The following is a 576716-nucleotide window of genomic DNA, read 5'->3' on the forward strand; positions in this document are numbered from 1 at the left end:
TACTTTTAAATAAGTTATTTAATAATGCTAAATTGTTTTTATCATCACAATTTTTTTTTAAACATTTGATTTGGTAGTCGACACTCGACAGTAAAACCATTTCTATGAAGCTGTATTATTTTTGGCAAACGACAGTCACGCCATCTTTTAACAATGTACTGTATTACTAAAACAATACGTACGCATGTAATACCAAATGCCCCCTATATTTTGAAGAAATAGTTTTAACACTTTCCAACTGAAAATTACCTGGTTCCTTCGTAATATTTTTGATTATTTCTCATAGATGGCGCTTTGATTTGATTTTGAAAATTACGTAGCGCATTCATTTGAAAATTGTTAGAAGTGAGGATAGTGCAAAAAAATTTAACAAAATGAAATTATCTTTAAATTTTAGTTGATAATTAATAATAATAAATTAATAAATATTTTTAGAAATTTTTAGTACAGACTCATTTAGACTAAATTATAGATTTTTTGAATATTTAAATTTTCATATTTTAATATAAAAATATATATTTAAGCACATGTAAATTTCCGCAAATTCTGGCTTTTTTGTGCTTAATAGCCTCTATTGTACAGTAACAAGACTTTAAATTCCATTTTATAAACTTCAATATTATAAAAAATTATTTAAAGTCTGGTTTATAAATTTCAGCGACATTGGGTGGTGAAGGAAGACGGTACTCTCTCCCTGAGAAATTGGAAGCAATACTTGGCTGCTTGAGAGTTGGCGGCACGAACTCCCTGTACAGGACTCGAACCTAGGCTTGCGGTCGTCGGACGGCCAGCCCCGTCCTTATTCCCCTATCGCCGGTTGTATTCTAGTCTTATGTATAAGAAATAAAAATAATTAATAACAATAGAAAGATGTATTGATTTTCCAATTCTTATAAATAATCGTATCATCTCTTCCGCTAGGTTCTATAGAAAAATTCCGGTTTTTCCGGTCCGGTTCTGGTTATCTGGTTTTAATCCGGAAAAGCGCATGTCGGGCACTTCCACCGAGGGTTCCGTACGTGACTACATGTTATGATTGAAATAGGTACCTACTGAAAAGATTTTTTTTGAAAAGTCTTAATCGATACGGTTTTAGTATGAATTAAAAAAAACATAAAGCAATTAACTAGCACAATTGAATGACAATATATAATTTTTACTAGTTTCTTTTATAAGACTTATATATTTTGAATATTTTATTATAAGTAAATCTCTGTTTCTCTTTGTTCTAATAACTAGACTTGTACTTAGGTACTTATCAAACTATATTTTTTTCCTAAGCGTGGAATTTAAAGTGTGAATACAATAAAAGAAAATAAGCTTATGATTACAATAAATTAACTTTCAGCTTTTCACTTTTTTCGATGAGTCTCCTATTTTTTAGAACATATCTTATATTGAAGCTCTAAAACAAATCATAGGTTCATATTTCAAAGGAAGTGCAGCTTTATGGTGCAAAGAGTACGGGGGTGGTCCAAAAGGGGGTATGACGTCACAATCCTAGGCTGCGTGTACAGAGCAACGCGTCTATCCGGGTCACCTATTTTAGGATGCACTTACTGTGGGGTATCTAAAAATAACCTCGATATTCGATTTTAATTAAAGGATATTAAAGTTATGATAATTTGTTAATCATTATTAAGTAATATGTAGATGTTGTCGCTCAGTAGAATTAGTAAGCATCGGTTTCCGTGGGTTCGTTCCTCCTCGGTTGGGGAAATATATAGATTTACCATTATTTCCTATCTTTTCATCCTCCAAGATACATACATACCTATAATGTAAAACTAACCCAGCTTTGGTACATTTTCTCCAAATCTTTACGCTGTATCGGACACAGCAGGGTAGGCAGAGGGAACCTAGTCTTTAGACACTCCGTTCCCCACTTACTACTTCACACCTTTCTTTCTTGATTTGGCAAGGTTTGCTATGTCATACAAAATTTCACCTCATAGTCATCGAGTCCAATAACTTCAAATAATGATAAAACAAAATTCAACTGTGCCACAACAGCGACAGTAATAAATAATGAATGTTATATTTTTATATATGGTTTATGACCATATACCAGCTGTTATTCGGTGGAAAATGTGGAACGGAGTGTCCTAACACTAGGTTCTCTACATACCTTATCGCGATAATGTATGAAACTAAAAAAATATACTAACCATAACTCAGATTGAATGACAAGATATGTACTCGTTTAAAAAACAATATAAGAAAAGACATATAATATTTTTTAAATAAATGTTAATCAATATTCTAAGCATTTATTTTTTTAAATATTTCTTGAATATAAAAATATGAAATTTCCTTTATACCATATTATAAGCTTATTTCTAAGCTCATCTTATAAATTTGTTAAAAATAGCAAATTCTATAATCGCCTTAATAATTAGTTCCAACTAATTCCCGTTCGAGCCCTCCCCCGCGCCCCGCACCCCGGCATCGAACCTGTTTCAGAATGAAACTGACCTAATTCCACGGCTGCAGGCCCCCTCCGCACTTGCTGACGTCATACTTTAACCTAGAAACGATAAGTGCATATCCTATTTTCCCCAATCACTCGATTATATTAACAATACCAATGCCAACACAGGCGTTTTTTCCGTAGCAAATTATAGGCGGTTACAGCGTTTCGTATCTGGATCACCAGGTTATGGAGTCAAAAAGTGGGTCAGGCGGGGTTGCATTCATGAATCGTAACACGCAGGGCGACGCGCGTTCATTCTTGCTCGCTCTTATTAATCGAACTCGGTACCTGCGGCGGCCGCATGAATCAATTCATATACGGCTTATGACTGACAAAAATGTGTCAGGGCAATGTCAGTGCTTACTTCGTATTACATAGGGCATTGTTATTAGTACTTTATTTAGGAATACTTGGATTGTTGCTATTATTAACTTTGTATGACTTTTTTTCGATTATTTACTTGGCAAAATATTAGTTTAAAATATTTTCAAATTATTTGTTATAATAAAATTACTATAATTATAAATATCCATTCAATTCATTGACATTACTTTTTATTACCAACACCTTACTTGCGTCAAATTTATAAATACCTTGTTATCAGGCCATTAGAAATTATATTTCAAGGTTCTAAAAACCCGAAAAAGAATAACATGATCGGCCGTGAGATATAAATAGAGAAGTTTAAAGAGAGTAAGAATGAAATATATAGCCCAATATGCCTAATGTGGTGTCGAAGGGCGCGTCCTTGACTATGACGCACGTCCATGCCTTGAAGTGAATGAAATCTAGTTAAATGCTTTATAAACTGATAATATTGGTGGTTGAAAATAAAAAATATACATATATTTCATCTTATATTTAATATTTTTCTATGTGGGGTAGACTGAAGGAACCTTATAAGTCACTCAGATAAGTCCATTTAGAGTCAATGGTATAAAGTTTGTATTGATAGGGCAACACTGTGTTTCGACTTTACAAAGAAAGAAAATGTATATCTCACAGCAACAACACAATACCTCGCGAATTTGGTGGAAAGTGGCGAACGATATCGTTTTAATGGAAAAGGAGTGTCTTAACATTAGGTTCCCAGATTCCATCTGCTTACCCTTGCTAAAAAAGGCTAAAAAAAATAAAAATATCTTCTAATATTTTTTGAGAATTCAAATTCCTAATATTTGATGTTAAATGATAAAATAAAGAATTTTACTGCAATTTTGTTTGCGTAACCTGCAGAATGGAGTAGACAGTAAATATATTTCAATATAAAATAATACCATTCATTATGGACCGATCGGAACGTTCTTTTCAATCATTCTAGAAGATCACGCAATAGAAACGTTAATATCAGTACATATTTTATATATTTTTATACATAGTACATATTTTTTCTATGAAACTTTAAACCAGATGAATGTTCGTTGTAGCTATGAGGTCGCGTCCTTGTGGTGACGTGGGCCACTGCCTTGGCCAAATGGAAACGCCCGGAACTCATTCACGCCCCATCAAATGAATGTAGATGTTTTTTTAATGTGTATTGTTCATTATAAATAGAAAGATATTGTATTTGATAATATATATGCTATATTGTAAATAAAAAACTATACCAAGCTTCTCAGTAACAAAGAATGTATGATTACCATCTAACTGATACTGATAAAACATTCTTAAGAATTACAATACAATTATTTATTTTCACTTTAAGGAATTCATTTAAATTCTTTTCTTCTCACTTTGCTTGCTAAGCAGGAGCTTAGCAAGGTAGAGTGCAGACGCCATATCCTTTCCGTAGTGATAGTAAGATGTAAAAAAATGAAAATTACGTGTGACTGTCAATTTTAACCATGACGAATTTGAACCTGTGACTTTTGAGCATATACAAGCTCGTAATTCAAGGTATTCTGTCCCATACAATTTTAATGAGAATTTTCAATACGTACAAGTAGAAATAATTGAAATTACATAGTAGGACTTAGTCTATAGACTTTTAGAGATAAAATGTATATAACCCATCATAGCGCCATCGTAGCATCTGATTGTAGACGCGATGATTCTGGGTTCAATTCTCTCTCGGCGGAATGAATAATTTCCATTTCCCCGCTTTACGGACAAGACAGAACGCGGCATTGAGTATCGCTTCTCAATATACAATATCTGGAAAATTAGAAGGAAGTATCTTAGGTGCTGGTCCTCTTTGCTTACCCTTACCTTACTATGTATCATACAGTATGCAGCTAAAAAAATATTTAAAAAAATGCATTTAACAGATTTCGTTAATATCAACTTTTATTCTTTTGTGGACTTTAATTATATGATAATGATTATAACATGATAATTGAATTCGTAAGCTTAATGTCCACCATATAACGTTGTAAGGCCGCGTCCTTGGCTCTGGCGGCACCGCCTCGCTTGAATGGAAAGCCCGGAACTAATTCACGCCCTATCGAATGAATGTACCGTATTTATTAGGATAAAAGGTTTTTCTGTTTAGTTTATTAACTAACTATTAATAGTATAATAATTATGTAAAATAGTTTATGGTAAATATTATGAAATAAGATAATTTCATTGTTAACTTGATATACAAATATTAATCTTAAAGTTAAGCTTTTTTATTTCTTTTACCATTTTAATGATCTTGATAAAGGAAAGAAAGGGTTCTCTACTTCTTCAGCTCTACGCTGTATCTCGCGCATAGCCGGGTAGGCAGAGGGAAGCTGTTAAGACATTCCGTTCCCCAATTTCTGCTGAATTTCGAAGGCTTTGTGTAGAGTAGCGAAACTCTTGGCCAAGTTTTGTCTCGGTAGAAGAGAGAGGAAATGAAAATTGTAAATATTTATTTTACATGAGTGAGAATCGTACCTACAACCTATAGCACTTACAGTCACACGCTTGTGCCACTGCCACGGATGGTATCAAATTATATTGCCATAAGAATGAAGAAACATTACTAAAGTTGTAACAAAATACCAAGGCCACACAACAATTAAACCATTTAAATATAAACTTACTTTAAAATTTTATAATAATTTAGCAATTGCTTAAATACTAAAATGTATTCAGATAATTATTATTAGAGATTGAGTAGGAATAAATTAGGAAAGAATATCGGTAAAGCTCTCTGTATCGAATTCTATTAATTCTATTCTATTATTCTATTAATTCTATTCTATTAATTCTATTATAAGGTTAAATAATATTATGGTTCAGGTAAAAACCATATTATATCATATCGTAAGCACATAGTGTCAAGACACTTCGTCCCCACTTACCACCAATTTTCGAGGCATTGCGTGTTAAGGGGCGGAATTGAACGCCGCGCTTTTACCATAGTACCAGCGCGACGACATGAAAATATTAATAAATAATAATGACCCCCTCGAGTGGGAATCGAACCCTCAACCGTCGCGTTACAGTTACACGCTACGACGGCCTCATGTAGATTTTAATTTCTAATATTAATAATCAAGTCTATATCATTTAATAAGCCTAAAAACTTAAAAATAATATATTTGAATCCATTACCAGCATCTACGCAAACCGTAGCTCTACGGCTAAATGTCAAACGGGTAGTCGATACACTTGTTGCTGACCGGGTCACCGGGGCGCGGGAGGTCGAGGCGGGACGGGGGGAGGTCGACGACCGATGCAGGCTATTTCAGGAGGCTGCATAGGTAAAGTTCGAAGGTCACGCGGGATAATTTTAGATTATTCTATGGATTTTTCTCGTATATTACTTGATTTATTATAAGAATATTAAGATATATGTTAATATGTGTTTATTTATAAATTAAGTTAGATTTTAGAAATTTGATTTATGTATAATTTTTTTATAATAATTATTTATTGCGTTTAATTTAATATTGTAATTACGTTTTAAATCTATATTTCTTATAATAAGTAATTAAGTATTTAAATATTAGACTACTTGTAATTAAAACAAATGTTTTATTATTTGCTTTGTTATATCAATATTTATTATAGAAAAAAGGTATTGTTTTATATAAGAAAAATAATTTAAATGTTAAAGTATTGCTATTTACAATTACCATACATTACAAAATACAATCTTTTACTAACATTCAAAATAATGAAACAAATAAATACCTAATTAAAATATCTGTCACAGCACATAATGATTTCAACTCAACCCCATCATCTTAACTCCAAGCATATTAATACCATATCTAAGACTACCCCATAAATACTCTAAAAGTTATCGGCGTGACGTCAGGGGGCACGGCGCGGGCGCGGCCGCCCATTCATGCACGCACACAGGCGCGCGCGTGACGTCACTCGCCTCCACCAATCACAGCCCGGATCCATTCAAGCCTTACTCCTGAACTGAATTTCGTCGGATGGAGAGACCAGTCGACAACCAGCCGCCGGCACAGAGGCTGTCGTCAGCCTCACTTATCGAAAGTTTAAATTTTTTTAAACTACAGCCTTTTTAAGTTGAAGGCAAAATTGGCATGCGTTTCGTGTTGTCTGGGACGATGGAGTTATGTACAGTAAGTTTTAGAATTAAGAAAGAATTTAAAATTATAAAAAAAAAAGTTATATTTAAAAATTTTAAAAACAGTACAGTAGTTATCCTTTGCTACATCACGTGGCTGCTACGCTACGGCACGCCTACGCGTCTGTCTCGTAGCTCCGTAGACTCGCCCACGCAAAGTCTGCCTCAACTTAGCGTTCAAAGCTCACGTAACTTTGTATGATTTGTTACTTAATCTGGTGCTTTTTATTGAAATAGATTCCACATATATTTTTTCATGATCAAAATTTATAAATGTATAGTAAAATTGAACAATTAAAATATATTTCAAGGACTATAATTTTATAAAATAAATAAAATGTGTATAATATGTTATTTTAACAAGTATTTAAGCCAAAAATATTGCTAAAAATTATTTAAATAACGTAAAATAGATACTAAAACAGTACAAATATTATAGTTATATAGTTAAGTCAACATTTCATTTGTTAATCAACACATTATTTAAAAAAGACAAATTCATTGTTAAGCTCTAAAACTAGTGCAGGGCAATCGACGACCTTGCGACTATTAACTCTTCAGGCGCACCCCCAGCTTGATAAGGGTAGGCTTACATACAGTCAAATTTTCATCACGTAGGCTCTGAGAACATTCTGGATATATATAGAAAATAGTATTTTATAACTTCATTTATCGCATCTGGTTAAATTATCTTTTTCCGTTTGTCTTATAAAAAAATATATTCATATCCAAAAAAAATTCTTTATCGACCAAAATTCATTTTATATGTACCTATTGTACTGCACTTTTTTACTGATATCTTTTAGGCTAAAGTATTGTATATAAATTAGCTATCAGTGGTATAGTTAAACTTCATGACGTCATGTAAACCTAACTTGTTAAAAGTTTCAATAGCACCTGAATAGATTTGCCTGGATTCATAGAAATATTTAGTTGTGCTATATATATTGAAATCTATATATATTACCATATGTATCATTGCATTGGAAGTAATATCATAATGTTTCGCTGCGTTATACAGTAAACTGACTAGAGTCAAGTAAAAGTTATATTTTTTATGCCTCGATACTTTGAAATTACAGTCTATGTTGAACTCCTCACAGATCCTTGACATGATTACACTATAAATTTCACTGTAAATCGATAACTTTTTGAAATTATGACTTCAATGAAATTTTTAGTTGCTGTTACTATACGTATAAATCAATATCTTTTGTTACCACAAAAATAACTTTCAAAGATTTTTTTGTCAACATTTATTCCCTTAGTTTGTTACGATGCAATTTCTAAAAAAACATTACATCGAGCTTAAAATAGAAAATTACGTACAAAAATTTAAAAAATATAAAAAAGCTTAAAATATATAAACTTTTAAGCCTATTTTTGCATTTTTGTTAATTCCGGAAGACTACAAAGAAACATTACCCATAAAACTCTATGGATCCCACATCCATTCGTATGACGGGGGTGTGACCGGGGACAGGGGGCCGGGGGGAGAGGGAGGGTGGTTTGACGTCAGAGCTCTCCTGTGACGTCATGGGCCCAGGCCACACCCGCCTTTGACGTCATCGGGATAGGTACCCAGGTCGCATCGAAAACATATAGTGTGTCCTAATTTTTGTGTTATAAGTTAATCAAACTTTTCCCATTTGTAGGTCAAACATTTTAGTTTTATAAGTTTTTGCAATCGTAAGCAAGAATCATATGGTAACAAAACAACGTAACTTATCTAAAGAGAGAGAAATATTAAGATATATCCAAATATTCATATATTGTTAGTTTATATTGATAAAGATATATATTTTTATTATTTTAGGCCCGCGTCCGTGCCATAGATAAAAAAAACAAAGTACTGAATGCACCAAACAATTTACTTGTATCAATAAAATTCAATGAACGAACTTCGCGACGTCACAGGTTTTGCAGGAGTCATGCCATCCCTCTCCAACTTATGCATCTCCATAGGTGCGAGGGGGACAGCCCACTGACCCAGTTTCTCGACCTCGCTCGGGAGGGTCCCGTCTATTTTTAATCTGAAGGTCGATTTATTTATAGATCTGGGCGTGCGGGGCTCTCTCTTATTGTAATTAATTGTTGCTTTCTAATTACTAATTATAATTTAATTTTATACGTATATTATTATTATTATTTAAATATATTAACATATATGTATGCTAAGTATTACGTAAATTATTTCGATAATGTGAAAAAATTAGAAAACAATGGGCGATTTGAAAAGTAAACAAATGGTTTTTTGTTCGGTACGAACATACTATTACTAATGTTCATTTGAAATTAAAAAAAATTAAAGAATGTTTAATTAAATTTAAATTATATTTTTTATTAAAAAAGACCCCAAATATTGGATTTTTAAAATACTATTTGATCTGTTTCATAGATTCTAATCCTTCCAGCTTAGTGGTATTTAAAACTGCTTTAAACTTTCTTTTCCTTAAATGAAAATAGAGGCTAGTTTCCCATATGTTAATTCTGTAGTAGTCGTACCATACTTCTAATGTTACCAGGGACACAATTTAAATTTCTACGATTTATCTTCAGCATTTATTAGGGCTTTTTGCCCTCGTGGTCAAAGATTCGTATACTTGATTTTTTCATATGTTACCATATACCTCTATTCCCTGGTACAATGGGTTGAAATCGAAACAATGCTGTATAGAGCAGGGTAGGCAAAGCTAGTTTTAAGATATCCCCTCTATTTCGGACTCAACGCTTGTGGCAGAACTTAATGCCGTGCTTCGTCTACTTATCAAAGCCTTGAATTGAACATCATTTACTTCACAGAGTGTATATTCAAACCCATAACCATCGCGATTACTTGCTGTCTCGTTGTGCCATGGTAACCTCTATCAAAATGGTAGAGTGGTTATTTGCTGTTTTATTCTATTTTCACCTGCTTAGAGACAATGCCTTCGAATAATATATAAAACGTACATATCTTATACAATGAAATATTTGCTATATCACCAATATCCTAAAATTTCACTCTGGGAAATGAAATATTAAATATTTTCATTAGATTGCTCTGGCAATAAGACAATACAAGGCGTTGAGTTCCGCCACTCAACACGTTATGTCTCTAAAATTCGACAAAAGTGGAGAACGGAGTGTCTTAACACTATGTTCTTACTACCTACCCTGCTATATACAGGATAAAGCGTGAAGCTAAAAAATATCCTAAAAAACAATTAAGCATATTATCCCTAACCACGGTTCCATAGATATCATTACGGTTGGGCAGACGGTGTCGGGTGGCCGGACACAACTTCCGCGGGGCTTCGGGCTCGGGTGTCTAATCTATTACCTGTACCCCTACACCCTACCCCCTGCCCCCTGTTAGGGGATGTATATTTTTTATTTTTTCTTTAATAAAGATAGTGCTATGGGGTATATAAAACAATATTTTTATATACAGACTTTGGGGTAGGTAGAAAAAATTGGGGCCAAATCATTTAGTTGTTAGCTGGCGGAACCCAATGATGCATCTTATGTACCCTAGACGTCGAAATATATTATATATAAATGAATAGTTGACATATAATAGGAAGGTACTTTAAAATAATCAGAATAAACTTCAAAACAATCATAGGGAGCCTAGTGTTAAGACTGTTCTATTCTCCATTTTGCAGCGGAACCTGGAGGCATTGCGTATTGGTGGGAGTGGTGGGTGGGAGAACCTAATGCCACGCGAGTGTCGAGGGAAACGACTAAATAATAATAAATATTTCATTTACACGAGTGAGAACCGAACCCACAACTCGTCACGTTTACATTCTCACGCTTGTGCCCCTGCACCACGATTGGCCTCACTATTGTTATTTTTAATAATATTATTATTTTTTTATTCACATTTCGCAATTTTGTTAAACATATTATTGTATGAAAAAGCAATAATTCTTTAAACAATTATTACGTAGCTTCTTACATTTTAACAAAATTAAATAAATGTTTTTTAAAATTCTCAAATACCTTACTAAATCTAAGACACTAAAATACAATAGAAAATATAAAACCAACAATCCAAAAAAATCTATTTAAAATATATATATATTTAGTTTTAGCTTTATTCCCAAAAGTAGAATAACACTTTAAATATTTTAAAAATAAAAATTTTCAAAATTGACAATTTTTTTTTTAAATCATTATAATTATATATCCTGCACACAGCAGGGTAGGCAGAGGCCACATTTCCACTTTTTTTTTTTAAATATAAGCATAAAATATTAGTATTTTTATACTAATATTGTATATAATATTGACAAAATTTTATTTTATTATCTGTTACTCATTCATTTAAATAATTTTAATTTTAATTATACACATTAATATTCTTCTCTACAGCTTACACAAAAAAAAACACAATCACAAATAAGAAAAAAGATAATTTTCTAAAAGTTAAATACATGTCTATGTATGTATCACTTACTTTACGACCATTCCGGCGAAATGACGAGCAAAGTGACAGTTTCATAAAACATTGCGTTATATTAAATTAAATTTTAAGTTAATTTGTATAAGACTTATCTGTTGAAAGAAAATATGAAATCGATATTGTTCTATTTTTACAATAACCCTATAAGCCCTACAGAACAACGATGCCTTAATCTTGTTACGCAATTACTTGTACAGATTTAACTCGTAAGTTAGTTATCGATATAATTATATGGCTATTTTAAAACTCCGTTACAGAATGCACCTTGGATTTTTAATCTTAAAAAGTCGCTCTTGTAACAAAATCGTAAAAAGAATTAACAAAATTGAGTTACTCAGTAAAAATTTATGAGAACTTAAATTTTTCGTAGATTTTTTCGTAGCAGATTTTTACGTAGGCTTAAAGTGCACAATTACTAGGTCTGTGGTTAAATAATTAAAAAGTAAATATTTTACGTTTAATTTATACATAATAGTATAATAAAATAAAAATATTTCTCTTATTTTTTTGCTTACCTGAATTTCACGTATAGTTAGTGAAGATACATACATTCTTTCCACATTCCATAGTATAGAACTATTTACCGTGTGAGATGCTAAATCGCACTTAGATGAAACAGGCCAGAGAAATAAATATACTAAATGAATAGTCTCTAACATTTCCTCTAGTAGGATTCGATTCTAATTAAAAGAAAAAAAAAAAAAAAAAAAAATAGCTAATAATTACTAATAAAACCCTGGTTGTTTGGTATACATAAACTTATTTGTAAAATTTTCTAAGGAAAGAACGCTAAGTAAATCAATGTTACAGACGTTTTAATCGTCAAATTTAAATAGGTTTTAGTCAATTGTGACAATTACATAATAATAATAATGGAATTATAATTAACCTTGTCACAAAGGCTATTACCAGCTGGATTTGATCGTAACGGCACGGATAGCAGGTTTAAATCTTGGTACGTAATCCTGTAAGGGGAGGCGCCGACCTCCTTACTAAGGCTTCTGACTTTACATTCCATACTGTTCTATTGTTTTATAAATATTTATCTATTACACTTTTTTTTTTAATTTGTTTTTTTTTGTATTTTTTTTTTTGCTATAAATATCTAAAAAAACGTGTTTTTTTTTCATCGGATCACTGCAGCACTACAAACACATACATATATGTATAGTTAAAAAAATGCAGTCGAATTGATAACTTCCTTTTCTTACAGAAGTCGGTTAAAAAGGATGGAACGCGTCTAAGCGCAGGTTTATTTCAGATAGTGTGTTAAAGATAATGTCTTAAATTTATGATATTACATACACAATTTGGAAAATATCATAATATTTATGGTATATAGAATGTTAACTTATGCAGGTAATATGGTATTAATACACCGAATATTAAAACTCTACTACTGAACTTACTGAAACGGCAATAAGGTTAGGCAGACACGTCACTTTTTGGGTGGTTTGACTATAAAAATATGAAAAAATACCTAAACAAATACATATCACCAACAAATATATTAAAAAAAAGAAAAATAACTAGTTATATAATGAAAAATCGCCTTAATCCTCTCCGCTGTCCGCGCATGCCTTAAAACAAATTAAGGGTGATGGACACATGTCCGTTTAGTTAGTTATAAGGTAGCTGAGGTGCGCTGCCTCGGCTAGTCACTCCTACCCCGGCACGGGCCCGGGACGGACGTCCTCTTTAATACTAAATATTATAAATTATATATACTTATTTATTTATACAAACTGTTGAAGATATCGTAGACAAGTGAAATATTTTTAGATTTTTTATTTTTACTTTTGTTTTTTTTTGTGTTGTTTTTCTTTTTTACAAGTAAGTATTTTCTTTTTATTTGTTATTGTAGAGAGTTATGTTTTTTTTATATTTACATCTATGTATGTGTTACGTGTAAAATTTTTTTCGGCATTCTTCAGGTTTATTGTTATTTTGTTCAAATGTATCAACATATTATTTTAAAACTTTTTTTAATTAAAAACTTTCAAGTACTATTCGAAAAAAACGCAAAATTCTTAATAATATAAAAGCCAATCAAATTATAAATTAAAAAACAACAATTAATTTCAAACAAAATTCAATTGATAATAAAAAATCCAAAAAGTAATATAAATACAAAATTATCACTAGAAATGTAACTAAAAATATATTATAACAATATATAAACAGATTATTAATTAGCAATACAGTATGAGTATAGTGTTCGCATTACCCTGCATCGGCTTAAGCCGGTAGTATGGTTTCCTCTTAGCAGGGCTTCTTGCCACCCGACACCGCGCTTTTTTACCCCGCGCTGTCCATCCGTTACTTATATATTTATAAATATTAATATTACCTACTACCACTATCGATTTCAACAACGGATACGAATTATTAACAAGACATTGGGTAACAAATGTTTTGGTTAAAATTATTGATCTACTTTATTTTGGTATTAGAATATAATTCGAGTAATAAGTCATCAATTTCAATATAAGATATATCGTCTTGCAATATACATTTTCCATCATATTATTTATAATTAACATTAATTAATTCCATTACAAGTAAGTAAATAGTTTAGTTTTGTCTAAGTAACGCCAAAGCCCTGGAAGAAGGCAAATGAAGTCCAAAGCAGCTGCTGGCCACTGCACAAGATTAGTATATACTCTTGTGCGTGTGACAGCGGCTATTGCGGACCTTTCATAAACAACGTGTCGAAGAATCACCGATATAAGAACAAGTCTTGTTTGAATTTCAATGTTTTTCTTGTTTTTGTTTGATTTTCAGTGTTAATGTGGATTTTGGTCATAATATTTTGGTTGTTTGTTTTTAAATAGAACAACAAACTACAACGAAGATACAATACACGAATATAATATGTGGTAATTGTGTTGAATTAGTACAAAAATATTGCTGAAGTTGTCTTAAATATATTTTTTTTAATTTAGTGATAAAAATTAGAAAGACAGCTTTCGAGGCAAATATACATATTTGTTAATGTCACAAATAAGTATAGACTTATTTTTTATTTATATATTATGGAAATATATTTTTAAGATAATATTTATGTCTCAATTTGTAGATGTGATTTTATAATAAAAAGGAATAACATAAAACTATAGAATCAGTGTACAAGGGCAGTATCGCGGATGGGAATTTTATATTTATTTATAAAAAAGTCTATTTTTACCATATACGTAAAATATGTATATAATTTTTATATCTGTTTTTCTATCGCTAAATTTTATTCGATGGGTATCACTTCTCAATTAACTAATAGGATAATGGGGCGAAATTTCTAAAACTCTATAACTGATTTAATATTTTCTAGATAAGTTCAACTTGCTTACAACTTAGACGCGTGTATCTAAATTACCTAATTTATAAATAAGTATATGCCTAGGATATAGGATATATAACTAGCTTATCTTATAAATTCCTTAAGCGCCATAGCTTTTTTGTTAAAATTTTAATCAATCTTAATCAATTTCATACACTTGAACCTAACAACCATACTTGTAAGCCTATGATTATGGTCGTTGTTTTAAATCTAAGAGTGTAATTGTTGGTCATAATGCCCTTGTACGCTAGGAAGGCCTTCGATTTTGTATTTATAACATTTAAAATTAAAAAATAACGCTTACACTCTAAACGTAAGAAATAAATTTAATTGTAATATTTTAAAACAAGAGCGATACGGAAACAAATAAAAAAATGCTTAACTGAAAGGTTTTGATTGTATAATAATGTATATTGCGTGTACTTTATTTAATAATTAATTGTAAAAGTCATCAAATTATTCACTAAAGAAGTGACTATTAAATATTTTCATAATAACATGGTGTTAATATTTATAACATTATCTAAAAATATGGTTAAATTGTTAATAGATAGTGTTTGCTTATAATATTAATAGATAACTATTAATTTTTAAAGTTATTAAATAATTTGTATAACTAACTATAAAACGCTTGTCTCACATTGCTTTGAACGTGTACCTAATACGAAGTTTCTTTTTCAGTTAGGTTCCGTACAAAAAGGAGTCAGCAAGACCGAGACGAAGCCCAAAACAACTATTGGTCACTGCACAGGACTAGTAACCGTATTATACTCTTGTGCGTGTTCCAATAGTTATTGTGGGTGCTTCATAATCATCGAAGAGCGAATATCTCACGTCCAGAACATATTCAACATATTCAAGACATTCGTGATATCTTATTTATTGGCTTTTGTTTATTTAATCAAAATTATATTAGAAGATATTTAAGATATTCAAGATATCTTACTTATTGGCATTTGCTTATTTTAATCAAAATTTTATTTCCCTTTGTACGTAAGTATAAGAAGTAGTGTTGTAAGTGTGTGAAATTGTCGCCGATGTCACTTTAGTCGTATCCTATCATTTTCATTGTGTATTTTTTTTATGTAATGTGTGCTATTCATATCGTTGTCATTGTGTGAGTTTAATGTATTTTTGTTTAGATATTCTAAGTACATAATTATTAGGCATTTTTTCTACTTCAAAAATATTTGCCACATGTCGGTTTTTCTGGAAACTAACAGAAATTGAAAACGAATCTTCAAGTAAACGCTACTATTTTACAAACAGAGATTTTGTTCTGTTGTACATTCACTAGATGGCGTAACCTCATTTATAACGGTAGAGACACTATCAATGCTCTATAACTGTGACGGCGGGAACCCGAGTGGCGCTACGGTAAAGAGAACTGACCAAAACCTAAACATGTTACAAGTTAAAAAATGCATTTTATTATTTTGATTTTATGAAATAATGTTAATATTGGTGAACTATCAAGAAGTAACAAAAATATACCGTTGTGATATTAGTGCTACCACTTTGCTACGACTTTCGTAGCACGTATGATAAAACAGTAAATATTTGGTTCTTGTCACTGCTAACGTGAGCTAAAAAGTTTATTCAAACTCTTTATTTTTATTGAAACAATCACGTCATCTAAATTACTAAGACATGATTTTACAAAAATCTTTCATTTATAATTTCACGACTTTTTCTCATAGAGCAAAGGAAACCTCCAAGACTCACGGCTAGGTTAAGCGTGCCAAGTAATGATATTCAACAAAATAAGAGTTTATTATTAAGAAGTTTATTTTATTAATTAATATTTTAGAAAACGTAAAGTTCGTCGTTCATTCGTCACTACAAAGTTCGCTCCCCAATCGAGGAAATGAAATATTTATTTAAATTTATATTACCATTTTTTGGTCTGGTGTCCAGACAAAGCGCGGAGTTCACGTGGAGACAATGTCTTCAAAATTCGGCAGAAAATGGGGAACGGAGTGTCTTAACACTAGGTTCCCTCTGCCCACCCTGCTGGGCGCGGGATACAGCGTGAAGCCGATTTATGTATATATTATTTGGGTAACTATATACTTAACATAGTTAAGTACCTATATATTCTACAAGTTACAAAACACACATCTTACACTTCAATCTTATAACTGTACAGAAAAATAGTGTAAATAATATGATTATTTTTACATCCAGTTTAAATTTCGTTAAGATTTTTTTAATGGATACTAAGAAAATAAACTTTTACGTTAAGAGATGTATATCATAGCTCCCCTACTATAAGAGTAAGAGGCAAAAACATTGGTATGTCTTTATTTTGAATGAAAAAACAAAATAATAAAAGTAAAACGGTTCAATAGAAGCCACTCAAATTTACACCATGCTAATCCTGCTGAACCCTCTAGAGGTACTTATTCGAATTAAACTATAAAACATGTGTTTTGAAAATATTTTTTAAAATTTGTTTTAATACTGCAAAATGAATAATGAAAAATAATTTAGAGAAGATATAATCACAGAAAGCTCTACATGTTACTTTTGATATCATGTTATCAATTCCGTTCATCCAACCTCTGGTACATCCTTAGTATAAACCTATCAAACATTCTGGTAACAGAGATAAAAATTTCATGATAGTTTTTTTTCAAAAAAATAATTGTACGACTTTAAAAATAAGATTATCATATTTTGATCTTCAATTTATTAAATTTTTATTTCACCAAATTATGTAGCCTTTCGTTTTGCTTATCTAAAAAAAATTACCAAAATCTCCTCCCACATTTTCTAACCAGAATGATAGCAAACCATACATGTGTAGAAACATTTTTACAAATGTCAGCTAATCAAACATTAACATTTTTTTCGTATGATGTAATGGACCTCAACATTTATGGAATAAAACAACAGTAGAACATTATAAATTCATATATTTTCAAAGACCTCGGTCAAAATATCAATTCGAATATTTACCAAAATAATTTATACATAATTATGTATTTTGAGATTTAAACGGCTATCAAATTAAACAACAAATATAATAGCAAAATTACTAAAGTAATTTTTGGTTTTATAATAATTAACTTAAAACCAGTTGTACTTTCTCTATGGCAAGGTAAATTTTTAATTGTTAACTAAACAGACATTACAACGTGCAGATAATAAAATATTTTAGATAATATAGATAAGATATATGAAATGTTGAATATATAGATATATTCTGGCATCTATTGCTAGTTATTAAAAAACACTGATTTAATATATAAAATAGAAATAACATATTCTTTAAGCACATGAAATAATATTGTTTTTTAGAAATCCAGTTGAATGAAAAAAAATTTTGTATTATAATAAAAATTGTATTAAAATCGTTATAACAAAAAACGATAACAGATAAGATAAAAAAAACAGTTCTCAAGTTATTCAAATCGTTTCACAAATTAAAGTTTATGTATACACAGATGTAGCAATTATTTAAGATGATTACATTTATATTATCAAAATCTACGGAACTTATATTTTGATCGTAATATAACAAAAAAAGTACATATCTAACATACACATGTCAAAAAACCATTTAAAAAATTTTCGTGAATAGAATTATTTTAATTAATGGAATGACTAAATTGAGGCGGAACTTTAATCATATAATATCAAATGAAATGCAAAAATATTATAAAATTACATACTAAACAATATTTGAAAGAAAATAAAAAAGACGAAGAAATATAATTATATTTCTTAAGATCAATTGATCTTAAATAATGAATTACATTAATTTGTATAAAGTTGTAAAAAAAATATACACCAATTTAAATACAATAATAACCAAAATACCACCGTCAAATAAATAGTAAGTATAATTATAATATACTAAATACAAAAAAACTGTGTACAATTTTAATACAGAAAGATAAGACAGACATATTTACGCTTATTACATACATATATGGCTACTGTTCATTTAGTAACATTTGAGAGTAGACATATTTTGATTAATTACATATTATTATTGCTTACTTATTGAAAATCTATAAACTGTGGATATAAAATATTATTCTCAGGCACAGTAAAGACTCGATTAATCGATTATACTTTTAAGTTTTTTTGTTCATTTATTTCTGTATTTATATTAGGTACATAGTTTATATTATATATCATTGCATATATACATGGATCTTAAGTTTGTACTATTGTATGTTATCTGTTTTATTGTACAACCATTACTGACATATGTAGATAAGCCGAATAAAAAATAAATCGTAAGACAACAGCAATAAGTGGAAATTAAAGTAATTTAATGTATATAATTGAGGCAGCTTCGATACTCGTTCGCTACGCTCGCTGCCATATAATGATATAAAACTCTTTGAACTATGTATTTTTATCGTATTATAGCATTTTTTTATATTGACGCTGTATTCCGCATATAAGATAGGTTGATGTAGACAATATATTTCAAGTTTGAATAACCGAGTCTTTACTTTACACCATTAATCATGTATTACTTATGCTACGTTCATATTGTTCATATTATAGAAAAAAAGAACAATATATCTCTTTCATCGTCAAGAGAGAAAGCAAGACAAAAACTGCTTAATCTAAATGTAATATGTATATTTTGTTCTCACATATATAATCGGTGTTTGCATATATTTAAGGTTTTTAGCTTCACGGTATGTCCTGCATGTGACATAATAGGTAGAGGGAACCTATTTTTAAGAGACTTCGGTTTCCACTTTCCGCAAAAATTTAGATATATTGTGTGTTGGGTGAGGGAGCTCAACGGCAAAATTTTTCTTCTTATCTCTGATAAGTAAAAGAAACCAAGGAAAAGAAAATAATTCTTTCCTATAAGTGGGAATCGAACCCACAAACTGAGTTGAGTTTCAGTCAGACGCTGTGCCACTGCGCCACGGCGGCCTCGTATAATATTAAATATACTCGTATATAGATACATACTATAAACATAGCAGTATTATAGAATAGTGATCACTGAATATACCCATTATTCGTATTTTTTATTTTTTTTGTATGAATTGTATATTTGTATAAATTCATACAAAGGTCTAGGTTGTATTAAAAAAGTTTTTACAAAATTCTATTGATTATATTTAACGCCATGGAATCAAATAGTCAAGGAAAGTTTCCATGTTTTTGTAATATTTGCGTTTCCTCAATCTGGAAAAAAATATCCAACAATTAACAAAAAAATTACATAGATCTTCTTCCTCTTCGATCTTTTTTTCGGTCTACCTTCATTTTTCTGCCTACCTTACAAGTTTTTTGAATGAACTGTTAAACTGTTTAGACACAACCAAGACATAGAATTAAATTTATTCTTCTTTAGATTTCATTTTATTTTCGCCATATAACATCAAACACATTGTAGCGTGTAAGCATGCTTTGGCCGGAAGGAACTTGTCGTCGAAGGATAACGCGTAGCGGTACATCCAAACTGCTGGGTCGTATTCCGCCTGGAAATTAGTTTTTAGTATTATAATGTATGGAGATTACTAAGGATATATTTTATTAGAAATATGTTTTTTTTAATACAAGCAGTGATTGTTTATTCCTACGAATGGTAAATGAACCACAACCATCGTTTTTAATGTCAGACGGCCGCAAATCTTTATTTTAAAAATAATTTTTCCTTTTAAAGAAATTACAGATATTAAGTCAAGGTTTTATTTTATTTTTTTTGGGAATTTTACTTTGAACATAATGAAATTACATTAAATTACTGTAATATTTTTTTAAAGTTCACAATCAACTATTATATAAATTGATCTTAACTTATTTTTGAAATAGCATCATCACAAAAACAATTGGTTTAATATTGCATATATACCTACATATAAGTGTAAATAGAAGTGCATAAAAGTGTGCAAAGCTGATAACAAAATCAAATACTTTTACAATTATTATGAATGTATATATAATAAATAATAAAATATTTTATCCTTTACATTAAAGCATATTTTTTTGCAAAATTAATCCCTTTTGCCTATAAGAAATCGGTTTTAAGGTTTCCATTGCACATTTAAGTTACTGTATCATTGTTAATATTTGTGGAATAAAGTTAATATTTATTTAAAAATTTCCTATAACGCATAAATACTTACAAGATATGTATGAGAGACACCCACTATCAAAGCCTCGATTTTACTCTTGGGTGAGAAATAAAATGACAGATACGCCACATCCTTCGCGTCATTTTGTTTCGATTGCCTGAAGGAAAAATATTTAATAATTATTAATTAAAGTTAAATATCAATATCAATGTTTAGTTTTTAACCGACTTCCGTAAGGAGGCTATTAATTTGATTGTATTATTTTTTTATGTTTGTTACCTTAGAACTTTTGACTAAGCAAACCAATTTTAATGAGTCTTTTTTTACTTGAAAGCTGGTGCTTCCCGTGTGGTCCCATTTTAATTTGGTCCATTTCTGATAATGGTACCCATAAGAATAATTCAATATCACGCAAACGTAGTAGTTTGATGAGAGTTTGGTTAGGATCTGATTATAGGATCCGGTGGAAGTTGGTTTTTCTTTGTTAAAAATTGTAATTATTATGAATATCTAAAATATTTTTTTATTTACGTATAGATTTAAGTTTCTTTTACTTTCCACTGTATTAAGCTTGGAGACTTGTATGTCTTTCTTGGTTATATAACAGGCAATAATATGCCTAAGAGAAAGTTTCAATCACTAGTGGATTCTGTAAGATGCTTATTTATTCTTTATAACAACATGCAAAAATTAAACAATAGTTTTACACATTGACCAAGTTATCAACCCATCAACACACACGTGCACATACTCACACGCGCACGTACTCGCATGCACACATGCACGCACACGCGCACGTACACACTCACATGTGCAGAAGAGCGGCGAGAGCGCGCAGGGCGTGAGGGCGCGCGTGTGCGGGCGCGAGGCGGTGCGCGGCGGCGAGGCAACGCAGCGCGCACGCACCGCGCCCACCTGCGCCGCACCACCAGCCCGCGGCCAGCGTGCCCGCCCACGAGCCAGGACGCTGCAGGCGAGATACGACAGTTATGTATTTATACACTATAACATACTTAAAAATTGAGTGCAATGTGAAAAAATCTGGACAAGCGTATTCCGTACAAATATTGGAGGCCTCGAGTTTTTCTAAAATTCAAGCATCTACCTCATTTGAACTAGCGGCTAATACCAAATTTTACCCCCCTTTTAAAATTCTTTATTTTTAGGATTTACCTTGTAGATGCTAGCTGCCAAATTTCGTAATTATAGGTCAACCGGAAGTACCCTATTGATATTGATTTCCTTTGTAGTATCGAAATACGCGTTTTTTTTGCTATATAAGAGGCCATATGTTTTTAAGTGAAAGTAGAAATACGATTTGAGGAAATGAAGAGACCGTAGATCTGAGTATATGATTGAATTTCAACTCGATATCTCCAAGCATTCCCGAGATAGAGGTTTTTGACAGACATGCAGACAGACGGACAACAAAGTGATCTTACAAGGATTATTTTTCCTTAAAAGGTACGAGACCCTAAAAACAGCGTACAAACCAAAACTCACACTATCCACATATTTAGCAATCTTAGCGCCCAGAGTAGCATAATCGAAGTAATCAAACATTTCCGCGAACTGATGCATCAAACTCAGAACCGGTTCCCAACCCTCGGAACTGATTCGCGATATCTTCTCAGCGGCGAAATCCTCCATAGGGTCAGTTGTTAGGCGACATTCTGGAACTTTCTTGTTGGATGGCGTCATGGATGATATTTCTGATGGGAGCCTGTGGAATAAAAAAATATATAGTTAATTTCTTTTATGTAGTGTAAGAGTTTATTCTTGGTGGTTGTATGTTCAATGCCTACGTACAATAAGTACGGCCGATGTGTCGTGACCACCTTGAAGCTAAGCGCTCTAAACTTTTGCGCATTGTACACTCGGAAGGAATATAGTTAAAAGTAAGAATCCTTAAATCAAACCGGCGCAGCCATCTTCAGCTACCTTTGAGGCGGCCACCGCTCATCGATTGTACTTTATTTGTTTTAATTGTAAATAAAATACTTAAACAAAGAAGCACGATAAATAATATAGTAAACAAAACTAAAATTGCGTATTAACAATACATTTTCAGAAGAAACAGACGAATAATTCTTATATTAAATTTTACATATATGGACATATATAAACTTACTCAACATTAGACTCAGTGAGCAATTGTCTAAAACTGACAATATGTAGCCAATAACCGAGTTGCAAGTGGTGATAGTTGCAATCCTCCTCCTTTATAGCAAGGTCCTCAGGCTTCATACCTGTGTGGCATATCTAATTTTATTGTTATGATGGATAGATGAAAATAAGAGGCATAAATAAATTGGTATGTTGAGGCCGTCATGGCGTAGTAGAACAGCGTCTGCCTGGGCTTGTAAAAAACGACGGTTTCGGTTTGATACCATTAGGAGAAATTTATTATTTAAAATAGTTATGGTAATATTAAAATGTGCTTTGAGATTTTACCAGAATGTCTGTACAAGCTGACAGCAATGTCTATGATAGTAAAGTAAATAGAATTGAACAATATGTGTTATTGCTTTCAGATCATACTTATTCCGTATATAACATTACATTTATGTATATATTGAAATATTAACAGACTTAATGTATGAACAAAATACAAAAATTTTAAGCCATTTATTTCTTTCATAACAAAATCACTTAGCCCTAACTTTTATATGCTAAAAATAAACAAACATTCATGTATTTACATATTTATATAAAACTTTTCTGTTAGGAGGAGTCCAGGAGGCATTTATAGTCACACTTTGTGCCCCTACGCCACGACTAGCCTCTAAAGAAGAGAGAAAAAAAAATCAATCACTTACTCTTACAGCCCAACGTCCCACATCCCATTAAAGCAGTTTCTATAGTCCGCACCATGCTATCATAGTGGGCGTGGTGGGCGAGCCGGTCCGCTTTGTCGATGGGTGTGTTGTCTATGAAACGGTCGAAGAATGTGGAATCTGCCTGATCAGGGGTCTGGATACCTTGTTTTTCTTGGAGAAGACGGACTAGTGTGCTTGTGTCCGCTGGAAAGTTGAATTTGCTTTTAAGCAGCTTCACCCACATTGCATGATAGGCGTAGGGAAGTTAAGACGCTGTTTTCCCTGTCTTGTAAATTTGGAAGTGGAAGCGTAAAACTCAACTATGCACTTCAACTGCCAGAGGGGTTTAAATATTAATACTTATTTCTCCGAATGAGAATTGAACTCACAACTTTCGCGTATATAGCCCTATTCTCTTTACCTTTTATATATGTAAAGAGGTGCTCCTGAGTCTGATCTGATAAAGTAGGTCTTAGATGAAAATATTACAGAAGTGTTTATATATTTATTTTTTAATTTTATATATAAGTCTGTCAAAGAATTGTAAAAAAATAAATTAGTATTAGTATTAGTTAGATTATTATCTTTTCATTCATATTATACAGATTTTCGTTATACACTAAAGTATAACCAGTAATAATGTGTTAAAAAATATATATTTACTTCGTTCTTGACTACTAAAACATTGTATGTTAGTCATTTGGCAATTTTCTCCATCCTTTTCACACACCATATTGACTAGAGGCTTTACGTGCGTACAAATGTCGCCTTCTCCAAAATCTAAAAACAATTATAAAAAAAATCAGTTTCACGCGTGTATGCGTATCCTGCACACAGCGGGGTAGGCAATGGGAACCTAGTGTTAAGACACCATCCGTTCCCCACTTTCCGTCGAATTTTGGAGGCATTGCGGAACTCAACGCCGCGCTTTGCCTTGACCCCAGAGACGAATATAATTTATTTGAAGTTATTATTTCTTTATTTAAGCAATTTATTTATGTAAATATATTTATTTTCAACATTTAGAGTAGTAAATTAAAATGTTATTTCTAATTGTACTAAAATATTATTTCTAATGGTAAGCTTATCATAATATTGAGTACTTCTAACTGTATGTTACTAAAAAATGTTACTTCTAACTATATTGTTAAGACACTTCAATTTCCAGACCCGCCGTCTAATTTTTTTGCTGGAGCAGGGAAATGGAAATAATAATTGCTCCGAGTGGGATTTGTGCCAACAATCATGGCGCGTAAATTCAAATTTTACGATTTAATTTACATATTTTTATTGTTTAGTTGTTTGCAGCAAATATGTACAAAGATTGAGCTTAACAGTAAGGACCCCTCTCCACCAGCCAACCTTTTCATGTGGAAAAATAAATGTGTAGGTGTTATATTTTACACCAATTTATATTTAAAATTATATAATAAATTTACGTTACTAAATTTTTTTATTTTAAAAGATTATTCCTTTCCTTACCCATTTCTCTCAGAGCATTTACTTGCTTCAATATGCACGCCCAGCCGTAAAGAAGATTTCGAGCGAGTCCATTCATAAAGTTTTCTTCAACTCTCACAACTTGTTTCAAATGATATATATGTGTATTTCGATGTTTCTTCAACATGTTCAATTCTGCGAGGAGAAAATTTGTTGCTGGCTAAAAGAAAATAGTTTATATATATTTTAGTTAATTATTACATCAAAATTATATCAATACTGTACATAATAGTATATATAATAAATGTATAGAAGTGAAGAAAATCAATTGTATAACCATATAAATCATATACTCAAATAGCATCTATACCATATTTTGATATAATCAAAATTTCCATATGATTTCTTTATTATTGTCAATTTTACATTTATACAACTACAACATTAACGAAATACCTCATACAAACTCAGTCTAAACGATTCCTCCGCAGCCGCCATGGCTTCATCAAAATAGCCCATTTCCAAATAAACAGAACCCAAAGAGATCAGCACTAGATCTCTATATTTCTGAGGAACCCATCGACCGGCGGTGAGAAGACAGTGTAGGGCATTCATATTATTACTACGAACCCTCCAGTAGAGAGAAGAGAGTATGAATACGATCCATTTTGGTGCTAATTTCTGTAATAAAATGGATTACTTATTTCATTTTTTTTTTTATAGATATTATAAAATAAAGCAAATGGACATTTTGCGATATACTCAGAATTATACAGTAGAACACAAGACAAACCTATATATTACTATACTATTTCTCCTGTGGAGAGAGGACAGTGTGAATATCCCCACTAATTTAATGTAATATTAATTGTACTTTCTTTTACATAGATCTGTGTATCTATTTTAACCTATTTTGTAAATCTGTAATTATGTTATTCTTTTCTAAGAATTTGAATGTATTAATTAAAAGTCTGTTAGCAATGTAATGTCTTTACGAAATAACCAATTTCAATAATAACTATAAACTTGATCACGTTTACTGGGTTTGTTAGTTTGAACCACCTACCTAGTGGAACCGTCTTAGCCTAGTGTACGCCTATAATAGTAGTGTATCCTATTAAGCTTTAATTCTCAGGAGACACAAAATCGTACCTAACATATGTATAATTATTATAGATTTTTTTATAAAAATAAAGGTTTTTACAATTTTATAGATCGATTTGTACTCTATTATATAATATAAAATAAAGGTCAATTTTGTATTTTCTTTCTTATGTTATTCTTTCTACCCTTTCTAATGTTATAAAAATGTACGAGTACTTTATAACAAAAAACGGATTAAGCAGGTGTACTCGTTGGGTTTTGTCACTTTGATAGGTAAGAAAACAACAACAAAATGCGTAGACCTACTTATAACAAATAAGAAGGTAATCAACTATGCTACGTAAAAACCAAAAGAATAGCATTACATAACATGACTATAACAATAGTTTTCTTTTAGTTTCATGCTGTATCCCACATATAGCAGACTAGATAGAAGGAAAAATAGTGTTAAAAAAATTATAAGAGTATGTTAATATTATAAAAATATTACCCTCTTCATAGCTACATATATTCTCTGTCCTATTTCAGCGTCTTGCATATGCTTCGCTGCTTCAACATTCCCATCACTCACATATTCGAGTAATTTTAAACGTAAATAACCTGTGTCTACTACTTCTGGTGATAAATGTTGCCTAAAAAAGGTAAGAAAAATATATTTTTTGCATTGAATACTAAAGAGTAAGTTATGATTGTGGTTATTCTATATTTTCAGTTTCACACTGTCCCACTACTAGCGGGGAGGCAGAGGGTACATAGTCTCAAACCACGCGCCAGTGCCACGCTTTAAATCATCACATCATCATTTCCTCGAATGGGAATTAAACGCCGCAACCCGTCGCGTTTACAGGTGTCCAGGTTTGTCTACATTGCTATATGGATACACAATATGGAATTTAAAAGAAATATAGCAAACTAACTTAGATTTCTTAGTGAATCCCGCTGCTTCTTTATCCTGAGGGCATGTGGGGGGATGCCAAGGCAGCTCATACTCTTCTGTTAGAGGTGTCTCTAACTTTTGTGTGAGAAGAAATTTCATTCTGTAATAATAGGTTTCTTTTAAGCATCAGCAGAGTGGGCTGGTTAGTTTTTTCTTGGTACCAGGAAGTGAAAATAATTACAACTATATTTAATATAAGTGGAATCTTTCCTAATAACTGGAAGATGGCATGCATCAAAGTTATTATATTCATTAATAAAATTCATTCCTCCGAGACAAAGTCTAACCCACAACTGTCGCGTTTGGAGTCAGACAAATGTCAGAACCTATTAATCATTTTCATTTTGTCCCTCTAATAACGAGACAAGGCGTTTAGTTGCGTTCCACTAATTAACACGCCATTGCGTGTTCATGTTCGTGACGTGTCTCAAAAAATTTTTTACATTTAAGAGGAAAGCGGAGAACGGAGAATTCTAGGTTCTTTCTTCCTACCTTCAAACATAATTATTCTCATTTCACTAAAACTTAATAAAACATGATACATTACTGTATCAAAGAATTTTACAAATTATTTCCATTTACGCTGTATCCCGCACACAGAAGGATAGGCAGAGGGAACCTAGTGTTAATACACTCTATTCCCCACTTTCTGCCGAATTCTGGAGACTGCATGTTGAGGGGTAGAACTCAACGCCCCACTTTGCCTCGACACCGGAGCGAAAAAATGGAAATATAAAGGTAAATAAATATTTCACTTCTTTGAGTGGGGATCGAATCCACATCCCTCGCGTTACAGCCACACCCTTATGCCGCTGCGCCACGACGGCATCAATACAATTAAATTTACAATTGTTTATAGCAAATATTATAGGTATTCTTTCTTCTTACCTAATACCCTTATTTTCAAAAGGCATAAAAACAGGGAAAATTGCCTCCACATTTTGTGGAAAGTTTGGTGCTGTTTCCTTGCAAATTTTGTTTGTAGGCCATTCAATTTCCGTGTCAAAATCGGCTTTATTTCTATTTACAGTCATTGTTAGTGGATACCTAACGAAAAATATGTATATTAAAATTATATTTATGAATAAATCAAATCAAATCAGCACAGAGGGAACCTAGTGATAAGACACTCCGATCCCCATGTTCCGCCGGATTTTGGAAACATTGCGTGTTGAGTGGCGGAACTTAACGCCGCCTTTTGCCTTGACACCAGAGCGAAGAAAGGGAAATATAAATTGTAAGTAAATATTTCATCTCCTCAAGTAGGGATCGAACCCACAACCAGTCGGTTTACAGTCACACTTTGAGCCCCTGCGCCACGACTGGCCTCAAATATATTTTATTTAAATGTGTACATATTTTTATAACAACACACTTACATAACTATCCCAGTCTCATATTCTGTCAACTCCTCTTCAGCTGCTGGCTGCTTCTTGTCATTTGGGAATTTAGGACCTGGTTTGATATCATTTGGATCTCTTTTTATTTTAATACCTATTAAAAAAATATTGAAATAAATTATTACATAACAACAAATTTGTTAACATTTTGAAATTATAATTTATTACACTAAAAAACAGACGGTATCTAGATCCTGCTCCTGTTACCTTATTTTTTTTATACCTATAATTCTTTTCTTCTCAAAAGGTATTGGAGACAAGTTATTAAATATATAAGTATGTTTGAAAATTTACACACCGACATCTGATGTAATGTGTATAAATTATGTAAGTATTAAATAATCAATAAAAAGTACCATATAACAAATTCAAAGTAAATTAACATTTTTTAAAATAAATAATAATAAGGCGTTCACGGAACAGCGGCACGTCTGCCTCTATACGCGACGGTTGTGGGTTCGATTCTCATTTATTTATATGCGTCATACAACTCGCAGCGATGATTTTGCCACTCACTCAAGCAAGGTCACGTAAGTTGAGCGGTGCGGGGGGAACGGAGTGTCTTAACACTAGGTTTCCTCTGTCTACCCTTCTTTATAAGGGATACATACAACCTGAAGCTAAAAAAATTATACCAAACTAAAACTAACCTGGAAACGAATCTTGAAATGGTTTATTCTGATCTCTTAAATCAAATAAAATAAAATCTTCTTCGGGTTTTTCGCCCTTTATAGAAACATAAGGAATGTTAGCTTTCTTATTAACATGTTGTATTAAACGCTCTAACCCGTATATAGTATCTACAACATCTACGCCTTTTCTGCCTAATTTCTCGTCATTGTATATTGGGAAACCGTCAATAAAATATTTTATTAAGGAATTCTTTTCCATTTGTACTTTTAATTCTTTTATATCTAAGCCGGTTATCACGGCCATTCTCTCGTTATTCTTTTCTTCATTTCTATATTCTGAAATTTTTAGTAATTGTGTAATGTGTATAGACCAACTCGGTTCGACTCAACTCGATTCAGGGGGCCAGTAAATATACATGCACATATGGTCTATATGCAGGTATCTTCTCTGTCAAAGTATAATATTAAGCTACGTGATCCTACATTTCATAATAAAACTAACAAGTCTAAACCAACTATCACAAGATTGAATTTATGATATTATTTATGTGTCACCAAAATGTCGATTGTTCAGTTTTATACTGCGACAAGAGGTCTGCCACGTAATATATTGATACTTAGATAGACACGTAGATACTTTTAATTAAATCTACCCGTAAATTTAGTATTAATGTACGATAGTATTTGTATGCGAGTATATTGTGTGTGATGACAAACTTTCCCCTGCTAATAATGACAGGGTTGTATATTGAAGAAATAGTTATGGCCACTCCCTTCTGGTCCGTGAAAGTTGTAAGTTTAAATACCATGTGGGTATTTTTAAGTATAATATTTAAAATAATTCCCGATTTGTGCTTGATTTGATTCCGATTTTGAATTGGCTTCTGTCACCCGAAAAGCAATATTTCTGAATGAACCTTAATAAAATGGCATGATAAGCGAATTTGGCAATGAAAAATATTTTTTGTTATATATTATTCATAAATTAATTTTAATATATTACCATATTCCTCTGCACTTTTAATGGTTCTCAAAAACTCTGCTTGCATTCGCGGCCATGAAGCTTCCTTATTACCATATTCATTTAATTCTTCACAAAGCTTGTTTAAAGTTCTAGAAATAATTAAATATAATTTTGATTAATATGACCATTACAATGATTAAATATAATTATTGTCTATTTATTATATTTCTATATCTTATTTATAACTAGTTAAGTAATTAGTCTGAAAAACAAGTATTGCATTTAATTTGTAAACCTTTTCATCATATCAATATAATTTATGAATATTACGAACTAATTTAGTGTTTTACTAGAAAAATGCATAAAAATATAACACATACACACATAAAGGACGATGTAATCACGATTTCAGATAAGCAGTTACATTCAATAATGATTGTTAGGTTTCTTTAATGATTTTCTATTTCAAAGTTGTTTTAAACACTATTCTTGCCACTGTTAAAAAATAAAAAATATATGCAAACATAGTAACTCAATGCACTTACTCTCTTATAGCCTGAATCCTAAGAGCTAATTTTGCATGACACTTGACTCCATATCTATACTTTTGAGCCAATTCCATTCTAGGATTCAATTTTAATGTTCTGTCATAAAATTTTAAGGACATATTGTATTCTCCAATCACAGAATATGCATTTGCTATAGAAAAATGGCTGACATAATTAGTTCTATCATGCTCAATTGCTGCATTTAGAATAATTATAGCATCATCTGTTTTGCCACTTCTGTGTAAAACTACTCCGAGGCTACCCAGGGCGACATCTTTGTACTCTCTGAAAGTGTAATAGAATATTATATTTAGTAGTTATATTTAGTGTTTATATTGTTTTATAGCTTCTTTCTCTATTCTGCATATAGCAGAGTAGTCAAAGTGAACCTAAAGATTATATTTTTATGTATTGTTTTACAAGACTTTAACTGTCTGTGTTTTATTTGATCCTGTAGTGTTCTTAATTAGGTTGTTGATTGGAAGAAAAGTTAGATCAGTCTCTTAGTAAAATTGATCAATAGCCTGGGTTAACTTGAACTAGAAGTATCCTCATTAATGATAGATAAATATTTGGTAATTGAAAGACTAGAAGAGTTCTTCGAAAAGCCATTTATTGTATTTGATGTTACTACTGCTCTCCTAGGATGTTTGGGTTGGTTGATAATAGTCATTGACAATGTTAATTGTGGTTAAAGGAGAGTCTTAATATTAAGTTCCCCCCTTAATGTGGAGACACTGCTTTCCCCACACTCTGCCCAAATTTAAAATTAATAGACAATAACAACTATGATTAGAACATAGTGTGTTGAGAGTCACAACTCACAGTGCTACATTCTGTCTTGACAACTGTGACCAGCAAAAAAAAAACAATCCATTCTCCTGAAGGGAAACTAAATTTACAATCATATTCAGATTATATCAGACCATTTACAATTCAAAATGAAATTCAAATTCAAAATATTCTTTATTCAAATAAACTTTATAAGCACTTTTGAATCGTCGAATGTACATGTCAACAAAAAGCTACCACCGGTTCGGAAGGCAGTTCTGCTGAGAAGAGCCGGCAATAAACTCAACAGTTGCTCTTTTTAAAGTCAATGGTATATTTTACTATTACATTAGCTGGCAGCTGTCCTGCCTGACATTCAATAGACATTAATTCCATACATGCTTATCCTCTAAATATTCTTGAACAGTGTAATAAGCTTTACTTGTTAGAATTTTTTTTACAGATATTTTAAATTTTGGAAGTGGCAAATTAAGAATATATATAATGCCACAATAGCCTTTATTATTCTTCCTCTTAGTATTACAAATTGTTATGTTACCTTGGTGCATAATGCAAGGCTCGCCTGGAACATTCTATAGCTTTGGGTGCATTGCCTCTAACCCTCCAATATAATGAGGCCATGTTATAATGTAGCCAAGAAGAACTATTATGTCTCAATATACTAGCAAGCCAATGACCATATTGATCTGCCGTCATTATGGGAGATATCATCTCAGGTAAAACATACTCTGGATTAGCAGACAGATTCTCCCTTTGCAACATGCTCTGTAATGTTTATAGTTAATATTATTTGCTATGATAACTATTATACACAAAAAGAATTCAAAAAATAAAGTAAGTTCATGACAATTAGAAATAAAAAATGAACATTTATTGTAAAGTAAGTTTTTTCTTAAGTATTAGGGAATTATTGCAAAATTTTAATAAGGAATATGTGTTACATGGTCTTACCTCTAAATGTTCAAAAGCAAACATGCTAAATTTTAATGAAGAAAACTTTTTACAGTCAGGAATTTCATTATTTGGTCCATAATAAAGACTTGGGAGTTGAAATTCATCTGAATGGATTTTCTTAGATCCATCTTCAAGTAAGCCAGCATACCAATCAATTGAGTTTATGTTACCGGATTTTGAACAATCTTCATCATGAGCTATTTGACGCCCAACGTCGGTATATTTACCAACATCAGCCCAAAGCTTATCAATTGTTGTTTGTCGCTTAGTGAGATCTTTAAAAAGGTCAAAAACTCCATCCCAACGCTTTTCTTGATTTAGAAATGCCAAAAGATCATAAGGGCGAGCCATATCAAACGGCGAGTCAAGCTGAAATATATAAACATTTCTCTATCACTTCCGTGTTATTTTTTTTGTTTCAAATTTGATAAAATGTTAATATTTTAGAGTAAATAAGTTAAAACGGAAATTACTATCATACCCTTGGTTGAATTAAACCACTTTCGGTAACCATCCAATGACTAGAAGCACGAATTTCTACAAAACACGCAATGCACGAACTAAATAACCACAAAAGTCTTGATAGAGACATGGTAAAATTTATTTAAGTTCAACTTAATTTAAGATTCATTAATATTTATTTAGAAACAGAATAATTTTTAGTTTTTGCTTCAATGCAAACACCAACAAACCAAGCCCTATGTTAACACATGACAAACTGGCAATTGGCGGATGCCGAATTGCCGACTGCCGATATAAGTGTCATATCATAAATGTCAATAATATCGACTTTTAAAAGTTGCCATGTAAATTAAAATTACATAAAGGAATTAGACATTTTATCCTACTGAGCTTAAGAGTTATATTAAATAACATCCGCTAAATAATTTGACAGAATTATTGTTAATAAATGTTTGATTTTTTTGTTTATTAAATAAAATTAAATATTTATTTTTCCCCTTCTCTGATAAGTGACCGAAGCGGACATTTTATCTCATTTACCTTATTATATGAATGCATTTTAAGCTTACATTGACTCTTCATATAAGTACCTTCCAAATTACGTTAGCATTATAAGCTTTCAGTTTCTCAATGAAATAGAAATATTGATTATTAAGAAATTATAACATGGAAAAAAATTGTAAAAAGAGTTAAACTTAAAAATTTCAACTTCGAATGCTTACTTTATATTACAAAAGATATACTGAATTCAATTATTTAAACAACTTAATAGACAAACATCGTCATATTTACTTGAAAAGAAAAGCTTTAAGCTTGAAATGCGCAAGTCCAAATAACTTCATTCAATCCACGCCTCGGGTGTAATCTCTCATTATCTTTGTATTTTATATAAAATAACGCATATTTTAAGCACAAACAATGAACTGCATAAATTTGATTAGTGTTCATTTCTATTTCTATTCATTTAAATAAATTTGTGAACATAAGTAATTGGTAATCATATTTTCGTATTGGTGACAATGAAACTCGATGAAATAATTATTATTGGGTAAAATTTCTTGGTTAATTATGAAATTATTGGTAAAAGAAGAGTGAGAAGGAAAATGGGAAATGATGCACAAGAGGAGACATCTAAGAATTCGAGTGATCAAGTCGTTGAAAACACCGACGAACTGAGCATAGTAAATAGGACTGTTCAAATATTACAATATAAGGTACCTGTGCTTTCGTTATTTATGTTTTAGACGATGTAATAACTAACATACAATTTTCTCTTCTTATTTAGGGACTTCTATGGTCATGTTCTCTAAGAAAAATATGTTTAACTGCTCTCTGGCTTCCACTAGGTGCTTTAATATTTTGTTACGTATCGGCATCTATATTCCAAGCAGATGATATACATGAAACACATTGTAGGGTAAGTGTATATTTTATAGTAATCATGTTTTGTTATGAAAAAAAACAACACTAATTTATGATATTGTTAGGTTTACAATGTAGTACCATCAATAAGTGCAATTACGGGTATCAGCCCGCAAAGATATATATGGAGAATATGCATCGCTTACCACCTAGGACCAAGACTGCTGATAGGTTCATTATATTACAATTTTCATAAAGAACGCACTTTGTACATCAGAGATGAAAAGGTATAAATGATTATTTTTGTTGGTATTTTACTTTTTATTATTTTCAGTTAAACATTTTTTCAAAATTATATTTTATTTTCAGATGCGAGATTTAGCTACAAAACTGGGAGAAGCATGTTACTGGTTAAATTTAATTGAGCTTCTCGCGCTTACGGGCGTTACTTATGTTTCAAACAGAGAAAATTATTGTAAGAAACTTCTTTATTTACATATATCAAAATATTAAATTTACAATACGGTGTGAATTATTTAAGAATGTGATAATTTATACATTTTGTTTTTTCAGTCATACATGAAAAAATTTTCATAATTTTTATGATAGCATCGCTTTTACATATGCTATGTCGAGCTAAAGTAGGCTGTATAGCAAATGACAATGTAGAACCAGTGCGAACAAACAAGTTAGTATGGGTCCTATTTTATGTCGCCATTGCCGCTACTGTGGGCCTCATCATTTTTTTCCTTAGACATCGATTGTTTTGTCGACCACTCGGTAAGTTCATATACATAAGTATAGGTACTTTATATAAGTACATCATTTTGTTTGTTTTCGATTGGAATGACGTTGTTACTTTACTTAAAATTGATGTAGTATCTTTAACTTAACAATAATTATTTTTTATATTTTTAAATGTATTTTTTTATAATAATTTATATTTAAAAATGTAAAATTTATTCTCTTATATAAAAAAGTATATATCATTATTTCAGCATTTACATGGTTTTCTGTTTGTGAATACATCCTTGCAACTGCAAATATGGCTTTCCATGCGGTTGTCGTGCGAGATCTCCCATTGCACGAGTTGCAGGTCGTCTGCCCGAGTCATCAAAAGACCAACTAAACGTAATTGCTAATTAATTGTAAAAATCATAGCGCATATTTTTTATGAAAACACAAAACAATTTATTCGTATCGCTCGTATAACAAAATATAAAATACTTAAATGCTAACTGTACCAATATAGCTATAATAACTTTGCGTAAACATTAAAGATTAATATCGAGAACTTTGGAAACATATCCTTAACCAAATAAAATCTAAATTTATGGGACCATCACATAAATATAGTATTTAGGTAGGCATGTCACAAAAGGAAAAAAGGTCTTCCTATTCACGCCACCATTAAGTATTTAAATTAGTAAGTTACTATTTTTAAAGTCACTTTATAACTTACTTTATTAGTAAATGTTTTGTACTACGAATGATACGAATATTTTTTAAGGCCGAGTTTTAATAATAATTCACTTAAATTGCTTTGTGTAAGTCACTATTGTCACTTGTATCTATAGAGTACCTACTTCATTTTTCATACATACATTAATTCATAGTTATTGAAGTGCACAAAATTATAATTATAATATTTATTCATTTTTGACTGTTAGTAAACGTAGTACCTACATAGAATTAATTTCATTATCAAATTTACCATCTATAATTAATTAATTGAGAATATGCAAAAATCTTCTAATTTAATAAGTGTTTTTTTTTTTCGTAAATCTACGAAGAATTGTTTTTATGTAACGTTGTTAGGCTTGATGACGTCACTTGTTATGTCACAATGCGGGTAAAAATATTGACTTGCAAAAACCTTTTAAGGTTTGGCTGCACCGTCCCCGACACCCCCAGAAATATTGTGGTAATTGAAAAAAAAATACACTTAACATTTTCAGTATTTTCTATAATATAACAGATCTATCCAACGCTCATAATTATTTACTTATAAAAGTTAATTTCTCATACATCAATGAACACAATATTATACTCTGCTCGCTTATTATAAAAATATTACCAGGTACTTACATAAATGGTAATATTTTCCTTCTCTAATATAAGTAATTTTAATAATACGACAAGATATTAATTATTTACGAGTGCTTTCATTTACTTATTATGTTGTATAAATATGTCATTAATCGTAAGTTTTTCGTTGTAGATTAACATGTATCTACAAACTAAGTTATAAAAAAATATTATTTTGTTTTTTTAACGTAAATGTGACATTGTAACTTTAAGCGTTAATAGATCAAAGTATGGTAATATTTTCGCCTACATTCTTCTAAAATGCACTATCGTCCTGGAAGTATAAAAAGAGGGAGCCGGGTGCACTCCAGAGTACTCACTCTGATAATAATCCCATATTTTTTTGTAAAAATATGGAGAAGATCTGTTTAAACTTGAAAAACTGGACCCACGCTGCAAAAATCTTTAGGTTGACATTACTTATTTAAGTGTTACGCTGCACGGTAAAGTAAACCATGTATTTTTTTTAAATAACTAAAAACGTAACTCGGTTTAAATAGAATAATTATCACTTCCAAATGAATACTGGAGGGCAGGCTATGGAAAATATGCCCAGATGAGCTGATGAGCCCACGATCATCAATATTTCAAAATAAGTATAAATAAGTCTATCATGATTTAAAAAGAATATATAATATATAACCTACCCAATAGAAAATAATTTCTTTAGTAAAATTATCAAAACTAAAAAATCAAGAAAAATATTCACAAATTAGTAAACAACACGCACATAACAATTACCTGTTCATGTGTAATTAAGAAATGTTATAGAACAAATATACTTAATATATTGTTTATAATGTTGTATTATGTAAAAATATTGAGAGTGATGTCAATATTTTTCTAACTTGTGTTCCGGAAGGAATTTCTAGACTATATACCTACCTTCATTAAATTACTAAACTAATGTAGGAAGTTATATCATAAGCTATTTGCCTTTTCTTTTAACCAAATCGCTAATCATAAATATTGTTTCGCTTCTTCGTTTTTGGTAGTCCATTAGTGTTTTTATTAGTAACTCTATACTATATTTATAATTGAAAATATCTTTTGACTGTTAAACAATAATATCAAAAGGGATTATTAAATTAATATACCAAAGATTATGTCATCTAAATAAGAAAGATACATGCACATTTTCACGTAAAACTATTGACCACCTAAATGTTATATGAAAAAAGGGCAAGGTTAAAAAACATAACATATCTTTAAACTACCCAGTCGAAAACAAAAGTGTTTTTTAAAATATAAATCAGTACAACGTAAAAATATTACATTTTTAAAGATTTTTTGTGCTAGATTTTAGGATAAGACAATCTTATTAAAATTGATATAGAAAAATTTATAACATTAAGATAAAATCAAATTTGTAACTAATTAAAGAGTAGGCATAAATGATATTGTTACAACTATTATCAATAATTTTACAAAATTGCAAATTGTAAAATTATGATGCTGTTAAAGCAATTACTTATTATTAAAAATATTGTGAATTATTGTTCTTGAACTATTTTATTGTTATGTATAATTGTTTTTTCGTAATATAAGAATTTACTTGTTGAAATTTATAATATACTTACATAGGGTATTTTCTATATATTATTGAATTATTTATTTATATTTAATTTCATTAATTAATTTTCTTATTTAGCTATTTACAATGTGTTATGTCTACTGTGACTTGTTAAAACATACTTATCTAATGAACGTTTCAATAATTTTTAATAATTTTATCTTATATTATTGCATACAAAAATATATTTCGAGTAATTACTGTAAAGTCGCTGTTCTAAGTTATAAAGACAAAGTCGTAGTTGTATTGTAAATTTGAATTTTATAGCAAAGAGGTTTGATTAAGAATTCCTAAGATTGTTGCTTATTATTGGACAAGGAATCGGATGAAGAAGATTGTATTGCATAAGGTTCATGCATCTTGAGTCGGTCCGTGTCGCTACCGTGTGGTCTTGCTTTATGTATTATTTTTTTTTTAAATGTAATACATTTCATTTCATTTTATTGAACTATAATATGCATTGATCTTAAACACCTACATATATTATGACAGTTTGTTGATGAAATAAATTATTACTGTACACTATTATACTCTTTTATTTTATATGACCCATATATCCCTTACTAAGATTTTTTTTATTATTACAACTAAATTTACATGTAGTAAACAAATCAGTAGTTATAATGTTATTTATAATTGATTTGTATCAACTACAAAGGTTGATACTAGTCTGAATCTGAAGTCTTAGTTCACTCACTATATTTATATTAGTATCAGTCCTTTCTAGAATCTAGCTACTTCCTATAATGTAATTAATTAATAAAAACGTTAAAATTATGTTTATATTATGATCCCAGTCTTGTTACGATTTTTTTTTATATTCATTGGACTCTATTGTTATGATTTGTAGTTATTAATTATTAAACATAATAATATTAATAAAAAGTAAGTATATTGACTAAAAGTGGTTCGTTATGAATATTATTAGTTAAGTGAGACCTCTAGTGACAGTTCTACACTTCACAGCGAACCCACTGGATGGCGCTAGCAGTGTTGACAGATCTAAATAGTGAGACGCTCGCTCGCTGCCGTAACAAAGATGGCGGCCGACGGCAGCTACGCAGGTACGGGCGCGCGTGTGTGTGTGCGTGTGTACGTGCACAGCATTTCACGTTTGACCACTCTAGGCGCGCACACAGACGCGCGGCGGGGAGCGGGCGGGGCGCGCGCGGGTCGCGGGGGGCGACATCCATGAAGTTGTGTCAGCATATGCGCAAACGAGGTGCGCATTCGTCGCGTGCGTTGTCGGGATTCTTTGTGCCATTCTTCGCATACCAATAAGAGTATATTCTTTAAATTCACTCTTAAATTGACATTTTATCAAAATTCGCCCCTTCACTACACCTTCGAAGCTCGAAATAGGTAAGTAAAAAAATTATTACAGTGATTTTCATACAATTTAGTCGAGATTTTGACGATTTTTATACGGGAATGTCAACAATGCGATCGCGATCCTGCAATATTTTACATAGTTGTCGCGTTTGCTTCGCTTTGACTTCCGGTCGTTCGGGTGTCGGCATTTCGCGATGTAAACATTATCTAGTCATAGGTTTCGGAAGTTTATGAAAGCTGGTAGGGCATGAAGTGTGCTCAAGGTGTTTTTGTGTTGTTGGATTTGTCCGAGTGTGCTTGCTGAGATGGCGCAATTTTCGAAAGACGCGGTATGGTATCGTTCGCCCGCGATACACTTCAGTCGCGTCGGTGGCTGTATGCGATTTGACGTATGCCGCGCGCGGGGATGACACTTGTCAGCTTAATTTATGAAATGTCAAACGTTTTACATGTAATGCGCGAGTGAACGGTAAACAAATTAAAGTGAAAATTGATATTGATGCAGTGATTTTTTAAACGGTGATATGGACTGTTATTACTCGAAGTTTTATCCGAGGCGTAAGTATTTGTCGCTCTTTACCAATGATAAACAAACAAATTCCTTAAATATTTTTGTAGATTCCTAAGTCATGCCGCGTATTTTTGGTGAACTTTCGCGATTTGCTTATGTACGACAATAAATGAATTTGTTTTGAATTTTTCTCAAACACACGGTTATTCTTGAAAGCCAATAGTTATAAAAATGTATTTTATTATTTTTTTTATTTTGCGATAAAAGTAATTTTTTTTTACTGGATGTGCATTAAAATATGCAAATATTTTTGTGAAATTATTATAGTTTCATTCTATTTATATTTATTTATTTAATTATAGTTTTCTCAAGACTAGTTGGTGTACAAACAATATTTTTATAAATTCGAATAATGTCATTAATTTTTAATTATCGCAAAACAATTTCTTCTTTCTTTCAATTCTAGATATATTGCTTAAATTTGGTTTGTTTTTTAATTTACTCGTGAAGTTAGAAAATTATTAAATTTTAAATTCATTCAATATATATAGGAAAAATAACGATATTCACATAGGAAATATAAAATATATTCACATAGTTAAAATAAATATTATTAATTCTTTTGTTATCGTTATAAATAATATTAGAAAGTGAAAAAAATCCACATTTATCTAAAGCTGAAGAGTAAATGCCGCGCCTTTTTTCAAATTACTTTAAAGTTATGAAATAAATAGTAAAAAAGTTAACACAAAAATATAATTAGAATTGGCCGTTTCTATAAAGTTAATAGATATAGAAAATTTGTTCATTATCCATACTCGTAATGTCACCGACGAAGTACGACACTCAGGCCATCACTTCGTGACTTTGTGCCTTCGCACCAGTCGTTTTCATCTGCCAAGTTGGTGCCAAGAGTTATTTTGGTGAACTCTCTTGATGTTTTTATTGCGTCGCGACGGAGCGACAAGCAATAAGACGTGTAAACTGCTGACACCCGGGGCCCTCACGCGGCGTCGCACCTAATAGCCGATCTAGCAAGATTTATCACGTTCGAGTCTCAGATATATTGGATTTTGTTTTAATTTATTCTATAATTATATATATTGTTTTTTTTATTAAGGCTAGTCATGGCGCAGGGGCACAGTGTAACAGTAACGCGACTGGTTGTGGGTTCGATCCACACTCGAGCGGACGAATTATTATTTATTGATATTTTCATTTCGTCGCTCTCCGTTCCGCCACTCAACACGCAATGCCTAGGGAAATTTGGCGGAAAGTGGGGAACGAAGGTTCCCTCTGCCTACCCTGCTGTGTGCGGGATACACCGTGAAGCTGGCTTCTTTATTTATATATACTTTTTTCATTATATTACAAAAAGTATTTTTTATCGAAGATCTATTTGCGTTTCGTACCGACACGCTATAAAGTTAATTAAGATTGCAGTATAATATAATATCCGTTTATACAACAAACACATTGAAATATAGATAGATATCTAGATAAATTAAATTTTCATTTCAATTTCGTTTACGTTTTATATTTAGAATTAATGTTTAAAATAAATATACATTTAGAATATAAAACTTTTGGAGACCGCTGTCCACGTTTTTATAATAAGCAACTAAATACAGAATAGTTTATATCGTGATAGTCAAGCGTTCGTGTGTTACGCTACCTGCTCTTATTGACCTGCAACTCCCTAATCCCCGAACAAACTTTTCGACCACGAATCAAAGCCATTACATGTCACCCATTACGGAGTGCCTATTAATAGCTTATGGATAAGCATTGTGTTTGTTTTTTACTAAAGTAACGTATATTAAACAATATTTTATATATTCCAAGTAAATTAAATATTTATATTGTTTTTTTTAACATGATAGTTAGATAATTTTACATTTCTAATAAGGACAAATTGCTTTTTAAAAATACTTTTAATCGATATTAATGGGCCAATATAAAAGAAAATATTTATTCATTAAACTACGTATTAGTTTTTGCGGCACTAGCTGGAGATATGATTGCGACGACTATCCAGTAGCCTCGCTCTATTCTCGTATTCCTATTTGTGTATAACCATCTCGTGGTACCCTCGTCACTTATAGAGAAAACTCAACCTTACTAATATATTTAGAAGAGCTTACATTTTCTTGAATATAACATTTATGAAATAACCTTTTAGAACGCCGTCCGTTTTGAGCGAAAGGACCCACTCCTTGCCTCTTATTTATCTTAATTTTACTCCAGAGAAATGACAAATGAGCTTTATGATTGTACAAAATGTACCTAATATATAAATATTTATTTACAAATTTGTAATAACAAATATAATATCATGAATAAAGTTTTAGCTTAATGTACTAAATAAAAATAATAATACAATGGCGTTGTATCCAAAGAAGATTATATATCTATCCGTGCGTAAAATTGCAGTGATGAGTAAATAATCTATTGATAAGTGATATTTTTTGTGCTCATCTTTAATATTTTAGCAATTTTTCTGTATTCAAAAATTTAAAAATAAGACATAGTTCCATGATGGCGTACGATTGTGGATTCGACTTATTGAGTTCCCCCAGCCAATATGTAACGTCTCGTAATTTCGACGGAAAGTGCAAAAAAGGAGTGTATTAACACTCTGTTCCCTATGCTTACCCATCTACAGCGTAAAGCTTAATAAAAAAGAAAAATATACATAGACTCTAAATCTCAAATAAACAACAGCGACTGTGCCGGTACTAACAATCAATTTATTTCGGTGCAGAAACAGTCATACAAAAGCAAAATTAAAGGAGTTTCGCAATAATTTCCCGTTCGAGCTCGCGTATTGCAGGTAGCAGGTAGGTAGCGGGTAGGTAGCGGGTAGGTAGCGGGTAGGTAGGAGTATTCGATATGAAGCTTACTTTGAGTTCACTTGTTAAACTATCGTTGTAGTTGGAATTGTTCCCGCGCCGCTACCAGCTCTGTACGGCACGGTCTTGGCGATTTAATTAAACTTGTTATTTGTGCGTTTTATTTCACAATTGGGTCCGGCTCGCTTTGATTGTCCGACGGCTTGCGAGAAGCCAACCTTTTGTCTTGAACGATGCTCACTTCCAACTAACTTCCTTTGTATATTGTCTACGACGTCGTTTACTCCTTTAATCTTGTCTATTATTGGATATTCTCTTTAATTATATTATGGTTAAAAAGTACTTATAATGTCTATTGTAATTTTTTAAGGAGATTACCTCTAATTCTCATTAATCAGATAAACTTTTGAATGGACAAAGCTTTCAAAAACAAATGTAATTATGGAAATTTAAATAGAAAGGAAATTTAAATGCATTGCAATATTTATTATTTCCCGCCATTATTGTAAAACATAAGTATGTTTAGCGGCTCAGCTTAGTAAAGCTTAGCTAAGTCCTTAAATTTATGTGTTTTCAATATACTCTATTATATATTACAAATATTTTGAAAATATATCTCTAATTTTACTTATAGATTAAATTAAAATTAAATCAGCTTCACGCTGTATCCCGCACACAGCAGGGTAGAAAAAGGGAACCTAGTGTTAAGACCCTCGTTTCCCCACTTCTACTTATAGATTAATTATACTTAGTAATAAATAAAAAAATAAAATATCTACTTAAAAGTTTAAAATATCATCTTATTTAAACGCACAATACTATAAGTATAATAAAACGTACATAGATAATACTTTAAAAAAATATATCTGTTGTCTTTGATCAATTTTCTAAGTAACATAAATATAATTAAACAAATAAGCTTTGGATTTAGGCACCATTCTTAGTCCCTAAAGATTAATGTTCGAACACTCTCAGTTACTACGAAGCCGCGCGGCTGTCGCACTATAAATTAAACGTAGCTCATAATAGGAGTTGCATATTAAAACGTAACATCATCCTGCTCTAACCACAGAGCTAATCCTTGGAAAGACAAGGATATAAACAGTGGCGTCACCGTCGGACCGCTTTTTTTTTGTTATTCCACGAGACTAACGGTTTACCGTAACTCGGATACTTTGACTATTTCTATTCTTTGAATAATTATGTAAGTTAAATCTTTTATCTACAAACAGTAATAACATAACAATGCCGACATTTTTTTAAAGTAATATTAGCATTTAAAAGTATATGTTTGTTATTTAGGTTAAGTATAATATGTAGCTAGCAGTATGCGAGTGAAGCGATCTGACCAGATTGCTCGGCTGGCCCTGGCGTACCTATCTGCAATCGTTAAATGGTTACTTTAAGTCTCGATATGCGAACTATTTCCCCATGGAATGTCACCGTCAATGCACCGTACTTATATGTGGTCGGGCGGACTGAATTTTTTCTTATCGCTGTTGCTGCATTTTCTGCAAGTTTTCAATGGGAGCGACACGAACGAGCGGCGATCTCCACTACACTTGTCCACTCGTTTTGTGTTGCAATGAAGTATTACTAACTGCGTGCTGCCTTGTCCTGATAATATTTAACTACTATTTATATTATGGTTTATGGAAAGTTATATTTTTTATCTCAATATTACATTAAAATTTCATGAAGTCATTTGTGCTCCATATCCATCATGGTTCGGCATGATACTTGTTCTTAAAAATAGTTTAGTAATATATAGAAACTTAGCCAAGTCTATAAACTTCCTTTTTTATTAACACACCGACTTCTAACAAGAGAAGTGCTGCAGGCTGATAGGCTAACCGGCTAACCGTTTAAGTTAATAATATTACCCTATTAGAATGTAATGATTGTTTCAAATGCTATAGAACAAATATAGTGAATTATTGTTTAGTAAAGAAAATAATTATCACACACGATTACCCTCTTTTTTCATTATCCTTTAATTCTCTCCGCTTGTGGAGATAGCCGGCAGTAATAGCCGACCGACCGCCGTCATCCATCACGGCCAGTGCAATCGTTACGCTGTCAGTTCTATTCTGAGATCATATTTTTGCTAATGATTCGCTGGTGTAGTCAGATCTTGGAACCGCTATGGAACTGATTGATCTATCAGAGGCAGTTTTAGGATTTATAAAGAAAGTAATTAAAATAATATAATATTTTTCTATAATATATAAAAAATAACAATGTCTGAAGAAACTGAAACATCGTTTTACTATGTATATTTATAATTTTGTTGATTTTTGTAATAATCGTTGAGCTTCTCTGTAACAGTCCTCCGAAAAGTCGGCTAACATTAAATTGACTGATATTAGTTTTAACATGTTCATCGGCGCTCCAAGTAATAGCTACATTGTTATTCAGTTCACTTATCAATCTCTACATAATATAGGTGTTAGTTAATATGGACAAGTACAAAGGCACAATATACCATTGAAGTTAAGGAACTATTCCTACAATCATTAGCTTACCCGAGTAACTTTATAGTATACAACTAGCCTATAATATTTAGAAGATTATCCCTTAACTCCTAATGATTGAGGATTTCCATAGAGTTCCATTATGAGATCTTGATCTTGATGCCCTTTCAAATAAAAAATGTTTTTTTTTAAATCGCTTCGGAGAAATCGACGGACAAACACAAACAAATATAGTTAACGAATATAGAACCTACAAAAAAGAAATGGGTTAAACATGCAAAAAAATCCTGATCTAATTTCCAAATTATACAAGCACTTCTAGATTCCTCGGAAACGCGCACCAATGCAGCGCTGTTTATGAGCTTTGGTACAAATAAAATGTCGGATAGCGTTCCACGTGAGAGAGTTTATAATTTATTTGCTCGCAGTTTTCTGGCGACGATTTTCCCACAGGGGCGGTGTCTCAAACGAGCCGCGCCCTCCCTTTTTGTGGTTTTTTGTGGCGACACAACATACCCCGGTGGAAAACATTCAGTGATAACTGGCAACAATCGCTGCCGCCCGGATGCCCCTGCCATTCCAAGCATTCTTTCCGTCGGACCAACTCAGGCTTTTTCATCTAGCACCGCATCACAGGAGGATCTCATTCGTGACTCGACTAATGAACATTGATTAATTAATTCTGTTTCGAGTTTCAAGTTAAAATGATTGTAATCGCTTATTGCATATTTAGATGAATTTAAACTTGTTGAAATTTTGTAGTTTAAAAAATATATATTTCATTAACAATTGTTTTCTAAAGACAACGCAAAATTTTATACGATAGGTAAATATTTATAATTATGTTTATTTCCAAAGTGCACCAGAGTCAAACATAAACCTATACCAGTAGACCGACAACATTTCTATCAGTGTGTGTATTGTTATTATTAAATATTATTTATAAAATATATTTTGATTATTCTCTTGAAGTTCGTTGTAAAATTAACTTATCTGTAATGCTAGTTTTGCATAATACTGAAACTATAATTTATTAGCAACATAAAATGTAAAATGATTGCTGTAACGCCACAATTTAAGCGACAAATTTCATAGAAACGGAACATTTTCATGCTTTGCACGAGTACAACTAGTATTTTTATTAATGTCCCATTGTTTCTTAATAGCCGCTCTAGATTTGATATAGCGATAACTCCAAAGCACAGCGTTGAGTAAGGCGGTAACGTGGCCGTAGTTTTCGGCCGAAAACCGAAAAGCTGCTCCGGTAGATGCTATGTTAGATTTCCTGTATCTCCCACTTTGATCGCTATTTACTTACCAATTTCCAGAGAGAACGAATGTCGATTTCTTAAATTGTAAAGTAGGTTTAATGTCATTAAGTAAATAATTAATGAACGACTGAAATATTAATTAAAATTTCTCGTAACATACCTTAGAAAAAATAACGATTATCGGCAATCGGTATGACATTTTCTAAGTTTATGTTGTTTTGAGTTATGCTTTATGTAGGTCCTAGTAATTTAGGTTTTATAGGCAACAAATGTTTTTATGCCTCAAAAGTTACATAGTTCTTACAACGTGCGCGATAAATCGAATTAATAGGATTGTCTTTGATCTTAGTTCTTAGCTTGGATAATTCAATATACAACATTTAATTCAATATACAACATAAAAATTTAAAAATTACGACACATTTCTAGAAAATTACTATTATCATTTGTACATGTAACTTTTATTTTGCTTCATCGCAAAAATAAATATATTAAAATACAGAAATTTATATTTATAGTAAAAAAATAATAATTATAACTAATAATATTGATATTTGGCAAGTAAAATAATTAAACTAAGAGGCGCAATAATTCCAATTTTTTATTATAAAATATATTTTTAGTTTCTACACAGTCCAACAAAAAAAAAGAAATTCATTACATCACCAACGCTAATTTGCACATTCAATTATACCGCTTAAATAAAAATATTGAATGTGATTCAAAATGAAAAGTACTCTATTTAAAAACATATGAAAGTAATACCTTTGAAAATAGAGATGTCTTCTGTCAAAAACTCTTACTATCTATCTATCTATCTTACTTAAGTGTATGTACGTTTTCGACTATTCATAACGCTATGACGCGTGACGTACAAATCTGGTGAGATATATTACCGTTCCAGTTTGCCGACGATAAATCGCATGTTTAACTTCGCGGTGGATTGTTTATATAATTAACAATATAGCATTATACGCGATTTCCAAACTAAGCGGCGCGACGGCCGTTTGTCACGAAGTAAATTGCTATTTATTAGAATGATCTCCACATCGCTATAGATGCAACTTATTTGTAAACTGAAGTAATTGTTATGTTTTTATGTATTTAACAATAACAGTAAGGCCAGTCGATTCCCTCTCGAGGATAGTATTTAGCGTGGCGTTCAGTTCCGCAACTCAACACGCAATACCTCCAAAATTTGACGAAAAGTAGGAAATGGAGTGTCTTAACAATAATAGTTTAATGTTTGGTTTAAGGATATTAACTACCGACCGCACTTATCGGTAAATTCCTTTGCCGGAGTCTCTCACATGCATTGTTCAATAAACAGTCTGCTCATAAATAAGCCATAGCTATTTACCCAATCGGGCACCGATGGGCATTTGGTCAGATTCCAAAGCAGGCAGCCATGGAAGCCACGTGTGCTCGCCTCCGCATGCCGAATATGCAACCCTTGCTTGAATTTTGGCCCCTGCACCGAATATTCCACTATATCGGACAATGTGAGCGAATAATTCAATGCCGATATGACATGTCGCTTCGCTTTCCGATTGATATTGCGTTGTTGACATTGTTGATAACAATTTTTAAATTTCGTTTACTTTACTTCTTCTTTTCTTTATTTTGTTGTTTTTACTTTTTTATTTCTTTTATGAACTTTTGGACTCTTAACGCGGAACTTACTAGCTACATTAAAGTCACTATATGGTAAAATGGCATAGTCTTAACATATTATGTTTATAACAAGAATGATCTAAAAAAAGTATACTGACGACGCTAAAGCTAATATATATAAATTTCTTTTTTTTATTATTTTGATTTGCGTACTTCACTTATTTTATGTTTTGTTCGTTATAGGTAAGTGACAAATGGAAAGTTTACTTCGGTGATCCTTACACTCATGATGCATCCAGCAGGATATTACGCGAATATCGGTAAGCAAACCAGTAGGCTTTTATTATGCCTATAATATAACTTTATCAAAAAAAATTAGAGATTAGGATAATACAAGGATGATTTCCTTGGATTATCAGAGATACTCGTGTCTATGTTTGGCAATGAATATAGAAACGCTATCACCTTTTTATCTTAACATTTGTACATCATTAGTTTTTTTATTACAATGTTTTGTTTTCTATTTTCTCGTCAATTACTCTAGAACCAAAATGTCATGGGAATTTATTTAAGACTAATTTGTTGCATTAATTTGATATTTAATGATATAGATACCTGAAAGTGTGTCCAGCCTTTCATAACTCCTGAACTATTTAATCTATATACCTACATGAAATTTAACAGATTTATTAAGATCTGGCGTTTCTTGATACATTGACGTATAAAAACCTGCATTTCATCAAAAGCCGAACCTGAATCTGGATGATCTAGAAAGTTGATATTTGTAATGTATAAAGTGCGTATACTATACGCATAGTACCCATAAAATATGAAGGTGATTTTTATAATAACAGTGTATGAATGATTGCTAGTAATAATTTTATAGCAATACTACTTAAAAAAATATAACTTTTAAATAAGAGCTAAGTTCAATATTTAACATTGTCGTTCTCGACTTCGTTGACAAAACAATTTGAGATCTATATGGGTGCCAAGTTCTGTGTTCACTCGAGATGTTAGTGTAACCAAAACTAACCTATCAACCTAATAATATCAAGAATCCATATAATAAAGCGTATACGAAAAATATTCGCAATAAAAAAAGATTAATTATTCAATTTAACACATTTATGTTTTTATCACATCATTTATTCACATTTATGTTTTTAGTTAGATTTGAGTTTTTCTTTCTTTAACAGTATTATAGGAATTTACTTTTATCCTAGATTTGTACGCTGTATACATTCGAAATCAGCTGATAAAACCGCCAGTCGATACGGTTATTTAGATAAGTAACGAAATTATATACTTATTTATTTACAAGACGCATTTTACCTCAACCTTGATATTTTAAAAAGAAATCACTTTTATCTATATGTCATTCTCTACGTATATACTCTACATGTATTTATACAAATATATAAAAAAAATAAGACTGAAGAAGAATGTATTCAGGTGAATTGGGAATGAATCCCATCGAAAGAATAAATGACATAAGATTATTAAAAAAGATTTATGAAGCAAGAGTAAATGGTGAGACGCAGAGGGAGATGTCGATTAACAGTCGAAAACATATAATTAATTCTTGTATCGAATACTAGTGGACCCGGACGCGGCTACGCCTGCTTCAACTATAAGAATATTTATTAAATATATTCATGAAATTATTTTCAATTCTCAATAGAATTAGTAAGTAAATATAAGCTTAAATAATCAAAAAAAATAATAAGTAGATACACATTATTAGAAAAAAATATCTGAGTTATTGAAATGAACTAACAAAAGGATTAAAAGTAACTAAAAGATAGGTATTCTTAATATTAGAAAAAGTACCTAAAGTTTTCCGTACGTGCGTACATAGATATCGACTCTACGAAATAACTAAACATTTCTCTCTATTAAGTAGATTATCCTACTTATCGGGCAATATCGATTTATTTTATCGGGCAATATCAAATAAAATAAGAAGAGAATCAAAGTGTATTTTAAATTAATTATAAACAACAAATAAAGTTAGAAAATGTATGAAAATTTATAAAACCGTCAACGTCATCTGCCCGTTCGCGTCGGTCATACTGTGCCGCCCGCTAGGTGGCTAGGTCAAAATATATTAGTATATATGTGCCATTATAATGTTATATAGCCTATAGCACTTCTGAAGAATGCAGCTTTCATACAAAACAAAAACAATGAAAATCGGGCCAGTAGATCCAGAGATCTTAGCGTTCAAACAAACAAACAAACAAACTCTTCCGCTTTATTATATTAAGTATAGATACGCATTTAATCTGGTTAAATTGTTTCATTTAAAATGTATGATAACCGCGAAAATCAAGGATATAAATGGTTAAAATTAAAGTTAGTGCACGTAAAAAAAGTTAAAATTCAAAAGAAGTTAAGTTGAATTCATTTGCATACCTACATACTGTAAATATAGGATTTTATTTTAATTTTTGTTTGCGAATTAAAAATTTCCAAAAACTATATGTAGATAATAATTAGTACCGCAACGACTTACTCATCCATTCCGGCTATTATCAGTCTTAATTATAATTCCTGTCCAATGCTTATCGCAACTTATCTTTTCCGCGAAATTCACGATAATGTCTTATCGTGACGTCATGGCTTTTGTAACACAAATTTTGCAATGCAACTTTATTTCTGTAAATTGCTTTAAATCTTATTTATTATACAGTTTAAAAGGCTCGTCTCGTTAATTATAATTTAAATATTTATAATCTAAATACTAATGTTAAACTAGTACTATAGTTAAAAAATAATAATCAATTAAAAGATGCGATACATTGTTATAAGTGATAATTGTATTTATTATGTAAGATGTTGTGGCCTGCGGTTGCATACGTATGACAGTTGAATAGATCAGAAACGTTATTTTATATGCTTTTTAATTCGATACACATAGACTATGGTATATTCATTTTTTTTATAAATAAACTTTTAATTAACTATTAATACTGATCAATCAACTTAAAATATTTATTACTACCGAATATTTCAGATAATTGACTTTCTTTGGACCTCATTTAGAGATAGAGTATAAAAGATTTGAAAAGATCACTTCTATGATTTGAATTTGAAAAAAATTTTACTCTTCAATGGTGAAGGTAGATAGAATATTAACTGACATGCAAACGACTCGCTATATTTACTTTAGCTACTTCCGTAGTGCTACTATGGCATTTTATTTTGGGGTAATATAGTCAGTATTAGATGCATGTAGAGATTTATGAATGATAACATGCCTTGGGACTTGGGAATGAAATGCTTCATGTATGTATGTCTCAAAGGCACCATTGTCACTTTTCAGTAACTGATTGATTTTAAAAAAGTCACACTGAATTTCTTGCGAAGGTTCTCAGATCTAAAGCATTCACTTTAGTTAACTGGTAATAAATCATTTAATTACTTTCATTAGTCTTCCCATAATCTCTTCTATCTATCCTAAACTAATTATGCCTATTTTTTAAAAAAATATATATATTACGAACGTTTACGAAAATATTAAATATTATTTACACGTTTAAAATATAATTGTAATATAACGTTTTTTACTTTCTTAAAAATTATAAATTATGTATGCTTAATATTATCGTTTCCATCCTGTGTATTCTTTATTTTGTGATAGGTATATTATGGTCTTACATTTGATAAGATAATAGTACCAATCAAGTTCAAGATTAAATACAGATAAAAAAATCATATGTACTTTAAACAACAATATTTAGGTGTAGTGTGATTAAATTTACGAAAAAAATATGAAATTGAATGTAAATGATTACTTTAGTATTTACTGGAAAGACCGTTTGTTGCCTCAGTGTTTAGCATTGTCTTCATCTCAATACAAACGGAGAATGTTTATTTTGTACAACGCCTTTGTCAACTTTAGTTTAGACATGGGACGAATGTTTTAATACTAGTTAAGGTAAAAGCTAATATTGCTTTTCTTTCGACCAAAAAATAAAAATATTGGCAGATAATAATTATTTATCAACAGTAATAATTCATAATTATAAATTTCAAAATTTTGATTTGGAAAATAAGTGTACGAACCTTGGTTAAGTCATAAAAAGTAATGTTGAAATTAATTATTTCGAAATAACCGAAAATACCAGTTTTTTTTTTTGGAAATTTACCATGACTTTCACTTATTTTGAAACCTCAGCTCAATATTATCTGAGTATCTTAATTATGATAACGTTAAACTTCATTTAATTAAAATAAGAAATAAGCGTTCAATTCAATTATTAAAAAGAAAATATTGCTTTATGGTTATCGTTTAAATAATAGTTAGATATTTATTTATTTGTTGGCAGTATAAACAACTACTTATAATATGTTATAGATTAGCAAGAAAAATATTTAGATATTTTCTTTTATTAAGATTCAATTGATTTTAACTTGTTGTATTATAGACACTCATAGATTAAACTTGAAGATAAGGCAGCCATCGGTCTATATAAAAGTGGCAACCTGTTTAATGTTTTATAAATGAAGTGTTATTCCGTATATAATCCTTGTATGTTTATAAGGTTAAGAAAACCTGCGGTTATCTGTAACTCCGATATGATGAATATATAATAATAAAATATAACATAATTATATTACTTAAAGATTACTTAACATATCAATTTTAAATCTTTGGGTGATGACAAATTTTCCCTGCCTACACCATAAAAGATATATTTGGTATATATGGTATATAATAGTAATAATATTATAGGATCATGATAGCTAGGCAAGTCAGACAAAAACAATTATAGATGTGTTATGATGTGTTATCATTTACAATCAACTCTTGTACTTGTTACCTATTATTTTTATTATATCTTTCTCAGAAACGGCACACGTAATGGAAAAAACAATTATGCAAATTTATACGAAATGTATGACCATGTTGTTAAATAACAATTACTTAGCTAAATATGCTTATGTAATCTAGTTTACTCCACTAAAATCATTCATTATAATTGCAAGAGTAATGATGCTAGGTACCTATATTTTAAAATATATCGACTTACATATGTAAGTAAGTGTACTTATATATTCAATTCAATGTTACTTCTCTGTTATTTTAATAGGAAATTAATTTTATCTTTAGTTGACAAGGGCAAAAATTATTAACAACAAAAAATTGTCAAAATAAATATATTTTTATATAAGTGAAAAAAAATAAGGATATTGCTATTGCATAAAGTTCTAAAGCATAAACAAATTATGTTTGTGTATATGTGGTTTGAAAAACACACGCGCATGTCGTTCTTCTTATAAAGTATAACAAAAACGTTAATAAAGTGAATACAAGAGTCATAGTTAAGGTAGTTTCTTTCGTTTGCAAAAGTTTCAGATAAATTTGGCGCCATTACTTGACTTTAAATGGTTGCTGAATTGTTGATAGAAAAGCAATTGATTGCCCAATTATATACTAACGATTGAAGATTCCTTACCCCGTTACTCTAGACGTTTAATTAGAACCAGTTTTATTGTTTCTATTTGTACAAGTATTAACTTGTAACTTTTTCATTCTATCAAAAATATCTAAAATATAATACATGTAATAAGAGCCAAGTTGAATGTTAAACAATATGTCGTTATCGACTTTACCGACAATTATCTAATATATGGGCACATTTATGTTTTTGATGCTATATCACTACTTTTTGTAAAGAAATTATTCTTTTTGATCGTTAAAATATTGTTATTAATTCTAAACTCGCGTTATTTTCCCACATTTATGAAAACTTATTTTTTTTTTGCAATCATTAATAATTTTCTTTTTTTATATTTTTTCTGTGTAAAAAAGTCCACCTTGGTCATCCGGGACGATGTTAGGCTATTTAAGTTAGGGAGGTGGTCACGAAAATGCTTTTAGACGTTAATATATCATTAACCGTTTGAATCAAATGATTAAACAGCGTAAAAGCTGTAAAGAGTTCAAAAGTAGTTCGAAATTATGAGTGTAAAACACATATGGCGCGTTTCTGACTTAGCTAGACTCGCTTGTGCGTGTAAAAAATATGTACATCTATTATAACATTATTTGTAATAAAAAATGATTAAAATTGTTATAATAACTTTACTATATCTTACTGAACTTAATCTGAAATGATAGTTTTTTAATCAATATATTTTTATTTTTGCACCATTTATATAAATATATTGCTATTATTTATATCTACTTGGTATAAAGTGCATTAAAGATAAAATATAATTTAACATAGATATACGATATATTTAAAGTTTTTTTTTAAATTCATTATCTTCCACTTATCATTGTTATTTCAATACCATCGCATGAGTAATTGGTTTCTGGGCTGATTTTACTACCCTATTGGCCAAACACTATAATTATGTAAAACCTTTTCAATATGTTTAACTCTGTATTTTTCCCAAAGGTACTTAAACTTTTCTAATGAGATTTTAGAGTTAGAGTATACAGGTGTGAAGATAAAATTGAATTTTTAAATCTGATTTGTACTAATTGACTTTCTAAAATTTAAAAAGGGCAACATTTATAACGTATTTTAAAATACAATTGTGATTTGCATCAAATTTTAGATCTGATTTATCAGCTTATTATATAAAAATTTCTGTAAGTATTTGTAATATAATCTATAAAAATAATATTACTAAAACACCAATAATCAAATAAATATATAATTGATCAAAAAATGTCGGCCACTTGTTTTAGGCACCTACTCATGAGTACGCTAGAAATGCCGGCTTTATCGCGAAATACCCATAAAAATATGATTTATAAGCATCGCCTCACCAATGTGCCTCACGTAATAAAATTGACGGCTCGCTACCATAAGCACTTCTATCGTGCGAATTCCATCTACAACGGCACTACGCATACCTAGATCGTGCTTTAAACCTATTTCGCCTAACGCGGACAAACAACAATTACCTTATTCGACATTCAATAAATAATATTATAATATAGTTTCATTACTTTCCTCGAACTCTTTTGAACAAATACAATAAGTGGAGAACATTTTACGGTACACGAAAGGTTTAGTAAAAAGCGCGCCCATTGTTCATCTCGCGCTAACCTTTGCTTTTACGGACGTTAATAATAAAGAGTCGGGAAGTACAACGGATGCAGTGAGTGGTGAGTGGTGAGTGCATGCGAGCCTCTATCGCCATCGTGACATAACGCGCTCGCCCCGCCCCCGCCGCCCGCCGCCCCGGCCCCCGCCCCCGCCCACGCGCTCTCGCTCTGCCGCCCCGGCGCGAGCGAGACGGAACGCGCGCCGCCGAAGCCTCCGCGCCCGCGATTCTAAGAAAACCCAACTGTTATTATCTGACGCGGATTGTTCTCGACCTCTCGCTCCTCTCTCATGAATGAACGCGGCGCCTGCAGGTGCGCACCCTCGGGCGCTATATTTTGACGATCACTTCTAAATTTGTGGCAATTTTCGACACGCTACGCCAATTTACGGTGGCCGATGCTCTTATGCTAATTTAAATCGGACAGGAAGTCGATTTGAAGGAGTTTGAGCCAATTAAATTTGCATGAACATTCCACGAAACTCTCCCGTGTCGATCTGTTCGCGTTCCCGTCAGAGTGATCGGACATCAATCACAATTCCGTTGGCACTCGCCGTTGCGATAATTTGAGCGTGCATATAAAAAGATTCATTGCGCTTTGCCAATGATTGAATAATCAATTACTATTTATTTACGAACTATAATTCTGGGTATTATTATGTCTAATTTATTATATTTCCATGTAAATTTTACATATTTCATTTGAGCATACATAAAACATTGTAGTTGCGACCACGGAAATGTTAGTTATGTGTTTAAAGACATTTAAATCAGTAGGCACTGTAAAACGGTATAATTTAATCTGTTCATAATTACATAGTTTGATTTCAATATTTCCTTATGATTTTAATATGTATTTACATAAATTTAGCTCACCTTGTATATTACGAGAAAAGCAACTCTTTTCAGCTATCTTTTGTTGTGAAAAATATTTGTTTACAATCAAAAGTATATTTTAATTAAAAAGGCCAATAAAAATATGTATCAATTTTTTTTTTGGAAATATGACAGCGAATTCGTATTGCAGGAAGCTTAGCGTCTTGGCACGGAACCCGACGGCGATATTTACGAGTAGGTATACATTAAATTTCTGTATCACTTTAAACGTGATATTTAACATTATGTATTCATATGACTCATACAATAATTTTAGTGTAAATTTATCAGACTGCAAAATGTTCTTATATTGAAAGCAGATTTGTAAATTGAATCGTTATATATACTACAAGAGCCCATTTGTTTGTCTTCTGTCGACATATCGAAAACAAGTTAAATCTTTATTAAATTGAAGAAATATAAATATTTGTTTTGTCAATAAAATATTCATATATCAAATATAAAAAAAACAAAACCCCAAAAACAAGAGTAAAAATAAATAATATTCCTAATAATATAACCTCGAAGCGTCCACATGCCAAGACAACATAATCTATTATTGTTAAACAGTGCTATCATCTGATAAGAAATTAATAACAATTTAAAAGGCGATCGATAAGGAGAGAAAGCAATATGATCTAAAATGACTACGGCCCTTCCCTCTAAGACTTAAGGCTTACTTGCAGCTTAAACAGAAGTGGAATACTGGTATAACCGGTTGCCCCGCGCTGTCGTAAGTCGTAACAGTAGCCTTAACGATAGTTGGTTCACAATAAAATTATGCCTTGTTCTGTCTTTATTTCTATTCCACCGCGGCTGACGTGATTAACTGGATTTACTATAGTTTACTATAGTTCTATTTATTAAGTTAAATCAATTTCTATAACAAAAGATAATTATTGAAACACAATTTGAAGCGATTATAACCCATTTGGGATTGTTCCTAAGTTAGTTGAACTGTTCTTTTTGTGATGGTTATGGGTTCAATTTTATTTATTTGTTATTCTTAAATTATACCCTTAACACACAGTGTTTTTGAATTGGAAGAAGGGGCAACACTTGATTCTCTGTTAACTAATGTATACAGTTAATAAATGAAGCTTAAAATAAATATAGTTTAGAAACAATAAATGTAGTCTTTAACAATTTAATTCACATAAATCTGTTACTGTTACACCTGGATAGTCAAGTAGTATATTTACCAGCTGCAGCACCTTCGTCTGGAACTTTTACATTACAATTTGTTAAACGATTGAGGTATCAATAAAGCGATGCGCGCATAATAATAACATTAAATAATGACCACAAGAGTCGAGACGGCGGGCGAAATCAGTCGGCCATGACGAATAATCAATACAACACGGACGGTATTCAGATTTACATCCGCTGTTGGTAACTGGGTGTGACGGATTTTTTTTTGTTAATTATTAATTTTTAATATCTAAAACAATATTAGGTCGAGCAATCTGATTTAGTTGTAATTTTTCTATTTTTTGTAGCGTAATTATTTAAATTAAACTATTTATTTTATAAGTAATTCAGCTATAATATTTAATACTAATATTATAAGTGTGATAGAAAGTTTGTTTGTAACGCTTTCACGTCAAAACAACTGAACTGATAATCATGAAACTTTGTACACATATTATTACAGGTTTTAGAAAGGACATAAAATGTTTTATATTAAAAAAAATATTAAAATATTATCCTTTGGCTACAATATAAAACTAAGCTTAAGCGAGCAAAGCCGCGTTTGACTCTCTAGTTAGTATATAAATACGTAGGTCCTACATATATAAATATATTTTTTTTAATTAATTTTAATGCGTCTAGTAGCGTTCTTTAAAATACACAAGCAAAATTTAAAATAGCATTTTATATCAGAATAGTTCTTCGATATCGAGTCGGCTAGTATTTTCTCTACCAGCGGGCAGTAACAAAAACACATAATGATTCACCGCGACGCGATCATTTCCACCGACTCGGAAAATTCCTGTAATCTTTGTAGACTTTCTTTAGCAATTGCAACTCGCCTCACTAATCTGTGCACGCGACACACGCTTCAGTTTGTTCCTACTTACATTTAATTAATATTTTTTTCAGTTTCACGCTATACCCCGCATACAGAAGGGTAGGCAGAGGGAACCTAGTGTTAAGATACTCCGTTCCCCATTTTTTGCCTAGTGACATTGCATGTTGAGTGTGGAACCTCAACGCTGCTTTTTGCCTCGACACCAATGCGAAGAAATGGAAATATTTAATATTTCCATTTCCTCGAGTGGGGATCGAACCCACAACCTGTCACGTTTATAGTCACACGCTTGTGCCCTATTTTAATAATGTTCGATAAATTATCGCCCAACAGGCGACGAATTGACGTTTTACATAATATACGTCATATTTACAAGTAACATTCTGGCAAGTGCATCGTTTGTTAGCACACAAACGTGACAAAACATTCCTAAGTCACTGTTTTATCAGCTACAAGATAAGAGAACTAAAGTAGTGGGTGACATCACTGCTCACCAGACTCTAGATAAAGAAGGTGCTCAGTAGGTAACCCTTACCGGAGATAACGTGTTCAGAATTTACCTTATAAATATAGTGCTAAGGTTCGAAGGCTTAGTGAAAGTGTTCGAGCGGGATGTGACTAATTATCGTAAAAGCTATTAGATATTACAATCATTGAAAGATACACCCCAGTGAGCTTTACGGACCAATGAGCATAATGAGTGGTCGTTGAATAAAGTGCTTAATCAATCAGTTTCACGCTGTATCCCGCATACAGCAGGGTAGGAAGGGGAACCTAGTGTTAAGACACTCTGTTCCCCTCTTTTCGGTCAATTTTTCAAGACATCGCGTGTTGAGTGGCGGAACTCAAAGCCGAGCTTTTGCGTTAGTGCCAGAACTAAGAAATGAAAATATAAATAAATTATTATACTTCATTCCCTCGAGAGGGAATTGAACCCAAAACCGTCGCGTTACAGTCACACCCGTGTGCCTCTGCGTCACGACGGCCTCACAGGTCTTAATAGAAACAAAATAAAAAGCGAAATCTAAATCTCGTCCGTTTTCGATCAGTAGAACAGCTCCACTCATGCAAAGTCGCCTAAGACAGGAGCATATCGGATTGAAACTCGAAATCTTAAACCGGTTTTGTTTTATCTTTCGTCCTGCTCTAGCACGCGGGCGTGCGTATGTCGCGTCTCTCTCCGTGACTCACCTTTTTTACGTAGAGCGCGAACGACCGGCCGCTCTACGCACTTCATGGTCACTCGTTCAACTTCGTCACGCTTTGACTGCGTTGGGTAGACGCTATGTGACATTATATTAATGTTCAAATTAATAACTAAATATTGTCTTATGGCAACTTTTGACAAATAAAACTTGTTTTTCGCTTTATTATAACAATTTCATAATAGAATAATATACTTGTAATTATATTATGAGTGATTCTTTAGTGTATTAGGCGCTAGAAGCTTAGCAGAGATAAATTTCTTGTATAGATGATACTAAATATAAAAGATTTTTATTGTTATTTAATTATGTATCACTAAATACATGTAAAATATATTCCTTCTGATACGAAATCATTTCGAAACAATCAATTTAACTTATTGAGTTGTAAAATATAAATTTTATTTGTGTTTTTCAAAAGCTCAGTTTCAGGTGAAAGGACGCTTTAGCCGCCGTCGCGTTGCGAATTTACAGCTTTTTAAGCGTTTATGTGCCATTTGGCGTGTTCTCGTATAAACAAGAGTATTTTGCGTTCCGACAAAAACCAACGATATATTAAAACGTGTACGTACGTACGTACTTGTCGCTATAATTGGGAGTTTCAACGTATTTACAGTTGTTACGGACAAAAACTGTAAAATTTCTGTAAAATCTTTATTTATTGAAGTTGGTAATAATTTATAAGCTTGATTGGTTCTGTTGTCATAATGAATGGCCCCGAAGCGCTACAGTACTCGGAGGTGTAGAAAGAGAAAGGGAACTTATTCAAAAGTAGGTAATGTTTTTGCTGTTCTCGTTGTGCGGAGCGGCGCGGGCGCATGATTCATCGGCGCGTGGGCCAAGCTTATTATGTTCTATTCGCGCTGTTACTTTGCTCGCATCTAGAAACGTTTATGTCATCTTTATATGTTTTGTACGTTGTTATTAATAACGCGATTGGGTTTTTAAATGTTTTATTTATATACTTTGGTAATGTATTATTAATCAATTACCTTTTGTCGACCATAGATAAAATATGGAAAGTCATACAAAATTTTATAAAAAATGCATTTTATAAAATAAAAATGAAAAAATGACATTTATTTCTCCTATTATTTATTATGGCTGTTCATTAAGGTTTTATTGTTACAATCAATGTGTTGTTTACTTTCTTCGTTAATACTAAGAAGTTAAATTTCTTATTATCTAAACATATCCTGTTAACTCTACCTGTCGTGTGTGCAGAGGTGCGTTCACAGTTGTCCGCCCGACCCCGGTATAGTTTCATCTCCTTTTCAACTTTCCTTTTATTATCTGTTGCTAGTAATTTAACGGCTCATTTTGTAAGTTTTCTATTCATTTCTAAAACTAGTTTTATGTTGACTGTCGCCACTATTGTTAACTAACAAAAGGTTAAATTGTTGACGACTACTACTTAAAATATTACTATTGTATCTTTGAAAATATAAAACGAATAAACATTTACATACACAGAAACACAATGGGGATTATGGAGATCTTCAGTTTTCTTTAATGTTGTGGAATATACCATATATATGACAAGTCAATAATTATTTGTGAAAATTCAATTTATTACTTAGTCCATGTTATTTTATAAGTAGAAAGTAAATAAATCAAAAACAATGTAAAATACGTTTACAGAATATCTGATTTACAAACAAATGGCTTTTTTATTAATATTGTATAATTTAATTAAGTTTCCACTTTTAAAATAAAGAAACATTAAAATACAAAGCAACGACTAAGAATAAGATACAGTAAGTTTTTTTGAAAAAGCTCCGGCTTGCTCTATGTTTGGTGACGGAACTCTACGACACGTTAAATTTAAAAAGCATTTATATGAATAAAATTAAACAAGTAAGTAATTATTATACATATGTAAAGTTTTCATTACGTTATCTATTTTTCATTTTATTTCTTTCACCTTTACTTAAATAACCTGAGACCCATCAAAACATTTAATATTAAATGGACAATATACAGCAGGATTCGGTATCAATATACTATAACAACCAGCTCAATAAAGGCTATTAGTATTTGATATTTAACTTTGACCTTTCAAGATCCTAGCAACGACGACGCCTATCCCGATGTCGCAAACGTTCGAAATGTGCTCGAGCTTTCTCACCGTGGCATTGTAGCGTGCCCGTTCTCTTAAGACGAGACCTTTATAATATGATGTTCTAAGCATCGCCCTATTTTGAGAACCTGTACTTAGTTTTGTTATTTATAGTCTCTAAATTATAATACCTTTTACAATTATTTGTAATTGTAATGAGTAATAAATATTAGAAGCCGTAGAGTTTGTCAGTGGCACGAGTTCGATCTCCGTTCGGGGGAATAAATTTTTACTGGTTAATATTTTCATTTTTTCGGGCAAGGTCAAGACAAAAACGCACGAATGAAAGGATAATTATGTAGATATATTTGTTAAGCACTTAATACTACTACTTATTTATTCTTATAAAAACTTCGGGGACTATTACAATTACCTACTATATATACATTTTGTGCTTTTTGCAGGCTATTGGATTCAATTTTAATTAAAAGAATATTTTTTTTACTTTAAATGACTTTATTAAATTTTATAATAATATAATTTTATATTGCAAAATGCAATTAAAAATAATGAAACGTAAAGACTGTGTTTAATAAATACTGTAGATTTACAATATTGATAATAATAACGCCAGACCAGTTTCAGCGTAGGAGCACAAACGTGTGACTGTAGACGCGATAAATTTTGAGTTCGATTCCCACTCGGGAAAATGAAATATTTAATATTTTCATTTCTTCGAGTCAAAACGCGGCGTTGAGTTGCGCCAATCAACACGCACTGTCTCAAGAACTCGGTGGAAAGTGAGAAGTGGCCAAGTTTTACGTATAAAAGTCTCTATTGTTTGGTTATAGTAAAAATACTAGTAATATTTTTATTATATTAAATTCCTAACGTTTTTAAAGATTTTAAAACATTTAAAAAATAAATAGCGAATATGAATCCGTTAAATGACTACAAGTTTTTTTAGTAAATAAAAACATGACTTCCTGCTAGCAATATAACCATATTAACTACATTTATTTAGTATTTCCATAATTATTATTTAATAATGATTTTAAATATTGTTTTTTTATAAAAGAACAACACATTTAATTTTGTATTCGAAGTAAACTGAGTCATACCTACATACAACGATTGTTGTTAATAAAAACAAATAACAAATACATTCAACATTAATTAGGTATATTCTAAATTATATAACTAAATTATTTTTCTTTTATAAATATATTGTGTTCGATAAAGTCTTGACAAAGGATATTTTTGATAGAATTACAAACTTTAAATTGTTTGACAACCACCTAGCTAGACTCACTTCCGTAATCAACCCGAACTCTACATAAGTTTGTACTGAAGTTTCCGTTGTATTATAAAAACTTGATGAGATGAAGGGAATTTACTTTAAATTGTAATATATATTATGTCATCTTTATAACACTTATATTAAATTATTTATATATTTTTTTTAATTTTATAATATTAAATTATTTTTTAAATATTATTTATGAATTATTATTAATTATATCTGGAAAAATGCTTTTTAGGTTTGCATAACTCAAAAAAAAACTAGAACCTTACAGGATATTTCCCCCTTCTCTTTTCTTAACATTTTTTTAAAACTTCTGTGATGAAAAATTTGTCGAAAGATACTCAGAACCTTAATGCTTCGTTTATGCCGCAAATTATATGAAATCAATCGCGTAAACAAAACTCATAGAGACTCAGTTCCATACCGTTGACCTAGAATTATTAAATTTGGCAACAAGTAATATTTACATAACATGTAAGATTTTGGCAATTAACAGAAAAGTTAAAGAAATTTATATTTCTTCTTTCTTTATACAATATATCTTTTACACACACTATTGTTAACATTATGTGTATTATATCAGAACGTAATCCAGATTGGAGTATTGTAAGAACATGGTGTATTAACTATTACGAATTTTTATGACTAACAATATTAGTTGATCATTAAATTAACAGTACTAGTTATTTATTTGGTTAGAAATGTAAAATTCACGAGTTGAATACTTTGACGTATCCCTCTCAAACGTCTTTAGAGGATATAAAATCTAAATAAACTGCAAACGACCGTCTCCGTACCCTACTCGTATGTACACATGTCTTTGATTGCACTCAATTAATGTCCCGTTACGACTAGGTACATATACTAACACGTGTGTATTTTTATTCTCATTAAAATTCATATAAAAATTTTATATTTTGCTATTAGCTATATAATCTATGCGTAGGTAACTAGCAGTATTACTTCGGCTTGTCTTAATTTCTCTTTTTAAAGAGGCTCAATTTTATTAATAATGGTTACGTTCTCTATATCCTGTTAGAGAATCCAACTTTCCAATTTTCCTCTTATCTGGTGGTACTGTATTTTACGTATATTGATACTGTTTTGTAATTATATGTGAGTATGTATGTGTAGTTTTATAATAGAAAGTATATCATTAAAGTTTAAGGTAGATTGTCTTACGCCCGATGTTAATAATTAATCATACCATAACATAAATAACCATAGATTGAAATAGACAGAGATGGAGGACGGCATGCAGGTTAGTGATTGGATAGACATGTCAAAAAATCCAAGATTAACGTTAACTGGAGATCGGAGATACATTATTAACATTGGGCGTTAGTCGAACTTCCGTCTCCATACAACAATCAAACATTTTTTTTTGTTTTTATTGATTCGGCATTGTCCGTTGTCGTTGTGATTGTTATAAATTTTAATTACTAACTGTTAATAAGATAAATTAACATCACAGCAAGTGTCTTGCCTATTTATTATTTGTTACGGTAATTTTTAATATTAAAGCCTTATTACTCAGTTTTTACTGTCGACTTGCAATTTTTGCGGGTTGCTTAAGAAATATTATTATATTTAACTATGTTGTTTAAACAAATTCCAACGAAATAACTAAGTTTGTAGGTTTTGTATGTAAATTAATAATAATAATTTTCAATAATTAAATTTGATTGTAATTAATGCTTCTCTATACCACCAACATTAAATTACTCCAGCTGCAACAAATTATTACTACCTACTTGTTAAAAACAAACAACGCTACTGATTCACTTTTAAAATTCGGTCAATATTTCTCTTTAGATTACATATTTTAATAATAATCGATGCTACACTCCCTTTGTATTAAATTTTAAAATATAATTTTATTGTAAATTCCGTTATCAAAACATCGAATTGAATCATAAAAGGCTGTAATACATTATTATAAGCATTAGCGTATTTTAATACTCTTTTAAAGTCGGCGACAAACGGTATCACAAGAACCTGTTGTCGATGGTGTATCGCGGCAAATCAGTTTCGTATAGGGAAGGCGGCACGGAGGAGTGAAGGGGAGAGGGAGGCTCACATGCATTATTCAAGGCTCATTTCTATTCAACGGCGACAGGCCGCCCGATAAAAACTTCTCGTTTGACAACTTGGACGCCTGCACCCTTTGTACTTGCGTCATGTACCTCTAAGCTTAACACGCTTAACACGCTTTAGTGTCTTACACGCTAACGAGTGTCAAAAGTTTGAATAATAAATGCTATGCTGCCATATTGATTTTATACAGACACCACATAAACATAAGTGTTTAGCGTGACAGACTGATGATTAGGCCTATTGCGATAATTTGGTTTTCCTTTGACATTAAATAAGGGATTATCTTAATTTGGAGTACGAGTGAAGAGCGAGTGTTAGCAATAAGTTTCGTGATGAAACGTTCACAGAAATATCTTGTATCACGTCCAAGTTACAGCATCCGGTATTAACACTTCATAAACTGGAGCAAAACGCGCGTGCAAGCATTAATTACTTTTGGCATACACTAAGCGCTATCAGAACACTTGATGAAATAATTTGTGACTTCATGAAATGGATATAAAACTTTTATTTGTTGACAAATTTCTTTGAGAGATTTCTTTTTATGTATAAATAATATAAGTATAACAATCTTGAAAAATTATTCAATTGTGACGATGCTATAAAATAATGAAATGGTTTTTATTTGCTATTATTAAGTTACATTACGTATATTGTGTAGGTAAGATTTTTAGTATTTTTTATTTAATGCGGATGCTATTGTTTATGCATTTTAATTGCACATTATTATTGTTAAGATTGGATCCATTCAGGATGTTTATTTTATTTTTATATATAGGTAATAGTTTTACTTTTTTAAGTTGTATGTGGCCGTCGCGGCGGAGGGGCACAAGGGTGTGACTCTAACGCGACGATTGTGTGTTCAGTTCCCACTCGAGGGAATTAATTATTACTTATTAATATTTTAATTTTTTCGCTCTGGCAACAAGGCAAAAGCTCGACGAGTTCCGCCACTCATTACAACACGTAATGCCTCGATAAATTCGGGGACGGAGTGTCTTGACACTAAGTTCTCTCTGCCTACCCTGCCGTTCGGAATACAGCGTAAAGCTGATTTATTTTTTATTTAAGTTTTATATATTGTCAACACGAAAAGCAATTCTTTCGTAGGTTAAAGATCAAGTAGGCACTTTTAACGATCCTTTAGTCCAACAAAAAACCAATAGTCGCGTGATCGATTTGGCCTACTTCTCTTGACGATGCTCCCCAATGACTTCATTTACTGTTGCATGTTGTCTACTTTTATAGATGAATCGAAAGTTCTTGTAATTACACCGTACATTGTAGTCTTGCGTCCCGACAAACTTTTTACGTCCATATATTGAATTTTATTGCATATTCATTATGCAAAGCTTGATAGATTTGGTGTTTACCTTTTATAATATATGCATATAAATATATGAAATAATATTAATATCGACTCATGAAATTATTATTTAAATACATAGATCTGAAGTTACCAAGTTTTTTATAATTTTTTATGTTGTATTTTTTTCCCCAATATGTAGTATATGAGTAAGATAAGAGGTGAGGTGCCCGTAGGCCACCGCGGTTCAGTCGAGAACCCTCAATTATTATTAGCCGAATGACAAGTGGTCGGGCGACATCGTGCGGAAGTGTGGCAGTTGGCGGTTGGCACACTGCCCGTGACCGAACTACTGTTACGCGCGATCGCACGGAAAACCGAGATACTTGATTTCTTTTCCATATTGTATGTCGTTTTTGTTTTAAAATTACGTTTTTAATAAAAAAATATATATTGTAGTGGCAACATTTGTATAATTTTTTTTCTTAATTACTTTATTTATTTTGACATTTGCTTGTCAAAATTTTAAAAAATAAATATTATTTTATGTCAGTAGGTGTTATTTTAGCTGTCAGCTATGATCAATGTATATTGAGCGATTATTTACAATTATTCAGCGAAAGCGTATAAAGATTCGTAGCTCTTCTTAATACGGCATGGATATTATGTTTTTGTGTTTCTATAAATAATTAAATATACGAGATGAGAGGCGACACCTGCTATTGTTGAATTTAAAGGCGTTTTCAATTTTTTTTTTATTAATAAAACCGGTATATTTTTTTCCTTGTCGTGGCCACCGTTATTATTATTTGCCGTAATAATTATTTCTTAGTACCAAGTAAACGTAATTAGCTGCTTACACCAATTGTAGCTATTTTATTTTTAGTTGTTTTCGTAGAATATGTACCTACGTATTTGTCGTGACGCAGGGCGCAAAACTTTGACTTTTACAATTACGCGACAGGTTGTAGACTTGCTGGTTCGATTCCCACTCGAGAAAATGAAATATTACAATTTTCATTTCTTCGCTCTGGTGTCGAGGCAAAGCGCGACCTTAAGTTTCGCCGCTCAACACCCAATGTCTCCAAAATTCAGTAGTAAATGGGGAACACAGTGTTTTAACACTAGGTTCCCTCTGCTTACCCAAAAAAAAGCACCTTTTTTGTATATATTTTTTTCGAACAATTAAGCAATTCGTTATTTTGAACACTAGGTGCCAGGCTAGATAGCACTGACATCTTGAAAACGTTACCTGTGTACATAATATATACGTCAATGTTGCCACAAAGTGACGCCATCTCTACATTACGCGTGACTTGCTTTTGTGTGAGCGTGTTTAAATAAAAGGTGTTGTCAATTTGAAATTTATTACCTACTTGTATATTAACGAAAAGTGATCGCTATTTCTTTATTATCGTCATCTTAATAGTTTAGTAGAAACCGTCGTGGCGGAGGGGTATAAAGTTGTAACTGTCACGCGTTGGCTGTGGGTTCGAATGAATTCTTATTTATTAATGTTTTCATTTCTTTGCTGTTGCACCAAGGCAAAGGCGGAGAGCGGAGTGTCTTAACACTAGATTCTCTCTGCCTACCCTGGAGTGAGGCGTGATAACGCGTGAAACTGATTTATTTTATTTACCTTAGTAGATATACTTCTTGCAGTAAACTGACTGGCTTAGTCGAAAACCTAGAAGTTGTTAAAAATTAATTCTTCAATTAAATCACAAACAACTTCTGAAAGTAAATGAAATAGTAAAATCTAATATAGCTGAGACTTCACCGAGTTTTATTTTTTTATTATCTAATGTTTACTATTTGATGTATAACTCACTTCTAACCTATTCTAAACAAGAATGGCAAGTAGGTAAATGCCACATAAGGCCTCGTCGTTAGGTAGTTGTGGCTGAGATAATTATTTGATATCCTGTAATTAGACGATATTAACATATTAACATAATTATTTTATCGATATATTACATAATAATTTAAATTAAAGTTATTAGTGTAGGATTCATTAAAATACATTAAATAATTATATATTTTTTTTATAACAATAACTCTGAACGCGACCACACACGTTTTTATTTATTGTTTTCACTGACGTAAACAATACAAGATTAAACAAAGAGACTCTTGAGTCTTGACCGGTCGTACGACGTTTACGTTATTTACTATGGAGAGTTTGAGTACATACAACTGTTTACGTTACATCGAATAGAATGGAAATATTGGTATTCACATCGATGTTCTACCACCATTTTCCTTCTCAGAAATCAAAGTATATATATATATATATATATATATATATATATATATATGTCTTACTAATAATAAAATAATAAGGCCAAAAGATTTTAGTGAAAAGTCACCCCCTTTCTCTTTTCTAAACTTTTCTTCTGTTTTACTTACTGCTCGAGGCCAATCATGGTGCATTTGACAAAGCACAAGTGTGTTACTGTAAACGCGACAGGTTGTAGGTTCGATTCCTACTCGAGAAAGTGAAATATTAAATTTCTTCATTTTGGTGACTAGGCAAAGCGCAGCGTTGAGTTCCGCCACTCAACACGTAATGCCTACAGAGCTCGGGGGAAAGTGGGGAGTGTCCTATCACTAGGTTCCTTCTGCCTACACTGCTACATGCCGGAGACAGCGTGAAGCTAAAAAAAATACAGAACGTTATTTGTAAAGTGTTTAGAATAGATAATATTAAAATCTCTAAATCATCCGGAAGCTAAATTACCAACTAGTGATGTGAAATTGTGTTCATAGTGGATAATTTCAAAAATACCATAAACAAACCAGCGATAATGGATTATCTAGTTATGCAAACATGACAATTCCTCGCGACAGCCACAATGGCCCGCATAGTAACGCAGATTTTGCAACCGCGATCGCGACAACCGCTCATTTTCTAATTACCTATACTTTGCCTGCCTGTTGCATTTCTGTTGCGTAAGTACACTTAAATTACTATAAAGCTATTTAATATCGAATACTTTATGTTGTTTTTTTTTATTGTTATTTACATTGTATGGACTTATTAAGTGTGCATTTATTAAATAAGTTATGACGGCTTGACCTTGCTTTTCCTTGTGTTTATTATTGTTTGCTTATTACATTCTATTATAAGAGATTTATTTATATAGAGAGAAGTATTCGTTTCAGATGGTTCAGATATCAAAATTTAAATGGAAACAAATTCGAAAATTTCTTATACTAGTGATATATATGTATATTTTTTATATACGTGTTCAATAGTAAACATTAAAACTAAATAAGGATAAACAATAAAATCTATAGTAATTAAAAAGTTATCAACATAAAAAGAGCATTACCTCAATAGGTTGGATGCGTCAGGCTAGGCGCGGTCGTATATGGAGAATCAAGACTGCATACGTACATACATGTGGCAGAGATCCTTGTTTTTTACCGTTTATATGAGGAATTCTGCTAATCGTCGGTGGCAACATTTTGTGCGCGCTTACGCCGTCGCTGCGGTAAATGAGAGCAATTTAAACAAGCAGCCTCCTTGGCTAAGCTCATTGTGAACTACCGCCGCTCCATTGGGTTCTGGTCTAGGATTGCTCTTTAATTAGTTGTGTTCGTGTAATGATTTATCTTTTTGGTTAACTGCCGTTGGTGCTTGTTTGCTTTTGTTAATGTGTTCCTTTGGTTTTGAATTTTAGTATTTGCAGGTATTCGTTCTATCGTCATAGGAAACACGAATGTTGTTATATAAATAAACGATTAAATATAATATTCGATTATATTATGAAGAATCATTTAAGTAGAGACTTCCTCAATATCCAACATATCAATTAAGCAATTTTGTGAAGTATAAGAATAATAATTTTAATAGACGAATATTTTTTGCTATTATTAAAAAAAATATCATGTGATTTTTGGCCATTTTAGGTGACTTTTTTTTTACAGAGAAAATTCGTCAAATAATAATTATTATCCATTAGTTTTGTAACATACTAAACATTGTCATACCTATCTCTACTATTAGTATAATATTCTATCATAAACTTAGAAAAAGAACCAAAAACTATATCTAAATAACATGGCCTATATCGCAACAGTCTCATTCGTAAGGGCGAAATAAACTGAGCAAACAGTTAAGATGACACTATATATCCTTATTGCTCTATTTCCACTTGTATTACGCAGCCGGTACATTGTGCAGGTGTTGCAGAGTGCGAGTCGCGCCTCCCACGCAGTGGAAATATTACTAGTGAATCGTCTATTACTTTAAAATTCATTTTACTATTGTGTACTTAGTCTAAGGTTCAAATTTGTTAGATATTGACGAATGTTATTATTGGTAAATGTAAAAAAAATATTCAGCTCTACACATTGATAGATGCACTCATAAAGTTTTAGTAAATGCATTTAATATCAATTAAATTCACTTATTGTTAGTAGTGATGTAGCACTGTAACTAAAAAAGCAGTGTCTATGAAGAGAAACGTAAACAAAATAAAGCTAACTTTTTCGCATGAGAACCCCAGGAAGGCAGAGGGAACCTTGAATGTTAATGTGAAGACACTCCATTCCCATTGAAATTCCGTTCCACATTTTCTTCCGAAATCTGGATCGCGCTTTGCCTCGACACCAGAGCGAAGAAATTAATATATTAAAAAATTGAAATGTCCTCGAGCGGGAAACGAGCCCACCTCAGACAAACCTATCGCGTTTACAGTTACCCCTACCACCACAACTGGCCTCACAGTATAATTCTATACGACAGTGTTTATGTTTGTTTAGATTACTTGTTTCTACTTGGAGCTAGAAATGTCCAACACGTTAGCTATATTGTGAGCGCGTCACCGCCGCGCCGCACGTCGCTACAATCTATGCAAATCGGAGACTCAAACTTATTGCTCTCGCCTCCACTCCTTTCCAAATGCATACTAAATAGCGTCGCGCCTTCCCTTTGTTTCCACTTTTTTACTTAACTGCGGTATTTCAATGGAAGTATTTTCTATGCGGTGCTTTAAATGTTTGTTTATTTATCTACTGTATTTTGTTTTCGTCTCACCAATCCTTTTTAGCGCTAAATGCGGAAGGCTTAATTAATATAATACAATAGAGAAGCATATTTATACGACAATGTAAAACTTTCAAACGAGCTTTAACAAAAATAACAGTAAAGTGTCAATTATAATTATACATAAGTCACATTTAATGAGATTCCTGCGCAAGAGTTCGCTTTCATACATAGTATTCCCATGGCGTTCTCGGAACAAGACATAGAATGTAAGTAGAGACGGCTCCCCGTGCTTCCGCATAGGTTCTCGCATTGCGATCCAATTACCGACGAGAAATAATATTACACTTATGTACGTACGTACAACCTTATAATTACTGTGAGAATCTTAATCGCGGCTTATTCTTCGTCATTGTCGGCAACACGCCAAAACATGATGCTAATGCTTTGTTATAAACTTAATTGCATACTATGAGTGGGGCCTACGTTTGCAATTAACACTGTTTATGACATATTATTGTTCATAATATGTTTCAGTCGTGGTGCGGGGGCACAAGCGTGTGTAAACGTGATAGATTGTGGGTTCGGTTCCCACTAGAGGAAATGGAATATTTAAAATTTTCATTTCTTCGCACTGGCACACACTTTCGCCTGGGCACCAGACCAGGCAAAGCGAAGCTTTGAGTTCCGCCATTCAAGACGCAATACTTCTAAAATTTTGCGGAGATCGCTAATGAGAAGCGAAGTGTCTAAATATTAGCCTTCTTCTAGGTAGGTACTTCTCGCGGGAAACAGCGTGAACCTGAAAATAAAAACATACTATGAAAATCGCTTTACGACTTTACGATAAGATATACGCAAATTGAATAAACCTTTCAGTGCAAGTAACATGTGCACTGACGAAAATAAAAGAATTCATTTGTTTGTTATGTATTTTCTGTTATGCCTCAGCCATCATATTTACTAATTAGTCATGAAAATGATATCGCAGAATTAATTACCTATTAAACCGAACGTAATAAGAATTTTATTTGCAAGAAACCCGTTGAAAAAGTCATGCAAAAAACACTTAAATCAAATTAACATTTATTTTAAGACCGTTGCTCTTAAAATTATCTATGTTAATTAGAAATCAAATATTTATCAACATTCTTATCTATACTTAGAATAATATGGTAATTTGAATACCTAGTGTGTAAGTTTTAACACCGGGTCGAATATTTTATATTAAAAGAATAGGGAATACAACTTTTTATACGGTGTGATGAAGAAATAATAAAAAAACTTAATAAACTCTATTAAAAAAAATAAGTTGTAAAAAGTCTTTTTCTTAACTACTACGTTGTTTCCAAAAACATATTTTGTTTTTTTTTGCTGCAGTTCTTAAAACTCTCTAACAAACGAGCAACAACAGAAATCTTTAGAGAAAGAAAAAAAACAAAACTTGTCTATTCGTAGCACTAACGTTATAAATAGTGAACGATGGTCGTTGAACCCCGCGAATTGACAATTGTCTCCGCAGCTGGCCCTCGACCGTTGGCGCTAATTGCGATAGCTCCACTCCATAACCCTTTATGACCTGTTTCCGTGGGTGTTTTTTAATAGTAAGCTATATGGGCATTAAGACTTGGTGTTTATTGTTTTAAATTGATAATTTCATCGTTTTAATAATGTAAAATTACTTTAAAATATTGTTTTTATCTTGACTTTTGTGTCTCGTAAACGCGACAGGTTGTGAGATTTACACTAGAAGAAATTAAATATTAAATATTTACATTTGTTTGTTCTGGTGTCGAGACAAAGCGCGGACTTGGGCTCCGCCTATCAACACGCAATGCTTCCAGATTTCGGCGGGATGGTGGGAGCGGAGTGTCTTATCACTATGCTCCTTCTACCTACATGCGCATTACAGCATGAAGCTGAAAAAAAACCTTTACTAACTGTTAAAATAAGAGTAAGAGTATCTACAGTACGAACGTAACTTTTGTTTAGGTCAAAGAACATACCTACTAGTCTCTGCTCAAAGGCGTCCTAAGTATAGGTACATACCTATACCTATATGTATGTAATAGGCGCGTACGGTAGCTGTATTCAACTACAACAGCTCTATATGGCTTAACCGATTTCAAAGCACTTAAGACGTTCGCAACAAACTTGTTGCTCTCAGAGCGTAGCTGGCAGTCATAAACTAAGTTAAACCCCTCTGTCGGCAACGCCGGCTTCGGTGCAGTGAAATTAATTCGATTATCAGCGCACCTTGGTTCCCACTAAAGCACACAGATTCCCTATATTACGTAAACGGGCCTGTATATTGAAACATTGTCTCGTTAAAATTAGTTTACAATGTTTCAAACTTACTAATAATTTCTATTTGTACAGGTGATTCTGTTTTAGTATGAAATATTATCATTTTATGAATTTTAGAATTGTTATAAATATTTAAATCTTGCCATAAAGTAGTATTAAATATGGAAAACTATTTTGAACTTACTTCGCATATAGTATTTTTACTTAGGGCATACTCGACACAATGTATTTAATATTATATTACTTTTCAAGCATCATTGTGTTGATCCATTACTTATTCAACCAAGTATATGCCTAAGTACAGCGATTTAAGTTAAGCACCAACATTCACCAATAGGATATAAATAATTTATGCTCTTCGAAGTCCGAGCCGTACTGTTGCTCTGTATTCAGACGGCGCTGGCAGTGGACTCTCCGCTCACGCACCGAGCTGGAAGTTGGTCATGAATTCATTGTTTTTGACGTAGCCGTGTGATATTGAACCAGTAGAAAAGAGTTCAGGTCACGTAACCAAGTCCGGACGGCCCGGGAATAATAAACTTCAAATATTCAATGGGACGAGTTTTTGGAATTCTTCCATATATATTTATGCAATGAATATTAAGGAATTATTATTTGTTACATTAACATTATAGTACCAACTTGAAAATTGAAAACTAGTACCTAATATTTAAAAAGTCCTATGTTTTACAAGGTAAATGGACTTAACGTGGAAATATAGTTTTAATAGCTAAAGTTCTGTTCTTATCATAAAGGAAACAATTTTAATTTTCAATTGTATTATGCATAATGTGATAATGTAGAAAAGAGAGAAAATCTAGTATTATATATTCATGATAATTACCCTGTGCATATATTATTCTTGCATAGTTTAATTGCAGTTTGTAGATGCACTCGTAGATGCATCAGACCTACATAGCCAATGTAGTGTATCTGCTCACCTATCGAATCGGTTACGTCAGCTCTTTATATAGTATGTTAATAGTTCTATCAGCTTCACGCTGTATCACGTATACAGCAGGGTAGGAAGAGAGAACCTAATTAAGTTAAGATTGTCCTTTCCGCACATTCCGTCGAATTTTGGAGACATTGCTTGTTGAGTGGCGGAATTCAACGCCGAAAAATTTTTAATATCTTTTTTATTTAATAGTTCTAGAGGGAACCCTTGTTTACATATTTCAGATTTTTAACCTTCATTTTGATATTGTTAATAGTTTCATCCCATGGATCTGTGATCTACTAATATTTTTTTATAGAATTGTTGGTTTTCCTAATTTTGTATTGCCCTAGCGCTATCTTAGTTTTATGTAAATTTATGTAATCTGGTAGTGTAATAGAGGCAGCCATTATGGGTTGTGGGGCTCGCACCTATCGTCGGCTTTTATCTTCATTTAACGTCTCGCACTGACGCCTACTGCTTGCACCACAATCTGTATGCACGGTTTTGCGAAAATTTTTACATCTACCTAACGCTTTTACGTAGAATTATATTTTATACGATGTGAGCAGCACTATAAAAAAACTATGATTTAAGATAACAATACTAGGATTTGGCTAAGATTATATTGTTTTTTATATATAGTTACGTAGATTGTTTTTTTGGCTTCACGCTATATACCGCGTAGGTAATATCGAGGTACCTATGCAGAGGGAACCTAGTGTTAAGGCACTCCGTTTCCCACCTTCCGCCCATTCTCAATGTATTGTGTGTTGAGTGGCGACACAACGCCACGCTTTCGCAGCTATAATAAAAAAACATCTGTTTGCACTGTAAAATACTGTCAGTACAGTAAACCCGCCGAAAGTGGATATGTCCATTACAATTCCAGCGCAACGATTACCGATCCAATTATCACATCCATCAGTTATCGCATATAATACTCTACTATATTATAGATTTATATTCCGTGGAGCGGCCGCGGGCGTCGGCATACGACATTATTTACATATAAGCCGTTGTTCCTGCGCTCATTCATGGCCGGGCCCGCTCGTCGCTGATTTATCGCCTTAATTTCATAAGTATCTTTTGTTGCCATGCCTGCCATCTATATTAGATATTGCTTCCAGTTTAATATCGTCTTTACTGGTTGGTGGCGAAATTTAATTTATTGTGAACATTCCACGTGAGGGGACGTCGTGGTGCAGGGGTACGGGCGTGCAGATGTAAACGCGATGGTTGTGAGTACGATATCCGCTCGGGAACAAGCGTGGCGTTGAGTTACGTCACGCAATACCTTGAGTATTTGGCAGAAAATGGGAAACAGAAGTGTCTTAATGGAAATTGAGTCCTAACACTAGGTTACCAGGTTCACTCTGTGTTCCTCGTAATAAGCCGACATCCTCACTTAATTTAACATAACATTTAGTAATGTGAGATGCCAAATACAATAAAAGAAACTTCTTTATAAAAAAACCACTGGTAGTTACCATAGAGTTTAACTTATAAATAGATTTTCTTTGCAAACTATCTTGCGTTGTTTACATGTTTATTCGTTGTTTGAAATTATTAATGCATCGGTTTTGCAAGTCTTTATGTACCTACTGTGTATGATATCGATCACATTGCATGCTCTACGAATTAAACGCGTCATTATGTTACTCTATGGCTTACACTAGTTTTAATGTAAACAATGATTTGAAATAATATAAAATCTAGCCTAGTCGGTTAACAATCTAGTTAATATTTCTGTGTCTCATAATATACGAAGTTTTTCTTTCATTTAATCATATTACCACCCAGTCAACTGTAGAATCAATTTCTTTCTAAATGTATGAATGAAATATATCTTATATTAACATTATAAAAAATACATATTAATTGTATCCAAAAAATATATATAAATATGTCTCAAAAATGATATTAAATAAAAAGTAATAAAACACACTGATCACATTGAAAGATAAATACACAAGTGTAGTATTGTTTTTGTTACGTTTCATTTTGTAAGGCGAGCTGCGATATTCACCGAGAACACTGCAATCTGAGTCCTCTTTCGCAGCTGGCAAATCGACCGATGAATCATTAAATTCTATGTTTAGCCATCAATGTGTAGATATGATCTTCCGCTGACTGTATTTAAAGTGGTAACTTGCGTGGCCGCCTCAGACAGATACGACTTTACCGTTGGCATCGCGTCCACTTGGCAGTGGTCTATGTGTGACTCAGTGGTGCGCTCCCATGATTATCTTTGTCGACGCGGTTACTTCGAATTGGAAACAAAAAAAGTTTCAAACTAAAACGAAGCCGAAAGTGACTATCATGTTTCTCAAATGGCTCATTAACTGCTCGCAACTTTCGCTTATAACAAATAAACAAATCAAATCGGCTTCACGCTGTAGCCCGCTTTCAGCAGGGTAGGCTGAGGGAACCTAGTGTTAAGACACTCCGTTCCCCACTTTCCGCTGAATTTGAAAATATTTCGAGGCATTGCGTGTTGAGTGGCGGAAGTCAAAGCTAGGCTTTGCCTTGGTGTCAGTGCGAAGAAATGAAAATATTAATAAATAATAATTCCATTCCTTCAATTAAGGATTGAACCCATAACCGTCGCATTACATCATCATCTTCACTTATAAAGATTTGGAAATATTTTTGGATAATTGCTAATATTTATTATTAACCTCGATTGTTCTCGTGACAACTGTGTGCAAACCTAGCGGTTTGCTTGGAGCTGTGACTTGCTGATGTACTTGAGTGCCTGCAACGATGCGAAGGCACGTTGACGTTACTGCATTCTACCATAGAGACGAGTACGTGCGCGCTGCACGCACCACGTGGCGCTCCCCGGCACCGCACGAGCGCACGTCCCGTCCCCTTAATAAACATTTACACTACCAGATAAACATCTCTGTGAATCACCAATAAACACACTCCTCTGTCAATATCGATTTTCACCGCTGCTCATACTGTTCTCGAAACGAGTATTATGAAACGGACTGACGGGTTAGAACTTTTGAATAATTAATATAGTTGGGGTCGTGAATTGAATCACGATTCATTGATTTGTGTTTTATCATCTCTTGTAATATGGTGTATAGGGCGAGGAGTTTCGTTTTTGTTATCTAGTGGTGATGTTTTATTTGTTAAATCATCAGGATTCCACCTACACAATTCTGTACCATATTTATATAGCTGTTTATGGAGACGAAACTTCATAATTACGCAATTTCCGTGCACAAACCAAAAATCGGTATGTCGCTCATTAAAAAGTGGAGTTATTGAGAACGCTAACCGGCCGGGGCCCTTTGTTACATGAAAATGTACGCAAACCGCACGAGCGGGTGATTCGAGCGGTGGACGGTCAACCGAAAATTAATTAACATACTTTGGCGCGCAACCCTCGCCGTCGCGCACAGGTGGCCGCCCACTACCCTCTCGCAACCCCCCACTCCCCCGCCCGACACGGAAATTATTTCTCTATTTTCCTCTCTCTTTATTTTATTGCTCGTTTCACCAATTTGCAGATGGACGATGCTCGCCGGTTGATCGCGCTGTCTTTTGTGTGGTTTTTATTATAATTTTCATCATTCGATTGCCGTATGTGTGGTTCAAGTTAATAATTGAAGGTTTTATATTTTGTTTTCAATATTATGATTGGAATATAATGTTTAATTAAGATAAATACAATTATACTTAATTATATTCATTGACAGAGAAATATCTATTTTATTAAAATGTCTTCTTTTAAATTATATTATTCTTCCATGAACGTATTGCCACTTATTGAGTGTATATCATACAGTATATCTGCTGACTTTACTCACTCATGGATATCAAATAAGAATAATAGACTGTATAGAAATATGGGACAAAAGTGAATTTAAGACATTTCAAATTATCATTTTAATAAATTTATATTTGTCTATTAGTTATTTGTAGCTCCGTCCTCCACCTCGCGCCGTTCCGGACATGAAATGCAAAAAAAAGAATGAAAGAAAGATCAATGCCGTGTAGATGCAATCTCTTTGTAGGATATGCGGAGTCAGCTTAGCTGATCGGATCCGCAATGAAGAGATATACAGAATGACAGGGACAGGCGAGGATGTCACGGTAAAAATGAAGAACGCGCTCAGCTGGCTTGGGGACGTCGAACGAATGAGTGATGAAAGAATGGCAAAAAAGATCTATGATGGAAAAGTGAGCGGTAAGAGAGGTATGGGGAGACCTCAGTTGACCTTCGACAACACAGTATCAAAAATACTGGAGGAAGCTCCTGTAAAAAGCATGTGGATCTCACGGAGGGCATGTATAAGGAGGTTGATGACAGTTAACGAGGCGAAAGAGGTAGGTAGAGACCGTAACGTTTGGCGCTCCGTTCTCTCTGACTACCCCGCCAGGGATAAAGCGTGAAGCTATGTATGTCTATTAGTTATCGTTTTATTTTTATAAATGATAACTAAACAGTTGTAAATATAAAAACAAGAACAAGATAACTTTAATATGATAATGATTTTCTATGGAAATTTAACTCTTTATGACAGGCGCTCTCATACTAAGATAAAACACGTATAAAATGTTTGTAAGTACTATTCTCAAGCTAAAGCACCTTTCGACAATACACAGAAAGCCCAGTACATTTACTACGAAAACGGGGTAGCTGTGAAAAAGCTTTCTCCTACTACCCGGTAGGTAGGTGGGTAGGTACACGCGATACGGTGTAAACGCCACTAAATTACTGGAATTATTCCGACGCCGGTATTAAATGCATTCCTGCTTCAGGGATCGCGTGCTACTTCTAGCCTTGTTTCAGTTAAGGACAACAGGTAATTTTTTTTTTTTTTTTTCAATTAATTTTTGTAAAAAACTTAACCATATTATACTTAATGACTTTTTATTATAGTGACATGAAATAAGTACAATATGTAATGATATTTTTTTTTATATTCTGAATATTTATGAAGAGAGCAGTCGTCGTCGTCGGTGTCGAGGCAAAGCGCGGCGTTGAGTTTCGCTTGGAAGTCGATAGCGGAATGTCTTAATACTAGGCGGAATGTTAGGCTCCCTCTGTAGTGTGAAGCTGAAAAAAATCATCGTTATAAAGATCTATACTGTCAGGTCCACTGTGTCCTTTCATGAGTTTTTAATTAATCACAAAATGAAACTTGAATTACCTGAAACGAGAATATTTTACGTTATAATGTAAAATGAATAAATCAGCTTAAAATATTTTTAATTTACTACAACATATATATTGGTGTAAGTTATTAATATAATCCAGTGTTCTGCGCGATGCGTGGGCTTGACTATATTAAAAAAATTAAATTAAATTTTGATCAGCCTCACGCTGTATCCCGCACGTGGCAGGGTAGGCAGAGGGAACTTAGTATTGAGGCACTCACACATACTCTCCGCCAAATTCTAGAGGCATTGAGTGTTGAGTAGCGGACCTTGACACCAGAGCGATAAATATAAATTTTAAATAAATATTTTATTTCCTCGCCTGGGAATCGAACCTACAACCAGTCGCGTTTACAGTCACCGTTTGTGCCCTTGCGCCACGAGTGGTCTCTATATTATTCATAGTAATTGCGGTCCAACCATGTACGTACACGGTAACTGCAAACATTAACTCACAAATGTTACTGACATAATGTATTATTTTCTTACACTACGTCTTTACCCTGTATGAGTAATGAATAAAGTTTTGTCAATATTGGTTTATGGATATTCCTCTTTAACATTATCAAATTTATTTATTACTTTGCCTCAATGAATAAATCAGCTTCGCGATGAATCACGCACACAGCAGTGTAGGTAGAGGGAACCTAGTGTTAAGACACTCCGTTCCCTACTTTCCGCCGAAGTTAATTGAGTGGCGACAGCAGACACCTGAGCGAAGAAATATCTCCTCAAGTGGAAATCGAACCCACAACAAGTCGCATTTACAGTAACACTATATACCCTGCGCCACGACTAGCCTCAATGAATAAACCTTTTAACGGTATAAATCAGCATATGATTCCAATACCATAACAAAATTCTACCAGAGTACATATTTCACTTGGAATCCCAAAGGTTACTTAACACTTTCATAGCCACTGATAGACATTGAAATATTTCAAATTCTACAAAACGTACGTCGATCTCCGGCCCCCATCGTAAGGGCATACCGGGCCCTTATTGCGGACACTCGTCATATCACAAAGGGGCCCGGGCCCCGACGATGCTTTATTATTTTAATTATTGCACGTCCACAGCCCTTTGTCAGCCCCCGGCCGCCACCGTCACTGGTTTAATGTCGCCTCGAATTAATATGAATTGTGCTAATTGAAGATGCTAGTTTAATATGTGTGGGGATTAATTGCGTGTTTATTGGTGATATTAATTTTGGTGTGCTAATATTAGTGCAAAATATTGCTAAATATAATTATACTTATTTATGTTATAGAGTATATGATAAGTTTTAGGTGAATGATATTGTTTTGAATGAGTTATAATATTATAGTGGAGAACGGAGTATCTTAAACCAGGTTTCCTCTGCCTACCCTGCTCTGTGCGGGATACGGCGTGAACCTAATTAAAACATACATACATATAATATAAGACAACATTATAATATATTACAAAGATGTTATATATAAATAATATCATGCATATTATGTACGCGTAGCTAACGATGTTTTTCAACGGGTACAATGTCATATCATCAAAAGACAAAATAAAGTTGAATATTATGTATGAACAAAAAGAAAATACCTTAAAATTCCAGAGTTAAGCTACGACAGATTAAGAAATATTTCTTTAGAAAAGTAAGGAGGTAAAGTATATTTATTGAGTAGCGACGGCACGGGGACGCGCTGGAAGGCGGGCGGCGCATACTTTTACTCTCCTCGAGCCGATCTTCATAACAAAATTCTCCGTTTTTGATATTATATTTATATTGTTAACGTTCGTACCTGCATATTTCTAACGGTAAATATGAAAATTTCGAGAATGCCTACGACCCCCGCTCTCGCGTCTCGAACAAAGCTTAGCTATTATGAAATGCGAATCTGAGTCTTTGGGTTTTTCTTATTCACATGTTTGTTAAGATATTGTTTTTAAGATAAAGTTGTTAGATCTTTTTTGTATTTTCTTCTACAAAATATTATTATAATAACAATGTTTACTAAACTTTTACTTTTTGAACTGACATTCATTTACGTCATGCTTATAATTAGGCTAACAAGATATGACGTTAAAAATTATGTCAAGGGTATACTATAAATAGTTTTAATTATATAAGTTCACCTCAATAATAAGAAATGTGAAAGAAGTAACTTCACGGCCTATGCCTTACGTAGTAGATGTTATTATAGCAACCAGCGATCCGTTGTAAGCATTGCAAATACTATAAACACTTATTTATGTACTGGTTTAATGTAAATAAAAATTTAAACAAAATAAAGTTATTTTTAAACGCAGTTAAAAAATTAAAACTTAAAGCAGCATGTTGAAAATACTGTCTTCTAAGTTTATTAAAAAAACTTTTTCTCGCATAAGAATTTAAGCACAGGAAACCTACTGTTATAACACTTCAATCACCACTTTCCGCATATTTATCAAAATATTGCATGATGAATGCCGCAATATAATCGAAATTCAAATGAGGATTCGACTCACAACCGTCGCGTTTACAGACGCTGTCCCACTGCGCCAAGGCGTAATTGACATGCGATTAAATTCAATAAAAATATATTAAATCTACACATGGACCAAAAGCTATCATACGATAAGCAAAAATAAACAATATCTAAAAATTACATAAGCTAATATTAATGAAACCAAAACTATTCATATTCTAAAACGCTTTATTAATAGCACCAAGACGTACAACCGTTGCTATACACGAAACACAGCTGTAAATCTTGTTTTTGCTTACATTAGTGTATTAGTGCAAAGCCACAATACGATTGGAAGTTTACAAGGCGCGCGTCTGAATTTGTAAGCAAACACCGTGTGACGTCAGAGTACAGTACTAGTACCTACCAGATCATTCATATGTGATGTTACTGTATTACTCTTATTTTATTAATCTTTTTCATATCTTTTGCTGTGTGGGTCATGAGAATAATATGGTGTTTTTTCGTCTTTCTAATGGTTGATGTAATATTTGCTTGTATTTAAAATGTTTTAGTTGGTTTTCGTATTCGTATATTAGTTGGTTATGTAATTTGTAAACAGTTTTTTTAATAATATTTTGGGTTAAATGTAATATAAAATTACATCTTAAATATATATAGAAGTAAAACGAATGTCTTATAAAGTAATATAAAATAAACAACTCTTAATAAAATACTTTTCCTGTCGCGTTATTTTCATGTAGGTACAGTTTACACGCCGTAGGTTCTCAGAAACAGAATTATTCATTTAAGACACACTTGTGCTCATAATACGTAAAACATAATGTAGTGGATTGTGGACACTGAAATTAGTTATTCTTCATTGCGTGTGTCATATAATCATCATGTCTATTTCTTGCCAAACTATGTTTATAACTTTATTGAGATTATATTATTGATTAAAAATCTTGTGACAGGTTGCAGGTTCGATTCCCACTCGAGGAAAGTATTTAATATTGTCATATCTTCGCTCTGGTGTCAAGGCAAAGCACGGCGTAGAGTTCTGCCACTCAGCGCTCTCTGCTCAAGGATCTACATATCAAATTTTAGCATTTTACACTCAAATGTTTTTTCAAAGATGTCTGTCACACATACAGTAACGAAAACAATATAAAATAGAAAATAGATTATAGTAATTACACTTACTAAGTACTTACTCTACTTCCATTTTAAAAATTCACATAATAAAATAATGACATAATATAGTAATAATATAATAGTATATAGTATAATTAATAGTTATATCTGTTTGTTGCAGCGAGCGGCGCGCTCGCAGCCGGCACCATTGCGTCTCCGTGGAGCGCGGCGGCCGGCGCGCCCGACACCAACGGCTCGGGCGGCGCCGACGCCAAGCACTTAGATGTGGGTGAAGCTAGTGACGATGAAAAGGTATTGTTTTTATTTTTTTTTAATACATAATTAATGAAATATTATTTATTAATATAATTATTTTTGTTATTGTTTTTTTATACAAAAAAAATCACAAAAGCTCGAAGCTAACCCATAAATAAAAAGAATAAAGATGTTTTTTTGAAAAATATAAAATTAAAATAACAAAGCTACGCATTAAAAACAAGCTATTATTGTATGGTAAATTATTGTTTATTGTCGGCATTGAACAATAACCATGTGATATAAAATTTATGAAATATAAAATGGTATACGGTGATAAAGTATTTTTTACTTTAAAGCTTCACATGCAATATAAACTTTCAAAACTTTGGCACGACTCTCGTACCGACATTAAGCTTTCACCTCATGTAGAGAAAACTTTTTTCAACAATCTTGTTAAGTACATATGAACACAAAGTCGATGCTGCACTGTGTGTAACGTACAAATATTAGCTTTTAAAAGGCCCGTCGTGGTGCAGTAGCACAAAGTGTGATTGTAAACCAGGCTGATTCTGGGTTCGATGCCCACTCGGGGATCTGAAATATTTATTTAAATGTATATTCTTCGCTTTGATATCGAGGCAAAGCCTCCAGAATTTGGCGAAAATCGGAATGGAGTGTCTTAACTCTAGGACCCCTCTGCGTAAACTGTAGGGTATAGCATGAAGCTGTTTTCATTTATTAGCTCTTAAGAAAATACAAGAGGCGGTTCCAGTGAGCAAGTGAATCACAATGTTTTCGTCTAACGTCCGCCCGATTCGCGACGGAGCCGAACGCGTTATTTTTGTTTTCTTCTCTCCGAGACTAGAACTGGCTCTATTAATTTAAATGACGCATCTTTTCTGTTTCTTGTTCTAATTGAATTTTGATATTTTTCTTTACGATTCAGTTCAGATAATATTATTTTGGTAATTGATTTAACCATATGTGTAAAGTGATTTTATCAAAAAAAGCTCAGCATTTTTGATCTAGTTGCAACAACTTTTAGTGTCCACACATATGTTAAAATATACTATTATGTTGTTCGTTTCGCAATAGTACATTTCAGCGGGTAAGGCAATAAATCCACACGTAAAACTATATTTTTGGATGACGCGTACTGTGTATAAAAATATCCGTCTGATTGGTGAATCAGCTTTGGTTATTGAAATTATAGATTATCTATCGCTTTGGTTATTGAAATTATAGATTGAATACTTCGCAGAACGCAGTCGGAATTAAGTTTTGAACGGAAATTTGTATTATTTTTATTTATTACATTAGTTTTGCTTGTTTTGTGGTATACGTTAAGAGGGAATTACGAGAAAGTAACCTACAATATATCAACTTATTTATTATTATAAAAAGAAAAGATATTATCGTTGAGAAATTAAGGCTTCATTACAAATTAAATAACGTCGATATTTTTGTTTTGCTCGAATTTAACGACATTATCCAATTTCATTTTTTTACGGTAGTAGTGCCTATTTATATTTAAGTTAATTGCCATTAATATATGTATAGCCGCAAATACAAGTATATTTTTACTCAACATGTCCATATAAGGTAACCTGGGTACTTACCGGTTCATATAAGAGTACGTGCGATACTCGTTTTAATGAAAATTGGAGCAATTCATGTTTTAAATGTATGACTTTTTAAACTATCACTTAAACACCAATAAACATATTGATTATTACCTGTATATTTTACGACTAATAATATAGAACCAAATGTACTACAGCCCTTTATGGGTGTTTTACGAAGTTATAATTAAATATGTAAAAGAATATTACCTACTTTAGTATACCATCGATGTAAATACTTTATAATTATTATTTAGCTTTCTTTTAAATTGACTAAGATAATACAAAATGCAGGAATAACTTTGCCATATACCTATTTTTAACAAGTACAGTTGAAATTACAGAAATTTTATTTTTAATAATTATTATTAGCTGTTGAATGTGTAGACAAGAAGAACAAATGTATATTGACTTAATACTTATAAAAACAAAAAGCTGACTAACAAGAAGCGATTTGGCTGGCCTCACAATTAAAACTTGTAATTCATTTAGCCCGTACAGCTGCCAATTGATATTTAATTTGCATAACAATACTAATTTTGATTATTGAGTTAAAATACTGAGATCAAATTTGAAGGCCCGCAGCGGTGAACCCTATCTATGTACATTTCAACCCTTAATGTTACTTCAGAAATTCCAAAGCTAGTACATATTTAACATACCCTTTATTTGAAATAAAGATAATATTAGGTAATAAATCAATTATATTAATAAGTAAATGATTTATTATTATAATTGAACTCTAGTAAATGAACTTCAAGTCAATTGGCGTTTAATTCGTATTAAATCGTAATTTTTGTAGCTCTGAACCTAGTGTTAGGACACCCCCAATTTAGTGGCGGAGCTCAACGCATGACTTTTGCCTCGTCACAGAGCCAGGAAATGAAAATATTTTAAATATTTCATTTCCCCGAATAGGAATCCAAGCCTCAACCACGCGTTTACAATCACACACCTGTCCCACAACGCCATGACGGCCTCTAATATTAATAATAATTTTTCACTGGTTCTAAAAAAATTAAGCTTTTTTTTATTTTGTCAGGACATGTCAGCAGCGGACGCGGAGGGCGTGTGGTCGCCGGACATCGAGCAGAGCTTCCAGGAGGCGCTCGCGATATACCCTCCTTGCGGCCGACGCAAGATCATCCTCTCGGACGAGGGCAAGATGTACGGTGAGTCCGGACGTGATAGAGGATATTGTATTTTCTTCCTTTTATTGTTTTATTGCTATGAAAGTTATTTGTTATCTATGATAATAAATATAATTTTAATGTTACCTATATTTGAATGTTATAACAAATCTAGCAAATGACTCTATGAATGGCGTTGTGTGAAGTGCAAAGAACCATCTTTCCTGCCTGCATATAGTAAATTAGAAGAGACCAGTCATGTCGAAATGTGACTGTAAATGCCATAGCTTTTAGGTTCAATTCCCACTCGAGTAAACGAAATAAATTTTATATTTTCATTCCTTCACTCGGGTGTGGAGTGAAGTTCCGCTACTCAACACGCAATTCCTGCGGAAAAGAGTATCTTATTACTAGACTCCCTCTGCCTATCCTGTTACATGCGGAATACAGCGTAAAGCTAATAACAAAAATATATAGAGTAGATTAGCAAGAAACATCGGTATAAGCAACAATAAAACTGTAGCAATGATAAACCAGCACTTGCAAACTTTCCACATCGATTTGTGTACGTTTAGCATAATTGAATTATGAAGCGTTCTCAAGGCCGTTCCTAAAATGAACAATGGTGTGGCACGAGACAAAAGGCAAGCCACCGTAGGTATTGATGTGAGCCGACAAAGCGGTTTGCGCAATAGGATTCCACGGAGAGACGTGTACCGACGATTATTATCTCTCGATCGGTGTCTCCTATTCGTGGAACTGAATTCGCGGGTTTCCATTTTTTTTAGCTTCGTCTGCAATCTTGAGAAATCGAACTTGTTAACAACACGTGTTCCCGTAGAACTAGAGATAACAGTTTTATAATTATAGTAGTTGTAAAATACAATAAACAAAAAGGTAATTAAATTTATGTATGAATGTTAATTATTATTTGAATATCTACTAAGGTATAAAGTGGTGACGACCAGTCTAGTACGGTGGCTAGTTGCAGTCTGTAGTAATAATTAAAATTAAACTCGCATTTTATTGTTCATATTCGAACTATAAAACAATGTTTGAATAATTAACGAGTAATAAAATTAGTATTATGAAAATGATGCATATTAAAATATGGATATTAGCTTATTACGTATAAACGAATTACTTAAATATACAATTAAGTATCGTTTTGAATAACATTTCACCCTAAACTTCATAAATCATACCAATTATCAAGGTAATAAAGTTGACACTTCAGAACTTATTGACCTAATTTGAGTTGGAAAAGACTGATGATTGCAATGTAAGCTCAGTTTCCGTAAACTGTCGGGGGGAGGTAGAATTTTTTCACGCTACAATGTTAACTAAGGAAGCTCGTTAACGCTACGTGATAATCACCGAAGGGACCTTTCCCCTTCACTAAATTAACAGAAGTAAATCTCTCGTGTTTCGACTTAATACTTTCTGTCTCCTTGAAATGAATGTAGGTATAGAGGCTATAATTGTTTTGATCGCTTATGATTTCAGCTTTAGGATGATTGCCAAGTAGCAGTGTGTTTTATTATTATTTGTATTGGTGATTTCTTTTTTTCAAAGAAACACTCTTTATTTTTTATATTGAATGTTTTAATTTAAAATGTAATGATACATCGATAGCTGTTTACGATTAGTTCGTTGTTAGACAACAGAATGGTAATAACATTGTAAATATGAATGTAAGTTTATTTGTTACGTTTTCACGCCAAAACTGCTCAACTGATTATCATGAAACTTTATTGTTTTTTAGAGAAGTTAGAAAGGATATAGGTTACTTTGTTTAAATCCTTTGGCTATAATATAAAAATAAATTTAAGCGAGCGAATCCACTTTTGGATCCTTAGTACAATATATTTTATATAGATTGGTTTTAGAATGTCTAAGACGCAATAACTATTTGCTTAAGACAATAATTTTAACTTAACGCAACTTTAATGAATATGAATGTATTAACTTCACAGACGATAGAACATAATTTATCTCAGTGTCATATTTAACAATTTAATAAAAATCTTGTACTTGAAGCCTCAGATTTAATCATTTATTGGGTAGTAAAATGAATCAATATTTGTTTATATTCGAATATTTTATGTCCATTGAAAACTATTCTCCATAAACATCGCAGAAACCAGCAAGATTAATAAGCAACAGTAATCGCATAGAATTTCTCATTTAATTCCCCACAACCGAAAACACAGCAATAACTTTCTGGAGAGTCGCCATTGTCACGTACGTTACTGGCACAATTGACGCGGAACAATTAAAGGCAGCCACTGCCATTACCCGCCGGACGCACAGCTAACATTATAGCACCCGGGTTTAATTAAAGGACTGCCCGGGTCGTACCGGGTAGTGCCGGGTAGTAGTGGGTAGACCCGGGTAGGTCCGGGTCGGGCCGGGTGGATGGAATTGCTAAACAAATGTACCGCAAGCGCTGTGTCCACCTTAAGTGATTTAATAGACGGAAAGAAATGTGCCGGTTTAATCTTATCGCCACAGCGGAAATAATCCTTTAGACGCCTCCACGTGATGGCACTGGATTCAGCTGATTTATATTTAAGGTTGTTTTACAGTTAGTTAATTTTATTTTAACTTTCTTCAACTCTTGTAACTCTTACTCTCTTCGGTTTTACTTTGTGACTAATTGCTGCAAGTTAAGAATGTTCTTGAAATGTTAGAACTACGTTTATGTTGCAACATTCACATATGACATGTTTAATGCTTTGTATGAAGTTAGGTAAATTTATTATGGAGATAATGATTTTAAATTTGCAATTTAACATGAAATACCTAAATTATACAAGAAAAGCAACAACTATAGACTAATACTACTAATTAAAGATGTGTCTGATCTGTCACAAGTATCGTCAATTAATAATAGTTTATATGCATTAATAATGTTTAATAGTTTGTCCATCAAGTTTATTACTCCGGGGCAGTTGTAAAAGAACACGGCACATAATTGCTCGCCGTCCACACAATATATGGTCGCATTACTCGCGGACGTGCCGGCCCGGCTTAATCTAGCCAGCAGTGCGTCACTCTCCGGTCCCTCCTGTCCCTCCTGTCCTGTCTGTCACACCCTCGCCCTCTAATCTTGGAGGAGCCTCGATCCCGCGCTGTCCCGTGTTAGTTTGTAATTTTATTGCTAACTTAAATTAAGATTGTGCTTTGAAATTCTAACATTTTGGAAGCGCTGCTTTTCTCTATAATTTAAATATTCTTGGAACATTTCAGATGCATTGTTTTTCTGTATAAGTTATATATTAGATATTGATAGGAATTATTTTACAGAAAATATGTAATTGTCCATTTAAATAAGGATTTCTCTAATGAGCGTATAGTTTATAGCGGTATAGGTATCGGTAGTATGTTATGATGCCGTTCAAGTTGAGCATTGCATTAAGAGGACTTCAGCTCGTCACCGGCAACTGGCAAGCGAGGAGTAATTTGCTTCGAACGGTGCGGTGAGTTGTTCGAAACAGTTTGCCTACAAAGCGCCAGCACCGCTCGCTGCAGGCACGTTCGTGAGTTAAGACATTCAAAACCGCTCAATATCCTGGGAGTATGAAAGTTTCGTCGGCTTCACGTGGCCGGGGTGGCGGCGAGGGGTCCACGGGGGGTCTAAACTATGCGAAGAATGCGCAATTAGTGAGCGAGCGAGCGTGTAAGGGGCCCGGCCGCTAGGCGGCGAACGCAGTAAGAAAATATAAAGAAGGCCCGCCCCTTCTCCCGCGCCTTAGCGCCCCGCCCGAAGGCATAACTCCCGATTGTCTCGAGAAATCCTTAGATCGTCGAAACTCAACCCTTCAACTACCATTTGCCTTGCATATCTTCTGTTTGGGTCAGCGGAAAATTCTGACGCTTCTATCACCTCGTAATGTTTCTTTTATTGGAAAAGACCCTTTCTGTAAATTTTATTTATTTGCTAGCTTCAACTATTCTCATTGTTGCGACTAGGATAAAACGTTTTCTTAAAACATAAAGAAGATAAGTGATTTTATTATTATCACAAAATTCCAAATATTCATCTTATCACAATACGTTCACTTAAAGTCAATATGCGGCGATGAGTGCCGCCACTCAACATGCAATGCCTGGAAAATAGGGAAACGGAAGTGTCTTAACACTCGATCCCTCTGCCTACCCTGCTATTTGCAGGATACAGCGAGAAGCTAAACTTTGACATTTTCAAAATCATTTTAGTAAAACTGGAGATTGATTTATATGTTTCGCGTGCTATAAATTACTACATTTTATCTTGTTAAATATACATTAGCTGATAATTTTAATTAGTGCCGTTTTATATAATTTTGCAAAAAATTGTAACGGACAACATGTTAATGTCAAGTCTTAAATGAGCGTTGCCAATGCAACGTCAAATTTCGTTCTCTTTCCAAAACCAGTATTTATTGAAAATATACCATCTTGTTTACAGTTATATTCCAGTAAATAATTAATGCACCGAAATTTAATCTTTAATACACTAATTAAAAACGTTATATATAAATATAGTCATTAAAATATAAAAGGACATATAACTTGTAATTTCCCAATTTTACAACTCAAAAAATAGTTTAATGTTATGTAAGACTATAATTATTATTTATTATATAATTTTAAAAAATACAACAACAAAAAAAATATTACCTACTGGTTAAAGAATTATCTTCGCTAAAAGCTTACCTATAGGAAAAACAATTGAAAGGCCATAGCTTTACGTTAATGTGTTTCTGATGGCTCTCCGATATCTTACCGCGGTACAAATTATTATCAAAAATAAATATATATTCAAGATTCTTATTATTCTTACTTTGAACTTAAATAAAATATTAACATAAGGTTATGTTAGTTATTTTAAATGCAAATATAATGAAATCTTAATATTTTGCCCACAAAATTTCATTCATTTCTTGATATTAATGAAGATAGAAAATTAACATGTAATTACTAATGAACGCTCAAAGAAATCAATATTCATATATGGCGGCTCTACGCACAATTTCATCCTCGCAGAGTGCGCGAGAGCGTGGCGCGACGCTGGCAGCGGACCAAATTAGCCAGCTAAGTAATAAATAATCTTCTCTTGTTTTTCTATTCGCCGCCCAATAGGAACCTATACCTACACTTGTAACTCCTCTGCACCGCACTATTTATAGAGAGATGCACACGACGTTTCGGGTGAAAGCACTCTCGATGCGGGATTCGCGGGCACCGTAACGACGTGTTTATTTTTCACGCCCATTCCACTTAATCGTCATCTCTCGTAACCTCCACTAATTTTAACCTAATGCCCGTCGTGGAAATTTTATGAAACGGTGCCATAATTTCAGAGGGATTCCAAGAATGTTTTCACTTAGCAGACTTCAAAAGTTTGTTGCCGAGCTTACTACAACTGCCTTTCACTTTAATTTTGGATAAAGTTAGGAACGACTCGAGTTATATTTATATCTCGTATATTAAGAAAATTTATTGTTGTTTTGAGCCATTGTATCGCTTTGTTTCGTGTTAAACAAACTTAATAAGTAATCCACCGGTGGCCATTTTATTTGAAATCTAAAAAACTTTTTTATAAATCAAAAGGTGCTTTATCATCCATAAAATTTAACTGACGAACTACACGAAAATGAATAGATATACGCACTCACGCCTCAACGAGCAGGCAAGGGGTTAATTAAATTCGCACCAGCCGTCTCTCGTTGCCATCGCATTCCCCGAATTCAATGAGATTTCAATTTACTTTGGTCTGGCCCAGTCTTGTTCTACACTCGCCTCAAATTAACACACCATTGTTCAATTTAAACTCGTATCGATAGGAAAAAATTCAAAAATTATATTCTTCATATTAATAATTTAATAAAATAGAAAATTGAAAGCAATAAGGCCGGGGGTAGGTTTCAGAATAACAATTCTGTTAGTAAAATATATTTCATTACCGCTGTCGATCCACCCCGCATTCCTGGTCGGCTGCAGTTTCAATAATTGAAAATAGCTATTCAAAATATTTTGAAAATTGTTTCATAACGAGATCGGCATCGACTGCGCCGGTATTGCATTGTGCAGCGGGTTTTGATTTGACTATTTGGAATATTTCGCGGGCTATGACAATTGCCGCTTTTATTTGTTAATCACATTTTTTTTTAAATAACTTTATCTACAGATAACTCTCTCAGGAATTTTATACAGACTAGTACAATGAATAAAAGAATATTGAAATGGTCAGTTTTCGCTAAAATTACCATTTTTAACCTAGTAGATATTGAAGAATTGATGTTGAAGTATGATTCTAGTTGATATATGACGTCTATTAGCAACTTCTACGATGACTTATTGCTATAAAATATACACTTGTATAACCCGAAATCCACAGGCATAATTTCCTTTTCGCATATATACATATAAACTTATCAACTATGTAAAAATCTGATTATTAGCTTTATTTTTTAAGATTTTGTATAGAGAAATATATTCATATCCTGTGTAATAAATGTCCAAAGCATAGTCTAATTGGCAGGGCACCCAACGCACAAAAGCCAAAGAGGGGATGTAAATTCGTATTCACCTGCGTCCGGCATATTTTAGAATCTTAATTGTATAGCCCCTTTCTGATCGTCTTTATTAATTTCTTTATTTATCGATTCCAGGACGAAATGAACTTATAGCAAGATATATAAAACTGAGGACGGGGAAGACGCGCACAAGGAAACAGGTCTCTTCACATATACAGGTGCTAGCTAGGCGGAAACTGCGTGAAATTCAGGCCAAACTCAAAGTGGTAGGTGCAATTCTATTCGCCTTTCTCTCTTGTAAAGCAAAGGGATACTATTTTAATTAAAACGAGAGGTGGTTTTAAGTTATATTTGAAATTAATAATTAAATTAAATAATTCTGTGAGTGCATACGCTACATTGTATCGCGTAACTTTCCATGTTTTACGAGTAGATATTAATAAATGACCGTAAATGGCGACAAGTTAAAATATTATATTAAATCCGTTATGGAAATTACGTAAAGAAGTTGATTTCAATAGAAAAAAAAATTTTTTTTTCTAATGATTTGATTATAAAATTACATTTATTTAGTTTTTTATGTTCATAACTCCTTAGATAAACATTTCATAATTTAGTATTACATATTCTATCTTTTCTATTGACTTGACCGCATCCATGTGTAGTACGTCCACCTTAGCGATTACATCTCCAAGTCCAACTATTATAATTTCGCACAAGCCAATACTAAATGTGGTAATAACAAAGCGATCTAAGAGATGATAAACAATCTAGGACGGGGGTGTTATGAAAGAGAAGGCGATGCAGTCTATGAGCACGCTGTCTAGCGCGCAAATAGTGGCGGGATTGCCGCACCCGGCGTACCACCACACGGTACATTTTGTACGCATGCCGTTGTGTTTGTTCACACAAAAAACGCCTTTATTGTGTAGCTTCGAGGCATGGCATGCACAAATAACTATTGGTTTCCAATTTAACAAGATGAACGATGTGGCTTTGCTCGTTTTACTGAACGGGTTTTTTTATAGATCTGTCTTAAGATAATATAATATGTCGAAGTTTAAGCGATTTACAAAGCCAATTTTTTAATAATCTAAGTAATCAATAATAGTAAAGTGTGAAAGAAACAGAAAACTGACGAAATTAACTGATGTATTTCGTATTTAGACAATAATCATCTCTTAACCAAAAACTCATTAATTTAACCGAACATTGCATTCTTACTGGGTTATTCTATTAAATAGAATATTCTGTGATTTTAAACTGCTGTTCTAAAAGAGAGCTTTATAGTGTCGTGTGTAGAAAATACGCTAAGTCTAACAAGATGAGCTACTTTACAATATTTTTTTAGCTTCACGCTGTATCCCGCGTATACCGTGATACAGCGTGAAGCGCGGGTACAAACTTATTTGTTGATTTATACTAATTTCTATGTTTTTATTTCAGCAATTTTGGCAACCAGGATTACAAGCAGGGACATCACAAGAGTAAGTTTCATTTTCATTTAAGTATATGACGTACTAGTAATTTTTAATTCCACAATAACTAGTATAGTAAAAAAATAGCACCATACTGTATTGGAAAGTATTCTGCTTCTAAATAATAACTAACAAACATTACCTATTCAGACTAAAAGCAATGCAAACAGAAACAAAATTAATAAACTTACAAAGTGTTATTACATGATGATAATTATTCATTAATTAAAAGATAGATTTTTGTAGCGAAATAATTTATTCACCGCTAAGTTCATTTGCATATAAATAGATGCACAGGTAGAATTAATTAATATACCTATTAATAGAATAGTAGTATTACACTTTTTTATGAATACCTGGAGAAGGCGGAGAAGTGTTTCTCCGCTTTCAGGTTTGAATGAAAATAATTTAAATATAATCGTTTCGTCTAGCCAGGACATATAACAATAGTGTAATTGTGTTTACTTGCCATTTTATTTTCTTGAAAATTCGTACACGTTTTTGGGTCCAATGACAATACTATATTCTCATAGCATTAAACCTAATGTCCTAAAGTTAATAAGACAATTAATTATTTTAAGGATGTTTTTTAACTGCTTAGTGATGATTATTCTAATAAAAAACATTACTTATTTTAATATTTCTTTTAATATTCCAGTGTTAAACCTTTCCCGACCGCCGGCTACAAGGGCGTCCCCGTCGCCGGCGTGGTCCCCGGCGCTACGGACGTGGCGCCCCCGCCCCCGTGGGAAGGCAGGGCCATAGCGACTCATAAACTCAGGCTTGTAGAGTTCTCAGCGTTTGTTGAACATCCTAGAGATTCTGATACGGTAAGTCATTGATTTTTTTGGAATTCTTGGGTTTGGCTATAGGCTGTATGTTTGTTAACATGTTGATACGATAGAAAAGCTATTGTAGCTTTTATTACAATACCTAAAATATGAGTAAAAATATATTACATATTATAGAAGCTGTGCTAAATGTTATTTTTATATTTTATTTGCTTCTAGTAAGTTTTTCCAAAACTTGGGTGTTTTTGATACAAATATTTTTAAATAACAAACAAGCAAAAAAATTCTTTAATTCATTAAATATTTAGTTATATACACATTAGAATATATAAACTAACACATTCAATTTTATAATCTAATACTCATACAAAATTTTATCAAGGATGAGCATGTTTTTAAAAGATACCTGAAAGTATCTTTCATTCATATCTTTATATAATCTTATGATATTGACAATTGATTAGCATTTGTGTGATAATTCTTATGTGACACATTGTTTTCTTTTCGATTATATTGATTTCTTGTAATCGTGAATATGGATTTTTGTTAAACTGTGTATTCACCATTACTAGTTAAATTTGTTACCAAGTTAACAATAAATACATCCCTTTTTTTCTAAAATACTAATAAATATTTTAAATGACTTCAGTAATTATTATGTATGTCTTCTCTAAGTATAAGAAAAGGTAATCTATTGAACTGTTAAAAAATAAAAATTTGACTATTCTACATCAAACTTCGAATATAATGTGAAAGTATTATGGCAGTAAAAAAATATGTTGGACGTTTATATACAAATAATGTATTTTATATAAAACATAAGTCTAACTATTAGTATTGAGAACGTTATATAATATAGCCTCTAACTTTCCTCGATAAATGGATTATCCAGTATGAAAGAATTTATCGACACGAATCAGTCGTTCCTGAGATTAAAGCGTTCACTCAAAGATTCTTCAGTTTTATTATATTAGTATAGATGATTTTTATAAATAAATGTGTTGTTTGTTTTAGTATCCTCCCAGTACGGCGCCGGCACAACATTTATTCGTGCATATAGGTGGCACCGTCACGTACGCGGATCCTGTTTTAGAGGTAATATCTAGTTTGATTCTTAATATATTAATTACTTATAATAATTCTTAAAATATTAATTAATTAAAACCTAGCAATGCACTTATTTTAACAAGATGGTGGGAAATAATAAAAAAATATTATGAATGTTATAAATCTTCCCTAGTTGGAATCGAATTTACAACTGTTGCTTGTATTGTTAGAAGCTTATCAACTAACTGTTTACATTATTTTATTTTGTAACAAAAGTAATTCACCATTACCTATTAATATCCTGTATATTACTTTCTATTAATTAATATTACCTATTTAATTTCCAGTCAGTAGACGTACAGCAAATAAACGACAAATTCCCAGAAAAGAAAGGCGGTTTAAAGGAACTATATGAAAAGGGTCCCCGAAACGCGTTTTTCTTAGTGAAATTTTGGGCGGACCTCAATACAAACAATTTGGATGACCCTGGAGCCTTCTACGGTGTTACTAGTGTGTAAGTATATAAATAATTTATTTAGTACATTTCAGGACATCGTGACGTAGGGGCACAGGTTGTGACTCTAAATGCGGCGGTTGTCGGTTTGATACTCACTCGGGCAATGAATTATTTAATATTTTTACCTTAAGTAAAGGCACTGCCTTTTTGTGAAAAATAAATGTATTTTATAATTAGGGCCCATCTATATGTTCTACACCGTTCTTGTCACAGTTAGTTCATTCAATACAAAACCGCCGTCATTCAAAAAATTCTAAAAAACTATATACTAATAAGCTTATGGATAATATGGTTAAATTTTATAATCTAATATTATATATTTTCCCACCAGATACGAGAGCAACGAAAATATGACAATAACATGCAGTACAAAAGTGTGCTCATTCGGAAAACAAGTTGTGGAAAAGGTAGAAACAGAATATGCACGCTTCGAAGGCGGGCGGTTCGTGTACCGCATACAGCGCTCCCCCATGTGCGAGTACATGGTCAACTTTATACACAAGCTGAAACACTTGCCGGAGAAATATATGATGAATAGCGTGTTGGAGAACTTCACTATATTGCAGGTTAGTGCGGGCTCACGTGAACCTTAATGGATACTTCAACTTTGAAACTTGATGATCCAATTTGATTTTGGATTTTTTAAAATTATTTATGATATAAATGTAGTATCTAGTGATTAAACCTGTTGTGGATTCGATTCCCACTCGAACAAATGAAATATTCAATATTTTCATTTCATCGCTCCGCTAACGAGGCAAAGTGCAGCGGTGAGTTGCGCCACTCAACACGCAATAATATGAGGTAGAGAACGGAAATATCTTAATGGGGACGGAATGTTAAATGCTAAATTCCCAGGTTATGTCTGCCTACTGCTATGTGTGAAATACAGTACGAAGCCAATAAAATGACATAAAAAGCTTAGATTATTATTTTCAACACCGCAGAGTTAAATAAATGTGCTGCATTGTTAACCTCCCTTTTAAACTTTACGAAACCAATTTGAAACAGGATTAACATAGTCATTGCATTAGTGTAAATTAAAACTATGCAGACATAATAAGAAAAAGCAAGCATTTCTTATTAACCTAATTACTTACATTTTTTAATACACTGCAATTTATTAGAGTCGAGGTCATTGTTAAAAAAAACTATGTTGGCATCTAATTAATTAACCACTAAAAGTTATGAAATAAATGATTCTTTTGTAATTGACTAGAAAAACCTAAATACTTAAAACATCGTAACATATTTAATTTATAGGAAACAATGTATAAGTTACTAATTAAAGCAATTATAACGCCTAATAACTTGTTGAACTAGCTCGTTAAAAATGAAATATTACTGTGTTGCGCATCAATAAGTAATGCTAATAATGTATGAATATATTGACTCTGAATGTACTATATCCATGTCGTACAAATAAAGTTATATTTATGCTTTGTAAATAAGTTGTTACTAGCGTATAAGAGTTTTGCCATAGCTTGATGAGAATGTATGGCTTAGTGGTCAGAGCGCTTGGACGGTTTTCAAGAGGCGCGGGTTCAAATTTTTGTATTCTAAACAAAGTATCACATGTGCTAGTTCTGTTCTCCTGATATTTTTTTTCAATTGACGTATTTGGTATATAATATGGTAGTTTTTTTATATTCACGCTGTATGCCGCATATGGCAGGGTAGGCAGTGGAAACATAATGTTAGATACTTTGTTCTCCCCTTTCCGCCCAAATTTGAGCCATTGTGACGATACTGCACTCTGTCTTATCATGGTAAAGAAATAAAAATAATTCACTTCCACCAGTGGGGCTTGAACCCACACCTATCACATTTACAGTCAGACTCTGTCCACGACGGCTTTTTTAAAAATTAATCCTACAAATAATTTTTATATTAACAATTTATATGATTTCCAGGTGGTATCAAATAGAGATACACAAGAGACGTTACTATGCGCGGCGTTCGTGTTCGAGGTGTCCAACAGCGAGCACGGCGCTCAACACCACATCTACAGACTTGTGAAAGACTGAACTAAACAGTGTTGCCAGTAACGGTATTTACTTGTTATACTTGTGTTGGGGTGGGGTTGCCATGTATATGACATGAGAACAAGATTTTTTTTTTTTGTAGGAAATTTGGTTGTTCTGTGCATTGCGATTAGATATTTATATTGTGAAATCGGTTAAGTTTTTGAAGTATGGCAACCTTGTATAATAATACTACTATCTCTCCCATACATAAAAGCTATACGGCTGCCGTCCGTCCGATTTGCAGTTTTTTTTTAATACATGAAATAAAAAGGAACATTTCTTTGTTAAAGTATATTAAATTTAGAAATAAAACTGCAATTCGGGTGTGAATTAGTAATCCGTTACGTGGACCGGCTTGTAAACAAGAATAGTAGATGTTTACTATTTACAAATGTGATCTGAAAATAGCGCTACAAGTATTTTTGTAAATGAAAATTTATGTATGTATAGCTCAATTTTGTATCTATCATAGAGTCTATCTGAACTACCGAATCGATCGATTCTAAGGTTTTTTTTAAATCTAAACTGACTCTTATATTATCTATGTTATTTTATTTCTCACTTGTAAATTTTTTCGTCCGACTCAATATCATATTAATGTGTAAAAATATCAATTTAATTTAAGAGAAAATATAAAATTGAATACACACAGTGCCTCTATAATTATGTTACATTAACATAAATGAGCATGTTTGGTCCTTTCGTCGGAACAAATGGACATACTTCTTTTTGTTGTATAGACTATATAAGTATTGAAGCAAAATCTATTTTAGAATAAATTTTAAAATAAATTAATGTTAATGGCAGTTTAGCCATTTTGAAAATATTAAGTAATCGCTTCTAAAATGTACTTTTTTTGTCAATATGCTTACTATGAAAGGACCAAACCTTAGTGTAGGATATGAATAATAGTTTATTTAAGTATAGAGTTATTAAGAAATTAGTGAAGTGTTACAGTACACTACGAATGGTACTCTTTTTTATTTATAAACCATTTATTGAGAACGTTGATTGAACGTTGTTTAACTTTATTTTGCCACTTTCATATAACTTTTTCTATCTATTCTTTATTTATAAAGAGCTGTAATATATCCAATTTATATAAAAATAATTTGTATATGTGTTTTTTATCCTACACCTAACGGCTGGACCCGTTTGAATAAACTTGTGTGTATTTTAATATCAATGGGCTTTTAGATGGTTTGAAAACACAATTAAGTGTTCAAGGTGGCACTGCAGTTGGTTTGTACTACGGAAATCTAATATGCAAGTATAAAAAACCAACCAAACGTTAGAATATAGCACTTTCACATTTTTAGTCTTGAAATTTGGGTACCGACACGGCGTCTTCACACTGGATTCGCTCTACCAACTTGCTATATACAACATACGAACGTAAGGCTATTAGGCTCAATAAAGTCAACTTTATCCCAAACAATCAGCGTTCTCATTTGGATTTATAGTGATTTTACTCATTTTTGATTGCGTTGTGGAATATTTTAAATTTACTTTGAAAGTATTTTAATTTTGCCACTCAATCTTTGCCACATTTAAAGTATTGTACATAAAAATAAACAACCGTGTGTTATTGTTCAATGTAAAGTTAAATTGTATTATATTAAGGAAAGAATGTACAGCTTTAGATTGCATTCGGTTCTCTTGATATTTAATAAGATCTTTGATTTTTAAATAAACTAAAAATATATGCGATAAATCAAGTTAAAATTTCAATTGATACTTTTGTTTTTGAGTTAAATTTGGACGATCTCTAAAATTTAAGCAATTAAGAGTTTGACAGATAATATTTTTTTTTATTTAATAATCATTTTTAAATAATATTTTTACACTATATTTACAAAAAAGCATTCTTTATTTACTTTTTACTAACTTGGCAGCTTACCTGAAAGTATTTACAAGTTTTTTTTCAACATGCTCGTTTATTTACTCGTAGTATTATGAACGTGCTTTTTTTATAGTTTTTCGGTTTTTGTAATCAATTTAATTATAATTTGCAATTGAAAGCAATGTTACTACGTATTTTGTGCACAAGATTGTTGGATATCCACTAATGAAGTATTATTTTTATAAATTTTAGATAGACTCAATTATGTAAATATTGTCTGTCCTAAGTACTTTTAAAGTAAATTGATTACAAACCGAAATTGGCGACTTCGCACGTATATTATGATATTTTTATAGTATTATATCTTGTTTTATATTTTTTTTCCATATGTCTGTTTTATTATGATTTTGTCATGTACAATTGTGGTGTACTTATTAAAATAGTTTCAAATGTAATATTTTCTTTTTAAAACGAATGAAACCCGTATATATAAGGGTTGATTAATTCTTATAATGCCTGATGCATATATGCTAACATATTTGTATATATAACGTTCGTGTCGAAGTCGCCTCCCACTAACATGGCCGCTTTAAAAGTACAAAAGGCGTTCCCGTCTCGCAACGGCCGGTTTTACATTAGTTTACGTGGCAATGATTTGATCTCTCTTTTAGTCAAATATTTTTAGGGTCCTCCCGTCTACGCCCGCGCTCCTAGGTTGAACATCGGTCAAACCTCCGTAGATGATGGCATATTAATAAATTATTACTATAATTCATTAATCAATCATCAATATATATATTTTCGATAAATTATCATAATTTCAATACACGAACGATTTATCGTACGACAAATGCGTCGTCTATGGAGGATCTTATGTGCATTACATAGCGTTTAATTTGAAGACATGCGGTAGGAAAATATTATCATAGTTAATTATAAGAGATTTTTTGTATTTATTTCATAGATTTATATTATTATTAGATAAATTGTAAAGTGATTAGCTGTAAGCGTTTTATTTTTTAAATATGGCGATGGTCGTTCAAAATCGTAGGTGAAGTTGTCAGACACTTAGTACTTAAGATCGACTTAATTTTTGTTGCTTTTATAGCTTTTTCTTTGTCTTTAGAGTCAATCTCGGTGTGAATGTTAAGAGAAATGGGTGATTAGAAAAATATATTAATATATATACACAAATTTGTAAACTGTATCAATTAAAACTTTTCGTCAACACGGTTTTAGTATGTTCTTTTATAGAAATTATATTTATTATGAGATAAGATATTAACAATATTTTCACCCATTTCTCGTCATACGGTTGCGAGACAAGCGCGAGATCTGTCTTGTTGTGATTCTATTGTAATAAATGTACTCAAATGAGATTACTCGACCCTACAAGCTAACTTGGCTCTGTCGCGATCACTAGATAACGTTAGTTCGTGTAAATAAATTATATGTTAGTGCATTTCTTTCAGTTGTAGCTCTAAGTGATTTATGCTTCTAAAAGTCTTTCATATCGACAATCTGCCATATCAATATGAAAATAATTATGGTCGGCCGCCCCGAAAGTGATCGTTTGCAGTTTTATTTACAATTCTCAATAATCTCAGTTTGTTTGATTTTTTTTTAATATTAGCAAACGACCGCCAAAAGGACGTCCGACTCGTGTACAGTATTTTAAAGATAAATTACGTTAAAGATTTGTATGAAAATTTAATTATATTGTCTTCTTAAATCATGTGTTTATTATTTTTATTAACCCTTTTGTTGTTGCTAAATTTGGGGCGCGTGCTACGAGATAAGAAACATTGATTAATATACACTTTTTATATAATCTACTTTGATTGTTTAATCGGTTGTTTTGCATCTTTAATAAATATTGTGATAGTTTATCTATATATACCTTTTCCAAATCTCAATTAAAAAGATTAATAAATATAAGTTTTAGTACGCGACATAGCTTATGTGAATTATTAAGAATTGATATTTGTATTAAACAGAATTACGTTCATCAAAATTGTTGTGTCTATGATTGACATTTAGCAAAATAAATTAGAAAAAGCTCTGATTTTCTTAAACACTAAATTTTTTAGCTTTAGAAAATGGAAAGCAGAGTTGTATGTCACGGAGGTTCTGTTTCACGCAAATCATGATGAAGTGATACGTTTAGAAGTTAGTAAACAAAATTCTGACAGAATATTTCGTAAAATATACTCTTGATAATTTATTATTGAGTTCAAACTTGTGAATATTTCCAATATGAGAAAGTAGAGACCATTGTTAACTCTATTGTAACTTTTTTGAAGGATATTCGCGCTCTGGTTCGGTGTTTGTAATCGCTATGTTGAGGGTCCGATTACCACTCGATGGGATATTTATCTTCCTCCCCATATAGGAGTAGGTCAATGTAGATCAGGTGGAAAGCGAAAACGGGATGTTTTGGTTCTAGATTCTGTAGGCTTTCTAGGTTTTTGTAATTATTTTGTTAGTTAAATATATAAATGATATAAAATAAGACTAAGAAAGCATTCAGTGTTAAAGTAGTAGGAACTATTAAGATTAAATAGAATGTTATAATATCGAATGTTAATTAGCCCCCTCCTGTATAAAGATAATTAATCAAAGATAATATGTATATATGATAAGAAAATCAATTGTAACACGACTTTTATTTTGAATCAAAGACCAAGTTTTCTGTAATTAATTCTCTTGCCAACGGTAAGTAATGACATTGATTCTGTTTTTTTTTGCAATATAATAATTTGACACACCAAAGTTAAATCGTATTATCTTCAATAATATGTTAATTATGTTATTTTTTTTCCAATCGAAGCAAGGTAAGTGGTTCAAATTTTTTAAATATTTTTTATGTAGATTTAAAAAGTTATTTATTCAGTGAGCCAAATGTATATGAATAGGTTAAATACCTACATTTTTTATGTTTTTAGTTTATATTTACTATATACAACAATTTTAGAAATTCTGTTTTCTGGTGATCCATTTAAACAAACTTAATATTATGGCACAATGGTAATAAAGATTGGACCTACACTTATAATTTCTTTCATACTAATAACATTAATTAGTAATAAACAGTAGTAGTAGTAGTAAACAGTAATTAGTCATAAAGAAAAAGACATAGCTACGCAACCGCTACTTTCTATATGTACAATATACATACAAATGTTTGCAAGCGTTTTATTTAATCGATATTCTTTTAATTTTAGATGGCAAATATTTTATATTATATTGCTACAATATCAGCGCTTCTTATAATTGTCAAATGTGGTAAGTATATAATAAAAAATATTTTTAAAATTGTACTTATAATTTATTTTCTACAGTTGTTCTCCAATTAGACTAAAAATTAAGGAATAAAGTATTTTGTTTTCAGATCAACCATGTAATGCACGAAATCTTGGTGTAGAAGGAAGATCGATAGTGTGCGTTTGCAATGCTGAGTACTGCGACACTATTACTAGAATAGAGCCAGCAAGAGGAACTTATGTGGCATATACAAGTAGCCGCGTAAGTATTTCCTTTTTTTAACGTCACGCTGTTCCGTGATCACTTGCAAGGCAAAGTAGGCAACTGACAGAGAGGGAACCTAGTGCTAGGATCTACTTCGTTCCCCGTTTTCTACCCAAATCTCGAAGCATTGTGTGTTAAGTGGCGGAATTCAATGCTCAATTGCTTTGCCTCTACACTACAACGAAGAAGATGAAAATATTATTATATTAAATAATGTTTCATTTGCTAAATTGGGAATCGAACTTTAAACCCGGGTTTACAGTCACACTGACCGGCGCCACGACTAAATGGTTTTATATATTGTTTTTAATGTTTAATATTATTTTCAATTGATTGCAGGCTGGTAAGCGTTTTGCAAAAACAACTGGTAATCTCAGCTGGGGCTTAGGATATACGAATAATAATGAAAGGGGATTCTCCTCAAATTCATCCCAAGGTGAGAATATGAAAGGCTATAATTTTACAATATTTTGTAGTTTTAAACATACCAACATCTCAGTTGCAAGAGGCAAAGCGCGGCGTTGAATTTCATCTCTCAACGCTCATGACCCAAGAATTCGGTGGTTATGAAAAAAACGTAGATATTAATATAGTTACATATAAAAGCTCTACAAAAAAAAAAAATATTAGTTTGTCGGCTTTTGAATAATACAGTAATACTTTAAATTTATATTATGACATAGTGTAACGAAAAAATAGAGCTTACTTGAGAAGAGCACTTGAGCTCGATCTTCAGCTCTTCGCACCCAGCCATTACCAGCTGCTTTACGAATGTCGTTACCCTTCTTAGATCCGAAGAACGTCCAACATTACGCTTGTCGAGGCTTGCTTTAAACCTGTAGTATTTTTAAAATAAAAACTATGAATAAATAAAATAATGACCAAATATGTTATATTTGGCTTTTAATATTAGATATAAATATCAATCTAATTGACTAATTACCTATTATGTACGCTATTTCAGCACGATTTTGGAGCGAGGCTTCGTACATTGTTAATGCTAACTCTAGATATCAGACTATAGAAGGGTTCGGTGGATCAGTGACGGACGCAGCTTCTATTAACTGGCGTAAATTATCCGATCGAACCCAAAGGCATATGATCAAGTAAGATTTTACTTCTCACTTCTCTTCCATTTTATACTTCAATAGTCAGACAGAGAGAAACTAGCGTGAAGACAAGAAATTAAAAATGACAAGAACCAACCTTCTAAGTATATAGTCGACGCCTCACTGCGCCACGATGCCCTTGATTACCTATTTAACTGGTTTTTAAAGCTTCTGAACCTGGAACCTGGGAATCTAGTGTTAAAACACTGTTCCCGTTAAGACACTTCTGTTCCTCATTTCTACTTTCCGCCGAATTCGAAAGGCATTGCGTGTTGACTGGCGGAATTTAACGCTGTGCTTTGGAAATATTAAATATTTCATTTCCTTGAGTGACAGTCGCATTTATAGTTGCACGCAAAGCCACTGCGCCGCGACTGGTCTTTTATTTAATATTAAGAAAAAAACTTAAATACCGTAGTACGGTTGAAATATATATTGTTATAAATATGTAATTTTAGATCCTAATAAATATTTACGTGTAGGTATATAATAATGCTGTTAAATTTTCTTTTCCCAATCTAATCGATTGATTGAAATTATCGTTTAATAACAATTATTTTTATATCTGTAAAGAATGCTCGCATACCTACCATTATCATAATATTTCTTTATCGTAAAGGTATGTATGTGCATGTACCTACTTACTGTAGGTCAAGATTATGACAATATTTTTTTTAATTTATTATGTTCATGTATTTTGTTTAAAAATAAATATTTAGGTGCCGTGATTTTTTAAAAATAATAAATTGTTATAGAAATAGTGAAAAAGCTTGGATTTATGTATAAAATTTTTATTAAATAAATACATTTCAATTATTAAACAAAAAAATTATTCACAAATTACATTTTCTATTCTAAATAATTGTTTGTATTCTGTGTAGCATTTTGTCATATTATAAATTCCCCGAACCCTTTCGTTTCAGTTCGTACTTCAGTAAAGAGGGAATAGAATACAATCTGATCCGTGTCCCGATAGGCGGCGCTGATTTCTCCACGCACCCGTACACCTATAACGAATATCCTCAAAACGATAAAGCTTTATCTAATTTCTCTTTGACAGATGAAGATAATTTTTATAAGGTAACATACCTTTTTGTTTGGTGTTATTTATAATAAGGGAACAGCCTAATAACAACCTAATTCTAATCCTAACAATCTAATTCCCAAAAATAGTATCATATATTAGGTAAAAAAACACCTCTATTTCTTGCATCCTGGTGTAAGTTAAACCTACATACGATTTGAACCAACAATCTTCATGTGCTACATTATAACTGCTTAAGAAGAGTTAATTATTAAAAGGAACCACCCAATTAATAATATAATAAATAATACATACAGAAATAAATTAACTTTTAAATGCTATGGTAATTTTTACCATTTTCAGTTGCCAATGATAAAACAAAGTCAGGAAGCAGCCACGGATTATATAAAAATAACGGCCAGCACATGGTCGCCTCCGGTGTGGATGAAAACTAATGGAGCTATTACAGGGTTTGCGCAATTAAAACCAGAGTTCTATCAAACGTACGCGGATTATCATATTCGGTAAGAAAGTTTGGAACACAATTCATACCTGTTATTACATCCTATCCATAAATGGATGTCGGATCACATGTGCCTTCTAAGTATTTAATTGCATAATGTATACTTACTTATAATATGAATAGGAGTAACCAACAAAAAATAAATTGTAATTTTCACAATCTAGTTTTATGGAAGAATATAAAAAAGCAGAAGTGAATATTTGGGCGCTCACTACAACTAATGAACCTATTAACGGAATTGTGCCATTTGTGGACTTTAATTCTTTAGGGTGGTTCCCATCCGACTTGGTAAGAAATAAAATATTATAATTAAGTATATCTAAATAATTTTTGCTGTAAAACTATTAAAAACATAACCTTTTCACATCAGATTTAAGTTAAATAGTAATAGTAGTTAAATATGTCTCTATAATTCAAAATATTTCTTTTTTTTGGCATTGCCAGATATGCTCCTAATATACTTAATATATATTTATAATTTAGATATAATGTTGTTCTTTCATTAGTGTGGCAGATAAAGGCATTAAATTCCGCTGTAAAGTACATTTATGAGGACAATCGTGGCGCAGAGGTACAAGCGTGAAAATGTAAACGCAACAGGTTGTGGGATTTCCACTCGAGAGCATAAAACATTTAATATTTCCAGTTTCTCCTTTTAGTAACGAGGTTAAGCGCGATTGTAAATTGCGCCACTCAATACGCAATGCCTTTAAAATTCGGCGGGAACATAATATATTTATGTGCTCTAAGTAGAGAGAAAACACTCATAATTCTGAAAAAAATATTACTTTTACCGTTCTATTTAGCTAAACGTTCAAAATAAGTATATCAGTAAGATAGCTTTAATATTAATAACATTTTAGGTAATTGTAAGTAATATTTATAATTTATTTTATAAGTTTATATGTATTTTTACATTATATTTGCAGGGTCGTTGGGTTGCTAATAACCTTGGTCCAACAATAAGAAACTCTCGCTTTAACAAAACTCTCATATTAGCTGTAGATGACCAAAGATACCTTATAGATCTTTATTTATGGGGAGTAAGTATTACAAAATAAATTAGAAATACAAAGCAAAGTTTAATCTGAAGTTCTTAAATATATAATAACTGCAATTGAATATTAAAATTTACATTTTGAACATTTTTTTAAAATTTTCAAATAACATTTAAGAAGATAAGAAACATAACGAATCAAAAAATGTTATTTCAAATAAAACATGGATTTAGATTCGGTTTCACTGGACAATTTTAATGTCCTTCGTAGAACAGTGGCACAGCCTATAACTATAAAAATTCCGGTTGTGGGTTTGGTTCCCAATCAGGGGAATTAATTATAATGATTTCCTCCTTTGGTATGAAGACAAAATGCGCCGTTGAGTTCCCCCACCCAACATGCAAAATGTTTTGACAATGGTAGTGGGTGGAGAAAGGAGTTTTTTAACACTAGGTTCCCTCTGCCTACCTGGACATAGAAGCTAGCTAACATGACTAAAAAAAATTTTAATATTTGTTTCTTAAAGATGGCGGCGGGAGATCCTAAATCAATAGATTATATGGACGGTATTGCGATACATTATTATGGTAACTTTATCCCTGCAAGTATTCTATCTAATATTCAAGGCAGATATCCCGATAAAATTTTACTTTCTACTGAAGCTTGTGAAGGTATACTTAATTCTATATAACATTGCTCCTTTTCTTGAGTTTCATATTTTTATATTGTATGTTATTGTTTTATAAATATTTTATATTGTATGTCGTCGAGAATTCAGCGGAAAAATTGGGAACGAAACTCTTTTAATGGGAACAGAATGTCCTATCAGTAGGTTCCCAGATTCCCTCTGCTTATCCCGCCATGTACGGGATACAGCATTAGTATATATTTCTTAAATCAAAGAAGAACAAGATATCATATTTTTCTTTTATTAAAATTTAAATTCTTATATCGGCGTGACGTTGTACCTACTTATGCCATACATAGCAGCGTAGGCAGTGGGAACTCGACACCAGAGCGAGGAAATGAAAATATAAAGCTTGACATACATTCGTTGGTTTAAAAGTTCTAACAACTATCTATTTGAATAAAGAATATGTTGATTTTTTTAATTATAATTCAGGGCCGATGCCATGGGACATTATGCGTGTTAAGATTGGATCTTGGGAACGCGCCGGCAGATATGCAAGGCACATTATTGATGTAATTTTTCTTCATTTTTATTTTAGTTGTGATGTTTACTAAGTGACGAATGACTAACTGCGTGTTATTGTAATTACAATTATTTGTATGTGTTTTAAATTTAGTATTACAGTAGTCAGTCTATACTGATTAAAAAACACAAACATTTCGTATAAAAATACTGTAACGTTAATCGAACACACTTCAAATTTTTATACGATTTTTTATTATTGTAAAGTTTATTTATAAAACTATAATCGCACCGGTTGTAGGTTTGAGTCCTACTCAGAGAGAGGTATTATTTTCATATCCTCGCTATGGCAAGAAGACAAGGCTCAACGTTGAGCTCCGAAAGCTGATTCCTTCTGCCTACCTTACCATATGTGAGATATAGTGTGAAGTACACATGTAAATTCATAAAAAGAAATATCCAAAAATAAATTCACATATTTTTTCAAGGATTTAAACAATCACGTGGTAGGCTGGTTAGACTGGAACCTTTGCCTCGACGAAACAGGCGGACCTAATTGGGCGCACAATTACGTCGACGCACCTATCCTCGTTTACGGCGATAAAGATGAATTCATAAAACAGCCAATGTTCTACGCCATGGGACACTTCTCCAAATTCGTCCCTAGAGGTTCCCGAAGGATTGAAGTTACCAGATTAAGTTTAGGTCACGTTAATAATGTTGCTTTTGTTACTCCTCAAGGCAATATTGTTATGGTTTTACATAATTCGTAAGTATTTTGATGATTTTAATTTATTTCAATATCTTGGTGTGGACTACACAATTTATTTATTTTATTAATATTGTATTATTTATTGTTCACAACTTAAAACAAATACATATAAATGCCAGACTGAACACTAAAACATATTCTCTGCTAAATGCTTTTAAGTGGGTAAAAAAATGTGTAAGTTTGCAAAATTTTATTTATTGGCAGAGTGGCACAGTGTTTGACTGTAAACCACAGAGTTGTGAGTTTATTCCCGACTGGGGAATGAATTGTTTTTATTTGCCTACTCTGATAACAAGATAAAACTTGGCATTGATTAGCAGCACTTAACGTCTCGAAAATTGGGCGATATTTGGGAAGAGGAGTGTCTTATCACTAGGCGCTCTATCTGCCTAGCCTGCTATATAGTGGATACAGTGTAAACGTAATAAAATCTTTTTTTTCAGCAACACTTTTGAAATGTCTGTTCGTATATCAACACCATTGCAGAGATATGTACAATTAGTACTGGATCCAGAATCAATTACAACAATTGAAATTAACCCAAGCCTATTATAATAAATTATTTTTTTTAATATTAAGAAAAATATATTAATTATTTATTATATAAAGCAATGAAAACAATTTAATGGCCTATTCATTTAATCTATGCCCCATTTTTACACTGTATAAATTTCGTATAAACAGAGAATTAATGATGGTTGAGATGGCTGATGGTCTAGATTAGAGGAATTATAAATAAATTGAATAAAAAAAAATAAGTAAAAACAAAAAACTGAGCAACAATATTTATTATTTACAATTTGCAAACTAAATTATTAACAAGTATAGAAAACCAATTATGTTTAACAATTTATTGCTATATTCAACTTTTAAGCTAATATTCAGTCAGGGAAGTTATTTTATTGAGGGGCCATATTCGACACACAACTCTACCTCTAATTAAGCCTAGCGGCACCGGACCATATATTCGAGAATCCTTAGAATTATTTGTGTTATCTCCTTCTAACCATACATGACCTCTTGGAACTACTTGACTACCTCTAGGAAAATGACCTCTCACTTTATCACCAGGCAATCCAGTTATTCTTTTGCAAATATTCTGCTTGGGATCAGTAGGACATGTAGCTATTATGATATCACCTTTTTTTAACCTCTGCAGTCGTGGTGTTATATGTTCAGTAAATAATATGTTATTGGTTTCTAATGTCGGCTCCATTGAAGGTCCTGAACACTGAAATATTAAAAATTATATAAAAATATTAATTATACATATTTAATAGCTTTACAACTTAAAAAATCCATATTATTTCATTATTATATACTAGATACTTAAAAATAACTTTGCTTAAATTTATTTTTATATTGTAGCCAAAGGAAAAAATAATTAAAACATTTTTTTTATAAAAAATCCTCTAAGAAAATGTGCATAAAACATCATAATAATCAGTTGAGTAGTTTTGATATAAAAGTCTAACAAACAAACTTACATTCATGTTTATATTAGAATAAAATCAAATCAGTTTCATACTGTATCTTGCACACAGCAGGATAGGCAGAGGGAACCTAATGTTAAGACACTCCGTTTCCAACTTTCTGGCCAATCCTGGATACATGCCATGTCCAGTGGCAGACCTCAACGCCGCGCTTTGCCTACACCAGAGCGAAGAAATGGAAATATACAATTACTGACTGACCTATATATATTATTAGTATGATATTAAAAAAGTAAATATGTAAGTAACATACCATAACTAAATCTCCTCCGTATTCAAGAGCACAGTGTGTTATACAAGCAGCACGTAAGACATAACCCATAAGAGATGCTGTTTTTCCAATAATATTCATTTTTATATGTATAAATACTATTTTAAATGAACTATTTAGTACAAAACCATATCATACTATGGTATTTATAAACTTTCATAATGTCAGTTTTATTTTAAGCAGTATTATTTTATACAAATCAAAACTACTTTAAAAAATTTTGAAGTTTGAACCTGGAAATATTTTTTTCTGACATTGACATGTAGCGAATGGTTTCACTTTCAATTTCTATGGTTTGTCTATAACACTAATAAATAAAAATATTGTATGTTACAGAATTAGATAAAATAATACTGTAAAATATTATCAATTTTTTTCTATAATGATGTCATAATCATAAATGATTAAATGACTTTACTCGCAACGTGTTGTTCGTATTTTAAATAATTTATTTTATTTAATTTTCTATGATTACTCTAATTATTTGACTCAAAAAGGAAATCAGACGCTTTTTCAATAAAAATATCAAATTCTTTATTGCATAGGCACATTATTAAAATATTAAAGTTGAACTATTTCATATTGCAATATTGCATATTGCATGTAAATAAATAATCTGTAAAGGAAAATTTCTTTTTAATAATATTGTAGTAATGTTATCCGATTTTCAATGAATGGGATTTCATTTTACTTGTGCATTATCAACTATCTGAGTTTGACAGTTATGTGCAGAGGATCAGTCGACCGACGTACCCATTCAGCTTTAGTTAAAAGCTAAATTTTCAAATTATCATATCACACAAAAGCGAGCTCACATCCTCATCTACTAGTTACATAATATTTATTTATTATTTAAACTAAAAGAGTTGTTAAAAATTTCAAGTGTTTCGGTTATCCAAAGTTAACGTGAAATATTTTCACTCTGATTGTTTTACGGAGAATTTTATATAAAAGAAATTTATTTCACCAACGCACTTATATTTTAAATACTGACTTTCTATATATCGAAAATGTTTGATGCTTGTGCTTAAATACTACGTTAAATCGATATTATCCTGAAGCATATACTATTGTCAAATGAGTATGCATAATTCGTGAATGTATTGACTCATAGTCCTAATGGGCTCGACGTGCTGATATAAACCGTCTAATTTCAATAACTTTTTATTGGTAAGTGAACAGTATCCTATAATTCTGAATTATAATGAAATATCATACATGAACACCTATTTTATCTAATAGGAATTACCACAAATTTTCCCAATAATTGCATATTTTTTCTGTAATAATATATTTAATAGATAGTTACTTATTAGTAGTATAACATTACAAATACAAATGTCATAACATATTGTTATAAATTTTGTGTAAAATTTTGAATTGTATGAAAATTCTTTGTGTAATGTTCTAGCAAATTATGCAGTGTTTATTCTAAACATTATTCACTTAACTATAAACATTGGTGACTGAGATGTTTTGTTTTGGCCAATTGACATACATCTATGAATATTGAATGTTGTTACATAGGCAGTTCATAGTTTGTTTGTCTTTAGTGTCAGAAACAAATTTAAATCCTATTTAATATTTTGTTAAAAATAGAGAAATATTTATGATATATTGAGGCCGCCATGGTGCAAGAGCACATCTGATTCCAAATATGATGGTTGTGGGTTTGATTCCTATTTGGAGAAATAAGTTATTATCATTTCTTCAATTTATTTAGAACAAAAATAATGGTATGAGTTCCTCTACTTAACATGCAACATCTTAGAAAATAGGGGGAAAAGTCAGATACTCTGCTCTATTATATGAGAGAAACTGTATCAAGCTGAACAAAAATTGTAGTGCTTAAATAATATATTTTTATTTTAGCCACAATGGGGAAGTTCTCCGGGAAGAAATGCCGTTTGCTATCCATGTTATGGCTTACAGGCACATTTTTCATAGTAGAGCTAGTAGTGGGCTATGTGACCAACTCAATGGCATTAGTAGCAGATTCATTTCACATGTTAAGTGATGTGGCCGCACTTGTTATAGCTTTCTTATCAGTAAAGGTATGTGGTACTATATATATGGTTAAATATGATGTACCCAGTGTGGTGCAGCGTGTGACTGTAAATAATCAGATTGATGGTTGTGGTTTCTGTCCCCACTTGACGAAATATTTATATTTAAATAATGTTAATTTCCCTGCTCTAGCAGATAAAATGCGGCTTTGAGTTTCAACACTTTAGCTGCTATTTTTTAATTAATTAAAATAAACAAAAAACTGTAAATGTATTATAAACTTTTATATTAGAATTTTTACATAGCACTATAAGAATTGCTTATTGGCTTCGGTGCTTGAATGGTATTGGTTAATAGATGTGTGTTTCACACCTGTAACATAAAAGTTTATATGTTTTCTAAATTTGTCTTCTTTCCTTAGAATGAAATAACACTAAAAATGTTAAAGTATTTTGTATTACTAATTACTATCTAATGAGATTTATTATTAGGATTATGATTATCATTGATATAAATTATAGTTTATTTCATTGCAATTTTCGCATTAGTAACAAATAGTGTTAATAATTGCATAATATCTTTGTTGTGATGCACTTGAGTCATATCACACTACTCCATTATATAGTACATGTGCATACAATCTAAAATGTTTACACTATTAAAGTAGATTTTGTATTTAACCAAAGATTAAGTTAACACAACTTAAATTTAGAAATGCTATATTTTTTTTAACTTAATAAAGAAATTAATATTTTGGTTGATGACTTTTTTGTGATAAAAGAATTGGTCACTAATGTGAGACAGAGATTTCTTCTAGAGATCTAGATCAAAAAAATGAAAAAAAATCGACTTCTGTAGAGACCATTGTAGAGCAGTAGAAGAGAGTATAATTGTAAACGTCATGGTTATGTATTCGTTCCTCACTCATCTATCTTTTTATATATTTTGATTTACACTCTCTGAAAGACGAAGCGCGGCGTTCAGTTCCGCCACTCACGTACGCAAAACGGAAAATAGGGAATGGAGTGTCTTCATTAAATTCCCTCCACCAAAACCGCACCAAAATATGTGGAAAAACCGCATGGCAAAACGTAAACAAAAAATGTTATGACGTCACCTTTCTGTTTAATAATAGGATATACTTTCAAATTATGCTTCTCTTGAATGATGACTCAAATGACTATGTAGTGTGTAGGGGAATTTTTTCATTGTATCTGTATGCTTACTATATGTTTAAAAATGTGTAAATTTATATTTATTAAAATGTATGTTCATTTTTATTTCTGTACTACGGCACTTCGTCATTTTCTAAGGTCTATATAAAGAAAGTGATACAACTTTTTTCCATCTTTGTGCGCAATGTGTTGCTAAAGTGAGACTTAAACCCCAAATGATTGTTATTAAACAATGTTTTACTATGGCGTGTTATAATTATATACATAAAAAAGAATGAGATAACGTCTGACTGAGAACATCGTAGGCTCGATTTACTCTCGGGGAAATAACTTATTTTCTTGTCTCCGCTATGGTAAAACAAAGCGCGGCGTTGAGTTCCGTCATACAACATACAATATCTCAAATCCAAGCAAAAAGTTGAAAACAGAGTGTCTTTACACTAGCTTCTCTCTTTCTCGCCTTTACAAGCAGCAGCAGATACCTAAGCTTTTTTTGGGATACAACGAGAAAAAATATATTAAAAAAATCAAAATAGACTTGCATTCCAATTTAACAAAATATAATTACGTTGTTTCATCCAATCATAATAATGAATTGCGACTGCCAAACAGTTTTATTTTGTTTGGGGCTCCGCGTAGGCGTAACGTTGACACGAATACGTACAATATTCGGGTTAAGCTCGTTTCGTATACTTTTTAAAAAAAACAGCCACATTTTACAGTGGGAAATGGGTAAATGTAAATAAGACGCGAAAAATATTATGAAGCTTATTATATAATTAATATATTATATAATTAAGAAATGTTTTTTGGAAAATTTATTAATGCATCTCGTGTAGATACATTTATATTACATACCTTTAAATTGATTTGTAGTAAAAAATGAAATGGCAGTCTTGTGATAAAAATGGAAAAAAAAATGCTTTACAGGTAGTTAAAATAAGACTTAGTTCATGGAAAATGTAGGTTTTTTGTAGAGAGTCAGTCATTATCTTAAAACAAGTAGTAAGTATATATAGATTATTTATTTGTTATTGTTCAAACTCAAAACTAAAGCTTAAATTTACCCTGACATTAAAGTTATAGTCAATATTTTTTAAAACATTTTTATTTGTCACACAGTAAAGTCAGAGAGTATCTATTGACACTAATCCGATCTTCACTTTGCAACGGCGATGGGATATTGTGTGCGGAGTGGTTGAGTATAGTAGAAATAGAATATAATTCCTCTAAAAGAGTGCTCTACCTCCCACATGCCAACTATATATATATCAAAATGGAATTCAAAATTAAATCACTCGTACTAATCTATGATTTAAAAAAAAAAGCCTAAAAAACTAAAAATTATGATTTAAATAAGGAATGTAAATAAGTTGTTACAAGCATATAAGAGAGAAAAAAAGATCGACGTAGTTTCGTTTATGAGACTCTGCTTCTATTTCGTTTTCTCAAAATTTTCATACATTTTCTACAAAAGAGTTTTTGATAAAAAATGATGAAAAATGTTGAAAATAATAATGAATATTGTTTTTAGATGTCACCAAAGAAATGGTCGAAGAACACATTCGGTTGGGCGCGAGCTGAGGTGCTAGGAGCTCTAGTGAACGCCGTGTTCCTGGTAGCGTTATGCTTCAGTATAACAGTAGAGGCAGTGCAAAGGTTTATCCAAATTGAGACTATACACAAGCCCGAGCTCCTCGTCGCCGTCGGTACGCTCGGCTTGATATTAAACATCGTTGGATTGTTTTTGTTCCATGGTGAGTGTTTTGATACTTAGTGAAATGAAACGTATTTTAATAATAATAATAACGGATATTCTTTAAGTGAAATATTTAATTAAAATTATGTTATCATTTTTTCACTCTGGTGTCGAGGCATAGCGCGGCGTTGAGTCCCGCCAATCAACACGCAATGCCTCCAGAGTTCGGCGGCGTAGCCTGATGTGTGCGGGATATAGCCCGAAGCTGATTTACTTATTTATTTTCTCTAAGTGACCTTTACCTATTGGGCCCGTGTCGCCGAGCCTTCTAAAATACTGGGTTCTTTTGAACTTGAGATCCTTGAGGAAGGAAAATTTTAATCGTATCCAAAGTAGTAATTAATAAATGTGTTTTCTGTAATTTCTTAATCTTTTGAAATTTTAGATGTTATGATAGTGCTTATCAATGTTTAACACATTTTATTTGTTAAATCAATTGTTTACTGTAATTTTGTAACGTAATTAATTTTGACATAAGTACATTCGCTTATAAAAAGTGTTATATTTATGTAGGTTCATATTTATATTTTATTGTTACTATCTTTAGTTATAATGAAATCGTAGCATATCGGTGTCTGTGCATAGAAGATAAAAAATATGAACCTATTAAATAAGCCACCAAAAAGCATCTTTTTTATTCTTCCAACAATTTATATTATATATAAAATTTGATTCATTTCTAATTTATTAACACATATCGCCGACTGTACCCATTAAAACGTTATCGCAATTACACAATACGAAATTAGTTCAACGGGTTATTAATGTTTTATTTACTCGCCAAATTGATTTCGTGTATTATCGAACTTTGTGCAAAGCTAACAATGATATTGTTTATCTTTCATTGTTGTTTGTCCTTTATGGAACTACCTTGGTATTTCTATTTGAAACGTGTCCATTTTAATTTATTTTATGATATTTGCTATAACAATAACATTATTATTTATTAATATTTTCATTCGCTCTGGCATCAAAGCAATAACTCGGTGTTGAGTTCCGCCATTCAACACCTCAATACCTCGAAAATATCGGCGAAAAGAGCGGAGTGTCTTAACACTAGATTCCCTCTACCTACCTTGCTATATGCGGGAAACAGAGTGAAGCTGATTTATTTGATTTATTTTAACATCATTAGAGATCGGTTAAATATAAAAGTCAAATTCTAAATTAATGGCTATACATGATAACCATTTCCATATTTAATTTATATTTTAGTAAAAGTTTAGTTGACAGTAAGTTTAAAAATGATTTTTAGGTAAATTCTAAATAATTAATAATTAATTCCTGAAAATTAAAAGAAGTAGTAAATTTGATTATGACGTCCCAAGATGTTATCGGCCTCCCTAGCAACTTTACTGGAGACTTATGAAAATACATAGAGTATTTAAAAAATCACTTTTAGTCCCCCCTACCGATGAATAGTTCAAATAAAAAAATGATTTTAATTATTTTTCATTCAAAAACGACATTGAAATAATTTTCTGTTATTGCCGACTTACATTAAAACTATCTATATATAGAATATCTATATGAGAATAACTATATATATAGAATATCTATATATACATAGAATATCTATATAAGAATATCTATATGAGAATATATAGATAGTTTTAATGTAAGTCGGCAATAACAGAAAATTATTTCTATATAAACTATCGATATTATCTATTTTAATTCTAAAGTGATTTCAGTACTAAAAATCCAGTAAAATTACTATAAGAACAAAAATATCAGTTCAGTGGCCGCAGGGGTCAACCTCGTACATCTTCTCCGAAATTAAAACGAGTTACAATTTTATAATTTGCATGGCAACATTGAAAAATGATATTTGCGTAACCCGAGATTTATAATGTGGCCCTTTAATTTAAAACCTTTCTTCGTCATTCGATTAATTTTTATTATTTATTACATTGTCGAGTGAGTATAATATTTTTTTTTATTTTTATACCTATATTATATTTCAATCATGATTCATAATACGTAAAGCTTGTTTAATGTTTTTTGCATTAAAACAATTGTATATTTTCGAATTTCATAAAAATCTATACAACAAGCCTTCAATAGATTATTAAAATTTTGTTTGTAAAACAATGCAAACTGCATTGTGGTGAATACTCCTTTTGTATAGCTGACGTTTGTTGCAATTACCAGTATCTAGGCCAATTAATTAAAAATCTACAATCAAACTAACAAGGTAACTTTATGGGATACGTAGTCACTGCTTATTTTCATTTTTCTTCAGAATTTTCATTTATCTTTTGGAAATTGAGTACAAATATCTATATAACAATTACCTTAGACGTATTTAGCATCCAGGTACATTTAGGTTCTACATAAACATGCAAAAGGTAATAATAATATAATCTTTTGGGCCCTCGCTGACTTTTTTAAGATTTTCTATCTGAGTTTCTGAAGACTGACAATACTGACTTTTTATGTTAACTGACTTCCTGTCGCATAAATAGTTTGAAAATGACTCACGTGTTTGGATCCGACGGCATTGACGGCAATGCATTATTTCCATACCACGAACCTTATGACCTTGCTCGAAAGTCGTTTTTCGTTTCGGCTTTGATCTTATTTGTTATTATTTATACTTACTACATATTATTATTATATCATAATATAAAGGATTTTCGATTTACGCGCTACCTCGGGAACTACTGGTTCGAATTATTTTTTTTTGTATTTTTTATCGACTGTTACCAACTATACCTGCGGTCAGGGTTACCTCCCATATTATCATGTCATATCTGTATGACTGACATGTCACAACTTAGTTATTATATCATTTTTCCATGCGGACGAAGCCGCAGATAAAAAACAAATTATTTTATTTCATATATAAATATATCATTGAGGTTTTTTTCATATAACAGAACATGGAAGCAGCCACGGTCACACACACGGTGGTGTACCACCACCAGCCAATGTTAGACATTTGACTGAACTGGTGAACAGCAATGCAGACATGGCGCTAGGCCACGCGGCCACTGACACAGAGGAAACTGATGAAATGGTACCACCCAAGAAAGACAACAGGCCCAACCAAGTGCCAAGGCACACTGATCCCGGACATATGAATATGAAGGGGGTGTTTTTACATGTTTTGTCGGATGCGCTGGGTGAGTTTTTTTGTCGTTGTCTTTTCTTTTGATTTTCGTGTTATCTTATAATTAAATAGTTTGTATTATGTTATATTTTTCTAAATATGTATTTTATGAAATTGTATGGGTTATGTTGACATTACACCACAGAAGTAGTCTATTGTAGATTCAAATACCGGTTTGGAGAATGGGATTTTATGGTGTATTCATTGCGACACTCAATGAGTGAAACATCGCTAGATTATCGGGCAATATTACTCTCAAACTCTACAGAATCTTCTGGTAATACAAATGATTTTGACGTGATCAGAAATAAAGACGAATACTGAAGAAGAATTCTTCTTGTTATTAATTAGAGTAACTAAATCTACTACTATTAATTAAAATAGCAAGATATAAATCCGTACTCTTTAAACTCTTTTTTTACCCAATGGACAGATATTATTTTTCTTCGTTATACAACTTTAATAAGTAATTTATCTAAATTGTAAATAAGAATACATTAGTGGTGGACGTTACACTAAATTTATCAAACAAATCTCACGTGCCGAAGTCCGAAGACAAATTAGTTTCGATTCGCTTCCCAACCAATTAAATTTTAAATCGAAATTAAGAAGTAATCACGCAATGTCGATACAATTGGATAATTACTTTGAGACTGACAAAAAATATTTAGCTTAAATAGTAAAAAAAATGTTTGCTTTCCAGAAATTTGATCGGCACTCACAAACAGGAAAAATCGTAGAACGTGTATAATATGAAACATCGTCAATTTAATTTGAAAATAAATATAAATAAGCATCGGTACCACTATTATGTTTCCTCTTTTTACTATACATTTAAAAAACCAATCTCATCATCAAGGTTAAGATTAATCAATCTTATAGTACGGTCGACGAGTCGTGGCCGCCCTGAAGTTTTACGCATTCTTGACTCGGGAAGAAAATAATCAAGTATTTCAGGGCGGCCACAACTCACCCACTGTACTATAGTAACACGAATAATTGAATTTCTTTTTAAAATCCCATAACGCGTATGACAAATGGGCAGTGATCGATTGTTTATTTTATTTGTTAGGTACTTCCAACTTCCTTTCGCCGAATCCTTAATATGATTAAGAATTTTAAACTTCGTATGAAGTTAAATATTTAACTATTAACATTAAAAGCCAAATCATCCTCTTAAGGTACTTAACACATATAGATAAAAAATATTTATTTAAAGTTAGATAAAGTTAAATAAATCCTTATCTAATTCACTACTTAATTAAATTTGAACCTGTATCTTTTTTGATAACATACATATTCTAATACAGTTGAAATTTAAATGCAGTCAGTTTTTGTCCTAGTAAATTAAACAGAAAGATGTTAAGTAAATGTAGAAGGACACAATCAAAACCATGACCCCATGTAGCAATAAAGGCATAGGAATCCTAGTGTTAAGACACTCCGCTTCCCACTTTCCGCTGAATTCTGCAGTCATTGCGTGTTGAGTGGCAGAGTTCAACGCCGCGCTTTGCCTCGACACCAGAGCCAAGAAATGAAAATATTGAATATTTAATTTCTTCAAGTGGGAGTTGAACCCACAACCGGTCACGCTTTCATATAGATTATCATATTAATCCTTATAATGAATCATTATCTATATATATAAAAGGACTTGTCCTCACTGACTGTGGTAAGACGCACGCACAGCCGTAACCGCTTTGCGTAGAAACGTGAAATTTGGACAGATGTTTACTTTCGTAATTTGGACATCCGCTAAGAAGGGATTTTGAAAAATGTTAAACCTAAAGGGGTGAAATAGGGGTTAAAAGTTTGTATGAAAAAAAAAAAAAAATCGGCACCGATTTTTATAAAATTTGAAATCTACATTTTTAAAAGTATTTAATTGAATACGTGTTTCATCGTTTTCTAGAATTCTTCCCCTAAGGGTGCAAATAAGAAGTTGAAAGTTTGTATGGAAAAATCTTTAAAACTCTACCGATTATTGTAAAATTTGAAATTTATACTCTTAAAAATATTTCATTGAACACATGTTTCGTGGTGTATTAGAATTCACCCCTAAATAAGCACGCGATAATTTACTAGTTGTTTATAAGTTTTCACTCCGTCATGTCAGTGGAAGCCCAACCTTGTTTACGTATTTAGGAGTGTTCTATAAAAAAATATATAGCAAGCAAACATTGGACGCGTTTCGATATCCGACGAGACAGACGCCATTGACATTATTTTGTTGTAAATAACAAACGTGCGAACTAATAGTAACCTTGTGCCCATTTTCTTTAAATCTTATCATTCGTTTTACTCGTTTACTTCACTTTTGATTATAACCAAAAACCGAACGAAGCCTATCTTTTTTTCGTTAATCGCCTCCTGTATAATTTATTTCAGTAACGCATCACGAAAATATTTTTTTCTGCATTATCAGTTTGTATTGATAACGTCAAGGTTAGGAGATACTGTGGAGTTAAAAACGACTTGCGAAATTCTCGAATAAACCGGCAATTTATTTAAATAATTGTATTTGTTAAATAGTTAATATGTTAATAATAATTTAAAATAAGTAATGTAATTCAAGGCAATTACTTGAAACTATTACTTGAAAGTAATTTGAAATATTTAGCCTTTACTCGTAATTGGTATAGGTATGCTTAGAAGCTGTGCACCTTGCATTAACTTGTTTCGAACAATGGATCTTGGATCGCAATTCAATAGATAAATAATTCAACTTCTATTGAGACTAAGATAATAAATTATTTTTAAATGTTGTATTTTTCGATCGTCACAGAGCAGTGAATAGCGCTTTATTGTGGTTCGTACCATCGCATCGTGGTTGTGGGCTTGATCCCCAAATGGTAGAATGGTATATTACTTTTTATAAAAGTCTACTCTGATAAGACAAAGCGCGGTGTTGAGTTCCGTCTCTCAACGCGCGTGTCGCGTCTTAACCCTAGGTTCCCTCTGCCTACCCTGTTTTATGCGGGAAAAACCGTAACCGTAATCTTCAATATCATTCCATATACTTATAACTGCACTAGAAATTCTAGATCACTTAGTGGGAAAGTGTGATATTAAAAATTCTTTTTATATTTGTCAAAGTCAAAGAAACACTTTTAATATTCAAACTTGTGGGACGTCTTTTGCGTTCCGTCATGAACAACTTGGATTTTTTTATTTATACGGAAAGAAATGGAAATTCTAGTCTTGGTGTGTATAGTAAATTATCTTTTGCCAGAATTAATTAAAATTTCGGAGTCGCTTTTAAGCTTTTAATCTACTATTCTAATGAAGTATGGGAATTTTTTGGAACTTTAAAATATTGTGCAATATGTTATAGATACCTTAAGGTGACACAGGAAGTATAATGATGTAATATTACATCATATTTTTATGTCAAGGCAGGACCGTTACACTATCAAGTAATCTTTTTCTCACTAAGTTCTAGCCAGTTCTAATTATTTTAGTTGTATAAACAAATTATTCCGACAGGAAGTACTCAGTTCAGTTTACGTAATTTATTCTTGTAAATAAAGATAGCTAATATTGAATAGCAATAAGACACTACATTCTTCATTTTTCATATATTTAGTGTCACACTTACTCCCTACAGGCTGTCAGAATCAATCACTGCCCTTTCAAAATAGCATCAGTATATTTGCAATATAAATATTTATTAATTCTAATTCAACTCGGCTTTCATTGTAGTGGATGTCTAAACTTGCGTCCCTTAAATAGAATTTGACCCTATAACCCTAGATCGATAACATACATTGTACTCACGCTATATTCACATCTAAACTTAATTCTAGGTTCCCTCATAGTCGTCAGTTCAGCGATAGTGGTGTGGCAAACCAACTGGGAGTACCGGTACTACATCGACCCGGCCCTCAGTATAGTGCTCGTCATGCTGATACTGGCCTCCGTCTGGCCTCTGTTGAGGGAGTCCGCCCTGATACTGCTGCAGACCGTGCCTACTCATATACAGGTGAGATTTGGTTTATTTTGAGGTTGAGGCCAATCGTGGCGCTGTGGCTCCAAGCGTGTGGCTGTAACAGGTGGTGGGTTCGATTCCCACTCGAGGAAATTAAATATTAAATATTTTCATTTCTTCGCTCTGGCGTCGAGGCAAAGCGCGGCGTAGAATTCCGCACCCAATGCCTCCAAAATTCAGTGGAAAATGGGGAAAACAGCGTCTTATTACGTCGTATTATGTTGCATTTACCTTTACAATTGAAAAGCGACGAAGTAATTCTTTATCTGTGTAACCTTAAAAAATAAAATACAATAAAATATTGTCCATTGTCAATTTCTATGAATAGAAATAGGAAATGTATAGTGACCGTAAAGGTTGCATTGTGTGCGGTTTGGTACAGCACGTGTTTTCCTTTCGGTTTTTGGCTCAATGATTAAATTTTTTCACTTGTCCTGCCTTTAAATTATATACTGGCAAATTTAATATGCATGCTTTGGGAAAATTTGTAAAATTTTAAGCACAATTTACCTAAATCGGTGCTTCGATTGTACCTTACCTAATATAACGTAACATAGGTACATTTGGTTGAATAAAAATTTCTGGTACTCAAGAAAAATGTATTTTAGGTACTTATCTACCTACAAAAACATCAATGAGTCGAGGTCGCCCTGAAGTATCCTAAATACAAATCTGCGCAGACAACTCCAGTTGACTTCAAGGCGGCCACGACTACTTATTAAATTCACATGGTCCATTGCTGTTTTTTAAATGTTTGAAATAATTTTTGATCTATGATAGGTTATGGTTACGATAAGTTTTAAACTTTTAAAATTTAACAATGCATTGTTTAATCTATGGGTATGTATACAATACACACAGAGAAGCACTACAGTATACGGCAGCTAATATAAACATCGTCGTCGACATTCAGCGTCCCAAACAGATGTTTGCGAGGATATAGCGTATTTGCTATTTGATAATAATGTTGTTTGGCTTTATAATATTGTATATATATATATATATATATATATATATATATACACGTATAAGTGTTATATTGGTTGTAGGTATTTGTATTGTAGTACGGAACGTGGGTGCTCTAAGGGCACATGACATACATTTGTGTCATAATAAAGCATAATTTATCTAAGATATCTATCGTGAATTGGATTCCCAAAATTTATATTAGAGTTTTAGAAAAGTATTATTTAATACAGTATTTTAGTTTTCATAAGTAGCAAATACGCAAGCAACTACTATAAAAGATGCTACTTATATGTTAAATTAAAAATACGTTATCATATGCGAAATTGTAACCACATAATTATTATCATTTTTCATTTCAATTTGTTACATTCAAAACAAATGCTAGTAATGTCTATTTAAATAAATGCATATATAATGTTTCGTTAATTCATTTTACATTTAGGTTCTTTTAACTGCCGGAAGGTTTATAACAATCATGCCCGTAGAACCTCTACAAATCATACAGTAAGGTAGACAGGTCGCCCTGAAGTTAAATGGCTGCGCTGATTCGATTTTAGTTTTTCTTATTTTTTATTTATTGTTTGCCCACACGAACAATGCGCAATAGTCTGAAAGCTTTATTTCGGGACTAAGTCCCTTTACAAAAGTCCAAAATTTTACTTATTTAGAAAACGTCCTCTTGGAAACCGTCCAGCCGCTCTGACCACTAAGCCATTCGTTCTCATTAAGCTACGTCGAAATTATTATACTTGCTTTATGTTGTTAGCATCTCTGTAGAGAGATGCTAACAACATACAAATTTTTGTAAATTTTCTAAGTATTTTTCTTTCCTAAGTGTTAAATTACACTTAAAAAATGTTAAAATGTTCAAAAATTTTGTTTATCCTAAAAGGTGGACGTCATTCAAAGACGTCTTTTGGAGAAGGTGGACGGAGTCCTCGCGGTCCACGAGTTCCACGTGTGGCAGCTAGCGGGTGACAGGATTATAGCCAGTGCTCATATAAGGTATGATCACACGTAAATATACAATTAAACAACATAATAATACAATAAATAAATTAAAAATACTCGGTCCGTTAACGCGAAGATTGAATGTGGGAACGAAAATTGGTTGACTTAATTTAAAATTGATGAAATGAATTACTTTCAATTGCAACATAAAAGGCTTTCAGGGAAGTCCATTATGTAATATTTAAAGAGTTTTCGATCGCTCTGAACTTTGGTTAAGTATTTTTAAAAAATTAATAGTAGTTTGAATTCTGTGTAAAAATATTCATGAAAGGTCTAAGAATATCTTTACATTTTTTTTGTGTATTTTTCAATATAGACAAATCTTAGTGACAAATCTAATCAGGGAAAATGCCCTTATCTATGTATATCTGTAACAGAATCGTAACGGATAGATGTCTGTACATGGAGGATGTATAAGAAAATGTGTTATTGTTGGCATTTAATAATATAATAGAACCGAAAACAATTATTTTTAAAAAGTTTGTCTGTGGGTTTTTTTTCAGTAAACTCCGAAACGGCTAAGCCGATTTAATTACAGTTTTCGCTATTGTATTTTGCCTTGCTTCTCTTAAACTTTAAAGTTAAAATAAAACTATTTTAATCAGTTAAAAATTAAAAAGTTACCATTTTAAAGAAGGTTTTTCGTCAATTTTCATAAGAAATATCTAAGAAAAGAAAAATAAGAGAAAAAAGAAAGAGAAATATAGCTATATATATTAATCAAGGATTTCAATCCCGTACATCCGAACTGTGTGTGACTTTCATTAAATGGTCACTATCGCGATGACATTCTACACACAAATCAATTCCTCTTAACAACATCATGAATCATGCGGGTGTTTCTTTTGATGAGGTCATACGCTATCTCACATTGGCTTTAAAAGTTATATATAATATAAACTAAAAACACATCTTATATTTACTTACTTATTAAATGTCCTCCAAAAAAATAATATATTTGTCTATATTAAATTTAATGCATTAAAACACTACGTGCCTAACAAATGGAAATGTCATCTCAAACAATACAAATAGATAATATTGGTGTCATTTTTAAAAAATACAAACGTATTCAAATAGGAATCATTTGATAGTGAAAGCTTTTTATTACTTGATAACAATGTTCTAGATTCGTTAGTACATTTAATATCAACTTTAGTACAGACACAAAGTATGGAAAAAATAGTTTTTATATGTTATAATTATAATTAATCAGATTAGGCAATGTTGTATTGCACTAAAATGACCGATAACGTTTTATTATTGTAATTATCTCCTGATATGGAGAAGAGTAAAGACTTTAAAATCGTTTCGTATACTAAATAAACATTTTTTTCGTCTAGGTCTTAGGTATTTTTGAATTATAATGCTATTAATTAGTGCCTAGCATTTTAGTACAGAATGCTTCAGACACTGGAAAGATGAAAGTATCTTTAAAAATATGTTTTTACGATGTGTCTTTTTTTAGCTTCACGCTATATCCCACATAGCAGGGTAGGTAGAGGGTACCAGAACGCTTAGTGATAAGACACTCCGTTACATTCCGCCAAGTTCTGGAGGCATTGCATGTTGAGTGGCGGATTTGAATGCCGCACTTTGCCTCTACACTAGATACAAGAAATTAAAACATTAAATATTTCCATTTCCTCGAGTGGAGATCGTACCCGCAACCTGTCGTGTTAACTGTCACACGTGTCCATGTGCGCCACCCCTGGGCTCTGGCGTAGGATGGGTCACGTTTATCATAGAAAATCTATAATTTCCTATAACAATAATTTGTTCTAATTTCACATGCAAGGCAGTACAGTGTTGCAGACTAATATAAATACGATACACATTTATGTGTTTTTCAAAACATTTCGGCTCTCGTTCTTGTTGGCATCATTCCAACCAAACGGCCTTTGTCCCTGAATAAGTGTCAGTGAACCGATGTTTTTAAACTACTTTTTTTTATAAATTATAAATGTAGTGTACATTTATGTTTTTTGTAATGTCTAAAAAAATTAAAAAGACCTTATTATTTATTTTGTACCTGTTGATGAATCACCATTATGTGCCCTACAGTAAATACTAAATTACATATATATAATTTGGCATATATCCTGCGTTTCCTTTGTCAATCTTATGACTTTGTGTTAATTCAATTTATTTGGGTTGTTAGTAGCGGCAGACTCGAATATCCTTTAGAAGTTTTATATTTATAATAGAATTGATAGAAAAAAATAGTTGTTTTTGTCCTACGCCTACATATCTGTATATTTATTGTAATCGTATATTTATAAAATATTATTCATTATACAATAAGTAAATGACGTAAGTTGCGTAGAATTGCTTTATTTTTAAAATAGACGTGACCAGTGCCTACTTTCTATTTCGCTATATTTAGTTAATTGGAACAAAACAAGTGATATTTGATTCTATATATAGAGTGTTATTTGTTAAATACGTTTGTTATTTTATAAATAAAATAAACTTGTCAAGTTCGAGTCGGACTCGCCCACCAAGGGTTGCATACCAATTTCAGGATTATAGATCAACGGATGTACCTATACTTTACAATCTTGAAACTGACGTGGACTTATAAAAGTTGGCATACTTAAGTTTATAGGCGGATGAGTGCATCCAAAGGAGTGCCTTTTATATAAAAAAAATTTAAAAATTATTATTAGTTTAATCGTTTTTATCTCTAATTAATATAAATATAAATTACCATTTATCGGATTTTTTACTTTGACTTTGATTTGGTTTCCTCTGCCTAACCAGCTATAAAAAAAAGCTAAAAAACGCGTGTAGCTGACAAACATACATAAAAAGCGGTGTCTTTTTATTTAATAGAAATTAAAGTTTAAGCAATAAAATACTTTTATAGTTTAAACTTTAATTTTATAACATTTATATACCATTTATTGCTCTCGATTCACTGTTGCGTTACTTTTTTCAATTATCCGTACATTTTTACAATATTTTTCGAGAAAATTCAATCATTAACTTTATAACATTTATTTAATTTAATAACATTTATTGCTCTCGATTCACTGATCCGTTACTATGTGTCAATTATGCGTTTAGTTTTTTATTATGCGTAGATACATTTTTACAACATTTTACAAAATATTATCTATTAACTAATCCTTTAACCCGAATGTAATGATAACGCCATTTTTAATATAATTTTTTCTCAAGCAAGAAGTAACGTAATTGATATTTTAGTTTATTAATATAATTTTGTTGTCACTTGAAGACTTTCAAATTGATGGTTTCAGCTTCACGCCGTGTATACCGCATGTAGCAGGGTAGGCAGGAGGCTAGTGTTAAAACTCTCCGCTTCTCACTTTCCTCCACAACCTGTCCGTTTGTAAAGTAACACTAATTTTAATGGAAATGGCGGTCGGCAACTAGTATATACTACTACTATCTATATATATAAAAGGACTTGTCCTCACTGACTGAGGTAAGACGCACGCACAGCCGTAACCGCTGTGCGGAGAAACGTGAAATTTGGACAGATGTTTACTTTCGTAATATGGACATCCACTAAGAAGGGATTTTATTTATAGGGGTTGTAAGTTTGTATGGAAAAAAATTTAAATCGGCACCAATTTTTATAAAATTTGAAATTCAGACTCTTAAAAGTATTTAATTGAACACATGTTTCATGGTTTTCTAGAATTCACCCCCTAAGGGTGCAAATAAGGGGTTGAAAGTTTGTATGAAAAAATCTTCAAATCGCCACCGATTTTTATAAAATTTGAAATTTCGACTCTTAAAAATATTTCATTGAACACATGTTTCATGGTTTATTAGAATTCACCGCTAAATAAGCTAGCGAAGCTGCGCGCGTCCGCTAGTACTATATATATTTATTATGTGAATATCGCCGTCGGTGACCGCATGAGAGAGCAAGGTGTTATTTCTTATCGCGTTGTAGACGTTTCTATCGCGATGATCTTTCATGACATTGGCACTGAATGCCAATACGTTTTAGTAGACACGAGAGAGGGAATGCAATTTGCATTAGCATGTTCCGGATGTGAGTCATGTAATGTTAGTTTTTTTAGTAAGTTTTTTCAGAGTTTAGTCGTTATTGTTATTTTAAGTTATGAAATTTAAAATAACATTTATTTTTACGTGACGTTATTACGAAAAATTGTGGTTGTAACTTGCCACGAACAGGCGTTGTTGCGTTGTGTGTTGTTTTGATAGAGATAAGGTGTTATATATACATACATACTTATAAGAGAAGGCAGGTGAAAGTTATTAGCTAACCTAGCAGAAAACGAGAGATAAAGAACACCTGAAAAGAAAATAGCAGTTTAACTATTAGAACTGGCCACTTACTTATTAAAATGTAAAAACTTTATTTTCAATATTAAAATAAAATTAATAAAAATATAAACCATATCTCAATTTGTTATATAATCAGAGATCCTTCTATAGTATCTTTACATCTGTTTTTGCCGTTAACGATTTATTGATAATTTCAACAAGTCGTTTATCTCTAAAGTATCTATTGTACGCAACAACGCCGTTTCTACTCAATACCACATATATATAGGTTTTGATAAATTATGAGATATAATATTATATGAAATATGCTTTTGTTTAGCCAATATTTCAATGTCAGAGTAATTTAAAAATAAAGTTATTTAAAAATAATGATCATCTATTATAGTAATTTATTAATGTTTATTTTTAGATTAATAAAGAAACTATGTAAGTTAATTTAAGAATAATTTATTTCTTTTTTTGTTTCTTTATGAACCTTTGTCTTTTATAGATTTGTAAAAATATCTTAGTGATAATAAAATCAATACCTATGTTGCTGATTACTATAAAAATGTTTATGCCCTTTACTTCCCTACAAAGCTATGGTCGTCTAAACAATTATTTTTGTTTTATGAAATTTTATTATTTTTCTAATGAGCGGCGTTTATTTGGCCACTCACTGCCTGCCAAATTAGGCGTGTGGGACGGAGTGCCTTAACACTAGATTTCCTAAAGAAACAAAAATGTAACGCGAAAAACTATTATTTATGTAATTATCAAATTTTATTATATATAACTATCAAATTTTAAATATTAAAATTTGAAAGCATACATAAATTATATAACACTGAAAACGAAAACGGTTTTGTTACAGATGTAGAAATTTATCGGAATATATGAAGATAGCTGAAAAAGTAAAGGAATTCTTCCACAATGAAGGTATCCACTCTACGACGATACAACCCGAGTTTGTTGAATTACCGTTGGACGGCACTGAGGTATTTATATTTTACTAGGCCCATTTGCCCAACTTGCCTTCATATTTAAGCCATATCTTTAGATAAATTGTAGCCTATGCGTTATTCTGATGTATAAGCTATATTACTGTAAAGTTTCGTCTAAATCTGTTTAGTAGTTTTTGTGTAAGATTGAAACAAACATACATGCATCCTCACAAACTCACATTTATAATATTAGTAGGATTATTAGTTTAATTCTCACACAAATTAAGTTTACTTTTACAAATTTTAATTATTACGAGCCTTTGGTCTCAAGTCTCATTAGGCTAAATCATGTTGTATTCCAGTCCTAGACAGTATATGCAGTAGGGTAGGCGGAGAGAACCTAGTGGACAAACACAATAAGACACACCGCCATCCGCGTTCCACTCATTCCACATATGAGTATTGAGTGGCTGAACTCAGTGCCGCGCTTTGTCATCTCTTGTCTGTCATTTGCTTGAAATAGAGAAATACAGAAATGAAATAGAGAAATAAAAACAATTGAGTGGAAATTGAACCCAAAACCAACGCGTTTACAGTCTAACACTATGTCAGTGCGACGTATTTAAGTGTCCACACGATATAATTTATATTGAAAATGTTTTTATTTCTTCACTCTTAATAAGTACAAATTGCGTTTTGTCGCCAACATTTAGCAAATACATTTAATATCTAGAAAAAAAAACTACTGGACGATCTCAACAGATATTCTCTCTAAGTACTAAACTAATCCTTAAAAGAAAAACATATTATATATTATTATTAGAATGAACAATATAAATAATAAAAAAATCCACAATTTACACAAATTTATAATATATTTATAACAATAAACAGATAATAAGCGGTGGTGCGGCCGAAGCGCCGTGCGCGCTGCACTGCCCGCCCAACGACCTCTGCCACAACGCGACGTGCTGCGGACCCAACCAGCAAGTACGTACACGTGTATACCAGTTTGCGTAGTTTTATACGTGTTTATGTGTATTTATATATGTATTTATAGGGTAGGTAGGGTAGATTGTTGCTCATTTAATAACTTTTTATTGCCATGAAAAATAAACAAATATATGTATGTGACTTGCTAAATGGGGCCATATTTAGAAAAGTACAGCTAAAATAACTATTTGGCTTCAAAATCGAACATATTTTTTAAATTTGAACCAACTGCAACTTCTGAAGTAAGTATCTTATAAAGTAAAAATTTTATAAACTCTACTTGTACGTAGTTATTATAAAATACCACATTTTTTCAATACTGGCAATCTGCTAATTCTCATTTTACTATAAATTATCCACAGAACTATCCATATTAATAAAAGTAAACGACCTTAAATAATCTAAAATTAACAAATGGCAATATTTTTCCCAAATTTGCAATTATACTCTGATTTACCCAATTTTTTGTGTGTTTATTTATGGATATTTATATGTGTTTATGGAATAGGCTGTTATGTTTTTAACTTTCTATTTGTTATTTGATATTGAAGAAGGAGGTAACTAGTGATTTCTTAATCTTGAATTGTGATTTTTAAAATATGGCACTGTTTGGTCAATGGTATAAAAAATTATTATTATTATATCCATATTACTTTAATCCAAAATATTCATTTTTTTTTGTCATATGAACGTTATTTTTTGCTTGTATCTGTTTGTACATAATTTTCAATGTAATATAATACCAAAATTTTTATTATAATTAGTATATTTGACATAGTCACTGAATTTATTTTTGTATAATATACAAAGATAAAAGAAGTTGTAGAATATTTGCACTTTAATAGTAGTTAAATATATATTTTCATTGCATACTTTTATAGTCGTTCCATTGTAGCTTTCAAAATTGTGAACACTCTTTAAAAACATATGTATATTTTCATGATACAAATATTTGTATTATTTTACATACATTCTTTAAGTTAATTCATTCTTTTTCATCATTCATTTTTAAGTTAATATATGACTATGTTTCGTTGATATGCCTCATTTTAATTATAATAATATATGTATATTTTTGTGTTTAATTGGTTTGAAAAAAAAAGAATAGTTTTTATTTTTTTTCAATAGTTTTTTTTTAAAACTAGTTATCTCTTATTTATGTAAAAATATATATTATCTACTATTTATTTCTGTATACAAATTTGTATATTAGTGAGATATTTAAAAAAATATTTATAAGATTTATCTTAAAATAAATATACAGGGTTCAAAATATGTCTATAAGTATTAACTATGATTATAAAACAATTATATTTTTGAAAACAGTATAAAAATTATTGAATGATTTAAGAAGGTGGGACCGTTGTACCCCGTACAATGTATAAATTAAAATGGACCACAAATATATATAGTAGTTCAAATAAATATAATTTCGCAGGGTATATTTTTTTAAATTGCAGTTTTACAGTTTAAAAACGATAAGGGTTCGATTATATTTTTCAAGGAATTCCAACTTGACGTGACCAGCAAATGTCTAACGCCGATAGTACAACCGTCTTTTTGAAGAATTTTGAATAAACATAGTAAAGGGCCATCCATAAATTACGTCACACAAGTATTATAATTTTTGATTTCACTTCAACTGTGACAAGAGTTTGTCACACTTTTGAGACGTTAGTGTGCCGTCATATTATTTGGAATATACACATAAAAATTATTAAATTAAAACAATTGTTCGGAAAACAGTTTTGTTTGCACAATTTTCTTATTATAATGTATTACATATTGATGTAACGAAGATTAGGGCCCCTCGTCACACATTGTCACCCATCGACGACGTAATTTATGGATAGCCCGTTATGTTTAAACATTATTTTCCGTTTTTGTACAAAATAAATGTGATATTTACTTAAATATTTTTAAACTGGAACTTTTAGTGATGTCATTTGTACAAATCATGGTTAGTTTAATACCTCAGTATGCCAAAGTATATTTGTTTTGTGGTTATGTATAAAATATATGGAAAATAAAGAAAATATATTATGTTTTTGATTTCTTTTACTATTTTACACTTCATAAAATACATTACACAACAAATAAAATCACTTAGTATTACAAAAGCATAGCTATTTATATTTACATGTATTGAAAATAAAAGATAACATATCGATATGTCAATAGGATTTTATAAATAATTAATTGAAATTGCAAAATATATCAGAAATTAAATATAATGTCAAAGAATTTACGATTGCATTTGAATAGCACTAGTCAGTCTGATAACATATCGATTTTAGATATAACTGTTAAGTAAAATAACAACATACCATATAATTCGTGTTTTATTTCAATTTTTTAACTGTAAGTTATATATATTTATTTTATTTCACAGTACTTTTTTTGAATTATATTTCCCTAAAAAGCACATTTTTTACATTAATTTAATACAGAACGTTAATGTTTTTTTTATTTAATCTATATTTTTTCTACAAGTTTTATTATCTGCATTTTTTCTTCTCTTCTCGTCTTCTATAAAATAACTTAATATATCATTATAATACTTAAATATATCAATATTAAATATAAATGTTTATTTATTTATATATTATCTTTTTAATTGTTTAGAGAATTGATTGGAAAATATATTACCTGTCATTTATTTATGACATGAAAATTGAAGCATAATAGAATTTTAGATAAGCTTGGTTATTTATTCATGTATTAAGGCTTGCCCTTTTTGATGACTGCATATACTCGTCGATGGTTGTTATGATATATTTTTTATGATCAATTTTCTTATATAGCCTTGACTTTTATAAAACTGTTCAACAAACACAATTATATTTGTATGGACGTTTTATTTTTCAAAAAAAATAATTTTTATCAATTATTCTTTAATTTTGTTGATTGTAATTATGTTTCTGTTTTAACAATTATATTTTTTTATTACGGAATATAATTCGTTTTAGAGGTGATTATTAACTAATCTTTTTATGAAACTTTTTATTGATAGTTATTAGCTAGTGGTATATAACGAAGTAGTTCTCATTAATTGTCATTTACAAATAATCCTAAAATGTATAAATTTAGGAATTCTTCACCACTTTTTAACCAATTATTTATATTTAACTTATAGCCATCATTTGTAGTTACATAAAATTTAAAAAAAAAGTATAATTTTATTATTTCATTTAAATTCATTAGTTTCATAATTTTACAATGTAGTTATCATTAATTTCAGAAACAAAGTACTCCATCGCCAACTGTCACACCGTATATGTGCAGGCAAAGGAACATGGGCTCTCGGACGGAGTCAATGAATTCTAATATCGCTGCGAATGCACAAGGAACTAATAATACAACGAGAAATCTAGATGCGTTGGAATGCGGGTGAGATGTTTTTTCTTACTTTGATTATGAAAAATAAACCAACTGAACACAGCAGTGTAGGCAGAAGGAGCCTAGTGTTAAGGCACTCCCCACTGTTTGCCTAATTCTGAAGTGGTTCAACTCAACATGCATAGTTCTTTTTATTTCCTGGAGTGAAAATCGAACGCGCAACCTATCGCGTTAACCATCACACGCCTGTGCCTGTGCATCACGACTGGCCTCAAGCTTGTTTTAACGTTAATTATTTTATATTGTTTTCCTTTCTATTTCTAGGTCTCTCTTGCCCTCTCCAATGATAGACGGTCGCCTGGCGGTCTGACAGGCGGCCGCGTAGGGCACGCACCACACACTACACACTAGCTGTGAAATGGAAGCTAACACATACATATAGGTAATAAATTAATTAACAAATAAATGAATTATATCATAAATGATAATAAATAAAATTTTGATTATTTATCTATGATCTATTTTTTTATTTCTTTTCTTGTTACTATTTCTTTTTATTTTATAGTTTTGAGATGTAGTGTCTAAATGTCTTTGTCTAAAAGGCCTCTTTATATAACTGTTGACTGTTTTTTTTATTTTTATTATTTAAATGTATTGAATACTTGATATTTAGCCTCTTTTTATATATGAGGGTAATGTTATTTTTTATTTTTTTTCTACATACATTTTTTAAAGATTATTAAAAAAAGTAAAATATAAAAAAGAAATATAATAAAGCTTTGAAGAAACGATGTGTTCTTAGATATAGGAATTTCACAACTAATGTGTATTGTGTGTGTTCGGCCGCCTATTGAGGTCGCCTTTATACGATTTATACAAATATATATTTACTGTACTGTACATTATTAATTATGAAAACATTATGAATATTATGCAGTATCGCATGTTTAATTTTCAATTTAAATTTAAATTAAATTATTAAACAAAAAACGCCTCTGAATTTTAATATAATGTGATGAAAGTATAAAACTCTTTTTATACTTTGTAAAAGAAAATACAGCCGTCGTCGTATTTTTTAAAATTTTTACTTCAAACGTTAGTCAATCTTACAAAATATAATTTAAGAGCTATTAATATTAATTATATTTTATTATTACACAATCGATACATATGTGCGGTTTTGATTCACAATTATAATAATTATTTTCTAATAAAAAAACATGAAAAACAACTACTTGACGGCCATGATTGGTATTCAATTGGTCCTATGAGTTAATAATATATAGTATTAATAATAAAATCTAAGATTTACAAGAGAAGTGTGTCAGGGTTAATAGCCTATGAGCTATATATAATATTATATAATTATAAACTAGTTAGACATTTCGCTAATGCCCGTTAATAGTTATTATAATTAGTGTAAATTATAATGCCACACTCATATTTGATTGATTTTTTTAATTTTTTTTATTTTAAAAGTAAAAACTACTAAGAAAAATAGAAAATTACTAGCGTATAGAAACAATTTATGTAAAAATCGTTTATCAATTTTTTTAGGTTGGTTTTTGCGAAACATTTTAATTGTGTTAAATTTCTATACAAAAATAACCAGAAGTACAATTTAATATATGTGTATGTTTCATATATGCAATTAATATAATAATATTTCTAATTATTTCATACAATGATGATACTTCAGTATACAAATAATAACTTTTTAAACTTATTGCCATATCTGTCTATTCGTACAAGGGGGGCGGTATTATAGGAAAAATAATAAAAGTCACGTTTGGGTATAAAACTGTCCATCACAAAATCGAAACGAGATTATAGAAACGTTTCGGTCGAACTAATTTTCCTCATATTTTGACATTTTTACGATATTCAAGGTCAAATGTTATTGACCTTAGATTTCGAGTTACTTCAATAGATGATATCTTATCTGTGGTACTTCACTATTTAAAACAATTGATAGTAGGTGGTACTATTGAAGAAGTGCTGCAGAATTAATTAAATTTGATGGATAAACATGGATTTTATTTTATATGTGTCAAATTCATGAAAATCTAAGAAAAAAGAACAGTGAAGAATAAATACCAGATTTCATTTTTAGATGATTTTTCCACAATCACAGACACAAAATTATATTACATATTAGAAAATATATACCATCTGTTACACATTTTACATGTCAGAGCTAGATAGATATATCAATAAGTTTTATTATGACATAATTTCTATCAATTCATTTCGATAGTAAAATAACCATATTATAATTAAACTATACGACATACCATTTTTGTAACACATTATAATATTATATGTTAATATAAGAATATTCGTAGTTTAATTCTTGGCTCAACAATAGTGTTTTCAACCAAAGAAAACAATAATCGATCAATATCGATTTTTATAAACAACAAATAAAATATCGATTTTATTAAATGTTCTTGTTGAATTAATAATAACTATAACACCTTTATATTAGTTTTAATAATCACACCAAATATAGTGTGCATTTTCATAACACGAAGTCACGTTATTTAGATTTACTTAAAACATTGTGATGACGATAGTTTAAGTAGATGAAAAAGTTAAAGTAGTAAGAATTTAGACAAGCGGGTTATTTTGCAATAAGCATTTAACTAAGGATATATATCACAAAATATTTTATCCTTTAATTTGCAATGAAGTTGTTTTTTAAATATTAAAGGAAAATATAGGATAGCCTATATATTATTAATATCATATTTCAAAACCAAAATGTTATATAAAAATGATTTGAAACTATGTAGATATATAAGTTTGTTCAATGAAATATTTAGCATTATGAATTCAATATAAAATAGGTAATTCTTACTTGCTATAGAAGAATTATCAGACTGGCTAGAGTCACTTAAAAACATGAAAATATTGATCGTTTAAAAAACTAAATCATATGTGTTGAAGCAGTTTTGTGGATAATTTTAAATTATAATTTCTATAGATAGATTTTTTTAATTGACGTGTACGTACATGTTATAATTTATGTACCGAGGAGGCTTTTTCATTTTGTCTAATAACATTAATTAAATTACTAAGTAATGACATGTTGTTGTTATATAAACTTAAAACTTTCGTCCAAATTAAACGCTATTATTGTGCTTTAAATGGTCAGGAATTTATCTTCTTTTTTCGTCTTCAGTTGTTTTTTTAATGGTCTGATTTTACGATGAGAGGCTTAAAATAATCTGTCACAGTATAAACGTACTTTACTAAAGTTTTTTTGACATATGCACTTGACATTAGATAGAGAAATTGTATTATAGATAAGATAAAAATATTAGGCCTACTTTAAAATCATTTTGTTTCTTTATTTTTCCAAAACGTAGCTCAAATAAAATAGTTTCCACATCATGTTCAGTCTATTGGAAATTAATGTGAGGCTTATTTTTATTTACAATTATAATTTTAATGAATGAATTTAAAATTTAAATATTCATAATCAAATTATATCGGAAATTGTTTAAGTGGCTTACTAAGGTTTAAAATAATTATTGTAACGCTAGCAAAATTGTTTACAGCATTTTGTTTAAATGTATAATCTATTTAAAGTATTCTATTAGAAGAAGATGAAATTCTAGAGTTTATTTAGAAAGTTCTAAATTTATCAATATGTTCGTTTTTTTGGATAAACATATTATTTTACAGTTTCACCTCAGCAAGTAATAAACAATATTTATGAAAGTATTTTTTTTTAACATTTCATCTATGTTGTCAAGTAAAGTTTATATATAATATTTAAATTTTCATTTGGCTAAACTAAAATCTTGCCGAAACTTCCATCCAATTATATTACCCAATGAAAATTTAATACAGCATTTTCTTAGAATATAAGTAACTAATTAGAGTTATATTATATAATAAACTTATTAATGTATAATTAAGTTTGTTATCAATAGAATGTCGTGCCGCGTGACGTCAGTCACTGCTCAATGTGCAAAGTGTACCTTTGTTTGTATTTATGTACAAAATGTAAATTATTGTACGACAGGCAGAGCCTCTAGTATTTAATTATTGTTTTATCTGTTTAATGATGTTTTAAAATTGTAAACAACAAAACATAATAAAAAAAATCCTATTTAAAAATCGATTAGACACTGCGTTAATCGGTTTCAATATCGATTTTATATGATTTTAAATGTCGACAAACAGATGATATTTGATTTTAAACTAAGTTTATATGAGCAAATGTTGATCTTGGTTTAATGTTAGTACAATTGTGAAAATTGTATTTTCACAGTTAATAAAAATATATAATAAAATGAAACAATTTTTTATTGTCTACCTTTTATATTATCTGCTCTGGTAAATATTGTAACATCTAAAGCACACACTGTAAATAACTTCTATATTTTTTAATCTAAATTCAAACATCTCAGAAAATAGATATTAATTCTACATTACAAGCATATTCTATTATATTCAAGAGGTATTTCACATAGCAATAGATAGTAAAAAATATTCTATATCATATAACACTTAAATAACAAAATTTGATTCTCATTTGTTTCTTCTTAATGATAAAGAAAAGCCGATGGTGTTCTAACAGGAATCAAACGTGTGTCCCCCACAGCGTTATGAACAATGTAATATTCCCTTCCATTTACAATTCTCTTCTCGGAATCATTGAATTTATATTTTGTTTTTCCAAATAAGGAGTCGTATGGTGGCGGGCGACTGTCGTCGTAGTGGGTGCGAGTCACTTTATTCCTTTGCTTTTTATTATTCTTATTTGGTTTGGTTGATATTCCGTTAAGGAGTTTTTTGTTCAAGTAACGTTTGTAAGTGATCTAAAACAAGTATAAAATGTAAAGGTAGTTTTTTAATAAATTATAGTAAATCTGACGTTTGAAAATATTTTATAGATCAGAAACTAATGTGTTTAGTAACCAAATATGAGTTTCATAACAATTTTTATTTTTTGCTAGCGATCACTTACGTTATTAACATATAATATTAGTCATAAAATTTATGTTGGTGTGGTATAGTCAAAAAGGTAAATCAATATTTATATAGAGGCCCGTGATATCTAGTGATCAATCACTATTTTCAACTCTACAAAGTACCTTTAAAGGTACTGTTTTCTCTTTTCTAACTTACCTCCCCAATAAAAATTGCTATAGCCGCGGCTAACCCCGTCACCATTATCAAATAAGTCATCATAAGATCGCTGTTTCTAAGCTGCCGATCCTTAGATTGAAGATCGAGAGGACATATCTTAGTGCTTGGTAAATCCATTCTTTCCAGGAATTTGACAATACCAGATTGTATTAAATGGGAAAGCCTGAAATGAATATAAAAAATCAGAAGTATTTTTCAAACAATTTTTCATTCTAGTTGAAAGTTCACGCGCCATATTGAATTAATGCGTCAATTAATTATAGTGTCAATACTGTGGTGAAGGCAGCGATTGTAAAGCTATTTATATTTAAGTGAAAAAATAGAAACAACTCACGTTTACTACTGATTAAAGTTTAGTTTAGTAGATAAAAATATCAATATAGACAATATCTATCATTTTTTCGCTTCCCGTGTATATAGCAGGGTAGGCAGAGGAAACCTAGTGTTAAAACACTCCGTTCCCCACTCAACATGCAAATAAGAAAATTCGGCGGAAAGTGGGAAACGTAATGCCTTGACATCAGGTTTCCTCCAGGAATATACACGCGTCAATAATATAAAATATAGATTTAAAATTAATCGTTTCACAGATAAGTAACTAGATATTCACAACTTACACGGTATCAAACAATATCTTCAAAGTACTGTTTCTAGGATACGCGAAGGCTCTTCGTTTCCTCATGAAGGCGTTTGGGGCCACTACGTAAGTGCATCTTTCAGTTTCAGCCACGCCTTCCTTGGTCTTCCTTAAATAGTCATTATACATAAGATTGTCGATTGCGTCTTGTTCTTTGACCAGAACTGCTCCTCCCGTCACTGATGGTAAGAAATCCTCGTTGAATTTTATTGTACGGAACCTAGCGCGGCCGTTTGATACCATCCGGCTGAGGTAGTAGAGATCTTCTTCTGGCTGTTTTAAAATATTTGGATTTAAATTTTTTTGTGTAATTATAAGAATTTCAGTAAGCATATTTACCCAGTGGCGTAGCTAGGGGGGTGCGAGCGGGGCGGTCGCACCGGGCATCAAAAAGAAAAGGGCATCAAAGTCGACGATCAGTGTGTTGTTTTTTCTTTGTTTTTTAGACTTTATACCATTTCAAAGGGCATCAAGTCGTCTAAGCCGCACTGGGCATCAAAAGGAAAGGGAAACTTTGTTTTTTTTTTAGAACTCATCAAGAGCAGCTACGCCACTGTATTTACCTATTTAACATACAAAACCAAAGCGCGGGTAAACCCAACAGGGTTCCGCCAATCTACAATGACCCTATAATTCGGTGGAAAGTGGAGAAAGGACTATCTTAAAATTACATTTCCAAAAAAAAAAAAATTACAGGAAATAATGCATTTACCTACAAGATGTCTATATGAAATACATATAGTAGCTACGTCACTACTACTTTTATTAATTCTTAATAAGATTAAGTAAAATTTTCTACTAAATTAAAATGAACTTTCATACAAGTAACAGTACCTCAGTATCTCACTGTCCAAGTTTTATTAAGTTATAAAATAGTTAAGGTGGACATAATGACAATTTTAATAAAGTAAACATTATTGTTAATTTAAAAAATGAAGAAATCAACATACACTCTTAATAGTATTCTGTACGGCGCCTCCCTCAGTGGCGACCCAGCGGTAGTTTTTCTTGTACAAGTCTATAGGATTTTCAATGTCCAGTGTAAATTTGGATAAAGTCAGAAAAGCCGTCAGGTTGGCCGTGTAGAACGCGGAGAGCAGGATCACAAACAACCACCACGTTGCGAACAATACACGAGTAGTATCTAAAATAAAAATAAATAAAATCAGCTTCACGCTGTATCCCGCAAATAGCAGCGGGAATCCACATACGATACTCCGTTCCCCACATTCCGTCGATTTTTTTGAGACATCCTTAACGAAAACAAACCTTGGTAAAGGCAAAGATATGAAAATATTAATTAATAATAGATAATTCATGCCTCCGAGTGGGTATCGAACCCACAACTATATAATTTTTATACAAATATATAATATTGATTAAGCAAAGATTTCACAATCTAAATGTATTACAAAATAGATACATATTATTAAAGTTAACAATTAGAGGATAAAAACAAAAATCCGATAAAATCGTTCATATGTTTTTACATTACCCTGATTGGTAGGGCGGTCCTCTGTGATAAATGACTGGCCACCATTAGCGATACCATCGCGCTGTTCGTACTATTATGCACGAACTAAATTTTGTACTTTAATTTTACATGGAATATTATTTAACTTTTTTAATTGCATATTTTATTTAATTTACACGACATTATAGCTTTTAAAAGGGCAACCCCCTTTTATCTTCTTGTGGAAGGGAATAGAGAGTGCTTACTGGAGAATTTAAAAAATCAGATACTGAGAATTTCAACAATGGGGCCTGTAGAGTGATTTTAATTCATAAAATATTAAAGTCTTATTTTTTTTGGTTGAATGTTAATTTTATATATCTACCTGCCTGCTTCACCTACAGGTATATTGGTTCAGTTGCAGAAAGCTACACTATAAATATAGTACCTAATTAAAAATATATTGAAGAAAACAAAATTAAATTTTTATACTTGTAAGTATTAAAAAGTCGTGGTTCAAGAAAATTAAATACACATATTAATTATATTTCATATTTTAATTTCTTCGCGCTTTAATTTTTTAAACAAGGAAAAACGCGTCGTTGCTTTCCGTCACTCAACACGCAATGTCTCCAGAAACCAGCGGGAAATGGAAGACGAAGTATTTTAATAAAATCAAATCAAAATCAGACAAATCTTCCTCATCATCATACAGAATAAACTCAGAGAACTATTAATAAGTTGCTCCGTTTTCTACAACGTTAGGTACGTAACGTTCTCTTTTCCTAAATATAAATAAATAATAACTCACTAGCTTCAGGTGACAGAGTGGTTCCTTGCTTAATGAAGGCCCCATACACGAACCAAACGCTCGGAGATAGAGATATGTGGTACTCATTGTCTTTCACGCATTTCGCCCTCAGCCAGGTTAGCAAAGTTATGCACGGGCCGTAGCATATAACTGCTGCCAGTATTAAATACCTGTATTTTAAAGATGATTTTGAAGATGAGTTTGGCTAGTCCTGGCAGGGGCATAAGCGTGCGAATGTAAATGCAATAGGTTATGGGTTCGGTTCCCACTCGGGAAAATGAAATATTTAATATTTCCATTTCTTCGCGCTGGTAATGAGGCAAAGAGCGCGGCGTTGAGTTCCTCTACTCAACACGCATTGTCTTTCTTCTTCTGCGGCAAGTGAGTAACGAAAGTGACTTAATGGGAAGGGTTCTCTTAACACTAGGTTACCTAGGCACCCCCTGCCTATTTTGCGATATGCGGAATACAAAAGATAGCTCTCTTATTACAAACAAGCTAGAATAATAATAAAATTCTATTTAAACTTAATTATTTGATTTTACATGTTAGCGGCAGACAAGATCCTTATTTATCTCTCTGTCTTTTTAGTAATAATGTATTAAACTGCCACATACGAATATTTTTTTTTTCTTATTTATTCAACTATTTAGATTATACTACTTTAGTTTTAGTAAATTGTTACCAAACATAAGTAGCAAATGGTGCTAAAAGACCAGAACCCGCGGCTGACTCCTTCGGGCGCTTCAACATCATCATCCAAACACCTTCGTCGAGATCGTTCGAGAATGTTACCAATTTATTATATTTAACAAGCATCGGTAGGAATGCGGCCGCCATATCTGCTTTCTTGAGAAATAATATTTAATCAATGACAACATTTTGATACATTTTTTATTAATCATTAGGTATAGGAATGGGGTATGAGACCAGTCGTGGTGCAAAGGCACAAGCGTATGACTGTAACCGTCATGAATTGTGGACTCGATTCCCACTCGATACTTTTTTTATATCCTTGCTCTGGTACCGAGGCAAAACGCGGCATTGTTCTCCGCCCCTCAACGCGCTTTGCCTCCAGAATTAGGCGTAAAATCTAGAACAGAGTGTCTTAACACTAAGTTAGGCCATTAGTTAGCAGGGCAAGCAGGGGCCTGTTCTGCTTTCTGCAGCATACAGCGTCAAGTATATAGCGTCAAAAAAATAGGTAGATAGGTACAGGAATCAATAAATTTGTTATAAAAAAAATTCATGCTACCTACGATGTAACTTATTTGTATCTACTCCTTACTTTTTCTATTATATTTCGTAATAAATTATCATTAAGTAAATATATCTTTACATTTAAATGAGCTCTACCAAAAGAAAATAAAATATTCTAAAAATCTACATCTAGGCGCTAAAAACTTACACTGCTATTGACAAGATTGATCACAGACTCATCAGGCTTCTTCCCCGTCCCCATTTCAACATTCTTCTCCGGCAATACAATTTCGAAGGTAAAATTGAATTTTTGTCGCAAAATATCAATGATAATGAACGCAACCCCATTTCCGACGATAGTGCCATTTTCCAGCTTTTCCGTCCAACTCAATGGGTAATTCTATGTAATATAAAAATATTACAATTATTATAACTTGAATCGTAAATTTCGTTTTGTAGTTAATATTTTAATTGCGATTACGATATGAAACTTTTCTAGCACTTATGAAATAGGTATATTATGAATGTAGCTTAGGAAAGGCAAAGCTAGTATTTTTTTCTTATACCTATTTAGTCATAAAAACAGATTTAATATTATATATTTAATAGGTACAATTCTGATAAAGGGTAAAAAAAATACTTAGTTAAATTAGAACTACTTAATTTAATTATAGGTTTTATTGCAATATGAATAAAAAAAATATGAAGAAGAAGATCACAAGTCACATGCAATTAACTTACATTTAACGTTGCTATTTTTAGATGTTTGCCATTAACTTCGTCCTTTAAATCCTGTATTTCCTCCTGCCTTGCCGTGAGTTGGGTATCTAAATAAAAATATTTTTGATACAAACGATACCTACTTTAAAAATTAAAAGCCCAATGAAATCGTTAACAGAGTGACTTTTCACTAGGTCTATAGGAAATAGGTGACAATAAAAAATATAAAGAAACGAGCTTATTTTAAATATAACTAAGTAAATAGCAAAAAACTAAAGGACAACACGAAAAACTAATAGTTCTAATTTAAATACATATTACCCAAAAGCGGATTATCAAATACATTATCACAAAAGGTAGCATTGCATATCGTAGCCAGTATTAACTCTACACCAGCCATGGCATGGTGGTGGTGGTGGTGGTACCACCACGGCGTACGCTGTATAAGCAAATACGTCAGTGACAATGTTGAATCACCGTGTAAACGTGGATGCGCCTCGGTCGTATAGCTAATGCATACAAGAATTGTATTGATAAGTTTGTTTTTTATTTTATTTTCTTTTGTGAGCCTTTTTTTATTATTTTGGATCTGTTATTGTTATATATATTCTGTATCCCGCGTATAGCATGGTAGAAAGAGGAGTCTCCTAGTACTAGGAGACTCCGTTTCCTACTTTTCGCAGATTTTTTGAGTAATTGCGTGTTAAGTGGCACAACTCAACGTCGAGCTTCTGCTTTGGTACCAAAGCGAAGAAATGAAAATATTAATAAATAATAATTCATTCCTTCGAGTGGGAAACGAACCGACATATGCCGCCTTACAGTCACATGCTTGTGCGTGCCACCACGTTCTCTACTTTTTAACTGATTTTGAGATACTCCATATAGAGTCATAGAACCAAGCTCGATTTGACGAAAGCGTGAAAAACTAAAATAATTTAAAAATAAAGTGATTTAAATCACATTATTTTTAAATAACTAAACGCAAAGGAAGATCCTCATAGTCGCATCCACATGTCTGTCATCAATAATGTTCGATTATTAGGGGTAAGGCCGTATAGTGTATGTTATGTAAATTGTTTTCGCTGCCGTGTAAGTAATGCCTGCGCCATAAAATAAATATTTTTATGTGGACGAGCCTAGTTGACTCAACTAATAAGGATAATTAGCTAGTTATGTAACATTGCTTAAGATTTTATTAAGCAACAAGAAAGTACAGTGTTTTATTATTAAAATAGTTTTTTTTGCCTGATAGCATCTTATAAATCGATGAGAGCTGCACGAATTCATATGACTTTGTCACGTTCCACCTGAGCTAAGCGTGCAAGCGAGACCGCGATACGTGCGATAGAGGCACGATCGGCCTAAATATTTGGCTTGCGAGCCATGATGCAAATATCCATTCATTTTTATTAATTAATTAAATAACACATTGTTACTTGTAATTGGTCTGACATGAACATTTATTTGCAATCGTTAGTTCAAAAATATTTGAAATGTCAATTTATCGAAAAAATGGCAAATTTCAATTAATTTTTAAAGAACAAATTACCTAATGATAATTCAGGTATAAAATTCAATTTAATTCATTAAAATAATTTATTATCAATGTATTTATCATGTTATTACGTTAAATTGTCGTCCGTAAACTGATTTTACACACAAACTGTTTATTTTTTATTGTATGAAAAATTTACGAAGGTATTTAAAGTAATACGTAATTAACATCTATTTTATTTAAAAACGAAACAACTAAAAAATAAAAGAAAGAAAGAAAGAACGAATGAATTAAAAAACTATTGTATATAGGTACTTATCCTATCCTTTCATAACCTAGTTAAAAGTTAAAAGAATATTATATTTAAACGACAGTTTTTAACAAGAGCTATTTATCATTAAATAAAGACGTTTTACGTAAAAATTTGCATAGAATAGAACTGCAATTAATACTTCAATAATTCAATAAATGATAAGTATAATTAGTACTTTATAACAAATTCTCTTTTACCATGCAATGAGCTTCGTTCATAATTAGCCACAAGTATTTAAGGGAAGTAAATAAGTAAAATAAATTAAATCGATTTTTTAGCTTCACTCTACATACCGCATATAACAGGGTAGGCGGAGGGAACTTAGTGTTAAAACACTCCATTAGCTACTTACCGTCGAATTCTGGAAGCATTGTATGCTGAATGACGAAGCTCATCATCGCGCTTCGCCAGAACGAAGAAAGAAGAAATAAAAACATTAATAATTCATTTTCCTCGAATGAGAATCGAACTTGCGTATTATGTAGATACATGTTTGCTTTATCAAGCAATCGCAGAATATCCTTCTGAATGAAGGCTAGGGTGTGCTTCGAATTTCACTTTTAATGATAAAGTAAAATACTGAGAGCTCTTCTCATAAGTGAGTAGGTAATCCTGTAAAAAATAAATGTGCTGCTTTCTGATCATTAAATTTTAATTAATAATTATTTTAATTTATGAATATAATTAATTTATTTCAACGTGACTGATAATTTTCGACTAAGATTAATTTATATTTAGGTCTAGTTTCTTATTCACTAATATTTATTTCGTTATTTATATACGTAACTATTATGTGAATAACAAAATAAGTAAGCTGAGCCAAATACAGAATAATAGCGAGTAGGTATTCGTAGCAAACGTCTTCTAGTTTGTGCATAACGTCTAATTAGTTTAGTCTAATGTTTGTACTTTCATTAAAACCTATATACTCAAAAATAGAATTATTATCTGAAATTGTTTTAATCTAATAATTTTTAACAGTTACCTAACAGAAAAGAATAAAATTTAAGAACTTACAGAATTATAATATAATTTTAAATTATAGCAAATTAATTGCTTCCTTTAACTATATTTTTTCATAATTGTCAGTCAGCGTGAAATGAATTGTAACTCATAGCATACAAAAAACACATTGTCATAAACAATATACAAAATACAAACGTCAATTTTAATTTTTATAACCTATTCTAAAAGAATATTCAAACATTAGCAATTAGCATCAAATATTTATTGAAGTAAATAAGTATTAACAAAATGAGGGAAGTGGTTTTATCAAATTGTGAAAAAACGTTTATACAGAGAATTATTTCAGAAGGACACGTAAGGAATTACAATTAAGTTTAAATGTGCAAGTAATAATTTGGCGCTTAAACATTAATATTTTTAAATTCCAGCGCTTGGATGGCAGAATTTACAACGAGAACCGGAACCTTGATATATCATTTGGATCTGAATATGGTAGTTGCATAGTTACTTTGGGGGAAACGAAGTAGGTATTTCATTTAAAAATGCAGGTATAATAAAAATTTGCAAGAAATTATGAACATATTAATATTGCAGAATATTATCACAAGTATCTTGTGAAGTTGTACAGCCGAAACAAATACGACCTAATGAAGGTATTTTATATGTAAATGTAGAAATCACTCCAATGGCAGCACCACAATTTGAGTTGAATAGGCAAACAGATCTCACAGTATACCTAAATAGGCTTTTAGAAAAATGTTACAAAGATTCCAAATGTATTGATCTTGAGTCCTTATGTATTGTTGTTGAAGAAAAGGTAAATATTAATTTGTTGAAAATAATTTCTTTGTTGTAATATTATATATGTGGTTGGTTGCTTGGGGCTGTTGTGGTGCTATGGGTCAGTATCTAACTATAAAACGACATAGTTTCCATTTCCTCATAGAAGAATGCATTATTTTCATTTTCTAGCTCTGGTGAGTAGACAGTCATGGTATGAGTTCTGTCATCCAACATGCAATGATTTAAAAATTGAATAGGAACTAAGGAACAGAGTGTCGAGATATTAGAATTTTCTCCGATGATTCAATATTTGCACAAAATAAAAAAAAATATGATTAAATTTCATTGTTAATACATATTTTATTAATATTACTTTCAGGTTTGGTCATTAAGAGTTGATGTTAAAGTACTAAATCATGATGGAAATTTAATAGAATGTGCTAGTATTGCAACATTAGCCTCATTGGCACATTTCAAACATCCAGATGTCACTCGCAGTGGGGAAAATGTAATAATACATACATTAGCTGAAAAAGATCCTATACCCACAGTGTTATATCATTATCCAGTATGTTTGACATTTGCTATATTTAGTAATAAGTAAGTTTTTTTTATTTTTATTCTAATATTTTATCTTATTCTCACACTCAAGAAAGAGTATTTTGAACTAAACATACAAAAGCTAATATGCAGCATGGATCTTTCCAAATATTTAAGTCATATCATTTATAGACATCAAAATTTTATTTGCTTCTTGTAACTAATTTGTCATTATTTTTAAAAATTAATTCCTTATGTTAATTATAATATACACTGTTATCTGGTCAGTTTAAAAAAAACTTAAACATCAATAAGATGCTTGCCATTTTTGCTCCCTATTTATAACTAATCTATATTTTTAACATTTTAAAACTGTTACTCAGCAATTAGGAAAGATAAATAGTTATTTAGATAATATGAAAAAATAAAATTGAAACCAATGCCTCTTGTGAACTTTCCAAGAGCTCTGACCACTGAGAAGATATGCTCTCATCTACTTAATTATTATACACTAGTGTATAAGAACTACAACTTATTTATGTTGTTAGCATCTTTTTAGATTTTTTGTGTTTTTTCAAATTTTCGTTACCCAAAGCTATTTAAAATCTTTTTTTTGCTTCACACTATATCCTGCATTGGCAGAGGGATCCCTACTTTCTGCCGAATTGTTGAGGCATTGGCGGGCAGGCTTGTTAGCACAGCAAGGAAATGAAAATATTAAATATTTCATTGTCCCCTGTAAATGTTTCAAATTAAATGTATCGTCTGAGTGGGAATCAAACTCACAACTGTCACTTTTACAGTCAACACTAAAGCAGAATAAATTATTAACTATTACAATTTATTAATTCCAGCATCATAATATCAGATCCAAGTTTCATAGAAGAATCTGTATGCATGAGTACGACGGATGAAGGAAATACTAGCGGTGGCTTGCTTGTTATAGGAATGAACCAATATAAAGAACTTTGTCTATTAAATTTGACTGGAGCGGCCATTTATAACTCAAATATAGTACATAAAGCTATAGTAAATGCTGCAGAAAGATGTGCACAAGTTGTAGAGTTAGTTAAGAAGAAAATAATATGTGATGATACGTTGAGGTGAGTTATATAGAAAATTATTAAAAAAAAATCCTACATAGCAGTGTTCCCTTCTTTTTCATTTCTTCATACATTGCATATTGAGTGGTGGAACTCAGTGCTGCAATTTTTTCGCCAGAGTAGGAAAATGAAAATAAGGAAGGAAGTGAAATGTTTATTTAGGTTTATACTTCCATTTCTTTGGTCTGGTGTCGAGGCAAAGCGCGCCATTGACTTCTGCCACTCAACATGCAATGCCTCCAGAATTCGGCAGAAAGTGGGGAATACTAGGTTCTGGGTTATTTACATATAATATAATTGTTACTGACCCAAGGACTGAAAAAATCGGTTAATGGATGGTGCTGATGTAGCAAGAACCCAAAAATTTTGTTTTAAAATTTTTATCATTTTGTCCGTGCCAATCGCGTTTAAGCCGCGTTTGTACACGCTAATCTCAGAAACGGCCTAAGCGATTTAAATCCAGTTTTCACTATTGTGTTTTGGCAAACTTCCCTTAACATTTAGTGTTTGTTTCATTTCAATAGATTGATTAGTGAGAAGAGAAGTTGTATCAATATAAAGTAATTTGTTCAACAACATTGCTACAAAATTAAGTGTTATACATAGATACAATATTTTTTTAATAATTTTATATACATATTTAAGGCTGTAAATATTATAAATTATGATTTTATGTGTCGACCTTGAAAAAGGTGAACTCACCACTTATATTTATTAAACAAAACGAAAATTGGCATGCTATGTTAAAAGTTATTTGTGTAATTAACCCAACCCTTAATTTCTTGTAGGTATTAATAGGTATAATAAATATTAAAAGGTACATTAGTTAAATAAAAACAGTCCTATATTTTAAAAGGCTAATGCTACATTTACTGTGCATGTTTACGTTTTTTATATATATAAAAAGCGTTAACGTGCACAAAAATACTATTTTTTACAGTATTACATTACCAATCATTTATATTCTTGACTTTTAATATAATATACATGTAATATCTTCTATATATATAAAAGGACTTGTCCTCACTGACTGAGGTAAGACGCACGCACAGCCGTAACCGCTGATGGTAGAAACGTGAAATTTGAACAAAAGTTTACTTTCCTTAATTCCTAAATTAATTTTAAATTCCATCTTTGCATGGTCCAAATAAATAAAATTAGGTTCCAATAATATTTATCGTCTTATACCAACAAAAATATATTATTTTCTCATTTAAAGTGTCTGGTAAAGTAGGTCGCACGTCTATTTCGACTTCATTACCACTAAATCAGTGTCGCGCCTAATAAAAATAAGTATATTGACCGCGTTAACGCGTTAAGCTATACGTGTCTTTTTTTTTAATTGTCTTTCTCGTCACAGCCACAAAGACGTTTGTGGATTAGGTTTAAAAGATAAATAATAAAGAAACTCGTTTCACAGTTATTTTTTATTTTATAATATGTATAAGTTTCATTTAGCGGCCAGTCAGTGTAAATAAATTGTGTTCGCCAATTTCTGTAGATTCAAGACAACTTTTGAGTAAAGTCGCGGAGCTAAACGCCGAATTTTTGCTAATCAGAATACGAAAATATTTGAATATAAACATTTCACCGTGCGGGAATATAACCCACCATCGCATTTACAGCTTTCACAGTCATATTAATATACTAAATATAGTAAACTGTGTAATTAGGTAATAGTAAGATATGTATATATCAGTAAAAAAACCTGTAGATCATTAAGTATTAACAAAAATATTATTTATGAAATACATTATCAGTGGCTGAACGTTCAAAAAATCCTGCACCTCTGGCCTTTAATAGTATTTTACTGCATACTACTCTCTTATTAAGATCTTATTATATATTTTAGTTGTATATTATGCTTTTTTCTAGGCAAAAAAGGGCAAAAATCAATTTCAGTGAAATTATAACAAGTGATCACGTACAATCACTCAGCATGAAGGATTTGAGTATATGCCTTAAGAATTACAACGTGAATGAGGTGTCGTCACAAGAGGACAGCGACATGAAGGATAGCGACGTAGAACTAGAAATTAGTAAATATGATGGTAAGTATAAATTTATTGTTATACGAGACTTGTGTAAGGTTAAAGCAATTTTTATTTGTTTTTATTATAAACTAGCGACCCTCTTGCGGCTTCGCCCGCTTTTACTACTGGATTATTCATATAATGTATGTTTGCAAAGCACTTAAGAAAATGTGAAAATGAATTAAACCCTAATGCGACCCGCATTTTCGTAGTTTCAATAAGGATTTTCCAATAGTTTTACACAGCAAAGATTTTATAGTAGGTACCGTAATTTTAAATCTGTGCTACTAATCTTTTCAAGTACTTATTAAAATATATTTAAATGACTATTTTTAAATAGTTAAATGGCTATTTTTAAACGGAAGAAATTATAAACAAAAGCCTACCTACTAATAACTACTACAAAAAATATGAAACCAAATATATTGCGCTGAAATAATACATTCAACTCCAATTATCCAATACATGCAAACGCATCTAAATCTTCGTTGCTATAGAGACAGGCGGGTTTTTTTTTCGAGCTTGTGGTTAATGCTGAAGAGGGTATTCTGTCCCTGACGAAAAGCAAGCACTACGTGGCTGCCTGTGAGGAAAATTAAATAGAATGCATCGCCCGGGAATCGAACCCGGGCCGACCGCGTGGCAGGCGAGCACTCTACCACTGAACCATCGATGCGTGTAAGGCAGGCGGACGCGGCGGACGCGCTTGTATAAGCAAAACGTCGCGGGACGCATAGCGAGTGGCGAGCCGTTTCGCAGCAAGGATTTTTTGATATTGTAACAACTTCTAAAGTACTTATTAAAATGAAAAACAGTAAAAGACAGTTTTGATCTACATTAAATGGCCAACGTAACTAATATACTTATTTATATGATAAGAATAAGGGATAAGTGAAACTTGAGTAACATACAGCTGATGTGTCAACGGCGGGATGTGTCAACAATTAAATGCGTTTTTTTCCAAAACTTCGCAATTTCGAAATAGTGTAAACAGCAAATTTTATCTTCATTTAACGTAGAAAATTAATAAAGTATTTTAAAGGATAAGGATTAATACCATTATGGAAAAATATGACTCACAATAAAAAATATATTGAAATTATTTTTAGACAGAAAAATTATCACTACACGTTATTCTTAAAAGATACGAATATGCCGTCGCGGACTTTTTTGTAGATCTTATTAAGAGGAACAATACTCCAGTACATTTTTTTCATGTAGTACTTACCATTAAAGCAGCGCATGCGCGAAAGTGTCTCAAGTGTATTTATGTTAATTTACATAAGAATGTATAAATAACAAACTATATATAAACCTTCTATGACAAATACTCGACCTAATGGTGAAAACCGCATTAAAATCCGTTGGGTGGTTTAGAAGAAGAAGAGTTAGAAACAACAGACAGACACGAAAAGCGACTTTGTTTTATAAGATATAGGATATTGTTGAGTCTGTCAGTGTTACCAGGACTAAGGCTTTATCATGATATACATATATGAAACTATATAACTGTTACGAAATCAAATAAGTAATAAGAATAAAAATATTTGTAAGATTGCGTTTAGTAGTTTTTGGCCGTATTTACTTGAACTGAATTATATTGATATCTGGCGGCCCCCGCGCGGTTTCGCCCGCTTTGACTATACGAATAAGCATATTCGTATTAAATGTATTTCTTCTTGCAGTTCTTTTTTCATAAATGACTTGTTCATTCAACAAATACTATACTGTAAATCTTTCATCCTTTTGGTTTTGCCACAAATAACGTGTTGTGTATAATTTTATAAAGAAATATAAATTTTAAATAAATATTTCATATCCTCGATTGGGGATTGAACCCACTACCAGTTGATTTTACAATCCCACTTTGTGACTTTCCGTTGTCACAGCTAGTCACTTTTGTGACCCTCCTCCATATTATACTTTTTACTATACATAGAAAACAGTACGAAAGTTATTTTTGTTTACACAAATTTTGTGTTTTTAATACTTAAATGACGTGAGAAACATCCTTAATTAACACGTAAACTTGCCTGTTGGTAATTGAGAACTGCCTAACTATATATCAATGTATTTGTAAATGTAGTGAACACCAATATATTCTTATTTATGTGTAATGTTGACTTCTTAATATGGAAATTAATTGATTTTATATTTTTCAATGTGGGCTTTAAATTTAGGATCCCTCCCCCCACTTTTTGTCATACAATATCAGGCACGTCGACTCCCCTCCATTCTCCTTGTCTGATGTAATTTATGGATGGCCCTTATGAACTAATTATGAATTATTTCTGAACTATCCATCCTGCTAGGAATAAAGCTATAAAAATGTCGTATGAAATGAAGAAAAAACAGATGAATGGTATTCTAAAATTAATTCACTATAATTAAATATGCCAGGAACATCTAACCTAATAATGTGTAATTATGTTTTGATAAAAATAAGTTTTCTTTTTTATTTTACTTAATGATATTTATCAGTTCATCTATGTTTAATTTATAGTTACTAACTTTAATTTATGGTTACTATACAATTATTATGATCCTAAAATATTTAAATAAAAAATATATTTTATTTGCAGTTGTACCATCACTACCACAAACGGCCGAATTAAAAGTAAAGAAAGCAACCTCATCATGGATAGAAATATCATCAGAGTCAGAGGAAGAATGAAACTATGCAAGGTTGTCAAATAAAATGTAATAAAAGTTACATTTCACATTTTAAATCTAATAAAATCTCTCTTAACAGTACTTAGAGTTTTAGCATTGCATTTCCCTTGTTAATTAACAATCAAAACTAAATAATGGACTATATACAAATATATATTTCTATAGATGTATGTATATTTCACACATGATATACCAGATTTCATAGAAAAATAATAAATACCTATTTATTATCAAATAAAAGTCAGAATGGGGGTCACTACATAGTGTATGGAAAACAAGGTAAATTGAAAAGTTATTTTAATGCTTTAGGGGACATCTCATTAAATTGAGTGATGTTACATGGAATTTACACCATAAAATATAAAGTCATTGTCATGTATACAGGGTAAGAGAAGTCACAGATAAATATTTTTTTAGCTAAAGTGATTGCCGTTAAAGACAGTATATAAATAATAAATTTCATTAGATTTTCTTCTCAAATTTACATTTATTATTTGTGTGAAATATATACAATTGTCTATAGCTAATAGTCTGAAATACCTAAGGATTTCTTTTTCACTCTACTTTAAAACATAGTCCAATATTTAGTGAAAACATTTCATAAGGAAAATATATACATAGAATATTTTAAAATTTCATGGAAATAAATACATCATTTTTGCAGAAATACAATGAATAATAAGAATGCTATAATTGGTAATAGAGATGTTAGTTTTTTAGGGCACAAAACCTTAAAGAAGTTAATAAATTTCATATATCAACATCATTAATACCAAAAAATTAATATTTATTTACAATATTTGTAATTATTGAAGACAATCTATAAATGTTACACAGTAATGCCTTATTCAAATTGAATAATTATTAAAATTTATTTAAAAAAGGCAATTTAAATAACATGTTTGTCATCTCCTATAATAATAAAACATTTATATCTCATTATAATAAGTAAATTACAATATAATACATACATACAGTTTCGAATTATGTAAACACAAAGAAAAAATGACTAGTAGTCAATTATTATTAAATATGTAAATATACAACTTCAGATGACAAGAGGTGCGGGTTTGAGTTCTATTTCATTTCTATATATTTTTAAGTGATTTTCTTTCATTAGTGTATAATTGACACTTAAAATTTTTGATTTTATAATATAATATCAAAATATCAATAAATTAGAATAATTCATAAAATTTTGATTGTAAATTTACAAAGAGAAATCTATAAGGCATACACTAAAGCTAATGTTACAACTATATTTCATAAATTAAAATCACATATCACTACACTGAGTCCGAGTTCATACCATTTTTCTGGTCTAACTTGTTGCCATTTGTTTTAACTGTATATATAAAATATGTAACAATCTCCTTTTCATTGACTGGCAAAGATTTGAAATGTTTTTGTATAGCCTGAAATTAATGAAAGTGTTAATTATTTTAAAATAACCTTAAGAGTGCTGATAATTGCATTTTATTCACTTTTGAAGAAAAATGGTAATGTTTAAACTAGAATTTAAATTATCTTTACTTTCAAATTCAAAACAAATTTGATACAAATTAAAAATTATATAATAGTGGATATTTAAAAAGTGAGAGCACATAAATTATATGAATTGCTTTTACTTACTTCAGCCAATTGAGTCTTATTCAACCCTGGTTTTGTTGGCACCTTGTAGTGTTTTTTATACCTCCTAAGAGTATTAACTTGCAGTTGAACCCAGTCCACCTCCGGTGTGTCCATTTCTGCTTCATGACTGTCATCCTCAGAGTCCTTTGGCCTCCTTTGCTTTGTTCTCGCACATTGTATCATTGTCTTATGATAATCACAGATATATGTGTGCCTAGCCTGAAATTGTAAATAATTACTATTATTAAGTCGCTTTGTTTACGCGTACGTAATTTTTGTTTGCGTTAATTCGATGTTAATATAAATGGAAACGCGTGCAACAACCAATGCCATACCGACCTGAGGATCTATATTAAGTTTGAGCCTCCTTTGAGCCACTGTTTTCTGTATGCGCTTGCTGTACGATGCGTTGCCAGCAGGTCGCCTACATCGGTCGCTGTCATCCACAAGGCAACATATTTGATCTGAATTACCTCTAGAATCTTCTTCTCCCGTGCTAAACCCGTTGTTCATTGGATACTCGCGTTGAATCATATATAACAGGTAAACTTTATATTTCACACAAGGTCTCGCACTGGGCGATGCAAAATAGTTCGACGTATTCACAAAGCCTCCGGATTGAGGTTATGATAAGTAAAAACACAGATCATTTCGGCGTAGCAGTCAATTAATAACATATCAAAACCACCCGGAGATCTCGATGTCACACCGCAGTGCCCACAATAAGACAAAGTTTTTTTAATCACTGCACATTTACACAAATAATGCAATGTTCATGGCTTCGTCGGGCGAGCTCGCGATGTGTTACGGGTGTTACACTGAATGTGTCGACGTTACGAGGTTTAATTCATAAAGAAGTGTATTTTACGGTGTCCCTCAACAGACCCGCAGGCTTAATTCAAGCAAGTGAGCACAAATTACAAATGTAGTACCGATCGCCATCCGAGTATACGTCCCGCTCCCGTCACCTCACTCAACGCAATACCGAACGCGCCAATGGCCGGGCCGCGCGCTCGGCGCACACACGCAAATATGACACATACGCCTCTGTGAACACAGTTCATATTGACAGCGCGCGCGTGTGGGTGCATAGTGCGCTATTGTATCGCGCCGTAGCTATACTTACGTATAAACAAAAAATAAAGCCGTACGCGACGCTGCGATTGGTCGGCGCGCGGCGGGCTTTTCAATTTCGACCAATCGCAGCTCGTTATAAGTGACATCGGCTGTCTTGTATTTATTAGTGCGACCGAACACGAAGTCCCCTACGTAATAAGCGCTGAAATCGTGTGCTCGTTTATAATAAATATATACTCGGTGAGTTTTATTATTTCATATAATAGTAAGTGTATTATTATTTAGATTCGATGTAGTGTTTACACGATGTTTGTTTTGGTAATCTAGTGTCATTGTTGAATTGTTATTTTTACTTGAACATTCTAAATTTATAAGCAAATGGCTGCCGAGAGCGAAGTAGTGACACTATACATAACACAATGTACTGTAGTATTAGGTGAGTAGATATAGCGGTAGCGGTACACATAATATCGGGACACACACAACTAAATCAAACGAATATGTTACTTCATTAAGATTCTAGGTTATGTTATTAAAAATTCATTATACGTTCAATAATAATGAATATATTTTTTAAATATAGTTTTTTAAATTTTTTACTTAACACAAATTCAAATTTTCGTATCTGAATAAAAAATCTTATTGTATTATTAGAGCTTTATTTTGACACTTAAGTGAAATCGAAACAAATAATAAAATAAACTATTAAGAATTTTAATAGATACGTATAATTATTTTTTCATTGACAATTAGCGTTCTATCAGTTGAAATCAACATCGCTTACACATCGATATCGTATTATACATGCGCAAGCGCAATTAGAGTGACCACTGTCAGTACTATTATTATTTTGTTACATAATATAGTTTAATTTAAATATAAAAATGTTAATTTATTTTAAATTTTATTCAGTACTACATTAATTAGTATTATGAATATAAAAATATAAACTACGCTTTTTATCGCACCGTTCTTGATATACTTTAAAATATTAAACTTCTGTATGCCGAACATAGCATAGAGTAGGCATAGGTAATCTGGGAACCTAATGTAAGGTTACACTTGTTTCCATTAACACACTTCTGTTCCACAGTTTCCGTCGAATTCTGAAGGAATTGCGTATTGATTCACATTTAATTGACTCAACGAAGTTAACGACGCTTTGCCTAATTACCAGAGCGAGGAAATGAATGAATGATATTATGTTTCTTCGAGTGGTAATCGAACCCACATCCTGTCATGTTTACAGTCACACGTTTGTGCCTCTGCGTCCTAACCTCAATTACTAATTGATAAAAATAATTTCCACGATTGTTTTTACAATGTACCTATGTTAAAAATATTACAATTAGGTATTTGAAGAAATTTCTTCAATAGCATAGTAGGACGAAGGATTCTTGTGCTAAGGCACTCATTCCTTTTATGTCCGAATTCGATATATTGTGTTGTGTAGTGGATTTTAACGCAGCCCTATGTCGTAACAGGGCAAGAAAATTAAAATTATTTGAACCATCATGTTCAAAAAGACACAAATTTGCGCTTTAATTACTAAAAAAAAACCCCTTTACCCGTGTCACCAGTCTTCAAAAACACTACCCTTATAGCCGCGCCAAATATTAGCACATTGGGCCTTAGCGTTTGGAGTTGTTGCCAGTGTCATGATCGTCTGGAAAGTAAAGCCAAGTTGGCCAAAATAGCCAAAATACTTCACGACAAAACGCCGATTGACCATGTATAGGGCTCAGGTTCGGTCTCATATCTGTTCTCATCTCTGGGCATACCACGTACCTACAGCCGATCGGATTGTTGGGGACCCAATGATCCGTGAGGGGCTTGACACATTGGCTTTGCGTAGAGAAATTTATCATGGGGAGTGTTCTGGGGAACTACTTGACTTACCTGCCGCCGAATTCTCTAACCGCGCAGTAGGTTACAAACTTAAACATCTAGTACTAACACAGTTTGACATTTTTTCTGCATAGCAAGGTTGGGGACCCTAATGTACTAATACATTAGGTTCCCCAATCGTAATACTCTGTTCCCCATGCTCGACATTATGTGTTAAATAGGAAAGGAACTCAACAACGCGCCTTGTCTACTGACCGACAAAATTAAAGTAATTTAAATACAATTATTTACCTAACCAAATTAAGTTCGAGCCAACAAGCTTCGCATTTATAGTGGACGCCATGACGGTCTTAGGAAAAAATATCTTCCATTGATTTTTTTTAATGAATGGTTATTATATTAATTTTAACGTTTTTACTTTACCTGTAGATGCAAATAATAATATAAATCTATAGAGTATAATAAATCAGAAGGCGGATGGACGTCCTTTTGGAACGGACATTGAAAGAGTTAATGAATTTAAATGCGGATATATTTTGTTAGTCTTATCTATTTATGTGAAAAATAAATGCAGAATATTTTTTAGGTTCGTATGTTTAGTTACGTTGAATTATAAACCACTAAGTATTTTTACATTTTGTCTAACTAAATTGAAGAATTACTCTTTTATATAAATATATTAATATAATAATAGTTTTATTATATTAATATATATATTATAGTATTCGTAGAATTATTGTCCATTAAATTAAAGTATAGTCTGAAGTACAACATACAATTAAAATAATAAACGATAGAGACGCTGGTCCGTTACGTACTCTAGTGTCTACCTCCAACACAACTTGTTAAATATGAAGAGCTTTATTATATTCGACTTATTGCTAACCAGTGAAGAATAAAAAAATACCTACAAAGGGATCAAATCTCTTTTAAAGAAGACAAAGAGGTACCACTTTAAAAGCTTTTATTGTATATCTATCTATCATTTATTATAATTTTTTGTTCTTATCAAGTCGATGCTAATTATCCTTTTTTTATACATTTTCTTCTCAAAGATTAAGAAGGTAACTCATTGCCGTCAGGTTCATTCCGTTCAGGTTCATTGTTAATTTAAAATAGGCAGGCAGGCGCTAGGCAGTCAGAAGAATTTACAAAAGCCATTGAAAATAAATGATACTTATTTTATAAAACTTATTAGAGGAAAAGTAATAAAAGTGGGACAAAATAATGTAAAAGAATAAACTCTCCCCTTTGTGCCCTTAAATTAAATCTCCAGATAACAAGTATAAAGGAAGCTGTATAATAAAACCCAAAGCTAACGTGTTTACGCCTGGTTGTTGAACTCTTAAATGTCTTAGGAAGTAACTAACACACAAATAGTACCCTTCTGACCCGTTCTTATGTTTTTTGTTATCAAATGAAATATTATATTTAATATAATTCTTTTTTCTTTGCTTTCAATGCAATAACTATTTAATAATAATGCATCTCACATCATATCTTGTTTAGCATACCTACTTCTTTAACGTCTTGAATTAATCTAAAATCGTCTAGTATCTTATTACGTTACGATAGTTTACGAAAATTAAATATTTTAGTATTTCTTATAATTACTAGTTATAATATTACCTAATTAGAAATATTACTAAAAGCTAATAAAACAAGGTCAAGTTCCGAGAGTTCATAAACTTGTATTTTTTATGATTAGGTTATGAATGTACCTACATTTTTATACTTAACGGAATTACATAAGCATGTTTGTTTTAGTAAACAATATCAGAATAACATTTATTAACTAAGCCATAATTTAAAAAAATCTAATTGTTATACTGTTATCAAATTCACGAATAGAATATGGTTTCAATAGAAAGATTCACATTTTTAACATTAGTTAGCAGTTCCTAACCAAAAAAATATGGTTATTGAAATAAAATTTCAAAAAATATCAATATTACAATATTAAAAGTAAAATAAGTTCGGGTAAGTCAGAGAGAGTATGAGGCTGCGCTAATCGTCTTATTGACCGGTTACTGGACGGGCTGGCTGGCGTCGTGCGCGCTCGGCGCCCGTCGGCCCCCGTCGGCCTCGTTGGGGCGCCGGCCGCTGCGCGTTGAGGGCGCCACCGTGCACTTGTTTAGCGTCCTACTATGCGACGTTGCCAAATGTATTGACTTTAATACCAACGAAGACAAAACGTACGCGCGTGGTGAAACTTTCGAGCCGGCAGCTTTTTGTTAAATGAACTTGAGTGTTTCCGATATTTACTTGTCGCGTTTCATTACAAAATGTCAGCACCCTTATAATCATATAGCTTCTTTGTGATCAAAGAGACGGCGGTGTTTAAACATCAAGTGTATCGTTGAAAACATTGAAAGTAAAGATCGAAAGTGATAATAGAGTATAAAAGCTAGTATTGAACTATATATTTTTGATAAAGGATATGGTTTTAAAAACAATACAAAACAAAGAATAATCGGAGGCAGCTGAGGCGGAATAAAGAAACTGGTTAGCCGAAAGCGGCGATTGTGATATGGGGGAACGGGGCGCAACGGGGGGCGCGTGGGGTGCGCGCGACGATGCCTCGTGGTGGCCGGGCGGCTCCGGCGAGATACAGCACCAGCAGCAGATAAATGAGGAGATAGCTAGGAGCACGGCGACTGCATCACATCAATTATATTCATATAAAATGACAGGAGGGTTTTCTAACAATGGTGCCGAAACTACGGCATCCCCTGGCTTTGATTATCGTTTGATGACTGGTGCTAGCACAAGGGAGGAATCGCCACAACAGCCATGGTGGTATGCCTCGGGATCAGTTGAGCAACAACAACAAACCTCGTCGCCATCGGTACAGTATTTTTAAGAAATAAAATTGATTTATGTACTAACTAAGGAATACTTAAAATGTTTGAGTTCTGGAAGACACTTTATATTACTTATAACCGTTTCCCGAACATAGCATTACTTAAAACTGATTAATTAACTATGATTACAATAATTACTAAGTTAGTATTTATTATTATTATCACATATCAGAATTCAGAAGTATAGACATCGCGTAAGTTTGTAAGGGCGAGACGAAGGGGTTCAAGACGTGAGCCTTTGTTTTATTTAACTCTTTTTCTTTGTCTATGATAATTTTAATATGAGCTTAATATTACAATAATACATTACTTATACATTTTCTTCTGAAAAACCGTCCTAAAAATTATGTTTGACTACAAAATTAAACAAATCAACATAAAAAGAGGAACAGTTTGATTTAATACAATTAATAAAATATTAGGGATAGATGGACACGATTGAAAGATCGTAATCGAAAGATATTATTGCGGAAATATACATTTACTTACGTATCAAATAGAAGTGCTAAAATTAATAGTTTCGTATTTATAAATATTATTGCAGGCTTGTATTGAAACTCATACTGTAAATTGTCGATTGAATTTTCATTTGAAAAAATTTGGCTACATCACTACAATGGTTTTGTTATGTGTCAATAAAATAAATTATATAATTATTTTAGCTGTAGCTTTATTGTAGATAAATTAAAGGTTAATTAAAATAATTATCATTATGAATGTTATTTATACTATTTAAATGGATTTATTAAATAGATTTGTCCTTTGAAAATCAGAAATATGTCAATGAGGTAATATTAATCAATTAAAGGCGCAGCACCACATCAATTGACCATATACTTAACGATTGTAAGCTCGATTCCCACTCAGGGAAATTAATTATTTACATCTCCTCACTCTGATATCTAGACAAAGCGCAGTGAGTTCCGTCACTCTACACAAAATATTCAGAAAAAATGAGTGGATGTTTAGGAACTGAGTGTCTTAACACTAACTTACCTCTGACTGTCCTTCTGTATGTGAGATACAGCAAGAAGCTAAAAAAATCGGTCAATAAACAATAATTCTTATTTAATTTACATTTTATCAATACATAAGATAACAAAATAGAGGTTTCAATAACTTTAACCAATATTGTGGTTTATGGATACAAATGTAGAATATTACAACTGATAAAAATGTAAAAAAATATTGATTGTATAAATTACACTTACCAAAACTAAACAACAATAATGTAATGAAAGTGCATTTAAATAATATGAAGTGAAGTATTTGTTAGTATTTCTTTCTTATATATATATAATCATGTTGTTAATTTTTATATACTATCAGCTTAGTAGTTCAGCTATTACTAATAACATTATGTACTTATAGCGTTAGGAATTTCAATTATAAAATAATTATATTTTCTGTATTTTCATGTTATTTAAAATTAAATTTGAAAATAAGATATTACGAGAGCTTATAGACATAATAATTTGTTTCAGGCTCAAAACCAATCTAGCCCTGACTCTGATCAGAGCAACCAACAAGCTAACGGAATACAACAAAACCATCAATCTTTACAACAACAAGCGCAAGGCCATCAAATCCAACATCAGATACAACAACAACAACAAAGCTTACATCAAGCGTTACAACAATCTCATAGCTTACAACAATCTTTACAACAACAGAATCAGCAAACATTGCAACAAATGCTTCAGCAACATCAGCAGCAGCAGCAACAACAACAACAACAGTCTCAAGAACAGCAGTCACAGCAGTCCCAGCAAACTATACAGTTGCAAGTCAGCCAAGCGCAGGCCCAAGCTCTAGTGCAAGCACAAGCAGTCTTGCAACATCAAGTGGCCCAAACATTGCAACAACAACAAAGTTTGCAAGATCAGCTACAAGCGGCTCAGCAACAACAAATACAGGCTGCTCTACAGCGACAATCTGCTACTTTGCAGGTATTTACTTTTTCTTCCTTTATTTTACAGCTTCATGGCTTATCCTTCAAATCAGTGTTAGGCAGAGATTAGAAATCAGGGCAAGACAATTAATTTTCAATTTCCCTGAATTCACGACATTAAAAAAAATTAAAACTGTACCCAACATCATTAAATTTACATGGTTCTTTATTTAAATCTATTGTTAACATTAGATACTGTCTTGGACATAATAGTTATTTAATATATCATGTTTGGGATTTAGTATTGCATTCCTTAATTAATCATCTTTAGAGGTTATTAAGTATTAATACTGTGTAATCTGGCTCATTTTGAAAAGCAATTTATTAATAGAATGTTTTTTTATTGTTATATTATTATTTCTACCCCGATTTAATTTACTGACAATTTTATTATATTGTGAATTTACAGGTTCATTAATAATATTATGTGATATGATTTATACTTATATAATGCAGTAAATAATCTATGCAGTTTTTAAATAATTCAAAAAATAGATTGTACATACATGTCATGTAATCCCTTTTGCAACTAATAGTTTAAATTTTTATTTTTACTAACATTTTTAATTATCACACAATTTCTGTTTTAAGTAGGTTTTTAAACTTACGTTTAATTACAACATTAGTTGGTTTTGAGGCTGTGTTGGCTCAACGGCACAAGCTTGTTCTTGTGAGCGTGTGACTACGTGGTTGTGGGTGCGATTCCCACTTCGGGGATTTATAATGGATAATAATTCGCTCTGGTAAAAAGGCAAAGCGTGTCGTTGAGTTCCGATACTCCACAAAACCCAAGACCACCAGAATTCCTCGGAAAGTGTCCCCCACTTTATCGGAGTGTCCCCACGGAGTGTCTTAACACTAAGTTCCCTCTATAAGCGGGACAAAGAGTGAAGCTAAAAAGATATAGTCTCTTTTATTACGCCGATAGACAGGTTCTTTTTTAAGAGCAAAACACGTAAATAAACTATGATTTTATTTACACATACCAACGTGACAAACATGACCTATAAAAACGATATATACATTGCGCTTGCAACTCTAAATATACGGACGTCGGACGTAACCACTCTTTATTAGATTATTGGAGCTTGCGTTTTTAATTAAATGTCTGACAAACTTTTACTTTAGTTTTTTTTTCATTATTTTCCTCATATTTCACTTGATATATTACTTCGTTTCGTGGTTATATTATAGTTTTTTTTTTATCAAAGTAATGATAGCAGTTTCTCGAGTGGGAAACGAACCTACAACTATCTCAAGCATAGAATTGAAATAATCAGATGATCTTAGATCGCGTTTAGTTTTGTTTGTCTAGAACTTTAGAAGATCCTTATTGTTAATTGATCTATCAATATCCATTCGTGAGTTTGTTTTCTAATTGAACGAAATCACATTGCTTATTAGCAAATGGATCTGACTTGTTGATGGTTAGTAGTACCCTATTCAATGATCGCAGATACAAATCTCGAGGAATATGTAGCAACTAAATCCGGCTTTTACTTTCACCGTTCAATACAGTGTCGACACAAGTGTACAGAAACGTAATATATAATAAAATAAATGGATTGAGTAAGTTTTATTAAAATCGAAATAAGCGATCCGACCGGCAATCTGTCGCGTTTAGGGGCACAAGCGTCTAAACGCGACAGATTGCCGGTTCGATTCCCACTTGAGGAAATGAAATATATTTTCATTTTCTCGCTCTGGTAACAGCAAAGCGCGGTGTTAAATTCCCCCACTTAACCTGTATCAAGAAACCATGCATCAAGAATTCAGCAAAAAGTAGAGAACGAAGTCTTACTGGGGACGAAGTAACTTAACACTACATGCCCTTGCAGTGTATAGAGTGAAGCTAAAAAAAAGTTGATACTCGTTAATATTGATGACTAATATTTTTCAAAAATTTTATCTCTCTTAACTCAACATTTGCTTCATAGCGCCATTTTCGACACAATAATTGATATCATAATGTCGATCTAAAACTAATATTCTTCCGGTCTGATTAATAACTGGTTCATTAGGTAGAAAAAAGTTGTTTTGGTAATTTTTAAATTAAATTGCATGTAGAAATCTTATTACTATACTTAGTACTCGTTACATTTGAACAAACATTAAAAAAGTCTCAAAAACTATGTATGTACATTATGTATATTATGCTTGCATAATTTCTATACTTTTTACGCAATTTTTTTAAACATTATTCACGCAATTACAAACTATAAAAAAGACATTTTGGCAATAATCGGCTTAAGCACAAAGAAAGTTCAAACACTCCACTCTTTACTTCCAAACATTGAGGAAGTCTTTATTTTTTCGCATTTAAAGCACTATCTCGCGTTTTCGATCAGAAAGTGGTAAACGGAGTGAAGATGGATATTATTTGATTAGTTAATAACGGCGTTTACTTTTATTTATTTGTAATAAGATTATTTCATGATTTATAAATATTAGTCGTTTTGAATTTCATAAAAAAATGACTGGCTAATCCTTCCATAGATAGCATTATTGTCATTTACTTCTTTTCGAAAACAGACAGTATGCGGGTGCGGGTTAAAATCCCACTACGCTAAAATTTTATATTTTTTTTATAGCTTCACGCTGTATTCCGCATATAGCAGGCTAGGCAGAGGTATCCCGGGAACCTAATGTTAAGACAATCCATTTTACCTTCCTCTGAATTCTGGACGCATTTCGTGTTGAATGGTGGAATTCAACGCCGCTCTTTGCCTGGTAACAACTACAAAAAAGTATTTTTCTCATTTTATCGTAATTTTTCATAGGAATTACAGCAGCAAGCCCAACAGCAGGCACTGTTAGCTCAAGCCGTAAACAAATCTAGGATGCCCCGCGCTCGCCCCTACAACAAGCCGCGCGGCCGAATGACGGCGTACGCCTTCTTCGTGCAGACCTGCAGGGAAGAACATAAGAAGAAACATCCGGAGGAGAATGTCATTTTTGCGGCGTTCTCTAAAAAGTGTGCGGAGAGATGGAATGTGAGTTGGTGCTGTTTTTTATTTATATGGATTTTGTTGGATTTTTTTAGAGATATGAAATTTTAAGTGATGAAATTAATGAATTTGCATATTGAAACAGTAAAAATAATATAAAATTCATATAATGTGTTATTAGTACATGATTTTCTATGTTATTGTAAAATAATGTTGTCTTTTGCCATTTATTTTCTAACGCCCGATGTCAATAATCAATCCTAATCCATAAATTGCAACCATAGATTGAAATATTAATCCATTTTTTGAGTTTAGCTTGCCAATAACCAATCGAAGTACTTCATTTTCATTGGCATGCAGGTTGGAGATTGGATAGATATGTCGAACAATCCAAGATTGACGTTAACTGGAGATAGGAGATACATTATTAACATCGGGCGTAAGTGGATAGTTATAAACCGCTCTCAATTCTGAAACCGATCTTGAGATACCATTTTTATTCGTAATTTATATATGCGTGAATGAAAACAGCATCTCAAGATCGATCTCAGATTTGAGAGCGAACAATACAGGTCTAAGAAACATTAAAGAAACAAACAAAATTTTCCTTCACAGACGATGTCAGAAAAGGAAAAACAACGTTTCCACGAAATGGCGGAACAAGACAAGAAGCGATACGAACTGGAAATGCAGAATTACGTCCCGCCCAAGGACGTCAAAGTGCGCGGTAGAAAACGACAACAGTTGAAGGATCCCAACGCGCCTAAGCGATCGCTGTGAGTTTTGGGTGATTCCGTTTTTTGTATTATTTTATTTATAATTTTTAGAGATCTTTTTTAATTGTATTTGAGTGTAATAGTCGAGGTCGTTGCGGCACAGCGTGTGATTAATAAACTCTGGCAGCAAAAAAAACGCGGCGCTGAGTTCCGCCACTCCACAGAACGTAACGTTTCGTTTCGGAAATTAGGCGAAAAATGGAGAACAGAGTGTCTTAACACTCTCTGCCTATCTTGCTACATGCGGGAAACAGCGTGAAGCTTAAAATATATATAATGTTAAACTTTAACATGCGATTTTGCCCCTTTGGTAAAAGGGGAATAATTATGTATTATACATACCACAAGTGTCCGAGCTAACTATCGCAGTTAGTTTCGTGGGTTACATAGAAACGATTAATGTTGTGCCGATCAACTAATAAACTCTTCAGCTTTAATATTATTACAAATTATGATGATACAATATAGCTTTGAGTTCGGACACTCAACACTCCGAAGTCTCAAATTTACAACTTTTATACAATAAACAAACAAAATTTAAACAATATCTTTCAAAAACTAAAATAAATCTGTGCAAAAACAGAGTCTGTTGAAGTCGCCGTCGCCGTCGTTAATATAGTTTTTTAACGTCAGTCCTCTGCAGTTTACTATTATATAATATTATATTGTCGTCAGTGATGGTGGCATTGGTGGTGGTGGGTAAATATCATTAAATATAAAATAACATATAATATATAATGCATATTGTGAACAGGTCGGCGTTCTTCTGGTTCTGCAACGACGAGCGGTCTAAAGTGAAGGCCTGCAACCCCGAGTACACGATGGGCGACATCGCCAAGGAGCTGGGACGGCGCTGGGCTGCCGCCGACCCCTCGCTCAAGGCTAAGTATGACGCGCTGAGCGAGCAGGACAAGGCGCGCTACGACCGGGTTAGTGTTGCTATCCGCCTTGTTGATAAATTCAAATTCAAATTCAAAATATTCTTTATTCAAATAGGCAAGGATAGAGTGTTTTAGCACTAGGAGGCTAGCTAAGAGTACTGTGAGGGACAGTGTGTCTTGATACTAGGGTCCCATAGCAGGGTGGAACCCAATTTTCGAGACATTGTGTGTTGACTAGCGGAATTCAACTTCACGCTTTGTGTGCCAGAGCCAAGAAATTAAATAAATAGTGAAATTCAACACCACTCTTTGTCTTCTTACCAGCCGAAAAAAATAATTATTTAATTAATTTCCTCAAACAGGAATCGAACCCATTACACCTTTATCTAAGAACCTTTATGCGTTTTCCGTATTACTAATTTTAAGTTTTATTTTTCAGGAAATGACAGCATATAAGAAAGGACCTTTAGCACTAGTCCAATCTCAAATACAGCAAGAAGCAGAAGAGGAAGTAGTTGAATATGATGGCGAAGACGAATATAAGTAAATTGTGATGTTGTATTGAAATGTGGTAGATATGTTGGAATATAACCAAAACGTTACATGGAAATTATATTTTGAACGTGTTTTTTGTGATCGAGGGGATGTTCAAGTATTACTTAACGTGATTTTGTGGGATCTCCTCCTCAACTCGTTTTGGTTGTGCTATGTAACCGTCGAGATCGTACTTAACATTTTCTTTTTAATCTAAAGAAAAAAGTACGGAATCTAAAAGAAGCTATCCCTCAAGATGATAATTGTTCTCAAATATAATAATGATGTACATTTTTCCATAAGGTTCAAAATTTTCAAAAATTGCTTTAAACAATACTTGAAAGGCCCCTAGAAGGTTTTATAATTATCATAATTTTTTAAATGTTAATTAATAATAAGAGTAATATGGCGACTTTTAAATATTCTACCACATATAAATATTGCGTTGCATAGTGACTTGTCACTAAGTTAATCCTATATTTTGAATACGGGTCCACCTGCGCTATTTTTAGAATTGAAAGTTGAATTACTAATATTAATATTGAAATGTTAGAGCCATTTGGTTTTTATGCGTATTAACTAAACTGCAATAATATTTGTAAATGTTTTAAGTATATGTATGTATTATACATACATACATACGAACATTGGAAATTTTGACCGTTTAATCCGTAATGTTAATTCAAATTTCAACTTCAACTGTTTATTTATGTTACTTTTCAAGTAACTATTAAGTTATAATTTAGAATAAAATCATTTGAAATAAATTTTGTAAAAAAATAACTATTTAGTTATTTTTCTAACTCCGAAGAGTTATTGTAATGAAAAAGTTCAATTTAAACTTTAAAAAAGAAGTGTTTTGATGTTTGTTTGTATTGTTGTTATTAGCGAGCTATTAACATTAGTTAAATGACGATATCATTAGTTACAAATACGTTTGGTGCCATTTTTTGTCCTATATAACTAAATATTTTATGGTCCGTATTTGTGCATCCAAACATTATACTGTCTGCATGTTTATTCATATCTGTGTTTAATGTATTCAGAAGTACATACGGACAAACTTACTTACATTGTATTAATAACCCAAAGTGTAAAAGCAGGTGTTTCCCAAGTATTAGTAATATTTAAGCCACCTCGTAGTTTCCATTCGTTAGAGGTATATTTTTATATGATAATTTAAACAGATCTGATAATAATGTATAGGAAAACCACTTTTTGTAATTAAAGTTTTAGTTAGTATTTTTTTAGCTTCACAGTGTATCCTGTAGAATATAGCAGGGTAGGCACAGGGAATGTAGTACTAAGACACTCCGTTCCCCACGCACCACTCAATTTTAGAGGCAATCCGTGTTGTGTGGCGGCACTAAACGTCACAGGCAAACGAGCGTTCGGGTCACCTGATGGTTAGTGCCGCCGCCCACGGCCCCACGCAACACCAGAAGAGTTACAGGTGCGTTGCCGGCCTTTAAGGTGGAGATAGTCAGTCTCCTTACCAGATTAAGGAAATAATCGGTTCATCTTAGTGGGAATCGAACCCATAACTGTAGTAAATCTACAGTCAGAGCTGCGCCACGATAACCCATTTCGTTAGTAATATTATATTGATGTTAGTATCGAGTCTGTAATTTTTTTTAGCGGGAATTGAACTGTAAGATGTTTACATTTTTCGTATTGTTTTCATTTTTAGTTCAAATGTATGTATGTATTAATGTATTTTTTTCTTTCATTTATCATAGAACAAATATTTTTGAACTAAATTACCTTTTGTCAATTTACCAATAAACTATTTGATAATCTATATTACAAAAAAATACTGTATCATACTTAGAATCTCGACTTAAGAAGTCATTGAGGTTGATTCGAAGTTAGAGAAAAAATTTTAAATTAGAAAAAATATTTCTTTATTATACCTACAAGAATTACAGTTGAAAAAAAAAGATATTTGACTGATCTTCAACTTGAATGATGTTCGTAAATCATTTGGTTTTTTTTAAATAAAATGTGTAGTGTTACCATATTAAACACAAACACGCAAGTGGTGTTGCCTTATATTTTCGATATTTATGGCAATAGCTAGATTTAGTCAGATTTGAATTAAGTCATTTGAACTAATATAAGTAATTATAAGCGGTAAGAACGAGTGAATGATATTTTTTTTATCTGTAAATAGTTAGTGTAAATTATATTTCTTTTTATATATTTTTTTAAATTTAAATCGTTAGATGATTATTTGTATGTGAAATTATTATATCATTTAGGTGGAAAATAGAAATGTTTATTTAATGTTTTTTCACGTTTTTTGATTTTGCTATGTAATTGTAAATAGACTGCGAGATCGTGATAGTACTTAACAGTAAGTGAGGGATTTAAGTATTTTCTGTAAATACTTAAGTACATACATACATACATACCTCTGAACACGCCTTACCATATAGAAAAATGGGTGTGTGGGGAAATGAACGGTTTTTTTTAAACTTTCGCTTGTTTATGGAATACATAGTAAAACAGAACATTTTTTTTATATATATTGATATTTCAATATCTTTTTGATTTTTAAGATGATTTATTTTTTTGTGTCTGTAGGTCGTTTTAATCATAAATAGATAAAAAATAAAAAAGAGCAATATTAAAAATGTATGATAAGGAATGAATCCGAGGTATGGTTGTGAATTAATCGAACTCACATTTATCTAATATTCTTTATGATTAAAAAAATGTTCAAAACTTTTTGATTTTATGATAATAAGAAATATATTTTGAATGTAAAAAAAAACTATTCGAAATTTTCATTAATTCGTGTTGTTAGCAGCTCAAAATTGTTTTCATTCTTTGTAAAAATTAATATTTTTTTTATATGTAATTAGTAGTAGATTGGTTGGCCTTTAAATGGGGATTCCTTTAAATGTTCTTAGACAATATGTAACTAAATTTACTTTTTATTATTAAGATATCGATTTTTGTGTATTTCCATACTGTTTGAGTTATTTGACAGTTTGTTTTAATTCAATGTTATGTTGTTATATTTAGAGGTGAATGATTATGAATGGATTTTATACATAATTGGAACGAATGGAGGATTTATCTATTTGTTCTTTGATTGTGAAGTCTTTCATCATGATTCACTTCTAGTTATATATATATTATAGTTATATGTAAGATATCTTATATGAAAGCGGAGCGTCGATGGATATGCGTAAGGTTGGTGTGTATTGAGGAGGTGTATTGTTTTGAAATTGTGATCTGTACAAAACAATATAGTAAATCTTTTACACTTACAATTGTTCTTTTATTTTTTGGTTCAATTTCCCAATTTTTCAATTTTTTTTGATTAGGTGTCTGCCCGGACATGACAAAGGAAAGATAGATGTCCATATCTATACAATAATAAATAAAAAAAAAAAGATAAGTATGGTAATTATACAAAGTACATTTTAAAATAGAAAAAAATATATGAGGATAACTAAGTAACTAAATAACTTAACTAGTATTTCCTGGATATTACGCCTGGCTCTCTGGCTATCACCAGCGGTTGCAGCGTCAGCGTCAATGTCAGGAGGTCACGACGGTCTAATTGATTTGTTAATATAAACATGTTAGAAATATATTAACTTTACCAGAAAGCTAGGATTTTTAAATTAGGCGAGGGAAAAAACGCACAAATAATTTGAAACATCATTTATTTTATAAAAATAAATGTTTTGACGACAAATAGTTTATAATATTCGGGGTCCTTACGAATTCTTACTCTCACGGGATTTCCCATCAGAAATGTTTCAAGACATTGTAAAAAATTCAGTTTTTACAAAAGTTACTTCTTTTATCTTAAAACATTAACAACGTTACATTTTCACATCTACATAATTATTTCTAATAACGGTCGATCACTTTATTTTTACATACAACATTGGCGTTATTTAAAATAAACGTCTAAATAGGAAAGTTTGTTAGAAGCTTCGAAATTGCACGATCGTGAGCACTTAATGAGAACTCGGATTTTTTTCAATAATTAATATATTAGGCCACTTAATAGTACAAATAAAAAAATATATATAAATGCAATAAATTAAAATATCTGTGGTTACGATATATAATATAAGTATCTTGTAAAAATCCGAGTCTCATTTAGTCTGAGGTATTTAAAAAATAGAAATTAAGTATAAAAATATATGGAGAATCATTTGAAAGTATTAAATAGTATTATTTATATGGTGTCATAGTAGTCCCGCGAGCTCGAAGCGGCCGCAGTGCGCGCGCACTCCCGCGACAGGCACTTCACTGTATTGATCGGAGTGTACCGACTTACAAATTATATAAAACACCACAATTTAAATTTTAAAAAATATGGATAATATAACATAGGAAATGTTAAATTAATATTTTTCGAGTTAACTTAGTAATAATAAGGAAAGTACAACTTTATAATGTTCTTAAATAATACGTATCTATGGGATTTGTTGCAGGTTTTCCTAATCTCTATTCCCAACGCCTAAAAAGCTTGGGGTGTTTACTTTATTTTAGAATACGTAACATTTAGAATGATTATCATTCTTTAAAAAATGTTTAAAAACGAAGATATAATTAAGTACGTCGAAAATAACAAAACTATTACAAGACGATCACTTAAAGTTATTCAGTATGTACAGTTCGGTCAATAAAATACTCTTTCGTTCCATTGATTCGGTTAAATCGAAGTAATTTTAAAAATAATTGTTTTATACTATTATTAGTATAAGAATATAAAAATAAAATAAAAAAAAAATCATTGTTCAGACTAGCATGTATGTCCGATAACCGAAATGATAAAACGAAAAAGTATCACAACCAAAAAATTATTAAAACAACCGAAGTGTTGCAACCGAACCGAGCGGTTACGTTTGATTCTATACACTATTTGACGTTTACACAAAGATTATCCGTATACCAGGCTAATGATGAAAGCTCGTTCCAACATTTCTACACATTTACAAATATACATAAATACGAATATATTGAATGCGACAAACTATAATAATATCACGGAATGCAGCAAATAAGCCCTACGAGATCGAGAACACTAAAAATCTAAGTTTTTATGGGAAAAGGATGAAAAGCGTGGAAATAAATGAAGACGGCGAATACCCTGATTGTTCGCAAATCATATGGAATAATAATAGATTGGTTTTTACAAGTATTTACAGTTTGACTTTTTTCTACGGGATTTTATGGTATTGCACAAGAAATAAACATATGGTGTTAGAATTTTGAGAAATTTTGTCATTAGTTCAGATAGAATAGATGTTAGTGTCATTGTACACTTTGCCTTATTTTTGTAAATTTTCATTGTTATTGTTCACAATTCCAATCATCTTATTGTGTTTTAAATATATTTAAGACAAGATAATTCATCATCATTTATATTTTTTTCAAAATTGTACTTACAGAAAATAAATAACTTCGACAAGAGTCTATTCGCTGATTGAATTATATTTTGTCTAAAACGTTCTATACAACTAATCGGATTTTTTTGAACATCCTTTGATTTCATAAATCTTTCGTCAGTAATCAATAACGTCAGTCAGATGTAAGGAATGATTTTGTTATATACCTACAAAGTTATCGCACCCTTAAAATAAAAGTGACCAAACTTAAAGATTGCAAATAGTGTCAAATTTGAGAAAATGTTTTATTAGCAGCTTTCAGGTCTAAAAATTATGAAATTTTGACTAAGTCACTTTCATTTTAACACTACAATACAAATCAACCAAAACAAAAAAAAGTATAGTTTACAAATATACGTTATACGGGATGAATTTAATTACATACATAATACATATATTCGTATATAAATCAATCAATCAATCAATTTGCAATTAAATTTAGAATCACCGCTATGATTGATCAATTTCATGTGGATCAGGGGGCTGTTGAGGGATGTAATTCCACCTCGCTCGTACTACAGGGGGGGCTTGATTAGTAGGGCTTTCAGGGTTTTGTGGGTTTTCGGGGTTTTTGGAGTTCTCGGGGTTTTGGGGGTTCCGTCTTGCTCGGACTACGGCGAGATGTCTTTGTATGTAGTGTTCGTGGGGGGCGAGTAATGCAGCTCTTTGTAAGCATTGTTCTGCGATGGCGAGTTTTCCTCTCTCAACGGCAACTACGCATAGGTTGTGTAGCGCTTGGACGTTGTCGGGTTCAAGTTCTAAGATGCGACGGTAGCACTGGAATTGATATATAAGAGTTATGTTGGTTAAAACGTTTTTAATGTTCAAAAATAAAAGTAAATATTTTTTTGTTATCACATAGAAATTGTCAACATCACGTTTAAGTTATATGAATGAGAATTTTCGAACATTTATAGTTTCATCATTTTCGATAATTTTTATAAATAACATTAATTTACATAAAATAAATGTAATCTAGCTGGAGAGACAAATACATTAAGAAAAATACAAAATAGATAAACAGTCAAACACAACAAATGTAGTGTGTTTTATTATTTATAAATAATCAAATCAAAATTTAAGATAACCAACTATACTCACACTCTCAGCTGCATCCAGATCTTTAACCGAATTGATATAAATATCCCCCAAAAGCACCAACGCTTTGACATGATCTGGATGATGTCTAACAAGTTGTTTCAAAAACGGCGCAGCTTCTAATGGCCTTCTTCGATCTGCTAATAATAGAGCTAGATTAAACAAGGCAGATCTGAAATCAGGTTTTAGGTGAACTGCTGCCCTGAACCATCTCTCCGCACACTCCGCGTCGCCCTCGTCCATGCACACCATGCCGAGGTTGAAGTGTACTCTCTCGTTTGTAGCTGGAAAAAAAATAGATTTCTGTTTAATAATGTTTAGATTGCTTGATGGAAATCGTCGTTTTGTATTTCAAAAAATATATTTTTAAGTTTTATCCATGTTATATAATAAATGTACATAATCGAAATTTAATATATATACAAAAAAAAATATTTAAAGGTTTGGTCTATTGGGTGCAACGCTTAATTCAACTAGATCAAGCAAATAAGTATTTTAATTTATAAAAAAAAGGGTTTTCTCCATTTTCTTCCATTTTCTATTCTCTTTATACTAAAAAAAAACTACATGCAATAATGCCCATACCATCTTTATCTAGTAATTTCAACAATCTCTGTCTCGCCAAATGTCTCAAGTCCGCCGCTCCCAGCTCTTGCAATAGTATCGCGGAGTTTAACAGCGCCTGTTCGTGTTCGGGTTCAAGTTCTAGTGCTTTGTCGAGGTAGGCGAGAGCTTGAGATGCTTTACCTTGTTCTAAAAGAACTACTCCGAGCTACAGAGAAAAGGAGAAAATTAAAAAGTGATAATATTTTCTGTCATATTATTATAAAGATGACGAGTTTGTTTGGTTTGAAGAGGAAATTTCTTAATATGTTGGTTAGATCATTTTCTTTTTGTCTTGTAGTGTAGTGGAACAGCATCTGACTGTAATCGTGATAGTTGTGATTTCGACACCCACTCGGGAGAATGAATTAATATAAAGATATGGTTCGGCGTTGAGTTCCGCCACTTCACACAAAAATGTAGAAAAGAGAGATACATGACACTAGATACTCTTTGCCCGTATGGGATAAATCTGAAAAAATATAAAGTTATTTACATTTATGATTTTAAGCAAAAATATTTGATTGCTCCATCAAATTCTAATTAAAAAGATATAAAATTGATTGTCTATTATTACGTAGCAGGTCAAAAAGTTTAAGCGATCGTTTGTCATTTTAACTGCATGATTTATTAATATAGTAATTTTTAGTAATTAATCAGTAAGTTTTTTATTGCAAGTATTTTTTTGTGAAAAAAAGCGTTAAAATACTCACATTATAATAAATATCAGGGTTCCCGCTATCGTAGAGCAAGGCCCGCTCATACACCTCCTGCGCCTCCTTCGTTCTGTTCAACTTAATCAAAATGTCCCCTCTATTGATATACGCCTGTGTATAATCGGCCCTCATGCTGATAGCTTGTCTGTACAGCATATCTGCTTCTTCCAATCGCGTCGCATTTTTAGATATCAAATTAGCCAAGTTCAGGAAAACATTTAAATGATTCGGAGCAATTCGTGCTTGGTACGATTCTCCTGGTTTAGCTTTTGGTAGTAAGGATTTAGCTTTGACATAGGCTTCTTCGGCGTCCTGATATCTTCCTAGGTGGTTGAAGGTTCTTCCTACGTTGATGTGGGCGCCCACGTCGTCCGGTTGCACGTTGACTGCGGTTTTGAAGAATTCTAATGCGTCTGCGTACTTTCCATCAGCTTCTAGCGCGTGGCCAACGTTGTTGTAAAGCTTTGCGTTGTGACGGTTCACCTGGAATTTTGGGTGAAATTAAGTTTATTATTTCTTTGTTTACAAGTCAGTTTAATATAACTATTGTGATAAAACTTCGCAAATAAATTAAACCGACTTTATTGGTTTATTTATGTATCTGTCTGGTACCAATGTTCCCTCTAATTCTACGTATCTCAAAGAATGCTTAACTACTTTTACCTTTAACTGTCCTTTAATTCATTTGAGATATTTGCGGTCGAGCATATATTAGCACACGTACTTGGTATCCTATATAGAATATCATACCCAAATGTTATCAGATTCTAAAAATTCACCATACGTAAAATGACTACATATTAAACAGACAATACTTTCTTGGAGTCGGATAAATAGAAAATAATATCAAAATGTAAGATTTAATATCAAACAGTTTAACAAATAAAAGTACTTTCGATTCCGGAACTATTTCCGGTTATTGTTATTGGTAATTTCCACTATTGAAAATAAAGTTTTTTGAGTAATAAGGGTTCCTAAATATAAGTTCAAATACAATTTATTTATTTTTTTATATTTAAATCTTGTTAGTTTCGCGAAAGTCATGATGTAACCAATGTTAACTGAAAAACATGACGTAACTACACACAAAATCTATCTTCTATCAGGATATCAATCCTAACAAGATATTATTGGAAGCTATCCAGATTATTACAAAGAGCAAATGTTGTAACAAACTTAAAATATTAGGTAATCACCTTTAATCCGGATGCAAAAATGGAATACTCGGTTTTCCAATCCCAATTTCTCACATAAGTTTTGGCACTGAATGCCAAGAGAAGGAAAATTAAGGCTCCAGCTGCCAACTTGGCCCGTTTCTTGGCAAACAAGCGCCACCCGTGTGCCACTAAAAGGCACCAACCCATAGATGGCATGTAGAGAACCCGTTCTGCCACCACAAAGCCAACGGGGAAAAATAGATTAGATGCAGGCAGGAACGGTAAAACGAGTAATGCCAAACCCTGGAAACAAAAATCTATTATGAAACATATTTTTTTGTTATTAACAAGTACTGTTTGTATGCCCTTCTATTGTTTGATCTAAAAATTTAATGTTGCTTATTAATCTTTAATACATTTTTCTTGGTATTCTCTCGTTTCTATAATCGAAATAACATTAAAGCGTGTTATTAAGAGCGAGTATAACTGACAAAAAAGAAAACGTGATATTATATTACGAAATATGATTGATATGTTATGCTTTCAGTGCTCTAGACATGTAATAAATTGAGAAGAAAATGTATTGTACGGTTGCCAAAATGCTAAACTCAAAGTAGATAAGAATTCTGAATTTCCTAGTTTAAATTGTAAGACTTCCAGAGACGTTTATAAGCATTCAAATGCTGTTAAATGTGCAGCTAATTGGGTGTAACTTTAAATAATTTAAAGTAATAATTGCTGAAGTAGTTACATAAAAAGTTTTTAAAGGCCATCGCAGCAAAGTTGCTACGTATTTAATTCAACGTGGTGATTGCAGGTTTTAAGTTGATTAAAGCGAATATTTACTTGTATATTTAAAAACATTTCGTTTGGTTGACGTGTTAATCTAAGTCCAGAGTTAGAAAAACCTTTAACTATTTGGAAAATGACGAAGTAGTTATTATCCTTCTGATAACACTATTGAATTGCCTTTACTACTGTTTCAACGTTCGTTTCAACAAACACTACTATTATATATGAGATGGACGAAAGTAATAAAGAAAATTATCATACCATCGATAAAGCTGAAGACCGCGTTCTCAGAGCATGTATAGCGGCGGCTATCAGAGTGGTTACCAGGGCCAGAGTTGCCAAGTTCCGTGGATCCCGCCAGGACCGCAGTAAGGCGACAGTCCCCATGGTCCAATCGCAGCACAGCGCTTCCGGTAGTGTTAGCAACCAGGCGTTGAGAGCCGGCAGATACGCGAATGTCAAGTGTCTGAAAGATCAAGTTATAGTAGAAAAGGATTTTATATGGGATTTATGTTTTCTGTATAATAATATTTAACTGAATCTAAGGAATATGTATGAGAAGTCTTATAAAAGATTCCATTTCCCAAATTGGAATATAAAAAAGTTAGTTATTGACTAGCAAATATGAGATTTATATATTTTACCAAACTATTCGCAGTTACTGGGAATATACAATAATGTTTTAATTAATTTGATTTATATTTTACGTTCATCATTACTTCTTATTACAAAAAAATCTTTCTTTATCTCTTTTGTCTCACCTGAGATTGACATAGGTATGTTTTATTTATATTTATAGGAAATATTTCTATAAAAGAAGCAAATTTTAAAAACGTGGAATCTTTTCAACTACATAGGCGGGAATAATTATAGCTTATATTTAACTTACCTAGCCGGCGGCAAAGCAGCACCCGCAGGGTTATCAAACCTGGTGAACACAGGCAGCTGAGCACCCATGACGTGGAGCCTGGCAGCCAGCAGCGCCAAGGTCGCGCAGCACACGGTGGCGACCCGACGAGCAGCCTCCCCGCAGGCACACCCCCACCCGCCCTTACCCCAGTACTCGAGCCACGATCTACTTGTGCAGTTACGACGCTGAGGAAAAATTGGAATTTAGTTAGATTTTCATTTGATTTGGCAATTTTGAACAATAAAAAGAATTTGTTATATTTTTTTAGCTTCATGTTGTATCTTGCATGTAGCAGGGTAGTCAAGAGGATTCTAGTGTTAGAACACTTGTTCCACACTTTCTGATGAATTTTTAAGACATTCAATGTTGAGTGGCGGAGATGAACTCCGCACTTTATCTTATTACTAGAGAAAGGAAATGAAAATAATAAATGATTCATTTTCTCGAATGGGAATTGAACCCATACCTTGAGCATTTACAGTCATGATGACCTTATGTTATGGAAATTAGGATGAATGAAGGCCGTCGTGGCGTAGTGGCATATTTGCTAGATAGTTATAATTTCGTTAACAGAATTATCTTATCTGTATTCTACTTAAAATTACAAAATACAAATCTAACAATACAAATAAAAATACAAATAAAAAATTACAATTCCAATTGTAAGTAGCCAACTGTTTTAGAATACTATTTTCTAAATCAGTATCAAAATCTTGACAGTTTGAAAGAACCCTTTTAAACCCATTTACGTCTACTTGGTAGTCGCTTTGTCTATTTCAATGTTAAATAGAGGATATTACACAATAACTGTTTTACTACTCGACAAGCAATGCCTCCAGAATTCGCCCGAAAATGGTAAATGGGGAACGGAGAGTCTTAACTACCGTCCCTTTGTCTATCCTGCTGTGTGCGGGGTGCGGGATACAGCGTTGAAGATGATGATTTTTTATTGTTACACAAATTAAGCCTAACGATGTAATACATGCTAATATATTACATCGTTAATAATAATAAATAATAAAACAAATCAAGAAAAACACATAAAAATTTAATATTTTTAAAAAATTAAGATCTATTTTATAAAAATCAATATCACATAAATTGTATTAAACGACAATAACTTTTAGATATCTTATAGAAATTAAATCACTCATCAGCAATATCCAACAAAATAGACCAACATACTATAGTCAACTTCATTCCAGTCAGTTTACCCAGAACAAGGAAGCTGGTAATCGCCTTATATGTTTAGAATTTTGATGTGGAACGTCCGTAGCAAATATATTCGTATTGGATCCCGACATCTGTGTACTCTCAGACTCAATACACAAAACTAGAATACTCGATGGGAGCCCATTTGTTCCGGCTTTGGAAGTTTAGTTTGAAACTTCGATCCGTTTAGAATCCGTATCTCGATATCTCGAATCACGGAGGAAGCGCCAGTTCGCTAACTTGCCGTATACGGGTCACTGTCTTAAAGATTGGTTGGTGATGTTTAATTGTATTTGCATGGAATTTATATATTTCTATTTATAATTAAAACATTGCTTGTAATTGATTGCCTCGAGTGGGGATCGAACTCACAATAATCGTGCTTTTGTAGTCAGTCGCTGTCTCAGTGCTCCACAATGGCGATGACAATATTATATAAGATAAATAAGTATATCTGTACATTTATCATTTATATAAGAATATCTTTACCTTCTGAGCAACGAAGAGCTCGTACACAACACAAACAGCGGTGACCGTGATCCCCTGTTCCTTGCACAGCATGGCAATGCCGACGCACGCGGTGCACGCGGCTACGTAGCGCCAGTCTGAAAAGTAAAAAATGTGTTAAATATATAGACATGGAAAAATAATGGAAATACTGAAATTGCATAGATACCAATTTTAACAACTTTTCGGCTAGATTATTTTTTCCAAATCTTTTTACTATTTTTTTTAGCTTCACGTTGTGTCCTGAATATAGAATGGTAGGCAGAGGGAATACAGCGTTAAGACACACCGTTTCCCACTTTCCGCTGTATTTTCACGGCGTTGCGTGTTGAGCGGCGCGACATAACGCCGTGCTTTTATCTTGGTACCAGGGCGACGAAATGAAATATAAATAAATAATAATTAATTCCTCTGGATGGGTATCAAACCCACAGTCAAAGGCTTTTGTCCCTCCGCTACGACACGACAGCATCATTTAATTTGTCTTTAATTATATTTTCATAACAGCGTTGTGATTGGTAAACGCACAAAATAATTTACGTTACTCATTTCACAGTTGGTATATATTCGTAGCTGTCACATTTAGTTGCTTGTCAAAAATAAACGAAATAAAACAGTACAAAAGAGAGAACGTTGGCAAACAATAATAAATTTCTTGTCGTTTCCTCATCCTTCATATATTTACCCTCGAAACGACAAGGAACGGTAAAATACGAAAGTATTTGTATTACTTTAACATTTGACTGTATTATTTTCAACTTGTGTCTTGAGAGATTCAGTTCAAAGTTCTCAAAGATTGGCCTTATCAGGTACTTAACCGCAGGGCAACGGCGGTCTGGGTGAGGCATGGCCCTTCAACACAGTAAGGAGCTTCAGGGTCTACTTTATGTGAGCAAGTCAAATAGGGTTGGGAATGTCAAGCTATACGGGCTTAGCGATTAAGGTTAGTACCGGTGATAATTGAATTACATTTACTCGGTTATGGAGAAAATACACGTGTTAAAATAAACAGTATAATGAGTTTTAATCTATTTTTAAATATAATAAAAAGAATATTATGTATATAGATTGTACTGATTGAAAAAATAAGGCTAATATTATTAATAATTAAAACTCTATGTATTTAAATTATTTTAAATAATAACTGAAATCCCAAAATTATTCATTCTATAAAAAACAGACAGAAATATTGTTACAGGAGCACGATGACACTATAAAACTAAGGAAAAGAGCTAAAGAAGTTAAACGTGTAAATGGCTATCGTCGAACACTTTCCTATTGTCGGTAATTTTTGAGAACGTGAAACGCGATTAAATTGAAGCCAATCTCGGTCACAATTTTTAACCCCATCAAGTTAGCTGGGGTCCAAAAGGAAAATGTAGGTAGAGTGGGAGCTGCTAAAACATTTGCGCGTTCGTAAGAGCTTAACGAAATTACATTCCATACAGGTATACGTAGGGATGTTCGAGCGTCCTTGGCTTAAAGTATCCTATACGTATTTCTAACATTTAAAGTGTTATTCCACACTTTAGAGAGAAAAAAACTTAATCAGAAAACGTATAAAAATATGAACATAGCGGGATGTGAACCCGCACCTCTTTGGAAACCGTCCAAGAGGGTGAGGACCAAGAGGTTGTATGGTGTCTAAAGAGGCGCGGGTTTAATTCCAGCTACGTTCCATTTTATATGTTTTCTTAATAAATATTTTACCTATACGTGTTCATACTGTAGAATTCGTCCCCAAAATGAAATTAGTTGCAATGTACTGGATTTGGATACAGTTTCCGGAAAGTAGCGTTCATAATATTTGAACTCTGTCGGCGTATCCGACAACGTATGTTTGTGACGACAAAGTTTGGCCAACCTTTTGGGGGTTACTTAACATGTTAGCTTTGTTATAATTACTCGAGAGTGATATCGTTGCAGCTTTCGGTATTATTATGTATATAAATTTTCCTGTACTACCAAACATTTTCGGTGTAAGTTTTTATAATATTGAAATAAATTATGAGTTTGTCATATGTATTATTTTGTAATTAAGCAATTAAAAAAATATATCTATAAATCAATGTTTATTTTTACTTCTTGTAAAAGATATTCAGTTCAAAAGTGAAACTTATAAACTTATAAATTGAAAAAATAAACCATCGCTTACAATAAGTCAAAGTCGTCGCAACTATATTTAATTAAAAAGAAATCTTAAACACAAATAAAAAAATTCAAATAACCCTAAAACATTCAAAACTCAAATAGTAAATTACCACTTACCCACCTACCTACAATAAATATGAAAGTTTCACCAAAACGTGTCTATCAAACCGTACCTGTACACCGTCTCCGGCTGGCGGCGCGCGCGTAACAGAGCAGCGCGGCCAGGAAAAACAGCGACGACAGCATCTCAGCCCTGCCCACGACGCCTGTCACCTGTACGAACGAGTTAAATCATTTTAGTTTTAATAGACGCCATTAGAGAGCTTTTACTTTGTTTCACGTGCTTCGCTAAATTTGTGAAGCTTTGTTTTATTTATTTTGTATAAGTTAGTTTAGTATAATACATTTTATGTTGAGGTATTTTAGACTATAATTAGCTTTGCTTCACGCATAGCAGTGGGCAGAGAGATCCTTTTGGTATTATATATGTATTTTCCTGCATTTCCATACATTTTCAGTATAAATGCTTATAAATTGAAATAAGTTTGTTATTTGATTTATCAACTTCACGCTGATAGGGCTATAGCAGGGCAGGAAGAAATAATATGTAAGCTGTTAAGATACTTCGTTCCCATTAAGACACTTCCGTTTATCACTTTCCTTCGAAACCTGGACGCATTGGGTGTTGAGTGGCGAAACTCAACTCTGCGCTTTGCTTTGAAAATTAGCCTTGCATTCTGCGCAATTATATTAAAATATATAATCAGGTTAATATAAATGTGAATAGCATTTCATTTTTAAAAACTTCTTTCATATGCAAATAACCAATTTCATTTTTAAGGAATTAATGTAAAACAAAATACGTAGCTTGGGATTTTTTAAATTTTTCTTTTGAAAAGTTAATGAAATGCCAGCGAAAGCTTACTAACCTTAACCTCTCAGAATCCGGCTCAATTGGGCCTCGAGTTACTTTGTAATATTCCTTAGTAACAGTTATAAAGGGGCCATTAAAAATTCGCCTTGTAAAAGGAACGGTGCAAAAAAATAAAAGTGTAATAATGAAAGTGAGGCCCGTAAAGTACAAGGAAATAGATGTTAGCTCCGTTGGGTTGAGACCAACGAACGGGATTATTCCGTTAAGAAAATACTCCCTTCTAGTCCTTTTCAATTAATTGACAGTCCATTTACACGAAGATGTTAAAAAAAATCCTTTGTTTTTTAATGTATTATTTTTTTTCATTCTGGTGTCTTATATATTCTAGTCGCGGCGTTGAGAGCCGAGTGTCTTAACACTTCTGATACACGCGGGATACAGCGTGAAGTTGATTACGATGCAAAATATTAAAAAAAAACACAGTATTCACTACCAATCAAGTACAAAACCTGACGCTACGAGTTTATAAACGGCAAACATAGTTAGAGCCCGAGGCGGCGGGCGTCTCCGCCTCTCCGCCATGTCCTCTTACGACTTTATTACAAACTGTTTTGCTCGGAAAATAAACAAGTTAGGGAACTATTGCTGGAATTACGCCTGTATTTTTACTTAGTTGAACGTTGAAGTTGACAGCGTGCGCTTTATTTGGCCCCTTTGTAGCGGGGCAATTTGAGAAAACTTTTTAAGATGTCTTCAAATTAGAAATGTTATTTAACACAAACAAAATCTTTTCTACGAACATATAAAAACAAATCCTATAGAAAAGGTAGCGTTTAACAGCGAAATTTATTTAAATTTAAGATTTAACGTGAGTTTGCACTACGAATAAGTTGCAAATAGCCTTTAAATTTTCAGATAAACTCAGAGTTCGGCGTTAGAATTCTAAATGCAGTGGTCCCTGCCACCCCCGACGCGGTGAATGTAGATAGAAATTTTTGAATTTAAACAGAAAGAGACGACTCAATGTACAATGGAAATAAATTGAAGCGATAAACAAACTGCGGCGATAAAAGAAGTGTAATAGTATGAAATTGCTCCTATTTGCCGTGTCGCTGTGACAGACTGAGTTAAAACTTTTTAAATTAATGGTAAACCTATAAAATGGCGATGTTGGACTGCGTGGAGCGTGCAAATAAAGTATAATAAATTGTGTTTGACAGGTGAAATTAAGTTTAAGGATAGTATTGTCTTTTTTTCAGTTTCACGCTTTATCACGCCATAGCAGGATAGGTAGAGACAAGTTAGAAACGTGAGACGTGTTTTTTTATTCCTTCAGAATTCGATACATAGCGCGCCGAGTGGTAGAAGCAGCAAAGCAGTGGGTCGAAGCCACAACCATTGCGTTTACAGCATTAAATCTTGTAATATAATATTTTTACTATTAATTATATTTTATTATAAAATTTAACTCTGTACTTATAAAATTATTAATTAATTACGAAATGCAACAACACATACCTACGAATATGTTACTATAATAACATAAATTATAGTAGAACCTAAGACTCAAACAACTAAATTTAAACTATTTTCTACCACTAAACTCCTTCAAGTAATTTAAAAGAATAAATTAAAAGCAGTTTTTGACATAGTATACAAACATTATTCGAATTGAAAAGTTTCTGATTAAAGATTGAGCTCATCTGAAATAGAACTAAAAGGAAACGCTACTTTATTTGTACCTATACTTTGTATACATTGAAAATAAATACACAAGAAAGACTGCCTTCATTCTATTTTAGCCAACAAAAGGTCTTTTTGAACGCAAAAAAAGGTATTACGTTAATTCAAATTGAAGATGCGGCACAGTAGTATCAGATACGATAATAAAGAATCAACTTGAAAAGAAATAGCTCTCAGTGAGTATTCGAGGCTCGGTCGTTCCTCTAATTACACAAGTGATTGTGCGAGAGGGTATAAGGGTAGGTCAAAGATCAGTAATCGTGTGAAGGGACCTCAATGATAAAGGAACCAATTAGTTATAAATGTGAGTATAGTACTTCGAGTTTAGATGGACAAGGCAGGCGTCGGTTTCTAATTCCTATGTTAGATAACTAGAGGATTAGAAGAGACAGCTATCAAATTTGGTGAAAGACTAGATTAGGGTTAGAGATTGTGTTTATTCTAGTGTAGTTATTAGTTTATTATTATAATATATAATAAAAACAATATAAATACCTAAAACATGTGTATATAGCTTCATATAAATAATTTTATTTCATTGTATTGTATAAAAAAAATAATGTAAGATATAAATAAATTGTATATTTAAATTTCAAAACTTAATAATGAGAAATCATTTATTAATCAATAAATTGATTTATAATTAAAAGAAATAAAAGCTTTTAAGATACCTATGTAAATCTGTTTTGTTGACAGTTCATATTTTTTAAATTAAAAAATGCCTTTAAAAAGTCAAATACAAATTTGCAATTTAAAAACACTTTTATTTCCACATTTTAATATACATACAAAAATCCAATTATTTAAATATTATTTTACTAATAAAAATAGTAATAAATTTTTATAATCGCTTTACACGCTATCCATTATTTAGGCTTTAAATTTACACGCATCAACATGCATGAGAGAATAACATAGATACCGTTGAAGCGTTTAAAATACCGATAACAGTTCATTCGTCACAATGAAATTTTATATCCGTTTTATTGAATATTAATGTAATATATTGATGAATTGAAAATAAATTCTTTATTAAAATGTTAGTATTGTATTTATTTTACACAAGAGTGTGGCGTAAACGTGGTGGTTGTGGGTTCGATCCCCATTCGGGGAAATTAATTGCTATTTATTAATATTTTCATTTCTTCACTTTGGTAACAAGGCAAAGTGCTGCGTTGAGTTTTGTTCCACTCAAATGCCTCAAAAATTTGGCGAAGAATTGGAAACGGAGTGTCTTAACATTACGTTACCTCTGCCTACTGTATACGGTGTATAACATGAAGCTGAAGAAAAAAAAATATTTCTTAATTATTATTATGAATTCCATGGGATGTTTATAGCCATATCTTTGCCAATGTACATACATACATAAATAAGTTTTTTTATTAAACTATATTAACTTATTATTTATGTAGATTACTTACCGCTTCGCTGTGTATAGGATGCACCGCGAACAAGATGGCGGCCACGAAACTTGCAAATTCCGGAAGAAACATTGCGCAAACCCTGCAACATTTAAGTAGGTCAGTCAACTAATCGCGATGCCAGGACCAGTTTTACTTGTTATTTTGGAAACTTCTACAAGAAAACTTACTTAGTTAATAATATTCAATAACTTAGATCAACTAGTTGGTATTTGCTATTTGTATTACAATATAAATAAAATATAGCGATTCAGCAATGATTGCGCTTTTGGATTTAACATTGTTAAATATCCTTTTGTTTGCAAAAAAATGCCAATTTTGATGGTTTTCAATTTGATACGTAAGTTTTTTTTTAAAGTTTGAATACGAATAAATTGGTTATTATTAAAATTTTGTTCGATGACAAACAATTGATAAAAATTGACAGTTAATTGTATATTATTTCTGCAGATCTCGTTGTGTTTTAACGCTTCGCGTCTCGTTGTATTAATCCGCATGTAACAGGGCAAGCAGAGTGAGCCTAGTGTTAAGACACTCCGCAGCCCACTTTGCCCCGGATATATTTATATGATTTTTAAATAGTAAGATTTAAACCGATATTTTTTTTTTAAATAAAATAACCTAACACCACGTTATAAAAAAAAACTTATTACTTATCTTAAACAACCGGAAACTTAAATGAAATTTGAGCTAACATTATATCGAAACCACTCGTACCGTTACAGTTTCTTCGTCTAATTGTAAGAGCGGTTAAACTCATTCAGAATAAAGTACGATATAAAGTACAGCACATTCAAGTTACATCTAATACCAGCTCGAGCAGTCATTAGATAGCGAGAATGCGGTTACACTGACCGATCCAGCTTCCCAAAGAAGATTATTATCTCTCCTCTCTCCATATCTACCTACGTACAAATTTCAGGTAGAAAATGTTAATTGAGGATGAATTTTGTAATTAAAAACGGAAATGGACTCGTCTAGAAAATTTAATTCCACTCAGCATGAAAGGTTACAAACGAGCGCACGACAGGTATTTTAAGCTTCTATTCTAATATACTAAAAGCTCTTTAATTATTTCAAGAGTCTACATGATGATAGTTGAAATGATAATAGTCGTAGTAATATTACATTTCACTCAGATATACGTATGTAGGTATATCTCACTAAGTTAAACAGAATAAAATATTACTTTTTTACCTTCACGCTACACTATATCCCGCACACACCAGGGAAGGCAGAGGGAACCTCTCAGGGCAGGGGAAAAGGAGTGTTAGGACACTCCACTCATCACTCATTTCAAAAGTGGCAGAATTCAACGCTACGTTTAGCCTAGACACCAGAGCGAAGAAATGAAGATATTTAATATTACATTTCCTCGAGTGGAAATCGAACCCACAATTTGTCCCAATTACAGTCACACCGTTGTGCCGCTGCGCCACGTCTGGCCTCAACAAAATAGAATACAATTTTGTTTACAGAATACAGAATTCAGTTGAAAACATAAAAATATAGGTCAATATAAAATACAAGTGCATTGAAGCTGTAGTACAGTCATTAGTTCGTGAGTTTGCGGTTGCTGACCGATACAGTGTTCCTCTTGCTAGTTGCTGGCAACCTAAGAGTTGATTACTGATATAACCTACAACTGTGAAATAGCAGCGCCGGATGTAATATGCAGGTTTTATATTTGTTTTGTTTTTAATTAACTTTCTTCTATTAGTTGTTAGTTGTTAGCTATGTTTATTTTAGTAAGCTATGTTTTCTATATTGTTTTATTTTTAGGTAAACCATTTCTTGTTAAGTAATAACTATATGAAGATTTCAAATTTCAATATATATAAACTTTTATTTACGTAATATTTGAAAAGGCATCAATCAAAGGCATTCTGTATCTGAGACAAGCACTCGTAGCAATTGTGCTACGAAGTCAACACCTGCTTTGAATTAAAATTTATTTTTAATTTACAGTAATGAGAACAAAAATTACAAAAATTTTTAATTACAAATATAAACATCAGAACAGAAAGTTTGCATTCAATTAACAGCAGCAATAACTACAATAACATAAACAGTACTGTTTGAACCAAAATGATAAAATGGCAATAACACAATTCCGTCCATTTCGTAGCACTTAGTACGTTAAATAATAATATTCTTCATTATCACGAAGTCGGGTTCGTTGCACAGAGTGCATTTTTATTGACACTCACGTTTAATAAAAGAAATACATTTCCCAAGAACATTTAAAAGGGAAGTAACATTAATTTCTTGTGGTTATTTCAACCCTTATTACGTTGAAAGAAGGCGAGCTATTAAGAAAGTGCATGTGCACATACGTTCATAGTTTCGTTTAGCAGAAAATCCCTAGAGGGAAGTACCCCACTTTAGTTTGGCGTCTTAAAAGAAAATGCGAGCATGTCATACCGCATTCGGGAGGGTACCTACATACGTCCCCCCTCCTCCCTATTTTCAAGGAACATGGGTACGTTGTGTAAGCTTAAGATTTGTAACATTAGTCGTAGTTTGTATGAATATAGCTGCATGTTGAATGCGAAACGCGGGTTGTTAAATAATTTAGTATTTTATTAAACTTAATTTGTGAAGGTAAATTATTATATTTCGATATCTACATATGTATCATCATTATCAAATACATTATACGAAAGTCTTATAATTATCAAATTTTAGCAATTAATTATTAAATAAGTTGGTATTTAATATAGAAATACATAACCTCACGAAACTCTTAAAAATGTCAAGGATCAATTAATTATTACAATTACATGCCTGTACAGTATCCAAATAAGGTACCATCGTAATATCTTAAGATACCGATAGAAATGTATTATACTAAACATATGTATATAATAAATTTAATATGTATAAAACAAGTTTTTGGTTTCACTGTACAAACGAAAAGTTTTTCTAATAATTATCTCATAATTCAACGAACAAATTCAGAAATAAAGCTCGGGAACCCAATGAAAACTATCCTCTAACAAATATTTTGTTGAAAACCCTCAACAATGTATTCCTACATACATAATATGTACATAGATGTAAATTAATTAAACTTTTCCACACGATTTCCTTTTACGATACAAGAATTTGCTCGTAAACTGTACTAGCTGGGAGGTCCACGGAACTTCTGTGGTCGTGGTCCCCACGCACTGCGCCGCCCTCGTTCCAAATAAATAGTTGTAATGTGATTGTTTAGGAGTCCAGTCTGACCTACTTCACTTTTGTATTAGCGAGTTGATATTCAGTAAGCCTGTGAACGTTTGTTGTATTTATATTTGCGTTTGTTAACACTGTTTTTCTAAACAATTTCATATTTGTTATTATAAGTTTTTTATATATTGTTTTCCGGGTTTTTGGTGGATTGTATTTTGATCAACCTATATAGAAATTTGTAGCGATTTGCTTGAAGAACAATTGAATAACCAAAATATGAAAATTGATTAAAATAAAAATTATTCAGATTAGAGGTACGGAAAGAGACCTCGGTTGACCTTGGAACACATAGTATCGATGATACTAGAGGAAAATCCCGTAAAAAGCATGAAATCCCGTGGGATTTAAGTTACATGTTATGTCTGTTAATGATCGACGAAATACTTTTAATTGGTCATACTTTTATTTTTTGAATATATTTTTCTGTTGCGTATGATTAGAACTGTTTTTAAAACAAAGCCTCATAAATCAAATTAAATTGCACATAAAAAAATATGACTTTACCATCGTTTGAAATGTAAAGAAAATGTAGGGATAATGTGATTTTGGTTTAATGTACAAAAAAATGCTCGATTTAATCTTGCATTTTACAAGAAATGGATATTAATGGCGTGTGACGCCGTGTTAAATAGTGTGTAAGACTTGAGGTAATCTGTGTGACAAAACATTAGGAACCGCAAATAGCTCTTTGAAACAAAATACGATGTTCATATTAAATTTAAATAAAAGTTAAATTACGCGAAGAAAGATATTAGATTTATTTATTATGTGGTTCATAAATGTTTGTCAGAAATCAATAATATTCATCTATGCCAATGGAAAACACAATCTATAAGATATTTATAAACTGCATAAGCGTTGATAGTGCTATTGCTGTAAAGTATATTTATAGAGTTAACTAAGTTTCAAGTTAGGTACTGTTGCCTCAGAGTTGGAAGCTTAGGGGGAGTTAGGGGAAGTGACATTAATTGGTCAAGTTTGCGAGGTGGCGACACCGCGCGCTGTCCGGCCGCAGCCTCCTGAAACACCGACTAATTGAGATCTGTGCGCACCTCCCGCACGAGGCACGGACGGACGGACAACTTCTCTCAGAATTAAGGCACTCGTTAGCGACTTTTTGCGAAAATGGCGGAATCTCTTGAGAACTTTCTGACTAACATTTACAGATAGATAGTTTGCGCCGTACGTAATGAACAACCCGACGCTCCCCAGAGCTGTTCTCGGATTGTTATCGTTATATCGAAATTGTATAATACTACTTTAACTCGCTCGCGTTACACGTCTAATAGAATACTCGAGGCGACGGAACAACTTTTCTTAAAACTTCTACTAGCTTTTTCAATTTACGAAGATGAATTTCTTACGAGATTTCAACGGAAGTTTTCAGTGGACCGGCGCAGCGAGTTTACAAGTTTTTTGTTAAGTCGCTCCGGCAACAGGGGCCATTATGTTTTGTGATGTATCAATATCAGATGCTAATATTTTAGCAATCGCTAAGAAAACATACAAGGAGCAGAAACTTTCAAAAACTAGAAAAACTTTTAAATACAAGAACTTATGGTGGATATACGTGGATATAGGTAGGTATATATAAAAATTACTATTTCCAAATAAAATATTCTTGCAGCAATAAACAGAGAAATCTCGAAAGCTAGCAATAAACAGGAAAGAGAGAAATCTGGAAAGCTACATTATACAATATTCCTTACAAAATTAAACTAGTAACGCAGGAAGATTTCGTTTCAAGCGAACGGTGGACCATGATTTGTTTCGCATTTAGTGCTCTATTCTATTTGCCGAGCTTTTTGAGCTCACAAATTGAGAAGAGAAAAAGAGAGAGAGGACTGCAGTATTGTGATTAATGGACGACGTAACTAGAGTGCATGATATCTCATTTAACGTCTCTTTATACGCTTTTATTCAAATAGAATGTCCGTAGGAGAAAATAAAGTGCTTCAAGCGTTTACTTCGCGAAAGGAACTTTTGTAGTACCGTTCTATGCGCTTTACCCTGTTAGAGTGAACCTACCTACTATGCTGGTCTTTGACGCGGTACGCTATATTGCAAAAGTATATTATTGGCCCTGGGCGGGGTTGTTTGATAGAGAAGTATTATGTCTCTTCTATTATTTTATATTTTATTATTTACTTGTATCACTTCAGAGAATTTTATAGTTTTATATTATAAAGCAGCATTGCTTATTGTTCATCTTTTACAACACGAAGAAGAACGCTTAGTAATAAAATGTCATATATTAAAGACGATCATCGTTATAACTTAAAATTATCGACACCAGAGCGATGCAATGAAAATAATAAATATTTCATTTCCTCGAATGGTAATCGAACCCACAACCAATCGCGTTAACAGTCTCACACACTTCTGCCATTGCGTCACGACTGGCCTCTAAGTACATAAAAACAATAGAACTAAAAATACAAATAATATTGCCAATAGACAAATGAATCATTTCTAAACCACAACCCTCATATTTGACATACTTTAAAAAGCTTCGCAGAGCTTTTTACTAGAGACAATATGTCATGCTCGAGCAGATATGTACCCGATACGAGCGTCCCGAGGCAATCAATCAAATACCACATGTGCATAACCGATACGCCTAACTAATCTTGGTGAAGCGACAGCCGTCTTTGGATGTTGGTTTTACGTCATACGCCTCATATCTGGTGTTAGATTTGACTATTAATGTTGAGCTTTTAAGCTTAGTTTAGTACGAAAATGTGTTATATGAAAATAATTTGTAGTTATTTTTTGTTTTGAAATCTAGAACTGGTTTAAAATATGTAACTAACGATATTTGGTTTTCAAAAATTGCTTTTAATGTACAAGTTTTTGAAAGGTGAAGTTTTCTTTCAACTTTTTCCCGCGTAGCAATTTAACTAAAGTGAAACTGTTGTCTATTTATGAATATTTAAGAATATAGTTATAAATATATATGTCTATAAAGACAAAATAAAGGTATTCATAAATATATAGGTATGTATAATATAATTATACATCCTTATCATCCTTATCATTTCTTCGCCCTGGTGTCGAGGCAAATCGCGGTGTTGAGCTGCCACTCAACACGAAAAAAAAAGAGTGTCTTAACCCTAGGTTCCATCTGCCTACCCTGTTGTGCGCGAATACGGCGTGAAGCTGATTTAATCTTATTATTATATCAAAATCCTTTTTTATATTTCTTGTTTTTTGACCTTAGCGTTAAGTTTGCATATAATAATACAGTAAGATCAACCCAGAAATACCTATCGACAAAGTTATCCCATAATTCGATGTTGAGATATTCACACGTAGTTTAATCAATGATCAGTATTGTGCAGTTCAAGGCATGAATTAATTGGCTGCTTCATATGTCACCGGCGGCATGCCGCATACCAGCGCTGTGATATTCCTGCAGGATGTCGCGTACGTACGTATCTAAATTTAGTTTACTATTAGTTTAGTGATATCTGTAGTTATTTAAAATAAGATACATTTTTTAATATTTACACTTTAAACAACGGTCAACATTTTATTTGATTCATCAAAAACGATAATTTTTCGGTCAATTGAATGTTTAATTATTTTAATTAAAGCGCGGCGTTAAGTTCCGCAACTCAACACGTAATGCTTCCAGAATGCGGTGTACAGAGGTACGGAAGTATCTAAATGGAAACGGAATGTCTCATCACTGGGTTCCCAGGTTCCCTCTGCTTACCCTGCTTTATGGGGGCTATAACGCAAATGAAAAAAAAAACAAAATATACAATACATCCGACATTTTTAATCAAACGCTAAAAACAACCCTGTCTTCAAACAACAAACAATATTCACCAAATAAATAGCTTAATTATTTTGTAACAGCGATACTTTGCTATTATGAGTAAATTAATTGCAAAATATAATTAATTACTCACATGCAAAGATAAGACAGAGGGTCCACGTAATTAGGGTCGGAGTTATGACATCGGCAGCGTTTGAGGTAATGAAAAACTAATTTAACTTTGGGGTGAAAAGTTACTCTCCCTTTCTGGACCTTGGGTGGAGGCCGAACCACAAAAAACAATTTAAGGAAGAAAAAGAATGCGTTATACAGTTTCAAACAAAAAATTCCTCAATGGCACAAAGTAAAAGATTGTTTTATTTGAACTGTAGTTACGACGTAGTACGCCGGCGCCGGCTCTTGCTTCATTACGTTATGAATGATCCGGAATCCTCGTCTTTGGTAACAAATTTCCTTATTCGCCCCACCCGACGCCCTGCACCCAGGCAGAGTTGCGCTTCATATTTCAAATAGACTTCGAGTTACTTTCTATAGAAAGCTGTCGGGAAAGTGAAAAACAAATGATCTAGCATTAGGCCTGTATTGTGTTCTAAATTGGAGTTGCTTAATAACCAGGCGTTTCGTATGCAGACGGCGGCGGCAGTCATGAATTTAAAAGTAATTCCATTATAAGTTTGAGGTTGGTTGGAAAATTTTCGAGATGCAAATAATGTGGGGGGGAGGGTGGTTTGGCTAAAAGTTCCACTTGATACACTAATGTGATTGGAGTGTGCGCCGCTAAAGACATTATAACTTTTAAGTGGCGTAAACAACTCGTCATATCTCGTAGATGCGTCTCATATTACGTTCTTGCAGTACAATTGTAATTTTATTGTAGTGTTTTTAGATGCAAGATTTAATTACAGTTGAAAATTTTACGTGCACTTTATCTACTGAATTAATTCTTGTATATATTATCTTCTTTTTCCGTTTCGCGCTGTATCCCGCATGCACGTAGGCAGAGGGAACCTAATATTAAGTTTATTCCCTACATTCCAACGAATTTTCGTAGTTTTGCGTGTTGAGTGGCAGAATATACCGCCACGCTTTGTTTCCAGGGCGAATAAAAGAAATATTAATAAATAACAATTCATTCATCCGAGTGAGAACCGAACCCACACCCACTGTCGCGTTTACATTCACACCCTTCTGCCAATGCGCCACGACGGCCTCCAATTAAAAAATATAACGTAAAATTTTATACGTACTGCCGACATAATATAATTATGTAAAAATAACCAACGCGAAGCGTCGAGTTTCTTAAAATCGTAATTATAAACAATTACTTTGAAACAAGTGTGCTTTATATAGATTGTTGTTAAAATTAATTTCAGCAAAACAAGGCGTAGGTTAAGGGTGTCGTTTTATGGGTAACTCGATATTTGTTTCTCATTAGGGAGCCCCTTTGACGAGATCTGGCACCTCTGGTAAATTGTAGAGTGTACTCCAATACGAGATGTACAGGATCTGTTAACGTTAAACCTCTTAGGGATAATCTTGAATTATTTATTTTGCTTAATTGAAAAATAATACTTGATAAAGTCGGTGAGTTTGTTTGTTTGTTGAGAAGTTTACTTTAGTGTTTTTTTCTTAATATTTCAAGTATTAGACAGTTTGTAAATATTTGGATGTTCGTTTGGTTTAATGACGTTTTTCTTTATGACACCTTCCTAAATGTGTAGGTCAGAAAGTATTTGCAAAAGGAATTACAAGAAACAAATGAATGCACCTAGAAGATATAATGAAAAATAATATGTATTAAAATAATATTTTGAGGCTAGTCATGGCGCGCGCAAAAGCGTGCGACTGTAAACGCGACAAGTTGTGAGTTCGATTCCCATTCCCGGAAATTAAATATTTAATATTTCCATTTCACCTTCCAGCTTGAAGCTGAAAACCAAAAGAAAAAAACATAAAATAAAATAAATACAATTACAGCATTATGATAATAAATATAAAACCGATAACGACGCTGCCTCAAGATAACGATTCATGAAAATCCTAAATGGGATTAAGCTAGCAAATTGGATATTGGGAGTAAGCCGCGCTAAGTCGCCGGACACAAGCGGTATTGTAATTAGCAGTAACTAAGGATCGGGCCGTCTGATTAAACTGGGTTTATTGGACCTCCTTGCTGGTGGCGGGATCTTTGGTGCATTAGATGGGTATCTACTTTTGTTCAACTGTGGTCAAGTTTCAAATGATCATTTAAGTTTTGGACGTTTGTGTGTTAATGTTTTTTTGGTAATTGTTAGTTCTTTTGAAGAAGTTTAATTATATTTTCTTTCTTTTATCCAAACGTTTAAATCCCCAATCTGAATCCCGCGCTTACAAGGAAACATAAATATTAAATATTTCATTTCCCCAGGTGGGAATCGAACCTATGCCGCGTTTCTGCGCCACGACTGACCTCAATCCCAGTAGATTATCAGATAAATTCTCAATTTCAATATTAAATATAACACAAACGACAATAAGCATATGAAATTATTTTGACAGATATAATAATTACATATTGAATATGAATCACATGTAAAACCTCAATAATTTGTTTAAAATTGTAATTATTACGCATATAGTACTATACGTACATACTATTTTTACAAGTATTTATTTTAGTTAGTGTATTAATGTATGTGACATTTTGCAAACTCCATTTGACCCACTTCCTAGCGTCTGATTGACTTGACACTTGGATTACGATTTCAGTTATAATGACAATGATATTAAATATAAGCCATATTCCTGTTAATCCAAAATGGCCGCTACAATAAAATGGCGGATTACAATTTTTTTCACAAATACAAAAAAAAGTTTGATTTGAAAAAAAAACTTCAAGAGACGACAGATGGAACTGGAAGGTAGGCAAACGGACTTTCTTTCTTTTCAACTTCATTCTGTGGCGCATATATAAAAACAGAGAATTAAAAATAAATCAATTTCTTGCGTCATTAATACAACTGACCTTTTAAATAAAATATTATTTTTAATAAACTCATATAATAAAGTACAATAATATACATATATGCCACAAACAATAATATACATGTCTATGTATAATACTCGTATATACATATAACAAAAATGTTTCAAATGTAATTATATAGTTCGAATGGGCGAAGCCACGAGCGGGTCACTAGTACTAATATATTCTTCTAGAAAACGTATAGATGATACAATTCATAGTAAGAAGAATAAACATTAAACAATATTTTCATGCTTGACTGCTGATGCTGCGGATGTGGATGCTAATTACAATAGCTCTCAATGAGAGATACTGTAATTAGCGAGCGTGTACGCTATAAGTTCACTTCCAGGTTATAAGGTTCGATTCCATTTACAATTATCCGATACAATATCGATGTTGATTTTGAAAAATACACATCGAGAAGCAGATCCTATAGAAATAAAATCTACCTAAACTACAGCCAATTAAGCTTACCATTTTACTTTCGCGGTAAGATAATACAAAAAGTATATCTTTATTCCATTTAAAAGTTTAAAGATGGTCTTCATTTGCACTTTTAATTTGCAAAAGTTTAATAATTATCCAGTACGATTTGCTAAACTTATATTACCGGTGCGAAAGGTGTGCTACGATAACTGAGAATATAACCAGCTTAACTACCACAGTGCTCCAAGTTTAAGTGGATAGTCGAACTGAAGGTGTATCATATAAGTTATTTAGATGATCTTCCACTGCCCGGACTAACTAACATTTACCCCTTTGTAGGGTAATATATTATGCATGCCTTGGGAATTGTGATATTTGCTTCATATTCACGAGTTTCTTGATTGCTAATATTTAGATAATATCATATTATTAGGGGAGATATAAATATGATACTCGCAATTCTATTAATTAACAGTAGTGGAAAATTATAAAAGGAAGTAAAACACTAAAAGTTCACTCATATTCAATAATAGAAATATAATGTGAACAAGGTAAGCAGGAACAACATGGTAAAGTAGGCGATTACGTGGAAATTGTACTGAATAATTAAACAGGCGACTCAGCCCGGGCCCCAATGACTGGATTATTGAGTTCTAACAATTAAAAGTTCCTCGACTCAATTAACAATTAAGGGTTAACGACGCAGCTGTGATTGGACTTTAATATTAATTAATCTTAACCCACGTAAATATGAGTTTTTTTATAAATGAGTAGAACTCGAATAAAGAAAATATAAACATACGAGTATTACATTTGTATATATCTATTTTAGTATCCATTACATATTAACTTCCGCTTGCAATGTGGCTGCGTGGACATAAATTGAATTGTGTCAGAGAGGATTAAAAAAAAAGTGTTTTAAAACAACGTTCAATGGGATTAAGAGTTTGTTACGTGTTAATCCAATTGTAAGGCATTTATATTACGTTTGTTTAGCTTTCGATGCTATTAATGTACAAAGGTCAAGCGAGCTTACAAAAATAAACAAAAGAAAAGCAGAGAGTGGCTTACCACAGACCACTCTATTCGATATGCCCATTTGCAGTTTTGGCTCACTGGGTGGCGGAACCGAATGCTTTTGCGGTTTTTTTTGTGCAAAAACTGCCGCAGCAGTTTCCTCAAATAGGAATTGAACCCATAAAACTTCAAAATATTTTAATCGTGTCATGGTGAAGACTAAGTAATTTCCATTTTAGTTACAATACTCAGACCTATACCATTAATTTAAATTCTATGTTTGATGTTATGATACGCCTATCCAGTTTCAAAGAGATATTGACATCTTATCTCATTTTACGCCACAGTGGAGGGTCTAATTAATCATTAGAGGTTAAAGGAATAGTTATTAAATACCTCGTTTATACTAACTGTTGAATGCTAGAATTAATAATTAACCTTAGCTTATAAATAAATAGACAGACTTCTTCTATTGTGCTGAAAAGCATAGGTCTGAGTCGTTGAAAAGTTGAAAAGTTGAAAATGCTATAATTAATTTATTTTTACAATCCGTAGACGTCCTTGGTGGAGGATGAATTATACGAATTCCTTTTTTTTAGCTCCACGCTGTATCCCACACACATCAGGGTAGGTAGAGGGAACCTAGTGTTAAGACACTCTGTTTCCCATTTTTCTGTCACATTTACAGTCATGATTTGCCTTAATAGTACTATAGTAATTCTTATTGAAAAATTAATATTTTAATCATTATGATGTTCGAAACAAAAGTTCATTGATATTGATATGTAAGAGAAATCGATACGTCTACTTCCATAACAATTGTATTAGGAGGACCCTTCAGAACTACCGCTGGAGCAGAAAATATACCTCTTTAAGACGCGAGTGCAGTAAAGAAAGATTTTATGTTGTTCCTTTCAAGTAACATTTCATAGAAACATACTTAATACTTTGATATACAATAAATAATATTTTCTTGGCTACATATGTGTATTAAATATAATTATTGCGTAACCTCTCTAAATTTATAAAAAGTGTTAAATAAATAATTTAATTCGTAAAACATAGCTTAACTAAATATACTTAGGTGTACTGAATAAGCCTTACAGTTTTACAGGTTCCTCCTCCCTGCTTTACTGTGTGCGGGATACAGCATGAAATTGAAAAGTGATAAGAAATAAGAATAAAATCATACCTGTAATATAACAATGAGACTAGAGCATGTAGCAGCAGGTTCACGAGGTGGTAGCCGGCCGGCTGTAGGCCGTGCATCGCGTAGTTCCATCTGAACGTGAGCACTGTCAGCGGGCGATACGATTTGTGTGATTGTTCCTGTAACAAGACATACATACACTTTAATATATAGAATGAGGTTGGAATTAATGAAAACATATCAATTTACAAACGAACTAACTTTTATTTCTAAGAAAAAGATATAGACAAATCCATTTTAGATAAGATTCAAGCTTATGATAATAAGAAAAATGAAAACACAAAAGTATAAAATCTGAAAGTCTAAATATAATCAAAGTAGTACGAAATGAATTTAAAAATATTTAAAAAGCACGCGAACCACCCACGTTTATCTTAAGTGCTACGAACGCTCTACGAATAATCGTAGCAATTTCGCGTAGCAAAATAAATGTCTTACTTTGCGGAAACTACTCGTGTAAGGATAAGGTTATAAAAACATTTTACTGAACCGTTTGATGCTATGCAAACTCTTAAATAAATCAGCTTTATGGGGTAACTTAAACGTATAAAAATGTGTCCGCAGTAAACGGCGTAAATGTAGGCGAACATAATAATGTTTACCAAAAAAAAAACCGCCTTCAAATAGCAAACTAAAAAGATAAAATTCAGTTATTCGTCCATTCGTCGCGCACTTAATGCAAATTGAAAACTTTTATGATTTTTTCATGGATGCCATTGTTAGAATTGGACGAAAATAAAACTGGACTACATTGTAAGCACCTGCAAAGAATCATCAAAATCGGTTCATCCAGTCAAAAGCTCAGAGCCTCCTTCCACAAAAGTCGGTTAAAAATTAGTCAAGGGTTATGACGGTGCTTCTTTAAATGAAATTCCATGTCAGGTGGCAGCCGTAGCCGTCACCATTACTCACGCCCACAATACGCTAGTGCTAATAAATATTAGTCACACAACCTCATATCGTATTTTAGGCTGAATACTTAAGCAAATATTGTTGTAATAACGACTCACCACGTCTGTGTAAATTGCTGGTAATATTTCTTCATTTTGTATGGTAAGTGATTTATGATTTGATTTTATTAAATATTTATTAAAAAATGGTGGGAAACATTGTAGTTTGCTGTTAGTATTTCTATAAGGCATTAAATGACGATCTCGGTCGTAGTATTAAGGTAAACATAATTTTAGTTTGATGGCAAAAATTAATTAGTATATTTATCTGTATTTATATTTAGGTAATTGTTTGTCTGTATGTATTTTAAGTACTCTAAGTCAACGTTAGTTAGGGAACACTTAATATGTTACTCCGTTTCTCAACTTCCTATCCCAATAACGCACCAGACCAGACGAATTTCACCAGTCCATTAAAATGAAAATATTTTAAATATCCTTCTGCCTTAGACTATATATATACCTTTGTATAAACAACACCTACACAGTGGATGGAGCTCTCAACAGCAGTACGAGGAATTTGTAGTTGTTAGCATTTTATGTCTCAAGATAACGTACTTAGCACATATCAAACTTAATAACATTGTTTTAGCTTATGAATAGCATTATATATTGCGAGCACTTTTTAGTTTTAATATTTTTGTTTTCTTAGCTTCACGCTGTACAGGGTAGCCACAGTGAACCTAGTATTAAAACACTTCGTTTCCTATTTTTTACTGAAATTTGGAGACTTTGTGTGTTAAGTGTCAGAACTCAACATCGCGCTTTTGTTTCGACACCAGTTCAATATTTCATTTCCTCAAGCGAGAATCAAACCCAAAACCTGATGTATTTACCACCACTCATGCCCTCAATCATTATATTTCCTTAAAAAATATTAAAACTCTACACCAAACAATTTTTTTCTTTACATTCTATTTTAAGCTTTCAATGTTAACAAGGCGTTTCTGACGGCCAATGGAAACACAATGATTAGAAGAGAGCAAACATTTAACAAGTACACAGCAATTATTGAACGCGATCGAATACGAATACAAGACCTGCAAAGGCGTGTAGACTCGTAGAGACTCCAGACGTAGAGCTAGGCACCGCCTTATATTTGCTTCTACGAACGAGGGCTTGTTTAGTAGGAACAAACTGTTTATAGCGCCCGGATTCACGGTTGTTGGCACAAGTGAATTAAATGGAATGCGAGTTCCTATATGGTTATTGAAGTTAATTATTGTTATTGTGCACTAGAAATGGAATGGTTTTCTAGGATATTAGGAACGTTTCGGAAGTTTTTTTATAAAAAATAGTTGAATGCTTTAGCTTAAAGCTTGTATAAAAAGCTTAGACTATACATAAATCAAAATAAAATATTCTACGATCTTATTTGTTCAAATAGAAAAGAGGAATTAAAGTTCAGGTAGAATGGTTACGTAGCAATCGCAATGTTCGCAGGTAAGACTACTTTATAAACTTCACTAAGTTGCATAATATGTGAAGTATAGTTTGTGTGTCTTAGAAGTTAAGTAGGTACGAAGTACGAATATTATATTAGACTAGACGCTACGTAGAGAGCTCTTCATTAATGCGGAGATGGAATTTTCAAATTATATTTATCATTTTCTACATACAAATGTTTATTCTATAATTAGAAAATGTAAATAAATTTAACGAATTCACGAGATATAACGGTATCAAACAAAAATTATCCTACAAGCAAGAATTACTATTTCCGAATAAGTTGACTTTATACTAAACAAACCCTGGATGGATCCTTTAGCTAAATAAAGCTTGTCTGAACAAAAAAATAAATAAACACAGAAATATTATTGAAATTCCAAAACTATATTAAATTTAGCATATTATATAATAATATTTAATAAGTATTCAAGCCAAAGCGCCGGAAGCACTGCATGGAAATTTAAAGAGCAAAAGGCACTTTCCGAAATACGGCCAGCCTTTGCCTCATAAGTGGCCCGGGCTAAATGTAGCGATAATTCTTTACAGCGGACCACTGGACGCCAAATATGTATGATAATGTATTTTATACTCCTACTTTTTAGTATCTCATTTGAATGTGTCTAAAGTATGTTAAAAGTGTTGAGAGACAATGTCGTCTTTTTGTGTGTTCGTCTAAAAATTTTAGCGATGAATTTTTCGAATGGTATGTAGATGTATGTATATACATACATCTACATACGTATATATATATACGTATGTAGATGTATGTATGAATATAATTACTTTATTTATGGTATTTTTTATATACAAGCCAGTTATGGCCCAGGTAAACGCGACAGGTTGTGGGTTCGATTCTCACTTGAGGAAATGAAATGTCTACCCTAAATTGTGCGGAACACAGCGTAAAGCTGTACACAGATTGTGATCTGATCACTCCACTCCACTCCATTATGGTGGAGGGGCCGCTTTAAATTGTAAATATGTTAGTTATGGCGATTTCGATTACGTATTACCTAAGCGGGAATAAGCGCGAAGCTGATTTCTATATACATATGTGAATCATGAAATACAAAAGCAGAGACTTAAATAGAAATATTATTTAAATATTGTATATTAATATTTTATAAAGCTTTGACACAACTGTCAGGCTTAATTTATAATTCCCATTATAAACAATAACATCACACTATACTACCTATTTTCGGCATAAAACAAAAATACTAAACTGGATTTAACTTCGTGCATACATTAACTAATTGTATATATATATGACACATAAAAACCACCTCAGAAGTGAAACAACTAATCATCCATTGTGTGGAAAGACAAAATAGAAACACCTTATTAACAACACATGAGCCAGGAAAATGTTGAAACAGTTTTTCATGTAACTACGAGTATTCTATTGTGTATTCCGGGTTTATTTCATTTGGCACGATAATGTACTATGGCTGGAGATACAAAGAAAAACTCTATTGTTCGTTCCACTCGTATATAACTACTATATAAAACTAGGACAATATATATTATATACGTAATAAAGAAGTCAACAACATAAAATTACCGACAAGTCTAGACCGAGAAATAGATTTAGATTCGCCATCTAAAATATTTTATTCCTGAATTTCCTTAACAAGCTTGTTATTTTTTCTTCTATAAAGCCATACTGAATAATTAGGTTCGTTGTTAAAGAGAAATGTTGTTATAGAGTAAACATTTAATTTATTATAAATATACTTAGTTTACATTATTCGTAGAAGTTTAATATAAAATCTACAGTTAATGAGTTCGAATTATATATACCTACCAATTAAAGGATCACGAACATAGAAATAGCATAGTCGCGTTTTGCATCGTTACTAGAGGAAGGTAATGAAAATATTAAATATTTAATTTTCTCTAGTGGGAATCGAACCCACAACGTTTACAGTCACACACTTATGCTCCTGCACCGCAACTGGGCTTCTACTCTTCGCCTCTTCTACTCTTAATAATTTATAATTATATTGTGTACATTTATATATCACATATGCATTTATATTAAATAACATAAAACACTTCAATTTATATATAATTAGTAAATAGAAATAATAGAGTAGTTGAGAACGTTTTATTATCCTCCTTGTACCGTCTCTGCTATATTGTAGAAAGGAGCCTCCGTGGAAGCACACTTGACAATTAGTCTCAGTATCCAGTTTCTTAGATTAAGCTTTCAAACCACTTATGTTGTTCCAGCTTTATAATATATTGTGTTAAATATAGTTACTTTAAGTTATATTTAGTATAGAATTATTATATTTAAATAAAAAAATAAAAAAAGTCTCTAATTCAGGGTTGTACTGAAATATGTAATCGCGATATAAATGTTAAATAAACTATATACTTATTACATATATTGTACATACCTATATTTATACATAAACAAAATATTTTCTTTTGTTTCAATATCTAAGAATTTCAATAAATTTAAGAAGCTAAAGCTGCAATTTTGCGAAATAATGCACATTTTTTTAGCTTCATGCTGAACGCAGAGGTAACCAGGGAACCTAGTGTTAAGACACTCTATTCCCACTGAGACACTTCCGTTCTCCGCTATCCACCGAATCCTCGCGGGAATGCGTGTTGAAAGACTGAACTCAACGGCGCGCCTCGTCGCCAGACCGACAAAAACAAAAATACCAAATATTTCATTCCCCCAACTGAAAATTGAACAGACAACCATCACATCAACAGTCACACACATATTTTCATTCAAACACAAAACAAATAATATAACCGAATCGCCATCGCCTTACACAACCAGTGTGTCAGACGCCATACTCGTATAAAACATCTGCCAAGCCGGGGAAAGCCGGAAGTACATTATAGTGTAGCGCTGTGTCATGGCCTGATAGTTGCTGGTTCGCATTAAAACTATATTTGCTTTGTTCAAATTCCTATTGTATAATTCTTGTTTGGCCGCCGCTTTCATTTTCTGACGATGTTAATCGTTTGTAACTTACTTGTTTTGTGTGATTTGTTTTTTGTTTTTGGGAACGTTTTGGTTGTCTCTATAATAGTTTTCATCATCGTCATCATTACATCGACAGCCATACATAGATAGGCCTTTCCCAATTCTCGCCACCACACTCGATCTTTTTGTACCCATTCTATTTTATAGTGTGTTAAAATTTTTATTCTTGTGTAAAAAAATCCTACAGAAATTCGATAGTAGGGTTTGGATATCGTCCAAGCGCACTAGCCAATACAGTATAAAATTCTACTGAATAATTGATATTATTCAATTAGCCCATGGGGTTTTGTAATAAAATAATTGTGAGTATATATGTAGTAAATTAATTATTTTTTTATATTTATTTACAACTTCATTTCTCTCACACACAAGGCCTCCAGAATTCTTCAGAAAATGGGAAACTACGTTCCCTCTGCTTACCCTGCTGTAAGATAGAACGGTAAGCTACGTGAAAAATGAAAATAATAAAGTAAGAAAAATGTATACAATCATAAAGTATAACAATTTTTATCTTGCTGGAGCCAGAGTGCCGCCAGGGAGCATCGCAGACACATTTTATTGCCCTTTCTGGTGTACGCCATGTATCGCTTTTCAAATTTACTAAATTGACATTGCTTGACATTCAATGCGTCATACCTTTTTGTTGATACGTTATCGAATAACGATATTTTGTGTTCGTTATATTACTTTAATTTTATAAATTATTCTTTACTTTTTGTATATTTAATATACGTATACAGGTATATAATACTCTAATACTGTATACGTACTTGTATTTCACAGAAATACATTTTCAGGGTTCTGTAACTCAAAACGGAAAAAACGGAACTCTTTTAGCATTTATGCATCGCTTTTGCTACAATTTGTATGAAATTCGCCACGTAATCAAAACCTAGGGAACCTACAATTATGACCTTTGACATGAAGCGAGAACTTACAATACAAATCAAGTGTTTTTTAATAATAAAGGAATATTTTGCAATGATTAACACCGTAACATCTAAGTAGAGTCCAAAATACTTTCAAATATAACACTCTCCCGAATTGATGATTTGAAATCACTACCATCGCATACAAATATACAAGCCGCCAACTCTACCACGATAGCGTCAACATATTGCAATTTATTTAAATCTAGCTGCGGAGGATAGGGAGCGGAGACACCAGGATTAATAGCAGGACTAGAAGAGATTAGGAAGCCGACTAACGAGTTTATTACTCCTTTGTCAACATCTCTACGAAAATTACGTTAAACTTTTATATCTTACTAGCGACCCTCTAGCGGCTTCGCCCGCTTTTACTACTGGATTATTCATATAATGTATGTTTGCAAAGCACTTAAGATAATGTGAAAATTAATTAAACCCTAATGCAACCCGCATTTTCGTAGTTTCAATAAGGATTTTCCAATTGTTTTACACAGCAAGGATTTTTTAGTAGGTACCGTAATTTTAAATCTGTGCTACTAATCTTTTCAAGTACTTATTAAAATATATTTAAATGACTATTTTTAGATAGTTAAATGACTATTTTTAAATGGAAGAAATTATAAACAAAAACCTACCTACTAATAACTACTACAAAAAATATGAAACCAAATATATCACGCTGAAATAATACATTCAACTCCAATTATCCAATACGTGCAAACGTATCTAAATCTTCGTTGCTATAGAGGCAGGCGGGTTTTTTTTTCGAGCTTGTGGTGAATGCTGAAGAGGATATTCTGTCCCTGATGAAAAGCAAGCACTACGTGACTGTCTGTGAGGAAAATTAAATAGAATGCATCGGCCGGGAATCGAACCCGGGCCGCCCGCGTGGCAGGCGAGCATTCTACCACTGAACCACCGATGCGTGTAAGGCAGGCGGGCGCGGCGGACGCATGGCGAGTGGCAAGCCGTTTCGCAGCAAGGATGTTTTAATATTGTAACAACTTCTAAAGTACTTATTAAAATGAAAAACAGTAAAAGACAGTTTTGATCTATATTAAATGGCCAGCGTAACCAATATACTTATTTATATGCTGAGAGTAAGGGATAAGTGAAACATGACTCGATACATTAACAATTAAATGTTAACAATTAAATGCGTTTTTCTCTAAAACTATTCGCAATTTCGAAATAGTGTAAAAAGCAAATTTTATCTTCGCTTAACGTAGAAAATTAATAAAGTATTTTAAAGGATAAGGATTAATACCATTATGGAAAAATATCCCTCACAATAAAAAATATATTGAAATTATAATTTTTAGACAGAAATATGATCACTACACATTATTGTTAAAAGATACGAATATGCCGTCGCGGACTTTTTTGTAGATCTTATTAAGAGAAACAATACTCCAGTACATTATTTTCATGTAGTACTTACCATTAAAGCAGCGCATGCGCGAAAGTATCTCAACAGGTAGGACTTTATACACATTTATCGTATTTATCTTAATTTACATAAAAATGTACAAATTATAAACTATATATAAACCTTCCCTGAGAAATACTCGACCTAATGGTGAAAACCGCATCAAAATCCGTTGGGTGGTTTAGAAGAAGAAGAGTTAGAAAGTTCAGACAGACACAAAAAGCGACTTTGTTTTATAAGATATAGAATAGAATGTATAAAATAGCCAATATTAAATGCTTAAAAGTTAATGAACTTGCAAATATGACAAAGAATTATTTATTATTTTTTCAGCTTTACGCTGTATCCCGAATGTACCAGGTATTCGGGAGCATAAAACAGGACGAAAATATTAAATATTTCATTTCCTCAAATGGGAATCGAACTCACCTGTCGTTACAGTCACAGTCTTGGGCCCCTGTTCTAAAATGTACTTAGCTATAAATATATAATACCGTTCGCCATTTTAATATCCTAATTATAAAGATACATGGCTCTACAAACAGAATACAGAACGTATCCGAAAGGGTCCATAACCTAAATTTCTGGGCAGATTAATGTCAACGCTGTCGTCCGAACATGAGCGCGGAATGGGTTAGGACGCCATCTTGATTTATTGTTAGTTTGGCGGGAAAACTTGTGCGACAATAGTGTTGTGAATGTTTAAAGAAACATTCGAGATTATCGGTTTCGGAAAGTTGAGTGCAGAATGTTTTATTTAACAAAAGCTGAAAAAAAAACAGGTGGCGAGATGAAAATAAAACACTTCTCCCTCCAAATCAACTTAATACGTCCTGAAATTTTATATATGTAGCTTTATTACGACATTTTATTATATTTGTAACGTATATGATTGTCAGAGCTGAAGTAACCCGAGCGCGTAATGGGCCAGACTCCATCTTGATTTATTATCGGTTCAATGGAGAATTTGTTTGACGTTGCCGTAAAAGGTAAGTTTTGCTTTGAGAGAAAGACTTTCATTATAATTTAAAGTACTCACTCTCTGTGAGTTTGATCATTATTTACGGTTATTCTAATTTTAGACAATATGTTGATGGTGAATTGGGAGAATGAAAAATTGTATTTTTCATTTATTTTAACGTGAAACAGGAGTACAGGCGGCGATTGTAAACGCGACAATGTGGATGCGATTCTCACTCGAAGAAAGAAATTAATATTTTCCTTTTCATTTATATTATTTTTAACACGCAATGGCTCCAGAATTCGACGGTGTTTTAACGCTAGGATCACAGGTTGCCTCTACCTACCTATACGCGGGATACAGCGTGTAAAAAAAATGGTTTTATATAATGCAGCTTCTGTATCCCGCATAAAACGCGAGTTAGGCACACTCCACATCTACAAAGATTTATATAATATACAGAATATTACATAACACATACACAGTAAGTGAATTAACCAACAATTTACTCTCCGTACATAGAAGAGAAATTGAACCACAAATATTTAAAGCATTCTGTAGGTATTTCACCTCATTTCGGGCGACTGGTCCCTTTAAAAATGCACATGAACAGATTCGTATACTTACAGTAGTGAACCAAATTTATCGGCTTTAGTGAAGCAAAGCAATTTCAAGAAACCGGCATGTGAACGGGAATGTTCTCGGAAACCGCAAAGCCTAGATTTTGGACAAAGAACCTATAAATTTGGCAAAAAGATGAGATCTACAGCTTTTGAATTCGATTGAAAATTTATATTTCATTAAAATGAATATCATATGGTATGGAAATGTCATTGTCATGTACTAAGGGATTTCAATTTGAAAGGCATTGTTATAATTTGTATAACGAAGCATAAAGAAAATTATAATTCTAAGGATTTTTTTAAAAAATTTTGGATTGCTTCATTAATAAATAAATGTAGATAATTTTATAGATTTTTCTTTTATTGTTATATTATAAATAGCTGTATGACTTCCCAGAAGAGAAGGTTAATTAATAAATCGGCAAGTGGGGGTTAATAACAAAGTTTTCTCATGTTAATGGTTTCTGCACAAAATAATAAAGTCCTTAAAATTTTAGTTTGCCGAGTTAATATTTAAATTTTCGGGATATTTTAATATCTAATATTTTGTTTAAAGGTCGAGGGTTATTTCGTCCTTCTTGAGACCTTTTACTCTTTAAAAGTTTATTTAATATAAACAGGTTCAGATGTTTCTTACTCGACTGGAAGTGTTAGTTTTCTATAAGTTATAACTATAGTATTTTATATTCAATTATTACTTAATAGTAGTTTGGAAAACAATATTAGGCATTTATAAATACACGTATAATATTATTTTATTATCTAAAAACCAAAACAATCAAGGCGGGGGATTGAAGTTTCTAAATTACAAAACTGACCCCTGTCCTACATTCGCGGGTTCCGCACACACGCGTATGTACTACAGCGTAAAGTCGTTTATTTTTTATTTTACCGGAGAAGAAAACGTCCAAATCAACCGTCCAAAAGAGCCAAGGCGGAAAATCGCTTAGAACCAAAGGTTGCCTTTGAGTAATCCGGGGTTGGATTCGTTGCGTTATTACATGAGAGAAAAAAAAACAATTTAGGTCTTATTATACTTTACAGATGAATAACGGAGAAATTATTTTGTATATTTTATAAATATAATATAAATAAAGTAAATTGTGGGAGTTTTAAGATAATTTGTGTATCTATAAATAGATTTATATAAAAAAAAATATAATAAAACTACTGATTTATATAAGGTAAAACTCCAGTGTGGCTTAAAAATACTAAGATTATAATAGATGCTTCTGCCTTTCTAAATATTGGATATAAGAGAAAAATTGAAAAAAAAAAAAACAATGTTTCAGCAAATTTATAACATACGAATAATTGAAGAATAATGCTTTTATTAAACTGTTTGTGTTGCAATAATTCAGAGCCCTCGTAAACAATGTATGTAATACTAACAAAATGGTATCGAGTACTGCGGTCGTTGCGCTAACTACAAAAGCGGGTGAAATAAAATATTTTATCCTTCCAACTGTTCGGAAACGATGGGATTTCATATGCTTTGTTCTGTATAAATGCTGCTACAATCAATTGCACGTATTGCCGTTATGGACCTGGTGATTTAATGTCAGAAAAGACCACTATTTTTTAATATAATTTTAATTTTTATGTCCATTGAAGGATAAAATTTTACTTTTATTGTGTTTTTTTTTTATTTGAATGATGTGGCGTTACATTTTTGATAAAACTTTTAGTTTTACTCATTAAATGCTGTACCTTCTTGATGATTATTCTTTATAATATTTTTTTTATATAGAGTTTTTTCATGTCGAAGGAGTGGATTATGAAATTTTTTCAACCAAGTTAATCTTTTTTCTAGGATCAAAGTGGTTGAGACTCCTGTTTGGCACATTCGCGTAAAAGACCCAAAAAGAGATAAGATAGAAGTTTCTCTTACTTGCTGTGAACTAAGACTTTCGTCCTAGCTATATATGAGATTTATATAACATTCTAACCCTGGACGTCATAAATTCACGTTGTACAACGTAGCTATCGGACAATGGAAGCGCTGCTTTATGACAACAGGAGAAACGACTACCTAATTTTAATTATTTTTAGGTTTTAAACTATCTTTTTCAGTGTACTGTATCCCATGGCAGGGTAGGGAGAAGAAACTTGGGTACCTAGTGTAAACACTCCGATCCCATTAAGACTAGTAATGAATTTCGTGTTTAGTGGCGAAACTCAACGCCGCACTTTGCCTGTTTTGGAATACAAATACAAACGTTTTTATTATATTATATTTAAGAAATACAAACGTTTACAAAAAGGAATACAAAACCAAGAAATACAAACGTTTTTATTATATTTATTTCCTCCGAGGGGGAATCGAACCCACCACCGTCACGCTTCCAGTCGCACGCTTGTACCTCTATGCCACGACGACTTTTATTACTAAATATTATTTTACTGTACTTTTAGTACCAAAAATAGGTAAATAGCTATGGATTTTATTTCACAATTCAAATAATAATAGGTTAATTGCAGCATTAACGCATAATGGCCGTTATTGGGAGATATTTTAATCAAGTCCCAACGATAATTATTTTTGACCGACAGCTAATCACTGAAACACAGCCAGTAGTTTATTACAGTTTAATAGTGTTAATGTTTATCCAGTTATATATATGAATATTTATCTAAATGTTTATAATAATTATGAATAATAAATTAATTATTAATAATTAATAATAAATTAATTCTAACAATGAACTAAAAAGTGGAAAATAATTATACAAAGATTTTACAATTTTGAAGTCGGTGCCAAGTAAAACAAACAGGATTATTAATTAGATATTGTAGTAAAGTTGTTATAGCATTAGCTCAATTACATATAAGTAGGAATGAGGTCATAAAAGTCATAAACTCTTACCATATTATCACTTCGGGGTGAGAATGAACGAAATCACTGAAGGATTGTTTCAAGCACGTTTGCATTGTAAGAACTGCTTGGGGTCGGATAGGTTCGTGCAAGGGAATACCAAATCAGTATTATCAAAAGCAGAACCGTTGTATAAACGTGACGACAAGGGACAAGAACTTTTTTCATTTAAACAAAAACAACAAATATAAGTTCCATTGTGAATAACTTCAGTCATATTCTAATGAACCTGTATTAAACTTTCCAGCCTAAAATTGTTTAGCTTTAACTTTGTCTTGTAAAATATTAGTTTGTTTTTGTGTTTGTGTTTTTATTTGTTTTGTACGTTATATTAGAGAATTTTAGCAATTTCTATATAAAGTTGTTTGTACATTAATTATAATGAACTTTGGTTGAAGCTGGTATTTGTATGAATTCTTCTTAAGTAAATTCTAAAATTTATATTTTATTTATATTTTATAACTAAATCTTTTATACATAGATACTATTTATATTCATCATTGAACATATTAAAGCACTCTAGTATTCAAAAGCGAATATCAAAATATACATATATTTACATTGTACCTACCATATACATATTTTAAATATTTATAAGTTTTATTTGCACATCTGGGGTTATAAATGCAATATATTAAAATACTATATAAATAAATATATTAATTGCATCGTAGTCAGATATAAATTGTATGTAGTTCGTATTGTATGTAGTTCGACTAGGGCGATGTAAACGATATTGCAGCATATAAAGATAGGGGAGAGCGGGGCCAAAAGTTCCGATTTTTGATTAACCTGAAATATTGTTACGAATACCTACTCTTACAGATATGGCTATGTTCACTTCTTGTCCGACTGTCAAATATAAAAATAAATTAAATTAAATTAACTTCACGTCCTGCCCCGCAGCACCCGCACAGCATGTTAGGCAGAGGGAACCTAGTGTTATGTCAGTCCGTACACCAATTTCATATATCCGTAAATATAAATAAATAATAATTCATACCCGAGAAGGGATCGAACCCACAAATAAATTATAAATTGTAATATAACTTTTTACTTTTGGTAATTAGTTATTTACATTAACCAAGTACATTAATGTTAAATAAGTTTTTGAACAAATTACCGATTGATTCGAGTTCGCATTAGGACACTAGCTCCGAGGCATCTTCTTCTTGGAACAAGAATAATTCTCATTTCTGCAGGACTTTGATGGATGATCTAAATGGATTCAATTTGCGTTTTTGCTCTCTTACATTTTACATCACCCGGTGAAAAATGAATGAATCTTATAATTTTATATGAATGACGACCGTCTAATGATAGTGTCGTTTGTTACTTTCAACCAGAAGCAGAAGAAGTAGCGTTGAAATTTTGAAATTTCATCAGTTCTCAATTATTCATTGTAATATAATAATTAAATATATAATAAGTTAAACATGATTGAAGTCTCAAATTAATAATAGCAGTAAATTTTAAACTGAATTAAAACATCGAACTACCTGAACCGGATAAAAAATAACTTTCGGGTTAAAGAGTTAAACAAGGGCTATTAATTTCCGCTTATGCAGGCGTCCAGAACGTTTTTGGACATCGACAGTTTTGATTGATCGACCTGGGGCTATTTAACGATTGCGTTGTACTGGTGTTCAAAACACAATCAATAACGGTGCAGCGGCAGCGCGTTGTGACGCAACGCATTAATATGAAGGCTTAAAATTTAATAGCCTGGATGTATATGCATGGAAAGGTAGAGAGTGGGTACGCAACGTGGCTATAGGTTTAGTACAGAAATTTATTCTATATTAATATTCATATGTACCTATAACGCGATTTGACCTCACACTCCCTTGAATAATACTAAAATCTACTAGGTTGAAATCATCTAACATGATGAAGTAAATAGATTTTTTTACAATCTGTTTTTTATTTACTTGTTGAACCTTATTTATTAAGTCTAACGTCGTTCCTAAGTGTGGAATAAAATTGAAATTTAAAGATGTTAAAAATTATAGTTTTTTTATTATAGTAGAATATTATAAAAATCCATATTTATGTAGATATTTTTTGCAAAAAGAATGCATTAATCTAACTGAGCGTTAAAAAAAACCACTCAGTTCCAATTTGAAAGGCAATGTCAAGCAATATTGAATTGAATTGAATTGAAGACATATTTTCATTGTAGATATATGAATCAGACAATTATTTTTAATTATCTGTATTTATTTTAGCTTTGTCTTCTAATTCTCGTCTTTTGTAATAAAATCCAATAGCAAAAATGATTTTAACAATATTTTAGATGGGCGGAACGTTTTTAATTTTGGCCATAAATCCGAAATGAGTTTTTAAACTCGGACTGCGCGAGCCAGCTTCACATATAAAATTGTAGCCCACTTGTATGTTCCAGTGAATTCCAGAGCCAAAACAATTTTATGAATTTTTCAAGCTCGACTTACTTTTATGTGAAAATGAATATTAATGATGATATTTTTCAATTATATTTACAGAAAGTATAACTTACTTCGTTATGATTTACGAAAGAAATGTATGAAATTCTTCAGCAAAATTAATTTATATAGGATGGATTTTAATTCTTCTTTTAAAATAATCTATCTATCTTTACATATGTATGTAATAAACAACAAAGTATAAAGTAAAATTTAAAAATAAATATTATATAGTAAAAGTGAGTATTAACATAGCTCTTTCAATAAAGAAAAACCTTAACCAAAACCCAAACCTTTTTTTCGAAAGTTTTCAGTGGCGCAACTCATCGTCGTATCGCTTTTGCCTCGACACCGGAACGAAGAAATGAAAATTTTAAATACTTTATTTCCTCGAGTGGGAATTGAACCCACATCCTGTCGCATTTACCGACATTACCTCTGGGAGGATAAAGCGTGACGTTGGATTCCAACAGACATTATATCGAAACATTATATCCAAATAAATAGAAAATAGAGAACACCCGAGACATGCTCGAGGTTAAAAATTCATATATAACTACTATCAACTTTTAGTCACTAGTAAAAACCACTAAAACTCGTATATTTTCAAGATAACTTATTTGGCGAGCAATAAATATAGCTTTAGAGCTAACGCTGACGACAATAAACGGGCTACCTGGTTCCCTCACAATTAATTATGTATACTAAATAACCTACTTTGTATTAGGATTACGGAGTAATAACGTCCCTTTAATGTTTTCCTGTAACGAGAGGATTTTCTATGAAAATGGAAAATTTTAATTACGTTCGTTTAATTACTACACATCATTATAGACTTAATGAATCTAAATATACAAATATAAATAATATTTATCATTTGCATACTTTAAAATTATTGTAATTAAAAATTTAAATATTTAAAATTTGTCATTTACATGAACACACATACTACATTTAAACCAAAAATATATTTTGCATAATAGGTAGTCCAATGGTTGGGATAGAATTCAAATTCCACATTAATTGTTAAATGAGTATCTTAAAATAATTTGAGTGCTATCTTAACAAAAATCATAGAAAAGGTTGTATTGCTAAAACTCAAAACCGATTAAATGTATGAGGCCAGCAGAGTGTCTCAAGTTCTTTACACTACACTCCCTCCGCCTACCCCGCTGCATGCGGGATACAGCGTGAAGCTAAAAAATACTAATATTTTAGTAGGCATAAAATATAATAAGTGTAGAGAGGAAAATCTTTTTTACAAGCAAAACTTATTTCCGAGGTAAGTCGATAGATTAGCTTCGCGAATGAGATATCGGGGCGGGATAGCGTTTGAAACGTAATCAATATTCTGATGATGAACTCTAAGGAAGCCGTTGTTAATATGAAATATTAAAATATTGTAAAGTATTTTAATACATAGTATGTATTAATAAGTACAAAGTATTTGTATTTAGTATTAGCGACATATATATTAGGAATATGATTAAATTGATTTGGTAAGGTTTTTTGTTATAATTTGACTTCGCAACAATAAAAGCATTCAAACATTAATAAATGAAGATAAAACAGTTTTCACTTACAGCTACAAGTGACGTTCATATTGCCATTTAATTTGTGACCAGTTAACGTTTCCACATGGGTCCACGGAACGGACAGCTTAAGCACTGCATTTGGACCAATTGAAATACGGCTTCGTAATGATATAAGGCAGAAAGTAGGAGTGGAACTACAAAGTATGATTGGGTTTTAAGTGAATAATATAAGTAGGGAAACGTATTGTAAATTCATTATTCCGGACAGTCCTGGAAACCTGTGACTGTACAGGTTGTGGATTCGATTCTCACTCGACGAAATGAAATATATATATATTTTTCGCTCTAGTTTCGGGGAAAAGCACACCGTTGAGTTCTTCCATTGGAAAAGTGGAAAGTGAGAAGTGGAGTGTCTTAACACTGAGCTCCCTCTAAAATGTAGCAGGATAGGCACCCTAGTACATTTTTTTATTAATGATAACAATTTCGTATCTATTACTTTATATCGAGAGTCATAAATTAGCATATAAATGAAATGCTTAGCGATTTTCCTTTTTACGATATTAAGATTCCGATAGCGATCTGATTTCGGTAGAAAATAGCCGGAAACCATAGTCCAAGTGAGGTTTGGTCAAAGGAAACCATGCCTTATTCTCGAAGCACTAATCCCATAGTAAGTTTCAATTGGGAACGGAAAAACAGTAAAACTATTGGTCTTTAAGTGGCTGTTAACATGCAACGCTGTAGTTTACGATTTCTATGTTTTTGTCCAGTCTTATTTATTAAGCAAATAAGACCATATTATTGTGCTTGTAAACTGTCGCAGTAATTCGGTATTGGGATTGATATAGCACATTATAAATTACCTATACATAGTTAAAATATTAAATTTACTTCAAATTCATATTAAATAGTGTGAATTTTCATAGAAATCAATGTTAAAGTTCCTATAACATGTATAAGAGATTTTATCTCCAGTCCTTTCTTGTATCATGCGAGGTAGAGAATTATCATTTCGTGCCCCTGTGTGTTGAGTGGCGGAACCTAACGCTGCATTTGTCCATAGAACATACATTTGAAATGAAAATGAAACTCATAACCATCTTTTACAATTACCCTTTCTTACCGATTTCTTGAACCACAATGATCGCTTGAAGTTCAAAAGTTCAATAAAAATTGTAGAAGGGTAGTAAAACGATTAACATCAGAGATAGAATCCCGAAGGGGATGACTCCTTCCTTTTAAACACAATATTGCTAGACCACGCACTGGTGTTATAAAATTACTACTTCACTCGGAAATAACAGAATTATCTTTGAATGGGGAGGGCAGTACAAGCTTTCTTATGATACTTAGTGTATTTTATTATTGAGCCATTGGAAGGCGATGAAACAATAAGTTTTTATGTTTTTTTGTTATACTTAAAAGGCTTAAATATTACGTATATTTTTTATGACCCTTATCAGAATATAGAAAAAAACCTATTGACTTCACTATAATTTACTCTCAAATGATGAAAGATAGGTACTTGTTCTAACACGACGTTTATGATGTGTTTCCCTAGCTTCACGCTGTATCCCGCATACAGCAGTGTAGGCAGACAAAACTTAGTGTCAAGACACTCTGTTCCATACTTTCCGTTGAATATTTCGTGACATTGCGTGTTGAGTTGCAAAAATCAACTTAATCATCGATTACAGGCAGCCTTGCCCCACTGCGCCACGACGGCTTAGCCGGATAAAACAAAGCACACCACCAATCATTACCAAATTTGGTAAAATAAAAAAAAAGCAAATATAAAACGAAATAGTTATATATCACGTTATCAACAAACGGCAGTTTATTAGAGATAACGTGCTCAAGACATATTCGAACTAGCGGGTAAATAACGAGTAATTCGCACGGGACAGCGCCGCGCCGGCGGAGATCTTATCTAGTTATTGGCTGAAAATTATTGTCGTATTGCTCTCGGTGTACCTACTTATCTTAGTTTGAACAAGTTGCTTATAATTCTTGCTTTGCTATGCTTTTACTTGTAATTCAATTGTTGAGAAAATGCTAAGAATGCTAAGAATTGTGTTGTAGTTTCTAGTTTCGTTTAGTCTACACTATTAAGGTTATTTCATTATATTTCACGTTTATCGATATTTTTTTCTAGCCTCACGGTGTATCATGCACATAGCAGGGTACGCAAAGGGAACCTAGTGTCAGTACATTTTTCGCGACACGTTCTCTACGTTCCACTGAATTTTTGAGGCACCGCGTGTTGAGTGGCCTTGTTACCACATCGAAGAAGTGAAAATGTTAATAAATAATAATTCATTTTCTCGAGTGGGAATCGAACCTACAACCGTCACGTTTACAGTCACACGCTAGTGCCATTGCGCCACATCGGCCCATAAGCAATAACAGTGAAAATTTAACTTAAGACACAAAAAGAAATCCCGAAATTCAATACAAAATATCCCATAAGAAAAAACTCTTACTATTCAACTATTCTCTTAACAAACACGTTTCAATTGTTTCACTGAACATTATTTAGTATTTCTTAAGAAGTGAGCTTTCAGGCCGCTAGCTCTATAGAAGCCATTACAGTAAGTGTTGACCGCGCTTTTGTTGTCGCGGGTTGAATTATTAATTAGCCGGCGAAGCCGAATGGGAGCGGCCCTAAAATATGAGATCGCAAAGTGACCCGAATGTATTTGCATTGCTAATGGCGTTGACGATATTATTTACTAATCTATATTAAAATGTATATTTGGAAAACGTTGAGTGCTTTGTTGGTGTCTGTTGTCGGGAAGTATAAATAAGATATAACGTAGAATATTTGAGGCCAGGCGTGGCGCAGTGGCCCTATAATAGCGACAGGTTGTAGGTCCGATTCCAACTGAGGAATAAGAAAATATTTAATCACCTATGGTAACGAGGAAAAGCGCGGTGTTCAGTTTCGCCACTTCAACACGCGATCCCTCCAGAATTGGGCGGAAAGTGGAGAACAGAAATGTAGAAATGCTATGTAAAAGTAAATAGAATACGAATATAACTTTACTATAATTTTACTATACATATTCAAATAAGTATTTTCTTAAGTAACAACTAACCAAACAAAAAAGAATTACGCAACTAGCAGTTCTAACTAGGCCAGTCAAAAAAAAAACAGCACGCAAGAAACTTATACTAAAAGTCTTAACAGTTAAAAGGATCAGTTTAAGGTGATGCCGGCGAAACGAGAGGAACGGCCGGCGTTTACGACGGCTCCAGCTCAAGGTAATGAGGCGAGCGCTTCCAATTATGGAGGACTTATCCTCAATACATACATACTCAGTGTATATAGGTGGTTGTTTAATTTCGTTTTCGTGTTAATATACTTGACATCCTGTGTCTAGGTGGCGTGAGGCTGGTTGTGTTAAGGATAATTGGGGGTTCTAATTTCACTTTCGTACTCACCAAAGTATAGCTACCTCCAACGAAACGTCCTTGGATGGTTTCCAAGAGGCGCGGGTTCAAATTCCGCTATGTTAAAATTATTATACGTTTTCGAAATAAGTATTTTTCCTTTATAGTGTAGAATAGGACTTTAAAAATGTTAAAAATAAGTAAAGCTATGTAAACATTTATTTACATTCATACACTAATACCTACTAAACCTTTCAGATTTCAAACATTAGGCCTAATCAGTGCTGGCTAGGCAGAGCTGTAAAGTGCTAGATGCTTGGTGCTAATAAACGTCTTAAAAGCTCAAAGGATCAACTTAGGGTGACGCCAGCGGAATGAAATGAGGAACGGCCGGCATCGTTTACGACGGATTTGGCTTAAGGTAACGAGAGCAATGGCTATTATGAGAGATTTGTCTTAATAAGTCAGCAGAAACGCTAGTGTTCGCTGTACGCAATACTTGGAAAAAGTACGGAAGAATTTTAGATTACTTTTCTTAAATATACAGATCTAAATGAGATATAGATTTTTGTTATCGATGTGGTTTAAAAGAGGTCAAGGAATCTATGTCCAAAAATGAATGTAGCTCTCCTAGTTCTTACACAGTACCTATACAAACACAGTATAACAATATTTAAAAAAATGGTTAGGCAATTTTTATTAAGTAAAGTTAACAAAAGATATGACAGATGCTATTCCGTAAGAAGAACCCTATAATTTGGCTCGCGTACAATTTTCAAGAAATAAAAGCATGTGTTGCGCAATTTTGCAGAATGACTTCAATCTCAAAATTCATGTTTAAAGTGAGGAAATTTGTATTCACTTATGAGTCAGAATTTACTTTAATTATAAGCAAATAATAATTTTATCAAGTTAAAGATTTGTTTGGTTGGACGCATTAATTTCATGAACTTATACACTAGTTAATTGAAAAAACTTTTGACGTAACTCTAATATCTTCTTTCGAAGGTACCTCGGACACTTAGTCATCACTAAAGTGTCACGTGTCATACAAAATATTTTGTTATTTCCATTTAATTATAAAGGCGACGCCGTAGGTAAGAGCTAGTCAAATATAGCTGTAGAGAGCAGACTGCAGAAAGAATCTTGTGTTGGGATACTCCTTTCTCCTCTTTCCTCCAAATTTTTCGAGGTATTGCGAGTTGAGTGGCAGAACTCAAAACCACTGGGCTTCTTGCCTTGATGCCAGAGCGAATTAAATATTAATAAATGGGGATCGAACCCACAATTGTCGCATCAAAAGTTAAAGCTATATAAGATAACAGCAGTAATTATAACATTGATTAAATATTCTCGGTGATAGTAAATCAATATATCTAGTTCAATACGTAATCAGTTCACATAGTGAGGAGTAATATTGGAACGAATTTATGTGCAAAGTTAAATAGAGGATCTTAGATTGGAAGGGACCTTCGACTTTTGTTAGACACGTCATATGAGAGCTTTAAATTATTCAAATGGAACCTAAAACTGGTAAAGTTGTAGAACAATTCGAATATCTTAAGTATTTTTGCCATTTATCTACCTATCTATATATATAAAAGGACTTGTCCTCACTGACTGAGGTAAGACGCACGCACTTTACTTTTATATTCTGGACATCCACTAAGAAGGCATTTTGAAAAATTTTAACCCTAAAGGGGTGATATAGGGGTTCAAAGTTTGTATGGGAAAAAAATTAAATCGGCACCGATTTTTATAATATTTGAAATTTAGATTTTTAAAAGTATTTAATTGAATACGTGTTTTATCGTTTTCTAGAATTCACCCCCTAAGGGTGCAAATAAGGGGTTGAAAGTTTGTATGGGAAAAAATTTAAATCGCCACCGATTTTTATAAAATTTGAAATTTAGACTCTTAAAAATATTTCATTGAACATATGTTTCATGGCTTATGAGAATTCACCCTTAAATACGCATGCGAAGCTGCGCGCGTCCGTTAGTTTTATAATAATTATACAATGGGAGTTGTTTAGTATTTTTTATAGCTTTCTGTTGTTTCCCGCACATAGCAGGATAGGCAGCGGGAACCTGGGAAACTGGTCTTAAGACATTCCATTCTCATTAAAAGATATAAGTTTCTCTCATTAAAAATAATAAATTATATGTTTAAATAATTTAGGTAAATATCCAAAATTAATCCAGTATCATGTCTTTAACACTATTCTTTAAATATACTTAGATAGTCGCGTTATTTACGGTAAGTATGAATCCATTATTTTTATCAGTGTTTCCTTATATATGTATTACTTGAGATCCATCTACGACTATTCTTATCGTAATGGAAAAAATATGTTTTACAAAAATAGAACATTCTTTTCTTTATCGAGTTATATTTGGAAATACATTTTTTTCAGCTTCACGCTGTAGTCCTCATAGACATTCTGCTCCCCTCTTTCCGCCGAATTCTGGAGCCATTACATGTTCAGTGGCGGAACTCAATGTCGCGCTTTGTCTCGACACCAAAGCAAAAAAAATAAAATATTAAAGAATTCTTTTCTTGAGTGGAAATCGAACCCACAACCTGTTGCGTTTTCAGTCACACTAATCGACCTCTTAAAAATACAATGTATACCAAATTGTAATATTAAATTAGTAAAATGTTTGTATCTACCCTCAATTTAGACGAATACCGAAGAGAAATTAGCCACCAGCCGCGTAGAAAAGCAGCGACACGAAAACAAACTTATTCGTAATAACCAAGTCTCGGTTCCCAATTAAAACGAGGCAAGAGACTTTAGTTGTGAACTTGTAAACTTGAATATATTACAATTGCTAAACGAGTAATCTAAACGGGTTTCACCGCCTGCGGGAAAGAAGCCTGGTGTGGGCTTTCCCTGAATTGGCGCCTTAGGCGCACCGCTCTAAAGTTTGTACCTAACTTACTTCTAATCGTGGTTGTTATTCATAATACAAAGGTTAAATCTAAAACTAGCGACCCAAACGAGGCTTCGCCCGCTTAAAACAAAATCTTGTATAAACTACATTACTCTAAAGTTTTATCTTAATCCGTTCAGCAGTTATTGCGCGTTTAGTAGGATATGAATATTACGGTCGGTAGGCCTTAATTTGTTTTTACTAGATACTAGGGTCAATTAACCACTCTCTTGTAAGCTCTCTACGTGCGTTTAGAATACAGATGAGGACATCTTCGCGTTTATTGATTTTGCTCGACGTAAACGTATTTAGAGTTAATATGGTAAGGCTTATAGTATTGAATTAGAATATCTTACATATAATGAAGATATATAATCTCCATTTTTATGTAAGAAAATTGAGTTAATCATGATTTTTTGATCTTAATAAAACTATTAATGTATGTTAATATCAACACAGTTCATATATTAATATCAAAAATGTCCATTACTATCAAAATAGAGAAGCCGTGGCCCAGGGTTATAGGTTGTGGGTTCGAATCCCACTCGACGAAATGAATTATTTAATAGATTATTTTTTTCGCTCTGATGTCGATGGAAAACGCGTCGTTAAGTTCCGCAATGTCAACGAGAGGGAGGGGGGAAGTCAGAGTGTCCTGACACTAGGCTCCCTCTGCCTATCCTGATACATGCATATGAAAATAAAAATAATAGTAATTAAATTCACGATCTGCGCTTTCTAATTACAGACACTGGCACAATATATAGGACAGTTGTTTCTACAACTTTAAATCTAACAAACACATATATATATGTTACATAATACTTAATGAAAAATGTTTATAAAATATGAAATATAAAATATATTTCTACTAGTGTTCCTACCCTGAGGTGTCACATGGCTTTAGACTAAGAGCAGCAAATTAGGTTAGGGTTGACAGTGAAAAGCGGTCTTTTTAATTACGTAGAAGTGGCTTTATTTTCAGCAAACACTGCTTTTTTTAATTAAAAAGCTGACAAGTAAAAAAATTCCTTTTTATTGAAAAGTGCCAAGATTTATGTATGTCAAATATAATATTTTATTGTGATAGTATTGTGAAAGCACTAATTGTTTTTTTTGTTCTTTAAATAAAATAGGATACGTTTAATATAAACTTATATATTAGGCTTCATATTAATATAGTGATCAATGGCATACAATACAACAGAAATTGAACCCTATGTAGTGTTTAATAAAGATACCTGTTAAAAATATTATTAGATTCCACGATTCTATTTATTATCAAACATGCACATTGCATATTATGAGTTACATGGCGAAGCTAAACGCCGCACTTCCTAGTCAGCTAGTTTTTAGATTCATATACACCAATATGAATTCGTTGAATTTCGCAAAAATCAGCTTCACACTGTATCCCGGACACAGCAGGGAGGCAGAGGGAACTTAGTGTTAAGACACTCTGTTCCCCAGTTTTCGCCGGATTCTAGAGGCATTGAATGTTAAGTGGCGTAACTTAATGCCGCGCTTTGCGTTGAGTGAAATGGAAATGTAAATACATATTTGATTTCCTCTAGTAGGGATTGAACCTATAACCAGTCACGTGTACAGTCATATTTTGCGCCACTGCGCTACGACTGGCCTCTACTAAAAATGTAAACAAAATGTTTTAAAAGTAACACAGAGTAATAGGTCAGATTTGTTTTGAGGAAATTATTTAATAATGCGGGGTCCACAGCCGTCGCGTCGACCCAGTACGCAAATTCACAAGGGAAGGAATGTCCCTTCACGGCTTAATTCAGAAAAACCATGAGATCTTTATGTACTTGTACTGTTTGCGTATCCGACCGTCGCGTAGGCGGGTTTCAACCCTATAAGTGTTTCTACTGTCCATAATATAAAACGTTATTTGAGGTACCGACCCACTTTTATTATGGAACGGAAGAGACGTATTAGCGGTAATGTTTCGTTATACGAGTATGCTATAGTGGTATCTATAGTAGCTACTTAGTTTTGGTTGCCATATATTTCCATATTTTTGAGAAAGCAACTTATCTATATATATAAAATCGAAAGGTCACTTACTCATCACGAAATCTCAGAAACTACATGTGCTAGGAATCTGAAATTTTGTATAGGAGTTATTCATAGGACGTAGGTGCTCGCTAAGACGGGAATTTGCAATTCTCGACTCTTAAGGGGTTGTTTTTGGGGCTTAAAGTTTGTATGAAACTTCGTTACTACAAATGCTAGGAGGCTCAAATTTTGCATGGATATCACTTATAGGACGTAGGTACTCATGGAGAGAGAAATTAATAATAACGTAGTACACGCAGGCGAAGCCGCGGGCGGGCCGCTAGTTTCTTATATTTTAACAAAAAAATTCACATGTGAATGTGTAAAAAAGAAGGATTTTATAAATTCAAATCATAATACGTAAAGATTTCATTACCATTTAATTTACAACAAAAGCAACTAACATAAAGTAAGAAACGTCTCCAAATTGACAAGGGATTGAAAGAACGTAAATGTGTAAATATATTCGTCGTCTCGGGGCAAGAAAAATCCATTCGGCAAGTCAGTAAACTCCAAAATTCGCTGACAAAACCCTCCCAAACGCCTCCGACATGGGCTGATTACAAAGTTTCAACAGAATGATGCCGAAAAAGATTTTTTTAATGAATATTAATTCCTTGCCAGTAAAACAAAGTTTACTCCCCGAGATCGGTAATTGCTTCGTTTTTCGTTTAAGCTGAATTCCAAATCCTCCCAGAGGTTCAAAGTTTTTTGCTACTATAGCAGTTGGACTGAAAATCGTTATTTATTACTCAGTTGATGCCTACAATTTAATTAGCCTCATTCTCATGGTTTTAATAAAGTTATTCGTTTTTTATTTAAAGATGATTTATACCGTTTGATGAAGTTTTGTTTCTTTTTAAGTTGATTTATATTTTTGTGTTGATTGTATAATTTTATAGAAATCGAACGGAGCGAATATATGGATGACTAACAAAAACAATATATATATTTTCATAATATAAATAATAAATTAAAATAAAATTCGACCATTATAGAAATATTATTACGTCTGGTGGTAAACCGGATCTCGCGTTTTATCGAATGAATGATGTGGAAAGATATTGTTTTATATAAATATTTCATGGGATGGCATCCCAGACCACAACACAGGGTTCAGTCAGGCAGTTCTCATCCTCCTCTCATCACTTCGTACCACGTACATCACCACGTACATTTTTTTTCTAATGCAATTTTTCTTATTATATTCTTTTTCAAATATATTATGATATATATAATAATAAATTGAGAAAGAATATTATATTCTTTCTCAATTTTTATCCCGATTCTTATCAGAACTTCGAGACCGCATTCTTATCAGAACACAAAAATCCAAACAACCGCGATTAAAATTAGACACGGTCACATTACGCCCCGGTGGCTCCACCCTTCTTCAAATTTGAACTAACTACCCCTAAGCTAACGTATACAAATCCAAGCATATATGCGGCGGCTATGAGAATTAAATTATCGACTACACCTTAATGAATATGTATTGTTTTAAGAATTATGTATAGTCACGTACGTTTCGTCGTTCGTCTTTCGTCGTTTCATAAGATTTATGAGTGTAAAGGAGCAGCGCTACGACCTCCAGAGATCTCGTTACTAATTGCAACCTGTCTAACTAAGAAGTACTACGTAATTGTACATTCGCGCATGAAAGAGAAATGGGTCAGTGTCTCAGGTATTATAAAATATAAATACGAGAGTTTAGAGGCCCACGCCTGTTTGTTGGAGAATGTAGTTCGTTTTGTAATGTTGTAAATTATTCTATATTAAGAAATTATTTATTTGAATTTATAGGAAAGATTTAAATCATTAAATTTGACTTTCATAAGCAATGAAAAAGGCTATAAAATAAAATACTGACTTTGAGCTAAATCTTAAAACATTATGTGTAGTCACGTAAATATGTGCTGAGACTCTTGACGTTTCATCAGATTTATTGCTTAAGGACCATAAGCCACATATGTTTACTTTATTTACGATCTAAGTATAATCTTCTAAGATATAATCTTTCAATATATTACAAAGCCATGACAGTTTGATAGTTAAATATAATGAATGGTAATTATTAATGAAAAAACTTCTTATAAGCGAAACCGTGATAAAAAGCTTGTACAAGAATAATGCAAAAAATGACAATGGAACTAAAAATAGGTCACAATGTAACTGGCAATGTTATTGTTATAGTGACTAAGAATAATTTGGATTGGGAGGAGCGTGAAGAATGATGTTCCTGAATATTTTCACGAACTGCCCTATAAAAGAGAGTAATTAACAAATTAAATAGAACATTAGATATTACTTTTTTCTATAGTTCTACGTTGTATCCTGAAAATAGCAGGGCAGATGGAACCCAGTGTTAAGAGACACTTCCTTCCACTTTCCGTTGAATTTTAGAGTCATTCCGTGTTGAGTGGCGAAACTCAACGCCGCTTGAAAGATATTACTGTCAAGCTTATACACGTATATGATTTTATTAAGATTTACACAGCCTTTCATATATTTATTATTTTTACGTAGCTACATCAATATTTAGACATTATCTAGGAAGTAGTCATGCTACCCTAGCTCTACGTATTCTCAATAAAAGAAGCTAATTAAAAGGAAACCTCTCAAAACGCCAGATTCAAAGCCTGATTAAATCAACCAAGCATTACTGTTGGCGTAGATAAGATTTCTATTGTGTTCCAGATAAAAGCGGCTCATAGTGCTCGCTGTGTACAATAGGGTACGGTTTTCGATGCACAATGCCATTCCACATTTCATCTCTGAAAACAACGGGCCCCCACACTTTTATTATGCGTTAAATTGGATCAAGTGCGAACGGTATTTATAATGAAGTAAGACTCGACCTTTTTTATTAATATAGTTCGTAATACCTCTCCGTCCGAACGCTTATTTCTGCGGACGCGGACCTTTGTTTCTCTTTTTTAATTAAAGCTTTCATAAAAATGTTAAAATATTTACTTTTAACTTGAACAATTCGTAAATAAATAATTAGTAAAAATTAAGGGCCTTCTTTGGAATTGTTAATTAGTTAATAATTCTTAAGTCTGTTAATTACTAGGAAGTGTACTTCTACTTTCGGAGGTTCTTATTTCTAGAGGCAATGTTTATGTATAAATAAGTTTCAAAGACGCTAAATACATTTTAGGTTTGATATATGTAAAATAATTTATGATAATTTTTAATAAAAAATAACCACATTCCTTCTTATCTACTTAAATATCTATCTATACCTACCTATATTTTCGCAGCAAGCACTTCGAGAAAGAGCTTGTAAAAAAATTCGTACATACTCCGTAATTTTCCGAGCAACATTTTCCCGTTTCAAATGACGTTAGAACGTTAAGAATGCATAAGCGTTTCCATTTATCTCATTTGAGATAAGAAGATTCTCAGACCAAAGAAAAATGTACAACGTCACAGTTAATTATACATTTATTTGTTTCAAAAGAACGAAATGTATTATAAAGCTTACAAAGCTTACTTTTGTAAGTCAAATGTAATTTGTAGCGCAGTGGTATTGTGTCAGGCTTACATATTGTGTAATAGGGCGTGGGTTAGGTTTCAATGAGTTTTTGATATTGCCGCAAAAGTAATTAATTACGCAATTACATCAGCATTCATCAAATATGTGTATTATTAAAAAATATTTTAATCACTCAACACTCAATGCCTCCAGAATACGGCGGAAAGTGGGGACCGGAAGTCCTAATGAAACTGGAACACTAGATGCCCAGGTTCCCTCTGCCTACTTTGCTATGTGCAGGATACAACGTAAAGCTTAAAAAATATTTTAATCTAATTTATTTATAAGTAAAATACATATTTACGCTAGTGAAAGTAAATAGTTGTATTATATGTACATTTACTCACTCAATGACAAATCTCATTAAAACACTTTGCAAACATTTTGAGCCGTACCTCATTTGACTGACGAGGGCCCACTGCGTAAACAAGGCAGAGTAATTGTAAAATAAAATGGAGAACCGTCTATGTATTTACCATAAAGTGATGTATGAATGCATGTATGTATATATGTATGTATGGGAGAAGAACATAAATCTATTAAGCTGAACTCCACCAGAATATAAAATGTTCTTGGTGAATTTCTAATGGGATACGCTACGATTAAATTTAACTTATTTCACCAGACATTATATGCATTACCATATATTTTTATGTGTAGGGATATTGCGCTGTCAAATATTAAGTAATCTCATTCCTTTTACTCGTCTTCTTCTTCTGTGCCTCTTTCCTTTATTTGTATATCTAAGTTTGCTTGTGCTAATTCTTTGCCGACGGTTATCCACCACGTGGTCTGAGGTCTTTCTCTACTCTTTTCGTGCCCAATGCAGTTCTTTCGTCCCTTCTCAGCACACATCTTACTTCTTTCTTTTTCTCTACCATTATTATTGTTAAACGCCCTTGGTGATCAATACAGACGCTTTTCGTATTTTATAAATTTCTGCCCGAATAATGTACTCATATTGAATTTAAATATCGTTTTAAAACTTCTTAAGTTCGATTAAAATGTAAATAAGATACTCAAGATTCAAAATCAATATATCGCTAGACGCCTACAACTTTGTGTCTTAATATTCACTTATAGTACGTTACATGTCGATTTCGATGATTTATATGTAAAGATATTTATTCTCTATGAGTTATATATAATTAATTTAACATTTTAGCTACGGCTAATGTAATATATTGTAGATTATTGTTTATTTCAAACATAAAAAACAAAATTACAAGCACAAAATGTATTTTTCACAATATTTCACCAACTAATTGAAAATGATAGAAGACTGCAACAAAGTCACGCTGAGAGAAGAGAGTTAGCAAGAATACCTGTAAGATAAGTAGAGATTCATGTTTTATTCATCCCGCCGTCGGTGTTGCCGGCGCGCTTTATATTCATAAAATACGGTTGTTTTTGATTTGTACGCGGTCTAATTCATAGTTATGTTCTCGCGGAGGTGCAATTTTGTTTATTGTGTTAGTTACATAACTACGCCCGGTTAAGTGAGTGTATGGGGAATGGAAAATGAAGTTTCTCAAGCATTTTATAGCGGAAATAAAGTATTTAGAAAACAATAACATAAATATCTAGAAAATTGTAAAAATAGTTTAAAATGATCTACTCTATCACATGTAAAATCTTACAGGCACAGACTTTGTTAGAAAGATGTTTTTGCAAAAATGATATGACGTAAGAGCGTAGTATAGGCTTGATTTTTCTGGGTTCAATTCGGAAGAATTTCTATAATAATATTTCGCTAATATCGCTAGATCAGTTTTTGTGTGAATAAATATTTTCTTTGTCTAAACTATAAAATATGTTGTAAAAATTAAATATAATTATATTAAATTAAGCTGTATACATATCTGTTATTTGTTTCTTTTATATTATGGTTTTTACAATTTCTTTTAATGATTTATATGTTTTTTTTATAACAGTATACGATTAAAATAACCTACTTACTAAATACATATATAAAAAAATAAAATCAGTTTACGTAAAACATTATAACGTATAGAAATCTAAAATGGGCCACGGGCCTGGAAGGAGCTGAGTGTACCGTTAAGATATAATTTAGCTGGGATTACAAAGGATTTGTGTATTATCCTAACAGAAATAGGATGCAAATTAACATAATTATTAAATTCAAATTGCTTCTTGAAGGGATTATGCTAAAAGCTTTCTAAAACTCTTTAATTTGTATACTGGAAATGTTTTGACGTAGTAACGTATTCGTACGAAAAAATAATAATAAAAATACTGTTTTATGAAAAATACAAATTTATTAATAACTAGCCGCGGCCCGCATCTTTGTATGGGACTTTAAATTTTTCTTCGTTGTGTTTTAATAACGGAAATCTTTTATATAGATACACATATATATCATTATTACTTACAATATCGACATCGCTCTCAAATTAACATTTATATACAAAACAAAATGAGACGGATTTAACAATTTAGCAATTCAAATAAGTTAGTTTTTTCTATAAGCATAGTTCTTATTGATTGAAGAATCTGATGATACGCGCGCCTGCGGAATATGTATGAAGTTAGCCGAGTCGGTTTGATTTCGTGAATTCCAATGGAAAATAGGCATTTCTTAGTCTTGATTTTTTAGTGTTGATTTTATATTTCTTTGGAACAGATTTAATTAGCACTGTGTAGAGAAATAGAGTATCTAATATATGTAGAAAAATATAATAACACTAGCGGACGCGCGCAGCTTCGCTTGCGTAATTAGGGGTGAATTCTAATAAACCACGAAACATGTGTTCAATGAAATATTTTTAAGAGTCTAAATTTCAAATTTTATAAAAATCGGGACGATTTAAAGATTTTTCCATACAAATTTTCAACCCCTTATTTGCACCCTTAGGGGGTGAATTCTAGAAAACCATGAAACACATGTTCAATTAAATACTTTTAAGAGTCTGAATTTCAAATTTTATAAAAATTGGTGCCGATTTAAAAAAAAATCTATACAAACTTTCAACCCCTTATTTGCACCCTTAGGGGGAGAATTCTAGAAAACGATGAAACACGTGTTCAATTAAATACTTTTAAAAATCTAAATTTCAAATTTTATAAAAATCGCTGCAGATTTAATTTTTTTTCCATACAAACTTTGAACCCCTATTTCACCCCTTTAGGGTAAAAATTTTTCAAAATCCCTTCTTAGTGGATGTCCAGATTACGAAAGTAAACATCTGTCCAAATTCCTTTTCTACTATTAGCGGTTACGGCTGTGCGCGCGTCTTACCTCAGTCAGTGAGGACAAGTCCTTTTATATATATAGATATTATGTCTCACAAAGTGTTGTGGGTTGTGACAGACAGGTCGTGGGATTGATTCCTATTCGAGAAAATGGAATACTTATTATTCCCATTTTCTTTGCTCTGGTCTCGAGGTAAAGCGCGGTGTTGAGTTCCCCCATTTAAAACGCAATGACTCCAGAATCTCGGCGGATGACGGTGTACGAAGTGTGTTCATATTAGCTATGTGCGGATAGCGTGCAGTTAAATAAATATATATATATATCCATACAAAATAAACTATTTTTTTAAATTAATTTAGAAGAAACACAAATAAAAGGTATACATACAACCAATTCCGTTCACGCCTGTTCAAATTTGACGGCAACAAAACAGAAAAATACAAATTCCGTTGGAAGCATCATTTTGTTGTACAACATTCAAATGTTTTTACTAGGGTGTAGCAACGAAACGCAATTATAGTTCACCGCACAAACTAATTACGTTTGAGACCGACGCTTTGCAACCTTCGCGTTGAAATGCACGCGTGAAAATCTTTATTTTCGCAAGCCGGCACAGGTCGAAATACGGACGGGTCAAAAATACGATTTCGACGCTTCCCATGGTCGCTTTGAAAAAGAGAAAAAAGTATATGGACATAGCGCGGCCGGCTCATAAAAGTTGTAGCGAACATCCACCGCGGTTGGGCGTCGAAAATGTCGAAAAACTCTTCGTCGCCTGGACTGAGATACAGGAGTGAAGTGAAAGGATTATTGAATAAGTTTAAAAGGTAGTGTTTCGAAACAACATATAGTATAGTATTTTGAGAAATTCTGAATAACATTGATGATGTTTATAAGTACTTTCCTTTAAATAAATTCAAACGGACAATTCGCACGTTTAATTAATTTAATTTCGAAAACCTGCCGTTGCCAAGTGCATAATAAAAGAAAACTGTTGTGGTAATAATATATATATATTTTTTTATTTAAGTATTTTGTCGTTAATTAATTGCTTAAAATAATATACTTTCTTAAATAATTCAGTCTTGCTAATCGAGTCTAGTATCGCAAGAACGTTATTGCATACCCTTACATAATTGTAAAAATCACTATAAATTAATAAACGACGTTATAGAGGCTCCCAATAACTAACTGTAGACACATTCCAACCATACCACAATATACGTCACCTACATATAATATTACATGTAGAACAATTTTGGGGAATGTTCTTTTCATTATGTATGCAAATTTATTTAATGGAAGGTGTCCCGACCTTAAACACATCACCCAACCTTTTCTATTTAAGCAAACACTACGAATCCACGATAGGATTGAAGGTTTTGATTGAATAGTTCTATACAAAATACCTTTAGCCTGAGATTGTTCGAAAAAATCCTTCCAAAATGTGTAACTCAAATTTCTAATTAAATAAACACAATTAGAAAATATAGGTTCAATAGCTATAGGCTATATCTGTAATTTCCTGTTTGGCCAGTGTATCAGAAATTCCATCATTTAAAATATTAACACGTGAAGGGATCCATTGTAAAAATACCAATTTATAAGATTGTCACCAAAATATTATGCTTTAAGTTAGTTGTACATATATCGTATAGTAAATATAATTTTCACATATTTTTGTATTCTGCGGGAAAAGAAAAGGAAAACGTAAATTGTGACACAAAATTTATACATCCATCTCTCCCTTCTCCTATGAAATAAGTCCGATACATATGTCAAAATTGCGTAACAGCAGTTCAATTATTTATTTATATGCAAATGAAATGAGAACGTGAAAAGTAAATAAACCTTCGTAACTTATTACATTTACTTTGAATATGGCAAATTACAAGGGTGTTGAAAATCAAAACACGCTTACGCTTAATTGAGGCGGAATGAAATTTGTTTGATCTGATTTCTGTATTCAATGTTGAGTTATGATAAGAAACCATATTTTGATTAATTTGAATAAGAGGGTAGATATTGCATATAGCAGGGTAGACGGAAAGAATTTAGTGTTAAATCACTCTCGTTTACGCCAGAAATTACTTTGGTCATTTGTGAAGTCTAGATAGAAAATTTAACATTTTCATTTTACCAAAGCAAGGAAATACACAAAACTAAACTTTTGATATTTGTCAAGATACAAAAACAAATATGTTTGATCTTAATAGTAACTTTATGTATATTTACATTTTATATTTCTTTTTTGGGAATAATATTTTAACTTTAAAAAACACACAGTACATTTCATGTGTAAATTGAGAAGCTACAGTCAATATTTTGATTCCTTAAATTAAATTTCTTGCTCGTTCAATTTTATATAGCTTTTCACTTTATTGGTGCATTATTTTCTTATTGTAGCCAATGTTTTTTTAGCGTATGTATTTTTCTGTTCTATAGCCAAAACGGCCGGATGTTTTTTTAACATATGAGATGTTATTGAATACATCTGATTTTTGGTAGTGACATAAGCTACATAAGTTTTCAAAATGGGGACCACGAACGAAAAAAGAAAGGGATTGGTTATTTTACAACCATTTCAATAACAAAACTTAAAAAGTCTGTAAAAACATAAAAACACATTTTAGGATTTAAACATGTGTAATTACAGCACAAACTCTAAAAGGGAAAATGAACAGATAATTTCAACTAAATAAACTTTTAATTAAGTGTAATAATTTTAAGCAAGTTTTTTAAAGGTTTCTAGTACTAATGCATTCACTTCTGGTGCTGTAATGTGAACAGTGACAGTTTTGGTACATTGCGTGGACGTAATTCCGCGATTTACCCAGCCTGAACAAATACCTATGTTCATATATAGACAGAACAAACGTCACCGTCGAGAATTCAATATGAGGGTTCAAAATTGACAGTTGCAGGTTAACTAAAACGTCTGAAACAACCTTTTGGTATTCCAAAATGCCTATAGAACTCGGCGGAATATATGAAACGGAGAGTTAAGTTAGTTACTTAACATTAGGTTCACAGGTTCCCTCTGCCTACCCAGCTATGTGGGATATTATTCACTTTGCTATTCAAAACTTTTGATATAGAAGTCGGATGCAAATTAGGATTGCTTCTCACGTATCACCCGCATGTTTTGCGGCAAACAGAGAAAACTTTGCTACAGGCTAAGCTCAAATGGTGCAGTGATATATGGACATTTTAATTATGCAATAATATAATGATAATGATAACATAAATATAACATATATATTTTTTCTATTATAATAAATAAAAGAATATTTCCTCGAGTAAAATTTGAATTTACAACTTGGAACGATAGGACCGTCAATTGCGTGATGGTCTGAAGAAAGTAAAAAATATACAATAAAAATTCACCTACAAAAACAAAAAAAATCTAACCAAAAACTAAATTTCAAACTAAAATTGCAGGTTATTACAGTACGAGTATCAAAGAAAGGCAAAATAAGCAATTAGACGTGCCGGCGTTCGTTAGAATTAATGTGACATTCGCTCTTCGGGGCGATCGCGTCAAGAGCGTACAGAGATTAATACTAGCCGGGCCATTAACCAGTAATTATGTTTGTGGTGGGGTTTATGGGGAACTCCTTGGGGTTTTATTTAGCGTGAATAGGCAAGGGGCCATGTGAGGCAGTCGTGGTATAGTGGTATGTAACGCGACGGTTCGATTCCTGCTATGGGGAATTAATTAAATATTTTCGTTTTCGTTACGTTATTTCGACTCGCTATTGTAACAAGACTTCTGCTAATATCTTAAAAATTTGGCGAAAATAGGATAAGGGAGTCTGAACACTAGGTTCCCTCTGCCTCCCCTACTGAATCGCGGGATACAAAGTAAAGCTTAATAAAAAACCATAATATATTTATAGTTTGAAACCGCCTAACTCCTAACACATATATACGTATATTAATATTTAATGTACAAGCGACGAATACAGAACTATTTCGTTTAGTTTATGTTCTATGTATAAGTTGTGGGTAACATGGATTTGAGTAGGTTTATTGGCGTCTTACGTGGGCAATTTGTTCAAATATTAGTATATATTAATCAATGAATGTACATATGAATAAATAACTATATAGGCCGATATGAGTAACTATTAATTAATAAGAAATTGCTTTTTATAGACTATCGTAGGGAAGTAGAAGCTAAATTAGAATGTTCAAAATATATCTTGATATATATATTTTTCACTGTTATAAATATATGGTAAAGCCGAATTCTAACCTGGAAAGAATCATATGTGTGTATGTATGTATATTGAAGTTACATGTAATAAAACTAACTCGTCGCTGTCTCTACATGGAAGATATATGAGAAAATCTGTTATAATATTTAATTTAAATTAAAAAAAAAATTTAGATTTAGATCAAAGAAAAGTCTTTTTGCCTATGCGTATGTTGGAAAGGTTTCCTTAAATTAATTATTTATATATATTGGCTACAACATAAGTATTTTAATGTTATTAGATCACGAAAATAACTGAAGTGAGAAAAAAATGTAGTCACAAGCGGTCGAAGCCGCGAGCGGGTCGCTATTACAATATAACTAGCTACATACAATTTCGTTTATCATAAAATTTAAAAGTACGATGAAACTCTCACACCAAGAGATTACATGGTATTATTTAATTTGTTCTTTTTTTTAATTAACCATTATCTTATGGTGCAGGAGCCTTGCCTGCCATACTCGTATAAAATAGTCTCAAAGGATTATTGGGGCCTTTGTTCCGGCAAGACGGAATGGTCATTATGGCGCGCCGTCACCTTTTGTTCAGTGAAATCACTGAGATTTCAAAATAGATTTTATTTTATTTCTATTTGAATTATAGAAGCTTTTGTTAATTGCTTAAGAGTTTTTCAAAGGGAATATTAATTTGCTTTCGCGAAGTTTCCAAGTTAAGCCTAAGTGTAAGTTGGAATGGGCCTTATGAATTTTTCTGTATGTTTGTTATCGAGCAAAAATAAATGTTTTCAAGAATTATTTTGTAAATTAAGAAATGTAGAATTAACTAAGCTTAATAGAAAATATTATTTTTCAAATATATAAAACTAGAAGTTTACCAATAAAGTACATCCATTTTAAAATATTGTACACTTACTCGCAATGGCTTCGGTATTGCAGGAAAGAGTTGACGTACTCCCCAGCGAATACCTCAGTTTAAATGCTATTCTTGGTTTCCTTACGGATTTTCAGCTTGACTTCGTTGAAAAATGAGATCTAAGCATATGCAAATGGCAAGGAATAAAGATCATAATCCCGTGTAAGGTGAAACCATGGAGGTAGCCATTTAGAGTTATTTTCAACGAAACCAAAGGAACGAGCACGTCGCAACATTAATAATGGAGCTATAAACTCCATTACCTACTCAGTAATTAAGTTAAATGGATAAAATTTACCTAAGCGTTCGGGCAAATAATTAATTTTTGCGCGGAAATATTTCGTTCGAACTGCCTCTGGTGCTGGTGGGAGCGACGTTCAGATTCTTACCGTAAATTGACGTTAGATTGCTTTTAATTTTGATATTGTGTACAGGCGACGCGTGTGCTGTGTTTACCTGAAAATAGAAAATTGTAATATTAAATTCTGAAGAGAAATTTTCCCGCAAAATTACTAAAACCTAGTATTTTTTTATAAATGTATTTAAAGAGAAGTAAAATTGAAGCTACCTACCAATATCTATCATACCAGATACCACAAAATCACAATTATATAAACATTTTTAGCGCACTCTTATGGGATATTATTAAAAATATTTTTTAAAGAATGTATTATTATATTTTTTTGCATTTCTCAAATTTTTCACAATACGAGTTTAACAGTACTTATTCTGCCTATATATATTTTTATTATTAATATAAAATCTTATCTAGTAGTTAAATGATACTAATCTATGGCCAATTACACAGTTAATTCACTATCCAATACTTCACTCTTTATATTCAGTTATGAGTATGTTATATAATTGACTACATCCAACCAAGAAATGACATTTCGGTCCACATCACAAAACCCAATACTCCAAAATTGAGACACGAGGTCGAATTTGTTGGGGTATAAGCAATAACTTAGTGTTGGAAGGTCGGCATTACAAGGTATCGGTGGGTGCGTGTGGGTTCAAGCTTAAGATTTATACCCACTGGCGTGCCCAAAAATAATTGGATCGCGACCGAAAAATAAATTGCCAGACCGGCACCCAACTAGGAACAGCCCCAAGCCCCAACAATTTGTTATAGAGAACTACAAAATTACAACGTTGTAAGTTGCGTTGAGGTTTATTTAAACCGCGCCATCTTTATGCTCGGATGCTTATTTATGTGGGTACATTCATATGTACTATAGTACTATAGATATGGGTTGAAGTTGTGTGCCAATAACTCTTTGTTGGTTACGAGTGCGGTATAGCTGTATGGAATAGTAAAAGCAACTTATAAATTTGATTTGCTTTCCTTGGTCAAATGAAATTATAAGAGTTTTCTAAACAAAACTCAATGAAATGTTATGGGTTCGATTCCCACTTGGAAGAATGAGATATTCAATATTTTCATGTCCTCGGCAAGGTATAAATTTCATAACAAATCACAGTAAAGCGAGGCGTTGAACTCCATTACGCAACTCGCAAGGCCCTAAGAATTCGGCAGAAAGTGGAGAACGGAGTGTCTTAACACTAGGTTCCCATGTTCCCTCTGCCTACCCTGCTATTTGTAGGATACAACATGAAGCTAAAACAATGTGGTCAGCGAGCTTGGACGATTTCCCAGAAGGTTGTTATCTAAAAAAATGTTCTATTTTTAGCCTCGTCTGGAGTAACAATTATCAGTAATATTTGTAAAATTTATGTACAAAAGAAATTACAGTAACAAAGCTAATGTAATGTTCTACTTCGTAACCACCTATAGGTAAGTATAGATATACGCCAAACATATACACACGTACAAGCACACATTATGTTAATAACCAGAACGATGTTTTACTGCCAACATTAGCTATAAACTTTATACTTCACAATATAAACGTTAAACTGAATAACGAGTCAATGAAAGTATATTACTTTCATTTCCAAATAGAACCAAATGTACTTTAGACTATATGTACGTACATACATACATACATTAAAGCTATATGTAAACCCTGTCTCGCTCTCGTGGGGTGAGCTTGATAGCATTATTACTGTAACAGATGTTGTAATGGTCCACCATAACTACGTACGCCTTGTAGCGTAGCACTAAACCACAAGTGTATAAATGCTTTGGTTTATAAAGAAAATAAATTGCTTTTTTGTCATTATTGAGTTACTATGAATATTTTTATATTAATACACAATAAAAAAATATTTTTAGGTAGGATCTCGCATGGGAACCGAACCCATAACCTGTCCAGGCCACAGTCACCTGTGCCTCTGCGCCACGGCTGGCCAGTCTATATTTTATTCAATTATTCATACGTAATATTTTCTTAATAATACCATGAACTCGAATATCAAGTGCTTAGTGAATGTGTCGATCGATACTTACAAACAACAAAGGAAGCTTCAAATATTAATTGAAACCGCTCAACTGTAATTAAATTAAAACAGAAAACTTGCAAATTAATATTGTTCATTATAAATATAAAGTATTGAGTAACAGCGCCGCTTTTAATGTTTCATACATTATTTGAGAAGTTTGAGAACGGCGGTGTAATTGCAATTTTTGAAGCAAATTGTTCATTTTTAATTAAGTTTTCAACTACAGGTGACTTTTTAAATTCTTGAAAAATTTAAATTGCTTCAAAAGCTTTGCTTTATCAAATATTTGTTCGAAATTTTACGTTCAAATATAAAGTCTGAAGAGATCGAGGTGTGAAAAAGACAATGACGACCATATATAGAGTTTCACAAAAAAAATGATTTCCTTAAATTCATCCCCTAAAGAGATAGAACAGGATTTTCATCTTTAGGCCCTCGTGGCGCAGCAGCACAAGGGTGTGACTGTAACGCGACGGTTGTGGATTCGATCCCCACTCGAGGAAATGAAATATTTATTTACATTTTCCTTTCATCGCTCTGGTGTCGAGGCAAAGGGCGTCTTTAAGTTTCACCAGTCAACACGCAATGACACGGAAGTATTAATGGGGAATGGAGTTTCCCAACACTAGCTTCCCAGTTTCTCTCTACTTACCCAGTTATGAGCGGGATACAAGTTATTATGATAATATTTTGGAAACCATCTACATAAAATAACGAAGATAAAATGATATATGTAAATGATAAGTTATTTATTTTAATACATATTGCAAAATAAATAGCTACATTCAATTATAATGTAAATCGTATGTAAATATATTGTCACAACACTATGTAATAGTTCAACCTGTTTAGACAGCACTGCATAATATTGTTGGAATGAAATTGTGTTTATGCATCTCGCACGGGATGAAATATTATGCTAAAGCCGCTTTAGCCGCCTCGAATGTTTGCTAAGGAATTTAAAATGGTATTTTGAGAATTTACCATTACCCTATTGGAGGAGATATTTCGTTAGAATATGACAACAAAATTTTCTGCAAAATATTTTGGTTTACAAGAAATATGTATATAAATAGAGAATAAAACCTGTGAATAAAAATAACCGAAAAAAAATCTACAACTACGACAATATTTGCATACAGTTCAGAGAATTCAAATTAACTCACGCTTCAAGCCACTACTTTGAGCTCACGTCGCGTCCGCATCGTTTCACACATTCTTCCATAATGCAAGGTTATTATTTTGCTTGTCCTAATTATAGAATTTTAAAAGACCTCGCAAATTCACAAAATATAAAACATGATGTTTTTTTACAAAAAAAAAAAAACAATACAATTCATACCTTTTGTAGCTTCTCTAATAATGAGTATGTGAAAGTTGTTTTTTGCTTCGTAACAACACGAGATACGATTTTTCAAGTGTCAAAGCCTGTTTTAATTGCAGTAGTACTAGTAGCTAATTAGCTGGTTGGCTTTTGTCGCGGATTTTGTTGTTGTTGTTGTCTCGATTTTCGCTCCATTTTGAATATTTTTACACAACCTGTTTTTTTTGTTAATTAACAGAAAGTTACATTATGGATTAGGTATATATAGGTAAAACAATGCTTTAAAACATGACTGTTACTTCTTCTTTTTTTCCACGCTGTATCCCTCATATATAACAGTAAGAAGTAATAGGGTAGGCCGAGGGAACCCAGCGTTAAGTCATTTCGTTCCTAGCTTTCCGTCGAATTTTCGACAGATTACATATTGAGTGGCGGACGACAACGCCGCATTTCGCCTTGGTACAAGAGCGAAATGAACATATTAATAATGGAAGAATTTATTATTATCATAATTAATAATTCATTCCTCCAAGTGGGAATTAAACACCTAACACCTTACCTGCGATACGACATCTTCAACTATTACTTTGTATTTGTAATCATTGTTAAGTAATACACTGTTGCCTATGTCTTAAACATACTATGTAAAATGAAAACTTTCATAAAAGTGAGTGTATACATATATCTCATTCGCAAGATTTTCATCACAATATTCTCTTTGGAGAACTTAAGTAGTATTGGTTCAGTTTTATTTCTCATATATTTAATTAGTTACTTTAAATTATCCATAAATCAAGGCCAAATAAGTATTTGGTAATAAGTTTTTTCACCTACCAGGCTACCAGTCTATTAAATATTCAAATGTAACGAATATTTGTCAATATATTATTTTCAATACCAGTACATTGTGTAACAACATGAATTTCTTTATGAAAATAAAAACAATGAATTATAATACCGTCCAAATACAGCAAACTAAATAAATATGTAACTCTATGTTATAATAAAAAGTAAAAAGCTATTTTTATTTACATATAAATAAATGTGTTAATAAATACACATGTATTTTTAAAATATTTTATATGATAAAACATTTTGTATTCATATTTAATATACAAAAACATTTTGATGTTTAAAGTGCTAAAAGTTTAAAATCACACTGCCTATGTGAAATTTTGACCACAATCGTCATTCATTTTAATTATATTGCATTTTCAATTTCGATGAGTGGACGGAAGCTGAGATTGTCAGTTTGAAGCACGTACATTTGGATAATGTTCACGGTAAAAATAATATTTAATTATTATCATTATATATTTATACTATTTATTGCATTTTGTAATGTACATTAATATAGAAATTTGTAAGTTTGTTGGCGGGTTGGGTTGAAGGGATTTCATCCACTCAACTTCTAAAATTCGGCGGAAAATAGTGAGTGGAGTATCTTAACACTAGTCTCCCTTTGCCTAGCCTCCTACATACGTGATATAGAATGATCGCTCACTATTTCCTGCCGAAAAAAAAATCATATTTAAACTAACGTCCTAAACATTAGAAATTAACGAGTCAAAGCCAACTCAAAACTTTGTATATTAATTAGAAAATTTACTTTATATATCGAATATCGACAAAAACAAAAAAAGAATCAACATAATCCACTATAACTATGCACATAATACATGCACATAGTATTTTTGGTTTATAAAAGTTTTGAAAGCTCTTTTTAAAAGGCGTTATACGCAAATGGTGCGACGGCAAGTAGCAAACCCGTTCTGTATTTATAGCGCGTTGTTTGCCGATGCAGGTTGTTTCTTTGGAGGCATTGAACTGAAATGGAATCTTCGTAGTTTTGCTTAGACCGTGCATTTTCAACTTTAAAATTCATATTCAAATACAGAGGCGAGCTCTCACTTTTGTTTTTTGTTTTAAATTTTGACTCCACCAAAGCGTAGTAGTGTGCTTTTAATTTTCTTTAAGGTGCACTGTTTTTCTATTTTGAGATTGTTTTAGTAAATGTGAACAACAGCTACAGTATACTACAGTTTATTTACTCAATATGTTCGGAAACACATGAAATTTTATTAACATATTTAAAGTCATATAAAACTTGAGAGCCCGATTGTAAATGTGATCGTTGTGGTGGCGATTCCCATCAGACTAATTTTATTTTCATTTCTTTATTCTGGTAGACCAAACGTTATGTTTCATCACTTTGCACACAAAACTTCGAGTACTAGGTTCCCGTGCCCATTTTACTATACGCGTTAAGACATAAAATATCTATCCATATTTTCAAACTAGCGCATCCACAATACAGGTTTAAGACTAAGCCGATTTAGTAACAATTGATAGTTTGTTAGCTATTGCATACGAGTATATAACAAACATACAAAATTGAACAAACACACCAACAACCTACAACCAGTACAACAGAAGCATTAGCAACGGCCGTCTACAGCCAATCACACAATCCAATTAAGTTAAAAGCAAACACAAAGCGCTGCTCGTACAAATATGAATTTATGTAACTTCCATCAGGTTCGATACACATTCGTATAATTCACCTGGTGCAGTCGCATCGTATCGAACTGCTTCTGGCAAGAACACAGAAATAGAAGCCAACCCTCTGTGCTTGTTTTTACTTTATTACGTCAAGCAATGTGAATAACGTGGCTGGGACTTCATCGACGCTCTCCGTTTTAATTGGGTTGAAAATAGTTATTCTATTTTAGAACTATTATGTGATTAGTGTGGCGTGCCATTGTAGAGGCCTATGTCCAGCAGTGGACGAGGACAGGCTGATGATGATGATGATGTGATTAGGTTCTGGCAATAGGTATTTCACGTAAATAACAGAAGCAGAGTACCAGGAGCTGGGCACGCCGTTCATTATTTTTGGCAAAAGTGTTGGGCATTAACCTACACCTCACCTTTTGATCGATTACAAAACAAAAACTTAAAAATTTACTTATATATAAATCTTAAAAACCGACTTTAACCGGATCCCATAATCAGAACCACATGGACTACACGGAAAGCACTAGATTGCAGTCAAAAGTTCTGTGGTAACAAGCATAAACAAATACAGCGAATTTATAAACTCCTCCTTTTGCAGAAGGACCATAATTATTTAAAGTCTATGGAAAAAAGAATATTTTATTAATTTCCATTAGCGAAACTTTTCCACAAAGTATTTATATTTGTCCAATATATCAGCCCCCGAATAGCAAAGATTATAGAATATTTTATGTAAATAGGCACTTAATGTTTTTTCGCCTTTTTTATGAGCGACTCCAAAGTTTTTTTACATTTTACATTAATTTTAGACTAAAAGTATAAATGTTTCTTCGGTAAATATGTTTCTTTTATAAAACAATATATTTAATGCTTACATTTTTAATATAAATACAAAAAATACATTTAAAAACATGAACGTTTTAATTTTTTCTTAACATATATTTTACTAGTGGGCCCGGACGCGGCTACGCCCGCGAAAATATAAGCCTAAATAATTAAAATAAGTTAAAAAATAATAATAAGTGGAGATTTATTATTAGAAAAAATATCTGAGTAACCGAAATGAACAAACAAAAGAAGTAAAAGTAACTAAAGGAAATTCTTAATATTAGAAAAGTACCTAAAGTTTGCCGTGCGCGCGTACTAAACATTTTTCTATATTAAATAATTATTAATTTTTGCGAACAATATTAAATAAAATCCCAAATTATTAAAATTACGATATTTTAAGTGTATAACATCGGTATAGATTATTAAAAGTAAAATTAATTATAAGCAGCAAATAATTACAGTCATCTGCCCGTTCGCGTCGGTCATACTTACCACTCGTAGGTCATTTGGAATCAGTGACATCTCCTTAATTATTTATTAGAATGTTACACAGTAACATTCTAATAAATAATTAAGGAGTAATAGGATTTAATATAATAGGAGTAGTAGGATTTAATGTAACAGTAAACTATGATTTCCATCTAGATGAAATGCTAAAAGTGACTCTTATATTTATTTTCATAAGGATGAATATCAAATTATAGAAATCATCTAATTTTTGTTAATGTTCGTTCGTTCGTTTTGTTTGTTAAAATCTATATCGGCGCGCGCCATGTATGCATTAAGGAAACTCATTTTTGGTGACGTTTTCTTAAAACAACAAACTTTGCAAGCCGTTGTTTAGCAACGCGTAGCGACGATTGTTATTAACATGGCGGAATAAAGTGCATGTCAAATTAAATATTTTAATATATTGGTATATATCGAAAATATTACAAATATGAGAAAAAAAAAGTATCCTATGTTCATCCCGAGACCCTCAAGTATCTCTCTATGAGTATTTTATCACAATTAAATTAGCGGTTTGGCCCTGATTGCGTAAAAGACAGACAGACAGACAGACAGACAGAGTTACTTTCGAATATATAATATAGGTATGGATTGTAATAGCAATTAATTTTTCTTGCCTTCTTCAAAAGGGGTCAAACCTACACCCATAGTCATTACATTCAGACATTATGGTACTGAGCCACAATGTTCAACATTATTTTTGTAATATCAAATTAGCATTTCCAGTGATTTCCAAGTTCACCGTCGCGGTGAATAATGTAACAAGCGAAATACTTTTTATTTACGTTTCCTCAACAAAAGCAACATCCGGTAATTCCGTTTCCAAAGTTGTGTTAAGATGCGCCTAAGGGCCATTTCTCTTATTTCTTTGAAATAGTACAGAATGAAAAAGTAATAGTAGAATACTTTTGAATTTCTCCTTAAGTATTTATTGAAGAATAGTCGCTACCACTTCTTTCTAGTACAATAAAGTCTCGAGACCACTAAGGAACTTGACCTAAAAACTAGAATAGAAGCCTTACTTCTGAGTTATTTTAATATTTAATTTTTAAATTAAGTATACCCGATGGTAACTTTTGCTACAAGCGTACAAGTTAGTTTTAACAAAGATGTAATACAATTTTACCCTAAAGAATATATACATTAAATAATATTGCTATAAATAATTCAGAATAGAATATAAAATAGACTATTATTATCGTTCATTTCGTTCCCTCCTTCCATCCTTTGCGATACGATACTTGAACATATCTAATTACACTCAATCCCCTATGAAGGAGCTTTTGATTTAAAATAATATATTCATTTTACGAAAAACTAAAGCCGAACACAATCGAATATGTAATATCGAGGCCTTTATTATGTGTTAAAAGGCAATTTCATCGCGAGATACTGTAAACACTGGGCCCCATGAAAGGCCGGGTCTGATTTTCTATGGTCAAACAAAATAAGCCGGTTTCCTTAGGCGTAGGGTAGGGTAGGGTAGGGTTCGTTAAAATTAAGTCAGACAGATATGTGACGTAGTGACAAGGGTCGACTTAGGGCCATTGTGCTTATGCTGCCAGTTTATACAGTGTTATATAGAATTCTATTTGGGGAGTGATATTGAGAGGGATGGTAATTTATTAGAGAATGTTCGTGCGGTCCTGCGGTCCATATTCCGACATGACCGTTTAACTCATAGTGTTTGTGGTATTTTGATAATTTAATATTATATGCTCTTTTAAGAAACATTCAATAAATACATCAAAACTCTATATTCTAATAAATATATTTTTCTGTGAATTTCTGTGTATTTTCACAAATATTAATCCTATCGAATTAATAAAATTTTCAAACGAAGCTACTACTACTAGTAACTTTCTCTACTTATATTATGAATCAAAAACATCTTAAAAAAGCATTAATTTACGTTTATAAAAGAATCTACGCTTAATCAAATATTATACAAAAAATAAAATAAATTTTGCTTATAGAAAATAATTTAGCTATAACTGTATGCGTAGAGAAAAGATTCTTTTCTTTGAATCCCTCGCTTCCAAAGCAACGCCGCCAGCGATCGCAGTGTTCGACATTTTCTTAATTAAAAATACGAATTTTGTCTAATAATGAATACATGTGTTCTTTTTACATTAAAAAAGCTGAAATTTTATTATAAATACAAGAGTATAAACCTATTTTATAGTTTTACTTCTTCGGAAAACACAACACTATTTTAGTGATAAATTAGATAATAAGCATTTAAAAAATATATTTTAGAAGTAGTTTAATATTACCTAACCTACAACACTGAGCTAAGTTTCCCTCTAAGCAGCCCCATCCCCCCAACCCCCAAGATGGTCGCCAAGCCAAACCATTTCTCCAACATAAATAAAATTCGACAGCTGCCTTCACGTTCCACTTACTACCAGCGGCCATTAGCACGATCATCAAAGAAAATCTTTTGTTTTCGGTATTGGCAAAGCAATAATACGAAATATTATGGGGGCAACCTATGTGACGCCAACCGTAGAGTAACGTTGTAAGAAGAGCTTTCTCAGTTCCCGTTTTGGCGAAAATCCAAAATTTTCCTAATGAGGTCAGAGGCAAAGCTGCTTCAATGAGTTACAAGTTTGGCTGTGGAGTGCAGATACGTTCCCGCCGTGTTACATTTTGCTGTTGCAAAGTTATTATGCTCCTCGACTACACTGCTCGTTGTACTATTAATTGTTCTTGCAATATATCTTCTAAATAATACTCAAGCTGTCGGTTCTCAGTGAAACTAAGTTCTACGAATGTATTAGCACTCCTAGTGAAGTATACATATAATACGCTGTTATATATTATGTATCGGTCGACATAAGCTTTTAAAAGAGTAAAATAATTGGTATAGAACAAAAAAAAACAACTTTGTCGTTTCATTCCATATAAAAAATAAAAAAATCTGCTTCCCGCTGTAATCGACAGCAGGGTAGGTAAAGGGAACCTAGTGTTAAGATACTTCCTTCCCCTTTTTTCATTCCCTCCAGTGAGGATAGAACCCACAACCGTCGCGATACAATCACACCCTTGTGCCCCTGCGCCACGACTGCTTCTATGTAAAATATAAATCGTTATTATTCCATGCACAAATTACCCAAAGTGGGTAGTATTGATTATTAAAAAGAGTGAGCTTTTAGAGACCATTAAAGTTATGACGTTACCTTCAAAGCTTTACAATGTTGGCTATGCGATTAATTCTGTGAGCACAATGTATAACGCGCTATCGCTCCGTCTAAATTAACTGGTGCCAGGTTTTGAGCCCACTCTGTTGTGATGTTAGAATGCTTTTACTGCATGAAAATAAGGCAGTGGCTGACGCATTTCTTTTTCAGCTTCATGCTGTATCCTGCACACGGCAGGGTAGGGAGAGGCAATTTAGTGTTGAGACACTCAGTTCCCCATTTTTCGCCGATTTCTGGAAGCATTGCAGTTTGAGTGGCGGAACTCAACGCCGAAATATTAAATATATTAATTTGCTCGAGTGGTAATAGAACCCATAACACGCATACGTTACCAACGCATTTAACCAAGAATACAAAAAGCGAGAATGCCGTTAAAGTAGGATTACTGACGATAAAGTACGCTACATTATATGCGCGAATGGGCCAAAGTCACACAATTTACATGAGAAATGGTTTATATGCTTACCGCACATTACGTATGTTCCCATTATATAGGGAACAGAAGTATATAGTTATTACTGCGAGGACTATTCGACCTCCTTATAATGTAACACAAAAGGACGATATAGCGTTATAACAATAGTGAAAGATACTATTATAATATTTAATTCGAATAGCTGTAATTGAGAATATAAATTACAAATTGTAAATGTATTTTTAAAACGTCGGTTTTTAAAGCAGAAATATTGTATTACGACGAAACATAATTTCATTACATCAAATAAAAAAGGGACGAAAAAGGCATTTGATTCGTTTAGGAACGAAAAAAAAAAACAAATGAGGCAAAGTCGAAAACTGTCAACTACAATCTGCCTCTCTTGGCCGTCAAAACGCCAACCGCAGTTTTCCCCAGCCGCCGCCGGCCAAAAAGAATTTTGCAAGTTTTCATTTTCCAAGGGATAAAGATTCGAGATGCGGTGATGGATGAATATGTCAGCCTTTAATAATAATACTTGGAATTACTTGTGCAAGGAATTTTCCAAGGAAAATTATATTAGGTGGTATTAGATAAATATTTTCTGGTTTCCTCTATAATTTTATTAAAAGTCACATGCATGTTGAGAAGTAGATAGGGCCAGGACAGTAAATATATCAGACAGACAAGGGTATTCATCTTAAGGATGGAGAGCCCAACCTTTAAACGATTTACGAGGGCAACGGACTGCCCTTGCTAGTAAACACCACCGGAAAGAACTCAACTATAAATAACATGCTTTTTATGTGCTGTGCTAGTGCACAGCTAGGGGATAGTTCCCCAAAAAGTGAATAAACTCTAAATGGTTAGCCAACATATGCGGCCAGGAAATGCAAATTGTTGTTAAACCAAGTATCACTTTCAAAATGTAAATTGAGCGGTCAAACTTCGTCAAGACTCTTGCATTAAACATAGCTTTAAGTTTGAAATTTTTATACTTAAGAACTTGGTTAGATATTGTGTAAACATTATTTTCTTACCAATAAGATGTACATAAAATGGCATAGTTTGTTAAAGTGGCCCGTCTAATAATAGGGAAGGAAGACCTTAACAGAAGATGCTTAATTTTCTGTTAAGGTCTTCCTTAGTAGAAGGTATAGTTTTTAAAACTGGACCTAAGTGTTTTTCTAAACAGATGATGACTATCTATGTGAATAAAAAACAATAATTTAAATGATATCTTCATGTCCTTAATAACTTAAGATAATTTTCAGTCAATAGAAACAATATTGTACAGCGCTTGTCGAAATTAACTAGAGCATCTCTGTAGTTCCGAAAGATCGATGGCGCGATATGATATGAAGTGACAAGTTTAGGTTGCTTCTATTTATGTTACAGTTCTATTTTGGTATAAAATTTATTTATTAGGTATGTGAGGTATAAATAGAAGAGAAACATAAAGATAAAAACAAGACATAAAGAAAAAAGTTTGACTGTAGCAGTTGCACAGCGTTTGACTATCAACTTAAGAGTGGTAGGTTCAATTCCCATGTGATAAAATTAATTATTTTAATTTTCCTGTTCTGGAAAAATGAAAATGTTGAGACACTCAACACAAAATGTCTCGAATTCGGACGGAAAGCAGTTAATAAGCTCTCTCTGGCTGTTCTCCTATATCACCTAATTAACATTACATAAAAAGAGAAAACCTGTAAATTAGGCTGATATTTAATATTAAATTTAAAAATAATCCACTCGTACGTTGACCGAAGTTAAACTATGCAATTTCGACAGGTGGATGGAAAATTTTAGCTAACACATAAAAGCGACGAGCATTACTCCCGACGTGCTAAGTAATGTAGATAAAACATTAATATGTATGAGGCTTGCTTGTTTGCGGTTTAGATTTTCAAACCATCTCGATGAATAAAGAACATACAGTCAGCTATTCTAGTTAAGCATTGCGTGACTTTAGCATAGATGCCTCTGATAAGGACTTCTTGTTATCAGACAGCTTTAGTCCAGGAAGTAAAAGCTCGGCCAGTAGTAATCGCTGATGAATATTTAAGTAAAAAGTACTCGTATAGTACTAGTATAATACGATAATGAGTTTGGGTATTTCGTTGCCATTACGCGCATGTAACGTGGACCGCAGCCTGTCAGCTTTCCCATTACGGGAACTAAGCTTAATGGGCCTCTAAAATGTGTTAATGAAACTAAAATTTAGTATGCTCAGTATTTGTTGTAGTCATTGTATATTTTAAAAATAGAGAGTTATTCGTAGCAAAAATACTTATTTACGTACGTATACGCGTGTATTTATAATTAAACCATAAATACTGAGATCAATTGTGGCGTGAAAACATGGTTGTAATTTCTTTGCTCTGGTAAAGCGAGGCGTTGAGTTTTGCCGTTAGTCTCCAGTACTCAGCGGAAAGTAGGGAACGGAGTGTCCTAACACTAGGTTCCCCCTTACTACGTGCGGGATACAGCGTAAAACTAATAAAAAAGAAACATCAATACTCCAAGAGCTAGTGCCATAGAAAACATCGCATTAGAATAATCTGTTACTATTAGATAAATTTGTTTGAACACTTCAATAAAACGTGGTGACAATGGCAAGAAAATTCATTAAAATTCAAAACAAACTTAGAAGTGTAAATTGACACTAATTCAACTTACTCTTTGTCTCGATATTATTTTAAGCCGATTTGTAAAGCGACTTGGTTTCAAGCCAAGTAAGGAGTTATTGAATTAGCATCTTAAACAGCGCACCGCGCGGAGATGGTGGACAACGAGAAAACAAAATACAAATTTTATATCATAGTTTACCATTGTAGGGTCGATCTCTAAATATGCATTTTTTATTTAAAAATATTATATACCGTCATTTTTTTTATAATATATAATTTTAAAGTTTTACCTAACATATAAATAATAAGTCAATTGGAGATGGGCCATTGAGAAAAGTTACATACACAAATTACAATATTTTACGTTCACATCATCATCATCATCATCATAATCTTCCTGTCCTCGTCTACTTCTACATACTACATACTTTCACAATAGTAAATTGGAGACCCTTTTTGCTTGGAAAATGTTACTATCAATGCTATAGGCTGTTTTCTTTTCATGTTTTGAAAATTATTGTCGTAGAAAGGATAGACTTATTAACATATTGTTGGTTAAATATAAAAACTGACACTATTTAAAAAACACGAATTAATAGATTAAAATTTTTTTATCTTCATATTTTTTTTAACTAGAAACATTATATTAGGAGATAACGATTTTCTTTCAAAATTAACTTGCTTTGTATATAAAATGCAAGCATATCGCTAAAACACTATGTAATTAAGTTAGTCCCAAAGATTCAAACGTTTATTGCATTGCTATCGTATCAAATTTCAATTTAGTGGAACCATTTACCATATTATAAAAATAATATTATGTAAATTGGGCCAGTGGCATTTCGCATTTATGTATATTTAAGTAAATATCCACAATATTAGACAATTAACTACAGGTTTTATTTTTGCGACTTCTGAGGAGTGTTATTCGTGTCTTTCAATTGTTATTGAACGATATAAATAAAACTTCTTTTACTAAATTATACTTTAAATTAAACTTCTATACTATTGTTATTAATCGACTTCAAAATGGGGAGGTTCTCAATGATATACATTTTTCTATTTTTATGTATGCACACCGAGATTTCTAAACCGATATATTTGTTGTGTTATCGTCTGATGTCAAATAATTTTCTTGAAGCAAGACAAAGCAGTATACATGTAAATATTTTTCATTCGTGCATAATGAAAGTAGAATGCGTGTTAACGACTGCCTCATATCTTTCTTGGATATTCGAGGAATTTTCCTTTTGCCCGTACTCCTTGCAGATATGGTCAATAGCCACGCAACCGTTAGATACCACGTAAACGTAATAATGGTTGTGCTAATGATTCACTTAGATATGTTTTTTTTATTGTTATGAATACTTCGTTGGTTTGGTTGTTGATAAATGTCTTATTTTGTATGGAGGGAGAGAGAGAGAAAGAAAAAAGGAAAACAGGAATTTAAAATATTTTTTAAAATGTAACATCGTTCAGTTCTTGTTCCAATAGAGTTATTTATTCAATTCATTACATATTTGTCTAAGATAAAAAATAGTCAAGCGATAATGGAAACCGTCATAATATTCCGTTCATTTATTATTCAACAACCTTACACTATCGGTTTTTGGTTTCCTACAAACTAAGCCCTCACCGTGAGTGTTCGCTATGGGAATACATCACCAAATGAAACCTAACGTCCATTTTGACGGTAAATTGAATCCGAATTGACTAGAATCTCGTTAAAGCGCCCTACACCCTGTAAATAGCGACTTGTAAATAGGGACTTGTAGGGACGTGGAAAACATTTAAGGGCCCATCCACCCTTTTCCTTTCTGCAAATTAAATAAGAATGTGCTTAAGCAAGCGACATTAGTTTGGACCTAAACGGGATTAAGTTTGTATTTGCTGTTGGACGTTAGCCTAACAAAAGATTACCACTTGTTTATATATAAACTAGTAATCTATGTATGAGATCAATTCTATAAATTTATTATAAAATATTAAACATAACAAAATTTACATGTTTTTCAAACAATTCATAAAACTCTGTAGTCACGGTTAAACTCTAAAGTAAGTAAATAGCGCCATAACATTAAACATTTGCACATACTTAAGTACATAATATAAATCAAAGCTAGTAGAAAGATCGATTACGTAGTACGTATAAGGTAACTCTTGAAATGTCGACAGAGGGTGGGGTTTGCCTGAAGGCCATATATTAGTACTCGTATATCTATAATGAATGTTGTGATTCTATTAGCATTATCGTTTTATTTCATCCCCTATACGCTAATAGTATGTTCTTTTATATATAACTTTGTTTTAATATTTCTTTCTTCTTCTTTTTCCTCTGGATTCTTCCACTCGAGGAAATAAAATATATAATATTTTCATTTCTTCGCTCGTAATGACGGACGCAATGCCTCCACAAGTCGCCGGTAAGTGTGGAACGGAAAAGTCTTAATGGACACTAGGTTCCCTCAGCGTATCCTGCCATGCGTGATACAGCGTGGAACTAAAACATATATATGTAGTATATGAGTCTAAACTAAATTGTCGTGCTTTTAGGACATCTAGTTAGTGAGTGCTAAAATTAGGTAAAATAAGTTTAAATGTCTTGGGTATCTATTTCGAATTGGTGTTTGAAACTCTAATGCCTAAACTTCTACAAATGTGCTGTGTTTTTAATGTCTTTGTAGAAGGTATCATTGGCGATAGCATTTAGAGCCTAAGACGTTTAATTTAAATAGATTTAAGCATTAAAATTGTGTTATATACATTAGTATATCTTAATTTTGTTAACTGGATTGGGTAAACATACCTATACATACAAAGTAGGTCCTCGTAGTAATAAACATATAGAAAATGTATTTAACATTCATACATAATAACTTACTTAAACAAATAGTATTGTATACAATGAATAAATAAGCACCATACAAATAATTTGGCTACGGGTAATATTGACGGAAAAAACATAAAAATATTTGTTCCTACGAAAACATCGATATAACAAACACATTTCAGGCTATTGTTATTTTTAGATAGTTTTGATATGCCTCGATGTCCACACATTTGTATAGAGGTAATGACCGGTACAATCGGTTGGCTGTTCGCAAACAAGACAGGCGCCAGTACAAACATCCACAAGCTCAATTAGTCCTTGCTTATCAACGTACATCTTGATTTCGGTCTTTATAGAGCTGTAGGTATACATAATGAATACGTAGAAGTATTTTTATGGTTTTATTTATTTTTATTTTTCTGTTTATTTGTAGTTCTGATATCAGAAGTTGAAAAAACAGAAGTGTTTTAATATATGATGTATTTTGCGCTTATAGCAGAATAGGTAATGATAATTTGCTGTCAAAACAATCAGTTTTCTAGTCACAGTCTTATCTAGGGAATATTATATAAACATAATGGAAATTATATGTACATGAAAAATTAATGAAAATTCGGTAAACTAGTTTTTTTTATAATCCGAGGACTTTCAAACGTTCTCATCTATATATATAAAATCGAAAGGTCACTCACTCATCACGAAATCTCAGAAGCTACAAGTGCTAGGAATCTGAAATTTTGCATAGAAGTTACTTTTAGGACGTAGGTGCTCGCTAAGACGGGAATTTGTAATATTCGATTTCTAAGGGGTTGTTTTTGGGGTTGAAAGTTTGTATGAAACTTCGTTACTAATGACATTTGTCTTTGTCATTCTTACTAAATGCTAGGAGTCTCAAATTTTGCATAGACGTCACTAGGACGTAGTCATGGAGACAGAAATTAATAATAACATAGTTCACGCGGGTGTAACCGCGAGCGGGCCGCTAGTAAATTATATTGAAATAATTAAGTTTTGTAAGACTGTCTAGATATTCTTTAAAGCTTTAGATATTACTATAAATTATATTTTACAATATTAAATGAACAAATCAGTTTTAGACCGAAGGGTATTTCGACAGTATTTATGCTGCACCTGGTAATTTAAATGGGAGGCTGTTGCTGAAAAATTTCCACATAAAGCACTTTTCTTTTGACTTTGCAGTTCCAGACAAAATTTTGTTTATTTCATGTTAGTCCGTAGTACAAAATTCAGAAGTATATTTTATAATAAGTAATACAAGGCACAGGGAGTTGAAAATAAAAATGTTGACTCGAGTAATATAGAAAATCCTTTAATCTCGTAGCTTCTTTGTAAACAGTATTTTGTTGGAAAACAATGTTGAAATAAGATGCCAAAATAGCGTTTTCATGTCTTGTGAAAGCTATTTTTTCATTCTATTTATGTTATATTTTTTATTATAGTAACATTTTAAAATGGAAGTTATATTTATAATGTTATTACACTAAACTGAATATTAATTAATTTGTTTAGCTATATATAGTGGACCTACATAAACATACGTTGATATGGTCAATAAGCCTCTGCAGTAGGAAAGAAAAATAGTGACCAATGAATATTGCTATGTCATATAAAATGGATGGAGTCCGCTACTCAACACGCATGCCTCAAAAATTAAGCGGAAAATCGGGAGCAGAGTGTTTTATCACTTAACTAATAATAAAATTTCAATGAAGTTCCCTAATTTATACTGCACGATAAATAACCAATCGTGAAAAGCGCTCACACGAATGGAACTCCTTTTCGTTTGTTGTAATAATATTACTTGGCGAAAGTTTCGCTCAATTTGCAAAGTCGTACCTTCTTGGTTTTTATGCTGTAAAGTTAAATGAAGGCGAAGTAGTTTAAAACGAGGACCTTCTATAACCGGGTTTTAATAGAATTAAGTTTAAAATCTATTTAGTATTAGGTAGGTATATGTTAAATATACAATGAGCTATGAAGAAAATAGAAGATTTTCTGGAAAACATTATTCTGGTAGTGAAAAAATGTAATAGAATACGAATCTGGTTGAGCACGGTTGTGTCTAATAAATACTTTCCATTGACATATAAAAGTTTAACATATGAAACATCTCAAAATTCTAATCACTTTATGCCGCTTTGCCACTGCCATCATGCCACCATGCCACTTTATACTTTTATCTTATTATAGCAGGTATTCCTGCACAATAAAGCATAAAATATGATAATATTATTAATTGAGGCAATTTCATATAATAATATGATAAATCTACATAATAACATAAACAATATAAAATAGTTTGACATTAAGTACAATGTGAGTACATAACTAATACAATTAAATACAAGAATCTTCTACGTATGTGGTACATTAACGAAAACAGAATACATTCAAATCTAAGCGAACCTTCGAATAATAGAGGCACAACTAGTAGGTATATTCAATTATAGTTATACGATCCAATCCAATCAACTTGATACACTACACTAAATAGGCCGAACAAACAATTCGAGACTCTTGTAACTATGAAAACAAACAATTACCTTAAATGGTAAACATTCTTCTAACTAATGTTGCGTTCTTAAGAGTAATGAATGAAAGGGCACGGAGCAACACTAAACCTAATGAAGGTACTCGCACTCGAAGGACTTGCGTAATGGTGACGATGATGATCATATAAAATTTAATCGTATAGTTCCAGACCTACCACCAACAATATGAAAGAAGTAAAGGACGTATTTCACATTACAGTAGGGTCCCACAGTAACCCTATCTGGCCCGTCTGAATATACCCCCATTTATTTCCACGCGAGCGTAAAGGAATGATATCAAATTTGAAGAACACGCTTCTGTAGGGAAATATAAAAGTTTACATAAACATCATTCTGTCTTTTTAGTGCTCGGTCTATTTGCTGTTACAAGGGTCCCGCACAATGCGTGGGGATACACTCGTATATCAAACAAAATTGACCGAAACATAAAATTTTCCTTTATGTTTATATTTTGTCACGTACAGTTTTTATCTTTCGAGCATTTTCGGGTTGGTAATGAGGGGTTTTTTTGGGCGTATAAGGAATATATAAACCACTATTTTACTAGAAATAAATACACAGGTGTCATTTTTTCATGATTAAATTATGATGTTTTTAATGAAGAAAGGATGGATTTCTATAAAAATATTAATTTATTATAATATTTCGTTTAAATTAAAAAAAATTAAGTTTTTTGAATATTAGCTAAGTTAGTTATTCGTATAAAAAAACAATGACAAGAAAGTAAAAGATACTATTACCTAACAAATACCTCATATCAACAGTTAACATTAGCAAGCATGTTAAACATGTTATTCAATAGGAACGATATAAGTTTGATTTGAATAGACCGCGGCTATTATTCATGTAGACAGGAAATAGGGCAGGTAGTGTGGGCGGGACGGCATGTGTAGTCGGCGTGGGCAGAACTGCCGAGGAAGTTGTTAAGTTTCAGCGAAAATTTCACAATAAATTCTGCGTTCCGTTGATAGAAAAAGTTTTTCGGGCAAAAACTATATAGAATTGCCCTTTGCCAAATACACTCAACTTATGCCTATACGAGTATAGCAGATAGCTAGATAGCGCAGTTTGGATGTGTGCCACAGCACCTCTGTGCACGATATGTATACGATTTTTTCTGTTTAATTGCTTATAATGCGACAAAACCTTCGCCATTAAAGATTTTTTGAATAAAATTATCATTTTAATTGTACCTACATTAAAAAAATCTTTTCACTAGAAGCCAGTGATAATGATCATAATAATAAATTTAATATAAAAAAATTGATTTGCATGAAAAAAAAAGGAACGAACTACTATTTGAATATTTGAATTGAATAATTTTAAATCGAAAACAATGAATCTACTAACGAGACCAGACGTTGCGTGGGGGCACAAGTGGGGGCCCATTCGAGGAAAACGAAATATTTAAAATTTTAATTTTATTGTAAAACGCGGCATCGAGTACCGCCACTCAACACGCCTTCAGAATTCGGAGGAAAGTGGGGAACGAAAGTATCTCTATGGGAACGGAGTGTCTTAACACTAGGTTCCCAGGTTACCCTGCTATGAGCGTAAAGTAAAAAAAAAAAGAGGAATCTACTCTAAAACAACACAACATTGTATAAAACACAATAAAATGCAGCATAATTAAGAAGATGGATAGTAATTAAATGTATTTCTAAATTGGCAAGTGTATCCAGAGCGTCTGATTCTGCAATTTTGTATTATACTGCTGAGAGTTTACAACTGTTCTCGAAACAATCCCACAGAGACGTACGATGTACTGTATTCATTGCTTCTACTATTGGATATAAATAACAAAATATGTTCGTAGTGGAGTCATAAAATTTTAAATGGATAAACTTTCTAAATTCGCTGGGCACTGGATGAACAAAAATGTTTTTCAATGTAAAAATAAATACTTTTATTATTTATATGTATGTTGTATAAGTAAAAAAAACACTTTTGGTCGTTTATGTTCATATTTTGACGCAAAAATATGAACATAAACGGCGTAACAATGAAATGAATTATATAGAGAAATCATCTTTAAGAATTTGCAGCACTTGAGTTAGGTAAAACCAAAGCAATTCACTAGTCAATTGAAATCGATAGCTGGAAAACACTAACTAAAAGCATTCGATGAAACAGAAATATATTCACAAATTTATACGAATTAACAAAATTACATATTATTCGGAAATGGGTTTAACTTTTCTGTTTCCTTATTTGTATAAATCACGAGGCTATGAGAATACGTCATATGTTCCATTATTATGTTTTGCTTCATGTATTTTTATGAAAAGGAAAAACTTTTGACGTTTTCAATTTATATTGCTTCAGAATTTTGTTAATGTTTAAATTATTAATAACAAAAAGTAATATAAGATTTTATAAGATTTATATTTATTTTTATAAGATTCATATTCAACAATACTTAAAGCAGAGAACGAGGATAATACGTGGTGTACACGTAAATTCATTCTCCTTGCTCATCCTGAAAGATAAAAAAATATTCGTTTTGTATAACATTACAATGCATATAGATATCTACATATTTTATTAATTATAACGAAATCTTATTAAGCAATGAAATAGAATGAACCCAAAACATAAACAATAACAACTTTACAACAAAAAAGAGTAAAGAAAATTCAACACATTTTAGCTATCACCGAGTGAAAAGACATTTTGGCACGTTCGCGCCCGGCGTCCCCCAGCATCCCCCAGCATCTTATCAAACCGCCATTGTCAACAAAAGGCAAAACAAATTTCACTTGTCGTTAGCTTTAAAAACAAATTTAATGGCAAACTGATAAGCAATTGAATGTTCGACCCATTTCGTCAACAAACAAGCAAAGTTTTTAACAAAAGACGCTCGGAAATTTGAAATTTGTAAAGTAAAAGGAGGGACATCAATCAAGAGAAACAAAGGGCAGTTCTATCGGGGGGACGTGACCAACATATATACCGACTTAAACTTCTGTCATTAGTTTCCTTTTAGTTTACGCTTCGATTGTTTCGAATAGTATAAATAAGGGTGATCTCATGTGATATATGATATAACTAGCGGACGCGCGCAGCTTCGCTTGCCTATTTAAGGGTGAATTCTAATAATCCATGAAACATGTGTTCAATGAAATATTTTTAAGAGTCTAAATTTCAAATTTTATAAAAATCGGTGACGATTTAAAGATTTTTCCATACAAACTTTCAACCCCTTATTTGTACCCTTAGGGGGTGAAGTCTAGTAAACCATGAAACATGTGTTCAATGAAATATTTTTAAGAGTCTAAGTTTCAAATTTTATAAAAATCGGTGGCGTTTTAAAGATTTTTCCATACAAACTTTCAACCCCTTATTTGCACCCTTAGGGGGAGAATTCTAGAAAATGATGAAACACGTGTTCAATTAAATACTTTTAAAAATCTAAATATCAAATTTTATAAAAATCGGTGCCGATTTAATTTTTTTTCCATACAAACTTTAAACCCCTATTTCACCCCCTTAGGGTTAAAATTTTTCAAAATCCCTTCTTAGTGGATGTCCAGATTACGAAAGTAAACATCTGTCCAAATTTCACATTTCTACGCACAGCGGTTACGGCTGTGCGTGCGTCTTACCTCAGTCAGTGAGGACAAGTCCTTTTATATATATAGATTAGTGAGCTATGTCATATTGAGTATACAGGCGAAACAACAAATCAAAAGGTAATTATTATATTAGTTGTTTTTTTGTAAGAGCTTAAATGTGTATTAACAATAAGTGAAAAATACAAGATCGTATTTTTTCTTACGTAAAATATATATAAATATATATATATATATATATATATATATATATATATATATATATATATATATATATATATATATATATATATATATATTAAAGTAATAATTGCTATATAATCCCTTATTTCTTTTTTTTAGCATCATGTTGTATCCCGCACAAACCAGGGTAGGCTGAGGGAACCTGGCAAGAACTACCGTTCCCACTTTCCACCGATTTCTGGAGGCTGTGCTTGTGGAGCAGCTCTCCTCGTTTTATTATTTAATAAAATTTATTAATTACCAACACTTACACTTAATATTGCTCACATATAAAATAAATAGTCACAACAAATAGAACACCCATCACATAGCTTGCATAGATATATGTAACATGGATTCCCTAAGTATATCGGGTTACAAAAAAAGAGAAAATGGATAACGGTCTAAGTAACCAATTCATCACTATCCGCGTATAAACAATGTCACTTCATATTATTTCAGCGAAAATATTTGAAGCCGAGTATAGGATCAGATAGCATGTCAATGTTGACTGAGCAACAACAGCCTCCATCAATCATCTGAGACAAAAAGGAGAGCGCTAGTGTCGATAGGGCACGCTCTCAACACTTTATTATTCTGCCAGCGTCGCCTTTAACAAAGTAGGCATAGACAATTGAAAATTCTGTAGAATACATTTTGCTTCATTATGTGACAAGTGCGATTTACACCAAGTTTTTCTTGATGAAGATTATATAGACATACGAGTATTAGTTAGATTACATATATGACATGTTCTGAACACATCTAAATTCAAAGAAAATAGATGAAACACAATATCTAAAGAGAAATATCATCATCCACAGAAATAGCCATCTCGAAGAAATATTATATGGCGAGAACTTTTTTGGCTCATGTACATATACCTACAATCAACTGATTACTTTCTGCTATTCATATTTTTCGGTACAGAGAACAGACGAAGTAGGAGGATGTGTAAGATAAATATCCGTTGTACGGCGGAGATTGGTACGGCAATCAGGAAAAGAGCTGATATTTTTGAAATTGGCAGAACGATTTTCATCAAACAAAAGCTACATACGTACCTGAGTACAACCTATTGAAACGGATTCCTCTGCGAAAGCTATCATGTCGTATATACCTACGGCCATACGTGCAAAATTTAATAATGTCATTTTGTCAGTGCAATGCTAATTTAACCTATACATGTAAAAAAATTATAATGATATACTACTAGATATTAGTTTCACATATATATTTCTTGATCTTTCAGTTGTTTCGTAGATATTCTAGATGGGGGTGGGTTTATTTGATCATATTGAGGTAGGGGATGACCCGGAATTTCATCTCCCTGAAAGGTTCGAACTATGCGCCATTTATTTTAGTTTGGTCGATTTCCCTTGACTGCTGAGAAACTGACTTTCGGTACCAATAGAATTGCTAGGAATTTGACTTGGAATTAATATAGATGCTGTCAAAATAAAATATGTTTTGAATTTGTTTGTTTATTTTATTACCTTTTTACATTTTAAACTGCTAAAGTAAAGCATACGTTATTTTATAGAATAACAGGTACTATACTAATAGAATATGCAGATCCAATTATAATTAGCCTATAGCTTACATAAATGAGAAGAGCATGTTTTATAATTTAATAGAATAAATGAATTTAATGAATACTCACCAAAGTACGAAATTTGCTTTCGTGAATAATATCCAAAAACTTATGAAATTAGAATATACCCATTATTATTTATTCATGAATGAGAAATATGAACTTATAAAAAAATAGTATTTACACAGTATCTAAGCAAAAGTTTCCTTCATCATTTTTATTCTGGATGTGTAAACGCCAGAACGAAAACAATTTTCCCGATTATCCGGGAAAATTTACACAGGACTGTGATAACACAAAGAGTTACCGCGGATACGAGTGCCTACTTCAAAACGAACCTAACTTTTATTCAAAGCCATGCTTCATATAGAAAAAAAAGCAAACAAAGTCATATTGAGTTATAAACTTTTATATCGTTGGGAAAATTTTATTTGTTCTGTGTTTTGCTCCGCGATATAGAAACACTGGTTACTGGTACTAAAGGGGAATAATAATCAAACGGGTTCGGTTGCTTAAAGCTTAACAACGTTGTATTCTGTTAATTGTGCTGTTAGTCCAAAGTCTGTGGAAATGAGAATAAGTGCCTTATTCTAACATTGCCTTTGTAATCCGCTACGTCGTGTTTAGCTTTGTTCGAGGAATCCAACGCAAGGATCAGTAGTAAGCTACGTAAAAGCTATTTGTAATTATATTTAAATGAGCAACAAATATTTTAGTTTCGTGCAATTGCTATTATTAATGTGTAAATATTGGTAAAATAGTTTAATATTGACTGAGGTTTTGTAACCCAAGGGTTGTGGATTCGATCCCCACTATTAATATTTACATTACTTCGCTCTGATACCGTGGCAAAAGCTCGGCGTTGAATTCCACCACTCAACACGTAATACCTCGAAAATTCGTTTATTATTATTTTTTTGCTTTGTGTATTGCTTACATGTTTTCATTATATTAAAACATTTTGCAGTAAGAGTAAGTCTGTATTAACTAGTCTCAGTCTACATATAAGGCTTTTTCATCTAATTTATATAAAAAGACGAAATATAATATAAAAGACGCGCTGTAAATTCTTTATGAGATTGCGAAAAAAATAACAAGATATTATTTTTACAGATTTACACAGAGAAAAGAAAGAGAGTTCAAAGGTGATCCACGAATATTTAATGGCACCTATAACTAGCACAATAAGTACCTTGTCATTTTAATAATAAAGATGACTCGACGTATAGCAAATGGGCCTTTAAGCATTAATAATATCGAGTTAAGGCAATATGGAATTTCATCTTGAGAGGATCGGGCTTTCATGATTTATTTTCATTCTTATCATCGCGGACGATCTACTGAGAATCTCGTAGATTGTTTAATATAAAGCCATTCATACTTTTATCGTGTACATTTTGTACGTACACTATTGGAATTTTTTAGAGGAAATATTGTAGGTATTTCAATGTTTTGGAGAGACTGAAAATAGTAATATTTATTTACTTTATAGTGTAAGCATTTGTTTTTCTTTTTAAATGTATCTAAGGATTCTAATATCCATAGTAAAGTATATTTTCATTTACCTATAGTAATAACTATAGGTATGGACTTGAATAGTGTATAAATCAGAATATCTAATAATATATCTGCGAAATGTACTTTCATAAATATGTAAAAAATTGCAAAAATAAAGAAATACTGCGTACTCGTTGTTGTTTTACGTGTATTAAAATGTAACTCACAGTAAATGGAATAATCACAAACTCCACAGCATATAATAGCATGTATGTACCTGTAATAAAAAATAACATTATGAAATTTATTGCATGATGCTAACAATAAAAATTTAATAATAAAAAAACAAATATCAAAATCATACGAAGTGAGGAACGGAGTGTACTATCACTATGTTCCCTCTGCCTACCCTCGTGTGTGCGGGATACAGCGTGAAGCTCATTTATTTATTTATTTTTATCATAAGTCATAAGTATAGTAAAATCAGTGAGTAAACAATCAATCATCTTTTATTTTCTCAGCTTTAATGGTTACAATATTTTTCAATTATTTGTTGTTTCAAAAAAATACAGCTACACCCGTCGAACAGAGCATATCCTTTGTTTTACTGTCGGTTAAAAACATGTCTAAATTAGTTTTAATAATTAAAATATTGTGTTATACATATGTCGTGGGAACGCCACGCCCTATAGAACAGGTGATCTATAAATAAAAATAAATTATTATTATCATGCTATTTCTGATCAGTTAAAAGTGAAAGGCTTAAAAATTATATAGCAATTGTAGACATAAAGTAGGCTAAGTGTACAATTAGCTAAATATTTAATAACCGCGAGCGAGAATCGAATCCATAACCGTTGCAGTTACAGTGGCGCGATTATCTTACAATTATTTATTTTAATATTTTTTTAGACAATACAGTTTTAAACAAAGGAATAAAGCAAATAGAAATATAATTTACAGGAAGTTTAATTTTCATAGTAGATATTCTAGTTATAATAAAATAAATACGTCGTTTAATACATACGTTTTTTTTTTAAATTTTGTGATGAAACGTTCACTTAATTGAGGTTAAAGAATGTTTTTAAAAGGTTAAAACAATTAGAAGAAAATATTGTATTTTGGAGTTCTTCCAAAGGTTAATTGGTATCTGAGTAAATATTAAATAGCACCGTTTATGGGCACGTGTAAGTAAAATTTTGTAAATAGATTTTATTTTTTTAGATGGTCAATTAAACTTACTTATATTTCATTGTCTTGTAGCATCGACTATGATGACTATTAATATTTTAAAAGTAACATTTGTTAGTTAATTATTTATTGACTGCTTATTATGCTTTGAACAATAGTAAAACCCTAAAAATATATTTTTTATTTCTTTAAATCCACATTCTGGAAGCATAGCATCTTCGCGAGTCAGAATCGAATCCACAACTTGTCACGTCTCCTTAAGAATTCGGTGGAAAGTGGGGAGCGGAGTGTCTTACCACTAAACTTCTGCCTACATTTGCTACAAAGTTGAAGTTTAAAATCCACAAAGCTTTAATTTAAATATTAAAAGTAATTCAAAACGCTTCAGTAATAGACTGAAGCTAGACATAACGATACGATAGGTCACTGAACATCTCATTAAAATGGAACTGCTCTGTTTACTCAAGATTGCCATTAAATTTTTCCATGGCAAAGTAAATTAATGACTTTGTCCTTAAGATGTGGATTTGGAACTTTGGATGTTTTAACGTAGGTTTTATAAAATTAAAAATAAATATCTCTATATTTGCAAATTTTTTCTTAGCTTTACAAAAACTAACATTCAAAACTACTTGTTACGTCTTTGGGTGTACAGTTCTGAGTTCTTACATATTTGATTGTAGAAGCCAACGTGGGCGACTCACTTTGTTTATAAACCGCTAACTTGATGCTTGTGCAAATACACAAATATAATATTGTAATTTACACTGTGAAATTGGCAACTAAGTAATTTTGGTAGTGGTCAAAAAGGACACCAACGACGTACGAGTTACATTCCATAACAGATATGAGCAAATAAAGTATAAATATAAAAATTGAATTGAAAATTATACGAATAGAAGAGAAAAAGTATAAGCTTATGAACGAGGTTTGGTAATTTAAATGGTAATATAAATTAAGCTTAACTTTATTCAGAACGAATAATATCTGTAATGCATCCGAAAAATTATACAGTTCTAATATTTGTGATCTAAAGAGGACACATTCACCATCAGTAAACTCATATAGTTTTTGTGTAGCCGTTGACAGCGAACGCTCTTTGTTCCCTCAGAATAAATTTACATCTTAACAAATGCCCGCCAGTCCGTACAGGCTTTTTGTTCAACGCAAATTCTAATACGATTTTGATGGGATGAGAATATAAAACAATCATTTTATATTCTAATATAATAATCGAATTATATTAATATTATTAGATATTAATAACTTAAGGTTGGGGGTTGGGAAAACAGAATATATAATTAGAGTTAAGACAAATTCAATTAATATTTCCACGTAATCGTATAACAAACCTAAACTGTATAACACCCCAACAAACTGTAGTTGATGCGAATTCAATATTCCACCAATTCTTTTATAACTCGATTCCTATCGATCTGATCTGGATGCATCGGCCGCCAGCGATTGGGGGCACGTCCCATTTTATTGAACAAAATATACATATCAATGTGAGAGTAGAAGCGCGAGAGTTCGAACAAACACTGTTAGTTTCATATTAGATTCGTAGCAATATACGGCGGTTTCAATTTACGTTTCATATCATATTTGACGTCAAACAAGGAGACATCAACATTGAAGTGAATTAGCCTCCCCAAACAGTTCCATTCGCTGCTGTGTGCGTAAGGTACAGGGCGATGTCAAGGCAAAGGCAACATTTACATATCAAACAAGGGCGGAGAATCTATAAGATCACTATTCTCATTTACCAAATAATATATTAATACTACCTAGCTTAATGAAGAAGCCGTCTTGGCGCAGTGGCACAATCGTGTGAATCGAATCCAGAACAGTCGCGTTTATAGTCAAACCATTTTCATTTCTTCACTCTTTCCTAGCTCTTCGATTTTCATTTGTTCTAGTAACAGAGCAAAGCGCGGCGTTGAGTTTCGCCACTCAACACACAATGGAAAGGTTGGGAACGGAGTCTCTTAACACTAAAGTAAACCTCCGCCTATCCTGCTATAAGCGGGATACAGGATAAAGCTGATAGATAGATACCTAGCTTAATTAACAAAACTACAAATAACAAGTACTGTGAAACAACTCGTATAGGAACATACTCGTACATACGTACGCACACTTTTGTCATAATGCAACACAAATTCGAACTCGCGTGATTGTTACGTCGCTGAGTGTTCCCGTAGCGACTCGATGCTAATTAGCTATGTACCCACTTCCAACAAACTTCTTTTGAGTTCTCTATATATTGTAATTTGGGATTGTATACGTGTTATTTCATGTAATTTCACTGTTTATGTTTTACATTTAAAATGATGTATCTGTTATTCTGTTTTACTAACAGAATAAAAGATACAACATTTATACAAGATACATCAAATTCAAATTCAAATAGGCAATTATTATAAGCACTTTTGAATCGTCGAATGAACATATGAACAAAAAGCTACCACCGGTTCGGAAAGCAGTTCTGCTGAGAAGAACCGGCAAGAAACTCAACAGTTGCTCTTTTCAAAATCAATGGTTCAATCTATTACATTAGCTGTTCATCACATCGTTTTTAATCTTATACATAACTTATCATAAATATTTTTACATATACTACATATTTGTTAATTATAATAACATCTTTATCTAGTCTCATAGAGAATGATGGACTTTTTACATCTTTAAACATATGTCTTTTATCTACTACGTTAAATTCTTAGAAATAGTCCATTGAAGTTCGACCAGTGTAAACGGTCGTAGAAATCCATTCGATTAGTGTCGAGTGCCTATCCACACTCCTTTTCGTTTTTGAGAAAAAAGGCACGGACATTAGAAAATGACTTTTTATTTTCAGTGATATATTAGAAAAGATTTTTCGCTAAGACATATGTATTATGTAACATTACAGTGAACATACTTTCTTTAATATATATTTCTTATATTTATTTTTATGAAGAAATAATATTTTAGGAAAAATAAACCTGAAAATATAATTATTAAGTAAATAATTTATGAGGCCTTCTTACATAAAATTCGTAATAACCGTAACAAAGTTTGAACGGGACGGAACGCGATAGCTAGCAATTGCCCAAAGCGTTTGGGCGTATTATACGAGGGGCGTGGGTTCAGCTTAATTTTTTTGCTAATTTAATTTATTCGGAAATATTAAATAACGAAGCGCGTTCTGATGACCGAAGTTATCCTACACAGTAAGTAGGTACTTGATATATTATTTTAAAGTGTACAGACTACAGTAAAGATTTAGGATCCCACTTATTACTAAATCAGCTTCACGCGGTATCCCGCACATAGCAGGGTGGGCAGAGGAAACCTAGTGCTAAGAAACTCCGTTCCACACTTTCCGCTGAATTCTAGAGGCGTTTTGGCTGGCGGATCTTAATGCCGGGCTTTGCTTCGACACCAGAGCGAAGAAATGAAAAAATAAAACTAAATAAATATTTCATTTCCCCGAGAAGGGATCGAACACACAACCGGAGGTGTGTACAGTCAGGCACTTGTACACCTGCGCCACTGGCCTCACTACTCACCAAGTAATTTTGATTTGAAAATATAATATTAATTAAATGACAAAAAAAAAACAAATTCATTTTAGACAACTCGGAGAAGTGCAAAGGAGAACCTCTCATAAATATTCATGTGAATTTGAAACCCCAAAAGTCACTGTTAAGTCTATTTCCGATAAAACACTGGAGCACCTTCGCCGATCTTTAACGGTGATTCCATTTTCCAGGCAGCATCGTCGATGGCAAAAATGTTTTTAAATTAGTAACTTAAATTGGAAGCCTGATTTGACTGTAGGCTTGACGATAAGCCTGGACGTGCTCAATTTTGTAAATGTAGTCAATAAGTATAGAAGTAATATAAATATTAATATTTAACATGATACGCATATATTTAACAAGTTTTATAACGTCCTTAGAGATTCTTCTTTAACAAAGTACGCTTTTTAGTTGTATTTATCCTGGAAATATTATAAGTTATGTTTATAATACGTACTTTCGAAGAAATAACGTATACGTATTTTCGAAGTTCCCTACACCATACATAATATATTATAATACGTAATGGAAAAAAACAAAAAAAAAGAGTAACTGAGAAAAAAGCCTTTCTTTGAATATATCTAAGATACCGTAGTTTAGCTTACAGATTAATCTGAAAATATTTCGGTATTTTTGGCTATTTGACATAATAAAGTTTTACTGTGAATGACTATGTTGCTAACAACTTATTTTTTAAGGGACTGTAGTGTGGGTAGTAGGGGGTGTATGTAGAGTCAGGAAACCTTATTTTTAATTTGCTCTAAAAAGTCTCAAGAACGTTTCGAACTCACAATGATTGCAAACAGACTTGCAAACAGCTCAACATCGGCGTTGTAACAAACAATCTTCATAAATAACCAGCATCATTATATTAAACTAGCGGACGCGCGCAGCTTCGCTTGCGTATTTAAGGGGAATTCTAATAACCCATGAAACATGTGTTCAATGAAATATTTTTAAGAGTCTAAATTTCAAATTTTATAAAAAGCGGTGGCGATTTAAGAATTTTCCCATACAAACTTTCAACCCTTTATTTGCCCTTAGGGGGTGAATTCTAGAAAACCATGAAACATGTGTTTAATTATATACGTCTGAAGAGTCTGAATTTCAAATTTTATAAAACTTGGTGACGATATTAAAAAAACCTATACAAACTTTCAACCCCCTATTTGCACCCTTAGGGGAAGAATTCTAGAAAACGATGAAACACGTGTTCAATTAAATACTTTTAAAAATCTAAATTTCAAATTTTATAAAAATCGGTGCTGATTTAATTTTTTTTCCATACAAACTTTGAACCCTTATTTCACCCCTTTAGGGTTAAAATTTTTCGAAATCCCTTCTTAGTGGATGTCGAGATTACGAAAGTAAACTTTTGTCCAAATTTCACGTTTCTACCATTAGCGGTTACGGCTGTGCGTGCGTCTTACCTCAGTCAGTGAGGACAAGTCCTTTTATATATATAGATAGACCACCTGTGGTCACTTCGCAGCTTTGGAGTGTTATTACACAATAACATTGTCTTACGAGTGCCTTCCGTAGTCGCCGTACGTAGGAAGAGGTCAATTTGCACCTACGATCCGTATCACACTAGGGAATTATGAAATTATGCAAAGTTTGGTCCCACACATTCTGTTATTCGATTAGTCATTGGACTTCTCCGTTATGGTATATCTAAACATGTGGGAATAGAAATAGCAATAGAATAACATGGAATTAATGATTAACATAAACTTTACAGAAAGAAAATTCAGTTTTAAGGTTTTCATACCTCAAAAGATAACCAGTTTTATAATTAACATTTATACGTAAATATTTTTATCTCAAAATATTTAATTTAAATCATGTAAAATCGCATTTCAATCTGAGCGAGGCCAGGGCGTAGAAACCAGAAAATGTAAGCACTGTAGGTTAAAGTTGAGGCGGGCTACATTCTAGAAAAAACATATCTATATCTTAAAATAATCAGAAGGATTCATCACCCACAAGTAAGAAACGTATGAGTAAACGTGTATTTTCCCTTTTTTTAAATAATATAAAAAAATATAATTAATTTTCAAATAACACGTACACGTTCGTTACAAACAGTCGTACTGCTTTTTAAATGTGATTTTATCAACTTTATTATAATAGTTCAGGTTTGAACTAGAACACTAATGAGGCTCCATGATAGTTCCGAATGAGAATCTATAGACATATAGGTCAACAAGTTCTAGGCTATGGTAATTGGAACGTAGGTCAAATGCTAGGCTTTCAATGCGATGCCAGATGCACACATATCTCGAAATATTATTAAAAATAAATACTTAGTACTTTTAGTTTAATATCAATGTTATTTACAAGCAATTTTTATTTATCTTTATTATTTATTAGCTATCGTTGTTAGGGTTAGGGTTATTATATTTATTTAACCAATTTTTTAATAGATTTTAATTTACACACCAAAGAAAGAGTTTTATAGTAGAAAGTAGGAAATTTTATTTATTACTTCTTAAGGTAAGAATATCGTTAAAAATGTTCAAATATAATTTGAGAAACCATTACACAATTACATATATTAATCCATATTATAATATCATAGCGCAGCCTTAAAGTTTCGTACACAAATTTTATAGTCATAACTTCAATTTATTGGTAATACCTTCTTATACTTCACAAAGAGGAAAATGAGGTTAATAAGTACAATAACTCAATTTAATTTAATCATCAAGTATTATAGAATGGAGAAGATGTCATCTTCATTAAGGGAAGTTTTAGAGCGTAACTAATGCCGCCGGGCTGGTAGTAGCCGCGCCGTTGTTCGCCAGACTTAAGACGACACTTCATTAAGAATCGACATAGTTAGATATACGTTTATGTTAACTTGAAATTGTATTTTATTGCAATTGCTTCTTATATTTCATTGAAGAATAATTAATAAATATGTTTGTTTGTAATATATCCATATGTTACAGATACAATTTACAGCCTCACGCTTGTACCAGGACGACTTCAGTAGTAAAGATTTTTTTAAGCAGCATTAAATACTTATTCGATTATGTAAGAATAAAATCCATTAATTAACTTATTTAATAATACTTAGGAGAGACGGGATCATCGTTTTAACTAAAATTAAAAATAATCCAACTACAAAAGGTGTCTAATTTGATCTCTACTCCGAGAATGCTCAATAAGACACGCCCATAAGCGATATTTTCGTCCGACCGACAACACTTATTACCGTTCCATGAATATCAATTAAAGTTTACGACTTAAATTGGCGCTTCAACGATATTTAATGTTATTTGCATGTTGCGAAGGTATTAACTTGCCCGGCTATTACCCGCCCATAATTGAGTTCAATTTTCAATATTAGGGTTCCGTAACTCAAATGGAAAATCCGAAATCCTTATAGTATTACTTTGTTGTCCGTTTAAACAGTTTGCCAAGGCCACTTATCTCGAGATCGCGTGGAGGTATTATGCAAAAATTATTTTTTAAGATATTCATTCATGTTTACGGTCCCTCCAAACACTGATAAAAATCAAGCTTCTATGTCAACGAAATCAAAAGTTATGAGCTTGAGAACATATCTAAAGGTTTGAGATTTTAATGTATCGTTTTTGCTGCATTTTGTATAAAATTCAGCGCGTAATAAAATAAAAATAAAAATTACCTGTTACTAATTAATAATTGCAGTTTATTTCATACAAAATGAGTGCATATGTGAGTGAGTGCCTACCTGAATTACGATAAGTACTCGTTTTTATAAACTACAGGTAAGGTAAGTATCTATTCACCAATAATCCTGGTAATCGGTACTGAACCCTTGGTGGGCGAGTCCTACTCGCACTGGACCAATTTTTTAACAATATTCTTTTAAGTAAATTGACACTTATAGTATTTCTATTACAGCGATTATTCTAAAAATGAAGTTAGAATATGTTTAAATTAACTAGACGTTGAATTGAGTGTTTGGTTTCTCGTTAAAGGTCAATACACATAAAAGCGAATATTCAGAATAGACAATACAGAGGTGAACTACGAGTATATATAGTATTATACTAATACAGTAAAAACGTCTTTCTACTTTTTAATCTTTTTAAATCACATTACAAATAAAATATTGTCACATACCTATAATATAATTAATACGTTAGTTAAAATAACCCAAATATGAACCAATACTATTTTAGACAGATTACCACAGTCTACTCTCGATGATCGATATGAGGCTATTAGGTAGTGAGTCGCGGCAAAATCCTGTACATGCAGTTAATAAACAGCCGACCTCATCCAAGTTTGATCACATTCTCGATATTTAGTGCTATACTGTAGCCTTTTGATGCTACCTCAACTGGTTTTATTTAATATCAACTAATATTTACTAGTTTAGAATTTTTATTGTGGATATTATTTAGAAATATTTATTATTTTTCTGAAGACGTGTAAATATTATAATTTAAAACGATAACCACAGAAAAGAAATATATTTAGTATACCTATTCTAATTCACAAAACGCACCTACCCACATTCGATAAAGGCATTTTCAATGTTTTTCATATCTACTAACGCTAAGGTAGTAACCTAATTTACTTCTCCTATCGAAAATGTTTATATACCTATGTACATATATGTAACTTTAGATTGAATTTCACCAACCCTTGGCCAAACTCTATCTCCAAATTAAAGACGAACCACAGGAGCGCCGCTTTGTAAAACTCCTTATCCACCCCTAACCCAATGATAAGCTTCATTTGGTTCCTGCGGCCGAGCATATATCAGCGCAAGAATTATTGAACGTTAATCTAATCGAACCGCACGCAACGTTCCATTCGCGTTTGACGTAAATTACAATTTGCCCGCCCTCGTGCTAATTGATGTTTCCAACAAAATTAACTTCATTACAATGTCATTGTATTTCTCTATTCGTTAATAGGATATTATGTAATTATAGTAGAAAATGTACGTAAACTACCTACAGTGGGTGAACAGGTATGTGGGTGCGTAATTTGATGCAGTAGTAGTACCTACATACGCTGCTGGCGGTAATTTCTCCCGCCGGATAAATTAATTTGGATTTAAGATATAAGATTTATTTGTGTTATATGAAATACTAAAACATATTATTAAATTAGGTGGTGTATATCTAATTTACATCATTATTGTAAGCAAAATTAAATCAGATTAGGATTATATTCATTAACGTGATTTATTAGTGTTTTAAATTTCGCGTAACTCCTATATTTTGTTTCAGTGTATGGGAACATATATTATTTATACTGGGCTTTCTACTTTCCTCCAACCCACCTATCAAGAATAGAAAATTTAATATGCTTATAACAGCATAAAAAACCTCTTAGTATTTTTTTATTCACAATACATGCAATCCTTAATATTACAACACTAACATATTAAAAAAAAAGCTTCCATATAAGATACAAATTAAATTTGCAGATTACAAACGACAAAGAAACAACATTGCAAAAATAAATTTCCATTCCATTCACATAGCAATAATCCATACAAAAATAAACTACCTTTAAATGTACACTTCGTAATTGGAAAATAAGTTGGAAGTGGAACGGCCATTTCCGTTTCATTATTTCCCTTTTACATTGATAGGTTTCAATCGTACGTAAGTATAAAAAGGGACAAAGTAACGCTCTATCAGATTACAGTCGAGTTTGATTAATGTGTGTAGCGCGTAGGATTTTACGGCACCGTCTAACCATGGGGTGCCGAAAATAAACCGGCAAAGGGACGCGAAACAGAAGAGAGATGAGTGTGTTTTCGAATATGGTGTAAAATTTCTTTTCATAGAATATACCTACGCTTGCAATTTTCGCGAAAAAGGTAAAAACTTTGACGTGAAAATAGATGACAATGATAAATCTTCTGTTGAAACTGATGAAAAAAATAAAAATCATTATTGTTGTAATATTTTATAAAATATATAACAAAAAAACAATGAGTTCCATGACTAATTCAATGTTAATACAAGTAAACCGACTAATTTATTTAGTAAATGAGTAGATTATTCGAAACGTGCGGTCGCGTTCTTGAACCGCTGAAATCTCTGCGCTATCAATAAGGCTTTCTGAGCAGTCGCAGTAATAGAGTTTACCGCCAAACACTCTATCTTTGGGATTACGCCGCCGGAGACTCTTGCAGGCTTAAGATTTACAATCCGATCTTTAGTGTAATCGCTTAGCGATACCGATCTTAAACTATTCAGGATTAGGTGCGCTTAGCGTTTTGATGAAAGTTATATAATACAAAATGGCGTTCAATGACGAAAAATAGTTTTTAATAAAGCTATTTATTAAATGTGTAGAAGAAAATGTCAGAAAATTGTTACATGTTGCTGTTCTTTTTTGACCTACTTCTTGCTGGCTTTTTGGATGAGGTGGTAAAACAATTTTTTCATTGCTTCAATCTGATACTCTTAACGAACTCTTAACGAGAAGACATATTTAAGCAAATATTAAAATTCTTTATATAATGTTCTTTGTGATGATTAATAATAATTAATGTAGGTATATTTTATATTAAAAAAATCTAAAAGAAAAAATATCATAGCCATTCCTAGTGTTACTATTCGCTATTTAGATACACGGGCTGCGTAAAAGCAAAACATAAGTAGATATAAAAAATAAAACTCAAAGGGAGGATACGCGAGCGAAGGACCATATGCGTAAATGGAAACTTAGGGAAACTGGGAATGTAGTCGTCAAGTCATTTAGCGAGCTCTCAATCTCTCTTATTTACGGCGCACGGTATAATAAACAGTCGGGTGCTTTTCTAAGTAAAATAAATTGTTATTAGATTTTCTGTATTATTTGTTTTGACCAATAATGATTTTGAACTTCCCAACCAACGAATGGTCTTTTACAATTTCAGCTATTGTACCAATTATTAGCAAAAAAATTACAAGTAGTTTTACTTAATCTTGAAAATGTAACCTCGAACAAATATGTAATCGAGAAAAGCTATATAACGTAACCGAGTATTTCTCTAGTGGATATAGCAAGCGGCACTGCGACGCTGATATTTTACCAGCTAGTTTATCTAAGGATTAAAGTAAAGTCAGAAACGCGGCCGCTATCAATAAGACAGATGCTACCTATGAACGCTGTTTTAAGTGATATACGTCTTTCAATGGTGCATATGCCTAACCTAACTAATATTTTACAATTTCATGTAAGTTTTAGTTTCCAATTAGCTATTCTGCATTTAAAAATATTATTTATATATATCCATTGCTTAAATCTTATGATAAAAATTAGTAGACATCGATCGGTCTTCATCCTTTTTCAATTCTACACCATCAACAACGGATGATTGTTATATAATAAGAAGACATATTTTGATAATAATATAAACAAGTGCTATAAACTGTTATTATAAATCAATTAACCAATTATAATATATTTTAATAATAATGAACTATAAACGGTTACGCCAGACAATTCCATTGCTGCAATCCAGAATATGCTGATATTTTTGTGTCAGCTTTTATTTCTGCTTTCACGAAATGGTTTGCGAGCGAGTACCGCTAAAGTGGAATATGATCACACCTCTAAAAATTGACGGGTTTATTTTGGTTTTTTGGTTTCAAAACAAAATGTTTTGTCCAAAATTTCACTTTGCCTTGTTTGTTCAGTGTACGCGTGGTCTTTATAGCGTCAACAAAATGGTGTATCATATTTTATTTTCAGAGGATTTTATTTAAAAATATAATAATATTATGCTGACACAATATTATAAAGAGCCGCGCACACTTTATAATATAAATAGAATGTATATATGTTTTTTCGTCTCTCATGTTTTTCTCTTGGGATGAATAGATAAGTACAAAAAAACACATTAGAATAAAGTAATATTTAGAAACATATCTATTAATAAGATATTTTATTTTCGCAATTATTTTACATTTTAAATGAAACTATTTATTTTATTTTTAGGTTATGCTGACTATTTGCAGATCATAATACTAATTAATACTGCAAATATGTTCAATTTCATCTACAACATAAGATATTTTTATCACCATTTACCTGATACAATAGAAGTAGCTTTCAATTTGGAGATGGAAACTCTTGCCAGATTGGGAGCCCCACTTTGAATTTCACAATAGTTCATCGTAGAATTCTTAAAGTGCATTTGCAAATGCGATTTTCAGTTAGAGGCGAGACCGCAACGCCGGTCTGAGACCACAACAAACACATTTGGTCCATTCCATTCGAGGACGACTCCTTATAAAGTTTGTTGACAATGACTGATGCGACGAACGTTTCTTGGCCTAGTAAATGTGAATGTGCAAATTCTTGCAAACCACTCAAGAGGATAAAACTCTCGCCACTCATTGAAAGCTAAGTTTTTTAAATATTGTATTCTAGGTACAGTAGGTACTGTATTCATATTAATATGTATTACTTTGAGGCCAATAGTGGCGCAGGGGCACAAACGTGCGACAGGTTGGGGTTTCGATTTCCACTCGAGGAAATGAAATATTTAATATTTTTATCTCCTCGCTCTGGTAACAAGACAAACCGCGGCGTTGAGTTCTGCCACACAACACACAATGCCTCCAGAATTCCGCGGAAAATGGGGAACGGAAGTCTCTTAATGGGAACAGAGTCTTAACTCAACAGACAGAGCCTAGTGACTCAACAGAGCCACTAGGCTCCCAGGTCTACCCTAAAAAATTATTACTTTCCCAGAAAATTATCTGTAATTAAATATATATAATAAGCGATACTTATTATTTTCTATTTTAATTGCAGCTAAAGTATAAAATTAGTTTCTCTAATAATATAACTTATAAGTAGTAATCAGCTTACGCTATTATTTATAGCATAGCTTACAAGCCAAAAATATGGCCCATTTCTTATCTTATAAATAGAACCATAAACTACCAAAACTCTATTATTTACTTGTACTATTTTGTAATATATATTTTTACTATTTATTTACTAAGTCCTAATAATTATTAATAATCTTGAAATTCCTGCTTTCAAGTGAACTAAGTTACATAATTTCCTTTAATGAAGTATTTGATGTTACAGAATACGAGAACTTAATATATCAGCAATGTAATTTGAACGTATTAATTTCAATCAATCGGCATTGCTTCCTATCTTAATGAAGCTAACTATTACAGTTAATGATGACACCAGCTTAGAATGATCATTTCTAGTAATATTCAATAATAGGATTAAGATGGGAGGCCAAGAGGGGTTGATTAACATTGGTTAATATCTACAAAAATATTATTTTATTAAATACTTTTTAGTAGCGTTGCTTTTAGGATATTTCATTAAAAGTTTTTTTTCCTTCTAATTTTTATAATGTCGTGGCGACGGTTAGAATCGAATTCCAAACCGTGAACAATGGAATTTATAACATTTTCATTTCCGTTGAGATCCGCTATTCAAAACCCAATATTTCAAGTAGGTAATAATTCTTGAACTCTTGAAGTATTCACTATGAACTAAGATTTTCTCATCCTACCCTGCTATGTCCAGGGATTACCCTACACGCAGTGAAGCTTAATAAATATAAATTTATGTACAATTTATTTATAAATTATATTAAATATATTTATTATGTTTTAAATATTTTAATACAATAAAATATTTTAATTAATTTATTATTTATTTCTAAAATTATTTTTTTATTTCACATCGTTCCAAGCACAAATACTGAACATAAGAAAACAAAGGATAATCTTATTAATTAGCAAACAACTTAGTCCAGACTCCTGACTTAAGTGTTAATCTGTACACAATTTTATTACAAACTACAAACTTGATTTGACGGCTTAAATAAGTTAAATAAGATTTAGTACAAATTGTATTTCATTTTGTTGGAATTAAAATGTATTTTCATAAAATATTTTAGTTATAGCTTACTTAATTCATAAACATATAAATTAGATATTCATTTAAATGAAATAAACATACTAGATTCCATGTTATTAATATAAATTGTTTTCGCAATTTATTCCAAGTAAATTTATAACAACTGACGTACATATAGGAACGATTAATACTTTTTTAGAAACATATAAAAGATTAAACGTATAGCTTAGTGGTCGGTTCGCTTTGACCATGAGACGCGGGTACAAACTACGTTAAAATTCTAAAAACGTAGCTAACGTACGATTTAAAGGTACATTTAAGAACATATGAACTAGATTTTTTAAATATTTTTATTTTTCCTAGATGTTATTCAACTTTTTATTCGTTGGAAATGTAAAAACATTTCACGTTCAATCAGAGCGGTGCAATGTTAGCTTTCCTACCCACCTTGTTATTGTTTTAACCACAGCGCAGGTTTTATTGTTACCGTAGACTTTATTTACCCCGGGACGATTTATAGCGAACTGAGTAAATAGGATTCTACCATTGGTTACCAAAGCTGGACTACGTGAAATACAAGGATGGGGGAAAACAAGAGAGTTTTTCAGTAAATTAAGCTATTAAATGGAAACGGATGGTATTTATTATACGTATATTAGTTGTATGATGGAATTTTGTTGATATTGTTCAATTTGATTAAACTTTATAAGTTAGTGTTGATTTCCTCCACGAGAGTGTCTCAAGTGTTTTAACACTAAGTTCTCCCTGCTATATGTGGATTAAATTTCAAATGTATCACATATCCACTTATAAGTCCACAATGCACTTGTTTATGTATTGTTCTATTTTCGTCTTGACATATCGACAACTCAACGTTCAGAATTGTTTTCTAACAAAAAAACAAACTGAAAGTCTAAAGCAGTGACAAGTGCTGAAAAGTAATTTTTAAATTGTTAATTGGATTGTGATTTATTTATAAACAAAACTTCGAGAGCCTAAAAGAGGATTACACAAAGAGCTCGGGACTCTCAGTAATTAATAATTATGCTATCTTGGGTTTGGGTCATTCTGTACAGTTGAAAAATAAAAAATAGTTCTCTATTTTGCTTATTCGTGTACTTTTTGTGTTGCTTGTTTATTCTTTTGTCAAGAAAATAATTACATATTTTCAGTTAATAATAATGTAATTCAAGCGGGTTCCGAAAAACAGTGAACTATATTTACTATAATTTGACATATTAATTATGGTTAGAAGATATGACGTAACGAAAAACGACATAGATATATGCTACTCTATTCATGGTTTTAAAATGTATACATATATATACACATTAACTCTAGTAACAAAAGTAACCACAGCGTTGTGTTGCGCCAATTAAACGCAAAGGACAGAAAGTAGAGAATGGAGAGTCTTAATACTAGGTTCTCTCTGCCTACCCTGTTATACAGGAAAAACCGTAAAGTTACAGAGACAATTGGATAGAATGATAGAGATAAAGCACGGAACAGGTTTCTAAAGTACAAATCCTTATGGCAAAGTTTCCAAAGTATAAAGTGTGGGAGCACCTTTATTGAAACGCATTACATTATATTATTGACGCATCTAAGAACTATTGGTATTACCTGTAAATGTGAAGTTATGACTCTAAAATAGGGCAAAGTGGAGAACGACCTGATGACATTCTTAGGTTCACTTCTCATCTTCCCTGCATAAGTGTAAGAGAGTAAGAATGTTTTTTGCGACTTTATTATCGCAATGTAAAAGTGCGATTTTAAAATCGCTTTGTTCTTTAATTCATACTTGTTTGTAAGCTTGTAGTTGCAACTTACTTTTGTATCATTCGCGTCGCGTGTCAATCGCAGCGACAAATCACAATTTTTTGATCGCCGCTTTTTTTTAACGTACTGCTATATATTTATCAATACATTGTATTTCTACGATAAAATTATTCGATACAACATTTTAGTGCGAGATGTACCTAAAAACTAAGAAATGTAATAAACTAAGTTGACGAAATAGTTGAAATACCTAACACGTATCAATATCCATTACGAAGTTCACATATGCCAAAATTCAAATAATCTAAATAAATGTGGGCGCTATATCAGTTTAATGTAAATACAAGTTTTGTTCCAGCCTACCCTCGACCCGCGTCATGGTCAATATTTAGTTGTCTAGACGAGTTTTAGTCTATACCTATTTTACTGAACTCAGCAGCTTATCTCAAATATACAAGGCCTATTTAATTAGAGCTTTAGAATAAGTTCTGTGAAAAATTTAATTATATATAATATATTTTTGATTTTATATAACTAAAATTCATCGTAATTCATGGCTGTTTGTTAGGTAAAATGGGTCTATTTTACGTGAAAAACAACACGAAATCCCAACTTTATATTTTTTATTGCTTCATTAAATATTTAAATATTTTTTAGATAGGTTTTTAAGGAAAAAAAATAATTTAAAAAAATATTACTTTGCATATACACGGGTCCTAATTAGGCTAGATTTATTAACGTATTTCAAAATATAATATATGATACTATTTGTAAAAGAGCTAGAGTTTTTTGGATATATTCGGCAAAATGTGTAAATAAAAAAAATTTAATCCGCTTCACGCTGTATACGCATACGGCCGGGTAGGCAGATGGAACCTAGTGTTACGACACTCCGTTCTCCACTTAATGTGTAAATAGAATAAAAATAATGTTTTAGTAGTAATTCAAATTGCTGCACAAACTGCAAGTTTTACAACTCAACTTACACACATACTCTTTGGAGATACTCGTATATCGTAAAATCGGTCGCCATAAACTAGATAGAAACAAGGCGAATTTTGCAGTTGTTGGCACTCAATGGAAGGCAGCATGGTTGCGGCGCCGTGCCAAGCAGCCCGCCGTCTGCCCGCTTTCTTGTAAGAGTGACAAATACTATGCACATAAATTTACGAGTGTTGCCATAAAAGAGCAATATACAGAACCTTTATGGGGGAACAAAAAGTTACATATCGCTGACGCTGATATGTGGAGGGTATGAGGTTTTTAATATATCATTGTTTAGAATCATTCTAAATGTCATGTAAATTTTATGGGACTTTTATTAAAGAAAAGTGAAAATTATGTTACTTCTTTTTGTTTCACTCATGTTCCAGCTGTATTGAGAAGGACGGAGAGAATTTCGATAATTTTTTAAGACATTTGAAGTGCCGAAATTAAGCTAATCAGGGTGGAGAAATCACAATATATGTATATGTAAATATTCAATTCGAGTGGGATACATAGCTCTTTGAGGTTTATAAAAATCATTCAAATTATTTTTTAAAATCTCCCATATGAATAAATCTAAAGTATTATACTTAAAAGAAAATATGAAATGTACAATATTTTATGTTTGCTATTATTTGTTATCTTTCTTATTCCTTCAGAGGGATTTGGTTATTTCTTTGGTTGATTTAAAGGGATCTGCAGGCCGAGAAACACCCATCGCGGGTGTGTAGGATTCACGGAGCCTTGTCCGCAGCTTTCGAAGGAGATTTATGTTTTGTTTATTATGTTGAAAAAATAAAGAATGTTTTTCGACGCAAAGACAAGACTTATATAGAATGTACAAGGTAGTGGGTAATGTAAGAATACGAAATCAAAATGTTTTCTGAAAAATTAATAATATTGTCGTATTGGATTCTTAGCAAATAATAAAATTTATATATACCTACGTCTACTATTTTTCATTTGTCTGTTAATGTAAAATATAAAAAAGCTCTTTTAGATTCACGATGTGGGGATACAGTATAATATCAGGGTAGACAGATGGATGCTAATACACCGTTCCCATTCCCGGCACTTCCGCCGAATTCTGCGTTGTAGGCATTGCGTGTTGAGTGGCGAGACTAATCGCCGCACTTTGCCTCTTTACTATAGCGAAGAAAATGAAAATATTAGAATTTTAATTTCTTTGAATGGAAAACGAACCCACAATCTGTCGCATTAAAAAGTTATTAGCTATAAAATTCTATTTATAAAAACAACATCAAGAATACTATATAAAATATAATAAACGTGACATACAATAATAGCAACATATTAACCTAGCCATTAAATATAAAAATAGACTTTTATATGGCGCTGGGCGTTTAAATAATGTAAGGTTTGATTACAAGCTATGTTTAATCATTAAGTTTAGTTCTTTCGTGTCTATAATTACGACAATTAAGTGCTTCCAGCTCGCGTGGTCAGCGAAAGGCTGAAAGTATTATAGGTAACAGGAATTATGTGGTTTATTCGTAGCTAAATAATATACTTAGAGCACGACACAAGTGCAATGTCTGAATAAAAAATATATGAAATTTCAAAGTTGAAGCGGATAAACTACTGTAGCAAGTATATTAATGTTGCCATACACTATTATGTATTAATATTAAAAGTAGTAGAATATTTGTAAACAATAGCTTTTTTAATTATACACAGAAATTTGTATTTTAAAAAATACAAAGAATAACAACAGCTCCTGGTCAAGAAAAATTTTTATTAAAAAATATTATTTAACCTATATATTATGAAGTAGGAAATTTTAGAAAATGCTTTTTCAATTAGGTATTATTAAAACACAGACAAATTAAATATAACAAAACCGAAATTAAAAATTCTAAAAGTTAATGCATCTATAGCAAAAAATTGGCACAATTAATATTAAAAACTAAAAAAGAAATTGTATATCATAATAATTAGAGAATGTACATAGAAGGCTAGGCCAAATTACGTACTATTCAAACAAAGGCAGTATTCATATAAAACAGGTAATTAACTAGCTAAAACTGTTTATGCTTCATGATAATTTTACTAAAATAACAGGATATCAACATCAATGGGAATATGAAACCTTACTGACGCACGAACGAGGTAAAAGCTTTATCGTACCTATATATAAATATTATTTATTGTAGTAGTAGTAGCAGGTTAGGCGTAAGGAGCCTAGTATTAAAACACTCCGCTCCCCAATTTCCTGCTGTGTTCTGGAAGCATTTTGTGTTGAGTGGTGGAACTTATCCGCCACATTTTTGCCTCGACGTCAAGACTTAGAGACCTACCTAGTGAAGTATTGAAAATATTAATTAAATTTTTACCCGAGTGAGAATCGAGCCCACAACCTTTGTCTTTACAGTTAAATGCTTGGGGTCCTGCGCCACGACTGGCGTCAATTGGTCTTGACATTTACTTAGGACAATGATTTACATTATCCCATCTTCAAAGAAAACATGGACATTGAAAAATAAATTTAATTTTCAGTCTTTTAGTATTGCGACTGCTATTTCTTGTCATACATATGAAAAATATTAATATAAAATACTTTACATAAAGTAGGAAGATATGGGATGCGGGGATAAATGTTTACTCAGTTTAAACGTGTATAGAAAATGTGTTCAAATTTATAGCCACCGTATGATGTATGAATTCAGATTAGGTTTACTGAAGCATGTTCCATTTTTGTGAAAACAATACTTAATATATACTATTAATATATGTTGACTATTGTTATGTGTTCATTATCTGGAAGTAAACGCGACTATATTGTGTTCGATTCCCAGTTGCGACATTCAACACGAAATGTTTCAAAAACCGAACGTAAAAATAGCAAAAAAAATAACATAAAGAAAAACAAAGTTCAATAAATAAATATAACAGAAAAAACTACTATCATATTCATTGTTTTCTTATTAGGGCAAGAAATTAAAATTGTTATGATAAAGAAAATCACTATTTCTAGCAGCATATTAAAAGCAATATTAAATAGTAAAATGCACAAACTCTATGTGCACTCTCTCACGCACCACTGAACGTGTAGCGGAACGGGCATGTCAGCGCTATTTATTTGACAGTCCCGCCATATTGCGATGGGACTCCTAACATGTTTGACAAATTATGTATCTGCATCGACAACTTATAGAATTTCAGAGAATAACAAACATACATATATAATATGTGTTATATTAATACAATAGAAATTGTTTCTTACATAATCAACTAGATTTTTTTTGAGTTAGAGACATTACGTGTTTAGTGACGACATTGACTCGTCGCGATTTGCCTCGCTACAGATGGAAAATGAAAAGAAGTAAGTTCCCCTGAGTGAAAATCAAACCTACAACCCGGTAGCGGTGTTTTACACTTCTACGTTTTCCCACTGCCTCGTGTAGTCACTTTATAGTATACAAATTTATTGTATTTTCCTTATCTTTAGGCATATATTTGTTGAGAAATCCTTTGATTTATTTTTATCCTCACAACCCTCGTATAGACACATGTATAAACCTAGAGCTGAACTTTGTTTACGCGAATCTGGTAAAACATACGTACTATATAGATAGGAAGGTATTCCTCAAATATTAGGTCAGTATATTTTACAGTTCGACTACTATTAGTCGAATTAGGGGAAGTCGTGCCCCATTCGGGGCAATACAATATTTTCATTTCGCCGCCACTATATTGAAACAAAACACTTTTCAATACACGAGAACGGAGTGTCTAGGCACTACTTCTCTTTGCTCATTTTGTATATTTTATATTTGTAGAGCCTTTAATAAAATTATTTCACAGTATTTATTATTAAGATGTCGTGGCGTAGAAATACAAGCGTGTGACTGTAAACGCAACGTCGTCGTAGAGTCAAAGCGCGGCGTTGAGTTCCGCCATTCAACCCGCAATGCCTTCAGAATTCGGCGGAAAGTGGGAAGCAGAGTGTCCTAACACTAGGCACGTACCTAATTGATTTCTAAAATCCCAAGTAGGTATACAAACTACTTTAAAAAATATTATTATTAATATTGTCCATATGTAATACGAGTGTCGATGGTTGACATTTTAATGGTTAAAATTCAGGATTAAGGTTTTTAGGTCAAAATTAGAGGTGATTCAGAATGTTCAAGTTGCCTATAGACGGATGCCGCTTCCAGTTCAAGTACAGCTTCGAGAGTACGTACGAACCTACTCGTTTAAATAAGTTTTTGATGAAAATGTAAATTCAAATAATATGAAAAAAAAATATATTACCAACTTTTATTTTAATAAGGTATTATAAATATTGAATATATGGTTCATTCATATTTTTATATTTAATAAGCCTCAATTAAATAAATAGATTTTTATCGCCATAGCAGCTTAGAAGATACGTATTTGTATTTGATTATTGAGGGTTCACATTCTAGTGGATAAAATGAAGAAAGAGAGAAAGAATGTGGAAAGAACGAATATTATATTTAACTAAACAATAGAGATAAAAAAAGCTCAAATTCAATACATCTTTGTGCAGAAACTAATTTTTGTTCTATAGAAACAAACATTTAGGTATTCCATCTCTATTTATAATTTCAAACTGAAACATACTTAAATTGCAGACTAAATAAAGTATCACAACTCGAACATTAGGTGAACGAACGAAGTTAGACGGCGCGAGTAACAGCACAGTTTAAAATAATGAATGAACTTTCGTCATCGCAGATACGCGCTATCTGCATATAAAACAAACTTTTTCCACAGCCAGAACAAACACATTAAGGGATCCAGCGTTCATGTCCGCGGGCGGGGCTCGGAGGCGCGATAAACCTGTAGTGACGTTGATTTATGTCTACTTTTGTTTGTCCCGGGGATTCCTCCGGTCCCCGTGATAAGGCCGTAAATGCACGTTGCAAATTACCGGACGCGGTGGCTGTTCACGGTGGGACTTTTAACTAGTTGCTTGTCTTGATTTTTTTTTGTTAATTATAATGTTTGAAAAATATTTTATTGTATAATTTGCGTTTGAAGTTTTTGACGTAATAAAGGCAGAGGTGGCATGTGTCTGACTCTAATATAGGTACAAACTTCTCTGAAATTTGTTTATGTTCAACATAATTTTGTTTTTGTCCAATTCCTTAGTCTATCATTAGGTTTTTTTATGTAAAAAGGCAAGCAAACGAACGTACGGGTCATCTGATGGTAAGTGATCACCGCCGCCCAGGACCAGTAACTTCAGAGGAGCTACAGGCGCTTGAAGGTGTGGAAGGAATTTCGTACGAAACCGCACAATAGTGGAGTATGGTTAATTTTTAGTTAGTAAAATATCTGAGGTGGACACTAGACTATTGTGACAACCGGGTGGTCCGTGCACATCCCGCACGGACCACCCGGCCCTATATTCCTACGCTCATGAAGAATCAGTCAAAAACATTCTGCTTACCAACTTATTCAAGAAACATTGTAATTTAAAGTAATAATTCGATACGACATGCTTATAAAAACCCGAGTTATATTCGAAAACGGTTTTAATTACCGATTTGGGTCAAATACGTTTTAATTAATAAAGTGCTTTGTGTTCAAAGTTGTAGTAGGTAGTGCAACGTTGTGCAGTTCTCAATTATTCTGGAAATATGGAATTATTAGGTTGTTAACTGTAACACAGCTGCCATAATTTCGTGAATCAGGTTTATTAAATTATGAGGGAAATTAAATTTTCAGAGTAATGTCGCGATTATAATGAGTGTGTTGTTGCTTGTTTGGTGGGTTTGCCGTCTTCGTATATATGTATATGATAAGCACGTATTTATGAATGTACGAGTATGTATAACAATGGTAAATCTTAAATGAAGAAAATATTGTTTAGAGAACAAAAACTGTTCCCGATTTTTCTTAACAGTAAATATAATTTTCTATTAAACATTTAACTTCCATTTTTTAAAGAACTAAACTAAATAATCATAATTAAAAAAAAAAACTGTATCCTGCACCTAGCAGGGTAGGCAGAGGGAACCTGCGAACCTAGTGTTAAGACACTTCTGTTCCTTCACACATCTGCGCTATATCTGGCCTCATTTGAGGCAGCCACATAACTTCCATTTGAGGTTATAAATATCTTCTTAGAATGAAAATAATAGCCTATTATTATAATATTAAATAGAATTTTCAAGGCTATTATAAGGTTAAGTACTGACGTCAATTAAGTTGTTGAACTTTTAAATATCTATTTTTGTCTAGGTATTCCTATTTCAAGTAAATAATTGTACAATGGTGTATTTTTAATTATATACTTTTAAAAATATCACGCACATTTGCAAAATTACTTATTTTAATTTATTTTGTGTTTTAAATTTCAGCTAATCAGTTTTAAATGGATCTTTAATCGGATTAATCGCGTATATTTATTATTTTACATTTTTAAAACCCTACGTAGACTGATGACTGTCCGTGACCACGGATTACTGCAAAATGTTCAAAACGCGTATGTAAAACGCGTTTCCAAAAAATGTATGTCTAAAATGTACGCAATTAATTTGGTTAAAGAGTGAAAATCAAAGCTCTTATTCCATTAATTCAGCTAATTCGAATATTACGCTATAATTAAAAGTACATTATATTGAAATATACAATGTTAATATGAATAATTTTGAATAATAATAATAACTATTATGCTTCCAAATATAACTGTTACAAAATTATTATATTATAGAACATTAAAAAAATAAGCTTTTTTAATATTCTTCACAAAAAGTGTATAAGTCAAATAGAGTTTTATTTGATAAACAGGGTATTGCCGATATTTTACTAAAACGCCGACAAATCCTTCTTAGAAGGACTATAAAGGGTCTGTAAAGTTCTCGGCACTTGATATTTATCTGTTATTTGTATTACGCTTTGTAATGCCTATTTTTATATCGACCAAAAGACTTATAAACTTTATCTTTCGATAATAAAAATATCGAATAGAATGGTTATTGTATTGAACGTGTGTAGATAAGGAATGTACTAAGCCGACTATAGGGTAGTATAGTATACACGACGGCTGCGGTGTAAGCGTAATGGAGACGAATAATACTCTAGAGGACATTTAATACGATTTACCTTAGACATTGTAGTGTTTCAACAAATAAAATATAATTGTTTGTAATATTATAAATGTTTTAAAAAAGATCAACTCAAGTTTTCGACGAATTCTCGAGGTGGTGGAGTGGTGGAACCCAACGCCGCGATTTGACTATTACCATAGTTAGGAAATAAAAATATTGAATATTTAATTTTGTCGAGTGGGAAACGAACCCATAACCTGTTGCGTTTTCAGTCACACGCTTGTGCCTCTAATAATATAATTGAATTACACAAATATTACATACATAAAAACAATTACCATATTACTGTAAGTATAGTTTTCATTTATGACATGAAAAACGGTGTCACGTAATTGGACGTTTCATGTGTCACGGTAAGTGTCACGTCACTTGTCGGGCGACACGCGAAATTAGTGACGCCATATCTCTTCACGTTCGCGGACTAAGGGTTTTATTTGCATTTAGCAAGATGTCACAGATTAATTATGCTGATATATCTTTTAAAGTCTCTTTAGCATTTTGAAATATGCATATTTATATTATACCTACTTATAGGGTATATTTAAGTCGGTTTTTCCCGCGGAGAAGACACAGATAACTTAAAGAAAGAATAATGCTCTATACTGTTATTTCGTGGCGTAACTCAACCCCACACTGGCTTACCAGATGGATCAAAGTTTTTTTAATATATTTAAATTGGATTTGGAATATTATTACCAATTACCACGTCGGCCACACAAATCACATTTTAATACAGAAGAATGGTCTCATATTATAAACATTAAAAACCGCATTTTAAATGTTTCAGGCCAAATATTTACAGGGCTGATATTATTGCCGTGTCGCGTGAAGCGGGCAATTTGTTGTTGACAATTACATCAATGGCGCGTCACTTCAAGAGTAACATGGTTGTAATAATTTTTTTTTGTTAAATGGAATTTATTATATATAATGATTTTTTCAGAGCCCAGATGTATTTCATGTATAGCAGGATAGGCAGAGGCATTGCATGGCGGAATTTAACGCAAAACGTTGCCTTTTGAGATTAAATATTTAATATTTTCATTTAATTTCTTCCAGTTTCTAGTCTAGAGGCCAGTGTGGTGCAGAGGCAAAAGAGTGTGACTATAAACGCGACTGGTTGTTTGTTCAATTCTCACTCGAGGAATTAAAATATTTTAAATTTTCATATCTTTACTCTGGTGTAGAGTTAAGCCGCCACGTTGAGCTCCGCCACTAAAGAAGCAATTTCAGATTTTGGTGGAAAGTGGGGAAAGGAGAAGGAGGAGCAGCATCATAACACTAAGCTGCCTCTGCGTATCCTGCTACACGCGGGAAACAGGTGAAGTTTAAAAAGTAGCCATCAAATTTTAAATAATCGCATACAGTTTATTGAAACCTAAACACACATCCTCTGTACGTATCGAACAAAGGAAATATACTTTTCTTTTACAGGCTCTAAAGCTAGTATTATTTCATTATGTTAATAAACGTATTTAACTGGTCCGCGGCGGCACGTAAAAGCGGCCACGCGACCTCATAAATAACTCTTGTACAAATGAATTTCTTGAAAAGGTCGTCGAAATATAGCCTCACGTGTGCGTCCAGTCACGCAACCACCGAAACTTGCATACTTTATTCATTCATCGTGAATGACACCCCCAAACCAATCATGGTGATAAAATTTCGTCCTTTTATTTAAGAATTTTTCAGTGATACTGTTTTTTTGGCTTTAAGCTGTATCATGTTAGACCAAAAAATCATTTCCCGAATAGAAATCGAACCCATAACCCTCGTGCTTAAAACCCCACTCTGTGGCACTGAATATTACATTAAAAAAAGCCTCAAAAGCGAGTTCGTATGTAATATAAGTATAGAACTCCCGAGATTGACGTAGAAGCGACAATCAGGGGGGGAAGTTTACATCCCTCTTACGACCATCGATGTGGATTGAGATGTTGCTCAAAAACATAATCGATATTTTTAACAATGCTTTGCTATTAGGGTGAGCCAGCTTACGGAGGGGAGTACGATATTATTTTGTTCATTCAGTTGCCAAGGAAAAGGAAGCTTTCGCGAGACTGAGAATCAAACTACGTAGAATAGAGATAGATTCTCTTTTATACGGATATATAGGAATATAATGTAATGGTTTATATGAATTTAATCTATTGATTTAATATGTATTTGTCTTTCTAAGTATTTTGCGGCTATTTGTATTACGTAATTGTTTAACAAAAATAACAATTGTGTTAGTAAAATAAGATTATTTTTATATATTGTTAAGTTAATATTATGAATAAATTTATTTATAGCTTCACACCAAACACGAAACCATATTTAGAGTATTTACATTATATATCACTAAAATTTGGTAATACTGTAAAATATTAAAAAACATTAATACTTAACACGTAATTTTTTTTCTTATTCTTTCTTCATTCTCTAGAATATTTTTAATAATTATCTTAGTAAAAGTCACAACTCCTAGCTTTTGTAGCGAAATAGGTAAGGTACGCCTAAGAAAATTACACCGCTTCGCCTCATTGTAGATTCATTATTAAAGTACCTATCTGTTGAAAGTCTTGAAACATTGCGTAGGCTAAATTGCGCAATTTACATACACCTACATTTTACTAAAAGCTTTCCAAATTTTAACGAGATGGCGAAGTAGACTTGGAAGATGAGCGGGGAGTAATTAATAATTAACAAATCCTGGGTATACTCTTTAAATGATAATGTACTTACGTGCAAATCTCTTTGGGATATTTTTGGAAGTAAATAATGTGGTTTGTATTGTAGTCTTATTTGAAGTATATACTTGTTTCTAATTCCGAATTTGTATCAAAATTCTAGATCTGCTGTTACATTTATTAAAAGAACGTAACAACCAGCTTAATTACAAAGCTTATTAAAAACCTGAAATTGCAAAGTTTTTAATATTAAAAATAAGGTAGGGTAGGGTCGAAAGTTAAAAAAAAAATAGTGGACAGAAGTTTCAACTTGAAGTGCAACAAAAAGCTTGTTCCGTTGACAGTGATGGATGCGACCGGCGAACTGCTGCTAACACGAGCTCGGATTTTTGGCTAAACAGAGAATAGCTCAGAAATTGAAAACCAAATTTTATCTACGGTGATTTGCAAATAGCATTTTATGTTGTCGCCCCTTTTAGTACCAGCTGATAGATACTGATGGAGGCGGGTCTTTTGCATGTGACAAGGGTGAGGCGTAAATATCTCACAACCTTCCAATTTGTATGATTAATTGGGCTTTCATACAAGAAACACGAGGAAAGTATACCACTATATTTATTGATATACATATATCTGTATAACCTTTTGGCATCCTATTTATTTGAGTGGGTTTTTTTTTCGATATGAATTTAAGTTTTACCATTTCCATATGTAAAGCTTTATTAAACATTTGTTTTAATAACATCAACAATAATTTTAGGCAATATAAATGCTTATATCTCCTTAAAGTTAAACTGAAAATTAAACAAATCTTTGTTTTATAAAAATTTTTTTCAAAAAAAAAAACTGCATCCAGTTAAGTTGTTTGCAGATCGGACAAAATTTTAATCGCCTTTGACAAAGCCGACATGTAAAACGTTAATCTTCTATCAAAACACTTACCACCCCATTCCCTTCATTGTGAATGGTAACTGGTGTGTGGATTAAGAGAAATCAATTTTGTGTGTATGATATTTGTTACAAAACGTTGCAAAATTGTAATACTATTACAATAAATTGCCAAAGTCAATAAAAATTTTCAATGATGCATGAGTGAAATATGATTCCATATTTATAGTTATACAAATAAAATGCGGAATTGCAAAATAAATTAAAGATATATGTAACACAATAAGTAATAGAAAAAAATATAAATAAATTTTAAATAATCTTACAAAGATTATTGGCAATAGTGGACTTATCTTCAATAGAGATTTCTTTCTGCTATCCTATAGGTATGAGGGAAAGTAAAGATTTTGAAGGTCCAAAAGAGCAAGAGGAGTTTTTTCAGCTTCACGCTGTATCCTGCATGTAGAAGGTTAGGCAGATGGAGCTTAGTGTTAATATACTCCGCTCCCCAATTTCTCCGAATTTCGAAAAATCGAAACTCAACACCGCGCTTTTTACACAGAGGCAATTAATTCACAAATTGACATAAATATAAACAAATATAAAATATATTTCGATTAAAACATTTGGCCATACCTACGCAACTAATAAATATAGATTATCGCCACATATTTCACGCACGCAGCTAAACCTCAGCGGGGCATACATCATCCGCGTTTGACATAAGCCAATTATACGTTTTGACAAAAAGGCTATAATTTCCGAATTAGACGAGGTTATTAAAAGGGGTGTTACAATCTCGCCCCAAAGTTTCGTATCTCCCTTCGAATTGGGCAAATATTATAATTTATGATTGTTTGGATTGAAATGTAAACTCTTTCGTCGGAAAATTCGTCTTCGGTTTTAGTCTCGTCTCGACCCTCTTTCCCGAAATTGATGAGAGTTTACCAATTATCTGTGAGGGCGCTTTATACTTTATTGTTTTTCTTTTGGATATAATTGTTTTAGATTCACGCTTTGTATCCCGCGCATAGCATGGTAGGCCGAAGGAAAGGAACTCGCTTTGCCTTCAGAGCACGTAATTAAATGTATCAAATATTTCATTACCCGATTGGGAATCGAACCCCCAACCGTCGAGTTTACAGTTGCACGCTAGTGCTCCTACGACAACGATGATTCTATAATATCCTATAACGATTCGTTCTAAAAATACATCATTACTGCATTCTTTATAAATAGATCTTGGACTACAATACATGACTGACTATATTTACAACAAATCGTCCTTTTTGGTCTTCCCACTACATACTTTCCTAAATAAAATTATTCCTGATTTTCCCGTATGAAAATTTTTGAATATTCGGATATGACGACGTAAGTTCCAACAACCGTGTGGAAGTTTTAACGTCCCGGGATGTTTAGGTATAACTTAATTGAGTGGAGAACTTGGGCTGTATCCAAGAAGTACAACGAACGATACGAATGTTCAATATATAAAACTCTTCTTTAACTGAACGAGAAACAAATAGTCGAAACTATGCGGATAGAAAAATGAAATTTGGCATTTTCCTTGCAATTGTTAGGGGAGCTCCAAAAATGATTTCATGTTTTATATTTTACCCAAACGAAATTGCATGTTACGATTGGTAATATTTTTAAAGTTAAAGTTGTCAATATACTTCTTTAAAGTTATTTTTAAGTCATAATATTTACTCAATCAATAAAACATGCATGTAGCAGGGTAGACATCCCCACTTATTTCAAAACAAATCTGGAGAGGGATTGAGTGTTGTGTGGCGAAACTCAACTCCACGCTTTGCCTCGAGAACAGAGAGAAGAAATTAAAATATCAAATATATCATTTTCTCGAGTAAGAATAGAACTCACAACTTGCCGCAAAACACAACAATAAGAGCAACAATCAAATCCCTTAAAATACCATAGATTATGCCTAAAAATCCATATACCTAATATAATATATCTGTACCATTATAAGGCTAAGTCTAAAACCCTAATTGCCTCTCTCATTTAGATTACCATAAATTAAGGTACCATAGCACACACTGCAGTCGGATGAAACATTCAACGATGATTACATCCATAAATTTCTAGTTACCTGCGGCACGTGTAAATTGGTTGATATATGATCCTGCATAGGTGTGTCGCGGTACTTTGTCTCGGTGTGGAACAGAGGTTATGACGTTGTGACGTCATATGTCACATTGGTTGATTTTTTTTTTGGTATTTTAATTTTTTTAAGCGATGCATGGCTTACAATTCAATTTATTTATGGATTTTATGGATATAATGAAATTTTATAATTTTAGTAAGTTTTTATGTAAAAATATTTTTAAAACTCAGTGAACTTTCGTATTAATATGCTACTTAGTTTGGTTTATTTATTTTATAAATTAAAAAACATATTTTTAAAACGTGAGAAAAATAATCAAAAATCAATTACAATACGACCTGACACGAAACAGCTGATCCAAGTTTGGTTATTCTGTCAACCAGCTGTGTCTCCAGGATCATGTGTCAACAATCATGATATGCAAATGTAATATATATATATATAAGAAGGATATGATATTAACAAAATATATCGCATTGGTGAAAAGATCCAAGTCTTTGTAATTAAGGAGTTTCCCTTCAAGCAGAGCAAATCTCTCGACGAAAGTTTGTTTTAAAGACACATTTAAACTTAAAGCTTTAATCTAAGATCCTCACCTTATGTATAGGAGTTCCCCAGAAGTCGTTGAGGAAGATATTTGAGATGGGGGTTTGCGGCCTCAAGTCCCTGTTCTCCTTTATGGCACTTATATCGTCGAACACGAAGCCGCAGTAAAGGCAGTTGTGGTATACTAGAATACAGGCGAGAACTAAAACTGCGCCGAGACCCCTTCGAGGAGCTTCAGGCATTTCTTCTGCCACTTGAGTAGTTCCACCTGTCATTCGTCTCTTACTACGACCTGTTCGAGTCCTCACTGCCGACACTACTCCTCCGAACCTACACACACCACTTACGCGGTCCATCGTGAATTAAACTAGCATTCCGTTAATAAATCCTCTCACAAAACACTAACGAAGACCATTCTTTATAAACAAATCTCATTTAAAACGAGCCGAGTCACCTGGAATGTCAGCGACGTTACCACGATCACGAATGAAACTAAACTATAATATACTACACAGAATCTGGGTAAATACGCGCGACGTGTGAATTGGGCACTAAAACTATACACAGCATTGTGTTAATACGTAATTAATACGACAACGCGAATCTAATGTCACATTTTTTTAGCGAAAACGTTTAATTTGACATTTATAAAGAACGCAGACAGCGAACGCAGACACACCCGCTCGGTTAGCGGGCTCGCCGACAACTGCCGAAATGCGACGAGCGAATGCCGCGTCGAGTCACGTGACCAGTCGTTTTACTGCGGGTCGTTCCGAGACCACGCATGCGCGCCGCTGCTCACTGGCGGCAAAATAAATAATAATATTAATTATAATTTGATTTTTATTAAATTTTAAATAAATATTATGAAATATATATATATATATATATATATAAAAAAAAATTTTTGCACATTATTTTATAAAATTTATTTTATTGTTATTTAATTATAATAAAAAAAATATATATTGTTCTATGTTACATAATATTTGTTATCTGTATACTTTAAGATTTATTACAAATAGGTAGAAAATCCTATTTAATTGCAATTACTGATAATTTTGGGTGAATATCACAACTTGATTAAGCTCTCCCTCGCGGCGCATGCCCGGGGGTGGCAGGGGGTGGATTGTTGACGACATTTTGCTCGGGTTAGAGAGTTTAGACGAGTCAAGAGTCGAACATGGATCGAGTTCATCGCTTTCTATAAACTCATATTTTCGCAGTTTATCCTAAACTTTGTCAATTTTCGAATGTCTGTCAAATATGATCCGAGTATAAGTGCCGACGTATGTTATTTGGGCAACTACGTAGTCATCGATGTATATACAAATATAATTATTTTAAAATAATCTATTTATAGGTTTGATTTATTTTAGGTATTTAATTTCGTAAATAAGTTTTGTTATTCCTCTAATGTGATCGTGCATTACCTTGTATAGAATCTTAATTTGAAACACGAAGCATCTATAAATTTTTGTTGCTCCAAAATTTAAGGTTAGTTCCCTATTTTATCAAATCTTAGAAAGCCAAGATATAAAGGAAGGCTTACAAATTATTCGGTCGGTAAATATTAGTAAGACCTAAAGGTTCCAAAATACTACAAAGCAAAATTGCTAGAAATGAACTGTAAATAATATTTACGTAGAAATTTGCTTTATTAATATTTCAGTATTATTTACCTAATTAAAATAATTCTTAAGACCTTATTACTCATTTTATTTTATGTTTTTTTTGTATAAGATCTTTTTTATGGTAGCCAGAGAGCTTTCCCCGCTTTATACTGAATTCTTGGGGCATTGCGTGTTGAGTTGCAGAACCCAACAGCGTGATGTATATAAGAAATTTATATTAAAAAATCAGAATGAATAATTGACATCATCTTGGTAAAGTTAAGAGACTGGCTGTACACCACTGGCGGTTATGGGTTATTTTCTTTGATCCATTCCAGTATAAGAAACGCGCTTATGGGTTACACTATTCATTCATTATTAATTCACGCTGTATCCAGCATGAAGTAAGGTTGGCAATTTTAGATACTAACACACCGCATCTTGTCCTACTACTAGAGTGAGAAAAATGAAAGTAATGAAGATAAATAAGATTTAAGACATTGAGATCTACCAATTAAAATGCAATTCCTCAAATGGTGAAAAGTGGGGAATGGAAGTATCTTAAAACTAAATTTCCGGATTCCCCTTTGTTTGTCCTGCTTTATGCGGGATACAGCGTAAAGCTGCAAAAAGACGATGTGCATCTTTTTTTTAAGTGCCACGTGCGTAATATGTTAAGTCCACCTCCTTTTCTTACAGAAGTCGGTTAAAAACAATTTCTATAGTTGTTGTTATATAATTACGGAAAGGTATAGGCAATAAATGTTACTGCCCCTTTACTGCGTATATAATAGACCCGTATTTATCCAGCAATTTGAACAATATAGTCACTGAATGACTACCGGACGAACAATGGCCACTTCCCGTGCTTACTTTTTCAATTGCTTTCATTTTTTTCCTATAACCGCAATTCGCTCGTGACTTTCAGAACCTTTGTGACAGTCAAAGGTTAATGTTAAAACGATCAAATCAACTGTGAACCGTATTAATTGTTTCCTTTTTATGGAGAATAGAGAATGGGAATAAGATCTGATGCAATTAGAAGAATCTCTTTTTAGTCGACCATTTTATTTTGATTACTTTTGTACTGTAAATATACAGTCCATTCAATTGTAACAGAACGATAGAAACAAACATTATTTGAACTTTTGTTTACGCTGCCTACAGTAAAAAAAGGGAAGAATGAACGAAAACATTTACTAGTTTTCGAAAAACGCGAACCACAAAAGATATTGAAAAATAAACCAGAATATAGACAGATTGCGAGCGCTTGCTGGAATTCGGAAAAAAATAAACCAATTCGTGTCCCTGTTGGCTGTTGATTCATCCAGTTTTTTGGGCTTAGCAAAGGACATAGCATGCAAGTATCCTAGGGGAACGATAACCCTGAAAAACTGGGGCCTCTCGTGATTGATGAGGAACCCGGCTTAAGCGTCGAATAAACAGACCCTCACGTTCTTTACAATGGCCTCAGGTGTTTGTTTTTTTTTTAATTTGCTGAACAATTTTGAGATCGATGTTACAAGGTTTTTTATATTATCTTTTTTGCATGGTTTATAATTGGCAATATGTTTTTCTAAATTGGGGAGCTCATTTAGCCGTCATGGTACATGGACGCGATGGTTGTGCTTTCAAATCTCTAAAAACAATAGAGTACGTTTCTAGTAAAGGTGTTTTCTCAAACATAACATACAATTTAAATAGATAATGGTGTGTCATATCACAATTCTAAAAAAACGACTTTATGCTTTACTTGCCATATTTAAAAATAATCCACCTTAATAGAGATAATATCAATCAGCCTCAACTGATTTAATATTACATCACAGCCCCTGGAAGATTATATGCTGAGTCTATAAAGCCTAATGATTTACTTCCTTTTATCTCATGATTAAAAGAGGAATTGGAGCGTAAAAAGTTCATTATATGCAATTATCGTATTTTTAGCTTAACTGGCATTTATTTTTTATGGTTAATTCAAATACTTATTCTTTATTGAAAAAATATAAATTTAAAAGGGTTTTAATATTTTCTGTTTAAAAATTAAGGTACCTAATGCCGAAAACCTCACACTTTTGCCAACATTGGAGCACAAGTCTTTGCTCTTAGCTCGACATCATATAGGTGATGTCGAATAAAATGACAACCCAAGAAACTTATAACTTTACCCCAACTTTTGTGAAAGCAAATATGGGGGAAAATATTTTACTTATCTAACTACTGGCAGGGTCATATTCTCTTCTTAGAGAGACTTCCAGGAACGTTGAGGAGTAAGTAATTTGATTAAAACCATTACAGAAATTGTAACCGCTTTGATCCAAGCCGGAGGTGATAAATCAAAACTTCGCCATTAAAACAACGTGAGACCGCGACACTTTGATCAACTATCCCAACTTCACTTCTTCACTCAACTTCATTGTTTGAAACTTTTATTACTCCACCAACTCTTCCACGTGATAAACATGTGTTTAATGAGAATGATAATTATGGCAGGTATCTTTATATAATAATTTAATAAAATATATTTTATTTTAAAAATATTAATTGTTTGTATAATATAGATAACGAGAGGTTCCTTGTTAAAGACTAAATAGCACGGATTAATATCAACGACTTGTAACGTTCTCATGAAACAAGTGTCTAAAATTGCTTCAAGTTTGATGTATTTGCACTCGCTCCTCTAGAGATAAATTTGTTCGAAAACTTGGTGAATGTGAAAAGTTTGAAGCTCACTTCAATCCATTACGCGAGTGAAATATTTCTTTGTTTTCTGACTTTACTGTGGCCTTACAAATCACAAGTTTATCATTAGTCGGGCGTCTGAGCATCGTTACGCAGATTCCTCAAAGTTTCTCCGTTTCGAACAATACATTCCTTTAATAAAGTAATTATTTAAATCGGCCGATAGAGATTCTGCTGGTATCAATTTATGTAATGACTTTTCAGGAATGAAATTGATGCGCGTTATCTGGATAAATAGAAATCGATCAATCTCGTTTATTTATAGGAAATATGTTTGTAATGCGATATCGAGCGGTTTATTTAATACAAGTCTATCAATCACGCCACGTCCTGGATGCTGGTGACAGATCGTCGCGCAACATGTGACGGGAATCGGCTTTGACCTTTTACATTTCCATTTCAACAAATCCATGCTATATGCTGATAATGAACATGACAGCTTATAAATTTTCGATTTGTTTTAAAAAAAGTCACTGCTTAAAATTAAACTAGTTTTTCGAAGATAGTAAAGCATGTATTTTACTATATTTCACATATGTCCAACATTGGAAGTAGTAATTAATATTCGCTTATTTGTGAAAGATCCAAATTCTCTAACTAAAAGTGAATAGTACTAATTTGAATTTTATGAACGAAAAAAAATTATTTCGTTTCGAAAAATTACAGAGACAAATTCCTTCATCCAGCAACAAAGCAAATAAATAGGCAGAAGGTACATCAACACAAAGAGTAATTAATGAAAACCACCATAATTTTTCCACGTATCATTAAAAATATATTATATTAACAATAATAATAATAATAATTAATGGCTTCGTGAAGCGTGCTCTACTGACGTTAATTTACAAGAAACGCGTCCACCGAATTGTGCTGGACCGTACAATACCATTAATTGACAGTACAGAGGGTTATGTATGTGTATGACATTTATTAATAGACATGTTTGGCCTGTCAATCGCAGAATACGCCCCATTTATTATTCCCTAGGAACCATGAAGACTATCCTATATAAATATGTATGTAGTTGTATGATATGCACTCGACTGTGGTTTAATTAATTAAGTTCTGGAAAGAAGCCAGTTTCACAGGGCACTGGCGTGTGACTGTAAAAGCTGTAAAGGTTGTGAGTTCTATTCTCACTATAGAAAATGAAATTCAGAAGTCGGTGCAAAGTAGAGAATGGAGCGTCTTAACACTAGGGATTCTTTTGATCACGATGGGATTTCTTTTTTGATCTAGAATGTATTTTATAATTTCAACACGAAGACTAAATTAATTATTTATTACTTTTTTAAAAAATTGTGATAAGAACTGTAATAATGTACAGTAAAATATGTGTGTTTTTAATTTAAATAAATTAACATTCTATTTACCTACTTTTGTTACGAAACACTAACATGAATAGCTTGCACGCTCAGCTTATAAAGTGAAATATGACTCAGAAAAGTATTAGAATGCATCTAAGGGTCCAAACGTTACGATAGATCTAAAGTGCAAACGTATTCAGTGGAACCTGGAGGACCGAAACGAGAAAGTTTTGATTTAGTGCTTATAGCTGTCCCAGCCGGGAGCCTCTTTAAACTTTTAGCCATGTAATAGAATAAAACTGTTCGAACAATACTGGAGATCCAGTATTCATAGCTGGCTTTGGAAACATTATGGAAGTATAGGAACTTACGACTATCTGATACTGCGTCGTTGATATTAAAACTGATGATATGTGATGGAATGAAATTTGTAGGATACCTTTGCGAAAATTTGGTTATATTTTTAAAGTTTTATATTAGTTTGACTTAATAATGTAATGGTAGGGTCAAGTATAGTTAAGAAATAAATTAATGTTTTTGTTAATTGGTGTCTGTTAAATATTAAAATGCAATAAATGCTTTTACGTACTAAAAAGTTACTTAAATACCCTATTCTATACGTATTACGTATAGGGATGTTTTTATGTTAATAATATCTTGCTGTTTAGAACACTAGAGGTCACATTGCGCAAATAATAAATAATAGTTAGCTGTATACACTACTTGACTGCGTCGTGAAAGCGCCCCAAAAGACATAAATTGTCACATACTAGTAACACTATTTATTAATAACCAATTTTACTTCGCTAAATTAAATGCAAACTGTCTTCTATACAAAAAGTCAAATTCGAATTTCAAGTCGAGTTAATCAGGTTTGTTTGACATCGGTAACATTTAAGTTAGGAGCGGGTTATATCGTGCAGAATAAACAGATTAGCCGTAGAAGGCTTTCCGGCGGTACAAGAACAAATGGGATCAGCTTGAAAAATGTGTAACAATAACGAAATGGGGGAACTTGAAAGCGACATCGGGCCATTAAGCAAAAGCGAAACGGAAAGCTTCGCCTTAGAGCTAATGAATCAAAAGTTTCAACGGCAAATGGATTTTTCTTTCGATTGCTACGAATAGATATCAACTTTCCAAATCTATTTTTTTTGCTTGCTTCAATAGTTTTGTCCGGCGTTTTCAATTATGTGATTGTATTTTGCTGATAAAAAGGTTATACAAGTACCTACTACGTATAAAAAGTGCAAAATTACTTATAGGCGTGATCCATTGATGATAAGATACAATGAGTTATTTATATTTTTCTTTCTACTCTGTAAGGCAAGGTGAGGAATTACATTCGTCACTAAAGACGCAATGTCATGAATTTAAAAGGAAAATCAATAACGGAGTATCTTTACACTACTTTCTATTTAAATACCCTGTTAAGCAGGGATAAAATGTGGAACTGTATAACATATTTATGTGATCATGGTATCTTTTATATGTATGCATGCTCTTGTTATTTATATCTTTTTTACCTTACAACCTCCTTTGTGTGTTCTTCATACAAAGTGGCATTGGCGAAGTGATTTTGTGCTCTAAACACCATAATTAAAGAACTGAACTAATAATAATGGTTTATTTTTTGTATATTTCATAATTAAGTTAGATATAGTATGCTCGCAGCTGCTTAAACTTTGCTACGTTTGTAATTGTTTCATATTTAGAACCAATAAAACTATAGGTACATATATTTATCTTTAAAATAAATCTAGTATTTAATATTAAATTGTTTTATCCAACACAGGTAATTTCTTACATTTATCCAAGGTAAGCTAATACGTATACCTTTATATAAACACGAATTGGTAGTTTCATTCGATTCGTCTGTAAACTTTTAGATCCTGGCACAGGGCGCAAGTTTTAACGAGGTGCCATTGACTCGTTCGTCGCTTGAACAACTTGTTAATCCTTATATTTAAACAACTTTTACAAATATCTTGAGATGTTTCCCGGAAACACAGATTAGAGGGCTTATAAGATTTTTTTTATTTTTATACGATTTTCAAACCATTGTATAAGAAGAAATGGCTAACTTGTTGAACTAATATTATGTTTAAATAATAATAATATATCTTCATATACTTATTACGATATAATTATAGTTGAGGCCAGTCGTGGCGCACAAACATGTGGTGTTAAGGCAAACCGCGACGTTAAGTTCCGCCACTCAGCAGAGTGTTACACTAGGTTTTCTCTACCTACCCTTTTGTGTGCGGGATATAGCGTGAAGCATATACTTATATATATTTTTTATTTTATTAGAAAATAATGTTACTTTTACATCTTTAAAGTTGATATAAATCCCCATGTGGGAATTGAACCCACTACCGCCGTGTTGACGTGATTTGGTCGGTTTTTCCTTAATTAAAATTGGCTACCATGCCATGGCGGGCCCTAAATCATTCAGAGAAGGATAAAATTGACGTTATTATAATTCTAGTCACGTCATATTCTTGTTTCTCATTCTCTTTTATCTTTCTGTCATTTATTGAATCACTGTGACAAATGCGCACCTGTGACATACATATGTTGTAGGGCGAGATGGTATTTCTTAAAAAAATATTTATAATATTCGAAATATTGTTACAATAAAGCCTTCGTAAATGTACCGTATGGTTTTTTTTCATAGGATTTAAATACGTATAATATGTTCTTCATATTATCCATCGCTTCGCTCTTCAATTTCCATCTACTTATAGACTGGGATCCGACCGTTGAATCCTGCATATACGAGTTTTCTTAATTAAACCTATATTAATGAATAATACATGATTAGTAGAACAGATTACACCTGGGTTGCCTGGAAGAATCTTGCCGCAATCACCTTTAATTACATTTTTTCGTAACTCGTTTTTGGAGAAAATTGCACCTATACGTTTTTTATATGAATCGCACATCATTTGAAAGATAATCGCATAAGGAATTGGAAAATTAAGGGTTGCCAGCTCTCAGTGTGCCGCAAGTCTAGGGTTGCCTGGTTTAAACATGTCACTAAATGTTAATAATTTGCACTCATGTGTTTTTTTAATGAATTATATATCAAATTAAAGCTTATTTTTTTCTGAACACTATAAAACAGGGTTGCCTGGAAAATTCCTGCCGCAAACAGGGGTTGCCAGCGTTTGAAATATTTTATTCCGGTTCCGTTTGACTATGAGAATAGACGATGAAATGCGCGGTCTGCCCTATGTTTTAAAGTAAAATATTATATAATAGAAGGTCAATCTTAAAATCAATGTTTATTCTAATTATTCACCTGTTAAATGATGATTTTAATCATATTAAGTACGCACGCAGAAAACTATTTATAGATCATAGGGCAGAAGAAATCATCTTTATTTTTCAAGTAAAATAATGAATCTATAATATTGAGTCTTTGCAAAATCTATTTTCTAAATACTAATATTTATTTATTAATTTAAATAACCCTTTTAAAACAACTAAATTATCTTATTAAGTAAATGTTTACAAATATCGATCTACTATAAGATATTAATTACAACATGTTTCCTTAATATAATAAGAGGTGACAATTATTGCGGATATTTTTTATTAATTAAGATAATATGGAAAATTACATTTCAATAAACAATCTCTCTCTCTCTTCGCCCTCTGCTTGTTTGATTTGACAACGCCGTCCGTATCCGTAGAAAGAACTATGGCGCCCATCTTTTTGGTACGAATATTTACGTTTTTGCAAAGTAAATGAAAACTATTCAACTAATAAAAACTATTAAAAAATATAGATAAAAAAATGTCGCTAGCAAGAACTTGTCCGTCTATGCTGATAGTTTTTAAGGCATTTAGGTCTGAAAGATTGTTCTTAAAATTATAATAAAGCGTAATTACTCACTCATGTCCTTAACTTAGTGTAATCAAAACTGAGGCAATTCCCACGGCCACAATTGTCACATTTTATTAAACTATATAGTATTAAACATTAAAGTATACTTACGTTTTGCATTAGAAAATAATTAAAAAATACTTCTTTATATTTTTGTTTTTAAACAATGAACTTTTTGTAACACTGTAAATGATAACCGTGCATTGTGTCACTATTTAAAAAAATGTCACTGTATTTAAAATTCATTTTTTGGCGAAACAATAACATAATTTTACACTTTTGGAGAGATTCCTTGTTAAATTCTATCACATTTTCACATCTTCATTTTTGTCAAGTAAAAACGTCTTTACTCCAAAACGAAAGGTAAGTAACTAAGTAATATGCTCAAAAACAACTCATTTGGCCATCTGTACTTTTATTGCATTTAGAAACAATACATCTTCGAAAATAATTTTATTGCATTTGGTTTGCTTTGTATCGCGCCGCTAAATGTTTATCTATAGTAAAAAATAGCCAACTAATTGATATTTGCCGACTCTTGGTCATAAACCGTAAATAGCGTTTATTAGTCGGCATTACTGTCGGATTTTCTTCGAATTTATTTTGCTAACTTAGTTTTGTTTATTATAATTCTATTATATATATTTCTTTCCTATGCAAATTATTAAAAATTGCGTGAGAAAAAATCAAATCAAATCAAACAAGTAGAGGACGAAGATAGAGAGAGAGAGAGAGTTCATTGAAATGTATTTTTCAATATAATTAATTAAAAAAATATCCGCAATAATGGTCACCCTTCATTATATTAAGGGAACATGATGTATATGTATGTATATTAATAATTTATAGAAGATCGATATTTGTAAACATTTATTTAATAAGATAATTTAGTTGTTTTAAAAGGGTTATTTAAATTAATAAATAAATATTAGTATTTAGAAAATAGATTTTCCAAAGACTCAATATTATAGATTCATTATTTTACTTGAAAAATAAGGATGATTTCTTCTGCCCTATGATCTATAAATAGTTTTCTGCGTGTACTTAATATGATTAAAATCATCATTTAACAGGTGAATAATTAGAATAAACATTGATTTTAAGATTGACCTTCTATTATATAATATTTTACTTTAAAACATAGGGCAGACCGCGCATTTCATCGTCTATTCTCATAGTCAAACGGAACCGGAATAAAATATTTCAAACGCTGGCAACCCCTGTTTGCGGCAGGAATTTTCCAGGCAACCCTGTTTGTTTTATAGTGTTCCGAAAAAAATAAGCTTTAATTTGATATATAATTCATTAAAAAAACACATGAGTGCAAATTATTAACATTTAGTGACATGTTTAAACCAGGCAACCCTAGACTTGCGGCAGACTGAGAGCTGGCAACCCTTAATTTTCCAATTCCTTATGCGATATCTTTCAAATGATGTGCGATTCATATAAAAAACGTATAGGTGCAATTTTCTCCAAAAACGAGTTACGAAAAAATGTAATTAAAGGTGATTGCGGCAGGATTCTTCCAGGCAACCCAGGTGTAATCTGTTCTACTAATCATGTATTATTCATTAATATAGGTTTAATTAAGAAAACTCGTATATGCAGGATTCAACGGCCGGATCCCAGGGTATTAGATAATAAGCTTACAGAGCTAACTCTGTGATCGTTATAATTTAAACCCACTCTTCATCATGTCACAGACTGTAAAACACCAATTTTATAAATGTGAGTATCCCCCTCGAGTGTGATTTGAACCAATAACCATTTATTAAGTTAATGCTGTGCGGTACTTCAGCTGTAAACAACTCTACAATCTCTATTTAATTGTTAATAGAGAATAATATCTGTTGCGAAAAAATCCAATTTTGGCACAGGCAAAGGCCGATTTTTTTATTATTTTACAACCCGGGTTTAAGGGGGTTAAAACGAGTTGTGGGTTCAATTCATACTCGAGCAAATGTAATATTCGATATTTTTAATTTCTCTCCTGGTGTCGAGGCAAAGCACGGCGTTGAATTCCGACACCTACCTACCTTGCTTCTTGCGAATAAAAAAATATGTAAAAAAGTATCATACAATTTTCATTAAAATATACTCCATGTATATATTACTCATACATACATTTTTTCCACTCTTCCTTATTTAGTAAAAAAACCAATTTTATATTAAACATTACGAATATGAGCTTGACAACCAAAAGCCTTGTGCTCAGATGCGTGACACGAAAGGGTAATGCTTTTGACAAGTTGCGGTTTGATTTTTATACCACCCAAAGCGGGTGCTGCAACAATTTTAATGATGTACGATACAAAAACCTTGAACATAAAGGAGATATACATAAAACTGGGAGTTTTTATGAGTTGTAAAACCCATTCACGCCATACAACATACATTTAAATAAAAAAACACTATTTTTCATCTTTTTGTACAATATTTTAAGTCTAGTTCTGGTAAGTAATTATAGAATGGCCTACTTAATTTCATCTCTGGCTTATCCTAATTTTGTATTGCATAACTTTTTTTTGAAAAAGTATGAAAATGAAGCCGCTATCATTCATAGAAAAATTACGTTTTCAAATATTTTGTTGTTTTCCCTTTGCTCTAAATAGCAATAATTTAAGCCGTTTGTCACAAAAAAATTTACAATTTTTGTTTACTTGTAGTTTTATGAAAGCAAATATTACTATAAAACTATAATTTTTACTTTAAGCTTTAAGCTTTAAGCTTACTTTATTTTTAGGTTAGTATCATGATGTCATCCTACAAAAGTAACAATTAGGACTTAGGTCACATGTTCATTGTCATCGCACACGAAACACACACAGATATTTCTCTTTTGCTCTTATGTTATTCTCCATTTAAATATACTGTATATCTATTATGACTTAATATATATTGGCAGTTTTATGTAGCGGTATCAACATCACATGCCAGCGTTACATAATGAACTGATCTCATATCCGATTCCATAAGCAGCTTAACGGTGAAAATCCTATCAAACTCCGACTTATTTGAGGCTTTTATTCACGCCGCCATGGTATGGAGAAGAGCGATGAAAGTTTATAACATCCCATAATCCGAACGACAAAATGTTAAAAAATATCTATGTAAATATATCATATTTCTAAAGGGATTTTCGTTAGCACGTTCTTACTTGCTAAATCGAACGACCTTTTGTCATATATTGTATTGTAAATTGCCATCAAATCTGAGTGGCAGAACTCAATCATAACATGTGGTTCAAATTTAAAGTTGCAATATATTTCCGTAATATATTATTATATTTATGTCTGTCACTCTAATAAAATTCAATGTCCCTGAGCGTGACAGCCTCATGAGAATTCATATTTCTCAACCATAAACGTTGCAAATATTAGACTTCCACTATTTCTCGATAGATTAAGTTTCAGGCATTGAATACCGGTATGGGGGGTAAACCAATATGTCACGTGGGTCCTTATTTACTGTGAGTATATCACAGGCTTTGTATGTTTGACTAGTCGCTCATACACTGACAAATATTTACTTTTGAAATATTCTAGATTTCATCAAAGATACTTACTATGTTTGGATAAAATCTTATGAGTAAACTTAGAAAAGCCTACGCTAATATAAAAAAGTGAAGATAAAATTAAAACCAATGCGCTAACTTCGAAATACTTGAAACCACATACATCTGGTTACGTGCCCAGCAAATTAAATCTCTGGTATTGAAGTATATCATAACGTAGCGTGTTAGGCGCCCGTCGAACGTTTTAATAACATTGTAATGGCCGGCGGACTGTTCAACCGTTGTATTTAATTAAGCCGCGACCCTTTATTCAACCCTCTTTACGTACCAACCCCAGCCCCGGAGAGTTTTATTATGTGTTATTATTTCTAGACTCAAATTAAAAGCTTATGGAATGAATAAATTTATCAGCGAGCTTAATTAAGCTTTCGGCGCATATTGCTTTAAAAGCTAATAGGCGTTGTTAAACTATGTGAATTAAAGTTTACTGCTGCATAATACGAAATTAAATGTGGCTATTGTTTTATTTTATTCGTTTTTATAAATAAATTATGAAATGATCAGGCATTTCATAATTTATTTATAAAATTGCTGACGTTTGTGATAATTAATAATAAAAAACACTCATAGGTATATCATCATTTACTTGTGTTTTTTTTATATTTGCCATTTCTTCGGTCTGGTGTCGAGGTAAAGCGCGGCGTTGAGTTCTGCCACTCAACACGCAATGTCTCCAGAAAGGAAGTGAGGAACGGAACGTTTTAACACTAGGTGAAGCTGATTGTTTTTTTTTAATCATTTAAAGCTCTCTTTCCACCCCAAAATTAGCTTCAAAAGACATATTTTATACGAACAGCCATATATACTGGCACTACTGAATCAACATTTTCATTTGGAAATAGGCAGAAAACCTTAAACAAACACTCTCGAAGCCACAACCGTCGCCGGTGTGAAAATATTTATATTGCAGGAAAACAATTTGGGCCGTGTAACGAAGGGCGTTGATTGGGCAATCTCTTGGGAATCACTTACGGAACCCCTTAATTGAAGATCAATTACCACAAATCGAAACTAAGGGTGTGTTGGCTCCAAGTTTGTCTAATGCAGTTTGTTTTGATTCCAACCCAAACATCAAGTTACACACTCAACTGGCAAGTAATGAATCTAATAAATGACGAGAGTATTTACTTGTATCTCTGATATTTTCATATTTTTACTTGTAAAAGATTTTATTATTATTAAGATTAGTTATGCATTACAGCGTTAAATTCCGCCTCTCGACACGTTATGACTTGAGAATTCAGCGGTAATTCTCCCTATATAAAACTCCCAGTGGAAGTGTCTTAATAGGACCGGAGTGTTTTAACGCCCAGGTTCCCTCTGCCTATCCTGCTATGTGCGGGATACAGCGAGAAGTTTTAAAAAAAATATTATGCATATTTTAAGATTTAAAAAGAAAATCATTATTATTTTTGGCTATAACATGTAAAAGAGCTTACGATGGCTTTATTATGTTAATTATAAGTCGAGATGAGCGAGATATTCTCCTAATGGTATATACTACGCCTGTCACCTTGTACTACATGTTTAAAATTTACCTTTAAAATTATTTTAAATAAATTTAATAAATAAATTTCATTAGGTACTTAGCATATATTCCCACATATTTAACCATCTTCCTTATATTAATCAAACGTCCAATGAACTGTAATTATATTTATAACTTACAAAAAATAAATATATTATCTATTAAATTCAATTAATTTATTTTTTAACAAATAAAATAATAAGTATGTATATTTAAATAAAGTTTTATATCTCTAATTATAATATACGTTAGGAATGTTGTTCCTGCCGATAAGAACAAGACAAGTGGCATTTGAACAAAAAATATATTACTCGAGGCGTACGTACTTGCCACCCTATTAAGATTCAACCATTAATCAAGTACGTGTTAAAATTGAGAGAGTTACTTCGAAGTTAATGTAAATCCTGCATCAACCGAGCATTGAACCTGTTCGGTTATTTATTGTTTACATTACACCCCAGAAATGCAATACAACTTCATTAAGTCGAAAGGAAAAGGTTATAAATTTCAATCAGCTCGGCACTTTCAATATAGCGTTAGGTTCTGGATCAGTGAGTTTATTTGTAACAGTACATTTATATTAGATTGCTGAGGATATATTATATAGACTAGCATTTTAATGTAGTAGTATACTTGCCAAATGTTCTACTGTTTAGTATTGTATACTTACTGGTATATTATAGTCCTTAACTTACTTCCTTTATTATATGAGAACCTAGGTCATAGATTCCATTTTTTATTTTTTTTAACCGTATAAATAGAATGTCATTACCTACTTTCTTTTTATACTAAAATAACTTTTATTAACAGTAATAATTAAAATTTAATTATCATTTTTGACAAACGAAAATCTTTAAATGTAAAATGACATCAAGACTATTACGAAAGTAAAATAAATAAATAAAATAAATAAAACGTCCTACTCCAGCCTTTTTGTGTGTGTGTGTATATTTATGGAATACGTAATAGGAATTACAATATTTATATATACCTACTGCTATTTCACAATGTTTTGTTATTTTCTTTTTTATGGATTTTTAAGTGCCCGTAAGAGGGAGTTTGATGTAAGGCAGGTATTACCGTAGCGTTCATAACTGCTACTATTATTATGACCACTTCGTTTTGAAATGATCATATAATTATTCATGTACATATATTGAGGTCGTCGTGGCAGAGGGGCACAGGCACGCGAAGGCTGTGGGTTCGATTTCCACTCGTGGGATTTAGTTATTATTAATAAATATTTTTATTACTTCGCTCTGGTAATAAGACAAAAACACAGTGTTGAGTTACGCCATTTAACACAAAATGTCTCAAAAATTTGGCGGAGTGTGAGAAACGGCGTGTCCTAAGACTAGATAAGCAGAAAAAAATACACATATTTATTTTTTAATAAATTTGCATAATGCAAAATAAGATATGAAAGCCGGTTTTTTAAAAAATATAATTTGAATATGTATAACAATATTCAAAATTATCTAAGGAATTTGATAATATCTTTATATTTGCTTAATTATGTGTTTTTTCTCAGTATTGATGATATGTATATTTTTTTATAATATAGTCTACAAGATCATGTTTAAGTAATAAATGGTAAGTGACTTTTTTACTTATATATACATATAAGTACTATATTAATATTTAAAATTAAGATAATTTATGAATAATTATTGGAAGGCAAAGCATCTTATCTATATATATAAAAGGACTTGTCCTCACTGACTGAGGTAAGACGCACGCACAGCCTTAACCACTGGTGGTAGAAACGTGAAATTTGGACAGATGTTTACTTTCGTAATCTGGACATCCACTAAGAAGAGATTTTGTAAAATTTTTACCCTAAAGGGGTGAAATAGGGGTTCAAAGTATGTATGGAAAAAAAATTAAATCGACACCGATTTTTATAAAATTTGAAATTTAGATTTTTAAAAGTATTTAATTGAACACGTGTTTCATCGTTTTCTGGAAATCTCCCCCTAAGGGTGCAAATAAGTGTGTGTAGAATTTTTTTTAAATCGGCACAAATTTTTATAAAATTTGAAATTTAGACTCTTAAAAATATTTCATTGAACACATGTTTCGTGGTTTATTAGAATTCACCCCTAAATAAGCAAGCGAAGCTGCGCGCGTCCGCTAGTCAGTAATAAAAATGTTTTAAGTGTTAAGCACTCTGACCAGCCATACGTTCTGAGAACGTTAAAAATAAAGTTTTTTTTTAAGGTTTATTACTGTTAATAATTATTTATGTTTTATGGTTACCTAATAAACGACGTACATGATTAATGTAATTTATCCCGACTTTCCGATTCCAGGCAATAGTACGGTATACTCGAAAATACTCCATTTGATCCACTCTCGACTGCGCCCCAATTAGATTGGCTTCATCAATATTACATACGATTATTACATCCTTGTATTCAGCAATATAAGTTCATGCAAGTATTTCTATTATATAAATTCGAATAGTTACATACAAGTATATATCTCATACATCGTTGTTTTACAAAATTCTTTTAAATTCATGTTTTTCATGTAATTGACTGTACTTGGTTATATATGAATTGAAATCTCAGTTTTCTACTTTTTAATAGTAATGATATCTATATTTTTAACCGACTTCAAAAAGAAAGAGGTTATCAATTCGACAGTATTTTTTTATAGCATCTGGAGCGAAACAATATAAAAGGAAATGATGAAATGCGCGAACAGAGTTAGTCATTAGGTACACAACAGAAATTGTCTCTTGCAATATTATATCTTTGTGAGATTACATTAATCATAATGTGCAATAGTAAAATTTAGCTTGCAAGATTTGACCTTAACAAACATACTTCCTACCATACATTGCAAGTTAAATAAAAGCTTGTAAAAAAATAACGACATTAATATGTTTTTTTTTTACTTTTAAAAGAGATAAAAAATAAATTATTAAAATAGTTAATCGAAATAACAAAATATTTATTTATTTTTTGTATATTTAAAGACATTTTTTTGTACTATTTTGTCTAATAATACTTATATCTATATAGTAAACAGGTAATACTTTAATCTAAATTGATAGGTCCCTCCTTAACCGATAACGATCTGACCTCCGCAATCCGTAAGGGCGACCCGCTAACAAATCACATTAGACTGATTATCTATAAAACTAAACTAGGATAACACTTTAATCAATCTTAAGATTTAAATATATAAATGTATGTATATAGAAATATATAAGTATGTATTTATAATCTGGTGAATTTTGGTTTGTGTGAAGTTAATTAAATACGGAATTAATATGTAGTACTATAAGAAAAATTCTAGTACAATAGTCCATGGTCTCGGATTAAATGAGATGGCATTCGTCTATCGGTTGATTAACTTAACTAATTAATTTAAAGATACCTCAAATCTATACTAATATAATAAAGCGGAAGAGTTTGTTTGTTTGTTTGTTTGTTTGAACGCTAAGATCTCTGGATCTACTGGATCGATTTACTTTGTTTTTGTTTTGTATGAAAGCTGCATTCTTCAGAAGTGCTATAGGCTATATAATATTACATTACACATATATACTAATAAATTAAAATACTTTCTAATTTGATATGCCATTTATTCTGCCATATTAATAACAACCGTCGTCGCTACGCGACCGCGTTCGTTACCGCGTCATTTTGATATTCATCCTTATGAAAATATAAATATAATAGTCACTTTTAGCATTTCATCTAGATTGAAATTATATTTCTATAGAAATTATATTCTTATATTTCAAGCAGGCGTAGCCGCGTCCGGGTCCGCTAGTATATTTATACAATTGACAAATACTCATCGACATAATTATCCAACTTAATATACTGCAAATGCGCTTCCACCAAAATTAACCTAAAACAAGCTGTAGATGAGACAGCAGTAATTACTAAAACGTTGAATTAACGAAAGTTCTTAAACAATGCAAACTACGAACACGAATTTCAATTACATGCTATGGTTAAGGTACAATTTAATAAGCACCGCAGCACACCGAGCTGAATGTCTGTACATACAATAAACTTGTAATTACCAACTTAGGAACGTAGGAACTAAACTGGAGTTTAAGAACTAAGAGAGAGAGAGAACTGCACAATAAATCCTGTTCCTAGTGATCTTCGCTTGCAGATACGAGTACAGGCGTATGACGTCACTAATTCTATCTAACTACTCTTATCACCTCTTGTAAGTATACATTTTATAGAATTAAAGCTAGTTTATAACTAAGGGAAGTCGGTTTAAGGAAAATTACTTTTCTGTCCAGTGTCATAACAGTAAAGTTGCTCGTAAGTGGTATTTGATGGTCTGTTCTTAACTAAATAAAGTGAAGTTAAATGGTTAATAGTGAAAGATTTAATGTTATTTTTAAGATTTTGTTAAAATAATATCTAAAGAAAAAATATTATTAGATTAGTGGGTTTCGCTCCCTTTTTTTTTGCTCCCTACAATAAAAGAAAAATATTAAAAACTTTTGAAGCATATTGAAATATTTTTAGGGACGTTTAAGTTTGCTTAGCGTTTAAGAATGCAAAAAATGCCTTACCATTTTTTTGTATATAGGACTATTACAAAAAGTAAAAAATAGTATTATTTATAATCTATGTCTTCTTACATCCATAGAGTAAAACTTTACATTACTATGTATAACATATATGTACAATTATAATTTATGTATATAATTCTGAGTGCAGTTTACCAGGTTTCCAGGTTTACCAATTGAATATACATAATTACACAAACCAATACAGCCCTGCAATTAGTGGACATTTAATATGTACTCGTAGCTTGCATCTGTAAGCGATTCTAAAATTACTACAGTTAATTGACTAAAAATTATATTAATGTTGCTGAAACTAAATTACTATTTATAGTAAATAGTGAATGTGTAAATATAGTAATTAGTTTCTGTATTTTGTGTGTCGAATTGTTTGTTACTTTAAAATAAATGTTATCACTTTTGTTTGAGGCCATTCGTGGCCATATTTATTATGTCATTTTCCAAGTGGGAATCGAACCCACAATCGTCGCATTTACACTTGTGCCCCTGCGCCACGGCTGTTTCAAGTTATGTAATAATTATAATTAGGATTCAATTGTTTTTTTTGGTATGAACAATAATTATATGTTTCACTCCAATTAGAAGGAATATTTTCTTTTGTTTCACTTAGGTTAATTTAAGATTTGTAGTGTAGGATTTTAAAATGAAAAAAATACTGTATTTCGAAATAGGAAATGAAAAGAAAAGTAAAGATAAATATATAATCATTCATTTACCAAATTATTTACATACATAGAAAATATAAATAAAACAAAATTAACACTTACATATAACCCCAAACTAATACCGTACTGCTTAAAGTAATTACGTGAAGCTAAGGAAATTGTTCAATATCTTGGCTGGCTCTCGTCTCCGCACACAGCGCTCCACACCGCAAGTGACGTAAATTCCCTCGATAGACACAGAGTTGTGCGTACACGTGAGTTAATATATTATTCCTGTCATAATAATATGTGGTATGTGATAGTTTTTGTCTTTGGTTTTGGTTGGTTTATTAAACTGGTTTCTCCATACAATTTTGGCGAAATGATCACACTATTCCACTGGAACGCTAAAAACGCCATAAACAAAAACCAGAACAGATGTATTGAACTATAAAATATACAAGGATTTTTCTTTTCGAAGCAGTAGTTCCGAAGATTAGATGTTCAACCCAACAATCTCCTCAGTTTTTTAATTATAAATAGCATAGATTTACATATTATTAATAATATAAAATTTTATATTTTAAAATAATGTATTTTTAAGATGTCCGTGTATACCATATACACAATTTTTACGTTAATCCTCTACATATTTGATTATTTGAAAGCACTATCTATAATAATGATCATATTTTTAAAATAAAGTTATTTTCTAACGTAAAAGCTTTGTAGCTAAGCTTATTAACTTAAGTTAGTTATTTTTATGGCATCGTAGTAAAAACTAAAAAAAAATGCTATCCATAGTTATTAAAGTATCGTCGTCAAGTTAATTGACATGTGCACACACCCTTAACAATAATTACAAGATATGCAAAGTGAACCTACATGCGGGAAATTACTGCCGATATTGGTTTATAATAGCGTTGTTTTAATAAATACAAATATGAATTATTTTCTGTGAACAGTGCAATTATTGAGATAACTTTAATAAGGAATGTTTTTCATTACTAAATACAGAGGTTATCGATGGTTGTAGGTTCGATTCTCATTTCCTTGCTCTGGCATGACGAAGTGCCGGGTAGCGGAAAGTGAAGAACGGTATTTCATTTTTGATTTCACACTTGATTTTGTATCATCATCCTGTTATATATGGTGATACAGAGGGAAGCTAAAAAACAATAATAAGCGTATAAAAAGGCTATCTAAAATTAAATTTTAAATTCTTCGTATAGTTCTTTATTTGGCTATAACAATTGAACTCGTTGAACAATAGGATAAAAGAAATATAAGAATGGAATCTTCTGATAATTCTTTGAAAGTAAACGGTTATCGCCAATTATATAAGATGCGTTATAAGAATAATAAAGTCAAGTTTTTTATTACAATTTATTGTTTGATGATACAATTAATTAATGAAAATATTTGTATCTACAGACGTTTAATAACATAAATATGACGTCAGTTTTGACAATGACTATGTTTTTATTTGCTTAAGTTTGTGAAAATATTTTTTTATTTAGTTAATGGCAAAAAAGATTTATGATGAAAAAGTGCGCGTTAAGAAAGATAGGGGGAGACCTCGGTTGACTTTTGTCAGTGGACGAGGTGGAAGAGACCGTAGAGTTTGAACCTCCGTTTTCTCTTACTACCCTCGCTAGATAGAGCGTGCTAAGTTAAGTTATTTAGTTAGATTGGTTCAAGATTTTATTTATTAGTAGGTAGGTAGGTAGTATCATATGATAATTTAAGCTAAAATGGAACAATTTGATGAAGAACTATTGAAACAAACATGTATTATCACTTGTTTGATTACATCTTTACTTCCACATATCTTATATTTGAAACAACGATATTGTTATATTCAAAGTCAAAATATCTTTATTCCATAAAAATGCTTAACATTCACTTGGACATGTCATAAAAGATAAAAAAAAAATGGAAAACAAAATAACCAAAAAAAATGTGCAATTTTGACTTGAAAAAAGCCCGTTCAAATGGTTGAGCTCATGAGAAGATACAGGCAAAGAAACTCATGGCCACTCTTTTTAAATGCCAACATTTGTTATAAATCACAATTAACAATTTTAACTTAGAAATAGAGCAACTCATTTCCAAACATCTTTATCGCGAACATAATCTTTAACAGAGTAATAAGCTTTTTGGCAGAGCCTGTGCTTTACCACTTTTTTAAATTTGTTCAGTGATAAATTAACCATGTCGTTTGGAAGTTTGTTATAAAAGTGTATACTTTGACCTACGAATGAGTGAGACACTTTATGGAGCCTAGAGAAGGGCACAGCAAGCTTATTTTTATTTCTTAAATTATATTGATGGAGGTCACTGTTTTTATTAAATTTATTAATAAAATTAATAAAATTAATTATAGTTATAATAAAGTAAATTGTTTTAAACTGTAAAGTCCAAATCTAAAAATCAATTTTTCTTACTAGACTGACCATAAATTATATAATACAAAAATATCTGCAACAAAACAAACACAAATAGAATTCTATTGATTATTTATGTGTTCCATTTCTTATGAGGAACTTAGGCATCCCGCAAACGCATCGCGCGCATAAAATAAACATGTCCGTAAAAAGGGAGACGTCGCTTGCATTCCAAAGGATGAGCCAGATAAGGACATTGAATATGTGAATAATAAGTAACGCCGGGGACTTTGGCTATAGTCCTTTGCGTGTTGAAAAAAAATTTAGATTTCATTTCATTCATTGGAATCGGAATTTATATGTGTATTTATGCATCTTGCAATTTTTTGGTATATCGTACATTATAATCACAATTCTTTAAATAGGTATATATATTAGGTTAGGGTTAATTAACATTTGAGTAAGCATAATATAATTATTAATGACTTTAAAAATGATCATAAAATAGCATAATTTAATTATTAAAAAAGTTTTATTTGAAAGTAAGTGAAACATATTTAAATTAATTAATAAATGTATTAAGTAGACATTAATCTTAGTAAGCCTCAAATAAACATTTACAAAGTAATAATATATTACATAACTGTAAACAGTTCCGAATTTCTGTGAAAATAATTCTCACATATATTGTTTGTTTCTAATGGTTTGTGGTAGCTTCAGCCAAACTGAAAGCTTAATTTATTATATAACGCCTGCCATCGCCCATACTTAGTTATGTTTTGAGGGAAGTTTTGCTCGAGCGTAAGCGTAAGTGGTCGGTTCAATTTTTCTACCATTTATCTTGAACATTGTAAATTATAGTAATTTTCGTAGTTATTATTTATTTAAACCTATTAAGTTATTGTTTTATTAAAATATTGACAAGTAATAAAGTACTCACAAGTTTATAATTGGTAGTGTTGCCCGATATTCGGGAATATGTCAATTTCGGATATTGGAAGTAAAAAACTGATAATTGCGTTGTTTTACTTACTATATTCGAAATTAACATACTTATTTGTGATCTGTTCATAAGTACGTAAGTGGTTCATAAGAGGGAATCGAACCTGCAAACGTCGCCACGAGTGCCTCTATTATTTTATACGTACGTTTTTATTGATCGATATATCAGTCTTTTGAAGATAAATAATTTCACACTTATATAATTCGAAGGGCACATAGGCATTTGTAACGAAGTTGACCACCGAACAATTAGAGGAAGCGGGTTAGGATCGGGGCTCAACGGATTTGTTCACGCTAAGTCCTTGTTTGTTGCCTGTAAACATTCTCTCCGGATATTAGCTTTAGACCGGATGCGCCCCAAGCTTTCTCTTTTTCCTCTTCTTTCTATTGTTTAATTTATTCCTGAACACTGTTTTATCACAGTGACCTATATTAGAAATATCTAACGCTTGTAGCGGCTCTAAAAATAGACTACGACCTTTTATTTTTATCGAACCTTGTGTAGGTTTTATTAGATTCTCTCGTTTCACTTTTGCACATATACAATTTTACCCTGCAATATGAAAAAAAAAATCAGAACTCTTTTATTATAGTTTGGTTAACTATAATAAAACGTTTAAAAAGTCTGTAAATTGAATATTATAAAATAATGCAGGGAGATATAACTCAGGGGAATGCATGTTTATTTATGAATATTTGCATTTCTTCGCTTTGGGTACCAGGCGTTGAGTTCCATTAGGTAACACGTATGTTTCGAAAAATTCAGTAGAAACTGGGGAACGGAGTGTCTTAAAACAACGCTCTCTCTGCTTATACTGCTGCGTGCGTGATACTGCGTGAAGCTTATTTTGATTTATTTATAAACGCCGGTCGTCGCGTCACATATTTTTATACAATAGAAAGAAAAGAACATTTTTGCCTATTGAAAATAGAAAGAAATCTTTTTTTTTTTTTTTTTTATGGAAAAAGGACAAGGCAAACGAGCGTTCGGGTCACCTGATGATGATCACCGCCGCCCACGACCCCGTGCAGCACCAGAGGAGCTACAGGTGCGTTGCCGGCCTTTGAGGTGGAGATAGACGCGCTTTTTGAAGGTACCCATATCGTACCGACCTGGAAACACTGCCGCAATAACTTTCAAAGTATTACTTTCAAACATTTGCCTTTGAGTGGAGCAAAGCTCTTACAAAAGTTATATTGCTTCATAATAAGAGAAATAGGCTGTGTCATAACAAATAAATGTCACAGTTTCCGACAATAAAAACCTATCAAACGTCGAAGGATCGAAACTTATTACTGAAGCAAATGAACCGATAATAAACTTACATGTTTGTATAGAGACAGTCTAGAGAGACCTCTCAAAATGTATGAAGATTGAGGATCCCTTTGAATTTTCAAGCAGAGGCGGCGGTTTCAAAGGTCAGGTTAGACCGGCAGCTTTCACTGTAGAAATTCATACAAGATAGGGCGCCATCCGCCGCGACGTTAGTTGTTATGTCGAGGAAATAGACCCCCAGTAGTGAACGGAAAAGTCGAAGTGAAGATCCCCTGTCTCACTGCTAGCGCTGCTTTCATTATGGTGGATGTGTAAACAAGAATAATCGCGATACACACGATCGTGCTGTTCAAATAACTTTGCTGTACTTATTATATTAGTTTCACGCTGTATCCCGTACACAGCGGGATAGGCAGAGGGAACCGAGTGTTAAAACACTCCGTTACCCAATTTCTAAATACCAGAGGGATTGCGTGTCGAGTGGAGAAAGTCAATGCCGCACTTTACCTCGACACCATAGCTTAAAAATGAGAATATAAATTTAAATTGATATTTAATTTCCTTGAGTGGAGAATGAACTCACAACCATTTGCATTTGCATCGGAAACACTTATACCCCTGCGTTTCGACGTGTTTCTATTATTTTAAATGGTTAATGTTTGTCTCGATTTATTTAATAACGTATGTGTGGTAATAACTAATGTAATGCAATTATTGTTTTGATTGTATATAAAAATAGGAATTAATTAGTAGATTATACTATAGTGAAATAATGTTTATATGTTCTTCAGTTTGTATATTTACGAGTAGTTCTTTGTTCAAATCTGCAGGTACTCTATTTCTTTTCCTATTTCAAGTGTTTTTCTCCTCTTGTGGCTTGGAATATCGGAGAGAAGATAAGTGGGCAGTTGAAGTTTTTTTTTATTGTCATGACATTTTTTGTACCAAAATAAATGGAAAAAGCTTACAACAGCAGCCTTCGAACAATTTTTCCTTTTAAACAAAATAAATAATTGTAGAACATTTCTAGACACGAACTAAGCTTTACAAAAACAATAAATATACCTTACCCACCTAACACTTAAACGAAGTAAAAGGATATTAAATTAAGAAATATCATATAATACATTTCACAGAGTATTACATTGTTAGGTACTCCCAGCGTGGTTTTACTAAAATTGAACTAACTATTCGTCCGTGTGGAGCCGAGTACGTATTAGTCAAAGCTTTGTGTCGCTGATTTATTTACTCTGCGTTCGCCTTTAAAAGCTGTGGTTGTGCATTTCTATTTTCACAGTGTCATCATTTCCTTACGAATAAAGAAGTTAATTTGTGTGTTGAGGGAAATACGTTTTAACGATTGAATTAATAATTCTACTATTGTAGTATTTATTTGTGGCTTTGGTTAGGATTTTAGGTTTTCTTTCTTTGTTCTTATTATTTATGGTTTCTTTTGTGATTCATTTATTTTTAATTTATAATAATTAATGAGGGGTTAATAAATTTATGTACTGTTATATATAGAATTTGTCAATTGTAGCTAAAATTATTGTTTATTTTAACTAAAACTGTTTTGTTTTATTATTTATTTAATATTTCTGCATTTCATGATATCTGCTTTGGATGTAGAGTTCTGAGGCTCAGTCTTGTGCCAAATGCAGAGACCGAAGTTTACCCGTCACAAACTATGTAGGTATATAGTGTTTGTATGATATTTTTAATATAGTAAAATCTAAATTCTGACGAACTATTAGATATAAGAGACAGACATTTTATATTTCCCTTTTCATTATTTTTACCTTAAAGCATTATTTTTCTCGTTAATGATAACAGTAGCAACATATAAAAGATAAATTAAAAAAATTGAATTTATTATAAGTTTTATATTATTATTAATGTAGTTATTAAATGTAATTAGCAAAATGAAAACGGTGGTAAACATTCAAATACAAGAAGCCGATTTTCTTGTTTGTATATAAAAATAAATGTAAAATGAAGATACTTTTATAATCTAATATGGATTATACTAAAACTATTAATTTTTATACGCAATTGACTCCTCTTCTTCCTTCTTGACTGCTTGAATCAAGACTAAAGACATCACAGCGTTGATTACCTAAAGACAAAAAAATAATAATTAAGTTTTATTAATTTAATTCTTAATTTCTTTATTAAAACTTCATTGGCCGTTTTTTTTATAAATTTTATCTGATTAAATTAAAAAATGGTGCTATTTTTTTCACGATTAACACCAACAAAATAATAAGGTAAGTGATTTAACACTCATTTTTATTTTGTTTACCCCTTAAAACTGTTCACGGCGGTTTACCGCTTTGTCTCCCGTGAAGTACTCTCAAAGGTACAGAAATGGAATCTGCATCTCCTGCACTGCATTTCATCCCAACATCCAGACACTATACCCATTTGCATAATAATACTTACGCAAATCATGCAAGCAGCCAGAACAATGCCTGCCAGCCACCCCGTTTTGCCTTCCAAATACCAGGTGAGCTCGTCAACACAGCCGTGGAAATATGCGTTGCCAGTAACTGAATCACGGCATTCAGATGGTAAAGGCTTGTTGAGATTTAGATAATCCATTGCGCCGTCGGCCCCGCAACAGCCGATCTGGTGAAAAATATTAATGTGAGAAATTTGATTAAAAAATAGTTTCAGGTTTTTTCGTCTTCGCAGAGACATTGCGTGTTGAATGGTGGATGTTAATGCTTTATGTTTGTGCGAGTCAGGAAATTGAAGTGGCTTTTAATATAGTTATTCTCTGAGCGGGAATCGAACCTACAACTATCACGTTTATAGTCAGCTGGTGTCTCATTTTTTATATATATATTTGTGTATTTACTTCAATTTCATTTGTAAATAATTTTTACTATTGAAATATCCAGAATGAAAAAAAATGTGACACAAATATTATTTACCATAACATACACTAATACTTAAAAATAAAAAGCTGCGTTTTTAAATATTTTAATTATATTAACCCGCATTGAACCCGCAACCATTATGTTTACAATCAAACGCCGCCTCATTGTACCAAGGAGGCTCAAAAACGTCATTTACTTTATTAAAAAAATAGTGCCTAATTACTTCCAAATCTCCAACAAACAGGTGAAAATCAAAACGAATTGGATGTTGCCATCACCAGATTTTTGCTCCAATATTCAATTGCACATCGAACCGTACGAGCCGCCAGGGTCATTTGATTAGTACCGACGTTTCTACCTCGCTTCAACTTGCACTACCCATTTACCGAATGAGTTTTGGGCGACGTTTGATTTTCACTCGATACTTCAGAAAACATTGGCCAGATAAAGAACTTTATGGGTCAGTTTTATCTAATCCGGTATTTTTGCCCAGGTGGTTGAAGGTAGAGTAGATAATGATTTTGGGAACAAAGATATTGAAGATTTTGTTGGAACAGTCCATATCTTTTTTATATTAATCTAATTTAAAATAAGAGGGAACCTAGAGCTAAGATATTCCGTTCCCCACTTTCCCCCAAGTTTTAACCATTGTAAAAAAACAGGGTACCTAATTATCTATGCAAAAGTCTCATCTAATACAAAAAGATTTAAATTACATGACGAAAGTTTTTACATACCCCTTCTTGCACCATCCGAAGAATGGTCCTACTTCCTTCGTGCTGAGGGTTATTTATGAGTCTCACGATGACATCTTTAATGAGAGGCTGGATGCTTGAGTCGTAAGTCGAGAAATCCAAAACAACACACGCACCGACTAGGCCGAATACGAATAGTGCTATTTGTGTTGCTATATACTGGAAAATACAAAATTGTGGTGTTTCATTGACCATATAATAGTATTGAATATTAAGTATTTTGTCATTTTCACGCTGTATCTCGCATATGAGCGGGATAGGCAAATGGAACCTAGTCATAAGAGACTCCGCTCTCGACTTTTTCAAGAATTTGCGTGTTGAACGGCGAATCTCAACGCCGAGCTTGTTCGTTTGCTTGTTAGTCGTTACCAGATTGAAGGGATGAAAATATAAATAAATAATAATTTATTTCCCCGAATGGGAATCGAACCCTCCCCGTTGCATTTACAGTCGCTTGAGTCACTGGTCTCTATGGATTTTAAGTTGTTTATGAAAAATTTATGTACTTTATTGCTTTATAAGAATCTTGAGCTCTATTCTTTTTTCTTTATCAAATATGACCCCCATTTTCAACGATACTTAATTAAAGACTTAAATAAAAATTCGAGAGACTTCTCATTTTCTTTGAAATCAGACGTTTAGACGTTCTAAGTTTGACTTTTTTATTATATTCTTGGAACAAAATGCGCTATAAGACATCATTAGTTACTAATTAGCAGTACTTAATAACAAAATTGTTGATACCAACCATATTTTTACCTATTGAGGCCAGTCATGGCGCAGTTGAACAAACGTGTGACTGTAAACGCGACAGGTTCTGGGTACGACTTCCATTAGAGGTAATGAAATATTTAACATTTTCACTTCTTAGCTCTGGTGTCGAGGTAAAGCGCGGCGTTGAGCTTCAGAGCTTAGCGAAAAATTAGGAGCGGAGTGTCTTAACACTAACGGATCCCTCTGCCTACCCTGCTACATGTAAGATACAACGTAGAGCTAAAAAAAATCATAAAACGTCAAGCCTTTTCAATATAATATAAATACCATGAATAGCAGCTGGACATTTTCCATGAGAGCGGACCCGCATCCTAGAAAAGCGACCACCATAATGCCGAGTGAACCGATGAGAATTATATAAATGCCGATGAAATATTTTTGCAGCTCCAATATCCTCATCCACTCGTTGAAGCCCGGTTCTATGCATATCCACAGACATAGCGCGAATATTGAAACACCAAACAACTGTAAAGGAAATAGAGAAGTTTAAATAATAAATTTTTTTACTATTCCATTGATGCTCGTAGCGCATCGCAATGTCTGATTGTAAACATGACTTGATAGTTTTGGGTTCGATTCCCAGTTGAGGGAATGAATTATTTTCACTTTCTCGCTTCGTCAACAAGGTTTTATTTTTTTTATTCATTACTTCTTAGTTAATTTACGAAGTCATTTTCGTATGGGAAATAAACAATCGTATGGAAATTGACAGGTTACAATAGTTATATATTCGTGTATATATACTTTTTTCACTTAAAATTACTTTACATTTCTTTTGACAGACATAGTGAAAAACAAAACTAAACAGATAAAGTTCAAATAATATCTAGTAACAAATTATTATATTCCACAAACATGACAAAACTTCATTTAAATCAAACATAGTACATCCTGTGGACAGTTATGGCCCCGTTATTCATTTTTTGAACGAAATTTATTCATACAAATGTCGAAACCTTCAATTCGCGTATCTTATAACCGATATTTTGACAATATAAATATAATAGTAAAACTATATAATTTTCGTTTTTTTATGAAAAAAACATGCCAAACGAGAACAATTCATCTGCATACTCTGAACATATAAACTAAAAACATATACATATGTTATGTACCATAACTATGAAGCGGAAGAGGCATCCACTTGTTTTTGACGTTCTAGTTTAACACGAGATGAAGAGATGAAGTGATTTATATGTTTACAGAAGTGTCTTAATAGGAACGTAATGTCTTAACAATAGGTTCCCAGGTTCCCTCTCCCTGTGTAGGATACAGCATGAAACTAAAAAATAATAAAACTGTATTCCAGAAAAACTTAATACAGATGTCTTCATCCATCCATGATATATGAGATCCATGTCTTGATATCAATTTCCTCCTAAATGGAAAACCTTAGAAAATTTGAATTTAAAAGCTTATTTTGACAATACACAAGCCGTTATTTTCAAGCAAGGTTGCTATAGTAGCTCATGCAGCATCAATACAAAGCTTTTACCCTAACTGAGTTTCCATATTGTACAATCAAACCATTGTACGACTGTCAGCCTGTCACTATAAATGAATGAATCGAAACAGACAGTCGAATGGTAAGTATTGCCTTACTCATCGAGGGGGGGAATGAGATATTCGGTTATCACGTGATTTCATCTAATAGCCTTGTTTTTGCTTCAGTAAATTATATAGATAAAAGTTAGGCCTCTTGCCTCTCATATTTTGTTTACATCGTCGTGTTCCCTGATTACTTGTAGGATTTATTGCTACGTTATAGTAACGAGCCAATTTGTGTAATAACAATATTGTTGGAACGTTATATATTTATTTTATATTAATTAGAAGTATAAGATAAAAATATATCAGAAATTAAGTAGGTGTTAATTATGAATGTTCTTCAGAAGAACTGTCGTCAGAGCAGTGCGGCGGGAAATAGGATTTTCAATTAAAATTGAACATTATATATTTTACTTGAAATATATATATATATGTCGGAATTTGTAGTACTGAGGTGGTTCCGGAACGCCAGCGCCATCTGTTGGCGCTTGACAGAGTTAGTGTTATGCATTGGTATGGAAGGGGCGAGTCGAAGCGTGGCCGACGGACATCGACTCACTTTGTGTTTGGCGGTCGGCCGGTGCAGACGACACTGAAACTGTCCCGCGTTCCGTGCTGTGTATCTACCTACTGAGATAGCGATAGCTGCTTTCTTGTGAATTGGTTACGGTGTTGTAATTAATTCGTTATATCACAAATTATGTTTACTCGTGCCAACATTATCCACTGAAGCCCACAGTAGATCGGATACTCAAAAACTATGTGCGAGGGAAATCCACCCTACTCCGACATCAGAAGTGCGATCGGTGTTGGCACAAAACAAGAACAATGAAGATAACCACTGGCGTGCTATGTTCGAAGCCCTGTATAAACCGAGGCTAACTCAGGGAGGTATATGTGGTTACCCAGTTATGATCCTGACAAAGAAGACACGGACGCGAGATAGTGGTGCGCAACGGCTGACTTGTGCTTTTGACAAACTCCCCGAGAGACAGTCAACTCGAGCTTGCTGTAAGTAAGGCACTGAAAGGCGAAGCATCTACGTGTCTGTCTCAAAATAGCATACGAGAGTATGACAGGCTACCCTCACAAATCGCGGGAAGGACGTGAGCAAAGAAGAGGTTGATGTGGCTACTCTACTCGCTCACATATCACAGTTTGTACCGTGGCTTTACCTTATGGCATTTACAACACTGAAGTGTTTGAGCGGTGGAAAAATGGCTGGCCATAAGTGAGCGGAATGCAGAAGCAAGCCTATCGATGCGACGTGACGAACACCTGTAGCTTCAACGTCGAATCAAGCGGTGTAGCAGCCGGTAACGAGGCCTTTAGTGTGCTTCTGCGTGGCAAACCGGGTCATATCGCCATCTGGTGTACGAGCGAAGGCGGCGGCGGGCCAAGCGATGGCAGCGGAGACGGCGCAGCGCGCGGTGAGCGGTGTGTGGACGAAGCGGCGTGTGGACGTATGCAGTGTCCAACCTCCAAAGGGTAGGGTACAGGACAGAGGTGAACTGATTTGTTTCGTTTACAATTCTGGTGCTGAATTCTCGTTAGTTGAAAGTTTTTCTGTTAAATTTAGTGGTCGATGGTTTAGTTGTTACTATGACCGGTATTGGTCAAACACGAGTATACAATACCGGACAAATTCTGTGTTGTATAGTGATTAACGATTGCCCTCTTGGGATATTGTTGTCACGAGATTTTAAATCAGGGTTTTACAGTAAACATAACTGACTGACATTTTGTTTGACGGAAATCTTTATGTAAATTCAGTAAATAGCGATAGTGTGAGTGAGTTGACTTTGACTGACATCTCAGCTGACCATTACTGGTAGTGACCAATTGAAACTTTTAGAAACCTTAGGTCGATATTCAGAATTTTTCATAGTTGGTTTTCCAACGACTCTAGTATTGGTTCGAATGTTCGAGTTGGTTCGAATCGCACAGTACAGCGGCGTCCATATAGAATGTCGGCGGATGAACGTGACATTATACGCGACAGAGTTAAAGAACGGTTACACGTGAATATCATTAGGCCGAGCTGTTCTCCTTTCGAAAATCCAGCTTTATTAGTAAAGAAGTATGACGTTCAGATCGTATTCATATTGACTATAGTGACTTTAACAATAATACCATCCCGGACAGTTATCCGCTTCCATTGATTACTGATCAAACTTCACATTTTCAGCGCAAGCGGTTTTCATTTGATCACAGTAAACGAAAATTCTATAGACAGTACTGCTTTCATAACAGCTGAAGGGCAGTTTGAATTCCTGATTTCTGTGCCTTTTGGTCTGAAGAATTCAATTTCGGTTTTTCAGAGGAGAATTGTGATCGTGTTGGGTGATTTGGTTCGCGATTGCGTGGTGGTGTATTTTGAGGACATTTTAATTGTCTCAACCGATTTAGCGGTCCAGCATGGGAGTGCAGTGAGTTAATGCAGTGTTGGAAGCTGTAACAAGGGCTGGTTTCTCTTTCAACCTAGTGAAGTCTTCCTTCTTTAGGACGAGAATGGTGTACTTGGGGTTTGAAGTGGAGGCTAGTCGGGTCTCTATCGCCTCCGGAGACTGTGATTAAGTTGCAGTTCGTCGGATTAGCTTCCTATTTCCGTCAGTTTTGAACCTGTTGTTCGTCTCGAGGCTGAGGGGACTATTGAACAGCATTTTGACTTTTGCTGGTTTCCGGTCATGGTGTGCTGGAGGATTTGTGGATGACTGCGTTGCTTGTAGGGTCGCGAAGTTCAAGCTGGGCTGCATCTGATCCCTAAGGTAATGATGCCGTGCTATACGGTTCGTTTAGACGTGGCGGGTAGACTCAGCAGTGAAACGATAAGAAAAGTACATTTTCATTCTGACAGGCGCGTTCGCGAAGTGTGTTCTTTTGTTTCATGCGGCAGGCATTGACTCTTGGAGTGTTCACGAGGTGACTTGTGGCTTTGTTTGGGGCTCCAACTCGCATCATTGCTGACCAGGTAAGATGTTTCACTGGTGGTGGTTTCACTAGTAGACATTGGTTGGCATCTCTTGGCGGCGGGTTTACCTCGTGCTAAAAGGCAGGTAAGGCGCGTCAGGAGTGTGTTAAAGTCCATATTAACGGCGTTTGAGACTAGCGGTAATAGGTTGTAGCAAGAATCTGTAGGAGAGTACAACTCGTGATAAATTGTACGATAAACCGGGAGCTTTGAGCTTTTAATACGTGAAGTTGCGATACCGTTATCATTGATGTGTATCGGTGGTGTATATCATTGATGTGTATCATTGATGTGTGTCATTGATGTGTATCATTGATGTGTCATTGATTTGTCGTTGATGTGCGTCAATGGTGTGTATCTTTGATTTGTGTCTTTGATGTGTCTCATTGGTATGTATCATTGATTTATATCATTGATGTGTAGTAGTGAGGTATAGACTGTCGTTGACATTGACGAAATTCGTTAAGTAGCATCAGACATTATTACGAAGTGTGCGGAATATGGCAGGTCCCGTTTTGTTATGACAAAAACGAAAGTAATTAAGTTTTCTGTTGGCGTATTGTTAATATTGTAAAGTTAATAAGTGTAAAAATTCGATTAAAAATTTAAAGGTTCATTTAAGGTTGTCAAAGTTTTGGTTCTGTAAATTGTAAACGTCTTGTAACGTTCAAATTTGCTTACGATAGGTTGAGGAAAATGCCAGTAAGTCATGTACCCGACGAAATCAATGTGTAATTTATGATGTTGTTGATGATAATGATGGTGTTCAAGCTTTAGTTGAAGAGACTCGAGTAAATGGTTCTATCGGCCGTAATGTGTTCGACCGTACCAGTAGTTATTTCGTAGTCGTAGCCCGGTAGAAATCGGTATCTCTTGGGGCAACTCAAGTAGTCCGTGGGTGCGCGGTGTGCGTTTAACTCTGGCGGAGGTCGTGGTCTGTAGAGACCGTAGCGTGTAGTCGCAGAGGTGACGTACACGGGCGATCCACTCGATGCATATGCGTATTGAGATGTGAGAGAGCAATGTGATTGCTGTTCGGCTAGAGAGCCGTGGCGTTAGAGGTCTTTACTCGGAGGTTTCTGTTAATTTGGTTGTAACTTGTTGCTGAAGTAAAGTAAAGTAAAGCAAAGTGAAGATTTGGTTATGATGATGTCGATGGTACATGGTTGTGGTATTTGTGTGTAGTGATTAGTTACAATTATGATCCACATTAGTGTCAAATTGTAGTGTCGAGTTGATCTGGTGTCGAGTTGTCCAGGTATAAGGTTCAGGTATAAGGTTCAGGTATAAGGTTCAGGTATAAGGTTCAGGTATAAGGTTCAGGTATAAGGTTCAGGTATAAGGTTCAGGTATAAGGTTCAGGTATAAGGTTCAGGTATAAGGTTCAGGTATAAGGTTCAGGTATAAGGTTCAGGTATAAGGTTCAGGTATAAGGTTCAGGTATAAGGTTCAGGTATAAGGTTCAGGTATAAGGTTCAGGTATAAGGTTCAGGTATAAGGTTCAGGTATAAGGTTCAGGTATAAGGTTCAGGTATAAGGTTCAGGTATAAGGTTCAGGTATAAGGTTCAGGTATAAGGTTCAGGTATAAGGTTCAGGTATAAGGTTCAGGTATAAGGTTCAGGTATAAGGTTCAGGTATAAGGTTCAGGTATAAGGTTCAGGTCTAAGGTTCAGGTATAAGGTTCAGGTATAAGGTTCTGGTATAAGGTTCTGGTATAAGGTTCTGGTATAAGGTTCTGGTATAAGGTTCTGGTATAAGGTTCTGGTATAAGGTTCTGGTATAAGGTTCTGGTATAAGGTTCTGGTATAAGGTTCTGGTATAAGGTTCTGGTATAAGGTTCTGGTATAAGGTTCTGGTATAAGGTTCTGGTATACAATTACTAGTGTAATTACTAGTGTACGTGTATTACAATTCTAGTGTACGGTTCTGGAAGTTGGTTGGTAAGGTTCTGGTGTAGGTTGGCCGAGCGGTACGAGGTGCTGTTGTAGCTTTTTCTTCTAGGCTAACCAACACACGAGGACGTGTGCTAGCAGGATGGCCGTGTCGGAATTTGTAGTACTGAGGTGGTTCCGGAACGCCAGCGCCATCTGTTGGCGCTTGACAGAGTTAGTGTTATGCATTGGTATGGAAGGGGCGAGTCGAAGCGTGGCCGACGGACATCGACTCACTTTGTGTTTGGCGGTCGGCCGGTGCAGACGACACTGAAACTGTCCCGCGTTCCGTGCTGTGTATCTACCTACTGAGATAGCGATAGCTGCTTTCTTGTGAATTGGTTACGGTGTTGTAATTAATTCGTTATATCACAAATTATGTTTACTCGTGCCAACATTATCCACTGAAGCCCACAGTAGATCGGATACTCAAAAACTATGTGCGAGGGAAATCCACCCTACTCCGACATATATATATAAAAAATCTTGTACTGTATCTGTCACACTGGCGGGACTAGTGTTAGAAATCAACAAGAACAAATCTTTTAATCTCAAATCCCAATAGGGAATACACAATTAGATTTTGGAATTTTTCTTCTCTCTACATATTATAACTGCCTTGTCTGATCACAAACGAAATATGAAATTATCTTTTTAATTAAGATAGAAAAGCGAATAAGCAAGAATAAAATATTTATATTTTTGAAGATACAAAACGTATCGTTCTATATAATAAATTTGTAAAGTTACCTAGAACACTTCAGTATGCTAGAAAAAGCTCGTATAAAACAAAGTATCTGCTCTTTTGACAAATTATACCACATCAACTATCAGCTAACTTTCTTGCTTTTTTCAAACTTTTACAATGTTAAACAATGTTAGCTGTTTTCTTCTTCGTAATAGAATTTTTATTGCGAGCATCATTCGCCAATACTAAAAATTAAAGTTACTGTGCTATTTTCAGAATAGACTAGATAGATTGCTTTTGTTCAAAGTTGTAAAGTTCTGGAATCAACTTAAAACCTAACCTACATTTACTAGATTATTGTGTTATTTTGGCCATAATAGTACGAGCCTAGTATTGATTAAGCAAATAAATGGAGAGAATTCAAACAATATTTATACTCCATTTCAGTATGAAAACCAACAAGAGACTATTATGCTAGTAAATATTAATTGATATTTTGTTAGGATTTATTTTTTTATTTATTTTTACCCTCACGTTCGACGTTACGGTATCAGAGACGAAGGAAAAATATTAAATATTTAATTCTTCCAATTTGGATGCGAACTAAAAACCGTCGCGTTTAGAGGCTTCCGCTTTTAACCATAACAACCTCAATTATATTACAAATCAATTTATTTACATTGACATATTAAATAACTTTGTAAACGTAACAATATAGTAAGTATGAACAGTTTGTAATATTTTAGCTAGCACGTAAACACGAACAATAAACACTTCTGCGAGGCGGCGGCGGCGGCGCGTTGTACCGCTGTAATACATTACTAAATACAATTACGCATCTACCATACATACACAGTGGATGTGAGATATTGCATCAAATAGAAACGTGCAAATATTTATTACATTAGTCGAATTAACTGCTTGGACTAGGGCTCGTATGTATAAATCCACAAATCTGAGATCTATCTTGAGATGCCGTTTTTCAGCATCTTAAGATCGATCTCAGACATGAGCGGTTTATAAGTACGAGCCTAAAACATCTCACAATGTCTAAGCCGAAACAACAAAACAGTCGTAATAAAGCAAAAACTAAGAATCAGGTCGCTATACAAGCAGCGGGTAGTCTTTCAGAACGCTACATTATCTCACAAGCAAAAAAGAGCCATATCTACGCATCATTATACTTTGTCTGCAAAAACCTTTGTCGAGACAACCGCACTGCTCGCAATCCATTAGGGCCTCGCCAAATGACGCGGAAAGTTGACTTCTACGTTTGTTCGGTCTGCACTTGGAAAAATCATATAATTCTGGGGCCAACCGCTGTTAATGCTCGAATACATGCTTGTTTTGATAAATGGGCCAATCTGGGAACGAAGCTGGTGAACAAATAAATTTAGAACTAAGGAAAATTATTACCGTCACGTTAAGAAAAGTTGTTTTAAAGGCCCGTGTTGATATACGTGTTTGTATTCTTAAACTGCTACCATTTGATGAAACGACTTTGTTTTTTTATACTTAATGTGAGGCGCGAAGAAGGAAATTTGAAGTTTTCCTCGTTGTAGAAGCCTTATTTGTGAATTCTAGTAGTGTGTGCTCGTATATTTCTTTATAAATAAATTAAGGCTTACGACGGGGTTTACAACTGCAAATAATACTCAGTGTGTCAAAAAACGAGAGGAAAAAAGATGAGATGAGAATTTATAACGTCGTGCGTAGAGCGTGGCAGTCGGCTTCTTGAATTACCTCGTAAGACATACGGAGGACGTAAAATGGCGAATATTTATGATGATGCTGTCGAAATAAAGATGGATGCTTTTTTTAATACGTATATGTACCTATCATTTAAGATTAATTTAATTTCAACTATTTTCCCAAAATGTTTAAATAAGCTTGTTAAAAACACAGACACATTTATATGGTTTTACTTTATAATATATTTTCTTTTTATAATTATTCCAATTTTCCAAGCTATATAGAATATATTATGCGCATTGTAGAAGCGAAAGAGAGACTTTTTGCGATCTTAAAAATTTATAGCATCATAAAAACCCACACCGCATTCGTCTGGCACACAAGCGGTGCTACGGTTCTTAGTACTTATATGACATTACAATGTAAATACATGAATATTTCGGACGTTAAATTTTATATTAAGCCATAGATTTTTCTATACAGGGAGCTTCAGTGTTAGTATGATATCTCTTCTATAAGAATAGTGGTAACTTCTAAAGAAAGTTTTTACTTTCGCGTTGAGTGTATTGTCAAGAAGCACTATGCGGATGTGTCTACGGATGTGTCTCGATGTCACTTCCAGTGTAAAGCCGTCACTCGGAGCACAGGAACATCGGTGTATCTCCTTGGAGACACCTGTGAAGCTGGAATAATAAAGAGTTTTACAACATTTCAAAATGGGACTTTTTCTCGCAATTCAACCGCATCGTGCACTTAAGGGATTTGAATATCTTATAACGTCGGATTTATCTATTGTACGCAACTTTCTCAACGGTTTTGTTTCAAATTAAGTTTTTGAACGAGCACTTAGCGTCCATATTTGTTGTTTAAATTTGGTTAATCGTACGCCAAAGTGGTTTTTTTTGTAAAATTTATTTTAAATTTGTAATTTGATCATATTTCTTGATAAGAGGTGAGGTATAACGGCTTTGGGATTGTTGAAGAATATGTTTATAACATAAAAATCAATATTATCAAAAGCTGAAGAACCGTGTTTCCTTTTTTTTTCAGAAATTTCCCATCAATCAATGGGAATGACAATTCGCAGAAATGGTGTTAACAATTCGACGTAAAAGGTTAGCTAAAATTGAATTAATATAACCTGAATATTTTCTGAAGCACGTAATCATCTAATTGAAAGCAACGAAGCAAGAACCTAAAGTTTTTCTGAGTTCAACGAGAGAGTTTCCTTTTTGACAATAAATATTAATTGCGTTTTGCATGGAAAAAAGATAGATAGCACTCTGTATTGAGTTAATTCAATTACTGTCGTCTAAATTTAAATATTACAGAAATTTTGATTGATTATTTTTCTATTTCATTGTGCTTCTTTGTTATATCTATCTTCATAGCGAACTGTAAAAGCGATGTACCCGAACCAATTATCCATATGTAACATTTATATTCTATGTATGAGTTTTCGTAGCTAAAAACAAAAATATCTAAATCAATGATGTTAATTTTAATGTTGTTTTTAAGGACCAATTAGATTATTCTAGTAAAACTATCTCATCACATAAAGATTACTTTATAAAAAGTAATTTTAATTGGCAACATTATTCATTTGTTGTTGTTGTTGTTGCTCTTTATTCATTTGTTTCACACAATTTTATTTCTCGAATGGGGATTGAAGTCCCAAAGATTGTTTTTACAGTCATATGCTGTTCTTCTGCGCCACTATGACCCCTAATGTCTATAATGCTAGTAATCCTGGTTCTATACTAGGATATAGCATAGCAATATTGGTTTACGGCAGCCATAAGTTATGATCTCATAGGATGAGCCTCAGTTGAGTAATTGCTAAATGTGTGTTTAAATTAGTCGCAAATTGCAGTCAGTAAGGCGTTAGACAAAAGTTCTTTATAAAGTTGAGTTTTTAAGCTACCTGTTGAGTTCTATATGAGACTATCAAAAAACTAGGAAATGTCCTAAATTGGCAAACATGAAATAAGAAAACATAAAATGTATACCCCAGCCGATGCAAGTGACTGTAACGGAGCCATATGCAGAACTGCCGTTTTAAATTTGAGAATGAATTCATCTTGGCACGGCACCAAAAGTCAATTATTGTGAGTGACCTCGCGGGGTAACTCAAGCAATTATTTCTCATTTGTGCTGGAACACCTTAACGAGTGTTCAGGTTTGAACGACACTTGACGTTCAGCGTTTTTGGCGTCAGCTCGCTCGACACTCCAATTTATGGTGCTATTACGATTACCATTCGCTTCCGGATTTGTATTCGCGTGAAATGGCAGCAGTTGGAACTTGGAACTGCATACAAAGGTTATGATATGAAATCAAGCTCGTCCAAGTACTCGTGGATAAATGATTTATATATCGGAGTAGGATTTTATCGTGATTAATATTTCTTCATTATATGGGCTGTTATGTTTTATTTATTTTGCTTATATTAAAATTGTTTTTTTTTTTTATTTTAATATAGGCAAATAAATAAACATAGCATAGGATCAATTTTATCATATAACTATTTATGTATATAATTGTTTTCTTCATGCCGATAAGACAATAATTGTACTTGTTTTAATATAAAATATTGGTGAATCTCATACTTATTTGCATTTGTCACAAAACAAATATTATTACAATATTATTCTTCTCTTATAACTATAACAATAGTTGATGTTTAATTTTCCTAATTAACCGTGCTTAATAACCGCTGTATCGGGCAACTTGTGTAAGACGATTTACTGCTGACGCCGCGTGCCGCTAATGTTTACTTTAGATAACGGTTAAGGTGCTTTCATAGTGGGGTTTAACTTTTTTTTGGTTGAAAATAGTTTGTTTTACTTGTAAATGTAATTTTAGTTTTAATTATATGTAAAAATATGTTTAAAAATATAAGTAAATGTATTTGTATAATATTATAGATTTGTATGTAAAAATATATAAATAATTTGCCTTAAATATTAAAAATATATAGGTCATTCTTATTTCATACGTTATATAGTATTAATTAAAATACACACATATATAATTAAAATTAGTGAAACTATTTAAGCTTCATTAATGTTAGACCAGTGTGTAAACATTTTACTAATTTTAGTGATTACATTTCTTCAAGTTATTTTTACTCTGAAAAGGAAAAGTGGTTTTGGTTTTTTTGACAGTGTACGATAGTGTTTTATTAAACACTTGGTATATTAAAGAAATATATTTTTATTACACGGGTAAATCTCTTTTTTACGTTTTAAGAAATCACCTAATATGATAAAATTACCTTAATTTAAAACCTAAATAACTCACAAATTTAATTAATAATACATGTTAAACAATGAGCAAAGTTGTTCAAAATGGACACAGCCTTAGACTACCCCTGTCTAGAAAATTACCGACCCAAGCCCATAATTCGTCTGTCCATCTGAAATTATGTGGAGCATCTGCCTTTTTTACTTTCTTAAGCTTAATTTTGTTAGACCAGTACTAGTAAAATTAGTAAGTTCCTGGAAAATTTTTAGTTGGAAATTCTTTTTAAAAATAGTAATGAATTGACGCTGTCATGGCTCAAATGAGCAAAGTTGATGAAGTGTTTGTAGTGGTTTTGCGTTCAATTCCGATTTGGAGGAACCATTATGAAAAAAAAAATATTGTGCAATTAATACTAACAGATTTATTCATCCACTGCATAACGTTTGTAAAACATAGAGAATGGAATGAAAGGAAATTATTATAATGTAAAATGGACGTATTTGTTTGAAATGAAAATGTGCTTATATAAATAGATTATTCATTCTCTCATGAACTATTGGTAATATTTCATCGCGTTATTTTTCCTGTATAGCAGGATAGACATAAGGAAACTGGTGTTGTGACACTCCATTCTCCACATATCGCTTTATTTTTGAAGATATAGACTCTAATGTAAACTTTTGTGAGAAAATGTTTAGTTTCAAGAAAAGAATCACTTATAAAAACTTCTAAATTATCACATCCCTACATCAACAAATATATCGTCAAAAGCTATTTTTACTAAGCATTGTTAAAAACAACAACGTGAAACAATTTATTCGTCATTATATGATTCACTATATACGTATATACAATATATACTTGGAAAGCAGGACGAGTGGCTTATCAACGTGATAAGCGTGCCATTAGATCGGCCCTTTATTTTAGTTTTAGGTTATATTATACACACGTTATTAGTGTATATTTAGTTCAGCTTATATTACTTCAAGTTATATTATTTATTCTATAGCATTAATATAAGCCAATATTTTTTTAACTTCACACTGTATCCCGCACATAGTAAGGTAGGCAGAGGGAACCTGGGAAGTGTGTAGTTTCTTACTATGAGATTGTATTTTTATCATAGTCACGATTGTAAATAGAAATGAAAATTAACAATGATTCACTATTAATGAATCAGATTCTTTAGCAAGTTTCAGAAAGTATTTGTTACGTTTTCAAATATATTTTTTTTTAAATATTATAGTGAAAATAATTCAATTAGAAAATTGTTTATATTTAAAATTAAAAATTTTTTTGATATGATATAAGTAATTTATGATTTTCTTATAATAAACATAAATCAGTAAAAGAAAAATATATTTGCTAAAAATATATTAAACATAGTCTAACGAAAAACATAGTCCACAAAATCCATTTCCAAACGGAAATAGTATATTATCATAATTCATAGACCAATATAGAATGACTGTACTACAGTGAGTCACGACCTTACACCACTGCGTATCCTCCGAGCAAACAATTTCCAATTTTGAAGTTGCACTTCTTGAAGTTCGTCGAGCATCTGACCGTAAATACGTAGATCTAATTCAAAGTGAACATACTAAGATAACTAAAAGTGTACGGAACCACTAGTTTCAATCTCAATACTCACCCATAATACAACATTGAAGCAAAACAAAGTATATTTTATACAGTAAATCTGGGATTCCAGTTTGCCGACAGCCGGGCCCTGGCCGTCTCCTCTACCAACTCCTGGCATGGCACTTTAATATTTCACTTTACAAACTATTTTGTCTCGCAAAACTTATTTGGGGCTGTCCGTTCTCTAACGATTGTATCGGTACTATGGCTATCTAAAAGATAAAGCGTAACGCATAGCTAGGTTATCTATATTTACTGAGATAAAGAATGATAGCATGCATTGCCACACCTGTATTTTGTTTTATATTGGCTGTGTTCCCTTTTTTATTAGAAGGACGGTATAACTTTTGGTATTGTGTAAATAAGAAACGTAAGAAGATCGGCATTTTATTCAGTTTCTTGTTACTTCATATTAAAACAAAGGAAATGTGAACTTTTTGAGTATATATTCATAATCGAATTAGTCTGAAAGTGGGGAATGAAAGTGTCTTAACGGGAACGATTTGTCCCAGGATCACTCTGCCTACCCTGCTATGTGTGGGAGGCAGTGGCTCAGCACCTGACTTTAAACATGAATCTGGATGCCATTCCCACTCAGTGCGGATGAATTATTTTCATTTCCTCGCTCTGGTAACAAGACAAAGCGCGGTGTTGAGGTCCACCTGAGTGTTGGACACCCAATGTCTTGAAAATTGGGCGGTTCGAATTCCCTCGGTCTATTCTAGTATTTGTGGGATATAGTTTGAGAGTAATAAAGATTATCAAATTATAATTAAATTAATTTGAGAAGTTAAGTAATATTTAATCCTATAACTTTTCCAATAAAATACGAATATAATATTTAGACAAAAAACCTACACTTACAATAGTCATGTCATACAGTAACGACGTGCACGGCATTACTTAACATTTGAACGAGTGCAAATTTTACGATCCCGTGGAGTGGGGCGCTACTCAACGATTCATCTTGAGACACGCTACCTGCACTATGTATTAAGTATGAAAGTTCAATAAACTGAAATCCGACTGAAGCATTTCATCAGGTATTTAAAATATTAGAATGGGTTTGTTATGAATTTGAATGTTTAAAATTTTTTGATTATTAAAAAAATCTTATGACTTTTGAGTTATTTTTTTAAAAATATAAAAAGTAATGAATTGTTTTTTAAATGACACAATGACATTAATGAATGTATTAGTATGTAGAACAATATTAATGAGTCATATAATTTTCTTTATATTTGAAGGCTTCATATTTTATCTTGTTTCTAGTAGTGTGGGCAGAGATACCCTAGTGCCAAACCACTGCGTCCTCAGTAACCCACGCCTATTCGAGACATTACAAAGTTGAGCATGGAATTCAACACCTCTATCAATTCTCAATTCTTAACTATTTTCTATTCGCCTATTATCAAAAAACTTTTACTTACTTGACAACGTGTAGCTAAAAACAGGAAAATATATTACATAAACTGAAAATCGAACCTACAACCATCAGAACCGCTGTATATTTCCCAACTATGTCCTAATAATGTTCAGTATACCATAAATATTTAAGTTTACCTAATTTAAAACTATATAAGCACATAAATGAAGTTCCTCCTGTTTTCAATGTAGGATGTAAAGTTGCGGTGAACGTTGCAGTGAGTTTGCATCTTAGTTATTTGGTTGGCTGTTTACGAACACTACAAAGGAAGTACGAATTTAAGCATTACAGCTCATACGAATGCCAGACCGGCTGCAATATTGAGATGTTGTATGAGAAATTACTTAGGAACTACTTAATAAACTATTTCATTTAAACTTTTTAAGCCGGTTTATTATGTTTGTTTACATAGTATATGTGTACGTCAGTGTTTTTGTTCAAATCTGGTGTAATTAATATTTTTCTTATATAGAAGGTTTCCAGTCTTAAATGATTGTCAATATATTTGTATACATTCAGCATTCCTTATTATATTTTTTAGATTCACTCTGTATCCCACATGTAACAGAGTAGGTGAGCCTAGTGGTAAGACACTCCACTCCCTCCTTTCCACTGAATTCTGGGGGCATTTAACGTTATATGACAGAACTCAACACCACGATTTGCATGAACACAAAATTAAATATTTCTTTTTCTCTTGTGGGAATCGAACCCACGACCTAACACGTTTATATTCACACGCTTATGCCCCACAATTGACCTCAATGGTATGCTATGTAGAAAATAAAATAATTTCTATAACAAAATGTATATAAGCTTCGACTCAACTCTGCAGATTCTAAAAGCGGTATTCCAGAAACTTTAACACCGAATGGCTTGGTGCGCCGAACGGCGAGGACCCTGGAGACCCGGCCGATTGCACATATCTGATGCTATGTTCTCTATGACACTGGATTTAACCACGACTTATAGCACTTTATGGGATTAAAGTTAGGGAGACATTTCTGTTATTGTTGAAAAAAAATGTATAGATGAAGCAACTAATCTTAATTGGAAATAAATATGATTATTGACAATTTTAAAATTTAATCATGAGAGTTTAAAATTCAGTAGAAAATGGAGAACGGAGCAAAGGATTTTAACACTAGGTTCCCTCTGTCTACTCTGTTGTGTGTAGGATATAGCATAAAACTAAAAAAAATAACAGGAGAATTATTTAATCATTTTTCCCGTAAAAGGTGATATGAGAAAAATAACAAAATCATATATTCGGCAAAATACCTTAACCCTTTTGCTAAAACCAATATCAGAAAATTCATTTGGATTCCATTTCGTAGTGACGTACGACGGTAATTTTTTTTTCATATAATTTAGTAAGGGCGAACGCTTATACCTACATACATCAAGTGTATCGATATGGGCTTCGACCGAAACGTGTTCGAAATCCGATAAACGGATTCAAACTATACTGAAACGGGTGCTGCCCGTAAGCTGTAAACATAAATAAGAAAGATATACGACGTTTTAGAAAATAGCCACGCACGAAACGCCATCTGTAAACCTCACGTTCGAAATGGCATAAATTTTACAATACCAAAACATTTCAGTTAAATATTTAGTTAAAGAACAGTGGTTAAGCTGAAAACGAGAATTACTTTTAAAACGGACACCCGAGATTTATTACACGGGAAATGGAAAAAACCTTAGCTAACCTAGAGGCAAATATAAATTACATTAGTCAGGGAGCCTGTAAACAAATTGCTGTTTTTAAATGTTTCAAACACAAAGCATTGGTTTTTTTGTTAATTTTGCTTTTGCTCATTGAATTGTTATTTATGTAAGTAAATTTTATATAAAAAATAAGTTTTCGAATAACGTTGAGAGTTTAATTACAACAAAGTTATACAAAGCGGCCCGCTCGCTGCTTCGCCTGCTATTACACAATTATTTATTTACTAATAATCTAAATTACTTTTGTATTTTAATATCATTATCAATTTAAAGGTAATATTTTAGCCAATTCAGTAAACATTTATATACGAGTGCGACGTTGAACTCTGCTACTCTCCTTGCAATGTTTCAGACATTAGGCGGAAAAATGAGGAACGGAGTAAAATAAAAAATTGTAAAATCTTAAATTCTATCTCTACTTGCCCTACAAGTAAAGAAAAACGAAGATAAAAAAAATAAAACAATATCTCTATAACTATATTGGTTAAATATTTATTCTAGTTTAAATAACTTAACCGGAAAAAACGTTAGAAAACAATATACTGTCAGTTAAGATTAATATAAGAGTGCAGTAATAACTGGCGGTTGCCGTTTCACTTTGAATAGTGAACCACGATGCACTCTCACTTGAAATTAATCAGCAAGAATCCGTCGCGGTGACTGTTTACAAAGCGTCCTGGTTCCCCTTGCTTCATCATTCTGCTGGTGAATGGATGTAGGGTTGACACTGAGGAGACAATATACACTGCCTTATATCGTTAGGGTGTAGTTCTAATAAGAGTGTAGGTTCGATTCGCTTTCGGGGGAAGGCATATATATTTTTAAAAAGAACTAGGAAAAAACACATTTAACACTAGGTTCTTTCTACGTAATTGATAATCTTTTAAACTATTTATATCCGCTTTAGTTTTTAGTTAGCTATCCACTTACCTGTGAATAAATGTTTATTGTTTATTCATAGTGTGGTCGCCAAACTAAAATTGGAAGTTCATATTGTATTGGCTGACCGCTTTAAATAGTCTATAAATAACACTATTAAGTTAAAGAGCTACTGCTAGCTTATACAAGCTATAAATAAAATAATATGCGCATTGCTGAAAGTATTTAATAATAACAATTTTTAGTAAGCATTTTTTTTGTTTGCCTGTATTGCACAGGGGCACTAAGGCAGAATTCCTCAAATTTCTACGGCAACAGAAGAAAACAGAATTTCGTCGCATGCTTGTATCCATGCGTAATATTTAGACAAAATACATATAAAATAACATAGCTAAACACTAAAATAAACAAATAGCAAGAAAGGTAGCAGCCCTAGCACTACCAACAAGGCCGGTAGACGTGAGTAAATAATTTTCCTGATTACCGTGCTACGTCTTGCTGTAAAGAGAGAAGTCGAGACCTCGACAAAAATATTAAAACCTTTCTTGTTCACTTTTTTATTTCCATCAAAAGCAACTTGACGTTGCTCGGGCAAATTGATTTCCTGTAGAGTTAACAACTACTACGAAACGATGTCGGAGATTGTCGATAGCGAAATCGTTAAATAGTGAATGGATAAGCTACTATTGTAGATTTCGATAGTAGTGCAAGTAAAATACTAGAATTTGTAAATACTGTTTTGCAAATTAAGAGGCGAGGTGTAAATAAACTTAACTAAACGTCGCGCGTCGTTAGAATTTCAAGTGCAATCGATTGTCTTACTCAATGACGATTTCAAATAGCGATTTGGATAAGTTTAAATTAAATACTATGCGATAATTCTTTAGTTGAAAATTGTAATAGATTTTTTTGTTAACTTTAATAAAAAAATATACAACTTTTTTACGCAATAAACAATTTTTGCTAAATAAACGTAACAAATTTACTCAAGTTTTTAAATTAAAATCTAAATAAATCAGCTTCACGTTGTACCCTTCGCACAGCAACGTAGGCAGAGGAGACCTAAGGTTAAAATATTCCGTTCCCCATTTTCCGCCGAATTCAGGAGGCATCGTGTGTTTAGTGGCGAAACTTAACGCCGCGCTTTACCTCGACAACAGAGCCAAGAAATGAAAATTCTGGTCCCGTTTACAGTCTCACACTTGTGCCCCTGAGCCATGACTGGCCTGAATTAAATTAAATGAAATAATATGTAGGTAAAGTTTCTATAAACTTTAGCGACTTACCGAAGTAGAAAAAAAACACGGCACCAAAGACCTCATCATCATCATCATAAAAACCAAAGGTTCCATACTAATTTCATAAATTATTTGGGAAAGTCGAAGAGTATTAGACAGACGGACAACAAAGTTCCTATAAGGATCCCGTTTTTCATGAGTTACGGAACCTTAAAATAAATTTCAAACATTTTTAGTCACTAAAAAAATATTAATAAAAAAAATCAACTGTACACAAAACTAAGTGAACGATAAACTCAGTAGGTAGGTACTAAATAAAAAGTGTTTCCCGAAATACTTCACACAGCATTCGAGTGCGCCTCTTCGATTATTTGGCAAACACTTTAGCCAGCACCCAGCAGCGCTCAGTAAATACACCATAGACAGGATATTACAAAGATTCAATTAACAGATAAAATTACCATTAATATCATTTTAGCCGACTGGACTGTATTATGACATAGACTGTATTTACCTTTGTTCCGAAAAGCCCATTGGCATAGAAGTATGGGTTCGAATTTCGTTCTTAAAATTGTTGTAGGATTTTATATCATTATCATCCATCTAGTATATCTAATTGCTACAACACGTGGTCGTGGTCGTGGTAATTTTTGTCCGTATTTTTTCTAAATTATTACCTATATTTGTTTATTTTAATTTTGCTACTTATTCTATCGCTTTTCGTGTCTGTCTGTTGTTTCTAACTCTTCTTCTTCTAAACCACCCAACGGATTTTGATGCGGTTTTCACCATTAGGTCGAGTATTTTTCATAGAAGGTTTATATATAGTTTATTATTTGTACATTCTTATTTAAATTAACATAAATACGATAAATATGTATACAGTTCTACCCGTTGAGACACTTTCGCGCATGCGCTGCTTTAATGGTAAGTACTACTTGAAAATAATGTACTGGAGTATTGTTCCTCTTAATAAGATCTACAAAAAAGTCCGCGACGGCGTATTCGTATCTTTTAAGAATAACTATAGCGCGTCCACCGCGCCCGCCTGCCTTACACGCATCGGTGGTTCAGTGGTAGAATGCTCGCCTGCGACGCGGGCGGCCCGGTTTCGATTCCCGGCCGATGCTTTCTATTTAATTTTCACCAGGGACAGAATACCCTCTTCAGCATTAACCACAAGCTCGAAAAAAAAAACCCTCCTGCCTTTATAGCAACGAAGATTTAGATGCGTTGGCACGTATTGGATAATTGGAGTTGAATGTATTATTTCAGCGCGATATATTTGGTTTCATATTTTTTGTAGTAGTTATTAGTAGGTAGGTTTTTGTTTATAATTTCTTCCGTTTAAAAATGGTCATTTAACTATCTAAAAATAGTCATTTAAATATATTTTAATAAGTACTTGAAAAGATTAGTAGCACAGATTTAAAATTACGGTACCTACTAAAAAATCCTTGCTGTGTAAAACAATTGAAAAATCCTTATTGAAACTACGAAAATGCGGGTTGCATTAGGGTTTAATTAATTTTCACATTATCTTAAGTGCTTTGCAAACATATATTATATGAATAATCCAGTAGTAAAAGCGGGCGAAGCCGCAAGAGGGTCGCTAGTTACATATAATACATACTCCCACATGAAAAAAACTGCAAGTTAAGTAAAAAAACCTTTCAAAAGCTCTATATATTACTTCTCTCTTCTATCTTATTTACTAAGAATATAAGCACAGGTGGACGGCACAATTAAATTGTGCAGGTAGAAACGTCCGAGTAAATGTAATAAACGAGTCGCCTCCAACCAAATATTTAGAGAATTGCCCGTGGCCACGACGCCGGCGATTAATCCATACTGATTTCGATACAGTACAAGTTAGTCGTAGTTGGCTATTTTAATTTTATTATACTAATTTTAGATTATAATTAAGCTTGAGTGGGTTTAAACCAATATTTGTTATCGTTGCTCTAGTTAAATATTTGGCTCATGTTCTGTTAGGGTTCCGTACCACAAAACGAAAAACGAAACTCTGAGTGAAAATGTGAGAGTTTGGTAAAAACAAGATGTTAGATTTTCTTTTCGATCTATTATTTCTATTTAGTATTATATATTTATCGAAACCCTTTGTTTTCAACACTTTGCAATAATCCGTGGTCACGGTTAACCAAAAAGCTAATAAAAAGTAATACACTGTTCATATTTTTCCATCCGCACCATCCTATAACCTGAGACGGCAATTTACGCGTGGCTGACCGCGGGACAGTAAACGTATTCGCCGCCCGCCCCTCGCCCTCGGCGCCGCCCTGATTCTATTAACGCAGCAATTTCAATCTCCTACGAATGTCTTACGGGTTATTTCTTGCTATCTTCATATGTATGTGTTCATCTTATATAAATATACCTTTTAATTTATTTAGGTCAGAGTTAATTAGAAAATAAACTTTTGATAAAACATATTTATTTGTTAGAAAACTTTGTATATCTATAATTTATTGTTTTATTAACTTTCAGTATAAAAACAAATATTTGTTTTAAAAATATTTTCAAATTTCAGCTCCGTCACCTAAATCCTAATAAAGATACAATAAGAAATAAACATATAAAAGAAAAGTTTAAGTTAAGAATAATTTACATTGTGTTTTTATAAATACATTCATATCAGAAACTCCTCAATTCAGAAATCATCCCAAGAAAAATAACAAACAAAATAAAAGAAAAACTTCAGCAACACTCGTAAATAAAACCTTTACAATTGATTATAGCCCGAATAACTCTAACCGTAATTTAAACGATAAAATTGGAGATGATATTACAATAACATTTCGTCCCACGAATCAGATCTTGGCTTTCCCAAAGGAAATTTACCATTCATTCCCGAATCCGACGTCAAACAATTCCCGGCATCTCTGTCGACTTGTCTTTATAGGGCTATCGAGGTGTTTATATCATTTGATTATGTTTAGCAAAAACATAATCAAATGATATAAATTGTTAAAAGGGTAACAAGTAAATAACTTGTTACCCTTTTGGGTGGGTAGGTCGTTTGGGAAGGGTCAGTAGTCAGTACAATGTAAGAATTTACCAAGTAGCCAATTAAGTTATGTTATTAAAAATATATTATTTGTAATAGCACAGAAAGGTTAGGGTATAAAAATAATCTCGACTTTTCTCGCTTTCGAAAAATTTAAAGAACTTTTCTTGGCTTCCTTATATTTCCCCAGGAACCTATATTTGAGATCTCTACGCTCAATAGTTTTGGACTGTGCGTTGTCTGTCAGTCTTTCAGTTAATAACAGAAGTCAATCATTCAATTGTATATAATAAGATTCAACAAAAAAGTCACAATTGCTTAGTAAAAATTACAAACATAGATTTAAATTGTGATTTATTATTTAATTAAATTTATGTTTATGATTTTTAGTAACAGAAAAAGTGTCTCTTTCGTCTTTTATATATCTCAAGTTCGTATTATCTTTGATAGTTTTCAGTCATAAATATCTAAATTAAATTCCTTCATTTGACTAAGCTTAATACGATAGGTAATTGTCACGTTGCTCTAATGCATCTGTTTGCCGATGCGACGTAACGCAAACACAGCCGTTGAGACTTATGCATCGGTGCATATCGATTTGGGTGCTATTTGCTTAGATACTTATTAAAGCTTGTTACGTTCTATACGTCAATTGTTAAGTTTAAATATAGTTAATTGTTTTAATTTCATATTTTTAGGGTTCCGTATCTAAAAAGATTAAACCTGAATCCTTATAGAGTCACTTTGTTGGCCGTCCGTCCGTCTGTCAAGACCATTTATCTCGAGATCGCGTGGAAGTGGAAGTTTCATTATTCCAATAAAGTCATCGAGAATATTTAATCTTATATCTTCTATTCTTTCTTGCTTAGCCATCGTATTGACTTATCAAACTCCACTTATGCAGTTAATGCATTTTCACGATATTTTTCTTTGTTGCACATTGGTTAAACCGTTCCTATTTATTTATGCTAGGAACTTCTTGAGTATGCTTAATCGCTCGCTCTTACTGCTAATCCGTACTTGTATTGTATATATTTGTGATTTTATAATTTTTTTCTCAACTATCCGCCGCTCGAAGTATTACGTCTTGAGTGGCGGAACTCAACGCCGCACCTTTCCTTGTTACCAGAACAAAGAAATAAAATTAAATATTTTATTTCCCCGCTTGTACCACTTAAAGTATTGACTTATGAAATTTACCGATAATACACACATAACAAAGATATATTTTTATGTTATAATTATATTAATAGTAATGCTTCAATATTTTATATAAATAAAATTTTAAAATAATAGTAAGTCATGCATATAATATAATATTGTATTTTATGTATTTCCTGAAAACATTAATTATTTACCACTTCAACGGCTAACCACACTGCTCATCCAATCATATAATATAGGTTAGTGGTAATTGGACAATCACTTTTTACTATTTAAAAAAATTGGGTGTGGCTGTGTCATAGATACGGCAGTGAATTGTACGTGTACGTTTATGTAACGGGTTATATTTGTTAAATAACCATATAAATAACTAATCTTTTATTAATCGACAGATTTTGACGATAGCTGACGTTTAAAAATTAAACTAACATAGAAGCTTTCCCGAGTCAAATGTTATACGAATTGCATATTAGGATATAAGGATCCTTCCATTTTGGAGGATAAACTGAAAAAACATAATATTTGAAAATAAAACAAGACTAGTACTATAAAGAAAAATCTTAAATTTAATTAGAGCTAACTTTATTTTTAGTAATTACATATTTATAATGTTTAAATATATTACAAAAACAGAAATTTTCCAGTGAATTTTCGTACCTACATACAAATTCTCAGAACACCATATTCACAGTAATTACAGCAAGCTGAATGAACTCTACTCGATTATTCAATTTTGGACGTTTCTGATGGATGCATGTTTCGAAAGCCGCGCTTTACCCTTTAGCAGTGAACAAATATTTATGGAACCATGGCAAATATTTGCAATGTAAGAAAATTAAACCTACAATGCTCTGTATTTATATATGAAGGCCGTCATGGCGCAGCGGCACCGCGTTTGACTATAAACACGATGTTGTGAGGTCGATTACCAATTAGGGGAATTTTAAAATTAAATTTATGTTCGTTTCTCCGCTCTGGTACACCAGTACGGCGTTATGCCACTCACCACGATATATATAAAGTGAAATACGGAGTATCTTAACATAAGGTACGTATTGGATGGTAGAAATTAATTTTGTACTTTGTCTTACCAGAACGGATGTAAATACGATTAGAGGTCGAACCCACTATATTCGCGTTTATAGCTCGTAGCTAGCCCATTTCACTAAGAGGGCCTCATACCACCATAAATATTTTACGTAAAATTGAAAGGTCAGTGGAACAACGGAATAACGCCTTACTTTGTAATTTATCAATATTTTCTAAAGGTCGAGTATAACGTAGGTTCTTGAAAAGAAGACCAATAACGATATAAATATACTAAACTAATAGTATTCCCAATTGTATTACAATGAAGGATAAAAGGCGCTAACTAAACCTTAATAACTTTTATGTTTGCTTTAACTGCAAACATCAGCTTCACAGTTTTTACCATGTGTTGTAGGGTATTTCTGTGTTTTTGTTTTCGGAAATATACTAAACCTATTCTTCTTCCTCCTGGCATTAATCCCGGCTATTGCTAGGGTCTGCCCTCCTACTCAACCTACTGCAAGGTCTTTTGCGAGTTTTTACTCAACCTATCACAAACTTATATTTGTAGTTCATTTAAAACAAAATAAGTGTATACGCCCGTAAACTTAAATTTGTCATACTTCCCGTTAACCTACCATTTCATCTAGAGTGTGTAGTATCTACATTAAAATCAGTAAACAATATCCGTCCATATGTCTACAAAAACAATAATACTAATCGAACGTATAAATTTAAATACAGTCTCGTAAAACTCCATCCCTCTTTATTACTCCAGTTCTGAAAACCGCCCGTCTAATTCCAACCCAATTTTTATGTGCGCTGAAGCAAGCTTCTTATAATGGCATCTATTCAATCGGTGTATCAGTGTTGCCCTTTATTTATTAAGAAAATATTTTATTTTGACATTTCGAAATATTGGGGAAAAATATACAGGGTGGAAGTGTCAGCGCCACTTTAAATGAAACTACAGTTTCAACTACTCTATAAAAGCCTAATATAATTCGGAAAAAAATAATTCTCAAAAATGAAAAAGTTATTTTTCAAACAAAATAAATAATAAAATTATCGTTTTAAAATAAAACACCATTTGTAAAGTATAACATAGGCACGCACACACTTACCTGCCAAAGTGGCAACGTCGCATACGTATGTGTGCGTGACACGAAATACAGGTATGGATAAAAATCGTGAAATGAAAAAAAAATCCTACGTCTAAACCGTTGAGGTACCTTGATTATTTTTTTAAATTCTGGGTTTGAAATATTTTACCCTATATGCAGTTTCAGTAAAAGAAGCGCTGCCTCTTCCACCCTGTATTTTGTTTTAATGTTGACTCTGTTATAAATTATATATAAAATAATGTATCGTGTAGGTGGGAATCGAATACACAACCGTCGTGTTTATGTCTAACTTAATGCTGCTGCGACATGGTGGTCTCGAAATTGTGAATTATATTTTTTTTGTATATTATAGTGTACATAGTAAAGGCAGTGTAGTTCTAATAATTATAAAAAAAAAAATATATGAGACAGTGCCTAAGCCTCCAGAATGCAATGGTAAATGGGGAACGGAGTGTCATAACACTAGATCACTTCTGCCTACCCTGCTGTATACGACATACAACGTGACACAAAAAACAATATTTATATTGACTAAAAATATATATATTTATATTAACTAAAAAAATATATACAAAATCCTAATTCAAGTAGCTCTCGTGAGCGACTTAACTTAATATATGCATCTAGCTATGAATAAATATTCTAATCACGCCGTTCTAACGAACCGAGCTCTCATACATTTTTGTTGATATTGTGCTACAGTGGATAAGGTGCTAATCCTTAAAATAATATAGAGACATTTTGAATGGACGACTTGCTTTAGAGATGATATACCTATGAAAATATTTGCGGTAAAAATTGAAAATCTGCTTTATTAAAGTTTTATTTAATTTAGAATTTTATTTAAGAAAATATTTTTTTCATTTAATTTTTCAATATTGTTAAACAAATTTCATATAATCATAGCACACTATTATAGTTTGTGGCGTTAAGTTCTGCTTTTCACTACGCAATGATTCGAAAACTGGGCAGTATATCTTAACATTTACTTTTAAGAAAACGTATAAAATTTTTAACGTAGCGGAATTTTGACCCCCACATCTTGGAAACCGTAAACCAACATAAACGTAAGCCAAAGTTGAACATATAGCTTAGTGGATAGAACGCTTGGACGGTTTCCAAAAGGCGCGGGTACAGATCCCGTGTAGGGAACTATTATTTTATATTTATAGTTTATTTAAAATGTGCCTGTAACTTATATATTTCAATATTGTAATTTATTTATTTATCTTTTATATACATACATAAAATAATATATAACAAGTTAATACAATAATAATACATATATAAAAAAGCAAATAAAAAAAAACGAAAAAAAAAATACAACAATAATAGTAATATAAACTTCAAGTATACTAAAATAAAATCCCAAAAAAACAAATGCGAATAATGTAAAACAACGAGTAAAACATAAAATATCTTCTATTCCAGTTGATCTTATTCCGTACTGTCCTATAATGTTTCTAATAACTACCCTACATTTCATTTGTCAAGAAATAAATATTTTAAACTACCTACATGAAAGCGCTCGCTGCCGTCGACCGAACCAGTACAGTGTCCTAACATTTACGCCTACCCTCTTGTCGACGGTATATTTTATTATAACAGTCGGTGCTTGTCGCTCGATGCGCTTTATATACGTTCCATTGTTTTCTCAGTTATTTGTTAATATTATTGTAATTATCGTGTTCTTTTTTATATATATGTTTGTGGTTGATTTTTGTATAAACTGTGAGGTGGTTTACTATTTGTGTTCAAACTTTATGTACTTTAAAATGGTGTTGGATATACTCAATGTTAACCGTAAGTAAACTTTTTATTCAACTCACCTTCGAATTTTTATAGTTTTTCTAAAATATATTTTTCTTTCCTAAGTGTGGAATAACACTTTAAAAATGTTAAAAACAACACAAAAGCTATAGGAAATTATCGTCACTAACTCCACTATAGTATCGTTGTTCCGCGGTAACCAACCCGTATGCTTGGCACATCAATAAAAAACATCATAAAATATTTACCCCATACGTGTCGTCCATTGATGGCACGTTATAAACTTTATGAAGTTGTTAACTTTTATATCGACGATATTCAAGTTCGAACACTCGCAGTAATGCCTGCAATAAAGTGTTTTAAGAACTTCTGATTCTCTTACTACTACTAGAAGCTAAGACCTGGACTTTACTGGTATCTAAGTACACTTAACTGTGTGGCCAGCTAAATAGATAGTTGTGTGTTTAACTCTAGATGGTCTTAAACTTAAATCGTTATCTGGATACGAATGGAATATTAATTGTTTTGTTTTGTTTTAATACTTGTGTTCTTTTTAGGAATTTTGTTGATTATAGTTGTAACTAGCAGACCCGCGAACTTCGTATCGCCTAACAGTCGATTTTTTTTTATTCTGCTATTAGCGACACCGGGTCAGCTAGTAAGATAAAAAAAATAAAAACTTATATCATTTTTAATTCTTATAATATTCATTAAAAATTATAATAAAAATAACAATTTCCGATATCTTATTATGATGCCTACTTATTATATTTTATTTTATTTTTTTTTATTCTAAATTCAGTTTCATTTTCATTGTAGTACTTTATGGTACACGTTATTTTTTGCTTGGTTATATGGCGCGTAAACAAACAGAGCAGATGGTTTTCCAACACGGGAACAGGCAACATACAATAGACCATGCGAGAAATATGTATTTTCTATATTAATACCACAAACACTTAATAACTGCCCCTGGGATTTGTTTATAGTCATTGCGAAAGCAAGCCGTACTGGAAACTGTAGTCTTTTAAGCTCGAATGGTATGTCAGTCGAAATCATTGGGATGCCCCGCATCATCAAAAAGTCTTCTCCTTTATACTTTCCTTTTAATATGATTGCTTCTATTACGTTATTCATTATTTTTTTATCGCTAATCGTGTGACGTTAGAAAGTTTCAGTTGGTTAATATTTTGCAACATTATAACTACACATTCAAGCTTTAATTGAAGGTTGTGAGGCGGCAATCCTGGCAAATCAAGTGAATTTAAAAATTCCGGTGGATAGTTCACGACATCATGTTCATTAGTTGCCGTATCAACTGACTTATGTGTCCTTATTTTGCCAGGAATGCCATCTTGAAAATTTATATTTAATTCATTTACATCAGTGTGTTTGGCAGCCAGTAAAGCTCTTTCGCTCAACCAATTATGGAATAAATAATCAGCAACATTTGGAAGCACTATATGAATGAGTTCATCTTTTGATTACGTTAACTGACAAGAACTATCAGGAAAGGTGATGCAGCCAGTCAGCGCATCTACAGGAAGTTTGCCATTACCAATATCAATGAGTTGTTTAGAGAATATGTCTCCAGATTGATCATTTTGCAACATGACATGCATATTCTTGCTTAAATGTAATACCTTGACATGTTTCCACAATTTCGAGGACTTTAAACATGAATTCAGTTCATCAGCTTGCCTTGAACGTGGAACCACTGGCAATCCTCCTCCTTATAATAAAATCATTGCGCCACCAAATTGATTGGCAAACTGAGTTTTTACAATAACCTTACAATATTGGCAAGCAGAGTTCTTAGGTCCAATAGCAACACAGGTGTAGGCACTGCTGGCATCAATTGATATATAACAAAAAGCAGCTCGATTCAAATTTGCAACATTATCAGTCAACTATCGTGGTCACGTTCATTGCAATTTTCACGTTCTGGGTACGATTAGATTCTTCTGGCTAAATTTGTCCACTTTATTAATTTTATAAAATTTGTGACTTTTAGATTTAGTAATATAGACGCACAATGAGACGTTTACATTTCAATTGACATCTTACCATAGAAATATTGACAAATATTGACATTAATAGACTGAGATCCCAGGGCCCCCAGACCTACATCATTTTAACAAAGCTGAAATTTTGAGGATTGATAGTCTAATATGTACTTAAGACTCTATAACTTAAAAAACCTTCAGAGATAGTGCCAACTTAAAGCACACTTTCAGTTGCGTTAAAGAAGAAAGTCTCTTTTTTTTCTCATTTATTTATGTACCACACAATAAAGAAAGTACAGAAAACTTATGATAACAGAAAAAATGTGTACAATGGATAACTTATCTCTAATAGAGATCTCTACCAGAAACCCTTGAATGTAGCGGATGTTAAAAGAAATGATTCGGGTGCGGTATTTTAATATAATGTTAATAATAATAATAAACCTACATACAAATATACATAATATTAATCAATATTACTATACCTACATAAATATATACAATGACATAAAAGAGTTGAAACAGAAAAAGAAAATTAATAAAAAAAAGACAAAGCGACTACTAAAGATTCTAATTGAGATTAAGAAATGCTGTTTTAATTTGATTTTAATAGTAATTAGAGATGGATTGCCCGACAGTATAGAGTTAGTTAGTGAGTTCCATAAGCGCACTGCTTGAACTGTGAAGGATTTTTCATAGAAAGAGGTATTAAATATAGGGCACTCAAGCTTTCTTAGAGTTACACATGAGCGTACAGGTCTTTCACTTGGAAGTGTCAATTGAAAACGCTCCCTTAAGTAACGAAGAGAGTTTTTATATATGTTTTAAAGTAGAAAATGTATATTTCACATTCTTTCACGTGGACCTTTACTTCTGCGAGACGTCATAAAGGTTCTTTAAAATTGGGGCAAATTACATTAAAGTAAATCTAAAATTTATAATATATTATTTACGGACTATTTCAAGACCCCTCTAGCCCCAGACCCTAAGCAACCAGATCAATCCGATGGCTTTATCATTTTCCCAAAAAGAGATATACCGTTATTTTTCTCTACCTCTGAAAGGATCCCATTTTCAAGTTAGTGAGTAAGCATACTGTCTTAACTACATGTAAGACTAATAGTCCTCAAAATTTCACCTTTGCTAAAATGACGTCGGTCTGGCAGCTCTGGGTTCTTGGGCTATAATATTTATACGATACTAACGTCACTCAATTGTTTTGCCTTCCAGGAATCCAGCTACTAACATTTAAACTTTATAGTAGTGTATATTAAAGTCCAAATTGACTTTTAAGTAGATATTAATACGAATCTTTTGTATGGGAATATAGAAAAGTCATGTTTTTGGACCTTTTCTGGTAAATTTTATTTTTTTTCTGTCCGTTAGAACCATCCTCGTACTTCAAGGAATATTATAAAAAAAGAATTACCGAAATCGGTTCAGCTGCTCTCGAAATTTGCGCTTAGCAACACATTCAGCGATTAATTTTTAATAAAAAAGAAGATATTTCGTATATTGTTTTGATATTATATAATTACTTTTGCCTCCTTCCAGAGTGAGGTAATGAAAATATTAAATATTTCATTTCTTCAAGTAGGAATCGAACTCAGAACCTGTCGTGTATACAGTCCGGTGCTTGTGCCACTGCGCCACAACGGGCCTCAAAATTATAAGAATTTAATTTTTTTTATCTGTGATAAACATATATGTTACCGATTTATGGATTTCCTTTTTAAATTTTATTTAATTTGTATATATTTATTAAAAATATTTACTTAAATTTATATCATTTGGTGTTGAACCATTTTAAATAATAATTATGGTATTACGTAAACGTCAAAACAAATGTTTATTACGTAGAATAATTTATTTTAAGACGACTGACGAATTATATGTAATAAAGTTTAGCTGGGTGACTGGGGTTCCACATTGGATCCAATTTTTTTTTATGTCAACAGAAAATGCTCATCACGTTGAATAACTTTTCCTAATTCGTTGTATTGATATCTCTTATAGATTAGGCGGGCTGCTAGGGTCTCACATCAGGTATTCAGACTATCAAAATAAATTATAGCCTATATGTTGCCGAAGACTAATAGCTATGCAACAAAAGAGGTTTCATTTAAATCTGTCCAGTAGTTTTTGAGTTAAAGAGTCACAACAGACAGACAGACAAGAATTCCAAAAATCATATTTTTACCTTCTATTAGTTGTATTGAGTCCCCCTGAAGTGTTTTTTTTAGTTTATATTCAATGTACAGATTTTACCCCCTTTACAGTTTTATTATATATATAGAATATAGATATAGATATAGATATAGATATAGACTAGCAGACCCGCGAACTTCGTATCGCCTAACAGTCGATTTTTTTTTATTCTGCTATTAGCGACACCGGGTCAGCTAGTAAGATAAAAAAAATAAAAACTTATATCATTTTTAATTCTTATAATATTCATTAAAAATTATAATAAAAATAACAATTTCCGATATCTTATTATGATGCCTACTTATTATATTTTATTTGATTTTTTTTTATTCTAAATTCAGTTTCATTTTCATTGTAGTACTTTATGGTACACGTTATTTTTTGCTTGGTTATCTGGCGCGTAAACAAACAGAGCAAATGGTTTTCCAACACGGGAACAGGCAACATACAATAGACCATGCGAGAAATATGTATTTTCTATATTAATACCACAAACACTTAATAACTGCCCCTGGGATTTGTTTATAGTCATTGCGAAAGCAAGCCGTACTGGAAACTGTAGTCTTTTAAGCTCGAATGGTATGTCAGTCGAAATCATTGGGATGCCCCGCATCATCAAAAAGTCTTCTCCTTTATACTTTCCTTTTAATATGATTGCTTCTATTACGTTATTCATTATTTTTTTATCGCTAATCGTGTGACGTTACAAAGTTTCAGTTGGTTAATATTTTGCAACATTATAACTACACATTCAAGCTTTAATTGAAGGTTGTGAGGCGGCAATCCTGGCAAATCAAGTGAATTTAAAAATTCCGGTGGATAGTTCACGACATCATGTTCATTAGTTGCCGTATCAACTGACTTATGTGTCCTTATTTTGCCAGGAATGCCATCTTGAAAATTTATATTTAATTCATTTACATCAGTGTGTTTGGCAGCCAGTAAAGCTCTTTCGCTCAACCAATTATGGAATAAATAATCAGCAACATTTGGAAGCACTATATGAATGAGTTCATCTTTTGATTACGTTAACTGACAAGAACTATCAGGAAAGGTGATGCAGCCAGTCAGCGCATCTACAGGAAGTTTGCCATTACCAATATCAATGAGTTGTTTAGAGAATATGTCTCCAGATTGATCATTTTGCAACATGACATGCATATTCTTGCTTAAATGTAATACCTTGACATGTTTCCACAATTTCGAGGACTTTAAACATGAATTCAGTTCATCAGCTTGCCTTGAACGTGGAACCACTGGCAATCCTCCTCCTTATAATAAAATCATTGCGCCACCAAATTGATTGGCAAACTGAGTTTTTACAATAACCTTACAATATTGGCAAGCAGAGTTCTTAGGTCCAATAGCAACACAGGTGTAGGCACTGCTGGCATCAATTGATATATAACAAAAAGCAGCTCGATTCAAATTTGCAACATTATCAGTCAACTATCGTGGTCACGTTCATTGCAATTTTCACGTTCTGGGTACGATTAGATTCTTCTGGCTAAATTTGTCCACTTTATTAATTTTATAAAATTTGTGACTTTTAGATTTAGTAATATAGACGCACAATGAGACGTTTACATTTCAATTGACATCTTACCATAGAAATATTGACAAATATTGACATTAATAGACTGAGATCCCAGGGCCCCCAGACCTACATCATTTTAACAAAGCTGAAATTTTGAGGATTGATAGTCTAATATGTACTTAAGACTCTATAACTTAAAAAACCTTCAGAGATAGTGCCAACTTAAAGCACACTTTCAGTTGCGTTAAAGAAGAAAGTCTCTTTTTTTTCTCATTTATTTATGTACCACACAATAAAGAAAGTACAGAAAACTTATGATAACAGAAAAAATGTGTACAATGGATAACTTATCTCTAATAGAGATCTCTACCAGAAACCCTTGAATGTAGCGGATGTTAAAAGAAATGATTCGGGTGCGGTATTTTAATATAATGTTAATAATAATAATAAACCTACATACAAATATACATAATATTAATCAATATTACTATACCTACATAAATATATACAATGACATAAAAGAGTTGAAACAGAAAAAGAAAATTAATAAAAAAAAGACAAAGCGACTACTAAAGATTCTAATTGAGATTAAGAAATGCTGTTTTAATTTGATTTTAATAGTAATTAGAGATGGATTGCCCGACAGTATAGAGTTAGTTAGTGAGTTCCATAAGCGCACTGCTTGAACTGTGAAGGATTTTTCATAGAAAGAGGTATTAAATATAGGGCACTCAAGCTTTCTTAGAGTTACACATGAGCGTACAGGTCTTTCACTTGGAAGTGTCAATTGAAAACGCTCCCTTAAGTAACGAAGAGAGTTTTTATATATGTTTTAAAGTAGAAAATGTATATTTCACATTCTTTCACGTGGACCTTTACTTCTGCGAGACGTCATAAAGGTTCTTTAAAATTGGGGCAAATTACATTAAAGTAAATCTAAAATTTATAATATATTATTTACGGACTATTTCAAGACCCCTCTAGCCCCAGACCCTAAGCAACCAGATCAATCCGATGGCTTTATCATTTTCCCAAAAAGAGATATACCGTTATTTTTCTCTACCTCTGAAAGGATCCCATTTTCAAGTTAGTGAGTAAGCATACTGTCTTAACTACATGTAAGACATGTAATAGTCCTCAAAATTTCACCTTTGCTAAAATGACGTCGGTCTGGCAGCTCTGGGTTCTTGGGCTATAATATTTATACGATACTAACGTCACTCAATTGTTTTGCCTTCCAGGAATCCAGCTACTAACATTTAAACTTTATAGTAGTGTATATTAAAGTCCAAATTGACTTTTAAGTAGATATTAATACGAATCTTTTGTATGGGAATATAGAAAAGTCATGTTTTTGGACCTTTTCTGGTAAATTTTATTTTTTTTCTGTCCGTTAGAACCATCCTCGTACTTCAAGGAATATTATAAAAAAAGAATTACCGAAATCGGTTCAGCTGCTCTCGAAATTTGCGCTTAGCAACACATTCAGCGATTAATTTTTAATAAAAAAGAAGATATTTCGTATATTGTTTTGATATTATATAATTACTTTTGCCTCCTTCCAGAGTGAGGTAATGAAAATATTAAATATTTCATTTCTTCAAGTAGGAATCGAACTCAGAACCTGTCGTGTATACAGTCCGGTGCTTGTGCCACTGCGCCACAACGGGCCTCAAAATTATAAGAATTTAATTTTTTTTATCTGTGATAAACATATATGTTACCGATTTATGGATTTCCTTTTTAAATTTTATTTAATTTGTATATATTTATTAAAAATATTTACTTAAATTTATATCATTTGGTGTTGAACCATTTTAAATAATAATTATGGTATTACGTAAACGTCAAAACAAATGTTTATTACGTAGAATAATTTATTTTAAGACGACTGACGAATTATCTATACTAATATAATAAAGCGGAAGAGTTTGTTTGTTTGTTTGTTTGTTTGTATGTTTGTTTGTTTGTTTGTTTGTTTGAACGCTAAGATCTCTGGATCTACTGGTCTGATTTACATTGTTTTTGTTTTGTATAAAAGCTGCATTCTTCAGAAGTGCTATAGGCTATATAACATTACATTAGACATATAAACTAATAAATTAAAGTACTTTCTAATTTGACATGCAATTTATTCTGCCATGTTAATAACAACCGTCGCGTCGCTACGCAACCGGTACCGCGACATTTTGATATTCATCCTTATGAAGTTTGATAAATAATTAAGGAGATGTCACTGATTCGAAATGACCTAGCCTACGGGCGGCACAGTATGACCGACGCGAAAATATTCTTATAGTTCAAGCAGGCGTAGCCGCGTCCGGGTCCACTAGTATGTAATAAAGTTTAGCTGGGTGACTGGGGTTCCACATTGGATCCAATTTTTTTTTATGTCAACAGAAAATGCTCATCACGTTGAATAACTTTTCCTAATTCGTTGTATTGATATCTCTTATAGATTAGGCGGGCTGCTAGGGTCTCACATCAGGTATTCGGACTATCAAAATAAATTATAGCCTATATGTTGCCGAAGACTAATAGCTATGCAACAAAAGAGGTTTCATTTAAATCTGTCCAGTAGTTTTTGAGTTAAAGAGTCACAACAGACAGACAGACAAGAATTCCAAAAATCATATTTTTACCTTCTATTAGTTGTATTGAGTCCCCCTGAAGTGTTTTTTTTAGTTTATATTCAATGTACAGATTTTACCCCCTTTACAGTTTTATTATATATATAGAATATAGATATAGATATAGATATAGATATAGACTAGCAGACCCGCGAACTTCGTATCGCCTAACAGTCGATTTTTTTTTATTCTGCTATTAGCGACACCGGGTCAGCTAGTAAGATAAAAAAAATAAAAACTTATATCATTTTTAATTCTTATAATATTCATTAAAAATTATAATAAAAATAACAATTTCCGATATCTTATTATGATGCCTACTTATTATATTTTATTTTATTTTTTTTTATTCTAAATTCAGTTTCATTTTCATTGTAGTACTTTATGGTACACGTTATTTTTTGCTTGGTTATCTGGCGCGTAAACAAACAGAGCAGATGGTTTTCCAACACGGGAACAGGCAACATACAATAGACCATGCGAGAAATATGTATTTTCTATATTAATACCACAAACACTTAATAACTGCCCCTGGGATTTGTTTATAGTCATTGCGAAAGCAAGCCGTACTGGAAACTGTAGTCTTTTAAGCTCGAATGGTATGTCAGTCGAAATCATTGGGATGCCCCGCATCATCAAAAAGTCTTCTCCTTTATACTTTCCTTTTAATATGATTGCTTCTATTACGTTATTCATTATTTTTTTATCGCTAATCGTGTGACGTTACAAAGTTTCAGTTGGTTAATATTTTGCAACATTATAACTACACATTCAAGCTTTAATTGAAGGTTGTGAGGCGGCAATCCTGGCAAATCAAGTGAATTTAAAAATTCCGGTGGATAGTTCACGACATCATGTTCATTAGTTACCGTATCAACTGACTTATGTGTCCTTATTTTGCCAGGAATGCCATCTTGAAAATTTATATTTAATTCATTTACATCAGTGTGTTTGGCAGCCAGTAAAGCTCTTTCGCTCAACCAATTATGGAATAAATAATCAGCAACATTTGGAAGCACTATATGAATGAGTTCATCTTTTGATTACGTTAACTGACAAGAACTATCAGGAAAGGTGATGCAGCCAGTCAGCGCATCTACAGGAAGTTTGCCATTACCAATATCAATGAGTTGTTTAGAGAATATGTCTCCAGATTGATCATTTTGCAACATGACATGCATATTCTTGCTTAAATGTAATACCTTGACATGTTTCCACAATTTCGAGGACTTTAAACATGAATTCAGTTCATCAGCTTGCCTTGAACGTGGAACCACTGGCAATCCTCCTCCTTATAATAAAATCATTGCGCCACCAAATTGATTGGCAAACTGAGTTTTTACAATAACCTTACAATATTGGCAAGCAGAGTTCTTAGGTCCAATAGCAACACAGGTGTAGGCACTGCTGGCATCAATTGATATATAACAAAAAGCAGCTCGATTCAAATTTGCAACATTATCAGTCAACTATCGTGGTCACGTTCATTGCAATTTTCACGTTCTGGGTACGATTAGATTCTTCTGGCTAAATTTGTCCACTTTATTAATTTTATAAAATTTGTGACTTTTAGATTTAGTAATATAGACGCACAATGAGACGTTTACATTTCAATTGACATCTTACCATAGAAATATTGACAAATATTGACATTAATAGACTGAGATCCCAGGGCCCCCAGACCTACATCATTTTAACAAAGCTGAAATTTTGAGGATTGATAGTCTAATATGTACTTAAGACTCTATAACTTAAAAAACCTTCAGAGATAGTGCCAACTTAAAGCACACTTTCAGTTGCGTTAAAGAAGAAAGTCTCTTTTTTTTCTCATTTATTTATGTACCACACAATAAAGAAAGTACAGAAAACTTATGATAACAGAAAAAATGTGTACAATGGATAACTTATCTCTAATAGAGATCTCTACCAGAAACCCTTGAATGTAGCGGATGTTAAAAGAAATGATTCGGGTGCGGTATTTTAATATAATGTTAATAATAATAATAAACCTACATACAAATATACATAATATTAATCAATATTACTATACCTACATAAATATATACAATGACATAAAAGAGTTGAAACAGAAAAAGAAAATTAATAAAAAAAAGACAAAGCGACTACTAAAGATTCTAATTGAGATTAAGAAATGCTGTTTTAATTTGATTTTAATAGTAATTAGAGATGGATTGCCCGACAGTATAGAGTTAGCTAGTGAGTTCCATAAGCGCACTGCTTGAACTGTGAAGGATTTTTCATAGAAAGAGGTATTAAATATAGGGCACTCAAGCTTTCTTAGAGTTACACATGAGCGTACAGGTCTTTCACTTGGAAGTGTCAATTGAAAACGCTCCCTTAAGTAACGAAGAGAGTTTTTATATATGTTTTAAAGTAGAAAATGTATATTTCACATTCTTTCACGTGGACCTTTACTTCTGCGAGACGTCATAAAGGTTCTTTAAAATTGGGGCAAATTACATTAAAGTAAATCTAAAATTTATAATATATTATTTACGGACTATTTCAAGACCCCTCTAGCCCCAGACCCTAAGCAACCAGATCAATCCGATGGCTTTATCATTTTCCCAAAAAGAGATATACCGTTATTTTTCTCTACCTCTGAAAGGATCCCATTTTCAAGTTAGTGAGTAAGCATACTGTCTTAACTACATGTAAGACTAATAGTCCTCAAAATTTCACCTTTGCTAAAATGACGTCGGTCTGGCAGCTCTGGGTTCTTGGGCTATAATATTTATACGATACTAACGTCACTCAATTGTTTTGCCTTCCAGGAATCCAGCTACTAACATTTAAACTTTATAGTAGTGTATATTAAAGTCCAAATTGACTTTTAAGTAGATATTAATACGAATCTTTTGTATGGGAATATAGAAAAGTCATGTTTTTGGACCTTTTCTGGTAAATTTTATTTTTTTTCTGTCCGTTAGAACCATCCTCGTACTTCAAGGAATATTATAAAAAAAGAATTACCGAAATCGGTTCAGCTGCTCTCGAAACATCGAACACATTCAGCGATTAATCTATATATCTATATATATAATAAAACTGTAAAGGGGGTAAAATCTGTACATTGAATATAAACTAAAAAAAACACTTCAGGGGGACTCAATACAACTAATAGAAGGTAAAAATATGATTTTTGGAATTCTTGTCTGTCTGTCTGTTGTGACTCTTTAACTCAAAAACTACTGGACAGATTTAAATGAAACCTCTTTTGTTGCATAGCTATTAGTCTTCGGCAACATATAGGCTATAATTTATTTTGATAGTCCGAATACCTGATGTGAGACCCTAGCAGCCCGCCTAATCTATAAGAGATATCAATACAACGAATTAGGAAAAGTTATTCAACGTGATGAGCATTTTCTGTTGACATAAAAAAAAATTGGATCCAATGTGGAACCCCAGTCACCCAGCTAAACTTTATTACATACTAGTGGACCCGGACGCGGCTACGCCTGCTTGAACTATAAGAATATTTTCGCGTCGGTCATACTGTGCCGCCCGTAGGCTAGGTCATTTCGAATCAGTGACATCTCCTTAATTATTTATCAAACTTCATAAGGATGAATATCAAAATGTCGCGGTACCGGTTGCGTAGCGACGCGACGGTTGTTATTAACATGGCAGAATAAATTGCATGTCAAATTAGAAAGTACTTTAATTTATTAGTTTATATGTGTAATGTAATGTTATATAGCCTATAGCACTTCTGAAGAATGCAGCTTTTATACAAAACAAAAACAATGTAAATCAGACCAGTAGATCCAGAGATCTTAGCGTTCAAACAAACAAACAAACAAACAAACAAACAAACAAACAAACTCTTCCGCTTTATTATATTAGTATAGATAATTCGTCAGTCGTCTTAAAATAAATTATTCTACGTAATAAACATTTGTTTTGACGTTTACGTAATACCATAATTATTATTTAAAATGGTTCAACACCAAATGATATAAATTTAAGTAAATATTTTTAATAAATATATACAAATTAAATAAAATTTAAAAAGGAAATCCATAAATCGGTAACATATATGTTTATCACAGATAAAAAAAATTAAATTCTTATAATTTTGAGGCCCGTTGTGGCGCAGTGGCACAAGCACCGGACTGTATACACGACAGGTTCTGAGTTCGATTCCTACTTGAAGAAATGAAATATTTAATATTTTCATTACCTCACTCTGGAAGGAGGCAAAAGTAATTATATAATATCAAAACAATATACGAAATATCTTCTTTTTTATTAAAAATTAATCGCTGAATGTGTTGCTAAGCGCAAATTTCGAGAGCAGCTGAACCGATTTCGGTAATTCTTTTTTTATAATATTCCTTGAAGTACGAGGATGGTTCTAACGGACAGAAAAAAAATAAAATTTACCAGAAAAGGTCCAAAAACATGACTTTTCTATATTCCCATACAAAAGATTCGTATTAATATCTACTTAAAAGTCAATTTGGACTTTAATATACACTACTATAAAGTTTAAATGTTAGTAGCTGGATTCCTGGAAGGCAAAACAATTGAGTGACGTTAGTATCGTATAAATATTATAGCCCAAGAACCCAGAGCTGCCAGACCGACGTCATTTTAGCAAAGGTGAAATTTTGAGGACTATTAGTCTTACATGTAGTTAAGACAGTATGCTTACTCACTAACTTGAAAATGGGATCCTTTCAGAGGTAGAGAAAAATAACGGTATATCTCTTTTTGGGAAAATGATAAAGCCATCGGATTGATCTGGTTGCTTAGGGTCTGGGGCTAGAGGGGTCTTGAAATAGTCCGTAAATAATATATTATAAATTTTAGATTTACTTTAATGTAATTTGCCCCAATTTTAAAGAACCTTTATGACGTCTCGCAGAAGTAAAGGTCCACGTGAAAGAATGTGAAATATACATTTTCTACTTTAAAACATATATAAAAACTCTCTTCGTTACTTAAGGGAGCGTTTTCAATTGACACTTCCAAGTGAAAGACCTGTACGCTCATGTGTAACTCTAAGAAAGCTTGAGTGCCCTATATTTAATACCTCTTTCTATGAAAAATCCTTCACAGTTCAAGCAGTGCGCTTATGGAACTCACTAGCTAACTCTATACTGTCGGGCAATCCATCTCTAATTACTATTAAAATCAAATTAAAACAGCATTTCTTAATCTCAATTAGAATCTTTAGTAGTCGCTTTGTCTTTTTTTTATTAATTTTCTTTTTCTGTTTCAACTCTTTTATGTCATTGTATATATTTATGTAGGTATAGTAATATTGATTAATATTATGTATATTTGTATGTAGGTTTATTATTATTATTAACATTATATTAAAATACCGCACCCGAATCATTTCTTTTAACATCCGCTACATTCAAGGGTTTCTGGTAGAGATCTCTATTAGAGATAAGTTATCCATTGTACACATTTTTTCTGTTATCATAAGTTTTCTGTACTTTCTTTATTGTGTGGTACATAAATAAATGAGAAAAAAAAGAGACTTTCTTCTTTAACGCAACTGAAAGTGTGCTTTAAGTTGGCACTATCTCTGAAGGTTTTTTAAGTTATAGAGTCTTAAGTACATATTAGACTATCAATCCTCAAAATTTCAGCTTTGTTAAAATGATGTAGGTCTGGGGGCCCTGGGATCTCAGTCTATTAATGTCAATATTTGTCAATATTTCTATGGTAAGATGTCAATTGAAATGTAAACGTCTCATTGTGCGTCTATATTACTAAATCTAAAAGTCACAAATTTTATAAAATTAATAAAGTGGACAAATTTAGCCAGAAGAATCTAATCGTACCCAGAACGTGAAAATTGCAATGAACGTGACCACGATAGTTGACTGATAATGTTGCAAATTTGAATCGAGCTGCTTTTTGTTATATATCAATTGATGCCAGCAGTGCCTACACCTGTGTTGCTATTGGACCTAAGAACTCTGCTTGCCAATATTGTAAGGTTATTGTAAAAACTCAGTTTGCCAATCAATTTGGTGGCGCAATGATTTTATTATAAGGAGGAGGATTGCCAGTGGTTCCACGTTCAAGGCAAGCTGATGAACTGAATTCATGTTTAAAGTCCTCGAAATTGTGGAAACATGTCAAGGTATTACATTTAAGCAAGAATATGCATGTCATGTTGCAAAATGATCAATCTGGAGACATATTCTCTAAACAACTCATTGATATTGGTAATGGCAAACTTCCTGTAGATGCGCTGACTGGCTGCATCACCTTTCCTGATAGTTCTTGTCAGTTAACGTAATCAAAAGATGAACTCATTCATATAGTGCTTCCAAATGTTGCTGATTATTTATTCCATAATTGGTTGAGCGAAAGAGCTTTACTGGCTGCCAAACACACTGATGTAAATGAATTAAATATAAATTTTCAAGATGGCATTCCTGGCAAAATAAGGACACATAAGTCAGTTGATACGGTAACTAATGAACATGATGTCGTGAACTATCCACCGGAATTTTTAAATTCACTTGATTTGCCAGGATTGCCGCCTCACAACCTTCAATTAAAGCTTGAATGTGTAGTTATAATGTTGCAAAATATTAACCAACTGAAACTTTGTAACGTCACACGATTAGCGATAAAAAAATAATGAATAACGTAATAGAAGCAATCATATTAAAAGGAAAGTATAAAGGAGAAGACTTTTTGATGATGCGGGGCATCCCAATGATTTCGACTGACATACCATTCGAGCTTAAAAGACTACAGTTTCCAGTACGGCTTGCTTTCGCAATGACTATAAACAAATCCCAGGGGCAGTTATTAAGTGTTTGTGGTATTAATATAGAAAATACATATTTCTCGCATGGTCTATTGTATGTTGCCTGTTCCCGTGTTGGAAAACCATCTGCTCTGTTTGTTTACGCGCCAGATAACCAAGCAAAAAATAACGTGTACCATAAAGTACTACAATGAAAATGAAACTGAATTTAGAATAAAAAAAAATAAAATAAAATATAATAAGTAGGCATCATAATAAGATATCGGAAATTGTTATTTTTATTATAATTTTTAATGAATATTATAAGAATTAAAAATGATATAAGTTTTTATTTTTTTTATCTTACTAGCTGACCCGGTGTCGCTAATAGCAGAATAAAAAAAAATCGACTGTTAGGCGATACGAAGTTCGCGGGTCTGCTAGTCTATATCTATATCTATATCTATATCTATATTCTATATATATAATAAAACTGTAAAGGGGGTAAAATCTGTACATTGAATATAAACTAAAAAAAACACTTCAGGGGGACTCAATACAACTAATAGAAGGTAAAAATATGATTTTTGGAATTCTTGTCTGTCTGTCTGTTGTGACTCTTTAACTCAAAAACTACTGGACAGATTTAAATGAAACCTCTTTTGTTGCATAGCTATTAGTCTTCGGCAACATATAGGCTATAATTTATTTTGATAGTCCGAATACCTGATGTGAGACCCTAGCAGCCCGCCTAATCTATAAGAGATATCAATACAACGAATTAGGAAAAGTTATTCAACGTGATGAGCATTTTCTGTTGACATAAAAAAAAATTGGATCCAATGTGGAACCCCAGTCACCCAGCTAAACTTTATTACATACTAGTGGACCCGGACGCGGCTACGCCTGCTTGAACTATAAGAATATTTTCGCGTCGGTCATACTGTGCCGCCCGTAGGCTAGGTCATTTCGAATCAGTGACATCTCCTTAATTATTTATCAAACTTCATAAGGATGAATATCAAAATGTCGCGGTACCGGTTGCGTAGCGACGCGACGGTTGTTATTAACATGGCAGAATAAATTGCATGTCAAATTAGAAAGTACTTTAATTTATTAGTTTATATGTGTAATGTAATGTTATATAGCCTATAGCACTTCTGAAGAATGCAGCTTTTATACAAAACAAAAACAATGTAAATCAGACCAGTAGATCCAGAGATCTTAGCGTTCAAACAAACAAACAAACAAACAAACAAACAAACAAACAAACAAACAAACTCTTCCGCTTTATTATATTAGTATAGATAATTCGTCAGTCATCTTAAAATAAATTATTCTACGTAATAAACATTTGTTTTGACGTTTACGTAATACCATAATTATTATTTAAAATGGTTCAACACCAAATGATATAAATTTAAGTAAATATTTTTAATAAATATATACAAATTAAATAAAATTTAAAAAGGAAATCCATAAATCGGTAACATATATGTTTATCACAGATAAAAAAAATTAAATTCTTATAATTTTGAGGCCCGTTGTGGCGCAGTGGCACAAGCACCGGACTGTATACACGACAGGTTCTGAGTTCGATTCCTACTTGAAGAAATGAAATATTTAATATTTTCATTACCTCACTCTGGAAGGAGGCAAAAGTAATTATATAATATCAAAACAATATACGAAATATCTTCTTTTTTATTAAAAATTAATCGCTGAATGTGTTGCTAAGCGCAAATTTCGAGAGCAGCTGAACCGATTTCGGTAATTCTTTTTTTATAATATTCCTTGAAGTACGAGGATGGTTCTAACGGACAGAAAAAAAATAAAATTTACCAGAAAAGGTCCAAAAACATGACTTTTCTATATTCCCATACAAAAGATTCGTATTAATATCTACTTAAAAGTCAATTTGGACTTTAATATACACTACTATAAAGTTTAAATGTTAGTAGCTGGATTCCTGGAAGGCAAAACAATTGAGTGACGTTAGTATCGTATAAATATTATAGCCCAAGAACCCAGAGCTGCCAGACCGACGTCATTTTAGCAAAGGTGAAATTTTGAGGACTATTAGTCTTACATGTAGTTAAGACAGTATGCTTACTCACTAACTTGAAAATGGGATCCTTTCAGAGGTAGAGAAAAATAACGGTATATCTCTTTTTGGGAAAATGATAAAGCCATCGGATTGATCTGGTTGCTTAGGGTCTGGGGCTAGAGGGGTCTTGAAATAGTCCGTAAATAATATATTATAAATTTTAGATTTACTTTAATGTAATTTGCCCCAATTTTAAAGAACCTTTATGACGTCTCGCAGAAGTAAAGGTCCACGTGAAAGAATGTGAAATATACATTTTCTACTTTAAAACATATATAAAAACTCTCTTCGTTACTTAAGGGAGCGTTTTCAATTGACACTTCCAAGTGAAAGACCTGTACGCTCATGTGTAACTCTAAGAAAGCTTGAGTGCCCTATATTTAATACCTCTTTCTATGAAAAATCCTTCACAGTTCAAGCAGTGCGCTTATGGAACTCACTAGCTAACTCTATACTGTCGGGCAATCCATCTCTAATTACTATTAAAATCAAATTAAAACAGCATTTCTTAATCTCAATTAGAATCTTTAGTAGTCGCTTTGTCTTTTTTTTATTAATTTTCTTTTTCTGTTTCAACTCTTTTATGTCATTGTATATATTTATGTAGGTATAGTAATATTGATTAATATTATGTATATTTGTATGTAGGTTTATTATTATTATTAACATTATATTAAAATACCGCACCCGAATCATTTCTTTTAACATCCGCTACATTCAAGGGTTTCTGGTAGAGATCTCTATTAGAGATAAGTTATCCATTGTACACATTTTTTCTGTTATCATAAGTTTTCTGTACTTTCTTTATTGTGTGGTACATAAATAAATGAGAAAAAAAAGAGACTTTCTTCTTTAACGCAACTGAAAGTGTGCTTTAAGTTGGCACTATCTCTGAAGGTTTTTTAAGTTATAGAGTCTTAAGTACATATTAGACTATCAATCCTCAAAATTTCAGCTTTGTTAAAATGATGTAGGTCTGGGGGCCCTGGGATCTCAGTCTATTAATGTCAATATTTGTCAATATTTCTATGGTAAGATGTCAATTGAAATGTAAACGTCTCATTGTGCGTCTATATTACTAAATCTAAAAGTCACAAATTTTATAAAATTAATAAAGTGGACAAATTTAGCCAGAAGAATCTAATCGTACCCAGAACGTGAAAATTGCAATGAACGTGACCACGATAGTTGACTGATAATGTTGCAAATTTGAATCGAGCTGCTTTTTGTTATATATCAATTGATGCCAGCAGTGCCTACACCTGTGTTGCTATTGGACCTAAGAACTCTGCTTGCCAATATTGTAAGGTTATTGTAAAAACTCAGTTTGCCAATCAATTTGGTGGCGCAATGATTTTATTATAAGGAGGAGGATTGCCAGTGGTTCCACGTTCAAGGCAAGCTGATGAACTGAATTCATGTTTAAAGTCCTCGAAATTGTGGAAACATGTCAAGGTATTACATTTAAGCAAGAATATGCATGTCATGTTGCAAAATGATCAATCTGGAGACATATTCTCTAAACAACTCATTGATATTGGTAATGGCAAACTTCCTGTAGATGCGCTGACTGGCTGCATCACCTTTCCTGATAGTTCTTGTCAGTTAACGTAATCAAAAGATGAACTCATTCATATAGTGCTTCCAAATGTTGCTGATTATTTATTCCATAATTGGTTGAGCGAAAGAGCTTTACTGGCTGCCAAACACACTGATGTAAATGAATTAAGTATAAATTTTCAAGATGGCATTCCTGGCAAAATAAGGACACATAAGTCAGTTGATACGGCAACTAATGAACATGATGTCGTGAACTATCCACCGGAATTTTTAAATTCACTTGATTTGCCAGGATTGCCGCCTCACAACCCTCAATTAAAGCTTGAATGTGTTGTTATAATGTTGCGAAATATTAACCAACTGAAACTTTGTAACGGCACACGGTTAGCGATAAAAAAATAATGAATAACGTAATAGAAGCAATCATATTGAAAGGAAAGTAAAAAGACGTTTTGATACCCCGCATCCCAATGATTTCGACTGACATACCATTAGAGTTTAAAAGACTACAGTTTTCAGTACGGCTTGATTTCACAATGACTATAAACAAATCCCAGGGGCAGTTATTAAGTGTTTGTGGTATTAATATAGAAAACTCATGTTTCTCGCATGGTTTGTTGTATGTTGCCTGTTCCCGTGTTGGAAAACAATCTGCTCTGTTTGTTTACGCGCCAGATAACCAAGCAAAAAATAACGTGTACCATAAAGTACTACAATGAAAATGAAACTGAATTTAGAATAAAAAAAAATAAAATAAAATATAATAAGTAGGCATCATAATAAGATATCGGAAATTGTTATTTTTATTATAATTTTTAATGAATATTATAAGAATTAAAAATGATATAAGTTTTTATTTTTTTTATCTTACTAGCTGACCCGGTGTCGCTAATAGCAGAATAAAAAAAAATCGACTGTTAGGCGATACGAAGTTCGCGGGTCTGCTAGTCTATATCTATATCTATATCTATATCTATATCTATATCTATATTCTATATATATAATAAAACTGTAAAGGGGGTAAAATCTGTACATTGAATATAAACTAAAAAAAACACTTCAGGGGGACTCAATACAACTAATAGAAGGTAAAAATATGATTTTTGGAATTCTTGTCTGTCTATCTGTTGTGACTCTTTAACTCAAAAACTACTGGACAGATTTAAATGAAACCTCTTTTGTTGCATAGCTATTAGTCTTCGGCAACATATAGGCTATAATTTATTTTGATAGTCCGAATACCTGATGTGAGACCCTAGCAGCCCGCCTAATCTATAAGAGATATCAATACAACGAATTAGGAAAAGTTATTCAACGTGATGAGCATTTTCTGTTGACATAAAAAAAAATTGGATCCAATGTGGAACCCCAGTCACCCAGCTAAACTTTATTACATACTAGTGGACCCGGACGCGGCTACGCCTGCTTGAACTATAAGAATATTTTCGCGTCGGTCATACTGTGCCGCCCGTAGGCTAGGTCATTTCGAACAGTGACATCTCCTTAATTATTTATCAAACTTCATAAGGATGAATATCAAAATGTCGCGGTACCGGTTGCGTAGCGACGCGACGGTTGTTATTAACATGGCAGAATAAATTGCATGTCAAATTAGAAAGTACTTTAATTTATTCGTTTATATGTGTAATGTAATGTTATATAGCCTATAGCACTTCTGAAGAATGCAGCTTTTATACAAAACAAAAACAATGTAAATCAGACCAGTAGATCCAGAGATCTTAGCGTTCAAACAAACAAACAAACAAACAAACAAACAAACAAACAAACAAACAAACTCTTCCGCTTTATTATATTAGTATAGATAATTCGTCAGTCGTCTTAAAATAAATTATTCTACGTAATAAACATTTGTTTTGACGTTTACGTAATACCATAATTATTATTTAAAATGGTTCAACACCAAATGATATAAATTTAAGTAAATATTTTTAATAAATATATACAAATTAAATAAAATTTAAAAAGGAAATCCATAAATCGGTAACATATATGTTTATCACAGATAAAAAAAATTAAATTCTTATAATTTTGAGGCCCGTTGTGGCGCAGTGGCACAAGCACCGGACTGTATACACGACAGGTTCTGAGTTCGATTCCTACTTGAAGAAATGAAATATTTAATATTTTCATTACCTCACTCTGGAAGGAGGCAAAAGTAATTATATAATATCAAAACAATATACGAAATATCTTCTTTTTTATTAAAAACTAGCAGACCCGCGAACTTCGTATCGCCTAACAGTCGATTTTTTTTTATTCTGCTATTAGCGACACCGGGTCAGCTAGTAAGATAAAAAAAATAAAAACTTATATCATTTTTAATTCTTATAATATTCATTAAAAATTATAATAAAAATAACAATTTCCGATATCTTATTATGATGCCTACTTATTATATTTTATTTTATTTTTTTTTATTCTAAATTCAGTTTCATTTTCATTGTAGTACTTTATGGTACACGTTATTTTTTGCTTGGTTATCTGGCGCGTAAACAAACAGAGCAGATGGTTTTCCAACACGGGAACAGGCAACATACAATAGACCATGCGAGAAATATGTATTTTCTATATTAATACCACAAACACTTAATAACTGCCCCTGGGATTTGTTTATAGTCATTGCGAAAGCAAGCCGTACTGGAAACTGTAGTCTTTTAAGCTCGAATAGTATGTCAGTCGAAATCATTGGGATGCCCCGCATCATCAAAAAGTCTTCTCCTTTATACTTTCCTTTTAATATGATTGCTTCTATTACGTTATTCATTATTTTTTTATCGCTAATCGTGTGACGTTACAAAGTTTCAGTTGGTTAATATTTTGCAACATTATAACTACACATTCAAGCTTTAATTGAAGGTTGTGAGGCGGCAATCCTGGCAAATCAAGTGAATTTAAAAATTCCGGTGGATAGTTCACGACATCATGTTCATTAGTTGCCGTATCAACTGACTTATGTGTCCTTATTTTGCCAGGAATGCCATCTTGAAAATTTATATTTAATTCATTTACATCAGTGTGTTTGGCAGCCAGTAAAGCTCTTTCGCTCAACCAATTATGGAATAAATAATCAGCAACATTTGGAAGCACTATATGAATGAGTTCATCTTTTGATTACGTTAACTGACAAGAACTATCAGGAAAGGTGATGCAGCCAGTCAGCGCATCTACAGGAAGTTTGCCATTACCAATATCAATGAGTTGTTTAGAGAATATGTCTCCAGATTGATCATTTTGCAACATGACATGCATATTCTTGCTTAAATGTAATACCTTGACATGTTTCCACAATTTCGAGGACTTTAAACATGAATTCAGTTCATCAGCTTGCCTTGAACGTGGAACCACTGGCAATCCTCCTCCTTATAATAAAATCATTGCGCCACCAAATTGATTGGCAAACTGAGTTTTTACAATAACCTTACAATATTGGCAAGCAGAGTTCTTAGGTCCAATAGCAACACAGGTGTAGGCACTGCTGGCATCAATTGATATATAACAAAAAGCAGCTCGATTCAAATTTGCAACATTATCAGTCAACTATCGTGGTCACGTTCATTGCAATTTTCACGTTCTGGGTACGATTAGATTCTTCTGGCTAAATTTGTCCACTTTATTAATTTTATAAAATTTGTGACTTTTAGATTTAGTAATATAGACGCACAATGAGACGTTTACATTTCAATTGACATCTTACCATAGAAATATTGACAAATATTGACATTAATAGACTGAGATCCCAGGGCCCCCAGACCTACATCATTTTAACAAAGCTGAAATTTTGAGGATTGATAGTCTAATATGTACTTAAGACTCTATAACTTAAAAAACCTTCAGAGATAGTGCCAACTTAAAGCACACTTTCAGTTGCGTTAAAGAAGAAAGTCTCTTTTTTTTCTCATTTATTTATGTACCACACAATAAAGAAAGTACAGAAAACTTATGATAACAGAAAAAATGTGTACAATGGATAACTTATCTCTAATAGAGATCTCTACCAGAAACCCTTGAATGTAGCGGATGTTAAAAGAAATGATTCGGGTGCGGTATTTTAATATAATGTTAATAATAATAATAAACCTACATACAAATATACATAATATTAATCAATATTACTATACCTACATAAATATATACAATGACATAAAAGAGTTGAAACAGAAAAAGAAAATTAATAAAAAAAAGACAAAGCGACTACTAAAGATTCTAATTGAGATTAAGAAATGCTGTTTTAATTTGATTTTAATAGTAATTAGAGATGGATTGCCCGACAGTATAGAGTTAGTTAGTGAGTTCCATAAGCGCACTGCTTGAACTGTGAAGGATTTTTCATAGAAAGAGGTATTAAATATAGGGCACTCAAGCTTTCTTAGAGTTACACATGAGCGTACAGGTCTTTCACTTGGAAGTGTCAATTGAAAACGCTCCCTTAAGTAACGAAGAGAGTTTTTATATATGTTTTAAAGTAGAAAATGTATATTTCACATTCTTTCACGTGGACCTTTACTTCTGCGAGACGTCATAAAGGTTCTTTAAAATTGGGGCAAATTACATTAAAGTAAATCTAAAATTTATAATATATTATTTACGGACTATTTCAAGACCCCTCTAGCCCCAGACCCTAAGCAACCAGATCAATCCGATGGCTTTATCATTTTCCCAAAAAGAGATATACCGTTATTTTTCTCTACCTCTGAAAGGATCCCATTTTCAAGTTAGTGAGTAAGCATACTGTCTTAACTACATGTAAGACTAATAGTCCTCAAAATTTCACCTTTGCTAAAATGACGTCGGTCTGGCAGCTCTGGGTTCTTGGGCTATAATATTTATACGATACTAACGTCACTCAATTGTTTTGCCTTCCAGGAATCCAGCTACTAACATTTAAACTTTATAGTAGTGTATATTAAAGTCCAAATTGACTTTTAAGTAGATATTAATACGAATCTTTTGTATGGGAATATAGAAAAGTCATGTTTTTGGACCTTTTCTGGTAAATTTTATTTTTTTTCTGTCCGTTAGAACCATCCTCGTACTTCAAGGAATATTATAAAAAAAGAATTACCGAAATCGGTTCAGCTGCTCTCGAAATTTGCGCTTAGCAACACATTCAGCGATTAATTTTTAATAAAAAAGAAGATATTTCGTATATTGTTTTGATATTATATAATTACTTTTGCCTCCTTCCAGAGTGAGGTAATGAAAATATTAAATATTTCATTTCTTCAAGTAGGAATCGAACTCAGAACCTGTCGTGTATACAGTCCGGTGCTTGTGCCACTGCGCCACAACGGGCCTCAAAATTATAAGAATTTAATTTTTTTTATCTGTGATAAACATATATGTTACCGATTTATGGATTTCCTTTTTAAATTTTATTTAATTTGTATATATTTATTAAAAATATTTACTTAAATTTATATCATTTGGTGTTGAACCATTTTAAATAATAATTATGGTATTACGTAAACGTCAAAACAAATGTTTATTACGTAGAATAATTTATTTTAAGACGACTGACGAATTATCTATACTAATATAATAAAGCGGAAGAGTTTGTTTGTTTGTTTGTTTGTTTGTTTGTTTGTTTGTTTGTTTGAACGCTAAGATCTCTGGATCTACTGGTCTGATTTACATTGTTTTTGTTTTGTATAAAAGCTGCATTCTTCAGAAGTGCTATAGGCTATATAACATTACATTACACATATAAACTAATAAATTAAAGTACTTTCTAATTTGACATGCAATTTATTCTGCCATGTTAATAACAACCGTCGCGTCGCTACGCAACCGGTACCGCGACATTTTGATATTCATCCTTATGAAGTTTGATAAATAATTAAGGAGATGTCACTGATTCGAAATGACCTAGCCTACGGGCGGCACAGTATGACCGACGCGAAAATATTCTTATAGTTCAAGCAGGCGTAGCCGCGTCCGGGTCCACTAGTATGTAATAAAGTTTAGCTGGGTGACTGGGGTTCCACATTGGATCCAATTTTTTTTTATGTCAACAGAAAATGCTCATCACGTTGAATAACTTTTCCTAATTCGTTGTATTGATATCTCTTATAGATTAGGCGGGCTGCTAGGGTCTCACATCAGGTATTCGGACTATCAAAATAAATTATAGCCTATATGTTGCCGAAGACTAATAGCTATGCAACAAAAGAGGTTTCATTTAAATCTGTCCAGTAGTTTTTGAGTTAAAGAGTCACAACAGACAGACAGACAAGAATTCCAAAAATCATATTTTTACCTTCTATTAGTTGTATTGAGTCCCCCTGAAGTGTTTTTTTTAGTTTATATTCAATGTACAGATTTTACCCCCTTTACAGTTTTATTATATATATAGAATATAGATATAGATATAGATATAGATATAGACTAGCAGACCCGCGAACTTCGTATCGCCTAACAGTCGATTTTTTTTTATTCTGCTATTAGCGACACCGGGTCAGCTAGTAAGATAAAAAAAATAAAAACTTATATCATTTTTAATTCTTATAATATTCATTAAAAATTATAATAAAAATAACAATTTCCGATATCTTATTATGATGCCTACTTATTATATTTTATTTTATTTTTTTTTATTCTAAATTCAGTTTCATTTTCATTGTAGTACTTTATGGTACACGTTATTTTTTGCTTGGTTATCTGGCGCGTAAACAAACAGAGCAGATGGTTTTCCAACACGGGAACAGGCAACATACAATAGACCATGCGAGAAATATGTATTTTCTATATTAATACCACAAACACTTAATAACTGCCCCTGGGATTTGTTTATAGTCATTGCGAAAGCAAGCCGTACTGGAAACTGTAGTCTTTTAAGCTCGAATGGTATGTCAGTCGAAATCATTGGGATGCCCCGCATCATCAAAAAGTCTTCTCCTTTATACTTTCCTTTTAATATGATTGCTTCTATTACGTTATTCATTATTTTTTTATCGCTAATCGTGTGACGTTACAAAGTTTCAGTTGGTTAATATTTTGCAACATTATAACTACACATTCAAGCTTTAATTGAAGGTTGTGAGGCGGCAATCCTGGCAAATCAAGTGAATTTAAAAATTCCGGTGGATAGTTCACGACATCATGTTCATTAGTTACCGTATCAACTGACTTATGTGTCCTTATTTTGCCAGGAATGCCATCTTGAAAATTTATATTTAATTCATTTACATCAGTGTGTTTGGCAGCCAGTAAAGCTCTTTCGCTCAACCAATTATGGAATAAATAATCAGCAACATTTGGAAGCACTATATGAATGAGTTCATCTTTTGATTACGTTAACTGACAAGAACTATCAGGAAAGGTGATGCAGCCAGTCAGCGCATCTACAGGAAGTTTGCCATTACCAATATCAATGAGTTGTTTAGAGAATATGTCTCCAGATTGATCATTTTGCAACATGACATGCATATTCTTGCTTAAATGTAATACCTTGACATGTTTCCACAATTTCGAGGACTTTAAACATGAATTCAGTTCATCAGCTTGCCTTGAACGTGGAACCACTGGCAATCCTCCTCCTTATAATAAAATCATTGCGCCACCAAATTGATTGGCAAACTGAGTTTTTACAATAACCTTACAATATTGGCAAGCAGAGTTCTTAGGTCCAATAGCAACACAGGTGTAGGCACTGCTGGCATCAATTGATATATAACAAAAAGCAGCTCGATTCAAATTTGCAACATTATCAGTCAACTATCGTGGTCACGTTCATTGCAATTTTCACGTTCTGGGTACGATTAGATTCTTCTGGCTAAATTTGTCCACTTTATTAATTTTATAAAATTTGTGACTTTTAGATTTAGTAATCATTATCACGTATAAGTGCGGGTCCCACTCAACTCAAATAGACTACTTATTGACCAGACGGTGTCATATGGGCAGGGTAACTAACTGTGGGGTGCTTGGTCGGATAACCTCCTCGTGTGTTCGCTCGCTGTTGGCCCTTTCTCGAATGCTTGTCATTCGGGGGGGACGAACAGTGTTGCGGGCCGGTGCACCCTGGGCGGCTAGTAATTGGTGCCCACAGGATTCGTCCTTGGGTAATGATTGCTAGCTGGCTAATAATCCGACGTGGTTCTCCGCGTGTCCTCTGTCATGCAGAGGACACAGTGTGAGGAACCGGAGGGCGCGCGTGGTGTGCACTCACCCTACCGCCACGCAGGTGCAGTGATGTGCCTGCGCCGAATATATCGGAACTCCACTCTTGGTTGCGGTCATGTCTCGTAATCAGGAGTGGAACCGAGGGCCTTGCCTTTACCGGCCGGGCTGCGAGGAAGAAAACCTCTATAAAAAATTACCCCAACCCAAGCGGCGAAGCAGCGCGAGGGGTTCATGGCTGATGGGGAGATCAGTCGCTACTGCTGGTCCCGCCAGGGTACCGGCCGACACCCTGGCGTAATAGGCTTATCCGAGTACAGGGGGCACTGCTCGGATGGACCGTTTTTCCCCCACACTCGTGGGATCAATATGGAAGTTTCAAAAAATAAAAACCAAATTGAGGATGTGGTGGGGCCCGAGGAGGGCGGTGAGGTGACGTGGCCCGAGATGGGCGGAGTAGTTGTGGTGCCTGATGAGGGCGTAGGAAGTACATTGCCCGAGAAGGGCGGAGTTGAAAGTGTCGCGCCTGCTATAGGCGAGAGAAGGGCTTCTGTGCCGATAAGTGAAGCAGGGAGTTTTAAAGACTCTAAAGTGGTTTTGAAACGACTGGACCTGGCGGAAATCGCCAACTACATCAGCGGTAGGTCCAGGTCGAGGTCGGGTTCAACATCTTCACGAGGCCGTTTCTGGGCGGCCTCTGAATCCGAGGTAGATAGTTGTGTGTCCATGGAGCCACAAGTGGAGGAGATGCGAAGAGATCGCAAATATCGAAAGAGGCCAAGGAGTAAGAAGGCCAACTCCGGCTCTTCAGATAACGACGAGGGGAAAGAGAAGTCGAAGGCCAAAATATCCACGGCCAGGCGGGAGGAGCTTCGGCTGCAAGCAGAGGAGGAGGTGGTCGAAATCGCTCAGACGGTACAATCTAGAGCAAGCTCCAGGCTCTCGGATTTTTCCGACTCGGTGAGACCTAGTGCGAGTGGCCAATTGGTGCAAGATCTGCAGCACCAGGTCAAAGACAGCTTGGCCATTATTAACAAAGTTGCCTGCAGATCCGGCAACCTTAAGGGCACCTTTACAAAAGCCCTTAAGCAGGCCGCCGGCGCCATTAGCATGGCTGTGGAAGTCTTGGCCAATAAGACGGCAAACGAGGAGGTGACGCAGTTGCGGGCGGCCAACAGCCGTCTGACTAACGAGTTGTCAGAGCTGCGCAAGGAGATGTCCTTGATGAGAGAGGAACTAGAACGTTCGAGGACCTTGCGACAGAACCCTGAAGGGAAGAAGGAGGAGGATGTGGCACGTTCTGTAATGGTGCAAGTAGGAACGTTGCTCAACACGCGGTTAGCGGCGCTGGAGGACAGGCTTCTACCGGCAAGGCCGGTTCGTCCTCCTTTGGCCGCGGACAGAAGGCGACAGGCGGCCGTCTCAGCGGTGGTGGCTGAGCCTGCTGTGACGACCCTAGTCGCGCCTGCCAATCCGGGCCCGAGGCAGAAGCAGGGCCCAAAGAAAGGCAAAACGGCGGGAAAGAAGGCGGCGTTGGTGGAGCCTCGGCCGCTGCCTCCTACTCCTGCCGATTTGAATGAGGACTGGAGTGTAGTGGTGCGCAAGGGCAAGAAGAAGGCCGCTGTAGCGCCGAGTGAAAAGCAGACGAAGGCAAAGAAGTCTGCCAAGCAGCCCAAGTTGCGCCCCCCGCGATCGGCGGCAGTGACGCTGACTCTGCAGCCGGCAGCCGTCAACAAAGAAATGACGTACAAAGATGTGCTGTCGCAGGTCAAGCAGGCGGTAAAGCTGGAGGATTTGGGGATAGCGGATCTGCGACTTAGAGTCGCCTCTACTGGTGCCAGGGTTCTGGAGCTACCTGGTGCCAATAGTAGTGAAAAGGCGGATGCCCTCGCTCAGCGGCTGCGCGGGGTGCTCGACTCCAGCGAAGTGTTGGTCGCAAGACCAGTGAAGTGCGCAGAGTTACGGGTCAGTGGCCTGGATGACTCTGCCACTTCGGAGGAGGTGGTGCAGGCCATAAGCCGAGTTGGTGGCTGTGATGCTGGTCTGGTCAAAGTAGGAGAGATCCGACAGGACCAAAATGGCCTCGGCACAGCATGGGTTCGCTGCCCTGTTATGGCAGCGAAGAAAGTCAGCGGATCGCGGCTCCTAGTGGGCTTCGTCTCGGCGCGTGTGCAGCTACTGCAACAGCGAGCCCTGCGCTGCTATCGCTGCCACGAAATTGGTCACGTGGCGGCGAAGTGCAGCAGTGCACATGATAGGAGCCAGCAGTGTTTCAGGTGCGGACAAGCTGGGCACAAACAAAATCAGTGCTCGGCGGCACCTCACTGCCCGGTTTGCGTGGCGGCAGAACAGCCCGCAGACCACACAGTGGGTAGCGCCATATGTGCGAAAGCCAGCTCCTCGAGGAAGAGGAGGAGTGGCAGGAAGGGAGGAAATGGGCCACCAGCGGGCAAGCCAGACGCCCTAGTTGGGCGAGAGGAGGCGCAGCACATGGAAGACCAATAATGGCTCTCCGTGTGCTGCAGGCGAATATAAACCACTGTGCCAGGGCCCAGGACTTATTGGTCCAAAGCCTAGCGCAGTGGTCTATCCAGATGGCGGTTGTTTCGGAGCCCTACAGCGTTCCTGACAGAGACAACTGGGTAGCCGACAACACCGGGGTGGTGACTATTATCACCCAGGTCGCAGCGGGCTCTCCGCCCTTCTCACGAGTAGAGAGGGGTGCGGGATGCGTCGCAGCACTTGTCGGCGACCTAGTTGTCGTTGGGGTCTACTTTTCCCCCAATCGAATTCTTGCGGAGTTCGAAGAGTTCCTTATACGATTGGGGGAAATGGTAGAGCGATTTCGTCCGGCGGAAGTGGTGGTCGCGGGCGATTTCAACGCGAAGTCCAGCGTGTGGGGCTCCGCAACGACGGATGTGCGTGGTGTGACGCTGTCGGAGTGGGTTGTTGCCACCGGTTTGTCTGTGCTCAACCGAGGGACCAAGAACACGTGTGTGCGAAGGCTGGGCGGATCCGTCGTGGACGTTTCGTTCGCGAGCCCGGCCCTAGCGTGTCGTGTTCGGGGCTGGCGAGTGCTGGATGATGTGGAGACTCTCTCGGATCACCTCTACATCTTGTACGAGATCTCCACACATCCCGCGGTGCAACCAGCCCCCAGTCAAAACTCGCGAGAGTACGGACCGCGGTGGCAACTGGGTCGTCTCGACAGGGAGTTGTTGGAGGAGGCCGCGATAGTGGAATCCTGGCTGCCCCAGAGCTTGGCGTCTGCAGAAGACGCCGCATCCTGGGCGCAGGGGGCGCTGACGCGTATCTGTGACGCGTCAATGCCCCGTTCCGGGCGCCGCCCTCAACGGCGGCAAGTGTACTGGTGGTCGTGGGAGATCGCGCAACTGCGTAACACCTGCGTTGCGGCGAGACGTCAGTACAGCCACTATCGCAGACGGGTACAGAAGGTGCAGGAGGAGGAAGACCGACTGTACCGCGTCTATGTCGAGGCGAGAACGCAGCTGCAGGAGGAGATCGGTCGTGTGAAAGGCGAGTCGCACGACCGGTTGATGGCGGGGATAGACCAAGACCCGTACGGCACACCTTACCGAATGGTGCTCGGTAGGTTACGGGCTTGGGCACCACCACTGACGCAGACACTCCGACCGGACATACTCCGAGGGGTTCTGTCGTCGCTATTCCCGCAGCGGGCCAGTTTTGCACCACCCAGTATGGCCCGCCCTGCAGCGCGTGAGGAGGTAGAGGAGGACGACGAGGACAGCGTCACACCACCGGTGGAGGAGGAGGAGCTCGAAGAAGCTGTACGCCGATCTCGGCTCAAGAGCACCGCCCCGGGCTTGGATGGCATTCCCGGCCGGGCGCTAACTCTGGCCCTCAACACCTTAGGGCCCAGAGTGCGAGGACTATTCACTGCCTGTCTGGCTCAAGCCATAATTCCACAGCGGTGGAAGACAGGCAGGCTAGTCCTCATCAAGAAGGAGGGTCGCCCGGCGGATTCAGCCTCTGCCTACAGGCCCATCGTGCTCTTGAGCGAGATCGCCAAGCTCTTCGAGCGTGTTGTAGCCAGGAGGCTACAACACCATTTGGAGGGGACAGGTCCGGACCTCTCGGACCACCAGTATGGCTTCCGTAGGGGGCGATCGACGGTGGATGCCATACTGGAGGTAAAGTCCTATGCGCAGGATGCGGTGGCCCAAGGCGATGGAGTCTTGGCGGTGTCTTTAGACATCGCCAACGCCTTCAACTCCCTGCCATGGCCCTGCATAAAGGAGGCACTGTTATACCATCGTGTGCCTCCATACCTGCGCCGCGTCATCGGGGCTTACCTGTCCGGGAGGTCTGTGACCTTTCCGGCTCCTGGAGGAGGTTGGAGGGAGTTTGTTGTGTCGGCCGGTGTTCCACAAGGATCGGTGCTGGGTCCGATTCTCTGGAACATCGGGTACGACTGGGTGCTGCGGGGCGGCACCCTGAGGGGGATAAAGGTCCTTTGTTACGCTGATGACACGCTGGTCTTGGCGCAGCAGAGGACCTATCGGGAGGCGGCGGTCCTCGCGACGGCTGGAGTGGCGGAGGTCGTCGGCCGCATAAAGCGGCTGGGTTTGGAGGTCTCCCTCAACAAGTCCGAGGCAATCTACTTCCATGCTCCTCGAAAGGGCCCACCGGCAGATGCCCACATCGTCGTCGGTGGCGTCAAGATTGACGTCGCCCGGAGCATGAAGTACCTCGGACTTGTTTTGGATGGTCGGTGGAGTTTTCGGGGCCACTTTACATCCTTGGCCCCGAAACTATTGAAGACAGCGGCGGCACTGGCGCGCCTTTTGCCCAATGTTGGTGGGCCGAGCGCCTCTAGCCGTCGGCTGTACACCGGAGTGGTCCGATCGATGGCGCTCTACGGTGCTCCCGTATGGGCGGACGCCCTGGACCGGCACAACATCACCCTGCTGCGACGTGCGCAGAGGGTGATGGCCATCCGGGCGATACGGGGGTACCGGACCATCTCCGGTGAGGTGGCGTGCGTGCTGGCTGACATCGACTGCGACGACGCCGACGCCAGAGACAGAGCATCCAGCTCTGTCTCTGGCGTCGGTCTATTGCCGGCGTCGGGGCCTAGTGTCCGGGGAACCGGCAAGCCAGGCACGCACGGAGGAGGAGCGGGAAACCGCGGTTGAGTTGTGGGAATCCCGGCTGGCGACACCATCTGCCGGCCGGTTGACGATCGAGGCGGTTCGTCCAGTATTCCGCCAGTGGTTAGCGCGGCGTCACGGCGTCCTAACCTTCCGCACCACACAGGTGCTCACGGGGCATGGCTGCTTCGGGGGTTACCTGTGTCGGATCGCTGGGAGGGAGCCCGACGCTCGCTGCCACCACTGCGACGACTGCCTCGATGAGACGGCCCAGCACACGTTGGAGGTGTGCTCAGCCTGGGCGTCTCAACGTCGCGCTTTGCGCGACGTCATAGGGGACGACCTTTCCCTGCCGGCCGTGGTCAAGGCCATGGCCGGTAGCGAGACGTCGTGGGACGCGGTCTCATCCTTCTGCGAGGCAGTGGTGCTCGAGAAGGAGTCGGCGGAACGGGCGAGGGAGGCTTTTGCCGAAGTCGCCATCCGCCGTAAGAGACCGGGTCGCCGGAGGGCGGCACACGACCGCCGCCTTCCGCCCTAATGTGCCAGAGGGCGGTCAGCTTGGGGAAGCTGGCCGCCTACAAACCTGGCCCGAGTAGGCGCGCGCAGGTTGCTCCCGCGCGCTACTCAGAGCAGGCCGTCGAGGGTGCCCACACACCCTTGACTCCGCGACGTGCCTAGCAGGCTCCCGCCGCCGCGATTCGTGGACGATTCTAGTCCCCGCGTCTCGTGGCCAGTGGCGGTCGAGGAGGAGCACCGTGAGGTTTAGTGGGTATGCGGACGGCCTACATCTGCCAAGTCCCACATAACCCGCTCGAGTCCCCACTCGGGCCGGTATCCGTAAAAGGATTTCCTCACGAAAAAAAAAAAAAAAAAAAAAAAAAAGGGTAACTAACTGTAAGGTCATTCCAGGCGAAAGCCTAACGGCCCAACATCGTCTTCTTGTCATGGACTTTAACGTCACTCCGAAGAAGAAAGTAGCCGAGAAACGTAGGCCTCGGATCAAGTGGTGGTTGCTGAATGGACCGATGCAGACCGACTTCCTGGCAGAGGTGAAAAGTCAAAATCTTTCGACTAACACCGAGACTGCTCAGGATGCTTGGGATCGGGCTCAGTCGGCAATCATTGCGACAGGCAGGCGAGTTCTTGGCGTTTCTAGGGGAGGACGTGTCATCGACAAGGAGACATGGTGGTGGAATGACGAGGTCCAGGAGGTGACTCGTGAAAAGAAGGCTGCCTTTAAGAAGTGGCAGGAATCCAACTCTCCTGAAGACAGACTGGAGTACACAGTAGCTAAACGTGCCAGTAAAAGAGCTGTAGCCAGAGCCCGCAGTGAGAGTTTGTCACCATTGTATGATAAACTTGAAACTGTGGAGGGGCAGAAGCTCATTTACAAACTGGCACGTTCCCGGGATAAAGTGACGCAAGATATCGCAAAATGTCTTTGCGTCAGAGATTCCCAGGGCACGCTGCTCTGTAATCATGACTCTGTGAAGGAGAGGTGGAGAAGCTACTTCCAGGAGTTGCTGAATACTCAGCACCCATGCAGTCTTCATCACGACCCACCGCCTAACCTCGGACTTATTGCCCCAATAACCCTTGACGAAACACGTAATTGCCTTCGACGCATGAAGAACGGAAAAGCGGTGGGACCTGACGACATTCCGATCGAAGCGTGGAAATCGTTGGGCTCTCTTGGTGTGCTCATGCTTACTGACCTTTTTAACCATATCTTGAACACTGGTAAGATGCCGCATCAGTGGCGGCTTAGCTTTATTACCCCTATTTACAAGGGAAGGGGCAGTGTTCAAGATTGTGGTAGTTATAGGGGCATTAAGCTTATGAGTCATACCATGAAGCTCTTCGAGCGCATGATCGACCTCAGGCTCCGCCGAGAGTGTACTGTCTCTGTGTCTCAGTATGGATTTCAGCCAGGATCGGGCACCTTGGACGCCATTTTCGCCCTCAGAACTTTGATGGAGGCATACAGGGAAAAAAGGAGAGCTCTGCACGTGGTCTTTTTAGATCTGCAGAAGGCCTTTGACTGTGTGCCCTCGTCAGTGTATCTGGTGGGCATTGCGATCCAAAGGGATCCCTGAGGCCTATATTGAGATTATCAGGGGCATGTACCACGATTCCGCTTCTATGGTTAGGACTGCTGTTGGCGACACTAGACCCTTCCCGATTACAGTGGGGGTTCACCAGGGCTCGGCTCTTAGTCCGTTCTTATTCAATGTAGTGCTCGATACTGTCTCGGCTCACATCCAGGACCAGCCTCCATGGCTGATGATGTATGCCGATGACATAGCACTCATTGCCGAGAACCGACTGACGCTGGAGCGTAAAGTGAACCTCTGGAAGGGTACGCTTGAGAACGGCGGTCTTAAACTAAATGTGTCGAAGACAGAGTACATGGCCTGCGGGAGCCGGGACTCGAGCACCATCCTTATAGGTCCTGAGCCAGCCGTTAAGTCGGAGAAGTTCAGGTACCTTGGATCCGTTATGCACGAGTCTGGAGGCATCGACCACGATGTCCATGGCCGGATAAGCGCTGCCTGGGCCAAATGGCGGGAGGTCACTGGTGTGGTCTGCGACCGCAGAATACCGCCCAAGCTCAAGGGGCTGATATACAAGAGCATCGTCCGACCGGTTCTTTTATACGGCAGCGAATGTTGGCCAGCACTATCTCGGCACACTCAGGAGCTTCACGTCACGGAAATGAAGATGCTGAGGTGGATGTGCGGCGTAACGCGGTCTGACCGCATACGCAACACATTCATTCGAGGTAGTCTTGGGGTCCGTGACGTAGCGGATAAGCTCCAAGAGCGTCGCTTGAGATGGTTTGGCCACGTTACGCGCCGGCCTAAGAACTATGTCGGACGCAAGTGCCTTGCTATACAAGTTCCTGGGGCGCGACCTCCCGGACGCCCAAGGAAGCGCTGGTTGGATGTCGTGACGCAGGACATGAGAGCCAATGGTCTAACCACCGAGGACGCAAAAGATCGTGCAAAGTGGAGTAGGTTAAGTAGGAAGGCAGACCCTGGTAATAGCCGGGATTAATGCCAGGAAGAAGAAGAAGAGATTTAGTAATATAGACGCACAATGAGACGTTTACATTTCAATTGACATCTTACCATAGAAATATTGACAAATATTGACATTAATAGACTGAGATCCCAGGGCCCCCAGACCTACATCATTTTAACAAAGCTGAAATTTTGAGGATTGATAGTCTAATATGTACTTAAGACTCTATAACTTAAAAAACCTTCAGAGATAGTGCCAACTTAAAGCACACTTTCAGTTGCGTTAAAGAAGAAAGTCTCTTTTTTTTCTCATTTATTTATGTACCACACAATAAAGAAAGTACAGAAAACTTATGATAACAGAAAAAATGTGTACAATGGATAACTTATCTCTAATAGAGATCTCTACCAGAAACCCTTGAATGTAGCGGATGTTAAAAGAAATGATTCGGGTGCGGTATTTTAATATAATGTTAATAATAATAATAAACCTACATACAAATATACATAATATTAATCAATATTACTATACCTACATAAATATATACAATGACATAAAAGAGTTGAAACAGAAAAAGAAAATTAATAAAAAAAAGACAAAGCGACTACTAAAGATTCTAATTGAGATTAAGAAATGCTGTTTTAATTTGATTTTAATAGTAATTAGAGATGGATTGCCCGACAGTATAGAGTTAGTTAGTGAGTTCCATAAGCGCACTGCTTGAACTGTGAAGGATTTTTCATAGAAAGAGGTATTAAATATAGGGCACTCAAGCTTTCTTAGAGTTACACATGAGCGTACAGGTCTTTCACTTGGAAGTGTCAATTGAAAACGCTCCCTTAAGTAACGAAGAGAGTTTTTATATATGTTTTAAAGTAGAAAATGTATATTTCACATTCTTTCACGTGGACCTTTACTTCTGCGAGACGTCATAAAGGTTCTTTAAAATTGGGGCAAATTACATTAAAGTAAATCTAAAATTTATAATATATTATTTACGGACTATTTCAAGACCCCTCTAGCCCCAGACCCTAAGCAACCAGATCAATCCGATGGCTTTATCATTTTCCCAAAAAGAGATATACCGTTATTTTTCTCTACCTCTGAAAGGATCCCATTTTCAAGTTAGTGAGTAAGCATACTGTCTTAACTACATGTAAGACTAATAGTCCTCAAAATTTCACCTTTGCTAAAATGACGTCGGTCTGGCAGCTCTGGGTTCTTGGGCTATAATATTTATACGATACTAACGTCACTCAATTGTTTTGCCTTCCAGGAATCCAGCTACTAACATTTAAACTTTATAGTAGTGTATATTAAAGTCCAAATTGACTTTTAAGTAGATATTAATACGAATCTTTTGTATGGGAATATAGAAAAGTCATGTTTTTGGACCTTTTCTGGTAAATTTTATTTTTTTTCTGTCCGTTAGAACCATCCTCGTACTTCAAGGAATATTATAAAAAAAGAATTACCGAAATCGGTTCAGCTGCTCTCGAAATTTGCGCTTAGCAAGACATTCAGCGATTAATTTTTAATAAAAAAGAAGATATTTCGTATATTGTTTTGATATTATATAATTACTTTTGCCTCCTTCCAGAGTGAGGTAATGAAAATATTAAATATTTCATTTCTTCAAGTAGGAATCGAACTCAGAACCTGTCGTGTATACAGTCCGGTGCTTGTGCCACTGCGCCACAACGGGCCTCAAAATTATAAGAATTTAATTTTTTTTATCTGTGATAAACATATATGTTACCGATTTATGGATTTCCTTTTTAAATTTTATTTAATTTGTATATATTTATTAAAAATATTTACTTAAATTTATATCATTTGGTGTTGAACCATTTTAAATAATAATTATGGTATTACGTAAACGTCAAAACAAATGTTTATTACGTAGAATAATTTATTTTAAGACGACTGACGAATTATCTATACTAATATAATAAAGCGGAAGAGTTTGTTTGTTTGTTTGTTTGTTTGTTTGTTTGTTTGTTTGTTTGTTTGTTTGAACGCTAAGATCTCTGGATCTACTGGTCTGATTTACATTGTTTTTGTTTTGTATAAAAGCTGCATTCTTCAGAAGTGCTATAGGCTATATAACATTACATTACACATATAAACTAATAAATTAAAGTACTTTCTAATTTGACATGCAATTTATTCTGCCATGTTAATAACAACCGTCGCGTCGCTACGCAACCGGTACCGCGACATTTTGATATTCATCCTTATGAAGTTTGATAAATAATTAAGGAGATGTCACTGATTCGAAATGACCTAGCCTACGGGCGGCACAGTATGACCGACGCGAAAATATTCTTATAGTTCAAGCAGGCGTAGCCGCGTCCGGGTCCACTAGTATGTAATAAAGTTTAGCTGGGTGACTGGGGTTCCACATTGGATCCAATTTTTTTTTATGTCAACAGAAAATGCTCATCACGTTGAATAACTTTTCCTAATTCGTTGTATTGATATCTCTTATAGATTAGGCGGGCTGCTAGGGTCTCACATCAGGTATTCGGACTATCAAAATAAATTATAGCCTATATGTTGCCGAAGACTAATAGCTATGCAACAAAAGAGGTTTCATTTAAATCTGTCCAGTAGTTTTTGAGTTAAAGAGTCACAACAGACAGACAGACAAGAATTCCAAAAATCATATTTTTACCTTCTATTAGTTGTATTGAGTCCCCCTGAAGTGTTTTTTTTAGTTTATATTCAATGTACAGATTTTACCCCCTTTACAGTTTTATTATATATATAGAATATAGATATAGATATAGATATAGATATAGACTAGCAGACCCGCGAACTTCGTATCGCCTAACAGTCGATTTTTTTTTATTCTGCTATTAGCGACACCGGGTCAGCTAGTAAGATAAAAAAAATAAAAACTTATATCATTTTTAATTCTTATAATATTCATTAAAAATTATAATAAAAATAACAATTTCCGATATCTTATTATGATGCCTACTTATTATATTTTATTTTATTTTTTTTTATTCTAAATTCAGTTTCATTTTCATTGTAGTACTTTATGGTACACGTTATTTTTTGCTTGGTTATCTGGCGCGTAAACAAACAGAGCAGATGGTTTTCCAACACGGGAACAGGCAACATACAATAGACCATGCGAGAAATATGTATTTTCTATATTAATACCACAAACACTTAATAACTGCCCCTGGGATTTGTTTATAGTCATTGCGAAAGCAAGCCGTACTGGAAACTGTAGTCTTTTAAGCTCGAATGGTATGTCAGTCGAAATCATTGGGATGCCCCGCATCATCAAAAAGTCTTCTCCTTTATACTTTCCTTTTAATATGATTGCTTCTATTACGTTATTCATTATTTTTTTATCGCTAATCGTGTGACGTTACAAAGTTTCAGTTGGTTAATATTTTGCAACATTATAACTACACATTCAAGCTTTAATTGAAGGTTGTGAGGCGGCAATCCTGGCAAATCAAGTGAATTTAAAAATTCCGGTGGATAGTTCACGACATCATGTTCATTAGTTACCGTATCAACTGACTTATGTGTCCTTATTTTGCCAGGAACGCCATCTTGAAAATTTATATTTAATTCATTTACATCAGTGTGTTTGGCAGCCAGTAAAGCTCTTTCGCTCAACCAATTATGGAATAAATAATCAGCAACATTTGGAAGCACTATATGAATGAGTTCATCTTTTGATTACGTTAACTGACAAGAACTATCAGGAAAGGTGATGCAGCCAGTCAGCGCATCTACAGGAAGTTTGCCATTACCAATATCAATGAGTTGTTTAGAGAATATGTCTCCAGATTGATCATTTTGCAACATGACATGCATATTCTTGCTTAAATGTAATACCTTGACATGTTTCCACAATTTCGAGGACTTTAAACATGAATTCAGTTCATCAGCTTGCCTTGAACGTGGAACCACTGGCAATCCTCCTCCTTATAATAAAATCATTGCGCCACCAAATTGATTGGCAAACTGAGTTTTTACAATAACCTTACAATATTGGCAAGCAGAGTTCTTAGGTCCAATAGCAACACAGGTGTAGGCACTGCTGGCATCAATTGATATATAACAAAAAGCAGCTCGATTCAAATTTGCAACATTATCAGTCAACTATCGTGGTCACGTTCATTGCAATTTTCACGTTCTGGGTACGATTAGATTCTTCTGGCTAAATTTGTCCACTTTATTAATTTTATAAAATTTGTGACTTTTAGATTTAGTAATATAGACGCACAATGAGACGTTTACATTTCAATTGACATCTTACCATAGAAATATTGACAAATATTGACATTAATAGACTGAGATCCCAGGGCCCCCAGACCTACATCATTTTAACAAAGCTGAAATTTTGAGGATTGATAGTCTAATATGTACTTAAGACTCTATAACTTAAAAAACCTTCAGAGATAGTGCCAACTTAAAGCACACTTTCAGTTGCGTTAAAGAAGAAAGTCTCTTTTTTTTCTCATTTATTTATGTACCACACAATAAAGAAAGTACAGAAAACTTATGATAACAGAAAAAATGTGTACAATGGATAACTTATCTCTAATAGAGATCTCTACCAGAAACCCTTGAATGTAGCGGATGTTAAAAGAAATGATTCGGGTGCGGTATTTTAATATAATGTTAATAATAATAATAAACCTACATACAAATATACATAATATTAATCAATATTACTATACCTACATAAATATATACAATGACATAAAAGAGTTGAAACAGAAAAAGAAAATTAATAAAAAAAAGACAAAGCGACTACTAAAGATTCTAATTGAGATTAAGAAATGCTGTTTTAATTTGATTTTAATAGTAATTAGAGATGGATTGCCCGACAGTATAGAGTTAGTTAGTGAGTTCCATAAGCGCACTGCTTGAACTGTGAAGGATTTTTCATAGAAAGAGGTATTAAATATAGGGCACTCAAGCTTTCTTAGAGTTACACATGAGCGTACAGGTCTTTCACTTGGAAGTGTCAATTGAAAACGCTCCCTTAAGTAACGAAGAGAGTTTTTATATATGTTTTAAAGTAGAAAATGTATATTTCACATTCTTTCACGTGGACCTTTACTTCTGCGAGACGTCATAAAGGTTCTTTAAAATTGGGGCAAATTACATTAAAGTAAATCTAAAATTTATAATATATTATTTACGGACTATTTCAAGACCCCTCTAGCCCCAGACCCTAAGCAACCAGATCAATCCGATGGCTTTATCATTTTCCCAAAAAGAGATATACCGTTATTTTTCTCTACCTCTGAAAGGATCCCATTTTCAAGTTAGTGAGTAAGCATACTGTCTTAACTACATGTAAGACTAATAGTCCTCAAAATTTCACCTTTGCTAAAATGACGTCGGTCTGGCAGCTCTGGGTTCTTGGGCTATAATATTTATACGATACTAACGTCACTCAATTGTTTTGCCTTCCAGGAATCCAGCTACTAACATTTAAACTTTATAGTAGTGTATATTAAAGTCCAAATTGACTTTTAAGTAGATATTAATACGAATCTTTTGTATGGGAATATAGAAAAGTCATGTTTTTGGACCTTTTCTGGTAAATTTTATTTTTTTTCTGTCCGTTAGAACCATCCTCGTACTTCAAGGAATATTATAAAAAAAGAATTACCGAAATCGGTTCAGCTGCTCTCGAAATTTGCGCTTAGCAACACATTCAGCGATTAATTTTTAATAAAAAAGAAGATATTTCGTATATTGTTTTGATATTATATAATTACTTTTGCCTCCTTCCAGAGTGAGGTAATGAAAATATTAAATATTTCATTTCTTCAAGTAGGAATCGAACTCAGAACCTGTCGTGTATACAGTCCGGTGCTTGTGCCACTGCGCCACAACGGGCCTCAAAATTATAAGAATTTAATTTTTTTTATCTGTGATAAACATATATGTTACCGATTTATGGATTTCCTTTTTAAATTTTATTTAATTTGTATATATTTATTAAAAATATTTACTTAAATTTATATCATTTGGTGTTGAACCATTTTAAATAATAATTATGGTATTACGTAAACGTCAAAACAAATGTTTATTACGTAGAATAATTTATTTTAAGACGACTGACGAATTATCTATACTAATATAATAAAGCGGAAGAGTTTGTTTGTTTGTTTGTTTGTTTGTTTGTTTGTTTGTTTGTTTGTTTGTTTGAACGCTAAGATCTCTGGATCTACTGGTCTGATTTACATTGTTTTTGTTTTGTATAAAAGCTGCATTCTTCAGAAGTGCTATAGGCTATATAACATTACATTACACATATAAACTAATAAATTAAAGTACTTTCTAATTTGACATGCAATTTATTCTGCCATGTTAATAACAACCGTCGCGTCGCTACGCAACCGGTACCGCGACATTTTGATATTCATCCTTATGAAGTTTGATAAATAATTAAGGAGATGTCACTGATTCGAAATGACCTAGCCTACGGGCGGCACAGTATGACCGACGCGAAAATATTCTTATAGTTCAAGCAGGCGTAGCCGCGTCCGGGTCCACTAGTATGTAATAAAGTTTAGCTGGGTGACTGGGGTTCCACATTGGATCCAATTTTTTTTTATGTCAACAGAAAATGCTCATCACGTTGAATAACTTTTCCTAATTCGTTGTATTGATATCTCTTATAGATTAGGCGGGCTGCTAGGGTCTCACATCAGGTATTCGGACTATCAAAATAAATTATAGCCTATATGTTGCCGAAGACTAATAGCTATGCAACAAAAGAGGTTTCATTTAAATCTGTCCAGTAGTTTTTGAGTTAAAGAGTCACAACAGACAGACAGACAAGAATTCCAAAAATCATATTTTTACCTTCTATTAGTTGTATTGAGTCCCCCTGAAGTGTTTTTTTTAGTTTATATTCAATGTACAGATTTTACCCCCTTTACAGTTTTATTATATATATAGAATATAGATATAGATATAGATATAGATATAGACTAGCAGACCCGCGAACTTCGTATCGCCTAACAGTCGATTTTTTTTTATTCTGCTATTAGCGACACCGGGTCAGCTAGTAAGATAAAAAAAATAAAAACTTATATCATTTTTAATTCTTATAATATTCATTAAAAATTATAATAAAAATAACAATTTCCGATATCTTATTATGATGCCTACTTATTATATTTTATTTTATTTTTTTTTATTCTAAATTCAGTTTCATTTTCATTGTAGTACTTTATGGTACACGTTATTTTTTGCTTGGTTATCTGGCGCGTAAACAAACAGAGCAGATGGTTTTCCAACACGGGAACAGGCAACATACAATAGACCATGCGAGAAATATGTATTTTCTATATTAATACCACAAACATTTAATAACTGCCCCTGGGATTTGTTTATAGTCATTGCGAAAGCAAGCCGTACTGGAAACTGTAGTCTTTTAAGCTCGAATGGTATGTCAGTCGAAATCATTGGGATGCCCCGCATCATCAAAAAGTCTTCTCCTTTATACTTTCCTTTTAATATGATTGCTTCTATTACGTTATTCATTATTTTTTTATCGCTAATCGTGTGACGTTACAAAGTTTCAGTTGGTTAATATTTTGCAACATTATAACTACACATTCAAGCTTTAATTGAAGGTTGTGAGGCGGCAATCCTGGCAAATCAAGTGAATTTAAAAATTCCGGTGGATAGTTCACGACATCATGTTCATTAGTTACCGTATCAACTGACTTATGTGTCCTTATTTTGCCAGGAACGCCATCTTGAAAATTTATATTTAATTCATTTACATCAGTGTGTTTGGCAGCCAGTAAAGCTCTTTCGCTCAACCAATTATGGAATAAATAATCAGCAACATTTGGAAGCACTATATGAATGAGTTCATCTTTTGATTACGTTAACTGACAAGAACTATCAGGAAAGGTGATGCAGCCAGTCAGCGCATCTACAGGAAGTTTGCCATTACCAATATCAATGAGTTGTTTAGAGAATATGTCTCCAGATTGATCATTTTGCAACATGACATGCATATTCTTGCTTAAATGTAATACCTTGACATGTTTCCACAATTTCGAGGACTTTAAACATGAATTCAGTTCATCAGCTTGCCTTGAACGTGGAACCACTGGCAATCCTCCTCCTTATAATAAAATCATTGCGCCACCAAATTGATTGGCAAACTGAGTTTTTACAATAACCTTACAATATTGGCAAGCAGAGTTCTTAGGTCCAATAGCAACACAGGTGTAGGCACTGCTGGCATCAATTGATATATAACAAAAAGCAGCTCGATTCAAATTTGCAACATTATCAGTCAACTATCGTGGTCACGTTCATTGCAATTTTCACGTTCTGGGTACGATTAGATTCTTCTGGCTAAATTTGTCCACTTTATTAATTTTATAAAATTTGTGACTTTTAGATTTAGTAATATAGACGCACAATGAGACGTTTACATTTCAATTGACATCTTACCATAGAAATATTGACAAATATTGACATTAATAGACTGAGATCCCAGGGCCCCCAGACCTACATCATTTTAACAAAGCTGAAATTTTGAGGATTGATAGTCTAATATGTACTTAAGACTCTATAACTTAAAAAACCTTCAGAGATAGTGCCAACTTAAAGCACACTTTCAGTTGCGTTAAAGAAGAAAGTCTCTTTTTTTTCTCATTTATTTATGTACCACACAATAAAGAAAGTACAGAAAACTTATGATAACAGAAAAAATGTGTACAATGGATAACTTATCTCTAATAGAGATCTCTACCAGAAACCCTTGAATGTAGCGGATGTTAAAAGAAATGATTCGGGTGCGGTATTTTAATATAATGTTAATAATAATAATAAACCTACATACAAATATACATAATATTAATCAATATTACTATACCTACATAAATATATACAATGACATAAAAGAGTTGAAACAGAAAAAGAAAATTAATAAAAAAAAGACAAAGCGACTACTAAAGATTCTAATTGAGATTAAGAAATGCTGTTTTAATTTGATTTTAATAGTAATTAGAGATGGATTGCCCGACAGTATAGAGTTAGTTAGTGAGTTCCATAAGCGCACTGCTTGAACTGTGAAGGATTTTTCATAGAAAGAGGTATTAAATATAGGGCACTCAAGCTTTCTTAGAGTTACACATGAGCGTACAGGTCTTTCACTTGGAAGTGTCAATTGAAAACGCTCCCTTAAGTAACGAAGAGAGTTTTTATATATGTTTTAAAGTAGAAAATGTATATTTCACATTCTTTCACGTGGACCTTTACTTCTGCGAGACGTCATAAAGGTTCTTTAAAATTGGGGCAAATTACATTAAAGTAAATCTAAAATTTATAATATATTATTTACGGACTATTTCAAGACCCCTCTAGCCCCAGACCCTAAGCAACCAGATCAATCCGATGGCTTTATCATTTTCCCAAAAAGAGATATACCGTTATTTTTCTCTACCTCTGAAAGGATCCCATTTTCAAGTTAGTGAGTAAGCATACTGTCTTAACTACATGTAAGACTAATAGTCCTCAAAATTTCACCTTTGCTAAAATGACGTCGGTCTGGCAGCTCTGGGTTCTTGGGCTATAATATTTATACGATACTAACGTCACTCAATTGTTTTGCCTTCCAGGAATCCAGCTACTAACATTTAAACTTTATAGTAGTGTATATTAAAGTCCAAATTGACTTTTAAGTAGATATTAATACGAATCTTTTGTATGGGAATATAGAAAAGTCATGTTTTTGGACCTTTTCTGGTAAATTTTATTTTTTTTCTGTCCGTTAGAACCATCCTCGTACTTCAAGGAATATTATAAAAAAAGAATTACCGAAATCGGTTCAGCTGCTCTCGAAATTTGCGCTTAGCAACACATTCAGCGATTAATTTTTAATAAAAAAGAAGATATTTCGTATATTGTTTTGATATTATATAATTACTTTTGCCTCCTTCCAGAGTGAGGTAATGAAAATATTAAATATTTCATTTCTTCAAGTAGGAATCGAACTCAGAACCTGTCGTGTATACAGTCCGGTGCTTGTGCCACTGCGCCACAACGGGCCTCAAAATTATAAGAATTTAATTTTTTTTATCTGTGATAAACATATATGTTACCGATTTATGGATTTCCTTTTTAAATTTTATTTAATTTGTATATATTTATTAAAAATATTTACTTAAATTTATATCATTTGGTGTTGAACCATTTTAAATAATAATTATGGTATTACGTAAACGTCAAAACAAATGTTTATTACGTAGAATAATTTATTTTAAGACGACTGACGAATTATCTATACTAATATAATAAAGCGGAAGAGTTTGTTTGTTTGTTTGTTTGTTTGTTTGTTTGTTTGTTTGTTTGTTTGTTTGTTTGAACGCTAAGATCTCTGGATCTACTGGTCTGATTTACATTGTTTTTGTTTTGTATAAAAGCTGCATTCTTCAGAAGTGCTATAGGCTATATAACATTACATTACACATATAAACTAATAAATTAAAGTACTTTCTAATTTGACATGCAATTTATTCTGCCATGTTAATAACAACCGTCGCGTCGCTACGCAACCGGTACCGCGACATTTTGATATTCATCCTTATGAAGTTTGATAAATAATTAAGGAGATGTCACTGATTCGAAATGACCTAGCCTACGGGCGGCACAGTATGACCGACGCGAAAATATTCTTATAGTTCAAGCAGGCGTAGCCGCGTCCGGGTCCACTAGTATGTAATAAAGTTTAGCTGGGTGACTGGGGTTCCACATTGGATCCAATTTTTTTTTATGTCAACAGAAAATGCTCATCACGTTGAATAACTTTTCCTAATTCGTTGTATTGATATCTCTTATAGATTAGGCGGGCTGCTAGGGTCTCACATCAGGTATTCGGACTATCAAAATAAATTATAGCCTATATGTTGCCGAAGACTAATAGCTATGCAACAAAAGAGGTTTCATTTAAATCTGTCCAGTAGTTTTTGAGTTAAAGAGTCACAACAGACAGACAGACAAGAATTCCAAAAATCATATTTTTACCTTCTATTAGTTGTATTGAGTCCCCCTGAAGTGTTTTTTTTAGTTTATATTCAATGTACAGATTTTACCCCCTTTACAGTTTTATTATATATATAGATTAGATGACAAAGTGGAAGTTTTGGAGTTGCAGTGGGAATGATTTTTTAATATTTTGGGGCTCTCATTATTTACGAATAAAATTGTACTGACTGTCACGCGATGGCTGTAGATTCGATCGTCTTTTGGGAGAATTTAAATTCTTTCTTTTTTTCCAGGTCTGGCAAGGAAGGCACTTCGTTGGTCACCCAATAAGGTAAGTCTTCAAAATTTAAGATATAGATTTAGTAAAATTTTTATATAGTTCATCATATGCAATAAGCATCGCACCGTAAAGAATGTTACTTTTTTCTTCTTTTTTTAGCTTCAAGCTGTGTTCGGCTCTTAGCAGGGTAGGCTAACCTAACCTGAGAACCTAGTGTTAAGACACTTTGTTCTCGTTAAAACACTTCCATTCGCCATTTGCTGCTGAATTTTCAAAACATCGCATGTTGAGTGGTGTAAGGGAACGCCACCAAAAGTCGCCAATAAAAACAAAAACACTACAGGACAACCAAAACAAACAAAAACATATTTTCCGCCAAATAAAGCTACGTAGAAAGCGATACCTATCCAACAATCTTATATTTCAAAAGATAATAAGTTATTATTTCTGGTATTATTGTCCTCTATATATAAATAAATAAACATTAGCTTGCACAGTTCCATAGTATCGTTAGGAATCGGCCACATAAATCCGGTTGGGCACTCTTATCGCTTGACACGTGATATATTAGAGCGCGTTCCCATTATTACGGCGCTTTGGAAAGAAAATCGTAATACCATTTACGCTTTTCACATATGCAATCTAAGTCTGAGTTTGAAATTTTAATTTAAATATATTTTTTTTTATTATTTAATATATTTTATATTTTAAAGTATTCTGTTTTGAGGCTATACGTGCCGCAGGGGCTCGTGCGTGCGACTGTAGCGCGACAGTTGTGAGTTCGATTGGCACTCGGTAGAATTAAATATTTAATTCCTCCTATTTTTACTTCCTCGCTCTGGTAACGAGGCAAAGCAATCCTTCCAGAATTCTGTGGAAAATGCGGAACGTAAGCGTCTCAATTGAAACGGAATGTCCAAGTTTCCCCTGTCTACCCTACTATGTTTTAGATACAGCGAAAAGAAAAATACAATTTATATACCTATATTATGTCTAATTCAGACAGACTTTCTGTATTTCTTCTAGCAGTCGGTCTACAATAATGCGAACATACACTTATTAGTTCGGTGACTTCTCGAACAAGGTTTTATTATACAACACTAACGAGCCTAATTTATCGTGTACGACATATCGCTTTTTGCTGCTTGAGACATAAGACATAATCTATTTCTACGGAATGTCTTGCTTCTATTACTTAGTGCTTACAGGAAATGAAGACTGAATTAAGCGATAGAATATTTAATAAAAAAGAAAAACAATACATAATAAAAACAAGTTTTAAGTAAATCACTCTCTTTTCTAACATCCCAAAATAATACAAAGTGCAGAAACGTAATCACTAAAATTATACTCTACGCATTATTCACTCCCAATAAATCGTATCTTCATGCATTAAACATTGAGAAGCTCTTAAATAATAAGAAAAGTTTCGGGGTTTTCGAAGGTACCATTGTTTACGTCTAAGATAAAATTTAGATAAAAGTGGTATACGCGAAGATTGTTATATTTTAAATTGTTTTAATTTAAAACATGATAGCTTTTAATTGAAGTACTTTCATTTCTTTACTCCTATAACGAGAGAGGCTCCTAGACGAGCGCGGCGTTAAGTTTCACCTCTCACATGAACGGGGACATCTCACAAATGTGGGGAACGGAGTGTCTTAACAGCAGGTTCCCTCTACGCACCCTGCTATATGTATACAACCGAAAAAAAATCTACTTACAATTTCGATTATAATATCAGAACTTTCTAATACATAATTATATTAGCCAAATGTAAGTTTTCAAAATAATTATTTAAAAACCATAATAAATATTGTAAAGTCCTTCCAATCCTTATTCTATGGGTATTCCTTAGATGTTGAGATTGGAAAGGCCCATTTAGTTGGTGTAGAAAACATTCACCGCTGTGACGAAAAAGCTTGGGGTCTTTGTCTTTACAGTGTTATTTTCTTGAAAGGTGCGCTATACTTATATAAAATATGCTTTAGCGTCAATGAATTTTAAATTACTCTACCCCTCCATTTATATATTAAACTATATATTTTATAGCAGCTGACAGATTTTATTTTATTGTAAAATTATATTTTTTTACAAGCTTTTATTTATTTTTTATATTTAATAACATTTTAGTTGTAGTTGTTCTATTGTGACGCAGGTGCATAAAGTGTGAATGCAAACACGACTGGTTGTCGGTTCGATCCCTTTTCAGGGAAATGAAATATTTATTTATTCATTTCTTCGCTCTGGTGTCGAGGCAAAGCGCGCATTGCGCTTCAGAATTCAGTAAAAAATCAGAAACAGAGTGTCCTATCACAAAGTTTATTTATTTATACCGTGAAGTGAAAAATAATATAGGTAAGTATACTATAATGGCTTTTACGAAACTAAATATTTACAAATTGCTTTCTTTAATAATACTAAATTATAAAGCTTTTTGTGTGAAAGCTCCATTGCAAGTTGAATCTATATTTTCACTTAACCCTGACCATAGACTTCGAATATAGACGCAGTATTCCCTCAAGGCGAGCCCCACACTTACCAGGATTACGTTACACCGTACATATTGAATATCGATGAAAATCAAAAACAATTTTATATTTGTTGTCAAATGTATATGAAAATGGAAAGTATAAAATTGAATAAAATAAATATTAAGCGAAACGAAACAAATTTTCCAAAATTTCAATGACTATCTAATTAATATTTAGATATTTTGATATAGGTGACTTTAAAATTAAAAGAAGAATTAAATATTTGCATAATATATACTTAGTATATAATTAATTCTAAAATAGTCCAGAGCTCACAGTTTATCCAGGTTGCAAACTTTAATCGGGTTTCAGCAAATCCATTTACTTTAATTGAATGGCGGAAGACAGTTGTCACAAACGAGCAATTGTGTTCCCACCGCTGCTGATTGCTAACAGATGAAACCATTGTTTTTTACGAGTAAACAATCAAACTGAAATAAATTATAAATTACTTTGTGGTTCAGAGAAATAATTAAATATTATATATATCAAACATTTATATTAAGAGGCACAAACGTGTGACTGTAAGCGCGACAGGTTGTAGGTTTGATTCCCACTCGAGGAAATTAAATATTTTGTACTTTCATTAATTTCACTCTGGTGTCGAGGCAAAGCGCGGCGTTGAGTCACTCAAAGTGGGGGAGGCAGAGAATTTAACACTAGGCTCTCTCTTTCCTGCAACATGCGGGATACAGCGTGAAGCTGAAAAAAAAATTAAGTTATCCTGAATATCTCTAAAATGTATTTCAAAAACGTATATACGTATATTATAGAGCGTTCATTTCACCGATTACCTGAGCTCCCTCGGGGGCGATAGATCGTTATCGCTTATAAATCGCTCAAGCTTATCGCGTACAGTCGCGTTCGGTAGAATTTGAAAAAGTACTTATATATAACACTGGTGGGGTGGCTTTTCAGAAAGGTATATAAAAATGTAGCGCTGTAAGGTTAGCTTTGTTTATACTCGTATTAACAGAATGAAAAATTAAAGCAAAAGCAAGCAAAAAGATTGCAAAATCCAAGCTCAACGAATATACTCGTATTTAAAAATATTTTTGTTATCGCATAATCAAACTAAAAAATCAAATTATATGAGGGAAAGTAAATACGGAGTATGTTTTTATTAGATTTTTACAAGATATTTTCACGACACATTTAATTAAAAACATAAATGTAAATAATATTAATATAATACACAATTTCTATATCAATGTGAGCATTTGTATTTTACGTAATAATCTGCTTACACAAAAACCCTACCCAACTACCAACAGGAGAAAGTCCTACTAAAACCCAGTGAAAACCCTCTCCACCTCTATGAAATGGAGTTCACAAAAGTCCCACTCAACCTAACTACACTTAATTTGATAAAAAGCTTTAACCAAAAGTTCTGGTATTTGTAATGTATGCCGCCTAACAGGGCCAGTGTGAACCGCAGCAGATGTCAAACACAGCTTTGCTCTTTCTAGTCTACATGTTACAGATATGTTCCTAGAGACAGTTTCAAATTGTAACTAGGAATGCCATGAATAAAAAAATAAAGATTTATTCATACCTACATATACTTATATGATTAAATGAGGTCGTAGTAGCGCAGTGGCGTAAGGGAGAGTGTGATTATCAGGGTGTCGGTTCGTTTCCCATTCGGAGGAATGAAATATTATATATTTTCATTTCTACGTTCTGGTGACGAGAGAAAGCGGGGTGTTGAATCCGCCAGTCAAAACAGAATGCCTTAATACAGACAGAATGTCTTAACACTGGGTTTCCAGGTTCCCTCTGCCTATCCTGCTATGTGCTGCATACATTAATGCTAAAAAAATACTTATATAGTAAGTATACTTAGTATTAAAATTCAGTAACAATAATTTTTTTTTCTAGAATTAATGAATTGACTCTAGAAACGAAATATGTCAACGAACTCATAGTACCAAAGTAGGTACCTACTTCCTCTTTATTGTAAAGTTAATTTTAAATCATTACGAGTTCGTTGCTGGTTGAAGCAAAATAAACGTAATACAACGTATTCTGGAAAAGAATACAATATGAATCTCCGTTAATTGCATCTTAGACATGCTACTAATTAACTGGGAATCAGCCTTTTCATTGAAAATTGTATTTTAACATAAAAATAACAATCTTATGTTATTAATCATTTTCCTTGTTCTACTATTATGTAAGTATTTGCTAACTTTAACTTATAAAAATAACAAATTATTAATAATTTACATAATTAAAACCAGTTTTTGTAATATTTAAAAACCAATCAATTTCGCTACACTTAAGTAGCAAAATTTTAAGTTGCACTTAAGCCGCCCAAGAGTTCTAACCATTTACGAGTTTAGTATTAACCAGAAGAATTGCAACCATCATAATATATTATATGTAATCGAAAAATAAACAAATATCTATCGTTTTTTAAGATTAAAGTATTTTAAAATATGAACTTTCGACCTTGTAGTTACATTGCTTACTTATTTTGTGATTCGAATTCATTCAATTTTTTTCTTATAACGTTTCTATTCTTAACAATATAGAAGCCAGTATAATTCAACCTAAAAACGAGACAATTGTACGGCCTCGCAATAATAAGATTACTTGGATAGGTCGATTAAGGAATAAAATTTAGTTATTTATTGATCCCTTCTTTACGAAATTGGGACGTAGCTGATGGTGGCGAGTTAAAGATACCAATAATTAAAAAAAATACAATAGTGTTATACACTTTAATTATTTCTTATAACATAGATATTATTTATATGCATATATGTTAGTAATATTTTTATTGACTAATATTTTTATTTTTTTTATTTTCTAGGCTTTCAGAGAAAATAAACTCTAGGCATTACATTGCATTTAGGCAACCATATCTACAAAACATTTGCAGTATAAATAAGAATATTTATTCCATTTCTTCGAGTTGGATTTAAGCTCACAACCATTGCTCTCAGTAAAATTAATTCCAACTACTAAACCTAATAGTAACATTAAAGAGTTTTAAAATATTTTGATGGTCGTATACACATATAAACTTCGGCGATAACAAACAAGATGAACGACATGGCATTTCTGCGAATTTTATAGAGGCATAAAACATGGTGAAGCGCGTACCGCGTGGGTGCTGGGCCACCGGTTATTTGCATAAAAGAGTCCCCCGTCTTTGCATTTATCTGCTTTTTATGTTTGTATAAAACTAGGGTTTCAGATGGATATTATATTATGAAATGGAAAATTTTATATGGATAGTGGTTTTTGAAATTAGTTTTTTACCCATAATTTATATGTCTGTCTCTGCGTCTGACGTGGACTAATTTTTATTACTATTATACCTACTGACGTGGTGGTCCACGAGACACCTTTTTTAAGCAAATATTTTTAAAGATTTAATTTATGCAGCTGTTTTATTTATATTTATTAGATTTCTTGCATATTTTGTATATTTAATTTATTTTAAATAAAGTCTTTTGCAAATACGTGGTACGTATGTACGCTAACTTCAGAAACAGCTTAACGAATTCAAATTTAGTATCCATTGCAGTATTATTTCACCAAAATCAGTTATTTAAATATTCCCGATAGCGACTCAAACGAAAACAGAATGCGCAAACGCTATCAATAATATAGTGTGGGCGTAACATAAGTTTAGAATTCCATAATAAATCAGTCCTAAGAATCCTTTCAAACTTAATTCCACCTCCATTGATAATTAATACAGGTTGTTATTTCACGAACTTCATTGAAATCACCTGAGAATTGATGAGGTTGCCTCCCATTATGTCGAAGGCCGAGATTGAGAATATAAAATGGCTTCATTTGAATTGGGAATCATTAAAAATTCTATTATAGGATTGGATTTTTTGCATTTTATACTTTCTATTCGATATTATTCAAGAAAATTTAAGATTGTAGGATACTTAATGAAAAGAGCGGTTTAAAATTTATGATTAAAGTAATTTTTTTTATTTGATAATATGTAAATAAATATATTTTTCAGTACTTTTTTATTTTCTATAAGAACATTTGAATTCATTTGTTGAACAATTTTTTTTAAACAAATATGTCGATTGCAATGTTGTATTGCATTTTATCATTAATATTTTTTCAGGTAGGCAGAGGGAAGCTAATGCTTCCATAACGATTACGTTAAAAGCACCGACGATTTTGTCATTAGATATCGTTCACAAAGGAATATATTAAAAATAAACTATAATTTAAAATTAAACATAATTATATCCTCTAAACATTGTTAATTTAAATTGCAACTAAAAAAAAAATTAATTTACTCAACTTATTTAGTATAGAACACCACTAATGCTAATTTACAACATGTCGACTTTAACACCTTTAGCAGTAAACATCACTAGACAATACTCGTAAAAAAGATAGCTGACACACACGCCCTCGCATAAAACACAGAGTTTATTCTCAATGTAACACCCGTAACGGCAAAGAGTGAGTTGTTCGATACTGGAATCCAATCTTCGTGGAATATTGTGGAAGACAAAAGGAATTATAACTGTGTTAGAATGTGTATGACTATACATTGTTTTGATGTTTTGTTTTTAGTTTGGGCTATTGGGCTTTTTTTTTGTAAAATAAAGGGTAGGCAAAGGGAACCTAGTGTTAAGACATATTTTCTGCCGGATGAGGCTTTGTGTGTTGAATGGTGGAACTCAACGCCGCGCTTTGCCTTTATACTAGAGGGAGGAATTGAAAATTTTTGTAAATAATAATTCATTGCCCTGAGTGGGAATCGAACTCACAACACATGCTTGCTTGCTTGTATATCTCTAAATATTTCATTATCTTTGTTTATCTGGTAAATTTTATTTCTTAATAAGCCTGCTTGTAGTTGTTGCTTGCCATGAGCTCAAATACAACAGTTTCATTTATTTATTGTTAATTTAGTAAAAAAATAAGGTTCACTAGAATATATAAAAGAATTTACTTTAAAGTTATATTTTATACCATAAAGTTATAAATAACTTCACAATTAAAAAAGTCAATATAAAATAATTTATAATTATTAAAAATAAATATCATACAAGATTTACCGCAAATTAAATGATACACCGCATGCATATGCTTAATGCCATTTCTGACGTGCGGTTTTTCTGAGGTCACAAGTTCGCAATAGCAATTTGTACAGTCATAGTTGTGTTGTTGAGAGAGTAGATTACTGTCGGACGGAGGTAACCAATCCCATTACAGAATTACCTCCTCCTCTCTCGCAGAGATTTATGTTTCGTAATTCCTCCCGTTCCGATGCCAATTTTAAAACATGCATTCATCTTATCTGATCGAATTCTGTAGGCTTATTCGTGGTTTAATTCGAAATTGATTTCAATTTTCCATATTTAAGGTTTTATTATGTCGATTTCGTTGGACTTAAGTGGTTTTATGGCAACGTTTAAATTGCTGTATTTTTATAGTAACTTAAGTATTAAATAATTTTATTCATTATGTGTAATTTAATTGCATAAATATTATAAAGATTTTGCACCATCCTAGCGCAGTTGCAAAATGTACAAACAGAACATGTGAATAAGTTACAGGTTCAAAACCCCCTCAACTATAACAATTTTTATATTTAAAAATTGTGTTAATTCCTTCGCTCTTATTTCAAGAAGTAAAATCACCGCTATGAAATGTATTATGCACATTTGGTAACTGTCTTACGTAATTACACTTTTTGAAAAATATTTTACTAATGAATAAAAATATTTTACGAATGTATCTCCTGCATAGATATTCAAAGAGTGCAAACACGTCATCGTATAAATATCTTTTTAAATGTAAATTTAAAGATATATACTAATTCGTATATATATAAAAATATAAACTTTTATCATCTCCCTAAACTAAGCCGGAGCCCGACAAGTTGGTTCTGCTTTTTGTATTCCCAATATAAAAAGAGCGACTCTGCTGTAATTTGCCGTATTGGAAAAAACTATCCGGAGAGTTTAATTTTTACGAGGAAAAACTTTCAATGACCGTAAAGTTGACTCTGCCATTTTACATTTATTGAAAAACATGCTGTTTAACATGCCCGATGCGTTCTGTTTTGTACTAAAAAAAATGGTTAACCATATATTTGCAGAATGTGAGCTTAATTTATTTTGTGAGGCCAGTAGTGGCACATGATTGTAAATGCGACTGGTTGTCGGTTCGATCCCCACTCGAGGAAATGAAATATCAATTTAAATTTATACTTACGTTTCTTCGCTGGTGTCGAGGCAAAGAGCGGCATTGAATTTCAGCACTCAAAGCGCTCTGTTCCCCACTTTCCACTTCTAGAATTCGGTGGAAAGTGGAGAACAGAGTGACTTAATACTAGGTTCCCTCTAACAACCCTGGTGTGTAAGGGATACAGCGTTAAGTTGAACACTAGGTTCCCTTTGGCCAACATAATCTGTAAGTGACAGCTTGAACCTACTAATAAAACTTTTAAATATACCTAACTATTATTCCCTACGTAGTCTGCAGCATCAAACACCATCACGTTCCAACAAATCCGGCTGCAGTCAGCACAACAATGGCTTCTCCATTCCTGAACACAAATCTCATCGACGACGTTGCCTTTACTTGAATTTCAGAACGAAATCTCCGCATCGTGTTTTCGGGATTATTCCACCGGATGCATTACCTAACCAACACGACTACAGTACATTTTCTTGTTAGTATAGTACGTGTGAAAAGTGCTGATATAAGGTTTCTTTAGAATTGATCGTATATAAGTGTTTTGTGAATCTAGTTGCGGCACAGGGCTAGAAGCGTGTGTAAAGGCGTTAGGTTGTATGTTCCATCCCTACTCGTGGAAACAAAATATTTATTTAAATTTATATTTTGACTCAACACTAAAAGTCTCCAGAATTCGGCGGAAAGTGGGGAGCGGAGTGTCTTAACACTACGTTCCTTCTGCCTACCCTGCTGTGTGCAGGATACAGCGTGAAGCTGATTTATTTTGATTTATTTTTTTATTAATTTTAGTCTATCCACTATCCACTTAAAATAAACATCGAAAACAAATATCGAAAAACTAACCAAACTATTTGTCCAACACACAAAAACAATCTTACAAATCCAATTAAGTCATCCGATGCAGAAAAAGGTCGGTACAAAATATCTTTCACGTGACATTCTCTATTGTTCCTTGCAAAAAGTGTTAGAGTAATGGAATTAGATGGCGAGGGTCGGGAACAGATACCATCTACGGGTTCCGTGAAGATGAAGATACGTACAGCTAATTAGCTAAATAATTTAGATAGGATATCAAAAGATTATTGTTATTCAAATCTTAGTATAAGTAAAAGGCTTCTGAATATTTAGTATTAACCTTGACACAACGTGAATCAAAATGCCCTTCCGCAAAACGTTGTCTGTCCGTTCATCCGCCCATCCATCTGTCTGTCTATCTTAATATTGTGAGGTTATATATTTACTCATCCTGTGCCGTAGATGGTATCGTCAAATCTAATTCCAGAAAACTAGTTATAATTAAATTTTACAATAAAATTAAAGGAGATGTTGATTAGTCAAGCAATAGAAAGACAAATAGATGGCCTATGCCATAGAAAATAAATATAAAAAGATAGATAAGAAAATATTTATTGATTATAACCAGAATAACTGTACCTACAATCTATATACTATGATTTAAAACAAAACAGATATTTTTTAAGATGAGTTTTACGGCATTGAACCTACACCTTACTAAATCGATTCACTTTCCACTACATCAACAGAGTCACACAATAACAAGGTTACATCACTGGCTGCATTATTACAGTGTTTCATCAATCACCGTCGCTAATACCCAACGGATTGCCGCTTTCAGTGGATTCCTTTTAACATCAGCACCATTTACTCTCTGTTTTTATGTCTATTGACCTATTCGTAATAGCTATGTACATCAATTTACTGCGATAGTCATTTTAGATGTTCTGGACGGGAGAAGCTCATTTATTTATCTTGTATAACGGAAATGAGTATTCTGTTGCTGAAGCGATGTCAGTATATTAGGTCGCTTATTTGATATTATTGTTCTCTATTTGAAGACAATAGTTTCATTTCTAAATATTGTTTATATTTTTTTTACGATGTATCCCGCATAAAGCAGGCTAGGCAGATGATATCTAGTGTTAAAACATTCCGATCTCGACTTACTATCCAATTTACGAGTGTTGAACAATTGAACTCGCGTCCCTTTCACTTGTTACTAAAGCGAGATGTTTATTTTAATTTGACATAAAAATAATAATATTGATAGTTGAATTCCACCACCCAATAAGCAATGTCTCAAAAATTCATCGAAACCTGGAAAATGAAAATGTCTTAATGGGATCGGAATATCTTAAAATTATGTTATGTAATGTCTTAGCATTTTTAAATGAATTTACATATAATACAATGAAACTATAACCAGTAATTATGTTTATTGAAATAAAATTTACTCATTTATTATTTACATTTTTAAATTGGTTAAATATTAATATGTTAATATTTCGCATGAATATTTTATACCTTCATGAATGAAAAGCTATTTAGATTCCAAATACATTAAACTTTGATTTTATTAATGAATAAAGTTTGGGCTGTTATTGTAAACGTACATTATCGGATTAGATCGTACCTTTTATGCCACAGCTGGCGCAGCTTAAATTGTAAAAGCTCTTAACGAAAAAGTACGTAACCTATGTGTTAGGACGAATCTTTGTAAGTCAATTGATAAGTTAACATTATTTATGTGAAATCAGAATAAAATAAATATTTAGGAGGGCTCCCATACAAGAATGTGTTTTTTTGCTGTTATTATATTATTATTATGTTTATAGATAATGGTATGAAATACTTTGTGCGTGAATCCGACTCGCACTTAGCCGATTTTTTTAATGTATTACGTAGTATAACACATGTTACTGATATATTTCTTATCCATTTGTTAAATAGCAGTGCTTAGTTTGGTATAAAAATATATAAAAATAAAATAAAAAAAATAACAAAATTATAAAACTCGCAAGTTTACTTTAATTAAATAATTATTAGAATTTGCCCTTATTAGAAAAACGTATTTTTGAGTCTATCAGTCTATTTAGTAATTGTCCTTTTTGAATTTACTTTTTACGTACAACATAGTTAGAATTTAAACCAAAAAATGATAAATAAATGAAGACAAGCAATTAAAGTGAAAATCCTCTGGAAAGGATCACTTAAGAGAAACATATGTCAGCAGATGTATACCTACATCAGTTATCTCGTTTTGACATAAGGAAACTTGCAGGTTGGCTAAATTTGAGCTCACTGTAATTGGGATCGCAGAGAAAATCCAGAATTAGTAAAACTGTTGCCCCGGAAATAAGTAACGTAGCACTTTCTAAACTAGTATTTTTATGTTACTATAAGAGAAATTTACTATTCTATTAAAATGTGAAAATTAAATTAAACACGCTTAGAAAGAAAAGAATATTTAAAAAAACGAAGTAATGCATTTTTTTTAATTAATCTTAAAAAATATTTATATAATAATTCGGTAGAAAATAGGGAACGGAGTGTCTTAACTCTAGATTTTCTCTATCTACCCTGCTGTATGTTGAGATAAAGAAAGGTTTTTGTATGACAATATAATTGATAATTGTATTTTTTTATAATTTTCGAAAATAGAAAAATTGAGGCAATAAGTTCCACCACCCAACACTCGCAGGAATAAAGGGAAAAATAAAGAAAAAAAAGGTGGAATAAAGGGCGAAGCTTTTTAGCTCAAAATAAGAGCAAAAAATATTATTTAGACCACTATACAAATGTTAATAAACATAAAAAGTTATCTTGTTTATCTTCCAACATTCGCTAAGTCCTGCATATAGCATAAGAAGCGTGATTTGAATCGTAGAGCTCGTGATAGAGTCTGTCACGGCTGATTTGAATATGAATGGAATGCTAATGAAAAACTTACTCCCAACTACCTAGACAGCTTACTTTCCATTTGTTTTATCTAAAACGTATCGAGTTTTTTTATTTGTTTAAAAAGCGTCGGAGCTTATGCAAGGCTTTTTAAGTTTTTTAAATGTTTAGATGTCTAAAATAAAGTTTGTCAATTGTATTCACTGGGACTTTTTGTACTACCGCTTGCAGACATTTAACTTAACTTAACTTCACGCTTTGTCCCTAGCGGGGTAGTCAGAGAGAACGGAGGGCCAAACGCTACGGTCTCTACATACCTCTTTCGCCTCGTCCAGTGTCATTAACCTCTTCATGCAGTCATTTAAATATAAAAGTACCGCACGAAAAGAACTCAGCTACTTTTTATTAACATTACAGATCGTTCCTTCACTGGTTATTATAAAACAATGAAATTTCAGAGAAGCGAAGAAACACGTGTACATACGTTAGAAACGGAACAATTAATAGGAGCTATTATTAATTTATTAAGCCAAGCCGGGCCTAAATGGGACAGGCTTGTTATACTAAAATATTAATCAAAATGAATTGGTAAAAGTAGAAAGTAACTAAGTAATTTAGTTAAAACTAGGTAAGAAATACATAGATATTACCAGCAAACGAACAAGTGTTTAATAACTAAAAATTTTAGGCAATTAAAGTAAAAATATATTCTCATTACATTGGAATATACATTTTACCATGTGAACTAAGCACAATATCAACTTTGAGATTTAGAATTTCAATTCTTCAATTATAACGTTTCGAGTGTGCCAGTCGAGCACAATTCATTTCGCAATGTTACGTTGTATGAAAAATACACGAAGGAAATTAACCGGTGAAAAAGAAATAGAACTGTATACAATTATAAAATGTATAAGAAAAAGAGATGCAGTAGGAATACAGCCTTCGCATGTAAGAAAACCTAACTGCTCTATATCTATCCAAAGGAACTTCTTACAATGACAGACGCTCAAAATCGTAGGCTCAATTTTGCTTACCATAACTTCAGACCAAATATTCTTTAGATTTGGCACTAAAAACCTTTTCCAGGTAGACGTTCAGATAAAAGATAATTCACGATATACGGCTACGTCCAGATAGGTAAAACAAATACCAGACCAATAAATCACACGTACTGGAACAATACGTAAAACCTAGTCATATTTGTATGCGACGCGCACGCCGAGCTCGTTTATTAATACCGTCGACCGCATCTCGGCAACAAATATCTAGAAAATGAAATAGCAAAATAAAAGCAGACGCTATCTCCACCCAATTATCTGGCTCTGCTTTGACAGCCAACGATAGCTTGAAAATATTCCTGCCTATTTCATGTTGTTGCGACTTGCCTTTCTCTTCTCGGTAAATTAACTCGATAGTTTACTACGTAGGAGCTACGATGCAGTGCTACGTACTATGTAGTATATATATAAGTTTATAGTGATTTCGTTAGTTCGCTTTTGTTGAAATATGTTTTGTATTGAATATGTAGTATTATTATTTATTTTCAAAATTTTTATAGGGTAATGAATCCCTCCATTTCCTTTTTTAGATATTTTTAATATACCACCTACCTGTATTACTATTTTGATCGCGTAAAATCCTTATAAAACCACAGACATCATTTCGATTTTAGTTGTATTTTAGATTTGCAAAATGCAATGATGCAACATTTCAGTTCAATATTATTTTTATATAAAGCTTCAAAATCACTTCCATAAATCGTTTGGCGCACTGGATGCCATGCATCCAACGGCAGGTTCTAATAATATCACTATAGGCAAACTTTCTTGGGCGCCAAATAGAATTTATAGAACGTCGTTCCTGTATCAAAAGAAAATTTCATTCACGACTTAAAATTAAATTGGATAACAAATTGGTTACCTCTGCTTTAATATGAAGTACAAATAATAAAAAACACAAAAAAATACTAATTGATTATAATATAAATATAAGGATGGTTATAATTTCACAAGATAGGTGTAGTGACGGCCCCATCCAATAGGTCCCCAATGCGAACCACGCCGTGGGTAAAAGATACATAAACAAATTTTAGAAATATTCCTTAAAATGGTTATATTTTTCCACACAAGTTTAAAAATAAACCTTGTTTTTTCTTGGTCACGTCACATCGACGTCGCAGTCTTTGTAAGGAGAGTGAGACCTCAGTGTAGCATCAATCACGCAGCGACGAAGCGGATTGCTTCGTTCAGCGAATTCCTTTGTTAAAGCACAATCCACGGATATGTTTTTTCCTGTTGACATCTTGTAAGGAATTGTATCAATTACATGATAATTGGTTGCGGTTAAGTTGTACAGATATAGAAATTTCTTTCATACGATTTCTAATATATATGTAGGTACTTCCAAGAAAATACCTCCTTATTTTGAAATTGAAATGTTAATTATTTTATTTTGCCGATTGAGAATCAAACTCACAACTCCATATTTAAATAAGTACATATGAAATGTAATATTCTTTTTGTTATCTTTCAAAATAATTCCCTAGATTCATGTAAAAGTTTGAAGTTTATTTTTACAGGCAATTTAAAAGAATAAAATGAATAAAAAATAAGTTTTTCATATCTCAAAGATAAAGCGTATAAATAATTCAACAGTGTCATAAAATAATTGCAGTTGAGGAAGCGAGTCAGCAGTTGCAAAACGATTTCTAAGGAAAGTAGTTGGCAACTATCTTTACATCCTACACTAGCCAAACTTGGCAAACATTAATATTTTATGTATTTCAAACATTTCTGTTTAAAAAAGCAGTTTCACGCTTTTTCTATATACCATGGTGGGTAAAGATAATGGTTTAAGATACTTCGCTCTCCACTCTCCGCCCAATTTTCACGCTATGCCTGTCAAAGCAATGAAATGAAAATAGTTTCAATATAATCCTTTCCTTGAGTGAAGATCGAACCCACGGCCATCGCTTTTCCAAGCAAACTATAATTTCCACGGTACTATAATTTCCTCTATTTTTGTTTAATTGAAGTGTATCCAAACAAAAACGTTATCAATACAATATGCTAACCAAACATTGATTTACAAATAAAATACAAACGTTCATTTGTCGTTTTCAATTAATTAACTATATAATATATTGTAGGTACATATATAATATTTCAATTAAATATATGAAAATGGCCATAGAAAAATTATGTTATAAGTAATAAAATTTGTTTGTACATTATTTAAATTATAACACTTTTTCTGATTATATGTATATTATCTTTCGCTAAATTGTACTGATTAAATTACAATTTTAGATCGTTTTATTTTATTATTACTTTTTAGTGTGTTTTTTAGCATATTGCCAGCGGTAATAGAAACCTAGAAAAGAAGGAAAGCCGAGGGGTATTCTCTGCTTTCCGATTGAATTGAGACACTATACACGAGCGGAGAATAATGAAAATAATGTATCGTCCCGAATGGGTATTGAACCCATAATAATTATGTTTGCATTCAGACACTGTCCTACTGCGCCACGATGGTTTCAATTAATTATTTATAATATTTAAAATATGAGAATGTTATGAAGATTTTCGAAATTACATTACCCATTACTATTTTCACAGTCAGCTTTTAGAAAAATGCTTCTACAAAAATCATTCTTAAAAGTAAATATTTGACGAAAAATAAGTTTTTGCTTTTCTCATCTCTTAGTTTTAACGATTGTATAAATAGAAATTTAGATGAAAAAGATAGAAAAGTATGATCAAAAATTGTATTAAAATAAAACAATGACAATTTCCGCTAGTGAGTCAGTCGAAGCGAACGAACCGGAATAGGCAGCGATACTTTTCCACTGGCTGTCAAAGCAGGGTCAGATAATTGGGTGAAGATAGCTTCTCTTTTATTTCACGATGTCTTCATAGATATTACTTGCTATGATTTCTCAAACAAAGAGTTAATACGAAATTAGAAAAGTGGACTGACTCTCACTGAAACTTTATTATTGGTTTTAATAGAAAAATTGTATTTTTTATTTTGAGATATTAATAAGCATTTTTAAATTGTCAATATTGCTAAAAAAATTAACAACTGCAATACTATATAGAACAAAAAAAAATACAAATCAGCTTCACGCTGTATCCCGCACATCGCAGGGTAGGCACAGGAAATATAGTGTAAAGACACTCCGTTCCATAAACAGAATGTCAAACAATAGGTTCCCAGGTTCCATCTGCCTTCCCTGCAATGTGCGGGATACAATGCAAAGCTAAAAAGGGAGATACAGATATATGTAAAATATTAATGTGTTAATTAATATGCTTACAATAATAATATTATTCTATTTTTTTTTTGCCAAGTATTTAAAAGAAGCAAACCTTAAATAATACATGAATGGAGCATTAGTTTTAACGAATGCCTCCCATTTCTACCCTTGTTACGAGTTCGACGGTGTCATTGATTTATGTTCTTTGAGTAATGCTTTTACATATTTCCGCGAGTCTAAATGTATGTTTTACTATTTTATTTTTTATAGGTTTTAGCAGAGAAGGCGGAGAGAAACTAGTGTTAAAACACTTCATCCCCTAATTTCAGTTATATTTTCGAGACATTGCGTGTTGGATGGAGGAACTTATTGTAATTTTGTATAATGTAAAAATCAAACGTTTTAGTTTCTTAATTTATTAGAAAATACCCAAGCCCGACTGAAGGGAATGGATTATTAATTTTATATCTTCGCTCTGGCACCAAGGCAAAATCCCGGCGTTAAGTTCCGCCACTCAACATACACGGAATACAGCTCATTTAAATATTATTTAGTATGTAACAAAATTGAAATATTTCCACCATCATACCCATTTAACCCAGAAGTGTAATTAAAAGATGCCATACTCATATAAACAGAACTGTGGCTTACATTGAAAAACGGCGAATAACGCTCGAATAAACTTGAATCATAAACGTTTTATAGCTTTCGAATAGCACCAATGTCTACTGAAAGTAATGTTTTATTTGATTAAACAATTACAATACGAACAAGTATGGACGGACAGACATATTATATAAATATTATTTCATATATTATCACATTATTTAAAGTTTTTCAATACGCGTTTTAAATACACTAGTCGACCCGAACGCGGCTACGCCCGCTTGAACTATACGAATATTTATTAAATATATTTATGAAATTATTTTCAATTTTCAATAGAGAGATGCGTTAAGTAAGCTCATTTTGGGTGACGTTTTCTAACAACAAACTTTGCAAATGGTTGCTTAGCAACGGTCGCTTAGCGACGGCTGTTATTAACATGGCATGTCAAGAGAAAAAGTATCCTATGTTCATCCCGAGACCCTCAAGTATCTCTCTCTATATGAGTATTTTATCACAATTAAATTAGCGGTTTCGCCCTGATTGCGTAAAGGACAGACAGACACACAGACATACAGAGTTACTTTCGAATCAGCTCGAAGAAATGGGAAATATTTGTATAAGTGGGAATCGAACCCACAACTTGTAACGTTTATAGTCACTGCGCCACTACACAGTATTAATATAATAAGCAATCAACAGTACCAGTATTTTCACGTAACCCTGCGGCCCCGAGCCGGTGGGCGTGCCTCCCTACGATAAAGGCTGTCGAAGCCGATTTGAATATGAATAGAATGTTAATGAAAAACTTGCGCTCCACTATTGAGACACCTCATTTCTCATTTGTCCTGAATGGGATCTATTTAGTTAATAGATAACTAGCTTAAGTTTTTAGTACATCTTAGCTATCTTAATTGGGACGATTAAAATAGTTTTTTTTTGTAGAACTTAATGAATTTAAAGATATTATAGATTTTTTTCCAGCTTCACGTTGTTTCCTGCACACAGCAGGGTAGGTAGTTTTTCAGCACATTACTGAAATTTTGTTTCATTATAGTAATATGTTAAAAAGCTGACCTTTATCATCTTTTTTCGCTTGGTGGAACGTAGTCAGAACGTAGATAAACTAGTTAAGCCATTTCACTGTTCGAAACATATGTGGCAGAGATGAACGCCGTGATTTGTCTATCAGAGAATGAAAATAATTCAAAAAAAATTATCCACAATGTCCAATCCCTGCGCCATGTGCTACATTTATAAAGAACCTTCCAAAAAAACTTTAATTTTCTTTACATACATTTAATAACGTAAAAATACTCTCGCAGTACATCAAAGCTGAGTGCGCTTTAAATTTTGTTAAGACCTAAAATATTTTAAATGTAAGAGTAAAATCATTTTAGTCGCCCTACGGCAGCGACACTGAGCAATTGCCGTACTTTATGCTAAGCTCTGCATTTAATTACTACTGAGTACTACTTTCTTTTCCACGTTTTAGAGCGCAAGATTTTTAAAATAATCTTTAAATGGATTTTTACAATTTTTCAACTTTATATTTATTTGAAAGAATGAAATGTTTCAAATTTCAAATTAGTATAACATAAATATAGTATGTAAGTGTTTGGAGATAAACAAAACAAATAATCTGTATACTCTCTTTGTCTAATATAATAGTAAAATTAGTATATTCTTTATGTTCTGTCGTTCTGTTCTTTTGGTGTTTACTATAGATGAGAAACAACTGTATCCTCAATATTTTAGATATTTGTAGGTAGTTAGTGCACATATTATTCTAGATGACGATACTCAAAGTCGGAATTTATAAATATTACATATATAGACTGTGCAAAGTGGAGTAGGTTGAGTAGGAAGGCAGACCCTGGCAATATTCGGGATTAATGCCAGGAGGAAGAAGAACCTGTCTATATGACAGGTTTGAATTCACAACCATCGCATATGCCATATTGCAAGACAACGGCATTTAGAAAAAAGTATAAATTTCTCTAGTTATTTTACATAACATTACTTATTATTTCGAAACTTAGTAAATACGTGATATATTATTTCATATAGAAAATTATAAACTTAATTTGAACAGTTTTAAATAGCACGTCCGCAGCTGAAGTCCTCATATAGCGAAGTTTTTAAAAACTTCTTAGTCCAACAAAGTCCAATAATATTAGCTGTCTCCAACATAGTTTCAAAAGTTTATGGACCTAATGAAATAGTACTACACTGAACATTCATGACATATAAACTTTGCACAAAGTATACTAATTAAAAATTATAAAAAATATATTTTATAACTATTATGAGTGATTCTAGAGTGCAGGCCAGAAGTGGCGTAGGCCGTGACTGTAAGCGTGATAGGTGTGGGTTTGATTCCCACTCGAAGAAATTAAATATTAAATATTAAAATTTTTTCGTTTTGGTGTGCAGGCATAGTGCGGCGCTGAGTTCCGCCATTCAACACGCAATGTATCCAGAATGCGGCGGAAAGTCGGGAGCGGAGTGTATGGTTATATACAATATGTACGAGTATACTGTTATACACAAAATAAACTAATTTTTTTTTGGCTATGTTCACAAAAGAAATGTTTGGTTATTTTATATTTATCTAGGTATTCGTTACATTTCTCGCATAAACCCCAATCGCGAGGGAATTTTGAAATAAAAAATAACTTGCTCCACAACTTCGCCTATTTTTCACTGAAAGTCACAAAAATTAAATTTAACAGTTCCTAAGATTAATGCGAACAAACAAGATTGTATATACTAAAGTATATTAATATTTTGTATAATGAATAATACAATCAAGTAAATGTGGGTATTTATGAAATAAAGCTATCGTCACGTGTGCAAGCCTCAAACGTGCTCCGACACGTCAACGTGACTGGTACCACGCCTTGTTTATACTACAATAATATTATACTATACTCATACGAATAAGTTTATATTTACCATATTTAAAAGATAGATATTTTTTTATATTTATATAAATATACGTTATATAATGTTTTCGTTTTACTGTATATAATTTCTTTCTGAAATTATCATGTTATAAAGTTGTTAACGGCGTCTCGAAAACTAATAATTAATATTAAATATGATTTTTTTAATTTCTTAGAAAAAAATTATATATTTTGAAATACCTTAAAATAACTTTCCTTTGCATAATCAACATTAATTTGTCTTAAGATTCGCGACTTTCCCGCCCTTGGTAGAAAGCTTTAGGTTGTATCGAGTTCCCGCCGAATTTTTAGGGCTTTGTTTATTGATTTCAGGGATTGTAAACTCAACGCCGCGCCTTGCCTTGTTACTAGAGCGAAGAAATAGAAATATTAATAAATAATAATTTATTTCTCCGAGTCGAAAATTCCCAATAATTGAACTGAAAACTACCATCATACAACTCTACCACTACACCACAAGGTGGTCAATTAAAGGATTCAATCAATATGCAACGATGCGTAATTCTCAGGGCGCCAGTGTTTGTGCACCGCCGCATCCGACAAATACCGGACGTGGTTCGAGACAACGCAACGTGACTGTAATGTCTCACATCTATATATATAAAATCGAAAGGTCACTCACTCATCATGAAATTTCAGAAACTACATATGCTAGGAATCTCAAATTTTGCATAGGAGTTATTTATAGGACGTAGGTACTCGCTAAGACGGGAATTTGCAATATTCGACTTCTAAGGGGTTGTTTTTGGGGTTGAAAGTTTGTATGAAACTTCGTTACTACAAATGCTAGGAGTCTCAAATTTTGCATAGACGTCACTAGGACATAGTCATGGAGACAGAAATTAATAATAACATAGTTCACGCGGGTGAAACCGCGAGCGGGCCGCTAGTATATTATATATATATGCTATGTAATATATATTTTGTAAAATCTATGAGAATATGCAGTAGCGATATTAATATTAAGATATGATTATGCAATATTTTCATTTCTTCGTTCTGGTGTAGAGGCAAAGCGCGGCGTTTAATTCCGCCACTCAATAAGCAATGTCTCCGGAATTCGCCGGAAAGTAGGGAATGGAGTGTCTTAACACTAGGTTTCCTCTGCCTGCTGTGTGCGGAATACAGCGTGAAGATTAACCAATTCATTGCTAAGACTTTCTCTCATCGAAGAATTGGGCAAAACGAAAATAAATAAATCAGCTTCACGCTTTATAGCAGGGTAGGCAGAGGGAACCTAGTGTTAATACACTCCGTCCCCCAATTTCACGCCGCGAACACAATACCGCACTTGGCCTCGACACCAGAGCGAAGAAATGAAAATATAAATTGAAATAAATATTTACTTTTAGTGGGAATAGAACCCACAACCAGTCGCGTTTACAGTCATACTCTCAGGGAACAAGAGCCACGCCTGCGCCACGACTGGCCTCATAATAAGTATAAGATGGTTAACTATAACGTTGACGAATGGTAACGCCACACAAGTTTAATTAAAAATTGTCACGCGATTCTATTTACATCACACGACCGGCTTTTGTTTAAGTTTTTACTCCACTACACTTTACTAAAGCCATTTTTTAAAGTGATTTGATGATTTTAGCCATTGCAATGGAAAATTTTGTATTTTTTAAATGGTAAAACTGTTTGTTTTTTTGTTTTTATTTCTTTATGGATGTGTAATGTCTCATTTATATCAATATAAATTATAAGGTTGGTTCTGAAATTAAAATACATAAAAGCCTTTTTCCCATTGTATTATTTAGATTATTGCTAAATTCTATGTAATTTTTTGAAATTTCTATTTTCTTTGATAGACCCTCGTGACGAAGTAGTACCTTGTTACCCCAAATGGGAATGACCTATTTACGTTTTCTCACATTGCTAACAAGATGGACCGTGGTGTTGAGTTCTACCACTCAACAGCAACACAAAATATCTGAAAAATTGGGTGGATAATGGGAAACGGAATGTCTTAATACTAGATTCCCTCTGTTTACCCTGTAAAGTAACATACTTATAGGGATACTTCATTAAAAAACACTAATGATAAACGTAAAACGGTATATCTTAACATTGATGCAATTGATGCGTACCTAAAGCTAAAATAATAAAAACGTTCATTTTAATGAAAAGATGGATTATAAGCATTTTTTTAAATTGCAATTGCCGCCCGTAATTTAGTTGGTATTAAAAGCTGCAATATAAACCCCTATTTAACAGGGATGAACTCAGGTCGCACCGCGCCTGTGATATATCCTGTGATACTCTCATATTTATTTTATGGAAGGAGGTAACTACATTTTGAGGTCCTAATTCTAATTAATCTAAATTAAGTGAAAATGTTATAATACGTGTTTATACAGTTTTTTTAGGGTTCAAATATTTTGTTCCTTTTAAAAATAATATATGAGTGTATATTTTTTTAGCTTCGCTTTATAGCCCATATATTATGATATGTAGAGGGAACCTAATGCTAAAATTCACCGCTTCCGTAGCTTCTATCAAATTTTAGAAACAATGTGTATTGAGTAGCGGAACTTAACGCCTTGTTTTATCTTATTATCAGAGCAAATCGAAGAAATAAAATAGAAATAACATTAAAATAAATAAATGTATAACAAAACATAAATTAAACAGTTTTTATTTAAATCCAAAATGCTAAAAAAAATCGAAAAGAAATTGCCAAAAGAAATAGAAAAACATCGAAATTCATAAGTCTTATATACCCAAGTAAAATAATTATAGAATGAATATCATATTTACCCATACAAACCATAAGCGTGTATATAAAACCATAATATAATCCAGAGATAAACTCCGGTCCTTCCAGCATCCGTGCAATATCGCCTGATCTTCTCATCTTTATTCTATGATATGGAGGCAACTTCATTTTGGATATTATTTAGGTATTCATCGCTTATCTCGAGAACTGGTAGCTATGATGAACGACTTCACCTTTACGATACAATACATTTTATAATAATGGCATAATTTTGTTAGGATACTTTTAGTTTAATAAAAGTGAGACTAACGATGTGAATAATATTAGTGGAAAAATATAATAAAATTGTAGAAGATACTGATTTAAGTTATTTTAAGTTTATTTACTGAATTAGAAGATAACATTGAAACGTATAATTTATTAAATAATATTCAAAATATTTTCATATTTAATATCTGATATTTATTTGTGTGTACAAATTATTTATATGTTTTAGCTTTTTTAAAATACTTAAATATTTTATTTTTTTATGTAATTTTGAAATACTTTAGATGAAAAAGAAGAAGAAATGGCCTAGGATTTAATTAACTGACTTTAAAAAGAAAAACCAATAAGTTGTTTTATAGGTTCGACGGTACATATTTTGTATGCAAACATTTGATGAAAATATAAAGTATTTTCCATTCAATAGAGCAGACGTCGCAGAGCCAATATATGTCAATTCCTAACAGGAAGAGTAATACGTGTAGATATGCAATGAAATTCAGTCCATTCATAAAAATATATATTATCCTTAATTTTTTTATCTGTAATATATATTTTTAAAAGAAATATTCGTAATTTTCTTTACGTGTGTTTTAATATGTGAATGAAAAATCTCGTTTTTTCCGTTCCCATAGGAATTTTGGGAAATCCTCTGTTAGTGCTGTACATAAATGCCGAATTTTGACTGTCTGTTCGTTGTAAGTCAGTCAGTTTAAAATTAAAAAATACTTGAAATGTCTGACAGATTTGACTACAATGAATCGATCGTAGTGCATTTGAGATGTGCCGCACTGCATTAGTTGTTACCTGAAACAACATAAGAAGTTAGAAGAATATTTAGAAAAATAATATTTATAGGTGTTTCTTTCATTTCAGATTATAATATTTCACATGTAAAAGAAATTATAATATTTTCGCCTATATCACAAAATGGAAAATATTGATTGATTGATTGATTTCTTGATATATGGCGTTTCGAGCGTACCAGTTGAGCACAGTTCATTTCGCCAATGTCACGTTGTATGGAAAACACACGAAGGAAATTGACCGGTAATAAAAAAGATAAATGGAAAATATTTTAGTAAATAAAAGAAACTGTCATCACAAATAATAAATGTTCACTACAGACAGTTATTTTAAATAAACATAGTGCTATAACACTACCAGATGTTCAGCTCCTTTTTGCAGCCAATATATATTTATATCACAATTGTGATATTTCACGTCTCTCCCACTTTATTCTTATTGGAAATTACAATTCTAGTCATAAACATTCAAATAAAAGAAGCAATGTCGATAAATCATAAATATAACAGCACATATCTACCGTTTTAACCGTATATCACAGCTTGGATAATATAGTGGTATGGATTCTCTTTATTTCCTTTTTTTATACGTAAAAAATGGTAAGATTTTTAGTTTCGTTTATGAGATCCTCATATCTGTTGTCTGCTAAATGATGTTGCGGAATTTAACGCTGCGGTTTCTTAGTAGTGCGGAAAAAAAAGAGAAAAATAGTAATTTTTGATTCTTCCATGCAGGAATCGAACTCACTACCTCTTTTTTAAATATATAATACAATATTTCAATAGTCATGCCAATATTTATAGACGTGTCTTCTTGTTTACTTTAAGTATTCATTACAAAGCTTGCAATGAAAAGTTTCGGTTGTTTAGCGCTGTGGGATTATTAAGACCTCGGCTTGGTAATATTATAAAAATAAAAAAACCTCTTGTTAAAGAAGAATATTGTCAACATTATATTGTAAATTGTTGGATCATTGCAAAAGCTAGTGAACTTTATTTTTTTAACTGATATCATGACACGTGTATTTTGTCCTTAAATCCAATAAGCCTCAATATTAGGTCAGCAAAATAACTAATAAATTACATAAAATGCGCTGTTAACTTTTACCAGTCAAAACAGAGAGTCTAGAAAATTGGACGGAAAGTCGGAAATGTAGTGTCTGAACCCTATGCTCTTTGCCTAATCTGCTATGTGTGGGATACAGTTGAGCTAAAAAAATACCATCAAATACTATTCAATTAATTGTTACTATTAAGTCTTAAAGTTGAGTTTCGTCACTCTACACGAATGCCTTTCTCGTAAAATTCAGCGGAAGTAGGGAACAGAGTGTCTTAACACTTGGTTTCATCTACCTATCCTGCTGTGCGGGATTCAGAGTAAAGCTGATTTGATTTCGATTTTCATTTAGTTTCATTTTTAGTCAAATAATAATAAAAATATCTACCTAATATCAATAATTAAAATATTAACATAACAAAAATTCTCTTACACAAATATATAAGATGTATTCCTAAGCCGATATTCTCTGTATCGATAGCCTATTTTGCTATTATAATAAGAAACGGTATGAATTATTCAATGAGCAAACTTAGGGTTTTGTTCATTAATATTATTCAATATATTGTAATAATGTTTGCGGAAAGTAAACACGTTGCGTATAATTTATTATAGTACCCTAATCATATGGTAATCTAGTTGAAATTCTATACCTGCTTTTTGAAAAAATGTACATATCTTTTTATTTAAAATTTTCTTTATTTACTATCTTTTCTATAATAGTTAGATTTTATGGAAAATTACATATCTTCTTACTTTATACGTTGTCTTCAATAACTTATTATACTAAATAGACAAAAATACTCTTAGGGTTTCATTAATAGACATCCTAGGGTTTCGCTCCCCATATTTTAGCGCCATCATAAGATCAGCTATAATTATATTATTATTGTAGTATCACCTAAGTTAAGAGTAACTGATAAGTTTCAAAAGTTACATGGGGATCAAATTCCATTTCTTGGATTTTAATTCAATAAATGGTTATTATTCAGAGAAATCATTAGAAAATCTTTAGATCTAGGTTCATTCTAGGTCGTTGAAATTGAAAAGATACAAACAAAAAATAAGAGTGTCGCGACCCCTCTCGTTTCGTTTGCTATGTTCATAACAAAACCTCCTTAATATGTCAATTTCTTCATACATATTGTGTATGAAGAAATTGTGATTCTTGATTTAACACAGCATAAAAAATTACAGAAAAAAATGAAAACATAAAAAAAATCAAATTACATATTACACGAGAATGTATGTGTTTTCGCTAAAATTCATTTATTTATTTTCTCCTGCTCTCAACTGATCCCAATATAGCTATATTATGTATATTGGATTGAAAGTATATGAGCATGCATAAAATTTATGGCCGGCATCTAAGAAGGTTGCGTAAGCGAAAATGTACACAAATATATAAAATACGATTTTATCGGAGGCATAATTCTGGAAGATAAATAAGTTGTTATTTTGCTATACCAAATACAGGCTGTTTCAAGATGGAAAATATATATAATAAAGCTATTACTTGAATATATGGTATTTATTTAAAGTTATGACTTATTAAGAGTATAAGAAGTTTCTTTTTTTCATTATTCTATTTCTCTTCCCTCCAGAAATGAATGCTTGGGAAATATCCATAATTATCTCAAAAAAAAATATTTTTTCTGTGCAACTTATGGACAAGTATACATATACTTTCGGGATGTGTGTCAAATGCTTGGGAACCTAAATATTAAAAAACTAATAAGTTATTAAGTATAAAAATGTTAACAGAAAAATCTACACTCGCAAAGTCGATCGTCAACAAGGAACAAGGCCAATACACATTTTGTTATAACAGAAATTACAGACGCCAACCAAGTAGGTTACAGGCTACAAAGTAAAACTTTGTTTTGCAGAGAATAAGGTCCCTATCAAACTACTATAAAATCTCATTTCACAGCAAAGCTGATTGTTTTTCTAATACAAAGCTTTAAGCTCATATAAAACCTTAACCAATTCGGTCGCTGTAACACCCAATTCAATATGGAATTCCGTACATTGTTGACCAGAACAGAAACTTAAGTACGGAACCAATCGAACGGAATATATTCCACTTATATTTGTTCAAGATATAACACTTAGCTGTAATGATTATAGCGCCGTTTACCCAACAAAGTCAAAAGAACTTCCGTAATTGGATAGCCATTTCGTTATTTAGGATTTTAAGCTCTAACTTTTATATATATTGGGCTTAATTTAGATTGTAGTATAATGTTTATGATTTTGTTTACGTGTATTATGATTTCTAGGTGGCACGTTGCCGTTGTTTATATAATTGGTCGGTCTTCATAATAAATTATAGTGGTTGTACTGAGAAATTAATATAAATAATAATATGCTTGTCTAACAATGGTTGATTTGTTTAGTTTTGTTTTTAATAATAGGTATTAATTTTCTTTAGGTACTGTAAAGGGAAGTAAATTAAGTATATATACATTTTTATGTTATTTTTCCCAGATTCATTTAAATTCTAGCTTAGATAGTTAGGCGAATGTAACTTTTTATGACTATATTATACTACTACATATTTAGTGATAATATGGCCAAATTCAGTTGATCATTTTCATTAATTTCTTGATGATATCATGAATGATGAAATAAGTTAATACTGTAAAAAAATCAGTGAGAAGGTAACTTTCAAATATTTGTAAATACTAAGACAAGTACGAATTTGTTGTGATTTTGTATATTGTTATCATTGTATCGACAGAAGACAAGACTTTGATCACCATTATATTACTTTAGACAGACACTAAGTTAAGATACTTCTGCATTCTATTTTCCATTAAAAAAAGCTACGAAGAGTATTTGTTGGTGGAACTCAACCCAAGCAGAGAAATCCAAGCAGAGAAATATAACTCGAATGAGAATTGAACTCATTACTATTACGTTCATATTCAAACGCTGCCCCATAACACCACGATAGCTTCCACTCTTCCACCATTTCTTACTTCAAACTTAAAAGTGCTCAGCAAATTTTATATTCTATGAGCGTCGACCATATCGAATTTAATATTAAGTTTTTCGATAAAAACATAGAAAATGTAAACGAGTAACTGGAGATCACCGGTACATCGATGCGGCCATAAACACTCATCAGCCCCCCCAGGCTTACGACAAATTCTTTTGATCTTATTTAGGGTAAATCTTTCGATTTATATGTTAATTTGTAAATTTGAATCTGTTGTGGATTCGCGTCGTGTGGACTTTGTGATCTTGAATGTAAACGGAGCTCGGAGATTCGTTGAATCTTTGTATAAGTACGGAAGAAAGTTTTGTTTGTGGATGGTATCCAATTTAGAAATAATTTAATTATGTATGAAATGAATATATAACGTGTTCTACGATTAATATTTGTATCTTTTTGCAGTAATGTTGGTGAAAATATATCTTTTTCTTTTTCTTCAGTTTCGCACTACATCCCACGAGTAGAGCAGGGTAGGCAGTGGGAGTGTAAAGGAACTCCGCTCTCTACTTTTGGAGGAAGTAATTAATAAATTCTGTTTTTTCAAATCCAAGTGTCTGTTACATTGCTATGGATTTTCCACCGTTGATGTAGCCTATGTAAAACTGTGTACAATTAAATTCCTTTTCCATGTCTTTAAAAGATAAGGAATATATGTGTCACACATATTTTAATAAATATTTTATTTAATAAATCTTTTATTTAATAAATGTTAATAGATTAATATTATATGTACATTTATACACCAAATAATCCATCCAAATGATTTCATTTTATTATTTCATTTAAAAAAATGTATATTTGATTGGAGGGCGGCCTGTACTCCTTTTGCCGAGGCGTGGTCGCCATTCGAGGACCTTTCTTCCCCATCGGTTGTCGGTTCTTCTGACAATATGGCCTGCCCATTGCCACTTTAGCTTGCAGATTTTGAGAGCTATGTCGGTAACCTGCGTTTGTCTACGAATTTCATCATTTCGAATTCTGTCGCGAAGAGAAATACCAAGCATAGCTCTCTCCATCGCTCGCTGAGCGACTTTGAGCCTGTGGATAAGGCTTGCGGTGAAAGACCACGTCTCAGCGCCATACGTTAACACTGGCAACACACACTGATTGAACCTCGCCTCGCCTCGGCAAAAGGAGTACAGGCCGCCCTCCAACCAGGTGGACCGACGACCTTAAGAAGACAGCGGGAACCCGCTGGATTCAAAGGGCGCAGGACCGGACGGAGTGGCGAGCATTGGGGGAGGCCTATGTCCAGCAGTGGACCTTAAAAGGCTGATAGATAGATAGACAGATATTTGATTGATTTATCATCACATATAAATGTATCACCTATATTATTTAACTAAGTTCGATATACTAACACCATAAATTGTATATATATATATTTTTTTATTGCAGACAGGCAAACATTTGTCCGCTATCTCACCTGGTGGTAAGTGACTATGCGAACGATGGTGGAGCATGCTTGCCTAGGTAGTGTCTATTCACTCGTTCTTTAAAAAGGGCCAAGATATTCTAAATGACAATATAATATATTAATAGTGTTCAATCTACAGATTTCCATCATAAAATAATAGCATTAAAACACACAAACGAGGAAGTAAGTGGGATTTCTTTGCGCAGCGCAAAATTTTATCGAGCACTCGTAATTTTCTTTGATCCCTCATCTATATTCAATGATCCAAGGATCCTAACGCTTCGTAAGCGAATTCATTATATTTGCGTCCTATTATACCTAAGTCACACGAATCATCCTTATGCCGTACTCCTTATTAAGTAAGATGGCTATACCTTGTCTGGTGTGGTCATTAATGTTGTATGGCGTATGTTTATTAATCTTTTATTGTCATATTTTAAGTATTTTTCTAGGTTCACTCTGTATCCTACACATAGCAGAGTAGCCAGAAGGAACCTGGTAACCTAGTGTTGTGACACTATGTTTCAATTAAGACATTTTCGTTTCCCACTTCCCATCTAATTCCGGAAGCCATATTTAATGTCGCGCGTTTGTGCCCCTGAGCCACAACCGGCTTCTTCTATTTATATTCTTAAACAAGATAAAAAATCTTTTTAGCGGAATTATTTTAATGGAAACGGAGAGCTTTATCACTAGGTCCCTCTGTCTACCCTACGTAGCATCTTTTCAATCTTTCATAATCTTTTTTTTTACTTTTATAAGTATTTAAATATAAATCATTGACAGCCTTGCAGCACTCAAATGAAATGTTTAATTAGGTCGCATGTAGCACGAGAGCTGAGCTATCACCACTCCCATATAGTTTTATGAGGAGTGCCGTAAATCCAGGCTGACACTTTCCAAACATCGTAATTTATGTACCGCTTTCAACACAACTGTCCGTTGCAGCTTCTGACTGTAACTTCGGAACAAAATCCTTGGGGACAAATTAAATTCTAAATATATTGCCTTAGTTATGAATTTATTTGGTTTTAGATGATGAATTACATCTGTTAGTTTACCACTAGGATTGACATTTACTTTTTGTTTTAGTTACTAAAAAGTAACCAATATATTAGATAGATAGATATCTTTGACATTGTTTTTTATAACATTTTTATATTAAAGGAATATTAATATTAGTATAATTTAAATTTATTTACTTTTACTGAATGTAAAAGTAACATGTGACTAAGTTACTAGATATGACAGATCCATCTACAATTTGGAGCTGTTTACACGAAGCAAACATGTTGTTTAATTTCGAGTAGATTTCTCGTTGTATCTTTTATATTAAATTAGTAATATGTAATACTAAAATACCTATAGGTAATATTAACAGAAAATATTCCAAAATTAATCATATATTATTATTTAATTTAACAGCTTTCACGTAGAAAATTTAACAGGCACAAAGTAGTTTTACTGTAGAGCATCAATCTTTAAAGAGGGTCCTCGATAATTCACAAGAAATGGCTGATGCGAAGGTTTCCATATATGTTATAGGATGAGAGGTGATGCCGTCACACCTGCGGTTTCACAGATTGCGGCTTTTACTCTAATGCAGGAAATTATACCCTTTTAAGAATTTAAGACTCAATCCATGGCTTGCATATTTTAAATTTTAATTTTATCGCGTCTTCACATTAGTTTCTTTATATTATTGATTAAGATATGTGTTAAAAGCAAAGCAAATATGATATCTACATCACGTATGAATTGGATTTCTAGGCCGTTGTGGCTCCGTGAGGCTATTTGATTCCCCCCTTTTGTTAGACTAAGTGCAGCGTTGACTACCAATCAATATGTAATGTCTCGAAAGACCGGCGAAACGTGAATAGCCTTAGGCTCTTACTACTCTGCTAAGCAGAAAAGACATAATTGAATAATATTTAATTAAATATGTATAAATTAATATTTTTTAATTAAGTAATAATTATAATTTATGAATTTGCTTACCCCTTAGGATGCCACGGCATGTTAAATAGGTAGTGTCACCTATGGAGCGGTGTTTAAGCTTGCGGTTTTACCTGAAATGAAGGAAATTATACCCTCTTAAGAATTTAGGCCCCCGCCGGCGGGATAGTGGGGACGGCTCGTTAAGAATTAGACCCGACTTGTGATGAAATTTTGCTATCAATTTATTAGAGTCCCTCTTTAATATTGGGGTTGGTATTTAGTTCAAGGTTATTTTAGTTTATTACATTATTTCAATTAAGCCTTTCTAGATTAATCTTCAAACGCAAATATCTACCAATATCGTCTTCTGAACGTCTAAGCCAGCCCAGTCCTATTTGACATTTGGTTATTTTTATTGCATAATAATATGTATCTGATAAATGACTAGCCTATTATGACTGCTTGAACTATCCAAACATTTAAATTTTATAAATATTTCACTGCATACATTTCTCTTAGTATCAATATAATAGCCTTATGAGGCATATAAGGACCCATGACATTATCCAATTTTATGTATACAAAAAAAAGAGCTCTACGTAGCCCACTGAATCGTTTTTGTGAAAACAACGTTGGCAATAAAGGGTCTTATTGTTATCCTTTGAATTTATATCCAGATATTATCGCTCTCATAAATTGCTAACACGTACTGTTCCTCCAAATCGGATGCTTGGTAAAGTGACCAAGGGATAACCACTGTCCATATAAAATCGCTTCTTCGATAAATCTGATGATATTATGATTATTTTATCATGATTTACCATATTTATTAAAAATATATAAATATATTAACATAGCAAAGGGACACTAGCTTCCCTCAAATACGTTGATGTGTGCGGGATATAGCGTGACGCAGATTATACGAAGAGAATACGTACTTAATTAAATTTTGTCACTCCGTTCCCCATTGACCACAGAATTCTGCAGGCATTGCGTGTTGAGTGGTGGAAATCAACGCCGCGTTTTGTTGTCAACCAAATAAGCAACACTAATAACAAGCTCTACCGAAAGTTTTGTGAAAACTCTGCCCTTTCTCAAGAAATCCTACTAAAAAGCTTCTGTTTGAAAACTACCCATTAACAATATTTACTAATTTTATTAAATAAAGAACTCAGAAACATTTTTAATTGTGTAAGCAAATGTTACTCGGCAATCATCCCTGACAGCTATAATAAAAACGCAATATACAGACATACAAAATTTCAACCAAAAAGCAGCAGCCGGCCATCGCATAGTTTCACCAACATTTCCAACATTTTCATATTAAGAAATGTACAAAAATTATACGAGCTCACAAATTGGGCTCGCAGCATCTGTTTTCTAATTGAGACATTATGCGGGGTTTCGCTCAAATGGCTCGCCCTTAATAACGCGCATACGTAACTGATGGCGGGCGGAATGTACGACATTACACAGCCCGTCCGGTTAAATGATGGTCATTGCTGGCAATCGTCGCCGGGAAAACTCCCGGATAATTGACACGAATGTTGCGAAACGACCGCCCCAATACGTAGCGCCTTAGTCGGGCGTTGGTATGGAAGTGGTATCGGTGTTAGTTTAGGCGTGTTTATTGTTGTTATTATTAAAAAGTTAATGTATGATAAGTATTTAATTGTTTTTTGACAATGAAATGAAATTAAAATATTATTTTGGTGTATCTGTTCAAAAATACATTGTTTTTTTCTGAGTATAGAATTAAAAAATGCTATAGTACAAACTTATACTTATTTTATAGCTAAACTGTATAAACAAAAAAATATATTTGTTTTTTATTTAAATTAAATCATGTATTATGGGGAAGGAGTACCTATTTTAGCTCTAGTTTCTATACGCCTAACCTACTATATTACTTTCCTTGTCCTCTCTCTGGAGGCCTAGCCATCAGCAGTGTTCTAATACTATTTTATTTATATACATAAATGTATTTTCTAGATTATTTTTTTCATAATAAAAGTAATATCACTTGTTTTAAATTTTTCATATTAAAGACAGTATTTGTAGACCGGCCTCGACGATTTTCTTCCGGAGCGGCGGTCAAGGGACACCGTTGACATGTCCCCAAATATATTTTGCTAAATCGTCTCTATTAAAGGTTGAAATAACATTTTTGGGTTTATTTCCCTAAATACTTAGTTTTGTTGTGAGAATTTAATTTAGAATACCGTTTGGGGCGAATGTTACACTTTTATTTTAATTTGTATATTTAACTTTTATTATTTTGTGTCCCTTCAGTTTTTGTTTATTGTGACAAAGTTTACTTTTTAGATCTTTCTTTCTTTCTTTTCTTTTTCTATAAATATTTTTTATGTTAATTACTTTAAACACATATGTTTTGCGCAATTATTTTAATGCTGCAATACTTAACAGCGACCTGTCTCACTGAACGAGGTGATTGTGGGTTCAAATAGAGTTCATAGAGCATAATCGTAGTGTCTGTCAATATTAAATAGAGTCAATTGTGTATTGTTCAACATGGAATAATATTAAAATATAAAGATAAAAAGCAATTGGCATTAAAAAAATAGATAATTCAATTTTTGAAGTCATAACATAATTAGAAACTAGAGTCAACGCCAAGATTTATCTCGTTAAAGAAATGGAACCCGACCTGGCAATGTTCATTTGACATAATATTTAGAGCTCTACGCTCTACGTCTATATCGTAGTATACGTACATTAGGTTCCCAGGTTTCATCTGCCACCCTGCTATGTGCAATATACAACGTAGAGCGAAAAATAAAAAGAATATTCGACTGAATCAAAGACAAATTGCAAAGTAATTTAATTTGCAAATATTATGTATTTTGATATAACATATAATTTTAATGAAATATTTAAAATATTTTTAGTAATTTTTTTAATAATTTTAGATTAATGTTATTAGATTTTATTTCAAATGTTTTTGTCATTTCTAACAGTAACATCTAAAGTAATATATCATAAGGCAACAGTCTGTGGCTGAGATGGAAAATAAAAGTAATTCCTTTTATATTTGCCAACTATATCTACGAGAAAACGCTAAATTCAAGAATAATAGCTCTTCTTTCCATCTGCAAATACTTATGACAGGGTATGTTCGCACAAATCGTTTGGTTTTGATGTTTAAAATAAGTTAAAATTTATGTGATTTTTTATGGTTCTTTTTAATACAAAATTTTAACATATATAGTTTTTGTATGGCCGTAATGGGTCTCGTGGTGATATTGTTAATTGTTCATAAAGAGAATGGGTTCGATTTCAACTGTGAATCAGACGAGGAAATCCAATGGAATGTTATAATATGGACAAAATATTTTCGTTTTCTATGTATAAGTAATCAAATTATATTGTTTTACGTGTAACTTTACGTTACGTTTTAAAATATAAGAAAAGAGAGAAACAACAGCTAAATGTTTACTTTACAATATATGAAAAAACTTATTATATAATTTCTTATTAAAAATGACACCTAGGGCCCTATCTATGTATATTTGGTGTTCATGAAAAAGCCATAACAGGGTGCCCCAAATTTATTGTAGTCGACAAAGACCCAGATGGCTCGCCCCATAAAATACTACGAGTGGGTCTGTTGGTAGCAACGCTATACTTAAAGATAATCACAATTTACGAGATCCCTTTGCCGAAAATTTAGGAATACTTTCCTTTTAGCAAGACGTCGGGCAATTACTGAGCTCCTAATAATGTGTGTCCCACCTTAGGTTTCTGGTCCATTTAATGACGTACCCTGAGATTTTTCTTACTCAGATCGTATTACTGTTAACTTGATGTAGTGTTATTGCTTGCGTTTTTCATGTTTGTAACGTTAAGAGAATTTATGTGATAAGTATTTTTCATTTTTGTTTCTATTATTTCAGCTTCACGCTGTATCCCGCTTGTAGCAAGATATGCAGTGTTAGGGAATCCCGCTCCCCAATTTCCGCCGATTTCTGTAGCTGTTTTGTGTTGAGTGGTGGAATTCAACGCCGAGCTGAACCTCGACACCAGAGCGAACAAAAGGAAAATATTAAATATTTCATTTCCTCGAGTGGTAATCAAACCTGTTGTCACGTTTACAGTCATTTATTATAAGTACTTAAAAATGTTCTAGAATATCTTACCTTATTTGATAGTAGTTGGTTGTCCTTGAATGTGCTTCTAAATTCGTTGATTCGATTTTACGATTTTCGATTTTAATAATATAAATTACCTTATCTATAAGAAAATCCTGTAAAAGCTTTCTTTAGAATTAAGTTTTTACATGCCAATAAAGTCTCTTCTATTTAGTGAAACGTTAAATTACCATATTCAAGAATTCTCAAGTAAGTAACAATGCTAATATTATTATGTTTTGGAATTAATACAAAAATAAGGAACTCTTGGAAGATATTCAGTATGTACTATGTATATATATTGAATATGCTAATTTCAAATTCCTTTTTACGCTTACCCCATATTCCTTTTTACTTGGCTATGGAAGCCATCAAACAGAAAGCCTATATCTTCGTTTATATTCAGTGGAGCTTTATCAAAGCGCAACGTGTATCACCCCACCACTAAATCATGGTCCTCTTCCAATTTATGAAGGTCCCGCCTTTATACGGAATTTTTAGGAATTTAGCATAAAATCTTCAAAACTCGTTGAGAGATTTACATTTAAATTTTGAAATAGCTGTCGTTTTACTATCACTGTGTAGATTGGACGAGATTTAAAGCGAATATAATAGTTTTTAGTTAGATTCACGATAGCAAATATTATAATGATGAAGAAATTTAAATTCAGATGATTTTATTCTCATCTAGCAGACTAGGCAGAGATAACCTGGAAACCTGCACTCCGTTCGCATCAAGACACTTCCGTTCCCCACTTACCATCGAATTCTGGTAATATAAAAATATTAAATATTTCATTGCCTTAAGTGGGAATCGAATGTACAACCTGTCGCCTTAACAGTTACACGCCTATGCTCCTGCGACGCCACGAAAGGCATAATATAGAAAATAATCTCTCTAATACTTTCCAATCAATAAAAGCTTAACGTAAGATCCTCCCAGCAGTTCAACCTAACAAAATCATTTCTCAGACATTACGCGGTGCAGTCGCAAATGTAAGCCGTTATTATCGCCGTCTGCATTCACAAAGGCCTTATCAGCTCGCTGCAACGTGACTGCATCAGCCTAATAGCGTATCTGTGTATAAAACGTCCACTTTATGAGACCCTGTCGCTCGCTATGCACTTAATTTTTTGATAGGATTATACGGGTTGAGCTCGCTGGCTGTTCCATTTTAGAGAAGAAATGTAGAGGTGAAATTTCTAATATTGTAGCAATATTTGAGCGTAAGTTGGGACCAGTAGTGAAATAAGCTTGTAACTGTAAACGCAACAGGGTGTGGGTTCGATTCTCATTCGAGGAAATTAAATATTTAATATTTTCATTTATTTCGATTCTTCTACGTTTCTGTCGTTGCGAAAGTTAAGTTCTGCTACTCAACACATAATGCCTGCAGAATTCGCTGTTATGTAACGAACGGAGTGTCTTACCACTAGGTTTTCCTCTGCCTAATTTGCTATGTGCGGGATACAGCGTGACACTGAACATAATAAAATAACTGTAAGTAATATAATAGATTTACTTATTATCTTTCGAGTCCAGATGGTATGAGCAGCTAATTTAACATTATACACCATTCGTACTAATGCGTACTACCTTTAAAAAGCGCGTCTATCTCCACCTCAAAGGCCGGCAACGCACCTGTAGCTCCTCTGGTGCTGCACGGGGTCGTGGGCGGCGGTGATCACCATCAGGTGACCCTAACGCTCGTTTGCCTTGTCCTTTTACCATAAAAAAAAAATGACAGTTATATACTAGAGGATAAAAAACTCTCATTAAGTCTAATTTTAAAATTTAAAACTTTATGGGATTTTGAGAAAGTATACGTAATATCTTATTTTATTTCGTAAATTTATTTATGTTTACTTCTGTATGTATTGTCGGATAGCACGTAGTCAAAGAGCTTTAAGCGCCATGACGAAGCTACAGAACTTCTAAAGGCTTATCATATTGACAGTACCAGGGGGATTAAATTTTGAACTCTATTATAGTGACCAATGCAATGCAAGCGACGTTAATAGGTTCGATCTCCGCCCGCGGAAATTTTTATTTCTTTCTATGGTAAGACATATTTCGGTGTTAAATTCTTATGCAATAGTTTGTAATTTATAGCCCCTTGTCATTTGTAAGTCGAAAAAGATAATACAAAATTTAAAAATATTAGAAAATTACTTTGTTCCTGAGTAAAAAATACACTAAGAATTCCATATCTTTAATTTTAAATAGTTAGCTAATCTTATTTAGCTACTAGTATTATCATAATATTTACTTAACCTGAAAAATATGAGATTCAAACTATGAAATTTTATGTATATAGACTGGCGACGCCACGTCTGCGAGTCGGTCCAGACCACTGTTATACTCGCACACACCATCTACTTATCAATTTCGTTTTGTTTATAAATATTTATTAACTTTAAATTAATTTAATTAGATACCTTTTAAAAATTCTAAAAATGGGGTAATTTAATTTTTAATTCAATTGTCACCTTCTTCTTCAGCTTCTATATAGCAGAGTTTAGTTATATAATAATAATATAAATTAAGTGAAATATAATAAATATGCATTGTTATTCTATACCTACTATTATATTATACATCTCGTATTAATAAAAATAATAACAAGAAAATGCAATAATAATATAAAATAAACAATTATTGAATCATAAATCGAGTCGAGAAACAATCAATGACCAAAATAATAGTCTTGCTTATAACTTCGCCATTGTGCCCCAACTCTGAAAGGGCTAGGTTATTAAAGAAAGTAATATGCCTGAGGCCGTCCTTTTGTTTCGTCCGATAGCCTCTGCTTTCAATTGACATGAAAATAGGAGTGTTTTGTTGAACTGTAGCCGACCTCACTCTGACCTCTTAATTGTATGGGGCTTTATGTACCCACTGTGTTTTTTATGAACGTTAGGTACGAACTGTAAGTGTTGTTTGAACTATTTATGTAACTTGGGGCATTTACTTTCTTTGTGTTTTATTTATATGCAATTTACATAAAATATATTTTAAAAATTACAAAAAATGAGTTTTACATATCTTAATCAATTTGTGAATTTTAGCGGGCAAACTTTAAGGTAATAACTAAAGTTTAATTAGTCTATATGTGAATTTGATTTTGTGCTTCTCTCTCTCTCTCTCTTCGGATATAGATTTATTTTTTTGTTCGAAATTTAGATTTTTTTATAAGAAATGTGAATAATTTGATTCTACTTTCTCCTTATTTAAAAGTACATATTTATAACAGAGATGACGTCGTACGTCGTCTAATACATATTTTGGGCATATTATTATTCAAAACTCCCATTCACCGTTAGATATCTTTCCAATTCAAAATATTTAAAGAAACAGAAATAAAATTCAATAGTTTCATATTTTATTATCTCATATTTTGAGATAGAGATAAGGGAGTATATGTAAAAAAAAAATATCTGATTTAAATGTGTTATGTTGAGACCATTGTGGCGCAGTGGCATCTACCAAACGTATTGATAGTGGGTTCGATACTAACCCGGGGGTATGAATTACTTTCACTTCCTCGCTCCGGTAAGCACAGTCAAGTCTTACCGAAAGTTCTCCGTCGAAATTGAAGAACAAAATTTCTCAACACTTCTCCCGGGTTCTCACCGAGGTAAGCAAATTTTTTACACCTATATTAGCCTTGCATCACAAATATCTGTATATTACAACATTCTTGTTACATTATATTCCTATTCATAATCTGTTTTATATCATTTTTAATATCAAAAACAAAATAAATGTTACATTTACAAATAAATTTATTCTGTTCATGAAAATAACAATCCATAAAATATGTATTTCTTAATTAAAACGTATTAAGTAAGGTAAAAATTCTATTACTTTTTCAATTTGTATAACGTGATGAATGGTTTTTTTATGAAACATTTACATTATTCCAATGAATGAATTTATATTTTCTTTTACATATTTTCACGTTTTATAATATCAAGAGCTGTCAACCGCACTGATTAAAATTCTCCTTTTATACGGGGATCTCATAATAAGAATGGCCAAGTCTTATTAGAATATAACAAAGTATTTGTTTTGGCGTCCTTTTGGGGGTGAAGTCTAGGCCGGATCGTAAAGTTCGGGACGGCGCGACGAGAGACGCCCATGTTCGAACCCTCTCAAGAAGTATTGTGCGTATTATGAGAGGTCACAAAGTGAGGATGGTGATATTGGCAGTCCTTACCGAGCGTGAGAAGGTGAGGAAACTTCACATAAAACGTAAGGAGGCAGGTGCATTCCATTTCGAAGGCCCAAATGTGGCCGTATTTCACGCTTCACGCGTCATTACTGCCCTTACAACGAGTACAGGCGGTGTGTTAGCGAAAGGGAAAGTGTTACAATAAAAATCTTACCGGCGAAGCGAAAGCTAGGGCTGCGAGCGAGTTGACAGTGTCGTTCATTATCACCTTTTGTGTTTAGTTTCTAGTACGATATCGATATAAAATAAAAATAACTCCACAGAATCAATTATAATATTATTAAAATTTAATTGAAGCTTAATGTCATAAAAAATATATATAAGCCATAAGTAATAAGAAGTCAAAATATACTTCAAACTCCCTTCAAAAGAGCTAGCATCGTAATTAATTATGGAATAAATAAAACTTTCATTAACAGTAATATTCAAATTCACATGAAACCCTGAAGCGTTATTTAAGTATCTTTTTAATTAAAACGGCTAACGACCTTTAGGAAGTTCATGGCTAGGTTTAATTTGATACAAACCTAAAGGATTATTCAAAAGCGTTATGTTAAATAGACCTGTCTACATACTTTAAGTGATATAACATATGGAAACTAACTGGGTTGATGACCGATCAAAGGGGATGATCAAAACGTTTGTAATTATATGTAAAGATGTTATGTTTCATGACACAGCGAAACAGCGTCTCACAAGTAGGTTCGATTCCACTCAGGGAAATAAACTATTTTCATTTCCTTGCATTGGTAATAATACAAAGAGCGGGTTAATGAACAATAAAAAAGATTTGCAATTCAACTATAAACTTCTTATCTCTACACAATATCAACTAGTGATAAATCGTCATTCTATACTCAACTAGCGGATGCACGCAGCTTCGCTTGCTTATTTAGGGGTGAATTCTAATAAATCACGAAACATGTACCTATTCAATGACATATTTTTAAGAGTCTAAATTTCAAATTTTATAAAAATCGGTGGCGATTTAAAGATTTTTCCATACAAACTTTCAACCCCTTATTTGCAGGGTGCAAACGGGTACGGGGTGAATTCTAGAAAACTATGAACCCGACCCGATGCTTGCGCCACGACTGACTTCAGCCACACGCCGCGGTTAAATTTAAAATTATAACAAAGCAAGAAACAATGCCACACCAGGTGACTAGTGTCTTACAAATTCGTAGACGCTCACCCCGGCCTCATTAAAGGCATGAAGAGAAAAAAAAAACCAGTTGGTCTCATTTGTCAACTGCCTCGCATCATGCACCGTCGTGAACCAAGTGGCCGACTTTACACAAGTCACTTTTACAAGGGAACTTTAATATCTCAAAATGAAAATACTTACTGATAACGTTTTCATTACGTCTTCTGGTGCGATTTTACTGTTACGACTGCGATAAGAAAAAGTTGTCAACGTAAATAATACAGAGACCTTTATGGAGCTTTTTAATTTTATATTGTTTGTTTTTTATGTTTTTTTTTTTTTGGATGTTTGTTTGGAAATTATGTTTTTTTAAAGTGATGTTAAATTTATGGGTAAGAAGCTTAAGTTTTTTTGGACCCTAGTGCTAGCTACCCACAACCCCCAATTATTATTCATATATTTTTTTCAAAAAAACTCGAGAAACACTCGAATATGAATTTATTTAAGCCAAATGTTAAAAATATTATTAACTTAAGAATTTACTTTGAAATAAAGCTAGTAATTAGTTTATTTCTAATTACATATTATAATAAAAGAACTAAAAAGAATTTCAACAAAACAACAAGACATTTTTTTTTTTTTTTTTTTATTTTAAAAAACTACATCCACGGGCTCATAGTTGCCCGTGCCTTTTTTTATTTTAAGAAAGTTATTTTAATGTGGCGTACTTAATTTTGGGACAATTTAAACTGTACTTATATCTAGAGCTTATACTAGAGGGGTTGGATGAGACCCCTACCGACAATATTTTTTTTATTTTTTTTTTTTTTTTTTTTATTTTTTTATTATAGTCTTTTGTATAATTATTAGAGTCTTTTGTATAATTATTATAGTCTTTTGTATAATTATTATGTATATAGGTGTGGAATTTTAGATTTGGCCTGGCTTATGCAGAACGCCTTCCTTAAGTTTTTGGATCAGTGCCTCTATCACCCTATCGTCTCTTTGTGACATTGCCCCTTTTAGGTTCGCCTCCACCACCTCCGTAAATGAAGCGCCCACCGCTCGGCTGATGAGGTTGCCTATTGCGTCACCGCCATCGTCAGAGTAATAGACACAGGTGTTGGTGTGTCTCGTCACTGCGACGACTGCGTGAGAGACGCTCTCATGTACTCGGATCCGTGCGCGTCCGGTTCGGACGATGACGACGTCTGCGAAGGTCTGTTTACTTTTGTGGTTAGTTTTTTCCACTTCTTTGGCAGGCCTCCTGTGGTCTTTTTGAGGGAGGCCAGTAGTTTATTTATTGTTGATTTTGTTGGTATTGTTGGTGTGGGAGAAGCAGGTGTCGAGTGTGTTTGTTGGATTAGTACGGGGATTGGAAGTGGTGCGGAAGTTGGTATCTGGGGAGCTTGTGGAAGCGGTGCAGGTGTTGTTGGTGGTGTGGGTACTGGTGTTTGGGAATTTTGTGTGAGTGGTGCAGGGGTTTGTGATGGTGCAGGTGCTGGTGTTTGGGATGTTTGTGAGGGTGGCGCGGGTATTGGCGCGGAGGGGAGAGCCACTAGCGAGCTGTTGCGTTTCGCGGCTGTTAAGATGGCTTTACGTGCGAAGGTGAGGAAAGGTGTCCTGGTGGCTTCTGATTCTAAGATGGTGTGGAGTGATTGCTGGTCTAGGTTTTTGTTGATGGTGACCTCCAGCATCGCTCGATCTGAGCCGTATCTTGGGCAGTCCAGGATTACGTGCGTGACCGTTTCCTCACATTGCGGATCGCAGAGACAAGATGGGCTGTCCTTTAAGTGGAATCTGTGCAAGTAGGCGGCGAAACCGCCGTGGCCAGTCAGTAGCTGGGTGTCTGTTGGTGTTATTTTTGTTTTCCTTACCAGAGTATATGCCTTTTTGACGTCTGGTAAGAACAGCTTTGTGACTGATCCGGTTTGGGAGGCTTCATATCTCGCTTGCCATGCCTTGACAGTCTCCTCGCGTATCTGCTTTCGGACGTATGATACTGGTACTTTGTCATAGTCCGGTGCCGTCTTCTTTTTTATTGCCGCCTTTTTCGCCAGCTCGTCTGCCCTTTCGTTGCCGGGTGTTCCAACGTGGGCCCTCAACCAGAAGAACCGCACTGTCCTGCCCTCGTTTTGGATGTCTCGTATGCAGCTCTTCATTTGTAGGCCGAGAGGGTGAGTCGTCGATGGGGATCTTAGTAGATCCAAGGATGATCTCGAGTCGCTTAAGATGTTGGTAGCGCTCGTTTTCGACTTTTTCACCATCTCTATTGCCCTGAAGAGTGCATACATTTCCGACTGGAAGACGGTGTTGTGCGGCTCCAGGCGAAATGTGGAGAACTTCCTCTCCCTACCCTGGTCCCACAAGGTTAGGGCTGCTCCTACTTTACCCTCGATTTTGCTGCCGTCGGTGAAGATTAGGGGACCGGCTATTTGGTGTTTATCGAGGGTCTCCTGGTCGAGGCTCTCCAAGCGCATGTACTCAGTTGTTTTGAGTTGTGATGGGTGTGGATTTTGTAATGGTCCCACCCTGCGCTCTATTTCGCGTCCTGGTGGTAGGAGGTCCACGCAGTACCCCTTTTTGATCTTGTACAGATTGGCGGCTTCCTGGATTCGAAGGTCAAGGGGGATTAAGCCTGAGAGGACCAGTGCCGATGTCAGAGACACCGTCCTGTACGCCTTGCATATTTTTTGGGCAAATCCTCTTTGCAGCGAGTCTAGTTGTTTCCTTATCATCAGCTTCTCGGCTGCCGAAGACCACGCGCTTGCTGCGTAGAGGACGATTGGCTCTATCACCGCCACGTATATGGTTCTCACTATCTCGCCATTAAGACCCCACGTTACCCTCGCCGCGCACGCTAGTCGTTTGTAAATGTCTGCAGCTTTCTTGCATATTGCAGATGCGTGCGCGTTGAAAGTCAGCTTGGAGTCTATTACGAGTCCTAGGAGTTTTATTTCCGAGACCATACTCAGTCGGGTGCCGGACATGTAGACTTCGGGGGCTTCAAACTTGTGCTTCTTGGTAATTACCATCGCGTGGGTCTTATGCGCGGCGAAGCTCAGTTTATTTAGCCTTCCCCAGTCCTGCACTTCGGCTAGGGTGGTCTCGGCTTGGGCTTGTAACTCACTAGTACTATGGCTGGAGAAAGCGAGGACCACATCGTCAGCAAAGGCCTGACAGTATATCCCTCTGGACGCCATTTTGTGCAGGAGTGAGTCCAAGATGAGGTTCCAGAAGGTTGGTCCGCCGATGGATCCTTGGACACAACCCTTCGTGGTACCCTTTTCGCTGGTTGCTCTGGCGTAGTTGATGATGACTCTTCGATCTTCCAGGTACGAGGCCACCAGGGAGTAGAGGTTTTTTGGGCATCGTTTCCGCACCAATTGGCTCTTAAGTGACGGCCACCAAGCATTGTCGAAAGCGCCCTCTATGTCCAGGGATACAAGGAGTATTGTCTTTTTTTTCTGTTTAGTTTCTGTTTTTATGTGTTGTATTAGGTCATAGAGTGCGTCCTCGGTTCCCCTTTGCGGCGTGAACCCATATTGGCTGGGATGAAGCGTTGGTAAAAGGTGCCACTGCAGTCTTCCCACTAAAAGCTTCTCGACCGTCTTCCCGAGGATCGGTAGTAGCCCTATGGGACGGTACGACTTTGGGTTGGTGTAGTCGTCCTTTGCAGGTTTACGAAGGATGCAGACGTGGGCGATTTTCCACTGCTTGGGGAAGTATGACAGTGATAGACACTTATTAGCTATCGCCAAGAATACCTCTCTGTCACAGTTGATCGCCATGCTGCATATGTCGGAGGTCAGGCCGTCCGGTCCCGGCGCTTTCTTTGGGTTCTGGCTCGAGAGAACCATCTCCAATTCCGCGTCCGTGAAGGGGGGGTCGTCCTCCGACAGGTCTTCAATCTCCGCGGGAGTTCTTCCTTCAGTGGCCTCTCTGACTCGCTTGTGCAGTTCAGTTTCGCCATCTACTTGGTCGTCAGGGTAGAACGTCTTTGCCAGGAGCTCCGCCGACTTATCTGGTGACAGTGTTTCGCCAGCTATGTTCCTTAGCAACATATCGTCTTGTCTTTTGGACGTCTTCCTTATAACTCTGTAGATGCTGTCCCAAACGCTCTCACGGTCTTGAGAAGTGCAGAACTCCTTCCAGCTCTGGGTGGCTGCCTCTATTGCTTTCTGATGGTATGTGTCCCTTGCCTGCATGTACTCATCGATAGTGAACTCTCTTCGTCGGGGCGCAGCGTTCCGGATTCGGCGTTTCTTCCTAAGCACGTCAGATTGTAATTTGTCTAGGGTGGTTGACCACCATGGCGGCCTTGGATCACCTTTCCGGTCTCTAACTTTGGGTATTGTTCCTTTGCATGAGCTGTGGACTATGGATGTGTAGATCGATAACATCTTCTCCAGTTCCTCCGGGCTCGAAACTCTGTGTACGTTATCTTTGGCTATGTTGTGTTCGGCTAGTGCGGCCTTGAAGGCAGTTACGAAGTCCGACCACTTTGCTTTCTTGGTATTGTACCTGCGTGTGGTGATAGGCTTCAGGGGTTCCAGTGCCCTTTCCAAGCGCAGCGCAAACGTTATTGCGTTGTGGTCGGATGTTACCAGACTTCGGTCCACTCTCCAGTTCTCCGCTCTGCCAAGCAGGGTGTGACTTATTAAGGTCACATCCACACAGCTCTCGTAACACCTCCCTCCTCTGTAAGTTTCGAAAGTTGGTATATTGCCCGAGTTTAGGACGTGGAGGTCCAGCTCTGTTGCGAAGGAGTGATACTCCGCTCCGCGATGATTTTCGGATTTGCTGCCCCACCAATGACTCCAAGCATTCACGTCGCCCGCAACTATCCGATGGTTGGTGTGAATTTTGGTGGTAGCCTTTTTGATTTGGGATAGATATGGGGATAAGTTCTGGTCGCCTTCTAAGTACACGGAGAGCACTCCCAACGACAGCGGTCCGGCTTTGAGATGGACGGCAGCCACGTTTTCAGTCACGATCTGGGGGTCATGGATCACCTCCAGGGTGTTTCCGAAAATTATTATGGCCGCCTTAACCGGTTTCTGGCGGTTTAGAGTGCACTGGATGGTGGTTGTGCCTGGTTGAGATTTCATCTCACCTGTCCTTCCTACATACGGCTCTTGGACAAGTGCGATGGAGATACCTTCCTCTACCGCCACCTTGTATATTTCCGCCGTCGCCAGTTTGGAGCGTTGTAGGTTCGCTTGTACGAACCTTAGTTCGCTCCCGGTTACTCTGCGCACCTCGCAGGCGACACGTGGTGAAGTGTTTGGGGGGCCCTTAGCAATACTGAACCCTGGAACGTGCTATACCATCCCATTTTTGTCTTTCCGGGCACTCTAAGCTATAGGCTGTATGTGCCTGGTGCGCGATTTCCCTTTTTAATTTTGCGCAATTTGCACACCGGGGAGTTTCTAGATTTTGCCGTTTTTGGCAGACCTTCCCCGCGTGGTCCTCTCCGCAGTAACTGCATAATTCCGTTTCGGCTTTGCAGAGAGTCCGGGTGTGCCCGAAGCCAAGACATTTAGCACATTGCACTAGTGGGGATTGATCCTCCACCGTGCACCTGCCAAAGCCTATGTAGATCTTCTCGGCCTCGGTGAATCGCTTATATATCACCGGGGAAACCTGAAGTACGGGATGGCATTCATGGGGGTTCCGGGCGCGCTTCCTGTAGCGAACCCGTATCCTCATATCTGCCTCTTGGATGTTTTGGAGTAGATGTTTGTTTTGAGATGTGGTGTATTCCACAAGTTCCTCGTTTGTAAGGCAGCTGAGGACTCCCCTTACGCACACTAACGGGTCTTGATTGGTGGGCTCTTTTATTGTGAGGTTTTGTGACTTTTCAATTTGGCTTTTTACAATGTTTTTGTCCTCTTTGGTAGGGCACCGTATAACGACCTTCTGATCCCTGGCCTTTCGGACCCTATCCACTTTTGCACCAGTAGCTCTGAGATCGAGTGCGTCTCTTATCCTCGTTATGACATTGTCACTCGTCTCTGTTGGCAATTTTGACGCGATGATAAGTGTGTGGTTCGGGTGGGGAGCCTTTGGCTTGGCAGCGGCCTGTGCGAAGGTCTTCGGTCCCGCCACTGGTTGTTTCTCGCAGTTCGCGAGATCCGTTACCCCCTTCTTGATGGTGGCCAGGGTCAACAAGACATTAAAATTGGTATTGTTTAATATAATTATAATATAAAGATACCCTCGTACCGACCTAAATACTTGCGTAGAACACGCGATATAGCACTTTCATAATTCAGTGTCATAATTGACCGAGCTTTAATTAGTTGCACTGGCGTGCGTCGTAATAACCTTTTAAGCCTAACCTAAATTTTTACTTTTGTATGAAATATAATTTTAATTAAGCATGTTCATTTATACTATTACTAGCGGATGCGCGCTGCTTCGCTTGCTTATTGCTTAGGGGTGAATTCTAATATACTTTGAAACATGTGTTCAATAAAATATTTTTAAGAGTCTCAATTTCAAATTTTATAAAAATCAGTGGCGATTTAAAGATTTTTCTATATAAACTTTCCACCCCTTATTTACACCCCTAGGGGATGAATTAAAATAAACCACGAAACTTATGTTCAATGAAATATTTTTAAGAGTCTAAATTTCGAATTTTATAAGAATCGGTGGCGATTTAAAGATTTTTCCATACAAACTTTCAACCCCTTATTTGCACCCTTAAGGGGTGAATTCTACAAAACTATAAAACACATGTTCAATTAAATATTTTTAAGAGTCTAAATTAAAAATTTTATAATAATCGGTGGCGTTTTAAAGATTTTTCCATACAAACTTTCAACCCCTTATTTGCACCCTTAGGGGGTGAATTCTAGAAAACCATGAAACATGTGTTTAGTTATATACGTTTAAGAATCTGAATTTCAAATTTTATAAAAATTGGTGACGATTTAAAAAAAACCTATACAAACTTTCAACCCCTTATTTGCACCCTTAGGGGGAGAATTCTAGAAAACCATGAAACATGTGTTCAATTAAATACTTTTAAGAGTCTGAATTTCAAATTTTTTAAAAATTGGTGCCAATTTAAAAAAAATTCTATACAAACTTTCAACCCCTTATTTGCACCCTTAGGGGGAGAATTCTAGAAAACGATGAAACACGTGTTCAATTAAATACTTTTAAAAATCTAAATTTCAAATTTCATAAAAATCGGTGCCGATTTAATTTTTTTTCCATACAAACTTTCAACCCCTATTTCACCTCTTTAGGGTAAAAATTTTTCAAAATCCCTTCTTAGTGGATGTCCAGATTACGAAAGTAAATATCTGTCCAAATTTCACGTTTCTATGCACAGCGGTTACGGCTGTGCGCGCGTCTTACCTCAGTCAGTGAGGACAAGTCCTTTTATATATATAGATTAGAATATGTGTGTGTTTTTAATGTATGTAAATATGGTTTAATTAGTGGGGTAGCGTTTGACTACAAAGGCTATATTATCATCTGTTCGATCCTTATATTTTTTTTTTTTTGCAGTTTTACGCTGTATTTCGTTTATAGCAGGATAGACAGAGGGAACCTAGTATTAAGGCATATCTGTTCCCCAGTTTCCGTGATATTTTGGAGGCATTGCGTGTTAAGTGGCGGAATTCAACGCCGCGCTTTTATCTCGATACCAGAGGAAATTAAATTAAATTTAAATATTTAATTTGCCCGAGTAGGAATCGAACCTATAAACTGTCGCGTTTACAATCCTCCTCGTTTAATATCCTTAAGCCACTAGGCCACGATAGCTTCTATACGATATTCTATTTAGCTGAAAGTATACCTAAATATATTTGATTTGAACTTTACAATCGTGTAAAGAAATTACAAATAAAATTTAGAAAAGCTTTTAAGCTTTTACTTTCTTTAAGAACAATGAACAATGTTGAATGCATTATGTATAACCATAAGCCCTAAAACAGGAATTCATTGACGCAATCTCTTGTTTTCAAAGCGTCGGGCGCGATTTAGAAAAAGATCTTTTGTTTCTCTTTCACTATGGCCAAAGGTTCTCAGAGTATAAAAATATTATAGCAGTGCTTTAAGCATATGATATTTTAAAACTAAATATTTTATAAATGCTAAGTTATGTTTGTTTTTTGTCGAGTTCATGCGGGAACTAAATGGAGAGCGGAGTGTCTTAACATCCCATTTAGTTAGGTTCCGTTTAGTTAGGAACCTAACCCCGCGCTTTGTCTTGGCACTTTAAAACAAATTGAAATATTAATAAATAATAATTTATGCACGTTTGTGCCCCTGCACCATGATGCCCCAAGTTATGTTATTTATTATTGTTATCATATCATAATAAAGATAGATGATGAATTAATAGATCATGTTTAACTTTATCATACTATTCCCTATTTAAAATCCTATATCTTATAAAACAAAGTCGCTTTTCGTGTCTGTCTGAACTTTCTAACTCTTCTTCTTCTAAACCACCCAACGGATTTTTATGCAGTTTTCACCATTAGGTCGAGTATTTCTCAGGGAAGGTTTATATATAGTTTATTATTTGTACATTCTTATGTAAATTAACATACATACGATAAATGTGTCTAAAGTCCTACCCGTTGAGACACTTTCGCGCATGCGCTGCTTTAATGGTAAGTACTACATGAAAATAATGTACTGGTGTATTGTTCCTCTTAATAAGATCTACAAAAAAGTCCGCGAGAGCATATTTTTATCTTTTGAGAATAACGTGTAGTGGTCATATTTCTGTCTAAAAATAGTAATTTCAATATATTTTTTATTGTGAGGCATATTTTTCCATAATGGTATTAATCCTTATCCTTTAAAATACTTTATTAATTTTCTACGTTAAACGAAGATAAAATTTGCTTTTTACACTATTTCGAAATTGCGAATAGTATTAGAGAAAAACGCATTTAATTGTTGACACATCAGCTGTGCCGACTCAAGTTTTATTTATCCCTTACTATCAGCATATAAATAAGTATATTAGTTACGTTGGCCATTTAATGTAGATCAAAACTGTCTTTTACTGTTTTTTCATTTTAATAAGTACTTTAGAAGTTGTTACAATATCAAAACATACTTGCCGCCCCGCGACGTTTTGCTTATACAAGCGAGTCATGAGCAGTCATCGGTGGTTCAGTGGTAGAATGCTCGCCTGCCACGCGGGCAGCCCGGGTTCGATTCCCGGCCAATGCATTCTATTTAATCTTCCTCACAGGCAGCCACATAGTGCTTGCTTTCATCAGGGACAGAATATCCTCTTCAGCATTAACCACAAGCTCGAAAAAAAAACCCGCCCGCTATAGAGGCATAGCAACGAAGATTTAGATGCGTTTGCACGTATTGGATAATTAGAGTTGAATGTATTATTTCAGCGCGATATATTTGGTTTCATATTTTTTGTAGTAGTTATTAGTAGGTAGGCTTTTGTTTATAATTTCTTCCGTTTAAAAATAGTCATTTAACTATCCAAAAATAGTCATTTAAAAATATTTTAATAAGTACTTGAAAAGATTAGTAGCACAGATTTAAAATTACGGTACCTACTAAAAAATCCTTGCTGTGTAAAACAATTGGAAAATCCTTATTGAAACTACGAAAATGCGGGTTGCATTAGGGTTTAATTAATTTTCACATTATCCTAAGTGCTTTGCAAACATACATTATATGAATAATCCAGTAGTAAAAGCGGGCGAAGCCGCAAGGGGGTCGCTAGTAAATAATAAAAAAAGAATTGTAGTAAATATATAATAAATGATAAAACATGATTTTCACATAACTTTAACAGATGTAACGGAAGTGAAGCAGATTAACAACCAGAGCGAAGTATAGTGCTGCGTCACTAGTACCCTCCGCCTATCCCTCCGACTGCTCGTGCACTTCAACTTAACTTTTTATTAACTTTTCCCCCACATTTCATAAAAAATACCGCTATTATATTATTGAACTACAGTATATCGTGCTAGGAGCGGTTGATCACATGCTTCTGTTTAGATAGGAAAAAGGGAAGTATTCGTTTATTATGTAAACATAGTTTCTATTTTGACAAATACTTGCAGTATCTCGAAATTAGTGCGGAAAACGGCAAACAGAGTGTCTTAACACTGAGACTTTTATGCCTACCTTGCATAGTAAAGTTGCAAAGCATGAAATGAAAATTGTTAAATAGACAGAGAGAGAAAAAATACTCGTATATGTGTTCATGTAGCATATCGTGTATTCTTTAAATTAACTGTGGAATTGACGTTATTTCTAAATAGTCATGTTCTAAGGTCAGACCCTCGTTGATTTAAGTATACAATGAAGTCTCTCACGTCTTCACAATAGCCGATAGCTTAGAAAACATTCACAATAAAAAAATACTAAACACTGAAAAGAAAAGACTTTTTAATTAATTTAATATTAATAATAAATAAATTAAAAATATTTGATTAAATAAAAAAATAAGAAAACACATACACTAGAGCCTGAAATGAAAATTTTAAGTATTTAATTTCCTCGAGTAGCAATTGAACCCTCTATCTCAATCAGCACATGCTATTTAGTCATTCACGACCCCATTTATGATTGCGAGTTTCTTAACGACCCCCCATACAAATATAAAAGAAAAATAAATTTATATTTTTTGATGATTTATTTATTAGGTACAAATATACAAATACATATGAAAATATATAGTTTTAGAATTCGTTTTGAAACATACAAAAAGCCGCCAACTCTAGTGATGTTATAAAATGATATATATAAATATTTGACATTAAAATCTCTCGCGACCGCAGAATTTTGCTACGCGACCCATAGTTTAAGAAACCCTGGTCTAGGTCTACGACTGCTTACTGGTAATTACCTACAAGTAGAAATTAGAATTTTGCAGCTGGAACGTTTTACTAACACGGCAGTAACACCTCATTTATAGCTGCTGTAACTGCTGCCAGTCACCATCAATATTATTTATGTGACGGCGCGAAGAGTAATTTCGCTTATTAATTTTCCTAAGGCGCTTGGAAAATTAAGGGTGCGGTAATCATCTGACGTGATAGCTTTTTAATCACGCATCGTCTTTATATTGTGGATGTATTGAAATTTTATAATAATATTTGAAAACTATAAGATTTTATATTTTTTCCTTTTGCAAGTTACAGGCCAGTTGTGGCAAAGGTGTGGGCAGTATGAGTTCGATTCTCACTCAAGGAAATTAAATATTTTACATTTTCTTTTTCTCGCTTTGGTACGAGGCAAAGCAAAGCGTTGAATTGCACTCAACACTCAATGACTTCAGAATTCGGTGATCTTTGAGGAACGGAAGTAACTTAATGGGAACGGAGTGTCTTAACACTAGGTCCTCAGGTTTCGTCTACCTAGTCTGCTAAGTGAAATTCTACTCTACATTTATCATATTTGAACTTTGTAAATTTTTAAGGACCTTATGATGAGTTAATCATAGACAAGATAAAAAAAAATATATAATTTATAGTCTTTAGTTACATTAATGATATAAATAAATTAGCACAGAATTTTCAATGAAATTTAATATTGCTATACAATAAATTTTAACTCGAACTCGAACGAAAAACTCGAACGGTCTCGTTTAAAAATAATGTGGTTCGAGCTTCGACATGCAACACCGCCTAAATATCGTTGAGCGTTAGTGGAATAAATCCGTTGGAATGGAAATAGGCGACACTTTCGTTTAAATTTATTTATGTGATGAGTTTATTGAAAAAAATATGGGGAAACCTCGTGAAATATAAGGGGAAATTTCGAAATTGTAAACGTAATGTAAATGGCTAGTGTTTTTGACATCAAATTTATATTTTTACAATATAGTCTATAAATTGGGCTTGATTTTTATGTAAAAATTGTATGGATATTGAAGCTGTAGATAGAATATAGTACCAGATTGTAGTTTTAAGTAAGCTACACAAATAATGCGGTCTTAACACTAGGCTCTCTCTCTCTACCTATCCTGATATGTGCGGGATACAACTGAAGCTGAAAAAAAAATCTCTTTTAATTATTTAAGTGCATGCAAAAGACAAAAATCTCATTGCGTTGTTTCTTATTTGTACACTCCTAAGGAAATAACATCATTATTTTTAAAATACAACTTGTTTATATAAATTTAAATAATATGTCTATGGAGAATGAGAGAAAACGAATAATTTTAATCTGTTAAAAATAAAATGAAGAAAGTGGCCTCAGGGGCAGCATTGTCGCGTCTTATGCCTTGTGATTCACAGGGGATGAATGAAATAAAAATAAATAAAGGCAATAACGGTGGGGCCATTTTTAATTTCTTAAATTAATATCTAGTTTTTATAATTTTCTTCTTCTTAGACATTTTCTTATCTCTTTTATTGCTTTGATAAAATATTATTTTACGTAGGAAAGATATCGTAAAACTACACATTTGTAGTCTCATCAAGAAACACACGGTGTTTCTACCTCGTGTTCACCTTCTTGGTGAATCCTTTCAGATCGAGCGAGCAAAAACATTTGAAATCACTCACTAAGTTCTACGGAGCAGAGAGTAATTACGGAGTCCACACAAGTCACAATGCCAATCTCCAACTATCTGCATCTAAAAAAGCTATAAAGTAGGCAACAGCAGAGTGCCAACAAAATGCCATTTGTTAGCATTTATTCCTTTGACAGAAATATCTTGCAACTTTCCCGTCAACAACATTGTAGATTGCATCTACCAGTCTATTTACAAGCGAACTACGAAACTCGACGACATTTATAGACAGCGTAATGTATTTATGTCCTTTTAATGGCGTTTCACATTACCCCAGCGGGACTAACGACCAAAGGAAAGAAAACATGACAATTGAAGTTATTTATTGACAATCGAGCGGTTTTTATTTACAAACATACCTTGTGCGAAGGCGTCGAATATATTTATTAGGCGTTTTGGAGGAAACGGAAAGGAAGGAGGCACATTACTCAAAGTATTAGATGTGTTTGTTGCGTAAATATCACATACGTACGTATGTTTAGTGACATTTTACAAATGAGTTGTTTGGGCAGCCCTATATTTTTTATTTTGAATTTGAAATTGTTTATGAAAAAGGAAAAATAAAATAGTACTGTTAATAGCTATTGTATATAATTTTTTTTTGTAATATGGATATAGTAATCAAATTGGCTATATAAGTTTTAAATTATCCGCTTGGAATTTGTAAATAACTATTTTTTTCTATTTTTACGATTACTAGAAAAAAATATTGATGAAGACTGGTGAACAATAAATATGACATATAAGAAAATTTTCTAAGACTATCACGAACTTATGTCCAGAACTTATGGTCCCCCTTCTTATCCAAACCTTCCCCCTCTCTCGTGTCCAATGTTAATCCATCAAAGTGATATTTTATACTTCTAGGCTTCTTCTATCTACTCTACTACACGCGGGATACAGCAAGAAACTCAAAAGAAAAACATTATAATAGTAAATAAAAGATTGCCAAATGAAATGTCTACTTTTATATTATCAAAGACCCCAATATTATATCGAACAATGAAATCAACGACAACGTTGTACCATCAATATGATGCAGAGACTAAGTGCATTACAAATTAATATCAAACGGTCAACGAACGCCGGCAGAAATTGATGATGTGGTTTCCTTTGTAAGATCCGGCAAAGTACTTGTGCGTTATAGACAAAGCACGAATGTTGAGGGCACTCGTGACAAACGTATGTAGAGGGGGCCCATTCTTAACAAAGTATGGTTTGAAGTCCCATAATGAATATTTACGATGCCTCCCTCTTCATCCCCTCCTGATATACACATTTCATAAAAAATACCGCTATTATATTATTGAACTACAGTATATCGTGCTAGGAGCGGTTGATCACATGCTTCTGTTTAGATAGGAAAAAGGGAAGTATTCGTTTATTATGTAAACATAGTTTCTATTTTGACAAATACTTGCAGTATCTCGAAATTAGTGCGGAAAACGGCAAACAGAGTGTCTTAACACTGAGACTTTTATGCCTACCTTGCATAGTAAAGTTGCAAAGCATGAAATGAAAATTGTTAAATAGACAGAGAGAGAAAAAATACTCGTATATGTGTTCATGTAGCATATCCTGTATTCTTTAAATTAACTGTGGAATTGATGTTATTTCTAAATAGTCATGTTCTAAGGTCAGACCCTCGTTGATTTAAGTATACAATGAAGTCTCTCACGTCTTCACAATAGCCGATAGATTAGAAAACATTCACAATAAAAAAATACTAAACATTGAAAAGAAAAGAAACTTTTTAATTAATTTAATATTAATAATAAATAAATTAAAAATATTTGTTTAAATAAAAAAATAAGAAAACACATACACTAGAGCCTGATATGAAAATATTAAGTATTTAATTTCGTCGTGTAGCAATTGAACCCTCGATCTCAATCAGCACATGCTATTAGTCTAGGTCTACGACTGCTTACTGGTAATTACCTACAAGTAGAAATTAGAATTTTACAGCTGGAACGTTTTACTAACACGGCAGTAACACCTCATTTATAGGTGCTGTAACTGCTGCCAGTCACCATCAATATTATTTATGTGACGGCGCGAAGAGTAATTTCGCTTAATAATTTTCCTAAGGCGCTTTCAGGGTGCGGTAATCACCTTACGTGATAGCTTTTTAATCACGCACCGTCTTTATATTGTGGATGTATTGAAATTTTATAATAATATTTGAAAACTATAAGATTTTTATTTTTTTCCCTTTGCAAGTTACAGGCCAGTTGTGGCATAGGTGTGGGCAGTCATGGCAGAGGCATAAGCGTGCATATGGATTCAATTCTCACTCAAAGAAATTAAATATTTTACATTTTCTTTTTCTCGCTTTGGTACGAGGCAAAGCAAAGCGTCGAATTGCACTCGATACTCAATGACTTCAGTGATCTTTGAGGAACGGAAGTAACTTAATGGGAACGGAATGTCTTAACACTAGGTCCTCAGGTTTCGTCTACCTAGTCTGCTAAGTGAAATTTTACTCTCTACATTTATCATATTTGAACTTTCTAAATTTTTAAGGACCTTATGATGAGTTAATCATAGACAAGATAAAAAAAATTATATAATTTATAGTCTTTAGTTACATTAATGATATAAATAAATTAGCACAGAATTTTCAATGAAATTTAATATTGCTATACAATAAATTTTAACAAGGTTAAATAAAATATTTCTAAAACAAAGCTATTTTTGTAGCTATTAACGCGTCGATCGATGTTCGTAAGCGCGATATGTTTAGCAGTTCGCTGAAAATTGCATTAGAAAGTTTATTGTTAGTGAACCTATCACTTATCTGTTTATTTTCTAGTTAGCTGTACGGTCAACATTTTCATATACCTATTTATTGTATTAAATTATTAATATAGTGGAGGCAATTATTATAATATTCAGTAGCCTTTATAGCATAACGTTAGCTCGATGCTTTTGTGTTCTGTCCTCATTTGGGAGAATGATTTATATGTATTTTTTGTTTTGGCAAGGCACTACACGGCGTAAAGTTCCATTACTCAACACGTAATGTCTCGGAAAGCGGAGAACGAAGAATTTTGACAATAGGCTCTGGCTTTGTCTATCCTACTGTAGGCTGTCGTAATAATTATTATACTTAGATAATTAATACTACGAGTTTTTTGTCCCTTATTTCGACCATATTCAATATAAATTTATTTACTTTGCAAGACATTACAAATATGTACAGAAAATATCATCAAAAATCATCTCAGCTTGTGAATATGATTAAATACTGAAATGGTGATAAATAGAAATAATTACTTTAATATATTTAAAATAAATCATACTTTTGTTAAACGTTCCATCTTATCAAGAACTCTGTCGGAGTTCACTTGTAAATTTTCAATTAGACATTTATATTCTGGTGTATTTTAATAAGCATCGTGATAGCGCTGGTCTCACGCGATACATTGGTTACCTACTTTTGTTTGGCCGTAGTTTTATGTTCCTTTTAAACAATATCTTAATGAATAATTGCACGCCACAACACTATTCTTTTATTTTTTAGTATAAATAATGTATTTATTATGAAAGATAATATCTGGAAAGTGAAATGAACTTTAAAATACCTACCTACTTAATTTTTACGTCCTGTATAAGCAAATATGAATAGGGTTTCGTAAGAGAGGAAGTGAGGTAGGCAAAGAAAACTTAGAAATAGACCCCTTTTTGTCCTACCGTACATCTAACGCTAGAATTTGTCTAATAGGTAAACCTTACAAAATTCCATAAATGACTAAATTTTTAATATATAAGCCTTAATCTTAATACCATGTAATCCCAGTCCGTTTGACACCCTACTGCCGTGGACATCCTCTCAAGCAGCCACGTAGTGCTTGCAAATTTTTCAGTGACAGCGTACACTCTTCCATACTCACCCGGTATCGCTGTAAAAGCAGCAATTATCTCAAATTCGATAAAAAAGTAATAAATCTATCATGAATAGTTAAAGGCATCGAACCATTTTATCTAACAGTATATAAGCATATAGCAGCCCATCCAAGCATTTAGAATATTTCAAACTTATTTAATAGAATCTACGTAGCAACTCCAACAATTTCAACGCGAATCTAAACGTCAACTTTATACAATACTGACATGTATTGTTACTACGAACAATATTGCTAGAGTGAAAAATGAATATGGGTATTATTCTCTCTGCCTATGTAAAAATATAGCATTTCTCTCCTCTTCACGGTCCTCGACGCGTTGTTAAACTCCCCACTGTGGTGGAAAACAATACATTTTGAATGGTCTCGTTTAAAAATAATGTGGTTCGAGCTTCGATACGCAACACCGCCTAAATATCGTTGAGCGTTAGTGGAATAAATCCGTTGGAATGGAAATAGGCGACACTTTCGTTTAAATTTATTTATGTGATGAGTTTATTGAAAAAAATATGGGGAAACCTCGTGAAATATAAGGGGAAATTTCGAAATTGTAAACGTAATGTAAATGGCTAGTGTTTTTGACATCAAATTTATATTTTTACAATATAGTCTATAAATTGGGCTTGATTTTTATGTAAAAATTGTATGGATAAAGAAACTGTAGATAGAATATAGTACCAGATTGTAGTTTTAAGTAAGCTACACAAATAATGCGGTCTTAACACTAGGCTCTCTCTCTCTACCTATCCTGATATGTGCGGGATACAACTGAAGCTGAAAAAAAAATCTCTTTTAATTATTTAAGTGCATGCAAAAGACAAAGATCTCATTGCGTTGTTTCTTATTTGTACACTCCTAAGGAAATAACATAATTATTTTTAAAATACAACTTGTTTATATAAATTTAAATAATATGTCTGTGGAGAATGAGAGAAAACGAATAATTTTAATCTGTTAAAAGTAAAATGAAGAAAGTGGCCTCAGGGGCAGCATTGTCGCGTCTTATGCCTTGTGATTCACAGGGGATGAATGAAATAAAAATAAATAAAGGCAATAACGGTGGGGCCATTTTTAATTTCTTAAATTAATATCTAGTTTTTATAATTTTCTTCTTCTTAGACATTTTCTTATCTCTTTTATTGCTTTGATAAAATATTATTTTACGTAGGAAAGATATCGTAAAACTACACATTTGTAGTCTCATCAAGAAACACACGGTGTTTCTACCTCGTTTTCACCTTCTTGGTGAATCCTTTCAGGTCGAGCGAGCAAAAACATTTGAAATCACTCACTCAGTTCTACGGAGCAGAGAGTAATTACGGAGTCCACACAAGTCACAATGCCAATCTCCAACTATCTGCATCTAAAAAAGCTATAAAGTAGGCAACAGCAGAGTGCCAACAAAATCCCATTTGTTAGCATTTATTCCTTTGACAGAAATATCTTGCAACTTTCCCGTCAACAACATTGTAGATTGCATCTACCAGTCTATTTACAAGCGAACTACGAAACTCGACGACATTTATAGACAGCGTAATGTATTTATGTCCTTTTAATGGCGTTTCACATTACCCCAGCGGGACTAACGACCAAAGGAAAGAAAACATGACAATTGAAGTTATTTATTGGCAATCGAGCGGTTTTTATTTACAAACATACCTTGTGCGAAGGCGTCGAATATATTTATTAGGCGTTTTGGAGGAAACGGAAAGGGAGGAGGCACATTACTCAAAGTATTAGATGTGTTTGTTGCGTAAATATCACATACGTACGAGTACGTATGTTTAGTGACATTTTACAAATGAGTTGTTTGGGCAGCCCTATAATTTTTATTTTGCATTTGAAATTAATTATGAAAAAGGAAAAATAAAATAGTACTGTTAATAGCTATTGTACATATTTTTTTTGTAATATGGATTGTTGCTTGGAATTTGTAAATAACTATTTTTTTCCAGTTCTACGATAACTAGAAAAAAATATTGATGAAGATTGGTGAAAAAAAAATATGATATATAAGAAAATTTTCTAAGACTATCACGAACTTATGTCCAGAAGGTTTCTCGTCCCACACCCCTTTCTCGTGTCCAATATTAATCAATCAAAGAGATGTTTTAAACTATTTCTTAACACTAGGCTTCTTCTGTCTACTCTACTACATGCGGGATACAGCAAGAAACTCAAAAGAAGAACATTATAATAGTAAATAAAAGATTGCCAAATGAAATGTCTACTTTTATATTATCAAAGACCCCAATATTATATCGAACAATGAAATCAACGACAACGTTGTACCAAGAATATGATGCAGAGACTAAGTGCATTACAAATTAATATCAAACGGTCAACGAACGCCGGCAGAAATTGATGATGTGGTTTCCTTTGTAAGATCCGGCAAAGTACTTGTGCGTTATAGACAAAGCACGAATGTTGAGGGCACTCGTGACAAACGTATGTAGAGGGGGCCCATTCTTAACAAAGTATGGTTTGAAGTCCCATAATGAATATTTACGATGCCTCCCTCTTCATCCCCTCCTGATATATTGTCGAATATGTTTGACTAGAACAGGCTTAGGGTGGCAGGGTGTAAGGATAAATGCTTCCTACAACTTTAATGCACCCTAGTGCTTTGCATATTATGTACTTGGGAGAAGAATGAATGAATTACTTTAATGCTTAAACTTTTGAGGCTGTTCTGGCACAAATGTCTGTAAGCGCGACAGTTGTGGGTTCGATTTCCACTCGGGGGGTCAATTATTGTTATAAATATTTTTATTTCTTTCTAGTAAACGATTCTGGTAAAGAGTTCGAGTGTCTTAACACTAAGTTCTCTTAGCCTAGCCTCACGTTTTAAAAATTTAATTTCAATTTATGAGAAATTCTATTATTATCTCTCTATATATTTAGCTACTAACATGAAAGTAGAAGGTAAATCCAATAAGCTCCAAAGATTCCATTCAATCGCTATTGGATTGCTCCAACAATAAGCGTGGCGAATGCGTAAGGACAGGTTTTCACCTATGATACCTGTACTTATAAATTTACTAGCGGCCCGCTCGCGGTTACACCCGCGTGAACTATGTTATTATTAATTTCTGTCTCCATGACTACGTCCTAGTGACTTCTATGCAAAATTTGAGACTCCTAACATTTGCAGTAACGAAGTTTCATACAAACTTTCGACCCCAAAAACAACCCCTTAAAGGTCGAATATTGCAAATTCCCGTCTTAGCGAGCACCTACGTCCTATAAGTAACTACTATGCAAAATTTGAGATTCCTAGCACTTGTAGTTTCTGAGATTTCGTGATGAGTGAGTGACCTTTCGATTTTATATATATATAGATAGATAAGACCAAAATTACATTCTTTATATACACGCTATATAGATGTGTTTTGACTAACCCACCCTGGGTTGGATTCCCACTCAAGAAAATTAAATATTTACTGGTAAGTAGGCAAACTCGGCGTTGAGCTACGCCATTCAACACCTAATGCTTCCTGAAATCAGCGGAAAGTGAAGAATGAAGGAGCCTTAATGGGAACGGAGTGTCTTAGCACTAGGTCCTCAGTTTCCATCTTATTCTTACCCTGATTTGCGCGGGATACAGAGTGAAGCTAAAAAATATAATAACAATAAACGTTTAAGCCAATCCGCTGTCCTAATCTCAAGCAAACAGGCTTGTATTAATTCGGCCACAATCTCCAAGCTTAGTGACCCCCAACCCCCAACCCCTAGTAAAATCAAGAACAAAATACGTCGCTTGTCATGACTTACCCAATTAATGAGGGTGCAATTCAAGATATCTTGCTCCCGGTATTAGACCTTTAGAACTAGTGCGAACATAAATTGTGATAGGGGGCGCTCCGGGGCCTGTTTAATTTCACGACTGAATAAATCCAAATGTTATACCGCGGAGACCGGCCGCGTAGTGACGTGCCTGTTGTCCCATCAATAAAATACTCACTGCGTCGAAATTTCCATTTAACGAACAGTTTTTAACATTCATTGTAGGTTAAATCGAGTTACTCGTAGTAATTATCGCATTTTTTTTAAATATTTATGTATTTCCTATACTGGAAATAAGTTTTATTTTAATCTAAGCGCGACTTCGCCCGCTTAAACTTACTATCATAAGGCTATAAGCAAAAAAAATATATAAAATATTTACATAAATTATTACTTTGATGTTATAATAGTAAAGTTTCATCTAAATCCGTTCCCTAGATTTTACGTGGAACTGGAACAAACATCCATTCTCACATACTTTTATATTTATGTTATTTTATATTGTAACACACACCCAATCTGTACAATAACACCATAATATCCACAACATTAAATAAATTCAATTCATAAAAGAGACGTATTGTACGAGTAAATAAAATAATTTATCTTTTAATATGAAGCTTACATTACATTATAATCTATATCGACCGAAGTAAATATCGTTTCATCGTTCATAATGGCACATTGGATGATTCCGCTTATATTCACGTAAATCTCTTCAATTAATATGAAACCCTCGGAAATTAATATGAAACCGTACGTATTACTCATTTTCTTGTAACATTGCTTTATAATGGCATCTCGGATATGGCAGGGATTTTTGTCATTTATTTTATTCCAATATAAAATTGATGTTTTTTAATAAATATATTATATTCTACAGACATTGATAGTTGTAAGGCGACGTGGTGCAGGCCCAATTGATTGATGTGGGTTTGATTTCCACTCGGGGGAATAATTGAAATATTTAATATTATTTCCTAGCCGTGGTAACGAGGCACGAGTGGCTGAGGTTCCCAGCTTACCACGCAAAGAAATTGTTTTATAAATAAAACATTTTGAAAATATTTTATATATAGAATGTTAATTAATGCTTAGCAAAGAATTTTCTTAATTATTATGAATGAAATAATTATAAATGAAAGCTTTAGATCTATATTTGAACGACTTCAGTAAAAATAAATAATTTAAAAAAAACTTTGCCGATATTTTTAATTTTATGTTCTTTAAGTATTTTTAATGAAGTGTTCACAATTTAATTGAGGTTTTGGCATAATAAAAACATATAAAATTATTTTCATCATAATTTTTCCAGAAGCGTTAAGTTCTGGCATTTAACAGGCAATGTCGTCTATCTGGATATAACAGAGTATCTTGACACTAGGTGATCTCTGTCTACCCTCCAAGGAGAAATTATAGAGTGAAACAGATGTTTTAATATTAATTTTGATCGGTTACAGATAATGAAGCCTAAGTCTAGCCTAAGTGAGTATTTTAACGATCAATATTATGTAATAGTTACATTTTAATCAGGTTTAGTTTTAATACAACTAAATACAATTCAAATTAAGTTAGAAAAGTAATAAACGAAAGGCACTATTACCCAAATCCAAATATGTAGAGTTCCAAACATACCTATAAGATAAGGGAACCTCACAATTGCTTGGGAGACCGATACTGTTGATTCCGTTTTCGATACGACCAAAACAATATCGGTATATTGAGAGTGAGCAAACTGAATCGCGAGTGCAGTACAATACACGCTACTCTTATTGCATATTTACTCTAGCACTGGCTCGGGTCTTTAGTTTATGCTGACTTTTATTAAGATATTGTCTCGAATTGACGATGTTATTGCTTTTACTATATATGTATGTAGATTTATGTATATATATGTTATTGGGATAGTAATTATGTAAACTGTTTCCTCGCTCTGGTGTCGAGGCAAAACGCGGTGTTCAGTTCTGCCACTCAACACGCAATGCCTCCAGAATTTGGCAGAAGGTGGGGGACGGAGTGTCTTAACATTGTATTCACTCTGCCTACTCTGCTGTGTGCGGGATGCTGCGTGAAGCTGATTTATTTTAAGGGTTTATGTAGGGGTAGTATATGACTGCAGTTATTATGTTTGTTCTTTTTAAGTGAAATCTGTTGTAGTTTAAGCATTGTTTATTATTTAGTTGTAGAAAATCAATTAAACTAGGGATTAAAGTTTGAAAATGTTAGACACATGTCATTCAATTTTTATTATAACAAATAATATCACTTTACTTCCTTCATAATAATACTGCTACAGTATAGAAAAGACAGGTAACCAAACTTCGTAACTAACTAAATTATATTTCTTTATTTTTTTTCTCTCTGTTTACTAGTGACTTATCAATTTCTTTCAACAGGCTAAGATGTCATAAATTATAGCACACCTGGGGCAACAAACTTACCTTCCAATAACCGCTGTAGAGGTGGTATATAGCAACAACACATGCACTTTACAACAATGGTTGCTAATTACGAAGAGCTATGGGCTCGCGTGCGCCGCCTCCAGCAATTATGCTAATCTTATTAGTCAATCCAGTTCGCCCAGTTTTAAGTTTCTGCACGAGCGACGCTTGCCTGTTTTTTTTTAAATATAAAACATTTTTCTAATAGCGTGACAAGTGCCTAGTACATTTTCAGTATCTCGAAATATAATGTAGTTTACTACTTTAGCTAAAAACCATGTAATCACATGTTTTTATGAAATATAAGCTTGAAGTTGTGTTATTTCTATATGAATTTAAGTTAAATATCAATAAATTTAGCCTCCGAAAATTTCGTTGGAATGCGAAGCGATTTTTTCAATCGGCCAACTTTTACGATGCAAAGAGTAAGTACGGATTTAGAGCAAAAGCCCCGTCTTTGTAACTCGGAATATTTCACTTAAGAAACAAAAGTAGTCTAATAAAAGAAGAACAATCATAAATAGAGACTTACGACAGCGTTTTCTTTAAAAAGAAGAAGATGAGAGGTAAATTTATTTTATAGAATCAAAGTTATCTTTAATAAACTATAGGTTTGTAATAAACATAACTATTGCATTTAAAACTTTAATGTTACAAAACATTAAAGTTTTAAATAATTTCCCGTGCCGGAATGCCTTTACTTTTGAGTTCACTTTTGTAAAAAAGATGAAAACTCAACGCCATGCTTTGACTCTTTAGTAGACCGAAGAAATGAAAATATTAATAAATGATTGTTCTTTCCCTCGAGTGGTAATCCAACCTACCACCGTCGCGTTACAGTCACACCTCTGCACCATGACGGCCCCAAAAACTCATTACTGAATACTTTTAATATATGAAAATAACAAAGAATCTCATACAATAACTTAATAATCAACATTTTATTATAACTGAGAAGCAGACATGTTAGTACTAAATAAGTAAAATTTAATTAATATTTTATAGTCCCAGTATAGCAGGTGCACAATGCCGCTAAACATAAAGCAAGAGTCCAATCCAATCTCAAGAGCGTGTAAATACAGAACAAAAGGTAACGTAATTTCCTCAAAGAGTAAACAAGAGCTCGGTCGTCTAATTGAAAAATATTCTCAATGAGAAATATGAAAAAATAAGGTGGCATTTTCTACTGTAATCAGTGCTGGTATGTGATAGCGGGATTAGTCGGGATGATATCTCGTGGATACCTTCGGAGGGTGCGAATTGAGTTTTTTTTATTAAAATGTCGAATATTATTTTGTAAGCGGCAAATTTGCAAAAATTGTCATAGATTTTTTTCTACATCTTTGCTTTTCTAATAAAGTTATTTTCTAGTCATTATTTTCCTGTATATTACTGTTTTTTATAAAAGAATTTACATTGTTCTTAGTTTTATTATTTGGTAGATATTTTCATTCTCCAAAATTGATGTATAAGGCTAGGTCGAAGTTCAAGGTTGGGTTCCGTCAGCCAACGTAACACATTGTTTATTTATACGGAAATTGGTGAAGCGAGTGATGTATTACTGAGCTCTTCCCCAGAAAATACACGAACGTATAAAAAAGTTGAAAATTTTACTTGTAAAGATATAAAAAGAGGGAAAAATTTGGTTATCATGATGCAGAGGCATAATGTTTGACTGTTAACCCTTGGGTTCTGTTTCTATTCTGGAATGAACTATTTTCTTAAATATTTCAATGCTTCGCTCTGGTCTTCCGTTATTCAACACACAATATCTCGAAAAATAAATATATTAATAAATTAGATTATAATCTTTATTTAATACCAGGATTTCTTCCTGGACCTGGAATTCCTTTGCAAAAATCGAACCCAGGATGTTTTATGTGGCCAGGATGTGCAATTGACTTTACATAATGGTAATAATTACAATGTTTCTTTTTCATCAGCTTCACATTGTATCCCACATAATATAGTAGCGTAGGTCGAGGGGACCTAGTGTTAAGACATTCAGTTTTCCATTTTCCGCCGAATTTTTCTAGACATATTGAGTGGCGGAACTCAATGGCGGGCTTCTTCTCGGTGCCAGAGCGAAGAAATAAAAATATTAATAAATAAAAATTAATTTCTTTGAGTGGGAATCGAACACGTGTCCATGCGCCAAAACGGCCTCAATATTTCATATACAGAAATTTCAATTTCATTTCATCTGTATTTACAGACTTATAATAATAATTGTAGCACAAATTAAAAATTTATACTTTACAACATCTACTAGAAACAAAACTTATCCACCAGGTCACATATGAAATTTCATCTGCCATTCTCACGTCGGCATATGATGTTTCGCGTACCTTTCTGTCAGCAATCCTCTTATTTCATTTGTCACGATGTCCGCTCAAAGCTGACAATACGCAATCTGTCAACGCGAGAACACATCCCTGAAAGGATCAAGGCTGAGCTCTTCATTGTCTTTTTTTAATTTTGTTAGATTCTAGGACTTTTTTGTTAGGTTAATTATATTATGTTGATGTATATTAAGGCGCAGTGGCGTGTGAATGTAAACGACGGTTGTTTGTTCGATTCTTGCTGGGGGAATTGTTATTTTTTATAAATATTTTCATATCTTTGCTCTGGTCACGTCAAGCCATTGAGTTCTGTTACTCAACACTCATTGCTTCAAGAATTCGGCGGAAAATGGGGAACGAAGTGTCTTAACTCTTAACACTGGATTTCCATGATCCCTCTGTCCATCCTATATTGTGCGATTTTTTTTTTTAAATATCGTATTTTTTGACACAATTACTTAGTTCTTCTGTGCCCTTTTTTTCCTCATTTATATTTTATTGTCATTTATACTTTTTTTCCACAAAAATGACTAACAAAAAATTATGTGACATCTTTAAAAAGCTTAAGCTCCTTAAACAAAGGAAATTTCTATATAAATATTTTCATTATATGAGTTTTAAAATAGTAATCTTCGCGTGCAAGGGGCGGTGGTTAACATAGTTACTCACAGCAAGTCACGATAGAGCCACTTTTACATGATTAATTCATTTTACATGGCTTTAAATCGACCTTAGACTTTAATAAAGCGCAATTTACTTTGGTAATTCACGAGGGAATCAACTTAGCTGAACTAATTTTGAAACAAGTGGCTAAAGTTGTGGTTTTAATACTGAAGAAAATATAAGTGAGGGTAGAATTAAATTGATGGGTTTAGAATGGTGTTATATTTTTAAGTTTTAAAATTATAAACTGAATTATAATTTCATGTTTAAAAAAATATTATTTTAGTTTAGCAGGGTGGGCAGAGGGAACCTGGGGACCTAATGTTAAGACAATGCGATCCTCAAGTTACTTAAGTATCCCACTTTCCGAAGAATTCTGTCATTGCGTAGTGGGTTAATTCGCAGTGTTTGAAATTCGAAAAGCGGAGTGCTTTAGCCCTACGATCCTGTTATTGCGGGATAAAAAAGTGCCTGAAGCTAAAAAATATAGATTTAAAATTTTCGAAGAGGTTAATATTTTTTTAACCACATACGACTTTCATCGTCGTTGTTATTTTATAAAAATATTCCAATTTATATGAAAGTAAATAAATAAAAACTTAATTTCATACTTTGAACGGCAAAGTTGATTTTTCTGGGGGTAAATATTTATATTTTTGCAGACTTTTATCAGTCACGGAAATTAACAATGTATTTTTAGTGGAGAATTTCTTGGAGCAGTTGTTAAGGATATGTTTGTGAGTTCAATTCTTACGAATTAAAAAATAGTATTAAAAATATTTTGTTTTACTGACTGACTTTTATCTTTGCCTACCATAGATATACTAGTAGGATAGCAGTTGGCAAAGGGAACCTGGGAACCTTGAGTTAAAACATTTGCATTCTATACTTTCCGTATAGAATTGAACTTGCTTCGCTACTATAACGAAGAAAAATTAATGAAAGTTGAACCCACAACCTGTTAAGTGTACAGTTTCTGGCCCGTGAGGCGCCACGACTGGCCTTAAATTAATATAATAATTAAAAGACCATTTTATTTCTTGCACCCGTGGCTTATTAGAATCAACATATAAAAATATTTGCTATTTTTTACTAAAGTCAATATAGCTTATAGGTATAAAATGTGTATCTAAAACATGTAATTAAACTGCAGCTAACTGCAACCAACAGACTGCATTAAGAGGATTTAAAAGGATATTACAGTAATTATCCGCGAGACAAATTCGTACTTGACGCACTACTTGTCTCGTCTCGAGAATCGTGTAATAGCAACGGGGAAAAGAAAAAAAATCTACGCTTAGCTTTAAAAGACTTTCATAAGGACATTGTGAGGTTTTTAGTATATTCGTAAAAAATTAAATATATATGCTTAATACTGTTTTTTTTTTCTAATTTTAAAGAAGCTCTTGTATTTTGAATTTGTAGAAAAGTCAGAGAGGACATGATGTTAAGTCGCTTTATTTATTTCGTCTTAAAAATAAATATATAATAAAAAAATATATTGTTAGTGCCAGTTATTTCTGCAAAGCTAAAATGTAGGACGTCATAGTTATTATATTATTTCAAACTGAAATTTTGAGCACATAGATGATCTTTACAGAAAGTTTTTATTTGCATATCGCTATATCCCGAAAACAAAACAAAAAGTATAGGAAAATAAAATCTATTATTCTTCGACTTTCGACCAATTTGAAAACCAACTCTGCGCTTTGTTTTTTGTCAGATTTTTGCTGTATCCCGCACTTCAGGGTAGGCAGAGGGAATCTAGCGTTAAGATACTCCGTTCCTATATAATAAGTAGAGTTTCTATTCCGAAGACCAAATAAAGTTCACTAACTTAAATTTCCTCACGAAGACAATTGGAGAGCAATACAATCTAAGTCAAATCTAACACGTACCGTGTCAATGTAGAGAAGCTACTGAGAACAGTCTTTGTTCCCATTTACTGTGATATTCCTGAAATTCTCATCTCTAACACTCTCCACACGCTTATACATTTTGCATCAGTTATTACACTATGTTGCGAAACTATTCAATCAAAGTATTCAATACACTATCTAACTTCGAACAGCTTATTAAAGCTTCTCCAAAGTAAGCTGGATCGGACCTTCCCAGCTTTAAACGTCTTATAACATTGTAAAGGAAATTCTGGGGGCATTGCGTGTTGCGAGTGGTGGAACTTAACGCCGGCGGTTTGTCGTGGTGCCAGAGCCAGGAAATTGAAATATTCATAGATTCATTCCCCCGAGTGAGCATCGAATAAAAAACTGTCGTGTTACAGTCACCCCCCTAGGCTCCTGCGCCACGATGGGCTCGAAGAAAATGGAAGAAATAAAATGAAATTATAAATTAACTTGCGTGATTAGTGATTTCATTAAGAGTATTATGTAGAGCAGTAATTTTCTTAAATAATTGTATCCATGGAGTTTGTTCGCGTTTATTAAAGGCCATAGATTTCGCGGGCCGCCCCGGCGAAATTACACGAACATTATCCCTAAATTATAGCTGCTAATATGTCGGTGGATTCCCGAACTCGGATGTGGCTCTGACAACGGATTTTAATTGAATCTTCGTACTAATACTTGGTTGTTCGTGTTGTCTTTCGTAAGTGCATTTGATACTGTTAAATGTTTTATGAGAAATAAGGTATAATATGAAAGTACTTATATAAAAAATTCTGCCTAAAACTCTTAAATTAATATATAATATTCAATTAATAGTATTGGCACTTTAAAATCAACTAATGGTAGCCAAATATTTATGTTACATAAATAAAAACGCCATATTTATAGGATCGACTTAAGACTTTTTTTTTATTTTCACGCTGTATCACGCATATATTATGGGACACATTGGGAACCTAGTGTACATAACAAAGCGATGAAATAATACGTATTTTTATTTCCCCATTCATTCATCACTCCCAGTAGGAACCAAACTGACAACAAATGCGTTCACAGTCAATCCAAAATCTCAACATAAACAAAAAATGCATGAAAATACCCAGAAAATAAAGCATAAAATTTACATATTCCAATACTATTTTTATTTATTTATTAGTATAGTTTATTCTTACCCAGGCACTCCACCGCACGCTGTCAGCGATGCAGTAAACAAATGAAGGTCTTTGTGGAAAGTTAAGAGTGCTAAGTCCTGTAGCGGTAGGCGCGGTCGTAACTCGAAACAACTTCCAACATTAACGTTTTCCGATCCGATTTAAGTCGGAGTGCATGTACTAGTGTAAGCTTTGTTAGATGAGAGCGGGAACGAGGGGGTCGGGAACTGTAGGTTCATTTTTGTTACTAAAATAGTAAGTTTCAACTTTTCAGTTTGTATTGGGGAAATTTTGGGGGGTGTGAATTTGAGTACTTTTTTAGTGTTTTGCTATATCGCATGTAGGGTAGACAGAGGGAAAGTAGTGTTAAGATTATCGAATACATCAGGGTAGATATAGGCAACATTATGGTAAAACTCTCTGTTTCTCATTTCCCAGCCAGTTTTTGATGGCGTGTTGAGTGAAAGAACTCAATGCTACGCTCTATTTGGTTATCAGAGTTAGGAAATAAAAAAGTCTACCGTGTTTACAGAGACGTGCAACTGCGGTACAACGGATTTACTACTTTAAATAAAATTATAAATAAACTGTTAATAATAAAAAATATTTTTTAATACAAAAAACTCCCCCATAAACGACATTTAAATTTCGTAACATCAAATAATGATAAGTTGAATATCACAGCTACCTATATCCTGAAACAATAAAAAAATATGAGCCTTTTCAATTTAACCACCAAATAAAACACAAATGACTTGCAAAGTGAAATTTTCTAATTTACGGCTTTAGTTTAGAGATAGAAAAGCAATTAAGAATCCATTAACAATGTAACGTTGGATACTTGGAGTCAGTATCAACACCTGCTCTCCCATTTTCACGGATTTAAAAGTCTATTTCAGGCCGAAAGTGTTCTGGTACTATTGTCAGTTGCCTCTGCTATGACTTTTGTAATTACTTCTTAAATTTCCTTTTTAATGTCACTTAATTTTTTTTACAACGAGTGCACTTCTAATAAAATATAAAAAAATCAATAGACAGAAATATTAAAATAGAAATAATATGGAATCTTTTTCAAGTAATTATCCTTCAACTAATATGGTAAGATAAAAAGTGTATTTGACATCTCCATTTATTTGTGTTTATAATTAGGTATTCTTTAGATCTAGATACTCTATCTACATTATTCTAAAAAAGCATTCTAGCATTTTTCTAAAAAAGTTACAATTTTTTGCACAAAATACCGCTTTCTCTGAACATCGTAAGGATATTTGCTTGAACTGCATTTAACCCTAAAAAATATATTAAACTATAGGTGCCATAGTTATTATTTTTATGTTCCTAATTAGTAGAATATAAACTACTATTGAGTATTTTATATTCTAGTTATATAGTGATTGATCTCATAATCCCTACATAATATTATCCCTATATTAATATTTGATAATTAGATACATTTTCATTTGATGCTCATTCTACTAAAAATGAAACAAAAATAAAGCTGTATAAATGACACTCAATTGTCTATTTAAGATAAGTGTATTTTATATAACGTTATCATAATTAAAAAAATGTATACTTTTCATAATGAAGACAGGGCATTTATCTTCCTCATTTGGAGCTTTAATTTCCGTAATTTTTAAATGACGTCCTCCAGTCTGACTTAATATTCTGAATGGAAATTTAATGGACTATGCCGTGATTCCGAAATACTTGTGTAAACGAACGGATTGAGATAATAATAATAATCTGTGAAAATAGTAAGTTGTTAATTATGTTATTTTTAGTCAATTTATTGGTCTATAAATGCAATATAACTGTAAAAAGTTAAAGTTAAATGAAGACAAAAAACAATGATAAATACATAACAAATACCGTCATATAGACAATATTAATGCTTACATGACCAAAGGAAAATAACTACGAAAGCCTCCTTCGTAGGTTGTCTCAATTAAAGTGATGTAAGATGCGTAATAAAGGGCAATTTGGCTGATTTATCACAACATTCATTATAATCGTTCGTTGAAGGTTAATTGTAGGTTTACTGTTACTGGAATCAGGAGAGAGGAATAAATCGGTTTAAATACTCTCAAGAGTTACGCCTTCTGCTCTAATGAAATAAGTCCTTAAGACATTTATATTATGGCACGTCTCACGGTTATTTATGCATAGATGTGTTTGTTATTTATTGTTTATTGCTTTAGTTTTATATATGATGAAGTTTATATCATATGCTTAGATTTTAATATGAGGCGCATATTAAAATTATATGCGCCTCATATTTTCATTGTGGATGTATATTGTTATTACAAAAGTTTAATAAGGAACTATCCTCTGAGTACTAAAACAATGAGGTTATACTTAATTGTATTTTCTAATACTTATATGAACATAACATATTTATTTTGGTTTCCAAAAAGATATACAAAATATAATTTATGCATTCAACTAGAAGATAGAAGAAAGCAATTCGTTCCAATTTCTACAGAAATATTTTAAAACAAACAATGAATCTTAAATTTAGCTCATCCAATCGTTAAAAATGCAGATATTGAATAGCATCAGCATTTCTCTTGAAAGCGGCTCAAATAAACTTTAGTGGCTCTAAAACTTCGGCCCCCAATAAGTATCTATTCCGGTAGAATTATGATTTGTCGGCCCCTAAAGAGCGGAGCTGAATAAATTTTATTAAATCCGGGAATAGTTTACGAGCAGCCAAGTCAGCGAGCGCGTCTACGTCGACGGAGCCTGGCGTCTTTTAAATACAGTTGTTCTTATTGCTATGCCCCATTTGAGAATATTAGCTGACGCTTGCCTTCTGAGGTAATGAAATTAAACGCTTTTTGTCTTGTTTACTGAAACCTTAACAATTATATTGCTAAAATTGTAGGAAAAGATTTTGGAAAATTAAATGAAATATACATTTATGAGGAATACGTAATAGGAGGAGAATGGAGTTTCTTGACACTGTTTCTTACAACCTTTCTTTATATCCTTATGAAATAATATTTTTTTTTAGGTTTTTTTTGGCAAATTTCATAATTCTTGTCAAAATTTTATAATTCTCAACGGACAGATGAATAGCCTTGAAAATTGGAGAGAAAGTGAAGAATGAAGTGACTTGTTACTGGCACTCCACAGAGAGCATAGCATATAATACACATAGCATATAATACACATAGCATATAATACATACATAGATGTATTATATGCTAAACCATATTTATTAATACCAGAGTAGGTAAATGGAGCCTTGTGTTAAGCCTCCACTTCATTTATCACCCAGTTCTGTCCAGTTTTAGAGGCATTGTGTGCTGATGATTAAATTAACATTTACATTCAATCTTAAAGAAAATACCAATAGTATTTTCCTTAAAAGATTAAGAAAACATAATATTTTATTATTTACTAATCGGTACAGTACAAAACAAAGTCCTATACCATAGCTGTAATTATACACAATTCACTAAATATTAATGAGAGCGAGGCCAGCCGGCGCCTGATCCGGTCACACCGCAATCTGCCTTCAAATTCGCATTTCTACAAATTTTTGCAGCATTATTTTTAAATTATCAACGGTTTGATGGGACTTTTATTTCCTGCCGTTGGTGCAGAAAATGAGAGAAGTAATAAGTATTTTACGGATGAAAAATACGCGGCTATATTTTTGTGCCGCTCCATGATAAGCGACTTGAAATTATTTGGGTAACCCAGTTCGGAAATCTGAAAACAATAACAAGTAACTAGTTGCTCTAGTCTAAGAAATTATGAATGCAGGCCACCAGGCCAGCTTATTGTAGTTGATATTGAAATGTAATGTCCCGTTTTTTTTTCTCAGGGTATATTTTACAAGCTTATTTTATATTTTCTTTTTAGCATTACACTGTATCCCGTATAGTGGGAACCTGGGAACCTAGTGTTAAAACTTTTCGTTCCCCACTTTCCACCGAATACTTCTGCTCTACATAATTTATATGCGCTTTTATATTTCTTTTACGAAGTTAAACAAATATTGGTAGAACTATTATAAATGTCTATAAAAAAACTTATTCTACAAAATAAAATAAAAGCTCAAAAGAAGAAAGCTTAAATAATTTATAATTCTTTGTATAAGTGTGCTTGCTAAAATTTAATTAAAGCCGTTACTTTCTTATATTTAGTAGGTTTTATTACTTTATATTGCATTTTTAACAACTGTATTAAAACATGTAAAAAAATTATCTTTTACACAATTGTATTTATTACAGTCGCAATAAGCGCAATAGTTGTAAATTAAGGAATGCTTTTACAATCTTCGACTTAGCTATGGAAGTTGTTGACCGAACGTTCCCGTGCCGCACCGAAAGACATAATTGACAGCAAAAGTTGAGTAATACCGAGTAGATCCTCTCAAGTTTTCAACTTTTAGTCGTTAAAATATGAATTTTTGCGCAAACTACCGCCATTTATTTCGTAACTTTGATAGTTTACCTGGAGTCTGAAATACCATTTCATGTGAACAAAATATTTCAGCGTACCTCTCTGTTAGGAGAAGGAATGCGTCTAACTTGTAAACTGCGTTTACCAACTCGCTTCTTTATAACCGACTTTCTTACTGGCAACTTATTCAATTTGGTTTTCTGTATTCATATCTGAAATATATGGCATACAACGTATATTTTACTTTAAGTTTTTAATAATAAAAGACAATATTTTTAATATAACATAAGAAAACACAAATATAAGATATATTCGAGGTAAAGCGCAATACACTCACCCTCAGAAAATGGTATAAATGGGGGACGAAGTGTCATAACACTAGGTTACTTTTGCTTCTCCTGCTGTGTGCGGAAAATAAGACATATACTTCTTTCCAACACGAATTGATTAATTGTCACTAAAACCTTTAATACAGTTTTTATCATTCTTTTTATATTACAAAACTTAATTCTTAGTATTTTCTAGAAGTTTTAAGAGATACAGCATCAGCTCTGCGTTAGATTAAATATTGCTCAAAGTTTCATTTTAAAAGTATACATTAGCTTTTTATTAACATTTTCATTTCTACTCTGGATTAGGAAACTTTAATTAAGATGATAAAGTATTTTGGTATTCATTTTCTTTTTATTTCTGTTTTATTCATTCTAAATTCTGTTTTAAGAGGCCACATTATTTGAAAAGAAGCAGTATTTTTCAAGAATAAGAACCTTTATTTCTTTTGAACTTTAGAGCTGCAAGCTTCTAAGAGCTGACCACATGATATTTACTTCCACAACAGGGTATTATAAACGAGCAACCCAAGGTTTTTAAGTGTGAAAATGAAAAGTTCCAGCAAGGTTTCTATTAATATTTTTACTAGCTACGTCTTACTTGTCTTTTAATTTATCTAATAATATTTTTATTAGATTAATAGTAGTGTTGAGCTTATTTAAACTTTAGATTATTTTTACCCTCTCACTATATCCCGGAAATAGCAGGATGGGAGGAGAGAACTTTAGAAGTTAGTGTTAAGACACTTCCTTCTCATTAAGACATTTCCTTTCCCATTTTCCGCTGTTTTCTGGAGGCATTGCGTGTTGAGTGGTGAAAATCAACGCCGCGGTTTGCCTCGTTACCAGAGCGACGAAAATATTAAATCGAATCGGTAATCGAACCCACAATCTGTTACGATTACAGACGCTCGTTAATGCTTGTGGCCCTGCGCCACGACTGGCCTCAAGCATTAGTTTAATCTAAAATATTCTTCTTTATCAGTTTTTTTCGATACAAGTCTACATAAACAACTTTCTAATCTATAATAACATCGGAAGAACAATACCGTAGTCAGAAATAAAGTAATTTACGGCTTCATTATACTCTTGTAGAAGAAATTACGTATGGCTTGCTGAGAATTAAAAGATCACAATCTAACACTATTACGTTACCAATAACGTGACGTTCGGTTATACCAAAATATATTATTAACTTATTTTTTTGACATTAAAGTATATATTTATATACGTTTTTATGATATTTTTGTATGTATCAAAACGTATTTTTTTGAGCAAAACACATGCTACTATATTGCTTCTTACAATGTAATGAACGGTATAAAAACCCAAACATTTTTATAATAACATACTCAAGAAGCATTATTTATAAAACGGTTGCGGCTGTTTTTATAAGACGCTGTAAAAATGACGATGAAAGTTATGAGGGCTGGGGAACTCTCGTAAATAGCAAAAAGGGAGAATGGGATAAAGGAATAATATATCAATACGAATCTTTAATATTCGCACGCAAGTACCATAAATCAGGGTGAATGAGACCCGTTCATAAATCACGTGGTTCTTTCTCATTTCCCCCATAAAAATAATTATTAGATTCCCTATTAAAATCTGTAATTGCTTGTAGTATGATAGATAATTTATTATATTTAGGTACTCGGTAGGTTGTAGGTTCGATGCCCATTCGAGGGAAATGAATTATTTAATATTTTCATTTAGTCGCTCTGGTATCGAGGCAAAGCGCAGTAATAAGTTGCACAATATAACACGCAATGCCTCCAGAATTCGGCGGAAATTAGAAAACGAAAGTGTATTAACACTAGGTTTCCAGGTTTCCTCTGGCATGTAAACTAAGCAAATTCAAGAAGAGAAGTTCGAACGTACTATCTTCGAACACAATTACCAATTTACACGTAAATTTTATTTATCCTGAGAAATATTATTAAAAACTATTAAGCGGTAGCGGTAATTACTCTAGGTAATTTATTTACTAAGGATTGTCATTTTAATACAGCATATATTTATAATAAAGTAAAATTAAGGCGTTAAGAAAAAATAATCATAAAAAATATTTCGCAAAGTCAAGTGATCTAAGCGTAGAGTAACTAGACATTAAAATTTAAAAAAAAACAAATTATTCTTACAAATAAAAATAAAATGTAAAACTTATATTTGAAAACAAAAATTATATTTGATTTTGTAGAAATAAAAAGAAGTGATTAAAAAGAAATTTTATTGTTAGACTTCATTCACGGCGCCATTACAAAATAATGAGTGAACACTCGGTTGCACAACAATGCTCTATAATTATTTTAGGCGTTTTGAGTGTTGTACCATTTCATGTTTTGAGTTGAATTCTTTGAGCACTTAATATTGATTAATTGCATATAAAAATTTTATACTGAATTTAAAATATTTTTTTTTATTGTCTTAAGTGGTTTTTATGTAAATAGTTAAAATTTTTCTTGTATTCCTATAAGATTTTTTTATTAAAGTACTGTTAAGTAGATAAATTAACGTAAAATAAATTTTGTTGAGGCCAGTCATGGCACAGTGGCACAAGTGTGTGACTGTAAAAGCGATTAGTTTTGGATTCGATTTCCACTCGAGGAAATGAAATATTTAATATTTTCAATTTCTCGTTCTGGTAACACGCAATGTATCCTGAAAATTAAATGTCTTAACGAAAATGGAAATGTCTTAATAGGCTCAGTATGTCTTAACACTAGGTTCCCAGGGTCCCTTTGCCTGGTTTGCTAGGTGACGGGTGCAGTGTTAAGCTAAAAAAATTGTTAGTTGTTTTTAGAAATATTTGTTATAATTTTCTAGTTTTAAGGTACACATACATCTAATCTTAAAAACAGTATATCAAGTAAATTTCTAAATTGCATATAATACTATAAAACTTTTGAGCCAAATTAAGTAATAAGTTCTTGATATAGTGGTTTTAATATGGCACAAGTTATGCAACACGTGCATTTTCTCTAAACAGCGTACCTGGCTAGAAGTTGCAATTTGTCGCATAGAATAAAATTTTAAATTTTGCATTCAAGTTGAATATATAATTTTAAAAAATAATATAATACACTCTTTTTGAATAACTTATATTTTGAGTTAGAAATTGAACGTATATGATATTATTTTTTTGTTCAGATTATTTATGAGTTTTTTAAGGTTAAAAAATAAAGAATTTAAAGAATATAGAACTAAGCACGTTAGCCAGAGGGAACCTGGGAATCTAGTAATAAGACATTCCGTTACCCGCTGTGCGCCGCATTCTAGAGGCATTGCGTGTTGAGTGGCGAAACACAACGCCGTAATTTCACATCGTTAAGAGCAATTAAATTAAAATATTGATGTGTTATAATCGCACGCATATGCCCCTGCACCATGACTGGCCTCTTTCCCTTTCATTTAATTTATCTTTAAGAATCAACAATGTATCTATTTAGCAGGATCAATTTCATATAATAACATGTATTTATACTTTACAAAATGTTTAAATTTTACATTTATTTCTGTTATTTTGTTAGAAAATAACATTTGAATTAGTACAAAATACACCTGAACTTTACTTAACCCTTAATTAATCGAGTACTTCAGCAAAATACAATTTCTATATCAACAATTTCCCCCGAATTGGAACAAACCCTTCAATCTGATGGTTATGGAGTACCTTATTTCCCGATAGTCGACGAATAAATTTCTATTCGTAATATTAGAGAAGTTTTACAATAGACGTTCGCTGTTTCAAACCCAACTTCCAAATGTCGTTATTCTACATTTTGTCTTTGATAAGAAATTGAATAGATCTCGTTCGTGACTTGTGAATTTGAATGTACCTATCGATTTCAAGATGATATATAGCTTTAAATGAAGCTGATTTCAAATTTTAAAAAAATATTTTAAATTTATTTTTTTATCCGAGTACAGATTAAATAAATTTAATTTTGGCAACGTTCATCAAATAAAGTAGTCGCTGACAGAAAAATAAATTATAATATCCTCTTATAATGGTATTATTGAGAAAATCTTAGAAATTTGTAAAAGTTATCCAATAAATATATTATATTCAACGAGGATAAAGTAGAATTAAGCACTTTGTATAAGATTTTCAAGTGTCAGGATTTATTTGTCTCGAAAACGTTTTTCTTTTCTTTTTTGTTTTTTTACTTTTACACTGTATTCCTTACAAAGTAAGGTTTCCAGATGGATCCTATGAACCTAATCTTAAGATACTTCGTTCCTCATTTTCCACCGAATTTTCGAGGCATTGCGTGTTGAGTGGCGAAACTCAATGGAACGCTTTGCCTCCCTCTGGTCACACAGGGCGAAGAGAAAATTATAAATATTTAATTCCACCGAGCGGGGATCGAACCCAAGACCGTTGCGTTTAGTACGCTTGTGACCTTACTGCGTCACGACGACCTTGCAACATTATAAGAATTGTATTTTACCTTAACAATGAATACTATAAATCTTGAAATAAATTTTCATTTTTGACGAATACTGTGGAATCAAGTTTTAGTAGGTACTCTTTATATTGAGTAAGTTTAAATAATAAATTGTTTTTTTTTGTATTGGAGTAAGCACACTGTAAATATCCCTCGTAACTCATGCAAGAGCAAATAAAGCGTCTTGTTTAACCGGAAAAAATATATTTATTATTGTTCTTCTTTGCAATCGACAGCGTTGCTTCGTGGACCTATTTTTTTGTTTCATAGAGTACTATGTAAAGACGCCTGGTTGTGGGTTCGATTTCCACACGATTAATTAAATATTAAATATTTTTTGCTCGGGTCTCAAGGTGAAACGCGAAATATTTCCTGAATTCAGCGAAAAGTGGGTGGCGGAGTGTCCTAGCACTAGGCATTCCTACTTGCGGAATACCGCGATGCAAGGCATTGCATTTAACAAGTCTACAATGCTAGAGACAAAAAAAGTATATTTGTAATAACAAAAAGTTTTAGAAAACATTTTATACAGATTTGAATTTTTCTACTTAATGTATATTCTTCTTTTTTTCTTTCTTCTATATCAAAAAGCAGTTTTCCAATATGAAAAACAGAATTTATTTATTAATAACGGTGACAGATGAGATTAAAATATAGATTCCATTCGTTACTACATTTTTATTTGTCCTGTAACGGCTTTGTCGTATCGGCCGCTTTGTTTTGTTCCAACAATGCAAGGTTCACAGTATAAACTTTGCAGTTTATCAGTTGAAGCTCGAGCTAAGTTTTATGTATGAAACTTACATTATAATGAAAGTTGGATAAATTTTCTTTAATAAGTATGTATATTTTTGTACTTTTTTATGTCTATATATTATAAATGTGTAAATAGCTTTTCATTTTATTTAACTTTACATTAATGAATGAAATGAAAATATCGTTGTCTGTTTGCTTCCACAAATAGCAGAGAAGACAGAGAGAACCTGGGAACCTGGTTAACACCAGTGCCTTAACAGACACTTCCGTTTCCTATTGTGCGCCGAATCAGAAGGCATTGCGTGTTGAAGTGCGGAACTCAACGCCGTGCTTTGCTTCGACACCGGAGCGAAGAAATAAAAACATTAAATACTTCATTTTCTCGAGTGTGAATTGAACCCATAAAATGTCACGTTTACAGTTACACGCTTAGAGCGCTACAAAGTTTAAAAGACTACTTATTTCTATAATTATTTTTTTAACTTTATTTGGATCAATTTTAAATATAAAATTACTTAGCAATTAGCGCTTGAAAGAATAATTTTCATATCAAAGTTACACATTTTATATTAAGGAACGGAGTTCTTAATACTGTAAGCTGTAAGATGACACCTAATTGAAATTAATTAGTTTTATAAGCTCGAAACCAAAACTCAACGATGGAGGAAAGAGGGTAAAAAATTAAAGTATATTATAATATTAAAGGAAGAGCAGAGGGAAAAATTGACTTCAAAAAGACTTAAAGCTTTAACGTAAGATACTTTTAAGTAAAATTGTCCATTATATACTTAATGGTAGATATATTGAACGGGCGACTCTGTTTACATGCATGTCATTTACTGAAAATCTGTCTGTTTTAAGTGTTCACATGCTTACCTACTGACTATCACACTACCAATTTTTTTTAGCTTTACACTTTATTCCTCATAAAGTAGGCAGAGGGAACCTGTTGTCGAGAGATTTAGTTCCTCACGCATCGTCTAATTTTCGAAAATTGCGTGTTGAGTGGCGGAACTTAACTCCGCTTTGTCATCTTACCAGAACGAGGCAATGTTGCATTTACAGCTAACCGCTATGCGCCGCGCCACGACGGGCATAGTTTTACACGTTTAATAAAATATCTTTCTTAATTGTATTTGTGAAATAAAAACTATTATCTAATAAATATTAACACACGAGAATAAAATGCCTACCAATGTTTGTGTTTAACATCTGAAGCGAGAATCAAAGCGGCGACCTTTAAAACATCAGCTACATTCTACTACAAACTAAGAGGGTCGCGACGGCAAGATGTCTAGTCGCGATGGCGCCGAACCACCGAATAAGTAAAAATCAATTAGCCCTTTGTAACTCTATGTGACTTGAATAATATTGAAAGTTATGTTTTTGCTAACATTAGTAGTTTATTTTAGTTTTGGTTAAGGTCTAGTGCTTCTAGGATTTTAGAGAAAATATGCTAATACTTTTAGTTTTAGAATTATAGTAGGCTGTGTAACTAATGTTGTTATTGAAGTATTGATTATTTATATTTCTCATATATTTAATCGCTTTTATGTTGTCACCTTAAATTAATTTTGATCTGTGTTTATAATTCTAATTTCTAAGCCTATAAGGGCTGTCCCGTGAAAAAGGTATAAAAGAAAATATTTTCTTTTTTTTTTCAGTTTCTCGCTTTCTCTCGCATTGTAGGGTTTTGTAACATTTCATTCTCCATTTGACGTCTAAATCTTAAATCATTGCGTGTTTCGTACTTAACGCATTGTTTTATCTACTAGACCGAGGAAATTGTAATTACTTAAATAGATTTATTGTTTATTATTTATTTAAAATGGTGAAAGAAATGAATCCTAATTTCTCATACAATTTCTAATACAGTTTTTAAACAGAAAGGTTCGACTTTTCAGAAAACTTAAATGAAAATACAATTTTAATAAAATCATGTTTTTAAATATATTTTTTCTACTTTTAGCTAGGCTGTGGCTGACTAGCTTTCGCTGTCGCCCGATCTTCCCAATATGAACAAAAATCAATTTTGTCCGTTCGCGGCTGAATGCGCCTTTTGTGTGACACTGAAAGGTTATCGTTGTTCATTTTCACGGCTCACTACGACGGGTGGTACGTACGGCGATTTTTTTCTCTAACAAGCCCTGTTGCGTCCGATGACGCGATTTTTTTTCGTCATTTTGCGCAACAATACCTTAATAAAGATGTCTGTGAGCTACGAAAAACGATTATTTGTTAGTTTTTCTCGATTCTGTTGTTCCTATATACTCGTATGTGGAACGAGATATTTTTGTTGAATATTTGTAACTGCAAGTGGACTGTGTGTTTTCAATCAACTTTTTTTTTATTGACTTTAAAAAAAAAACCTTTGTATCGTACAAAATGCATTGTTAATTTTTTAAAATGTCATGCGCTTTGAAGTACTATTACTTCCTTTAAGCAATTACAATGTTAATTTTAAAATAAAAAAAAATCTGTACCATTTTTAAAATTTCTAGTGCAAATATATTTTGGAGCTTTCCAGTCATCATTCTATACAAACATAGTTCCGAATGTAAAACGAAATACAAAACCCCTCGACATCAAACAAAGCAAACATATAGTAAAAGTTTTTAAATTAAAATCCCATGTCAGACTATTCACTGAAGATGTTAATTAAAACATGAAAAGGATTATATTACGAATACAATCGCAGAAATAAAGATGAATGTTGGGGTTTACGTACAGTTTCTTCGTGTAAGTAGGGTATGAGATTCAATTTTAGACCAAAGCTTTTCTGTTTCTTTTTTTGGTTTCATATTTCTCTGTTCTACGTTTTCCCCCAAAACCTGTATTGTATCTTTTATTTCAATAAAACTAAGCAAGAAATTTGTTGATGAGACCGTCGTGGCGCAGGCGCGTTCGTGGTTGCAATGCGATTGTTGTAGGTTCGATTTCCACTCAAGGAAATCATATATTTCATATTTTTATTTCCTCCTATCAGTCTCGACGGGAATGGAGTGTCTTAACACTAGGCTTGCAGGGTTCCTGTCTACCCTGTCCTGCTGTTCCTGTTCCTGCCTACCCTGCTGAGTGCAGAATATAGCTATTGAAGCTAAAACAAAAATTACATTGGTGTACTTCATGTGGTTAAGTAAGACATATCAATAGAAAGAAAAGTCACAAATTAATTGACTTTTTGGATGTGTTCTTTATTTTTGGCATAAAAAACACGTAATGCATATAAATTGGTAATATTAAATTAATAACAAATCCTTTCAGCTCTGTAGCTTGTGTAAGGAAAATAAATAATTTAACACTACCGTAAACACGCATTTTAAAAAATGCAGTAATTCTTATTAGTAAAAAGCAAAAAAAAAAACTTTTACGAAGACTTCACTACTACATGTCAAATTAAAGCCCAAAAGGTACAAAACTCATACATTTTCCTTTCATAAAATATAAAAGCGATATCAATCGAATATAATACCGTACAAAAGTCTTTCACAAAACAAATCGTAATAAATTTCTCCATGTATATATAGGTACCCTACTATTTATATAATGACGTCTGCGAGAAACTAATTTCTGACCTTTTTGTTGAAGAATGACACAAAGAGAAAAGTTATTCCCTTAGTGGGGCCCTTTAAACCTTTTGAATAGGACTGGAGTCACATGTGCTCTATTACTTTTGAGAGTTATAGCCCTGCATTATGACAGCCGTGGACGGATGCTTGTGAATTGATATTGGCGTGTGCTGGTGTATGAATTAAACGGTTTGTGGAGGGCTGTTAGTTGGGGAGTTTGGGTGTGTCGTTGTAAGGTTATATAGTTGATTTTAAACAGTCTATAATATGATTTATATATTTTAAAAAGAAAACTAAATTTAATATATGTCAATGAGTAAAAGTCAACACTAGATTCTCGTTGCTTTTCTTGTTACACAGGGAATAAGGCTTTAAGATAACAAAATAAGAAGAGAAGAGAAAAACAGCGAATAAAGCTTCAAAATAACAAAATAAGAAGAGAAAAGAAAAATAGCGTGTCTTGTAGTTTTTCCTTTCGAATTAATTAAAATTGATCAAAATTGTGTACACTAGGTTCCCTCTTCCTACCCTGCTATGTGCGGAATATACTTGTACAGTAAGGATAAAAAAAATATTTTTATGAAAAAAATCGATTCGAATATTCAAATCTCTCTCCCCCTATGCATATAAGCCAACATGAAAGTAAAATAAGGATTAATATTACAAATTTTCCATAAACTATGTTTACCTGTAAGTACCAGCCATACTAGATGAATTCTTAAATTGAGCTTGAAATGAGAAAATCCCGTGAGAAATTCCCTCACTCGTCTGCCAGTTAGGGGCTCAGTAAAGAGGTTACTGCTACGCAAATTGCATTCACCGTGGATCATCATACCGACAACCCTAAAAAAATTCTTGCTCGAATATCGTGTTTCATCAGAATTAAATGATTTATTTATGCATTTAATTTATATTTACAGACATACTGTCATTTTGTGGAGAGAAGAATGTTCAGATTGTATGCTTTTTGCTGTTATATAACTAGTATAATAAAATAAAAGAATAAATAACGCTTTTTGAGATTTGAAAACAAAGAAATAATTGTTGCACTAGAGGGAAAGGCATACGAAACGCTATGGTGCATATGTGTGCATTCATGCCCTCCGGATGAAGACCTCTTCATTCATACCCTCCGGAAGAAGTCTTCATCCTTTAAACTTGATTTTCTTCAGCATCTTTGACACCGTAAATCCAAAATATTTCATTTTCTGTTACTCTGTAACTGTAACTCAATATAAAGAATTAAATAGAATCACAAAAGTTCATCGTCAATTCTATATGGGAGAATTATGTAGAGTATATTAAAATAAAATCAAATAAATAAAAATCACTAAAAACAAAAGAAAGGAGCAGAAAAGGGCACGGTTTATTTTATATAATAATAAAAAAAGGTACAGAGCATACTTATTATAGTCCAAACATGAAAAATTTAATAGTTTAATATCTTATCTTTCGCAGCAAATATGTTAAGATATTATAATGACGCTATTCCCTCAAAAGAAAGTCTTCATAAAAAACAGATATTCTTTAAATCAACAGCTACAAAAGAGTATACACAAATAAAAACATAATAATCAAATAAATCAATAAAGAATTTATTAATGAATATCGTTGTTTATTATTATTTGTTATTTTAATATTCCACCGTTTAAAATTAAAAGTATGACGTTAGTAATTTTTATGCAAGCGTAAAATATCTCAAGCGCATCCTCTGACCTTTTTAATCAAAGTTGCAATATAGCCCCGTTTTATTTCTCAGTCGCGAGTTTCATAAGACAGCCTCCTTTGATAGTAAAGTACATACCTATTTCGTTAGTTAAAATTAAATGGAAGGAATAAAAGTGGCTCGGATATTTTCTGCTACGTATTTCAAATTGGATGTGAAGTATTGTTTAGGATTGTATATAAATAACAGTTTGTTATTAATTTTGTTTGTTTTGTAGACGTTGGTGGTTTATTTTCACGGAATTATAACTTTGGACTATAAGAAAATAAGCTTGGACTGTAAAAAATCAATGAAAATAACTTCAATTTCCACTTGGGTGTGAATAATTTTCATTTGCTTACTCCGGTAATAAAAAGCAACATTAAGATTCACCAATTAACACGCCATGCCTTAAATAGGAAATCGGAGTGAGAATAGAGTGGAGAGACTCTCCGTACCTCCTCTTTTATACAAGGGAAGAGACGCGAAAATAAAAAACAATAGGCACGTAGAGAGAATTGATGTTTATGTATTCTATTTCAATAAATATTTCTCATACTATGATAACATTTGCTAGTATATTTTTAAACCTGGGAGATTTCTTTTCATGCGAGCGAAAATACGCCAAATCTGAAAAAGAAAAGGTGGTGGAAGAAACAAAAGAGATGGTCAGAGCAGTACCCTTTAATTCCCATTAAAGAAACAAACGGCATGAACGTCAATAACTTCAAGTACTTTAATAAAAACACATCAATATCGATTTTCCTCTCAATTCCACACATTTTCAGTTCGTTGCACCTTTTAGAGTGCAATAAAAATAATCCTCCTTGTTCAGTGGTCCGTTTGGAAACACAAACAGGCGAATGATAACAAAAGCGCTCCCACAACACTGTTATTTCAATCTGAAACTGATATACTGGTTTCAATATATTGATATTTTAATCAGCTTTACTCGAATTTACTTGATTGTATTGTACCTATAGATCTACAATTCTATACCTATACCTATATTTATAGTATAATTATCCATTTTTTTTAACGTTACGCTGTACCCCACACAGCGGGGTAGGAAGTCGAATTGAGTGTTGAGTGGCGGAACTCAACCCTGCTCTTTGTTTTGACCCCAGAGTGAAGAAAATGGAAATATTAAATATTTCTTTTCCAGTCATACAGTTTGTACTTACTACCCTTACGCTACGACTGGCCATATTGTGTATTTAATATTAAACAATAAAATTTGAAAAGCAATTATAAAAATATAAAATAGAACATTCGAAAAAGTAAGCCTTACATGGTTCTGGTCAATATACATTAAAAGATACCTACAACAAAAAGACAGCCTCGCTTACAGAAGAAAATCTCTAAGAAAGAGAATTCTACTTAATAAGTACTTATAATGTTAGCACTCAGTATTGGTTGCATGTGTGACTTAAATTAACGTCGCGTTTGATCTCAACAATCACAAAAACAATGAAAAAAGAAATAATTACCACGAGAGGGAATCAAACTGACAACCATCGTGCTCAGTCAGGTGCTTTCCGATAAAATTTCGATAAAAATAATAGGTATTATATTATTAGATACTAATACTCTATTATTTACAGTAACAGCATTCGTATTGTTATATTACATTGTAGATATAAACTTTTTAAGAAAATTAATCAAAATATTATACGCGTCGCTATTAAATTATGTTTGTATGAATTTAAATTGCTGTCGCTAGCAATTGGATTTAAAATTACATTTAAATGTATATCTATCTTATTTTAATATAAATTGTATTTATGATTGACAAATTTCAATGAATATTATTATATATTTTTATTATTTGAATTTTTAAAACAATGGTAATACAGGTATTTCTTCATGGAGGGATCAACGGTAGTGTATAGGTAGGGGGCCTCAGTATCCGTTTCAGCACCATGTATGTTCAGCGATTTTCTGTGGCGTAGTAGATATTTGGGAATTTTTGGAAAAAATGGATTCTTAAAGAAAATTGGCAAGTAAAATCCGAGTGACACTTCTGCGCTTGCATTTTTTTTTTCACAAGTAAGTATTTACCTCAGTGATTGCAATTTTCACCAGTTAACTATAGTCGGAGAGTGTTTGTAGGGTACAAATAATTTAATAATGTAAATCTATCTTAGCACAGGCCGTAAATTGGCTAATGTATTTGAGCGATGGTGAATATCTATATATATAAAAGGACTTGTCCTCACTGACTGAGGTAAGACGCGCGCACAGCCGTAACCGCTAATAGTAGAAACGTGAAATTTGGACAGATGTTTACTTTCGTTATCTGGACATCTGGACTAAGAAGGGATTTTGAAAAATTTTAACCCTAAAGGGGGAAATAAGGGTTGAAAATTTGTATGGATTTTTTTTTAACTCGGCACCGATTTTTTAAAATATGAAATTCAGACTCTTAAAAGTATTTAATTGGACACGTGTTTCATGGTTTTCTTGAATTCTTATCCTAAGGGTACAAATAAGGGGTTGAAAGTTTGTATGGAAACATCTTTAAAACGCCACCGATTATTATAAAATTTGAAATTTAGACTCTTAAAAATATTTAATTGAATATGTGTTTCATGGTTTTCGAGAATTCACCCCCTAAGGGTGCAAATCAGGGGTTGAAAGATTGTATGGAAAAATCTTTAAATCGCCACCGACTCTTAAACCACCGACTCTTTTAGATTCTTAAAAATATTTCATTAAACACATGTTTCTTGGTTTATTAACCTAAAATACGCAAGCGAAGCTGCGCGCGTCCGCTAGTTGAATATAGAGCTTGTAGAAATTACATTTCACAAGTATTTTTAATACCCATTTTGAAACAAATTAATATACATAGAAATAATCCTCTGCCTACTCTTCTGTATGCCTGATATAGCGTTAAGCTAAATTAAATATAAAATAAAAAGTTTACTCACCATTAATAAAAGATATCAGAAAACGTAAATTTAATTTCAAAATGTTTAAAACAGAGCTAGAATCAAGATTTAAGATAACATAATAATATAATGAATACGCTGTTAGTATGCAAATACAGACGTAGAAGAAACCAATAATGTTAAAGTCGTTAGTGTTGGCATCGCTGCCGAGCTGTAATGGAAATTTAATAACGTTGAAAATACAGTAGTAGGTCTGTTGGTGGATATGTTTTACACTTTTCTTTCCACAAAATATAAATTGTCTTGTGTTGTGTTTTTATGGTGCTTCACGCTGTATCCCGCACATAGCGGGGTAGTCAGAGGGCATTTGGGAACCTAGTGTTAAGATACTCCATACCCATTAAGACAGAAACTTGCATTCTTGGCTTTCTATTAAATCCTAGAGTTTACTTTGAAAAAAAGAACAAAAAAACATATTTACATATAACATTAACAACCTTAGGACTTCTCTCCATCTGCACAACTTTAATAACTTTAGCCCCAGAAAACCCTTTTACAAACACAATAAAGTTTAAAACACTTAAATACACAAAATCAATTTCGCCAAACAATAACTGTTCGCATTTTAATAAAACAGAATATTCAACACAAAGTCGCTATCGTCGTTACAACGACGTCTCGTGCCAGGCTATTATTAGTAACTAAATTAACAACAAAATTCCCTACAAAATACTTTCATTAATATATTAGGTGCTATTGTTGCCAATTCCATCTAGATAAGACCCCTTTACTCTTCATCCATTTAATTTTGCCCTGGTATACTGCCGATGGGCCTCAGATGCTTCTCAATTGTTCTTGGTGGTACAATTTTCTTATTAAACAAACTTAGACAAGGCAATTTAGGTTTGTTATTCTATTTAATTTTGATTAAATTCATCTTTATTCAAATTAAAAAGGAGCAGCAAGCAATCCTTGTTGATTTAATTAAACACGTTTCGCTTATATTGTATAAATTTGGGCTGGTTTTAGATTTAATATAGCAACATGTTTTGCAATTGTAATAAATAATATGTAATATTCTGTATTGCTATAGAACGAACGATGTGGGTGACTTGTCGGGTGACAGGAGGACCTCAGTTAATAAAATTTTGATGTGCTATGCTAATGAATAATTATGTTGAAACGTGATTGAAAATTATTATTTTATTGAAGCCATACATACATATTTTATATTGTCATTCATATTTTTTTAGCTTCACGCTGTATCCCGCAGGGTAGCCAGAGGGAACGTAGTGTTAAGACATTTCGCTCTCTATTTGCTACCGAATACTGGAGGAATTCCGTTTTGAGTGGATGAACTTAACGCCGCGCTTTGCTTCGACACTCGATAAATGTATAAATATGTGTTGAGACGATGGAATAATATATTTCATATTTTTCAGTATCAAATATTATAGCTTAAATTGGAAAAAAAAAAACATAATTAGTAGAGTCATTGAGTAGCTATGTGATTATAAAAGCATTAAAAAAACCGTATAAATTAGAATAAGACAAGATTGGATCACCAGTTGCATATAAGCTGGTAGACTACTAGAACTCAGTGCCAAAACACTCCATTCTATCCAAGTCCACGACATAGCGTTTTAAGTGGAGGAACATAACGCCCCATTTTGTGCTATGGAATTTAAATATAAACATCACCCAAGTGAATACATAGGTCGAATCGAACCGACAACCGTCGTTTCGCCTTTAATTTGATGTGCCATTGAACCACTATACCATTATTATTACGGAAATTGCATTACCAAACAAATATGCCACATGTCTAACGTTAATACGTTATTAGATGAATGGATCTACTAAATGCTATAGACGTAGCTGAGGCGGGCTGTGCCGGGTGATACATTGATTAATATGCGATACAATATGTGGCTTTGTATTGATTTAAACTTGTACTATTGTGACAATTTCATATATTAAATAAATCATTATAGTAAAACTTTTAAAATTTATTACTAGGGGCTTACGTCATTCTTTATACTAGTTGATGTTTATTATTAAAAGTGAAAAAAAAGTTTTGTTATTATCAATTTTTTGATTTTTAGTTAGGCTGTGAACATCAGAATAGATCAACATAAATTTTAAACATTATACCTACTTATTGGACAGCTTATGCTAATGCTACTATAAAGAGATTATTTAGGGATTTAAAATAATGAATTCTAGGTACATTAGAAATAATGAATAGGAAGAAAAATCTTGGATCCTAATGGGAAACTAGACATTTAAATATTGTAACCTTCTAATATTAATTTCTAGTCAAAATTGATAAAATCATTTTTTTGCATAATAAAAATAGTTAACTCTTTTTCTTCCTGGCATTAATCCCGGCTATTACCAGGGTCTGCCTTCCTAGTCAATCTACTCCACTTTGCACGATTTTTTGCGTCCTCGGTGGTTAGACCATTGGCTTTCATGTCCTGCATCACGACATCCAACCAGCGCTTCCTTGGGCGTCCAGGAGGTCGCGCTCCAGGAACTGGTATAGCAAGGCACTTGCATCCGACATAGTTCTTAGGCCGGCGCGTAACGTAGCCAAACCATCTCAGGCGACGCTCTTGGAGCTTATCCGCTACGTCACGGACCCCAAGACTACCTCGAATGAATGTGTTGCGTATGCGGTCAGCGTTACGCCGCACATCCACCTCTGCATCTTCTTTTCCGTGACGTAAAGCTCCTGAGTCTGCCGAGAAAGTGCTGTAATAAAAGTAATAAAAATAGGTAACTATTTATAGAAAAATAAATAAACAGCGTAATTAGCCACAACGTAATATTATGTAAACTAGTAAAACAAGTTATTATTACCAGCACTCAGTGCTTAATTATCACATAAACCATATATAGAGTAAATTAACATAAAACGAGAACACATGAATATTTAACTAAAAATAGAAAACATAACTGAAAGGGTTAATTTTAACTGCGATAAAACAGTTAGAGCTACCTGCAGTTAAAATTTTCACAATGGAATATCAATTTTGTACAAACATCGCCATTATTCTGTCTAGTTCATTATTATTCAAGCGTTAAATTAACGAACTTTGCAGCTCTCGCTTAAAAATGCTTGTTCGGCCCAATACGAATTTTATTGTAGACCACGTGTAATTAAAATTTCTATGAATATTTAATGTGTAACACTTTAAAAGTTTAATACGTTTGTTTAAATTCAATCAAAAAGTAGTAAAAAATTGTAAAAATAAATGTACTATATGTAAATTCATTTAAAACTATGCATATTATAAAACTAGACAAAAATATATATTATTTAATTAGCTAAAATAAAACAAATCTAATAACGCAATTATAAATTTCTGTTTATTGTAAGTACGAATACAATTTTAAAATTTCATTTCCAGGTTCATGCCATCACAATTTTCATTTACAATTCTCTAACATTACAACCATACATATGTTCCTATTCATTTCGACACTACCTCTGTACTAGAATGCTTTACACCCGCAAAACGTCAGTCATTGAAGACGCGCCAGTATATCTTTACAAGTCAGCCTGTATAACGTCAAGAGTCATAACGTCAGAAATTGTTGAAACGTCTACTTACAATTCTGTACTAGAGTGTTAGAGCTATTCGAATTGTGAATCACATATTTAGTGTAAATGTAAATGCCTTTAGTCTTATTTTATACAAGCTTTTACCTGTGGCTTTGCTATCGTTGTTAAATGGAAATAATTAAGTAGTAGTATATGATACAAGATGCATAACCATGGATAAAGTGGATAAATATGATGTAAATATTAATAAAACCTGGTCCTAGATAAGTCTTTAGTGCTAGACCCTAAGCTCAGACAAGCGTATAAAAATATTTTTTTCGATTCGATTCAGTAATTCCTGAGATTACTGCCGTCAACCAAACTTTTAGCTTTATAATACTAAGGTGTTTGTTTATAATTTTGATAATCAGTACTTTTATCTTTTCTCGCTAATTTAAATATAATACATCTTAAGATAAATAGATGAAATGTATGTATTGAATTTAGTCATTAATTTTAAAGTTGTATTTATTATATATATTTATCATCTATCCAATATTTTCAAACAATTGTTTAGGTATACCTAAATATTATTATAATAAACATACAAATTTCTTACATTCTTCTACCCACATTATTTGTGGGATCAAACTTTCAACATAATACTTTAAATGCTCATTAAATCAAATCAAATATAAATATCTCGAACCGATCTCGCCTTGCGTTGTGAACTTGACGGTTACCATGGTTACTGTAATTCTATCAATCGAATACCTTTTCGTATCGGTAATGAGACGGGCGTCTAGCGATGCCAGACGTTGAAAATCAAGATTTACTGTTGAAAGGTCTTACGCCTTTTATAGTATGAGAATTGAATCAGTGGATGCAATCAAATGAAGTGAATTGCGATTTATTTCTTCCCGTGAAAACATTATTTTGATATATGTATATGAATTTATATGTATATTATATTCTTCCATTACTGAGTGCTTTTAAAAGTCTTTCGAGTCGAGTGTTTAAAAGTATGGGTAAGAGAGTGTAGGGGACCATTTAAAAAAGATTTCCCAAAATTGCTTGCCTTTTCATTACAATATTAAAATATGTTTAGTTTGGCAAGATTTATTAAGACCCCACCCCTAAATGTCAATCTGATTATCAAAACTGAAGTAAATTTAAGCGAAGTATTAATAAACGAGTAAGAGGCAAAAGGACGCTATTTGCGTACTTCCTTTGTCCTTGTTTGTCGAGTCCGCTTGCCCATGCAACTAACACATAAAACAAGGTTTTTGTTGCCTTTTCCACGCTTTCATACATATTTATTAGATTTCTTTATGGAAGTGCCTGTAGTCAACCTTTACTTTATGTTAAGGTTTTATTATTTTATAATTTTTAAATATATATAGTATATGGAGAGTGGTCGTGGTGATGCAGTGGAGCTGGTGCTACTGATTTGAATGCAAAATACGATATCCATTCGAAGGAATGAATTAGTTTTATTTCCCTGGAAACGGAATCTAGGGAATAAGATAAAAAATCACACACACTACATTTCAAAATACATCCATTTTTGTATTAATAAAGTGACATACACGTTGCTATGGCAACGCGTATTATACGCGTCAACGGGTCCTCTAGTACATCTAGATACCTAACCAGCTATATATTATAGAAACCACAAATTATATCAAATTATTATGTAACATTAATTATGACGCATTTACACGTCTTCCGAATCGCAAGCACGTAAGTGGAGCACACAGCTGCTATTAAACAGGCTTAGCATAAAGCGTATATAGCACAATGAGATTAGAAGTGTTTAATTCATAATGAAACAGTGTAAGCATTCTTGAGATTAGAAATTGGATAACATGGAAACGCTGTACGGAATAAAGTAAATATATTGTGTTATATAAATATTCATCTCTATCTTCTTCTTTGGATGCCTCTTCAATTCTGAAGATTGGCCACTAGCTTCCCAAATTCTGCTCTGTCCAATACCAAATGGAATAGGTGTGCTACGGATTTGATACCAGTTCATTCCCTGATGTTACTCAGACGCGACTTCCTCTATACAAATATTATAAAGCTGACGGCTGGGAAGGGAGTGTCTTAACATTAGAGTTCCAAACTGGGAATCCCTCTATGTACCGAACTATGTGTGAGATGAATGTACACTGTAGTACTATCATGGAATTATGAGGGTATTTTTTCAAAACATCGTTTATTTTCAATAAAATTATTTGACATATATTATGGTTTCATATAGATTAGTCACTGATCCTATAGAGTGTCAACAATAGATAGGCTATTGTTAAAATTTTATGAATAACATCCGCTATATCAAAATCACAAACTAAACATAATTGATTAAATTGGTAAGCAGAGTGGATTAGTGGTGATTGGTTTGCACCTAATCTATGCGTCAATTACGAGCTCTGCAATTCCTAATATATTACGAATTCTATGCATTATTAAAGATGTTTCAATTATTTTCGAAGGTGGTGTGTTTTGAATTGTTTCCTTGCTTTTTTAAATTATGACAACTGTCCTGTCTATTTTTCACCGACTTCAAAAAGAAAGAAATTATGAATTTAAATTTATGTGGTTTTTTTTCTATGCATGCCTCTTGAATAATCAGGTGGTTATAAATTGTACGGTAGGTTATGTTTCAGTACACATTTTCTATTTTTCAGTTCAGATTACATCCTTTTTTGTTTAGGTGGGCTAAAATTGTCATATTTTTTGTTAAAAATATAACTTTTAAATTTTCGTCAAGTTATCTGTGATATAAAAGTGACAAGAAAAGTAAAAATATCCCAAAATAATTATTTTAAGATACACTTGTGGATTCCTAAGTCTCGGTCTTCGGTATACACCTTGCACTGTCCTCCAGCAGCTGACAAATTTAAGCTGAACAAGTGTGGACAAGTGTGTTGCTTCTTTCTAAGATTTACTGTAAAAAAAAAGCTATAGAATCTATAAGACTGCACTTCAATATACGATTGTATATTTATTATTAATTAGTATAGTTACGAACGCTGTAACTACTAAACCAACTTCAATAGCAGTTGAGTGTTTGCCTCGGACATTTGCATATTTGTCTAATATTGATTAAGACTAAACTGCCGCAACGGGCTTAATAAATAATCAATATTGAAATATTCTATTAATTCACAATATATAGCGTAGGTTTCTATTTTTATCTCAATATTCTTATTCATAAAAATATTGAATATCGGTGACTGCTATTCTCGTTTCTTTGTTAGGATAAAAATTAATTCAATGAAATGGGACACAAATGGAAAACTTTAAAGTATGTTTTTTTTTTCGCAAAAGTATTACAAAATGGGAGTGACTTAACACTAAGCCCACTGTGCGCGGAATACAGCGTGAAGCTGATATATACTGCATCATATTCCAACTATTTTTCACTTCTCATTTTTATTTTTTTTTTTAAATGCGTGAGCAAAGAAACATTTTATTATTCAAAAAATCTACGATAAAACATTCTATATCATTACTATGAACTGAGAACATATTAAGCTAGAACATATTTCAAAAACATTTTACTTCAAAATCAACATTGTTCACTTCACTTAATGTTAATACTGTAAAAGATAGGGGAGATACGTTTTATTACAAAGCCATCGTCCAGTGTGATGCTGTGCAGCAATTTACGAAGCGCTCGTCCCCGACGGCGTACTGGAATGATATCAACAATGCAACTATTTAGTGTTTATCAACTCAAAGATTCAAATTTTGTTTGAACAACAGACGTGACAAATTGTTTATGTTTGGTCAACTTTCTTTATCATTGCAGATTGTATTATAAAAGACTAAAATTAAGGAAAAGTTTTAGTTGTGAATTTTCAGTATTTTAACTTCATAAATTGCGTACTGCTTCTTAATATTAAATATAGTTCACGAAATTAATTATATAAAAATATGATATACCTATTAAAAATTTTAATATTTGGTAATAATAGTTGGTAGTAAATTTATATCAAAAGTGAAGAATGTTATTGTAATATTGAATAGAAAAAAATATATGCACCTAATTGTTTTTTATTATTATTATTCAAGGGTGCCATATGTGGCGTCTACATATAAATCAACATATAAAACTATGTCCATTTCGTTAAGAAATAATTAAAAATCTTAATAATTAATTGATTTCGAACATTTAATTAATATTTTATCATAACTAATTGTTTTTTAGTATTTCTCTATACATATATTTCATTGATTGCTTAATAGTTTGACATTGAACTTGACCGTTAATGATATCATCTTTCTATGATATCATAAGTTGTTTTTAACTATAAAAACATCTAATAAAAAACTTAACTACTAATCATTTACTTGTTTTAACTATTTTGTTTTTTTTTTCTTAAATTCTTAGACAGAATTAATACTAACCTATAATTATTTGTGCTCATCAAATGTCCATAACATAATACAAAAAACGTAATCAAACTAAATTCGATATTCTTTAAACAACACTTTTAACATTATATCATTCGTAATATATGAGGATGTTTTGTAAAATAAATTATGATCTGATATTAAAAATAAAGCTAAAATTTTGATCCGAGAGAGAAGAGATGAGATCTTAGCACTAGATTTCCTGTACCTACCCTGCTATACCCGCAGGATACAGCGTGAAAGTGGAAAAAAAATGTAAAAAGACTCCATTAAAAGTGACGAAATAAGAAACTACACACAGTGATTGAAATCCTTCCACAAATCCAATAAATACATTAAAAATTGAAGTCGCTATTAATCTTTGAGTATGGAAATGGCCATCCACGATGCTGGCCTCTCAGGGGAGTCGTGAATACGGAATGCGGTAAAACGTTGCATAGTTAAAGGAAATTGGAATTGAACGTAACTGTCCAGCGATTAGATTCTATAGTTCTATTCCACAGCCCACCTGAATGGACACAATGTATCGGTTAAACCTGTGATTTTCCCCTGGGATTTTGTAAAGGCAAAATAGTTTTTTTGTGTGTGGAAAAGTCAGTTATTTCATTTGCATTTTGATTAGATTTTTTAATCTGTCATAAAATATATGTATTTGTATGTATACAGATATATTTTTATATTATTAGTCAGTCAGTGTTTTGTATTTTATTATTTATAGTAATAATATTCTCATTATTTTTATAACTTTATATTTGCATCATATTCCAATCTTAATTTACTATTTGCTCTGCTTTAAGATTACCTGACGTAATTAAGGACGCTTTTTGAACATTTATATATTTTTATTGCATTTTCTTTGTCTTATCTTGGGTGTGCAATAAAAATTTTAATAAGTATTTAAATAAAAAGTAAAAGTACTGTATACTATCGCCCGCAACCGAGAACAGAAAGATCCCATAGAAATTTTAAGAAATCCTCTCTTAGCGCACTCTACCCTACTTACATGTCGAATTTCAACTTTCTTTGTTCAGTTGTTTTGTCTGTGCGTTGTTGTCAGTCTCTTACTAATCCACTAAAACTTTATCTTTATATTGTATTTAATTCATATTTTGTACCAAAAGAAAACGCTTGTTGTTTTTGAATGAGCATTTACAATTAGAAAAAGAAACATATCTAGTGTACAATTAAAAAGCGAAAAATTGTATTATTTGGCATTAAATGATACAACTATTATTAACATAATAATAATTTAAATAAACCATATAGTTCGAGCAACCATTGACAAATAATATTATATGTCACACCGATATTTCAATATATCTCTATTGAATACAGCAAATTATTAAACGCCTCTTAGGTTAAGCAACAAAATGTTTAATACCACATTCATTTCAATATAAACTTCAATAATGCAAGTAATTTGCTTCATTTATATTGATTTTGAGAAGTGCATTAAAATTTCTATAGCAGTGTTCGTTGATTGATGATAGAACTTGGTTTCTAACAAACGTATATCACAAATACTGTTGAACGTGACTGGTTTCTTAACGGGGGGTCTCCGTAATTTAATTGCAACGAGCACACACTGCTTCCTTTGCGCGCACATGTTACCTAATTATTTGTAAGTTGAAACAATTTTACGTTTGTTATTATTATTATTATTTGTGTTTTCTTTCTCTGAAGTTTTAATATTATTAAAAATCAAAATAGGTAAAGCTAAGGAGGTGACGTGGCGCAGGTGGCGTTGGCTGTATGCGTTTGGTTGAGGCTTCGATCTCTTCGCTTCGATTTTTATTTTGACAGCCTTGCATTGAATCTCGCCATTTAATACTCAATGTAACGGTTATAGGCGTTTGGGAGTATCTTAACACTGTGCTCCCTCTTCCTCCTTATTATATGAGGGATACAATGTCAAGCTGATCGATATAATTATATTCTTATGTTTAAAATCACCGAAGAATAAAGTGAGGGCAAGTTTTTAGGCTTTCGCTTCCTTGAAATATCCTATATCTTATAAAACAAAGTCGATTTTCGTGTCTGTCTGAACTTTCTAACTCTTCTTCTTCTAAACCACCCAACGGATTTTGTTGCAGTTTTCACATTAGGTCGAGTATTTTTCGTAGAAGGTTTATATATAGTTTATTATTTTTACATTCTTATGTAAATTAACATAAATACGATAAATATGAATAAAGTCCTACCCGTTGAGACACTTTCGCGCATGCGCTGCTTTAATGGTAAGTACTACATAAAAACATGTACTGGAGTATTGTTCCTCTTAATAAGATCTACAAAAAAGTCCGCGACGGCATATTCGTATCTTTTAAGAATAACGTGTAGTGATCATTTTTCTGTCTAAAAATAATAATTTCAATATATTTTTTATTATGAGGGATATTTTTCCATAATGGTATTAATCCTTATCCTTTAAAATACTTTATTAATTTTCTACGTTAAACGAAGATAAAATTTGCTTTTTACATTATTTCGAAATTGCGAATAGTTTTAGAGAAAAACGCATTTAATTGTTGACACATCCCGCCGTTGACACATCAGCTGTATGTTACTCAAGTTTCACTTATCCCTAACTCTCAGCATATAAATAAGTATATTAGTTACGTTGGCCATTTAATGTAGATCAAAACTGTCTTTTCTGTTTTTCATTTTAATAAGTACTTTAGAAGTTGTTACAATATCAAAAAATCCTTGCTCCGGAACGGCTCGCCACTCGCCATGCGTCCGCCGCGCCCGCCTGCCTTACACGCATCGGTGGTTCAGTGGTAGAATGCTCGCCTGCCACGCGGGCAGCCCGGGTTCGATTCCCGGCCGATGCATTCTATTTAATTTTCCTCACAGGCAGCCACGTAGTGCTTGCTTTTCATCAGGGACAAAATACCCTCTTCAGCATTAACCACAAGCAAAAAAAAAGCCGCCTGCCTTTATAGCAACGAAGATTTAGATGCGTTTGCACGTATTGGATAATTGGAGTTGAATGTATTATTTCAGCGTGATATATTTTTTGTAGTAGTTATTAGTAGGTAGGTTTTTGTTTATAATTTCTTCTGTTTAAAAATAGTCAATTAACTATCTAAAAATAGTCATTTAAGTCAGTAATATATTTTGATAAGTACTTGAAAAGATTAGTAGCACAGATTTAAAATTACGGTACCTACTAAAAAATCCTTGCTGTGTAAAACAATTGGAAAATCGTTATTGAAACTACGAAAATGCGGGTTGCATTAGGGTTTAATTAATTTTCACATTATCTTAAGGGCTTTGCAAACATACATCATATGAATAATCCAGTAGTAAAAGCGGGCGAAGCCGCAAGGGGGTCGCTAGTATACCTATATAACATAGTTTTCACACAAAATTCACAAAAAAAATAAACGTCTTTTTGCTCTCTTTTCTTAAAAAATGACTCATATATAATTTTAAAATATAAATACACAATTGGTGCATACATCATATATACGTCGTATCTGTACCCACATTAAGCAAAAATAAAACGTAATAGCAAATAACCAATAACTTACGGTCAATCTGGCTGTCATCTAAATGTCGTATCAAACAATCTACTGACATTAGTACTGTACTATGTTTGTTGTTGAATCCGCATAGCTCCCTTATCTATATTCGAACATCGATCCATTGTTACGCTGATAAGGTATTTAACGTAAAAAACACTATCGTAGATCTACTCTTTATATGTCGATCTCACGACCTACGTATGATATTTTAATTTGTTTACCCGTTCGTTGGCGAACAAAAACTATGATTGACAATGTATATGTCCTTGTATATATATAATAAGAAGTTAAAAGTATGGATAATATTTTTCTTTTATATGAGATCCTGTAATTCTTTTGATTGGAAGAAGTCTCTTGGTATATGTCTCTTATTAGACACATGTACCTACGCTGTGCGTAGTAAACACCAATGTCGAGGTTAAAAATCAGGCATAGAAAATATTTTCATAAAAAAATTGATATTCCAAATAGATTGGTTAATATAAAATTTATATATTTATATAGTATATGTTATTTATTTAAGCCTACCAACATTCCAATTATATACATATATGTTTGTATATACATAAATAATTTATAGAGCTTTATATCTCTATTGTGTTACTAGTGCTTTCCCACACGTACAGCAAGCCACGATCTCGTTCAAGGTCCGCCTCTTAAGGCGTATCGATATTTACACAGCGACCATAAAATCGATCTTATCTAATTAATTGTACAAATAAATTGTATGTTATTCCGTTTTAGTACTATATATGTATATCTTATAGTATTATTAGGTCTATACATTTCTTATTTAAAGCATATAAATTATAATTTTGCCTGGTTTATTGATATCTTACAATCATATTATTATTTACGATTCAAATATTGTTTTTATCAGCAAGAAACCACTCTTAATAGACAGACAAATAATAGAAAATATTATAATATACAGTAGTACTTACTTATTTTTAACCCCCAACTAAAAGGAGTGGGAGGAAGTGGGAGTTTGGGTGGTATAAATTAGACTTGTTTAAAGTCTACATATGTGTGAATCGATTTAGGATTTGTCCTAAACAAGATATATATTTTATGGACACTTCGGTAGGAGTGTAAAAAGTTTCACAGACTTTAATAAATATTATACAAAAAACGTTGCAGGATTAAAATACTGTACCTCTCTCTAGGGATTTTCAAATGCTCGGCTTTTTATTATACCGCTTTGAAAATTTAGCACGTATAATACTGACAGATTTTCATTTATCATATTAAAGATTTTGAAGATGGATTTTTAAAAAGAGTAGGTAAACTTATTTAATATATTTCATTGTTTTATAGACTGCTCTTTAACAGACCTTACCTACTGCAACTTTTATGTTCACGCTAGCACACGCTAGTTTTAGCTTCACGCTATATCACGCGTGTAGCAAGTTAGACAGAGGGAACCGTTAACAGTTACCGGGTTAAGACACTGTTCTCCGATTTCCGTTCAATACTCGAAACAGAGCCTAAATTGCTAACTTACTGCCAATCCATAAAATAATTACAAGTAACATGGAACACTTGGTTTCCATTAAGACATTTCCGTTCCCCAGCTTCCGTTGATTTTTGGTGGTATTACAATAATCATTACTTATTAAAATCGCATATTACCTTTGATGACATCTGTATTAATTTATTGCATCAAATCCATGACCAAAATACTCTAAGCAATCGTTTGCAGTATTTTATTTATTATAATCTCATCCTTAACCCTTACCTTTACCTTTTTTTTTCTTTGAGGAGCAGTGACTCAGCGTTATAACTGTAAACGCAGTGGTTGTTCGTTCGCTTTCCATTCGAAGAAATAAATTATTAAATATTTTCATTTATTTGCTCTGGAATACGAACAATCAATAAACGGAGTTAAGTTCCGACACTTAATACATAATGTCTAAAAAATTATCTATTGGAAACGGATCGTATTGCTGTGTGATAGGTTGGTAGGCAGAGGGAACCTAGTGTAGATTTCCCCTGCCTATCTGCACAGAAAGTATCTATTATTACAGAAAATGGCAATATTTTTATATAAATATACACACCGGTACATGTTTCAGTGCTTTCCATTAGTATCCGAAATACATCAAACCAACGAAGCAGGAAATGATGAATTAATTGCACTGACAGCTAGCTGGTTGGCGTTACGTTATGTCCCATTTGGCCGCCTACATTAGCAATCCTATGTCAGTATCGGCGTTTAGATAATTATAATGAATTTTAGTAATCTAAAACTTATTGTTTTATAAAAATAATATGTTAATTTAAAAAATCTTTTAAAGTGCTTATTTAATATTTTAAGACTTTTCATTTGATTCTCGTTTTGGGTGGATTGTGCATGTGTCGTCATCAGAAATGAAATCGTAATCCAAATTTCAATTCAGTCGGATACTAGGAAAGTCAACATATAGCGCACATAGCTTTGCTAGGGAACCTAGTGTTAAGAATTCGGCGGAAAGTGGTTAACGGAGGTTAACCACTTTCCGCCGAATTCTAGATCCACGCTTCACCTCGAAACCAGAGCAAAGAATTGAAAATATTAAGTATTTTTATTTACTCGAGTGGGAATCGAACGCGTGACCTATTGTCTGTACACACGCTTGTGCCCCAGCGCCAGGACTGGCCTCTTTTAAAATATAATTACTGTATAATTTTTCTCTACATTAAATAATGATGTCACGCAATTCGGTTATTAACAATATAAGCTCGTAATTAAAGCAAACACGCTTAATTAACAAGCACGTATTTTAAATACATCCACAACTCATTACGTCATTTCATTATTTAAACCATAAATTCGCACATTAAAGTGTTAATAAAGAAATAATTATATTACGTTAGCGAAAGTCATTTTTACGTTTTTAAGTTGTACCACAAAAGATAAAAACGGAAATTTTGAGTAGGTTCATAGAAAACACCACTATAAGTATATATTTCTAGATCATTTCTTAGAAAATAAGTGTATGTGCACTCAATTTATAAGACAACGCACTCGCTCTGCATTGCAATCGCAAACTTAAGTTTGGAAGCTTTTATTAATTGTAGTTCCGTATAATGTTAAAATTGCTGAAAAAAATGTTTTTCTTATTTTTAAGTATATTTTTAAAATATTTTCATCGTCAGTTACGGTGATATTTTTCAACTGTACATATCAAATTTGTATATTTTCCAAACTAGATTTCGGGCGCTAAGTTACTTTTTAAGCATAAAAAAGCGACGTTAAAATATTCTTGTAAATTATATTTTTTGCATTCTAATCTACAAACCTTGTATTAGTAACTTATCTTGCATCTCTCATCTCCAAATAAAAGATAACAATGCAAAAAAAACATAAAATGCATACCATTAAATAATGCAACAATCTCGCTTGAACGAAGATTGAATTTGACCAATAAAAAGGTATTTGCTGGCATGCAGCGTGCATAGCGGAGTGCGGTGAACTATCCACTGATACAGAATAAATATCTTTAGCTCGGCGCAGAGACGTTGACTGAATTGAAATCAGGGTATAAACAAGTCTTGCAAGTCTACTATTTCTTTGTTGAATTGTTTTGCTTGGGTTGTAAAAAACAATCTCTCCTCTTGTATGCAAAATAAGAGAGAATTCTTCTTATATTGTATACGCTTATATTTTTTGTAAGAAATAGTCTAATCTTCGGAATCGAACTTACAGTCTGTCGCGTTTAGAATCAAACGCTTCTGCCTCTGCGCCACGAGTGGCCTCTTATTAAAAAATATGGTACTCAAAACAATACTGATTAATAAATTAAAGATTTCAAATTTGCCATAAATACGTATTGAAATATTATAAAACATTTATTATCGTATTCTGAAATAATATATTTCAGAATCCCATATAAAAAGGCTTAATTTGTCATCTCCGATAGCCGAACAATTTAGATTCCGGACGTTTCCTATTTGGATAAGAGCCGGTTCAATTTAAGAGTTCCCATATAAACTCAAAATGTGTTAGGTGGAATCACTTCTGAATGAAGGATGCATATGGAATGCAAATCGTCTTTTATTGGAAACCACATATTTTTAGTAACATTTCAAATTTAAAGTGGACGATGAAAAATAATACATGCATAATATGCATTGAATGTTATTTTAATTTCAAATCTAGTTATATTAAGTACAATGTAGATCAAATATAAATAAAATTTGATTAAATTGATTTTGAACGAAGTTTCGTCGCGTCATGTCAAATATCTCCCGCCTGATTTGTGTTGAGACACTCTGTTCTCCATTTTCCATAGAATTTTCGAGACATTGTGTGTTGAGAGGCAGACCTCAATTTTGCGCATTTGCCTTGATATCAAAGCGAAGAAATAACAATATTAATAAATAACAATCCATTCCCTCGAGAGGAAATCAAACCCCACAACCGTCGTTAGAGTTCCACGCTTGCGCCCCTGCGCCACGACGGTCTCTACATTTAATATTGATCAAAGTAGCAAACAACTACTATTATAATATAACAATGACAAATCTCCCTCTCAAACATAATTTGGAATGTTTCAAATCGTATTAAGCAGATACTCAGAAAACTAGCAAAGTTAGTTGTTTGCAGAGTGATTTAATAGTACAAGTTTTACATAACAATAAAACTTGTATTATTGTGGAGAGACGATGCACAGCATCTGTGAGAGGGCGCTGTATACTTCCCTTTGATTATCCAATGATTTACACTTCCGGTTGCTGTTTTCGACCAATCAGCGATTCGCCGGAAGTCACGTGGTCCCAGGTGGTAGGGCGCCGAGACGTTGTAAAGGCGACACTACGCTTCTTACCTCATAGCAGATTCTCACCAGGAGCCTTAAAATGATGCTGTGCATCGTCTCTCCACAATAATACAAGTTTTATTGTTATGTAAAACTTGTACTATTATTTGGGATGTGACGATGCACAGCATCTGTGAGAGACGTGTTTATAACTCCTGGTGACCACGCACGACGCTATGTGATCTAAATCAGAATGATTGTATAAATTGCTTCTGATACATTCAGATAAATTGATCTGTAAAAACACAAAAAAACACGAGTAACATTGTTTTATTTATAAGCAATTTGAGAAACAAAGAATTGTAAATTGCTTAATTTTTTAATTCAATTAATAATCGCTCTGCCAGAAGCGGAGCCAAAATAATCTAACTTCAATTATTAGACTTACTTATAATCTGCATACAAACAAATTTTGAAAGATATTTCGCAACTCGCTGATAAGCACGAGTAGGAAAGGAAGCTTCCATAACCGTCTAAATAATAAGCTAGATGTTCTCACTTTTGATATTGATATAATAACCTGTTTATATAAGTATCGATTATTATTCATGAAGCCCTTGCTTAGCCTCACCTCTAAATTAGACAACAAAATTGTTACCTTTTGTAGCCCGTTTCCGGTGGTCTAGCTAGTTTCTTAATGTAGAACCTAGAAAAACATTTTTCCTAGGATGACACCACTGTCTCTAGAGCGTAATTTTCAATAGGTCTCACCTGTTTCACCGAAATATTTCTAATCGAAATATGATGTTAGAAGAACGAGCAAGACCAAAATGCCAATGAAAATGTCGTCCGGTCTATTGGAAACTATCTCCGGCTCAGACAGCAGGTCATAGATAGAACCGGCAACCGACTCCACGCTTCCTAACATCTATAATAAATTTATAGTAAGCAGAGACGCGTTCTAGAGTGGAGACCACGCCTCGCCAAGCGTAATAATGTAGGACGTCCTTCCGCCAGGTGGGGCGACGACATTCGTAAAGTGGCGGGCAACGACTGGATGCGAAGAGTTGAAGATCGAGCTCAGTGGCGTGCCATTGGACAGGCCCACGTCCAGCAGCGGACGAGGACCGGCTGATGATGATGATGAAGTAGTTACCAGAGTTAACTTTACCTTGTAATTGGAGATATTAGTACCATAAATTAATAACACAAGAGCATTTAATAGAATGCTCTACAAAATACTATGTACTTAGCCCAATAATATGTTCCAATTCAGAGTTAAACTGGTCAAACCTTTGAACGCCTTTGTAAAATTTAAGACTTGATACCATCATCACACACTTTGAGTATTAACTTCATAAAAGCATCAATGAATGCTCACCAGAACTGCAACCAGTCCGACCATTCATGATATGAATATCCTATCTGCTACTTATTTATTTATTTGTTTATATATACTTTATTGCACAAAATTACAAATAAACAATGTACAAAAGGCGGGCTTAACGCTAAAAGCATTCTCTCCTAGCCAACCTTGTCATGTGGGATCATAAGTATGCAGGTACTTAGGTACAGTTTTGAAGAAAACTGGACTTGACATACGACGTGTTAGAAAATGTGAGTATATAAGCTCATTAGTTTTTCAACCAAAATTTAGGCCGACTAATGATTATATCATTCTTCAAAGTGTAATAAAGTTATAAGTAATTGATACTACTATACATTTACATATCAAATTATCAATTTTATAATATTTCAATTATTGCTTCTTAGCTGTATTTTAGAACTACAATAGTTCACTCTCTGAAATTCGCTTTTAGGAGCAACTTCACAGTGTCAAAATATACGATTTAAATACAGATGTACTCAATTTAAACGTCCGACTTCCCCGGACTTAATGATGTCGTAGACATCCAACATGCTCTCCGCCATATTGGAGTTGCGACTACGTGTATACCTCGCTAGCCAGGTTCAGTTTATCATGGCAATATGCGGCGGAATACCTACGTTACGCACGTGGCAATCGCCAAAGTATATATGTAGACATTATATAACAAGACTGTTGACAGTAATAATTAGCACAATTACCTTACACAGCCCTCATGTTCCATAAAGACGATTATTTTCATTAGCTCTTCCCAGCTCTGGAACCAAAGTTACAAAAACGAATTAAACTTCTTGATAGTCTTTTTGCAATATTATTGTGTATCATACTTTATGGTATCCAACAACTTAGTAATAAAAGGTTGTCTGTAATTCTCGCATTTCATATTTTATCCTATCTGACAACTTCAGTAATAAAAGGTCGTAATACAATACAATTCACTGCTTGATAGGCCCAACTGGCGACCTTAATTTGGTCTTGATTTGCCTTCTGAATTATTTAACTGCCTTCTTTTCCTCTTTTTCCTGCTTCTTATTAACGTTTCCTTCTATTTAAATGCAAATTTAAGTACTTTTTCCAAATATGAAACTTTTATAATACTTATGTGGACTTGAACCGACTGTTTTAGTCAGTTTCTAATTTAGTTTTAGACGCATTGCTTCTTTTTATCCATTACTTAACAATTCATATATCAAACTTTTTTTTTGTTCTTTTTTGATAAACCTTTCATTATCTATTAGAAAATTTCCTATTGGTTTGCTTAGTCGAACGTGAGTCGAACTGTTTTCTATCCTTGCTTTCTCGAACCGCTTGAAAATTCTTATTGGATAAAGCCAGAGATGATATGGAGAATGTTCATTATTAAGTCGAAAAGAGTTTTCAGAGCCCCCAAACCATCTACACCCGTCTCCGATATACCCAGAGGCAGGCTCCGTATTTCTGAACACAATGTATACAGAAAGATACGGTTACATTTAAATAAAGTTATTAACAGTCATGCAATACCCTTGTACTAAGTTCTGGACTTGTGTTACCAGTCGGCGGATTCTCGCTCCATACTACCGATATCCGGTATGCGCCGATACTTGACAATTGCTAATGTATAATTAAATGTGATAGAGTTTTATACTCAACTCATGCTTCTCAATTTCTTTGATGCATGTACGGTTGACGAAGGTCTAACTGCTTCAAATAATCTTGGAAAAGGATTATTGGTGGCATGGAGGTAAATGGCTAAATGCATTCCCGCGATTAAACCGGGAAGGGCCTACGGAGCCCAAACCATCAGCCACTGCCTCCGATACGCTCAGAGGCAGCCTCCTTATAACTACCCCCCTCCCGTACAATTGAGAGCATTTCTAATTAAAATAGTACCGAGCTTTTTTAAATTCTAATGTACGGATAAATGCACTTTAAATAATTGGACATACCTTATGTAATAGCCCGAGTCCCCCTTAAGGCAACTAAGATAAGGTGACTGGCTAGAATCTTTGCCGAAGAGGCCATACAGAAGATCCCGTGATTGCTAAATACTATGACGTTCATAGCGATGGCAGTAACCACGAAAAAGCAGCAAATCCACAATTGCTTTATCCTCACTGCTCCAGGGTTGAGAAAATGAACCTCCGATATTCCGTGTTTGAAACACTTTTCCTGCCAGGCTTCGAAATTGTCTTCGAATCCTTGTGTCTAATTCTTCCGAGTATTCGCTTGCAATTGTCAAAAGAAGCCAAAAGAAACTCCCACGCAGATTTATCCATTGTTGTTCGTTAACTCGCTTAGGATACGCTCCCAGCGAATATAACATTTCAACAAAGTTAGTAATTAACCTATTACAAATAAATAAAAAAGATTATCTAAAAATAGACAGACTTTTTATATATGTCTGAGAATGAGGTGGCCCAACCACCTCATTTGCTTGTTCCGATCCCACTTTTGATTGTCATCGATCGGTGTCACGTCAGAGTGACAGGCAACGCCATCTGGTTTTGACAACTGGCAACTATTAAATAATCCGCTTCCCTGATATATATGATTACTGATATATTTGATAACTCGCTCAGGATACGCTCCTAACGAATTTATCGCATTTAAACGAAGATAGTATATTAATAGATAGTATACTACTAAGTAAACTCGGTGAAAACCGATTTATTTAGTAAACTCCGTTTACATCGCATGATATTATGCCGAGAACGTCTCAAAGAGCGTTAAACATGCGATGAGTCCTCTTGCTTTGTGCAATGCCCGTTAGCTGAATAAAATTGGGCCACAACTGCTAAAAATCTGAGACATATACCTAACCTTATTGTAGGTTATAACACAGCCGTGTTCGGTAAAGCTCAGAATCCACTACTGTATTGGTATATATGATACCAAGCAATAGAACAGTATTACATGCATGTAGATACTTGTTAAACAAGAGGTTCAAATGACTCACCCGTTGTCCATTTTTGTACCTTTGAATTTCACAAAAGAAAATTCTCTGACGAGGATGTACTTCTTTGCTGGAGGCCTTCCAGGAGTAGGCCCGATATAGAAATCCGGTTCACGACGTGAAGAAATTCCACCTCCAACACTACACTTACCACAGCACTTTCACTTTTAAACGATGTTACTCTATTGGGAAATAACGACGCTATGAGGTAAGAAGCGTAGTGTCGCCTTTACAACGTCTCGGCGCCCTACCACCTGGGACCACGTGACTTCCGGCGAATCGCTGATTGGTCGAAAACAGCAACCGGAAGTGTAAATCATTGGATAATCAAAGGGAAGTATACAGCGCCCTCTCACAGATGCTGTGCATCGTCACATCCCAAATAATAATAAAATTTCTACGTAGAAGAGAGTAGCTGGTTATAACCACATTACTCTCCGCCATAACTCCATTGTTGTCGCCATGACTGATACGTGCATTGGATTCAAGTAAAATTCAGTTATTTAGTGCTCGGCCAATTTCATAATACCGGCGCTGCTCTGGAGAAAATTAAGGCCCTTTTGTGAGAATTACTAACTCAGTTATATATAGACGTTTTGAATGTGTAATACCGTAATACGATTACTGCGTGGGTGGTTTTGGTAGTTCGTGACTCTTAAATATGAGGCCTGTGATATTTTAAGGTTAATTAGCATTTTGGGCTTAAATATTTAAATTAAAACTATATTATTTAAATTAAATATTAAACTTAATTATATAAATTATAAATTGTAGTTAATTTTTGTCAATTATGATCGTAAAAGGAGTTTTGACATTTAATTTGGTTTTATTTAAACTTTTAACGACATTCTTAGGAACTACAGAATAATCTTTTCATTAATAATTTTGTATTTAAGAATCAATAGATTCAACACGCAACGGGTTTGATTCCTACTTGAAGGAATGGAATATTTATTTCATATTTTCATTTTTGCACTACAAGGCGTGCTGTGGATTTCCGTCACATGTGATATGTATTCAATGCCTTAAGAATTCAGCGGAATGTGGGGAAAGGAAGTTACCCCATGGGAACGGAATCGTTAAAATACTAAATTAAAACATAAACTTGTAATAATGTTATGTGCATATACTGGTACATTGTGAAAAGTGGCTCTTGCAATATTTATAGACATTCTCCTCTCCTATTGACTCAATTACTTTAAAGAAAATATAATGATAAATTATGTAATTTTTTACGAACAATTAAATACATTTATTTTATATACTTATTAAATATAAAAACTGAAAAAAAATACTTTGAGAAAGAATAAAAGCCTTCGAAAGAATAAAAGCCAAAATTGCACTTTTTTTGTCTTTATTACAAACCGCTACAGTTACAATTGTTAACATAGTAGCCATCATTGTAGACGTATATGGGTCATAATCAGAAAAGTGGACATTTTCGAATTCGTAACGTAACTGATAAGTAACAACACTGATAAAGTTTGTTACGAAACTGATGACATAAGGCATTATACACAACAAAATAACGATATTATATGAATAAAACTATTGTTTTTTTTATTTCATGAGACACAGATCAAAATTTTAAAGGTTCAATCATTGAATTAACAGATTATAAATGTAAGAAGAAAACATTACAAAGTGAGAATATTAACAATATAATAATGCTAGTTCGTAACGTAATAAACTTATATTTCTAGTTAGAGATCACAAAGTTAATGATAAAATTAAATTCACTTTAAAATATATCAAAATTTGAGTCGTTATCATTGGAATTAAGTTTAATTCTTTGTAAGTGTTTATTCCGCATATCTTCATATTTAATAGGATTGGTCCTTTTAAGACGTTCTCTATATCTAAAAAAAAAAGCATTTGTTTCAGAATTTGACATAGGAGCTTACGCTTACTGAAAATACAAAAATATATATCAAAAAATAATAATCACAAAATCACAACTAATTTCAGAAAGAATAAAAATAAATTTTAACTAAATCGGTTCAGCTGTTTCTGAGATTAGCGTGCACAAACACATAGACAAACAAGCAAACAAGCAAAAAAACTTAAAAATCATTATTTTTGGTTACTTTACGTTATGAAAAGTCACTAATAGTTTTTTTCATATTAGCAATTTTTTTTTCTTATATACATATCTTCCATATACAAGCACCGGTTCGATAAAATTTTATTATAAACATATATAAGAAAACATTGGTACCGTAATTGTGAACTAGGCTTCATATTTTCTCAGTTTCGTTACGTAACGAAATATAACGAAATTGAGAATGAAGTCTGAGAAATTCTAACCTTTTTAAATATTTGCTCATAAGCCACGTTTTGCATGTGCAAGCACTGACGTTCTTTTTTGAGATTTTGTAAAAAGAAGCAAATAACATAAACAAGATAACGAAATTATAGAATACTTACCAAAATAAAAGCCGTTTATAACCCTGAGATGTAATTTTACGCATTCCCTCTAAAACATTTGAACCCCTCTACTGCTGCGAGAACACTACTGGTTGTAGCTACGACAGCATTGACTTGTAGAATAATGGTGCCACAATAAAAACTAATATTAAATACCATCCAAAATAATTGCGTTCATATTTTAATTGTACGTTACTAGCCCTGAGTAACAAAAAGACAATATTTTGGGACAAATTTAGTTAATTAATATATATTATTTATTAAATAATGTATCAATAAAAGTAGTTCTATTTAATATTATGCATAAAGTAAAGTAATATAAACATATCTGAAATCAAATAAAACCATAAATATTCGTAACAAATCAATTTTTAAAAAGTAAAGTGGTGAATGGGACACGAAAAATTGTATGGAAGCATTTTGAAAAGTTTTTTGCAACTAACAAAAAATACTATTAAAAGCCTTAATACATTTAAAATATTACAAAACTCTTTAAGTTAATAAGTAAATTTATCTTAAATGGCAAAATATTTAAATTATCTTTAAAATTGTATTTTTAAAACGCATTCAAAGTAGCGGGACAAGAAAAGACACAAAATGTGCACTTTTTCTGATTATGACCCATATACCAGCCTTCATTATAAACTTTGTCACTGCGATACTCCTATAGTGTTTGATACAATAGGTGCTTGTTGAAAACTTATACAGCTCACACCTTAGCACGAAATATACTGAAATGATGCGTCCAATACTAGTTAAGTTATCTAACTTGAGAATTGTAATAAGTTGTTTGTTGCTTCCACGATGTTTTGATGAACATGTTTTTTATTTAAATAAATATGTAGGATTATAATATTTGTTACTTAGGAAGCTTACTTACTTACTTGTTACTTAGGAAAGCCAGCGCACTACTAAAAGTACCTATTCTATTTTGTCACAAAAAATATTTAAGTTGTTTGGGAGACCAGCTTGCACATACCAGTAAGACTGACAAACAAAAATTCCTAAATATTTTTTTGTGGTTCATTATCATGTAAATATGTAAAATTATGTAATAGTAAAATTATCTAAAAAGACTCAGTTATTTTAACAACACAGACAAACACTTTCATTTTATTTATATGTCTAAATAAAATATTTTCGCTTAAGGTACTATTACTATTATTGACGTCTATGGCTAATAATTAAACATATAAAAATAATTTAATCTGTATTGTTTGACAATTTCTGTCAATTGTATCGTTCACAAAAAATGGAGCTGTCACTTGACATAAAAAATTCTAGTGTCATGAAAAATAAAATAATTTAACCAAAATGCTAGTTCAAAAGGAGCCCGAGGAAAGGTGTTTACACAAGATCGTTGGCTATGGAGCGATAATGTTTTTATTATTATATATTATAAAGCTTATTAGATATCTAGGAAAACGTGACGTTTCAGAAAACCACAGATGTGCCCGAAAATCACGTGCCAATATCAATCCTCGTGGAAAGGCTGGGAAAAGATCCAAAAGTCGTCACAGGAGCCGGCGACGTCATAAAACAATGCCTGATGAAGGTCCAACACAGAAGTACTGGTCCTGCTCTTGCTCTATTCACGATGAATAATAAATATTCTGGCAAATAAATTTCCTCGAAGCCACTCAATCGAAAACTTTTTAAGGAAATAACCTAATTAAAATATTGAAGTTAAAGTATTGTTATGTCAATGTAAACTTTAGCGTAAGCAATTAAAAGTTTTTCCGAAGAAATTTCGAGTTTACAAATTATGCGATGCCTGAAAAATGACGAGTCAGTGTTAAAAGATAGTCCCCTTTTGATAAGTATTTTTAAAGAGTATCTGATCTTGCGAAAATCTTTTTCGTTTAAAATTTTCAATGCTTAAACTTTTCACAAAACAGTTGAATCATCTCTTACTACTATAAAGTTTAAAGTTTAGTATATTAACTTATAAAATTTATCCTTCGAAGTTTTATTCGTAGTTTGACATAAATGACTTTATAGATAGCTGGTGAGGTATACACAGATAAAATAGTTCTATTTTATTTATATTAAAAGGTTTTGTTGACTTGAAATTACTCATACTCGACTTAAAATGAAAACTATTGAAAAGATCATATAGGTATCTATGTTATATACTTTTACGTTATAGGCTTGTATATATTTTACTGATAATATGCTTTTTTTAGCTTTACGCTGTATCCCGGCAAGAACAGGCAGAGGGAACCTGGGAACCTATTCTTAAGACACTACGTTTCCATTAAGATATTTCCGTTCCCGGCTTTCCGGCGGGTGCCCCTGCGCCACAACTGGCCTGAGTACTGTGTATTTATAATAATATGTTTATATATAAAAACAGACAGTAAAATATAAAATATTATATATATTTTATATATATTATACGAGCCACAAACTATATGAGTAGAGCTTAACAAAGTTAACTTAAACGAATGAATAATTTGTGAATAATTCAGACGAAGAAAACTGGGTACGTAATTACTGCATAGCGTTTTGTGGTATGTTAGTTAGAATAATTAGAGGCGAAAATAAGATCATAAAATACTACCAGTATAACTGCGTACTTACTTTCGTGAAAATTTTATTACATTTTCACACTTCAGCTTATTAAGTTTGCTGGTGAGTTAAATGAATAAGAATTATTATGTCTACTGGCCGTTTGAATTATGAATGTGCGGACTAACGTTTTAAAACGTTTTTATGCTATTAAATATTCCCATGTAATTAGTTAACATTGTGAAATGTGATATTTTACACTCTAAATTTCTTTATTTATAGAAATTATGTTTTAAAAGAAAAGAAAGTTTTTTTGAGTGGCCAATATTTTTGAGAAGACATGTCTCTAAATTCACAAATAGGTAATTAATGTACCATCAGATTTTCAAATGTTTCAATATAAAATAAAATGTTAGCAAAATATAAATACTAAAAGATCTATTTAACAAATACCCTGACTAAGTTCTGCCTTACTAAAACATAAGCCAAAGGCAAAACTTTTTTATACTTTTTCTTATTATTTTCTTTAAAAATTTAAGCTGATACAACATTTTGATGTTTAAATTAGTTAACAATATCGATGGAGTAATATCTTGTGCGAGAGTTCACGTCAGGCGCAAGAAATTGTGGTCTTCTGATAACAACCGCAGTGCGCTTGACGTGCTGCCGGTTCCGATACAGTAGACGGGAACTGCTGTTTAGCTTAGTAATATTATTTTCAGGGTATATCTAAAATAATCGCTAATGCGATCGGTTTTTCAAATATTTCTGGAAAATTGGTACAAAATGTATGAAGATGAAGAGAACGAAGAAGATGAAGAGAATTCTATTTCGATGGTTTCACTACTATACACAGTATCATTGGCTACAGTTTTTCCCTTGTGATATAATAGTTTGTATAGAACATCATCACCTCTGGCAAATTACACATTTGGCCTTTAATTCGTCGCTCTTTGCAAATATATCAACTATTTTATGACTATACTGTAGGTAAAAGTGAATATGTAGATGATAAAATATATATCACATAGGTGAAGAAAAGCTCATATTAAGTTCTTGTTATTTTAATTCTGTTTAGCTTTTCAACAAGTATAGTATAAATTATAAATACAAATTTTGTAAACTCGTATATATAAATTTCATATCTCAAATCGATATTGAGATGCCGTTTTCATTCATAGATAGTTTCAATGTATGAATGAAAATGGAATCTCAATATTGATCTCAAAATTGAGAGAGATTTTTAAGTACAGGCCTTCTAGTATAGTATTTGTTTCCAATTATTTCTTATTAGATTTATTGTATACATGTCTCAAGTATGTGTACTTATCAAAGACGCTTCGTGAATGACTATAATGCGGATAATTGCGTTTCTTGATCCACTCCAATGAGTTTCACGGCTTATTTCACCTAAACATCTAAGACATGGAGGTATTTACGATAACATCGCAAGTCTTCCAGACAATATAATGTTATATATTATTTAATAGGTTTTTAATAAAAGTTTTTATGTTTGTCTAGAAATATAAATTAATGAACAATATTTGGGAAAATAAAAGTTAATAGTAGCGACCTGCCTAATTTTAGTCAATGTCATGTAGAATTTTGCACATGGGTGTCCTTCGAGTTAAGCTGAACGTAACATATTAGCTGGATTTAGAACAATCCCCTTCGAGATTTTTTTGTAATTAATGCTATATATTAGAATATTTATACAGAAAAAATCTAATGAAAAAATGTCAATTACAAATGATTTTTTTTTGTAGATTTTTAAAGGGAATCCTGCTATTTGCGGGATGCAATGTGAAGCGAAAAAAAAAGTACTTTTAAGTATAATTATAATAACAAACACAACAAAAGCTAGCTTAACTGGAATATTAAGTTCCACCACTATCCTAACCATTAATGAGGCTCACCATCGATTCCTTACCACACAAAGAGAAAATACAAAACTTTATCGTAATCTCATCTGCCAGATACTTGGCTTACCTTTGTTTCAAAGCGATAGTTACAAGATACTGGACTATCTAACACGGGTAAGTTTAATTCGATTTTAGATATCGAGATTCGTGGTTAACATTTAATCCTGGGTGAAATGTTTGTTTGTACATATATACAATATAGAAAAGAACAAATATTATTTTAATAATTTTAAGCATAAGGGTCGAAGCCTAATTATTAATTTTATAATATTTTACATAATATAAACAAATATCCGTGGTGGCGCAGAGAAATAGCGTCTGGCTGTAAAAGCACAGGTTGTGGGTTTTATTTTCACTTAATGGAACTAATTGTTTTAATTTTCTCTTTTAACCAGACAAAACCTGGTGTTGAGATTTTTCACTCAAAATGCAAGGTGTTAGTAATTGGGAGATGGGGGGTAATGTCCTAACACTACGTTCCCACTGTCAATCTGCCCTATGCGGACAGAGGAGACCTAATATTTTTTTTGGCCTCTATAAGTAATAAATTACACCCCTTTGGGATTCGAACCGGCACCCGTCGCGTTACAGTCACACGCTTGTGCCTCTCCCTTCTAACAAATAGGTATCCCTCCGTTCTAATTTGGATCAACTGGAAAGTACGCGATTAAATAAGACTTAAACCGCGATCAATGACAGAAACTATAATTGTTCTGAAATAATACATGCAAATAATCTAAATTCACAGTGAAAGATGCTTTAAGCATTATTATTAGATTAACTAAAGCTATCCTTTTAAGTAGCTATTATGTTTGTATTAGGCTAGGTGTTTGAGGCCAGTCGTTGCGCAGGGTCACTAACATATATATACAGGGCAGATTGTGGATTCGATTACCACTCGAAGAAACTAAATATTCAATACTTTCATTCCTCGCTCTGGTGTCGAGCAAAGCAAATGCTCCAGAACGCCTCCAAATTTCGGCGGAAAGCGGGAACCGGAGTGTCATATCACTAGTCTCCCTCTGCCTACCCTATTTTATTGGCATACGGCATACAGCGTGAAATAAAAAATATAAATACTTCTTAGTTCTTGGCGATTGTTTCTCTGTCAATTCATAGGTATGAATGTATTACGCTGTATTGTATAGTGACATAAAAAATATTTTGTTAAGTTGATTTAAGTATAAAATAAATTCTAGAGCCTTCGTTGCTTGCAGGTACTCGTACCGAAGACAGAAGAACTCGAGCTTAGCCCAAAGAAATCACATTATCCGGTACTTTAATAGCCATGAAGAATTAAGTTACAAATAATTTTAAAATATTTAATATGCCTTTCACTAATTGCATTTCACTGATTATTATCATTGTATTTTAATAACTTTGTTGTAGACGTTTTTACATAAATGCTATATTTACATAATTTAAAAACTACCGCCATTTAAAAATTATGCATACAAGGTTTTAAGCTTGTGCTAAAAATTTACTGCAGTGCTAACTATTCATAGCGATTTTAAGCTGCACCCATTAATTGTGTTGATAAATTGTTTGGATTATACAAGCTGGAGGGTGTACCTAGCTATACATAATTTTAATGGATTTCACTTTAAATTTTAAAATAATAAAGTAGCTTAAAAGATGTTCATTGTTGAGCCTTGTGTAATCTTGCTTAATTGGAAAAATAAAAGTATTCAGTACATGCACGCGCTTTGGTATTCCATTCTGAAGTTTTTCATAAATTGATTTTCAATATTTATCGATAAAACTTTATTTATTTTCATTTTTATGTGTCTCTATCATTGTACAGGCATGGCAGAAATAGCTTATTTTAAATTCTTTATTTTTCAAGATCGTGTGTATCTTCTCTCGAAACAATTCTTTATTTTATTAGCTTCACGCTGTTTTCCGCATGTAGTAGGGTAGGCAAAGGGAACCTAATATAAGGACACTCCGTTCCCCATACTTAAACTGGGTATTCGGGTAAAACTAAGCCATTTTCACGCGGTATTGATGGCTTTGCTAGCTTTCTACTATTAACGTATCAACAATCAATTTGAATTGTAAAATAAAAAAGTATTCTTTTTATTATAGTTTTGTATTATTTTTGGTATTTTCAACTGTTATTAGCATAATTTATTATCAAAACTGTAATATTCAAGTAAATAATATACCTACTCATTTTATAATAGTATACATTTTCATATAAAATTAAAAACAATAACATTATAATATTCACTAGGCACAGAGCCAACTGAATGTATTATCTTAATTTCATTATTAAATTTATCGGACGTCGAATAAAATTGATGTAAATTTTCGTAATTTCTTTTGTAACGTTATTTTATTTGTCGATTTAATCAAATATTATTAAAAGGAAAATAAAGACATAAAGACAGATCAAAATGTCAGCATATAAAATATGAATATTAAATAATTAATTACCCCCCCATATAACAATTTACCCCCCAGTGACCTGTCCTAGAATATAACACATTCTTAGATGCCTGAACCTTGCCTTATTAGATACAACAATCTTTCGTCCATCGTAGCGGAAACTGGCCATGTTTTTCGAGGCCTGGATTCGCAAGTCTGTTCAATTATTCCAACACAATAGCTTAATCAACTCCCGCAAGTTTACTCTCGCTTAATAATACAGACATTGCTCGCTCGAGTTAATTCTGTCGTGGAAACTGTCGTAGGCTGAATGTGTCAATTTAAAATTGAACTTCTCGTCTCTTATATACTTCGGAGTGCTATATAAGATCCTAAAGGTAAGGTCTCAGGTCTCTAGAAAGTAAGTTTAAGGTATTATGGGTTTGCCAGTATGATAAACCTTCTAATATCCTTAAGAAATATTTGTTTTGGTCCGTGCTATGTTACTATGGGAATATTTTAAAAATTTTTTAGTTGTATAAAATATTTTCTATTGAAAATATAAATAGAATAGATCTTTTGTTATTTTCTATAGAAAAGTTAGAAAGTAAAAATATAGTTGATATATAAAATATTATTTATTAAATAAACACATATCCAAAGGAATATTGTTATTACAAATATCTTAGTGGAGATAAGAAAAAGAAAATTATAAGAAAACTGTTGTTTTGACGTCGGAGAAAAGCGCCTCTATTTCACAACGCAGCTGTCTCCAAATATTAAAATATATGCTAACTCGCCCCTCTAATGACCGTAAGATTTAAATCTGAAGAAATGTTTTTGTTTCGAGTTTAAACAAGAAAAGTTTCTTTTGTATTTCTTATAACCTTTTTGTGTATTGTCTCACAAAAGCTGTCACTAGAAAGAAATTACTTATCGAAATTTATTCTAAAAGTTGTATATTTGTAAATCTCTTTCAAGATATATTTTAATTAAAATATATATTTATTATTATTTTTACATTTATCTATCTTTTTTTGTTAAAATGTTTATACTTTCATTATTATTAACTTAACAATTATTTTATGTTTCCATTAAAATAGAAGCATAAAAATACGAAGAAAATTTTGAATATAGAAAAAGAACAATATCGATTCTTTAACAAAAGTACACTTTATTTTCGTCAAGACTTTTATAGGACATAAAATTTTCCAATTGAACAGTTGGCAGTCCTCACTAGGTTTACATCGTGAAATCACAAATCAACTTCTCAAACTTATTTCCAACGACCTTTTTGGTTTTTCGTAATTTATTAACCAGATAAAAGTATTTAAGTTGTAAATACTGTAAATATTCATATATTATACCTACGTATTTGTAATATAAACGTAGTTATGCGAAATTTGATGGTTATGGATTATCTAAAGTAATTATAAAATTATTTTTGGTTTTCTAACCTGGTTTTAAAAAGCGCAGCATTGCCTTCCGAGATCTAACACTTTAAAGTAGATGAATATAGAATTCTCATTACTATAACTAAATTATACTTTCTTTAGCTTCCCCCTGTATCCCTCATATAGATATTTAGACAGACTATTAGTATTGAGACATTCCGTCCTACACATCCCGCCCTATTTTCGACACGTGGTGGACGTGGCGTTTATTTTGTTACATGATCGACAAAATTGAAAAACATCTTTACCCCAACTGGGAATCGAATTCACAGACCTCACGCTTACAGACAGATAGTGCTGCTGCTCCTATATTGCAGTATACTGGTCATTATCATTTTATATAATGTTATCGTTGTATAGACAACGATAACATTATATAAAATGATAGTTTCACATGAAAACTACAAAATAAGAGCTATAAATTTCCCACATTCTTGCAACATTTCAGCTCGTTGCGAGGGTGTCGCATGTCGTGAGTTTTTCCTGTGGGGCCCAACTCGCCGCCCGACCCGGAACTACGACTTCATTCGATAACAAACTGATTTGTGCTGTACTTGCTACTTGCCACTTGCCACTTGATATACCAAAATGTAATTTATTATGTTTTGATTGTATAATCACGCGATGGACGTGCTTGTTTTTGTTTTATATTAGAGCGGATTACTAAATATAAGTATTATTATAAAAAATTGATATTAAATTTAATAAAAATATATATAAATTTTTTTGAGAGTGGACTACGATAAACATATACTTATATTATGAAGTTGAAGAATTTGTTTAGTTGAACATGCCAATCTTAGAAACTATTGAAAATTTTAATTGTGTTAAGCCATTTATAGAGAAAGACTATGAGGACGTCGTGGCGCAGAGGCTACCGCGTATCTCTAAACGCGACGGTTATGGGTAAGATTCTCATTTGGGCATTTTTTTTTACTTTTTCACTTTGGTCTCGAGACAAAACATGGCGTTGAGTTTCTCCAAGTTGTGTACAGAAATGTCTTAATGGGGAACGGAGTGTCTTAAAACTAAATTCCCATGTTTCCTCTGCCTATCCTGCTATTTGTGGGATACAGCGTTAAGCTAAAATAAAACAGGTTACATTTACCTACATATATTTTGTTTCGACGTAGGTAGCTCATTGCATCTGCAATCGAAGTTACCTTGGAATCGTCATGACATTTAGAATGTGTCATGAATCATACACAACTCTTAGTTATTTCCATTTGACCACGAGGGAAAAACTATAATTAAAATGTAGTAAATAATAAAAGTATTAAAAATTACTAAATTAATTTAATATATTTAAGAATTATTATATCAAGGCCTATTACAGACGTCAAATGGTTTTGTTATTACCTTTTAAAATACGGAACTATAAAAACGAAAAGCTAAAACAATAACACGTAATTAAATTTAATTACAATAATAAATACGTATTAAATTCACGAATGGCATATTAAACAAGTTCAAAACGTGTAAGGTATCAAGTGGGATAGCCATAATTAACGACCTCCTAACCATATCGTCGTAAGAAACACCGACACGCGAGGGAATTTCCAAGAAGCCTGATTATTTAATATACATATACTATTTACTTGTTAACATTTTTAAGCCAATTTATTTTTTACTTGGTATTGGCACACGCAAATATACTCACTTATAATATAGATGCAAAGTGCAAAGAGCTGGAGATCGAGCTCAGTAGCGTGGAGTTAGAGAGGCCTATGTCCAGCAGTGGACGACGACAAGCTGATGATGATGATGATGATGAAGAAGATAATAAAATTACTTTTTAACAATATATGTAAACATAATTGTATATAAAAGAAGCAAAATTTTAAATAAAAAATGTTACCTTACTCATCCATATTCAAGCTATTCGCAATATGACTGGAAATAAAAGTTAACAGCAGTTCAAAAATTCATCTCGATATTCAATGGTATTTCGAAATTGCAGCCACTGTCAATAAAACTTTTATTTTGATTGCTAGATCCAATTGGGCAAATATTTTAAACAAGTTATTACCATATATATGGATGGGTTTATAGGTTTTTTTAATAAATTTCTACTTAAGTATTTTCTTTATGTTTCTATGGTTCTTTGAGAGGAAGATAAAATTGTATGTTATAGGCTGAAGTCGACGTCGTATATGAAAAGTAATGTTTCCCGAGAAAAGTCAGAAATATCCAGTTCGGTCTTTAGATATGGCGTTTCTATAGGAGTTTTATAGTGTATTTTTTTATAATCTATATGGCAGTATGAAATCCCTAAAAAAATTTTTTTTATTTTTATTTAACAAGTGTAACGAGTAGGGGATCATCTCTATTTTTATATACAAGGTGATATATAGGTCGATAGACAAACTGATACAGGTTATAGAGGTCATTTTCAACTATTTTTGTCCCATAGAGCATGGTTAGAACGGTTTTCAAGATGTCCAGTCAAAAAAAATGTATATATCACTACTGCTTTACAAACGCGACTGTTTTGGGTTCAATCCCTACACAGATGAACGAATTATTTTAATTTTCTCGCTTTGATAACAAGAAGGAACGGTAGTTACATATAAAATCAGTGATCTAACACAAAGTTCCATTTATCTACCTTGTTATATGTAAAACTACTTCAAAATGTATTTAAGCTTCGTATTTATAAACATATACATATATTACTAAAATATAAGATAACAATATAAATAAATCACTCAAGAATGCATCATATATACATACATTCAAGGCATCGTAAAAACCTTAGCGTGCCCTGTCCCCGTAAGTAACATACTCGTGCCAGATTCGTAATCAAATGAATGGCAAGTAACGAAAACAACACTCCTCATCTGATTAGTACTCGTATGTTTTACTATTTGCATTAGTCCTTGACTGGTTGTTTTGTTTTAGAATACTGGTATGCTATAATAATCTAACTATTAACTTGCAATGCCTCGAAAGTGGGAAACTGAGTGTCTAAACACTAGGTTTTCTCTGCCTTCTCTGCTACATGCGTGATACGACGTGTATTTAATAAAAGAAAACTATATAATGTCTATGTAGTGAAATGAAATACTATAAATAAACATCCTTGTCATTGTATTTTCTTCTATAAATATAGAAGCACTTTATATCTATATGTAGGAAATATATAAATATTTTCTATTTAGCTTTCACTAGGAACTAACGATATCCTAACGTATGTTTTCTCTTTAACCACGTTTACTTAGTTGGCATGTGTACGCGAGGCATAATCCGACATCTTGAGTATCTCGCTTAGGAACTTGCGACATTTCAGTTCAAGTGCACTTCTTACAGAATTTAGAAATGCTATTTGCTCTGTTCGTGCAATAGTCGTTTTGAACTGGAATTATTATCACGTATAAGTTTGTTGGTGAGTTCTTTCGTTTAGTTCCTTGGCCGTTTTAACCTGCCGTTAGCGACGACGGTCCTCTTATGGCGGTCTAAGTGTGTGTTTTAAAAGTAGTTTATGTAAAGCTACAGTGTTAACTGTAAAATTTGATTGTGTGATCATAAGGAACATATTATAAGTGTTAATTAATAGGAAATTATATACAAATATATACAATATTCTGTTAATTAACATAATTTACACAAATATTATAATTATGCCTTCTATATAAAAAATCTGTTAATATAAAATTGATAATAGGTATATTTTTTAGAGCCATAACTCATATAATATAATATTTTTGTATATCAGTTACACATTTAAATGTATCAAGCTGGAAATGAAACGAAAGCGCATAATTCAAAGACAAGCCGCAGTTCAGCACCTCAAAGCGCTGCCCGCTCTCGTTGACCTAAAAAGCTCCTCTCTTCTCCTCCTCTCATATTTACGATGACATAGAGGCGAAATGCAGGCGAACACTTCGGCTCAAAATTATAACTCCTTTGAACTGATAATGATGTATACATAAATAAAATGTGAGCAAAAATAATTCATTCTTTTCAAGCTTTCATTTTGATAGTAATATAAAAAATCTAGAGTGCTGAAATAAATGTGACAACTGACGTCGACTTTTTTTTAGGTAAAATAAAAATAAACGATACGTTAACGTTTATTTGGCTCAAATTTACGATTATTTATTTGATAAACTAAATGACATTCAAGTTCTAAAATGTTTGCAGCTTACCTATAGTGATCTCAATATTTAATACCTTTTTTAGGTTCAATATATTTAAAACAAATAAAACTATGTAACATACCTTTGTAATAGCAAACAATACTTTGATGTATGACATAAAAAAATATCTGTAATAATTTATATTTATTTTAGGTTGTATTTTTTGCGATTTACACCAATGAACTTGGAAAACTCTATTCACATTATATATTTTTCTTAAAAATACAAGCATGCGTCCTACAAATTTAAATGTATTATATTGTATTGTATGAAATCTGACAACGCAAACTGAATTCGTTCTCGTAGCTTGTATTCTATACACTTAGGTCAAACTTAGATATGATAACAAAGCTTCACCAGTGGTAATGCAGTCCACTATATCATATTGCATTTTGCGCCAGGGGCAAATTAAATTTTCATTCGTATAAAGGTTTTCTTGGTAAAGAAATGAAAATATTGAAAATGCTTATATATATGATGAAAAATATAAATACATATAGTTATGTAATAGAGACAAAAACATAGGCTACTTGTGATTTATGTCAATGATATTATAAATTTATAAAAGTGGCCCTAGTAGTACAGGAGCAGAAGCGTGTCACTGAAGACGAGGGTTGTGTATTAGAATCCCATTCGAGGAACAGGATTTTTTTAAGATTTTCATCTACTCGCGACGCTAACGATGCAAATCGCGGCGTTGATTTCCACCACTCACACGCAATACCTCAACAATTCGGTGAAAAGTGAAGAACGGATTATTTCAGAATTCCCAAGTTCTCTCTGAATACCCAGCTATATGAAAGATATAGTGTGAAGCCTTTGGGACGGTTTTAGGTTAGTTCGTCATTCGTAGAAATGAATTAAACTAGGCTATTAACCTTAAAGTATTATGTTTTTTTTTTATTTTCTCACACAAATTTGTGAAACAACAATTAAAAGAATAACGACGTGACCTCATTTAAACAGTTAACACTATTTCATGTAACTAACCAACTTTTAAATATAGCTGTTTTACATTTTAAGTTAAATTAACCATGAGATTATAAGAAAAGCGAAAATTATAAGAAAAAGTAATAATATATTTTAAGTACGAGTATACGGAGGAATACTGAGTGTCTTGACACTGGTTTTTTTTAATTTCACCATGTATCCCACACACACCAGGGTAAGCAGCGAAACCGTAGTGTTAAGAAACTGCGTTGTACATTTTCCGCCGAATTCTAAAGGCATTACGTGTTAAGTGGCGTAACTTAACGTCGCGCATAACATCAGAGCCAAGAAATAAATAAATTAGATATTCAAATTCCTAGAGTAGGAATAGAACCCACGGCCTATCGCGTTTTCAATAACTCACTCGTCTACCGCATCAAGACTGGTCTCTATATATATAAATAATTAAAATTAATAAAAAATAGGTACATCGACTTAAAAGTCATGCTTGTCTGTCTGTCTCGTTATACGATGTGAGTCGTGATATATGCAAAAACATTTTGATTGGCATATTTATATTACTATTGATGTTTGTATTAACACTAATAATAGAACAAAGGTTTGAATAATTGCAATCGTTCATTTTCTATAAGCTTCCGCATTGACTTCTACTCGCAATAGGCAACTAAGGCAATCTAGCAAATTATTCCTCTTAGATTTATTAAAAAGTTGTTTTCTTCACTTCACAATCCTCAGGGATTTAGGTTTTTTTATAAAACTTCTGTTGAGAAAACAAAGCTTAGAATTATATTAGAATTAAATTCAATTGCATTCAATTGTATTCTGTTGCATTCAATTGCACATTTACTTGCATTTATTATTATACCTATATAAATAAGTATTGAAAATGTCAAACCAGTCGCTACGTTATACTAAAATCTCGTTCTACGTTATATTGCATCTCAAAATTTCACCAAGGAACTATATTTCTTTGAAAGAAGATTAAATTTCGAAGTGACGTTTTCTCTCACATAGCACGGCAGGCAGAGAAAACATAAAGACATTCCGTGATCTGTGGCCAAACTCATCGACAGGGTTTGCCTTATCAATACGGAGATAAGAAAATACCAGAGTGGGAATTGAACCCAACAACAGTAAGACGCTGTCCCGCCGCACTAATATCAATAACATTATTTTTTAACTTCACGATGTATTCCGCCCATATCAGAACAGGCAGGCAGACGGAACCTGGGTATCTAGTGTTATGACACTTCGCTCCCAATTAGATATTTCCTTCACCTGTAGTCGGATAGAAAAATTTCAATTCTATCATTAATTTCCCCTTTACGTATAATATAGGCAATAACGTGACAGTAAGAACAATAAAGTTAATAAAAAAAATATTTTTCTGCACACTACATTTTAGGAAAGGCTTCCTAGTCTTTCACTAATTGTATTAACGCCGTCACCAAATCTAATAAATTACAAAAACCCGAAGACTAATAACATTATTTGAGGAAATACTTTAATATTCCAAAAGCTTTCTAACTCTGATGAGAGGCTCACTCAACCATGCGTTTAATGCAATTACAATGTAAAAGGAAACGAAACCAGGTCAAAATAAATTTTAATTAAGCTATCTTTAAATATTCCTATAATAGTATAAAGTAATTTGAGGATTGGAATTGTAAACAGTATTTATATGTTCTGTTGCTGACGGTACCATTGCGACGGTCTCGACGGCCAATGTCGATCTAAATGAGGTAATAGAATTCGATTTAATTAGAGAAACAGGTGCTCCAAATATACTATACTCTACCAATTACTAAAGTACAAGGTATTTTGTAGCTTAATTTACTTCGTGTATATCTAAATACTTCGCTTCACTCTGTGTCCTGTATGTCGCAAGTTAGGCAGAGTAAGCTTAGTGTTAAGACACTCCGCTCCCCACTTACCGGTAAATTCTGGGAGCATTGAGTGTTGACACCAGAGCGAAGAAATGAAAAAAAAAATATTTCATTTCTTCGAATGGGAATTCTGTCCCACTACTGGCCTCAAATAAGCTTGATCAAATGAGAGAAGTCAGCTTATTGCTTACGATTGTGGGTTACCTTCAAGCTTTGGTTAGTTTTGACAAGTCAGCCAAACAAATAACCCAGGAGGACGCCGTCGACGTTCAAAAAGATAACTTAGCCAACAGTTGCTCTACGGTAACTACGGTTAATAACTTAAGCTGCTCTAAGTCATTTTCCAAGGATTTATATTTTTTTATTCTACAGTGACTTCAAAACTTTTCTAATATTATGTTAATTTTTGTAAATTATTTATAACTATAAAATTATGTGCAGTAACAAGAATTAATTAAGCATAAGCAAACATATTAAGCAATACTGCATTTTTGGGAAATTAATGTTTCTACTTTCCAATTGAAAATGCGCAAAAATTAATAATAATGTAACATTACAAACGGAGCTACTAGATTTATTAAGCAAATTTGGCATGAAAAAAGGTTGGGGAGCAGAAAGAGAGGCTTACTTAAAACTACGAGAACAAGAACAAAAAGGTTTAATACACAAAAGCAAACTCGTGAACGACGACTAGTATTACTCACATAATTGTCTAGTACTGCAATTTATTTACTAGCACTAAATCCAAATTCAACAGCACGCGTAAGCCGAATATCAAAATTATTAAAATATACGAGAACACAGAATATTCATCGTAATAACACAGACGTAGTGCTAAAACACCACCAGAATTAATATTATTGTTGTCACTAATGTTAATATACTGTTGGACGCGTACTGTAATGAAATAGTAATATGAATTTAGAAAACTATGTGTTCATTGAAACTAAATTAGGTTTTGTAATCAATGGCTGCCTAATTTCGTATAGATTAATTGTATTTAGGCATTATGTTTTACATTATGTGTGGTAGATTTAATTATAAATATTCAGTTGTTGTAATATTCAATTGTTTAAGCACCCCGGATTTGTCTATATTCGCTCATTTTAGGTTCCTTTTTTATTTTTTGCCTTCAAGCTCTGCAATATAAACGCCACAATTATGGGTTCTATTCCTGGGTAATGAAATATTTAATTCTTAAATTTTCGCGCGCGGCGTTGAGTACCGCCATTTAACTCGCAATGCCTTGAAAATTTGGGGAATGAGGGAACGAAAATATATTAATGATACCTAACTAGGTTCCTTCTACCTACCCTGCCATGTGCGATATACAGCGTGTAGCTAAAATACATAACATACAATACTGTGTAAAATAAAGACATAACTCCAGTATTATTCTAGCTTTAAACACAATTCTAAAAGACAAAGAGCTTGTGTTTTATCAACGTTGCAGAGAGTAATGTCGTCATTGTTGTCCGCAGCGCAACTCACTGTGTGACCACTTTTTAAGTGTCAACGTATGGACAAATCGTGTTTGTAAGATAGTGCTGAGATTTTTGTTGCCATTTTTCATATAATACTATAGAAAAATATTAACACTATTATAGTTCAGTGTGAACTACATTTATAACGGATAGACGTGGGTTCTAATCATTTTTTATTTTTTTAAGTTTAAGTATTAAAAAATATGAATATTTATTTAATCTTTGATATAGTGATGTACGTACATAAAACACATTTTTAGATTCTATTCATTACCAAAGATTTCTTATTATTATTTTTGCAAATAAATTGATGAAAGATCTTCTAATAATAAACATAAGCAATATAATAAAAATAACTTTTATTTACAATAGGATATCAGATCAAAAACCACATCACGTCAAATCTAGATTACAACGTCATAGATCAATGTTACAAAGAAATGGAAGAGAGAAATGTTACATATTAATCAAAACATTTCGTGACAAATATAAAAGGTTGTAGCTATAAAGCTTCTGGGAGTAGCACACTAAAAGCGTAGGCGTTGTTTTTTTATCGCTTTAAAATATGTTCTTTAATATAAACCTTTATATGACACGGAAAATTTAGTTCAAATTACTCGCCCTCCACTCTCCGCAATAAATATTTCCTTTTACAAAAAACATAAATATCTTACTATTCGTTGTGGTTTACGTTGACTACTGTTTTGAGAAACTAGTAATACATTAACAGACGGACATTGTCTATCTGTGCACTGATATTTGGATAATTTTAGTATTATTTTAAGCTTCACTCTGTTTCCTGTCCATAGCTGAGTAGGCAACGTAAACCTGGAAACCATTCCCATTAAGCCACCTCCGTTCCCCACTTTCAGACGAATTCTCGAGACATTGCGTGGCGGAATTGAACGCCACGCTTTGCCTCGTTTCCAGAGCGAGAAAGCGAAAATTAATTAAATATTTCATTCCCCCGAGTAGAAATCGAACACACAACCGTCGCGCTTACAGCCGCACGCTTGTGTTACTTTGCTATATACGGGATAAAGCAAGAAGCTGGAAAAAAAAGTAAAAGTATTCCTAATCCGATTTAGAAAGAGAAAAAGGAAAAGAAAGAAAACTCAGTTCTTTTACAAATAGCCGCTATCTATATCCTTACACCACAACTTCAGTGTATCACAAGCCTAACAAAGGCGATCCTGTGACAACATAGAGTAATTTCCCAAGCTGAAATTCAATCTCATACAATATTTCGGATGATTTGCACCTCGCCTCGCAAATTTTGTATTGTTGGGTAACAAATTTATCACTTTGCACGTTTACTGCTCTCTGTCGCTCGCACAATGTCATACATTTCCATATTTCCACGCCACTGTCAATACAAATCGGCCAAATGTGATTTGTTAATATTACGACGTGCTAGCTTTTTTTTGTAGTTGTAATGGATTTTTTTTTGGTATGTAATTATTTTCGTTGAACTTGTGGGTTTGACGAATGCTAGTGGCATGTCTCTTTGTTTTTTTCTATTTTCTGTGTAAATAGAAATATATAGTAGTGAGACAATGTATTATTAGAGTAACCGTTGGTAAGTCTTTGTGTAACCTTGTGATTGAAATAATCTGTATTATTTAAAAGCTTAATACTATATTTGCATTAAAAAAATAATTTGGTTAAACCTCCGAACATTTACAAGGCGAACCCTTGAGAAATAAGTGACACAACACTCAGCCACAGAACTCCAAAAATAATCTTAACTAATTTCACTCAATCTTTTCTATAATTTCAATAATGTCCTCTTAGTATTACATGATAAAACACTTATATACTACTTTCAAACTTAAATGCTAACTTTCCTAGTAGTATTTGTATAGAGTCATGCATTATGTAAGTTTGTAACATTTTCAACTTATTAAAAAGACGGTTGCGTGTTTGTTCTTAATTTATTAAATTATGTTCAATTAATCTTACGTTCATTAGGTAAGTAACTTACATTAATTGTATTACCCCCACTGACCAGTGAAGTTATCATTTACATGAAAAATACATTAATATTTTTATTTATTTATTTATTTATTTATTTATTTATTTATACTTTATTGTACACCACAAGCATAAGAAAACAAAGTTACAAACTATACATACATACTAGTTACAAAGTTACAAACTATTATTTTGTGTATATTGTTTACTTTGAAAATTAATTGTTGATATAGGGATTGGGAAATTCATTTATTTAAATTCATTAAATATTTTTAGGAAAAATGATATGGCAGATGTAACTATAAAGTATATATGGTAAATAATAATAATAATAATAATAATAAATATTTATTCAAAACAACTTAATTTTTTACAAATTGCCTCTTAAGTGGAGAGGATATACTAATAAAGAATTTATGAATTGGTGATTTTATTAAATTGTCCGTCTGTTTGTTCACGGACATATTATTTGGAAGAAATGAATAGATCTTGGGCACGTTTTAAGCAGAATTTGGTTTTCAAGTCTGACTAGTATACCTGATGTAGAATAAGAAAAAGGGAAAAAATATAACAACTCAGTTACCTACCTTAACAAAATGATAAACATAAATAGCAAAAACTGGAATATTTGATGAAAACCTATAAACTATAGGAAATAGCAAATGTTGTCTAGCTTTATCGGTATTACTCATTAGTATATTAAAAAAATATACAAAATTAATATAAAACCAAGTTGCGGGCGGCCGCTACTTTATTTATAAAACCATTTGTCACAGTGACCGAGGGCGTGTAACGTACGGTTGACATGTAGTATGTTAGCTATTTTAAATAACTCTTATTTGTAGAGTACATAGCATATTTACGTGTCCATGTTAAATATTCATTAGCCTACTTAGAGTACATAGAAAGCATTTAAATTATTACTATTTTTTATTAATCTGGCCGTCGTGGCCCAGCGGCACAAGGGTGTGACTGTAACGCGACGGTTGTAAGTTCGATCCCCACTCGAGGAAATGAAATATTTATTTACGTTTATATTTTCATTCGCTCTGGTGTCGAAGTAAAGCGCGGCGTTGAGTTCTGCCACTCAACACGCAATGCCTTGAAAATTCGGCAGTGGGGAACGGAGTGTCTTAGCACTAGGTTCCCTCTGTTCCATCCCTATCCTGATGAGTGCGGGATACAGCATGAAGCTGATTAACCCGGCGTTGTGTCGGTTGGCGCTATGAGACCGTTACATATTATTTTGTTTATAACTGGTCTTGTACGTGTAAAAATATAACATTATAAAGTTATTAAAATATAATTATTTTTTTAATTAATTGTACCATTTTAATAAATAAAGTAGTGAAATAACTGATGTAAGACAAACGAGTCGGTGAGTCAAAAATATGCTTTAAAATGACATAAGATGTATCTTTCTTAAGAATAATACTTTATAACAATTAATTTAATTGAGGAAACTGCTTAAAACTGCCATTTGGTTACTAAACCTTTAAATCCGACTTGTTGCAATTATAGTGCCAATTACTAAGTTGGAACTAAGTCGAGTGAAGTTTCCTTAGTTTTCCAAAACGCCGTAATGACTTCCTAATTGCCGTGCCAAACTTCCTGATACAATTTCTCACGCCGTGCTTCTTATTCGTTCTATCAACAGTTATTATATTTAGTTAGAACTTTGTGTTGTTACTTGTTGTACGTGTGTTATAGCCGTAAATAAAAATAGCATAATTCTGTTTTTAGCTTCACGCTGTGTGTGTTCCATATAGCAGGAGAGGCAGAGGGAACCTGGGAACCTAGTGTTAAGATACTCCGTTCCCTTTAAGCCACTTCCATTCCTCACTTTCCACCAAGCTTTGGAGGCATCGCATCTGGAGACACGATAGTGAACGCCACTCACTTACGCTACTGTGCTACGATAGCTTCAAGAGAATAAATATGAAGAAGATATTTAATTAAACCAAACATAATTCACTTAAAAATCTAGGCAACGTATAATTTTATTTTAAAAGTACATATTTGTTTACTAAAACCCGTCACCATCATATCGGCAATGGATCTGACCCTATAATCCTTAACCTAAGCGTGACGAGTCGACCTTCCACCAACGCTATAACTCACATTGTTATCTACAAGGTGCAGTAGAGATTGTCTCTTCGCGATGCATGCGTCAAGGTCAGTTGGTTAGTAAATAGTTACTATATAGTAGGGTAGGAAGAGGGAACTTAGTGATATGACACTACGTTCCCCATTTCAGCCTTTTGAAAATTTTAAAGATGTTTCTAAATTTTAATAAATGTGTATGAATTATCCTAGAAAGTTTTATTCCGTTTCTAGTTTAGCAAGGTATGAGGTTGCAAAAATTTCCTTACATTATTCTAAATCGTTAAGCATGACTTGAATTTTTAATATATGGCTTTGTGCATTTCCCACGTACCTATGTTTATGCCACTTTTGTTAAAGTCGTATTTTTAAATCTACACTTTTAATACTTAAACGATGCTATAAATCTACAAATAAATACAAATACTAGATAAGCATATTTTATACTATGAATAAATAATTTTAGGATATTTCTTAAAAAAGGAACAATCATATAAATTAACTTAAACTGTTTTTATGTTATAATGTTTAACATGAGCACTTGGAAAATGTCAAAATATCTGGATTCCATATTAATAGGGATATGGAACTTATTTTTGTTTTACCTGCATATTTCTCAGTAAATATTGTCTTTCTAAGCTCTGTCAAGTTGTTTGTATAGCTTTTGTTACATCATTTAATAGTAAATAGGATGATTGTGAGCGCAATATCAACTTATACCGTATATTAGGTGAAAAGTGGAGAACGGAGTGTCTTTACACTGCGTAATGCTAAAAAATAATTACTCTATATTATCTCTATCACAAGTTCCCAAGGTCTCGCTCGAATCACCATAGTTTTATTGTACCATCTCAAAAGCCCGAAGCGAGTATTAATTTAAATCTAAATTTATATTCATAGAAAGATAATTACTATCTTTACGGCCCGCGGCCCTAGCTAGCTCTTGTTCTTATTGTTTTCTTTTATCATTAACTCTTGCATTTCGTATAAAAATGTTTAATAACAGAATATTGCAGTTTTCTTTAACCCACAAATGGTTCTTCATTTCTTTCATTATAAAGTAGGATTGTATTATGATATGTTATAAAGCTTTATATTATTATAATGATGAGGTTTTAGTTCAATAGCTAAAGAAGATCTGCTCAGATAAATTTATATTTAAAATATATATAACATACGTAAAAAAATATTGTAGAACGTGTTTCTTGCAAAGGATAAGTAATTTCTCCAGGAATATTTATATCATGGGGAAAACATCCATTATACGTCTACCTTACATATCTTTATATATAGGGTATACCCTATAGAAAAAGATATGTAGGTAGACAAAGAAAGATTATATCTAAGGCCGTCTTAGTGCAGCGGCAGAGCGTCATCTGAATAAACGACTGTAGATTCGAATCCAGCTCAAGGAAATTAATTATTTTAGTACCCTCACTATAGTAACAAGACAAAGCGCAGCGTTGAGTCCTATCACTTAGCAATGTCTCGAAATTTAGACAGAAAATTGAAAACGGAGAGATCCCCTAGGTCATTAGGTTCCGTGTACCTCTAAAAAAGAACATATTTACTATTTCATTGATGCTTACCCCATAATAAAATTACCCTATATAATTGCCTTCCTACAGACCGCCATAAAACCTATATTATTTTAATTAACATATAAATGAAATCGAAAACGTCCTTTAATAGGCACGATCTTTGCTTTGTTTAGAATATTGAATATTAATAATAGTATATTTGTAAACAAATGTGGCATAAGATATTTCATTGTCACGTATCGCCCACTCACCGTTTATAAATAGTAGATCGATCGCATCTGAACAGTATTACCTTCACTTCACGATCAAGCAATTATACCTGAGGTTTATGGTAAATAATTGTAGATATAGATGTTTTTACCTACATGCTGTATTCTGCACATAGTAGAGTAGGCATTGGGAACTTGGGAACCTAATGTTAAGACACTCCATTCTCATTACAATACTTCCGTTGCCTGCTTTCCGCAGAACTCTTTGCCTGGTGAGATGAAGACCTTAACGCCAAAGCCAAGAAATGAAACTATTAAATATTTCTTTTCCCGGAGAACTCAATATCTATATCGAATCCACAACCTACAATTATTAAGTATTATCAATTTAAAAATGCAGTTTTTTAATGACATCATATTCAGAAAAGGTGAACTTTCCGAAAGTTAGCCCAAGCTATTTCCCTATACAAATGTACACAACACATATACACATTGTTGAAAATAACACCTCTTTTCAAACAAACGTACATGCAAGTTGGTTTAATCTTGAGAAACAAGGCGTGTGTTCTTTTCCCAAAGACAGCCACCAGTCGGGGCTTGAGCCTTTGTTAGGCTCTCGACTTCGAGCTACACTTAACAACACGTAAAAAACATTTTAACTCCATTTTTGTTTGAGATTTTTCAGTCTAGGTTTTTCTTTCTCATAAAACAAAAATATACAACCGCCATAAATCTTTTATGAAGTTCAACATGACTTTTTACAATTTGTTTTGTTTATTTTTTCGTTTTTTGTTTATAGCAATGTATATTTTATTTGGCATTCTAAAAATATTGTTACTAAATATGCATGACTGAAACTTTACGTTTGGTTTTTATTAATAAAAAATAGGTTTATAGTTAGTAAAATATTTAGTTTCTTCAAAAAATATTATAAATATAAATTGTTAAAGTTATGAATCAATATGTCAAATATTATAAATATAAATTGTTAAAGTTATGAATCAATCGTCATGGCGGAGCATGCCACTGTAAATACGACGGATGTGGGTTCGATTCGAATTCGAAATAAATCATCATATGAGAATGATATGTTTAATGTTTTCATTTCCTCGCTCTGGTGACAAAGCAAAGCACGGCCTTGACTTCCGCCACTCAACACACAATGCCTCAAAAGTGGGAAACCGTAGAGTCCCAATGAGAAACGTAGTGTTTTAACACTAAATTCCTAGGTTCCCTCTGCCTGCCCTGTTACGTGCAAGATACTGCGAGAAGTGAAAAAAGGAGAATCAGTATAATAAATTGACTTTTGTCCAAAGTAATTGTATCTAATTTTAAATAAAATTCGTAATTGTGCATGTGTCATAATATAGCAATTACCTATAGAAATATTATTAATACATTAGAATATTTGGCAGATGCCATCCAATACTTAGTTAAGTTTATCTTGTTCCAATCTCAACAATATATTATATACACTGAATGGAAGTTCAAATGCAGCTTGACTTGCTCGATAAAGAGGATATTCAAAACTACTTTGTTATCTTCCAAATAATTTATGATGCCTCGGTGTATTCGTGTATAATGCGAAATTAGAATTTAAATGATTTGTTAACCATTCACTTTTATAGATTACGTCTAGAACTAGAATTGATAAGATGGCTTTAGACATGAAAGGACTGTTCAAAAAAGCATTATTCTTTTTACAGAATTTGATTGTGGCCAGAAATAAATATAAATATAAATGAGGCCAGCCGTGGTGCAGGAGTATAAATGTGCGACTCTAAATGCGACAGGTAAGTGCGGCGTTGAGTTTCGCCACTCAACATGCAGACTCCAGAATGCGTCGGAAAATGGGGAGCGGAGTGCCTTAACACTAGACTCCCCCTTACCTATTCTGGTTTTTGAACACCTGCTTTGTGCAATGTGAAGCTGAACCAAATGTCTAGAGCTAGAATTAATAAGATAGCTTTAGATAGAAGGCTAAAAGCTGCTTAATTAAATGTAGTCAATAATTTCACATATTATTTACTAGCAAGGCCGAATTAATAGAAAATCCCTAAGAAAACACACATTTATAATATATACCACATATAGTTACTTTTTGTACGATACAATAGAATACAAGAGTATCTAACTCACATAAACGTTTCCAAACGAATCCACGAGTGTCCAGTGACAAATTCAATCGTTTGTCAAGCGTGAGACAGCTAATTCGTCCAGCATGTGATCGCGTCTCCGATCCGGGACCCCATAAATTTAATGCCTATAGGGTTCCTATGTACTGCGGGAACATCAATTTAAAACCAGCTATCATCGCCATTCCAAAATTCCATTGCAGTTTGTGTTTTTCCAGGTGGAAAGCTGGGTCAGTAATTCTCAGCTGTGGATGTTTGACGTAGTTTTTTGTTGACTTCTATTTGAAGAGTAATATTTCTAATATTATTAAGATATCTTGCAATATAAGAACATGTTTGAAGTTTTTGTTTTAGTTTTAGATACAAATTAAGATGTTTGGTGATATTAATAACTATATATCTAAAAAAAATACGGTATTTCGGTCATTATTAGTATTTCGGTCGTACTCTATAAAAATGTGGTGCATTTTTAATTCCTGTTTATCCACACCTCAGCTATAGATTTAAGTTTAATATATCATATTATTATGAAAATTAACAAAGTACATTTGTTTTAGCAAGGTATATTGAGGCCAGTCATGGCGCAGAGGTAAAAGCGTACAAATCTAAACGCGACAGGTTGTGAATTCGATTTCCACTCAGGAGAATAATGGTTAAAGTCATTTACCGATCCCGCGAGTTACGAGATTGAAGATGCGGAATCAGCGGGGTTTACGAAAGAAATGTACACAGGACAGGCTAGTAAAGAGTTTTCGAAATCTAATTTTGATTTTTGCAAAAAAACGTCGTTAACATATTATAATAATTAACCCGTCACCATATTAGTTTAATCAATTTCTTCTCTAAAAATGGCTGACTGCGCGTGTGCTTACAGTCACATGCTTACAGCTTTAACTTTATGTTGTTTTCTTCATATATGCGCTTATCACAATTAATTATATATATATTTTAAAAAATAATATAAAAACAATCAATTATTACGCTACAAATAAAGTTAAGCTAAAGTTACAAGACAATACAAAATTCTCCACAAAGGTAATAAATATACCAATGCTATAACATCAAATAAAAGTATTTGGAAGTCTCGACACATACAAGAATTACCTCCTCGATCGCCAGCCGTGACCGCGACGCGGATCGCTTAGCAAACACTACGCGGACACTCAATTTGTACCTCTTGCCACCCTTTTACCAGGATAAAGGTTGAACGATATGGTGCACTATATAAGTGTTAATGTTCTTATAGATTATTATTTTTAATATATATGTAAAGTTGGGAAAAGTCTGGCCGATGATAGTAGATTCGATTCTCTGTTGATAAATTTTGGGCTAGCGAAACTAAGTGTTGTTATTTTCATTCCCCTGGTCTGATATGCCAATAATTACGTAGTGTTTTTTTTTAGTTTCACCATATATCTTACACTTAGTAGCGTAGACAGAGGAAACCTAGTGTTCCCCATTAAAGCAAAGCAGTACAAACATTTTTTTTTCTTTTGTACCCAACACTCTGTGGGAGTAGCATTCACCTAAAAACATAAGCATAAGTAATAAAGAAAGGCAAGTTAAATTTTTATACACTATTTAAATAATAAAAACAAGCATCGTTGCATGCATCGTTTAAGCTCCTCAGCTCATTGAATATTTCCATTAACTGTAATAAAATTATTCGTATTGTTCAAATTGCTTTAAATGTCGCATACGTAGGAACATTCTGAATAATATTACTTAAATAAATACGGTAATTAATGGTTCATCAAAATATAGTGCTGCATATAGTATTGGTGTCCCATGTCATTATGCTGAGGTTATTTGGGAGTTTTAATGCCAATTTTACACGTAACCGTTGTCGCTGTAACGGGATTAACGGATATATCCGTATTCATGTAGGATAAGCATTTTTAATATAGGTAATCTACCAATGTGATATGCATTATAGCATTCTGTTGGTGGTTATTATTTTTTTATTATGGTGGTAGTTTTTACGTCGCCTTTTTTTATCTTGTTAGGCTTTGACTGCGGATGTACACTGGTTCAAATCCAATATAAAAATGAAGAAAACTCAGGATCAAAAGAATTATTTATAACTGAGATTTTTAATATTAAAATAATCCTACATTTTATTTAAATACCGATTCCTCAAAATACAATAGCTTGTCAATATACCTTGCATTTTTAAATACCAATAATAAGAAGATATATGAAATATTTTACGTAGGAATTTAATTTTCGTTCTTTTATAAACGATGATAAAGGAATGGTATTGAGTCGTACGAGCTAGAATGCGACCGCGGCGGGTGCCAAGAGAATGCAATGCATGTGCAAATTGTTATTTCACCAAACATTTTCCACATTTACTAAGCCTGACCTAAGCCTTATTAAGTTTATTGTGAGGAAAAATGTTTCCAAGTATTTTATATAAGAAAACTTTACGCTGAAAATATTTGTAGAAAAAGTATGCACCTCTTAAGATTGCCGTGACAGACATTTGAAATATTTATATGGATGTCTATTTTAAGATTTTTATATATTAGTTAAATTTTAAATAAGCTATATAAACTAAAAAAGAAAGTATAAAAGAAATAAATACGAATCCTTACGATACTCTTAAAAATCCTTACCAAGAAAACTTGGTGGGTAGTTACAATTTATTTTTACTAATATATTAAATTAAGTGAGAGATTTCTCACAAAATTCCTTCTCACTTTCTGTCCGCGCTGCTCCGAAGTTGTAACAAAGAAGTAAGTTGAGTGTAAGTAATGCAGTTCGACTGCATTAATAAACCCCGACAAGTTTTTTGGCAACAAACTTTCTGTTCGCTAAAGACTTTAACTTTGATTCGGTGGTTTGTTTAATGCACTTATTGGAAAACAAGAGAAATTTAATTCTGACAAAGTTTTAATGTGTGCAAGTTGGTTGAAGTTAGCTTGAGATGGGGGGAGGGAGTGGGGGTGCCTTTTATAACTGTTGTAAGATTAAAAGTAGATATTTAAAGTAATAAATATATAGATTTTGTGCTCAGAGTGCGTATTTTGTCTTCTCAAAATGAAAATTGGAATTAATTAAAAAATAATTGAGATTTCAACCTATGTCTGCACAGAAGCCAATAACTAACTATTTGCAATTACAGCCACACACCTGTGCCACTACGCCACGAAGAACTTACTCCAATTAAATCATCATACAGCATATTGACAGCTAGAAATTTAAAAAAATACGTCAACCTATATCAAAAAGGAAAAGCTCAAAAATAATTGTTACAACCACAACGCTGTAACCACTTACCTCTAGCCAGTATTCGGATCAATTCTCTATCAGGCTAAATTCGACCCAAAGTACGTTAGGACAAACAAATTGTTCAAAATATTTGAATAAGAATAGACCATTTCTCGCACACTAATGTGTTAGGCGGAAGGGCGGTCGGGGCGTCCCTAATATCTGTTTTATTTTTTCCGGATTTGTATGAATGAGAACAACAAATAGCCCCATTGTGGGCAGAATCACAAGAGATGTTATTTTTGTGGAGTTTATGGTTTTATTTGTCGCCGGTTGCCCTGTTCTGGTTTCCAGTTCAGGTATTTTATGAATTGTTGGTCGTAGATACTTGTTAACTTAGTGTGTTGCGCTAATAAAAGTGAGAACTTTTTGTAGGTAATATTATAAATAAAGCAATATATAGATATTTATAGATATTTAATATCCCACGGATTGGAACAGTGAGGAACGTGTCTTAATGGGGATGGAATGTCTGAACGCTAGGTTTGTCAGAATCCATCTACCTTTCCTGCTAAGTGCCGATAGAGAGATGCGTGAAGGTAAAAATAGGGTACTAAACATATAGAAATTTCATATATTTTTTTAATGAAGCTTTTATATCCCGCCAATTATACAGCGTGTAGGTTATTAAAGAGAACATGGACTCGAACAAAGCGAGAAAAGAAAGATATTTTCAAAAAAAAACTAAACACATATTTTATTTTAAATTTATTTTCGCTTACCGTTACCCAACATAAACTGGTAAACGATCTGTATCGGGATAAAAGGAATCGCTTAGCACGTTCCCTTTCAATATTTCCCAATTTGATTTGGTATACGCTTCTCCGAGACAATGGAAAGTAATCGACGGTGACAGTGGAGGGGTGGGGGGGGGGGCAAATTTTGTTAAAATAAAAGCGCACAGAGAACGAAAGATATAGCGCCTACGTGGTCGCCGTGAGACCCCGGCAACTCCTACAATAGAGAATTGGAAAAAGCTTTTATAATCCGGCACGTGACATGTATGCTCAAACAGCGCCGTACATTCTACATTGAGACTTCGGACTATCGTAATTCTTCCAAATATATTGAATTATGATGGTCCATACCTACAGAGTGTTTGTTACTTCTATTTGCTGCTTTAAGTGTTTATTCTCACTGCCTATTTCCATAACCTCATTTTCATTATTCAGTTCGATCAAACGTAACAACGTCCAAATATAACCGTATATAGTCGGCCAAATTATACTCAACGTGATCGAAATACTGTATTACCTATACGGATAATCTACGTATAAAAAGCCAGAGCTATTCGCCGGTACAAATAAAAGAATTTTAATATATGAATCTACTTTCCTCTGGCTTTGTTGTCCCGAAACATTTACGACATTATTACGGCGGCGCGTGCCCTTATATTATAAACAAACGCAAACAATTTGCCGTGTTTTACATAATCTTTCCAAATTGGATATGAATAAGCGACAGGTGCGCTCGTTCACTTGCGTTTCTACGGTGGCATTGCCCGAGTATCTGATATATTCTGCTAAAATTCAAATATCGAAATTTCGGAGGCTAAAAAACAAAATAATTAATCATCTTATTTTGGTACTGTAAATGTTGGAATATAACTTTTGCTATTACTTTTTTCTTTTATTTTAAGATATTGTTAAATTACAAATAGCTAAAAAAAATATAAGAGGTTTAAAATCCTGAAACTATTTTAAAGGCTAATGAGGAATCGCAACTAAGTCCTTGTACTTTTACTTAACGAATTCTATCCATAATATAAAACATATTATATTCATCATCAAAGTCGTTTACTATATGCTGCTGCTGAACGTGCCTAAAAGAACCTATAACCACTCATAAATATTTGGAATCATTTAAGGATATTCCTTAATAAGGTATGTTAGAAGATCAAAAAATATTTCATCTAAAAATGAATATAATCACTATATATGTCGTTAATATTTAGCCTCTATCTATGTATATACTTCAATGTCCATATTCATAATTTTACTTCCTGTATTAAAAAGGTAATCTCTGACATATGGTATAAATATTACCTTTTATGGACTAGCACTTGCTCGACGTAGGTACTGACGGCCGCGGGAACCCTGACATAGTTTTCGAAGAAATGTATAATATTAATCATTTATATGCAATTAATTTCTACACGTAAGGAAGGAAGCTGTCTATAAATTGTAAAATATTTGTTATTGCACCTATTGAAGCTGCGGTTTTGTAATATATTTTTAGTATTTGTTTTGTTACTGTATGTAAAGAAAATAAGTAGTCTTGTCAACTTTAGAACCTATTAGATATTATGTCAATATTAAGTTAAATATTTATAATCTCAATAATTATTTTCAAAACATTTTATAATAAATAAACCATATGGAAGGTTCAGAGTCAGACAGTAAAGAGTTCTTGAAGTCTTGTCTGTCTGCTGTCTGTTTGTTACTGAAAAGAATTTTTGGACGGATTTCGTTGGAAGTAAATTCAACCTTATTGTATTAAATAGTCTTACAATTTAGAAAACACGTTGCTCCAAATAGATGAAGATGATGATGAAGTGATTTTAGTAGTAATAGACTGGGATCCGGCCGTTGAATCCTGCATAAACGAGTTTTCTTAATTAAACCTATATTAATGAATAATACATGATTAGTAGAACAGATTACACCTGGGTTGCCTGGAAGAATCCTGCCGCAATCACCTTTAATTTCATTTTTTCGTAACTCGTTTTTGGAGATAATTGCACCAATACGTTTTTTATATGAATCGCACATCATTTGAAAGATAATCGCATAAGGAATTGGAAAATTAAGGGTTGCCAGCTCTCAGTCTGCCGCAAGTCTAGGGTTGCCTGGTTTAAAGATGTCACTAAATGTTAATAATTTGCACTCATGTGTTTTTTAATGAATTATATATCAAATTAAAGCTTATTTTTTTCTGAACACTATAAAACAGGGTTGCCTGGAAAATTCCTGCCGCAAACTGGGGTTGCCAGCGTTTGAAATATTTTATTCCGGTTCCGTTTGACTATGAGAATAGACGATGAAATGCGCGGTCTGCCCCATGTTTTAAAGTAAAATATTATATAATAGAAGGTCAATCTTAAAATCAATGTTTATTCTAATTGTTCACCTGTTGAATGATGATTTTAATCATATTAAGTACACGTAGAAAACTATTTAAAGATGAAATCATCCTTATTTTTCAAGTAAAATAATGAATGTATAATATTGAGTCTTTGCAAAATCTATTTTCTAAATACTAATATTTATTTAAATTACCATTTTGAAACAACTAAATTATCTAATTAAATAAATGTTTACAAATATCGATCTACTATAAGCTATTAATATACATACATATACATCATGTTTCCTTAATATAATGAAGGGTGACCATTATTGCGGATATTTTTTAAATTAATTATATTGAAAAATATATTTCAATGAACTCTCTGTCTCTCTCTCTCTCTCTCTTCATCCTCTACTTGTTTGATTTGACAACGCTTGCCGCAACTTTTTTTTTCTCACGCAACTTTTAATAATTTGCATAGGAAAAAAAAATATATATATAATAGAATTATAATAAACAAAACTAAGTTAGCAAAGATTAATTCCAAGAAAATTCGGCAGTAATGCCGACTAATAAACGCTATTTACGATTTATGACCAGGAGTCGGCAAATATCAATTAGTTAGTTCGCTATTTTTTACTATAGATAAACATTTTGCAGCGCGAAACAAAGCAAACCACATGCAATAAAATTATTTTCGAAGATGTATTGTTTCTAAATGCAATAAAAGTGCAGATGGCCAAATGAGTTGTTTTGAGCACATTGCTTGCGTTTTAAGTTAACTTTGATTTTAAAAAGTGGCTTTTGAAAATAAAGATGTGTTTTTTATGTTGTTTTTTTTTAATTCAATGATGAATCACCGAAAAGTGTAAAGTTATGTTATTGTGTCGCCAAAAATGAATTCCAAATACAGTGACATTTCTTCAAATAAAATTCTAAAAGTGCCAATTGCATATTAATAAAACTACTAATTGCAGATAAACTTTTTTTACTCAGAAATTATATATTATTTTTATAAATCAAAAGCGTTTATTTACATATAATTACATCTTGATTAACTTTCACTCTCTCTAGTCTTCATCTTGCTGTTCTTCATTTCTCTGTTCATCATATTCATCATTATCATCCATTTCTTCTTCATCGTCTAAAGTTATATCTATGTCATCGAAATTTTCATTTGACGTATCAGATTCATCGGCGACTTCTTTATCTTCAAAGTGGTTGCCGTTTGACTCCGATAAAATTTCTTCAACAGTCAATGGTGTCGGGTCACCAATAAACCATATTGGTTTCAATGCACCTTCAATTAAACTCCAACCGCAATTTTCAGGGTTTAAGTTAACACAACATGGATCTGTTGCTTTGGTCCACATTGAGTTGACAAAAATGGTTCTGAGTATCTTCTCTTTTAATGACTTCCAACAAGGTGGAATTAACTTTGAGTCAAAACTCGTAATATTTTTTAAAAAATAGTTCGTACTATTGTTTGCCGCATATTTTTGTTGAAATAAATGATATCTTGCATCATTCACACTAGTAATTCTTTTAACGCCATACATGAGAGCAGTAAATTCTTGAATGACATTAATTTTTTCCTCATCTAATACATCCATTATATTAGTCAGTGATGCAAAACATTTTTGAAATTTTTGGTTTTTTGAAAATAATTTAAAAGGCCTGACTTTTCCTTTATTATAAAATGAAGCTGTATAATCACAACCTGTAAAAGCATGGAATGCTGGTAGAGCTAGACATAATTCTGAACCCAGCTTCAAAGCTAATTGTGTACAATTTATACAACTCTGGTCTGTTCTTTTTTTTTTAGATGTTGTTCCAGCCATCCAAATTTCCATGTCGGGAACTTTGTGTATATTTCCCAACAAAATAATCAATACATCTGTATCGTTAGCTTGTACTAGAATCTTACTCTTAGATTGTGCTTTGCCTATGTGAAACATTATTCTGGTATCAGCTTCCTCATGTTCACATTTTAAATGGATTTCTTCAGTTTTTGTTACTCTATTGGTATCTGAACGATACGAGAAGCATTGTTCTTCAACAGTTATGAAAACAGTTTTATTTCGTAATATCGGGGCGAAAACATCGTTCTCCCAGTAATTAGCCAAAAATATAATGAAGGCTTCTTTGAAACTACGATTTTTGAGTCCTTCGAGAAAATTGGTAGGTCAATCTTGAAGAGGCCCATGAATAGTGTAGGGGATATTAATCTCTGATCGATTTTCACAGTTTTTACGCCTAATATCTGGCCCCTGAATAAGGTTACGCATGAAATGAAAAAGTTTTTCGGGAATTTCACATTCCCCACTAATTACATCCTCAGCTGTTAATTTTTCAGGAAGCTTTTTAATTTTGATACTTTTGATACAATTCCGTAATTCGTAAGCTCCTCTCAGACTCTAGTTTATATACTTCTTTGTTTTGTAAATTTGCAGTTTCAGTAGCTAATTCCGAAATACTTATATCGCGGTTATAAACTATTTTCTTTTTGTGTGGTTCAGGAGAGTTTTCGATAGTAATGAATTTGCTAAAAGAATTTATTATTTTTAATTCTAAGCTTTCCACACGATAGTTTTTGAACTCTGCAATGGACACTTTTTCCGTTTTAAGCTCCATTAAAAGAGCCTTGTATGTATTAAAAAGGTCTAAAAGAAACATTACCTTTCTTTTTTCAATTATCTTATTAGTAATTATAACTGATAATGAATCAAATGCTTGTTTATGTAAAGCTCTATTTTCATGCCAAATAGTGGGCTCAGGCAGATCTGTACTTATTTTTTTTTTCGTAAGTCGATATGAAGTTAGACAAAGCCCATGGTATACTACTCGTTCCTTATGTGGGAGTATTTCTAGAATCCGTATGTCATTATTACTTAACGAAATTTTCTTGATTCCATCTATAGTATGATCTGATTTAGGAAATGAAACGTAAATTCGTCGGTTGCCCACTCTTTTCTCTACTGCGTTACAAAATATACATGGTAATTTTTTGATCGGCATTACATTCTGGACTGTTGATATAACAGATGACTCTATTGGTTTCACGGAAATGGATGTCGACGGCGACTCCTGAAATACAGATGTTTATTATTTTAATTTATTAGTCTAATATAGTAGTCGATAGCAGGCATGTGCAGTTACAGTAATATCTGAGGAAAATTTCGTTTTTATGAGAATTTATTATGAAAAGTTTCATCAACTAAAGTAATATTATAAAGCAAAACAAAATAAAATATGAACATTATTTTAAAAAAAAACGACCTTAGTACTTAAAGGGTTTCATTGTAAATGATTTCATACCTCGTTCAAGCCTTCATATTCTAAATTAGTAGAAAGATCAACTGAGTGGTCACTTTTAGACAAAATATTACTGGACGACAAGATTTCATCATCATCCATATTGTTTTCATTATTAATAATTGAAGTGCTCGGCCCTACATCCGCACGAAATGTAGTCGACTCTTCCTGTAAAAAATGTCTTTTCTTATGTTACATATTACATATGTAACATAAGAAAAGACAGGAGAAAATAGGAAAGAGTATAGGATAAAATCCGGATAGTTGCCACACTTCTCAAAAAGTAGTATTATAAAATATGAATAAAATATATATATATCTTCAGAATAATGCCCCTAGGGAGACTATCCGTAGAAAGAACTATGGTGTCCATCTTTTTGGTACGAATATTTACGTTTTTTGCAAAGTAAATGAAAACTATTCAACTAATAATAACAATTAAAAAATTATAAATAAAAAATTTCACTAGCAAGAACTTGTCCGTTTATGCTGATAGTTTTTAAGGCATTTAGGTCTGAAAGAATTGTTCTTATGATTATAATAAAGCGCAATCACTCCTAACGTCCCTAACTTAGTGTAATCAAAACTGAGGCAACTATCCCACTGCCACAATTGTCTAGATTTTATTCTGTATTAGAAGTTATGTACATAGATAAAAATATATAATATTAAACATTAAAGTATACTTACGTTTTGCATTAGAAAATAATTAAAAAATACTTCTTTATATTTTTGTTTTAAAACAATGAACTTTTTGTAACACTGTAAATGATAACCGTGCATTGTGTCACTATTAAAAAAAATGTCACTGTATTTAAAATTAATTTTTTGGCGAAATAATAGCATAATTTTACACTTTTGGAGAGATTCCTCGTTAAATTCTATCACATTTTCACTCCGGCCGCACAAAAAACACATCTTCATTTTTGTCAAGTAAAAACGTCTTTACTCTAAAACGAAAGGTAAGTAACTAAGTAATATGCTCAAAAACAACTCATTTGGCCATCTGCACTTTTATTGCATTTAGAAACAATACATCTTCGAAAATAATTTTATTGCATGTGGTTTGCTTTGTTTCGCGCTGCAAAATGTTTATCTATAGTAAAAAATAGCGAACTAACTAATTGATATTTGCCGACTCCTGGTCATAAATCGTAAATAGCGTTTATTAGTCGGCATTACTGCCGAATTTTCTTGGAATTAATCTTTGCTAACTTAGTTTTGTTTATTATAATTCTATTATATATATATTTTTTTTTCCTATGCAAATTATTAAAAGTTGCGTGAGAAAAAAAAAGTTGCGGCAAGCGTTGTCAAATCAAACAAGTAGAGGATGAAGAGAGAGAGAGAGAGAGAGACAGAGAGTTCATTGAAATATATTTTTCAATATAATTAATTTAAAAAATATCCGCAATAATGGTCACCCTTCATTATATTAAGGAAACATGATGTATATGTATGTATATTAATAGCTTATAGTAGATCGATATTTGTAAACATTTATTTAATTAGATAATTTAGTTGTTTCAAAATGGTAATTTAAATAAATATTAGTATTTAGAAAATAGATTTTGCAAAGACTCAATATTATACATTCATTATTTTACTTGAAAAATAAGGATGATTTCATCTTTAAATAGTTTTCTACGTGTACTTAATATGATTAAAATCATCATTCAACAGGTGAACAATTAGAATAAACATTGATTTTAAGATTGACCTTCTATTATATAATATTTTACTTTAAAACATGGGGCAGACCGCGCATTTCATCGTCTATTCTCATAGTCAAACGGAACCGGAATAAAATATTTCAAACGCTGGCAACCCCAGTTTGCGGCAGGAATTTTCCAGGCAACCCTGTTTTATAGTGTTCAGAAAAAAATAAGCTTTAATTTGATATATAATTCATTAAAAAACACATGAGTGCAAATTATTAACATTTAGTGACATCTTTAAACCAGGCAACCCTAGACTTGCGGCAGACTGAGAGCTGGCAACCCTTAATTTTCCAATTCCTTATGCGATTATCTTTCAAATGATGTGCGATTCATATAAAAAACGTATTGGTGCAATTATCTCCAAAAACGAGTTACGAAAAAATGAAATTAAAGGTGATTGCGGCAGGATTCTTCCAGGCAACCCAGGTGTAATCTGTTCTACTAATCATGTATTATTCATTAATATAGGTTTAATTAAGAAAACTCGTTTATGCAGGATTCAACGGCCGGATCCCAGGGTATAAGAGAGTCGTTGTCCTACGCGTTGTTTGTATTTTAAAAAAGGTTATTGTTTTTCATATTATCTTTTTTCCAGTTTTCAAATATTTATGAATCATTATGACTCTAATAGTGGCGGAAAATTCGTTTTTGTAAGACCGATAAAATGCAAAACTTATACAACCCCAGTGGGAATCGAATTATTTAGCCGTAATGAAAGTACTTTACAATTAAAAACACGCTGACACATTTCAGAACATTTAATGTATTTTTTTAAATTTTATATATTGTTCTTCTTTAGAAAATCTTGAACTCCCTTGTACAATAAAATTCTTATCCCGTAGTGAGCTTTCAGGTTATTACTGTGCTCGTTCCATATCATATAATATTTTTAGCGATTTGTTCGAAATCATTTGTAATTTTGCTAAAATTTTGTGTGAAATATGAAAATCTTTGGTTTGAAAAATATATTTACGCTATAAAAGCTAATACTTTTTCCATTAAAACAAGCAATCAACTTAAACACCAACATGTTAAATATGCGCGTTGTTTTCAGATAGGTGTGAAAAATTTGCATACTGGAAAAGTTGCACTTACAGCATTGTTGCAAATTAATTTCTCCACAATTTTAAATATTCGACATAAATAGACTATAAAATTATGTAATTAAATTAATTTCCTTAAAATTACGGTTATTTTTTTTTTTGTAGTCAGTAAAATCTTTAAAACAAGTTAATTGCTCACTGAGTCACTATGACCTTAAAATATGAGTAAAAAATATATAAAAAATATAAATAAAATAGAAAAATAAACAATATGAGATAAAAATATTGCATCGACAGAAATAAAACATTTATATATAACATTGCCTAGTAAAAAGCTTAAATCAATAAACTGTGCTAACACGTACGTATGGAACATAAAGTTTGTATTACCAGACCTTTTTAGGACATCATCCTATATACTAGATATATACAGTGTGTAATGGATTTGCCAATTTTTATACTATGTTTTAGTAACACTCCTTGTAAGTACATATTTTCGTGATTGTCGTTAAAATAAGTGTAGGTGGATGCTAAAAATATATTGTTAGATTTTGAGTATTTTTTTCTTCTTCTTATATTCATTTATGTCACAAGCTTAAAGTAAACTTCAGCTGTGTAGCCTAATAGAAATAACTAAAAAAATAATATGGTTTAATATAGCCTACTTCGATAAATGAACTGTCCAATATCGTCCAGAAAAGTCCAGATTTTTCAAATAGATAGTGGTTTCTGAGATTAGTATGTTCAACCTTCCTATAGTAAAAACTTAAAATACCTGAAAATCCCCGTTCTATATATTTAAAAAGAAAAATAATACAGAGACATTTTCTGAGTAAAATCGAACATATAAGCACGTTTATAGGTCACCTATTTTTATATAATCCATAAATACTCCACACAAACGTTAGTACGTAAAAGGCATTTTATTAAAAACGACGTAAATACGTAACAAACGTCACAGTCCGTGATCGCCGTAACTACTAACTATATTGTGCACGAAACCATGAATTTCTACTAATTCGACAGAAAAATTTTTTACACGAAATTGTCAAACGCCGTAATAGCTAAAATAGCCATATTTGGCGAAGCGTGGGTTGTCCGCGTGACATGAAAACAAAATTGTATTTTTTACTGTCACGCTTTTGAGTTTGCTGAGTGCGTAAAACGTATTGTGACATTTACATTAGTTATTAAGAGGTGAAATTAATGGTTTTTATGGGATATCTATACCTACATAATATTTAACCTGTTACCTGTGATTATCATCAAGAACAGGAGGAGCATATACGGAATCCTGCATTGATAAAATCATCTCAATATTCATCAGAACGTACCGCAAACTCCATATCGAAAAAAAAAAAGGTTTTCAATTACATTAGGTATACCTACAACAAAATTAACATAAACCTTTAGACCAGCACATACCAAAAATATTCACTCACAACCTTATTATATAACATTCCGAATTCGCTAGATAAATTCGATATCCGCAAACTTCCCCCCAATAGTCAATACCACACGATTAGAGAAACAGAGAGAGCCGTACAATAGAAAATTTCCATATCAAATTGTGAATCTTTTCCGAACCCACTATTCCATTTGGATAGACTATTTTTATCCGTAGCAATAAATGACTGATCCGTGCATAGGGTAGCCCCGGAGTTCCAATTTATCTCGTCAGGAACATTCCAATTATATTTTTTTCCAGCAAATAGACAGCCGGCTGCCGGACATGGTATGAACACATTCATTTTGAGTGCGACCGCTCCGGTGGTTTCATTTGCTCTTGCCAGTACAATAACAAGCTTCGCTTGCGTTACGGATTATTATTGATATTTTATTTGTTTCGAATTACTAATGTTTTTAAACTCTTTCCATATATTATTTTTGTGTTTTTCTCAGATTAAACGTATTAAAAAAAAAAAAAAACATAGTATTTGGTGAGTTAAATAACGGTAAAACTGTTATTGTTTCAGTTGTTCTGATAGTTTTTTTTTATTTTCATATCTATTTGTCTAGTACCACCTTACAGAAGTGAATTAAAGGTTGATAGAAACATAAATATGAAAAGAAAAGGATAAAATTCCCTATCACTGCGTCACCTCACACGCGTCTACCTCACAAATTTTGTTACATATATGCTAAAAGCAGTATAAATACACGTAACTAACTTGGATTGCGATTAACATAAGTATATGGAATTATAGTAATAATATTATTATCGTATTATTATATTTCTCGACAATTATGTATTAATAGTAAGTAAATTACGATACTAACTAATATTAATTGGTTTGATATAATTCAAATTACTGGTATTAATGCATGACTGCTTATTCAGTTAATCAAATAGCGTATTTAGTTAGAAGGGTTTTGTGGTATATATATATCTAGGTTCTGGAGACCAGTCGTGGCGCAGGGGCCGAGATGTTTGACTGTAAGCGCAACAGATTGTGAGTTTGCTCGAAGAAATAAAATATTTAATAATATGTTAATTTCTTCTCTCTATTGTCAAGCCAAAGTGCAGCGATGAGATCCGCCACTCAACACGCAATGCCTCCAGAATTTGGCCAAAAGTGTAGAAAGGTCTTAGCACTAATTTCTCAGGGTCCCTCCGCTAAGCCAACAAATGTGCGAGATATAGCGTGATTAAGAAACCTAGGTGTTACGAAATGAAATGTTACAAAAATGCAAAAGTTCTATCGAATCCAAAAGCGGACATCAACTCTGTGACCAACCGTCAAGAGGTAAAAAAAAACGACACGTTTTTTAAATTATTCAAGTTTCACATTTATGGGGTATTTATAGAATAAATAATTTTGTGTAGGTTTTCTAATAACATAAAAAATACAATTTATCCTGTTCATTTGGAATATATAATGAAGCTACCAAATAATTCTAAGTAATTTAAGTAGGAGGAAAATTGCTTAAATGTACGCTTCTTTGTACGAATATAAAGATTTAGATCCAACGATATAAACCATTTTTTGAATGTGTGGAATTAAAGTGAATTTTGTCATACGTGAGTGCAAATGGAAAAAAATGATATTTTTTTATTTTAATCTTCGTGGTTCTTCGTATTGGTCAGTACATTTTTATTTTATTTAATTTTTAGCTTCAATGTAAAAAGTAAAATTCTAAAAAAGCAAAAAATAAATCCTTTACTTTGTGAAGTTCATACATTTCTCTCTGAGGTTCAATAATCATTCTACATGAAATTGAAGAAAAAAAGTATTTACATCCACGCTATATTCAAAATCATAGGTACTCGACATTATAATTGGGATACGCGATCTCGGCGTGGAAACGTCCGGTTTGAGCAAATCCTATTTTATTACGCTAATAAAAGGCAATCCAATTAAAGCTGGAGTTTTTATACGGTCGGCTCTCAGCTGTACAGCACTCGACTGGAGTGCTGGAACGCGCCTCAGGTTCCAAACGTAACTGTTGCTAGCTTGTATGACTTTAGTAAAGTTTTCTAGTAGTGGCTCTACTGTCATCTATGTTGCTTTGATTCTTAGTGTAACTTTTGTATATGTTTTGTACGTAAAAAGTCGTTTCGTCGCGTATTTTGCTGACATTGGATTTAGCTTTGTCAACTTTTCTAGCAAAGTGTGATGAAATGTGATGAAGTGTCATTTACAAGGTATAGCATATTACATGAAAGAAAGTAAATTTTGGTGTTGGCTTCTATTACCCTAGATAGGGTAGGGGATTTCTAGGTAGATACCTAGAAATTTTAGGGATGCCGCATTTTTTAATACCTACAATCAAATTTGTATAACAAGAATTTTGTGGTAGAAATTCGTATATTTCTCAAAGGCTATAAAAATATTGTTACATATATAGAGAAAATAAAACGTCGTTCTCGTAAGTTCTATAATCCTTGCAAGCAAAACTGCGGGGTAAAATTCGTCTATCTATATAATTTGTCGGTACTGTCTGGTTGGAAGGGTAACTCGCAGCCAAAGGTCAACGTAGCGAGTTAACGATGCATCATTTCGGGTGTCTGGTTTCCGTCTCGATTGGGCTTTGCCGTCTAGTATTGTATAACTGCCTTTTTTCCTAATAAAAAAATACCTGACCTATATATTTTTGCAGTAGTAATATATAGGAAAATAGTAAGCAATGGCGAGTAAGTCATGAGTTCAAATTTTGCACAGTCAAATATTCTATTATAACAATGTTTCTTCAGATTAATTTGAAAAATTCAAATCTTAGTTTCCACTAGGGCGTGCTAGTTTTTTTGAAATAAATCCATTAAAAGTGCACCACGATGATTAAAACTATAAGGTAAACACAACATAAATATATTAAATTTTCATAGAACCCATAAAAATTATGAAAGGAACACGTCATCATTAATGTCAAATACATATTCAACGAAAGATGGTTAGAAACAAGCAGCGTCATCCAAATATTATAAAGGTACCAAAAATATGAATTCATAATCACGTTAAATTGTTTTTTTCCTCATTTGCAGTTTCACGCTTATTACAATTTTTATACGTTTTCTAAAATACTAAAATTAGTACAAATATTAATCATTTGATGGCAATCGTGGCGCAGGGGCACCAAACGTGCGACTGTAAATACGACACGTTGTGGCTTTTATTTCCATCCGAGAAAATAAAATATTTTAATTTCATCGCTCTGGTGTCGAGGCAAAACGCGGCGTTTAGTTCCGTCACTTAACACTCATGTCTCTACAATACTCTGCTACTTGCTGGATACATCGTGAAGCTGAAAAAAAAGGATTGATCTCTTAAGATCGTTACACTAGGTTCGATACAACAAAACAAATTAAGCCAAATTATATTTTTAATATATACTAAAATAAAATAATATTAAACAAGCAATTGAACGAAATGGATCACTTAAGTTTATTATTTAGCCACGATAAATCCATTCAGTCATTTTTATTATTTATTGGTAATACAATATTTGTTATTAACAGATGAAAGATATAACAATTTTTTATGGTAACTCGTAAAATGTGATGAAATCTCCTTGATTAAAACATATTAGAGTAGAGCACGAGACAACTATTAAAAGGAATTAAGTAAGCAATTATGGCAGCTAGACCCGTCGTGATATTTGGGACGAAATATTTCTAAGTTAATTGGAACTATTACATTGTAAAGAACACCGGTTCTTGTGATGTTAAATTTTGATCATGCCGTTCGTAGGTAATTGTAGAATTCCTATTTCCTAGTTCTTGACATTTTAAAGTGAACACCAATGATATTATTATTTTTTGATTAATGTAATTTTAAAATACGAACTAGAATACCGTAGTGCACCTGCACTAATAAGCACACAAAACTAATAAAGATGCTTTTATAGAATATATCACATTCAATCATTCATTCTCATTTATTATGTCATTTTCCTTTGCCAGCTTGTATAACCTGAAGACCGAGTTATCTTAGAAGTTAGGTCTTTATTTTTTTGGCAACTGTACCATTAGTAGACAAAATACCACACCCATTATTATGTATTAGTCAAATACTCCTAACTTTTTTTATAAAAGAAAACTTACTAAATCACTTAGTAACATCAAAAATACTTTCCTTAATAATTTTAAAGTAACGTCAACTATAAAATCTCTTTAAATAATTCAACATACGTACTCAGTAAAGAACGTATTTCATCGTTTTTAACCCAATTATTAAAATGGCAGTGCTCCGAATAAAAGTATTATTCGATCCGTTGATTGCTCGCCGTTAATCACAGTCGTTGCTTTCAATATTAATCATATGCTGTTGTCGGACTTGACACTTCCAGCTTTAGTTAAAACGTGAATGGATTTAATAATGGAAACAAAATGTTTTCCAATAAAAATACATTATGTAACAAATGACTTCTTTTAATTGTCTAAATTGATGATTCTGTACATTATGATGAATTGAAAGTTTAAATTTATTAGAGTGATTGATGGATGTGAAATGAAAAATGAAAATTGTGTGACTTATTTCTTTTTCTTTTTTTCAATAAAATAAATAAAAAGAAAAGACATTTTTTTAAAATTAAAACGTACTTTAAAGCGAATACCGATGATAATATTATAGTTACTAAAATATCATATAGTTAGAAAATTTGATAAAATTAATTTTCTAAAATTACATGCAATTAAGGCCATCGTGGCAGAGTAGCACGACGTCTGTCTGAAAACGGTTGTGAGTTTAATTCCCATATAAGGAAAAGATTAGTTAATGTTCACATCTTCGCTCTGGTAACAAGACAAGCCGTGGCGTTGCATTCCGACAATTACCACGCAATACCTGCAACATTGGATGGAAAGTGCTGAACAGAGTGCCTTAACACTAAATTTCTTCTATCTACCGTTCTATATACCGAATACAGCGTAAAACTAAAGAAAAAAAGAAAACAATAGCTAGAATAACAAGTAAAATTCAAATAATTTTATGTCTTTCAGTAGAAGCTATCAAGCGTTTGAGTTACACGAGGTGGGTTTTAGTGAAATAAATTACCCCTAAATCACCGACGGCTCATTTTCATTTGTATTTTATGTACCAACCCATAAAATTGGAACATAAAATGGAATCATGGCATATAATAGTGAAGCTCGCAAAATTAAAATACATTAACTTAATCAGCTTTAATGTTCATATACATACCTATATATGTGCACGGGCTAAACGGCGTAACTGTATTGCGACGAGTGTTGGTTCGATTCCCACTCGAGGGAATAAAATTTATTAACATTTAAATTTTCATATCTTCACTCTGGTGTTGAGCCAAAGCGCGGCGTTGAATTCCGCCACTCAACACGCAATGACTATAATGTGTTCTCGAACACAAGTAATTTTTTTACATATTAATACAATTGCGGGTATTTCCAATACAAATTTAACATAATGCGTCATAAAACCACGTCACTATAGCTTCTCTTACAATTAAATATTAATTTCAATAGCCTTAGGGTTACTTCTATGAATGGAATAAATGATATACAATCTAAGACTATACTTATATAGTGATAACAGTAAATGTTAAAGGTTTAATCCACCTTACTAATTGCATCCGACTGCATTCATTGTCGATGCCCGACGCAAGGCTTAATGAAGATCTTTTAAATACCCAGGTTCACGTTAAACCCGAAGCAATTTTAAAGTTTCCTTCTCCTCCTCCTCCTCCTCCCTCCTACACAAAAGGAGCAGTTGGTGAACTTTGACTACTCTTAATTATTGCTGGTTAATTAACGTATTCTTTTAATTCATTTATTGAGTTTTTTTTGTATCGATTTTTTTATTTGAAACCGATTTAGGTAGTAAAACCGCGGAATGACTAATACATCTAGTTTTTGGTATATATTATTTTATTCTGTCTAGAACCAGAAAATGTATAGCTTTGCATATGATTTTTTTAAATAACTTTTTTTTTAAACCTTATAAAATATTATAATAGTCTTCTATAGGTCACTAGACAAATATAATTTAAGAGTAATAATTAAAATAATTTTATCTAATACAAAAACATGACAAGGACATTGATTTATCACGTAAGTGCTCTTTGAATGACAATTTTAATGATTCGTAAAATGAATTATAATTGTTGGCGCACTTTAAAGTAATTAATTCGAAACAATTCAAGATTCGAGGATGTCGTGGTGCAGTGGTACTAGCGCGTGGGTTTTTAATTCTTCACTTTGGTAAGAGGAAGTGCGGCGTTGACTTAAGAGCCGGTGTTGAGTTGCGTGTGACTCAACTGGTAACTCGAAACGCGATATATGAAAAACTGAACTGAATACATGTAATATGTAATTTCTACCCTACCGACCCCTAACCTTATCCTATATACCCTACCCTATCCTTCCGTGTATGGAAAATAGCTTGAAGGTAAGAAAACTTGTATAATTATATACCTAAAATCAATCGAAACTGCGAAATAATAAATACAATCAGAAATACAGTAAACATTGATGATATGCATGTTTTAGATATATGTAATGTTTAACGAAGATCGATAGTAGATTGCTCTTAAAATATGCAGAGAGCAGACCGGGCGGCGTCATCATAGATACATTAAGTCGCTCGGGACAAAGGCGGAATATCCAAGCGAGATAATCCTTGTAAATAACTATATTATAAATTATAATATTTTATCAAAGCTGTCTTAAAAAATAAGCAGTTTTAATGCCTTTTTCCATTCTTATCTTAGGAGTATAGGCAGAGACAACCTAGTGTTAAGACAATTCGTTCATAATGAAGACACTTCTATTCTGCACTTTCTGCTATTGTATGTTGAGTAGCGTAACTCAACGTCACGCTTTGCCTCGTTAGCAGTTAAATATTTCTTCGACCGAGTGGAAATCGAACCAACCAACAACCGTCGTGTTTAGAATCCCGTGTGTGCCTGTGTCACGCTGGCCTCTTTTATAAATAAATAAAAAATTTTAAGCTTTTGAGTAAAATTACAGGGCATTTTAAGTTAATATTTTTTCAAATCAAAGTGATAGGAGATATAGTTTTAAGGGGTTTCAAAAGGACAACTTCTACATATGTCAAATGTTTATATCTAATATTATTGTAATAATCATGTCTGTTAACGATCTAATAGCGAAAAGCCTCGACCAAACATCTCAAGAGGTTATTGCTTAACTTTTGGGTCAAGAACCGGATGCAGACGGCAGTCTTACTTGAAAGTGCGCGCAGTGTGAAGATTTCTCCCTTTGAAGTCTTAGCTACCGATGCCGATATCTTAATATTTTATCTCGATTTTATAATTCTCATATTTTTTATGTTATTAAACATTTTTTAAAAGTTATAGTTAATGCACAAGAAACTTTACTTTCTCATTATATTTTTGGAAATTATAATGAGAAAGTAAAGATGAAAAGTATAAATCAAACCCCACCTTGATATCACAGAGGGAATCTAGTGTTAAAACACTCCGTTTCCATTATGACACTTCGACCAACTCAACGCCATTGAAAAATCACGTTCAAAATTTTATTTTAAAACAACATATTCAATACAAGAACATCTACACGTATACAATAAGCCTTCAATTTTACAACTGAAGCGGAAAATACGATATCTTGAGTGAGAGCATTGATGAGTGCTTAAATATTCATGGGAAATGTGATGCTTGGTGCTTTTAGCTCCACTACAAGTGACTGCCATGGATATCATATCTGAGACAGTCGGTGCTGTCGACGTACTCGTAACTCGTATACTGTATAAATAAGTATTTACCATATTTGAATATTGATATGGTGTTTCACTTTCAATTTAATGTATTGAAATATTATTTTATGGCTTATATCTATAAGAATATATCTATAAAAAAACTAACTTTAAAAGTTAAAAAAAAAACTCCGGAGTTTTTTTTAACTTTTAAATTACAGATTTTAAATATATTATTGCATATTGACGGTGTTTAGTTACGCCACTTAACACTCAATGCTTCGAAAATACAGCTGAAGGTGGGGAACGACAGTGTCTTAATGGGAACGGAGTATCTTAATACTAGGTTCCCAGGATCCCTCTATTAAATCTTTGAATTAGGGTATTAAAGGGAGGACAAGTCACCCGCAATAAACGCCCTTGAAAACAATTTATTCGTAATTTAGTAAAATTTATATAACATTGTATAATATTATCATGAATATTTCAACAAGATATACCTAATCTTATCAGGACTTAAGCTTAAATTAGATTTTCTTAAATCTACGAGTACTTACTGCTAAAATATTTTATTATATTTGTGGATTTTATGATTTTCAATTAGGCACTGGATTTATTTAAGACATAATTCATATTATATTAATCGTAATATCTATGTTTTAACGATTCTCTTAAGAACGCTTTTAATGCTACCGTTTTAGTTATGGTATAATTATGATAATTACGAAATCGAGTCCACCGTGGTTCAATGGGTAGGCTGTAAACGCAACGATTTTGGGTTCGATTCTCACTTGAAAAAACAAATTACTTTCATTTCGTCGCTCTGGCAGATAAATCTCAGTGATAAATTTCATCTCTGAACATAAGATATATATAAATTAATACAAAAAGGAATCGAATTCTTGACAATGTTTCAATCGCTAACAATCTGTAGGGGAGATCCCTCTATGTCTATGACATGAGTGTTTGACTCGTATTTATATATTGTTTACATGAATTGCATCGATAATAAATATATTTATTCTTTATTTGCACAAATTATAAGATATAATAACTATATTCTTGGTATTTTCTCGAAAACCAAGAACAAGCAACGTTGCCTATCCTCCAAAATACAATAGTTTTCCCGTTAACATTATATAATTGTACTAGTGGGCCCGGACGCGGCTACGCCCGCTTGAACTATACTATTATTTATTAAATATATTTATGAAATTATTTTCGGTTTTCAATAGAATTTGTAAGAAAATATAAGCCTAAATAATAAAAATAAGTTAAAAAAGAATAATAAGTGGAGATTTATTGTTAGAAAAAATATCTGAGTAACCGAAATGAACAAACAAAAGAAGTAAAAGTAACTAAAGGAAATTCTTAATATTAGAAAAAGTACCTAAAGTTTGCCGTGCGCGCGTACTAATATTTGCGAAAATTTTTGCGAACAATATCATAAAATAAAATCCCAAATAATTAAAATTACGATATTTTAAGGGTATAACATCGGCATAGATAATTAAAGTGATAAATTAATTATAAGCAGCAAATAATTACATAAAAAATAATAGTAATTCGAAAATATATAAAAAATTACAAAATCATCAGTCATCTGCCCGTTCGCGTCGGTTACACTTCATAAGCATGAATATCCAATTATAGAAATCATCTAATTTTTGTTAATGTATACAAATCTATATCTATAGTATATATCAATGCGGACTTTTTTAAACAATATTTATGTAGAATATTGTTTTTGTCTCATAAGGTTAAGTCGGCGCGCGCCATGTACGCGTTAAGCAAACTCATTTTGGGTGACGTTTTCTAACAACAAACTTTGCAAATCGTTGCTTAGCAACGGCGGTTATTATTAACATGGCGGGATAAATTGCATGTCAAATTAATAAGTATTTTAATATATTAATATATATCGACAATATTACAAATATAAGAAAAAAAATATCCTATGTTCATCCCGAGACCCTCAAGTATCTCTATATGAGTATTTTATCACAATTAAATTAGCGATTTGGGGCTGATTGCGTAAAAGACAGACAGACAGACAGACAGACAGAGTTACTTTCGAATTTATAATATAGGTATGGATAAATAAATAAAAATCGGTGGTTCGTTTCTTCAAACAAGGTATGTACTATATTAAATTCGGCTAGCATAATAATTAAGTAACAGGCACCAGGCTGATTCAAGGCTGAACCCTAATAGGTTGAGATTGTGCAATACGCCTTGTTCCAGTTTCTAAACCTAAAGTCAAAGTACAAATTATTTAGGACTCGTGTGTCTTATATTATGACAGTGGCAAGCAAGATTTGTTCGTAATATTTGTAAGGAATTTTACATTGATACTGTTGGCCCTGAGCGGTTAGGTAACTTTTAAACACTAATTGTTAGTTGCTTTGAGAAATCTGGACATGAAAACTAATGCAATTATTTAAGACGTAGGTTAATTAAATACGTTCATTAAGATATATATGAAAAATGTATTATTAGAACTGTTAATCTATTATTAGTTTGATTAATTAAAATAATTGTAAGTATTACTTAGCAAAGTGGAGAACGGGGGTATTTTAGTGAGAATGAAAGGTCCCGGGTTCCCTATGCCTACCCTGCTATAAGCGGGATACAGCGTGAAGCTAAACAATACTATTCCCTTAAGTAAGTACTCTTATACTTTTTTTATCAATAAAAAAAAACAAATACCTTTACAATATAGAATTATTATACATCTACCCTCATATCATACAAATGACTACCCTTACCACAATTTAGTTAAGTATCTACCATGCGATCAATTTGTAGCCACTAATACTAGCGCACCAATTAATTTACCGTCGCTCTAATTATGGACTACCAGGTATCTTAATCTGATACTTTTTAGTTTACGCACGCGCTGACATGAGCACGCGTAATGTACACGTATTACGTGAATGAGATGTTAGTTACTCGTTAATTTTAAACGCTATGACGTAGTCGAAAAATATTTGCCTGTACATGTACAAACAAACATGTTTTTATTACAATAACAATGTTTAGGGGTTCAAATTCTTACTAAAGTAGGCAGAGGGATTCTAGTGTTAAGATACTCAATTTCCGCCGAATTCTGGAGGATATTTCAATTCCTATAGTGGGAATCGAACTCATTACCTGTAAACCTATCGCATTAAATAATCGCCATGCTTACACTTTTTCTTAGAAATATTTTTTATGAATGGCTTAATGGCAATAGCACTGTTATTCATAGTAGAAGGTATTTTGCATATTTCAATGCATGTTACGAAATACAGTGATTTGTCCGTAGGAGTTGATTTCACAAGGTTACTATCAGGAGCGCGGCCCTGCACCCATTCTACGCACAATCTATTAAAACACTTCCGAAAGGAACTATTGCTACTTTACTTATTTAGAAATATTATAAGAATTATTATTGGAATTTTACGGTCGTTTAAGGCAGATATGGTATCATGATTACAATTGTGTGAATGCATATTTCCGTAATAATTTTTACATATTCAAATTTCAAAGTAATCGTAATTATGAGATCCTTTGTTACAGAATTCAAACTGTAAGCTGAAACCTGACTGGCTAACACTATGTTACCCACAATTTGCATAATATAAAGATTACTTACAGAAATAAGTCATTATTTTTTTTTATTTTTACACATTTAGACATAATTATCAGATACGAAGTGGTCGGAACAAACAATCACACTACTCTTCAACAAAAACGCAGATACGTAATAATATTTAATATCGCTTCGCTCGCTGTACCCATTGATAAAAAAAAATTACGATAGCTTAAGTAAGTAATTGTTCTCCTTCCCCATATACGATATTCCTGATTTTACACCACTGTCACTGACACAACAGTTTTTTTACATGTTTAAAAAAACGTCAACCCGTCATCAACTATCCGCCATCCGTCATCAGTCATCCATCAACCGTCATCCGTCGTCTGAAATCAAAATATACTGGTATTATCACAGATAAAATTGTTCCTAACTAAATACAAATGAAAATGTAATTTACGGAAGTACTTCAACAACATTAACGTATTTTATATAGAAAGTTTGATGTGGTCACGATAGTTGAAAATGGAACAACTAGTGTATATCGGCTAACGTTCATGCGTAAATCAATTAGCATTGACAAACTGCCAACTTGCTCTACCATGACAGGTCCATTAGGAAAAAGTTATATACGTGCTTTTGTTTGCGGGTGTTTGTTCTGTTTATATTTATATAATACAATTATGAATTTAAATTTAACATGATAAATTTATTTATCCTAGAATGTGTCCCCGAGGTGGAGGATGAAGGTTTGAGGGTAGAAGTGAGATATAATACCCTCCGCTATAAAACCCAACTCTGGAGCTGCTTTGACATATTCGGAGTAGAGGTGCAAAGCTGTAATAAGTGCTCTAGTCGGTGTGCTTATTAGAGAGGGTAACGGAAGAATTCTACAGGGGTTAACGGCGAATGCTAGGTCGTGCCTCTTAAACGACGCTGGTGAAGTCAATGCGAAACGTGCTTTTATTACAATAAAAATTATTTATTCACAGATAAACTATGTGAAAAAAACTAACTTTCTCTATAGAATGGGAGAATGAAAATATCTCTAGATGAATTTGACTCCAGATCCATCCCGTTTAAGTCAGATACTGATCTACTGCATCACGAAAGCCTCAATTAATTTATTAGATACATTATTCACAACTGGCTCGCTTCTCCTTGCGTTCACACCCTGACTGTGTGTTGTGGTGTAACTGCGGTGTTCATTAATCATGTTAGAGCAATAATTTGTGTTGTGATAAAATATTGACACGCGCTGGTACGTAATCTGCAACCTCCGTAATGCAAGAAGCCCGGACTTAATAGCACTTTAGATAAAAAAACGGACAAGCGCGAGTCGGATCCGCCCACTGATGGTTCCGTTCAAAAATTGGAGGTCTCGAACTTTTTTTGAAATTCAGGCTTAGCTTAGCTTAGCTAAATTTTAAATTATAAATGTAACCACAAATGCTAGCTGCCAAATTTCATAATTCTAGGTCATCCTGAAATTCGCTATGAATTTTTTATAGTGTAGTAAATATATAAATATGTTTTTTATCAGGAAATCATGAGGGCGTAGATTTGAGTATATGGTTTGAATTTCAACTCGATATTTCCAAGAGTTTTCAGATAAAGGGTCTTGGCAGACATACAGATAGAGGGACGAACCACAGAGAGATCTTATAAGGGTGCCTTTTTTCCTTAAAATTACGGAACCCTAAAAACGATTAAGTGCTAACTGAATGACTTCAACTTAAAATCTTTATATAACTTCACTGTGTAGCAATTTTAAATAACAATTTAAAGACAAGTTTATATTAAAACAAGTATTTAAAAAACCTAATCTTGATCGTCCAAATTAAAAGCCCTAACCAACCTTAAAAGGCAAACATTCTTTTAAATGACCTAAGTAATTGGTACAATAGCTGTATACTAGTTTAATTTTATTAACACGAAAGACCTATTAAGTAAAAAGAAATAATTTTATGTTGTTCATAATTGTAAATGCTAATAAAATATATTTTTTCTTTGTTAATAAATTGTATGTATTATTTATGGATTTCCACATTAAAGGTATTGGCTAACTCTCTATTGTATCGTAAATTAGGTTATATAATAAAAAGTACAAGTTTTTTTAGTAATAAATCAATATAAATGGGGCTATGTTTAAAATTGTATGTTTTTTGGCGGTTAATGTATAAAACATAGTTGAACTGCTCTACTTTAGATCATAAAGTTGGTGAGTACTTTAAAAATAGTCATTTGTCAATGCCAATTTGTACAGGCCGATACATTTAAGTTATAATAAAAAAAATGTGTTTTCTAAAATATCTAACTCTTATATAATAGCGGGCTTATAATTTTATACCTCACATGCCATCTAACTATCTCTCATCCTTTTTAGGACCTATTTTTACAAGCTGGGAACCTAGTATTAGGACATTCCGTTCCCATTGGGGAATTTGCGTTCCCCACTTTCCGCCAAATTTACGAGGCATTGTATGTTGAGTGGTGGAACTCAACGCTTTACAATTCAGCGGCAATCGAATCTACAACCGTCCCTTTGAAGTTGCAAGTTGTGCTACTGCATCACGACAGGCTCGAAGATTATAATATTAATAATTATAATGCCCAATTAATAAATAAAACTTAAGTACTTACAAACTAAGGCTTAAATTATATTAGAATCCATAGTACTATATAATATATTCAATATGCAGCTATATATTACTAACATAATTTTATATATCATCAAAATATTCCTTTGACAACTAACTAAATCACAAACTTTAATTCACCTTTAACACAATTTAAATCAAACGTATGTAGATGTGTTTTGGTCCAGATACACCCATAGTGCTGACATTCAAAACTTCTCAAACGAGGTAATGTACGAGAATCCCCAATGAGGTTGAGGTAGAAGTTTATTTGTAACTAGTGGTGTGCCCTGACGTCGCTCATTCCTTTGTGTTTGGTTATATTAGATTTTTGGATGTTATAATCTTATTTATGTAGTTTTACGTTATTTGTTGCTTGTGGAAAATTATACGCCTATGTCATGGTCGTCATAGATAGATATTTTATTGTTTTAATAGTAAAAGTGATTTTGATGGATCTAGATTTTTTATTGTCCACTCAAACTCTAAATGTTAATTCTAAGGAATTTCGGCTTGAGTTTATATAAATAAATAATAAATTATAACATTAAAATAATACAAAAGAAGAATTTAAAATGTTATACAAAATTTACGTTTTAGTTACAAAATTTGAATATAATCTGAAACGTTCTCTCGCTAGCAATAACCAAATTATGAATTGATTATAATTTATATTTCCCTAACACAAAATCATCAAATTTGCCCATTTATTTGTGCTACTTGATAAAATTAATTATCTATATTGCCGCGTCCTGCCCTTGACAGCTTTGAGAACTCCTTTTATTAGATTTGTTTGCAAGTCAGCAGAAGTAGAACAATTGTGAGTTTTAGTTCTAATAAAGCATTGTTATGGAAAGCACGTCCAAATATTGCTTTGTCAGACAAGAACTGAAATAAAAGGAAAACGTATCTTTAATTAATAAATCAAAATTTAAGAGAAGTTCGTAGCGCAGCAGCACAGCGTCCTTTTGACTATTGCGACTGTTTTGGGTTCGATTCTTACTGTGAGAAATTAATTGTATTCATTTCTTTTCTCACGTAAAAATTGTATGTATTGTCAGGTGATACATAACAAGACAAAAGGCGTCGTTGGGTTTCACCATTTAACGTTGGGAATGGAGTGTTTTAACACTAATTTCCCTCTATAACCCTGCTATATGCTAAACTAATTATGCTTAAAAATTTAAGAGTACAATTTAAAAGTACACGTAAATTGTTAAAGTTAAGTTAGTATTAGCAATATATCGAATACCAGTTAAATTAGTTATTTTTGTGCAGAATAGCTTTTTATAAGCTGCAATTTGTAAGCTGTACAGCTTTTCTTAAAAGCAAAATAATGGACGAAGTGAAGTATCAGAGAGCTTCAAGATAAAAAGTATTCATAATATACATTGTAGATGTAAGCGATCGGAATCTCCGACGTCTCGTAAAAGTTAACGATTTGCAAAGGGGATGGCTATCACCTAGTTTCTAGTTAGATTTTCCTCTTAAGTGCCATTAAGTAATTTCTGAAATATCATACCAAATTACAGCTTAAAACTTGAAACTAACTTATATTAAAAACTTTTTAATGTGTTAAATTTCAAATGCACTTTTTTGCAGCTTCACGCTGTATCCCGCACATTGTTTGTATGAGGGGGAACCTAGAAATCTAGTGTTAAGACACTCCATTCCTAATTTCATTCTAATTTCATTTTGAGGTGCAGAACTCAACGCCGTACTTTGCCACATTAGGGTTAAAAAATTACAATCAATACAATCTATTAACAATATACAATATGTTGACCGGTTAGATTAATTGTCTGACAATATAAATAATATTATCATCGATTAATCCATAATTATTGCCCTTCTGTTTGTTACTTTATAAGATAAAACTTATTAGCTTTTTATAACCAGTGATGATTGATGGTAGTGTTTAGATGTAACAAGTGTACATGCGAACACATACATTTTAATTATTTACTTTGTATTTATTTAAGGTGTTAGTTTTGGGTCCTTCCAATAAAAAAACATAATAATAAAACTGCACTCCGGTACCGAAGGTTTAATGAAAAGTTCATATATTATACAATCCTGAAAATGGAACGGTAGGAAACGGTAAAAATTGGTAAATTAAAATTTAATCCCTTTTTCGTATATATATATTGTCTTCATAGTCCAAACCGGTTGAAATGAAATAGGCCTAAAACTAATCTACAGAAGACCCATCATCACCGATTGTAATATTAAACGTACGAAAACCGATTAATTGGCCCAATTGTCTGGATCAGTTTGACAAGACACGAACGATGTAAAGACAAAGTTCACATGCAAAAGTCGCTCTTAGATCCACCCGGCGATTGGATTGTCTAGAAGGCGAAGTTTGATAGCTTCGAGAAATGTAGTTAGATATGATAGTTCGTGTATGCTATGAATTATATTTCCAACGCTATGAGCTATTCGGGACACGATATGAATTGGTAACTTCCCTGCGTTTACGATCTCGATTTGGTGAACTCGAAGGTTATCGATGGCATCGAGAAGTTAATGACAAGTTGATATTAATGTTATACAAGTTATTTTGTTAGTGGTTATTATGAAAATTTCCAAGTATGAGATATGAGTTGGAAGTTTGGAAAGGAAAATTAGCTAATTGTGAGATATGTGAGTGTAGATATTATACTCGTTGCTTTAGATAATTGTCTTTATCTTCTACTCGAGAATTAATAAAATATGTTACAATTAAAATTTTTGTATGTTACAAATAGAATTTATTTTGTGAAATAAAAATAATTATAGATATTATAAATTAACATAGGGTCTATTAAATAATATTTTATTTATGATTTTTGATCTCATTCAACTTCAACTTCATATATATATAACCTGAATTAAAGTGAGATCAAGAAAGTTTTAACAAGAGTAGACTTAACTGAAATCCTTTTCTCACAAGCAATACTTCATGATCATATCAGTATACAGGATTTTCGTAGCCAATGGAAGAGTTACAGAACAATTGCAACTTTCTAAGACAGGAAAATAAAAATACTCGAAATGAAATGTATCTGCAGTTTCTCGTGATTTTTTGGTCGTACTAAATTGTAACACTTATATATTTAATCAAAACAATATAATTGTGATTCTCGGTAATTTTTCAACCAACTACTTTCAAAATATCTGCAATATCTTTCTGTGATATCTTAGATTTGGTTCTAATAATATTGATTAACTATTATTACACAAGAATATGACTTCATATTTTATCAGAATTTGGTACTTAATCAGTGAAGTTGAAACAAATCCATATTACAAATAAATAAATGACTAAAGTCAACGTTAAGTAAATATAATTTAATTGTTTTAATACGCAATACATTATATTGGACCTCACTCTAGAGTAAGATCCTCCCATGTCCATTTGAAACTTCTTAGAATTTATAATAATTACCAATTATTAAAATTAAAAAGATTTCATTACTCTATCAACGGGAAAGAAATTTGCATGTATTTTAACTTTTACGTATTTAGCAAATTTTCTCTTCCTCTTTTTTTAACCTTTAATCGCTTTTTCCTCTACATTGTACCACACAATACACTTTTAAACTTAATGCCGGTAACAAAGGAGGGCAAACTTGCTCGCCCTGCGATATTTCCCAAGCTCTTGATAACCGTCGAATGCTCAGATTCCAACTTACGGTTCACAAAAGGTAGATAGTTCGGTCCATTTCTTAATAAGTTTGCTATATGTTTTAACGACTATAGAATGAAAGAACGAAATATCGTTGTTTGTGACTTGTGAGGTTGCGGGTATGGCAAACTTGAGTTTTGTTTATTTCAAGCTATCTTTTATAAATGCTTTCACATTTAAGTCCAATTTCTACTCGTACAAAACATAAATGTAATTTTAATGTAAATAAACCTTAATAAATTCAACATTGAATTTAACAGAAAATATTAAGATCAGATTTAATAATTCAAATATCCATTTCTATATTATAAATTCGAAAGTAACTCTGTCTGTCTGTCTGTCTGTCTGTCTTTTCCGCAATCAGGGCCAAACCGCTAATTTAATTGTGATAAAATACTCATATAGAGATACTTGAGGGTCTCGGGATGAATATAGGATACTTTTTTTTCTCATATTTACAATATTTTCGATATATACCAATATATTAAAATAATTAATTTGACATGCAATTTATTCCGCCATGTTAATAACAAACGTCGCTACGCGTTGCTAAGCAACGGCTTCCAAAGTTTGTTGTTTTTAGAAAACGTCACCCAAAGTGAGTTTGCTTAATGCATACATGGCGCGCGCCGATATAGATTTGTATACATTAACAAAAATTAGATGATTTCTATAATTTGATATTCATCCTTATGAAAATAAATATAATAGTCACTTTTAGCATTTCATCTTGATGGAAATTATAGTTTACTGTGTATTATAGTAACATTCTAATAAATAATTAAAATGTCATTGATCTCAAATGACTAAGCCTACGAGTGGTATAGTATGAGTATGACCGACGCGAACGGGCAGATGACTTTGATGGTTTTGTAAATTTTTATATATTTTCGAATTACTGTTAATTTTTGTGTAATTATTTGCTGCTTATAATTAATTTATCTCAGTTCGGTTATCTATAAAGAATGTTATACACTTAAAATATCGTAATTTTAATCATTTGAGATTTTATTTAATATTGTTGGCAAAAATTAATAATTATTTAATATAGAAAAATGTTTAGTACGCGCGCACGGCAAACTTTAGGTACTTTTTCTAATATTAAGAATTTCTTTTAGTTACTTTTATTTCTTTTGTTTGTTCATTTCGGTTACTCAGATATTTTTTCTAATAATAAATCTCCACTTTTTAACTTATTTTAATTATTTAGGCTTATAATTTCGCGGGCGTAGCCGCGTCCGGGCCCACTAGTCTATATATATAAAAGGACTTGTCCTCACTGACTGAGGTAAGACGCACGCACAGCCGTAACCGCTGTGCGTAGAAACGTGAAATTTAGACAGATGTTTACTTTTGTAATCTGGACATCCACTAAGAAGGGATTTTGAAAAATTTTAACCCTAAAGGGGAGAAATAGGGGTTCAAAGTTTGTATGGAAAAAAATTTAAATGGGCACCGATTTTTATAAAATTTGAAATTTAGATTTTTAAAAGCATTTAATTGAATACGTATTTCATCGTTTTCTAGAATTCTCTCCCTAAGGGTGCAAATAAGGGGTTGAAAGTTTGTATGAAAACATCTTTAAAACGCCACCGATTATTATAAAATTTGAAATTTTGACTCTTAAAAATATTTAATTAAACATGTGTTTCATGGTTCTTTAGAATTGACCCCCTAAGGGTACAAATAAGGGGTTGAAAGTTTGTATGCAAAAATCTTCAAATCGCCACCGATTTTTATAAAATTTGAAATTTCGACTCTTAAAAATATTTCATTGAACACATGTTTCATGGTTTATTAGAATTCACCCCTAAATAAGCTAGCGAAGCTGCGCGCGTCCGCTAGTTTTTTATAAGTGGCAATACTAAAACACGATACGACTTTTTAAGTGTGCTTAAATTGTGAAATTATACTAGCTATTTATAAAGCGGTAAAAAATACAAATATACCATAGCTAAACTAACAAGATTACGTGAATAACAAACGTGAATTACGCTAAGAGCTGAAGTTTTCTCGATAACGGATACACTATACAGTCAGCCACATTTGTTACAACTTTAATGTATAGATTTTAAACAACCTTTAGCGTGTACTTGGCTGCAATGCTGTACACGAACTCACAGTGAAGGAGTGTACTCAGAGTTGTGATATCTTACCGTTTAAAACTGTGTAGAAAGCAAGTTTGTAACTTTTCCATATAAGAATAAAACTTGTTTTATCTTTATGTTTATTATGTTTCTCTATATGTTTATTATATCTGTTTCTTATTCTTTTTATTGAAAACAAAACAATGTTATTAGCTAGCTCTTATCTATCCCGCAATTCTTCAAATAAGGTACTTTAATATGTTTTACGAGTATAAATATAATAAACAACTATACAGGAAAATTCAAAGTATGTGTATATACATTTAAACTGCATTTTCACGTTATATTCTACTTGGTGATTTTTTAAAAAATATTCAGTAGCTCATGCAGTATTACTGCAATTTATATCGCTTATCTCTTAAAATATCGTGTAAAAATTTCCCGGAACTGTTCAATTTGTCACAATCAATCAACTCACACATGACCTTATCAGGTCATAATAATATACTTGAAGCATCTACGAGTACCAGGCGCAGTAGACATTATTTGATAAAAAAAGTTGAAGTTAATTCTTTTTAAGGGAAATATAATAAGTTAAAGTTTAAAACTCCAATTTTTTGAATCACTTCTGCTTTTTATATCACTATATATATATATATATATATATATATATATATATATATATATATATATATGTATGTTTTCACTTATATTGATCTATATCGACCTTATCTCGTCTGTATCAGTCGATAATTTTTCCATTGAAGGACGATACAAACCTATGTAACATACAATAAAAGACTGATTTTACTCCCTAAATGGAGATTGAACCAACAACTTCACTTACATAATTATAGACTTCCTAACTAAACCACAAGGTCTCGTATTAACGCTCACATTACTTTTTGAAATATTTTTTTACATTTATATTTCCATTACTTCGCTCTGGTGTCGAGGCAAACCGCGGTGTTGAATTCGGCAGAAAGTGGGAAACGGAGTGTCTTAACACTAGGTTCCCTCTCCCTACCTTGCTGTGTGCGGGATACAGCGTGATAAAAAAAATCTTTTTCTACAAAACGAAACTGAAAGGAAGTAAATACACCATCGATTTAAATACGCTTTGCAGAAAACAGCAAACACGATTGTAAAATGTTGTTACGTACCATATTACTTTGCATAGTGGGGAAGCGTATGATTCTTACGGCTTCAATAAAATTGTTCCATAAACTAAAGTTTACAATCGAATAGGCTTCGACCCTTTTTATCGATGTTGAATTGAATCTGTGAACGTAAAAGCAATTGATATGTATCAGATATCAATAGTACTTCACAGGATTCTTTTGTCTATTTATTTAAAAAGGCTATAGATAACATTGGCTATGGTTCTTACTGAAATTAACGTGTTTCAATACATCAAGTAAATGTGTATGGAAAATTAAATAAAAGATATAAAAAGCATGCTTTCAGGTCATAATATAGTAAATTTTAGGGTCTCTTAAAAAAACAAAACCCTATTAGGATCACTTAGTTATCAAAATCAAAAAAATCTTTTAATTGGGTTATAGTTAGTTATAATTAGTTTTAGAAACGAAATTATTGCTATCGAACTAAAGTAAAACATTAATGATTTAATTAATTTTTCAATTAAAGTAATCAAATAATTATAAACATAATTTTATATTATTATAATTATAGTTACTTGCGATTCGTATTCACACGACTTAACAAACTGGGTCTTAGATCCCCTGAACTCTAGAAACAAACTATCCATTTAATACAAACCTGTTAAATATATTGATAGCGGTTCCCTTTATGCATTCGCGTGGGTTCCTACAAATCTCCGGCTTAGCCTCGCTTACATGCGGCGTTGCCTCTGATTAAATTATTTCCTTAGTAGTGAATAATTACACAATTAATTATATAAAACATGTTTATTAGATAAGGGTGGTTGTTTTTTTTAAGCACGTATTTGAAATAATCGTTAGGACATTTTAAAGCTTTTTATGAAGTGAGGTGACAGGTTGTGGATTCGATTCCCACTCGATGAAATTAAATATTTGATATTTTAATTTCTTCGCCTCTAGAATCGAGGCAAAGTGCGGCGTTGAGTTTCGTCACTCAACACGCAATGGAATTCAGAATTCGGTGGAAAGTGACTTAACACTAGACTCCCTCTGCATACCCTGCTACATGCAGGATTTAGAACAGAAGCTGAAAAAAAAATAGGAAATATGTTTATTATTGTTTGTTACTAATAGCATTTTCAGTCTATTTTATTATTTGTTAGAAATAGTTTTTTAGTAAATAGATCGACCAAATTTATTAAAGGTTAATACTTACAATAGATTTATTTACATACTAACATCAGTGTATTCGTCATGTTTGCGGTATGCAATAATTTTTTAACAAATAAAAACCAGAAATAATGGGAGTCGGTCTCGCCCACCGAGGGTTCCATACAATTTACAGTTTTTAGCTATTAACTTTCAATTTCAGCTTGGTACCTTCCAATGATGACAGACAGGCAGAGAACATAAAAGTGATCCTATTAGAGACCTATTTCTCTCTTTTGAGGTACGGAATCATAAAAATTAATGAATTATCTTCTAAAACGAAATCTTAATAAAATTTAATATAAACTTTGAACGTATATTGTTAAGATGAAACTTTGCAAGGGGTTAAGGTATACTGATTCGAAAAAGACACGAAAAAGGTGGTGCTACCCGAATAAATTGGCATAAGGGGGTGCACAGAGATAGCGGCCCCCTTTGCTACTCAAATTCATTGTAAGTTTAACTTAGAAGTAATCGACGATGAAGTTTGCTGAGCGTCCTCCCTTTATATTAAGTAGCGGAAAGGCCTATTGTTGACTTCGAGTCCCGGGAAAAGGATAGTTAATCCGGGGATAAGTAAGAAAAATGAAATGGGCACATCCATAGACAATTGCTTTTCAATGTTTTTTTTTCACTTTTAATTATTAAAAAATTGAACTTCAATATATTACATTGAAATAATGTAAAGTCGTGTCTGTCTAGTAAATTTTCACTATTTGATTATTCTTTCCGTGTATTTTTTTAATCTTTACTTGTGTTGAATGTAGCGTAGTAGTGTAAGCAGAGACGGAACCAGTGCTCAAAAAAGGTTATGGTCACCTTATACGTACATGTCAGGATATGGAGAGGTTGCAGTATCACATATCAAGTTTAGGTTATATAGTTAGAATAACAACCTCAATAATCCATGAAGTTGCATAAAGACTAGAAAATATAACGTCAATTATGGCTGTGCATATATATGGTCATCGTGACCTCGAGGTAGATTTGCAGTTGAAATTACATTAGTACTTAGGCAAATATCTAGTAGTTATATAATAGACTAGCGGCCCGCTCGCGGTTACACCCGCGTGAACTATGTTATTATTAATTTCTGTCTCCATGACTACGTCCTAGTGACGTCTATGCAAAATTTGACACTCCTAGCATTTGTAGTAACGAAATTTCATACAAACTTTCAACCCCAAAAACAACCCCTTAGAAGTTGAATATTACAAATTCCCGTCTTAGCGAGCACCTGCGTCCTATAAGTAACTCCTATGCAAAATTTGAGATTCCTAGCACTTGTAGTTTCTGAGATTTCGTGATGAGTGAGTGACCTTTCGATTTTATATATATAGATATATGAAAAAAAAACAAATGATTCACATTTAATCGATTTTTTTGGTATTTCGGTGGATATTTTAGTAAATTTACTTTTAATTATAATTAGTAAAAGTAACGTCTTTATTCCGCATTTACCAAGTGCTGGGTGGTAATCTTTTAATTTGGCAACCTCACGTATCTTGAGCGCGCAACTATAATTATGCAAGTTTTATTGTTCAAAGAGGTGCTCCGACGCCAAACTGCTATAATTAAAAACACAAGGTATTCTCAAAAGCTACTTGCGTATAAAATGAGAATTAAAAATTCTTTCACATTTTAAATTAAAGTTTAAGAAAGTTTTACCTAATTTTATCAGCATTTTAAATGTTATAACAAGGCAAATAAGAAAAAGGCTATAAAAATTACCTAACTTTTTTAGCTTCACACTGTATCCCACACGTAGCATAGTAGGTAGATGGAACCTAGTGTTCAAACACTCCGTCGTCGTCTCTCCGCCAAATTCTGGGGGCATCTCATCTAGATTTTTATTTTTTAAATTATATATACCTATAAACCAAATATTATTTATAGCAAAAGAAATATATTAAAACATATATATATATATATATATATATATATCTAGTATATGAGAGATAGATAAACAATAAGAATAATAATCCAATTAATTTCCAAAAAAACACCTCGATGCCCTCCTCGAAGGGAGGTATCCCGATTATCATAATGAAATTGCGAACAGTGCGAACTCGAAGCTATAAGAAAAATGGTAAAATTTGTGGCGTTAAATAATATCGTTAAACGTAAAGAAAAATGTTCCAGCAGGATTGGGTGCTGCCTCTGAAATTGCAAGTCGTATATTACACGGGGAATTTTCAATTACGACAGCGCCGCGGTTTTTCATTTATAATGTGACTTTTAGGCTTCGGTGGGGGTCATTCGTAACTGTCATATCATAGAATAGATAATTGATAGAATCGATTTTTTAGTTGGTTCGATTTTTTAGGTGTAGTTCTAGTTTTTTTATTTGTTTTTTAGAGTATCTAATATCCTGTTTTTCTTGCGTTTTTAGAATTATATTGTGCTTCTGACATTGTGTGCTTAAAATTTGAGAAATATCTAACATTTACACAAGCTAGATATATCTAAATTATAAACAAACTTCAATATTCCCAGGAGTGCTGTTTGGATCCACTACTATGGGATACAAATATTTCACAATTGCGCCTTGAACAACAATTTGTTAATAAACTACTCATTATTAATTAATTACTATTTATTTATTAAAGGTCTAAGCTTGTTATTTAAAATAAAAAACATATATGTAAAAAATATCTTTGTCTCATTTTGGACAATAACAGTAATTTATTGATGTTATTTTCAAACAATACAAGCCTTCATTCAGTTGTGGTTTAAAGTCATCTTGATTAAAAGCATATATAACATGCTAACTGGAACGGAATCATATCTTTATACATATTCCTGAGTATATTTTATTTAATAATGCGGAATATCTCTATACTTTCCTTATAACATCTGGTTATAAATCTAAAGTAAGTAAATGATGTACGATTTTAAATATTAAAAGACAATATGATTGTAAATTATATAATATTTTACTTTAGTGTAATTTAAATTATGCATCGGATTTTAAAATAATTTTCATTAATAGACAGATTGAATCAAGAGAAATATTGTAGGTAATAATATTTTGTTTACTCGACTGTACTGTTTAACTTTAATTTTAGGCACTGGATATGCAAAAATGACCTGGAAAAGTGTTAAATCTAGTGTTAAGATACTCCATTCCCATGACCATCAGTCATATGAAACAGCCATAATAAGTCTTACAGCCATAGGTCCAGGCGAAGTTGCAAGCGAAACGTAAATTGTAAATATATTTAAAAATAATTGTTTCTTACTCAATCTATTCCTCTAGAGGCCGTGGCGCAATGGTACAAATGTGTAACTGAAAACCCTACAGGTTGTGGGTTCGATTCCCATTCGAAATACTTAATATTTTTATTTCATTGCTCTGGTGTCCACTCGCCACTCAGCACGCAATGCCTCCAAAATTTAGCGGAAAGTGGGGGATGGAGTTTCTTAACAATAGGTTCCCTCTGCCTACCCTCCTAGATTTATCGATACAGCGTAAAGCTGAAAAAAAATCTATTCTAATGTAATAATTTTCAACTTCATTAACATTAAGTCAACTCAATTTACCTGACGTTTTTTAATAAAACTGTTAAGAACTTTAGCCATCACTATGAATGCTACAAGTTAATGCTTTTAAAGATAACATTTTTAAAGTGACATGGTTATTTAATTTCAGTAAATAACTTAAATGGTTGCAAAATAACTATAATGGACAACTAGAGTGACGCGATTGGGTATTTTTGACTATAAAACAATAATAATACTTGTAAGAATAAAAGATCGATCGCATATAAATTGCAGTACAAAAAGGATTCTAATATCAGCTTCACATTGTATCCTGCACACAGCAGAGTAGGTAGAGGGAACCTAGTGTTAAGACAATTCGTTTCCCACTTTCTGCCGAACTCTGGAGGCATTATGTGTTGAATGGCAGAACTCAACGCTTTGCCTCGATATCACCGCAAAGAAATGGATTTAATTAACATTTCATTTCCACGAGTGGGGATTGAACGCACAACCAGCCGCGTTTACAGTCACATTATTTTGTGGCCCTGTGCCACGACTGGCCTGTACTATTTTTACCTAATATTTTTTACTTACTTCTTATTAAAAGACTTTTATCGCATTCCTTATACTATATTATATTATAATTTATCGTGCGCGTAGAATTTATAGCTTCCAATATTGAGATTTCAAACCGATCACAGAACTCTTAAGACTTCCAATATAAATTTATTGTAATGCAAATTGCATCTCTTTGTGACTCTGCTCCAGTAACGTTCAAATCCTTTCAGAGTTCGCTTTAAAGAGCTAAGCTTTTACTACGAATCTGTATTGAACGCAATATTCATTTTGTATAGCGTTTTATTAAATATTTTTATAGGTATTATTATTTTGTATTATTTAGCTTCGCCCTGTATCCTACATATAGGCAGGCAGAGAAATCTGAGAACCTAGTGTTAAGATACTCAGTTTCCCATTATGACGCACTTTTCGCCAAGTTCTTCATTGCGTTGAGTGGCAAAACTCAACGTCGTGCTATGCCTTCTTACCAAAGCGAAGAAATTAAAATATTTAATATTTAATTTCCCCGAGTAGGAGTCGAACTCACAATCTGTTACGTTTACAGCCACGCTCGTGCTCCTGCGCCAAAACTGAATTCAATTAAAAAATAATAATAACTTAATTTTAATATGCATGTCTTTTTCTACAATAATTATTGACATTCTATTGATAATACTATCACTGTAGGCACGGCAGGCGATAAGATAGAATAGGATTTTTCTTATTACATTCAATGGGCCATATCGACATTAAAATCTTAAGATTGTCAGTTATTATTATTCGCATGCTTAAAAATATTTTTAATCATAATAAAACCAAAAATAAATCTTATAATTTTGTAAAATGTCAGGTTTCCGTCATCATACTGTCTGGAGGAGGAAATTAAATCTCTTATCTTATCAGCTGGATGAAATCCTTCATCTTTTTCACCGCTGTTCTAAATTGAACGTCTATCTCGGCTGTTTCGATTTAAGTCTCATTTGAGAGACGTCTCTCATCGTCACTTTTTTATTTTTTTTAGCTTCACCCTAACACAGCCGTTTAGGCAGAGAGAACCTAGTGTGATAACACTCCTTTCCCCAATTTCTGCTCAATTCTAGAGGTATTGCGCGATAAGTGGCGGAACTCAATGCCGTGCTTTGCCTTGACCCAAAGCGAAGAACTGAAAATATTAAATTTCCTCTAGTGGAAATCGAACCCACGACTAGCCACTGGTCACTTTATATGGTTTATTGTTTTAACACAATTTTAGCAACAATACGAAGTTTTAGATCAAATCAAAACAACGTCCGTCTCATTTTTATTCAAAGAACCAAGTGGCCATTAAGACGCGCTAAATCCACCAAGCAATCTCGCTACGTTGAATTTCAGAAATCTAAAAGAGAAATTTTGCTTGAGGCTTATAATGGTACCTACCCTTATGAAATAGCTAATTATGAGTTGTAAATTTGAATGAAAAAATAATATTTTGTACCTTCAAGGTGAATGGAAACTTCTTAATTATTAATTATCAAAAAGAAAAATATGCTTTGCGTTTGTTCTTCATTTGACGGTAATTATACCGTGTATAATTTGCCAAAGGCTTAATCGAATTTTGGAGAGAGCCCAGATTTTTTTATATGAACTAGATATTAATAAAACAATAAGATAAAGATCGAATTTTGATGAAAGAAAGAAAAAGATGCAATATAACTAATTTTTGAGTAGATGCCATCGTGACGCAGTTGTACAGTGTGTGAATGTGAATGTGAATGCAATGGTTGTGGATTCGATTGCCACTTGGTCAAACTATTATTTTCATTTGTTCACTCTTGTAAAAAGACAAAGCTTAGCTTAGCTCGATAAGAAGAAAATTGAACGGAAATTGGAAAATTGAGCGTTTTTATATAAGGTTCCTTAAGCCTTCTGAGTAATAATATCTAGAGTACAGAATGTAACTTAAGCATAACATATCTAAATTATATATTCACTTAGGTATATCTTAATATTCTTCTTATATGTAATATTTTCAAAATTCATCACAAAATAAATTAAAAGTGGTATAAAATTAGCTGTTTTCGACTAGCAGTGTAATAGATACGTTAACTGCTCTCTTTTACGAATGTAACGAGCTAACAAATAATGGCCCGCATCGAGCGCTTAAAAATAGACTAGCTGTCCATACTTTTTTGTTCCCATACATTAGCCAATACATGAACTGTACGTGTTTATGATACAGCGTGAAAGATAGATAGATATATTAAGTTTATAAATCCTTATATAGAATGCTTGTCTGTCGAAATTTTCCGAAATTAAATAATTCGCGTCCTCGAGTGGGAAACGAACCCATAACCTGTCACATTTTCAGTCACACTCTACAACGCTTACGTCAAAGACTGGCCTCGAAATTCTTAACTAGTCAAAAGTTCTTATAACTACCGATATCAGAAATAATGTTTTACCATAAATACTTAAAATGAATACTTTTAATAGAAACAGAGAAAAAATATTTAAGTATTGCAATTTTTTCCACTAACAGTTCTTTTTACTGGTGATATTTTAATTTCTTATGTTGAAATGAAGATTATATATAGCTTATTATATTTTGTATAAAATAATATAATTTTATAAAAAGCCTTATATTAGGCAAATGAGGCTAGTCTAGGCCTGTCCACACTCAGTGTCTATAGAACTCGACGGAAAGTTTCCTCTGCCTACCCTGCTGCTGAAGCTAAAAAAATATTATGAAAAGCGGCATATTCTGTCGCCATACTTCAGGTCAGTTACTTTATTGTCTTTATAAAGCTACGCGAACACCTGGCTCTACCCGACAAAATTAAAAAAGTTTTAGTCACATTCGCTGCTTCGTTCATTTAAATTCTAACGGGTTTCGTTTTAGTATTTACTTTGAAATGTGATTCACACTGAAATGTTTCATCAACATTTTCGACTAACATTCGGTTTATTTGGAATCTGATCTAAATAAAAAATGTATATTTAGGACTATATTTTTGATTGATTGGACTATTGGACATAAAACTGCTATTCTTATTTAGAGTTAGATAATTTTATTCGAAATTAAGTCTCAGTATGGATTTCGAGATTTTTTAAACTTTATTTATTCACTATGGATTTCTAAAAAAAAATTAAGAAAAGGAAAATGACATAAATAAAATATTGCTTTTAAATTGATCAATTTTTTTAACATATATAAACGTATAAAATAAAAAAAAATAATTGCACCTTCAGTACAGTCAAAGAAAACAATATTAAGAAAGCTAATATAGAAGAAAACATACACTAAATACATAAATAAATCAAATCAGCTTCAAGCCGTATCCCGCATACAACAGGGTAGGCAGAGGGAACCTAGTGTTAAGGCACTCCGTTTTATACACACGTACACTATATACAACATCAAATAAAGAGAGTTGTTTTTAATTTCGGTGAGCCAATTAAACTCTTGCAACTTTATGAATCCAATCACGAATGGCACTGTTAGATATTTTCGAGTAAACCCCAGGGTAGCCTTTACGCGCACAGCCTGTACCATATGACACTATGCCGAGCTGGACCTTGGATGATTTTATAACTGCAGGACCTCCTGAGTCGCCCTATAATGAAATAAAATATTTATTAGGCAGATTCTAATATTTTTCTGACTGGCCTCAATCACGACTGGCCTTATTCTGTTATCTATTATAAAAAAATATATTATACAAACAGTAGACACTAAAAACTATAATTAAAAAATTATATTTCAATTGTCACCTGACAAGCATCTTTCCCGCCTTGCGGAACACCGGCGCAAAACATCCTTTCTGTTAGCGATCTGTATTTTTTACGGCATTCAGCATTCGATACCGTTGGTACTTCGACTACCATTAAGGTATCGCTGGAAGCTCCGTTTTCCTGGAAATAAATAACTTTTAAAAAAGAAATTTTAGTCGCTTTTATAAAAATAGATAGATATATTTGAAATGTACTCCTTTCATCTTTAATAAAACATTGAGCAGACATAAGAATAATTACATTCTCATGATTTTTTGAGGTCAGACGTGGCGTAGGATAGCGAATGTAAAATCGGACAGGTTATGAGTTCGATTCCCCCTCGACAATTAAGAAATATTTATTTAAATTTATATTTTCAATTCATCGCTCTGGTGTCAATTCAAAACGCGGCGTTGAGTTGCGCCACTCAACAAGCAATACCTCCAGAATTGGGCGGAAAGTGGGGTACAGAAATGTCTTAATGGACACGGAGTCTTAACCCCAGGTTCCCTCTGCCTACCTCTGCTATGTGCGTGTGAAGCAAGATATAATCGATAAATTATTAGCAGCTTCACGCCCCTTCCGGCATTGCAATGCTAAGAATAAAGAACCTAATGTAAATATACTCATTTTCCACTCAATTTTCGAGAGCGTATTGAGTGGATTGCCACTTAACACCTTGTAGAACCCAAGACTACTAGAGTGAGAAAATGAAAACAGTTAACTACCCCAAATGGGATTCGAACTCACACATGTCACGTTTACAGTCATATGCTGTGCTGCTGCGCCACGACGATCTTGGTATTATTTGAAGTTTCAAGTTAATAAATTCATTAATCCTTAAATTTATTACATAATAAGATATTATAATCATATTTACAGATGTACGGCCCCATCCCGTCACAAGGATACGAGTTCCAACGTTAACTTCAGAATTTTTTCTAGCCAAGCTAACTACTTTTGCCTTATTATTCAATTTAATAGGTGTTGTTAGACTGACTATACCAACATCATAATCTAGACCTCCTTCTTTATAACGTGGGTGTCGAGTGAAGTTTGTGGAGGTGTACTGGACTCCACCAGAACTAGCTTTGGTCGAGCCTGTCCTTATAAATACTTTAGTTATTCTGAAAAAGCATAACATATAAAATATAAATTTTATTACTTTGAAAGATCATTTCTACAAGTAATTATCAAACCCATAACAATTTAATTAATACAAAATGCTAATCTCGCTGCGCCACTGAACCATGACGGCCTCAAAAAAGGTAAATAGATGGAAAAACAAACAAAATAATACCCAGACAGACAGTGTGCCGCGGTAAGAACGTAATGTGGACTTATAATGGATCCTCCGCATCCAGAACGAGCGCTGCCTTTTTGGAGCACCAAACGAACTTGATATGGATATTGTTCAATAGTGGTACTGTGCCCTCCAACGATTTTGTTATCATATGACTTAGTAAGACGACGCTTCTTACAT

At 32.8% G+C, this 576716-nt stretch overlaps 13 protein-coding genes, 1 long non-coding RNA gene and 1 other non-coding gene across 22 annotated transcripts in view; 7 read left to right on the forward strand and 8 right to left on the reverse strand.

Moving 5' to 3' along the window:
• Positions 1-4741: 4741 nt before the first annotated feature.
• Positions 4742-12358, reverse strand: LOC146529845 (uncharacterized). Of its 2 annotated transcripts, none has more exons than XR_014878907.1 (4): positions 11955-12358; positions 5999-6139; positions 5099-5220; positions 4742-4913 (listed from the first exon to the last, which is right to left on the reverse strand). It is a non-coding gene; the product is annotated as an uncharacterized LOC146529845 (long non-coding RNA). The 2 variants fall into 2 exon arrangements; XR_014878906.1 differs by lacking the exon at positions 11955-12358 and adding an exon at positions 11434-11496.
• Positions 12359-17417: 5059 nt separating this feature from the next.
• On the reverse strand, positions 17418-33184 carry LOC146529846 (tetratricopeptide repeat protein 17). Of its 2 annotated transcripts, XR_014878922.1 has the most exons (20): positions 32910-33184; positions 32426-32797; positions 32013-32239; positions 30680-30967; positions 30174-30283; positions 29189-29506; positions 28518-28632; positions 28027-28185; positions 27119-27238; positions 26692-26833; positions 25554-25778; positions 25140-25317; positions 24321-24437; positions 23658-23861; positions 22970-23087; positions 22342-22561; positions 21648-21805; positions 20890-20995; positions 20039-20241; positions 17418-19945 (listed from the first exon to the last, which is right to left on the reverse strand). XR_014878922.1 is itself a non-coding variant. In XM_085200466.1 (19 exons), the coding sequence occupies exons 1-19, from the start codon at positions 33018-33020 to the stop codon at positions 20101-20103; spliced, it is 3429 nt and encodes a 1142-aa protein (XP_085056592.1). In that variant the 5' UTR covers positions 33021-33184; the 3' UTR covers positions 17418-20100. The 2 variants fall into 2 exon arrangements, 1 of the variants encoding a protein (XP_085056592.1); XM_085200466.1 differs by having other exon boundaries at positions 17418-20241.
• Positions 33185-33851: 667 nt separating this feature from the next.
• Positions 33852-38438, forward strand: LOC146529847 (post-GPI attachment to proteins factor 2-like). Its single transcript, XM_085200582.1, has 6 exons — positions 33852-34104; positions 34176-34307; positions 34378-34539; positions 34622-34727; positions 34826-35032; positions 35251-38438. The coding sequence occupies exons 1-6, from the start codon at positions 33994-33996 to the stop codon at positions 35379-35381; spliced, it is 849 nt and encodes a 282-aa protein (XP_085056708.1). The 5' UTR covers positions 33852-33993; the 3' UTR covers positions 35382-38438.
• Positions 38439-39102: 664 nt separating this feature from the next.
• On the forward strand, positions 39103-101863 carry sd (TEA domain transcription factor 1 homolog scalloped). 5 transcript variants are annotated; one of them, XM_085200164.1, is made up of 12 exons: positions 39103-39275; positions 48211-48287; positions 83076-83206; positions 85817-85946; positions 92564-92694; positions 93203-93301; positions 93875-93915; positions 94565-94736; positions 95712-95792; positions 96092-96258; positions 96593-96827; positions 98175-101863. In XM_085200164.1, exons 2-12 carry the CDS (start codon positions 48254-48256, stop codon positions 98286-98288), a joined length of 1335 nt encoding a protein of 444 aa, XP_085056290.1. In that variant the 5' UTR covers positions 39103-39275; positions 48211-48253; the 3' UTR covers positions 98289-101863. The 5 variants fall into 5 exon arrangements, with proteins under 5 accessions (XP_085056290.1, XP_085056294.1, XP_085056292.1 ...); XM_085200163.1 differs by lacking the exon at positions 39103-39275 and adding an exon at positions 39432-39803; XM_085200168.1 differs by lacking the exon at positions 48211-48287 and having other exon boundaries at positions 39104-39275.
• Positions 101864-102753: 890 nt separating this feature from the next.
• Positions 102754-109859, forward strand: LOC146529849 (lysosomal acid glucosylceramidase-like). The gene is made up of 13 exons (XM_085200162.1): positions 102754-102846; positions 103356-103416; positions 103523-103656; positions 103999-104095; positions 104624-104765; positions 105692-105848; positions 106156-106316; positions 106480-106603; positions 107245-107358; positions 107840-107984; positions 108437-108516; positions 108955-109235; positions 109682-109859. The coding sequence occupies exons 2-13, from the start codon at positions 103356-103358 to the stop codon at positions 109791-109793; spliced, it is 1608 nt and encodes a 535-aa protein (XP_085056288.1). The 5' UTR covers positions 102754-102846; the 3' UTR covers positions 109794-109859.
• Positions 109860-110011: 152 nt separating this feature from the next.
• Positions 110012-111284, reverse strand: LOC146529850 (mitochondrial inner membrane protease subunit 1). Its single transcript, XM_085200169.1, has 2 exons — positions 110985-111284; positions 110012-110469 (listed from the first exon to the last, which is right to left on the reverse strand). Exons 1-2 carry the CDS (start codon positions 111081-111083, stop codon positions 110113-110115), a joined length of 456 nt encoding a protein of 151 aa, XP_085056295.1. The 5' UTR covers positions 111084-111284; the 3' UTR covers positions 110012-110112.
• A 415-nt stretch (positions 111285-111699) lies between these two features.
• ZnT63C (solute carrier family 30 member 1) lies at positions 111700-138880 on the forward strand. 2 transcript variants are annotated; one of them, XM_085200034.1, is made up of 10 exons: positions 111701-112172; positions 112875-113056; positions 115719-115941; positions 118826-119071; positions 122865-123040; positions 124908-125020; positions 130167-130290; positions 131131-131226; positions 134471-134619; positions 134893-138880. In XM_085200034.1, exons 2-10 carry the CDS (start codon positions 112880-112882, stop codon positions 134936-134938), a joined length of 1350 nt encoding a protein of 449 aa, XP_085056160.1. In that variant the 5' UTR covers positions 111701-112172; positions 112875-112879; the 3' UTR covers positions 134939-138880. The 2 variants fall into 2 exon arrangements, with proteins under 2 accessions (XP_085056161.1, XP_085056160.1); XM_085200035.1 differs by lacking the exons at positions 134471-134619; positions 134893-138880 and adding an exon at positions 132734-133276 and having other exon boundaries at positions 111700-112172.
• On the reverse strand, positions 137999-145017 carry Ir76b (Ionotropic receptor 76b). Its single transcript, XM_085200033.1, has 9 exons — positions 144874-145017; positions 144574-144659; positions 144041-144232; positions 143318-143481; positions 142633-142802; positions 141319-141512; positions 140349-140641; positions 139711-139894; positions 137999-139400 (listed from the first exon to the last, which is right to left on the reverse strand). Exons 1-9 carry the CDS (start codon positions 144950-144952, stop codon positions 139125-139127), a joined length of 1638 nt encoding a protein of 545 aa, XP_085056159.1. The 5' UTR covers positions 144953-145017; the 3' UTR covers positions 137999-139124.
• Positions 145018-147479: 2462 nt separating this feature from the next.
• LOC146529853 (exosome complex component RRP45-like) lies at positions 147480-154542 on the forward strand. The gene is made up of 7 exons (XM_085201180.1): positions 147480-147683; positions 147758-147852; positions 147924-148146; positions 148492-148712; positions 149507-149755; positions 151631-151806; positions 154371-154542. The coding sequence occupies exons 1-7, from the start codon at positions 147618-147620 to the stop codon at positions 154460-154462; spliced, it is 1122 nt and encodes a 373-aa protein (XP_085057306.1). The 5' UTR covers positions 147480-147617; the 3' UTR covers positions 154463-154542.
• On the reverse strand, positions 154474-157085 carry Sap30 (SIN3-associated polypeptide 30). The gene is made up of 3 exons (XM_085201181.1): positions 156433-157085; positions 156094-156312; positions 154474-155876 (listed from the first exon to the last, which is right to left on the reverse strand). Exons 1-3 carry the CDS (start codon positions 156625-156627, stop codon positions 155748-155750), a joined length of 543 nt encoding a protein of 180 aa, XP_085057307.1. The 5' UTR covers positions 156628-157085; the 3' UTR covers positions 154474-155747.
• A 4071-nt stretch (positions 157086-161156) lies between these two features.
• On the forward strand, positions 161157-172253 carry LOC146529855 (uncharacterized). The gene is made up of 6 exons (XM_085201179.1): positions 161157-161866; positions 163367-163831; positions 166614-166826; positions 167397-167557; positions 168312-168486; positions 168878-172253. Exons 1-6 carry the CDS (start codon positions 161549-161551, stop codon positions 168983-168985), a joined length of 1440 nt encoding a protein of 479 aa, XP_085057305.1. The 5' UTR covers positions 161157-161548; the 3' UTR covers positions 168986-172253.
• Positions 172254-172635: 382 nt separating this feature from the next.
• Tmtc3 (Transmembrane O-mannosyltransferase targeting cadherins 3) lies at positions 172636-294313 on the reverse strand. Its single transcript, XM_085201178.1, has 12 exons — positions 293644-294313; positions 200240-200376; positions 187580-187661; positions 183712-183811; positions 181370-181485; positions 179648-179853; positions 179020-179224; positions 178006-178269; positions 176807-177292; positions 176076-176262; positions 175494-175774; positions 172636-175169 (listed from the first exon to the last, which is right to left on the reverse strand). The coding sequence occupies exons 1-12, from the start codon at positions 293947-293949 to the stop codon at positions 174843-174845; spliced, it is 2697 nt and encodes an 898-aa protein (XP_085057304.1). The 5' UTR covers positions 293950-294313; the 3' UTR covers positions 172636-174842.
• Positions 294314-320038: 25725 nt separating this feature from the next.
• Positions 320039-336483, reverse strand: Tsp2A (tetraspanin 2A). Its single transcript, XM_085201188.1, has 5 exons — positions 336277-336483; positions 322813-323010; positions 321754-321930; positions 320577-320762; positions 320039-320250 (listed from the first exon to the last, which is right to left on the reverse strand). The coding sequence occupies exons 1-5, from the start codon at positions 336382-336384 to the stop codon at positions 320170-320172; spliced, it is 750 nt and encodes a 249-aa protein (XP_085057314.1). The 5' UTR covers positions 336385-336483; the 3' UTR covers positions 320039-320169.
• Positions 336484-342599: 6116 nt separating this feature from the next.
• TRNAR-GCG (transfer RNA arginine (anticodon GCG)) lies at positions 342600-342670 on the forward strand. Its single transcript has one exon. It is a non-coding gene; the product is annotated as a tRNA-Arg (tRNA).
• Positions 342671-574682: 232012 nt separating this feature from the next.
• LOC146529859 (trypsin 5G1-like) overlaps positions 574683-576716 on the reverse strand; it is a 2228-nt gene continuing 194 nt past the window's right edge. Inside the window, exons 1-4 of the mRNA XM_085200468.1 lie at positions 576534-576716; positions 576114-576360; positions 575234-575374; positions 574683-575076 (exon numbers count right to left, since the gene is read on the reverse strand). The exon at positions 576534-576716 is cut by the window's right edge and continues 194 nt beyond it. Coding sequence (XP_085056594.1) covers positions 574918-575076; positions 575234-575374; positions 576114-576360; positions 576534-576716 — 730 coding nt within the window. The 3' untranslated portion in view covers positions 574683-574917. The remainder of the gene's footprint in view (positions 575077-575233; positions 575375-576113; positions 576361-576533) is intronic.

The sequence above is a fragment of the Heliconius melpomene genome, chromosome 17 (assembly GCF_056956725.1).
Source record: "Heliconius melpomene rosina isolate 202511_hmr_F chromosome 17, ASM5695672v1, whole genome shotgun sequence".
NCBI lineage: Eukaryota > Metazoa > Arthropoda > Insecta > Lepidoptera > Nymphalidae > Heliconius > Heliconius melpomene.

Coding starts and splice junctions, on each gene's coding strand:
- LOC146529846 (XM_085200466.1), bottom strand. CDS start 33,020: ATGTCTCTATCAAGACTTTTGTGGTTATTTAGTTCGTGCATTGCGTGT. Junction 28,186..28,517: donor TATGAGACTGGGATAGTTAT/GTAAGTGTGTTG, acceptor ATTTTTCGTTAG/GTATCCACTAACAATGACTG. Junction 23,088..23,657: donor TGGGACGTTGGGCTGTAAGA/GTAAGTGATTGA, acceptor TATGCCACACAG/GTATGAAGCCTGAGGACCTT.
- LOC146529847 (XM_085200582.1), top strand. CDS start 33,994: ATGGGAAATGATGCACAAGAGGAGACATCTAAGAATTCGAGTGATCAA. Junction 34,308..34,377: donor TACATGAAACACATTGTAGG/GTAAGTGTATAT, acceptor TGATATTGTTAG/GTTTACAATGTAGTACCATC. Junction 34,728..34,825: donor TTCAAACAGAGAAAATTATT/GTAAGAAACTTC, acceptor TTGTTTTTTCAG/TCATACATGAAAAAATTTTC.
- sd (XM_085200164.1), top strand. CDS start 48,254: ATGATGCATCCAGCAGGATATTACGCGAATATCG. Junction 92,695..93,202: donor TTCAGGCCAAACTCAAAGTG/GTAGGTGCAATT, acceptor TAAACAATCTAG/GACGGGGGTGTTATGAAAGA. Junction 96,828..98,174: donor AGAACTTCACTATATTGCAG/GTTAGTGCGGGC, acceptor TATGATTTCCAG/GTGGTATCAAATAGAGATAC.
- LOC146529849 (XM_085200162.1), top strand. CDS start 103,356: ATGGCAAATATTTTATATTATATTGCTACAATATCAGCGCTTCTTATA. Junction 106,604..107,244: donor GGTGGTTCCCATCCGACTTG/GTAAGAAATAAA, acceptor TTATATTTGCAG/GGTCGTTGGGTTGCTAATAA. Junction 108,517..108,954: donor ATGCAAGGCACATTATTGAT/GTAATTTTTCTT, acceptor TATTTTTTCAAG/GATTTAAACAATCACGTGGT.
- LOC146529850 (XM_085200169.1), bottom strand. CDS start 111,083: ATGAATATTATTGGAAAAACAGCATCTCTTATGGGTTATGTCTTACGT. Junction 110,470..110,984: donor ACGGAGGAGATTTAGTTATG/GTATGTTACTTA, acceptor TTAATATTTCAG/TGTTCAGGACCTTCAATGGA.
- ZnT63C (XM_085200034.1), top strand. CDS start 112,880: ATGGGGAAGTTCTCCGGGAAGAAATGCCGTTTGCTATCCATGTTATGG. Junction 130,291..131,130: donor TACCGTTGGACGGCACTGAG/GTATTTATATTT, acceptor AACAATAAACAG/ATAATAAGCGGTGGTGCGGC. Junction 131,227..134,470: donor GCTGCGGACCCAACCAGCAA/GTACGTACACGT, acceptor CATTAATTTCAG/AAACAAAGTACTCCATCGCC.
- Ir76b (XM_085200033.1), bottom strand. CDS start 144,952: ATGGCTGGTGTAGAGTTAATACTGGCTACGATATGCAATGCTACCTTT. Junction 143,482..144,040: donor TCAATCTTGTCAATAGCAGT/GTAAGTTTTTAG, acceptor TTATTTCTCAAG/AAAGCAGATATGGCGGCCGC. Junction 139,895..140,348: donor AAGATATTGTTTGATACCGT/GTAAGTTGTGAA, acceptor TATTCATTTCAG/GCTTTCCCATTTAATACAAT.
- LOC146529853 (XM_085201180.1), top strand. CDS start 147,618: ATGAGGGAAGTGGTTTTATCAAATTGTGAAAAAACGTTTATACAGAGA. Junction 147,684..147,757: donor GAATTATTTCAGAAGGACAC/GTAAGGAATTAC, acceptor TTTAAATTCCAG/CGCTTGGATGGCAGAATTTA. Junction 147,853..147,923: donor GTTACTTTGGGGGAAACGAA/GTAGGTATTTCA, acceptor TTAATATTGCAG/AATATTATCACAAGTATCTT.
- Sap30 (XM_085201181.1), bottom strand. CDS start 156,627: ATGATTCAACGCGAGTATCCAATGAACAACGGGTTTAGCACGGGAGAA. Junction 156,313..156,432: donor AACTTAATATAGATCCTCAG/GTCGGTATGGCA, acceptor TTACAATTTCAG/GCTAGGCACACATATATCTG. Junction 155,877..156,093: donor ATAAGACTCAATTGGCTGAA/GTAAGTAAAAGC, acceptor CATTAATTTCAG/GCTATACAAAAACATTTCAA.
- LOC146529855 (XM_085201179.1), top strand. CDS start 161,549: ATGGGGGAACGGGGCGCAACGGGGGGCGCGTGGGGTGCGCGCGACGAT. Junction 167,558..168,311: donor AACGCGCCTAAGCGATCGCT/GTGAGTTTTGGG, acceptor TATTGTGAACAG/GTCGGCGTTCTTCTGGTTCT. Junction 168,487..168,877: donor ACAAGGCGCGCTACGACCGG/GTTAGTGTTGCT, acceptor TTTATTTTTCAG/GAAATGACAGCATATAAGAA.
- Tmtc3 (XM_085201178.1), bottom strand. CDS start 293,949: ATGGACCGCGTAAGTGGTGTGTGTAGGTTCGGAGGAGTAGTGTCGGCA. Junction 183,812..187,579: donor ATCCTATACACAGCGAAGCG/GTAAGTAATCTA, acceptor TCGTTCGTACAG/GTGACAGGCGTCGTGGGCAG. Junction 177,293..178,005: donor TTTTTGCATCCGGATTAAAG/GTGATTACCTAA, acceptor CCAAAATTCCAG/GTGAACCGTCACAACGCAAA.
- Tsp2A (XM_085201188.1), bottom strand. CDS start 336,384: ATGCCAGGAGTTGGTAGAGGAGACGGCCAGGGCCCGGCTGTCGGCAAA. Junction 323,011..336,276: donor GCTTCAATGTTGTATTATGG/GTGAGTATTGAG, acceptor TTTCCTTTACAG/TTGTTTGGTGTTTCAATATT. Junction 320,251..320,576: donor TGGCTGCTTGCATGATTTGC/GTAAGTATTATT, acceptor TTTTGTCTTTAG/GTAATCAACGCTGTGATGTC.